Source organism: Lethenteron reissneri, chromosome 48 (assembly GCF_015708825.2).
Source record: "Lethenteron reissneri isolate LAM-NWPU_2019-01 chromosome 48, ASM1570882v1, whole genome shotgun sequence".
Classification (NCBI taxonomy): Eukaryota; Metazoa; Chordata; class Hyperoartia; order Petromyzontiformes; family Petromyzontidae; genus Lethenteron; species Lethenteron reissneri.
Window position 1 is genome coordinate 9,959,318 of NC_083826.1, and position 576,716 is coordinate 10,536,033.

General features: G+C 51.9%; 5 protein-coding genes across 11 annotated transcripts; 2 read left to right on the top strand and 3 right to left on the bottom strand.

Moving 5' to 3' along the window:
• Nucleotides 1-33,201: 33,201 nt before the first annotated feature.
• LOC133354767 (retinoic acid receptor RXR-alpha-B-like) lies at nt 33,202-177,058 on the top strand. 4 transcript variants are annotated; one of them, XM_061571867.1, is made up of 10 exons: nt 33,202-33,379; nt 140,563-140,828; nt 155,697-155,856; nt 158,661-158,840; nt 163,184-163,383; nt 164,906-165,035; nt 167,381-167,513; nt 171,220-171,311; nt 172,280-172,385; nt 172,837-177,058. In XM_061571867.1, the coding sequence occupies exons 1-10, from the start codon at nt 33,352-33,354 to the stop codon at nt 172,982-172,984; spliced, it is 1,443 nt and encodes a 480-aa protein (XP_061427851.1). In that variant the 5' UTR covers nt 33,202-33,351; the 3' UTR covers nt 172,985-177,058. The 4 variants fall into 4 exon arrangements, with proteins under 4 accessions (XP_061427851.1, XP_061427853.1, XP_061427850.1 ...); XM_061571869.1 differs by lacking the exon at nt 33,202-33,379 and adding an exon at nt 90,082-90,268; XM_061571866.1 differs by lacking the exon at nt 33,202-33,379 and adding an exon at nt 106,358-106,525.
• Nucleotides 103,641-105,964, bottom strand: LOC133354768 (uncharacterized). The gene is made up of 2 exons (XM_061571871.1): nt 104,582-105,964; nt 103,641-103,726 (listed from the first exon to the last, which is right to left on the bottom strand). Exon 1 carries the CDS (start codon nt 105,690-105,692, stop codon nt 104,640-104,642), a length of 1,053 nt encoding a protein of 350 aa, XP_061427855.1. The 5' UTR covers nt 105,693-105,964; the 3' UTR covers nt 103,641-103,726; nt 104,582-104,639.
• Nucleotides 177,059-178,712: 1,654 nt separating the features above from the next.
• Nucleotides 178,713-202,796, bottom strand: DPP7 (dipeptidyl peptidase 7). Of its 3 annotated transcripts, none has more exons than XM_061571546.1 (14): nt 202,646-202,761; nt 201,885-202,017; nt 199,840-200,057; nt 196,426-196,565; nt 193,892-194,055; nt 192,815-192,950; nt 191,544-191,625; nt 190,492-190,658; nt 189,434-189,494; nt 187,763-187,881; nt 187,091-187,247; nt 183,525-183,589; nt 182,086-182,153; nt 178,713-180,914 (listed from the first exon to the last, which is right to left on the bottom strand). In XM_061571546.1, exons 3-14 carry the CDS (start codon nt 200,054-200,056, stop codon nt 180,830-180,832), a joined length of 1,461 nt encoding a protein of 486 aa, XP_061427530.1. In that variant the 5' UTR covers nt 200,057; nt 201,885-202,017; nt 202,646-202,761; the 3' UTR covers nt 178,713-180,829. The 3 variants fall into 3 exon arrangements, with proteins under 3 accessions (XP_061427530.1, XP_061427532.1, XP_061427529.1); XM_061571548.1 differs by having other exon boundaries at nt 178,716-180,914; nt 201,885-201,987; nt 202,646-202,685; XM_061571545.1 differs by lacking the exon at nt 201,885-202,017 and having other exon boundaries at nt 178,717-180,914; nt 202,646-202,796.
• A 2,861-nt stretch (nt 202,797-205,657) lies between these two features.
• Nucleotides 205,658-221,132, bottom strand: NAF1 (nuclear assembly factor 1 ribonucleoprotein). The gene is made up of 10 exons (XM_061571800.1): nt 221,081-221,132; nt 219,498-219,592; nt 217,637-218,030; nt 216,468-216,606; nt 212,632-212,725; nt 210,651-210,733; nt 208,131-208,291; nt 207,942-207,993; nt 207,194-207,269; nt 205,658-206,724 (listed from the first exon to the last, which is right to left on the bottom strand). Exons 2-10 carry the CDS (start codon nt 219,511-219,513, stop codon nt 206,249-206,251), a joined length of 1,491 nt encoding a protein of 496 aa, XP_061427784.1. The 5' UTR covers nt 219,514-219,592; nt 221,081-221,132; the 3' UTR covers nt 205,658-206,248.
• A 7,182-nt stretch (nt 221,133-228,314) lies between these two features.
• Nucleotides 228,315-273,340, top strand: LOC133354723 (LIM domain transcription factor LMO4.1-like). 2 transcript variants are annotated; one of them, XR_009756614.1, is made up of 6 exons: nt 228,315-228,753; nt 232,302-232,669; nt 262,807-262,903; nt 266,867-267,046; nt 269,623-269,830; nt 271,942-273,340. XR_009756614.1 is itself a non-coding variant. In XM_061571780.1 (5 exons), the coding sequence occupies exons 2-5, from the start codon at nt 232,338-232,340 to the stop codon at nt 271,948-271,950; spliced, it is 618 nt and encodes a 205-aa protein (XP_061427764.1). In that variant the 5' UTR covers nt 228,315-228,753; nt 232,302-232,337; the 3' UTR covers nt 271,951-273,340. The 2 variants fall into 2 exon arrangements, 1 of the variants encoding a protein (XP_061427764.1); XM_061571780.1 differs by lacking the exon at nt 269,623-269,830.
• Nucleotides 273,341-576,716: the final 303,376 nt, after the last annotated feature.

Sequence of the window (576,716 nt, forward strand, 5' to 3'; positions counted from 1 at the left end):
ATCGACAAGGGGAGCGACTCGCCGGATTCGCATTCTTCATTCGTCACCGGCTGTCTGCGATGCTGCCTGGGCCAGGTGTCTCTGTTCAGGCAGCTCACCCCCTCGACTCAACACATCGCGTTGCTGCTGCTGCTGCGTTGGCAGTGGCGCACAAGAACAGAAGACAACACGAACACACACGCACCTCAACACGTTGGGCAATGAGAGTGGCCTTTAAAAAATTACGTTCGTAAATGGGCAACGGTTCGGGAAAGGGCCCTTCTTCAGCAGAGCACAGAGAGGCCAGCGAGGGGTAGGGTCCCCGCACAATCAGGTTGAGAGTTTAAACCCTGCTCAGGCAAACGTGTCCCCATCCATCCGGAGGAATAAACGCGCAGGTAAGACGCCTCCTCCGTCACGGCAGGAAGAAATGAAACAGAAAGTCGTTCTACCACGACCCAGCAGCCGCACGGCAAACACATGGCACGTTCGGAGTTTCATCAGCAGCGATCAGCCTTGCTTGAAATCAAGGGTCGATAACAAAAAAACACGTAACGCTTTGCGGGAAGCCAGCTGCGTTCTTCGTGTGTGGCGAATGACCCCTTGCCATGGAAATGTGGAATTCTCACTCCCTGGAGCAGAGGCACAGAGATGAATTCCATCTCCACACGTGTTAATATCCACGGTAATTCCGCCGTTTCGTTGTATGATGCCACTATGATCGATGCTGCTACAAGCCGCGGCAGGAAGTGCAGCGCCCCCCCCCCCCCAACGCGTTCACGGGGGGGGGGGGGTCGACTCTCTAACAAGCCTTGCCTCCAGGGTTCGTGCAATAGGCAAGTGCCGCTTTGTAGGAATCCGCGGTTGCTGGCTCTGTGGACTAGACTGCCCCCCCACCATGGAAACGTGGCATTTCCACCACCGTCTTAAAAGTGTGGCCAACAGACGTGGGTTGGCTCGCCATCGAACAAAGGCGGCGGTCACCGCATCGCGTGGCGCTTTCACGTACGCTTCTGCAGCCGTCTGGAACGCTCTAGCTTAGGACATTAGGAAGCCGCTGGAGCTGTGGCACTTTTAAATCATGATCCAGATTGACGAACTCATTCCTTTAGAAGTGCTGCTTGTTGTTGTTATTGTGTTTAGTTTGTGGTCTTCCCCCCGCACCTCCGATTCGCACGGTTGGCTACGTACGACGCGAAAGAAGTTCAACACACACGCAGTACGAGGCTGAGTGCTTCTTGGACACTTTTCTCCGTCTGTTGTTGTTTGACCATGCAACGCGAACTGTGGGCCACGTCAGCACACCCAGAGACCACCTGGCGATAGACATGGACCACACAGAGACACACAGTGACGCAGACATACAGAGACACGTATATATACCTAGAGATAGAGATATAGGGATAGAGATACACAGAGACCCATAGAGATACACAGAGACTCATAGAGATACACAGAGACTCATAGAGATGCATAGAGACTCATAGAGATGCACAGAGACTCATAGAGACTCACAGAGACTCACAGAGACTCATAGAGACTCACAGAGACTCATAGAGACACACAGAGACTCCTAGAGACACACAGAGACTCATAGAGATACACAGACTCCTAGAGACACAGAGACTCGTAGAGACACGCAGAGACTCATAGAGACACACAAAGACCGTGCTATGAAGAAGGCCGGGGGGGGCATCGCCCGAAACGTCGCCTATCGCGCACACGACGTGTCACCTGCACGTGCACTTGACGATTGCTCCGCGCAATCTTCCACGGCCTGGCGATGAGCTCGCTTTGCGATGCGGGAGTTTGCCTCTGCTCCGCGTGCGAAATATTTAAATGCTGCGAGGTGAAATCGTTCCATTGACGAGGGGCGCACGTGATGGAGTATATGAATGCGTGCACGTAGACAGCGAATATCACCTCGTCACGCATGTCGCAGCCTGTAGCAGACTGCCACGGGCACTGTGGCTGTGAAGGCTGGCACTGTGGCTCACGACGGAGGTGGCCAACACCACGCCCGGCCGCCTTTGTCTCCCCAGTGGCGATGCTTACCACAGCTCGCACCACGTACTCATTTGAGGCTGAGTCGACTTAGAGGAGGCCCGGGACCGGTTCAGATCTTCGTCACCCATGTTGGCCGTGAGCGGGAATCGAACTCGGGTGGCCGGGGTTTGTAACGCAGCGTAGCGCTAACCGCTGCACTGCCGCTCTCCCCGCGACTTATTTCCGCGTACGAAATATAATTACTGAAAGGTAAATTTAGTTTAATTGAAAGGACGCACGTGTGCATGCATACACTCAGAGACGTACACACACAAATGTGTACATTGCATGTGAACGCACGTATGGGGCCGCACATCACGAATCCTCGCCGCATTCGTCACTAACACAGTGGCCTTTGAAGCACACATATCACAGGCGACGTTTCGGGGAATGGCCCTCATCCAACAACAGCTTGACAAATGGCTGGAAAAAAACGATAACGACAAGAGAACGCCGGACAGTGATTAATAATAACAACAACTCGTCTCTAATTCTAGATTTGAAGCTTTCGTGACTGCAAGGATTCATATTCTTAGGTTTTTTCGGTAAAGTCCCGTAGGTAAAAAATTAAAATTTATAAAAATAAAATAAAAATCACGACGTTTCGGAGGCAACACAAGCTTCCGTCTTCAGGTGGAACCGTCACAGCCACGACAGCTGTATCAAGTAAATGAGAGATTACAAGAGCTACCACTCCGTATATATAATGGTTGAAGAGGGGACGGGCCGAGTACGGCACACTTTTTATTAATATGGTAAGGTGAGGCTTAAGAATAACAATAGACTGCATAACAAAAGACTGAGCCTTTGTTATGGAGAGGTACGGTTTGTGACTATGCCTAGCCTACATAACAAAAGTGTGAAAAAATTAAATAAACCTGGTAAAACAAAACTGGCTGTCTATCAATAACCTGTAATAGTTGTCTGTCAAATAAGATGGACCAATAAGATGGACCAATAAGATGGACCATCTTATTTGACAGACAACTATTACAGGTTATTGATAGACAGCCAGTTTTGTTTTACCAGGTTTAGTTTTTTCTTTTTTCACACTTTTGTTATGTAGGCTAGGCGTAGTCACAAACCGTACCTCTCCATAACAAAGGCTCAGTCTTTTGTTATGCAGTCTATTCTTATTCTTAAGCCTCACCTTACCATATTAATAAAAAGTGTACTGTACTTGGCCCTTCCCATCTTCAACCATTATATATACGGAGTGGTAGCTCTTGTAATCTCTCATTTACTTGATACAGCTGTCGTGGCTGTGACGGTTCCACCTGAAGACGGAAGCTTGTGTTGCCTCCGAAACGTCGTGATTTTTTTTATTTTACTTTTATTAATTTTTATTTTTTACCTACGTGACTTTACCGAAAAAACTCGTCTCTAGACGCTCTGTCTCTCAGGAGGGTCCCACGACATTGGGGCTGTTTGGGTTAATTGCCAGCGATGAGAGTTTGGCGGCTTCGCGTGCGAGGAAATCCGCTGATGTGCTGCCCCATCCCTCCCCCCACCTCCTGGCCACGTCGCAGTCCAGCCCCCAACCCCCCCCCCCAGCTCCCGATCTTCCCAAGCGGTCGTCCCAATCAGCTCTGCCATTGGGAATTCAAAATACTTTATCCGGAGGAGGGATGGTTGTAGGGGGGAGGGATTGTTAGCGGAGTCAGGGAGATCCCCCAATACCGCCCAGCAAATCACACCCTGGACATGTGTAAGGGGCGCAACGGTGGCTAGGAGATGTTAACTACTTCGCCTGGTATACAGGAGGTCGTGGGTTCGATCCCGACCCTAAGGCCTGCTGTATATTTGGAGTTTGCGTGTCTCTCTCTCCCCATGGTCGCGTGGATGTTTCTCTGGGTCCTCCGGGTTCAACGTCACGTGTTTAGGGTATTTGGTTGAAATACATTTCCAGATGATACATCATTTGTAGCCAGGTCAGTTGTGAAAAATAAATACACGGCTCAGTGGGGCTTACCTGGTAAAATAAAACAAATGTTAAAAAGTTTACTTTAATCTCTGCCCAGAACCAACCATCCACAATATATGCCAGAGTAACATTCAAGTAAATTTTGTTGAACCAGGTGAGCACTCACGAGACCGGGATGAGTCTCGATTGAAGAAGTCACCCTGGGTCACCAAGATCACAAACGCACCCCCTGGGGACCTCCGCCGCAGCAGTTGCACCGCCGACGCAGTCGACGGTGTCACGCCACGGAGTGGAGCGCAGGGCCACTCGTGGCAGTTCTCACGACCATAACTACAGTGATGATATACAACGCGCCTTTTGCCCTTCCAAGGACGGGTGTCTTGCAGTACATCTGAGACTTGTGTAGTGGGTTCAAATGGGACGGAGACGACGTAATCGGAGGCACACTTATTTATTCAACTTCGTCAGTTACAGGCCACGTATATAACACTTGAAGGGGTAACGGCCCCTTCACCCGGACTTAACAGGGATACCCCCTAGCGATATCCCCAACTAGTCTGGCCCCAGTTCCTCCACTAGGGTGCTAGAGGAGGCTAACTGATCCGGCCCTGGTTAAGCACGTGTTCCACACTCGAAATGAAGGACGTGGGCAGGTGCTCCAAATCAAGGGCAAGCACATTTATTGTGATTAATAGCAATCTTGGGAAGAACAGCACCGCCACTCTGTCAAATGCAACAGCACGTGTTACAACCAGCATTGCTCCCGAGTCGCCATTAACCATGTCACTGGTTTACACGTGCGGTTTATCATTAACAGTTTTCTCTTAAACCCAATTTTACTACTGATAAACCATCTTTGTCTTTGACAATCACATTTGCACATCACTATTCGAATATTCCTTTAATCCTAAGCTGTATGTCTATCTATACCATCCACTTATATCGGTATCTTACACCCATTATATGTACTGTATGTGTACAGTATACGTACTGTATGTCACCATTGTACAGCTTACTACTTTACATGTGTTATATTCTCAATAGCATTGCAAGTAGTCATATTCTGGGTACATGGGCATGGTTATAGACTAAACAGTATTCTAGTTAGAGAATTATAATGACAGTAAATAATTACAGTGCGTCATCCCTTTACAATGCACAGTGCTAAAACGCCTCTAATTGCATATATCACAAATGAACAATTCAACGCCAAGCTTAACGTCTAGAACAAGTCTAGAAGAAGTCTAGAACATTTATATAACAATCAAAAACAACCTTTGGGTCCTTTACCTGTAAAATGCAACATCACGTGTGTTACAACTAGCATTGCTCCCGAGTCGCCATTAATCATGTGACTGGTATATCCGCGCAGTCATTCAATAACCCTGCCAGCCAGCTACAGGCCCGACTCAGTCATCACATGCTGCTGTACACACATGCATTGATGCACTGCACAGCACATCAGGACTTTCGCAGAACCACACTTTACTCCTTTGCTGCACAAGGATATAATTAAAAGAGTGATCCATTCTTAATGTGCCACACACAGATCACGGCACTTAACCATCAGACCAGCTCTTACAAGAGCGTCGGCTCTGAGGCTCTTAGGGCCGCACCTCTGGCTTGCCCTGCTCGGCCCTGACAAGGACAGCGAGCCAGGTGAGTTCCAGGGCCTATCTGCTGGTCTTCCGTCTTCACTGGTCGAAGCTTACACACTGGACCCCGAGCCCTCCGGCTACCCGCCTTGCAGGGGCGGTTTCTTCATTAGGGCGATTGGGCGACGCACCACCAATGTCATTCAACCACAGAGTCACGCTAGCCGTCACTGTGCCTCTGGAAATAGTCCAATCAGCGTCATGTCAGGTTCTGTGGAATACCGCCTCTTTTTGGGCGATTTCACTCCGCCTGAGAATCGCCCCGAGTGGCCCCATAGACTTACGTTCAAAGATGTTTTTTTTTCGACCGGGGGGCGCTGCAATGCATTCTCTATGGCTTCCGGGAGGCCTCGCCCTAACGTGCTTACGTCATCATACGTAAGCACGTTTCATCCAACAATATAATTTGTCGCCACCTAGTGGAATCTTTAATAAAAGAAACTTGAGTGGATTGTATTAATAGTGAGTATAGAAACAAACAAGATGTATTGTAAGAGTCACTTTATTTTTCATTAATATTAAAGAAGTGAAGTTGCCTTTACATGCTTAAGCTGTTAATTTATCCATTGCATGGGTGGACCTTATCCTTATCAATCATCCAGACATTTGCCCCCCCTGAGAGATTTTACAGGAGCCGCCACTGCCGCCTTGTATACCAATCGCTCTCCGAGGGGTGGGGTTGTGGGGGATCCCAGCGCCACCCACAGCCCCCCAGGGTTAACCGTAGCGGACGTTGATGTAGACACCCATGTGTGTGTGGGTGCAGACACCCCTGTGTGTTTGTTTGCCCTCCTGTAACACCCCTACATCTGCAAGCGAAAAGCAGCCCGTGACGTGAGATATTCATTGCGTCCATTTGTGTGCAATTTGTAAGGGCGTGGTGACACAGACCTATTTCATTTCAAGGTTATAATCCCTTGTTCACCACGACGTCCTTTTTACTTTGATGTCTCAACAGCGCTACGGAGATCGCGTGATGACGTGAGGGTTCTGCCTTTGTAGTGAGGGTTGTGAGTTGACACCGAGGAGGGGGGAGGAGGTGCCTCGCCCCCCCATGTGGAGTGACGTCACCTGCTAATTATTATTAATGGTGGGTGGGAGGTGTCCATTGTCGTCGTCGTCCTCGATTTGTGCCGCCACTCTCACGACGCAGCGGCTCTCACGATGCGCGTGGCCCGTCAGCTGGCAGCGACGCCGCTCCCTGCAACCCGACTGAGCGGTGTTCACGCTCCTTTGTCAGATTCGGCAAATGCTCGGCATGCGAGCGCGCGCGAGCGCTTTGGGCTTCCTTCACGCCAAGCGCAGCCGACCGCTTCTACGGGATTTGGTCCTCGCATATATATAATGAATGTGCATCTCTGTGGGATGATGTTGGCATGAATGACGTCGCTATATAAAATATTATTACTACTACTACTCGTCTCGAACGATACCAGGGGGTATTTAAATGTCCAACGTGAAGCAGGGTAACGCGAAGCATTTACTCCGGTTAACACACAGACGGCGCAGTATTTACCGGGGCGGCCTTCCGCCATTGACCTGCGAACCCCTGCAAGGAGCTGCGAGCGCGCTGCCAGCCGGACCCGCCGCGTGGCCTCCCACGCGGGAGCCCACGTGCCCCCCCCCACGTGGCTCCCACGCGGTCCCCCACGTGGCCCCCGTGTGCCCCCCCCCCATGTGAGCTTGAATCGAACTCGGGTCGCCGGGTTCGTAGCACAGCGCGCGAACCGCTACACCACCACTCCCACCTGTCACTTTCTTCTCCCAAGCACCACGTTGGAAACACCAAAACAAGCTCGTGTGAGAGCTTCCAGAAACACAAAAAGGCAAAGACAAAGATTCCCCGTATAGCCCTAACAGACTGTCGGGGCAAGTGCTGTTAGTGAGCACCTATAAAGGCCGGCACGGCACACGAGAAGGTGAGTGGCTAACACCACGCCCGGCCGTCTTTGTCTCCCCAGTGGCGATGTTTACACACTGCACCAGGTACTCATTTGAGGCTGAGTCTACCTAGGGGAGGCCCAGGACCGGTTCAGATAATTGTCACTGATGTTGGCCGTGAGCGGAAATCGAACTCGGTTCGCCAGGTTTGTAGCGCAGCGCACTAACCACTACATTACCGCTACACTACCGCTCCCCATACACACACAGACACACAGCCACACACAGACACACACATAGATACACACATAGGCACACAGCCACACACACACAGACACACACGCACACAGACACGCACACAGACACACACATAGGCACACAGCCACACACAGACACAAACACAGACACACGCACACAGACACACTCAGACACACAGCCACACACACAGCCACACACAGACAGACACACACAGACACACTAAAACCCACACATATACTTAACAAAAAAGGAGATAAATAGAATTCTAATGCTCCGCACAATTTTATAATCAGCAATGCCAATCAGATGGATAAATGTGCAAATTGGAAACATTCCGGACCGAAACTGCATAATGAATTCACTCGCATTGCAACCTATCATGGGGTATTTTCCTTAACGCATACCGCAAGTGTTACGATAATGGCCCGTGTCTTGATAATGAAGAGACTGCCTGTCATTGCCGTATAATAGAATACCACTGTCAGAACTATGAGCGCGCACCCGCAAATGGGTTGGTTGCGACATTTAAAGCATCACTAAAATCCCCGCTGCAAACACAGGCCACCGCGAGATTTAGTGAATACGATTCACCAGCAAACGAGTGAACCAAATTTGCTTCGAGTGTAACTGCACGGATTCCAATCACGCTCACCACTGACACTTGCACCCTGAAGGGACGAAGCACATTGAGAGCATCTGCAATGAAGGTCTATTGCCCCAAACGTCACCTAGTATATATAGTTTTAATTTAAGGACCACTGTGTTTATGATTAATGCGTTGAGTCCACTGACATTGGTGATTGAATCATAAATCAGAATAATTATTTATACTAGAGGAATCCGATTAACTATGAAGCTCTTTTTTCACAGATGTCCTGTCGGAGCATGGGGTAAGAACGTTACAGCAACAAACAGTACCACAACACGATAGGAGTGAAAAGTACAAGACAGCTAAACAAATCACCCAGACACAAATTAAACTCAACCATCCCCATCCTACCAGGCAAAGCCCACTGAGATATGAACTTATTTTTCAGGAGCGACCAGATTGATCATCATCACCACCAGAGTGATCATCACTCGTTATCAAAAAAAGCCATCTTCGGCAATGTCATCATCATTATCGCCATTCAAATTACTCAATCGCTGTGAACAATACACTCACTCCCAAATGGATGAGTGAAGTTGCCTATGGTATATGTCTCGCGTGTGTAATGAAGCATGTGAGATGTTGTAACGCTAAAATGTGTTATATGTGTAGTGTAACAGCGCCGGCTGGTGGCCAGCAGCGGTAACTGTGGTGGACAGACAGTACACGCGCCGGTGAGGGTGTGCACGGTGTGTGGGCAGAACGAGGAACTGGGGCAAGGGTCACGGAAGGCCCCGTCTGGAGGCCCCTGGAACCTGCTGGCGAGTTCGAGAAGGGAGGTGTGGTCAGGGCGGAGCCAGGCCGCGCTGGGAGCATAAAAGGAGCCAAGAGCGGGGGACTCGAGGCTGCCGGTTCTGGGGGTGGACTCGTCTCGTCGTTGCTGTCGTCTCATCGCCGTCGTCACCGCCGTCGTCACGAGATATTGCGCTGCCGGAAGTTGTTGGCTGTCTCAGTCGGCGCCGTCGGTGTTAGACGGCTAGTGTTGTGTACAAGCGAGGCTAAGCGACTGTAGAGAGTGTGCAGGCGAGATCGTGTGTGTTCAATAAAGGTGCCTCCTACAAACCTCGTCTCCAAATCACTGGCACTACATATATATCAGCACAACATGTCCTTGCCTAAACCGACCCCTCCATTCAATAATGTCTATGACGGGTTCTATCGATTACAGCCTTCTTTCTGGCCTAGTCTCACCAGCGTTAGACCAGATAACGGCAACAGGTGAACAGCACAAAGACAATGCACGCATTTATAGCTCGAGGTGAGCAGCTATATCATGGGATACCTTTTTGCCAGTTTGCATGTTCACCACAAGTATTGTGTGTGGTTAATGCAGACTTGATTCATTCTAGATTTGAAATTTTCGTGACTGCAGGGCTCCATACTCTTTGGTTCCTTCGGTAAAGTCACGTAGGTATAAAATATATGGAATTAATGTGGTTAAGAAATTGGTTCAGTGCTGGCAGGCCATGTGGCAAATGACGAAAGTGTCATCCACATATCTCTTCCACAAGAAAGGACGTAGGGTGGATGTCTGGATGGCATCTGTTTAAAAAAACTGAATCAAATACGCCACGGAAGTAGAGAAGGATGGTACGCTACTATTCTTGGATGTTTTGCTTGAGAAGAAACCTGATGGCTCTTTGAGACACTCTGTCTACAGGAAAGCCACCCACACATTCCTATCTGAAACCTGATTCCCACCACCATCCGGCACAGAATTCCCTCATCATAATGTAGGGGTGTTAAAGAGAGGGCCCGTTATGCATGGCAGCCTATGGAAAACAAACACAGTGGGCGGGGCTACGTAAGTGCACGAGGAGGTGCCCTCTACGACGTCCGAGCCAGACACCCTGGGGGGGGGGCTGGTTCGAACGTTATGATCCCCCGGGGCCCCACCCCTCAGGGAGGGGTTGGGTATAAAAGGGGATGTTTCAAAGGGCTCGGCAGTTATGTTTAAGCTAAGGGAAGAAGATTGAAGACGTCTTAGATAGAGCCCTGGACTCCCCTGGTTCGATGTCCTTTTCAGGGCCGGACAGGATTGAGCCAGCGGCGTGGTCCCGAAAGCCAGAGCCGGTGCTCTTGTAAGAGCTGGTCTGGAACTCCGGGTACCGGGCCCGACTTACCAGTGTCGAGCCAGTTAGCCTCCCCTAGCCCATTAGTGGAGGATTCGGGGCTAGGACAGAGTTAGCTAGGGGTGTATCCCGAGTTATACGGGTGAGGGGGCCGATACCCCCTCGAGAGTGTATATGCCCACTGTCATACTGTGAAATAAATATACGTGTGCCTCAACCTCGGCGTCAAGCATCTTCACCGGTACTTCAACTGGTGTCAGAAGTAATTCGAACATGGACACGCGGAAAACAGCGCGGGCCAAAGTACCGCAGGAGGAAGACACTGCCGAGATCGTCGAGCCCGAGACGGCTCCACAAGACAAGGTGCAGCCGGGGCCTGACGCCTCCTTACCGGGGCATCGAAATGAAGAGGGGCCGCAGCCAGACGCGTTACGGCTGGCTCACGGGAGGCTGGCGGAGCTGCTGTATGCCGCTGCCGCCACGCTGGAGACCATCACGCGACTAGGGGCCGGTGATCCAACACGGGGCGAGGCGAGCCAACGACCAGGGCGCCTTCCCGCCATTTCGGAGCAGTCCGAATTTGAAATTCCCGCCATCGACGCTACAGCTGTTCGGGGCGTGGCCAGCCTAGACATCCGCTCCGACATCGCCGTCGCTGAAGCTGCAACGTCATCACAAGCGCGACAGGCGATCCCATCGGCCGTTCGCACCGACGCACAGCCGAGTGGTGGTGACATCAGCCTGCGGGAGTCCACAACGACCGCTGCGCTTCATCAGAGACTGCCCCCGCTGAAGGAGTTCATCGGCGCGGAGGGGGACTGGGCCGGTTTTCGCCGACGTTTCCTCGCCCATCAGGAGATGGCGAAATGGTCCGATGAGGAGGCTCTCTGCGCGCTGCCGGCGCTCCTCGACGGCGACGCGCTCGCTGCCCTCACATCGGCGCCGAGAGAGAAGCGGTCTACGTTACCGATGGCACTACAGCTGCTGGGCGGGGTCTATGGACCATCGGCTGAATGCCGACAGCAATTTTACGACCGCAAGCGGGGTGAGAAGGAGTCGCCCCTAGCATATCGGACGAGCCTCCTGGCGATGGCTAAGTCGGCCTTCCCTCGTATGGACGACGACGGCGTGGACGCGATGGTCACGGAGAAGATCCTCCTCCTGGCAGACGACCTTGACATCGCGGTCGTCGCCCGGGAGGACGAGGAGATCACATCGCTCCAGGCGGTGCGGCTCCTCCACGCCAACCTCCTGTCACTGCGGCGGAAAGCCAGCAGGGCATCGGCGGGGCGTGCGGTGGCTGCAGCCACCATTCCGACGGATGAGCTCTACGCCGTCGACCACCGACCGCAACAGGCGACAGGAGCACGGTCGGGCCGGGACGGGCCGGGCCGTTTCAACCGTCCGTCTCCTCCAACGGCGCTCCCGCGGTGTTTCAACTGCGGCGTCCGGGGCCACGTCGCCTCGGGGTGCCGCGCTCCTCGACAGCGCGGGACGACACCTCAACGGGACGACGGGCCTCATCACAAGCTCCACCATCATAACCCGGCGAGTCGCGGCACCCCACATGTTTGGCCCACGCACACACCCGTCACGCACTCAAACACCGCAACGAGAGGGGGGCCGATATCGCGCACCATCGCACCATCACGCACCACCCCGGGTACTCATATCGAACCCGGCCAGTGGTCCGTGCTGGCCGATCGTGTGGTAGCCGCATCGTCGGGGTCGTCGGCCGTTGTGGGGCACATCGACGGGGTTGAAGTGCGCATCCTGGTCGATACGGGAGCATCGGCGACCATTATTTCGGAGTTGATTTACAATATTCTCCCTGTCCGGAGTCGTCCTTTGATGCCTGTTAACGTACCATTCTATGCGGCTAACGGGGGCTCACTTGGCATCATCGGACAAATTCGTGCCCAAATTTGTATTGGGGAAATTAAATTGTCTGGGCCGATTTTTGTTTCCTCCTCGCTGGCGGTTCCGTGCCTGCTGGGGACGGACTTCCTGGCCAAAATGCCGATTAGGATATTGATCGACCAGGGATGTATTGAGCTCCCGTCGGGCAGACGCATGGCGTTTCTGCCATCGCCTGTTACGACTCGGACGGCGTTCGCGACGGTGCCGGCATTCGTAGAGAGAACGGTGCGCGTCCCTCCGGGGGCGCAAATGTTGATTCCCTTGAAACTTCGGCGGCCCTTCGCTAAGGGTGTTGGGGCCAAGGGGTTCTGCTGGGGCCGTCTAGGGCCGGGGTTAGTGGACCTCATTTACTTCCGGCCCAGACCATAGTAAGAGGGGACGGTGAACCCTTCATCGCGGTCCTCAATGTGGGCTCGCAGACGGTGGTGGTCCCACAGGGGACCGTGCTTGCTCACGCAACGCCGGTGCCATGTGAGGAACCCGTCGCAAATCACGTCAGCGTTGTCCCTGCGCCGCGACCGCATTCGGACAGCAATGAAGGGTGGCTCGAGGCGCTTTGTGCGGGATCGACGGACCTGTCAGATTCAGAGCGTCAACAACTTAAAACACTACTGCGGGAATTTTCCGACGTTTTTAGTCGGAATAAATACGATTTGGGTTGTACTCACCTGCTGCGTCACCATATTGACACGGGTGACAGCGCGCCAATTCGCCAAAATCCGTTTCGGTTGAGTCCCGCCGAAAAGGACCATGTCAAATCGGCTGTTGATGACATGTTGGCCGCCGACATCATTTCTCCTTCCACCAGCCCTTGGGGAGCGCCGATCGTCCTGGTTAAAAAGCAGGACGGTTCGTTGCGGTTTTGCGTTGATTTCCGGCGTCTTAACAAAATTTCGGTTGCCGACGCATACCCGCTCCCTCGGATGGATGAATCGCTGGACGCCTTGGCGGGAGCGCGATTCTTTTCCACACTGGATTTACTTTCGGGATTCTGGCAACTTCCTCTGGACGATGATTCAAAGCCTAAAACTGCTTTCCGTACACCGCATGGCCTGTTCCAATTCAACCGGTTGCCGATGGGCTTACACTCAGCGCCGGCAACTTTCCAGCGTTTGATGGAATTGGTTTTGGCTGGATTGCAATGGGAGTCGTGCCTCATTTATTTGAAAGACGTTATCGTCTTTAGTAAAACTTTTGACGAACATCTCCAGAGGTTGCGGGCGGTTTTCCTAAAGATGCGGGCTGCTAATTTGAAATTCAAGCCCCAAAAATGCCATTTGTTGCGCGATTCGGTGCGTTATTTGGGGCACATCGTGGGACGCTCAGGTATTGCTACCGATCCCGCCAAAACGCAGTGTGTCAGCTCCTGGCCGACTCCCACCTCGGTGGGAGAGGTCAGGAGTTTCATTGGGTTCGCGTCGTATTACCGACGGTTCGTCGCTGATTTTGCGACAATTGCAAAACCCCTGCACGCTTTAACATCTAAAGGGGTTCGGTTCCACTGGGGTCAAGAGGAGGAGGCTGCTTTCTGCTCCCTTCGGGACGCCCTGGTAAAAGCCCCTCCCTTGATTTACCCAGATTTTTCTAAGCCCTTTTTGCTCGACACCGATGCGAGCAACACGGGTATTGGGGGTGTGCTTTCCCAGGTGGTTGATGGCGTGGAACGGGTGGTCGCGTACGGTAGTCGGGTGTTGTCTCCTGCGGAGCAAAGATATTGTGTCACCCGTAGGGAACTGTTGGCAATTGTCTATTTCATCCAACAGTATCGCCCATATCTGTACGGTCAGCATTTCACCGTCCGCACAGATCATGCGGCACTACAGTATGCCCTGCGAGTTCAACAACCATCGGGACAGTTGTCTCGATGGTTGGAGGTTCTCCAGGACTTTGATTTTGAAACCACCTACCGTAAGGGCGTTCGCCATACGAATGCGGACGCTCTGTCGCGCATGCCAACCACCTCCGAATGTGCATGCCTCCTGGGGTCGGGACGTTGCAGGCCTTCAGGGGACGCATCGGTTCCGATCTTGGCAGCCACCGACGACGACGAACCATTGGTTACTAATTCGATCGAACAACAGGGAAGAGATTCCCTGTTGGGGTTGCCCGTCACTGAATGGGGGCGCCTCCAAATGGAGGATACCTCCCTCCTCGGGTGGCGTCGTCGCGTCGGGGGTGCTGGGCGGGTGAAGGGTGATTCGGATGCATGGGAAATGGTGCAAGTGTAACGGGTTCCGGAGACACTTGTAGATGTAACTTCTTTATTACAATACAACACTCCAACAGTCCTGATACTCTGTTACAGCCTAGGTACACAGCCTAGCTACACAGCCTAGATACTCTAGATACTCTACTCTAGCTATGCTCGCCCTCACAAGGTCGTAGAGTCGGGAGTTCCAGAGTCCCAGCGCTGGCTCTCACAGCATCCCAGGGTCTTCAGATGGCTGGTCGTGGGTCTTGGGTCTTGAGTTACAACTGGGCCCCGATCGTCCAGGGAGCTCTCCTTTTATGCCTGGTCCGACGAGGGGTGGGGCCGTGTGCGCCACCAGACATCCCACAGAGCACACACAGCCTCCCCACCCCGTTGGCGGCGCCAAAAAGGCTTAAGCGCCTGGGAACCCAACGCCTGGCGCCCAAAGGCTTAAAAGCGTCTGGACCCCCTGGGAACCCAGTGCCTGGCGCCCAGAGGCTTACGCGTCTGGACCCACCTGGGAACCCAGAGCCTACAGCAGCCCCTCCCTTCTTATGTCACTACATTACCCCCCTCTACGTAGCCTCCAGCCGTCCCGGCTGTCAATAATTAGAAAGTTTAAATTAACGAAAGGGAGAGAGAGAAAAAAATATGCGAGCCTCAACAGGAAAAGAAAAGAGAACAAGAAAGCAACCATAAAAACCATAACCAACCTGTACAACTCTACACTATATACAAGCATCAATCAACAAAAAGGTGAAGCAATGACACGTGAACAAACGACCCGCGGCACACCTAGCCCTCCTCGGGATCCGCATAGAAAACGGGGAATTAACAACAAATATACAGATTCCGACGCGTTGGATGCACAACCAACACCGGTAATCGAACCGAAATCACACAACCACCGCATAGATGGCAGGGATCCACACCACTCTGCCAGCCTCCCATCCGTCAGGTGGAGAGAAGGCGAAGACCAACATGTCGAGCATCCCTCTACACACACTTATCCGGACGTCTGTCTACGTCCCGGGTCGAGAAGTCGTACTTCAGGGCCGACCCATGTACTGGGCAAAGAAGTCGCACTTCAGGGCTGCTCCAGTATCTACATTTTTAAATATATAAAATTTACATGACACAACCAAAATAAATCTGCCTGCTCCTGTCCATAAATGGTGGCCGCACGCGCGAACCGCATCTCCAAGGCATCCCGTGCTTGCGTCCCAGCAGCCTTCAATGAAGACCACCACCGACATTGCATGTCAACCGTTTGCACCCCCCGCGTTTCCAACGTGGCGTCTCCATCCTAAAACCGCGCACGTCGGCCATATCGGGGGGGACTTCAACCCAGTCTCTCTCCAAGACTCGCATCGCAGCATATAGCTGTACCGACCGATCTGAGACCCAACCTCTCTCCAAGACTCGCATCGCAGTATATAGCTGTACCGACCGATCTGAGACCCAACCTCTCTCCAAGACTCGCATCGCAGCATATAGCTGTACCGACCGATCTGAGACCCAATCTCTCTCCAAGACTCGCATCGCAGCATATAGCTGTACCGACCGATCTGAGACCCAACCTCTCTCCAAGACTCGCATCGCAGTATATAGCTGTACCGACCGATCTGAGACCCAACCTCTCTCCAAGACTCGCATCGCAGCATATAGCTGTACCGACCGATCTGAGACCCAACCTCTCTCCAAGACTCGCATCGCAGCATATAGCTGTACCGACCGATCTGAGACGACTCATTGTTCACTCCCTGCACAACATGCACCCTAACAACTGAGGGATACAGTCCCAACGTAACGGGACAACTACACCTGAACACCACGAATCTCCAGCCCACTGTTTCAACGCGCCTCGGAGTGTTTCAATCTCCGGGCCGTCAGGTCAAGCCGTCAGCTATTCCATGACGGGACCACACTCTCCGAGCCCTGTGAGCGTACAGCCCACTAGGCCAGACATGCCACGGAGTGTTTCAATCTCCGGGCTGTCAGGTCAAGCCGTCAGCCATAGCATGACGGGACCACACTCTCCGAGCCATGTGAGCACACAGCCCACTAGGCTAGACATGCCACGGAGTGTCTCTATCTCCGGGCTGTCAGGTCAAGCCGTCAGCCATAGCATGACGGGACCACACTCTCCGAGCCATGTGAGCACACAGCCCACTAGGCTAGACATGCCACGGAGTGTCTCTATCTCCGGGCTGTCAGGTCAAGCCGTCAGCCATAGCATGACGGGACCACAACTCTCGTGTTAGACACGCAACACCCGCTGGGCCATCCTGGTCAGGATCTGCACCCCAAGATATTTGAGAGCCAGCATGACAATTCCAAATCCTTGGCAGCATGTCACCATCTCAAGATAAATGCCCCATACAGTATATACATCGTTAACAATGACAGCACAAGCTATACATTAACAATCACGAACAAAGCTCAATATAAACCATACATTGTTAACAATCACAAGCAAAGTTTCGCACACACATTGACAACACTCACGGGCGAAGCTCCACACAGTTTACCCAACAACAGTCACGACTCCCCGACGACAACGAAGAAAATATCAACAAAAAAATCATTAATCCGGAGCGCGTAAAATGTACGAAGTGTCAGGGGCCTGGTCTCCCGACCTCCAACCTTTGGCCAGAGCAGCAGGGGCGGCGAGCAGCGAGTCGGTCCATGTGCCGGCCCCGGCGCTGGTTACAGTAAGAATGGCGCCCTCACTGTCCGGTCGCAGCGCTGATGACGCGGTATGCTAGGTTGCCAACAGCTGTCACCCGGCGGTGAGGGACGCAGCGCTGATGACGCGGCGTCGTCGGGTTGGCACACGCTGGGCCCGGAAGTGACGTCGCTCCCAGCGGTCACTGCTCCTCTGGTGGAAGTGACGACACACCCGGAAGTATCTCTCACATCCGTGGGGGGAATGGCGGCGGCGTTGGGCTCGGGCGAGCGCCGCGCCGCCTCTCTCCCTCCCGCCGCCATCGGCCGCGAGCACCGCAGCTCGCCCAGGAGGGAGGCGGTGGCGCAGAGCAGCTCTGCGAGGCGAAGCAGCGCCTCCTCCATCTCTGCTCCCGACGCTGGAGAGGGGATGGTCGGCGGAGCAGACAGCTGCTCAGCCGGCGGTGCGGCATTGTTGTCGGCTGGCGGTGCAGCGTCGCTGTCGGCCGGCGTTGGCCGCCCCATCGCTGCCTGCTCTTCTTCATCGCCGTCAGGACTGAAGGTACGTGGCTTACTTCTTGTCTCCATAGCCACTTCTAACACCAAATGTAACGGGTTCCGGAGACACTTGTAGATGTAACTTCTTTATTACAATACAACACTCCAACAGTCCTGATACTCTGTTACAGCCTAGGTACACAGCCTAGCTACACAGCCTAGATACTCTAGATACTCTACTCTGGCTACGCTCGCCCTCACAAGGTCGTAGAGTCGGGAGTTCCAGAGTCCCAGCGCTGGCTCTCACAGCATCCCAGGGTCTTCAGATGGCTGGTCGTGGGTCTTGGGTCTTGAGTTACAACTGGGCCCCGATCGTCCAGGGAGCTCTCCTTTTATGCCTGGTCCGACGAGGGGTGGGGCCGTGTGCGCCACCAGACATCCCACAGAGCACACACAGCCCCCCCCCCCCCCCGTTGGCGGCGCCAAAAAGGCTTAAGCGCCTGGGAACCCAACGCCTGGCGCCCAAAGGCTTAAAAGCGTCTGGACCCCCTGGGAACCCAGTGCCTGGCGCCCAGAGGCTTACGCGTCTGGACCCACCTGGGAACCCAGAGCCTACAGCAGCCCCTCCCTTCTTATGTCACTACACAAGGTCTGCTGATGCATTGGGACGGCAAATCCCAGCGACATCGGCTGGTGGTGCCCTTCTGAGTTGCGAGGCAAGGTGGTGTGGGCCGCGCATGAGCGCCTATTACACCTGGGGACCCAAAAGACTCTTGCACTGCTACAACTTGATTTTTTTGGCCTGGTATGACGAGGGATGTTGGGGATCTATTGGGATCATGCCCTCGGTGTGCGCAACGGAAACCGCCGGCGCGGGAGTCTAACCCGCCCTTGCAATCGATCAAAGTATCCAGAATAAATGAGCTTGTCGCGCTGGACATTTTGGGCCCATTTCCCGCCACCCCCAGGGGCAATAGGTATTTGTTGACAGGTGTCGAGTATTTTACGCGCTGGCCTATGGCCTGGCCCCTTGCCAACCAGTCGGCAGCAGCCATCGTGGAGGCCTTTGTTCAGGGATACGTCCTGGACAAAGGTGCTCCGGAGCGGCTGCTGACCGACCAGGGCAGAAATTTTTCCGGTAAATTACTCAAACAAGTCTGTGACCTCTTAGGCACGAAGAAAATTCGTACCTCCCCGTATCACCCGCAAACTGACGGAATGGTCGAGCGCCTGCATCGCACCATTACGTCAATGATGTCACAGCAGGTCTCGGACTCGCAGACTGACTGGGACCTGCATATTCAAGGGGTCTTGGCGGCATACCGGATGGCACCCCATGCAGCTACGGGATTTTCCCCCTTTTACCTCATGTACGGTCGCGAACCCGACCCGCCTGTTCGCGCCCAGCTGCAGATCCCCGACCCGCAAGGGAAAACTAAATTGGCTGACCACGTCAAATTTAATCTGGCCAAATTAACAGAGGCGCGGGATGCTGCTATGCTAAACTCGGACCTCCGTCAAAAGGCGAATGAGCGCCTCAGGCTGGGTCGGGCGCACGTAATACAGTGGAAGCCGGGGGACAAGGCATGGTTGCACTGTCCCCAAGTGCCCCTGGCTACCTCCCCTAAGCTGGCGCGGCCGTGGCGGAGCCCTGTGGAGGTGGTCGAAGTTTTGCGACCACAGTGCGTGCGCATTAAATGGGGGAAGCGGCGATGGTTCGTGCACCCCTCTAGATTAAAACCCTTCGTTGCGGTACACAAACCCACTTCACACATGCGTGGCCAAACGTGTGGGGGGTCGACCGACTCACTGGGTCCGTCTCCGTCGTTCTCACCTAATGCCTTGCCGGCCGTGCCACCTCCAGGTGCATCAGGACTGACGGGCTCACGCCCGACCACCCCTCCTGGGGATACCGACGGTCGCGCGGCATCGGATGAGGTCTCACTCCGGGACGGACAATTGCCACCTTACGGTCCGCCACCCGGGGTTACCCCGTGTGAGGGGCCCGCTGCAAGGACGCGCGCAAAAATGCGCAGACTGTTATGAGGCCGGAAGATGAGTACATACGTTGTGTTCATTGTGTGTTGTGTGGGTGGTGTGTTCCCTGCCCATTGAAATGTACATACGTTGGGTTCACCTGGTGTTGTGTGTATGGTGGGTTCCCTGCAAATTGTATATAGGTTTTTTTTTTTTACGGAATTCGTATTTATTCAAGGGGGGGTGCGTCGGGTTGTTTTCTCTTCTTGCTGTTGCATTTTGTTGTGTTCTTGTTGCTGTTCTTGTTATTGTTGAAAAATAGTGAGGCACACGCGCGGTCAAGGGGTAAATGCACTTTTATTGTCATTTTTGTATGTTGGCAGCCGGGACGGCTGCAAGCTATGCGGGGGGGGGGGGGGGGGGGTGATGTAGGGGTGTTAAAGAGAGGGCCCGTTATGCATGGCAGCCTATGGAAAACAAACACAGTGGGCGGGGCTACGTAAGTGCACGAGCAAGTGCCCTCTACGACGTCCGAGCCAGACACCCTGGGGGGGGGCTGGTTCGAACGTTATGATCCCCCGGGGCCCCACCCCTCAGGGAGGGGTTGGGTATAAAAGGGGATGTTTCAAAGGGCTCGGCAGTTATGTTTAAGCTAAGGGAAGAAGATTGAAGACGTCTTAGATAGAGCCCTGGACTCCCCTGGTTCGATGTCCTTTTCAGGGCCGGACAGGATTGAGCCAGCGGCGTGGTCCCGAAAGCCAGAGCCGGTGCTCTTGTAAGAGCTGGTCTGGAACTCCGGGTACCGGGCCCGACTTACCAGTGTCGGGCCAGTTAGCCTCCCCTAGCCCATTAGTGGAGGATTCGGCGCTAGGACAGAGTTAGCTAGGGGTGTATCCCGAGTTATACGGGTGAGGGGGCCGATACCCCCTCGAGAGTGTATATGCCCACTGTCATACTGTGAAATAAATATACGTGTGCCTCAACCTCGGCGTCAAGCGTCTTCACCGGTACTTCAATAACACTACACCATAGGGCCCACTGCATTTGTGACCAACATCACCTAGCCAGTGAACTGGAACACGTACACCAAGTCCTTAAGATGAATGGATATTCGGACCGCATCCGCAAAGCTGTTTCTCCAACATGGAGAAACAACCTCCTGAGACGCCCATCAAAACCATCACGTTACCATACATAGCGGGCGTTACCAAAAAGATTTGCCAAAATCTTAAACAAACACAAGATCCAGGTCTGATTCAGTACAGTACACAAAATCCATGGTCTAATCCCATCTGTGAAGGATGTCATTCCTGACATACAATATCCGGGAGTCTACAAACTAAGTTGCTCCTGTGGTACAATATTGTTACATTGGGGAAACAAAACGGCATGTGTCGGACTGTGTTCGCGAGCCCAAGGCAGATCTGAAACACGGCAGGACTAATACCTCCGCTGTGGCCGACCTTTGCTATAACACTGTGGGCTGTCATGATATTGTTTTTTCCGAGATCAAGGTGCTCTGCAAACCTTCGAGCTACCATCAAAAGTTTGTTCATGAAGCCATCCAGATATATAAACATAGACATAACTTCAACCGAGAAGATGGATACAAGTTGAGCAATCATTGGAAGGATGTTATTAACCAGGTAAAACCTTAACTGCTTTATAGTTTGCCTTCATATCGGCATCTCCAGTTTCTTCAGCCTCCTACCCCCCAGCCCCGCACACTTCCCAGCCCCGGCATTTTGTCGCACTCGTGTTGGATCTTGCACTTCCCAGCCCCCTGGCATTGTGCTGTGCTCGGTGTTGAGTAGACACTCCTCCCCCACTCCCCCTGCCCCACACCCCCACCCTCTCTATCTCTCCTCCCTGCCCCCCCCCTCTCTTACTTATATATAGCCTCTTGTTACCAGCAGCCTCCTCTTGCCCGCTTCAGCAATTGTTTATTGTTGTGGTTGTGCCACCTGATGACGGGCACTTGTGTTGCGCCCGAAACGTCGTGATTGAATTTATTTTATATTTTATACCTACGTGACTTTACCGAAAGAACCATAGAGTACAGACTTGATTCCTTACAAAAGGTTTCTACTTGGGTTTTTAACATCTTAACACCTGTTTTATTGCAAAAAGGGTAAAACCTATCCTTATTTTTTCATACTTTTGTAATAAACCCACTCTGGACGATGTCGTATTCTCGTTTCTTGTCTTCATTCGTTCTTCGTTACACAGCTCGCTCACATCGCTGGGTTCCTTTTTCCTGTTACTCCCGTTACTCGAGCGTGGCGTTCGCTCGCTTTCCTCGCCCCCTCACACCGCTGGCTAACGACGTTCGGGAGACAGCCTCCGGCCTACCACGTGGCTGCTGGCGTGCCGGAGGCGCAGACATGGTCTCTCCTCAAACCTCTCCACACTGACCACGAGCTGTCTCTCTCCTCCCCTTATACCACGTGGCTCACGTGATGCCCCGCAGCTAATCATGAGCCTCACCCCTGGAACCTTCTAGATGTTGCTATACAGCCCCAGGGCTACGCCCCTGGCTCGACGTCCCATTGGCTGCGGGCTGAGGCCGGCAGAGCCTATCACCATTGCCCAGTTGCCCCTGGGTGCATCCTCATATTACACTTTCATACTGGCAAAAATATCCCATGATGAATACTGTAAATAATAATCTAAACGCAACACGACCATATTTATGTATACATACCAATGTCTATATATTTTTGTATTAAATGGTTGCTAAGGAAAACTTAAGTGGGTTTGTATAGGACACGTGACGAGAAGCTTGGATGATGGCTGAAGGATGAGACTGAGGACAGAATGCAGCTAAAGGATGGAGCACGCCCGAAATGAACCTCAACTTTTTATTTTATTTTGCCAGCTCAGGTCCACTGAGCTGCGGAGCTCTGTTTGAGAAGCGACCTGGCCAGCACAAGTGATAGCTCAACGAAGTGGCTCGTCACATGGACATTTATAGCAGCAGCCAAATATTCTAAACACGTGATGTTGATTACAAATGTGGAGTGAAAAACCGGACCCCGAGAAAAATCCACGCGATCACGGTGAGAACATGCAAACTTCAGTTTCATGTATTAGGTATCTAGCCCTGTGAGCCATTCGGCTCTTGAATCGGGTGCAACCGCAACAAACAAAAACAAAAACGTGAACAAGAAAAGATCTTAAAGTGACGATGCGCAAACAGAAAAATCCAGGAAAAAACTGCAAAGTCTTCCAGAAAAAAATCACCGTACACCAACGCTGTGCAAAAATCCCAGTGGGATGCAAGTCAAACAACAACAACGACACAGCAGGCGTCAGGGTCAGGATCGAACCCACGGCCTCCTGTATACCAGGCGAGGTCGTTAACATTTCGCCACCGCTATCAGATGAGTGCAGGCACCACAGCGAGATGGGTTGTGGCATCGCATCACTGTGATGGATGTCGATGGCGTGGGGACAGGCACTCGTCCAGCAGTGGATAGAACCTGGCTGATGATGACATTAGGACACACTCAAGATGACACGCGGGAATAGTTACATGTCTTGTATACCAGTGATCCAGGTACAGCAACAACCCCGATATAAGTCTCCCCCCTTCAACGTCGTTTCGTCAAACATCTACGCCAGCGGTCGGGAACCTATGGCTCGCGAGCCATATATGGCTCTTCCAGTGACGGCATATGGCTCCCAGACAAGTTTTAGTTGAAAAAAAAATAATAAAAATAAAAAATCAGTTTGGAACTGATTTTAAAATACTTGTGATATTGTTTAATAATACTGTGTCATTTTAAAGTAAACAGAAATTAGTTTTGAAGATAAATTTCACGGGTCACGCCTGCATGAAGCTCAACCTCACCACGTACGAACCAGACAACAAGGCCATCAGCAAAACCATGCAGCACCAGAAGTCGCATTAAAAGTAAGACATATTTAACTTATTATACGTTAAAAATACTATATGGCTCTCAATGAAATATATTTAGAAATATTTGGCTTTTATGGCTCTCCCAGTCAAAAAGGTTCCCGACCCCTGATGTACGCCGTCACTTGCTTCATGAACGCCGCCCGCCGCCAGACTCGCGTCGCCTCAACCGCCACGCTCACCGCACCGTCCCTCCTCGCTCGTCGTTCTGCGTCGCCTCTCGGCCCGTCGCCTCCAACCACCCGCCCACTAGCGTCCTCGAGCGTCGCGTCGTCCATTTACGCCGTTTCGGATATACGTCGGTTTCGATATACGTCGGTTTCGATATACGTCGGTTTCGATTTACGTCAATTTCGATATCCGTGAGTCGCACCTCTCAGGAACTCCCCCAAATCGTGTGTGGGGGGGGGTGTAACTGTAACATGAACAGTTGGTTCCATTCCAACGTGCCTGCAACGTTGGTCGGGCAAACACTGCACGCTTCCTGGGGGAGAGCGGCGGGGATTTGTTTTCGTCCTCCCGCCCGAGTCGAGGATATCCAGAGCGAGCCACTGAGGAGGCGCTGTTGGTTCTGGCCTCACGCTGCCGCTGCGTGGAGATCGCTGGGAAGCTGAGGCTCTCCGCTTGCTGCCTCGTGGTTGCGAAGGCGAGAAAGAGGGAGGGAGAGAGCCTCTGTCATTTTTTTTCCATTCTTGCCCCGCTCATGACCCAGGCAGAACAAGATCCTAACCCAAACCTGACCTCCAGCTTCATGGAAAAAAAGAGGTCCCATTAGGGGTGCCTGCGATGGGCAACAAAACAGCAAGTGACGACTACATTTTAAAAAAAACCAGTTATTCAGGGTTAAATTTAAAATGTTTACACATATATGTAGCGTACATCTGTTTGGAAATCTACGGTTGAAGTTCTCCCCATACCGTATCAGTCACGGGGGCTGTTTGACCATCACACTTCACGATACGGCCCACTGCAGCTTCGTACAGATACCCCTCCGCCTCGATGTCACCCGTGGCTGGGAGTCGAACCCAGACGGGCCGAGTTCATAGCGCAGTGCGCACACGGTGCCTCCACGGAACCTGCCCCCCCCCCCCCCCCCCAGTATAATTATTTAGTTATTGCTGCCAAAAAAACAGTTTTGTTTCAGCATCAGCGCAGTCCACTCGAGGCGAATCATTCGGCTCGCTGATGGTCGTCCGTGTACAGTACCCACGTGTACAGTAGTACCCAGGCGAGTGCTCGAGACGCGAGCGGCGTTTGTCTCGGCCGCCGCTTCCCCGTGAGTGACACCCATCATCCCATCGATCACCCCACCGGTCATCCCACCAATCATCCCCACCGGTCATCCCACCAATCATCCCATCGATCACCCCACCAATCATCCCATCGATCATCCCACCGATCATCCCACCAATCATCCCACCAATCATCCCATCGATCACCCCACCAATCATCCCATGGATCATCCCACCAATCATCCCATCGATCATCCAACCGATCATCCCATCGATCATCCCACCAATCATCCCATCGATCACCCCACCAATCATCCCACCGGTCATCCCACCAATCATCCCATCGATCACCCCACCAATCATCCCATCGATCATCCCACCAATCATCCCATCGATCACCCCACCAATCATCCCATCGATCATCCCACCAATCATCCCATCGATCATCCCACCAATCATCCCATCGATCACCCCACCAATCATCCCACCAGTTATCCCATCAATCATCCCATCGATCACCACCACTATCACCATTACCACCACCACCATCATCATCGCCACCATAATCACTATGATCATCACCACCACTATCATCATCACCACCACCATCACCACCATCATCATCACCACCATAATCACTATGATCATCACCACCACCATCACCACCACTATCACCATCACCACCACCATCACCACCAATATCATCATCACCACCACCATCACCACCAATATCATCATCACCACCACCATCACCACACAACCTCCCCCCCCCCCCCCCCCCACCTGTTTCCTTTCATCGTGGAGCGCCGTTTGCCTTCCATGCAGACTCGCAATCTTTCTGTGGACTGCAATGATCCGATGAGCTATGAAGCTCTTTCTGCTTCATCTGCTTCTTCACAGATGTCCAGTAGGGGACGAGTGAGAAAGTCACAACAACGACAACGACCACCACCACCACCACCCCTACAAAAACATCGCAAGGAGTGCACAGTGACGTGTCTAAGAAAGCAAGTCACTTCATGTAAAACAAATAAATACACAAGCGCAATACACCAATTCCTGCCCGTGTGTCCTCCCCCCTAACGCCACACGGAATTGCTGGGCAAGGCAGCGAAGCACACAACAAGGACGACAACGACATTTGGTGATTGTAGCTGCTTGATTGTAGCTGCTTGATTGAAGCTGCTTCCACTCCCACTGGCGACATGGGAGAACTTCTCCCTGTGCCAACCTCGCCACGTTGGGGACCCTCCTCCTCCACCTCCATCTCCTCCACCTCCTCCTCCCGCTCACTGGTCAAACAGCACTACGCCGCCGGGGACGACGTTTCGGGCAATTGCCCTTCTTCGTAGCACGGCCACTTGTATTCGGGCGTGCTCTGGTCTGCCAGCACTGCTGTTGAGACAAGGCCGCCGTGAGGAGGGTTGTCCGTCTCTCTGGTTGTCGGCCGACGCGTCTCAGAGACCACGTGCGGTACATTCTTATCGCAGCTTGTTTTGTTTTGCATGTTTTGCCACATGTGCGCGTGGCTAATGCAGTCTCTGATGCCCTGCAAGGCGCATCGATTTGGTGTTTGGACATCTTAACACCTCCGGTTTTATCGGCAGAAAGGGGAAACATCGACTGTATTGTTATTTTTTTCTCACGATTACATTTTCGTTAATGAAGTACATTATTTTTAAAATAGTATTCATATGATTTTTAAGCCGAGTTTCTGCTACTGCTGTCCTGTGCATCGCTTTGAGATCATTGATGAAAAGCGCTCTGTACAAGTAATTCGTATTATTATTATTGTAGTCTGCCGGTGAATATGAATGCATCTTGGAGAGATGTTTCTGTACTCAAGGCTCTGGGTCGCCGGCTCCACTCACGCCCATCATCTTCACCACTCTTCAGGTCGATTAAAAGGGAAACACTTTGAGAATTAATCGATGGTCGGCCAATTGAGCGACTCACCTTTTGCCATCTGGAATGTGGAATTTCCATCATGGGCTCAGGGCCACCGACGGACTGCACAGACACAAATGTAATCATCCTTCAGCGCAGTAGCGGCGTCTTTCCCTCGCCACCGCAACCGACGCCCACGTGTGCCCAAATATGTCCACACATTTATTTAGTTTCATTCTTGTATTCAACGTTTTATTCTTCTATTAACTGAATGTGTTTAGGTCGGAAAAACCAAACACAAACCGGACATCATCTTGCGGCCGTCTGGAAACGCTCTTCCTTCCGACTTCAGGAAGGCACTGCAGCTGTGCACTTTAAAATCATCTCGGTTGAGAACAGATTTCTTGAGAACTGCCTTTGTGTTTAGTTTGTTGTCCTTCCCCTATACCACCGATTAGTGCAGTTGGTTACCTAGAGCGCGAAATAAGTTTAACAGTAGTGTCGGCCTTCGCGACCAATATGTTTAATAATAATACAGGTAGGTGTTGGGGGTTAGATCGCACAAGTAGAAATGTGTCGTAACCCTCCACCACCCGACACAGCCCGTCCGCTTTGTCACGTGTGTTGGAGAGTAAATCCACGTTTCTAATTTAGAGTTCGACGTTTCGCTGGAAATTACATCCAGCATCATCGGGCGATATCCCAAAAACATTTATTACGCATTATTATGAGTGCGAAAGAAGTTCAACACACACACATTACAACCACCATCATCACAACCACCATTACTATCATCACAACCACCACCACCATCACAACCACCACCATCATCATCACAACCACAACTACCACAATCATCACAACCACCATCATCACAACCACACCCACCACCACCATCACAGCCATCATCATCATCACAACCACAACTACCACTATCATCACAACCACAACTACCACTATCACAACCATCACCTGCGGTTAGCCCGGTTGGCTCTGTACGGTGCGAAAGAAGTCCGACACACACACGTGGCATTGGGCGCTGCCCAGTGTAAGAGATCGCTGTCCATGGCAGCCAAAAGGTGGCGCGTGGCCGAGAGGTTGACCGACAGAGAGATGGAGCGATGGAATCAGCGCATCCACCCACGAGTGAGAGACCGACTTTGGCGCATTGCTGCGCTGTTAGGATCGCGGTGGCGTGGGGAGGCCCTCATCCAGCAGTGGAAGTCTCCAAAAGCGTGTTTTTAGTTGTTGGTATGGAAATAATTCTAGATTTGAAGCTTTCGTTACTGCAAGGATTCATATTCTTAGGTTTTTTTTCGGTAAAGTCACGTAGGTAAAACATCAAAATTAATAAAAATAAAATAAAGATGCCTCCGAAACGTCGTGATCTTTATTTTATTTTTTATTAATTTTGATGTTTTACCTACGTGACTTTACCGAAAAAAAACCTAAGGGTATGGAAATACTTTACCCCGCCATGTGAACGTGGCACTTCCAATCATTGGCCAACTGAGAATGTGTGTGCTATGAAGGAGGGGGCCATCGCCCGAAACGTCGCCCCGATTGTAACGGCTTTCATTTTAATGGCCACAGCGTGGTGGTCGTGGCCACAGCGTGGTGGTCGTGGCCACAGCGTGGTGGTCGTGGCCACAGCGTGGTGGTCGTGGCCACAGCGTGGTGGTCGTGGCCACAGCGCGGTGGTCGTGGCCACAGCGCGGTGGTCGTGGCCACAGCGCGGTGGTCGTGGCCACAGCGCGGTGGTCGTGGCCACAGCGCGGTGGTCGTGGCCACAGCAGCGCGGTGGTCGTGGCCACAGCAGCGCGGTGGTCGTGGCCACAGCAGCGCGGTGGTCGTGGCCACAGCAGCGCGGTGGTCGTGGCCACAGCGCGGTGGTCGTGGCCACAGCGTGGTGGTCGTGGCCACAGCGTGGCTGGGGCCACAGCGTGGTGGTCGTGGCCACAGCAGCGCGGTGGTCGTGGCCACAGCGCGGTGGTCGTGGCCACAGCAGCGTGGTGGTCGTGGCCACAGCAGCGCGGTGGTCGTGGCCACAGCGCGGTGGTCGTGGCCACAGCAGCGTGGTGGTCGTGGCCACAGCAGCGTGGTGGTCGTGGCCACAGCGTGGTGGTCGTGGCCACAGCAGCGCGGTGGTCGTGGCCACAGCGCGGTGGTCGTGGCCACAGCGTGGCTGGGGCCACAGCGTGGTGGTCGTGGCCACAGCAGCGCGGTGGTCGTGGCCACAGCGTGGTGGTCGTGGCCACAGCGCGGTGGTCGTGGCCACAGCGCGGTGGTCGTGGCCACAGCGTGGTGGTCGTGGCCACAGCGTGGTGGTCGTGGCCACAGCAGCGCGGTGGTCGTGGCCACAGCGCGGTGGTCGTGGCCACAGCGTGGTGGTCGTGGCCACAGCGTGGCTGGGGCCACAGCGTGGTGGTCGTGGCCACAGCAGCGCGGTGGTCGTGGCCACAGCGCGGTGGTCGTGGCCACAGCGTGGCTGGGGCCACAGCGTGGTGGTCGTGGCCACAGCGTGGTGGTCGTGGCCACAGCGTGGCTGGGGCCACAGCGTGGTGGTCGTGGCCACAGCGTGGTGGTCGTGGCCACAGCGTGGCTGGGGCCACAGCGTGGTGGTCGTGGCCACAGCGTGGTGGTCGTGGCCACAGCGTGGTGGTCGTGGCCACAGCGTGGTGGTCGTGGCCACAGCGTGGCTGGGGCCACAGCGTGGTGGTCGTGGCCACAGCGTGGTGGTCGTGGCCACAGCGTGGCTGGGGCCACAGCGTGGTGGTCGTGGCCACAGCGTGGTGGTCGTGGCCACAGCGTGGTGGTCGTGGCCACAGCGTGGTGGTCGTGGCCACAGCGTGGTGGCCGTGGCCACAGCGTGGTGGCCGTGGCCACAGCGTGGTGGTCGTGGCCACAGCGTGGTGGTCGTGGCCACAGCGTGGTGGTCGTGGCCACAGCGTGGTGGTCGTGGCCACAGCAGCGCGGTGGTTGACAACGAACGCCGCTCGCGATCGCGATCGCCCCGCTTGCAGCGGGGCGAAGCGACTTTTGAGTTTGGCTGCGATTTGCCCCCAGCCGGCGTCACTTGCTGAGCGCTCCCGCGCCGCTGTCGTCCGTCGCGAGTCCCCCCCCACCAGCACAGGACCCCCCCCTGCCCACCCCCCCAACACCCCCCACCCACCCCCCTAACACAGGCAGCGGGGACACCCAACAGCGCGTCACGTGACCAGCCTCCAGCCCAGCAGTGGAAGGAATTTAAAGGAGAGACGGAGCGAGACACTCGGTACACAGGGAGAGAGAGAGACACACACAGAGACACACATATAGATAGAGACACACACAGACACACAGAGACACACACAGAGACACACATATAGATAGAGACACACACAGACACACAGAGACAAAGACAGAGACACAGATACACACAGAGAAACACAGAGACACAGAAAGACACGCAGAGAGACAGAGACACACACAGATAGAGACACACACAGAGACACACATATAGATAGAGACACACAGAGACACACATATAGATAGAGACACACACAGACACAGAGAGACAAAGACAGAGACACACAGATACACACAGAGAAACACAGAGACACAGACACGCAGAGAGACAGAGACACACACAGAGAGAGACACACGTAGAGAGAGACACGCACAGAGACACACAGACACAGAGACACACAGACACAGAGACACACACGCAGAGACAGAGACATACAGAGACACAGAGACACACACACGCAGAGGCACAGAGACACACACAGAGACACAGAGACACAGACAGAGAGACACACGCAGAGAGACAGAGACACACACAGAGAGACAGACAGAGAGACAGAGACACACGCACAGAGAGAGACAGACACAGAGAGACAGAGAGAGACAGAGACACACACAGACACAGAGACAAAGACAGGGACATACAGAAACAAACAGATACACACACACAGAGACACACACACAGAGACACACACACACACAGAGACACACAGACACAAACAAAGACAAAGATCCCCTATAGCCTTAACAGACTGTTGGGGTAAGTGCTGTTAGCGAGCACCTATGAAGGCCGACAGGTACATACACAGAGATACACACAGAGACACACACACAGAGACACACACACACAGATACATAAACTCACAGATACATAGAGAAACAGAGATACACACAGAGATACACACATACATAAACTCACAGACACATAGAGAAACACACAGAGACACACACAGATACATAAACTCACAGATACATAGAGAAACACAGAGATACACATATACATACACACACATGGATACACAGCGATACACACACATATACATAAACTCAGACACATAGAGAAACACAGAGATACACACACACAGATACATAAACGTACAGATACATAGAGAAACACAGAGATACACACAGAGATACACACACACACAGATACATAAACGTACAGATACATAGAGAAATAGAGATACACATAGACATACACACACATGGATACACAGCGATACACACACACAGATACATAAACTCACAGACACACAGAGATACACACAGATACATAAACTCACAGATACATAGAGAAACAGCGATACACACACAGATACGTGCACAGGGATACACACAGAGATACACAATTAGAGGTCCCATACCCAGAGATACACATATATACAGACAATTGCTTAGACATATACAAGGATAGGTGCACAGAGAGACACACGCAGAGACATACACACAGGGACACACGCAGACACACACGCAGAGACACAGAGAGACAGACACGCAGAGACATACACACAGGGACACACAGGCACACGCGCACACACACACAGACACACGCAGAGACACACGCAGAGACACACACGCAGAGACACACACACAGGGACACACAGACACACACAGACACACACACAGACACACACAGAGACAGACACAGAGACAGACACACGCACACACAGCGACAGACACACGCACACACAGAGACACACACACAGACACACGCACACACAGACACACACACAGACACACAGACACACACACAGATACGCACACACAGGGACACCCACCCACACACACGCAGAGACACACCCACCCACACACACGTGTGCGTGTTCTCTCGCTGCACACAGCCACACAGAGACGCATATGCAGCGGGTGTAGCGCTGCTCACAGACACAAACACAGACAACGTGTGTTGTAGCGCTGCTCACAGACACACACACAGCGAGACACAAACAGACACACACAAACACACACAGACACACATAAACACACACAGCGAGACACACAGACACACACAGCGAGACACACAGACACACACAGCGAGACACACAGACACACACAGCGAGACACACAGACAGACACACACAGCGAGACACACAGACACACACACAGCGAGACACACAGACACACACACAGCGAGACACACAGACACACACACAGCGAGACGCACAGACACAGCGAGACACACACACACACACAGCGAGACACACAGACACAGCGAGACACACAGACACACACAGCGAGACACACAGACACACAGCGAGACACACAGACACACAGCGACACACACAGACACACACAGCGAGACACACAGACACACACAGCGAGACACACACACACACAGCGAGACACACAGACACAGCGAGACAACACACACACACAGCGAGACACATAGACACACAGGGAGACACACAGACACACACACACAGGGAGACACACAGACACACACACACAGCGAGACACACAGACACACACACAGCGAGACACACAGACACACACAGCGAGACACACAGACACACAGACACACACACACAGCGAGACACACACACACAGCGAGACACACAGACACACACAGCGAGACACACAGACACACACAGCGAGACACACAGACACACAGACACACACACACAGCGAGACACACACACACACAGCGAGACACACAGCGAGACACACACACAGCGAGACACACAGACACACACACACACAGCGAGACACACAGCGAGACGCACAGACACAGCGAGACGCACACACACACAGACACACACAGACACACACACAGCGAGACACACAGACACACACACACACAGCGAGACACACAGACACACACACAGCGAGACACACAGACACACACACACACAGCGAGACACACAGACACACACACAGCGAGACACACAGACACACACACACACAGCGAGACACACAGACACACACACAGCGAGACGCACAGACACAGCGAGACACACAGACACACACACAGACACACACACACAGACACACACACACACAGCGAGACACACACACACAGCGAGACACACACACACAGCGAGACACACAGCGAGACACACAGACACACACACACAGCGAGACACACACACAGCGAGACACACAGCGAGACACACAGACACACACACACAGCGAGACACACACACACAGCGAGACACACACACAGCGAGACGCACAGACACAGCGAGACGCACACACACACAGACACACAGCGAGACACACAGACGCACACACACACAGACACAGCGTGTGCTCACCGCCCGGCAGGACGCGAGGCAGGGCGAGGAGGAGGACGAGGAGGAGGAGGAAGAGACATGGAGGGAAAGAACTTCTTCCACTTCGGTGAGACGGCGGCTCTGTCCGTGTGTAGATCTGTGTGTCCGTGTGTCTCCGTGTGTGTCCGTGTGTCTCCGTGTGTTTTTGTCTTTGTAGGTGAAGGTGGCCGGGCGTGGTGCTGGCCACCCACCCCCCTCGTGTGCCGTGTCGGCCTTCACGAGGTGCTACTCGCTAACAGCACTTGCCCCTACAGTCTGCTAAGGCTACACGGGGATCTTTGTGGGGGTTGTTTTGTCTGTAGGTTTCGTGTGGGGAGCGGTGGTGCAGTGGTTAGCGCACCGCGATGTCAACCCGGCGAACCGAGTTCGCGATTTGCCACTCGCGGTGGTTCGAGTGTCTACGAACTGGCCCTCGCCTAGGTCGGTTCAGCCTTAAACGAGTACTCGGTGCACGGCGTGGAAACACCAGCAACTGGGGAGACAAAGGCGGCCGGGCGCGCGTGTCGACCGTTCATAAGGGGAACAGCACTTGCCCCAGCAGTCTGCTCAAGGCTATACGGGGGACCTTGGTCTTTGCTGTTCATGTCTGCACATGTTTATGTTTGTTGTTGTTGATGTGTGTGTTTGTTTACTCTGCGCGTACACGTGTACACACACATTGGGTGTGTGTACACACAATGTGTGTGTGTGTGTGTACGTACACACACAATGTGTGTACGTACACACACACAATGTGTGGTTTTAATGGTCAGGTAGCTGAGAGACGTCTCACCGGGACGATCCCGTGAGATGGAACACCGCGTTAGCCAGGGGCGCAGCGACGTCTCACAACGACGTCTCACAACGATGTCTCTCTACGTCGTCTCACCGCGTTGTCTTTCCACGTTGTCTCTCTACGTCGACTCAGAGAGACACATCGAGACCCACAGAGACTCAGAGAGACTCAGAGAGACACATCGAGACCCACAGAGACACATCGAGACTCAGAGAGACACATCGAGACCCACAGAGACTCGGAGAGGTACATCGAGACCCATAGGGATATATAGAGAACCACAATGACACATAGACACACATCGAGATACATAGACACACATCGAGGTACATTAAAGACACACCACAGTAGTTTGATTGTGGCCAAGCGACCGAAACTAATGGATCATATAGTAAACCCAAAGATAATCTCGAGGGACGCATCAACATACATAGATCATTATGGAGATGCATGTAAGGCAATGCACAGTAGTGTTGTGACTGTGGCCAGGCGACCCAAACGAATGGACCACATACCTGTAAACCCCTTATCATTGCCAAACTTATTACAGACCAATTCAGACCTTATTAGTCACCCCGTGCTCTTATGAATCTCAACGCTCATCCTATACACTACATTATACACTACACACTCCACTATACACTACACTATACACTACACACTCCACTATACACTACACTATACACTACTACATACCTGTAAACCCCTTATCATTGCCAAACTTATTACAGACCAATTCAGACCTTATTAGTCACCCCGTGCTCTTATGAATCTCAACGCTCATCCTATACACTACATTATACACTACACACTCCACTATACACTACACTATACACTACACACTCCACTATACACTACACTATACACTACTACATACCTGTAAACCCCTTATCATTGCCAAACTTATTACAGACCAATTCAGACCTTATTAGTCACCCCGTGCTCTTATGAATCTCAACGCTCATCCTATACACTACATTATACACTACACACTCCACTATACACTACACTATACACTACACACTCCACTATACACTACACTATACACTACTACATACCTGTAAACCCCTTATCATTGCCAAACTTATTACAGACCAATTCAGACCTTATTAGTCACCCCGTGCTCTTATGAATCTCAACGCTCATCCTATACACTACATTATACACTACACACTCCACTATACACTACACTATACACTACACACTCCACTATACACTACACTATACACTACTACATACCTGTAAACCCCTTATCATTGCCAAACTTATTACAGACCAATTCAGACCTTATTAGTCACCCCGTGCTCTTATGAATCTCAACGCTCATCCTATACACTACATTATACACTACACACTCCACTATACACTACACTATACACTACACACTCCACTATACACTACACTATACACTACTACATACCTGTAAACCCCTTATCATTGCCAAACTTATTACATACCAATTCAGACCTTATTAGTCACCCCGTGCTCTTATGAATCTCAACGCTCATCCGATACACTACATTATACACTACACACTCCACTATACACTACACTATACACTACACACTCCACTATACACTACACTATACACTACTACATACCTGTAAACCCCTTATCATTGCCAAACTTATTACAGACCAATTCAGACCTTATTAGGTCACCCTGTGCCCTTATAAATCTCAAAGTGAATCCTACAAAACCGTATTGAAACGGCTGTACGCCGTATGGACCTGAAAGCTCAATTTACCTGCACAAGAATGCGGGGTAAACCGTCTGGGCTGACAGCTGTGGGATCAAGAAGGGAGCTGCCGTAGTCTCCGCTCCTCCGAGCACGGGAGGAGGAATTGGAAAACTGCGCTTACATCTTCTCTCCTGAAGCCCTCTCCTCGTGGCTGCCAGGACCTTGACATTTATCATCTGGCTCCTGGACGTTATTGCCATGCGCAGGGAATGGAATAGAATTGACGAGAGTGTTGAGGTTCACAGAATGTCCAAACGTTAAACAATCTACACAACCTACACAAGTTGCGTGGCACTATGTGTGTGTGTGTGCGTATGGGGAGTGGTAGTGCAGCGGTTAGCGCGCTGAGCTACAAACCTGGTGACCCGGGTTCGTTTACCGCTTACGGTCAACAACAGTGACGATTATCTGAACTGGTCCTGGGCCTCCCTTAGGTAGACTCAGTCTCAAATGAGTACCTGATGTGGCGTGTTAACATTGCCACTGGGGAGACAAAGGCGGCCGGGTGTGGTGTTGGCCACCCTCTCCCTCGTGTGCCGTGCCGGCCTTCATAGGTGCTCGCTAACAGCACTTGCCCCAGAAGTCTGTTACAGGCTACATGGGAGATCTTTGTCTTTGTACCGCCATTGCCGGAGTGTCACTGGAACATTCACAAATGGCCCCTTTCCTGGCTTCTACTTTCGTGGCGTTGCTCAGCAAAGCAGCGGCCCCTGCGGTGCCGCGATGCGCAAGGAGTCTGGTGGGCCTGGCTCGGTAACCTTGGAGGCTGGGGGGCTGCTATCGATGAGCACTGCACGTCCATGATCCATGCGCTCTCACGTCTGGTCCAACCGGTGGATCGCCATAAATGCGTCTCTCCCTCGTCGCACCCCAGAAGCTAAGCTGCGTCGGGCCTGGCTGGCCCCGTGGATGAGTGCCCACCAGTGCCTGCCTGCTGCAGGGGGTTGCTGCCCAGGAGATGGCCGCAGCCGAGGGTCACCTCCTCGCGCGCGGTCGACTTTCTCCGCGACCCCCCCGACCCCCCCGACCTCCAGCGTGTCCGCCGCCCGCTCGAGCCGACGACGCGTCCCCCGCGGTTGTCCAGACGTCCCAACGCGGACGCCGCCCCCCCCCCCCCTCTTGACAGACGGGGCGTTGGGGCGCAGTGCGAGGCTCTCCTCGTGCTCGGTGGACGCACCCCGCGCCTCTCCTCCCGTCGACCCTCGCCTCCTCGTCAGCACGCCCGCCGCTCTTATTGCCGGATGCCGAGCGCAAATGCCCATGGCGTCAAGCGGGCGGCAGCGGGCAGCGATGTCGGAGTCTGACACAAATAGATGATGTGGTCGATCGTGTCTTGCATTGAGCGAGGCTGGAGGTGAGCTGCAGTGTGGTGAATGGGTGAGTGAGTGAGCGAGTTGAGACCCGCGGTGCGGTGAGTGAATGGGTGAGTTGTTGTGACATGCTTGGTGGTGGTGGTTGACCACCGTGTGGATGAGACGACAGTGTCTGGTTGACCGAGCCCTCGACATGGGTGGAGGAATCCACGGGTGAAGTTCACGGTAACGGTCACCGCGGCGGTGGTGGTAGTAGTAGCGATAGAAGAGCGATAGGGAGGCAACTGACCGCCAATGAGCGAGTGACTGTGAAGTGAATGGGTGAGTGCTGGATCGTCAATCGCCCCGGCTTCTGCTCCACTCCGACTTGTCCGCAGCGAGGTGGGAACTGGGTGGTCTCCACCCCAACCTCAGTCCAATGTGTGGCTTGTAGAGCGTCTTGTCTGCCCTCCATAACGAAGCACATCTCTCTCCGACCCACACCTCTCCATTCTCTCAGAATGCGACTCTTTATCTTTCGTCTCCTCCACATGCCCCCACGCACGCCTGCTGATTAGCACGGCTGGCTACGTACGGTGGGAAAGAAGTCACCACGCATCCACGCGTCTCTCCCGGACACGTCTTTCCTCCCTCCTCCTTCTATCCGTATTTCCTTTGACTGCTGCACAGCGATCTCCCGTCGTCACCTCTCGTCCAACTTAACCCGAATGGATCTATTTTCCTCCTATCCCTTGTTCTTGAATGTCTCCTGTAATATAAATAATCTCCTATCACTTCTGTCCCATCTGGGTACATCTCCAGCAGCATCTGACGACACCGCTCCTCTCAACATCTCTTACATCTCGCCTGAAAATAATCGACACAGGTAGTCGCCATATCCCGCCATCTTCTGTTACTGCATCTCCGTCGCTTACATCTCTCATCTCACCGCATCTCTTATCTCACTGCATCTCTCATCTCATCCTCTATCTGCCTTCTCCCGTATCGCCATGACCGTATCTCTCTCTCGTCCGCTGTGTCTTTCATCTCACGAGCAATCTCTGTTGCTATTAATACACACACGTTATAAATAAAACGTGTGCTACAGGTTATGTGACTGACCTGCGGCTCCAGGCACGTGAGTGACTCTGGCCCCTGTTGCAAAAGGTCTGCGTGGCCATGGTTTATATTACAGTGCGAGCCGGTATCAGCCCATCATCATCGTCGTATGGGCAAGGTCACTGACTTGGTAAACTACAGCCCTGAGCACAACGGCTTTGCACGAGTATCCTGAACCCTCATCGGCTTCACCCCACACCGCTCATTAGTCTATAACCTCATCCTCAAATGTAAACGCATTGATCCGTACCCAAGCTACGGATCATTTGTTACCTGGATAATTTTTATGTTTTGACGAAGCCATTCCGAACTCTCAACTCGGAAGGAGTTGGGGAAAAGGCAAAATTGCCCGTCACCATTTTTGTTTTTGTTATTGTTGTTGCTGTAGTACCGATGTTAAATGTCCTATAGATCGTACGTATATCTCGTACGTACACACGTACGTATAGATGGTACGCATCGCGTCGTCGGCACCACGGGTGCCCGGTTGCTCCTTGCCGGAATGCGGCCCCGACTCGTACCCGCGTGGTGGGAACCCCTCGTCCGAGGCCCTGCGAGACCAACTCATGGGCGGGCGAATCACCGGCGTCCTCCATCGGCGAGCCCGAGCAAGGGAACGTGGCTCCGTGCGGACTCGAGTCGAGGACCCGGGGTAGAGGCGGGGGGCCTGTGATCTCGATGCTGCGGCAGTCCATTGCCAGGAGTGGGCGGCGCGGGTTCGTGAGGGGTGGACGCTGGCACGACGGGATCCCGACCCGGTATTTGAAAAGGGGTGTGGGAGGGGGGGTGTGGAGAGGGTTCACCAAATCGTCGCCATCGGAATTCAACGTTTGTCCAGAATTCCCCAGCGGTTTGGTCGCCGGCCGATTAAGAGTTGAGGACTTCTCGTTGCATTCGGTTGGCGAGATGTTAGCTACCTCGCCGGGTATGCAGGAGGTCGTGGGTTTGAGCCCGGCCCTGACTCCTGCTGTATATTTGGAGTTTGCGTTTCTCTCCCCGTGGTCGCGTGGATTTTTCTCCGGGTCGTCCAGTTTTTCCCTCCACACGTAGAATCAACATCACGGGGTTGAGAGTATTTGGCTGCTATACATTTCTACGCGACGAGCCAACTTCGTTGAGCTATCATTTGTTGCCAGGTCACTTATGAAAAAGAGCTGCACAGCTCAGTGGGCATTACACAACAAGCAATCGTCATCCTCCTGATGACGATCATCCTCCTGATGACGATTGCTTGTGTTGCGATCGAAACGTCGTCGTTTTTTGTTAATTTTATTGTTCTACTTGACTTTACCAAAAGACCCAAAGAATATTTAAAAAAATAGTTAAATCGTTAATTCGAGCAAATTCAATGCTATTTTGGTGAAATTAAATATTTTTATTGTTATTCTTGGGTATTTCGGGAAAGTCACGTAGATAGGTTCAAAGAAAATACAGTAATCCCTCGCCACTTCGCGGTTCAAGTTTCGCGGCCTCAGTGCATCGCGGATTTTTCAAAAATATTCATCGAAAAATAAAAATTCAAAAATACCGCCATATCGGCATCCGTATTGCGGAAATCAGCGTTGTTGATTCATCGTGATGCGTGAGAGAAACGGTTTCCCAGGATGCCAGACAAAGAGAGAAACTCTCTCAGAGGCTTTGTACATACTGTACCCACGGGCACTCAGACAAGGCACGTGATTGGTTCCCGGCGCGAGCTCGACGAATGAGAGCACGAGTGGATGTACAGTTTCCCGTACGCTGATTGGCTGCGCATCATAATACGTATCGTTGAGAGAGAGTGAATGTATAATATTAAGGTTTTATAATTAAATAGATTTAAGTAAAATATATGTGAGTGAGTGAATGTATAATATTAAGGTTTTATAATTAAATAGATTTAAGTAAAATAGATATATAAAGTATAAATATACATATTTTAAACATTCTGGCACCCACACACACATACAGTGATACATCGGTTCACGAACTTAATTCGTGAACTGACTCTGGTCGTGAACCGAATTGGTCGTGAACCGAGGCACATTTACCCATAGGGTTCAATGTAAATCCGGTTAATCCGTTCTGACCTTTTTTGTTTTGTTTTTGAAGCACAAAAATATGAAACAAATGACAATACACATTACTGTAGTACTGTACAGTATAGTAATGTATAAAGAGAGAACACTAACCTTGCTTGAGATGACTTCTGGCATGGACGAAGGCAGGTGGAAGGCGGGTGGGAGACAGTAAGCACTCAAACGGGTGAACTGTACAATACAGTAAGTACAGTATTGTACAGTACAGTAGTACAGTACTGTATGTGCTAAAAAGCACACCAAAAATCAAAAAGTCACTGAAAGTGTCTTCACAGTACTCACAGTACTTCTTTCTGTGTCTCTGCTTCTCTCCACGATCTTCCTACAGGAAGTCACGACCATGTGACAGCCTGGAATTAGCATAAAAATGGCCGCGGCTCCTGTTCGTGAACCGAAGCGGAGTTCGTGAACCGGAGCATATTTTTATGAACTTTTCTGTTCGTGAACCGAGTTGTTCGTGAACCGAAGCGTTCGTGAACCGAGGTATCACTGTATACGGAAATTCCTAGGGTGGCCAATCCTACTTCGCGGATTTTCATCTATCGGGAGGGGTTCCGGTCCCCATTAACCGCGATAAACGAGGGATCACTGTAATACAAATTAACAGAGAACTATGACGTTTTGATCTCCGACCGCTTGTGTTGCGATCGAAACGTCGTCGTTTTCTGTTATTTTTTAATATTTGCTTTGAACCTATCTACGTGACTTTACCGAAAGACCCAAGAATATGAATTTCTGCAGTCACGAAAGCTTTAAGTCAATATTTGTATTGTTGATTAATCAACATCAATGCGAGTCATATATAGGGTAGGGCGTTGAAAGATTGGCATTAGTGGGAGACTTGTCGTGTGTGCTTATTGTGTTTAATGAGGTGAGAACAATGGAAGTTGCTGCGTGGCGTGGGGCGTGAGTGTGCCAGTAGGGGGCGATGATTGGCATCTACAGTCGAGTCGCAGTTGAGTCATTCTCTGCAGAGCAGCGATTCTCAGAGTGCGGTCCTCCGGTTCCACCGGCGGTCCGAGACGGTCCTCCAGGTGGTCTGTGACGTCCTCCAGGAGGTCTGTGACGTCCTCCAGGAGGTCTGTGACGTCCTCCAGGAGGTCTGTGACGTCCTCCAGGAGGTCTGTGACGTCCTCCGGGTGGTCTGTGACGTCCTCCGGGTGGTCTGTGACGTCCTCCAGGAGGTCTGTGACGTCCTCCAGGTGGTCTGTGACGTCCTCCGGGTGGTCTGTGACGTCCTCCAGGAGGTCTGTGACGTCCTCCAGGTGGTCTGTGACGTCCTCCGGGAGGTCTGTGACGTCCTCCAGGAGGTCTGTGACGTCCTCCAGGAGGTCTGTGACATCTTCCAGGAGGTCTGTGACGTCCTCCAGGAGGTCTGTGACGTCCTCCAGGTGGTCTGTGACGTCCTCCAGGTGGTCTGTGACGTCCTCCGGGTGTCCTGTGACGTCCTCCAAGTGGTCTGTGACGTCCTCCAGGTGGTCTGTCACGTCCTCCAGGTGGTCTGTGATGTCCTCCAGGTGGTCTGTGACGTCCTCCAGGTGGTCTGTCACGTCCTCCAGGAGGTCTGTGACGTCCTCCAGGTGGTCTGTGACGTCCTCCAGGTGGTCTGTGACGTCCTCCAGGAGGTCTGTGACGTCCTCCAGGTGGTCTGTGACGTCCTCCAGGAGGTCTGTGACGTCCTTCAGGTGGTCTTTGACGTCCTCCAGGAGGTCTGTGACGTCCTCCAGGAGGTCTGTGACGTCCTCCAGGAGGTCTGTGACGTCCTCCAGGAGGTCTGTGACGTCCTCCAGGTGGTCTGTGGAGGCTGTGATGCAAACGCAGCTTGATCCGGACAATAATGACGACGTATATTATACCTTTTTGTTTCGGACATTAAGTTAGGTAAACTACCCAGATTGAACTACCCTTACCCTAAGATCTAATGCCACCACTTAAAAAAACACAACCTCATAGCTGCATAAACAAAAAACTTTTGTTCCAGTGATATCAATCATGTTGCATGACTGCTATTTAGAGAGGTAAGTGAATGCGTTTTGTCACCAGGGGTTGGGGGCTGGGTGGTCCACGGAAATGATGGCATCGGCTGAGTGGTAACGCGGCCAAAATAGTTTGAGAACCACCGGGGTGGAGGGTGAGTGGTGCGGCACGTGTTCATGATGGAGGGTGAGTGGTGAGTGGTGGGGCACGTGTTGATGGTGGGGGGTGAGTGGTGGGGCACGTGTTGATGGTGGGGGGTGAGTGGTGCGGCACGTGTTGATGGTGGGGGGTGAGTGGTGGGGCACGTGTTGATGGTGGAGGGTGAGTGGTGAGTGGTGCGGCACGTGTTGATGGTAGAGGGTGAGTGGTGGGGCACGTGTTGATGGTGGAGGGTGAGTGGTGGGGCACGTGTTGATGGTGGAGGGTGAGTGGTGGGGCACGTGTTGATGGTGGAGGGTGAGTGGTGGGGCACGTGTTGATGGTGGAGGGTGAGTGGTGGGGCACGTGTTGATGGTGGGGGTGAGTGGTGCGGCACGTGTTCATGGTGGGGGGTGAGTGGTGGGGCACGTGTTCATGGTGGGGGGTGAGTGGTGGGGCACGTGTTGATGGTGGAGGTTGAGTGGTGGGGCACGTGTTGATGGTGGAGGGTGAGTGGTGCGGCACGTGTTGATGGTGGAGGGTGAGTGGTGGGGCACGTGTTCATGGTGGGGGGTGAGTGGTGGGGCACGTGTTGATGGGGGGTGAGTAGTGAGTGGTGGGGCACGTGTTGATGGTGGGGGGTGAGTGGTGAGTGGTGGGGCACGTGTTGATGGTAGAGGGTGAGTGGTGGGGCACGTGTTGATGGTGGGGGGTGAGTGGTGGGGCACGTGTTGATGGTAGAGGGTGAGTGGTGCGGCACGTGTTGATGGTGGGGGGTGAGTGGTGAGTGGTGGGGCACGTGTTGATGGTGGGGGGTCAGTGGTGAGTGGTGCGGCACGTGTTGATGGTGGAGGGTGAGTGGTGGGGCACGTGTTGATGGTGGAGGGTGAGTGGTGCGGCACGTGTTGATGGTGGGGGGTGAGTGGGTGAGTGGTGCGGCACGTGTTGATGGTGGAGGGTGAGTGGTGGGGCACGTAGCCAACCGTGCTAATTGGAGGTGCGGGGGAAGGACAACAAACAAAACACAAACGGCAGCTGTAAAGAAACGAGTTTTCAATCTAAATGATTGAAAAGTGCAGAGCTCTGGTAGCTTTCTAATATCGGAAGGAAGAGCGTTCCAGACGGCCGCAGAAGCGCATCTTGACGTGGTGAGACCGTCTTTGTCCGATGGTCGCCTTGTGCAAGGGCAGGCGGTGGACACGGCGCCTGTGGACTCGGGTGACTGGCTGCGTTGGTTTTGCGCTGCGGGTAGCGGCTATTCTCCTGTAAACACCGCAGTCATTCGCTTGTTTACCCTTTGATGGAATGAAAAATTAAGTTCTGATCAACGTTCTGTCAGGGTGTAAACATTTCTCAACGCGTTGTGAGCTGCGTTTCCGGGAGAAAGTTTGTGGGATTTTGGGGGAGATGTTAAGAGAGATGCGGCATTATATGGTTATTTGAATGCATACATGAAGACAGGAATATGTTCAAGTTAATGTCTTTATTAGGGGTTGCATGAGCCTAAGCACAACACTACGCGGTGACCTTTGACTTCGGTAAAAAAAAACCTTGACTATTTTTACCTTTTTTTAATCATGGAGGGTTTTAGACATTCCCAGACATTCTCTCACAGTCCCTCTGTTTGTTTGAGCCGAGAGCTGGGTAAAGTAATTTTTTCTGAAATAAAATAGTAAACTTCCGACAAAGTCCTGGACAAAATGTAGCCCTTTCTGGGGACTTAAAAGTGTGAAATCTCCGGACATTCTGCGTGTCGTTGCACGTAAGAACCCGTACGTGTCCGTCACGCCGCTTATTTGAGTGACTTTCGCCAAGTTCGGCCTCCCCCCACCATGTGCAACACCGCGGGGATGCGTGGGCAAAGGTAACAACAACAGAAACCCCTTCACCTCATCGATTGATCGCAGGTGATCAAGTTCGACCGCCTCTCGAGAGAGCACAAAGTTGTGATGGTGGCCTCGGCAGCGGCGGTGGGGCAACGCCTCCCAGCTCCCTCGCTGCCACGCAGCTTGCCGTTCTCGCCGGGCTAATCCGGCGAGACACAAGGGTGTCCTTGCGGTGGACTTCTATTTTAAACTCGGCTCAACTATGCTTTTGTCTTGCCAGGTAAGGCCCACTGAGCCACACAGCTCTTTGTTTAGAAGCCACCTGGCCACATCATGAGAGCTCAACCAAGTGGCCTATCATCATGCGGACATTTCGAGCAGCCAAATACTGTAAAAGCGCGTTTCTACATGTGGAGGGAAAAGCCGGAGGACCCGGAGATAAATCCACGCGACCACGGGGAGACACGCAAACTCCTAATATACACGCGTCAGTGTTGGGATCGAACTCGCGACCTCCTGTATGTGTATGAGGCGAGGTAGTTAATATCTCGCAACTTCAGTGCCAGTTGGATACCCTCACAACGCGGGTGGTGGTGGTGGGGGGGGATTGGGGTCGCTCGCGCGAACGCAGCCTTCATTCGCCTCGTCGAGAGGACGGCAAGACTGGACCCCGGCATAGGAATGGGGAGTTTTTGTTCTCCCCCCCCTCCCCCCACAATAGGAGAAGATCTGCTGGTGGAGATCAGTACCTACCGAAGCGATTTGAGGGAAGAGAGGCACTTTGATTTATTTACTTTTTTTTTTAAAACACGGTGCGATGACAAGGCAAAGGGTGTCATCATTATCGCGAAGTGGCTCCTCTATTGCCACGTGTGCCACTGGACAGGAAGTGATGGGCGGGCCTTCGGTGACGTCACTGGCATCATCGTCCCACGCTGGGAGTGGCTCGTAGGGGGTTTCCCTCCTTCAGGGAGCAAGGCGCAATGTGGAGGTGCCCACGAGTTTTAGAGGGTACGCAAGTGCGATCACGATGATAGAGTAAATAAAACATCGAGGCATCAAACAAGTCGTTCAATAAAGTGTTTAGTCGATTAATCAGATCATCTAAGCTGTCAATCGGACCGTACACACAATGCTCCTGCTATCTTTAGTTGAACGTAAAGTCTCAGATGTGTTCCGAAGTGGTGGTGGATTTGCAAGTGGCCTGTAATCCGGCGCTGTGGAGGCGGTGAGGTTTACTCGATCGCGTAGCAAATGTGTGTGAAACTCCCTTCCCGTGCGCATCAAGGTGGGCGCCGTATGTCCTGCCTTGGCAGGAGACGGCAGCACGGCAAAATGTGCACCCCCACGCGTTCCGTCTGTGTGGGATCGAGCATTGCCCCCTCGCACGCATCGTTTTTTTTTTTCTCCGGGCGCTCTGGTTTCCTCCCATGACGATGCTTCTGAAAGAGAGTCCCTGGAGTCAGTTTGGCTTTCCTGGATAGATGAGGAGCTATTATTGATTTATTTATACTTAAATAACAAAAGCCCCATTTAAAAGAAAATGTATGGAATCCTCCCCCTGTGTTCCGGTTTCCTCCCACATGCAAGCTCCGCGTTAATCGGCTGAAAACGCCCCTCATATATCGGGAACCGCAGAACTTGGGCAATGGTTGGCGCCGGCTCCACACCCACCGCGTGGCTTCTTGCCGCCGCCTTCCTGCTCCTCCTCGTCTGCGGTTCCTCTTCCTTCTCGCGCCTCTTGAGTCGTCCGCTCTCTTCGAGGGCGAGCGAAACGCCATGCGGCGCCGGCATCACGGGTGTCGGGCCGGTCAAGTTCTTCGCTCGTTTAATTCCGCATCGACTCCGGCAACAAATTCAAGACCGCAACGACGCGGCTCGTTTTTATTTTGTTGTTGCTGCAACGTTGCGGACAGCTCCGGGAGTGGCGGCGGGATTGGGCCCCGCTGCCCTTTGGCCAACCGTCAAAAACAAAACGTGAAGCCGTTAGCCGCCTGCCCCACGTCGCAGCGAGCGGCGAGTTGAAATATCGCTTGTGGGTCATGTCGGCCTGTCGTCGTCATCATCATCGTCATCATCATCGTCATCATCATCGTCATCGTCGTCGTCTCCCCAAGGTTTATACAGCGAGTTTATTTCACGGGAATTCAACGGTTCTATTCTATGATTGTGTATGATGATGATGATGGCAGCAGCAGCAATCTATTTAGGAGCTGAATACCAGCGGTGTGGGACTCTCCTTGCTCTCATGTTTTCCTTCCTCGGCCAAGCTTGAGAGTTGGTGTACTTATGCAAGTGGAACTTGTCAACGTGATCAATTCGTTTTGTCATTTGCTTACCGTGTACTTTGCACCTCGTATCGTTGTTTTGTTGTTGCGTGTACTGTCTATTGTTGTTGTTGCGTGTACTGTCTATTGTTGTTGTTGCGTGTACTGTCTATTGTTGTTGTTGCGTGTACTGTCTATTGTTGTAACTTTCTGACCCGCCCCTTTACTGGACCTCTCTGAACAAGAGCTTCGCAGCTCATGGGATTACCTCCAGGATGAATCCACATTCTCCAATTCTGAATTTCGAGGTGCGCTGCTGGCTACGTCCAGAGGGCTTCAGGAGGGAGTGGGAGAGAGTTTGCATCGTTTGACTCTTCCTCCTCCTTCTCCTTTTGAAGGAGCGCACACTGCACTGGTTTGACTGCTCGCTCCGTAAGTCAGACGCTCCTTTTCCCAGAGATGGACCCTCCACCGGGCCCTCCTCTTTGGAGACACGTCGACGTTCTGTCGCGCTGCCTTGCGGCAGTGAATGGCGATGGGCGTCGCGCTCATTCGGCCGAACTTCACTCCTCCTTTGTCGTCGCGCCAGGCTCCCTCACCGAGCCTGCTTCCGTTGTCCTTACGCTGCACCTCCCGATTAGCGCGGTCGGCTACGTACGGCGTGAAAGAAGTTCGGCATGCGTGCCCTCTTCTCGAGGCGGTCTCCAGGTGTTCCGCGGGAACTTCTCCCCGCGGAACGATCGTCATCAGTTGAGGTCGGCGCCAAGCTTCCCCCCCCTTTTGGACCCGTGTGCTTAACCCTCGGCAACGCGAGTTCAACCCCCATGAAGCGTGGGGAGCTGATTGCAGTTCAAAAGAACTCAAAACGATCGTCTTGTGAAAGACCCAAAGTAGAAGATCGCCGAGTTAGAGCTTCCACGACGCTCATGGTCCACCACTAAACCGCATCCACTGCACAAACCATGGCAGATGCGGGTACCTGATGATGCACAAGTGGAAATTTAATAACACTCTCCAGTAGTAGCGTGCGACTGTGGTCGTACAGAACAGAGACTGTGCAGCGTACAACGACGCAACGTCCCGATCCACGGATGTGAAGGAGAGGCATCACGGCGATGCGCTCCGCCGCTGCTGCTCCTGATGCGGTTGTCTGGGCTTGCACCACCTGGACGTGACGCTGCAGTCGTGACGCTGCAATGGACATCAGCAGCTGTACGACAAGAAGAAGCGGCGGCGCAAGGAACAACTCCCCCCCACCCTCTTGGACATCCGTTTCATCGAGAGAGACATCGAGGGCCGACGTCTCTGTGCGGCAAGGCGGCCCTCGGAGGACCCCCTTGGCGGGGTCGCTCTCGTCTCCTCGGGATCTGTCGATCGCTCCGAATTGCACATCCCTCCTGCCGCTCGCCCGAGCGAGCCGCCCGCCACCTCTGCTGCCCTCAGCCCCCCCCTCCCCCCACCCGTCTGTGCTTGCCGGTGACGTGGAACCGAACCCGGAACCCCACAATCGTTTAACTTGAACACTAAAATATAAACTAAACTGCTCTTTATTTTACTAGCTAAGGGCCCCGACTGAGCTGCATAGCTGTGTTTCAGAAGGGACCTGGCCATCACAGATGTTAGCGCAATGAAGCGGCTTATCATCACGCGGGAATTTATAGCAGCCAAATACTCTAAACGAGTGATGATCATTCTAAATGTGCAGGGGAAAAACCAGAGCACCCGGAGAAAAATCCACGCGACCACGGGGAGAGAGACACGCAAACTCGGGCGTCAGGGTCGGGATTGAACCCACGACCTCCTGCATACCTGGCGAGGGAGTTAACATCTCATCAGGGTCGGGATCGAACCCACGACCTCCTGCGTACCTGGCGAGGGAGTTGACATCTCCTAGCCACCGGGGCGCATCACCGGTGCTCGTGAGCGTCTCTCCCTGTCCTCCGCTGGGGGTGCGCCCACCACAGGAAGGGGGGTCAGTACCTCGACATCCGTAGGAATTCAATAGACGAAGTTTCTGCATCACGTGTTTGGGATTTATCACCGTAATTTTGCGCAGAAATCTAAAAAGAAAGTAAAATAGTAAATAAATGCACTGAAATTCATCAAAAGTACATTTATCGATCTACAACACTATATAAATAAGAAGACATGTCAGTGTTTTTATTTTAATACTTGACAGTATAAAATATAACCTTATTTTCAATATAAATTGTCTTTACCTTACAGTATAAATGGTAATCTGTGAAGTGTTTCTCGTGTCAAATGGTAAAGTTGCGAAGGCTGGAAACACATCCTCCTCATCGTGCTAAGCGTATACGTTACACGATATAGGAACAAAGCTCCAGGAATGCATCTGCTTTGTATATCGCAGAGCTACTGTCGATTTGAAGTTTTCGTGACTGCAGGGATCCATACTCTTTGGTTCTTTGGGTAAAGTCATGTGGGTAGAAAATAGATTAAATCACGACGTTTCGGGCGCAAATCAAGCTCTGTCATCAGGTGGGACAACCACAGCAAGTCGCAGCAGCCCCCTTTTGCCCACTTCAGCAATTGTTTTCTTGCTGTTTGTGTTACTGTACTTGGTCAGGCACGAGATGTTAACTACCTCGCTTGGTATACAGGAGGTCTGGGGTTCGATCCCCATCCTGAAGCCTGCTGTATATTTGGGGTTTCCATGTCTCTCTCTCCCCGCGGTCACGTGGGTTTTGCTCCGGGCTTCTCCAGTTCTTGTCTCCACATTTAGAATGAACGTCACGCGCGGAGAGTGTTTGGCCGCTGCAATTGTCCACACGACGATAAGCCGCTTCGTTGAGCTATCGTTTGTGATCGCCAGGTCACTTCTAAGAGAGTTATGGTATCGCTCAGTGAGCCCTGCCTGATACAATAAGAATAGTTTAGTTTTACATTTTAGATGGCCAGTAGATTGTCGCTGTCCGATCTCGTTTGCGTTGATGCGCGCGCTTTTCATTGGCCCTCCGCTTTCCTCCGCAGTGCGGTTCGCCCGCGGACGATTTGACGAAGCTCACTCGAGTTGTGACAAAAGAACTAAACGGATCGTTGCACAAGGCCATAGAAACCTAAACGGTTTAGGGTCATCTAACTTTAGCATCTTGAGTTTCTATTTTGTAAATAACCCCAGACAGTGTTTGGGACGCTGCAGATCCCAATCCCCGGTGATACAAATCCACGCAACCACTGGGAGAACATGCAAACTCCCAAATATACAGCAGCAGGCATCCGGGTCTGGATCCAACCCACGACCTCCTGTACACCAGGCGAGGTAGTTAACATCTCACCATTGTCAGGATCGAACCCACGACCTCCTGTACACCAGGCGAGGTAGTTAACATCTCGCCACCATGGCACCCATGTGGTAATTCGAAAGACAAGGGTATTCTCATTTTCCGGAGTGACCCGGGGTCAATGTCACATGATGGACTAATGTAAGTTTGTTTAACGTCTTTTGCACCGTACGTAGCCAAACCGCGCTCATCGCAGGTGCTGCCCTCGAGGCGGTGCACGCAGCTTTGAGGTGCTCGATTCTATCATTTTATCCTTCACGGTCAGGAGCCGAATCCGGGTTGCAGAGATCACGGCGCCGTGTGAGGCCTTTGCAGACGTCAGCGGCATCCACACGCGGCCTAACAGACCGCAGGGGACGTATATGGCTCGTTCGCGAGGTCTTATGAAGGCATCGCACACGAGACGGGTTTGGTGTGGCCTCGAACACGGCCGGTTCGTTGTCTTTGTCTCCCCAGTGCTGATTTTTTATGCACCGAACCAGCTACTCGTTTAAGGCTGAGTTGACCTAAAACTAAACTGAACTCTTTTCGTTTTTACCAGGTGAGGCCCGCTGAGTGGAAGCGACCAGGCCACAAATGATAGCTCGATGAAGCGGCGTATCATCATGTGTACATTTATAGTAACCAAATACTCTTAAACGTGTGTTTTTCCCTCCACGTTTAGTAACAAACGAGGAGGGGAAAACCCAGAGGACCAGCAGAAAATCCACGCCACCACGGGTAGAGAGAGACACACAAACTCCAAATATACAGGCGTCAGGGTCGGGATCGAACCCACGACCTCCTGTACACCAGGCGGTGTGGTTAACATCTCACTATTGCCAGGATCGAACCCGCGACCTCCTGTACAGCAGGCGAGGTAGTTAACATCTCGCCATCATGGCGCTGCCTCGTGGAAGTCCAGGACTGGTTTAGATGCCCCTGCACAATTATTTTTGTCCATGAATGAGAATAAACTCAGGTAGCCGGGAGCAGAGCAGATAAACCATTGCACCATCACTGTCACTGCACACACACGTACGCATGCACACACATTCGGGTTGAGTTTTGGATTTATAACGTGATATTGTCACGTGTTTATAATGTACACTGTTAGATATTTACGTGTGTACATGCTAACAAAAGTTCCGTCACCCGATACCATGTGACGCCACTATTGGCGAGCAAAGTGGAGGTGGTAGTGGTGGAAGTGGTCTGGTGATGGTAGAGAAGGTGGTGGTAGTGGTGACTTGGAGGTGGTAGGATGGTGGAGGTGGAAGTGGTGGTCATGGTGGTGTTGTTAGTGGGGAGCGGCAGTGTAGCAGTTCGGGCGCTGCGCTACAAACCTGGCGACCCGAGTTTAATTCTCGCTCACGGTCAACACCAGTGACTATTATCTGAACCTGTCCTGGGCTTCCTCTAGGTCGACTCAGCCTCAAACGAGTACCTGGTGCAGTGTGTAAACATCGCCACCGGGGAGACAAAGGCGTCCGGGCATGGTGCTGGCCATCCACCCCCTCGTGTGTCGTGTCGGCCTTCATAGGTGCTCGCTAACAGCACTTGCCCCTACAGTCTGTTAAGGCTACACGGTGGATCTTTCTCCTTGATGGTGTTAGTGGTGATTTGTAGGTGGTCGAAGTGGTGGTTGTGGAGGAGGTGGTGGTGATTTGGAGGTGGTGGTGGCGGCGAGGTAGTGATGATTCTGGGTGTTCTGACCACTTGGCTAATCGCGCACACACACACGCACACACACCCACGTGCACCCACACCCACACACACACGCACGCACACACACCCACACGCACCCAAACCCATACCCACCCACACACACACACCCACACACACACCACACACACCCACCCACACACACGCACACCCACACACACACCCACCCACACACCGTCACTGTATTGGAGCGGCGCTCGGTCTAATTAGGAGAAGCGATCTCCCCACGCTCTCTCTCTCCGCGTGAACGATGGCGCCGTGATGAATGTTTTTTCGTGGCCCGACCACTCCACTGGTGGGACACCCGGGTTCAACTCCCGGTCGTGGGTTGACTCGGCTCGTCACCGTCATTCATCGCGCCCGAGTCGATGAAACGGACAGCGCTTCGTGTGGCGGTCGGTCGTTTTCGTCCGTGGGAATGTGGAATTTACACAACTCGCTTCGGGCCACCCCTGGAGTCGAGTGCTGACCCGTGCTTGTTTGGAGCACCGTTTTTATTGCCGTATGTGTGTGTACGTGCGTGTGCGTGTGTGTACGCGTGTGTGCGTGTGTGTACGCGTGTGTGCGTGCGTGTGTGTATGCGTGTGTGCGTGCGTGTGTGTACGCGTGTATGTACGCGTGTGTGCGTGCGTGCACGCGTGTGTGTGCGTGGGTATACGCGTGAATGTACGTATGTACACGTGTGTGCATGCGTGTACGCGTGTGTACGTGCGTGCGTGTACGCGTGTATGTACGTATGTGCGCGTGTGTGCGCGTACGCGCGCCCGCTGTCAACGAGGCGGTTTCCAGATTTCGATCGCCGCCGACGTTGCGGTTTAAAACAGAAATATCCCTGTGACCAAATCTGCGGGAACGCCGCTCCCGGTCTCGTGAGATCGCAAAAGAGGCGAGCAGGTCGCGAGCCTGGCCGGCGCTCGAATGGAGGCGAGCGCCACCCCAGCGCTCGGGCCGCTGCGGGGACCCTCCATGCCGGCACAGGAGCAAGGGCAGCGAAAGACCGTTGTTGTTGTTGTTGTACTCTACTACGCTTCTACGTCCATGCTCCCCCCCACCCCCGCCTGTGCTGATACCCACGCCGAACATCGCGGGTGAAATACGGCCGGCGACAACAGCGGCTCCACGTGGCCCGCTCGCGGTGCGCCGGAGGCCCTCATCCAGCAGTGGAATGACGAACAACAAAGCTCCGGGTGCGCGTGCGTGGGTGTGTGTGCGTGTTTGTGTGCGTGTGTGTGTGCGCGCGTAGGTCCATGCGTGTGTGTGTGTGTGCGTGTGAGCGTTTGTGCGTGTGTCCATCAAAAAAGTAACCGGCAGCGCCACACCTATTACCATCATTAGGGGAAAAAACGGTGATCCAACAGGTTTGCAGATTTTCTGAGCATTTCTGTGAGGTCCTGGGGGAGGGGAAATCCCTCAGCCAGGAAAACATCATGGCACAAAGTGGGGATGACCCTGCTGAGGCTGCGGTGCCTCAAATATTGGAAGAAGTCACCCCCTGTGAGTGGCTGGCTGAGGTGCCATCTATTGAGGAAGTACTGAAGGCGATCTGGAGTCTGAAACCAGGAAAGGTACCGGGCAGAGATGATCTCCCAAGCGAAATGCTGAGGGAGGGTGGCGTTTGTGCACAGACTGCCCTACATGACATTATAACAACAGTCTGGACCACTGGACGGGTTCCACAGGATTGGAAGGATGCCTTAAGAAGGGGGACCGCAAAGACTGTAACAACTACAGGGGCATCTCACTCCTCAGTGTGCCGGGAAAGGTCCTGGCAAGGATTATTCAACATCGCCTTGCTAGGCACGCTGAGGAGAGGCTTGCGGAGCCCCAATGCGGTTTCAGGAAAGGGTGGTCCTGCACAGATGGCATATTTTCTGTTCGTCTGCTACAGCAGAGGTGTAGGGAATGCCAACAAGACCTACATCTCTGCTTTATTGACTTGGTCAAGGCCTATGATACTATCAGTAGGCCTGGGCTCTGGGTTGTTCATCGTGCTTTCGGAGTCCCTGACCCTCTGCTCACGATCATTAAGGACCTTCATGACGGTGAGCGTGGCCGGGAGTCAGAGCCATTCCCTGTACACCTTGGGGTGCGACAGGGATGTCCTCTGGCTCCTACATTATTTAACATCTATTTGGACCACATAGTTTGTGAAGCCTTCAATAGCTGTACCGGGGGAATTTTCATTTGGTACAGATATAATGGGAGGCTGATCGATGCCCGAGTGCGATCAAGGGATGGCTCCTTATTGGTCAACCACGTTATGTATGCCGATGATTTGGTAATAGCTGCTCATTCAGAGAAGGAGTTGGAGATGCTGCTGCTGAGACTGGAGCGTGCCACTAAGCCTTACCATCAGCCCCACCAAAACTAAGCACCTGCCCGGGTATTTTGTACCATCGGACACTCCACCCCCATAACTCCCAATCGGTGATGGGGCAGTTGTGGAGAGAGTGGAGAGTTTCCCATACCTGGGTAGTGTGCTTATGACCGGCTCCAGTTTAACAGCAGAGGTCTCACTCCGAATCAGTCGAGCGGCAATATCTTTTCATCGGTTGAGTAACGCTGTGTGGAAGCTACCTGGTCTGTCGCTCTGCACGAAGCTTCAGGTCTTCGCAGCCACAGTCATTCCCTCCCTTCTCTATGCTTGCGAAACGTGGACCCCCCTAATGGAGCATCTTCGCCGGTTAGAAACATTTAGGCTGGCCTGCCTACGATCCATCCTGGGTTTAACCAGGCTGGATTGTGTGAGGAGCTCAAAAATCCTTGAAAGATCTGGACAAAGTCCCATCGTTGAGCTCCTCCAGCAGGCAAGGCTGCGTTGGCTGGGTCATGTAGCCCGCATGCCCAGCCACCGCATGCCTAAACAGCTTTTGTTCGGCCGGATCGAGGGGGCTAAACGGGCGCGTCACGGTCTAGAGAAGAGATGGAGTGATGTGGTACAGGAGGACGTGGAGCTGAGTGGACTTGCCGATGACTGGTACCAGCGGTGTCAAGATCGGCCTCTGTGGAGGAGGCTCGTAAAGGACGCTACTGGGCAGTTGGAGGCAGTCGCCCTCCAACACCAACGGAGGGCGGAGGAGCGACGCTCACAACAACGAGCGAAGTGCCGGGTGGCTAAAGCACAGCAAGTTGGCACAATAGGGGGCACAGGTGGTGCATCAGCCAGTCATCTCGGTCATCTCAGTCAGTCGACCCGTGGCACCTGGGTCTGCCCCGTGACCTCCTGCCAGCGGGCGTTCGACACTTCATGTGGCCTCAAGGTGCACATAGCCTGGCACAAGCGTCGTGGTGACGTCATCACCACTTAGTGGTGAATGGCTGTTGTTATTGTATGCGCGTGTGTGTGCGTGTGTGTGCCTGTGTGTGTGTGCGTGTGTGTGCCTGTTGGTGTGCGTGTGTGCGTATGCGTGTGTATATGTGTGTGTGCCTGTGTGTGTGTATGCGTGTGTGCGTGTGCTGATTTATAACTGAAAATTCTTCCAGCACTGTACTTGTGCGGGGAGAGAAAAAACATGCAAGTATCCCCCGTGCAGCGCGGTTTCCTCGATGTGTAGGAAATCATTGTACGGGTTTTTTTTGGTCGGTGAAGGTTTTTTTTTGTTAACCGGATCTTACTTAGTGTCAATTGAATGCATGAAAAATGTGGCCAAAATTAGTACCAGATGGGCCAAGGAAAGGGTTAAACCCCGCTTGCTGCTTGTTCTGTGTGTGTGCACGTGTGTGTGTGTACGTGTGCGTGTGTATGTGTGTACGTGTGTGTGTGTACGTGTGTGTGTGTGTACGTGTGTGTGTATGTGCGTGTGTGTGTACGTGTGTGTACGTGTGTGTGTGTAGGAGCGGTGGTGGAGGTGGAAGTGGTGGACATGGTGGTGTTGTTAGTGGGGAGCGGCAGTGTATTAGTTCGGGCGCTGCGCCACGAACCCGATGACCCGAGTTCAATTCCCGCTCACGTCCAACACCGGTGGCGATTATCGGAACCGGTCCTGAGCCTCCTAGGTCGACCCAGCCTCAAACGAGTACCTGGTGCGGTGTGTAAACATCGCCACTGGGGAGACAAAGGCTGTCGGGCGTGGTGCTGGCGACCCACCTCCTCGTGTGCCGTGCCGGCCTTCATAGGTGCTCGCTAGCAGCACTTGCCCCTACAGTCTCTTAAGGCTACACGGGGGAACTTCGTATTTGTGTGTGTACGTGTGTGCACATGTGTGTGTGTGTGTACGTGTGTGTGTGTCTGGAGCAGTAACACGATGGTCAGCGCACTGCCGCCACAAACCACGATCGACCACAGTTTGATTCCTGGCAATGGCTTACATCATTGGAGATCATAACGGGCCCTGTGCCTTCCCTAGGTCGACTCAGCCTTAAAGGAGTACCTGGTGCGTTAATGCAAATGTCAGCACTGGGGAGACGAAGGCAGCCGGACGCGGTGTTCGTCACACCGCCCCCTGGCGCGCCATTCCAGTCCTCATCGGTTCTCACTCGCAGCACTTGCTCCGACTGTTTGTACAGCTATAGGGGGAGCTTTGTCTCTGTGCTTGCGTGTCTGTGTGTGCATGGGCGTGTGTGCACGTGTGTGCGTGTATGGGAGCGTGTGCGTGTACATGGGAGCGCTTACACGTGTGTGCGTGTATGCAAGCGTGTGCGTGTACACGCGTGTGTGCGCACTTGTGTCTCCCTCCGAAAACAAACGTGAGGCTTTGCTCATCACCGTTAGCGGTCGTGACACAGCGATGGGAATTCCACATTCCCGTGGCAGGGACCAGTCTTCGCCCGAGACATTTTGGGCCACGTTCTGAAAGGAACGACGTTCAGCATCAAACAAACGCCGCTCAGATGCTCTGGTTGAGCATGCCCATGGGATTGTAACAGTCGTTGGCAGCTCTCTGCCAGTCCACTGCTGGATGAAGGCCTCTCCATGCCGTTTCGGCCATGGTGATCGTTTGGCCGTACCTCACCACGCGCGTGGGTTGGCGAAGGAGAAGCCCACGTGACCGGCATGGACACCACTCGCCGCTCATTTAAGGCCGAGTCGATTCGGGGGAGGCCCAGGACCGATTCGGATGATCCCCAGCGGTGGCCTTTGCCCGGATTTGAACTCAGGCGGTCGGGTTCGTAGCGCGGTGCGGTAACCGCCGCGTCACCGCCGCCCCGTCACGCACCAAGATATCTGCACACGTCACGTTGCTACCCGTCGACGGGGGTTCTTTGTCCCCTGCTGCTGTCCGCACCTTCGGACAGGCGGCGGAGTGGGAGTGACGCAGCCGTGGCGGCACTGCACGTTCGTCTCTCCGTCCGCAGAATGGTCGGCCGTGCGGCTAGCGGGAGTCGCTTTCACGGACAGGGCGGCCTGCCTAGTGAGCGGCCCCGCACGCATCGTCAAGGGCGAGAGGAGTTTCGTTGCAACGACGTGGGCTGGCAACCCCCCGCCCCAGCTCCCTCGCCCGGCGTTCACGACGCAGGAGGACGACCGAGTCGGAGTCGGAAGAGGCCGGAGTTGAGAGTTGAGATTTCCGGCCGGGGTGGTGGGGTCTGCCCACTTATCATCGTCGGGAATGAGCAGTCGAGGTGGCCGGGTAGTTTGCAGGTCGGAGCACCAAGCCTTGGCACCGCTGAGCGCCCTGGGATCGAATCCGGGTTGCAGCCGGCCCTGATGAAAGCGGCTATTTATTTATTTATTTTACCAGGTTAGAAGCGGCCTGGCTATCACAAATTACAGCTCAAAGAAAGTGGCTCATCGTCATCGTGGGGAAATTTAAGGCAGCGGCCGAATGCTTCGACGCGTGACGTCGATTCTAAATGTGGAGGGAAAAACCGGAGAACCCGCAGAAAAATCCACGCGACCACGGGGAAAGAGACACGCAAACTCCACATGTACAGCAGCAGGCGCCAGGGTTGGGATCGAAACCCACGACCTCCTGCATGCCAGGCGAGGTCGTTAACATTTCGCCACCGTGGCGATTCGCAAGTCTCTCCGCCCGGTCAGCAAAGAATGCACCAAAAAAAATGGAAATCTTCCCGAGATTTCTGTGGTGCCGACTTCAGAGATGCTGACACGGCCATTATGACCCCACCGTAGCCCCCACCTTCCTCCAATTCCCGGCCACCTCAAACATCCCACAAGATTGTTGCTCACCATTTTAGCACAAGCTCAGGGATTATGTCATTTACCATCTGGCCCAGGCTGCTCGTTCTCACTACGGCTGGCTTCTCACACAAACAGTGTAGTGTCGCGCGTGTGTGATACTGTACGTGCCTCTGTGTGTGCATGTGTGTATGTGTGTGTGTGGGGAGTGGTGGTGGAGCGGTTAGCACGCTGCAGCGCTACGAATCCGGCCACCAGAGTTCGATTCCCGCTCACGTCCAACACCAGCGACGATTATCTGAACTGGTCCTGGGCCTCCCGTAGGTCGACTCGGGTTCAGACTAGTACCTGGTGTGGTGTGTAGTAAACATCGCCATTGGGGAGACAAAGGCGGCCAGGCGTGGTGCTGGCCACCACCCCCTCGTGTGCCGTGCCGTCCTTCATAGGTGCTCGCCAACAGCACTTGCCCCAAACAGTCTGTCAAGGTTATGCGAGGGAAGAAGCATAAATAGAAGGGTTTTGACCTGCAGTGACCCGCAGTGTGGTGGGCGAGTGGGTGGGTTAGCAGCCGAGCGAGTGGGTGGGTGGGCGGGTGGGTGAGCGGGTGGGTGGGTGAGTGAGTGAGAGGGTGGGTGGGTGAGTGGGTGGATAGGTGAGTGGGAAGGTGGGTGAGTGGGTGAGTGGGTGGGTAGGTGAGTGGATGAGTGATTCGGTGAGTGAGTGGGTGGGTTTGGTGAGTCGGTGGGTGGGTGGGTGAGTGAGTGAGTGAGTGGGTGGGTGAGTCAGTGGGTGAGTGGGTGGGTGAGTGGGTGGGTGGGTGAGTGAGTGGGTGGGTGAGTGAGTGGGTGGGTGAGTGAGAGGGTGGGTGAGTGGGTGGGTGAGTGAGTGGGTGAGTGGGTGGATGGGTGAGTGGGTGGGTGGGTGGGTGAGTGGGTGGGTGGGTCAGTGAGTGGGTGAGTGGGTAGATGGGTGGGTGCGTGAGTGGGTGGGTGGGTGAGTGAGTGGGTGGGTTAGTGAGTGGGTGGTTGAGTGAGTGAGAAGGTGGGTGATTGAGTGAGTGAGTGGGTGAGTTGTTGTGACCTGCAGTGTGTGGTGGTTGAACAACACAGATGAAACGAAACAGTCTCCTAGAATGAGTTCTCATTATGGCCGGGATCATGCAATGAGTGAGTTCCCGACAATAGTCACCGCAGAAATTAGCAGCGGTGGGAAGAGCCGCGGGTAAGGAGAGGCGACTGACCAGCGAATTCTCTCAGGTGCAGTTCCGACAGCCCGACGTGGCAATTACATCCTTAGCTGCTTCTTGTGGGTGCGAGGAATGTTCGTCATCGTTTGGGCCCCGATACAATTAATATATATATTTTAAAAGACGATCATAAAAAATTGTGCATGCTGTCAAACGCGTGCCACTCTTTTGACTGGCACGACTACCACGAAGCCGGTGACCCGAGTTTGATTCCCGCTCGTGGCCAACACCGGTGACGATTATCTGAATCGGTCTTGGGCCTCCCCTAGGTCGACTCGGCCTCAAATGAGAACCTAGTGCGGTGGGTAAGCATCGCCACTGGGGAGACAAAGGCGGTCGGGCGTGGTGCTGGCCACCCACCCCCTCGTGTGCCGTGCCGGCACAGTCTGCTAAGGCTACACGGGGGATCTTTGTTTTTGTGTGTGTACGCGTGCGTGTGCTGCGCTTCGAACCCGGCCGCCCGAGTTTGATTCCCGTTCGCCGGCCAACAGCGGTGACGGCCATCTGACGACGGCGGCACGCCGCGGATTCCACCGTCCGCGATCCGGTCCCCTCGCACCACCGCAGATTGCCGCGTTGCTGCTACTCGGGGCTTTCGTGCCACGGAACCCCGCGGGGTCGGCGTTGCACTCGGGCGAGGGCGCGCCGAGCCAAACTCCGGGCCCCGCGGTGTAAAGTGCGGTAGCCGACTCTTCATCATCCGCTCGCATGTCTCTGGCCCCTCTCTCTCTGTGTGCGTGCTATGCAGATGGGGCCCATTGCCAAAAGCGTCGCCGATTTTATAAATATATATTTTTCAAAGAATACCTTTTGAAGGCAACGCGGTGTTATTGTACGCATGTCAGCATGTACTTTGAACTTCTTTCGCACCGTACGTAGCCAACTGTGCTTATCGGAAGTGCGGGGGTAGGACGACAAACTATGGGTCTATGGGTCTCTGTGTGAGTCTATGGGTCTCTGTGTGAGTCTATGGGTCTCTGTGTGAGTCTGTGAGTCTCTGTGTGAGTCTGTGGGTCTCTGTGTGGTCTGTGGGTCTCTGTGTGAGGCTATGGGTCTCTGTGTGAGTCTATGGGTCTCTGTGTGAATCTATGGGTCTCTTTGTGAGTCGATGTATGGCAAGTATATTGAATTTTTTTCGCACCGTACGTAGCCAACCATGCTAATTGGTGGTGGGTTGAGTCTCGTTGTTGTTGTTTGTGCCCCCCTGCTAATGCAGCGGCGGCAGCGGCAGCAACAAAGTGTCCGTTTCTCGCAAGGGAGACCTGGTTCCACTCGCCATGTTTCTCATCGATTCCTCATCGGTTCGCATGGGGGTGGGGGGGGGGGTAATGGAAACGTGTCTCCTCACGCTGAGAGAGAATCGTGAGTGGCCCTTGGGGAAGCTGTGCGCTGTTCTCTGTGCGTCCCCCTTGAAGTGCGCTCTCTCGATCTGTCCTCGTCAACGTCGTCATCGTCTTCATCACCGTCAACATTGGCATCATCGTCACCATCGTCATCAACATCGTCAACTCCGTTATCATCATCAAATGAACACCGTTAACACCATCATCATTGTCATCATCGTGAACATTGTCATCATCATCAACATCATCGATGTCTTCGAGCTTTAATCCGCGCCTGGAAAAAAAATCTCTCGCTCCTCGAGCCACTCGCTGGTAGCTCACGTCGCCGTCGTCGTAACGTTACCAAGCGGGGCGTGTTACCCGTGACGTCACCATATCGGACGTGTTACCCGTGACGTCACCACGCGCCGCGTGTCGCACAGCGGGTGGGCATCTACATCATAGGACCTCCTTTGCCAGTACCAAAATATGAGATAAGGTTTTTCCCCTTTGATCTGACCTTCATGATGGTGAGCGGGCCCGGGTAAGACTGCGTGGCTGGGAGTCGGAGCCATTCCCTGTACACCTTGGGGTGCGACAGGAATGTCCTCTGGCTCCCACATTATTTAACACCTATTTTGACCACGTAGTTCGGGAAGCCTTTGATGGCTGTATCAGAGGAATTTCCATCTGGTACAGATACAATGGGAGGCTGATCGATGCCCGGGAGCGATCAAGGGATGGCTCCCTATCGGTCAACCATGTTACATATGCCGGATGATCTCGTGATTGCTGCTCACTCAGTGGAGGAGTTGGAGGCGCTGCTGCTGAACCTGGAGCATGCCACTAAGAAGCACCTGCCTGGGTATTTTGCACCATCGGACACTCCACCCCCACAACTCCCAAATGGTGATCGGGCAGTTGTGGAGAGAGTGGAGAGTTTTCCATACCTGGGCAGTGTACTCATCACCGGTTCTGATTTGACAGCAGAGGACTTACTCCGATAACCGAGCAGCAATATCTTTTCATTGGCTGCACAACGCTGTGTGGAAGCTACCTGGTCTGTCGCTCCACACGAAGCTTTGAATCTTCTCGGCCACGGTCATGGCCTCCCTTCTCTACGCTTGCGAATCGTGGACCCCCCAGAATGGAACATCTTCACCGGTTAGAGGCATTTAGGCTGGCCTGCCTACGATCCATCCTGGGTTTAACCAGGCTGGATTGTGTGAGGAGCTCACAAATACTTGAAAGATCTGGACAAAGTCCCATCAGTGAGCTCCTCCAGCAGGCAAGGCTAAACAGCTTTTGTTCAGCCCCGTGACCTGCCAGCGGGCGTTCGACACTTCACGTGGGCTCAAGGTGCACATAACCTGGCACAAGCGCCGTGGTGACATCACCGCCATTTAGTGGCAAATGGCGGTTGTTGTTATTGTTGGGGAGCCTTCGTGCAACAGTTAACGCCCTGCGCTACGAACCCAGGTCGCCTGAGTTTCATTCTCGCTCACGGCCAACACCAGTGACGATTATCTGAACTGGTCCTGGGCCTCCCCCAGGTCGACTCAGCCTCAAATGAGTACCCTGCGTGGTGTATCATCATCGCCACTGGGGAGACAAAGGCGGCCGGGCGTGGTGCTGGCCACCCACCCCCTCGTGTGCCGTCCCAGCCTTCATACGTGCTTCTCGCTAACAGCACTGCAGTCCGCTTAGGCTCCACGGGGGGTGAATGCCATGGTCTTTGTGGGGAGCGACAGTGCAACGTCCGGGCGTGCCACGCTACGTACCCGGCGACCCGAGTTCGGCCCCCGCTCACGGCCAACCCACCGGCACCTCCTACGCGGCACCGTTTTGCCGCGTGTGTTGCGAACGGTGTTCAGTGGACACGACGGGCACGTGTTGAAGGGCATCTTTTACTTCTTGATGCGCTTTCAACAAATTATTAAAAAAATTCTTAAAGTGGCGGTGGGGATGGTGTCGGCTGCTTGGGGCAGGGTGAGGTCAGCGTGAGGTCAGCGTGAGGTCAGCAGCGGCCGCCGTGTGGCGCAGAGAGGGCACCACGGGAGGGGGGGGGCTAGCACGGGGGGGGGGCTAGCACGGGGGGGGGGCTAGAGGGGGCTAGCACGGGGGGGGGGGCTAGAGGGGCTAGCACGGGGGGGGCTAGAGGGGCTAGCACGGGGGGAGCTAGCACGGGGGGGGGCTAGCACGGGGGGGAGCTAGCACGGGGGGGGGCTAGCACGGGGGGGGGCTAGCACGGGGGGGGGGCTAGCACGGGGGGGGCTAGCACGGGGGGGGGCTAGCACGGGGGGGGGTAAGGAGCTATCACGGGGGGAGCTAGCACGGGGGGGGGGCTAGCACGGGGGGGGGGCTAGCACGGGGGGGGGGCTAGCACGGGGGGTAGCACGGGGGGGGGGCTAGAGGGGCTAGCACGGGGGGGGCTAGCACGGAGGGGGCTAGCACGGGGGGGGGGCTAGAGGGGCTAGCACGGGGGGAGCTAGCACGGGGGGGGGCTAGCACGGGGGAGCTAGCATGGGGGGGGCTAGCACGGAGCACGGGGGGGGGCTAGCACGGGGGGGGGGGCTAGCACGGGGGGGGGCTAGCACGGGGGGGGGCTAGCACGGGGGGGGGGGGGCTAGAGGGGCTAGCACGGGGGGGGGCTAGCACGGGGGGGGGCTAGAGGGGCTAGCACGGGGGGGGCTAGCACGGGGGGGGGGCTAGCACGGGGGGGGCTAGCGCGGGGGGGGGGCTAGCGCGGGGGGGGGGAGCTAGCACGGGGGGGGGGCTAGCTGTGTGAATGTGAAGTGAAGGTTGTGCACCGTGACCTGTGATGCACCTTGGGGTGAGCCCTGTGTCCTCGACATGCCAGACTCGTTCAGGGGAAGGGGCCCCCGGTAAACGCACCCGACGTTGGGCCAACGTTGGGCCAACGTTGGGCCAACGTTGGCCCAACGCGTTCCCTGATCACCGCTGGCTGTGCACGTCGTTGTGCCTGGGAGCAATGTTGTGGCTCTCGCGTAGTCGCGTGCAGGTCACGGAACGGAGAGGTTCCACGGGAGGAAAAAGCAACGGCTGCAACATCGCAAGCCCACCGCTGGAGACACGCGACCCAACGCGTGTTGCCGTATGCGCACGCCGCGGATCACGCACACGGCGGCAGGGCGGCAGGGCGGCAGCGATCGTCGCCACGTTCCGCTCCGTAGATCGCGCCGCTGGCGAGCGCGCAGGCAGTGCAACTGCGCCGGAGGAGCCCCCTGGGGGGGGGGGGGGTGTCTTAGGTCGGTGATGTTGGTGACCCTCGCGAACGAGACTCAGCCCTGGTCTGTCAAGGTCTCGCTTGGCGCGATGAATAATACACTTTTGACGGCAGTTCCCGGAGGACGCAGCAGTGAAGTGCGACTGCGCGGGGGATGTGGCGCATCTCTCCGCTGATCGGGTTTTGAGCTTTGGTGGCGGCACGGCGGTGGCGACGCCGCTGCGCGTGACCCGGCGCTGTGTCTGGCAGCGGCAGCAGCGGCCAGGGTTGGTGTATCTGTACAACTGCCGCGAGACTCCCTTTGCCGTGAGCGTCGAGGAGGTGCCGTGCCCTGGCTCGCCAGGAGAAGGCGGTGCAGCAAAGTGTGCACTCATGTTGCCATCTGTACGGGCATCTCACGCGTGTGTCGATTTCTCTCTGGGCGCTCTGGTTCCCTCCAAGCACGCACCTTTTCTGAAAAAACACATTGTCCCCTGGAGTGAGCGTGGCTTTTCATGGATAAAATAAGGAACTGTTTTTTATTCATATTTTAAGTACAAAAAAAATATAGAAAATCTGGGGGAATCACCCCAAATGACGCTCGTGTTATCCCGCGGGTCCCAGGGTAACTTCACCCAGCCCAGGTTACCTGTGAAATCTCGGGGGGGGGGGGGCGCAATGTATTCGGCAACACATTATAAATAAAATGGTTTCTGGGTAGTAAGTGTTATTTCCTAATTGCTTATGCCTCAAAAGTACAGAAAATGGATGTTATTCTCCACAAACTTTGCTTTTGTGACCAGGACAGTGATATTTTGAAATGTACCTATTTTCCAGAACATTCCAGATAGATTCAGTGCTGAGTAAACTTGGAGTAATCTAAATAGTATAAATACAGGGTCCTTAAGCCCACCAGTTCAGTTTAGTTCCAGCTGCCTAAGTGAATACATTTCTGCATTTTTATGAGATGGCATCAAGAGGCTGCAGGCATCCGGCAGATGCATTTTGCTTTGTCTGCGGCCAATTGATCAAGACAAGAGCGAACAAGTACTCTGTGGAAGCATCCGCGGAGATGTGTGAGGCCTATTTCGGCATGCCTGTTGGGGATCAAGACTAACCCTAGGCACCTCATTTCACCTGCGAGCAATGCAAAACAAACTCTAGAAGGTAAGATGGACAATTGTTGCTCGGAATTTTATGTTATAAAATTTGTAAAAAAAATTTAATTGTAAACGTTTTTCATTTTTAAATGTTTTACAATTTTCAGTGTTATTGAAAAAAATCTATCATATATGAAACATGTTGCGAGAATCTCTTATACATTAGTTATGGGTGAAATACATTTATTTTTGTAGGATAGTAGAGGGGAAAAGAGAGCCACTCAAGCAAATGCTGCTTCTGCATGGTGGACCCTTTCAAACGTCGGACTGGCAAGAATGCACCTGCTATCACCTTCCTTCATCCATCACCCCGGTGCCACACTGTCATGAGCTCCCCATATCCAGTGGTGGCATCAGCACCTTCTGGAGGTCCACCAGTGGCTCCCACTTGACGTTGTTCCTCCCCACAGAGAACTCGGTCCGCAGTGGCCAGTCCCGCCTGTGGTAGTGCGCCTTGATTTCCCTGCTGTCCCAAAGGCAAAGATAGCAGGACACTCGGTAAAACCGCCTTGGAGACCCATCAGGAATGCCACCATTTTGAAGTCTCCGATGACCTCCCAGCCATACTCATCATACTTCAAGGCGCCCAGCAAGGTCTTGATGCTGTTGTAATCCTCTTTGAGGTGCACTGAGTGAGCCAGGGGAAGAGACGGGTACTTGTTACCATTATGGAGCAGCACGGCTTTGAGGCTCGTGGATGAGCTGCCAATGAAGAGGCGCCACTCATTCTGGTTACAGGCGATTTTCGATACGTTTTAGGCATAAGCAATTAGGAAATAACACTTACTACCCAGGAACAGAAATTGTGTTACACAGTGTAATCGGAGAGAGAGATCACTTTCATCGAAAGTTCCCCCTCGTAGCAACCGCTGCACACATCAAACATTTGCACAAAAACATTTTTCGTTTAAAAAACGCCACCACCCCCACCACCACCCCACACAAAGGCTCACCGCCGTTCAATGCTCGCGCTGCGCGGTTGTTAATCATTACATCGAGACTTTGGCAACGCGTGAACCCAGTTAAACTTTGACACTTGACCCTCGGTTGCTTTATCAAGAGCCCGTGGCCTGACCGCCCCTGCGGCTGGCTGCGGGGCCACATTGAGCACACACGGGGGTGGGGGGGTGGGGGTTGGCGGATCACGTGGAGATCGTAACGTGCTGCGAGACCCAATCAGAGTCTTTATGCAGCCTGGAGAAATCCGATGAACTATGAAGCTCTTTTTGTCCACAGTAACATGCACGGGGTCAGAAAGTTTCAACAACAAACAAACAAAAATGTTAGCAAATCACTGAAAATAAATTTGATTTATTTATTGACTTCTTTCGCGCACTGTATGTGCTAATACGGGGGAAGGACAACAAACTATGGGTCTCTGCGTGAGTCTATGGGTCTTTTTGTGAGTCTATAGGTCTCTGTGTGATGAGTCTATGGGTCTCTGTGTGAGTCTATGGGTCTTTTTGTGAGTCTATAGGTCTCTGTGTGAGTCTATGGGTCTCTGAGTCTATGGGTCTTTTTGTGAGTCTATAGGTCTCTGTGTGATGCGTCTATAGGTCTCTGTGTGAGTCTATGGGTCTTTGTGTGAGTCTATGGGTCTTTGTGTGAGTTTATAGGTCTCTGTGTGAGTCTATGGGTCTCTGTGTGAGTCTATGGGTCTCTGTGTGAGTCTATGGGTCTCTGTGTGAGTCTGGGTCTTCGTGTGATTAGTCTATGGGTCTCTGTGTGAGTCTATGGGTCTCTGTGTGAGTCTATGGGTGTCTGTGTGAGTCTATGGGTCTCTGTGTGAGTATATGGGTCTTTTCGTGAGTCTATGGGTCTTTGTGTGAGTCTATAGGTCTCTGTTTGAGTCTATGGGTCTCTGTGTGAGTCTATGGGTCCATGTGTGAGTCTTTGTGTGAGTCTATAGGTCTCTGTGTGAGTCTATGGGTCTCTGTGTGAGTCTATGGGTCTCTGTGTGAGTCTATGGGTCTTTGTGTGATGAGTCTATGGGTCTCTGCGTGAGTCTATGGGTCTCTGTGTGAGTCTATGGTTCTTTGTGTGAGTCTATGGGTCTCTGTGTGAGTATATGGGTCTCTGTGTGAGTCTATGGGTCTCTGTGTGAGTCTATGGGTCTTTTTGTGAGTCTATAGGTCTCTGTGTGATGAGTCTATAGGTCTCTGTGTGAGTCTATGGGTCTTTGTGTGAGTCTATGGGTCTTTGTGTGAGTTTATAGGTCTCTGTGTGAGTCTATGGGTCTCTGTGTGAGTCTATGGGTCTCTGTGTGAGTCAATGGGTCTCTGTGTGAGTCTGGGTCTTCGTGTGATTAGTCTATGGGTCTCTGTGTGAGTCTATGGGTCTCTGTGTGAGTCTATGGGTGTCTGTGTGAGTCTATGGGTCTCTGTGTGAGTATATGGGTCTTTTCGTGAGTCTATGGGTCTTTGTGTGAGTCTATAGGTCTCTGTGTGAGTCTATGGGTCTCTGTGTGAGTCTATGGGTCCATGTGTGAGTCTTTGTGTGAGTCTATAGGTCTCTGTGTGAGTCTATGGGTCTCTGTGTGAGTCTATGGGTCTCTGTGTGAGTCTATGGGTCTTTGTGTGATGAGTCTATGGGTCTCTGCGTGAGTCTATGGGTCTCTGTGTGAGTCTATGGTTCTTTGTGTGAGTCTATGGGTCTCTGTGTGAGTCTATGGGTCTCTGTGTGAGTCTATGGGTCTCTGTGTGAGTCTATGGGTCTCTGTGTGAGTCTATGGGTCTTTGTGTGAGTCTATGGGTCTCTGTGTGAGTCTATGGGTCTCTTCGTGAGTCTATGGGTCTCTGTGTGAGTCTCTGGGTCTCTGTGTGAGTCTATGGGTCTCTGCGTGAGTCTATGGGTCTCTGCGTGAGTCTCTGGGTCTCTTTGTGAGTCTATGGGTCTCTGCGCGAGTCTCTGGGTCTCTGTGTGAGTCTATGGGTCTCTGCGTGAGTCTATGGGTCTCTGTGTGAGTCTCTGGGTCTCTTTGTGAGTCTATGGGTCTCTGTGTGAGTCTCTGGGTCTCTGTGTGAGTCTATGGGTCTCTGTGTGAGTCTATGGGTCTCTTCGTGAGTCTATGGGTCTCTGTGTGAGTCTCTGGGTCTCTGTGTGAGTCTATGGGTCTCTGCGTGAGTCTATGGGTCTCTTCGTGAGTCTATGGGTCTCTGTGTGAGTCTCTGGGTCTCTGTGTGAGTCTATGGGTCTCTGCGTGAGTCTATGGGTCTCTGCGTGAGTCTATGGGTCTCTGTGTGAGTCTATGGGTCTCTGTGTGAGTCTATGGGTCTCTGTGTGAGTCTATGGGTCTCTGCGTGAGTCGCTATGTATGTGTGTGTATGTTGAACTTCTTTCGCACCGCACGTAGCCAAACGTGCTAATCGGAGGTGCGGCGGGATGGACAGCACACTAAACACAATTTGAACTTGTAAAGTTTCCAAGTTCAAGTTACAAATAAGCAAACCAATTCCCAAGCTTGGGCAAGGAAGCCGGAACAACAACAACAGCAGCAGCAGCAGCAAGAACACAGTCCCCGAGAGACAACGCCACGCTTTAGTCACTGACTGTCTCTCGGTCTCTAGGCTACACACATGGGGGTGATGACGGTGCCGTTGCAACACCAAAACTCTGGAGCTCCTTTGGCCTTTCGAGGTCCGTGGGCCCTCCGAGACACCTTACAGACCTTCACATCCAAAAACGTTTTCCGTCTAAAAATTACTTTCTTTCTCTTTCTCTCCGTTTATTTATTTTCAAGCCGTCTTTCTCGCTTCTCCTTTCCTCGGTTGACGTTCTGTTTTCCGCCTTTCCACGCACAGCGCCCTGGGAGCGATCGTTTAAGGGCGCTTTATACATTTAAACTATTATCATTGTGACCTATCACTCGGTAAAGTTGCACTCTCATAAGAGACTCCAAGGCCCCTCTCACCCACGCCGCCCGTGCACAGCACAGCGGGCTCACAAAGCCCATCCATGAGGACTCTCCTGGGCTGGGCCATCGCGTGCGGCGGAGTTTCTCCGCTCTCCTTGACGAGTTGCCCTGTCGAGGCAGAGGAGAGGCGCCCACCGCCGTCCCATGCTCAGAGGACCTCGATGCAAGATGCGCGTGAAAATAAATCGTGGGACCCATTAAGGTTTTGCTGGTTAAATACAGGGCAATAGTGATAATGATGATGTATGCATGTGTGTGGAACTTCTTCCGCACCATACGTAGCCAACCGTACACGCATAAAAAGCTCACACATGGTTTACATACATGCGAAACATTACATATACATGCATACCTGAATACCTTGCACAATAAAGACAAAGATCCCCCATATAGCCTAACCCAGAGTGTTGGGGCAAGTGCTGTTAGCGATCACCTATGAAGGCCGGCACGGCACGCGAGGGGGTGGGTGGCTAGCACCACGCCCGGCCGCCTTTGTCTCCCCAGTGGCGATGTTTTTACACACTGCACCGGGTACTCATTCGAGGCCGAGTCAACTTAGGGGAGGCCCAAGACCGTTTCAAGTAATCGTCACTGGTGTTGGCCGTGAGCAGGAATCGAACTTGGGTTGCCGGCTTCGTAGCGCAGTGTGCTGACCGCTGCACCACGGCTCCCCACACAGACACACAGACACCCATCTCAAACAGCTCAAAGTAATTTCCTGCTGCTCAACAGAGCATCGAGGCATTGGTTCTCATCTCCCGTTTACAGCCCTGAGCCAGTGGTGGCATATCCACCGTGCTATGCTAGGGGCGAGTCGATCCATAGGACAACGAGGGATGATGTTAGCGGGCCAACCCCACACCAGAATTGAAACTCTCTCCCTTGCTCTTGCGAGACGCTCGCTCTACCGCAGGGCCACGCGTACATCACACACCTCGCTCGCAACAGCAAACAACATCATTACCACAGTGCTCGTGCCACGCTAGGTGCACCTTGAGTCCGCAGGAGGTCACGGGACAGACCCAAGTGGCAATGCTGTGATGCCCACTCCGCCAGCTCGCTGCGTTTTAGCCGCCCGCGCTCCGCTCGTTGTCGTGAGCGTCGCTCCTCGCCGCTGTCGGAGGGCGACCGCCTCCAACTGCCCAGCAGCGCCCTTCACCTCGTACGCACGCGCTCGCACAATTTAATTAAGCGGTGTGTGTTACATATACAGTGACGTTGAAGGGGGGGGGGGCGTCGCTCTTGAACCGCATTTCATCTTGAAATGTCCTCTCGATGGCCGTTAGGCTAATTGTTGGTTTAATATAGTGATGGATTTTGTGATTGATTGGCTGTGACTTTGAGAACAATGCGGGTGCAGCTTTGGCTGTGGGGGGATCTGCTGGGCGCCGTGGAAGAAGACCGTGCCTCTCAGTGGGGCGATGGCGACGAGGAGCAGCGGTGTCTGAGCGCTCGATCGCTCGCTCGCTCACCCGCTGTGTGAGTGCGTGTGTGTGCGTGCAGCACCTCACATGGCAGGCCACCGGGCTCTCTGGGGGCTCCCAGAATCCTCGCTGTATGTGTCTGTGTCTGCCTCTCCCCGTGTTTGTTTGTGCAGCAGTCAAGGCGAGCTGAGTTTGATTTCCGCTCGCCGCCAACACCAATGACGGTGATCTGTACCAGTCCTTGTCCTCTCCGAGGTGGACTCAGCCTCAAATGAGTTCCTGGTGTGGTGTGTAAACATCACCACCGAGGAGATGAAGGCCGTGCTGGCCTTCATAGGTGCTCGCTGGCAACACTTGCCCCAACAGTCTGATAAAGGCTTCATGGCGGATCTTTGTCCAGCTCTCTAAATCTGTCTGACTTTGTATCTGTTTGTGTCTTCTGTCTCTCTCACTGTCACTCTTTACATTTCTCGGTCTCTTTCAGTCTCTCTGCGTGTTTTTGTCTCTCTCTCTCTGTCTGTCTGTTTTGCCCCGTGTCTCTCTCCGTGCCGTCACGTTACGTTAATCTGCAGACGCGTGGATGCCTGTTTCCGAGTCTTTGTCAATGTCTCTGCACAGCTGTGTTGCGTTTGGGGTTTGAGACCCACCCTGGTGGTTGAGCGCTGTGGGTGTCTGTGCACAGCTTCTGCACAGCTCCACTGCTGCACTGCTGCACAATGCGAGCTATGGAGTGTCTGCGTCTGCTGCGGTGCGTTTTCCCGGCCCCCCTCTGCCGGCTTTCCGGCGAATGAGCCGCAGCGGTAATTTGTTCACCGGGCTGAAGCTGTCAGCACTCGGGAACCGCTGTCGATCACGGGCGGCAGAAACCTGGATCCAAACCTCGGCCTTTCCACGGCGCTGGCCCGTCGTAACGTGCCTGGGACCAAGTCGGGCCCCCAAACCCCCTCGCCGGTCCTAGCGCGTCGTTCACGTGGAAACTCGCATCGTCGCGTGCGGGTGACTGACAGGACGGAGCGATTCCAAAGTTGGAAGAAAAAAAACCACGGCAGCTGTGAGACACCGGCGACCTTCACGAGCCCATCGCTGGAGAAACGCGGCCCCAACGCGGCCCCAACGCGGCCCCAACGCGTTTCGCCTTTGCCGCATCTGGACGCCGCGTGACTGCAGGTGTAACGCGGAGCGCACACAGAAAGAGCGGCCGTTGTTGATTTCCTTTTTGTTGTTGTAGGCCGTTCGAGTCATATGCGGCGTGCAGGCTTATTGGCATTCCAGTCGAGGAGGCCGAGTTCACTGCGACCACCACCTCCGGCACTGCCGCCGCCACTACCAACAACACCACCACCGCCACTATCACCACCACCGCCGCCACCACCAACACCACCGCCGCCACCACCAACACCACCGCCACCATCACCACCACCGCCACCATCACCACCACCGCCGCCAACACCACCACGCCTGGGCGGGTTCACGAGGTCAGGTGGAGTGCGGCTCGGTATGAGCAACCGTGGATTGTGGGGGTTGCGGGGGTTCGTGTGAGGTGGGGAGTTGGAGGGGGGTGTGACCGCAAGGAGTGGAGATCTCGCACCGTGGGGCCCACGCAGCGCCGACGGCGATGTCGGGGATGGCGGATCGCGCGCACAGTCCCCGCGTGCGAGACGCCTGATCAGCGGTGCCGTGGTATGGCCAGGAGATGGCAGTCCAGCAAGTTCTTAGTGATTGTTGCTTCCTCGTCTTCTTGTCGTACGGCTGCTGATATAGATCGCAGAGCGGCGAGTGATTTCACATTCAAGGTGGTCAGGCCCAGATAACCGACGCACTGGGGGAGACAAAGGTGGCCAGGCGTGTTGGCCGTCACATGCGCACGCGAAGAGCCCTTTCCCCGACAATGTGTTGAAGGCTATACAGGGCATCTTTGTTTTTGTGTATGAATGCTTGTGGCTGTGTGCACAGTCTGAGCCCTTACAGGCAACACGAGCGCACGCACGTACACGTGTGTGCGTGCGTGTGCGTGTGTGCGTGGGTGCGTGTGCTGTGGGAGTGCTGTAGCGGTTAGCGCGCTGCGCTACGAACCTGCCAACCTGAGTTCGATTCGCGCTCACGGCCAACAACATCAGTGACGATTATCTGAACCTGTCCTGAGCCACCCCTAGGTCGACTCAGACCTAAAATTAGTACCTTGTGCCGTGTGCAAACATTGCCACTTGGGAGACAATGGCGGTCGGTGTGGCGAACAGCACTTGCCCCTGACGGTCTGTTCAGGCCACATGGGAGGATCTTTGTCTTTGTTGTGTGTGCCTCTTCTGTTTGCTCTGTGCGGGCAATTTGATTGTGATGCTAATATAGTTTGCCGGGGCCTTTTGAAGCCTGGAATTGGGAACAAACCGAGCCCCGGGGCAGTTTGACAAATCGTACGATTCGGCTCCAATGCGTGGCGTCTTTACCAAGCGGCGTGTCGAGTTCACCGTGCCCGTGGTCAGAGCGCTCAGCTCACGTTTGGACGGTTCAAGCACCTGCTTGTACGAGCACGCACGCACACCCTCGTCATAAAACCAGTGGTGGCTCTTCTGCTGTGGTTTCGTCCGGTTTCACGTCATGGGAATGTGGAATTTCCACGGTCTGGCTGGAGGGTGTTTCCTGTGGAGGTGAGCGTCAGTCTCACGCCTAAACTGATGAAAAGGGGGAGATGCGAATTTTTTTTTTCTTCTGGGCTCTGACCCAGGGCCCCCCCCCCACCGTTTTGATTCGAGCGGGAAATTTGCTTCGAAGGACGGACGCAGAACATCGCGGCGCCTTTGCGGCGTGCACAGAGAGAGGAGTCGCTCCATCGCGTCGCGATCGGAGGGAGCCTCACGCATCTGGTCTCCCCGTAACACTGCCGGAGTGGTGCTGCCCTCTTGACCTCTCGGGGTCAGAGAGACTTCGTGCTCATAGAGGAGTCGCTCCGCCGTGTCTCGGAAGGGAGCCTCGTCGCCCTTGGAGGGAAGGGGAAACATCGTCCTCCCCATGCCCCCCATGCGCCCCGCTCCCCCCTCGCCCCCCTCGCCCCCCCGTGGAGCTCCTCCCGCCAGCAGGGCCTTGCTCCTCGTCACGTCAACGTGCTAGGGAGCCCTCGCAACTGCAGTGGTGAGCGCGATGTTACCCTCCATTCGACTGTTTTAGGATTCTTTTGGGTTTTGAATCCCGTTACTTTGTACAGGGAAAAAGAAAAATGAAGAAGAAAAAGAAAAAAGGACGACAAACTATCGGCTTGGATACAGGCGTCACCGCCAGCTGCTCCCGCTACCCCGCACCACGTGAACCGCCCTGCGAGGGTGGGAAGTTCGCCTTCAGAGTCGAGGACGAGCGGTTGAGCCACACGCATTGTGCGGGAGTTCGTCACCCGGTTAGAGAGCTGAACTTTACCGAAGTCACCTCCTCGCGAGAATCTTCTGGCCTTTGAATACGGGAGGATGGCGAGGAAGCGAGCCATTTTAATGCCTTGGTAGGGTAAGTGGTTTAGACGTTTCAGAATAGAAGGCGGCAGGGAAGCATTGTTGATGCGAAGAGGAAGGGGAGGTGGCGATGAGTGAGACGCGTGTGCGGGGTGGAGGAGGGCGGCTTACAGGGACGGGGCAGAGTGGCGGCGGCAAGACTGTGAGAGAGCGGTCCTTGAAGGACATTCGATCCGCGCATCTGGAGGATGCACGGATATGGGAGGGCGGTGATGATTTGGCGGAGGCGCCGGTGAAGGACGTGTCGACCGTTGTTTGTTTCATTGTTACCCCCACCCCCGCCCCCCACCGCTGCCCCGCATTTGTTCCGAACGCGCCATCGGTGCCGCGCGGAGCAGAACCGCTCGCGTCGGCAGCGCGACGCTGGGCATCAAGACGACGGCCCACGGAAGCGGATATCGCGGAGCTACCCCCGAGATCTCCGCGAGTGACCTCTGGGCCTCTGGCTCTCGCGCCCGCCCTGTCACCCAGAGAGTGGCGTCCGTCACATGACGCTCCAACCGATGTTTTAATCCTCTCCGTTTGAATTTGGACAGATTTCGTCGTGCCGAACTAAACGTGATGTGGCCGTGTTTTTTCTCGTGTAGTCATCGGTGAGCCCTTTGACTCGCCACCCTCCCTTGAGAACCCTGTAGGGCGCGTGCTGGTGGCGAGATGTTAACTCCCTCGCCCAGTGTACAGAAGGTCATGGGTTCGATCCCGACCCTAATGCCTGTATAGTTACAGTGTGCATGTCTCTCTCTCTCTCTCCCCTGTGGTCGCATGGATTTGTCTCTGGGTCCTCCGGTTTTACCCTCCACATTTTGACGTCACGAGTTTCGAGTATTTTGGCTGCTATGAATTTCCACGTGATGATGAGAAGCCACTTGTTGAGCTCTCATTTGTGATGGTCGCTTCTGAAAAAGAGCGACGTAGCTTCGTGGGCCTTACCTGGTAAAACAAAAAAAGACGGTAATTTTTTTCCACGAAATGGGTCGTTAAGTGGTTTGGTCATTAAGCGAGTGTAGGGAATAGCAGAGGTGTGGACTCGAGTCATGTGACTTGGACTCGAGTCAGACTCGAGTCATGAATTTGATGACTTCAGACTCGACTTGGACTTGCATAACAATGACTTTGTCCCACCTCTGAGGTGTGGACTCGAGTCATGTGACTTGGACTCGAGTCAGACTCGAGTCATGAATTTGATGACTTCAGACTCGACTTGGACTTGCATAACAATGACTTTGTCCCACCTCTGAGGTGTGGACTCGAGTCATGTGACTTGGACTCGAGTCAGACTCGAGTCATGAATTTGATGACTTCAGACTCGACTTGGACTTGCATAACAATGACTTTGTCCCACCTCTGAGGTGTGGACTCGAGTCATGTGACTTGGACTCGAGTCAGACTCGAGTCATGAATTTGATGACTTCAGACTCGACTTGGACTTGCATAACAATGACTTTGTCCCACCTCTGAGGTGTGGACTCGAGTCATGTGACTTGGACTCGAGTCAGACTCGAGTCATGAATTTGATGACTTCAGACTCGACTTGGACTTGCATAACAATGACTTTGTCCCACCTCTGAGGTGTGGACTCGAGTCATGTGACTTGGACTCGAGTCAGACTCGAGTCATGAATTTGATGACTTCAGACTCGACTTGGACTTGCATAACAATGACTTTGTCCCACCTCTGAGGTGTGGACTCGAGTCATGTGACTTGGACTCGAGTCAGACTCGAGTCATGAATTTGATGACTTCAGACTCGACTTGGACTTGCATAACAATGACTTTGTCCCACCTCTGAGGTGTGGACTCGAGTCATGTGACTTGGACTCGAGTCAGACTCGAGTCATGAATTTGATGACTTCAGACTCGACTTGGACTTGCATAACAATGACTTTGTCCCACCTCTGAGGTGTGGACTCGAGTCATGTGACTTGGACTCGAGTCAGACTCGAGTCATGAATTTGATGACTTCAGACTCGACTTGGACTTGCATAACAATGACTTTGTCCCACCTCTGAGGTGTGGACTCGAGTCATGTGACTTGGACTCGAGTCAGACTCGAGTCATGAATTTGATGACTTCAGACTCGACTTGGACTTGCATAACAATGACTTTGTCCCACCTCTGAGGTGTGGACTCGAGTCATGTGACTTGGACTCGAGTCAGACTCGAGTCATGAATTTGATGACTTCAGACTCGACTTGGACTTGCATAACAATGACTTTGTCCCACCTCTGAGGTGTGGACTCGAGTCATGTGACTTGGACTCGAGTCAGACTCGAGTCATGAATTTGATGACTTCAGACTCGACTTGGACTTGCATAACAATGACTTTGTCCCACCTCTGAGGTGTGGACTCGAGTCATGTGACTTGGACTCGAGTCAGACTCGAGTCATGAATTTGATGACTTCAGACTCGACTTGGACTTGCATAACAATGACTTTGTCCCACCTCTGAGGTGTGGACTCGAGTCATGTGACTTGGACTCGAGTCAGACTCGAGTCATGAATTTGATGACTTCAGACTCGACTTGGACTTGCATAACAATGACTTTGTCCCACCTCTGAGGTGTGGACTCGAGTCATGTGACTTGGACTCGAGTCAGACTCGAGTCATGAATTTGATGACTTCAGACTCGACTTGGACTTGCATAACAATGACTTTGTCCCACCTCTGAGGTGTGGACTCGAGTCATGTGACTTGGACTCGAGTCAGACTCGAGTCATGAATTTGATGACTTCAGACTCGACTTGGACTTGCATAACAATGACTTTGTCCCACCTCTGAGGTGTGGACTCGAGTCATGTGACTTGGACTCGAGTCAGACTCGAGTCATGAATTTGATGACTTCAGACTCGACTTGGACTTGCATAACAATGACTTTGTCCCACCTCTGAGGTGTGGACTCGAGTCATGTGACTTGGACTCGAGTCAGACTCGAGTCATGAATTTGATGACTTCAGACTCGACTTGGACTTGCATAACAATGACTTTGTCCCACCTCTGAGGTGTGGACTCGAGTCATGTGACTTGGACTCGAGTCAGACTCGAGTCATGAATTTGATGACTTCAGACTCGACTTGGACTTGCATAACAATGACTTTGTCCCACCTCTGAGGTGTGGACTCGAGTCATGTGACTTGGACTCGAGTCAGACTCGAGTCATGAATTTGATGACTTCAGACTCGACTTGGACTTGCATAACAATGACTTTGTCCCACCTCTGAGGTGTGGACTCGAGTCATGTGACTTGGACTCGAGTCAGACTCGAGTCATGAATTTGATGACTTCAGACTCGACTTGGACTTGCATAACAATGACTTTGTCCCACCTCTGAGGTGTGGACTCGAGTCATGTGACTTGGACTCGAGTCAGACTCGAGTCATGAATTTGATGACTTCAGACTCGACTTGGACTTGCATAACAATGACTTTGTCCCACCTCTGAGGTGTGGACTCGAGTCATGTGACTTGGACTCGAGTCAGACTCGAGTCATGAATTTGATGACTTCAGACTCGACTTGGACTTGCATAACAATGACTTTGTCCCACCTCTGAGGTGTGGACTCGAGTCATGTGACTTGGACTCGAGTCAGACTCGAGTCATGAATTTGATGACTTCAGACTCGACTTGGACTTGCATAACAATGACTTTGTCCCACCTCTGAGGTGTGGACTCGAGTCATGTGACTTGGACTCGAGTCAGACTCGAGTCATGAATTTGATGACTTCAGACTCGACTTGGACTTGCATAACAATGACTTTGTCCCACCTCTGAGGTGTGGACTCGAGTCATGTGACTTGGACTCGAGTCAGACTCGAGTCATGAATTTGATGACTTCAGACTCGACTTGGACTTGCATAACAATGACTTTGTCCCACCTCTGAGGTGTGGACTCGAGTCATGTGACTTGGACTCGAGTCAGACTCGAGTCATGAATTTGATGACTTCAGACTCGACTTGGACTTGCATAACAATGACTTTGTCCCACCTCTGAGGTGTGGACTCGAGTCATGTGACTTGGACTCGAGTCAGACTCGAGTCATGAATTTGATGACTTCAGACTCGACTTGGACTTGCATAACAATGACTTTGTCCCACCTCTGAGGTGTGGACTCGAGTCATGTGACTTGGACTCGAGTCAGACTCGAGTCATGAATTTGATGACTTCAGACTCGACTTGGACTTGCATAACAATGACTTTGTCCCACCTCTGAGGTGTGGACTCGAGTCATGTGACTTGGACTCGAGTCAGACTCGAGTCATGAATTTGATGACTTCAGACTCGACTTGGACTTGCATAACAATGACTTTGTCCCACCTCTGAGGTGTGGACTCGAGTCATGTGACTTGGACTCGAGTCAGACTCGAGTCATGAATTTGATGACTTCAGACTCGACTTGGACTTGCATAACAATGACTTTGTCCCACCTCTGAGGTGTGGACTCGAGTCATGTGACTTGGACTCGAGTCAGACTCGAGTCATGAATTTGATGACTTCAGACTCGACTTGGACTTGCATAACAATGACTTTGTCCCACCTCTGAGGTGTGGACTCGAGTCATGTGACTTGGACTCGAGTCAGACTCGAGTCATGAATTTGATGACTTCAGACTCGACTTGGACTTGCATAACAATGACTTTGTCCCACCTCTGGGGAATAGACGTTGAAGGCTTAATTCGTTCCAATAGCATCGAAAGTTATCCTTTTTCACCCAAAAAACGTATTTTACGATATTAATACATAAAGATAAGAACAACATTATAAACACATAATATTAAAAGAAACATGGTTAGTCAATGCATTAATTAATATTTACTGTACCTACAACAGCCCAGCGTTAACAGGGGCATGGTCGGTAAGTGAACACATTGGTCTCTATGGAGGCCGTCGTTAAGGGATTAGTCGTTAACAGGGGTTCTACTCTACACATTACACTACACTACTATACACTATACACTGCACTACTATACACTACACTATTATACACTACACTATTATACACTATACACTACACTAGTATACACTACACTAGTATACACTGTATTATACACCACACTACTATACACTACACTAGTATACACTATACACTACACTACTATACACTACACTACTATACACTACACTACTATACACTGCACTATTATACACTATACTGTATACTACACTACTATACACTACACTAGTATACACTATACACTACACTAGTATACACTACACAATACACTATACTGTATACTACACTACTATACACTACATTACTATACACTACACTATTATACACTATACTGTATACTATACTACTATACACTACACTACTATACACTATACTATATACTACACTACTATACACTTCACTATACAAGACAAAGATCCCCTATATAGCCTTAACGTCGTAGTTTTTGTTATCTTTTGTTATTTTCTTTGAACCTTAACAGACTGTTGGGGCAAGTGTTGTTAGCGAGCACCTATGAGGGCCGGCACGGCACACGAGGGGGTGGGTGGCCAGCACCACGCCCGGCCGTCTTTGTCTCTCCTGTAGCGATGTTTACACACTGCACTAGGTACTATTTTGAGGCTGAGTCGACCTAGGAGAGGCCCAGGACCGGTTCAGATGATCGTCACCGGTGTTGGGCATGTGCGGGAATCGAACTCGGATCGCCGGATTTGTAGCGCAGCACGCTAACCGCTACGCTACCGCTCCCACACTACACTATACACTACACAGTGGGCTCTTGCAAGACCCGTCGTTAAGTGATTAGTCGTTGACAGGAGTGTTCTTTAAGAGGGGTTCTACTCTATGGAAATAATAGTAAAACGAATGGAAATCTGTATTGGAACCGAGGATCTGAGTGGTGCCGGCGTTCCGACCTCCGGAGGTCGAGGTATAGACCGTGCAATAGTCGCGGGATCCGGCAGAAGGAAGGAAGCTAGCAACGGCGATGTGCGGTGCCATTCGCGGCGTTGGCTATGATCGTCGCTCTACCCCCTCCTCCTTTCGTATGGCTGACGTAGATGCAGAGCAACAAATACAATTTCACATGCAGGTGGTCAAGCCAGACAACCGCGTCAGGCGTAGCGGAGTGTATCATCGCTGTGATGTCTCCTTCGTATTTGTGGATCGGGCATCGCGCCGTGCTTGCGTTGTACTACGGTGTGTGCTGGATTACTGCAGTCGCACCGCCACTGCAGAGTTAAACATTTTCCATTTGTGCAGCGTCACCGCATCTGCTGCTGCCGTGGTTTGTGCAGTGGATGTGACCCCCGCTCGTCCCCTGAAGGAGCCGAGCGGCGTGTAGCAGGAGGACGTAGTCGGCCAGGCCCGCTGTGTGTGGAGGCTCAGATCTGCTTCCCTTCCTAATTGCATTAGCGCTGTCGAGGGGGATTGAGGGGTCAGTTGTGATCAGAAATTAGGCTCAGAGAGTCAAGCCGGGGTGCGGTCTCTTTGGGATCCTCGGGGTGTTATCGGGGTTTATAAAACGTGTACGGACATGGAGCGAGGCGGCCCTTCGCACTTCCCCGGGTGGGGTTCCGCCACCGCCAGCGCCGTAACTGCCACCACCAATGTCGTGTCCAGACACACGCAGTGGATGCCGACCCATAACTCTGCCAGCTGTGAAATGGGCATTAATACTTCTCTCCAAGACATTTTTGAAGGACCGCAAGTGTGGCCCTACGAAGCCTTTAATGTCAGCACACAAGCCGCAGGAAGTACAAACATGCCTGAATCATCTCTCGGGAGGTGCCGAGATTAGCGGTCGACCTGGAGGATCGTAAAGGTGCCACGGTGTGCCTTTATGAGCCTCTCAAATTCAGGAGATGATCCTTAAGGGATTGTATGGACGCCAACGGGCTGACTCTCGGGCACAAGCACTGGGGGGAGCCCCAGCGACTCATTGCAGTGGCACTTCGTGCGTGCCTGGGCCAAGCGACGACCGCCGGCGGACTGGCGACTTTCACGAAGGCCCGACTGGCGGCCAGCTAGCCTCACGCCGAGGTGGAAGAGGGGGCCCGAGCGTACTCCGCTACGCTCCCCTCCCCCGCGGGAACGCGACTTCTCCAGCCGACGGGCGCCTCCGCACGGTCCCAACCGGTAACGGGATCCCTGCGAGTCCGGGGCCAAGGGATCATCGGAGTGGCGGCACACGGGGCCCTCCCGGCGGACGCGGCGCAGGCCCCACGCCATTGCTCGGACGGCGCCCTGACGCCCGCTCGCCCACTCGCCCACTCGCCCACTCGCCCCGGCCACCGCGCATGTCCTCCTGCTCTCGTTCGGATTGCAATATCACAATGATCCACCACGACTGCCGCGTGGCGACGGCATAGCCGTGGTTACTGCGCCTGCTACAGTGTTGACCGGGGTGGTCGAACGTCTGCGGCAAGCGGGGGGGAAAGACGGCGTGGCATCGCCGGCACGTGCACGGCGGCGGCGCTCGGCCTGACCCCCGCTGCTGCTCCTGGATGGGCTCAGTGCGGCACTCCCAGGCTGCGGTGCCGAGGGACGGCGTCGAGCGACGGCGCTAGGTAGCGGGAGATTATCGGGTCGTCAGGCCGCTCGGGGAGATGCTCGGGAGTTGAAATACCGGTCGCTGGTCAACTCGTCCCCACCCTCGTAGTCGTCGTCATGATCATCATCGTCGTCGTCGTTCTTTCCGGGGCAGTAACACGAGTTCCATGTTAATTGACGTCAGTGGTGTTCGTCTTACGGAGAGGCTGACCTCCCCCCCCCCCCTGCGCCGTAGATATGTAGACTTTCTTCCGCCACTGGCTAAGTGGCCGCGTGGTGAGGCAAGCGCTTGCCACCATGCTTGGTCGAGCCGCGGGGGTGACTCTTGACGCCGCCGGGCCTTCTCGGCGTGGAGCATTCGGCCAATCCCCCATGCAGGATCTTCCTTAAGAGACTCGGCAGGGGTTTCGTTTCTGCCGGCCCCCACGATGTTGCCAAGCCCCTCATCCAATTGCGTTTGACAACTCAAGCTGTTGTCCGGGGCACGTCAACGTCGCCACTTCCGCGGCAAATCCCATCGGGCGGCCCTAAGCCTCCTCTGACAAACAAAGTCCGGCCGGGCCTGCCGCTCATAGGCTCCGCACACCTGTCCCTCGCGCCTGCTCACCGTTATGTCTCCAAGTCGGACCGCTAAAGCCGTTTTAATAAAGCATAAGCCTCTTGGGGAGTCTGCACCTCAAACGGCACTAATGCAATTAGTGCCATTCAGGGTGCAGCCACCTAGATTTGCCACGGTGGCGAGATGTTGACTACCTCGGCTAGGAGGTGGTGGGTTCGATCCCTGACGTCTATATATTTGGAGTTTGCGTGTTCTCCCCGTGGTCGTTTGGATTTTTCTCCGGATCCTCCAGTTTATCCATATGTTTAGAGTATTGGGCTGCTATAAATTTCCAAATGATGGTAAGCCACTTCGGTTGAGCTATAATTTGTGACATCCAGATCGCTTCTGAGAAAGAGACATAGTTTATAGTTTACAGATTTACGGTGGGCAGCCGGTCGAGGCCTTCGCGTCGGTCGCAGTTTCAAACAGCGCACGGCAGAACGCGTGGAGCTGAGACCGCGGGTGCTCACGTTGCATGTGGGGGAGGGGTCGAAGTTCAGTTTCCCCCGTGCGGCGATTTCCTTGGGTGGAATTTTGTCAAAACATGTCCCGTGGTTAGACGTGCGGCAGTGGCTACGACGTTGCTGCTGCTGCACATGGCTGCCTGGAATACGGCACGGTGGAGGCGGCAGCGGCAGCAGCAGCAGCAGCAGCAGCGAGGGTTTGTGAATCACCGCACGCAAATGTCGTGACGCTTCCTTGCCCGTGGGCATTCCAGGAGGTGCCGGTACCCTGGCTTGCCATGAGAAGGCGGTGCGGCAAAAAATGTGAACTCACACCTGTTCCGTCCGTACGGGATCGATTGTTTCCTCCTCACACACGTGGGTTTTTTTTCTGCCACGTGCCCCGGTTGCATCCCACACTCTTTAACTAGCCGACAACACTTTTAACATGCGTAGAGGAGCGCAGAGCTCGGGCAATTGTTGGCGCGCCGGCTCATCGCGTGCCCACTGCCGTCCCCGCTCCTCGTCTGCGGCTCCCCTCCTCGCCCCTCTGAGTCATCACCTCTCTCTCTCGCTACGAGAGGGAGCCAATGCCATGCGGCAGCAATGCGGCGTTTTCAAGTCGCGGCAATTGGTCGTCTGTCGACGCGGTGAGATACGCGAGGCTGCCGGTTGCAGTCAGAATCCAGAATCGTTTTAAAGACCCACAGCGCTTCACTGCTGGATGCGAGTTACAACAACAAACAATGCGACAGAAAAACAAACGGGGTGCAAAGTGGAGAGAAGATAGGTGGGTCGCTAATATTGTGAATAAAAAAAATAGATGAATACAAATGGCAAAAGTGCATACATTCCTGCCGAATTTTCAACACTAATGCAAGCTTGGGCAAGGCAGCAAATCAACAACAACGGTCTGAGACCACAACCGAGACAACAACAACACACAGTCCCTCGATAAGAAAGGACTTGGCATACAGAGCCTCATTTGCATATCGAGTGTTGCGACTGAGTGTGCAATGGATGGACAAAACGAATCCTCGCGCGACAGACCGATGACGACGACGATGACGACGATGACGACGACAGCAACGACGACAGCGATGACGACGGCGATGACGAAGACGATGGTGGCGACCAAGAAGATGGCCACGACGATGGTGACGGCGGCTGCAGCGATGGCGGCGACGACGGCGACGTATGCGAGCCCCTTTTCTCCGAGCGCTTCTTTCCAGCCGTGGGGGTGCGGTTCGGAAACTGACCGAGAACGGTGCGACGAGTGCACTTTTTTTTTTTCTTTTTATGTGCATTTTTTTCTTCGTCATTTGTGTATTCATCTTTATAGTTTTTTAGTTGCTAAATAAGTGGGAGGGTTTTGTTTTTGTATCATCTCCGTAAGGCAGCGGTCCCCAACCTTTTTGGCATCAGGGACTAGTTTCGTGGAAGACAATTTTTTCACGGACCGGGGGGGGGGGGGATTCATCATTGGGTCTTTCCCCCTTTTCAAAGAAGCTCTCCAGCGACGTTTGTTTTTTACTCATTGTGGCTACTAGGGGTTAGCAGCTTGTGGGCTTACCAACACTGTGACTGAGACAAGTGCGCGGTGCGGGAAAGAGGCGCGGATGGAAGTGGTGAATAATACAACAATGGGGGCGGGTTCCACGCGCGGACTCACCGCTCTCACCTCCTGCTGCTGTGCGGCCCGGTTCCTAACAGGCCACGGACCGGTACTGGTCCACGGCCCGGGGGTTGGGGACCTCTGCCGTAAGGGACCGGCTCATTGATGTTGCAGCGTTGTGGTATGCAATTGCACGAATGACGTTCTATAAAATGAAATAATTATTATTATCACCTGCAGTTGCCCTTGGGAGATACTCGCAGTCAGCACGTGAACGAGCGTGGAGAGACACGTGGCTTCATTATCTCGGGGAGGGGCGCCGCATCGGGATGGGCGGCCGTATTCCTCACCGAGGTTATTTTCCAATCGAAATTTTTTGTTGTTAGTAGTAGCAGGCTTTCGCGACCAATACAATCCATAATAGATTTTTTTTTTTAGATCGCGTAAATATATAAATGTGTCGTTGAACCTGCCACCACTCGACGGCACAGCCAATTAGTAAGGTTTGGCACTCAAATGGAACATGCCAACTCGTTATTAGTACAGCACACCGGTGTGTTTGAGAGCACATTCACAACATATACAATCTGAGTACGTTTCGCCAGCAATTACAACTAGCTTCATTAGGTGACAGCCAGATTTGTCTCCAACACACCGGTGTGCTGTACTAGTAATGAATTTGCATGTTCTTTTTACGTGACAAACCTTACCGATTGGCTGTGTCGGGCGGTGGTGGGTTTAACGACACGTAGAAATTTACACGATCTAACCCAAAAAAATACATTATGGAGGTTTTGTTGTTGTTGTTGCAATGGAACGAGACGTTGTTGACCGTCGAGCGTCCCATCGACCGGCGCAAGAAAAGGTGTTCAGGACGTGGCTGTGCAAGGTGGGCGATTGGCAGGAAATGGGGTTACAACGCCGACGGCAGAGGGAAATTGCGCGTGCGTGCAAGATAAATCACTAAATAACGGCGTTCGCAGCGGTGCTGGTGACGGCAGTGGCGATGAAACCGCCAAAGCTCCCCTTGTCGGTTTCCTGGCTGTGACTGCGACGGCCACGGGCGTCGTGGAAGCGTCGCAGCGGAGCCTCGTCGCTCGTGGCGGTGACGCGGCCACGGTGGCAGTGGAGTGTCTGCTGCTTGCCCGCGGCGGTTCGCGGTGGTCCGAGCCCAGCGGCCGCCCTGGGCCTTGTTCACGGGAGAGGATTGAATGCTAGATAGTTTTCGCGCTCTCTCTCTGTTCTGCAGCGGACGTGATCAAAGGCTCCCCGTGAGGTCATTGGGAAGCGGGATGTGCCATTGCGTGCCCGCGCCACAGTCCAAAATTTGCCAAATACAGTATTTAAAAAATTGTTCGCAAATACATTTTTCATGCATGGCGGCAGTTTGTGCAAGAGCTGCTGCTGGTCAAGGCGAGAGGGCTTCGCTAGAGAGAGAGAGTTCGTGCGGTTTTGTTGTTCCTTCTCCTCGGTTGAAGGAGCGCAGACCACAGTGGGTTTATTGTGCTGTCTGTCGTTTGTGTTGCATGGCCACGGGCACACTCTGTGGCTCGTGTTGTTAATGTTCCATTCGTGAAGGAAATGTGGTGCACATCGGCCTCTTGATGATGCTCTGATGTGGTTGATGGTCATCGCTGTTTTCGAGGTGGAGGAGGGTGAGGAGGAGGGGGAGGAGGGCGAGGATGAGGGGATGTTTGGATCTTGAGTGAGGCGTTCATTCTGGACGCTAGCAGCGTTCTTCCAGATCTGGGTGAGAATCTAGGACGGTTACTGCAGCGCAAACCCGAAACTCGCAACTTTGGATAAAACCACACAGCAACATCTCCACCTCTTGGGAGACTACTGCAGACTATACCTGCCTGTGAAACATAGCGCCTTTGCAATAGCCTCACCGTATTGGAATTGTGCGAATACCAGATGTACGTATGATTTAATTTGATCCATTGCGATTCGTTTCTTTTACGCATGTAAAAAAGATATCTTCCTCCTTGCTTCAATCGACATTCGGTGGTGGCACCGTGGTACCAGTAGTGGAAATTCCACATTCCTATGGTGGTCAGTATCCATAAGATGGCCACTGGCAACGTCCCACAGAATGGTCCTCGGTGAGAAGGTGAAAAATGTTCCCGAGATGCGGAGTCAATACCTTAAACCGAGATTGAACTCGCGCATAACCGCTTTGAGTTGAACGTTCTGGCCACAACATAACCCAGGCAGACCCAGAGATGATGATGATGATTATGTTGAATAAGCTGGTGAAGATAATCAATTTTCGTTATTTATATATCGTTCATGTAAATTACGTCTCTCACAGTCGCTGAGCAAACCACAGACACGAGCCAGGACGCAGCAGCAGCAGCCAGGCGGTTGCGAGCCAGCGGCGCTACCAGCAATTGCCCAAGCTCTGCGATCCTCCATGTTACGATGTTTTCAGCCAATTGACGGGGCGTTTATTCGTATCCAATGGGAAAACTAACGGGCGGTACGTGGCCACTTAAGATGATGGTACAGTTCATCTCACAAGCGCAGGGAGAGGGAAGGGAAAAAACAACGACCCGGTCCTCGTGGGTTCGTTAGCGCCGTCGGTTCCTGGAGACGTTCGTGGTCGCCGGTGAGCTCGCGTTCGTTCCCTTTAACCTCTTGGACTGTCGGCGCAAAGACGAGGCAGTGTAAAACCTTGCCGGGCATTAAAGTGGAGCCTTCTGGGTTATTACACAAACAAATAACCCTGCCTCTACTTAATGCATTGGATACTAATGAAATACAGGTGACGAAATATGTCCAAAATCTAGGTTCAACTTTCGCATTTTTTTCGTGTAACCAGGTGTGTATGTATGTTGAGCTTCTCAACATAAGTAGCCAACCATGCTAATCGGAGGTGCGGAGAAAAGCCAATAAACTAAAGTTCTAAAGAAATTAGTTTTCATTCTAGATGTAAAGTGTATAGCTCCAGTGGCTTTCTAATATCGGAAGGAAGAGCATTTCAGATGGCCACAGAAGCGCATCTGAAAGCGCGCGATGCGGTTACCATCTTTGTTCAATGTTCAAGTTCACCGCTGCTGCTGCGAGGATGAGCTGGAGTTCGCGTGATGGTTCATGCTCATTAAGACCTTAAGAGGCCAGGATGAGTCACGTTGCGAGAGTGACTTGGGGCATGAGTCTGCTGCCAGTAGGGTGGCGATGCTCGCTCCTCTGTATGATCCCAATTGAGTAATTTGCGGTGTGACTTTCGAATTTGGCAGATTTCTAGATCCTGACACCACCACGCAATGGGGTAGCAGTTTGGCCAGCTAGCAGGGCACCTGATAGGCCGGGGTAAGGGATGTGGGGCAAAGGTGACCGAGGGGACACGTGGGGTATAGCCCAGAACCTTCTGGTAGGCTCCAGAGGGGGGCGTGGCCGAGGGCGGAACCAGGCCACGTCGGGGCATAAAAGGGAAGTCCCGAGGCTGAATCAGGGCTGTCTGTCGTTGGAATGGAAACCTTTAATGCTACGTCTTTGGCGTCGTGGGTCAGGCAGTGTGCGGGCTGTAGTTATCCCGTATGTGAACAAGTATCTAAAGTTTAGATTAACGTGTGTTGCCTCCTACGACTATTGTGTCTCTAAAGTAACCCACTACACATGGATGGTGCACTCATCACTTTGATGGTTTGGGCTTTACCAGTTAAGGAAGACCCCCACTGAGCTATGTGGCTCTTTTTTCAAAGCGACATGGCCACAAATGATAGCTCAATCAATGAAGTGGCTTATCATCACGTGCAAATGTATAGCTGTAAATGCGTGATGTTAATTCTAAATGTGGCGGGAAAAACTGGAGGATCAGGATAAAAATCCACGTGACTACGGGGACAGAGAGACACACAGACTCCAACTATACAGCAGCTGTCAGGGACGGTTAGGGGGTTGGCTCTTCCCATCATCTCTATGGTGTCAATAAAACGAGTACCACTTTACGTGGGAAGTCAACAACGGTTGTCTGCGGATAGTCTCGCTCCTGCCATAGGAACGTGCAATTTCCATGGATGCCTCGACTGCTCGATTTGAGCAAGGAAATCGCTCTGGCCGTCAGCGCGCTTAGCGAGGCTTTGTGCTCGCCGAGGTCGCTTCACTGCCCTCGCTGCACGGTGGAGACGTTTGTCTCCGTCTCTCACTTCGCTCTTGGCAAGTCGGTCCTAAGCGGCGCTGAAGAACGGTGTGGTTTCACGTTTCCCGTAGACCAGTGGTGACATCTTAGAGTGGCTGATGAGGCCTGCAGATAGTTTATATTCTGCTTCCACGCTGCCGCCGCCGCCCACCGGTCATTTGAGTTCATCTCGGCAATTTGCAACTCGGCGATTAGCAACTCCCCTGCTAGGGTCACGGAACGTGGTGCAGGGAGAGGGTTCTTGGGGTGGGTACATAGTGTACACCGTTCACTCTGTACACTACGTTACACACAGTGCATTACATGTATTAGATGCATACATAGTGCACTTGGTCTGGGATCCCTTGTAGGCGAGTAATGATTTCCCTCCAGGTGTTACTTGTCCGTATTGTGAGGTGGGCCTGGCTGGCCATGGGTCCGGAGATGGCTGAGTAGGCCAATCTGTGACCTGCAGATGTTGACACAGCGGGGGCAGTGATGGTCCACCCTGGAGCTCCCACTCGTTGTTGTCTCTGTGTCTGGTGTGATGTATGTTGCTTTGCGGCGTGCTATTTTCCTGGCTATCAACTCTCTTCGTTCGGCCTCAAAGTGCTGAGTTCCATTGTTGATTTTGGCCCTCCATGATGGTCTATCAAGAGCATAGATTCCCCAGTTGTTTGGATCTATGTGGCTTCGCTTGAGGTACGTTTTAAGGTTGTCACAGAAACGCTTCGTTTGACCTCCAGGGGCACGTGAGCCATCCCTGAGCTCGGAATAGAAGATGTTCTAAGTAAGTTTCGAGTCGTTTATCCTCACAAGGTGACCTGCCCATCTGAGTTGGTACTACATGATGATGGCCTCTATGCTGGATGAGTTGGATCGCTCCAGGTGATGTTTAGTATTTTCCTGAGATAGCGTCGATGAAACATTTCGAGAGATTTTATGTGTTTGCGATAGGTGGTCCAGGTTTCTGCACCATATACGAAGGTTGGAATGATCAAAGTACTATCCACAGCCACTTTGGTCTTGGGGGTAATGTCGTGGTCTTTTGAAGACCCTGTTCTTAAGTTTGCCAAAGGCAGCACGAGTTCGGGCAATCCGATGTTGGATTTCATAATCAATTAAGACATTGCGAGAGAGATGGCTGCCTAAGTATGAGAAACTGGGAACGCTTTCGAGTATTGCATTGTTGGTAATGATTGTAGGGGTGGTAGGTGTCCTCCCGGAGCTTGTTCAAAAAGGTACTTTGTTTTGCTGGTATTGAGTGTTCGACCCATCCTGCTGTAAGCATCTGTAAATATGTTAACTGATGACCTTAAGGCCAGCTTCTGAGCAGGCACCGACTTGGGCATCATCGGTATATTGGAATTCAAAGATGGATGTGATTGATGTTTTCGACTTGGCTCTGAAACGGTTGATGTTGACTATGTTCCCGTCTGTCCTATATGTGATAGGTATGCCTCTGGGAAGTCTGTTTCTATGTCAGATGAAGCATTCCCACCAGGAAGATGGAGAAAAGAGTTGGTGCAGTAACGCAGCCTTGCTTCACACCGGCCCTTACTTCGATTGGCTCTGAGGTTTCACCAACTGAGGGGAGGACGGCCTTCATACCGTCGTGCAACAGACGGAGGGATGTTAACAGATTTTGTTGGGCAGCCACATCTTAGGAGGATTCTACATAGTGCTTCACGATTAACATAATCGAAAGCTTTAGTTCAGATCGAAGAAGGTCATGTACAATGGTAGTCTCTGCTCCTGGCACTTCTCTTGGAGTTGACGGGCTGAGAAGATCGTGTCTGAGGTTCCCCTGCCAGGTGAAAGCCACTCTGCCATTCAGGAAGGAGTTTTTCAGCAAGTGGTAGAAGTCTGTTTAGTATGATTCTTGCCAGTATTTTACCAGCGGTGGCAAGAAGAGAGATTCCTCTGTAGTTGTCATAGTCTGACTTATTAGCCCCTTGAATGATTCGCTGCTCGAGAAGAATTGATGCAATAGACGCCTCGATTCGGGTCCCACAAGACCACGTATGGGCAAATATGAGCCTACAGGGAACCGTGTGGGCAAAGATTGTACGGGCACGCATGGGCAAAGACGCGACCCTACGGGCAAAGCCATGTCCACTCTCTTCCACATATGGGGGCTGATCCACGGCAGCAATTTTCCTCCAGGACAAAAGAGCGATATAACGAAACGGCGTTATAAGAGGCAGCGCTATGAGAGGTATGCCTGTCGTCTATATATATACGTGTGTGTGTGTGCAGGTGAAGATGTATCACCCATGAGCACGTGAACCGTGACACGCCCTATCCCGCCAGGCTCTGGGAATCTCAGCAGGTTTGAGTCCTTGCACGGTGGCGGCACGGGGCGACCACCGCGCGAAGGTGTCACGGGCACGCCGTGGGCACGAGACGGGCGTCACCGGCGCCTTGCGCCACCCTCCTTCGTCAGGGCTTCACCGCCCGGCGTGGTGACGTTTACGCTCAAACATCCCCCATTGCTTGCGACGGCGGTGGGCGAGGGCCGCCTCGTCCGGCGGTGGGATGACAAAGCGCGGCTCGGACGCCGTCACGTGGAAAACAAGTGGCGAGCTGCAGGTTACGTTCGTTCCGTGCGACCAAGAACAACGCGAAATACGAGCGAAATGAAATGCGAATCGCCAGCGCGACTTGGTGCATTCTCGTAATCTCTCGCCTGATCTCGGCTTAGTGTCGTAAACAGCGTGCACCTTTGTGCGTGCGTGTGGTTATGACGTGGCCGTATCGTGTGCCCTGTGTTTATGCGTGGTGCAGTTTTTGGCACTTTGCGCCGCAAACCCGGCGATCCGAGTTCGATTCCCCGCTCACAAGAACTATCTGAACCGGTCTCCGGGCCTCCCCTAGGTCGACTCGGCCTCAAACGATTACCTGGTTACGGCATGTAAACATGCTCGCTCGGGAGACAAAGGCGGCCGGGCGTGGCGCTGGCCACCCACCCCCGCGTGTGCCTGTGCCGGCCCTCATAGGCGCTGCTCGCTAACAGCGTTTACCCCAACAGTCTCTTAAAGGCTCTATGGGGTATATTTGTCTTTGTGTAAACACACGTGTTTCTATGCGTGTGCATGTGTGCATGCGTGCATGCGTGCATGCGTGCCACGTGCGCTGCTCCGTGATTGTTTGGTGACATTTCCCCTCCCCCACCTAAGAGCAGTGTCTGTAATTGACTCCATTATCCCACATTAGCGGCGGTGCTCACCCATGTGAGTGGGTGGGTGGACGCTGTCCCCCCTCCCACCCCACTATACAGCCAGAAGCACAGCATTTGTGATTCACTGTGGGGCCCCGTGCAGACAGTAACAGGGCTGTGTTGTTTACTCTCTCGGCGACCAGGCGGGTGGGTGGGTGGACAAGGGGCCATCGTGATGGCCACTTCGGAGAGAGACGGACTTTTATTCCCCACTGCTGACATCCTGTTTTCGGATCCGGGATGTATCTTCCCGCGATTGAGAGCCGGGTTCTCAGCTGCACGCTGACCATACCAATGCCAAAACCGATAGCTGCATTTGAGTTACATGTTTATATATATTGTTCATGTTACAACTCACTCACCCACTCCCCCATCCAGCCAACCGCTCGCCCACCCACTCAACAACTCACTCACCCACTCCCCCATCCAGCCATCCACTCGCCCACCCACTCAACAACTCACTCACCCACTGAACAACCCACTCATCCACCCACTCAACAACCCACTCACCCACCCACTCAACAAACCACTCACCCACTCAATAACTCACTCACCCACTCTCCCACTCACCAACTCACTCGCCCACCTACCCATTCACTCATTGATCCGCTCACCCACCCAACTGTCCACTAACCTAATCACTAAGTATTCACACTTAACAGTTACTTATGTGTCCAGACTCCCTGAGTCTCAAGACTTATTTTCAGGAGGGTACTGCTGGCGATGAGTCCACCAATTCCCCTTCAAGTATTTGTATTTGCGTGTGGGAGGAAGCCGGAGTTCCAACCTGAGGTTATCACCCGGCACACCTTGCTCCGCCGGACCACGAGCGACCCGCTCGCTGTCCCGCCGTCCCTTGCCCCACCGCACCACCCGGCCGGTTCAGAGTCTCGAAGGAACATCGGCGATCTCCGTGCGCGATCCGCCCGATTGCCAACGACGGCGGACGGGTTTTTACAAAAAGTTCACGAGCCGCAACAACTCGCAACAACAACAAAAAACGGCGGGAAAAAGTCTCTCTCTCTCTCCCGTCGTTTGTCGTCACATGGCTGCGGTGGCACACGGAGAGGTGAAAGCGCGGCCGGAAACGGAAGGTGGCAAGTTCAGCGTTGCCGCTCGCTCGGCCGTTGGGTTTTCCATTCATCATTCCAGAAGTGAAGTGGGGGGGGGGAGTCAAGAAAACGAGTACCGGTTAGCGGCGCGTCACCACCGGTGGTTGTTGTTTGGGAGGGAATCTTCCCCCCCCCTCACCGCAGGAACGTGGAATTTTCATCGCTTGCTCAGGGCTGTAAATAGATGAGCACCCCGGGCCCACGACGACACTTAGGCGGTGACCAGGGGTGGTGGCTTTAAGAGTTCAGAGCGCTGAGCCAGCACTGGTGAAAGCCTGGGTTTACATCCGGGGTTCCGGCCGCACGTGATTAAACCGGCTTCTCAAACACAGTGAGATGTGTCGGGTCTCGGCTCCCGGTCACCAAATGACTGCAGGGAAACACCCCTCACATTCAATGCCACCCTTCGCTTTGCTGGAATTCAAGCTCTGAGAATTAAGACGTACATACGTTGAACTTCTTTCGCACACCGTACGCAGCCAACCGTGCGCATCGGGAGGTGCGGGACATCATATCGGTTTTGGCTGTCACGCCAAAATGACGCCGGTTGAAGTAAAATAAAAAATGCGTCTCTGCCTCTCCCCGACACGAGCTTGTGGGGTGGGTAGGTAGCTAGCCCGCTGGTTCTTATTGAAGGTATTTAGGCCAGTGGTGAAAATCGTCAATGCATCGTGAGCGTCCTTCCCTGTGAGATCAACGCCAGCGTCGTGAGCGTCGTTCCCTATGCGATCAACGTGCGTGGGGCCCCCTTTGCCCGCTGCGACAGGAGGAGAGAGCGGAAACAACACCTGAGGGTCATCGTGGTAATGCCGCGGCAAAGGAGATGGCCGAAATGCATTCCCCCATAATGGACGTGTTGTTGTCAAGTGTTGTGACGAGTGTGTGCAGTGGCGCTCTTTCCCTCAAGTGGGGGGGCGGCGGGCGCAGCGGTTAGCGCTGCGCTGCGAACCCGGCGCGACCCGAGTTCGATTCCCGCTCACGGCCACCAACACCGGTGACGAGTAACCGAACTGGTCCAGGGCGCCTCGCGTAGATCGACTCGGCCTCCAATGGGTGTACCCGGTTGCGGTGTGTAAACATCGCCACTCCGGGAGTGGGGCTGGCCACCCCACTCCGCTCGTGTGCCGGCCTGCGTAGGCGCTCGCTCACAGCTCTTGCTCCAACAGTCTGTGAAGGCTACATGGGGGATCTTTGCTGTGACACAATTCCACAGCAACGCTGTCGTCACTGTGGCTCGTTCCGTGCCCCCCCCCCGCCCCCCCTCATCCCTCGTGCTCTGCGTCTTGTTGCACGCGCGCACAAATATCACCCTCTGTTGGGTTGGGGGAGAGTCATCGTTAAACACTGGCATTATACCCACACGGTGATCCAACTCAAACGGAACTGACTGTGACTGAGAATTGAGTCGTGATGTTGGTCGTGAAAAGCCGATGTTTAACGTTTAGAATTACACGTTCTGGGAACGGTTGCGAAGCACGGCATGGATGGGGGGTGGGGGGGGAGATAACCTCACGATTCACTTGCACTCTTGCACTGCTGCCTTCTTCTTCTTCTGTCGTGCGGACTGATGTCGCCGCAGAGGAAACAACTACGACGCCACATTCAGGCGGTCAAGCCAGATCGCCGCGTCAGGAGGCAGCGGAGTGTACTGCTGCCCGATAATCGTCCAGTGGTCAAAGGATTCGTCCTCGACCCTCGGAGCTAATCCGAGAGTTAAAATATTGGTTTGACCATCATGCGACGAATGTCAGCGTCATACGCAGAGTGAGTGGGAAGCACCCGGCCCTCTGCTGTGCGTGGTTCCAGAGGTCCCTTGAAGAAGAAATCTCAGATGTAGCTCTGTGACATCCTCTTGTGCGGGCTGTTCCTCTCACGCGAAGGGGTTGCACTTCGCTGCCAGGGTCCTCAGCTTCGGAACTTGGGTTAGGCGGAGTTAATTGTGATGCGACGATGACCGCACGCTTGGCTAAGTGCGGTGCGAAAGAAGTTCCACGTACTTACAGGCGTTCACGCGGGGGGCTCTACGTGGATATCGTATCACGTGAAGACCTCATTTTTAAAGCCTGGCCACTGGAACCTAGTTTCAGTCCCAGGATCTCGGCCGCTGCCGCGAGCGCCACCCCCACCGCCGAGACTCCGCAAGCGTGACTCTGCTTCGCGACGAAACCGTGAGCGGGGCTTTTACCCTCCTCTGGCGATTTAAAACAGGGGGTGTTGAGATATTTAAAACGCCGATTAGGGACCAAGTCTGCACCAACACACCACGTGCCTGTGGCAACGCGTGCAAAACAAACAAACGCGCTCTGCAAACGTTGCTTGGCCTCGTGCGTTTGCGCGGTGTCTTTGCGCGGTGTCTTTGTGCGTACGTCTGTATTACGCCCCCCTTATGACTTCGGCTGAACGAAGGCAAAATAGCCACGGGGATTTATCTGGGATCCCAGCGAGAATACTGGTGCAAAGTTTGTTGTGATCTGGATAGAGGCCGCCCCTCCTCGACTGGACATCTGTGAAAACAAGTGCTTTATAGCCGATCGGATTCCTCCAGTGTGAGTTGACGTTCCGACTCTGACTCTTCTCGTTGTGGCCGAGGAGCGTCTCGGAGCGCGTTCCCGGGGATGTGCCGGCCGCCCCCGCACCACCACCTCCAGTGGCAGCTGTCCCCGTGTGGCACCAAGTGACTCGGCACCAGGCCTGCAAGCCGGGCAGCGGTCTGCCGGTAGGCGACGACGGTTGCCCGCTGGGTGTAAATCCGCCAAATTGAGGGAACCGGGGAGGTGTCTCCTGCGTCTCCCTCCCGGGATTTTCCATGGACTGAACAGCATTTTTTATTATTAAAACGATTATGGACGTCGGTGTGGTTGTTGTTGTTGTGTAGTCATGGCCTACTGGGCTGAGAGACTCATCAAACTCGCCGTGGGTGAGATCCGGGCTTTAGTCAACGGGTGGCTGAGAGGATTTAAGAAAAAAAGAACATTTGGTTTCATCGCAGGTGGCTGAGGGAAGGGTTCGTAAAGCCGAGCGGTCAGAGCGTGGCAAAAAAGCGGACGGTCTCGGGCAAAAAAACTGTGGCCGCAATTTAAACTTGGGTTTTTTTCTTCTTCACTTAATCCAAATCGCGTGTTTTCTTAAAGGGTGGAGTAATCACACCTTGGTGGTTCGATCGGGTGCGACACACACTCTCGCTCTCTGCCCCCGTATTGACCGATAACACCATGATAAACAGAGGACAGCAGAGCTTTGGGGGGGGGGGAGGGAATTTGACTGCCGGCTCATCACCGCTCGTCCGCGGTTCCCCCCTCGCGCCCCCCGAGTCCATCCCCAGGCTCCCTCCCAGAGGGCGAGCGGCTGCTGGGTGATGGTGGCCCAGCGCATAACAAGTTGAACTTGTTGTTATTACAGATGACAAGGGAGCCACCGGTGTAAATTGTGAGGCTGTCGCAAAGGGGGCTGCTGGGTAAATTCCGTGATATTGGGGGGGGGGGTGCAGGGGAGGCGGCGTGCCCCTTTGACACGATGTGGAAACCCGCTTGCCGCTCCACGGCCAGAACGTCGCTTGTTAAATAATTCTCCTTGGAAGGCCTCGGTGTTGTTGAAGAATCTGTAGTCGCCGTCATTATTTGTGCCCGAGCACTGCTGCTGCCAACGCAGTGCCGCCAGGTCAGCGGTCTCGGCCACGCTCAGCCTCGGTGCGAATGTTCGCAGCACGGCTTGCACGCCGCGCGCGCACAGGTGGCGGGGCGGAGCGTGCGGAGCGCCGCCGCAGCTGCCGCTGCTGCTGCTGCGTGGGAGGGAGAGGTTGTGTTGGCTTGCTGGCTCGCTCGTGTCGCCGTGACATCCATCTCCTCCTTTACTTGAGCAAAGGTTGGGGTGTACGGCAGCACAGACTCGGAGCACGCTGCACTGCGCTGCGCTGCGTTGCGCTGTGCTTCGTCTGCCACGCTGATTCGTTCCGTGGCGTTCCAAGCACAACGGCATCTCGGAACGCTGTGCAGAGCCGCAGGACACACGTGGGCTCCCTATGGAATGGACGGATTCGTTGATTTGTTCGTCACTGGAAAGGGACGGTCGGAGCCCACGATTTGGTGACGCAGCTGCTGCATTGGCAGTGGTGCACAAATTTGAAGGCCGCAGTGTTGTTGACAAATGTGTTCAGTTTTTTATTTGGTATTTGAACCCGGCTTGGGCCTCTTCGAGGTCAGTTCTGCCTAAAATTGAGTAGCCTGGTCCAGTGATGAGAACATTTTTCTTCTCTTGGCCACTCCTACGACACTGTCAGTGGTGTCCGGCGCACGCACCGGTTATGGGCCACTGCTAGCTTGACTCGGCATTCAAATTTGTCACTCGGCGAAGTGAGTGAACATCAGCACTGGGGAGACGCAGGCAGTGGCCACACCACTCCTGCGTGTGTCCAGCTCGCCTTGATGGGCGTTCGTGGGCAGCAGTAGCCCTGGAGGCTGCAGAATAGGGCCGGATAGGCAACGTTGACCTAACACAGCTCACGATGTACGCGTGTGTAGAAAAGTGCGCACCGAAGTGTGGAGAGATGCACCCTGGGAGTTAAATTGAGCGGTGGAAACAGCGGTTTGCGTGCTGTGCTACGAATCCGGGGACCTGAGGTCGATTTCTGGCCACGGCTAACATCAGTGGTGAGTGATGTCTGGATTCGTGGTGGGTTTCCCCCCCCCCCCCCCCCCCCCCAGGTAGACTGGGCCTCGAGTGAGTACGTGGTGTGGTGTGTAAATATCAGCACTGGGCAGAACAAGGAAGCAGTGGCGTCACTCGGGGGGTGCGGACCGCACCAGGTGACACCATCACAGGGGTGACACCAACATGGCTGTCTATAACTACTGTTGTGCAGCGTTTCAGCAGAATAATTTTTTTATATAAAAAAAAATATCCCTGTAGTTACTTAGAACAACAACATTGTTCGTAAGCCCAGCTTACATGTACTGTATCAATATACCTACAAGGCTAAAGCTCTATGCTAATCTACTTTTTGAACCTTCTAATGCGCTCCGCTCAGAGCTGTCATTGTTACAGTGACGCTTCGAGTCACGTGGTCTCGTCTGCACGCGCTACCAGCACGCGCTGTTGTTTTTGTTGCTGCTCGTGTTTTTATAGTCGCTGATTTTGTCAAATTTTCTAGTGTTTTAGCTACAATATTGTGGTAATTAGTATTTGTGAACCCATATCAGTAACTCTTTTGAGAAGTACGTAGTAATTAAAGGAAATATTGTAATTTTAAGGTATTATTTAAATTTGTCTAGTTGTTCATGTCACTACTATTGCCATTACATTCAGTGATATACGGGATTTACGATGTACGAGTAACATTAGTACAAAAAACATGACTACGGGTTCTCTATGGTCTCGTACGGGCAGACACCATGAGGGGTGACACCATGAGTTACCGCACTGGGTGACACTGGGAGTGAAAACTCTAGGAAAGGTAAACAAATCACTTTAAAAACACCTAAATTATGTTTTTATCTCACCAAGTAAAGCCCACCAAGCTATTCGCCTCTTTTGCAGAAGCGACCTGCCCACAAACAATAGCTCAACGAAGGGGCTTGTCATCACGTGGACATGTATAGCAGCCAAAATATCTAAATAATTCAACAGCACCAGGCCGGGGGTGGCCTTGCGTGTGTCCGCCCCCTCTGTTTCTAACACTTGAGGGCAGCATTTCATGAAGGCTGCTCCCCGCAGTGAGGAGGGTCCACGCAGCGGTGTCCGTGTCTCTCCGTCCTGTCGCGCGACTCACGAGCCATCGCTGGACATCCCATGTTCATAAGACAGGGGCTATGTCTGTGTGTGTATGTTGAGCTTCTTCCGTGCCGTACGTAGTCAACCGTGGTTATCGGAGGTGTGGAGGAAGGACAAAACACTGGCTCTCTGTGTGAGGCTATGGGTCTCTGTGTGAGTCTATGGCTCTCTGTGTGAGGCTATGGGTCTCTGTGTGAGTCTATGGCTCTCTGTGTGAGGCTATGGGTCTCTGTGTGAGGCTATGGGTCTCTGTGTGAGGCTATGGGTCTATGGGTCTCCTATAGGACAACTGCTTCCCACGAAGTGACTTCCCACAAGCGGTGGTAGGCATTTTATCTCCCCCCCCCCCCCCGACCTGGGCATGACTTGGCGACATGCTTGTGAGTGGAGTGCGCTTCTCCGCCCGTGAACCACCGCGTGGATTCGTGGCGATATCGGTTCCAGCGTCTTCCATGGAGGGTGGCTATTTGACTTGGGATTTTTATTCTTTACTTGACCCAGGAATGTCGCACGGAGACCCTCGAGGCTCGTTTTCAGGAGGGTCCTGCCTATGGCTGTTTGACCAAAATGTTTCTGGTTTTTTTGGACTGGAAGAAAAAAACTGGAGAACCTGAAGAAAATCTGAATCAGAATATGTATTGATGCTGGAAGAATCCGATGAGCTATGAAGCTCTTTTTCACAGACATGTCCAGGATGAAGCGGGTCAGAACGTGAGTAGGCGCAGGTAAAAAATAAACCCGACACGTTTGAGGCGACCGCGATACAATTGTCCCCACCGGGTCAGCAACAACCCACTTGCTGTACTCGCCTGCCGGTTGTGCGTCAATCCACAGAGCCACCTGGCCGGGCGAGCACGTCGGAGTCAAACGCTACGTGCAGCATGGTTTGCGCTTTCAGGCAGGGTCTATGGACATAGCGGGTAAAGGGGCAGCCCTGCAATTGGCCCGCTGATTCCACTGCTGTCAGAAGAGCCCCCCCCCTACTCTTCCACGCTGGCCACTGCGTCCTGGAAGCGGTGGCAATAGCTAACGCTTTGCCCCACTGCACGCGACACACCGATTGTGCGGACCAACTAAGTGGGCAATACCCCCACTTACACCGCTGGGGTGGACACAGGCGGTGGAAGGGGTCGGTGGATCTCACCGTTTCAACCGCCGGGAGATGGCACTAAACCGGCGCGCGAACCGTCGCATTTTTGCACGGTCGTGGCAGCTTCCCAACGGGGACATTTGTGGCCGTGAAATGACGGGGCCGCTGCATGAAGCTGTTCGAAGCATGAGGCTTCAACATGGCCGAGCCAGCCCATTAATTGTACCGTTTGGGGCGATGCGTGAACTTTTCTAAGTGTCACTCCGAGAAGCCTACACAAGAACGTTAGCGGACTGATTTGCGGCAATTATTTTGGGTGCTAAAATCAAACAACTTCAAATAAAGGCACGGGGGCAGTTCCGTTATCGACACCGGGATGCGTTTGCCAGGCTGTCCAAAACCAGTTTGAAGCTTCAGAATAACCTATGAACCCACAGCCTCAACACTGACCCACAGCATCAACACTGACCCACAGCATCAACACTGACTCACAGCCTCAACACTGACCCACAGCCTCAACTCTGACCCACAGCCTCAACACTGACCCACAGCCTCAACCATGACCCACAGCCTTAACACTGACTCACAGCATCAACACTGATCCACATAGCCCCAACACTGACCCACAGCATCAACACTGACCCACAGCCTCGATACAGAGACTCAACTTTTGCTCAATTCCTTTCACCTCCATTGACCAGACTAAATTCCCACCATCCTGGGAGCCGCTCCACGCTAATCTCTGGAGCCCAGCGACGTTTAAAGCGGTGATGGCAGCGCGTGGTTTAGCAGCCAATGTCCAGAATGTGAGCGGCCGAATGGGCGTTCTTTCGTTTGCACCCAGCAGATCTCCACCACCGCAGCAGAGCCATCGCCCCGTGGACCGATGATGCAATACGACGGCATTGCGTCATTGGTCGGGGTTGGGTCTTTCCTTTGAGCAAGGCCCGCTCGGGTTTCTGTTCAGACCCGTCAGGACCAGGTTCCGCGAGCGCGTGTGCGTGGCGTGCGTGGCGCCGACCGTCGCAGCCAACGGTAGCGGCCTCTCCCTTTGATGTAAGGAATTGCAACAATGCGACGCTTATCTGCCACTCCGTCCGGTCTGCTTAGATCGTGGCAAACACTGGAAAAGTACCCAGCGATCCGGAGCCAGACAACTCGATCGAGTGACTCGGCGTTGGGGGCGGCACAGGGATGAGCGAGACCTCGGGATTTCAGCACGACCTGGCCGCCTCTTTCACCGACTTGCCGCTTGGGGCCGGAAAAACCCCCCCGAGTGCGGAGTGAGGCCACGGTCATCGACTTTCTGAAAGCTCAGGAAACTCTGGGGGCCGATTGTGGCGATTTGCATGTACGTACGGATGTTGAACTTAATTTCGCAACTTACTTAGCCAACTGCACGAATCGGAGGTGCGTGGAAAGAACAGCAATCTAGTACAAAAATAATTTTAAAATACGTTTATGAATCTAGATGATTTAAAAGTGCATTGCTCCAGTGGCTTCCTAATATCGGACGGAAGAGCGTTCCAGACGGTCGCAGAAGCGCATCTGAAAGTGTGCGATGCTGCGAGACCGTCTTTGTTCGATGGTGAGCCACAAGCCGCTGCTGCTGCGAGGCATGACCGGGGTTCGGCAAGATATCGTGCTTCATTGGTGGCAAGCACTTTGTGTGTAATGAGTGCGACCTTGCAACGTATTCGTTCGGCAACCGGAAGCCAATGCAGCTCGGCGAGCACTGGACGGATACGAGTTATCTGCCGCCTCGGCGCACGGCCTGCGAACCCCGTGAGCGCCTGATGTTGGGGTGCAATTTGCGCCAGCGCTGAAGCCATCCTCCCACAGAAACAAGCCTGGTTCAGGCCACAAAGAAGCTGCTGCTGCTGCTACTGTGGCTGCGATTGGGGGATCATGGCCCTTACAACAAATGCCGAAGCCGCATTTGAAACAAACAAACAAACAAAAATCTTAAGACTGGTGCCTCATTCGTCGACCTGTCTTGGGCCTACGATTCGGATCGGAAGCTCGAGGCCTGGTGCTGTGAAGCTGACGGAATCCTCCTGCCACACATCCCAATGCCACCGCCGATTTGGCCATCACAGATGCATTGCATCGATCTGGGCTCACCTTGCTCCCTTTGCTGTTTGTTTATTTATGGGTCAATTATCATTAATTATTATGTTCATCATCTATGGTACCTTTTTTGCCAATATCCAAAATGATGAAAAATAAGAATATGTTTTACCCTCTCTGGTAATAAAACAGGATTCGTGTTATAATGTTCAAACACCAAATAGAAACCTCTCGCGAGGAACGAAGTCGGCATTAACAACACGCACTTGTGGTGCAAACAAACATGCTCTGATAATGATATATATGCATTGTCTTTGAAACCAGAGACAGCCTTCTTTTGTGGTCTTGTCGGCACTAGTGTTAGACCAGAGGACGCCCAGCAGGCGAACAGTACAGAGACAAAAGGTATCATGTGTTTTGAACATCTTTAACACCTCTTTTATTGCCAGAAAGGGTAATACCTATTGTTATTTTTCATCATTATTATTGCTCCGCTTGTTTAGCCAGGACAACATCACAGAGTCTTAAGACAGTTTTGCAGGAGGGTCCTGCCAAGTTTTTGCTGCCATGCGTGATCCCAGTCGAGGAACCTGCGTGACATTTTGAAACGTTGGGAAGTTTGGGCCATTGCCGGTTCAATTGCGCGTTCATTCGTTCGTTCGTTTTATCTCTTGGCGGAAGCCTACAGGAAGAAACCCATTCACGGAGACAGCAGGAGAAACGTAGAAACTCCACGGAGAAACAGGGTGCCCGGGGCGGGAAACCCAGGCCTTCCTCGCTGCGATGCCACGCTTTCTCATGACCGCACCGCCCTGCCGCCCATCATTTTGAGACATTCTTCTTTTTACATTTTGGCGCGTCTTAGTCGTAGCAGGAGTAGGATTTCGCGACCGATATCCATTGTAAAGGTTTTTTTTAGGGTTAGATGACCGTGTAAATATTAATGTGTCGTCAAAACCCGCCACCACTCGACGCAGCCAATCAGTGAGGTTTGTCTCTTCCCCCACCATGTTATGCCCCGGAAGGTGATCAACCTTGGCAAGGGGTCGAACCCAGAAAAATGCTGCTCTCCGTGGGGGGGGTTAAATCCCGTGACAACACAAGGCTTTGGTGCCGCGGTGCCGCCGGTACCGCCATTGCCGTGCCGCGGTCAGCACCGTTAAAAGTTCACCCCTTCCGCGAATTGGCTGAAAGGGGGTCGCGATTCGGGGGGGGTTCAAGTGTATTTTTCGTTGAACCAGGCGAGAGGAACTCAGAGGCTATGAGGAGTCTCATTTGCAAGCGCGACCTGGGGCAGTGGGTCATGGCTCTGCTCGCGCATCGATTCCCCCTCCGCCACTGTGCGTGGCGCGTGCAGGATCTGCAGTCGGGACAGACGTATAGAATATGAAAGCGGAGTGAAGCTGTGGGCTCTTGTGCACCTCCGCCAGCTCCTGTATCACCCCACCGCTGCACAAGGGCCTCCGCACGCCATGTCAGTCACGTGGGTCGCTCGGCCATACTTCACCGCGTTGGCCAGCGCGTGTTTGTTGAAGCGGACGGGGCACACGGAACAGTTCAGGTGTCGTGCTCGCCGCCACTTTGTCCTGGCCGGGCATCAAATTCGTCTGTGCCAGGTTCATAACGCACGGCGCTAACAACCCCTTGCACGACCGCTCCCTCACACATCCTGCAGCGGTGGTCGCCTAACGCCTCACGCTGCTGGCACGGCAGCAAAAAATATATATACCGTAACTCACGTTTATAATAAATGTTTTTTTTGGGTTAGATTGCGTAAGTATAAATGTGTCGTTAACCCGCGACCACCCGACACAGCCAACCAGTAAAGGTTTGTCACGTCAACAGAACGTGCCCAAGTAGTTACTGGGTCAGCCCACCGGTGTGCTGGAGAGCAAACCCCATTGACGCATGCGACGTAATGCGCGTGAGACTCGTAAGCAGTCGATTGGTTCGCCCCCGATTCGATTCGTGATTTTGACGGGAGCGCAACGGTGGGCATTGAACCGGCGAACCCGAGAGCCGCGGCGTTGCGTGGATCGCGGTGCCGGCTCTGCGTGGCGTGGGTCGGGGCGAGCGGGCGCGTAATCAGGCCGTGAAATCTTGCCGTGCGCGCGCGCGTGAACTTCAGGAGCGGCTGGGTGTCTCACGAGAGCCGTTGATGACCGGTTCAGCCGGTGCTGCTGGGTTTGGATCGGGGCTACAGCCGCCCCTGATCAATACCCCCCCCCCCCCTCTGGGGTTCCCCAATGCAGCGAGGCGTTGGTGGAGTCAGTCCAGTCGTCAATGACTGAACCGAAGAAATACAAACAAAACATCCAGTTAAACGCGTTGAAGGTAACACATGAACGCAACACATTCAATTGCTGCAAAACACAATTAAGGCTTGCCAGAATTATGGGAAACACCCATAATTCCATGCAGGTGCGGTTTTACACCACACATTTATTGAGCACAGCGCCAAGTTGCTGTTTTCGCTTCGCGAAGGTCGACAAAAAACGCAGCGTGCCGTTTGGATCCTAGCAGCAAATGCTTTCGAGTGGATTGCCAGAACCACGTCTGGCTCGTCGAGCCCGGAGAGCCATCGCTGGCACCAGGGCTCCTCCAACGGACGGCGTCGGTGCCACGGAACGACTCCGCCCCCCCCCCTTCCGCCCCCAAGTCGCCGCGGTTGCCCCCCCCCCCCCACCTGTGACGAAGTCTCGATCTCTCCCGCTTGTCAGTGACTTCGATATTTCAGGCTTCGTGAATCCGGGAGAGTATTTAATGTCTACTGGTGGAATCCGATGAGCTAGCTGTAAACGGTACAAAAACACGATGTGGAGTGCGAAGTATAGGCAGGCTAAGTAAATCACTTTAAAATATACAAATAAAACTCGATTATTTGTTATCTTGCCAGGTAAAGCTCACCAAGCTATTGACTTATTTTTCAGAAGCGACCTGGCCACAAATAATAGCCTCAGCAAAGCTACTTGTCACGTGAAAATGTACAGCATCAAATTAATCAAACAAAAATCTCAATGCATGTTTCTAAATGTGGAAGGAAAAACCAGAGCGCTGAGATGTTTCTAGATTAATTACTTTACAAATGATTTTTAATCGCGGCTTCTTGAGTTGGAGAATCCATTCGGAAATCTCCCACTGCGTTTCGTCCGTTTGTCACAAGGCTGTCTTGGAAGAGAGTCTTCAGAGAAATTATTTAAAAAAATCCTTCAGGTGGCAAGTGCGTGCGTGCGTATGTTGGTTGAACGTCTTCCGCACTGTATATAGCCAACCGTGCTAATCGGAGGTGTGGGCAAAGGACAACAAACTAAACACGAAAAGCATTTTGAAAGGAATGAGTTTTCAATCTAGATGCTTTAAAAGTGCATGGCTGCAGCGGCTTCCTAGTATCGGAAGGAAGAGCATTCCACATGGCCGCAGAAGCCCATCTGACAGCGCCGCGATGCAGTGGCCGTCCTTGTTCGATGGCTATCCAAGGATGAAGGCGGTGCGTTAATCCTGTCCGCGACCGCTCCACCCGCTGCGTGCTAATGAGATGTGCGAACCCCGGCTAAACGGCATCGGCTCGTTGTTTCACAACCGTGGCGGGGGTGGCCCTGTGGTCGGAGCGTTTCACCCACAATCGCGAGGGCCGAGAGTTCACGCACCGATCGGTGGTCGACTCGACCGGGCATCGCCACCACCACCGGCAGGGTGAGCACGAGTTCAGCCGCACCACCTTGCCAGGAAGTCTACGGCGGTTGCCCCACGGAAGGACCCGCTCCCGCCGTCGGAATGTGGAGTGTTGACCGCGTGCACGGGACTGTCGCCGGTGACGAACTCCGCGGGGCGAGGCCGTGGCTCCCCGTCGGACGCGCAGCTCGACGCGACGGCTCCGTCGCCGCCACGCGACGACGACGATGACGACGCGACCTGAAGGGAAATGACTCGTGCAGCTGTCATCGTCTGGCGTGCGCGGTGCTTCGCACGCCGGACGCAACTCCGCAGACGGAGAGACAGAGAGACACCGTTGTGCTTGTGCGTGTGAGAGAGAGAGACGCACAGAGAGACATGGAGAGAGACTGAGAGAGACACACAGAGAGACATGGAGAGAGACTGAGAGAGACACACAGAGAGACATGGAGAGAGACTGAGAGAGACGCACAGAGAGACATGGAGAGAGACTGAGAGAGACACACAAGGAGGCACAGAGAGATACTGAGACAGAGACACACACAGAGAGAGCCTGAGACAGAGACACACAGATAGAGCCTGAGAGAGAGAGAGGCACACACACAGAGAGAGACTGAGACAGAGACACAGAGAGAGACTGAGAGAGAGACACAGAGAGAGACTGAGACAGAGACACACAGAGAGAGGCTGAGGCAGAGACACATAGAGAGACTGAGACGGAGACAGAGAGAGAAACTGAGACAGAGACACACAGAGAGACTGAGAGAGACACACACAGAGAGCCTGAGAAAGAGACACAGAGAGAGAGAGGCTGAGACAGAGACACACAGAGAGACTGAGAGAGAGACACACAGAGAGAGACTTAGACAGAGACACAGAGAGAGAGACTGAGACAGAGACACAGAGAGAGAGAGACAGAGACACAGAGAGACAGACAGAGAGAGCCTGAGACAGAGACACAGAGAGAGGCTGAGACAGAGACACATAGAGAGACTGAGACAGAGACAGACAGAAACTGAGACAGAGACACACAGAAAGACTGAGAGAGAGACAGACAGACAGAGAGAGCCTGAGAAGGAGATACATAGAGAGAGAGAGACTGAGAGAGAGACACACACAGAGAGCCTGAGAGAGAGAGAGAGACAGACAGAGCGATACTGAGAGAGAGAGACAGACAGAGAGACTGAGAGAGAGACAGAGAGAGAGCCTGGGACAGAGACAGAGAGAGAGAGAGAGAGCCTGAGACAGAGACACAGAGAGACTGAGAGATACACACAGAGAGAGACCGAGACAGAACCACAGAGAGAGGCTGAGACAGAGGCACGGAGATACGTGGGGTTGGGCCACTGGGAATTCACACAAAACCCCCCCACACACAAACACGACGCATTCCACTTTTTCAGCATCGCAGCGTTCCGCGACCTTTAAACCTTCGCCGCGCACGCGGCAGTGAGCGCCGGTACAGTCGGCACCGCGAGACCCGCGGGAGCGCAGCGCACGCTCGCGCCTCTTGAGCCGCCCCGTCGCTTCTCGTGCCGCTCCAACTCGGACGCCGCTCGCGCCGGATTGTCGCGCGTTCCGAGCTGCCGTCGGAGACGTCGCTTTCCGTGGAAAAAAATAAATTTAGCTGCCGGATACCCGGACCTACGGTGGTGGTGGTGGTGGTGGGGGGGGCAACGACCCTCTTCTGAGCGGCCCTCGACGATTTTCCGAGATTATTATTAATTTTATTAGATTTTATTTTAATTCGTGGTCCCGCTTTGCGGCGGCCGTGGACAACTCGAGAGCGCTCCCCGCCGCCCGGGAAAGGAGGAGGAGGAGTGAGCGGCCCCCCAACTCGTCGACGCGCTCCACACGCGAGCCTCCGACGCGGAAGCCTCCGGCCATGGAGAGATACTGGTCCTTCTCCTCGCACTATGGTGAGGAGGGCACGTTTGTTCGTCGCTCCGTCTGTGTGTGTGTGTCGGGGGGGGGGGGGGGGGCGGGAGTGGTCGCACAGTCGTTCGGCGAGCGCAACACTACCATCGCGTTCGGGCGCCACGGTGGCGAGGAGATATTAACTCCCTCGCCTGATGTACAGGAGGTCGTGGATTCGATCCCGACCCTGACGCCTGCTGTTGTATATTTGGCGTCTGCATGTTCTCTCTCGCTCTCCCTGTAGTCGCGTGGATTTTTTTCCGTTCCTTCGGTTTAGAGTATTAAGCCACGATACATTTCCACACGATGATAAGCCACTTCGTTGAACGATCAATTGTGGCCATGTTCCTTCTGGAAAAAGAGCTCTGTCGCTCAGTGGGGCCTCCTTACCCTGGTAAAAGAAAAACATTGTTTAGTTTAATAATTTCAATAGTTAAACTTGGGTTCGTTCCCACCCGTGTGACGATCCTCGCCTTGCGAGTGACACGTGAACTTATCCCCGGGGCCTTCCGCCAGTTGACTTTGCAGTGAGAACGGCGGCCGCTCCGCTGCAGCGTGTGGACACCTTCACCATTAACAGGTGCCTGCTAACAAAAGCGGAATAACAAGCGCAGCACATCGGTCTGCATGTGGTGCCGGTCTCATCCGCGGTGACTGACCCGGCCCGACGGATGCTCATGAACGTCGCGAACCCGAGGCAGTCTGCCGAGGCTGGCGTGGTACTTGGTTGTCTGTGCACGTATAAGGTGTGCTCATATCCAGCGTCTAGCGCGGTACTTTCCGTTGTGATATTGAGAGAAATTGGCGATGCTTTGACGCCGCGGTCACGGTTCGATGCGGCCCACGCGCCAACCGGGACACCGCTGACGCGGCCGCTGCGTCAAAACGGGCGGTCTCTTTTTATTTTTATTGTCACAGCCGCATTTTCTGGGAAGCGGAGTCAACGCTTGTCTTTTTTTGGGGGGGCTTGAGAGAGATCCGGTGCCGTCATGGCAATGTGGAATCGCCACCAGCTGGCTCGGAGGAGGTGGGCGCTGCCCCCATGGCTCGTAGGGGGCATGGAGACGCTCCGGGTTGAACGCTTTTCTCATTCCGTTTTCACCACGAGCCTCTGGCCCGCAACGAGCACTTGAATCGAGTGTTTACATTGACACTGTGGTCATCGACAACAGCGGTGAAAGTTTGCTTCCGTGCATTTCTAAAATAATTATTAAGAACTGGATTTCAGGCACTGAGCTCGTCTGGAACGCTTCTTCCGATATTACAAAGCCGCTGCATTTTTAAATCATCTATAGATCGACATACCCATTTATTTACAACTCCTTTTTGTGTTTAGTTTGTTGTCCTTCCCCCTCCCCCCGTACCTCCGATGAGCGGTGGTTGGCTACGTACGGTGCGAAGGAAGTTCAACATACATACATAGACTCACACAGAGACCCATAGACTAACACAGAGACCCATAGACTCACAGAGACCCATAAACTCACACAGAGACTCATCGTGTGTTGTCCTTCCCCCGCACCTCCGATTAGCGCGGTTGGCTACGTACGGTGTGAAAAAAGTCGAACATACATACATATACGGAAAAAACAAGTAGATGAGAGGCTGGATCGAAGCACACACCCCCCCCCCCCTTGGGAGCGTGGCCAGCTGCGCTTCTATCAGCAACAGTGTGCCTGTATCAGAAGCCAGTGTCTTGTAAGCCGGTGTTGCCTTAATCCGAACTGTGCTTATGTGGACAATAGTATGGTAACATGAGTCTCCCAACTATTCTCCATTCTGTGTCTCTGGCCTCTCTGCGTGCGTGCTGCTAAGATGGGTCATTGCTCAATATTATATTGTTTTCCGTCGAAGGCCACATGGTGTTATTTACTAATGTTTTAATAGTTATTTGTGCATATATAAGGTGTGCTTATATCCAGCGTCTAGCGTAGTACTTTCCGTTGTGATATTGTTAGAAAGGGGCCAGGGTCTCTGGTGGCAGAGTTAAACTCGGAGTCGGGTTGTCGCGAGTTCAATCCCTGGGCAAGAGTTGAACAACTCATTATCATCATCGTCATCACACCTCTGGGGTTACAAGATTATGTTTCTCGGGAACAATGGCAATGTGATTCAATAGCTAAATGCCGATGTCGAGGTCTACTCACTAGCACGGGAGGACTTCAGGAGTGAGTTTGTGTCGCTTTGCTATTCCTCCTCCGTCGAAGGAGCACAGACATTACAGTGGTCTAGTCTGTGGTCCATAGTGTGCGGTCTGCATCGTCACAATTGCACTGCTGTGGAGATGTTCGCATCGGCCTGTTGACGACGCTCCGATGAGGTTGATGGTCACACCACCGGTGTCTTCGATGAGGAGGAAGGAGGAATTTCAAAGCCAGGAGGCGCCTCGATTTTTGGGTCTCGAGCAGGGGCATTTATTCTGGGGCCGTCCGCCGTGGGCTCCGTGGACTCCGTTGGGTGGGAGACGGCAGCCCCCCTCTCGCGATGAGCCCCCATCGCGTCACCTTGAATGCTGCCGCCGTGTCGGCGAAACGGACGTCGTGAACTCGAGCCGAGGTACGGTCGGTGGAATGAAACTGGGGAGCATTGTTCGCCGGTGGCCCCACAACGCACGGTGGCCTCGCGCGCGAACGGCGAGTCACAGAGCAGTCCCCTTTGGCTTCGCGTTTCAAATCGCGGAGCGGCATCGGGTGAGACCTCTCGACGTTGAATTTCTCTCTCGCCGCACGTAAGCCAACCGTGCTAATCGGAGAGGTGCGGGGGACAACAACTGACGTGCACACGTGGCCGTCCCGGAGGCCATCGAGTAGGTCCGGATGGAAATATTCAAACTGCTGATCGGCTTAATGTAGCCGCCACGCAGGAACGACACGCGAGTACCACGTGGCGGGACGGCGATCGTGCCGTGGACTGGGGGGGATCGTGGCACTTCCCACCACTTGTGTCGAGTGAAGGCAACGTGTTGTGGGTGTCTCTCCTGGCCACATCACAAACTACTGGGGTGGGTGGGGTGAGGGTGCCCGGACCCCCACGACACCCCCCCAACGGCCACGTCCCCTCCCTGCCGCCCTGGCCGTGGCGCTGCGGGCGGCGACTGCTCCGTGGAGAGAAGCTCGCCGTGCGCTCGTTCTGGGGATTGTGCCGAGTGACCCCCCCTCACCCTCCCCCCATCGGTGCGGGTTATTGGGGGGGGGGGGGGCGGCCGCAGCGACTCGTGTGGGTGGTTTTGTGGGACAACGCTGCAGGCTGCAGCGCGTGGTGGTGGTGGTGGTGGCGGCGCCACTGCAGCTCCACGGGGATCCAGCGGGGTGCAATGCGGCCCCAAGCGCCGTCTCGGGGCTCTCCGGACACCCCGAAGACCCGGAACGACTAGTTACTGGCAGAACGACTTGTTACTGGCGGAACGACTTGTTACTGGCGGAACGAATTGTTACTGGCGGAACGAGTTGTTACTGGCGGAACAACTTGTTACTAGCGGAACGAGTTGTTACTGGCGGAACGACTTGTTACTAGCGGAACAACTTGATACTGGCGGAACGACTTGTTACTGAAGGAATGACTTGTTACTGGCAGAGCGACTTGTTACTGGCGGAACGACTTGTTACTGGCGGAACGACTTGTTACTGGCGGAACGACTTGTTACTAGCAGAACGAGTTGTTACTAGCAGACCGACTTGTTACTAGCGGAACGAGTTGTTACTAGCAGACCGACTTGTTACTAGCGGAATGACTTACTAGCAGAACATCTTACTAGCGGAACGACTTGTCACTAGCGGAACGAGTTGTTACTAGCAGACCGACTTGTTACTAGCGCAACGACTTACTAGCGGAACGTCTTACTAGCGGAACGACTTGTCACTAGCGGAATGAGTTGTTACTGGCGGAACGAGTTGTTACTAGCGCAACGACTTACTAGCGGAACGTCTTACTAGCGGAACGACTTGTCACTAGCGGAATGAGTTGTTACTAGCAGACCGACTTGTTACTAGCGCAACGACTTACTAGCGGAACGTCTTACTAGCGGAACGACTTGTCACTAGCGGAATGAGTTGTTACTGGCGGAACGAGTTGTTACTAGCGGACCGACTTGTTACTAGCGGAACGACTTACTAGCGGAACGACTTGTCACTAGCGGAACGACTTGTCACTAGCGGAAATGACTTACTAGCAGAACATCTTACTAGTAGAACGACTTACTAGCGGAACGACTTGTCACTAGCAGAACGACTTACTAGCAGAACGTCTTACTAGTGGAACGTCTTACTAGCAGAACGACTTACTAGTGGAACGAGTTGTTACTAGCGGAACGAGTTGTTACTGGCGGAACGACTTACTAGCGAAGCCCGAGCCAAGTTATGAAAGAATACGTAAAACGGGTGTCGTTCCGAAGGGCTTAACGGCGTGCGCTGAACGCACGCATTCGTGGCGGGCTGGGACTCGTGATGGTGCGCGATGAGAAATGCTCAGACTTCACTTCCTGAGCCGTCGAAGGCAGACGGTCACCGCATCGCGTGGCACTTTCAGGTGTGCACTTTAACACCTAAATCCTTTCTCGAGAAATGCTTTATTTTAGTTTGTTGTCCACCCACCGCACCTCCGATGTAGCACTGGTGGCTACGTACGGTGCGAAAGAAGTTCAATATACATCAACGATTTACTTTGTTTATTTTACCAGGTAAGGCTCACTGAGCTGTTTAGCTCTTTTTCAGAAGTGACCTGGCCACCACAAATGATCGCTGTACAAAAAGTGGCTTATCACGTGGAAATGTATCCGCCGCCAAATACTCTGAATGCTCAATGTGGAGGGAAAAACCGGACGACCCGGAGACAAATCCACGCGACCACCACGGGAAGAGAGAACACGCAAAATTCCAAATACACAGCAGGCGTCAGGGTCAGGATCGAACCCACAATCTCCTGAATGTTTAACACGTAGGCTTTCGCAACCAATATCATCCGTAATATAGGTGCGTTGTCATAGTAACGAATTGGCACGTTCTGTTTACGTAACAAACCTGACTAATTGGCTGTGTCCGATGGTGGCGGGTTTAACGACACATTTATATTTACGCAATCTAGCCCACAAAAACGTATATTATCGAACACCTGTATACCTGGCGAGGTACTTAACATCTTGCCACGTACGTACGCACACGTACACGTTGTGTGGCTCTGCTTTGGCTGCTATCAGCTGGCTGGCCCCGTGCTCAGAAAAAAAACACTCTGCTCACTACAACCTCACAAAGCGAGAGTTAAATTCCCGGGCGGCGAGTCGACTCAACCCGACCGCCGTCGTCGCCGTCACAATCTGCGTGGCGTGGACAAATTGACAGTCGGCACGCTCGGTATTGTCGCGTCAATGCAGTCCGATCACTTGAGAACAACTTCTTGCGGCGGCGATGCTGTTGGAAATTCACTGTCGCTGCCAGCCCCCCCCCCCCTCCTGCCCCCGGCTGTCTCCATCACACTGTGTAACAAAATGTTTTTTCTTTTGTTCCTGGGCAGTAAGTGTTATTTTCTTATTGCTTATGCCTCAAGTACAGAAACTGGCGATGATTCCCAACAAACTTTGCTTCTGTGACCAGGACACAAAAGCCAAGTGAATAATCCACTCCATTAATAACGCTGTGGAACAATCTTGACTTAAAACTTTCGTGACTGCAGGAATTCATACTCTTGGTTCTTTCGGTAAAGTCACGTAGATAGAAAATAAAAATTGAATTAAATTAAAAATAAAAGCAAAAAACCACTGTGGTTTTTTGCTTTTATTAAAATGTTTTTTTTTATTCAATTTTTATTTAAATGTTCTATCTACGTGACTTTACCAAAAGAACCAAGAATACTGTGTAACACATTTTTAGAAATGTACCTATTTTCAATGAGAAAACGTGGGGTGCATTTGTGCCTTTCGTTCACATAAAGTCCTCGTCACAAAAGAAAAGTTTGTGGGGAATGATAATAGCCACTTTCTGTTCTTTTGAGGAATAAGCAATTAGAAAATAACTCTTACTACCCAGGAACAAAAATCGTGTTACATCGTGATCATCAGCTCAGCATCTCGCGACCAAAACGATCCGTCTCCCCGCATCCCTGCCTCGACCACCGGCTGTCACCCCCCCCCCCCCCCCCCCAACGAGCCCCACTCACGTTCCCGAGCGATCGACGCGACGTCTCTCTCGGACTTGTTTGTTTCCGCGCGTGCTGTTCCTCTGTCTCTCGGTGTAATGCCAAAACGTGCTTCCTTGAACACGTTCTCTCAGCTGTTGTTCCATTTTATTGGGGCGAGGAGGAGGGGGAGGGGGTGACATGGAAGAAGGCTCAGCGGTCCGCCCACCACCATTCTCGCGGCCTTACACAAAGGACAAAGATGCACCGCGTAGCCCTAACAGACTGTTGGGGCGAGTGCTGTGAGTGCGAGCGCCTATGAAGGCCCCGCACGGCGCACTCGGGGTTTGGGGTGGCCGGCACCGCACCCGGCCGCCTTTGTATCCCCAGCGGCGATGTTTCCGCACCGCACCGGGTGCTCATTCGAGGCCGCATCCACCTAGGCGAGGCCCAGGACCGGTGCAGACGTTCGTCACCGGTGTCGGTGGCCCTGAGCCAGAGAATCGCAACTTCGTGCCCCGCCCGGTTCGTAGCGGGGATGTGCCAACCGCTGCGCCACCGCTCCACCCGCGGCATTGCAACCACCGCCCCCCACCCATGCCGTTCGGCGCAGCCGCCCGACCGAAATAAATTTCCGTCCGTCGGATCCCTCCGTTCCGTCCGGCTGCCCGACCCTCGCTCCGCTGAAGGAAGCCATCGTCTGTAACGGGCAGCCCACGCAGCATCCCCCCCCTCCCCCCCGGTATTTTATCGAATACGGCAGATTTGGACGGGAGCTGCCGTGGCGCAGATTGTCCATCTGCTTGTCTCTCTCTAGCCCCTTTCTGATTCCCTGTTTACTTTACCATATCTCTATTTCTTTCTCTTTCACTATAAACTAAAACTAAAAAAAAATATTTCGCCAGGTAAGGCCCATTGAGTTATATAGCTCTCTTTCAGAAGCGACCTGGCACACAAATGATATCTCAACGAAGTGGATTATTATCATGTGGACATTTATAGCAGCCAAATGCTCCAAACGCACGTTGATTCTCAATGTGGAGGGAAAACTGGAGGAGCCACAGAAAAATCAACGTGATCACGCAAACTCCAAATATACAACAGGCGTCAGGGTCAGGATTAAAACGACGACCTCCTGCATAGCAGGTGAGGGAGTGAGCATCTCCTACCCACCTTGGCACCCCCTCTGTCCACCGGTCTCTGTCTCTGCCTTTTCTGCTGCCTATCGGTCTCCGTTTGCCTCACCTCGAGCTCAGATCCCGGTTGGGGTGTGGTCTCAACCCATATCTGCCCCCCACCCATAGGAATTTCGAATTTCTACAATGGGTTATGATAGGCACCGGCCCACGCTAGTGTTTACTATTTATTGTTCGTATTACGCTTCATTGGTAAATATGTACAATACGTACGTGCGTTGAACTTCTGCCTCACCGTACGCAGCCAACTGTGACAATCGGCGGCGTTTATGCAGGAAGGCCCTCACCGAGGCTCAAGACTCTTTTTCGGGAGAGTCCTGCCCAGTTCTCGCAGTCGGGAGGCGGGGGGGGGGTGACGTCGCTGCTGCTGCTGTGATCCCAATTGCGAGGTCACATTTCAGCATTGGGAAGGTTTGGTGACAATACCGGGTACTGTTGACTTTCTTGGAGCCGTGGGAGTCACAAAGATAATCCGGAGGAAACCCACGCAGGACAGTGGGGGAGAGGACATAAAAAGACGAAGATCCCCCGTGTAGCCTTCACAGACTGTTGGGGCAAGCACTGTTAGCGAGTGGCACCGATGAAGGCCGGCACGGCACACAATGGGGTGGATGGCCAGCATCATGTCTGGCCGCCTTTGTCTCCCCGGTGGCGATTTTTTTACAAACTTCGCCAGGTACTCGTTTGAGTCGACCGAGGGAAGGCCCAGGACCCGTTCAGATAATTATCAAGACTGTTGGTGGCTGTGAGCCGAATTCGAACTCCGGTCGCCAGGTTCGTAGCGCAGTGCGAGGACATACAAACACCAAACCGAAAGGCGTCCTAGCCGGGAATCGAACCCAGGCCCTCCGTGCTGCGAGGCGGCAGGTTGTGGCCACTCGCGCTGCGGAGGGGCCTGAACGTTTCACTCCGATTCGTCCGGCCTCTGTCTTCTTCCTGGTGCCAGACGATCACTCGCTCCGCTGCGGCGTCACGGGGATCGGCGAGCTCTCCCATGACAGCCGTTCACTCCGGCCACATTCTCACCTGCTTCGAGTAATAAAGGTGTTGAATCGCAAGGAGAATCGTGGATCACAACGGGTTCTCGCCTGGCCCAGAGAGGTTTCAACCAGGTGAATGTTTATTGACGGTCATTAAAACTGGAATAATAATGATCATAATAATTCCATTTATGGAAATAAGTTTTCCCCCTTTTTTTCTGGCAACAAAACAGGTGTTAAGATGTTAAAACACCAAACTGAAACATTTTACAAGGACTCATGTCTGCATTAACCACAATACTTGTGGTCAGAATGCAAAAAAAAACACACTGATTATAATAGATGATGCATTGCCCTTGAAACGATTGGTCCACACCAGACGGCTTTCTAACATTCATGTCGCGCTTTTCATCAAGCGCTCTGCAGAACACCGCAGCAGCAGACACTCAGCATTAAAATAATACTATAATTACATTTTAAGAATAATTTACTAAATTAACTCAACGTTGAATAAGCGGAAACGTGCAAATAGGTTTAAAGACGCATTTTAAAAACGTCCACAGACTCAGAGATCCATAACTTTCCGTGGAAGAGCTTTCCGCTGGAATCGACTCTCACCAAGTTGAATAAACGATGTTGATTATCAACGCCAACGAATCTAATTTGCGTCCCGTGTGGCTCACTAAAGGAGGATCGATCACGGGAAATAACGAACCACAATGAGCATTCACCTCGCCAGAATAAAGGACAGCGACCGTGAGACGTGATGGACCGCGACGGACTCCGATTGGCGGCATGAGTAAAGGTGTTGGTGTTGTCTGGTATCTGCCTCCGCACGCGAAACAGATGGAGACCTTAAATTAAATCATGTTGTCTGTGGCATATGTAAATGACTCGTCGCAAGTCACCCAGTCCGTAAACAAACAATAACGGCTCTTTCTAAAATACGCACGCGTATACACTCGCACGCGTGTGCACACTCGCACACAAACGTGCGCATGCCGAGATGCACAAATGGACAAACACCAAAAAAGATAGAGATCCTCCGTGTAGCCCACACACGCTGTTGGGGCAAGTGCTGTTCGCGAGCACCCGTGCAGGCCGGCACGGCACACGAGGACGGGTGTTGTGGTCAGCACCACACTCGGCCGCCTTTCTCTCCGCAGCGATGTTACCCGTGATGGGGAATTAAACTCGGGTCGCTGGGTTCATAGCGCATTGCGCTCACCACGAAAAGACAAAGATACCCCTGTATAGCCGAGAACAGACTTTTGGGGCAAGTGCCGTTAGTGAGGACCTATGAAGGCCGGCACGGCATACGAGGGGGTGGGTGGCCAACACCACGCCCGGCCGCCTTTGTCTCCCCAGTGGCGATATTTTTGCGTCACACCGGGTAATCATTTGAGGCTGAGTCGACCGAGGGGGATGCCCAAGACCAGTTCAGATCATCGTCTCTGGTGTTGGCTGCGAGCAGAAATCTAACTCGGGTCGCCGGGTTCGTAGCGCAGCGTGTTAACCGCTACGCCATACGTAGCCAACTCTGCTAACCACACACACACACATTCACGCACACACACACACATAAACACACATAAACGCGATTAATTCAAGTAAATGGATTAATGGCCGCACTCAAAGACATTCTACAATATAAATGCATGCAATTTAAATAAATCAAACTGGATTTTAACACGACCCAGGTCATCGAGTTTATGAATGCTCAATTTTTATCGTCAGCTTTTATGAAATGTAATTTTTGTAATTGAGGCTCTTCCGCGTGGTGGCTCTCATCGATTAAAACCGCACAGACACCCGGGTGCGGTTTTGACAAATATTTTTATTTATTAAGAGGCGTTAATTTCAACGTCACTATTTTGCCGACGTACTACCAGCGCATTCACAGACGTTACATTAATGTTACAGACGTTACAGACGTTACATTGATGATGTAACCGACGTTACAAACGTTACATTGATACATGTAACAGACGTTACAGATGTTACATTGATTAATGTAACAGACGTTACAGACGTTACATTGATACATGTAACATACGTTACAAACGTTACATTGATACATGTAACATACGTTACAAACGTTACATTGATACATGTAACAGACGTTACAGATGTTACATTGATTAATGTAACAGACGTTACATTTATAAATGTAACAGACGTTACATTGATTAATGTAAGATACGTTACATTGATTAATGTAATAGACGTTACATTGATTAATGTAACGGACGTTACAGACGTTGTATTTATAAACAATTGAGTCCCTGTGGGGGGGAACAGCCCTGGAAGAAACTCCGCAGAGGCGCTCATCAATCGGGGTTCTCTCTCTTTTTTAAATCCTTTATATTAAGTTCACTTGCTTGCTTGCTTAGGGCCGTGCAAATCTTTCGGTCGTTTTTTAACCCACTTCCCGTGATCCAATCGAGCTGACATTTTCCACACAGACTCGTTGTGCGTGACAATTAATGTTTGTGAAAATTTTGTTCCAAAATTTTACACTTTTTAGGACAAAAATATTATATTTAATTACCAATTGCTTAATGCTGCCATGCAATCATCTGACCCATAGGTGGCAGCCATCTCAAGCCAGAGGACGAGAGGACTCTAGCCGCCACGCATATAAAGGATTTATAGTGAAAAACTTTGTTTTTACGGGTTATACTTGTTATCACACTCTGCCACGGCACCGTCTTGCCTCTCCTTTCTCAGCAACGCCTTCCCCGCGTTCATTTGAGAAGGTGAAATTGTACCCGCGGCGTTTTCACTGAAAGAAGAGAATAGCAAACTGAATAAGTCTTCCTTTGTCGACCGGTGTCCGACTCGCTGCGCTTGAGACGCACAGGTGACTGAAATGTCTGCCTCGTCGTTATGGTGGACCTCTCTGTCTAGTTGCTGTCATCGCCTTTTCCTCGCGAGTTGGAAATTGTGAGTTCAAATTCCCCCGTCAGGAGTTGATTCAGTCCACCACCATCATCATCTCTCTGCGGTCAGTATTTTTAATTTAAGAACGGGGTCATCCTGTGGAGAGACGGAACCCCCGAACTCATTTGAACGCGGAATATCCACATTTCTGGGGAATTTCCACATTTCTGGGGAATTTCCACGCTTCCGTGCCTTTGCCACTTTGGCGTTGGTTGTAATTTCAACGTTACTAAGACGGGGGCCAGCCTCCCCATTTATCGGCCACCGATGACGCCTCGTGACGAAGTGGTGTGCGCGAGGAGGCGTCCGTGTTGTCCGATGCCTCCATGCTTATTTTTTTGCGGGCTTCCTTGCACGCCGCTGAGACGTACGTGACTTTTGAACTCGGAGCCACGGTGTCTGTCGTTTTAAAATGTTTGCACAGTTCGCCGCGGTGCTGATATGGCTTGACACTTGAGGTATTGAGTGTACAAATGTACCTTAGCACGCACACGCACGCGTTTATGTTCACGTGAGTGTGCTCAGGCCAGTACGCTCTGATCGAGGCCAGTCGCAGCCTCTCCCCTCTTCAAATTAACTTCGGGCAGCGAGTTTTTTTCCTTCTGGCTCCACCTCCTTCGCACTCCGTTGTTGATGCAGAGCGACAGATGTAACTTGTATGTACGTGTGTGTGTGTGTCTTCAACTTCTTTCGCACCACACAGAGGCAGCCGTGTGCTCATTGGAGGTGTGGGGGGTGTAGGGACAACAAACTGTGGGTCTCTGTGTGAGTCTGTGGGTCTCTGTGTGAGTCTATGGGTCTCTGTGTGAGTCTGTGGGTCTCTGTGTGAGTCTGTGGGTCTCTGTGTGAGTCTGTGGGTCTCTGTGTGAGTCTGTGGGTCTCTGTGTGAGTCTGTGGGTCTCTGTGTGAGTCTGTGGGTCTCTGTGTGAGTCTGTGGGTCTCTGTGTGAGTCTGTGGGTCTCTGTGTGAGTCTGTGGGTCTCTGCGTGAGTCTGTGGGTCTCTGCGTGAGTCTGTGGGTCTCTGTGTGAGTCTATGGGTCTCTGTGTGAGTCTGTGGGTCTCTGTGTGAGTCTGTGGGTCTCTGTGTGAGTCTCTGGGTCTCTGTGTGAGTCTGTGGGTCTCTGTGTGAGTCTGTGGGTCTCTGTGTGAGTCTGTGGGTCTCTGTGTGAGTCTGTGGGTCTCTGTGTGAGTCTGTGGGTCTCTGTGTGAGTCTGTGGGTCTCTGTGTGAGTCTGTGGGTCTCTGTGTGAGTCTGTGGGTCTCTGTGTGAGTCTGTGGGTCTCTGTGTGAGTCTGTGGGTCTCTGTGCGAGTCTGTGGGTCTCTGTGCGAGTCTGTGGGTCTCTGTGTGAGTTTGTGGGTCTCTGTGTGAGTCTGTGGGTCTCTGTGTGAGTCTATGGGTCTCTGTGTGAGTCTGTGGGTCTCTGTGTGAGTCTGTGGGTCTCTGTGTGAGTCTATGGGTCTCTGTGTGAGTCTGTGGGTCTCTGTGTGAGTCTGTGGGTCTCTGTGTGAGTCTGTGGGTCTCTGTGTGAGTCTGTGGGTCTCTGTGTGAGTCTATGGGTCTCTGTGTGAGTCTGTGGGTCTGTGTGAGTCTGTGTGAGTCTGTGGGTCTCTGTGTGAGTCTGTGGGTCTCTGTGTGAGTCTGTGGGTCTCTGTGTGAGTCTATGGGTCTCTGTGTGAGTCTGTGGGTCTCTGTGTGAGTCTGTGGGTCTCTGTGTGAGTCTGTGGGTCTCTGTGTGAGTCTGTGGGTCTCTGTGTGAGTCTATGGGTCTCTGTGTGAGTCTGTGGGTCTGTGTGAGTCTGTGTGAGTCTGTGGGTCTCTGTGTGAGTCTGTGGGTCTCTGTGTGAGTCTGTGGGTCTCTGTGTGAGTCTGTGGGTCTCTGTGTGAGTCTATGGGTTTCTGTGTGAGTCTGTGGGTCTCTGTGTGAGTCTATGGGTCTCTGTGTGAGTCTGTGGGTCTCTGTGTGAGTCTATGGGTCTCTGTGTGAGTCTGTGGGTCTCTGTGTGAGTCTATGGGTCTCTGTGTGAGTCTATGGGTCTCTGTGTGAGTCTGTGGGTCTCTGTGTGAGTCTGTGGGTCTCTGTGTGAGTCTGTGGGTCTCTGTGTGAGTCTATGGGTCTCTGTGTGAGTCGGTGGGTCTCTGTGTGAGTCTATGGGTCTCTGTGTGAGTCTGTGGGTCTCTGTGTGAGTCTATGGGTCTCTGTGTGAGTCGGTGGGTCTCTGTGTGAGTCTATGGGTTTCTGTGTGAGTTTGTGGGTCTCTGTGTGAGTCTATGGGTCTCTGTGTGAGTCTATGGGTCTCAGTGAGTCTATGAGTCTCTGTTTTCTTCTTTGTAGGGCTGATGTTGATGTCGAGCGACAACTGTAATTTTACACTGACGTGGTTGAGCCAGATGATTGCGTCAGGAGTAGTGTAGTGGTGAATCATCACTGCTGCTACTTGCTGCTGCTGCTGCGGCGATGCCCGAAAGCCAGTGATGGGAATTGACAGGGGACCCCCATCTATTCGTAAGATAACCACTGCTAATGTTCACCAAGCGGAACAGTCTGTCCTATAACGCAGCAGTCGCATTCCTGCAGAACACCGCGTTGTGGAAAAATCCCGTTATTATAAATAATATATAACATAGGGGTAAAGCACAGCCTGTGGTAACACGTGAGATGCGTGCGCAGGCTGAACCAAGATCGAGGATCCAGAATGGAGCGTGTGGGCAGCATCCAGCAGCGTCCAGCAGCATCGCGCCACGAGGCAGGCGCACGGCCGCGGGTTCCGACTCGCGCGACGTCGTTCCCTTCACTCTATCGCGTTATATTCGATTCACATCCGCGTTGTAGAACGTAGTTTCCCCAATACATTAAGCATCGCGTTATACATCCGATTCGCATTATGACATTGACATGCGTTACAGGAGGATAGACTGTGCTCGTTTTAATTCACCGCGGACGGATGATGGGCTTGACCCCTGACCAGGATAATGAACCTGCGGCCTCATTTTGATTTGAGCCGTCATGATGGTTGACACCTGGCGAGTCAAATCACTGCCCTCCCCCCTCTCCGACCGTCACCCGTCCTACATTATTATTGCAGCTGGGAGGTCACTCCTTCCCCTGCTGTTCTCATTGCCTCAAAAGCCCGCCCAATTATAATGCGTGCGCTGGATGTGCGTGCGCTGTGGGCGTGCGCTGTGTGCGTGTACTGGATGTGCGTGCGCTGTATACACTGTCGGAGGGAATTGTTTTGACGATTTTCAGATGAATCGGGGAAAAAAAATCCGAAAAAAATCTCGCTCGGGATGCGACATTTCGGATGAGCCGGAGTCTTTGTTCCTTTTCGGTTGAGCCGTAAAAACTTCCTGCCGAAGGTGGAGTCCCGCAACGTCGGGCGGTGGACGTTCAGGTCGGCGAGACGGGACCGAGCGGGGGGGGGGGGGGTTGCATGTGCTGTGTAAAAAGAAAAAAAATAGTCAGAAATTCTGGAAAATGTCCAAAATTGTGCTCAAACATGCGAAATCCAAAATGTCGCAATTGTAAACCCATCCCTAGTATGTGGCATATGTTGTTGTGTGTGCATGTGTCTGTGTGCGTGTGTCTGTGTGTGCGTGTGTGTGTCTGTGTACGTGTGTGTGCGTGTGTCTGTGTACGTGTGTGCGTGTGTCTGTGTGTGGGTGTGTGTGTCTGTGTACGTGTGTGCCGGCGTTGCGGGCCTCCACTGACAAGTGTCGTCTGTGTCAGCGGAGGCTTGTGCAGACAATGACAGGCGGGGGCACTTGCGTCGAGCCAGACTGACGTGTGTGCGTGCGTGTGTGCGCGTGTGCGAGTGTTTGTGTGCGTGTGTGCGCGTGTATGCGCGTGCGCGCGTGTGCGCCTGTGTGTGCGTGTGTGTGTGTGCGTGTGTGCCTGTCTGTGTGTACGTGTGTACGCGTGTGTGTACGTGTGTGTGCGTGTTTGCGTGTGTTTGCGCGTGTGCGCGCGTGTGCGCGCGTCTGCGCCTGTGTGTGCGTGTGTGTGTGTACCTTTCTGTGTGTACGTGTGTACGCGTGTGTGTACGTGTGTGTGCGTGTTTGCGTGTGTTTGCGTGTGTGCGCGTGTGTGCGCGTGTGTGCCTGTCTGTGTGTACGTGTGTGTATACGTGTGTGTTCGTGTGTTTGTGGTGAGCGGTAGTGTAGCGGTTAGCGCACTACGAACCCGGCGACCCAAGTTCCCAATTCCCGCCTGCCTTCATAGGTGCTCGCTAACAGAACTTGCCCCAACAGTCCGCCAAGGCTATATGGGCGATCTTTGCCTTAGTGTTTGTAGTACACTGACTGCCCATCCCAGGGTTATATTGTTATTTTTTCTTTATTTAATTCAGCTAATCTCAAGTTTGAGAGCTAATTTTGCAAACAGTTGTGAAACAACACTCACTCATCTCCCTCCTTGCCAGAGGAACGTGGAATTCACGCTGCGCCGACGATGACTCGACTCCGAGTTTTGTGTGAGCGGGGAGATGAGCTCACTGCGGCGGTGAAAATTGCGGCTGATGGTTGTGTAAAAAACGACCTTGAGGCTCGTGAAGTTTGATCGTTAGACCTTGCGTTTTACACATTGTGGCTTTGTGCAGTTTGGCGCAAGTGGGTTTCCTGATGTTCACGGTCCGTGAATCGTTGTCATCGGTGATAAACTGGCGATGGTGAAGAGCATTGCTCATCAAATATGTGGTTATCAGTTCGGCATTATAACAAGTTTAATCAGTTCACTCTCTACATATATCTGATCAAACACCTGCTATCAGTTACCTTGCAAGGCCCATTAAGCTAGAGTGACTGGGAGCATTGGGATACTGCCAGGCTTCAAATGCAGCGTGAAGCGTGTTTCCTGTGCTGTACGTCCACGCTCCCACGCCTAGGACTCCACGCTCTCGCCAAACTCGTGCTGACCAGGGTGGGGAAGTATGGTCAAACGGCGTCCACGACCCGCGCGGCGTGGGGAGGCCCTGATCCTGCAGTGGATTGACACGATGACTGTACTTGTGTAGATAGAGTTGGTTTGATTAAGCAGAGATTACTGTGCGAATAATGACACTCCCAGCCTGCATTGCTGCAAGTTGGCGAGGAGATGGCAGTACAGCAAGTGGGGTTTGCCGACGAGTCTGTCGATTTGTGGGTGCGATCTCTCTCTCTCTCTCTCTGTGTGAGTGGGCTTTGTCTCCAGGTTCTCTGCTCTCCACTCAGTTACAAGCCACGCGGGGTACATACTGTCAAGTTACCCAAAACATCTGCCAAAACATCCGAGCGTGCAGGATGTTCATTGAAAGTAGTCTTGAGACTCGGTGAAACTTTCCTGGAGAAGGGAAGGGCATTTTTTTATATATATATACTAGAAAATAAATAGTATTGTTTGTTGTTGTGACGCTCTTACCCCGTGCCCCGACAGGACGTCTGTGAAAAAGAGCTTTACAGCTCATTGGATTCCTCCAGTTTAGATAAATATTCGGATGATTGTTATTGTATCCATGCTTATCTGCTCAAGTTCCAGGTAGGAACTCCATCGGACTTCCCACAAAGTGGTAGTCACTTTATCTACCTCGGAGGGAATGATGGGGATGATGGTTATCAGCCGATCCCTGCCCGGGAGTAACTCGGAACCTGGCAACTGCTGGTCGAGCATTCTGCGTACAGCGACGACCACTTGGACCTTTATGGATGTGGCAAAAATAAAAATAAAGTATCGTCGTGTTGGTGCGGGAGGGCTGTGCCCGTGCACTTTGAACGTTGCTCGGCAGATAAAATTCCGAGTGTGTTATGGTGGCGCTGCGGGGACAAAGTTCAGCACGGGCCTTCAGCGAGCCTCGGCCAATGGCAAAAAACAAACCACAAACCGGCAAGCCCTGCAGATTGCGTGAGCCTCCCGTGTGCGTAGTTCAATTGAATCAAGATGTGTTATTTTCTGAACCCCACTGAGCCTCACTCGCCAACACAATCCGAGCAGCATAATTTGTGCCGTACTTCTGACTGTGCGGGCTATCACAATTAACACTAATCCTCGATGATATTCACTCAAAGTCATCAGTATCTTCATTGCGGAGAATGCAAATAAACAAGATGGACAAGCGTGTGTGTATCATGACACTAAGTGGGTGTAACAGTAGATCTCTGATCCATTGATGTTGAACCCCAGTAACACTAAAGGTGCTGTAAGTCTGGCTCAAAGAGCCGTGGGTATAGAGCCACCGGACCCAAATAATCTTAAGCTTAATTTTCTGCGTGAATATTAAAAGATTGGCAGTACACCGGTACAAATAAAAAAAGCAAAATTTTCTGCAATCAATATTTATTTCCCCCGTATTTCGCAACTAGGGTCAGAAAATCCTGCAGGGTGGTGGTGGTGGTGCGGGACAAATTCAGTTCTCGTGATGTCAAAGCAACCGGAAGACGAATGTTTATGAGCGGCTCAGCACAAAGAAGCTTCGCAGTCTGTTGCCGTATAGCAGCACCCAGCCTGATGACGATCGGCTGCTCCGTATTCCAAAGGCAGCGAGATTGACTCCTCCTGCCCTAGACTTGGTCGGACGGTCCCTTGATTCATGTCCAGAATCGTTTCTTGGCGAACGGTGGCATCAACAGATTACGACTCGTGGTGTCGCCACACGTTCGAATGGGAAAGCAGCTGCTGAATGGAAGACAGTCCTGCACGCTCACTCGAGGTGGGCAACAGCGACATCGTCAGACTGTCCCAGAGCTGGGGAGAATTGTGGTGCCGTGCGAGTCTGGGAAGCCGCCTCGGTGTGGTCATTGCACGTCGTCCAGGGGGGACGTGCTCCCAAAACTCCTCATTTCTCGCAAAGATCCCAAAACCAAATGACATTTGTTTTTAAACGATATTACCAAATTGACGAGCAGAACAAGCATTCGGCGATCCGCATGCACGCGCGTCGAAAGTTCAGAGTTCAGACAGAGAACTAAGAGTATGAATCCTTGCAGTCACGAAAGCTTCAAATCTATCATTTAGACAGAGACACCACCACACCCAACGCTCCTGACCAGGGAACAGCCCTAACAGTGGAGAGAGAGAGATGAAATAAACAATTCTAGTTTAGTAATCTGGGAGAGAGAGAGAGTGGCTTCTAGATAGGGTCCCCATGTGCGTTTTGTCTGTGCCTTCCCGTCAGAGAGAAGCGCCCATTTGTTCGCGAGCTGTCATTTTGTACATTTTTATTTTAAGCGAAACGTTAAACCCTTGTTCAGCTGCGTTTATTGCAGCCTCCGAAACAGCCGCCTCTGGAGTTCATGTAGTGCCACTAATGGTGGCAGAAGGGTTGAATCAGCCCATCATCCTTATGGGGTCATTAAAACGAGTACCGGTTTGTGGGGGAAGTTAACATTGATTGAAGCTTAAAGTTTCAGGTTTATTTTGTTTAACTAGAGCGGACCCATGGAATTAGTCTGCCAGAAGGGGCGATGATTGCTGTGTGTAATCCCAATTGACTAATGTGCAGTGGAGCACACAATGGCCTACTCTTGTGAATGGTGTCAAGGGACATTTAACGTCCTTCGTGAAGCGGATGGCGCAAAGTTCTATTACCTTGATTACACCATCGCAGTATCATGCCCGCAGTACCACGCCCGCAGTACCACGCCCGCAGTACCACGCCCGCAGTATCACGCCCGCAGTACCACGCCCGCAGTATCACGCCCGCAGTACCACGCCCGCAGTATTACGCCCGCAGTACCACGCCCGCAGTATCACGCCCGCAGTACCACGCCCGCAGTACCACGCCCGCAGTACCACGCCCGCAGTATCACGCCCGCAGTACCACGCCCGCAGTACCACGCCCGCAGTACCACGCCCGCAGTACCACGCCCGCAGTATCACGCCCGCAGTACCACGCCCGCAGTATCACGCCCGCAGTACCACGCCCGCAGTATCACGCCCGCAGTACCACGCCCGCAGTATCACGCCCGCAGTACCACGCCCGCAGTATTACGCCCGCAGTACCACGCCCGCAGTACCACGCCCGCAGTACCACGCCCGCAGTATTAACCAGGGCAGCCACTGGATTCGAGAATGGGGTACAGGGGGTATGGGGTACGGAGGGGTACTGGGAACGTGGTACGGGGAATGGGGAATGGGGTAGGGGGGGTACGGGGAACGGGATGTGTGTGTGTGCTTGCCAAACTGACTGGGGATTATGAAGCTATGCCTAAAATAATACACGAAAAATGTATATTGAATGAATCATTTCTCAAACTAAGTGGAATTAATATAAATCGTACCCAATCACAATATTTTACGTATTAAAATAATATTAATTTGTAAAAAGTTCAGTTGTAAAGTTGCAAAATGATGAGGCTTGAACATTATTTAAATAAATATGATTTTGAAAATATGTTAAATGTTAATTATTAAAAGTGTTGACTAAAGTGTAATTTGATGCAAATCATAACGTAAGATAACAATGTAATGTTAGACGGGGAAAGCTTACGAACATTTAATCCAACGTTCGGAAATGCGAGCTTGCAACACGCTTGTGTGTCGTGTCCATGTGCAGCCAGGAGTGACGTTGACCAACTTCGTCCTCCCGTGCGTCGAGGCGACCTGGAGTGCTCACTCCTTGCACTCCCTCCAACAACAAGTGTTTGGCTCAACCGGGGGCCCGACGTGATCGCCTGCGTGCGTGCGTTGGTCTGCGTCCTTTGTCAGCGCAGCTGACCGATGCGAGCGGCTGGCTGATGTTGCCGCCTGTCGAGAAAGTGCGAGGGGCGATTCGGAGCCTGGAGACCTGGTAGAGTGCCGGGCAGAGGCGTGACCTCTCAAGTGAACTGCTGAGGGAGGGTGATGAATGTGTGGATGCTGCCCTACGTGACATCATCGCAAACGTCTGGTGCACAGGACCGGTTCCGGAGGATTGGGAGGATGCCTTGGTGGTGGGTATTTATTTTTAAGAAGGGGAACCGCATTGATTGTAAAAACTACCGAAGGATCTCCATCCTCTTGTGTGCTGGGAAAGGTCCTGCCGAGGTTTATCCAACATCGCCCTTACCAGGCACGCTGATGAGAGGCTTGCAGAGCCCCAATGTGGTTTCGGATGGATTTAGTTCTGAACAGACACCGTATTCCCTGTCTGTTACAGCAGAGGTGTAGGGAATTTCAGCAGGACCTACCTACGTCTCCGCTTTTCTTGACCTGGCCAAGGCCTATGACACCATCAATAGGCCAGGCTCTGGGTTGTCCTTCGTGCTGCCAGGGTCCAGTGTGTTGGCCACGAGTGTGAGAGAACTGGTTCTGTGCAGTCATATGTCCAGCATTGTGCTGTTGTAGTATCGTACTGTAGTCTGCAGTGTCGTGCTGTGTTTTCCATTTGGCAATGTCCAGGAGTCGGGGCAACCACATTCACAGGAAGAGGCATTTTTTGTTCGAATTCGGGAACAACAACAACAAAAACTCAATAATTCAAGGTGCCGCAATGCATGAATGCACTGCGGTGGTGAATGCGAGACTGTGGGGTCCTTAGTAAATGACGGCACGAAGCCGGCCCCTGAAAGAGCCACGACTTGAGACTCCAGAGCCGCAAGGTGTTGCCGACCTCCTGGCAGTGCCAAACCGGCGCCCTCTCGCGGCCACCGCTGGAATCGAGGCTCGAATCCCGTTCAGGTTCACGGTTCGATGTCCAGCGGCCGCCCCGGTTAATAACGCTAATCTAAATCCATTTGGTGCAATTGCCGCTGTGCATGCCGCCTGCTTCACAGTTGGACGTCAAAGATCCCGTGACGCCATTTCGCAAGAGAGCTGCCTCATTGGGTGCCGGGCGTTGGGGCTCAACGTTTGTTTCAATTGGGACCGTCGCCTCCGACTGGCCAGACCGATGCCCCAGGTCACTCTGCTCTCGTCTCTTGAGTTGGTTAAACTAAATAAAATGTGAACCTGAATTATTATTATTACTACTACTATGTTCGATCACTCAGGAAAGCCTCACTTGAGTCTGAATGATTTTTTAAGAGGATCCTGCCAAGTCGGGGGGGGCGGGGGGGATGTCGCTGCGGTGTTGTCTCCTTGGAGCAGGGCTCAGGTCGTGTCTCAGCACTGGGGGAGTGTTTTGGCGATCGCCAGTCGCCAGTCGCCAGTCGCCTGCATGTTTCACGGAGCTTTTGGGAAAGAAACGAGGAACAGCCGGAGCAGGGGGTGAATAGGCAAAGTCCGCACAGAAAGGCACCCGAGTTTGGAATCGAACCCAGGGGGTTCTGGCTACGAAGCGTGAGCCGTAGCCACCGTGGTACTCACTGGCCAGTCGAGAGACCAGTCCCTCCAGCTGGGCTCGAGGGGGGGGAGGGGGGATGGGAGTTTTTGTCGTTACGAGGGATGGTCTGGCATGCAAATTTGTTTTTGTTATCTGCCAAAGCTAATAATTATGACGGTACTATAAAATTCCGCATTTATATCACGTGTGTACAGTATGCAATAAACGTGTAATGCGTTCAGGTAATGCTTATATCAATAACAACGAAATAAACTTTCGCAATTTAACGTTGCCAATTTTTGGGTAAATCGTTTTTTTATTATCAATTCACTCCTGTGCAGTTTAATCCGAGACCGCCATCACTGTAAAGGCGCAGAGGGGGGAGGCCGTGAGGCTTACCGAGCGAGGGAGGCCGAGTTCAGGCGATGGTAGCCGTCAACCCAGACGGTTTAACTCCGTATTCTTGTCCAGGGAAATGGAGTTGTCATGTCCACGCGGCGTACGGCCGTTTCAATACGGACAACATTTTTTGTCTCTTTGTCTTTGTGTTTCTCCCTTGTGATGGGACTTTGTCGGATGAACGTTGAGATTTCTAAGGGACACGGGGTGACCAATAAGGTGCGAATTGGTCTGTAATAAGGCAGGCACTGATAAGTGGTTGACAGTTATGGGAGATGGTCTATAGGCCTTGAAATATTGTTAATTTGTAAAAACAAATGTGAAAAAAAAGAGAGTGAATGCACTTGCAGAGCACGTGGCATGAGACGGAATCCTGAATTCGATCCAACAGATAAAGTAAGCAGACATCCAACAAACCCTGTTTTCAATAATGCATGTTTTTTGGATTAGATTGCGTAAATATATAAATGTGTTGTTAAACCTGCCATCACCCGACACAGCCAGCTAGTAAGGTTGTCACGTAAACAGAACATGCGAATTCATTACTAGTACAGCACACCGGTGTGTTGGAGAGCAAAGCCACAACATTTACAATCTGAGAACGACGTTTCCCTGTTTTGATGCGGGGGGACAGCATCGCCGATCTTGTTAATCTGCGGCACATGGCAACATGTTAAGTCACCGCAAACAATTCCAGCCAACGCGGTGCAATGCACATTGCGGGAGACATCAGCCGCGCAATTCCACTGATCCGTCGAGAATTGCCTGGTTGCAGGTCGGGGCAGTGTTGCATTACAACCGGTTAAGTTAGTCAGCGATAAATTCGTGGATTTCAGGGTTTCGAATTTTGATGAGACCACAATTGGGCAATTCGGCCGCATGGGCCTGTATTGAAGGATTTTGTTGTTGTTGGCATTTTTCAACTTAATTTCCAAATCTAAAAAAATGTAAGAAAAAACATTACAAATCTATTTCTACTCAACAAATAACATCAGCATGAGCTGGCCCGTGCTGAAATAAACCCCAAAAATAAAACTGCTAAATTAAAATGAATAAAATCTATGTTTTTCCGTACAGCTCTGCTCCTTCAGCTCCTCATTATCCCCCCCCCCCCTACTGTGCATTGCAGATTACAGGAGCCGTCGCGAACCGCAAATAATCTGCGAATTACACGGATTTGCAGATTTATTTTTGTTTCTGCTGTATAGCTCTAGACTTGCCAGTGCTCAAACGCCAATGCCGGTCAGAGGATTTAACATTTATTTTGGGAAGTCTTCCGGCTTGCCCCCCCCCCCCCCCCAAATTTCGGCATGCTCAAGTCTGGCCGTGAGAGGTATTACCGTCCGCGATTTGAAACGGGGACGTGGTTGTGTAAGTGTTTTTTTTATTATTGGGATTGTGTCATCGCATCCGCAGGCTGTCAATAAATCCCACGAATCGCCATGAAGCGTCAGTGTCGGGATAGAAACCACGTCGTTGCAAGCCTGCCCCGGGTGAGGCTGGCTCACTCAGCCGTGCACGAGTACCAGGCGAGGTGACCGGGCATGCTGTGGGTCATCCTCACAGCAGCAGCAGGAGCAGCAGCAGGAGCAGGAGCAGCGGCTTTTGGCTGGCCGTCGAACAAAGACGGTTACCGTGTCGCCCGGCGCTTTCAAACGCGCTTCTGCGGCCGTCTGGAATGCTCTTCCTTCCGATATTAGGAAGCCGCTGGAGCTATGGACTTTAAAATTATCCAGATTGAAAAAAAAATTAACCTGTAAAAACAAAGTTTTTCACTATAAATCCTTTATATGCGTGGCGGCTAGAGTCTTCTCGACCTCTGGCTTGAGATGGCTGCCACCTACGGGTCAGATGATTGCCTGCCACCATTAAGCAATTGGTAATTAAATATAATATTTTTGTCCTAAAAAGTGGAAAATTTAGGAATTTTTTTTCACGAACATAAATTGTCACGCACAACGAGTCTGTGTGCAAGATGTCAGCTCGATTGGATCACGGGAAGTGGGTTAAAAAACAACCGAAAGATTTGCACGGTCCTAAGCGCGCAAGCAAGCAAGCAAGCCAGTGAACTTAATATAAAGGATTTAATAACTTCTTTCAAACTGCTTTTCATGTTTAGTTTGTTGTCCTTCCCCCCGCACCTCGGATTAGCACGTTTGGCTACGTACGTACATACAGGCCGCTTGTGCTTGTGTGCCACGTCGCCCTTATTAGGTGCTCGCTAACAGTACTTGCCCCAGTTGCAGCCTGTTAAGGACTATACGGGGTATCTCTGTCTCTCTTTTATCTACACCGTGGTTACGTGTACGTACGCGAAGTTCGACTCCTCGCCTCGTGACCAAGACGCTGCTTGCCGATTGCTGCCTTGCCCCGGCGTGGGCCACCATTAGGTCGACTCCGAAGTTTAAATCCAAAGGGCCCAGATGGAACATGTGGGGGGGTGCACCTCATGGCCCCCCTCCCCTCCCCACAGTGGCCTTGTAAACCTGCGCTTATGAGTAGCAGACTCCCGACAGCTAATCAGGAATAATATATGCAACCGACGCACGCAGCCAGTGTATTAATTTACCAAAACGATGTGTTTTCATGCCTCACTGTTGTGCGTTGCGGTGCCGAACAGACTTGCTGGATAATGTATCGGCCGGTTAGAAATCCGCAGAAGCCAGAGCCCCGTTTTTTCGGTGAGCGCAATCACCCGCGCCGCATGCCCGTGCGGTGTTTATTTCGATCTGCCTCGGTATGCGAGGGCGGATCGCTTGCCTCGCTGTTTGAAGGTCGCGAGTTCAAATCTCGACCCGGGTCAATTCAATTAATCGCCAACGTCTCTCTGAGGTCGATTAAATGAAAAGCACTTTGTGAGAAATCAACAACTGTCCTGTGGTGTGACAGGTCTCTGCCATAATAATGTGGAAATTATCCCGCTGGCTTAGGACTGGGAGATGAGTGACAGCTGCCCCACGTTGCGGTGGTGAGATGTTAACTACCTCGCCTGGTATACAGGAGGTCGTGGGTTTGATCCCGATCCTGATGCCTGCTGTATATTTGGAATTTGCATATCTCTGTCCCTGTGGTCACGTGGATTTTTCTTCGGGTCCTCCAGTTTTTCCCCTCTGCATTTAAAATCAACGTCACATGTTTAGACTATGTGGCTGCTCTAAATGTCCACGTGATAAGCCACATCGTCGTGCTATCATTTGTGATTGGCAGGTAGATTCTGAAAAATAGCTCTTATATCTCAGTGGGCCTTACCTGGTAAAATAAGCATAGTTTATAGTTTCGTTTTTCAGTCTCCAATATTGCTTCTGGAGCTCATGGCATGCTGCGGTAATTCCCACACAAATTCCCAAGTGGCTGTGGAGGGAATCAGACCTTCGCCTGGGTGCAAACTGTTTCAGTTGGTGGTGAGCGTTCCGAAAACTAGGCTACAACTCCCACAAAGACAGAGATCATCCCCTATATAACTTAACAGACTTTATTGGGCTATCATTTGTGGCCAGGTCGCTTCTGAAAACGAGCTATTTATAGCTCAGTGGGCCTTACCTGGCACAATCAAAACAAATAAGAGTCTGGTATGCAGCGGCCCTTGGTCCAACCGAGTAGTTCTCGGGCGCGGTGCATTGATGCTTTTCATACAACTTTCATGACACACAAGCACATGTATATATATAATTACTCTATTCAGATAAATTCGTTGTTTCGTTAAATGTGGCATGATCCATCCCCCGAGAAGCAAACATTATCAATGTGTACTTTTTTTTTCACCTGAAGACGATTGCTTGTGTTGCGATTGAAACGTCGTGATTTTTTATTATTTTTCTATCTAGAAATGTGTTGGATGACTGTGACCCGGCGGAACCACCCTGCGCAGTCGCCACGCTCAGTGAACCTTTTCCTGGTAAAAATAGTTTTTTTATTTGAGTCGGCCATCACTTTGACTGCGAGTCCAAGGTGCCGACGCTGTGTTCCTGCCTGCAGGGAAGCGTCTGCGGAGTTTCTTGGGGGGTACATTTTCTGGGGGGGTGTCCCCCCCCACCCTCCCGCCGTGTGTGTGAGAATGCTGCTATAGGTCGTGTCATTCCAGAAAGGGGAGCAGCATCGCTTCGAAAGTTATTTTTGAAACAGAACGTGGCGGGCAGGATAGCGGCGGTTTTACAATCGACGAGGGGAGGCCTTGGCACCGAGGGACGCGCGCAGGAGGGGCAGCCGGGCGACGAGAGGCCCGCTAAGAGGCGTTCACTTGAGCCCAAGTGAACTGCACACCGATAGAAAGACCTGAGTCAGATGGTGAGGTCGTAATTAGACCCTTGAGAGCAAATCGAAGGAGATCGGGGTCCTGACCGCGCAACGGCCGTGGGGGTTGGCAGGAGGAAGGAGGCGATGTGAGGGTGGGGGGAGGTGTGCGGTCGGCCGAGAGGTTTCGCAGCGAGGATTTTCAGCCGCGCGGTGACCCTCTCGCTCTTGGAGGATGCTCGTTGCAACCGGAGAAACCCCGGGGGATGGCGCTCGGAACGGCGCACGCGGCGTCGGCACTGGGATGGCGCGCGTCCTGCCAACGTCCACAATCCCCCCCCCCACCCCGGGGTAGGAGAGTGGAACGCTCCGGGGCGCGTGAACATCTCTGGCGTGTTTATCGCGCCACTCTGACCGTATTGAATGTCGACGCAAATGTCTCAGAAAATTGAATTAATGATATTTTGATGCTCACCATGTGGTCAGTTGCGAGGCGTTTTATATATTTTTTGCGCGGCGGGTCACTGCTCACGACGGGCCTTATCGTGGCGTGAAACATTTCTCAAGGGTGGAAAAAAATGCGAGAGGGAACACCTTGTCGGCTCCGGGAGGCTTCATCGACGGCCGTGTCAAGAGAACTACAATCGCGTTCGGGCGCGGCGGTGGCGAGATGTTAACTACCTCGCCTGGTATGCAGGAGATCGTGGATTCGATCCCGACCCTGATGCCTGCTGTATATTTGGGAGTTGCGGTGTCTCTCTTTCTCTCTCCCCGTAGTCACGTGGGTTTTTCTCCGGGTCCTCAGGCATTTCCCTCCACATTTTATGGCTGCTGTTAACTTCCACATGACGATGATAATCTATCTTGTTGGTTCTTTCGGTAAAGTCACGTAGAAGGGAAATAATAAAATAATAAAAAACACTGTCTTTCAGACAGACCTGTTCTTCACCTGAGGACGGCTGCTTGCGTTGTGGCCGAAACGTCGTGAGAATGATTTTATTATGTTTTATTTTTATTATTTTATTATTTCCCTTCTACGTGACTTTACCGAAAGAACCAAGAAGATGAATCCCTGCAGTCACGAAAGCGTTAAATCGATGATAATCCACTTTGTTGAGCAATCATTTGTGATTGCCAGGTCGCTTCTAAAAATTGGCTATGGAAAGCTCAGTTGCCCTTGGTTAAACCGAGTAGTTCTCGAGCGTAGTGCGTTGATGCTCTTAATGCAACTTTCATGATACACACATACATTCAGTTTTTCGCCAAATGAGGCAAGTTCTATCCCCGAGAAGTAAACATTATAAATGTGTTGGATGACTGTGACGTGGCAGAACCACTGCGCAGTATCCACACAAGGTCGAGCAGCGTCCTCTGGCGTTGGGCGAGAGAGGCCCATCGAGAGAGGCCCATTGAGGCGACTCGAGAGTAGTTCCGTGGTGGCGTCATCTTCCGAGACGGTTCCCTTGAATGCGCCGCGAGGATCTCGTGACTCGGGGCGGTTCCACAAGGGTGACGGCGACTCCGATAGCGGCACGATATCGGACACGATTATTCTGCAAAAGAAAATTATCTCTGACTAAAAGAGCCCAGTTTCCCCGAATCCACCTTCCCCACGTGAATTCCTCCTCTGCTGCTGCTCTGATGAGAAACACTGCCAGCTCCGATCTCCCGTCCCATCGGCTCGTGGGCTTAGCGTGGCCATTTCTCTCTTCAAAGTCCCCTGGGCGGCTCAGCGATGCCACCTCTGACCTCTTGGAATGCGAGTTTCGAATCCAGGTTTCAGATGCTGGGTTCCGGCCACCAAAAATGGCACGCAAAAAAAAACCCCACCACAATGAATCTGCTTTGGCACTAAATTGAGCCGGAGCCTATTCCTGAGAATGAAATACAGTAACACCCCGATTTACACCCTCCCGTTGTACGCACTTTCGCAACAATGGCACTCAGCTTATTAATACCCAATCCTGTGTCCTCGAGATTTATAAACTGAACCATTAAGACCCAAATCGTTTACATTGAGATGTAGAGCTTCCAGCTTGTAGACGTGGAGCTTCAGCTTGTAGAATGCAGCGACTCTGGTCCCTCTCAGGGACCCGCCTTATATCCCCCCCAGGTCGGGGCCGCTCTGCCCTTGGCCCCGTCCATCTTCTGGAGCCTTCCAGCTTCCTCCCGATCCCCCTCGAGAGCTCTCCCCGAACACGTGATTACCCCCTAGCCCCCCACCTGGGGGCCTCTCTGTGGACACTCCGGATCACGTGTCTATGGGGTCAACCAGAGTGCCATGGCCCGGGGCAACCCTGCCCCTGGGCTGACACTCTCCCGCTCCCCCTGGTGGGAGTCCGCACCACACGCTATGTGTGGTGCCCGCGCTATCCCAGCGCTCGCCAAGCCCCGCTAGGACTGGGGTTTACGCGATGACGGTGCATCGCATGCCACGGCCCTTCCGGGTCGGCACCATACAGTGACATCCCCGATGTCACTACATATGTGTATGTGTAGTGACATAGAATTGGTCACTAAGTAGCATAGCGCTGGCTGCTGGCAGGGAAGGGGATCTGCAGCTTGTAGCAGCCCGGACTGACAGCAGACCACGTGATAGACCCCAGAGGGATCTAGGGTAAAGGTTACGGAAGGGACACGTCCAGAGCCCGCTAGTAGCTTCCAGAAGGGGGGCGTGACCGGGATGGAGCGAGGCCACGCTAACAGGATAAAAGGGGACCCCGAGCGAGAGCTTGGGGCTGTCGTTCGGAGTGGGATCCGCGTCGTCGTCGTTGCTGCTGAAGATAGTCGCCATCGCCGCTCTCGTCTCGTGCCTTCATCGCTGTCGTCTCCACTTGACATTGCGCTGCTAGACGTAGTTGGCTGTCTTAGTTCATCGCCGTCAGTGTCAGACGGCTAGCGCTGTGTGTAGGCTAGTAACCAGTGTAGAGTTGCATATAAGCGAGAGACAGAGAGTGTGTAACAGTGTAGGGTGTGTATAAAGTGTACAAAGTGTGCTCAGTGTTTAATTAAATAATTGCCTCCCAGAAGTTACGTCTTCAAGTCAGTCACTACATATGTACCAGATACAAGACATTTGATTTTGGATTGTTCCTTTGGCGCGATGGAGCCGTTGTCTGAGCATTTGACTCACAATCAGAACGCCGTGAGTTCAAACTCAGTTGTGGGGGTCCACTGAGGCTAACACCATCACGCCAAGGAGGGATAAAACAACAAGCTTTTTCCAGGAAGTCGACCAAAACAATTGCCTTGGTAAAGCCGAGTACTCGGACATGCGAATGTGGAATTTACGCCTCCAGCACAGTTCTGCCAAGGGGCATATTCGTCAGCCCCACGAAGATGGAAACATTTTGACTCTGGGTCTTGACGCTGATGAAACGATGGACGTCGGGCGAGAACAGCAACAACAAAAAAACCCACCGCCCATTTATAAAAAAAAAATCCAAACTCTATCTCACGACCTCTGCAGTCCAGCTCCACGCTCGCACACAAACCCGGCCATTGTGAGCCCCCACCCTCCTAGCACGAGAAGCGGGGGGGGGGGGGGGCGCGCGCTGCAGACAACAAGACACGGGGTTTTGTGCTGCTGCGCCGGTGCATTCCAGTGCCACCCACGCGCGTGCTCGCTAATTCGCTCGCTCAGACAAGCGCGGCCCCTTGTGGGGGGCCCTGCACCTCAACCGCCTTGTGGCCCGGTCCGGACAGTTCTTGCCAGGGCAGCGGTCCACGTCCCGGCCGTACCCCCCTTTTTTGACGGAATTCTTTCGACGCAACCGGCACGCCGCTCGCAGGCTCATGCCAAAAATCTCGGTCTCTTCCCCCGGCGGGCTACTCCCGGCCCTCCGTTCGTTTCCGACGAAGTGTAAACACCGATACTCGAGTACAACAACGTCTCCTTATCTTGTAGATACCGTGTGTGCTGGCGACGTCTGGCGCGCGTGGCCGTGTGTGTGTCCGCGGCTGTTCCTGCATCAGTGTTTGTGAAGGCTTGGTGAAGATTGTGAGAAGCTCCTCTTCCCCGTGACTCTGGTCACGGTTCAGTCACTGCGCTGTGACTGCCATGGCACCTTTGGTGCAATGGTGCAGTGATTGTTATTTAATATTATTATCATCGTCACTACAATTGTTCACCCAGGAGGAGTCTCAAGATTCATTTTCAAGAGGGTCCTGCCAGGTTTTCACAGGAGGGCTAGCGTTGCTACTATTCAATCCCAATTGAGTCATTAGCGGGTAACTTTTCAGCAATCAGATATTAGGTCAATACACTTACAATGTATGTTTTTTAATCTATGGGAGGCAACCGTAGAACCCAGAGGAAACCCACGCAAAACAAGAGGGGAGAACATACAAACTCCACATAGGTGCCCGAGTCAGGAATCGAACCCAGGCCATTCTTGCTGTGAGACACCGCATGTTAGCAAATCGCCACGCTGATGTCCCTACAGTGATGCGCTCTCCTGAAAGTAACTCTTGAAGGTGTTTTTTTTCTCATAACGAGCGAAGGTTTGAAACAGGATTGCCTCTGTGATGCTCGGCCGTGATCGGTGGCCTTCATCTACCTGAGGAAGTCTCTGCTGAGTCTCAAGGCTCTCTTTCGGGAGGGTCCGGCCTTTGCGACGCTTGGCCAGAACTGTTTAAGAATGTTTGGCTGCTAGTGGGAGGAAGCGGGGGTGCCCAGAACAAACCCCACACACTCTCAAAGCCCCATACACAGACAGATTCAAATCACAGACAGACTCAGTCCAGTGAGTGGACCAAATTCGTTGGTGGTGGGCCAGTCCCAAGGCAGCGCTGCAAATCTATTGACACCTCATGCAAATAAGCCGGAAGCCGGTATGCACCGGTGGCTATCTATTGAAACATTAACCAGGCTCCTTGGGACCCTGCTTAGCTTTCGAGATCCGATGAGATTGGGTGCAGTCCAGGTGCTCTGGCCGTCCATACGTGGCAAGAGAAAGATTTGCCTTTGGGGTTGCGAGTTTAAAAAAACAGCGATCGCTAATGGACCTGTCCACCCAGAAAAGCTAACACCTTATTTCAGACGATGGCTTTCTTGCTGCAGCAGCAGCAGCAGCAGCAGAAGGAGGTGAGTATTGTTCTGTGTTTCCCAATTAAGTCATTTGTGAGTAATTGTTTTACAATTTGAATTATTTCAAACAATTGAGCAGTCAGCGCTTTCGAATTGGCTGCCGCGAGCCACGAGAGGAAAGTCTACATTCCCTTGACAAGGCCACTCGTGCGAATGCTGATTTCCGCTGCCAACTTTCCTCATATCTGTAGTAGTTTTTTACAAGCCTTGGTTCCATGCTGGTGATGATGATTATTTTGGGCTGGATAATGGCCGAAACTGCACTTAAACTCTTCCCAACTGTGAGCCACGGTGAACGTTCTCATCTTAAAACACTTTTTTTATAGAAACTTAAAAAATGTTATATAAAAATACGCACGTACGTTTGTTTGAACGTCTTTCGCACCACCGTACGTAGCCAACCCCCGTGCTAACCCGAGGTGCGGGGGAAGGACAAAAAACGATGTCAAAGGAAAGAACACGGAGTCTTCCCATTAATTAGCCTCAGCTATTGCTCACAGATACCCCTGCGGAGAACTTTGAATCTGGGGAGATGAGGGGGAAGAAAGTGAGGGGGGTGGAGGGGGCCTGTGGGGGGCCTGTGGAGGACTGGTTGAGCTGTCTGACAGCGGCTGCTGGTGTTGCCGTGTGCCGTGTGGTGCTCGTGTCTCAGGGAGCCAGCACACTAAGGCCGGCTTGTTGTTGTTGTCCCACGGTATTCGCGTCTTGTGCAGTGGATCTTCGCCGCCATGTCTACTCTCCCGATGTTAGATTTCTTAGAGATGATAATTCACGTGTATCGTCCGGTTCTAAAGGGCGATTCACCTCCATTTGCTCGGCGTCGCTCGAATGCGGGTTATTTATTTATTATGTTGTTCTTCAAATCGGTCGCGGTTTCTTCAATTTCAAGTAAAAAAAATCGCGCGTGCCTCAAACGACTGGAGGTAATCTAAGAATAAAAATTCACCACCTTCGCCTTAAAAGAACAAAAGAAAATATATAAATCGGTGACTTTTTGGGCACGTGATATGAAGGACGATTCCACAAAAAAACGTCGCCTATCATATATCTTTTTTACTTTAAGGCCACAGTGTTTGTTACTGACGAATGCGTTGAGTATTTTTGTTGTTCGATTAATTATCCTTGCGCACCACCGCCGCGCACCTCCGACTCGCACGGTCGGCTACGTACGGCGCGAACGAAGCTCAACACACGTACTGTCCGTGCTGTCCGTAGAACGCAGGGGCAGCGTCGTCGGCAGGTGATGTGACCGCGACCCAGGTCGCCCTTGCGCAAGAGGCAGCGGCGTTTCACGCCTCTCCGTGGGTTCGCTCGCTCTCCTGTTCTACGCCAAGCGGTATTCGCCACGGAATTGCGCATCCGATTAGCGCGGTCGGCTACGTACCGTGCACTGCGCGTTCCCACGCTCCGTCCCTCACGGTCGGGGTGAGAATTGCCTCCACACTATGATGACGATGATGTTGATTGTGTCGTGGGGCAGTCATTCGTGCTCAGGCCGAAGCTCCGTGGCCTCGCTGCCGTGGAGGACCAGGCTCCATCGCGAGAGATGAATTCCCGTGCCGAATGCAAGAATCCCACCGAGTGATTCTGACGAGGCCATTACGGACCCCCTGCACCCAGGGATCGGCAGTCAAAATTACAAGAAGAGAGGTTTTTTGTCGAGCCGCAACGCACGTGAACACGAGAGGGCGGTCCCTTAATGAGTAACGTCACGAAGCAGTTCCTGAAAGAGCTGCAGGCTGCCGGCCCGCTGCCCTCAGCACCTCGAAGTGGACTATGGAGGAGGAGATGACCAAAGGGTGGATGGGGACGCTGAGGTTGTGTGGGCGCTGCTTGAGGGACGTGTCGAATGTGAGGCGGATGAGAAGACTTCGCTGCACGTGGTGGTGACGGTGGTGGTCAGACTAAGGCCCGCGTATTCTGGGTCACAGCTCGGCTCGTGCTCAGCTCTGGCTCTAAGCGAGCCGTGGCTGAGAGCCACGCTTAGCTGGAGCCAGGGTCGCAGCCAAGCTCAGGGTGTGTCCCCGTGAGCTGAGCCCGAGCCGAGCCACGTGTCGGCCGCTCGCTCGCTCGCTCATTCGCGCCACTGAACGCAGCGGAGCGGTTCGAGAGCCCAGCTAAGCAGCGTGAGAAGCCGAGCTGGGGCCGGGACGCGGCCACCCCAGGGTGCGACCGTCTGGACGCCGGGCGTCGGCCAGCTTCGCCGGCGGCTTCGGGAGTCTTGTCCGCACGGTCTCATATCCGCAGGAGCGGCAGTTGTGGACTTCTCGCCAATTTGTTCCCTCGTTTACTCACTCCGAACGTGACGGTGAGGACAGGGCTCGAGTCGAGGATTTCAACTCTCGAGCCTCCCCTGTGGGTGCCCGTGAGCCGCGTGCCCTGGGCACGGCGTCCGTCTTGGATGTTTGCTTCGACCCGTCCCGGGGAATATAAACAATGCCGATGCTCGCTCCGCTGGCTTCGCGTTTGTTATCGCTCACTCGGGTCTGTTTTTTGTTACCGGCGGCCGTGCCCCTCGGCGACGGAGCGCTCATTCCGTTTTAGATGTCATCGCGTTACCCGCGTGGGACCGCGCTTGCGCAAGGGAAGTTGACTTGACACCGCGGAGAGAAAGGCAAAGGACGATGATGATGATGATGATTCCCTGCGGCTTCTGATGATAATGATGTTTATTGTTGTGATACTACTGTTGCCGCTGCCGCTGGTCTTGGTGCCGGCAACATTTTCCCGACTGCCGTGTTCGCGTTTTACAACGTAAGAGCCGGCGAGCACGGAGAGGGCCGTGTGGACAGGGAAGCGTTGTCACAGACGGCCGTCGCGAGGCACACAGAGGGAGAGAGTGAGTGACCATCACTGTGCACCCCCCCCCCCCCTCCCGGCCCTCGCAGATCCCTCAGCGCAGATGAACGGCCCCCCGGTCTTGTCGCACCACCACATGATGGGCGCTGGCCCGCAGCACCACGGCCTGCACCATGAGCTCCCCCACCACGGCATCTCCTCCTCCTCGTCGCCCATGGGCGGCGGAGGCCTCTCCCCGCCCGCGCTCAACGGCATGTGCTCGCCGTACCCGGTCATCTCCTCCTCCACCGTGGGGCCCAACCTGCACACGCCGCCGTCCTCCCAGCACGGCGTGTCCTACATGGGCGGCCCGCAGGTACGCACGCACGAGCAGGCACATGCACGCACGCACAAAACAAAGATGCCCCGTATAGCCTGAGCAGACTGTTGGGGCAAGTGCTGTTAGCGAGCACCTTTGAAGGCCGGCACGGAACACGAGGGGGTGGGTGGCCAGCAACACGTCCGGCCACCTTTGTCTCCCCGGTGGCGATGTTTACTCACCGCACCAGGTACTATTTGAGGCTGAGTCGACCTAGGGAAGGCCCAGGACCGGGAATCGAACTCGGGTCGCCAGGGTTCAAAGCGCATCGCGCTAACCGCTACACCACCGCACTCCACACGCACGCCACACGCACGCCACGCTGGTCACACTCTGCCACCCGTCACGGCGGTCGCCGCCTACAGAGCTCGTCACCAGAGATCGGTCCACATCGGCCACCTGGAGACCCCCGCCATCCGAGATCTTTTTTTCACTTTCTTGTCTGATGGCATAATCGGAGGACCGACCTGTGAGTCTGCCGTCAAGCCAGCTCATCGGAGAATCCGTCTGCTCGTCTCTTGGCGTAGCGTGCAAAAATAGACAGTTAAAAATAACACCGGCAAAAACAAAAACAAAATAATGCAAGTGAAAGTTACGATGGAGACATTTTTTTTTCGCTTTGACTTTCAATCTGTTTCAAGGTCCCGCGCTTTAGTGAGATGCTGCGGTGTGGTGTGTCACATCGCGGGGCTGATGTCACATCCACTTACTCTCACGTCGCCGCACGTGCTCCCACAGTCTCTCCTCTCACGCTCCGCAAAACCCCTGTGCCTCTTGCTTGCACGGGGCTGCTTGCAGATGTTTTTCTTTTCCCAATAAAAACTGCATTATCATTGCGATAACAGAGAATAAATTACCTGCCTAATCAATATCGTAAAAAAAGAAAATATAAAGTCGTGCTGCTCACGGAAGCATCAATGATTCGTAACAAAGTACAGCCGCTTTGTTGATCCACTGCTGGATGAAGGCCTTTCTAGTGCTGTGTCAGTCTTGGGCAGTTGTTTGGCCATACTTCACCCATATTGGTCAGTAGGCGACGAAGGAAGCCCAGGGACGGTTCAGGATACCGTCCGCCACTTATGTTAGCCACGGTCGGGAATCGAACTCGGGCCGCCGCAGCGGCGCCTTCACGACTGCACCACCGCTGGCGCATCACGGGGCGAAAGTGGCAGCATCCCGGGGCCACTGGTGGAATTTCCACATTCCCGTGGCCGATTGCAGTCTCAACCCTTTTTCGATTTCCCAGAAAGTGGTTCTCATTTTATCATTCCAGAGTTACAATGACGACGACGACGACGATGGACCGAGTTCATCCCAAGTAGCGGTTTGACTTAACGGCCTCCCAGCTGCGTCATCAGCGCTCTGAGCACCGAGCCGCGGTCAGACCCTCTCTGTTGTAGCCGCCGTATCAGGGTCACGTACATGAGGGGGGGAGGGGGTGACGGGGAGGACCACCGTCCCCTGTGGAACTCATCGGGGCGGCGGGCGGCCGCACCCCGTGCCAGACAACGTCTCCGGAAGGCGACGCCGACGAAACTCCCCCTCGAGTCACTCCAATAGGGCTCCGTCACCCAGCGCTAGGGGGCTCTCCTTCGCCGTACGTGGCCACTGCAGAGAGAGATTGAGCGGCGCCATCACCACCGCGCTCCCAGCCGTCGACTTGGCTGAGACCGCCAACCCCACCGGACACGACAGCCTTGCGGCGTTGTCACAGGCAGCAAAGACGGCAATCACATTCATTGTATCATTTGTGTCTTATTATTTTTATTCTGCTTGTTTACCCAGGAGAGGAGTGTGACTTTTTCTGGAGGGCAATATCAAAACATTTTAAGATTATTATTTGCCAAATTTGGACCGTGATGCCGACAGGCATCAGACCTCTCTCAAGAACGACACGTCACGGGATCCCATTCTTTTGTATCGTCCGCTGCAAAGCGAACGGTGCGTGGCGTCGCTACTGCTGCGACTGCTGTGGCAACCGCGGGATTTACCGGTTGCGGTCGCTGGGATTCTCACCGCGAACCTCTGCGACAAGCGCCGTGCCAACGATTTGCCATGGAAATCCTCGCTGAGTCTCAGGACTCCGTTTCAGGGTGGGGTGTGCTGCACCGGGATGCTGTTGGCCAATGCCTTGAGTGAGAGTTTGGCTCCGTGCAGGAGGTAACCGTAGAGATCGCACGTGATGGTGTGACGCTCACAAAGTGGTTGGTACGGTACTGTACTTTAGTGGTGGCCGTGGTGGTGGTGGTGGTGATGGTAGAATCGCTATGATCGTAGTGATGGTGGTAGTGTGGACAGCGTTGTTGGTGGTGATGGTGGCAGAGGTGGTGGTAGAGAAGGTGATACAACAGTGGCGGTTGTGATGATATTTGTGGGAACGGTGGTCATGTTAGCAGTGGTATTGGTTGTGGTGGTGGTATTGTTGGGGAGCGGTGGCGCAGCGTTATTTTTATTCCCACTCGCAGCCAACATCAGTGACGAATATCTGAACCGGTCATGGGCTTTCCCTAGGTCGACTCAACCTAATTGAGTTTCTGGTGCGGTGTAAACATCAGATTCGGCCTCCGTGTTAAATTGTAAACATCAGCACTGGGGGGTGATGAAGGCGCCCCGTGCGTGGTGCTGTGCCGGCCGTAATGGTACTCCCGAACAACACTTGCTCCAACAGTCTGTTGAGGCTATATTGGGCATCTGTTGTCTTTGTTGGCAGCGATCTTGATTGTCGTGGTAGTGGTGGTTGTGGTGTGTGAGTAGCAGTGGTGATGGCGAGCGGTAGCGTAGTGGTTAGCGCGCTGCGCTACGAGCCTGGCGACCCGAGTTCGATTCCCGCTCACGGCCAACACCACGGACGATTATCTGAACCGGTCATGGGCCTCCCCTAGGTCGACTCAGCCTCAAATTAGTACCTGGTGTGGTGTCTAAACATCGCCACTAAGGATACAAAGGCGGCGGGGGTTGGTGCTGGCCACCCCCCCTCGTGTGCCGTGCCGACCTTCATAGGTGCTCGTTAACAGCACTTGGCTCAGCAGTCTGTTAAAGGCTATACGGGGGAGCTTTGTCTTTGCTGGGCTGGCGGCACTAGTGGTGTATGGTGGTGCTGGTGGTGGTTGCTATATTGGTCGTCGTGTTGCTGATGTTATTGTTTGTGACGCCTAGAATAATCCAGCGCCTCGTGCAGGCTGCTGCTGCTGCTGCTTTAACCAGCAGCTGAATATGAAACGAGTCGGATCGTTTTTGGCTGCAGGCGACGAGTGAAGCGCATTTCCCTTAATAACTTGAGACTGGAAATGCTAATTAAACCTTTCATAAAGTTTACAGGAACTGCATGGTGCACACATCAGAACGCACACACGCGCGTACACACGCACACACATGTACAAAGACAGAGATCCCCCACAAAGGCTTTACAGACTATTGGGGCAAGTGCTGTTAGCAAGCACCTTTGAAGGCCGGCACGGCACAAAATGGGGTGACTGGCCAGCGACATGCCTGGCCGCCTTTGTCGTCCTAGTTTAAATGTTTACACACCAGGTACACTTTTGAGGCTAAGTCGACCTAGGGGAGGCCCATGGTGTTGGCCATCAATGGGAATCGAACTCCAAAGTGTACCTGTACACATACACTACACAAATACACACACACGCGCACAAACACATGCGCACAAACACACACATGCGCACACACGCGTTCAAACACACACACACTGGCACAAACACACACGCGCACAAACATATACACGCGCACAAACACGCGCACACACGCGTGCACACACAAACACACACGCACACACAAAAACACACAAACACACGCACACACACACAAACACACACATGGGCACACACACAAAAACACACACGTGCGCACACAAACACACGCACACACACACGCACTCACACACACGCACTCACACACACGCACACACACATGTGCGCACTCACACACATGGGCACACACACACGCACTCACACACACGCACACACACACACACGCACTCACACACACGCACTCACACACGCACTCACACACACACGCACACACACACACGCACTCACACACACGCACTCACACACGCACACACACACACGCACACACACACGCACTCACACACTTGCTCGCTCGTTGGTTTTCAATGGCTTCTCCAATTTACAAGGAGAACAGCGCGCATCCGTTAAAAAATTTAATCGGCCAAACGTCTAATTCCAGGACCCTCCTGAACAGAGCCTTGAGACTCGATGAGACTTATCCTGGGTAAGTAATTTACTTCGTGATTATCGTCATCCCTTTACTCGTCTCTACAACGAGTGTAGCTTTGTTGGTCATCAACCAGCGGTTGCCCTTAATAGAGGTTTTTGGCGTTAGATTGCTTTTTTATAAATGTGTCGTTAAGCTCTTAAACAGAGGGATTAATACCCCGCTGTTAAAGACCCAAACAGCACGAGGATTTGTAATTACTGGCGAAACGTCGTACTTGAATTGTAAATGTTGTGGGTTTACTCTCCAACGTACCGGTGTGCTGAACTAGTAACTAATTGGTGCGTTAAAATCAAGACTCTGGCATGTTTTGTTTACATGACAATGCTTACTAATTGGCTGTGTCGGGTGGTGGCGGGTTTAATGACGCATTTATATTTTTGCGATATAACCCAAAAACCTGCCACCGTGAGCACCGTGCCGTCTTGCCGGAACGCCACTTTTTTTTGCTGGAGTTGTCCCTCGCTCGCCGCTTGACGGGGCGCTGTCGTGATTTCCAGCGACTTCCACGACGGTCGCTATGCCAGGACGAGCGAGCGGACAAAGGTCAATACATTTTGAGGCCTCCGGGGTGGGGGGAGGAGGGGGGATGTGGCATTTTTCCCGCAGAACAGAAACATGCAGCTGGTCGATAATAACTCTGCTGGTAGAGAAAAAAAAGTAGCCACCCGCAAAAGTAGGAGGGGGGGGGGGGCAATCGTTTCCCTGCCGTTGAAAGGGCTGCCCACCGGGAGAAGGTCACGAAAATTACGTCCGGAGCGCTGCGTTTTAGCCGAGCGGCAGGGCGAAATAACGTGAATGATCGAGAGGTCGTAGCGATCACCGCGCACGCGCACCTCGCCTATCGCTACCTTCCTTCTGCCAGATTCGCCGGAGCTGTCGCGCACTCTGATGCCCCAGCTTGCAGGCTCTGTGTTGTACGGTCGGCATCCCGCTTTGTCTACCACCTCCAGCAGCCACGCCAATGCCCATCTCGGTCATCTGCCCTCCTCCTCCACTTCGTTCTCAACTGTTACCTGTGCTGTCAAGAGTGCTCTCTGCATGCCAGTCAGGTTTTAAGGTTTTTGTTCTTAGAGCCGACATGAGAAGCAAAACGAAATTTATCTCGGATATTTTTGTTTCATGCGTGTGGTCGTTCGTGACCCAGCTGAGAGCAATTTCGCTTTGCAGTGGCTGGGATGAGCTTGAACGCATCTCAGCAGCGCTCTGGATGTAATGTTGAACTCTTGTACTGTAGCCAACTGTGCCAATCGGAGGTGCTCTGACATGACATGAGCCCTCCAAACCACCCGGCATAAACAACTGACACTTCCCTTACAGCGGTGGCGAAATATTAACTACCTCGCCTGATATACAGGAGGTCGTGGGATCGATCGCTCCTGACCCTGAAGCCTGCTGTATATTTGGAGTTTGCGTGTTCACTCTCCCCATGGTGGTGTGGATTTTTCTCCGGCTCGTCCGTTTTTTCCCTTCACATATAGAATCAACATCACACTTTAGAGTATGTGGCTGCTTTAAATTTCCGATTAGCCACTTTATTGGGCTATTATTTATGGCCAGGTCGGTACTGAACAAGAGTTACATAGTTCAGTGGGGCCTTACCTGGCAAAATAAAAATAGTTTTAGCTTTTAGTCAAAGCTTCCATTGTCCTGCTGGTGTGCGAAAGAAGTTCAACGTAGGTGCAGACAATTTAGCCGGCCAAAGAAATCCGAGCTTTCCTCTCTCTCCCTTCTGGCTGCTGTGGCGTCCAGCTCTTGAGATCTGTACAGGAACAGACCTTGCCCCTGCCTCAAACTCCCACCGCTTACCGCTTGAGTCTCTCCGCTCTCGGTTAGTTTTGTCCACAGAAGCCCAACCCTGCTGACAGGACACAAAACTCTGGATTCTTTCCTCACAAGAGCCCCCCCCCCCCCCCGCCGTGTGTGTTGGCTATTTTACACCAAGTGCCGTCACGTGAACGTTTTCAACGATACGTTGACGTCGGTTTTGCTAAATGATTAAAACTTAAAAATGTTTAAATGAAACATAATATAGTCGTCTTGATGGGGCTTTGCCTTAAAATTTAGATTTGAGTAGAATTTAAAATCATTTAATGATCCAAGAAATGAAACTCACACCCAGCATCCATATATACAGAATGTGAGTGTGCATGTGTGCACATGTTTGTATGTGTTGTACAGGGTGTTTCAAATTGATGGACCCGATTTGAAATCACTATATCTCTGCAACCACGAACCGCCCGTGAATGAAACTCTTACCACTTGAAAGGGCGGGGCATAGAGAGGGCGGGGCATAAAGTGGGCGGGGCATAGAGAGGGCGGGGCATAGAGAGGGCGGGGCATAGAGTTTAAAATGATCACCGCTAGATGCCTCTCCCAGCGCACAAACAGTCCCTAGCCTCAGTCATTCGCAAGACGGCGACCCCGCAACACAAGGCGTTTTGCGTTCTGTAGTTCGGCAAGACTGAATCCGTAATTGCGGTGCAGCGTGCGTTTCAACGGCGTTTTGGCATCGATCCGCCAATGTCAAAGAGCATTCGTCGTTGGTACCGACAATTCGAGGAAACCGGCTGTTGATGTAAGGGGAAGAGCGCAGGGCGACTACGCACCTCAGAGGAAAACGTGAGAAGAGAGGCGTGTGGGACGAATTCAACTATCGTCTCGATGTTGTCCGTACAGCAGGTGGAGGGCACATAGAGCATTTATAAAATGGTTAGTAAAACCTAATAACTCATTAAAGCGTTTGTAGCCTTTTGTGTAGTTGTAACATGTTGCCATCGTGAAATATACTGCTTTGAAATTGTGTCCATATTTTTTAAACACCCTGTATATATAAGCAGTAGTAGGGACATAGGTTAGTGCAACGCTACAAACCTGGTGGCCTGAGTTCAATTCCCACTCGCCACTATTCACAGTGGTGTATATTTTATCTGGTCCTGGGGCTCCCTCAAGGTTGCCTGAGCCTTAAAACAAAAACCTGGTATGCTGTTTAGACTGTTTCTGTGTTTAGTTTGTTGTCCTTCCCCGCACCTCCGATTCGCACGGCTGGCTACGTACGGTGCGAAAGAAGTTAATCATATTGTACATCAGAACTGGGGAGACAAAGGCGGCCGGGGCGTGGTGTTTGCCACTCTCGCCCTCGTGTGCCGTGTCGGCCTTCATAGGTGCTTGATAACAGCTCTTGTCCCAACAGCCTGGGTAGGCTACACGGGGGGGCAGTGATCTTTGTCGTTTGTGTGTGTTGGGTGTGCGGTGGCATAACACTTTGACATTGGTTGACCTCAGCTGTTTGTACGTTGAGTTCTGTTTGCAGGGAGCCATAATCACATCGTCTGTTCGTGGGAGTACAGAACTTGGCATCTGCTCATCTCCACCTCTGGTCCTCGGCTAGCAGATGGAAACTCCACATTCCCGTGGCAGAGGCCAGTCCAATCCATATGATGACAAATAGTTTTTTTTTTGTTTGGCGAGCAGAAACGTGCTGCCTGGAAGGACATTCACGTACGTCTGACATTTGCGTGTTGGTGTCAGTTCTTGTCGTTTTTTTTATCTCGTGAGTCAGCCAAGCCGTAATGCGGGGGAATGGCTGGAGCTTGAGTTTTGTATTTGGGGATAATGTCTGCACGGGATGTTGGACTTCTTCCTCACCGTACGTAGATCAAACCGTGCTCACAGCGGTTTCGTGCAGAGGCTACAGAGAGGCCTCTCTAGCGGAGGACAATTACATATCGCAACTCCGACAAGCTGGCAGCACTGGTATGTGTGTGTGTACCCCCTGTCACGCACACACCGACTTGAAGCTGGATTAGTGAAGAGAAAAGACTCTAAAGTCACAGCCACGTGACTTTACAGGCACGGCACAACAGGCGCCCTCTTGTGACCTCTCATCGTCCAGTATAACACGTAGTAGGATTTCGCGACCAATATTATTCATAATAAAGTGCCGTTAAATCCGCCACCACCCGACACAGCCAACTGGTAAAATGTGCCACTTAAACAAATCGTGGCCAATTAGTGACTTCAGCCCACCAGTTTGTGTTGGAGAGTGAATTCACAAAATTTACAAGTTGAGTACCATGACGTTTCACCAGTAATAACGAGCATCATCAGGCCTGATGATGCTAGTTGTAATTACTGGCGGAACGTCGTACTCAGATTATACATTTTGTGAATTTGCTCTCCAACACACCGGCATGCTGTACTAGTGTAATAAAGGACTCTCTCTCAGATGTCCATCTCCGTTGTCCTTTATTGGGTTCGTTGAATCTCGATACCGCGGCGTCTCGCTCGGGCCCGCGTCCCGCTCGACGACCTCTCCACAGCCCTCGGCTGCTCCGTTATACAGTCTCCCTGCTGCTCCAATATGCAGTCTCCCTGCTGCTCCAATATGCAGTCTCCCTGCTGCTCCAATATGCAGTCTCACTGCTGCCCCGTCAGGCAATCCTTGCAGCCACACCGCTGCCCCGCTATCTAGCATCACTGCTGCCCCTTCCACAGCTAGCCTCTCACTGCTCCCATTAGCTCTCTCCGTCTGCCACCGATGGCTGACGGTGTCGATGTCTCCCACCGCGTGGCGACTCCGCCACTCTCTCCGTCCTGCCCAGCGTGGCCGCCTCGTGTTTCACTCCGTCTCCACTCCCCCTTCCCCTTCCGGTTCTCTCCCTAAATCCTCTCCCCCACGTGACCCTAACTCCACCCATTCCCCACGTGACCCAGACTCTGCCCCCCCTCAATCCTTGTTCGCATTACACTAGTAACGAATTGGCATGTACTGTTTACGTGACAAACCTTACTAATTGGCTGTGTGGCGGTGGTGGGTTTCATGACACATTTATATTTACACGATCTAACCTAAAAAAACTTCTTATGGATGATGTTGGTCGCGAAAGCCTGACTGTGTTAAACAACCAGCATCATCAGGCGATTTGCCAGAATTGTGAAGAGATCCACCTGCTTCTGGTCTCAACTAGAGCAAGACGACGCCATCGCTGTGAGCCAAACACGGAGAACAGAGAGGGGGTCGTATCTCGTGGTCCAGCGCATGGAGGGGGGATTTGAAACCCTTTAATGGCAGAGCTGAGTCATGTTATTATTTTTATTTTCGCTTTACCCAGGAGGGCCAACGCTGCATCTCATGATTGTTTCCAGGAGGGGTCTCGCCAAGTGGTATTTTTTTATAGCAGCAGCAGAAGTTGCTGCAGCAGCAGCAGGAGCAGCAGCAGAAGCTGCTGTAGCAGCATCAGTAGCAGCGTGCGATGACTGCGCTGTAGGTTACAATGCAGTCACAGGAGCTGTCACTTTTACATCGTCTCGATTGAAAACTCATTTCTTTAGAACTGCTTTTTGTTGTGTTTAGTTTGTTGTCCTTCCCCGCACCTCCGACTAGTACAGTTGGCTACGTACGGTGCGAAAGAAGTTCAACGTACGTACATTGCGGTGTGTGATTTTCAATTGTGTGAGCCGTCATGAGGACACACGATGGCTTCCCCTTGTGAGCGACGTTACGGAATCTTCACCGTCCACAGGGAAGCAGACGGCGCGTAGCTGTACTTTTACGGTTAACGCACGCACGCCGCGGTATTAAACTAAAAACTACTTTTTTTATTTACCAGGTAAGGCCCCACTGAGCTACGTAGCTTTTTTTTCAGAAGCGACCTGGCCACAAGTAATAGCTCAATGAAGTGGTTTATTATCACGCAAAAATGTATGGCAGCCAAATAACTGAAAACGCGCAACGGAAGTTCTCAATCTGAAGGGAAAAAACTGAGGACTCGGAGAAAAAGCCACGCGACCACAGGGAGAAGAACATCATCATCACGGTCCTTGGGCAGATATCCCGTAGGTGTCCACTGCACATTTTGTCATTTGTTTCCACTTTCCTCTGTCTTGTGCCAATATGCTCAAGTAGTGCCACATCTTTCTGGCACCATGCAAACTCCAAATGTACAGCAGGCGTCAGAGTCGGGATCAAAAAACCTCCACAAACCTCCTGCATACCAGGCGAGGCAGTTGACATCTTCGAGCCACCGTGGCACCCCCGCTGTACTAACCGGGGACGGCCACTCGGATTCACACCGCGAATTCGCGGCCAATGATCGGCGGGTGGGCGCCACCGCCGTCCTGCGGGCCGGGCGGCACGGGGGGCAGCACAGGGAACGGCACGGGGGGATGGCACAGGGGGGCGGCACGGGAAGGCAGCACGGAGAGCGGCACGGTGGGGTCCTGGGGTCCGAGACGCGAATTCGAGATTTTGGCTTCTCCACGCCGCGCACTGTTAGGAGGCCGCCGCGGTGGCTGTGCGCTGGCACGCGTTTGTCGGAGTGAAAAGGGGCGACGCAAATTGCCGTTGCGTTCGCCGCACCGCGGATGGTCACCTGCGGTCGTGGGGCGTTAGGCCGCGGTCACGGGGGAGGTTCCACGACGTGGAGCCGCTGCCGATTTTGCTGTTGGTTTCTCCGCTCCGCACTCCCTGTGCCCATGCCAAATGTGGTCACGCTGAGGCTTTGTGTTCGTGTCATCGTGACTTGTTCTCCGAACCCTCCAATTCAACCGTCTGTCTGCACGCCTATTTCTGTCTCTTGTCCATCTGTGTCCCTGTGAGTTTTACGTGTCTATTTGTCTTTGTGCGTTAGACATTCTCACTCTGTCTATCTATCCATCTGTCTGTCTGGCTGCGTTTCTCTCAGCTGTGTGTGTGTTTGTTTGCCTGCCTTTATGTCTCTAAATACACTTTAACATCTGTGCGTCACACGATTCAGTTGGCTGTCGGTTGGTATGTTGATCAGGCAGTCTTTGTGTTTTATTTTGTGTCTCTATGTTTACGTCTGTCTGTTTGTGTGTGTGCCTGTCCGTCTGTCTATCTGTATGGCTGTATATTAGTGTATTGGTCTTGTCTATCTGTTTGTGTGTCAATAATTATGGCCTGTCTGTCCAGCTGTCCATCAGTTAGCCAGTTTGTTGATCGATTCGCCAGTCTGTGAATCCATCTGTATGCATGTCTGCACATTTGTCTGTCCATCTGTCCGTCTGCGTTGACACCTCATTGTCTGCAAATGTGTCTTTCCGTCAGCCCCACGTATCCCTCTTGTCTTGGTCATTCAATCGCTCGCTCCTCCTTCTTGTGCATCCATCTCACCCGTGCGCTTCTGCCAATAGTTGTCTACCACACGCCGCTGCCCGTGAGCCCCGGTCCCCCTCTGTGCCCTGCGCCTGTCCCCGTCTCCCTGCCGGTCTGCTGCGGCCCGTGCACCGCTTCTCCCTCCCTTTGTGTGCGTGTGTGTGTGTATGCGTGCGTGCGTGTGTGTATGCGTGTGTGTGCGTGTGTGTGCGTGCGTGTGTGTGCGCGCGTGTGTGTGTGTGTGCGTGTGCGTGCGTGTGTGTGTGTGTGCGTGTGTGTGCGTGCGTGTGTGTGCGTGTGTGTGCGCATATTATGGGGAGCGCTAGTGTCGTGGCTCGCGTGCTGCGCTACGAACCTGGCGACCTGGGTTCGTTTCCCGCTCACGGTCAACTGAAGATTATTTGAACTGGTCCTGGGCCTCCCCTAGGTCGACTCAGCCTCAAATGAGTACCCGGTGCTGTGTGTAAACATCGCCACTGGGGATACAAAGGCGTCCGGGCGTGGTGCTGGCCACCCACCCCCTCGTGTACTGTTCCGGCCCTCATAGGTACTCGCTAACAGCACGTGCCCCAACAGTCTGGTAAAGCTACACGGGGGATCTTTGTCTTTGTGTGTGTATGCGTGTGTGCGTGTGTGTGTGTGTGCGTGTGTGTGTGCGCGTGTGTGTGTGTGGGTGTGTGTGCGTCATCGTGTGTGTGTCTGTGTGTGTGCGTAATCGTGTGTGCGCGTATGCGTGTGTGTGCGTAATCGTGTGTGTCTGTGTGTGTGCGCGTATGCGTGTGTGTGTGCGTGTGTCTGTGTGTGTGTCTGTGTGCATGTGTGTGTGTGTGTCTGTGTGCGTGTGTGTGCGTGTGTCTGTGTGTGTGCGCGGAACGCAGCGGCTCGCAAACTGGGCGGGCATGAGGGCGCGCTAGGAAACGCATCGACATTTTAATATTTGACATTTTGTCCCGAATTTCATTTACGTAAAAAAAAAAGCCCGTTTATTTATTATTACTTTCATAAAAGCCCGTGTGGATAAATAATTAGGGCTATGACAGAGTGTTCTTTTTAATAAATGCATTGCTTTGTGGGGTTTGTGATTAATTATGCGTTGGGACACAATGCCACGGGATCGGTGCTTGGTCACTCATTTTCCACGAGGGATAGACTCAACCACCACCGTCGCCTCCATCACCACCGCTACCAGGACCACCACACTACAACTACCATCATCATCGTTGTCAACACCACTACCAGGATCACCGCGATCACGACAAAAACAACCACCACTACAACAACCACCATCACCATCGTCATCACCACCGCTACCAGGACCACCGCCATCACTACCACCACCGCCATCACTTCCGCCACCATCACCACCTGCCACTACAACAACCATCGCCATTATCATTACCACAGCCAGCACTACCGGCATCACCACCACCACAACAACCGCCATCACCACTGCCATCCTGTGTTACCATCCCATTCATATGACATCTCCCGCCTTGTACAGTATTGCCCTTTCCCTGAGCTTACCGTAAATGTAACATTAGCATGTCCTGTGCATAAAACTGTGAATAATCAGTTCTTGCACGCGTGATGGGACTCGTGCACAGACCCAGGCATCATGATGGCTGGTGCCATTTTGGTAACTTGTTTGTTGTCCTTACCCCCCACCTCCGATGATCACGGTTGGCTACGTACGGTACAACAAAATCAGCGATCGGATATCTGCCAATATTTGGAAGGGGCTAGGCAGTGGCGTTGCCCATAGGGGTGTGTGCCTCTGCCCATCTATGGCCTTGTGAAACCTGAATCGAGGTGTCTATTGTACCGATGCCGCTCAGTCGAGCCGACAGCCACGTTAGATAATTATCGATTCATCTAGGAGTTCATCACTGCGTCGAGTCATTGGCAAGCCATCCGTGGGTCACATAATTCCATTGGTTAGCAAAGCGCTGCGTGAAACGCCCCACCCTTTTATATTTTTTTACCATCGGCCAATATCTGCGTGATGTTAGCCAATCGCATGGCAGCGGATGGATATTTTTCACGTGGGAATCACTCACGGGGAGACTCGGGACTCCTGCACCAATCGGCAGCTGAGAGCGGCGGCGAGATTCAAATCGCCTGCGCCGCCTGCGCCGCCCGTCCGCTCCTGACGTGCCCACAGGGTACGGTGGGTCCTGGGCGCCTGAGGTCACCCGCTTTGGGCGTTCCACCACGCCGCTAGAGTCTCGCCAAAAGGTCCCCTTCGTTGAAGTGAAACGAACCACTTGAGGAAGACTTGGTGAGATGGCGCAATCCAAGCGGCTCGAATAGGGCCGAGGCGGCGTTCACTCGCTCTCGTTACTCACCTCTGGGGTGAACGTCATTTCTGGTGTCGTTATTATTTGTTGTTGTTCCAGTTATCAATTTGCACGTTGGTCTGTACTGCGGCTTGTGGCGACGTTGGCACGAGACGACTAAACAGAGCGTCTACGGCTTGCTAGGGAGCGCCTGTCGCTCGCCAACCACCACGGGCACGTGGAACTCTCTCCGCCGTCTACGGTCGTCGCACTTCAGTTGAATGTCGATCGCGCTCTTGCCATGCCGCCTACGTTGGTGAGGGCCGAGCGATACCACGGCGCTTACCTCCCTGCCGCGCTCATTGGGGTCCCGTTGTGTCCAGGGAGGGTGGAGACTCCATTGGGCAGAAGTGGATTTCCAGATTGAGCAGGGACTTCCTCCTCCCCACTTGACCTCCTCTGGCCGTTCACCTATTACTGTGGGTACCGCTCGACTTACGAGGGATGTGTTCTTCAAAAAAACACTCGCAAAACGAAATTTCGGGCAGTCATTCCAACTCTACGCCTAACCTAAAGCTAAACACCTATATCGCTTTGCACAGTGTAAAATCATAATAAAGAACAAATATTAAAACTATTGTATCATAATTAATAAACTGATAAAAAAATAAACCTTCTGATGGAACTCGCCAAAAGCCCTGCATGTTGGATTGAGTGGCGAGGCGATGTGGAGGCGTCGCTGCTGCCACTGCGGGGACGCCGTGGCGCTGTCGCGGGTCGATGACGACGCAGCCGCCCCGGGTGGCCTCTTGTTGGATGATCTGACTGGCACGTGTGGCCGGAATGAAACTTTGTTCATGCGAAAATTCGGTTTCGTTCATTGAAAAAGTGTCCGCGACTAGTCAGTTGCGTTAACGCGAAATTTCGTAAATCGAGGGGAACCTGTGCTATCATTTTTCTCAATCGGAGCACAGCAACCCTCAATTCACCGCCCCGGCTGCGTCCGGGACAAAGCCGCCAACCGGGGTCGTCCGTGGCTTCCCTCTCTTCCGCAAAACCCAGCGGCAGCCGCCCCCCGATTGTTACCGCGGTGAAGCGGGCCTAGCGTGGCATCATCGCGGGCGTTGTGTACGCTCGTGAATGCGAGTGGTGGACGGGCAGATGGAGAGAGGCGCCGGGTGACGAATCCGTGCCGCCCCCCCCCCCCCTCCCTCTGTGCAGATGAACTCGAGCATGAACATGGGCAGCGTGAGCAGCTCTGAGGACGTGAAGCCGCCCCTGGGTCTGCATGGGAACATCCGCCTGGGATCCCCGCTGCCCTTCCCCAACCCGCTCTGCCTCCCCAAACACATCTGCGCCATCTGCGGCGACCGCTCCTCCGGTAAACGCGGCGGCTCGTCCCGGCGAGCGCGGCGGATGGTCCCATTCCACAGCCGGTGGCCACTGTCACCCAGTCCGCTTGCTCGTGCCTGGCTCTGCTCGAAGCCTCCTTGTCGGTGTGTTTGTGTGTGTCTCGGTATGTCTGTGTGTGTCTGTGTGTGGGAGTGGTAGTGCATCGGTTAGCGCGCTGCGCGATGATCCCGGCGACCCGAGTTCGATCCCGCTCACGGCCATTACCGTTGACGATTATCTGAACCGGTCCTGGGCCTCCCCTAGGTCGACTCAGCCTCAAATGAGTACCTGGTGCAGTATGTAAACATTGCTACGAGGGAGTCAAAGGCAGCTGGTCGTGGCCCCCCACCCCCTCGTGTGCCGTGCCGGCCTTCATAGGTGCTTCCTGACAGCACTTGTCCCAACAGTCTATTAAGGCTATACAGGGGATCTTTGTCTTTGTTCTGTTTGTGTGTTCTGTGTGTGTGTGTTCTGTGTGTGTGTATGTTCTGTGTGTGTGTGTGTGTGTTCTCTGTGTGTGTATGTTCTGTGTGTGTGTATGTTCTGTGTGTGTGTGTGTTCTGTGTGTGTGTGTATGTTCTCTGTGTGTGTGTGTTCTGTGTGTGTGTGTGTATGTTCTCTGTGTGTGTGTTCTGTGTGTGTTTTGTGTGTGTGTATGTTCTGTGTGTGTGTGTGTTCTGTGTGTGTGTATGTTCTGTGTGTGTGTATGTTCTGTGTGTGTGTGTGTGTGTATGTTCTCTGTGTGTGTGTTCTGTGTGTGTGTATCTTTATTTAACATCTATTTTGACCACGTAGTTCGTGAAGCCTTCAATAGCTGTACCGGGGGAATTTCCATTTGGTACAGATATAATGGGAGGCTGATCGATGCCCGGGTGCGATCAAGGGGTGGCTCCCTATTGGTCAACCACGTTATGTATACCGATGATTTGGTAATAGCTGCTCATTCAGAGGAGGAGTTGGAGATGCTGCTGCTGAGACTGGAGTGTGCCACTAAGAGGTGGGACCTTACCATCAGCCCCACCAAAACTAAGCACCTGCCTGGGTATTTTGTACCATCTGACACTCCACCCCCACAACTCCCAATCGGTGATGGGGCAGTAGTGGAGAAAGTGGAGAGTTTCTCATACCTGGGTAGTGTGCTTATGACCGGCTCCAGTTTAACAGCAGAGGTCTCACTCCGAATCAGTCGAGCGGCAATATCTTTTCATCGGTTGCGTAACGCTGTGTGGAAGCTGCCTGGTCTGTCGCTCCGCACGAAGCTTCAGGTCTTATCGGACACAGTCATTCCCTCCCTTCTCTACGCTTGCGAAACGTGGACCCCCCTAATGGAGCATCTTCGCCGGTTTGAAACATTTAGGCTGGCCTGCCTACGATCCATCCTGGGTTTAACCAGGCTGGATTGTGTGAGGAGCTCACAAATCCTTGAAAGATCTGGGCAAAGTCTCATCGGTGAGCTCCTCCGGCAGGCAAGGCTGCGTTGGCTGGGTCATGTAGCCCGCATGCCCAGCCACCTGCATGCCTAAACAGCTTTTGTTCGAGGGGGCTAAACGGGCGCAGCATGGGCTAGAGAAAAGATGGAGTGATGTGGTACAGGAGGACGTGGAGCTGAGTGGACTTGCCGATGACTGGTACCAGCGGTGTCAAGATCGGCCTCTGTGGAGGAGGCTCGTGAAGGACGCTACTGGGCAGTTGGAGGCAGTCGCCCTCCAACAACAACAGAGGGTGGAGGAGCGACGCTCACAACAACGAGCGGAGCACAGTAGGGGGCACAGGTGGTGCATCAGCCAGTCATCTCGGTCATCTCAGTCAGTCGACCCGTGGCACCTGGGTCTGCCCCGTGACCTCCTGCCAGCGGGCGTTCGACACTTCACGTGGCCTCAAGGTGCACATAGCCTGGCACAAGCTTCGTGGTGACGTCACCACCACTTAGTGGCGAATGGCGGTTGTTGTTGTATGTTCTGTGTGTGTATATTCTGTATGTGTGTGTGTTCTCAATGGGATTCCATTGGGCGTGGGCCGTGGCTGCCGACGAGTCAGCGGTGCTCTCGTGTCCAGTGAACAATCGGCGGTGGCCGTGCCGCCCCTAGCTCTTGCCGTCCCTGGCAGCGCACATCCCCACGCTCCCCAGTCCGCGATGAGAGTTCTAATGGACGTGTGGCCACCACGGGGGAAAAAAAAAACAACCACCACATTAATTGGTTCCCTTTGTTTGCGTTCCCACTCTGGATTTGCAATCACAGAGTGTCACGTAGGGCTGATTTTATTTGTATTTGTCATATCCTCGTGTTTTTCTCCCTTTGTGTATCGGTAAGCATGTTTTATTCTCGCTTCTGTCCATCTTTATGTATGCTCTGCGTATACGCGCGTGAGTGCGGCGTGCGTGTTTGTGCCCGCTCGTCCCAGCTGGTGAGCGCTGTGCTGCACTACGAACCCGGCGACCCGAATCCTATTCGCGCTCACGGCCACCAACGACACCGGTGGTAGCGATTATCTGAACCGGTCCCGGGCCTCCCGTGGGTCGACTCGACCTCAAACGAGTACCCGGTGCGACGCGTAAACATCGCTGCTGGGGAGACAAAGGCGGCCGGGCGTGCGCAGTGCCGGCCACCCACCCACGCGGCCTTCGTAGGCGCTACTCGCGAACAGCTCTTGCCCCGACAGTCCGTCGAGGCTACGCGGGGTGTCTTTTTAACACGTAGGCTTTTGCGACCAACGTCATCCATGATATATATTTCCGCGATCTAACCCAAAAAAACCCATATATTATGGGGTGTCTGTGCGTGCGTGCACCAGGCAAGCACTACGGCGTGTACAGCTGCGAGGGCTGCAAGGGCTTCTTCAAGCGCACGGTGCGCAAGGACCTCACCTACACGTGTCGCGACACCAAGGGCTGCATCGTGGACAAGCGGCAGCGCAACCGCTGCCAGTACTGCCGCTACCAGAAGTGCCTCAACACCGGCATGAAGCGCGAAGGTGAGCGCGGTGCGCCCGCCGGCTAGAGTCCACTCCAGACTAAAGTCCACACCAGGCTAAAGTCTGCTCCAGGCTAAAGTCGGCTCCAGGCCAAAGTGCACTCCAGGTTGAAGTTCACGGAGGCTACAGTCCACTCCAGGCTAAAGTCCGCTCCAGGCTAAAGTCTGCTCCAGGCTAAAGTCCACTCCAGACTAAAGTCCACTCCAGGCTAAAGTCCACTCCAGACTAAAGTCCACTCCAGACTAAAGTCCACTCCAGGCTAAAGTCCACTCCAGACTAAAGTCCACTCCAGACTAAAGTCCACTCCAGGCTACAGCCCACTCCAGGCTAAAGTCCACTCCAGGCTACAGTCCACTCCAGGCTACAGCCCACTCCAGGCTACAGTCCTTTCCAGACTAAAGTCCACTCCAGGCTAAAGTCCACTCCAGGCTAAAGTCGGCTCCAGGCCAAAGTGCACTCCAGGTTGACGTTCGCTGAGGCTACAGTCCGCTCCAGGCTAAAGTTCACTACAGGCTAAAGTTTTCTCCAGGCTGAAGTCCACTGCCGGAACGAAGGTTTGGGCGATGGGCCACCGCCCAAGTGTGCTCGACCGGACGTGAAGATCCCGTGTGGAAGCACCGCTCGGTCCACTCAGCCTAAAATGAGGATCCAGTAATGAGTCTCTCCTAGGCCGACTTAGCCCTAAGTGAAGTGAGGAGCCACTGTGAGAAGCCATCGGGCCGAGAGAGCCCAGGGAGAGCCCAACTCGCATGAGGGGTGGCACGACGCGACACTGCCACCTTCTGACCCTTGCAGCGCCACGCCTGCAGCATCCGGCAAGCACTCATGAAGTGCTAGGCAGGCTCCAAGCTGCTTAGCTTACACAATCCGACAAGATGGGGCGGATTTTGGGGTGATGAAAGCTTGACATTGTCAGTGTGGGCCTTTTGGAAGACCGGTGCCCCTCGTTTGGTTATCGGGAGATGCACCCCCCCCCCCGCACCCCCCCACCAAAGACACAATGAGAGGTGATAATCTACCTGTCGCCAAAACAATTCGGGCATCGCGCGTCGTCCAAGATTATCGGCCGTTTCCGCTCGCGTGCCGGGAAGCGCTGCGGCGACCGTCGATCGCGTCCCACCGGCGCTCGCTTAGAACGCCGCCGCGGGCTGGGTATCCGGGCGCGCTATGCGCGGGGCGGAGCCACCGTGGGTCTGTGAAACGAGTCGCGGACTGAGACGACGGCGTCGTACGTCGCCGCGGCGGGGACGAGGCGATCGGGACCCTACGGGAGAGCTCCGATCGGTAGCCGAACTTGTCGAACGCCCCCAACACGCGCCCAACGTCGTTGCCGGGATCAAACGGTGCCGATTCCCGCCGCGTGCGGCACCTCAAGGCCCTGAGGAGCTCCCTCGGCGCGATTGGCCAGCTCAACGGCGTGCACGAAACTTGGCTGCACCCTCCTCAGAAGGAGTCTCGTGACTCGGTGAAGCTTTCGCTTGTGAACGAGCGAAGTGATCGTCGTAGTAATAATAATAATAGTACAATTTGTAACGCGCGCAAATTTGCAGACGTAGTGGCCGCAACTCAGAGGCGCGGAGCCAAGCTCAGAGTCGCTCAAAAGCATGATTGTAGAGGTGAGTTTTTAAGTGTCTCTTGAAGGAGGCGATTGAGGTGATGCTGCGAATGTGCAGAGGGATATCGTTCCAGACTGTTGGGGCTGCCACCGAGAAGCTGCGCGTAGACATGACCATCCTGGATCTTGGTATTGAGAGGAGGTCGTGAGTCGCGCTGCGCAGGCATCTGGCATGTGCTGAGCTGCAAGTTGTCAGTAATGAAGAAAGATACGGCGGGCAGGCGGATATGAAGGCATTGTGGCAGAGGCGGCGGTCTTGTATGTGACCCTACTGGCAATGGGGAGCCAGTTGAGAGCGCGGAGACGAGCTAGTGAGTCGAGGCGGGGATGAGTGTGGGCAATGACGACGCGTGCTAGGTTATTTTGTAGTCTTTGAAGCTTCCTTAGGTTGCCAGCGGAGGTCCGGACAAGGACGGAGTTACAATAGTCAAGGCGAGACCCAACTATGCAACATGCCAAAGTGTTGGCAATTTCAGTAGAGATGAGAGGACGTATGTGTCTAAGAGCCTTCAGGTGAAAGTTACATGAGCTGATGATATGGTTGGTTTGACGGTCGAAGGATAAAGTTGAATCTAGGATGACACCGAGGTAGCTGAAGTGGTTGGTGAACTTGATGCTATGACCGAAGATGTGTATGTGTGTGGGGAGTGCTGCTGAATTGAGACGTTGCTTGGTACCTAACATGATGGCCACTGCCTTTTTCGGATTAAGGGCTAGGTTGTGTGCAGTGAACCATTGTTGCATGGCGGTGGTACATTCCGAGAGCCTCTCGAATCCAGATGCATTGCTAGAATCGATGGCGGTGAATAGAATCGTGTCATCCGCGTATGAGTGATGCTTAACACCGAAGCTTGCAATGAGTCGGCCGATCGGGGAAGTGTAGGCTGTGAAGAGCAGGGGACCTAGAACAGAGCCCTGGGGAACCCCGCATAATGCTCTTGTTTCAGGCGATGTGGACATGCCCACCCTGACTGAGGATTGCCGGTCAGAAAGGTACGAAGCTATCCACTTGAGTGCTGAGCCGCATATACCGAAGTCGGATTTCAGGAGGGAAGTAAGGAGCGAATGGTTGATGGTGTCGAAGGCTGACGAAATGTCCAGACTTACAAGTGCAACAGTTGAGCCGGAATCAACGATCGTTAAAATGTCATCGAGCACCCTAGTGAGTGCTGTTTCTGTGGAATAGTTTTGACGGTAAGCTGACTGGAAGTTGCAGTAGTTTGCGGAGGAGGTGACGTGTGGTTGTAGCTGGGCGAGGGCTAGTCGTTCAAGGAGTTTAGAGAGGTTCGAGAGGTTAGTGATGGGACGATAACTAGATGGGTCATCCGGATCTAGATTTGGTTTCTTTAACAAGGGAGAAACCAGGCCAGATTTGAGGTTGGACGGAAAACACCCCGAAGAGAAGGAGGCATTTGCGATGTTCCTGATCATGATGGTGAGTTCCGGAGCACATTGCTTGAACAAGGAACCTGGGAGCACGTCGAGTGGAGATGACTTCAAAGGAAGTGATTCAATTAAAGCGAAAACGTCTTTTGTAGACACAGGCTTTAGCATAGTTAGAAGAGTGTCTGGGTTAGTGCTTACAATTTTAGGTACCATGAGCGGGGTACAATGGTGCAATGTGTCAGTAGACGTGCACGAGTTTGCACGTCTACTGACACATTGAAACCGTTCAAAAGTCACCATCCCTCCCATCCCACATCAACCACCTCCAGTCCCTCACGATTCCCGCTGCATGCCGGTTCACACCCGCCCTGCCAAAGATCCCCCGTATAGCCTTTGACAGACAGTTAGGGCAAGTGCTGTTAGCAAGCACCTATGAAGGCCGGCACAGCACATGTGGCAGTGGGTGGCTAACAACACTCCCGGCCGCCTTTGTCTCCCCAGTGGCGATGTTTACACACCGCACCATGTGCTCATTTTAGGCTGAGTAGATCTAGGAGAGGCCCATGACCGGTTCAGATAATCTTCACTGGTGTTGACCGTGACCGGAATTGAACCCAGATAGTCGGGTCCGTAGCGCAGCGCGCTAATTGCTATATAACCACCCTGATACACACAGACACACAGACACACGTACACATACAGACACAATAAGACAAAGATCCCCCATATAGCCTTAACAGACTGTAGTGGCAAGTGCTGTTAGCGATATGAAGTCGGGAACGGTACACGAGGGGGTGGGTGGCCAGCACCACGCCCGACCGCCTTTGTCTCCCCAATGGCGATGTTTACACACCGCACCAGGTACTCATTTGAGGCTGAGTCGACCTAGGGGAGGCCCAGAACCGGTTCAGATAATTGTCACTGGTGTTGGCCGTGAGCGGGTCGCCAGGTCCGTAGTGCAGCACGCTAACCAATACACTACCGCTCCCCATATATAGACACACACAAACACGTAGACACAGACACATGTACACGCACACACACGTACACGCACACAGACACACAGACAAACATACACACACAGATACATGTACATAAACAAGCACACATCACACATAGACACACGTCCACACACGTCCACACACAGACACACACACAGACACACGTACACACACAGACCCACGTACACACACACCATACGTGCAGCTCGCGCACACAAAGCGACCTGACGCGCAGACACGCGGATGGCCTGGCGCGTCCACATGACGGCGGCTACAGCGTCCCCCCCCCTCCCCTACTCTGTGCCCCACCACCGCCGCCGCCACTGCCGACGCCACCGCAGCCGTGCAGGAGGAGCGCCAGCGGGGTAGGGAGCGCGAGGACTGCGACAGCGAGGGCGGCGTCCCGCTCGAGGACATGCCGGTCGACAAGATCCTGGAGGCCGAGCTCGCCGTGGAGCCCAAGACTGAGGGCGGCTGCGAGCCCGGCGGCGGCGGTGGCGGCGGCGGCGGCAGGAGCCGTACCGCCTCCCCCGGCACCTCGGTGCGTCCGTGTGTGCGTGAGTGTGAGAGGTCCTGGCAAGGATTGGTCAACATCGCCTTGCCAGGCATGCCATGGAGAAGCTTGCTGAGCCCCAAAGTAGTTTCAAGAAAGGGTGGTCGTGCATGGTCGCCATATTCTCTGTCCGTCTGCTACAGCAGAGGTGTTGGGGAATGCCAACGGGACCTACATCTCTGCTTTATTGACCTGGTAAAGGCCTATGATACCATCAATAGGCCATGGCTCTGGGTTGTTCTTCGTGCCCGGGTAAAGGCCCGGGTAAAGCTTCGTGGCCAGAAGTTCACGTTAGGGTGCAACAGGGATATCCTCTGGCTCCCACATTATTTAACATCACCTTTGACCACGTAGTCTGAGAAGCTTTTCATGGTTCTTCCGGAGAAATTTATATCTGGTACACATACAGTGGGAGGCTGATCGATGCCCGGTGCGGTTGAGGGATTTCTCCCTATTGGTCAACCATGGTATGTATGCTGATGATCTGGTGATTGCTGCTCACTCTGAGGAGGAGTTGGAGGCACTGCTGCTAAACCTGGAGCGTGCCGCTAAGAGGCGGGGGTCTTACCATCAGCCCCACCAAAATTAAGCACCTGCTTGGGTATTTTGTGCCATCTAACACTCCACCCCCTCAATTCCCAATTGGTGATGGAGCAGTTGTGGAGAGAGTGGAGAGTTTTCAATACCTGGGCAGTGTGCTTATGACCAGCTCCGGTTTGACAGCAAAGGTCTCACTCCGAATCAGTCGAGCGGCATTATCTTTTTATTGGCTGGCTACGTAATGCTGTATGGAAGCTACTTGGTCTGTCGCTCCACACGATGCTTCGGGTCTTCTAGGCCGTCATGCCTTCTCTACGCTTGTGAAACGTGGACCCCTCTAATGGAACATCTCCGCCAGTTCGGAACATTCAGGCTAGCCTGCCTCCGATCCATTCAGATTTTAACCAGGCTGGATTGTGTAAGGAGCTCACAAATCCTTGAAAGATCTGGACACATTCTCATCGGTGAGCTCCTCCGGCAGGCAAGGCTGCGTTGGCTGGGTCATGTAGCCCGCATGCCCAGCCACCGCATGCCTAATTGGCCAGATAGAGGGGGCTTAATGGGCACGACACAGGCTGGAAAAGAGATGGACTGATGCGGTACAGGAGGATGTGGCGCTGAGGGGACTTGCCAAGGTCGATCTTGGTGTCAAGATCGACCTTGAATACTTCACATGACCTCAAAGTGCACATAGCCTGGTACAGGCACCGTGGTGACATTACCGCCATTAAGTGCCGAATGGCGGCTGTTGTTGTTGTTGTGAGTTTGCATGTGAGTGAGTGCTTCAGTCAGTAAGTGAGTGTGAGTGAGCCTGACCGAGCGAGTGAGTTAGATATTCGAATGGAGAAACTTCGTCCCGTGACCTGACACCCACAGTACAATCGGTACTAATTCGGGGGTGGGAGTGTGTGCGTATATACATATACAAATATACAATTTCTAAAGCCATTCAACGTTTTGTGTTTTGCAGCCGAACGACCCTGTCACGAACATTTGCCAAGCGGCCGACAAGCAGCTCTTCACGCTCGTCGAGTGGTCCAAGAGGGTGCCGCACTTCTCTGAGCTCCCCCTCGACGACCAAGTGATCCTGCTGAGAGCCGGTAACACCCCCCCCTCACCACCACCACCACGGCTTCCTTCCTCCCTCACCGTGACCCCTTCTGGTTGTGCCGCCGCCAGGCCCCGCCTCGGCAGTCACGGTTATCGGCGGCCAAAGGGGCTGATCACGAGCGGTCCGAGTGTCGTCTGTCCGGTTTCGACACGCACTGTCTCATCAGCAGAGTCAGACTCGCTTGAATGATTCAATGCTGGTGAACTGCCAAATGTTGTAGGCAAGGACTCTCGCATCTTACCCAGAAGACAGAAACAATTGCTCAACTCTCATCCGCGTCCACCTCACTCCCTCCTTTCAATATCGGCGGTCTTCACATCAAATTGGTTCCCAATTTCACTTGCCTCCTTTCTGCCCTCTCTCCTGCGCGCTCGCTTGACTTGACGACGAAATCCACGCTCGCGTCAACACGGAGCCTCGGCTTCCTTCGGACGGGCCAGGGTCTTCGAGAACCGTCACCTCAAGACCCACACCAAGGTGGCAGTTTTGCAACGCCGTTTGTGTCTCCACCCTGGCTCTACGGCTCAGAGACCTGGGCCCCATATAGGCGGCACATCGACATCCTGGAAGCCTTCCACACCAAGTCGTTCTGCGCTGAGGCGAGTGCAGCTAAACGACACCTCCGCTGGCTTGGCCAGGTGGTCCGCACGGCCTGATCACCGCCTCCCCCGTCGAGTTCTCTACGTCCAACTCAGGGCAGCCAAACGCTCCGCTCTGGGACATCAAAAGCACTTCAAGGACCACAGCAAGGACCCGCTGCAACATCGATCCCTCCAGCCTGGAACTCCGGGCGTTGGACAGGTCCACCTGGCGGTCCACCTGCGCCAGAGGGGTTCGGCACCCGGAAGTCGCCATCTTCGCAGAGGAGATGCGAGAGACGCACCCAGAGACACTGACGCGTAGCCGGGATAACGCCATCCGCCATCCGACACCCGACACGCTCCGCACGTGTCCCAGCTGCAGCGGCAGAGCGCACGGCTCTCGCGTCGGCCTCCACGGCCACGTGAAGTGGCACGAGCGCCAAAAACGCCGACCCATCCCTACCCCCCATCCACAAGAGGAGCAATCGCCATCATCATCGCCATCATCATCCTTGTCGATGGACAGCCAAGAGGTCTTAAAGATACGAGACGAGAGGCCTTGCTGATGAGGCCCGCGAGGCTGAAACGGGTCCCAAGTTTGCACGCTTGACCACGTGCCGCTGGTTAACGTGAGGCCAAGAGTAGTCTTGGTAGCTGAGGCACGCGTGTGTGCATTGTACAGTATGCGTATGCGTGTAGGTAATGTGTATGTAACGTGTTTGTAATGTGTGTGTGTATAATGTGTATGTAACGTGTGTGTAATGTGTGTGTGTGTATATAATGTGTATGTAACGTGTGTGTAATGTGTGTATATAATGTGTATGTAACGTGTGTGTAATGTGTGTATATAATGTGTATATAACGTGTGTGTAGTGTGTGTGTGTATATAATGTGTATATAACGTATGTGTAATGTGTGTGTATATAATGTGTATATAACGTATGTGTAATGTGTGTGTGTATATAATGTGTATGTAACGTGTGTGTAATGTGTGTATATAATGTGTATGTAACGTGTGTGTAATGTTTGTATATAATGTGTATGTAACGTGTGTGTAATGTGTGTATATAATGTGTATGTAACGTGTGTGTAATGTGTGTATATAATGTGTATGTAACGTGTGTGTAATGTTTGTATATAATGTGTATGTAACGTGTGTGTAATGTGTGTATATAATGTGTATGTAACGTGTGTGTAATGTGTGTATATAATGTGTATGTAACGTGTGTGTAATGTGTGTATATAATGTGTATGTAACGTGTGTGTAATGTGTGTATATAATGTGTATGTAACGTGTGTGCAATGTGTGTATATAATGTGTATGTAACGTGTGTGTAATGTGTGTGTGTATATAATGTGTATGTAACGTGTTTGTAATGTGTGTGTGTGTATATAATGTGTATGTAACGTGTGTGTAATGTGTGGGTGTATGTGTAGAGTGGCAGTGTTGCGGGTAGTGCTCTGCGCTACGAAACTGGACCACCCGAGTTCGATTCCTGCTCATGGCCAACACCAGTGAGCTGGTCCTGAACTTCCTCTCCTAGGTCGACTTGGCCTCAAATTAATACCTGGTGCAGTGTGTTAACATTTCTACTCGGGAGACAAGGGCGGCCGGGCGTGGTGCTGGCCACCCACCCACCCCCTCGTGTGCCATGCCGGCCTTCATAGGTGCTCGCGAACAGCACTTTCCCCAACAGTCTGCTAAGGCTATACGGGGGATCTTTGTCTTTGTGCGTGTGTGTTTAATGTGTAGGGTGGAACGAGCTGCTGATCGCGTCGTTCTCGCACCGCTCGATCGGCGTCTCCGACGGGATCCTGTTGGCCACGGGGCTGCACGTCCACCGCAGCAGTGCCCACAGCGCCGGCGTCGGCTCCATCTTCGACCGGTGGGCGCCGGAGCAGCCGCACTCCCACGCCACCAAATTCCTCCCACACCTCTCTCCAGAGCAGACGATTTTGATTGATTCGCACGGACATTTTGAGTGCGTTCATTTCTGCCGAATTCAATTCGATGCGGCACGCTTGTTGACGAGAGGGACGAGGAGGACGACCATTATGATGATGTGCATTTAATAATAATAATTAACATTTGTACAGTGGTGCATTTCATCCATAGATCCCAATGTGTATGGGAAGCAGGAAATAAACAGAACCTGCGGGGTGAACGGAGAGAAAGGCCAGCTTAGAGAGCGACATAGAGAGCGCTAACGTCTCCGATTGGCTTCCTACTCAAAGGCACAAAGCGATGCTCCCCAGGCCTGGGAGCAAGCGCCCCGCTGGTCACCGCTGGTCACCGCAGGAACAGAACCTGCACCTCGGGGGGTTGCTTGGGAGAGAGGCGGCGCGATAGATCTCCGGGACTTCGTTGGGAGAGCAGTCGGCTCCCGTAGACATCGCGCGTGCGCTGCTTTTGGCTTTGCGGGCGCCGTGACAACGGGCGTCGGTCGCGGACGTTCAGGGTTTCACGCCGGCAGAGGCCGCCCGCGAGAGCTACGAAGCCCCCTCGGTCACCGTCACCGGCGTCAGCCGCCCACAGCCCGGGTCCACCGTGACGGGGACGCACAGGAGGAAGTCCATGCGAGAGGTTTTTTTGTTTTGCTTTGGGTTAGATCGCGTACATTTAAGTGTTGTGTCGTCGTTAAAGCTGCTACCACCACCGCCCGACACAGCCAATTGGTGAGGTTTGTGACGTAAACAATACCTGCCAATTAGTCGCTATTTCAGCACAGCGATGTGTTGATAACGACGATCATCGTGATGAAGCTAGCTGTACAGTGAGGGAAAAAAGTATTTGATCCCCTGCTGATTTTGTACGTTTGCCCACTGACAAAGAAATGATCAGTCTATTATTTTAATGGTAGGTTTATTTGAACAGTGAGAGACAGAATAACAACAACAAAATCCAGAAAAACGCATGTCAAAAATGTTATAAATTGATTTGCATTTTAATGAGGGAAATAAGTATTTGACCCCCTCTCAATCGGAAAGATTTCTAGCCCCCAGGTGTCTTTTATACAGGTAACGAGCTAAGATTAGGAGCACACTCTTAAAGGGAGTGCTCCTAATCTCAGCTTGTTACCTGTATAAAAGACACCTGTTCACAAAAGCAATCAATCAATCAGATTCCAAACTCTCCACCATGGCCAAGACCAAAGAGCTTTCCAAGGATGTCAGGGACAAGATTGTAGACCTACACAAGGCTGAAATGGGCTACAAGACCATCGCCAAGCAGCTTGGTGAGAAGGTGACAACAGTTGGTGCCATTATTCGCAAATGGAAGAAACACAAAAGAACTGTCAATCTCCCTCGGCCTGGGGCTCCATGCAAGATCTCACCTCGTGGAGTTGCAATGATCATGAGAACGGGTGAGGAATCAGCCCAGAACTACACAGGAGGATCTTGTCAATGATCTAGAGGCAGCTGGGACCATAGCCACCAAGAAAACAGTTGGTAACACACTACGCCGTGAAGGACTGAAATCCTGCAGCGCCCGCAAGGTCCCCCTGCTCAAGGAAGCACATATACATGCCCGTCTGAAGTTTGCCAATGAACATCTGAATGATTCAGAGGACAACTGGGTGAAGTGTTGTGGTCAGATGAGACCAAAATGGAGCTCTTTGGCATCAACTCAACTCGCCGTGTTTGGAGGAGGAGGAATGCTGCCTATGACCCCAAGAACACCATCCCCACCGTCAAACATGGAGGTGGAAACATTATGCTTTGGGGGTGTTTTTCTGCTAAGGGGACAGGACAACTTCACCGCATCAAAGGGACGATTGACGGGGCCATGTACCATCAAATCTTGGGTGAGAACCTCTTTCCCTCAGCCAGGGCATTGAAAATGGGTCGTGGATGGGTATTCCAGCATGACAATGACCCAAAACACACGGCCAAGGCAACAAAGGAGTGGCTCAAGAAGAAGCACATTAAGGTCCTGGAGTGGCCTAGCCAGTTTCCAGACCTTAATCCCATAGAAAATCTGTGGAGGGAGCTGAAGGTTCGAGTTGCCAAACCTCAGCCTCGAAACCTTAATGACTTGGAGAAGATCTGCAAAGAGGAGTGGGACAAAATCCCTCCTGAGATGTGTGCAAACCTGGTGGCCAGCTACAAGAAACGTCTGACCTCTGTGATTGCCAACAAGGGTTTTGCCACCAAGTACTAAGTCATATTTTGCAGAGGGGTCAAATACTTATTTCCCTCATTATAATGCAAATCAATTTATAAAATTTTTGACATGCGTTTTTCTGGATTTTGTTGTTATTCTGTCTCTCACTGTTCAAATAAGCCTACCATTAAAATTATAGACTGATACTTTCTTTGTCAGTGGGCAAACGTACAAAATCAGCAGGGGAGCAAATACTTTTTTCCCTCACTGTAGTTACCGGCAAAACATCATGGTACTCGAATGGTAAATGTTGTGGGTTTGCTCTCCAACACACTGGCTTGCTGAACTAGTAACAAATGTTCATGTTTTGTTTACGTGGCAAACCTTACTAATTGGCTGTGTTGGGTGGTGGCCGGTTTAATATCACATTTATATTTAAGTGATCTAACCCTAAAAACCTCTTATGGATAAGATTGGTCATGAAAGCCTGCTACTAAGTGTTATACAGAGCAAGATACGTACACAAATTAATCAACTCCATAATATGTTAACTCGCAATTTTTTTAATTCTAGCAGGTAAGGCCCACTGAGCGATGTAGCTCTTTTTCAGAAGCGACCTGGCCATCACAGATGATAGCTCAACAAAGTGGCTGATCACGCGGAAATTTATAGCAGCCAAATATTCAAAGCGTGCGTCAAAACATGCAAACAGTGAATGCAGACTTGATGCCTTGCACAGGGTAACTTGATGTTCAAACTTGGTGTTTGAACATCTGAACGCCTGTTTTATTGCGAGATAGGGTAAAACCTATTCTTGTTTTTTTCGAGACCCCGGTGCAGAGCACGAACCGCGGTGCAGGGAACGGCGGGGGGGGGGTACAGAAACTCCGCGGACACAAGTTCCGAACGCCGTGCTCCTGGGTTTAGAAGAGGGGGGATATTTGGCTCGCTGCTGCCCCACCGAGTGGGCGAGGGGACGGTGAGGAAGAAATGGAATAATGAAAGGGAGGAGCACTTGGGAAGGAATAACTTACTCGCACTTAGTGAACTTATCAAGTGGTAAAAGCCCCGCATGAGATAGTATCGTTATAATTAACCGCATGTAAAGGCGCGTGGACGATGCTCCTAGCAAGCCCGTGGCTGCTGCCGCTGTCTCCTGGTCGAGTGGCACTTGGCGAGGAGCTGCGTGGCTCAGTGCGGGCCTTCGCTCGGGGGGGAGGTACAAAGCTCTCGCTCGTGAAATAAACAAAGCGCGCGAGCCTAGCGGATTCATTTAGTCACGAATTACGCCGTGGCCCTGGAGAGCGGGGACTCGCCGCTCGGCGGAGGATGTGGTCGCAGCCACGCCGCACGGCTCGGAGTCACGCGGACCACTTCGCTGCTGCTCGATAACGGGGTGGCGGGACGTGCGGATGCGGGGGTGGTGGGACGTGCGGATGCGGGGGTGGTGGGCGCTAGGAGCTGAGAGGCGCGGCGTCTGCTTTTAGGGTCCTCACGGAGCTCGTCTCCAAGATGCGGGACATGAATATGGACAAGGCCGAGCTGGGCTGCCTGCGTGCCATCGTCCTCTTCAACCCCGGTGCGGCACCACCACCGCCACCACCGCTACTACCACCGCCACTACCACCACCGCCGCCACCACGACCGCCTCCGCCAACACTGCCACCAGCGCCACCACCGCTACTACCACCACCACCACCGCCACCACTACCGCCAGCACCACCGCAACCACCAACGCAACCACCACCGCGACCACCACCACTGCCACCACCGTTACTACCGCCACAACCGCCACTACCGCCACCACTACCACCACCGCCACTACCGTCACCACCTCCACCGCCACCGCTACTACCACCACCACCACCACCGCCACCACGACCGCCTCCATGACCGCCTCCACGACCACCACCACCGCCTCCGCCAACACTGCCACCAGCGCCACCACCCCTACCACCACCACCTCCACCACCTCCGCCACCACCGCCACCACCGCTACTACCACCACCACCGCTACTACCACCACCACCGCTACTACCACCACCACTACCGCCACCACCACCACCACCGCTGCTTCTGCTGCTACTCTTACTGCAGCTGCTGCTGTCATTGCTGTTGCTCTTACGCTCGATGTCTGTATGTTGAACTTCTTCTGTACCATACATAGCCAACCATGCTAATCAGAGGTGCGACTGCTGCTAATGCTGCTGCTGACAGTGCAAGTGAGTGCGGGGAACGGTGGGTGTAGCGGTTAGCGCTACACTGCACTAAGAACCCAGCGACCCGAGTTCGATTCCCACTCACGGCCAACACCCAGTGACGATTATCTGAACCAGTTATGGGCCTCCCCTAGGTCGACTCAGCCTCAAACGAGTACCAAGTGCGATGTGTAAAAACCGGGGAGATGAAGGTCGTGTTGCTGGCCACCCGTTCCGGCCCTCATAGGTGCCCGCAAACAGCGCTTTCCCCAACAAGTCTGTTATGGCTAAACGGTGGGGTGGGGGTGGATCTTTGTCTTTGATGTGCGCTGGGACTCTGCTGACACAGACGCAAAGGGGCTGTCGAGCCCCAGTGACGTGGAGGCACTCCGGGAGAAAGTCTACGCATCGCTGGAGTCCTACTGCAAGCAGAAATACCCCGATCAGCCCGGCAGGTGAGTGGGGAAGACGGCCACTCCGCCCGCTCCTTGAGCCGCCCCTCCGCGGCCGCCTGGACTGGAGCGGCCTTTGCCCGGTCCCAGCAACAGTCCAGACACGGCACACAGTCTGAACGGAAGCTGACATGTATGTTGAATGTCTTTTGTGCCGTACGTAGCCCGCTGTGCTAATCGGGCACGCGGATTATGTGCTGGGAATTGCACTGAAACAGAATTATACAAAAACATGTTTTTTTATTGTCCCAGGTAAGGCCCACTAAGCTATTTAGCTATTTTTCAGAACCGACCTGGCCACAAATGATAGCTCACCGAAGTGGCTTATCAAGTGGAAGTTTATCGCAGCCAAATAATCTAAACACATGTTTGTAAATGTATAAATAGTGAAGTAGTAAACAGTGTCAACAGTTGTGATGCTGTGCAATTGTTGTTCCCCTTCCGGCCTGCCCAGGTTCGCGAAGCTCTTGCTGCGCCTGCCCGCCCTGCGTTCCATCGGCCTCAAGTGCCTGGAACACTTGTTTTTCTTCAAGCTCATCGGCGACACTCCCATAGACACCTTCCTCATGGAAATGCTGGAGGCCCCCCATCAGATGACTTGAGATTGGGGGGGGGGGGGTTGTCAGGCGGGTGGGCGGGGTGGATGGGTGGTTGGGGGGGTCGGAGATGCCTCTTCGGAGTTTTCAAACATTTTATCAAATTCGCACGTCCGGAGAAAAATCTCGTGGGACTTTATGCAAAAACTCCCGCTCGGCTCGGAGGCGGAGGAGGGAGCGGGTTCCACACGTGGCAGCGTGAAGCTTTTCACACGACGAGCTGCAGCTGAAAATTGATTTCCTTCGTAAAAAGAAAATAAAACCCTTTGATTTTGTTGTGAATTTGAGGCCGTCAAAAATTATCGCGGCCTTGTGTTTTATAGCCTCTACCGCTGCCAAACGCAGATCCTCTCCGTACGTTTCAAGCTTCGAGGGGCCGCTTACCTTCTGCTTTGCAAACGAGACCGGGGAAGATCTGTTAAAACATTTTAGAAATTACAACTTAATCGTCGGCCAAACAGCTGCTTCAAGACTCGTGCGCGCAAGTTGAGAAGACGTTCGAGACGTGGCGTCGATCCTCGTACAGGATTAAAATCGCGTTGTCGTTGTGAGAGCAATGATCATTTTTTGGTGAGCATTGTTTCGGAAGAAACTTTAATTAGTTTGCCACTAATTTCTCTGCATATTTAAAATTGGAATGTATTTGCAATTTTATTTAAAAACTAATTTTATCACAGGTGTGCAATTTCCATCAAGGCGCAGACAGCAAAAACATTTCCTTTTGTTGTGGAACTCCGCCACAGACGGCACAGCCACACGACAGCCGAGATCTGTACGGGGCCTATCCTCCCCAGCCACGGGGCCACATCCCCTTCAGCCGGATCTCACGAGAGTTCTCGTTTTCGACGAACAAGCGCGTGGACGTGGGTTTAACAGCGTTAAGTGCAAACAAAACAAATTCATCTTATTGATAAAATTATGTTGAGTACGGAAAAAGAAGACAACCTCCTTCATCGCAAAACACTGATGAAGTGCGTAAATGTTGGTCCTTAAAATAGACAGCTGCCGATTGGCCCCTGCGACCTGGCCTAGCTGGCCACAAGGAGAGCAGAATTCGCGTCGTGAAATTGCCGAGCGTGCACCGAGTACCTTCGCTTCAACATCGCTTGCTCCCAGCATGCAACCGCGTGTTGTGGAGGACTCGTAGTGCCGGCTCCCCCAGCATGCAGTGCGTTGAGCGACGCAGCTGTAATCAAACAGAAGCCAGGCTTGCGCTGATGTCCTTTTAAATTTTGTAACTTTCACTTGTTAATGTTTTTTGTTGTTGCTGCAATTAACGACGCTTCAAACTCAGGCCAAACAGCCCATGACACGGTACATTGCGAGTTGCCTACGTGGTCGGAGGCGGCTGTGTTCGTTTGTTGGGGCTCCGTCATGATGACTTGCAGGAACAGATTTAGTCGGTGAATGCTTGAACTGAAATTTGAGATTGTTGGCATTTTCAAACTCAATATATCAGAATGTAACATTGCCAAGTTGTGGCGTTTGGAAAGATCTAATCATTTTTTTTCCAGAGAAAGAAAATGACATTTTTAGGATTTTTTGATAATAGTTCCGTCCTCGCAAAATGAAAAGCTTTTAGAAGGATTAATAAAACATGCAATTTATACATAGTATGTACACATACATTGAATGCAAAACAACTTTAATAAATTATAATCATCCGTTATTTATCCAGGAAAGCCACACTCTTGAGTGCCAAGACTCTGGTCTCGAGGGAGCGGTCCTGCGTTGGGAAGTTCGTTCGGTCTACTCCACGTTTTGAGGAGGAGTTTCCTCCCCGCGCGTGGGGAAAGACGCCGGGGAGAATTTCCTCGACAGAGGATGGCCAGGAATCAACGGGCACCTTGCGTATACTCTGTGGGGTTTCCTCAGCAAGGCACTTTCTCTTGAAGGAAAAAAACTTTAAAGCATAAGCATCTATTTCTTGTTGTTGTTGTTGTTGTTAAAAGACGGACCTGTACAAACTGTGTTACTGCCTGTGGTCGCGGAAACGACCGTCGAGGTTTTGAATACCAATTTTTTTGGTGATTGTTGCATGAACTATGGGATAATGCAGATTATTGATATAACGTTTAAATTATCTCTGTCGGTTAATCCACATTTGTAATGCACATTTACAGGAATTTAAAAGCCATCACTGATAATGGGATGATGTAATACTTATATAAATAATTAAATCCCTATCATTAGTACGCTAGAGACACCAAACTGGGTAGAACCCGTGCAGTTACGCACATACACATCATGCATTAGTATTATTATGATTGTTATACGTGTGTGTGTGTATTTGAGCACAAAATATGCATTAAGATAAAAAAAAAAGCCTGGAATATGTTTGCCGTAAACGCCTGTGGACGTCTCGTAACGTGGCAAAAGCTCCACAGCACATTAATGAGAGCCATCTGCATAGACACTCGTTTATTTAACCGTGCAAGGCCGTGTCAGATTTGTTATCCGTGTTTGAGAAATGCAGCCCTAGCGGGAGAAATGTATCCCAGCTGGAATTGAGTGTCCGAGTGGGGTTGGTGGCGTGGTGATTTTTTTTACGCTTTATCGGTCACGCTCGATCTAACCCTGTGAGCCGCACGTGCTTTGTAACCCGAACGCCACCACCAGCACCACAGCCGATGTCGCACGTCATCACGCCGGCATAGCCAAGCAGGTACCAATCCCGACAGAAATTACCGGCGGCCGTCGCCAGGAGCCAAACTTCGTGTTTCAGCGGTAAGAGGAGAGGCGCCTCTCCTGGCTCGCGATGTCACAGCTACGACGAGGCGACCGAGCAGAGCCAAGCGGCTGTGTTTCCCAGGCTATCTGACATGAGTTCAGCTCTTTGAAATGTGACAAGAAAGGGCTTTTCGAGCGCGTGGGTCGTGCGTGCGCCACTGACACCACTGCACGTGACGCGCGACCGCTTCGCCAACTCGAGAGTGTGCCTGGAAGTCGATTTTCAGTTTTTATTTGAACAGCGTTCAAAACTTGTACCTGACAGCTTGCGATACACAGCGTTCTGGTGCACGTTTTGCGAGATTTGTATTCGGAGGGTTGCGCGTGTGTTTTTTTGTGATAAAAACGTAAGTGAGCGACGGTGAGAGCTTTTGCCGGGTTGTGAACACCCTCTGCAGCTCGCACGGCCGAGTCCGCGTGGGCTCCAGTGCCTCAGACATCAAGAGAAGACAATCCGGAATGGCCGACCATTGTTTTTGTTGTTGCTACAGAGTGTCAAGAGTCAACATGGGGAAGGGGGTGGGGGAACTAAAAACAACTTTTTGCAAGGAACAGGGTACCTGTGTGTCTCAGATTTTCATAAAGCGTGGAGATGGGGGGGGGGGGGGTTTTACGCATTGAATTGTCGCTGCTCGTTTTACTCGGCTGTTCATGGGAATGGTCCGGGCTCATTAATGTGATGAGGTGAGATTGTTGACAACTTAAAACGTCGTTCTTAGAGTTTGTGAACGCCAATCAGATTTTTACCGGTAAGCTTTCGTTGGTTTTTATTCACTTAAATGTCACCTGGAAGTAAAACAAATCAATTGCTCTCGAAGGTGTCAAGACATGTCAAGTGATGATTTGTTTTTCAATTACCTTTCGCAGCTTGTGTTCAACTTTTACCTCAGTAAAAGCCATCGGGGGGGGGGGGGGGGGGATGCGTCTGAAACAATGTGTTTGAGGTTCAACGACGGAACGAGAGATGCAATTTTTAAGAATAAAAGGTGTAAAAATGATGGTCTCGGTATGAAGACGACGACCAGGAAACAGCATTTGGTAACGCTCGCGTCTAAAAATAAAGTCTATTTTTGTACAGATGTCATTTTAAATGTTCACTTTTAGGCCAATAATGTGTAGATCGTTAACGATGTACAGTAGCCGAGAATGAATAACACATTCAAGATGACGGCTCTCGTGAGGTTAGAAACGTTTGTGTTTTAGGTGCACTGTGATTCATTAATAGAGAGGCTTTGGGCGGTCCGTTAAGCGACAAGCATTGTATTTTTTGCTGCGAGCTATTGACGCGTCACATGCAAACGTAGTACATGTGTTTTAATGTGCGTTGAATAAACTGCCAAAATAATCGTTCTCACGCGTTTCAGTTGCCGTCTTTTCAAGGTTGGCCCTGCGAAATGACTGAGGGTGGCGAGGTGTGAACCCACCACCTGGCATCCAGGTGGTGGCTTGTCCCCCTACCGCGACCGCTCTATATTTGGAGTTTGCGTGTTCTTCCTGTGGGTTGTGTGGATTTTTGGGTCTGATAGCCCATGCAAAATGAGCCAGTCCTTGTGCCACAGGTGGAAGGTGAGTAATGATCCCTCCACGGGTGGGGGCAACCAGCCAATGAGGGGTGGCAGTGTGACCGTAAGGGGCAACTCGGCTCAGGTGAGAGGCAGTGTCGTTTGGCCTTTTTAATAGGTGCTACTTTTACAGCACTTGTCCCAACAGTGTTCAAGGCTACACGGGGGATGTCTCTTTAGTTTTACCTACCTGGTTAAAAAGCCGTCCCATTTTTAACAACAGATGATGCATTTCGTTTCTCAAGTCCACTTGTCCTGGTCAGGGTCGTGGTGGCAGCATGTTGAGTTGGGCGGTCCACACCTCCCTTTCCCTGGCGACAGACTCTCGCTCTTCTTGGGGGAAATTCTCAAGACATTCCCATGCCAGCTGAGTGACAGTCCTGCCAGCGTGTCCAGGGCCGACCTCAGGGTCTTCGCCCCGTGGGACGTGCCTGATAGAGTTCCAGGGGGAGTCTACCAGTCGGCATCCTCACCAGGTGCCCGAACCACGACAACTGGCTCCTCTCGATTTGGAGGAGCAGCGGCTCGACTCTGAGGCTCTCCTGGATTACCGAGCGCCTCGCCCGATCACAGAGAGGTGAGCCCGGCAACTCTGCGGAGAAACCTAATTTTGGCCCCTTGTACCCGCCATCTCATCCTTTCTGTCGTTAACCAACACTCATGACCATAGGTGAGGGTGTGAATGTAGAGCCACCTGTAAACTGAGAGCTTTGCTCGAGAACTCGGCTCCCGCTTCACTACCACAGAATGGTAGTGCCCGCAACACTGGAGACGCCGCACCGATCCGCTGGCCGATCTCCCGCTCCTACTTACCATCACTCGCGAAAGAGACCCCGAGGTACTTAAACTCCTCCACTAAGGGCAGCTGTTCCCCCCTCACCTGGAGAGAACAATCCACCATCTCCCGGGAGTGAACCATGACTCAAATTTGGGGGCGCCGATCCTCATCCCAGGCGCTTCACAGTCGGCATCAAACCGTTCAAGTGCGCGCTGGATGTCACAGACTGACGAGGCCATGAGGACATCTGCCAAAATCAGAGATGTCACCTCCATGCCCCCAGACTGGATACTCTCCATACCTCGGATGCCCCTTGATATTGTCCATGAAAATCACAAACAGGAGTGGAGACAAGACGCACCTTGGCAGAGTCCAACACCCACGGTGAACGACTTTCATTTAACACCAAGAATACAGACACAGCTCTCACTCCGGGAACAGAGGGACTGGATAGCGCACTAAGCAGCACCGGTACATCATACTCCCACAGCACCTCCCACAAGACATTGTGGGGAACACGGTCATATGCTCCAAGTCTACAAGAGGTAGACTGGAGAAGCATACTCCCATGACCCTTTAAATATCTGAGTGAAAAGAGCTGGTCCATTGCCCCATGACGGAGTCCGCATCGTTCCTCCTGAATTTGAGTCTCGACCAATCGGGCGGAGCCTCCTGCCCAGCACTCTGGCACAAGCTTTACCTGGGATGCTGAGCGTGGTTCTTCTGTAGCTGGAACACACCCTCTGGTCCCCTTTTTAAAAAAATATGGGAACCACGACCCCAGTTTGCCAATCCAGATGTACGTACTCGCCTTCCATGCAAGTGACACTCCTACACTGTCCAGCGCTTTCAACAACTCTGGGCAAATCTCGTGCATCCCAGCAGCTTTGCCACTTACAGAGGCCCTCGACCGACGAAGCGACTTCAGCAACCGTGCAGAAACCATTTTTTTTTCAAAATACATCCTTTATTTAATTTTTTGTTTTTTATCAAGTGCCTCCCCAATTCAAAGAAATGTATTCATTTCAGCAAGTGGACAAACATCTATTTGGTTCCGGCATGGTACAGATTCAATCGCCAGGATTCCATGGCACAATTTGACTTCGGGGATTTGTTCTTATTCCTGCTGTTGCATTGTCCGTCTCGTTTGTTACGTGTCACTAAAATGTAACTCCTTCACGAATTACAAATGTGTAAAAATGTGCATTGCGTGTACGTAACTGCATTGTCAACACAAGCTTAAATGCTTGTATCGTGAACCAAATGACATGTTATACAATTTTGGGCAAATGTTATAGACTATGGTATTGAATTCGTTTTTTCACAAAATCGAAGCTTCTTGCTACTAAAATGAAGTATCCCTGGAGCCAGTGGTGGAAATTCCAACCTTCCTTTGGTGGCAGTTCCCAAAGAAGGGCCACTGTTAGTATCCCACAAGGATGATTTGTAGATTAACTCTTCTATTCAAACAGCAGCTGGTATTTGAAAGTTAAACACCTTCAGGTTGTAAGTGGAGTGCTCCAAGCCATTGTACCACCCCTAGCTGAATAAAAGTGGCATATCTAACACGATCTTTTCCCTATTGTGTTTGTAATAATCTAAAATAATTAATACTTTTGATACAAATGTTAATTTCTTCAATTCAGCCCGTTTAAGACTCCAGGATGGAATTAATGTCATTCCCATTGAGGCTGATGCATTGTGCAGGATGTGATACACGGACCCAATTGGTGATGCTCATCTCTGGTGACCCTGTACTACCGGTGGCGGTTCCACATTCCCATGAAGGGCACCGGTCTCTCCACAGAACTTGCTCGCAAGTGGATATTATTTGATCAACCACGGAGAGTGGTGGTGGTGGGGTGAAAGGACTGACCACGGACCTCGGATTTGTAACCTGGTGGTGAATATGGGAATCCACCAGACCACATCTGCTTATTCCAGCGATACTTGATAACAACTCAGGCATCCTGGATGTTTACTGTCAAGTTTATTTTTTATGCGCCTGTGAACCAACAGGGAGACTCCTCTCGCCTGCAGCTCCCTGAGAACTTCTGGATGTGGCCAATCCGTGACTCTTCCCATGTTTGGCTGTGATCTTCAAGCCGGCTTGTCCACGATTTTTGCAGGAAAATAGGAAGACAACCGTCGACATTACGCTACACCGAGCCAAGTGGTAAATTGACCCCCACTTATCTGTGGGGAATCCTGAATAATGTAAATGGAGGTTCTATACAGATTGAGACTTCTGTGTACGTGTGTTGAACTTCTTTCGAACTATACGTAGCCAGCCGTGCTAATCGGAGGTGTGGGGGAAAGATTATTTGCGGACACTGGTTTGATTGTGGCTACTCACAGCACTTGGATTCTCAGTCGGAAAAGGCCACGGGGGTTGAGATACCCAGTTGTGGAGGGAATCGTGCTAATTATTATCCTTGCAGGGTGGATAATGAAATGAGCAGTACCACTGTGTAATCTTGGCATTTGGCCAACCTGTTGATAAACCGACGCCCACCATAGGTGTGTGGAATTTCCATGGCTGGTTCCACGAACCGCCAACATAAATGCTCACCGCCCGATCGCTTGACCGAGCAACGAGACCCGTGGAATATTGCCGTGCGACTGGCAGGCTGAGCATGAGCGTGTGTGTGTGCGCGGCGTGCGTGTGCGCGTGTGTGTGTGTGTGTGCGTGTGCGTGTGTGCGGCGTGCGCGTGTGTGCGGCGTGCGCGTGTGTGTGCGTGTGTGTGTGTGCGCGCGTGTGCGGCAGTGACCCTCGCGGTTTAAACAGTGAGCCAGATGTGCAGCAGACCGGACTCCAGCTTGCGGGCAGTGACAACAGACTCCGGGTCAGCTGGGTTCGAGTACCTGAAACACAAAATGAGAAATTACTCTTCCCTCCTGGAAATGGCCCAAGATGGAAGCTCTGGGATGAAAACACACCAGGAGCAGAATCAGAATATTTTATTGACACTGGAGGAATCCGATGAGCAATGCAGTAGGGGTGAGTCAGAAAGTTACAACAAACAATACGAAAACAAGACAGGGTTGCAAAGTACAGGAAAGGGAAAAAAAATTAGGTAAAGCCCAGAGCTTTGAGATACTTTTTCAGAAGAGACCTGCCCACAAATGATAGCTCAACGAAGTGCCGTGTAAATTTATAGCAGCCAAGTAATCTAAATACTGCAAACGCACGTTGATTATAAATGTGGAGGTGAAAAACCGGAGGACCTGGAGGCAAAAAAAAATCCACGCAACCACGGGTAGAAAATGGAAACTCCAAATATACAGCAGGCGTCAAGGGTCGGGATCGAACCCATTACCTCTGCATACCAGGCGAAGAAGATCACATCACGCCACCATGGCGCCGCTCTTGAGCAGCGACATGTGTAGAGACTAACCCGACCATACAAATATGGAAATACCACGTTGGTTCGGACCAAGCAAAATCTGAGTACGGCCACAGCTCACTTTAACATGAAGGAGATTTATCCAGGGGAAACCTCACGGAGGCGTGGATCCATTTTCAGAAGGCTCCTGCATTGGGATGTTTTGGCCAATTCCATGTTTGAATATTTTTGTGTGTGGGAGGTTGACATGAATGCTGGAAAATAACACAATGCCAAATTCTGATCCACGTACCACAGTCTACTTTCTGTACTGCCACCTAAAAATGGCATCGCCTCCAAAGCCCAGCTCGTGGGCATCTTGCAAATTTCAATCCTCGGCATGATTCACAAATGAGGGGTCGCCGTCAACGACACCATCGCTGCCATGTAGAACTTTCATACGCACTTCTGCGGCCGTCTGGAACACTCCTCCTTCCGATATTAGGAAGCCACTGGAGCTGTGCACTTTTAAAATCACCTAGATTGAGAACTAATTTCTTTTAGAACCGCTTTTTTTTTAGTTTGTTGTTCATCGATGAGCACGGTTGGCTACGTACGCTGCAAACAGAAGTTCTGCATGTGCAACAACCACCATCGCCACCAAGCACAACACCACCCTCGCCGTCACCACCAGTACGATGCGCACTCACCTCAGGTCTAGGTGGTGGGCGCCTCCTATGACCTTCACAGCGACGTTGCCGCCCACGTCGTGCTGGAACTGCTCGGACACAAACCCCGGACAGGGCGAGGGTCAACGCTCGTCTCCCACGGTGGCCGTAAGTAAGCCAGCGGGGAAATTCCACATTCTGATGTCCAAGGCCAGTCTGGATATGACCACCGTTGACTTCTTAACCCTTTCCCGTTCAGATGATGTACGCGTACATCATCAAAATTAAACTGGAAGAAAAACTAAAAATAACTTTATCGGTACCGAGGCTCCCACAAGGTCATGCGGGAGGGCGTATGGCACAGTTTGGCACCAGCTACTGAAGAGTGCGGTGGTCGTGTCGCTACGGTTCTCTGCAGCGAGTGCAATATCTTTTAAAACAACGGCGCTACTACGCCTCTCTAAGTAAAATCAACGCCGAGCCGCTTGCGTGTTCCGAGATCTAGAGGTGACTGTGATGGGAAAAGATAAAAAAGCAAAGGTCACTGCATTGTGGAAGCATGACCATGGGCTGAACCACCCACCGAACAGGATTTGAACTCTCAACCTGCTGACTGAGAGCAAAGTGCCCTGAACTGCAGCCACATCTGGTGTCAGCCAGTCATAAATGCGGACTGGGTACAACTCACAACCACGGTCACGTGCTCGGTACCGGTCTGGGATTGACTCCTCGCTTCCAGGATGGACAAAATCCGGAACCAGTCTGCAGGAATTCAACGGTGGTTGCCCTTATGTGAGACAAGGGCCTCCGCCATAAGATGAGGACTTGCAATATTTGACGAGCACTGACCAATGTTCATTTTAGCAGCAAAGCAGCATTACAATCACGAACACTTGAGGTGTAAATATGATCAGCCTCATACTAATCAAGACCCCTCGTGTCCATGGAGATTTGCTGGAAAAATCGAGACGCCTGTGTGTTAGTTGAGAGTTCGGGCGAGGCACCAATCTGTGCTGCGTAACGAGTTGTGGTTGCTCAAGAACCACGCCCATTCAGTGTCATCTGTTGGTGGCCTCGGTGCAAACGTCAACCAAAACTCTTTTTTTGGCATCCCTCAAGTGTGGCAAACAAAACGTTTACACAATAGCTTTAAAATAATTGATAAAAAAATTGTATGACTTTCATTTTACACAGCGTCATTCACGCTGGTACCACAAACACGCCATGCTTGAGACCCTGGTTTAGGCACGGAGAGCTGACACCTAGACTCAAACACAGGACATCGGCGGTTCCGGGCAAGGCATGAGCTCACTCAGCCACCGGATCATCACCGAAATCTCTCTCCAACATGGCTAATTTACGAGTTCCTTCGGCCGACCCATACTTGGCCCATCTGCTCAAGAGAACGTGGGTGTGCGCGGTTTATTTTATTGAACCTGACACCCAGTTGTCAAGGGAACCGATTCGTTCATTCAACTCACCCCTCCGTTTCCCCACGGATCCAAGTTTCCGTTGGAGAAGATGATCTGGCTTGAGGAGTTCACGTCTAGGAGATGGACATGATACCAGTTAAGAAACTCATTCCATTTGCATCGATGATGCAACTCTTTCCACCAATGCGTTTTTTGTTCGAGGTATTCAATTGGCAGTAAAGGAGGTCTACAGATACTGGTTGTGGGAAAATGCGTTTTTCAGATTCACAAATAATCATTTTTTTATGGTTTGTTTCCGCATCTGGAACCCTTTAAGTAAATTGGGCCAGTTTTATTAAAGATAAGTCCCAAATAACAACGCAAATTTATCCTCAAATTTTACAGGTTTTATGGGTTATAATGCGTAAATGTATAAGTGTGTATTTAAACCCGCCACCACCCGACACAACCAACTAGTAAGGTTTGTCTTGTAAACAGAACATGCCAATTCGTCACTAGTACAGCACACCGGTGTGTTGGAGAGCAAAGCCACAACATTTACAATCTGAGTACGACGTTTCGCCAGTAATTACAACCAGCTTCATCAGGCGACAGACAGATTTGTGTACGTCATACTCAGATTGTAAATGTTTTGGATTTTCTCTCCAACACACCGGTGTGCTGTACTAGTAACGAATTGGCATGTTCTGTTTACGTGACAAACCTTACTAGTTGGCTGTGTCGGGTGTTGGCGGGTTTAATGACACATTTACAGTGAGGGAAAAAAGTATTTGATCCCCTGCTGATTTTGTACGTTTGCCCACTGACAAAGAAATGATCAGTCTATAATTTTAATGGTAGGTTTATTTGAACAGTGAGAGACAGAATAACAACAACAAAAATCCAGAAAAATGCATGTCAAAAATGTTATAAATTGATTGGCATTTTAATGAGGGAAATAAGTATTTGACCCCTCTGCAAAACATGACTTAGTACCTGGTGGCAAAACCCTTGTTGGCAATCACAGAGGTCAGACGTTTCTTGTAGTTGGCCACCAGGTTTGCACACATCTCAGGAGGGATTTTGTCCCACTCCTCTTTGCAGATCTTCTCCAAGTCATTAAGGTTTCGAGGCTGACGTTTGGCAACTCAAATCTTCAGCTCCCTGATTTTCTATGGGATTAAGGTCTGGAGACTGGCTAGGCCACTCCAGGACCTTAATGTGCTTCTTCTTGAGCCACTCCTTTGTTGCCTTGGCCATGTGTTTTGGGTCATTGTCATGCTGGAATACCCATCCACGACCCATTTTCAATGCCCTGGCTGAGGGAAGGAGGGAGGTTCTCACCCAAGATTTGACGGTACATGGCCCCATCCATCGTCCCTTTGATGCGGTGAAGTTGTCCTGTCCCCTTAGCAGAAAAACACCCCCAAAGCATGTTTCCACCTCCATGTTTGACGGTGGGAATGGTGTTCTTGGGGTCATAGGCAGCATTCCTCCTCCTCCAAACACGGCGAGTTGAGTTGATGCCAAAGAGCTCCATTTTGGTCTCATCTGACCACAACACTTTCACCCAGTTGTCCTACGAATCATTCAGATGTTCATTGGCAAACTTCAGACGGGCATATATATGTGCTTCATTGAGCAGGGGGACCTTGCGGGCGCTGCAGGATTTCAGTCTTTCACGGCGTAGTGTGTTACCAACTGTTTTCTTGGTGACGATGGTCCCAGCTGCCTTGAGATCATTGACAAGATCCTCCCGTGTAGTTCTGGGCTGATTCCTCACCGTTCTCATGATCATTGCAACTCCACGAGGTGAGATCTTGCATGGAGCCCCAGGCCGAGGGAGATTGACAGTTCTTTTGTGTTTCTTCCATTTGCGAAAAATCACACCAACTTCCCGGTTCTTTCGGTAAAGTCACGTAGAAGGGAAGTAATAAAATAATAAAAATAAAACATAATAAAACAATTCTCACGACGTTTCGGCCACAACGCAAGCAGCCGTCCTCAGGTGAAAACCAGGTCCGTCGAGGCGTTGTGGCCGAAACGTCGTGAGAATTGTTTTATTATGTTTTATTTTTATTATTTTATTACTTCCCTTCTACGTGACTTTACCGAAAGAACCGGGAAGATGAATCCCTGCAGTCACGAAAGCTTTAAATCAAAATCACACCAACTGTTGTCACCTTCTCACCAAGCTGCTTGGCGATGGTCTTGTAGCCCATTCCAGCCTTGTGCAGGTCTACAATCTTGTCCCTGACATCCTTGGAAAGCTCTTTGGTCTTGGCCATGGTGGAGAGTTTGGAATCTGATTGATTGATTGCTTCTGTGAACACACTCTTAAAGGGAGTGCTCCTAATCTCAGCTTGTTACCTGTATAAAAGACACCTGGGAGCCAGAAATCTTTCTGATTGAGAGGGGGTCAAATACTTATTTCCCTCATTAAAATGCCAATCAATTTATAACATTTTTGACATGCATTTTTCTGGATTTTTGTTGTTGTTATTCTGTCTCTCACTGTTCAAATAAACCTACCATTAAAATTATAGACTGATCATTTCTTTGTCAGTGGGCAAACGTACAAAATCAGCAGGGGATCAAATACTTTTTCCCCTCACTGTATATATTTACGCGATCTAACCTAAAAAAAACCTTGTATTATGGATATTGGTCGCACAAGCCCACGTGTTAAACTCCTCAAGTTTTGTTGGCAATGGATCATCAGCGTCAGCCATGTTATCCATTGCTGTAAGTGAAAAACGCATCGGGGTTGGTCATCAAAAAAACATGGCAAAGCAGTATCGTGCACCTCTACGCTTCTATGCCATTGGTGGCAATATTTTAGTTAATGTACAAAACTCCTAAAAAGCAATTGTTTTTAAACTCATGTCCCGACGTAAGTAATCTAAATCGGCCAAAATACTACGGAAATTACAGGTGGCTGTAAGCATGGGAGAGCCGAATGTATTTAACTCAAATAGGGCCTTGTGGGTAACGCCATGCCCAGGTAGACTGTCAGCGAGAACCCAAGGATTTACTTTTGTTTTTCTGTAAATAAAACTAAATTACAGGATACGCAATGCTAAACGAGTGGGTATGATTTTACTTCCTTTATTTAAAACTATCAATCCAAAGTAATGTAGAGGGGGAAATCAAATCCTGGCTGCTGCTTCCAGGGTGGCACCAGCAGCCAGCGGATCCAAGCTGAGTTCCTTTGACCTCCACATTCTGAGCCTCCCGAGGTCACACCAGCCGTTTAAAATGTTTGAGCAGTTAATTGGAAACAAGGCTGAGGTCATCAACTCGGCAATTGAGAATCCGGGTTTTAATAGAAAAGCAGCTCAAATCTGTATCTAAACCAAGGATCAGAATCTTTATTTAGACTGGAGGAGTCCAATGAGCTAGGAAGCTCTTTATCACACATGTTCAGTGTGGGCAGGTCAGATATCTCAGCTAGGCCAAAGTAGTGCCCCGAAATGAAGATTAGTCCCTGTGACACCTTGCACCGGCACTGCTACTCTACGCGAACCTGCCACCCTGCGCCACCTTGCGTCACCACTCCCTCCCCTCAGCTAGCCTGATCTATCCGGCCAGCCTGTGCCACCCCCGGGGGTCCAAGCTGTGTGGGTGTTGCTCACCCTTGCCCCAGTACTGCGTGGCGAGCCAGGTCTCGCGTGGCACCACGCCCCAGCGCTTGGCGCAGTATTCGCGCCGCGCGGCTGCCGTGTAGGGTAGGGCAGGGAACATGTCGCTCACGTTGTTGGTGGAGCACAGCAGGTTGATCTCCGTGCACGCCTGCACACGCTCTCGCGGGCGCAGGCGCGGGTGCAGCGTTAGTGGAAGGGACGGCCCGCGGAGGCAACGAACAGCAGTAACGGTGCAGGCAGCGGTAGTGGTGGCGGAAAAAGTGGTGACAAGCAGCAGTCGGCATGGCACAAGTGGCATTTGTCGTCGAGTATAGTTCGTGTAACCAGGCGAGTACTCGGGACACGCGGAGTCTCATTTCCCAAAAGAGTGAGACGGGTCTCCGAATTGACAAGCAAAAAGAAAAAAAATACAGCAATGGAGCACACCGATATTGGAGCAAAACAACTGTGAAATTCTCCGGTTTCCTGTGGAGTCGTGACCACCATGTCAAGGACTCTGCTACCGTGCGATCAGGAGGGAGGAGGAGTGACATCGGTGTGCAGGTAATCACAATGGTGATCATGACCGTAATAATGATGGTTATTGCAGGGATAGCAGTGAAAGTGATGGTGATTCAGGGTGGTGATGTAATGGTGACTGTGCTGGTGGTGATGGGACATCACCTGGTAGTCCCAGGCCAGGCTGTCGGGGCCTAATCCACACCCAGTGGGGTCTGCGCACTCGATGAACTCGGCTGCTGGATCAAGACACTTTGCCGTTCCACTGGTGTTGTAGAAAAGAGCTGGACACGGAAAACATTCGCCGTTTGCTATTAATTGCCGGAGGTTAACTTCACCAAGGAGCTTGTGTGTGCACACATGTACACAGACACACGCACACCCATACAATAGACAGACACACAGACAAAGACCCCCCCCACCCCCCATTGCAAATACATGTTGTTGGGGTAAATGCAGTTAAGTGAGCACCTAATGAAGGCTGGCACATGAGGAGGTGGTGTGATCAGCACCACAGCTGCTTTGCCTTCGTCACCCCAGTGTTGAGGTTCTGACATTTACACCACGCACCAGATACCCATTTAAAGGATGAGTCTACCTCAAAGTCCAACTCGGGTTGATCCAGGAGCAGAATTCGAATATTTATTTTTACTCGAGGAATCCGATTAGCTAATGAAAAGCTCTTTTTCACAGATGTCCAGTCGGGGCAGGTTGGAAAGCCACAACAATATAAAACCATGAGAGGAGTGCAAAGTATAGGAAAGATGAACAAATCACTCTAAAAATATATACAAAATAACTCTTTTTATCTTACTGTAACGGCGCAAGTAGTGCAGGAGACGTTTGACGGAGGCAACACGTAGTTAATTATAACACACAACAGTAACAGTCAGCTATACAGCCTAAGAACACAGCCTACGGCTAGCGTGCCTGACACCGGCTACGCTCTCAGGTCCTCCGGCTATGTATTTCCTAGGGGAGGTTATCTGACCCGACCTAGCCAGGGTACGGGTCCCAACTACTGGCCCGCTCAGGACCCGGCCCTGATAAGGACGTCGGGCCGGGGGTTCCCAGGGTCTCACCACTGAGCCACACAGAGTCCCGGCCCTGATAAGGGCGGCGGGGCTAGGGGTCCCAGGGTCCTACCTAGCTTGCTCCGTCTTCCGTCTTCACTGGCTCTTCTGCTCCAACGACTGCCTCGAGCTCTCTTGCGCACCGCCCTATATACCCAACTGCCCCCCGAGGGGCAGGGCTGTATGCGGACGTTGATGTAGACACCCCACGCACGGATCGTGATGTAGACACCGCAACGTAATGGCTTGCTACACCCCGGGACGTAACACCTCTACATTACAAAGTGAGATAAAAAGATCCACTACCAGGAATTGAACCCAACCACCAGCATCACAGTACTTCATATTGGCCATGTTATCAACAGTTCCTGTACCTCCGATTAGCAGGGTTGGCTACGTACGGTGCGGAAGAAGTTCAACATACATACGAAGACAAAGGTCCACCCGTATAGCCCATTAGGGCACGTGTTGTTTAACAAGTAGCACCTCTGAAGGCCGGAGCGTACTCACACATACATCGTCGCCCTTGCGGGTGCGCTTCAGCAGCCATCTTGAATACTCTTCCTTTCGAGATTAGGAAGCCCCTGGAGCTATGCACTTTTAAATCATCGAGATTCAAAACTAATTTCTTTAAAACTGGTTTGTGTTTAGTTTATTTTTTGCCCGCACCTCCATTTAGCACGGTTGGCTATGTACAGTGCGAAAGAAGTTCAACGTACATACATTGAGCAGGAAGACACTGGAGGGTTGAGTTCGAACTTACCGACAGCTTGCGTCAGACCGTCCAGAGGATCTTTGCTGTTGAGCAGCAGGTCACAGGCCACCTACGGAGAAGCACACGAACGGAACGCGCAACACTAAAACCACTTGGCTCTCGGTTTGTAGAACCACAGACTCCATGCGTGATGGGCTGTTGGAAACGGGTTAGCAGCTTCTTACACTGAAATTAAAAATATTTAAAGTCCTCAATGTTCATGCAAACCGCCAGCGCCCTCTAGTGGCACCACTGCGGTGGCTGCTGTAACATCGGATAACCACACTGCCATGCGGTGCATGCTGGGAGCGACCCTCTGCAGCTGCACCACGATGAGTGGTGCATGCTGGGAGCCACTGTGCATGGTGGGAGCCACACTGCAGCTGCACCATTATGAGTGGTGCATGCTGGGAGCCACCACTGCAGCTGCAAAAAAATGAGCGGTGTATGCTGGGAGCCACAACTGCAGCTGCACCATTATGACTGGTGCATGCTGGGAGCCACCACTGCAGCTGCACAACTAATGGCAGTGCTCAGTCTTCCCTACATAGGATTCCCACCACAGTTCAAGTCCCAACCGTAACGGTTGCCCATTTTATCTGCTGGCTTATTACGCAGCACTCTAGGAGCGCAACGCACCAAACTTGCTGGCGCATGCAGACACTGGAATCCTGTCGCAGTGCTCGCATTCTGTGTATGCTAAGATTTTTATTTTACCAGGTAAGGCCCACTGAGCTATGTAGCTCTTTTTCAGAAGCAACCTGGCCACAAATGATAGCTCAACGAAGTGGCTTATCATGATGTGGAAATTTATAGCAGGCAAATACTCTGAATACATGATATGAATTATAAATGTAGAGAGAAAAACCGTACCCAGAGAAAAATCCAAATGACCACGGGAAGAGTGACATGCAAACTGGTGTCAGAGTCAGGATTGAACCCACGATCTCCTGTATACCAGGCAAGGTAGTTAACATCTCGCCACCGTGGCACCCCACCTAATACTGTGCGTAAGTGTTATTGGCAGTGCTCCGTGCTTAATCGCGTGCGGGAGGCATTACACCCACGTTGACCGGGTTAGCGGGCAGCGAGCCCATGAAGGAGGCTGCGTAGGGGTAGTCCAGCATGGCCAGGTAGGTGAAGGTGTTCCGCGCCCAGCCGTACATGTGCCGCACGTCCGCAGCAGAGCCGGGAGCCTGGCACAGGCGCATCCGCTGCGCTATCTGAGCCCACTCTGAACACAAAACGCACACAGACAAAGATCCCCAGTGTAGACTTCAACAGACCGCTGGCTCAAGTGTTATTCGAGATTACAAGTGCCGAATGAAGTGCGGCACTGCCCACGAGGAGGTGGGCGACCAACGCCATGCATGGCCATCTTTCTCTGCGCGTGCACACGCACAGCTCTCGTCGATCCACAGCTGGACGAGCAATTCCCCGTGCTGTGCGGGGCATGGGGGTTATTTGACCATACTTCATCACACCGGTCAGCGGTCAGTGTGGGCTGAAGGGGGGACGCATACCCCACGACAGGGTTCAGATATCACCTCGCCATTTAACTTTCAAAATCAAGTTGAATCAAACCAGTTTTTTTTGTACTCACATTCAGAAGAAATCTCAAGCTTTTGGCCAACAAGCTTTGCTCAGGGTTTACCGTGGGAGAGCGACGTAGATTGAAGAGGAACGGCAAGGTTGATCTCATTTTGTTTTGACGCCACCAGTCAGATTTAAAAAATACGATAAGAATCCCCCAAGTACAGCAAGTCAATAGAGGTAGTTAACATCTTGCCATGGTAGCGAGATGTTAACTAGCTCGCCTGGTATGCAGGAGGTCGTCAGTTCGATCCCAACCCTGACGACTGTAGTATATTTTGAGTTAGCATGTTCCTTCTCCCCGTTGTCGTGTGGATTTTGCTCTGGGTGCTCCGGTTTTTCCCTCCACATCTAGAAAATTGCGGTTTAGAGTATTTGGAGCTATAATTTGTGGCCAGATAGCTTCTGAAAAAGAGCTATACAGCTCAGTGGGCCTTAACTGGTAAACAAAACAAATTGTAGTTTACAAAAATCCAGAGGCAATTCATGAGCAGGAAGCAATGTCTTTGGCACCTATTAGACTTACCTTGCTTGTCGGCAAGTTTCTTGAGTTCAATGAAACCAGCCCTCACTATGTCCGGGCATTTAGGATTGTACTTCTCAAAGTCCTACAAGAAAAATAAAAAAAGATAAAAATTTTATCGCGCGAAGCCAACCAGTGACATCACTGCAGTGTGAAAAGCCATTAAATTAAATAATAGAACACGACGTTTCGATTGCAACACAAGCAACCATCATCATGTACAAATGAATGAGAAAACAAACATAGTAAACTGGGAAATATAATGCAATACAACACAGAGAGCCGGCCAACACAACAGTCAACACCCTACCTGGTTGATTACGTTCTTCCAAAGATTGCTAAGTTTGAGAGAGAGACAAAACATAGACACGGAGACACACAGACAGCCACACAAGCAAAGAGAGACTCACACAGAGACAAACAGAGAGAGACACCCACATAGGCAGTGTGCCTTTTACCGAAAAAACCAAAGAGTAATTCCTGAAGTCACGAACGCTTCAAATCTAGTGCGAAAGCCATACCACTAAAACACCGCTCTCTCATTACACGTGGTGCATGCTGGGAGCTAACAATGGGCACTGCGGTGGCGAGATGTTATCTCCTTCGCCTTGTAAGCAGGAGCTCGTAGGTTCAATCCCCACCCAGACGCCAGCATATTTGGAGTTTGCACGTTCTCCCCGTGGTCATGTAGATTTTTCTGTTATCGTTCCTGCGGCTGGTTGGCCTGGGGGGCTCACAGCTGGGGTGCCATACGGGCACCATCACAGCTGGGCGCCATACGGGTACCATCACAGTGAGGGAGCCATAAGATGATGCACTACCCACGGAATGAGAATCGCGTCCGAACTTGTCCAGGGCCTCCCCTCATGGCCAAGCCTTAACCGTGTACTTGGCACTGCGTATGTAACCTCGGGACACTCGAAGCCTGCGAGGGACTGTATGCGTATGTACGCATCTCATAGCCGTAGGGTAGAGAGCTGTAGCGTAGCTGCGCTAAGAACGCGGCGTCCCGAGTTTGATTCCCACTAATGGCCGACACCGGTGACGAATATCTGAACCGGTCCTGGGCCTCCCCGAGGTCGACTCAGCCTCAAATGAGTATGTTGCATGGTGTATAAACATCCCCACTGGGGCGACAAGGGAGGCCGGCCGTGGTTTTGGCCACACCACCCCTTCGTGCGGCGTGCCGGCCTTCATTAGGTGCTACTCGCTAACAGCACTTGCCCCCACAGTCTGTTAAGGCTACACAGGGGATCTTGGTATGCGTATCTCACAGCCGTGACATCCCGGAAGAATTGCAGGGGGTCTCCCTGTCCAGACACGAAGGGGATGGGGGCACTGGCAGCCAGGGCAGCATCCACCAGATGGGGGTAGTGCATGCGGAAGTAGGCGCTCAGCATTCCTCCATAGCTGAAGATGAGCAGAAAAAAGACACACACAGAGACACACACACACAGTCACAGAGACTGCACGGTGAGGTGGGAGGGGCGACACAGGGCACGCTGGGATAGGCAGACAGATATGGAATTTACAATCGGAGGTGGCCTATGAGCAAATTCTAAAATGGACATGCTGTTTGGCGACACTTCTTTGGCAGCGGTGGAGGAGCATAAAGAATAAAACTGATACTGGTCAAATGACAGTGGCCTCAAATGGAAGAGTATGTATAATAGGCGACATTAACCCTTCTTCATAGCATATAAAGAAGGGCCATTTTATTAATACGTTTGATTGATAGAAGGGTTTGTTTGTTATTCAATAGCTATTAATAGGCATCTATTCATATGCCAACTTGACCGGTTATTATAATTTCTTTAATGAAATTCTTATCAGGCCCAGTGTGTAAAGTGCAGTTTCCGATTGGCGTCAAACACCTCACGCAGTCCCACTCCACCACACATCACTCCTCCCCATCTTTTCCACACCTTGTACTGTGTTTCAATAGTCATAAAAATACCTTACCTCTCTCCTATGGAGTAAAAAAATCAAACTCGATCTCGACGTACGATGGCTCGATTTTGTACAGTCACTGATCGAGACCTCACTTGAGAGCCCAGTTTAATCACGGGCGGCCGAAACTCTTGATTTCAGACCCACCGTTGCTGGCTCAAGCCTCTCATGTAGCCATCACGAGCCCCCTTCGAGAAAACCGGCCCCACGAGGGAATGAACTTTGGAACTCAGGAGGAAGCGTGTGTTGACTTGGGTGTCCCTGCCACTGCCAATACGAACTCCTCGAGCAACCCCAATTCACCCTGACAATGCCCGGCGGCGGACTCTGGCTCCAGGCAAACGAGGGGGAACCGACGGCCGTCGATTTGGTCACACGCGGCCGCCCATCCCTGCTCTCACCTTCCTCCGAACGACACCACCTTGGACTTCTGGGCCCCAAAGTTCTGCTTGATGCTGTCAAGCAGCACGGCGAAGTCCGCCAGCGCCTGCTCGATGGTCAGCAGGCCAATGGTGTCCAGTCGGAAGGAATCCTTCCCGAAAGGGAGGCTCTCGCCATAGTACCGCTGCCGTCAGAGGCAAAGAGTGCGGCGAGATGAGATTAGCACGGTTGGCTATGTACGATGGCGATAAAACCATTCGTACATTGTGCATCATACTTCAAAATATTTGGCTGCTATACATTTCCACATGATAAGCCACTGCAGTGTGACTGCCATACCACAAAAACATCGATCTCTCAGGACACTTGGTGCACGCTGGGAACCAGCAATGGGCACCGCGGTGGTGAGATGTCATCTCCTTCGCCTGGTATGCAGGAGATCGTGGGTTCAATCCCAAGCCTGACACCTGCTGTATATTTGGAGTTATCATGTTTTCCCCACAAAGATTTTCTCCTCCAGATTTTCCCTCCAAATTTAGAATCACCATATGATTAGTTTATTTTGCTGCGTTAAATTTCCCAATGATGAGCCTCTTGGATGAGCCATCATTGGTGGACTGGTCGCTTCTGAAAAAGAGCCATGTAGCTCAGTGGGTCTTACCTGGTAAAATAAATAAATAAAACGGTTTAGCTTATAGTTTTCCCGGCTGTCTGACAAGAGTTCCGAGCTTCGTCAGTGAGAAACGAATTCTAGATTTGAAGCTTTTGTGACTGCAAGGATTCATACTCTTAGGTGTTTTCGGTAAAGTCACGTAGGTAAAATAATAATAATAAAATTAAATAATAATAAATGAAAATAACAAATTTGAATCACGACGTTTCGGAGGCAACACAAGTCTCCGTCTTCAGGTGGGACCGTCACAGCTAACTTTATTTCACTTGATACAGTAAATTTAGCTGTGACGGTCCCACCTGAAGACGGAGACTTGTGTTGCCTCCTGAAACGTCGTGATTTAATTGAGTTATTTTCATTTATTATTATATTTAAAAAATTACCTACGTGACTTTACCGAAAAACCCTAAGAGTAGTGAGAAACTAAAACAACACTTTAATGTTATTCTTTGGTTTTTTCGGTAAAGTCACGTATAAAAATAATAAATTAAATAATAGCATACGACGTTTCGATTGCAACACAAGCAATCATCATCAGGTATAATGAAATAGCGACATAGAATATAACCAGAAAACTATAGACAGACATATAAGCAGACAGATATCACCAAGATACATAGAGAGAGCAACCCAGGTACAGAGAGAGGTGATCGTCTCTGTGGGGTGGCCTTAAATAGACAGAGGGGGGCGGAGGCAGAGAGAGGGAGGGGGTAGGGAAAACATTTACATGTCAATGAGTACGAAGGGAGGGGAGTAAGGTAAGCCGGCTTAGAGGGAGACAGAACACACTAAATTAAATAACCTAGCAAAGTATCGAAATGTTATGTAAAACGACACAGAGAGTCGGTCAACACACAATTAACGCATTGCCTGGTCGCTCTCTCTATGTATCTTGGTGATATCTGTCTGCTTATATGTCTGTCTATAGTTTTCTGGTTATATTCTATGTCGCTGGTTATATTCTATGTCGCTATTTCATTATACCTGATGATGATTGCTTGTGTTGCAATCGAAACGTCGTATGCTATTATTTAATTTATTATTTTTATACGTGACTTTACCGAAAAAACCAAAGAATAATTCCTGCAGTCACGAAAGCTCCAAAATTAAGATTTAATGTTATTGTGAGGCTCTAGTCACATCACTGACATTGCACTGCTCCCGTGCAGCTCTGTGGGTGATGTTGGAGCATCGGAGACAGTCGCCCAACCCAGGAAAGCCACAATGAGTCTCTAGACTCTCCTCAGGAGGGTCATCGCCTAACTTCCCTGCAGTGGGGGTGCGGCTGCTATGCGGAAACCCAATTGAGAAATTTGCAGGCAATGTCTTAGCATTGTGATGTTTGGCCAACATCAGTTACATTGCATTTCTTTTTATAATTATTGCATCCTCCTATACACATCTGTTTCCTATCAGTCTTATTTCTTTGTTTGCAATACCACTCTCATCTCCTCGCTCGGTTTTTATTTTCTGAATAAAATACAACTCGCGCATCAACCCAAGAGGATGATGATGAATGAAGCAGAGGTTTGTAACTCTCAGCCTCCCATCTCGGGAGTCGACTACTCTGACCAACGCAGGACTCGATGCAATAAAGACATCACGAGAGACACGAGCGATGCCCCCCCCCTGCTCATTCGCGGAGAGACTCAATTGGCCTCTCTCCTGTCCCCTTCGCTACCATCACTGCTACCCCCCACGTCATCGACGGCGGAGGATCGCCGACGAATCTAAAGACACCCGATCTGCAAGTCGAGTGACCTGGCTCGAACGCCACTCGCGGGCCGTGAGCGCCACCCGCGAGCCGCGAGCGACAGCAGCTAGAAACTTCACGGACACCACAGGGACAGCACGGGCATAGACGGCGCCGGCGAGACGTACATGCTCCGCGAACACGATGAGGGCTTTAAACTCCGGCGCCAGCTCGATCATGAAGCCGGTGTTATTGGCGAACGCCCAAATGTCTCCCTCATTGCCCGTGTAGAAGAAAATCGGTCCGACGCCCTTCTCCCAGTACTGGTCTGAAAGTCAAAACACACACACAAAAACCAAAAACGCACGCACAAAGATCAAAGATCTCGCATTGCACCTCAAAAGACGAGAGGGGCATTTTCAATCGATGAATCTATGTCGTAGTGCGCACGCTGCTGAGATTTGGTTTCTTTTTCAAGCGGGATTTGTGTCTCGAAGGCAACAATATAGTGCAGTACAAAATATTTGAAATAATGTACAACCTGGATTTAGATTGCATCAATATGAAAACCGCATCTCAAAAGGCTGTACAGGACATGGCGGGCATATTGGGTTTAAAGAGAGAAAGAGACGCCCAATGGAAAAGCAGAACACGTCACGAGGCTGGGTTTGGACACAGGGCCAGCGACAGTCGACAGCAGTTTGCTGGCGTGAGGGAGTTCCAGGGAACACATTTTTTTTCATAACGCAAATGCGAATTGGATATAACGCGATCGACTTACTGGACCTTAATTAACAAACCGAGTCATAAATTTATACGTAGACTTTCACAATCAATGCTGTGATGCACAAGTTGTTTCTTTTGGGTTAGATGATCTGTGAAGGTATAATGCCAATTTTTTTTATAAAACCCTCCAACGCAGGGGCGGTTTCTTCATTAGGGCGATTGGGCGACGCACCACCAATGTCATTCAACCACAGTCACGCTAGCCGTCACTGCAGCCTCTGGATATAGTCCAATCAGCGTCATGTCACGTTCTGTGGAGTACCGCCTCTTTTGGGGCGATTTCACTCCGGCTGAGAATCGCCCCGAGTGGCCCCATAGACTTACATTGAAAGATGTTTTTTTTCGAACGGGGGCGCTGCAATGCATTCTCTATGGCTCCGGGAGGGCAAGCCCCAACGTGCTTACGTCATCATACGTGCTTACGTCATCATACGTAAGCACGTTTCATTCAACAATATAATTTATCGCTACCGAGTGGAATCTTTAATAAAATAAACTTGAGTGGTTTGTTTTAATAGTGAGTATATAAACAAACAAGATGTATTGTAAGAGTCACTTTATTTTTCATTAATATTAAAGAAGTGAAGTTGCCTTTACATGCTTAAGCTGTTAATTTATTCATTGCATGGGTGGACCTTAATCATCCAGACATTTGCCCCCCCTGAGAGATTTTGCAGGAGCCGCCACTGCTCCAACGTTTGACAACCAATCAAATCAAGTTGTCACGCAGTGGGCAAATGTGCTGATTGATTTGGTTTAGCAGTAAAACTGGAGGAATGTTGAAGAGCGAGAAAAATGTTGACAAACTGCTTACACAACTTTGTTTGACTGGAACTGTCGAGTGGTGGAGGGTTAGAAATGGACTTGTTGGTAATTGACTTGCAAACGAGTTAAAGGCAACATTTACATGCATGTGTACGTCTCCGTATTGATGGCAGAGATCACAACGGTAGAAGGAGTGGCGGTTCTAATTTATAATAAAGTAAAAATGGGAGTGTGGGTTGGGCAGAGGGGAGGAGGGGACAATTCCAAGGACCCACATATTGAGATAAAAACCGGCCCGTACTAGACCTGTCCCAAAGTGGTCCAGCACAGCTTTGTATGTGTGTATGTTAAACTTCTTCCGTACGGAACATAGCCAACCGTGCTAATCGGAGGTGCGAAGGGAAGGACAACAAACTAAAGCTTTGGTATAATATCTAATGCCTGTGGAAACGCAGCATCGAGTTTTACTAATGAAAGTGGCCTTCAGCTGCTCTGATGCTAATGGTTAATTTGTTACAAAATTCAATCAAGTGACTTATTTTTGTTGACCGCCTAGCCTTTGTAGTCACGTGCATCCAGGGTGGTGGGGGGGGTCAGTGGGGGTGGGATCTGGGTGGGTCAACAACCAGCAGCCTCACCTCCAAATTGCTAGAGAAGTAAACAACCAACGCCCACCTTTAAAAAGAAAAATTTCAAGGAAGATCACCGCCTTCGTCGCCGGTCATAAATATTAATGCTGCGCTCGTCAGCTTCGCTACACACGTGCCCCCGGTGTTTTTTTAACCAATCGGGTGTCAAAGACACATGTCCTCCGATCCTTGACACATTCGGAATTGCCCATGCACAGCGATTGCTGGTTGGTGGCACGACCCTATAATTATCGATGCCAAGCTTTGCTAACTCGTTGCCATGTCTGGTTAGCACAATATTACATTCATAGGAGATCATTACAAATTTGTGCTGTGATGCTGAAGAGTTTGGCCCATCTCACCTTCTGATGGTATGATCCTACCCTTTGGAGTGGCTGTGTGGATACACCATAAATAAGAGGTGGAGGGGGGGTTGGGATAAAATCTTTCCCTGAAACTTATTGGTGGCTTTTGGTGCACAAACATCTGAGCTGGAACTTTACTGCGGTAGCACCCGATGGTTTTTAAAACAAGGAACGTCGCCTTTCGTCTCCACCAGTTCAATCATCCATGCATCTGTGTGTATCTGTGAGGAGCGGTAGTTTAGTGGTTAGCTCGCTCCCCTCCGAACCTGGCGACTCGAGTTCGATTCCCGAACAATTATTTGAACCCGTCCTGGGCCTTTCCTAGATCATATCAGCCTGAAATGAGTACCTCTAACAATGTGTAAACATTTTCACTGGGGAGACAGACAGCTGGGCATCCTACCACCCACCGCCTCATGACTGTGCCAGCCTTCATAGGTGCTCGCTAACAACACTTTCCACAACAGTCTGTTAAGGTTGTATGGGGAATCTTTGTGTATGTGTGTGTAGAGCAGTGGCGCAGCTAGTTAACACATTGCACTATTTAAGAATCGAACATTTACAGCCCGTGCTGTTATTGGTTCATGTGAAGCCAGTATCTCCTATAGATTCTACCATGCACAAACTAGGAACATTTTGAATTGATGAGAGCCGAATTATGAACCGTTCACAATTAATTGAAAATCGCGTGGATGTTGGTGAAGTCACAATATTGGGCTGTGTCATGGCAGCAAGCCTATGGCAGCACTGGCCGCCTGGTGAAGTACGGTCAAGTAAACCCGCACAACGTGGGGGGAGGCCCTCGTCCAGCAGTGGATTGATCAAAAGGGGTACACGGCAGTGCTCGGAACCAATATTCTCGTTTCTACGGAAGCAGCAGCAGGAGCAGCAGCAGGAGGAACAGCAGGAACAGCAGCAGGAGGAACAGCAGGAGCAGCAGCAGGAGCAGCAGCAGCAGGAGTAGCAGCAGCAGGAGCAACAGCAGGAGGAACAGCAGGAGCAGCAGCAACAGCATGGGGTAGCAGCAGGAGTAGCAGCAGCGGGAGCAGCAACTCACCTGACACGAGGTAGCGTTGCTTGTAGGTCTTGTCCCCTTGGGAGTTGAAGTTGAAGTGGTCGAGAATCTGGTCAAAGTAGCGCACCTGCAGCTGAACAGAGGAGCCAGGGAGGGGCAGGGCAGCGGCTCCGGCGGGCAGAGCACACGCGGAGAGCGCGCACAGCAGCAGCGGCAATACCATCGTCGTCGTCGTTGTCAGCATGGCAGCCATCATCATCCTGTACACAACGGACGACAACGGACGACGACACTCACAAGCTCAGCCTGTGACCACATCGCCCGCAACTTGCCCCCCATCTTGTTAGATCTCGGGGAGGAGAGCCGGGCCCGCGTGTGGATATTATCAGTACGGGTGATCAACACGTACAGGCAAAGGCAATGCTGTAAGGCCACACAGTTGACAACAATATAAAGCGTTGTACTGTATTTATATGCGTCCACATCTATGCTCTCCGCCTTCACCAACCCACACCAACCGGTGTGCGGTATGGTAAAAATATATCCCCGTGGCCTACACAGGCATGGCGATGCCGTCATCCAGCAGTGGATCAGCAAAAGCCCCATCGGTCTACAGCAGTGGTTTTTTTAAACTCATCCTCATGGACCCCTCCTCCCAAGAGTTTGCCTTTTTTCACGACGACCAATCGTTTCACCACAAACGAACCCACTGCACACTGTACGCACCCGATGGTTGTTAATCACGAAGGTTATTTGTGTGGGCAGCTACACAGAATGAAAACGCAACAAACCAACATGCCAAATCACAATTTCAATGTATTTATTTAATAAAGTGCAGCCTCCAATTCTCGTACGCACGTTTTAGGCATTGGTATTTAAGACAGGTGACTTTAGTTCGGGGCCGTCCATAAATGACGTCACGCGATTTTGGACGATTTTTGACCCCCCCCCCTCGTCACACGGCGTCAGAAAAAGTCAGACCCCCCCTCAAATATGACGTCATAAAGCTGTGCCCCCCCCCCCAAAAAAATATAAAACATGCTTCAAATCGCTTTAAACTATTGTCATTGTAGTGCGTATTAATGTGGCGCTGCACTCTGATGTTGTAGGAGAAAACATGTATTTAAAAGTCTATTTAATTACGTATAACGTGTTGTCTATATTTATTTAAAGTTGCGCATTTTGATGTGACGTCACATTTCTCACCTCTCCCCCCCCTCGTCACAAATGTCTGACCCCCCAGGTGCGTGACGTCATTTATGGACGGCCCCTTACTCGTGCCAAAATGTTTTTTCTACCGACTCGTACTGCCTGCTATGTAAACTTGGATCATAAACATGGACACTGACATAGAAAGTGGAACAAGAGCTGAAAATGTGCACAAAGCAGCAGGGAGAGAGGTGCGCGTTTGCAATTTTACATTAGAAGGTCGCACTCATTACACACAAAATGCTATCCACAATAGCCCGCTGATCTCGTCAGGAAGCATAAACTATCATCACGCGAACTGTGGTCATCCTCACTGCAGCAGCGGCTTTTTGGCTAACCATCGACCAAAGGCGGTCTCACCGCATCATCGCGCGCTTCCAGATGCACTTCTACAGCCGTCTGGAACGCTCTTCCTTCCGATATTAGGAAGCCACTGGAGCTGTGCACTTTCAATGGAGATTGAAAACTCATCTCTTGAGAACTGCTTTTTGTGTTTAGTTTACGGTCGTTCCCCCGCACCTCCGCTTAGCACGGTTGGCTACGTACGGTGCGAATGAAGTTCAACTTGCATACGGGACAGAAAGCGGAGCACGTGGATACAGAGAACGCGAGTCAGACATCGTGCGTCGTTCGAAGGACCGATGGAGGGTGACATTATCTCGTGCGCGCGAGCGAGGACGGGTTGTGTGTGGGACCAGGGCAGGGGACGGAAAAGTTCGCCCGGGGGAGGCCTCTATCCAGCAGTGGACAGATCATGGGCCCGACGCTCAAATATGTATGATCGCAATCGCGTATGAAGAGTGATCAATTTATCGATAGCCCACCGAGATCTCGTGACCCTGAGCAGTGCACTGTGAGACGACGGCTCCATGTCTTACAGAGGGGAGAGTCGCAAGATTGGTGACACGTGGAGGGGCTCCGCGTGCCGTGCAGTGCTGCTGCTTCCTCTCTGCAGCGACAGCGCCGAGTTCGGTGGGGTATCTGTAGATGGATCACCACATGAATCACCATCTACAGATGCAGTCCGGCACGCAAAAAATACAAAATATACAGAACACACAGCAAAGATCCCCCGTATAGCCCGAATATACTTTTGGGGCAAGTGCTGTTAGAGAGAAGCAGCCAGTATGAAGGCCGGCACGGCGCACGAGGGGGCGGGTGGATGTCCAGACACCACGCCCGGCCGCCTTTGTCTCCCGAGTGGCGATGTTAAGTACACACCGCACCGAGCTGACATCGTTTGAGGCCCAGAACCGGTTCAGTTAATCGTCACCGGTGTCGGCCGTGAGCGCGAATCGAACTGGGCTCGCCGCTCGGAGCTGAGCGCAGTGCGCTAATCACTGCGCCACCGCTCCTCGCACACGAAACAAAGTCCGGCAACCCCATCCATTCAACCTTTCTGCCACTTGGCACAAGGAGGCAGCAAGGCACGCGGTGCGACCAAGGAGCGCGGAAGTGAACGTGACGATGATGGGGCACGGACACAACACGCGGGGGGTGCTTGCGAATCGTTACTCGAGCCACAGTAAATACGCGAGCCACAGGAATGACCAGCGATCCTGAAGACTTAATCGATACTGGGGACTAGCGATAGTAAAGGCTTAATCGATACTGTGGACTAGCGATGGCGAAGACTTACCGAGAGTACCGCCTTTAGCCCACAGCGACGGCCTCCAAGCGAGACTCTCGCGCTCCTCACGCCGCCCGCTGCTGCTGCTGCTTCCTCCTCGGCCACAGCGATCAGCTGGGAGCCGCCACGTGACCTCTTATACCGGCACCGGGCGCGCGCGTGACCCTTCACGTGACCCTTCACGTGACCAATCACGAGGCACGCGGCGGGGGGGTGACTAGTCACGTGGCACAAGGCGTGGGCGGCTGACCCGTCGCCACGTGACTGTGGCTCGTGCTATCTGGGGGAGCGGTGGTGCAGCGGTTAGCGCGCTGCGCTGCCGAGTTCGATTCCAGCTCACGGCCCCCCCCCCCCGTCGTGTACGGTGGGGGTCCTTCACAGACGCGCTTCTACGTCCGTCTGGAACGTTCTTCTTTCCGATATGAGGAAGCCACTGGAGCTACGCACTTTAAGAATCATCTATATTGACAAACTCATTCCTTGAGAACTGCTTTTTGTGTACTCTTTGGATCTTTCGGTAAAGTCACGTAGGTAGAAAAAGAATAGATCACGACGTTTCGATCGTGATCTATTCGTCATCATCAACCACAGCAAGAAAACCGACAGCTGTTTTTTCTTGCTGTGGTTGTCCCACCTTAAGACGGTCGCTTGTGTCGCGATCGAAACGTCGTGATCTATTAATTTTCTACCTACGTGACTTTACCGAAAGATCCAAAGATAATGGATTCCTGCAGTCACGAAAGCTTCAAATCGAGATTGTTTTTGTGTGTTTAGTTTGTTGTCCATTCCCCCTCCGATCAGCGCGGTTGGCTGCGTACGGTGCGAAAGAAGTTCAACGCACGTTTTGCTCGCTGGACACGGCGTGCGGTAGCGAAGCAGCGAACATCCCTTGGTCGATTGACCGCAGAGAGACGTTTAAGGCGTGACGGTCACAAATATACAATTGCAATCTCCCAACTGAGATAATAGCCACATTGAAAAAGCGAATTCAACATTACGGTTGTATTGGTGACTGAGCTGAGATGACGTACATTAAAATAAAGTCTTTATTTCCATTTTTGTATATATCCATTTATCACCATGCTTCCTTTGGTTTCATTCTTGAGGACCAGTTCCGCCATAAGGGGCCGTCCATAAATGACGTCACGCACCTAGGGGGGGGGGGGGTCAGACATTTGTGACGATGTGTGACGAGGGGGGGGGGGGTGAGAAATGTGACGTCACATCAAAATGCGCAACTTTAAATAAATATAGACAACACGTTCTACTTCATTAATTAGACTTTTTCATAAATGTTCTTTCCTACAACATCAGAGTGCAGCGCCACATTAAATACGCACTTCAATGACAATAGTCTAAAGCGATTTGAAGCATGTTTTATTTTTTTTGGGGGGGGGGGAGGGGGGCAGAGCTTTGTGAAGTCATATTTGAGGGGGGGGTCTGATTTTTGTGACGTCGTGTGACGGGGGGGGGTTAAAAATCGTCCAAAATCGCGTGCCGTCATTTATGGACGCCCCCTAAAGCATTTGTGGGGGGCCGACGCACGCCCCCCCCCCTGCTCCCTGTGAGCGGGCGGCGCCCACCCCCTCCACCTCGTCGGCCGCCTCTCGCTGGGCCACTTGCATTTTGGCGAGCGCTGGGGGAATAAGTAATACATTTAAAATACTTCTTTTAAAAACACGCTTTTATGAAATGTACAAGTAATGGCAGAACTCCACGACTCCAGGACGTGGCCCCGGACCGTGGCCAATTACAGCCAACGTCAGCTGACAATGGACAATTAGACCCAAGCCGAACACATAAAAATTATGTTTAAAAATATAGATGTTTTTTATGATATAATATAGCATTGTCATCAGCATGACATAAGTATACAAAGTTTGCAGTCGATACCACATCGGGAAGTGGGTTAAATTGAGTTAGAAGATTTGAGGATACGACAACAACAACAGAGTGAGTTAAAAGAAAGCGTGTAATAATGAAAATACTTTACCTCTGCCCCAGTATGCCAGTCGCGGCATTTCACCCACGTGGACCTCGGCACCGCAATATGTACCGTGAGCGTGAACCGTGCTATGGTGCATGGGCCCTTCATTGACAACCTGTTGCAGTAAAGTGCCCAGTGGTGGTCGTTGCAGCCACTGACTTGTCCGTGTGGCCTCGACCCAGATCTGTGCTCGCGATGCGCCCGACCCCATCCAGTGTTGCTACCCCCAAGGCCTCTTTAACGACATCGCATCCGTTTTGGTTTCTTGTCTTTTTAACTCACTTTTACATTTCTATTCACAAAATCAATGAGACCAGGATATCTAATTACGCCATATTAAGCAAAAACAAGCTTGAGACGGAAGAGCCGATGGCACCGAGAAAATGAAAACGCGAGGAGCAGAAATGTTTGGTATTAACTAGCAACCGACTGTCACGTCGCAGTCGGCCTCAGTCGGCAGAACCTGCTCCAGACCACGGGGGCTCCGTTCTGTTGTCGTGAACACGGTTAGCTACGTACGGTGTGAAATAAATTTAACATACTGTACGTATCTACACACAGCAGCAGGTCGATATCAGATGAACTTAACATGTTGTAAACGATGCCCTTTTCCAGCGTTGATAGAAATATTTCAAATGCCAGACATTGGCAGATTTTAGTTTCTTGCGTCAAAAGATCCTGGCAGCAGTGGGAAAGGCCAGGTTATCTCTAGCACCGCTGCTAACCTGCCGTGGTGTCCCATGAGGCTCCGTCCCGTTCAGCAAACGGCAAGGGTCAGAACTTTGGTGAGTAGGCCACTGGTGGAAGTTATTCCTTCCATAATGAAACTGGACTCTCCAAATGTGTACTGCATTGTAAAAACAAAACATGTTAATTTACAACTGAATGGATATCGTAACGTGTAAAATATGCACGCTTGGCTTGAATACCGTGACTGGCTAATCGAAACCCACAAGGTCAGGCTCAATGTCAGGACGGGTATAGAGCGTAAAACTCGGGTATGCTCCAACTCCGTTGTTTGGACAAAAGACATGTCACACGGGATGTTGCTTTAATGCAAATTCTTTAAAGGTACAAATGCATACACCGCTTCACATTCAAAAAATTCCAAATTGTACTTTTCATTTTTATTTCAAGAACCGAACGTCCACTGGAAAGCATAGGACCCATTTCAAAGTAAAAAAAATAAACACGTATTATAATATACCAACGAAAAGACAACTCCAAGTTTTCTACACGAAAAAACACATACCCATGCCACCATACATTCTGCCACATGGAGAGGTTCGCCTTTGAATGGCCGCGATTGACCCATGTTGACCCCCCATCCAGGCAATCACAAGGAAATGTCATCGTTGAATTGATAAACGTTGTGTTGTCATGGACCTGCTTGCAACCAACCATATTTCCCTCGGCGAATTCCGCATGTATGATAAACGGCGCAAGGGGAGGCAAAAATAATTTGGTAAAAAATCTGCATTCTCGCATGTCATAATTTAACTCGGTAATTAACCGCTGAAAGCTATAATACACCTTTTACACATATGTATAGATTTCAGAAAATGTATTTACCGCCGTGGCATAAACCGGCGAGTGGTGAAAATGTCCGCGGTCTTTAGACCTGGCTAGTAAAATGGTTGAGGACTGTTTGGATTCCTGCGTCTGAAGGGCATTTGCTCGTGCCTTATCGGAGGCCGGTAACGCGGTGCGTTCACATTCGGAGGCCTCGCGTGGAAGTTACCCATTTCTCTCGATTCAAAGTATGGGTTGTAATTGCCCGGATGCCCAAAGCTGGCGGAGTCTCCTTGCCAATACGGCGGCTGAGGAGGGAAGCCAGGGTGCATATACGGTGGTGGCGGCGGTGGTGCTGCTGGAGGAGGAAATCCTCGCCCGCCCCCGTGGCTTGGCCCTCGGAAACGATTGTGGAACATCGGAGGCCGGGGTCCCCAGGGTTGTCCAAAAGCATTGCCGTCATGAAAGGGCCCACGTGGCTGCATGTGGCTGAACTCAAAGTTGGGCCTTCCCCTGCCTCTGGCCCTGCCTCTGCCCCGGGGGTTGTGCTGCTGTTCCTCTGCTCGAGGAAGATGAGCTCCGGCCATTTCTGAAGAAATAAAAAAGACAACAAATATTTCACACGCGTTCATGCCTCGTAGTGTGACTAGCATTAGAATTTGCTGCCAGCCAGACTACAGTGGCTATGCGCGCCGGTTAATCTAAACTAAATTTAAAAATATATTATTTAGCCAGGTAAGGCCCACTGAGCTATATAGCACTTTTCAGAAGTGACCTGGCCACAAATGATGGCTCAACGAAGGGGCTTTTCTTCTGGAAATGTAGAGTAGCCAAATACTCTAAACACGGTAAAAACCGTGGGGAACCCAAAGTAAAAATCCACGTGACCACGGGGAAAACACGCTAACTCCAAATATACAGTGGGCATCAGGGTCGGGATTGAACCCTACGACCTCCTGTATACCAAAATGTTATTTATATTGCTGCCGAGAGGCTTTGTGTAATTATCGAGACTCACAAGATTCACGTTAGTGCACTGAAGAGTCATCACCACCCACCTGGTCGAGTGTTGGCTCTTTGTGAGTTTTTTCCTTTGGCGGCTTTCTCTTGTTCATCGTCGCTGTAGTCGACAGCCTGCAATACATTGGACGTGTTGTATGCACCAGAGCAGGACACACCCAACAACCCATTTAAATGGACATCGCACAGATGATGGCTGCTGCCTTTGGATGGGTGGAGCTCAACCGTCAAAATCAGCTTCCACATTTCAAATTGATTTGGTTGAACCAACTAAATTATAAACTAAACTATTTTCTGAGAATAGGTTTTTCCCCTTCTTTCTGGCAACAAAACAGGTGTTAAGATGTTAAAACACCAAACTGAAACCTTTTACAAGGAATCATGTCTACATTAACCACAATACTTGTGGTCAGAATGCAAACAAAAACACACTGATAATATCTGCATTGTCTTTGAAACTGTTCGGTCCACACTAGAGACGGCTTTCTTTCGAGCCTGGTTTCAAACGGTGTTAGACCAGAGGACAGTAGCCAAAAAAAGGTTGAGTTATCGATGATCGTATTATCATGCCTATTCAGTCCATAATGAACATCATTAATTATAAATCTATGTTATTTTCATGGCGACACAACGTTACTCATGAACGTTGAGTTTTTGTTGTTGTTTGTACTTGTGCACTGTTGCCAACACAGCAGCACCAGCAGCAGCACCAGCAGCATTACAAAACTGTTTCAAGAGCCAGAACCTTTAATCAGGAACTTGTGGACAGAAAAGAAACAAACATACCTCGGGAGGCGGCTCGATGTCATCCTTCCAAGAAGCATCTGAACCTTTGAGTCTGATGGAAAAAACACATTGCAAGAGAAATTCTTGACTTTTAAAATGTCATTGTTTTTTTTCTCTCAATATAGAGCAAATGATTTGTGTGCGGCATTTGCATAAAAAAAAAATTGTATTTATGAAATAATTCCTTACCGTTTCAGTTTTTCCGTAAAGATATACTGAGTGTAGTCCGTCATTTCCGGGGTACAGTAGAGAGTGGTGCCAGTCGCGATGCCCTTTTGGGTGACGTCGTCTGCCGAATTGAAGCGCAGGGAGTAGAACGGGTGGGTGACGGGCCCAAAGGTCTCAAACACCTGCGGCACACGAGAGACGCACGCTTGCACATGAGAGACTCACACTCACACCAGAGACTCACACACCAGAGACTCACACACGGAGACTCACTCACACACCAGAGACTCACACACGGAGACTCACTCACACATCAGAGACTCACACTCAGAGACTCACTCACACACCAGAGACTCACACTCAGAGACTCACTCACACACCAGAGACTCACACTCACACACGGAGACTCACACTCACACACCAGAGACTCACACACGGAGACTCACTCACACACCAGAGACTCACACTCACACACGAGAGACGCACGCTTGCACACGAGAGACTCACACTCACACACGAGAGACTCACACTCACACCAGAGACTCACACTCACACACCAGAGACTCACACACGGAGACTCACTCACACACCAGAGACTCACACTCACACACCAGAGACTCACACTCACACACCAGAGACGCATGCTTGCACACGAGAGACTCACACTCACACACGGAGACTCACACTCACACACCAGAGACTCACACACGGAGACTCACTCACACACCAGAGACTCACACTCACACACCAGAGACTCACACTCACACACCAGAGACGCACACTTGCACACGAGAGACGCGCGCTTGCACATGGACGAGCGGTTTGCAAAAACAAAAACCCACGGTCGTACGTCATCACCGGTGGGGGGGAAGAGTGTTCTCTGATGTAAAGGCGCTCTCTCGCTCTCTCGCTCTCTTACACCCACAGCGAAGCGCATCGCGCGATTTTGGTTACAAGGAGGCGCACGGCGGAATATCCGAATGCACACAGGCAGTGGCCTACATGCAAACAGGTGGGCCTCATCAGGCACACGCACCGCGGCCGCGCTGCGCCAAAGGAGTCTGCGGCTCAACTTGGAAAACCAATTTTTGCCCGCGGATAAATTATTCCGTAATTATTGTTATTGCGCCCGTTTTTTTTCACCCCCCAGAAAAGTCAACAACCCTAATGATGAAAATTTACCTGGAAATCACTTCACTGCGATTTACATGGCAGCAACATCATGCCCTGGTACAGGAAACTTACTAAAAACTATCATTTTTTTTTATTTTACCAGGCAAGGCCCACTGAGCTATTTCGCTCTTTTTCAGAAGCAACCTACCCACAAACGATAGCTCAACAAAGTGCCTTATCACGTGGATATGTATAGCTGCCAAATACAGTAGAACCTCAGAGATCGAACGCACCAGAACTCGAACAAATCGGTGTTCCGAACGATATTTCCGAACATTTTTTGCCCCAGAAACCGAACGAAATTCAGAGGTCGAACGGGCAATCGCTACTTGAAAGAACCTGTACGGCTGAGACGCGTATGGCCAGCATGCATGACGCTTGCCCAGACAAAGGTTTTACCGTATGAGAGGCAGAAACAAACCTCTTTAGGTAAGTTTTTAGTTAGAAAGAGCTCAAGTGACTCACAGTTAGTGGCAGAAAAGAGGCACAAAAGAGAAAGAACCCCAGAAGGGAAGTTACCCATTGTTATTATGGAAGGAGCTCCCCTTCCAAACAATAACACCACCTCCTCCTCCTCACCACCTTCCACTCAAGCCATCAACTCTCGTTACTACAGGTAAAGTGAAGTTCAATGTTCATTTACTTCATTTATTCCATATATTTATTCCATTTATTTATTGTGTTTCTTGTTGTTTTGTATGATTTTATGCATGTAATTACTGTAAACTTCGTGTAAAAATGCTTTATAATGAGAGAGTTCTTGTGTCTGGAACCCATTAATGTAATTTACATTAATTCTTATGGGGAAAATGAATTCGGTGTTCGAACAAATCGGTGTTCGAAAGGCTTTCTGTAACGAATTAAGTTCAATCTCCGGGGTACCACTGTACTCTAAACGCATGATTCTAAATGTGGAGGTGAAAAACCGGAGAACCCGGAGAAAATTCCACGTGACCACGGGGAGAAAACTCCAAATATACAGGCATCAAGGGTTGGGATCGAAAACGACCACCTGCATAATAGGCGAGGGAGTTAATATCTCACCAGGATCCTCCGGATAAAAAGAGTCGTTGAGACTCAGTCAGGCTTTCCTAGGTAACCAAGCGGATTGATAATAATAATAATAGAGTGCTGTATGCCTTTGCATGGCGGTATGGCCAGCGTTGTTTGCAGGTTGGCATTAGAAGTAAAATCAAATAAATGTTACTACAGCGGTGGTCGTGAAGGCAGAGTCGCTCGGCGTACATCCCAGCCGCACAGTAGGCAGGTCTGTTATCGACTTCGCACGGCTCGCGGCAATGATGAACACACGATCGCGGACCTCAGTCCAGTTGCGACGCGCGATGAAGACGGGAACGGCGTGCCTACCTTCCCAACGGACTTTCTGTCCGACGAGAAGAGCAACGTGTCTTCGTTGAGTGGAGACTTGTCTTTTAAGGACTCCACGACCACTGAAATGTGCATGGGAGAGGCGGGGGTGGGGGGTCAGAGGGGGTTCAGGTGGATCAATCGGGTTTCGTGGAGTGAAGAGGGTGGATTTTTTGGAAAACGAAGAGCAAATATTTCACAAAACGCAATGGATTCATGGAGGTGAAAGAACATGCCAAAAATAAAAGGCTTTTTTAGTTTATTCCCCCAGTTCTATCCTGATTGTGATATCGGTGTCACATCATCAAGCTATAAACTCAACTATAAACTACTGATATTTTACCAGGTACGGCCTACTTGACCTATGTAGCTCTTTTTCAGACGTGACCTGGCTATCACAAACGACAGCGCAACGAAGTGGATTATCGTGTGGAAATTTACAGCAGCCAAATACCCTAAAGGCATGTTGATTATAAATGTGGAGACAAAAATGCACGCGACCACGGGCAGAACATGCAAACTCCAAATATACAGGCATCGTCAGAGCCGGGATCGGACCGATGACCTGTATAACAGGCAAAATAGTTAACATCTCGCCACCGTGGCGCCCAACGACATCTTCAAACATTCAAGTCCATTCTCTCATCGAGCAGTGCAACCCTTCTTCGTGTTAGGTTATGGCCCACGGAAGCCGATGTCAGAGCTACCTCCGAGATCCCCTTAAAGCCACCTCCGTTCCACGCAGAAAAGGGGCAGCACTCTACGCACTCCGCCAGCCACGATGCGTTTTATTTGCGCGCGATTGTTGGTGACCGAGCTGAGACCATTAACTCGCTGCACTTGACGCACCTGGATTAATCACGGGCGTCTGCCCGGACTGAAACCTAGGTTGCGGGCTCAGCACTCCGACCTCTGAGCCCACCCGGTGGCCTCTCCTAAGAAACGAGGTCTTCAGAGGCTCTGCGAGGTTGGTGCCCCTCATGACATCCCATGTTCTAGCGGCCGCGACGAGAACCGAGAGCGCGCTGTGCCGACAAGAGTTCCATTCCGAGGCACGACGCCCCCCCCCCACACCGTGACACAACACGCAAGAAGCGACACGGCCCCCTTGTCAAATCCTACTGCCGGACGAGGGCCTCCGTTACTCGCAGAGGTCACTCGTCCATACGTCACTAACGGCCGGCCAGTGCGGGTCGGTAACATTTATGGAGCGTGCGACGGTGGCGTTCGCTGCGCTGTCCTCTGCCGAGCACGCAGCGCTGTGACGAGTCAACTCCACAAACCTCGACACACGTGTGTGGGCGCACCGCCTATACCAAGAAACTAGTACAGGCAGTCCTCAACTTGTGAACAGCCGGACTTACGACCGGTTCGCATTAAGAATGGGATCTTGGGAACAAATTAAGTTCGTAAGTCGATGAGTGTCCGCATCTCGTTCCCACTGTGCAACCGAGCCAGGCCGGTGCAACCATGGAGACACCAAGGTGACACCAAGTCATCTTTTTCCACTGCACAACCAGAGCCGTGCCACTGACATGACACGCAACAAACACATTACGATGCCAGCATCCCACGTTTAAGCGTACCGACTGATGCAACAAATACGACTCAAATAGCGCAACGTGCGGCGGTAACGATGAACCGCTTCGCCTCCCTGCACTGACCAGCGTGGTGAAGTATGGTCAAACGACTACGACAACCGACAAGGTGCTGGGATGCCTTCATCCAATAGCGGGTTGATGACAAAGTGTTTTGATAATTAAAATCGTTCCAAACTCCTCTAGAGCACAGCAAAGAACAAATGCACTGAATAAGGGAAAACATTGCCAATGCAATCAGCAATGTTCCGGTGGCCTGTAGGATTTCATCAGTTCTGCTTAACGCTTTGAATATAAAAAAATGAGCTCGGGTGTTTTGTTGAACGGTGATATATCAGTAATGTAATTAGCAAAAGCGTATATGTAATTGACAGGGAACTCACCTAGTTGGCCCAGGAGGCTGGTGACCACCCCAATTGGCTCCATTTTGACATCTTCGGGAATCTCGATGGTGACCTCGGGCACAGGCGGCAGGTCCTGAGGACAGCGAGCGCACACAGCGGACGGGCGGTCACCACTCACGTCGCGTCTCTCTCGCTCGCGCGCAGACGCAGTCATCCACACCAACACATCCGGGAATTACTCGCGTGAACACGCACAAAGGAAACGCACTCGGTTACCCTCAAGGCAGTTGTCATTATCACCATCATCGGGACATCACCAAACACCTCGAGACCCAAACACCCACACCCCGAGGAGTCATCTCTCAGTCCTACAATGAAACAATCCACCTCGAGCCTGCATGCTGATTCCATTGCTCCATCCCCATGGTGCATGTTCCCCTGGACGCGTTACCTTCACTCACAGCCATGCGTGAATTACATTACAGCTTAGACGTCGAATGATACTAAACGAAAAACAATCCTTCACTTTACCAGGTCAGGCTCACCAAGCTATATAGTTATTCTTCAGAAGCGAACTGGCCATAAATGCTCGCTCAATGAAGTGGCTCATCATGTGGACATTTATAGCAGGCAAATATTCGAAACGTGTGATGTCGATTCTAAATGTGGTAGGAAAAATGAGAGAAAAATCCACACAGCCACGGGGAGAACACCCACACTCCAAATATACAGCAGGCATCACGGTCGGGATCGAACCCACGACCTCCTGCATAACAGGTGAGGTAGTCAACATCTCGCTACTGCACGATCCTTACCACTTAAATTCATGTAAACACAGTAATCCTATCTCCCAGTATAATCCCAAGCATGCATCTCTCCACGCTTCTCTGCACACCCTGAATCTTTTGCTTCCCATCTTTGTGTCAGTGTCCATGCGCGTCTGGCCCACCGCAGGTAACAAAGCACCAATTAAGTTCCCTCTCCAGACACATCGGCACGTCGCTTTGCATGAACGAGGACAACCCGCTCCCCGTTGTTTTAATCATGATGATGTTGTGACTGTGACCCACGGCTGGCCTGCAGTAGCTGCCCCAGGCTCAACACACCGGAGATTTTTTTTCTTCTTCCACTTGTCCTTCTGACAAGACCGTCCCCAGTTTCTGAGCAAAGTTATCGTTGTTTCGCCGACAATTTGATCTTGGATCCAACGTTGGGTGCCGAATTCGTGACCGCTTTTTTTCTCCTTCTGACAATTTCCTGAAGTTCATTGCCAATTGGCGTCGCTTCAAGGACCACGTCGTCAACACACATCAGGGGCGGTTCAAGTTTTTCTCCATCGATTTCTCCAATCAAATATTGGGGGGAAAAAAACCCATTTCCACCCTCACGGTGACCAACTGTCAAACTCAACACATTCACCAATAAGTGACCTTAAAATTAAATAAAAACACAATAGTTATGTCTGTATTTATAAATTCTTCCACACTGTACGTAGCCAACCGTGCTTATCGTAAGTGCGGGGGCAATGGCCGCTCTTCATAGGACATTCAAAAATGTGCTATGAAGAAGGATAAGAGGAAGGGTCATATTATATACTTTTCCTTTTAAGGCCACAGTGTTATGGATAAACGTGTTGAGTTTTGTTTGTTGTGCTTTGTGCACCCCTGTCAAAGCAGCAGCATCACCAGATGACTTTGTGACTGTGAGGAAGTTAAAGCCGTTGTAGTTGCGTCAGTAATTTTGTGAGGAATGGCATGACCGCGCGGGGTGATATGAATAAATGAATGGGTAGAATTTTCCAGAGGATCGACATCAATGAGATAGCGTCCCTAGACGCACCGACATCCAATGGTGTGTGAGCTCAAGCCATATTGTCGAATAAATAATTAAACACTGAGGAAGCAATTATCTCACGCTAATTACTGAATAATTAACAGTGCATTTATAATAAATGTCTACAACCCATTCGCTCGCACGTCACGGCCAACACTGTGCCTTCATTTTCACGTTGTTTTATTTACCAATTAAAAAAATATATATCTTGCCGAAAATGTTTTAGTATATTAAACTTTTTGAGACATGAACGACTTGACACTGAATTTAATAATAATAAGTAGCAATTGTCAACTCACTTCCCTCGGGCCCGCCAGCAGAAGAATAACCATCAGCGGAGTAAAAAAATAATCAAGAAACACCCTGGGTGGTGGTGGTGGTGGCACCGACTATGCTGCACGTGGCCTGTGACCCGGCATCGCTGTGGAGCCAGCAGCGAGCGTTGGCGGACCATTGCACAAACAAAGTGCCTGCCACAAATGATCCACAATACCTTGCTGATCTCGTCAAGGAGCATAAATCATCACGCGAACTCCGGTCATCCCCCAAGCAGCAGCAGCGTGTGGCTCACCATCGAACAAAGACTGCATCGCTCGCTTTCATATGCGCTTCTGCGGCTGTCTGGAACGTTCTTTCTTCCGATATTAGGAAGCCACGGGAGGTATGCACTAATAAATCATTCATATTGAAAACTTATATCTTTAGAATTGCTCTTTGTGTATCGTTTGTTGTCCTTACACCAAACCTCCAACAACGGCTGGCTACGTACATACAAACGTTGCAAAACTCCCTTCTCGTTGGGTATCAAGCTGCCGTACCCTGGCTCACCAGAAGAAGGCGATAACAGCCAAGTGCGGACTTATCTCCATTTGTCCTATCTGTACAGGATAGAAAGCTGCCCCGTCACATGCGTGGGTTTTCTCCGGGTGCTCCGGTTTCCTTCCGCATGCATAAACTCATCAATTGGTTGGAAGCATCTTAACCCTTTCCCGTTACGATCACGTACGTGTACGTGTAGGTCATCGTACGTGTACGTCACATACGATGACGTACACGGAACTGGACATGCGGGAGGGCATGTGGCACAGTTTGCCACCAGCTATCGTGGAGTGCGGCCGTGTCGCTACAATTCTCTGCAGCGAGTAAAATGTCTTTAAAAACAGCGGCGCTATGCCTCTAAATGAAATAACGCCGAGCCACTCGCACGTTCCGAAATTCAACACTCACCAAACCCTGCAACTTGCAGACATCTCGGAATGGGAAAGTGTTACCGTAAAAAACAAATAGCAGCAAGGCTTTCCTGAAAAAACGAGTCCTTGGACTTCAACGTGGCTTCCTGGGTAAATAAATAACAATTATGACTTTGTGAAATATTTAATTTGCAGTAGAAAGCCAATGTTGGAATTCTCTCATTTGCAATTCAGAGTGCGTGAGCCAAGCAGGTCGTTCTTTGCTTGAGTGCTTTATCGCAGAGGCTGGCAATTCCCCTGCTCTGGTTTAATGCTTTGGCTCTTCACACTGAAATCTGACCATTTCGTTTTTTTATAATTCTTCTGATGAGAAGACGCTGTTGATAAAGAGGTCGCGAGAAGAACGGGCCCTCTTCACGAGTTCCCTCGTGAAGAGGGCCCGACGTTCACCATCCTAAATACCGCTGAACAGTGCCGTTAATGGCAAGCACCAATTATAATTATTTTCATGAGACTGCAAAATTTACAGACCAAACATCACTGTGCAATATTCTCAACTGATTCAGTATACCACCATAGCGCTATACTGGACACAACATTCAATCAATTGTACACACACGTATACAGTTAAGCTACATTTTTAAAGGCTATATAGACCGAACGCTGAACTCGATCAAGTACAGCGGTGAATGGGTTGATAAATATCAAAAACACATGACGCGGGTCTCCGCGCGCGATTTGCAGGCGGCTCACAAGTGGGAGCTGCTTGCGAACAAGCAGCACGGCACGACACGGCACGGCACGTTCGGGATGCAGCGGAGCATAAAAACAAACACTGAAACCGTCCCCCACCTCCAGGTCCAGCTCGCCCTTCACTTTCACTTTCGGCACCGACTTGGAGGAAAAATAATCGTCTCCAAACTCGAAATCGTCGGCGACCGGTGTTGGCGATGCTGAGGACAGGGACGAGGTTGACTCGTCAGACGAATCGCTGCCAAAGGACGCAAACAGGAGGCAGATTAGACGCCACAGCTCAAACTCCCGCCCAGCGCAGCGCTGTGAATAAAGCGAACATGTACGGTGCACTCTTCCCTGTGAGCTACGCTCAACGTCAGGTAGTCTGCATGTATGTACATATGTTGAACTTCCTTCGCGCCGGACGTAGCCAACCGTGCTAATCGGAGGTGTCTGCAGACAGGCGCCTAAAATCATGGGTGTAGCAACGCAGGCAGAGGTGCATACATTATCATCAATTCTGAAGCTCGCAGCCACGTGCACTGAACCACGTGTGTAAGCGGCAACGTTCGTTTCAATTGCACGAAGCTCTGTACCCGTGGCACACCACGGGAAGGGAAGTAGAGCCAATGCATCAGAAGAGAAAAAATGAGCGGGATGGAAGGCCGGGACAGAAGTCCCCAAGACGAACAAAGAGGAGGGCACGGCTCGAGATGAGCAGCAGGGAGGCCGAGGAGGAGAGCTGGGCAGCAGGAGAGGGAATGACTGGGCCAAGGTGTCAGGGATGAGAGGGTGATGATGAGAGGGAAGGGAAGAGAAGGAGAGAACGAGCGAGCAGGAATAAGTTGCATGGAGCGGCGTCTGTTTTCACTGGGGGCGCGGAGAGGAGAGGGATAAGCAAAACAAATGAAAAGACAAAAACACAGAAAATATAAGTCATTAACGCTGTTGTGGAACATATAAAGAAACTAGATAAGGAGACAAGTCAATTCCACAAATCAGTCTCTCCACTTAGAACATAAGTATACCGTTTACACAATCCATCGGCCCCACGACCTTCTGGGAATGCATCGTTTCAGCAGCATTGATCCGGCACAAGAAACAATGGACCGATCTTGACATGCAGTGGGCTCACCAGCAGTGGCAAGCTCGCTTGAACCACTGGTGCACTGCCAGATGCCACAGGCGAGGACACTCCCCTTCAGTCATGGGTCCTCCCAGAAGGCCATGGGGCCCGATGGGTTGTGTAAGGAATCCTTTTACATTTGACATGAACAGAGTCTCACCTGTCTTCAGCTGCACGGTCTGGGATTAATTTTACATCCATCTCTTCCGAGTCGGTGGCCACCACTTCTTTCTGAAACGGTAACTCCCCTTGTCCACACAAGGGCCCCTTGGGAAGTTCACTTCCCGACATATCGACCGATTCTTGAGGAGAAACGTCTGCTTCTGACGTTACAACGATCGCACTGCTGGATTCGCCCGTGTCTCTTAATTCACCCTGTACGCCCATTTGCGGTGTGTCGAATTGTGGCACTGCTAAATCAGAACTCATAAGCTCTTGTGGTTGTATAAGCAGAGTCCCAGATGTGTTATTTTCATCTAAACTTTCCTCATATTTCTTTTGGCCTTCTGAACAGACCTCTGAAATTGAATCTTCACAATCCATCTTGGTTTGTTCTGTAATAATAAAAACAAGAAGTTTTTTAAAACATGCGAAAACATAGAAACCGATGAACTGAATAAAAAAATACATACAAGATCTGTTCCAACTTTTATCCCCAAAGGCAGAGAAAGCTCGTCAAGTTTATAACATCGGAGATCACAGGAGATTGATTGGCAAGTCTGAGTAATTAATGGAATGTTTTATCATGTTTTGCTTTATGTAATCGTTGACGCAAATTGCATCTCAAAATTGCTGAGGATGCACAGACGAGCTGGAAGGCAGCCAAGCCAGGAGTCGGAGCAACCAACAATTGCCCTCTGGGGTTCTCTACGTGGACGTATTGGCGGTACACCAGTGCAGCATAACAACGCACCGGTGCTCATAAAACAGTGTGACGATGTCGCTGTTGCCCTCCTTGAGTGAGCTGCAGGACTCTCCATCAGAAGTTGCACTTAGATTCAGCAGCTGCTTTGCAATTCGAACGTGTGGCGACACCACGAGTCGTAATCTGTTGATGCCACCGTCCGCCAAGAAACGATTCCGGAAATGAATCGAGGAATCGTCCGACCAATTCTAGGGCAGGAGGAGTCATTCTCGCTGCCTTCGGAACACGGAGCAACCAATCGTCATCAGGCTGGGTGCTGCTATACGGCAACAGACTGTGACGCTTCTTGGTGTTCAGCTGCTCGTAAACATTCGTCTTCCGACTGCTCCGACATGAAGAGAACCGATTTTTACGCTCCCCAGAAGATTTTCTGACCGGGTTTGCGAATTGCGGGAAAATTAATGACTGAAAAATTTATATATTGAGACATTTTCAGCCAATTCATGAGTACTTACACGTGGGAGGAAACTGGAGATGGAACAGATGCACATTTAGAAACATGCGTTTAAATTATTTTGGCTGCTATAAATTTCCACATGATGAGCCACTACGATGAGCTATCATTTGTGGCCAGGTCACCTCTGAAAAAGAAGGAAATAGCTCAGCAGGCTTCACCTGGTAAAATAAAAAGTTTAGTTGACATTTTTTGTGATTTTCTTACCTTTCCTATACTTTGCACTGTGATCGTGTTTTTGTATGGTTCGTTGTGACTTTCTAACCTGCCCCGACTGGACATCTGTAAAAAGAGCTTTTTCAATCTTGACTAAAAGCTTTAGTGACTGCAGAAATTCATATAATTTGGGTCTTTCGGTAAAGGCACGCAGATACGTGACTTTACCGAAAGACCCAAAGAATAAGAGGGCTTCATAGCTCCACCAAATCTCACCTCCGCAGTGCTGGCTTACAGGCCCGCGCAGCCACCAACCATCCAGGACACAGGGTCCCAGGCATTACAAAACAAAACCAATGTACAAGAGAGCCCCCCCTACATCTTCCTCCCGAGACATTCCCAGGTAAGTGACAAACTTCCCCACGTCCCTGTGAGAGTGCAGACAAGCGGGGAGGGGGTGGCATGGTGGGGATGTGGAGTCTCTACCTCCAGTGTCACTCATGGCCGCTCTCAAAGCGTTCCTCTCTGTGTGGGTGACGCGGGATCGCGGCGATGCCACGTGTCTGTCGCCTTGGGGACACCTTGGCAGACACGAGGTGTGGGACATGGACATTCAGTGACAGGTTATCAAACAACCGATGAGCATTTCGATATCTGGATCGAAAAGCGTAGCACTTTTAAAATAATAAAAATAGGGAGATTGATCCATCTGAGGCAGATACAGATTTTACCCGATACACCGGATCTGATGACACACGCAGCTCAATAGGATAAAATGAAGGGTGCAGCATGTTGACAGTCCGACAAGCTCCCCCCTGTTTAACCTTAACAGACTGTTGGGCAAGTGCTGTTAGCGAGCACCTATTAAGGCCGGCACGGCACACGAGGGGGTGGGGTGGCCAGCACCATGCCTGGCTGCCTTTGTCTCCCCAGTGACGATGTTTACACACCGCACCAGGTACTCATTTGAGTCTACTTTGGGGAGGTCCAGGAACGGTTCAGATAAAGTCATCGGTGTTGGCCGTGAGCGGGAATCGATCTCGAGTCGCCAGGTTCGTATCGCAGCGTGTTCACCGCTACTCCACCGCTCCCCCCTAAACACATCCACAGTGGTACCGTATGAGGGCATATGAACATACTACACACGTGAATTCATGTACACAATAACTAAAGTAGCGAATGCACGTATAATAAATACATAATAAACAAAGGTGGTCCGTTGTACGAAACGCAAAGTGGAATTCGAGCGGAGTGAGAGTCTTGAGTGAGACATTCTGCAGCCAGACAGTCTCGGGTGAGGTGGATTAGTGAGGCGATCTCGAGCAAGGCAGTAGAGATCGAGTCAGATTGGAGAGGCAGTCTGGAGCGAGGCGGTGTGTGGTATGTGTGGAGCGAGGCGGTGGTGTGTGTATAGTGAGGTGGTGTGTGTATAGTGAGGTGGTGTGTGTGGCGAGGTGGTGTGTGTGGAGCGAGGCAGTCTGGAGCAATGCGGTGTGTGGAGCGAGGCGGTCTGGAGGCAGTCTGGAGCGAGGCGGTGGTGGTGTGTGTGGTGAGGCGGTGTGTGGAGCGAGGTGGCGGTGTGTGTAGTGAGACGATGGTGGTGTGTGTAGTGAGACGATGGTGGTGTGTGTAGTGAGACGATGGCGGTGTGTGTAGTGAGACGATGGTGGTGTGTGTAGTGAGGCGGTGTGCGGTGTGTATAGCGAGGCAGTATAGCGAGGCGGTGTGTATAATGAGGCAGTATAGTGAGGTGGTGTGTGGAGCGAGGCGGTGTGTGGAGCGAGGCGGTGTGTATAATGAGGCAGTATAGTGAGGTGGTGTGTGGAGCGAGGCGGTGTGTGGAGCGAGGCGGTGTGTATAGCGAGGCGGTGTGTATAGCGAGGCGGTGTGTATAGCGAGGCGGTGTGTATAGCGAGGCGGTGTGTATAGCGAGGCGGTGTGTATAGCGAGGCGGTGTGTATAGCGAGGCGGTGTGTATAGCGAGGCGGTGTGTATAGCGAGGCGGTGTGTATAGCGAGGCAGTATAGCGAGGTGGCGTGTGGAGCGAGGCGGTGTGTGGAGTCACTCACGCTGCTCCACCTCCACGTGCGTAGTGCGACGCGGCAAGGCCCAAGAGTCCGCGGTGATTTGATGAGTCTTTATTCCCGGTCCAACAATTGCATTTTCAACTAAGGGTCCGTGGTGATTTGCATCAAGGCCGTAGCCATGGAGTTAACATTGGGGGGACCAAATTTGAAAAATAATTTCCTGCCAAAATATTAAAAAATTCACTAACACATGGGATGGACTTCTTTTTATTTACAATAATGTCTAATAGTGTAATGTATTACATTGCTCTGTTTTTACTTTTCTACCATTTATTGTTTCATTGTATGTAATGGCAGAGTTTAGGGATTAATAAAGTACAACCATAACCACAATCATATAAACAGAAATCTATGCATTGATTTATATGAAGACAAGTCCAGATATTGTTGCCAAGGTTTAGCAAATTTTGTTTTTATTTACATAGCATAGCAATTGTTTTTTTTATACCAAAATATTGGGGGGACATTTTGAGCATATTTGAATATTGGGGAGGATGTGTGTCCCCGCCCCCCCCCCCCCACCAATATATATATATGACTAGCTGTACTACCCGGCTTCGCCCGAGACTTGGATTCACCACGCCCGACCGCCTTTGTCTCCCCAGTGGCGATGTTCACACACCACACCACTTACTCGTTTGAGGCTGAGTCGACCTAGGGGAGGCCCAGGACCGGTTAAAATAATCGTCACCGGTGGTGGCCCCGTGACCTCCTGCCAGCGGGCGTTCGACACTTCACGTGGCCTCAAGGTGCACATAGCCTGGCACAAGCGTCGTGGTGACGTTACCGCCACTTAGTGGCGAATGGTGGTTGTTGTTGTGTGTAGGGTTGTGTGTGTAGGGTTGTGTGTGTAGGTGTGTGTGTGTGCAGTAGGGGGCACAGGTGGTGCATTGGGCCAGTCATCTCAATCAGTCGACCCATGGCACCTGGGTCTGCCCCGTGTCGTTAAACCCGCCACCACCCGACACAGCCAATGAACAAGGGTCGTCACGTGAACAGACCACGCCGCGTGGTGGCGTTGCGCCTGTCGAGTGGGCTACTCGGGATGCGCCTGCTGCTGTGAGCTACAGCGGCCACTGGGGGCCGCTCTTGCCACGCGCCAGCAGCGCACGACGCGGTGGAGCAACTTGAGGTGATGGCACCGACACGCACGTAACGACTCTGACGACGATGTAGTCAGAGACGCTTTCTATTTAGACACAGCCACAATAAAGGGCCCGAGGCTTCGTGGTTGTCTCCACTCCGTGTGCTCTCCCCGTTTTATATATTCCTCGGGCAACCTTTCTGGAACCTTCTTGTACTTGTTTTTCACTTAGCCAATCCCTGTCCTTCCCCTCTCACGGATACTCTCTGTTTTCCCATCGATCTCGTTCAAACCTTATTCCTCCAATCCCTTTAAAAGTCTGCCTTCCGACCAATCACCGTGGAGGCCTCTTTCTACCAATCGGAGACCTTTGTTTATTTTCAAACAGCCGTGAGGCTGCACATCGGCTTGGCGTTGCGGTCTGAATCGAGGGTTCCAGTGGGGAGAGCGACTTGCTGGGATCTGGGAGGAGTGGGACCCCGGTGGTGACTTGAGGCGTTGCTGCTCTGGAAAAAAACTGAGAAATCGTTGATCGATCCATTATAAACGGGTTGGATCACGTAAATATCAATGTGTCGTTGAACCCGCCACCACCCGACACAGCCAATTAGTGAGGGTTGTCACGTTAACTTCAGCACGCCTGTGTGTTGGAGAGTCAACCAACATAATTTGCAATTTACTCTCCAACACCCCAGTGACAAACTTATGAATTGGCTGTGCTGGGTGGTGGTGGGTTCAACGACACATTTATATTTACGCGATCTTACCGACTTTCTTTAATGGATAATATTGGTAGAGATAGCGTAAGTGTTAATCTCGTTGATCAATGTTCGGTTGCCGGGTTGATGGCGGCATTCGTGTTATCATTTGTCACTTTAAAATGTTTTTTTCATCTTACCAGGTAAGGCCCACTGAGCTGTGTAGCTCTTTGTCAGAAGCGACCTGGGAACAAATGATAGCTCAACGAAGCGTCGTATCACGTGGACATTTCTAGCAGATAAATGCTCTAAGCGCATGTTGATTCTAAATGTGGAGTGAAAAACCGGAGGACTCGGAGAAAAATCCAAGTGACCACGGGGAGAACACGCAAACTCCAATTATACAGGCGTCGGGATCGAACCCACGACCTCCTGTATGCTATGCGAGGTAGTTGACATCTCGCCGCGTGAAGCCTGCCATATCTAACAGAGAACAGGGTCCTTTCTGAAAAACATCTTGCAGTTCACAGGCATTGGTTCTGCTGATGAGACACTGACTGTCAACACCGGTCCAGGGTGTTTTTTTCTTGTATTGGTTCAACTGATGCTGCTGAAATGATGCACTCCCAGAAGGAAGGACGTGTGGCTGATGGGATGTGCTTAACATTTGTTTTTGTTTATCTGGAGACATGTATTTGAAGGAGGCATTGTTCATGTATTGTATTGCCAATGTGTAATGAATTGGGTTTGAAGGTGTAGAGTTGTCGGTTCAAAATGTAATAATTGAGGCCGCTATTTCTTAACAGAGTACAGGATTGTGCGTGTTGACTTCACCTGGTCTGGCTACACCTGATCTAGGTACTGAATAAACCATGGCCCAGACGTCACCGACTTCCCAAACATGATTCCATCATCGCCAAAGCAATTACCGTGCCGCGCTAATTCACGCGCGTAACACGACACGTGCACAGACGCCAGTTAATGTGCCAGGTCACCCGCAGGTCACCAGGTCATCACCAGGTCACCCCCAGGTCACCCCCAGGTCACCAGGTCACCCCCTGGTCACCACCAGGTCGCCCCCAGGTCACCATCAGGTCACCAGGTCACCAGGTCGCCCAGTTCCCCGTGCCGCACGCTGCACGGCGCCTCGATTGACTTGGTAATCGCCTTGATATTTATTTACAGAATGCAGTCACGGCCAACGTTAACCAAGGACATCCGTGCTGTTCGTTTTGTTCGGAACTGAATAAAGGAATACATCGCATGTAAGGGGAACAGCAATCATCATTCAACATATATCGAACGGGATAGCTGCCAATCCCTGCTTGTAATGGTCAGCCGACTGGACTTAGAACTCAAAGGTTGCCGGTTCGATCTCCCGGTGCGGCAGTCGGAACAATGGGAAAGCTCCTCGAATCGCTCCCCTGCCGCCTCTGCACACCCAGCGGCGTCGTCAATGGCGACAACAGTGAGATGAGTACGAGTGTGGGAATACTGCAACCCTCTTTCCAGCCGCCTGGTCAACGTGGAAGAGGAGGCCAAATCCGGATCAGAATCTTTATTTCGACTGCAGGAGGAATCCGATGAGCTATTAAGCTCTTTGTTACAGATGTCCAGCAAGTTACAACAACAAACAGTATACTGTACAAAACGAAATGACGTCAAAATAGAGTTAAAGGTAAGCGAGTGACTATTGTATTTATATATATAAAGTTATATTTACCAAGCTTCTGCAAGGCAGAAAAAACGACAACAAAACAGTCACCATTTTATTGAGCAGTCCCTCCATACAATGGTACATTAACGTTGACATATCGATACACAGGCAAGGATCAAAGTTACAAATCACGTTTGCAAATGCGGTCGCTGTACCCAGCGCCAATCTTCCACAGAGCTCCCGCGGGTGGAGTCCGTTCCGTGTCAGGGGGCGGCGCGAGCGAGTCCCGGGTGGGAAGAGCGCAGCGCCACGAGCAGGCGCTGCTCGTGAGAGATGCCTGGAGCAAGATCGCGTGTTCCTTACGTGCACGGGTGGCCAATCTGTAACAGACCAAGAGCCAAAACAAGTTCCCGTGAGCCACGTGTAGTGACATAGAATCGGTATGAGCGGTTATATATTGACAGTTTTCGGCACAGCACGGGAAACATTCACTATTCCATGCTGTTGTGATAGCACGTGCTACGCTGTGCTCCGTCGATGTAGTCTCGTGTGGTTGATTAAAGAGTCGCATGCAGCTCTCGGGCCATGGGAGCTGCGGGCCCATGCGCCACTCGGCACACTTGAATGTCCGATTGGCACGGTTGGCTACGTACGGTGCGAGAGAATTTCAACATGCACACAATGTGTGGTTGTAAAATCAGAGAAGTGCGATTTGTGTCCATCACGCAGGGTGGACATTCCGGAGCACCTGTAATTGCCCGCAGGAAGACCCCAGCCTGCAATTACGGTACTCTCAAAGCGACGTTCAAAACGGTACAATTTGTCCAGTAGATTCTACTCGACTGGGAAAGGTAAGATGAATGAGTGAAGCGTTTGCTTGTTTACGTTTGCCAAACCAATTACAACTCGCCCACAGCGCATTGTCGTCGTTGCATGGGTTCGCAGAATGGGCATGAGCAGGGACATTATGTACCGGGACAGATCCCGCCCTCGTCACCACGACCCTACCTAGGGCAGTTAAAGCACACGTCACCTGTGACCAAGCACCCTTCCGAAAACCTGTCTTGTTCCGGTCATCCTCACAGCAGCAGCGGCTTTTAGCTCACCATCGCGCGCTTTCATATGCGCTTCCGCGGCCGTCTGGAACGCTCTTCCGGCATTATGAAGCCACTCGAGCTAAATAATCGAAGTTGAAAACGCATTTCGTTATAACTGCTTTTTGTGTTTAGTTTGTGGGTTCCTTCCCCCGCATCTCTGATTAGGACGGCCGGCTACGTGCTGTGCGAAAGAAGTTCAACATACAGTAAGAACATACAGAGAAGCAGCAAGTGAAGATATGTTACAACAATAATACTCATAATAATTCACAATAAACTACTGCCATGTGTCGCGGAAAGCCTCTACGACACGGGCTTAGACTGACAACCTTCCCGCTATGAGCTGCTCCAGGATCGCCAGACAGACAGCACGTAGTACGTATGTAGAACTTCTTTTGCACCGTACCTAGCTACCCGTGCCAATCGGAGGTGCGGGGGAAGGAGAAGAACCCCGTTGCAGTGAAGCGATTTGTTTATCATCTTCGCACCACGCCTACAGTCTGTTTCCGCACCACACTTTTCAAATCGTGTGCCCGTCCATCACGTGGTATAACGAAGCATGGGGAGATGCGCGTTTCTAATGCCACTGGGGAACAGAGAAGCACACGAATCAGCGAGCAGGGTCTTAACGAAGTAGTCGATCTACAATGGCTGCTGATGATTATGGTACGTTGCTTGGTTTCTTGTTATATGTCTTCATTATACATTTATCTCTGCCACCCATAGCTGCATTTGCTTTTTTGTTTAAAATAACCAAATAGGGTGCATGTAGACCCACATGCGTGTGTGCAGTGCCCTTTATCGATGTACGATGCCAACCGGGAACCTCGCAGTATTGTATAATTAACAAGAATACGGAACCTGGACGATCGGTGGTGCGGATGTCAGGACAAATACGACTGGCAACGCAGCACGTGCCAGCGGACGGATTTGGTGTTGTCACTGATTGAACGGCGACAACAAATTAACTGATGAATGCTCGACTCGTCAACCCCTTGTGCACACCCCAATGTGATCGGTGTAATGCGATATCGATCCCCGCAGTGAAATCCCATTTGACTTCAAATGCGGCGACCGCGTTTCGTTGGTCGTAGTGGGCTGTTTACAGAACGAGCATGTGGGACCTGGTCACTGTAGCGCGTTCCAAAAAAAACATATGCCAAGCCATCTCATGGTTCGGTTAGTGTGCGTTTACACTCAAAGCAATGACTCTGCACACAAGGTCAAGAGGGCATCATGGCCAATGCCTCGCCCTGGCTCGTGCCAGATATGACAGCTGTTGCACGGTCTACACCCGGACTCTGTGTCGTAGTGGCGCTTTCCTCCCGTCTCCCCCCTGGGCGTCACTGCAATGTCTCGGTATGCTGACCTCCTCCATCCTGCACGCGACTCCCACTCATCACAAGAATCGCTTCCTCGTTGCATCTACCATGGGGTTGTGGTCTTTTACTGTCTTAATCTAACTTGTATCCGATACAGCAGCGGGGTTTTCTTCACCTGGGGTGCACGTTCCTCCGCTGGGGGTGCGAGATGCCCTCTCTGGGGGTGCGAGACGTGGCCAGATTTTTTTAGAAGGTAAATCATCGAAACACAAATTAAGCACGAACACGTAAATCATAACTAATTTGGTTCATCAAACCTTTGTATTTATTAACATCGCACATTTTGTAACGATTCAGAACCAAAGGGGGTAAAGGTTAAGAACCACTGCTTTTATATTATCCTGCCATACAATGTCCAGATTCCTCTGCAGAAGCAGTATCGCAGTCATCATCATCATCATCACGATCTGTGTGGCGCTAAGCGCACGAGCCATGCCCGCGTTGGGCGTCAGGGATCAGCACCCGGCGGACGCCGTCTTGTCCGCGGAGAATGTGAGATTCTCAGTTCAGCTCCTCAAGAAGCTCCCAACATGTGGAGAGAAACGTCGGACAGCGTCTCAAGCAAAACGCGGAACAAACCGCCACCAGTTCGCAGAGCCGTTTGGCGCTGGGAAGATGGAGGGCCGTTGCCAGAAACGTCACCGACCATGTTTTACATTGAATGGCGCGCTGTTATTTGGCGGATGTGTTGAGTCTGAGATCTGTAGTCGGTGCCTTGAGCTTGGTGGGAGACGCGTGGAACGGACACGTTTGTTCCTCATACCTGCCAACCCCTACTCACTGCCGTACCTTATTTCAGACCAATTCACACCGTATTGGTCACCCCGTGCCCTTATAAATCTCAACGTTCATCCTACGAAGTCCCATCACAAGCGAGAAACACAAAAATTGGACCCTGAAAGCTCAATTTCCCTGCACACGAAGAATCCGGGGTGAACCGTCTGGGTTGACCGCTGTAGTTCCTCCTCGACGATTCCCCCGACCTGGTGGGGGTGGGGGGGGGCGTCCAGACCCGGGCCCCCCACCCCACGGCACGGGGCGCGGTGTCCCGAGAGGGGCCTGCAGGGGGCGCAACGCCACGCGGCACTCCTCGCGGAGCGGGCTGGGAGCTGGGGGGCGCAGGGCGCAGCGGCCCCCCCCCTTCCACCATATAGAGACGCACCACCACCCACCCCCACCACCACACCCCACCCAACCCCACCACACCCCACCCACCCCCCGTAAGAAGGCGGGTCCCCTGCATGGAGGCGGGGCGCTTATAAAGGGCCGGGCGCGCCTGCGTGGCCGCGCTCCGGCACAGCGCTCGAGTCGGCGGCGGCGTTGTTGGGGAGCGCTCTGCGCTCTGCGCGCCTCGGTGCCTTCCCCCGCCGCTATCGCCCCGGTAACCCGCGCGCTCCCATCGCCATCCGATTAGCCCCGACAGCCGCGATCAAAGTGCCGCGACAGCCCGACAGGGAGAGAGAGGAGAGAGAGGGCGCCGCCTCGCACTCGTGCGCAGCGGCCCGCGGTGGCGAACCGAGCAGCGGCGGCGGCTGTGGCGGTGGTGGCGGTGATGTAGGAGCCGCGCAGAGAGCACGAGCGGTGGTGGTGGTGGCGTGCGGCTCACGGAGCGCGACTCGCGTGCGGCAGCGGGAGCCGCCGCGGGCGAGGAGGAGGAGGAGGAGGCGAGGGGAGGGAGCCCCGCAGCGATCTCCGCCGGAATAAAAGGCCACGGTCTCGTGTTTCCTTATCAATCGGGTAAGTTAAGATGCGCCACTCCAGCCGGCTCTGGCGGACCTCCAGCTCGGTTTCCAATGAGCTCAGCTTTTAGACGTTAATGGAAAGGAGCTTTGTAAGGGGGGGGACGCGGGGAGAGGGAGCGGGCGGGGCGATGCGCACTAATGGTAATGGAAAGTGCCTTCTCGGTCGAGGCGGCTCTGCGATAAGACTCCGCAGCAATCCCATTTAATTTCTCGCCGGGGTAATGTAATAGGAGGATCAGTAAATACATTTCCCCGTGTCCCGAAGCCGCTCTCTTCCCCCGGGGGCTCTTTTCCATTTCAGCATTTTTAATCCGAGCATCTGCAACACAATCCAGGCAATTACGCGGCGCGGCGCGCTCCGACCTGAAACTTGATGAGTTACTCTCGGCTCGCCCACCCCAGGGGACGAGGGCGAGGGAGGGGAGAGCGAGGCAGGGGGGAGCCTTACCCAGGCAGCCGCGTTCCCTTGATTCTTTATTAACTTAACAAGCCGGACAAGTGCTCGCCTTTTCAGGACCCCCCCCCGACCATGTCGTTATCTGCAGGCTCCGCTAATGGGGGGGGGGGGGGGGGGGAGGACGCCTCTAATGGCACTTTTCAAAGCGCGCTCAGCCTCAGCTGTCGTCTGGCCCCGCTGGCTTTGGCGTTGCGCCCGGGTAATTGGGAGCTCGAGAAGGAGGCTTTGCATCCCCTCCCCTCCCTCCACCCCTCCATCTCCCCTCCCCTCCCACCCCCCTTTCCCCCGTGCCTGCACGCAAATTGTCCGGAGCGGTTTAATGGGAGCGCGGGTCACAAATTGAGCGCTTTTGCTGTTTTGCTATTCCTGGCGGTGCGACGCGCGGATAAACGCGGATTACGGGAAGCCGGTGAGCGACTGCGCTTTCGACCTGGCCGTCCCAGTTGGGATTCCAGGCCTCGCCTGACGTTCGTCGGCCAGTGAAACCTGAACCCAGTCCCTGGGCTACGCGGCCCCTTCAGTTCACCACGTCGCTCTGCCCGGCGCGGTGAAGTATGGTCAAACCGCTCGCGCGACGCGACGTTGTTTTGGAGAGGCCTTCGTCCAGCAGTGGATTGGCGGAGGGCGGCAGCACGGTGCCTGGCGATGTTCGTGGCCGATTTGGAAGGGACGATCGCTCCATACCAGCCAGTCGGGCAGACTCTCGCGTTCCGTCTCCCAGAAGGAGTCGTGACGTTAGCTGACGGGACTCGCGTTGACTCGCTCCGTAGATCCCAGTGGACATGGGACGGACGTTGGATCAACGTTGGTTCAACGTTGGTCCAACTGTTCCAAGCACATGCCAGCGTTGGCACGTTTACCCTGCCCCCCCCCCCCGCACAAAGCGCAGCCCCCCAATGAGACCCCGGGCGTCACCTACGGCTTGCGAGCTGCTGTCTGTAAGAGGGTGCGGGCTCTGCGGCAGGAGATATGAACTCCCTCGCCTGGTATACAGGAGGCCGTGGGTTTGATCCCCAACCCTGATGCCCGCTATATATTTGGAGTTTGCATGGTCTTTCTCTCCCTGTGGTCGCGTGGGTGTTTTTATGGGTTCTCCGTTGTTTCCCCCTCCACATTTAGACTCGACATCACGCGTTTAGAGTATTTTGCTGCTATACATTTGCGCACGACGATAAGCCACTTCGTTGAGCGATCATTTGTGGCCAGGTCGCTGCTGAAAAAGAGCTACCTGGCTCAGTGGGGCCTTCTTACCTGGTAAAAAAAAAAAGTTTCGTATTTTATAGCTGCTGCTGCACTCAGGCGGCACGTGAGGGGGCCTCCCCCAACCTAACTCCCCGCAGCGCCGTGGGCAGTCCACTTGCCTTGCGTGAAGCCCTGGACCATGCTTCACCACGCTGGTCGGTGAGGGTCGGTGAAGGAGGGTCTGCGGCAAAGGGTTCAGTTCCGACGTCGCTTGCCACTGGCGGTAGCCGTGGCTGGGAATGGAACCGTGGGGTCACCGGGTTCGTCACGCAGCATTCTGACGGGTTCCACGCACGTCGCGTGCGCGGCGTGTATCTGTGACCGTATCAAATCGTAACCGGAAGAGGAAAATTTTTACGCAAAACCATCGCGCGTGTATCGGTGATGTGTGCGGACGCGGGCCGTGAATGGAAGGACGGAATGTGAGTTCGCCCAGGTGGAGGCAAGAGCGGCCGTCCCTTCGTAATTGGAGACAAACATCCAAAAATGCGGTCTGGTGAATGAAGGACACGGACCCAGGGCCTGGGTTCAGGCTTCACTCGCCAACGAACATCAGCCGTGGCCCGGAATCCAACTCGGATCGCCAGCTCCATAGCGCCGTGCGCTTCACCACACTCGCATACTGCACCGCTCGCTGCTCTCACCGCTCGCGAGATCCAGTTGCTGGAAGTGAAAGAGCTCCGCGTGTGAGACAGCCGGCACGGCATCGCCGGCACGGGTCGCACGCGTGTCCCAGGAGGGTAGTAGGATTCTCAGCTGAGTTCATTAACGGAGTATATGTTAACAGGATCTCAATGGGGTGTATGTATATATGAGTTCATCAATGGAGTATATGTGTGTTTAGTTTGTTCCCCTTCCCCCACACTATTTAGCACGGTTGGCTATGTACGGCGTGAAAGAAGTTCTACATACATCTGAGTATATATGAGTTCATAAATATGTTAAGAGGATCTCAATAGAGTGTATAGGATTTCTTCAATGGAGTATGTTAACAGGACTGGCGAGTGTGTTGGGTGCGGTGTTGGCCCTATTTTCGAATGTCGAACGTGGCGATACTGTGCCACGTCTCATCTGTGACTCGTCTCTCTCGAGCTGCCGCACGCGGCCCCGGCTTTTTGGGGGGGAGGGGGGGGGGATCCACGCGGTTTGTAAGCGCGCCATGGCCAGGTGCTCGTTAGGTGGAGCGAGACCGCTCGCGCTCAGCTCGCGCTCAGCTCGCTCGTGTGCGTGGAAGCAGATGCCCTGGGCAACCCCTTGCGATGAGGATGCTCCGTTCTCACGGGATGGATTTTCCAGGGCGAAATGTTTTAATGATTTTAAAATATATACAAATACAGAGATGCCCATGCCGGTTTTTATTTATTGTCCGCTGCGGACTGTGCCCCGTGAAATTGGCAGGGCAGAGTGCAGCTGTTGCAAAGTTGAACACATTTCTTGGGTGATGATGATGCTGCTGCTGCGTTGGCCATGGTGCAAAAGCACAGACAACAGTAAGATAAATCGACACGCTCCATATCAATAACACCGTTGTCTTGAAATGAACAACCTCATGGGCGACGTTTCGGGCAATGAGCATTATTCTCAGCGCATGACAGAGGGGCCAGAGGGACGGTGTGAGATAACAATGGTTGGAGTGCATCTTACACCATAGGGCCTGATAAGAAGTAAAAAAAATTGGACCCCGATTTGGAATATCGGTTACCAAATAGTAGCCACTGAGTAACAGACAAACCTGTCGGTAAACCTTATCACAGCAAAAGAAACGAATTTGTGCGCAAGTTCCAATCGTGACTTGTTGCTGGCACGTTTGTGTTGTGGGTGTGTGTTTGACCCGCGCAACGCAGGCGGCCGCTGGTGGCCGCAGCTCCGCGGAGGGCGGCATGGTGAACCCGGCCCGCGGCAAGGAGAGTGGGGGGCCTTGCGCCGCCGGCGGGGGAGCGGCTGGCGCGGGGGGAGGAGCTGGGGGGGGCGCTGGAGGAGGAGGAGGGGCGGGAGGGGGGGCCCTGCCCGCGGGGGGCGGCACTGCGCCGGGCGGCAAGACGTGCGCGGGCTGCGGGGCGCGCATCGCGGACCGCTTCCTGCTCTACTCGATGGAGCGCTACTGGCACACGCGCTGCCTGCGCTGCTCCTGCTGCCAGGCGCAGCTGGGCGACATCGGCTCCTCGTGCTACACGCGCCAGGGCATGATCCTGTGCCGGAACGACTACATCAGGTGAGGGGGCGCGCACGCACGATCTCGGTCTCTCGCGCGTGTTCGCGTGCCATGCGCAGACCACTGGGCGCTCCGTGGTGGCGGACGCGGCTTCTGTGGCAGCAGAGGGGGGGGGGCAGGGGGGGGGGGTGCAGGATGCGCGGTGTCCTCGCTCGGAGCGCGAAGCAGCGCTTCACTTGGGCACGCCGGGGGAGCGCTGCGTGACGAGTTGGGTCTGAGCACAGCTGGGAATGACCGACCTGACCTCTGGAATTGAGCTTGCATCACGCCAGCTCGGGTTTATCGGCCTCACAGGATTCTCAGTTGTGTACATGCGCCGTATTTCCGGAGCCTTCTCTCAGCCAGATATTGTTTATACATTTGTTGCAAATCTGCGTTGTCGCTTAAAAAATAATATAGATATATTTTATTTATAAGGCTGAGGGGGTCATATTATTTTCCGTGACCCCTACTCAGTGTAGAATGTTGGAGCTCGGTGACCCCATGTGCCTGGGCCAGGCTTGTGAATGTCACGCGATAGATCTGCCTATGATGCGCGTGCACTGCAGAGCAGCAGTCAACGTGCACCTCCCGCCTCTCTCAAGTCTCCCCGCATCTCCCCATGCGTTTGTGCCGCCCGGTCGCCTTCCAACCAGGCGATGCCCACCTGTTCTCGAGCCTATGCCCGCACTTTGCCTCCACGCAAGGCATTGGTGCGGCTTCCCACTGCCGACATTGCGCCTCTTATTCATTGGTCAATCTCCCGAGTGCTCCCCGTGTCTCCACCGGTTTGTAAAACCCGTGTAAGCCGACCGGCACGGAGGCCGCAGGCGCACGAGCCGCGTCTTGCCGACGTGCGAATATTCCGCGAACGCCGTCCCCCAAATGCCGTCAGGAATACCACTCCGCGTTTGCGCGCGCTCGTCGTTCATGCCGGTGGGCGGCCTTGCAGGTGGCAGCAACCTTTGCAATAATATTTAACTCCGGGGTTCGCGGTATGGGCCAGGAATTTTTATTTTAATTCCCCCGTGCGAGCGGCGTTGGCGCCAGCCCCTATGTCACGTTGACATCCGTGTGGCCATGGTGGCGGCGTTGCTTAATGGACCGGCCTCTGTGCGGCGTTACGCAGATATTGTTGGCAGCCTCTCTCGCGCTCCGCGGACCATTAGCGTCAGGTTATGGACGCGCCTCGCCCCGGCCGCTCAGCCGGTCGTTGGGGCCCCGCGTATCAATTCTCACTCCCGTGGAGCTGCACGCAAAACAGAACCGCGTCCTCCCGACTTTAATCCTGCAGTCGGTGGGTGGCGGCGGCGGTGGCAGCCGCGGCGGCGGTCGGTTTGCCCCCATGCCGGCGCGTCGTTCGTCAGCGGCACACTGCCGCCTTGCGCGCGCGGCAGCTTTGCGAGACGAGCACTGGCCGCCGTCGCTGCTGCTGCTGCTGCTGTGCCGACGGCTGCCTCACCCTCCCCCGTGGTGTTTGCCTTGAGTGCAGAGCCCCAAAGGGCCACTTCCCACCCAACTTGGCCCGAACCCCACGCGTGTTGGGCGCGCACTATTGCTAAGATTTAAACATTTTATTTTAGTTTACCAAGGTGAAAGCCTACTGAGCTAAATAACTGTTTTTAAAAACGAACCTGGTGATCACAAATGATAGCTCAACGAAGCAGTTTATCTCATGGAAATTTATAGTGTCCAATAATACTCTAAATGCGAGACGTTGATTCTAAGTGTGGAGGGGAAAAACGTGAAGACCCCGGAGAAAAATCCACGCAGTGACCACGGTGAGAGCGACACCGCAAACTCCATATATAAAGCCATAGTCAGGGTCAGGATGGAACCTACGACCTCCTGAATACCCGGCGAGGTAGTCAACATCTCGCCACCATGGCAGGTCGGGTCCGAGTCGTGGGACCGCAACGGCCGTGCGACGGAATGCTTTGCATCTGCGCGGTTTCATCCAGCAATGCAAAGCGGCTGTCATGCTGTGACACATCCTTGCCCCGAGGCGTGTTGGGTGTCCGATGGAGGTTGTTCCCGTACGGTCCTCTTCTGTTATGATGATGGGGTGTCTAATGTACTGAAGAGGTTTAGAGTTCAGCTGCATCTTGAGTTTGACATAGTTGCTAGAATATAAGAAAAGTCACGCGAGATCTGGCGTTGAACGTTATCATTTTTACTTTTTTAATTACAACGATGGGGGGTGGGCGACGATTGCTACGCATCTCCCAATTAAGTAATTTGTGAGCCTCCTCTCAAAGTTTGACGAGTTGCAGAAATAATTTGACTTCTGACTGTAGGGTTGGTTAGGACTCGGTAGGGTTGGTTAGGACTCGGTAGGGTTGGGTAGGACTCGGTAGGGTTGGTTAGGACTCGGTAGGGTTGGTTAGGACTCGGTAGGGTTGGGTAGGACTCGGTAGGGTTGGTTAGGACTCGGTAGGGTTGGGGATAGAGGGGTCAGGTCACAGCCACAGGTCGTGATGCGTCCGACTTTGAAGGGACGTTGTTGCGTTTGAGTCGCGCCGATCGCTTTGTCTTGCGCTGCCAAATGGGAGGACGGTGGTCATGCGGCATTCACCAAATTGTCAGGATTCCCCGTGATCACCGAACCTATGATTTGTCAAGACTGCCACCATGGTGGTAACTTGAAGGGGTGGAATAATTCACCTTCCCAACCCCGACACTGACTGGGCGAGTCTTTGTGCCAATTCTACGATGGAATTCAATTCCGGTGACTGGGCTGCCATAATTAAATCTAGTGGATGGGCCACCGTTCGCTGCGGCGTGGTGAATGGTGACAGCCCCCTCGAGTGGCCATAGGGCAGATGCCGCGCAGCGTGGCTGCGTTGTCGTCCACCCCTCGCACCGTCCCTTGCCCTGCGGACGTAGCGATGCGTCGTGTGCGAAGAAACGCCTGCGGCTTCCGTAGCAACCAGCGCCGACCATTTGCCTGCCCCCCGCCCATCCTTTGCGCGCGTAAGCGAGGCTCGACGCCCGTCGAGATCGCCGGCCCGCGCCGCGACCGCCGTGCTCAGAGCGGCGGCTCGCACTCAACTTTCAGGACACAGACAGCCAGAGTTGTGCGCAAGCGCTCCGGTTCGCAGATGCGACTGGCTCGACGGATGTAGCCAGTGGCGAGGTGTAGCCTATTTAACCAGCGGTGGAACTGGTCACACGTACGTCACCCAGTTTGCGTGCCTCGACGATGCTACGGGCAGTAATCAAATGTGGAGCGGATTTTAAAAAAATCTTTCTTCTTCCTCTTTCCCCCAGCGGGAAGTAGTGAGTGTTGGCAAGCTGATCTTTGATTCGCAGATCAAGCGACGGCTCCTGGCGTGGTCCCGGCAACCGCACCAACTCTCCTGGCCAGCCCGAGCGTTGCTACTCCTCCGTTGCAAAAGCGGCGCTACGTCCCCCGTGCTCGGCGCCCGTGTGCGAGAATGAATGCGCCCGGCACCAGCCTCGTGCGCTACGCGTGGCTGCCGCGCGCCATTCCGTCTTTTTTTGGGGGCACGGCGACAGCGGCGCGTGCAGACGAAAGCAAACCTGCATGCCAATAGCAAGGCGGAGCCCCATTGGAGATTTTGGAAGGTAAATAATTAAACGCAGCGTAACCAAAGGAGGGGGGGGGGGGGCGAGAGCAAGCCTCGTGGAAACGGATGCCATCTCAGGGTGGCTATGCGGGAGCCTGGGACTCGTGCCCAACCAGCCAGCAGCAGCCCCCGGATTGCAGGGGTCCTGCAAGGAGGGGCCTTCCTTGAGGAGGGGCCTTCCTTGAGGAGGGGCCTTCCTTGAGGAGGGGCCTTCCTTGAGGAGGGGCCTTCCTTGAGGAGGGGCCTTCCTTGAGGAGGGGCCTTCCTTGAGGAGAGGTCTTCCTTGAGGAGAGGAGGGGCCTTCCTTGAGGAGGAGCCTTCCTTGAGGAGGAGCCTTCCTTGAGGAGGAGCCTTCCTTGAGGAGGGGCCTTCCTTGAGGAGAGGAGGGGCCTTCCTTGAGGAGAGGAGGGGCCTTCCTTGAGGAGGGGCCTTCCTTGAGGAGGGGCCTTCCTTGAGGAGAGGCCTTCCTTGAGGAGGGGCCTTCCTTGAGGAGAGGAGAGGCCTTCCTTGAGGAGGGGCCTTCCTTGAGGAGAGGAGAGGCCTTCCTTGAGGAGAGGAGAGGCCTTCCTTGAGGAGAGGAGAGGCCTTCCTTGGGGAGAGGAGAGGCCTTCCTTGAGGAGAGGAGAGGCCTTCCTTGAGGAGAGGAGGGGCCTTCCTTGAGGAGAGGAGGGGCCTTCCTTGAGGAGAGGAGGGGCCTTCCTTGAGGAGAGGAGGGGCCTTCCTTGAGGAGAGGAGGGGCCTTCCTTGAGGAGAGGAGGGGCCTTCCTTGAGGAGAGGAGGGGCCGTCCTTGAGGAGAGGAGGGGCCTTCCTTGAGGAGAGGAGGGGCCTTCCTTGAGGAGAGGAGGGGCCTTCCTTGAGGAGAGGAGGGGCCTTCCTTGAGGAGAGGAGGGGCCTTCCTTGAGGAGAGGAGGGGCCTTCCTTGAGGAGAGGAGGGGCCTTCCTTGAGGAGAGGAGGGGCCTTCCTTGAGGAGAGGAGGGGCCTTCCTTGAGGAGAGGAGGGGCCTTCCTTGAGGAGAGGAGGGGCCTTCCTTGAGGAGAGGAGGGGCCTTCCTTGAGGAGAGGAGGGGCCTTCCTTGAGGAGAGGAGGGGCCTTCCTTGAGGAGAGGAGGGGCCTTCCTTGAGGAGAGGAGGGGCCTTCCTTGAGGAGAGGAGGGGCCTTCCTTGAGGAGAGGAGGGGCCTTCCTTGAGGAGAGGAGGGGCCTTCCTTGAGGAGAGGAGGGGCCTGCGTCAGAATATGTGGCCTGCGACGACGTCGACAGGTTGGTGGGAAGCGTGCGTGTGCACGCTTGCGTGCGTACCCGAGAATGTGGGGATGGCACAGGAAGGTGCATTGAGACGGATCGGGAGTGCGACTTGCCGTACCGTCTCCTGGCTTCTACCAGCCCAGTGGATTTGGGGGTCTTGCAGCACCGACCCCACCTGTAATGTGCTGATTGACAGGTGTGAGGACCTGGCCCCACAAAGACAAAGATAAAGATCCCCCGTATAGCCTGAACAAACTGTAGGGGCAAGTGCTGTTAGCGAGCACCTATGAAGGCCGGAACGGTACACGAGGGGGTGGGTGGCCAGCACCACGCCCGACCGCCTTTGTCTCCCTAGTGGCGATGTTTACACACCGCATCAGGTACTCATTTAAGGCTGAGTCGACCTAGGGGAGGCCCAGGACCGGTTCAGATAATCGTCACTGGTGTTAGCCGTGAGCGGGAATCGAACCCGGGTCGCCAGGTTCATAGCGCAGCGCGCTAACCGCTACACTACCGCTCCCCACAAACCTGGCCCCACGCACACACACACACACACACGCCAGGAAGGGCTATTTGTTGTGCGAGTTTTTTTTCTATATCAAGTGGCGTGGGACCATCGTAAATGAAACTAGATCAGGCCATGAATGAAGCGGTGAACCACCACGTCTCGGCGACAGCAACGATACAATCGGCAATGATGCAATCGGTGCATTTCCAGCTCGCGCACCAATCGGCGGAATCGACTTGTAAATATCTCCGGTGTGCACCGCACCCCCCCCAACCCTCCCCCACTCCACTCAGAGCTCCCCTTGTACCCAGCCGTGGTGGGTGGGGGACACGGGAGAGTGTGGTGGGGAGCTGACGGGGCCCTCCTTGGCAGTGAACAATCGGCCTGGTGGCCGGCTCTGTGTCCGGCTCTTGCATCCCACTCCCTCCCCACCGTGACCAAGGCGCGCCTCACTCTCCTCTTGCCCCACCCGGCCACCGCCTGATTCGCTTGCACCGGCCCCGTCCTGGTTGATGTTGTAATGTACGTGTGTTGAACATACGTGTGTGTGTGTATTTATATAATTAATGTTCAGGGCCGCACTCTTTCAATAAAATGTGCGCACGGACGTCACTCTACCTCCTGCAGAGTTCCTGCAGTTTGACCGCTGCTAGTTTCCCAGAAACGCGTTTTACGAGCCCCCCCTCCGCAGAGGCCAAGCCAACACCGCCGGTTACCTGCTTTCGACAAGTCTGCTCAGCTCCAGGTCGTCCCATACAAAATCATCCCATCTGTTCTCCGGCTCGTGCTGTGCCCATTTGGCCCCTTGTGTTTGGCCGGAAAAAAAAGAACTTAATTGGGCACGAGACGGCGCTGGGCACGCGGGCTACACGATGCAGCCAACGCAACCTCCTCCCCAATGACTTCACTTTGTCCGGATATTTCAATTGCTCGTGATCCCTTTGCAAAATCTGACCACGTCCAGAATCGGTTGGTAAGCAAGTGAGCCTGAAGATGGTCATATGCACAGATACGTATACGAGGAAATGTACAGAGAGAGGGTAACAAAGACCCCCCAGATAGCCTTTTAACAAACTGTTCGGGCAATTGCTGTTTTCAAGCACCTATGAAGGATGGCACGGCCGCCTTTGTCTCTCGATTACTGATGTTTACACACCGCACCAAGTACTCGTTTAAGTCTGCGTCTACCTAGGGGAGGCCCTGGACCAGTTAAAATATTATCTGTTATTGGTCAAAAGCGGGAATCAAACTTGGGTCGCCGGGTTCATAGCTCCGTGCGGCGCTATCCACTATACTACCTCTCCCCACAGAGAGAGAGAGACGCACACAGACACATACAGAGAGAGAGACGCACACAGACACATACACAGAGAGAGAGAGAGAGAGACGCACACAGACACATACACAGAGAGAGACGCACACAGACACACAGAGAGAGAGACGCACACATACACATACACAGGCAAACACAAAGTAGACGTGCAGGGAAATACAGAAATTTAGACGTAAGCAAACATGGCGACGTACACACGCAGAGAGGGACGCCAGTGGCTCTGCCTCAGCTTGCCCCCTCCACGCCCCCCCCCGCCCCGCTGATCCTCCTCCCATCACGTTCACTCTCACACCTAACTCTTGCCCTGGTGGCGAGATGTTAACTCCCTCACCTGGTATACAGGAGGCCGTGGGTTCGATCCCGACTGATGCCTGCTGCTGTATATTTGGAGTTTGCGTCTCTCTTCCCGTGGTGGTTGTGTGGATTTTTCTCCGGGTCTTCTGGTCTTTCCCTCCACATTTCAGAATCGACATCACACGTTTTGAGTATTTGCCTGCTATTAATGTCCACATGATAAGCCACTTCGTTGAGCTATCATTTGTGGCCAGGTCGCTTCTGAAAAAGAGCTATGTCACTCAGTGGGCCTTACCTGGTAAAATAAAACATAGTTTGGTTTAGTTTTAGCATCACTATTATTGTTATCAATTGACAAGCGCGGACGCAAAAACTCTGCACACGGGCAGTCGTCCGGGGACACGGCATGACCCCTCGCCCACCCTCGTGCATGGTCTTCACTCGGCCCATCATTCCTACAGGGTCGATAAAACGGGTACCGGTTTGTGGGAACGTCAATAGCGTTCGTACAATGCGTAGACTCGTCCCCACCTTAGGAACGTGGAATTTCCACCACTGTTTCTGTTGGGTTGTCAACAGGAGATGAGTGCCAACCACAATGGTCGTTTGAACAGGAAATCACCCAGATGCACCGAGGGGCTCGGCCACACGGAGTCTTTATGTATCCTGGAGGAATCCGATGAGCTATGAAGCTCTTTCCGAGATGTCCTGTTGGGGCGGGTGATGCTCGTGATGTCACCCGCTGCACTCGGCCACGAGCCGCAGTTCACCGAAACCGCGTGGGAGCAAGCGTGCCGTGCCCCCACGTGGATTTTACTGCGTATGGCCCCTCCTCAGCCGCAGGTGACGCATCGTGTAAATTTAAAATCTAGATTTCAAATGCATAGCTCTCGGTGACTTTCTAATGTCGGAAGGAAGAGCGTTCTAGACGGCCGCAGAAGCGCATCTGAGAGCGCGCGATGCGGTGACCATCTTTGTTCGATGTCTTAGCCAGAAGCCGCTGCTGCGAGCAAGACCCGAGTTCGCGCGATTGTTTATGCCCCTTGAGGAGATCAGCAAGCTGTCGTGGTTCATTTGTGGCAAGCACTTTGTGTGTAATGAGGGCTACATGATAATGTATATTCGTTCGGCAACAGGAAGTCAATGCAGCTCGATGAGCACGGGACGGATGCGGTTGGATCTTACAGTACCCGTTATGACGCGTGCCAGAGAATGTTGTACTAGCTGCCGCCTATTACACGCGGCGTTAATGTTTAACCTTAAATTGTCAAGTTTGAAAAGTAATTGCTAATAGATTCCCCAATGTTGTGTTTCCGTTGGGCAGTTGCCATCTCTGTATTTGGAGTTGCTCACAGGTTCAGTCCCCACGTGACAGATGAACACGTGGGTCCGATAGCTTGGGATGTACATATGTACGTATGTTTGCGATGGGAAATGTCGAGATTCAAGTCAAGTTTATTTGTCTACGCCGGTGAGAACTCAAGAGATTCGGATTACTTTAATTTTCCAGAGTGGCCTGGATCACCAAAAGTGACAAATGCAAGACAAATAAAATAAATGATCAGCAGTGAAGCAATTATAAACCTGCGGAAAAACAATTGCGTGACCATGAGAAATCAAAACGAATGCACAATCATAAATCAATGTTTGATAATGAATGGCCCTTCAGTGCGCGTCAGCTCGGGCAGATTGTTATTGTGTGACGACTCTTGGTGAAATTGCAAATTAAGATACGCCGAAAGGTTCAACGGCAATAGGCCGACTCTCATGCTGAAATGTAAACGGACGATTCGCCACCGCGTGTCGGCTGTCTGCTGGGCGCCATGTTAGACGCAGTGGAGTTTGAATGTGGTGGGGGGTTAGGGGATGTACCTGGAATAAAGGCGAAGTGATCTTTGTGACCTTTGACCTTGGTGATCTTTGTGACCTTTGACCTTGGTGATCTTGCACACCACACGCCATCTCCCTGTCAATGGTTCGTTACGAGCTAGGCAGGGGTGTAAACTATGCCTCACCCGCTCGCTCACCTCACCGGCACTTGTCAGAGCGCTGTGCCTCACCGGCACTTGGGCTCTTATTTGCCCGTGGGGCCACAGCGGAAATCTGTGGTGGCAGACCGTTCGCCGTACCAATTAATGTACACGGCCAATAACAACAGCGAGTTGCTTGATAATCCGATCGTCTTCTTCTCTCTGATGCAGATCAACAACTACAATTTTACATTCAGTCAGGTCGGGCCCAGATAACCGCGTGAGGAGCAGCGGAGTGTGCCGCCGCTCATGACGTTCGCGAGATACTCGCACTTGGGCCGCGCGAGTGCCTCAATGCTCAGTTGGAGGCCCTGGGACAAGGATCCTACCCGGCGCATTGTGTGGCCCTGAACAGGGCTCGTTGTTGTTGTTGTTGTTGCTCTAGAGAGCGGGAGATCGACGATCGATGTTCGGTCGCCGCTTGTTGACGGCTGTCGTCGTGACTCCTAACTGGACAGAGTGCGCCGCGCTTTACAAGGCTTGTGAGCGGGAACAATGAGGGTATCTAAAAGTGGTACGGCGAATAGGGATGGGGGTAAGGGGAGGGATGCTAGCGGGTACGGGAATTACGGGGGGTGCCTAGGGAAGGATAGGCCCAGGGAGGAGACGTGGGGTCTTGAGGGAGGAGCGGAAACTCGAACGGGAAAGAAGGGTGCTCCTCACTTCGTGTGGAAGGGAAGTTTGTTCCAGCGCAAGGGAGCAAGTAGGGAAACGGTGATTGTGCACAAGGAGAGGGGGGAGTGGTTAGAAGTAGGAGGGATTGAGAGCGGAGCGGGCGGGAGGGGATAATAAACGAGACGAGGGAAGCGAGGTGCACTCCGATAACCTGGGCATCTCGTATGTGTGTGTGTTGAACTTCCTTTGCACCGTTCGTAGCCAACCGTGCTAATCGGAGATGCGGGGAAGGACAACAAACTAAACACAAAAAGCAGTTCTAAAGAAATGAGTTTACCACTCTAGATGATTTAGAAGTGCATAGCTCCAGTGGCTTCCTAATATCGGAAGGAAGTGCATTCCAGACGGCCGCAGAAGCGCATCTGAAAGCGTGCGACGCAGCGACCGTGGCATAAGTCACTGTTCTTGGGCCATTAGGACCACTCGGGTTCTGCCACCTCAGGTGGTACCGACAAGTTAGAGACCTGCTCTGGGCTCCGTGGCTGTACCGCGACGACGCTCACGCAGAGGGCGGAGGCAGTGGACGTGGCGCTGCTTACGGTACGAACCGTGAGCGGGCGACCACCACGTCCACGTTCCCCGGCCGGTTACAGAACTCGGCGGTCTAGCAGGAGCGGCGAACCACAACGCTGAGCACACAGAGGGGACGAGGCAGTGGACGCGGCGCTGCCGGAACCCGGCAGCCTAGCGGGCGATCGTCCGCAAGCCCCAATTGCCGTCAGGCACACAGCTGGTCAATGGGCATGAACGGACAATCGTCTATTTTGGAAAAATCAAAACGCATGGCTGTTTCGTCCAACCATTTGACCGTGGGCAGAGCTGCTCCGATGCAAAGGTTTGTATGTGTGTGTTCGCACCATACGTAGCCCACTGTCACTAAAGGTTACGAGTTCACCTCCTGGCCAGGGTTCGCGACTCTGCTTTATTGTCTCAAAGTTGATTTAAACAAAATAAATGAGCGTCGTCTTGGGGGGGGGGGGGGGGCGGGGAGAAGTAGACGGTGGTCGGCCTAGACACAGGGCCCTGCCATGGGAACGTGGAATGGGTGGCCCTGCAGCTGAGATGAACACGCCCCCCCCAGATCCAATTGATCGAGCGAGCAGGGAAGAGGTCCTCCCCACCCCCGCAGTTTAACAGCTCTCTGAATGACGCCGCGTGCGTAGGCGTGTGTGTTTGCGTGTGTGCGCGTGTGCGAGTGCGCGTGCGTGTGCATGTGTGTGTGCACGTGTGTGTGTGTGCGTGACGCCGCACGTGACGCCGCGTACCGCGCTCTTTAATTATAATCGGGAGGATCGACGGAGGGGGTTTACTTTCTCCACCCTCTGTTGCATCATTTGTAATGCCGTGTTTTTCGAGAATTTGTTGTTTTCTTAATATGACGTGGGGTGATACCCCCCCCCCTCTCCTGTGGCCGGAGGTCTGTGCCGTTTGATGAAGATCCTCGAAGCGAGCTGCGATCCTTGGAAGGATCGCAGCTATGCGGAGGAATTCCTTATCATCTTGTGTCCCACGCAGTAAGAGGCTGAAGTGGTGTAGTGTGGTGTTGTGCAGTGATGCAGTGAAGTCGTGTAGGGTGGTGCGGCTTGTGGTGTAGTGCGGTGTATGGTAGTGGTGTAGTGGTGCAGTGTGGTGTAGAGGTGCAGTGTGGTGTAGAGGTGCAGGGTGGTGTAGAGGTGCAGTGTGGTGTAGAGGTGCAGGGTGGTGTAGAGGTGCAGGGTGGTGTAGAGGTGCAGGGTGGTGTAGAGGTGCAGTGTGGTGTAGAGGTGCAGTGTGGTGTAGAGGTGCAGGGTGGTGTAGAGGTGCAGTGTGGTGTAGAGGTGCAGTGTGGTGTAGATGTGCAGTGTGGTGTAGAGGTGCAGGGTGGTGTAGAGGTGCAGTGTGGTGTAGAGGTGCAGTGTGGTGTAGAGGTGCAGTGTGGTGTAGAGGTGCAGTGTGGTGTAGAGGTGCAGTGTGGTGTAGAGGTGCAGTGTGGTGTAGAGGTGCAGGGTGGTGTAGATGTGCAGTGTGGTGTAGAGGTGCAGGGTGGTGTAGAGGTGCAGTGTGGTGTAGAGGTGCAGTGTGGTGTAGAGGTGCAGTGTGGTGTAGAGGTGCAGTGTGGTGTAGAGGTGCAGGGTGGTGTAGATGTGCAGTGTGGTGTAGAGGTGCAGGGTATGGTAGTGGTGTAGTGGTGCAGTGTGGTGTAGAGGTGCAGGGTGGTGTAGAGGTGCAGTGTGGTGTAGAGGTGCAGTGTGGTGTAGTGGTGCAGGGTGGTGTAGAGGTGCAGGGTGGTGTAGAGGTGCAGTGTGGTGTAGAGGTGCAGTGTGGTGTAGAGGTGCAGTGTGGTGTAGAGGTGCAGTGTGGTGTAGAGGTGCAGGGTGGTGTAGAGGTGCAGTGTGGTGTAGAGGTGCAGTGTGGTGTAGTGGTGTAGGGTGGTGTAGAGGTGCAGGTTGGTGTAGAGGTGCAGTGTGGTGTAGAGGTGCAGGGTGGTGTAGAGGTGCAGGGTGGTGTAGAGGTGCAGTGTGGTGTAGAGGTGCAGTGTGGTGTAGAGGTGCAGTGTGGTGTAGAGGTGCAGTGTGGTGTAGAGGTGCAGTGTGGTGTAGAGGTGCAGTGTGGTGTAGAGGTGCAGTGTGGTGTAGAGGTGCAGTGTGGTGTAGAGGTGCAGGGTGGTGTAGAGGTGCAAGGTGGTGTAGAGGTGCAGGGTGGTGTAGAGGTGCAGTGTGGTGTAGAGGTGCAGTGTGGTGTAGAGGTGCAGTGTGGTGTAGAGGTGCAGTGTGGTGTAGAGGTGCAGTGTGGTGTAGAGGTGCAGTGTGGTGTAGAGGTGCAGGGTGGTGTAGAGGTGTAAGGTGGTGTAGAGGTGCAGTGTGGTGTAGAGGTGCAGTGTGGTGTAGAGGTGCAGTGTGGTGTAGAGGTGCAGGGTGGTGTAGAGGTGCAAGGTGGTGTAGAGGTGCAGTGTGGTGTAGAGGTGCAGGGTGGTGTAGAGGTGTAAGGTGGTGTAGAGGTGCAGTGTGGTGTAGAGGTGCAGGGTGGTGTAGAGGTGTAAGGTGGTGTAGAGGTGCAGTGTGGTGTAGAGGTGCAGGGTGGTGTAGAGGTGTAAGGTGGTGTAGAGGTGCAGTGTGGTGTAGAGGTGCAGGGTGGTGTAGAGGTGTAAGGTGGTGTAGAGGTGCAGTGTGGTGTAGAGGTGCAGTGTGGTGTAGAGGTGCAGTGTGGTGTAGAGGTGTAAGGTGGTGTAGAGGTGCAGGGTGGTGTAGATGTGCAGTGTGGTGTAGAGGTGCAGGGTGGTGTAGAGGTGCAGTGTGGTGTAGAGGTGCAGTGTGGTGTAGAGGTGCAGGGTGGTGTAGAGGTGCAGGGTGGTGTAGAGGTGCAGTGTGGTGTAGAGGTGCAGTGTGGTGTAGAGGTGCAGGGTAGTGTAGAGGTGCAGGGTGGTGTAGAGGTGCAGTGTTGTGTAGAGGTGCAGGGTGGTGTAGATGTGCAGTGTGGTGTAGAGGTGCAGGGTATGGTAGTGGTGTAGTGGTGCAGTGTGGTGTAGAGGTGCAGGGTTGTGTAGAGGTGCAGGGTATGGTAGTGGTGCAGTGTGTTGTAGTGGTGCAGTGTGGTGTAGAGGTGCAGTGTGGTGTAGAGGTGCAGTGTGGTGTAGAGGTGCAGTGTGGTGTAGAGGTGCAGTGTGGTGTAGAGGTGCAGTGTGGTGTAGAGGTGCAGTGTGGTGTAGAGGTGCAGGGTATGGTAGTGGTGCAGTGTGGTGTAGTGGTGCAGTGTGGTGTAGAGGTGCAGTGTGGTGTAGAGGTGCAGGGTGGTGTAGAGGTGCAGTGTGGTGTAGAGGTGCAGGGTATGGTAGTGGTGCAGTGTGGTGTAGAGGTGCAGTGTGGTGTAGAGGTGCAGTGTGGTGTAGAGGTGCAGGGTATGGTAGAGGTGCAGGGTGGTGTAGAGGTGCAGGGTGGTGTAGAGGTGCAGGGTATGGTAGTGATGTGGAGTAGTGGAAGGGCCTCCACTAGATGGAGCTCTAGAGCGCCCTTCTGGATGGTAATTGGCCTCGTCGCTGTGCTGGCCACACGTCTTGGAGGAGGTGGGAGGACGTCTTGGAGGAGGTGGGAGTCCCCACACTTTACCCCACCGTACGGGACAACCCATTCACACCATCGCTGGGTGGGCCGAGGCGGTGGGGATTTTTTTTTTATAAAAAAACTAAATCTTGTGGCATTGTTTTCGCGTGCCGTGCTGCCGGGAGATGGCACTGGCGACTCTGAATGGCAAAGTTGCAGTGCGGCGCTCCCCTTTGTCCCGCGTGAGTGCCTCCCAGTCACAGTAAATGTTTGGTTGTCCCTGAAAGGCCCCTCTGTACGTGTGTATGTTGAGCTTCTCTCGTAGCGAACTGTGGGTGATACTGATGTAGAATAAGAAAAAAAGTCTAATATTTTTACGCCACATCCTTCGTCCACATCGTACGTTGACGTGCCAGGGGCATCGACGGTATCGGCTGGCACACCGGATTCATCGGAATGGGCGGGGGGAGGGGAGAAGGGATTTTCTTTGGGGGGGGTGTGGGGGGTATAACATTATTTTATCAGTTCAATGTACTCCTTGTGGCTGGTGAGCCTTCAAATTGACCATGATTTAGTTATCTGATCTTCATCAGCAGGTTATATATATGTGTGCGTGTGATAAGAGGTGTAATTCTTTAGTAGTAGCGTAGTGGTTAGCGCGCTGTGCAATGAACCCGGCGACCCGAGTTCGATTCCCCCTCATGGCTAACACCAATGACGATTATTTGAACCGGTCCTTGTCCTCCCCTAGGTCGATTTGGCCTTAAATGAGTACCTGGTGTGGTGTGTAAACATCGCCACTAGGGAGACAAAGGCGGTCGGGCGTGGTGCTGGCCAGTCACCCCCTCGTGTGCCGTTCCGGCCTTCATAGGTGCTCGCTAACAGCACTTGCCCCAACAGTCTGTTAAGGCTATATGGGGGATCTGTGTCTTTGTAATTCTTCAACTTTCGTTTTTTTAAATAGAATACTGATTGAAGAATCGTTCCGTCATTGGGGCGTTTTCATTTCCGTGTAAATATTGTGTAGTTCGTTGCCAGTCGAGTGGATCCAACCTCATTGTTAAACTCGTCAGACTTGTTGCTTCAAGTCTGATTCCTGACCAAGACTCCCAGGCCTTGAGGGAGGCACTGGGACCGGCTGAGCTAAGGGAGCCTCACCTGCCCAACGAGTTGGTGGATACCTGGTTTCCGCTGTTCCTGAGCTCTTCCTCTGGTGCTGCTGGTGGTGGTGGACGAGGGGGGTAGTGGTGTTCGTGACCACACGACGCTGTTCCGGTGCGCACGGAGATTTTTTTACATGGCCCGGCGACCTGTGTTGGCGCGTTTGCAATAAAATAGTAAAACTGAATGGGCCGTAATATTTTATTTTTTTAAATACCCCCTCCCCCCGCCTTCCTCCCCACACCCCCACCCTCTATCTTGGCACAGTCCGGCCGCAGACGGCCGTCAGCCTCCACCTCCGGCCCTCTCAACCCCCCTCTGGCCGCTCGAGAGTGAGTGGCGTGGCATGAAAAGGGTTGGGAGGCCCGGCCCCAGGGATGCGCCCCGGCCCCAGGTAGGCCCAAAGTTCACCGAGCCATCCTGCGCAGGACACTGTCCAAAATCGGCCATAAATCGTCACCGGTAACATTTGACGTGGGTGGAATTCCTGGTACCGGTTGCTAAGCTCCGGCTTCTGCATTTCGAGATATATACGACGGCTACCACACGCAGCCTCGAGTTCATTTAAATTTGTTCGGCTCCCGAGCTGTGTTTGTGCTCACCTTGCACAGAGGAGCCCAAAAGAACAAACGAGGATTCGCTCGCGGCATTGCCGTCTGTGCATGCCCCGCAGGCTTGGCGCCGGCTTTCCTTCGGCCGAGCTTAGGAACGAGGCTCGTCGGCCTCCGATCACCGGTGGTGTCGGTGTGGAAGCGAGAAAGTGGCGGTCGCAGATGACTGTGGCTGCATGGGCTCTCGTGATGCGCGTAATGTCGCTGGTTGCGAGAGACCGATTGTGGCAATAATTAAATGTCTGTTTGGCTGGTGAGACACGGAGATAAACAGGGCTGAGTGTAATTGTTTACAATGGTAAACAACAACAAATGTAAGAATCCATGGCCGTGTGACACCGTAATCCTCGCGGGTCATCCTTGAGACTTGACCTGTTCGATGAAGCCATTTGTAATGAAGGCGGTGGTGCTATAGCGCGATGTGAATTCCCTCGCCTGGTATGGAGGAGGTGGTGGGTTTGATCCCGACCTGGACGCCTGTATACTTGGAGTTTGCACGTCTTTCTCTCCCCGTGGTTGAGTGGACTTTTCTCTGGGTCCTCCGGTTTTTCCCTCCACATTTAGAATCAACATCAGGCGTTCAGAGCATTTTGCTGCTATAACTTTCCGCACGATGATGAGCCGATTTGTTGAGCTATCATTTGTGGTGGCCAGGTCGCTTCTGAAAAAGAGCTACATAGCTCAGTGGGGCCTTACCTGGTAAAGTGATTTTTTTTTTATAGTTTTGAAGGTCTTGAAGGTCAAATGTCGACTTTCCAACAGCCGCGGAGGCAGCGGTGAGGTGTGAGGGCCTCTGTGACGGTGACTACAATGACCTCTTGACGACAAACTAAACAACAACAAGCACCTCCGATTAGCACGGTTGGCTTCGTACGGTGCGAAAGAAGTTCAACATTCGTGAGGTACACGTGGACAATTAAGGGTGTTTACAGAAAACTCCGTGACTCTTAGCCTACAAAAACAGGCAATTAGAGAATCTACATTGTGGACTTGGGTCTTCCTCAAGGGACACATCTTGTACGAAATGTCAAGCTGCTGCTTCACAACAAGTACAGTCTGCAACTAGTTTACATACCAAAGACAGAGATCCCCCGTATAGGCTTAACATACTGTTGGGGCAAGTGCTGTTAGCGAGCAGCACCTATGAAGGCCGGAACGGTACTCCCGGGGGTGGGTGGCCAGCACCACGCCCGACCGCCTTTGTCTCCCCAGTGGCGATGTTTACACACCGCACCAGGCACTCATTTGAGGCCGAGTCGACCTAGGGGAGGACCAGGACCGTTTCAGATAATCGTGACTGGTGTTGGCCGAGAGCGGGAATCTGACTCGGGTCGCCGGGTTCGCAGCGCAGTAGCAGCGTACTGACCGCTGCTGCGCTGCCGCTCCCCACTCGCTAACGTCGTGAGCACAGCGGCGTGGGCGGCTCATTTGAACGGTGCGAGGGCAGCGACTCGACTTTCACAGCGTGGGGGAAGACTGTGGAGGAGGAGTGGGGATAGTGATGCATTGCTGTGGTGGTGATGGTTAAGGCAAGACTGGACTTTATATTGCAATCCCAGTAAATGTGGAATTCCCATGTGGAATAAGCAGATATGTTCTGCGGCTCTATTGGAGGTACCACGTATAAGAGGGGGTTTGAATGTCGGCGTGTCGGATGAGAGGTGTTTCACTGCACAGTATTGCGATCGTGGAACCGAGGTGCAAGACATTCGAGGCTTCTGCATGTAAACGGTATCATTGTCGTCGGCTGTCCCCCGGGGTTCGAGGATGACGTCTGTCAGGTTTTGTTGGTGGCTCTCAAGGTGTACTGAGGAGCCCAATTTCTGGATCCCGCAGATCTTTGGGCATCGAGGGCGCCACGCGGCCCCAGGCGGTGGTGGGAATCCGCAGTGCCCGGGGTCGACTTCCGTTTTCCGTTTTTTCAACGGTTTATTAAACTTCACTTGCGTTTGTCGTAGTCAAATCTTGTAATCAAAAGTTAGTCTACTTCCTGTTGTCCAATCAATTCAAAATTTTGCACACGTACTTGGATCCGGTGACAATTAATTGCCTCCTTTCAACCAATTACAATGTTTGTATGGACGGCTGATTAATTATATATTTGTGTGGAGGTCAAAAACGCCGCAGTCCCTAAACTGTGGAATCGGCTCACACAAAAAGCAGGTGACGCGTGTCTCAGGCGCCATTGACGTCCTTCTCGACCGTGAGTTAAACGAAGTTGTTAATAAAACCGTTGTTTAAAAAAAATATTTTAAAGGAGTTTATTGTTGTTGTGGCGGCGATCCGCTCCATCGTCGTCGAGAAGCTGCGGCCTCCAAGTGGGCCCCGCGGCGGCCTGCTGCATGCAGCGGCGCCACCCCCAAGGCGGCGGGCAGCCTGCTGCTCCTTCCAGTCCTGAATGTCGACGTTTCAACGCTTCAGGGGAGGACCCGAGGGTATCCGTGAGCCGCGCTTCCTTTGTCCAACCACCTCGTGCGCTGCCCATTGGAGAGTTGGGAGAAAAGGATCTGTATAGAGATATAAAAGCCAGGACACGTGGAGCGTACGGTGACAAGCATTTGTACGCGGAATCCGTCGGTTGCCCAGCGTCAAGTGATCGCCACGTGGCCCACAGCGGACGCTGGCACGGCGCGCCCGCTGACTCGAGCAGAACTTTACACGATCCTGACGCGCGGTCACAACGCGTGCCCCGCACTTTCATGAAATCGGAGGCGGTTTTTTTCCAGAGTATTTACAAATAAATTACCGCCAGACATCAGGTTACACATTCAAAGCCACCCCCCACCCCCAAATAAAACAATGTAATACCCGACTAATTTGCGATCGTGGTGTTGTGTCCCAAGAGTACGAAAGGTGTGAAACGGGGCATTGTCAGGGATGGTGGTGGGGGGGTCTATGAACACGTCTGCTCCACTCACAGCGGGCGGTGACGAGTTCCCCGTGTGACGTCATTTCGCAAAGGCGCAAGGCCACCGTGAGCCACGTGCGTCATTGCCCCACAGTTCGGGAAAGGTCCCCGGCAAAGATTTGACTCGCTCGGGGGAGCCCCACGTGCGTCCGAGCGTGACTGTGGGGGTGGGGGGGGCTGCGCGCGCGAGCCTCTGTGCGTCCCCGTCTCGCAACGCGCCAAGGCGGCGGCAGGCAACCTGGGCCGCCCCCCCCCCCCCGACTCGTTACCCCCACCTGACCCCAGTCTCCTGTCCGATCCCTCCCCCGCGTTCTCGCTTGCCCAGAGGTCGCAATCGGGTAACCGATACCCGTACCCTACCCGATACCCGGCTACCCGTACCCGGCCAGGTACGGGTACCCGTTTGCGACCCTAGTGCGGCTGGGTACGGGTACGGGTAGGCCGTGAGTCACTGGTGAGTAAGCGTTTGTCACTCATTTCCCAACGTCTTATCTCTTCTCACAATTCAAGTTCCTTGAATCAACCCACCCGCGCCTGCAACATGGCTTCATCCCAGAGGTCGCAATCAGGTACCCGATACCCGGCCGGGTACGGGTAGCTGGGTATCGGGTACAGGTACCCGATTGCGACCCTGGTGTGGCCGGGTACGGGTAAGGAATCAAAACCCGTTTGCTACCTCTGCACTTGCTCCTCCCCACGTCACTCCCTCCGTCCCCTGTCCCCTCCACTCTCCCTTCCGCGTTTACACGAAGCGACTGCCCCCCCCCTCTCTCTCCTCACATCCATGTCACCCCCCCCTCTCTCTCCTCACATCCATGTCACCCCCCTCTCTATCTTCACATCCATGTCACCCCCCCCCCTGTCCTCACGTCCATGTCACCCCCCCCCCCTCTCTCCTCACATCCATGTCACCCCCCCCCTCTCTCTCCTCACATCCATGTCACCCCCTCTCTCTCCTCACATCCATGTCACCCCCCTCTCTCTCCTCACATCCATGTCACCCCCCCCTCTCTCTCCTCACATCCATGTCACCCCCCCTCTCTCCTCACATCCATGTCACCCCCCCCTCTCTCCTCACATCCATGTCACCCCCCCTCTCTCCTCACATCCATGTCACCCCCCCCTCTCTCCTCACATCCATGTCACCCCCCTCTCTCTCCTCACATCCATGTAACCCCCCCCTCTCTCCTCACATCCATGTCACCCCCCCCCTCTCTCTCCTCACATCCATGTCACCCCCCCCCCTCTCTCCTCACATCCATGTCACCCCCCCTCTCTCTCCTCACATCCATGTCACCCCCCCCCCTCTCTCCTCACGTCCATGTCACCCCCCCCTCTCTCCCCTCACGTCCATTTCACGCTCCTCTCGGCTGCCCAGACGCTGTCCCCCGCCTCATGGCATTGCAGGCCTGCAGTCTGCAGGGTGGTGCAGTCTGCGGGGTGGTGCAGTCTGCGGGGTGGTGCAGTCTGCGGGGTGGTGCAGTCTGCGGGGTGGTGCAGTCTGCGGGGTGGTGCAGTCTGCGGGGTGGTGTAGTCTGCGGGGTGGTGCAGGGTGGTGCAGTCTGCGGGGTGGTGCAGTCTGCGGGGTGGTGTAGTCTGCGGGTTGGTGCAGTCTGCGGGGTGGTGCAGTCTGCGGGGTGGTGCAGTCTGCGGGGTGGTGCAGTCTGCAGGGTGGTGCAGGGTGGTGTAGTCTGCGAGGGTGGTGCAGGGTGGTGTAGTCTGCGGGGGTGGTGCAGTCTGCAGGGTGGTGCAGTCTGCGGGGTGGTGCAGTCTGCGGGGTGGTGCAGGGTGGTGTAGTCTGCGGGGTGGTGCAGTCTGCGGGGTGGTGCAGTCTGCGGGGTGGTGCAGTCTGCGGGGTGGTGTAGTCTGCGGGGTGGTGCAGTCTGCGGGGTGGTGCAGTCTGCGGGGTGGTGCAGTCTGCGGGGTGGTGCAGTCTGCGGGGTGGTGCAGTCTGCAGGGTGGTGCAGGGTGGTGTAGTCTGCGAGGGTGGTGCAGGGTGGTGTAGTCTGCGGGGGTGGTGCAGTCTGCAGGGTGGTGCAGTCTGCGGGGTGGTGCAGTCTGCGGGGTGGTGCAGGGTGGTGTAGTCTGCGGGGTGGTGCAGTCTGCGGGGTGGTGTAGTCTGCGGGGTGGTGTAGTCTGCGGGGTGGTGCAGTCTGCGGGGTGGTGCAGTCTGCGGGGTGGTGCAGTCTGCGGGTTGGTGCAGTCTGCGGGGTGGTGCAGTCTGCGGGGTGGTGTAGTCTGCGGGGTGGTGCAGTCTGCGGGGTGGTGCAGTCTGCGGGGTGGTGCAGGGTGGTGTAGTCTGCGGGGTGGTGCAGTCTGCGGGGTGGTGCAGTCTGCGGGGTGGTGCAGTCTGCGGGGTGGTGCAGTCTGCGGGGTGGTGCAGTCTGCGGGGTGGTGCAGTCTGCGGGGTGGTGCAGTCTGCGGGGTGGTGCAGTCTGCGGGGTGGTGCAGTCTGCGGGGTGGTGTAGTCTGCGGGGTGGTGCAGTCTGCGGGTTGGTGCAGTCTGCGGGGTGGTGTAGTCTGCGGGGTGGTGCAGTCTGCGGGGTGGTGTAGTCTGCAGGGTGGTGCGGGGTGGTGTAGTCTGCAGGGTTGTGCAGTCTGCAGGGTGGTGTAGTCTGCAAGGTGGTGCAGTCTGCAAGGTGGTGTAGTCTGCGGGGTGGTGTAGTCTGCAGGGTGGTGCAGGGTGGTGTAGTCTGCGGGGTGGTGCAGTCTGCGGGGTGGTGCAGTCTGCAGGGTGGTGTGGGGTGGTGTAGTCTGCGGGGTGGTGTAGTCTGCGGGGTGGTGTAGTCTGCAGGGTGGTGTAGTCTGCAGGGTGGTGCGGGGTGGTGCAGTCTGCGGGTTGGTGCAGTCTGCGGGGTGGTGTAGTCTGCGGGGTGGTGCAGTCTGCGGGGTGGTGCAGTCTGCGGGGTGGTGTAGTCTGCGGGGTGGTGCAGTCTGCGGGGTGGTGTAGTCTGCAGGGTGGTGCAGTCTGCGGGGTGGTGTAGTCTGCAGGGTGGTGCGGGGTGGTGTAGTCTGCAGGGTTGTGCAGTCTGCAGGGTGGTGCAGTCTGCGGGGTGGTGCAGTCTGCAGGGTGGTGCGGGGTGGTGCAGTCTGCGGGTTGGTGCAGTCTGCGGGGTGGTGTAGTCTGCAGGGTTGTGCAGTCTGCAGGGTGGTGCAGTCTGCGGGGTGGTGCAGTCTGCAGGGTGGTGCGGGGTGGTGCAGTCTGCAGGGTGGTGCAGGGTGGTGTAGTCTGCGGGGTGATGCAGTTTGCAGGGTGGTGCGGGGTGGTGCAGTCTGCGGGGTGGTGTAGTCTGCAGGGTGGTGCAGGGTGGTGTAGTCTGCGGGGTGGGTGCAGTCTGCAGGGTGGTGTGGGGTGGTGTAGTCTGCGGGGTGGTGCAGTCTGCGGGGTGGTGCAGTCTGCAGGGTGGTGCAGGGTGGTGCAGTCTGCGGGGTGGTGCAGTCTGCGGGGTGGTGTAGTCTGCAGGGTGGTGCAGTCTGCAGGGTGGTGTGGGGTGGTGTAGTCTGCGGGGTGGTGCATTCTGCGGGGTGGTGCAGTCTGCGGGGTGGTGCAGTCTGCAGGGTGGTGTAGTCTGCAGGGTGGTGCAGTCTGCAGGGTGGTGTGGGGTGGTGTAGTCTGCGGGGTGGTGCAGTCTGCGGGGTGCTGCAGTCTGCAGGGTGGTGCTGGGTGGTGTAGTCCATTGGGTGGTGCAGTCTGCAGGGAGGTGTAGTCTGCAGGGTGGTGCAGTCTGCAGGGTGGTGCAGTCTGCATGGTGGTGTAGTCTGCAGGGTGGTGTAGTCTGCAGGGTGGTGCAGTCTGCAGGGTGGTGTAGTCTGCGGGGTGGTGCAGTCTGCGGGGTGGGGTAGTCTGCGGGGTGGTGTAGTCTGCGGGGTGGTGTAGTCTGCGGGGTGGTGTTGTCTGTGGGGTGGTGTGGGGTGGTGTAGTCTGCAGGGTGGTGTAGTCTGCGGGGTGGTGCAGTCTGCAGGGTGGTGTAGTCTGCAGGGTGGTGCAGTCTGCGGGGTGGTGTAGTCTGCGGGGTGGTGTAGTCTGCGGGGTGGTGTGGGGTGGTGTAGTCTGCAGGGTGGTGTAGTCTGCGGGGTGGTGCAGTCTGTGGGGTGGTGTGGGGTGGTGTAGTCTGCGGGGTGGTGCAGTCTGCGGGGTGGTGCAGTCTGCGGGGTGGTGCAGGGTGGTGTAGTCGGCAGGGTGGTGCAGGGTGGTGTAGTCTGCAGGGTGGTGTAGTCAGTAGTCTGCAGTCCGCATGCTGCTGGTTGTGTCGGGCTTCGCAGGCAGCTCGGCACTCGTTCGCGTCGCCTCAGAGAGTTCAGCTGGCGGGGGGGACGAGGGGCGGACGAGGGAGTGGGGGGGGGCTCTGAGTAAATCCGCGTGTTTCAATTTGGACTCCAAAGAGCCGCTGTGTGGCGGGAGTTTGTGCGTGCAAGGTAATTTGCCACGGCATAAACAGCGCGGGGCCCGTGAGCAGATAACCGGATTTGGCGGTGGGGCTTTTCTAATTAAGGGCTTAAATTAATAGCCTGGGCCGTTATCAGATGAGAGCGACATTCTTCAGAATTGCTTCATAACCTTTGAATGACAGCGCCGCAAATAGCCCCTCCGCTAACTGCTAAGCCCGGAACGTGCGAACAAATAACTAAAAAAAAGTAATTAACAAAATTGGCCGCGCCCGCTCTCTCGCGCGCGTTATTGGACGTCGGAATCAAAGGGAAATGAATTAAACGTCGCCAAGGCAACTCTAACTCGCGGAAAGGAAATCAAATTTCAACTTTGGGGAGGGAGCTTTACATTTCCAGACGTTTTAAATTACTAATGGGGGGGGGAGGGGGGTAAGGGGGGGGAGCCCTCGACCAACTCGACGGAGCGTGAAAACGCCGAAAGTACCCGAGCTTATATAATGCAGATTACTAATTTAAATTAATTACATCGCATCACATTACCCACTCCATTCATCTTCACTTGTCAAAGCAGAATTAATCCATAACAAGATGAATTTCGGCGCCCCCGTGGATACGCTGCACCGCCGCCGGCTCCGAGAGAAGCGGATCGCTCGCCGCCCGCTCGCTCCAGGGGCGCGATGGAGAATTGGAGTGAGCGGCTCGCCCGGCGCTCGGCGAGCGCGCATCCGTCCGCCCATTGCCGCAAGCGCGGCCGGGCGGGCCACGGCCGCTCCCATGGCTCCTCCGGCCACGTTTTGAATGACGACATGGACGACACAAAAACGATACGATGATTATTATTACTCACATCAATCGATTCGACTGAACTCGAGGTGCGCACGAAATGCCGCCGCCGCCGCCGCCAAAAAGAAATCGATTTCATTAAAGGGGAGCGGCGTTCGTTTAAAATCCCTCGGCCTAATTGGAAGTGAGAAGCCAGCCACCGGGACGTCGAACTGCGTGCGAGCGAGCGACAATGATGCGCCCGCGCCCAGCCACGGCCCCGCGACGCTCGCCGCGTTCGGTCACAGCGGCGCTTTCAGACGCGCTTCTGCGGCCGTCTGGAACGCTCTGACTTCCGATATTGGGAAGCCAACGGAGCTACGCACTTTTAAATCCTCTGGATTTACAAACTTTAGAACTGCTTTTTGTCTTTAGTTTGTCCTGCGAACAGAAATGGCAACGTTTTTACGAGGGCCGATCGTGTTTAGACGACCGGTCGAGAACATCGTCTAACGCGGAATGAAAGTCCGTTGTGTCACCGTCATGCAAACTCCCAGAGCGGGGGGTGGGTGAGGGGTTGGTGGGGGGGGTGTGGCGACCGCTGACGCCGCACTCTGTTGCGCGCACTTCGCCACGCAGCTGCAGCTCGAATCGTCGTGTAACCGTGTCCCCACTTGTGCATCAGATGTCCGCACCTCCGAGTCGTGCGGTTGGCTCCGTACGACGCGAAAGAAGCTCGGGGCAGTGGAGTCAGGGTGCTGAGGATCCCGAGGGTGGCTCCACGTGTAGCGACGGCGGTTGTCACGCGAGATCCACGTGGCCCTCGGCCCCCCATGGGACGTCTTGGTGCCATCGGCAGGAGGTTTTGGCAATGGGGTTCTGGTTTTCGATGACTGCGTGGCTCGCCGCCCACCTGGCCCAGCCCGCCCCCATCAGTGCCGACTCCTTTCCTCCGGAGCGACGTTCAGGATTCCAGAAGAGGCCTCTGCTGTTTCCCAGAACTTGTCGGCGTGATCTTCGCCTGGGCAGTCAGGGGCCGTGAGTCTCAGCCGCCACGAAGCCTCCCCCTCGCAGCGGAAGTGGGGCGCTGCTTTCCTGCCCGACACACACTTGCGCACGTGTGTGTGTGTACACCTGTACACACACACACGTGTAGACACACGTGTGTGTGTGTGTGGTGCACAACGGAGAGCGGTAGTGCAGTAGTTCGCACGCTGCGCTACCAACCTGGCGACCTGGGTTCGATTCCCGCTCGCGGCCAACATTGGTGACGAATATCTGAACTGGTCCTGGTCTTTCACTGAGGTCGACTTTGCTTCAGATGATTACCTGGCACGGTGTGTAAACATCGCCACTCGCGGGAGTGCGGTCGTGTCGCTTCGGTTCTCTGCGGTGAGTACATTACAATAGCCTTAAAAACAATGGCACTACGCCTCCTCTAATATCTGAGGATCATCATTGGAGCCAGACCAAGACACCTCGAGGCTTCCTCGGGTTCCTGATTTTGTTGTAAGGTTCTGACCCTCCCCTACTGGACATCTGTGAAAAATAGTTTTATAGCTTATCAAATTCCTCCAGTGTCAATAATTATTGTGATTTAGAATTGCCACGCTTCGTAGAGGAAGGCGGCATTGAAGCTTGTGCGCTTTGTTAAGGAGCCATAACTACGGTGTCTGGGGAATTCTTCGTGTTGACTGCTAATTCACAGGAGGCGTCCATTCAGAGTCGACATTATCTGCTGCTGGTGCATTGGCGGTGAGCACAAGCACACATTTCAATAGAACTGTGGCCGTAGAAATAAAAAGTACGTAAAATAAGGTGATATTTTGTGGCAAGGGGCCTTCTTTGTAGCTCATAAACAGAGAAGCTAGAGAGTCTGTTATGCTCCAATCACAAAGTCGTGTATTGAGGCAAAACACGAGAGCGTTGCTGCTCTCTTCACTGCTCAAATCTGTCGGGAACACGTGAACACGTCACGTCGTGGTAAGGCGAGACGCGTGTTTATTTCTGGCCCGCGATGATCTGGGATGCTTGGGCACTGCAGCCGATTTGCAGTTTGGCGGGGAGATCCTCATCGTCGGCCACTCGTCGCTTTAATCGTAACGAAGATAATGCCCTTTGGGCAGCGACTGAAACCGATTTTAGGCTAAGTGGAACGTCGCGGTTTGTGATTTACCCCCCCCCCCCTCCGCAAACCAACGAGGGATCCTCTCTCTGTCGCTGCGTCTCCTTGCGCGCGCGTCGGCTCGATTTATCGAGCAGAGCGCGCCTGTAATCGCTTTATCCTAATGGCGTTTTGGCGTTTTTGTGTATTAGCGCTGGCGTCTGGGAATATGGCTTTTGCTTATCGGCTGTCGCGTCACGTCGCGAAACGCAATCCGGGGAAGACAGCGACGAGAGCGCGCGCTCGCCGATGTGGAGGTGGCGGCGGCGGCGGCGGTGACTTTTCCCCACCGCCTCTCATTTGACTTCCACGCGGAGGTGGAGGGGGGAGGAGTTGTGCTCGGACCAGTGTGGAAGATTCGCGTACGCACGACGTGGCACTTGAGCGGTGAACTCTCACGCGAGAGCTCGACTCGTCACAGGCGGAACACCAGGTGAGCGCTCGCGCCGAGTGTCCCGAGTAGGGGGCTGTGTCTCGCGAGATCCGCAGTCGTGGATTCGTGTCGATTCTTGCGCTTGCAGCGCGCTCGTTGGAGCTGTGTATGAAATGATAGGGTGCCGCAGTGGCGAGATGTTATCTCCCTCGCCTGGTATGCAGGAGGTCGTGGGTTAGATCCTGATCCCTGAGGCCTGCTGCTGTATAGTTGGAGTTTGCACGTCTCTCTCCACGTGGATTTTTCTCCGGGTCCTCCGGGTTGTTCCCTCCGCATTTAGAACCAACGTGCAGTTAGTCGCTTCGTCGAGCGATCATTTGTGACAGCCAGGCCGCATCTGAAAATCAGCTACATAGCTTAGTGAGCCTTAGCACGTAAAATCAAACAAAGTTTTGTTTAAATAGTGAAAGCACTGCTCCCCCTCTAAGCAGCGGAGAGATCCCCACGCGGGCCGTGAAGCCACGAGGGGAGGACGTAGCAAGATTTGCGACAGGATCTTCGCCGGGATCGGACGCACGGGGTGGGGGGGGGGCTCCCTTGTCCACCCGTGGCCTCAGTGATGCGACTCCATCCATCCCCCGCGAGTGCCACCTGCGCGATCGGTCGGATCGGCCACCTCGTGGATTTCGCTCGATCGGCGGCATCTATCGAGCGTCGCGAGCGCAGGTGCAGGTGGTGACGTGGGGGCGCTCCCCCGGGGCATTGCCTCTCGCGTCTGGTTTGTTATTAACCCCACGGGGGGGTGGGAGGGGGGGAACTCCTCTCACACGTTTTGGAAGTTGGGGGGGGGGGGGGCGGCGCCTGGTTTTTCAGTAAATGAATGAAAAAACCCTATGGCTACGTTGACGATTGGAGAGTGGTGGGGGGGGGAGTGGGGTTTTACCGCTCATTTCATAAAAGTTGGTTCTGTTCTCAGAGGTGGCGTCTGCCTTCACGTAGTCAAGGCCTTTTGGGGCACTTATTTAAGTGGGCTTTACCTTGAAGGTCAAGTGTCGACTCTCTAATGTCTGCGGAGGCAGCGGTGAGGTCTGAGGGCTTGTGCGGCATTGACTGCGAGGACCTCTTCACAACCAGCTAAACACAACAACGACGATGAGCGGATCTAAAGAGATGAGTTTTACATCTACAGTGAGGGAAAAAAGTATTTGATCCCCTGCTGATTTGTACGTTTGCCCACTGACAAAGGAATGATCAGTCTATAATTTTAATGGTAGGTTTATTTGCACAGTGAGAGACAGAGTAGCAACAACAAAATCCAGAAAAACGCATGTCAAAAATGTTATAAATTGATTTGCATTTAAATGAGGGAAATAAGTATTTGACCCCCTCTCAATCAGAAAGATTTCTGGCTCCCAGGTTTCTTTTATACAGGTAACGAGCTGAGATAAGGAGCACACTCTTAAAGGGAGTGCTCATAATCTCAGCTTGTTACCTGTATAAAAGACACCTGTTCACAGAAGCAATAAATCAATCAGATTCCAAACTCTCCACCATGGCCAAGACCAAAGAGCTCTCCAAGGATGTCAGGGACAAGGTTGTAGACCTACACAAGGCTGGAATGGGCTGCAAGACCATCGCCAAGCAGCTTGGTGAGAAGGTGACAACAGTTGGTGCGATTATTCGCAAATGGAAGAAACACAAAAGAACTGTCAATCTCCCTCGGCCTGGGGCTCCATGCAAGATCTCACCTCGTGGAGTTGCAATGATCATGAGAACGATGAGGAATCAGCCCAGAACTACACGGGAGGATCTTGTCAATGATCTCAAGGCAGCTGGGACCATAATCACCAAGAAAACAGTTGGTAACACTACGCCGTGAAGGACTGAAATCCTGCAGTGCCCACAAGGTGTCCCCCTGCTCAAGAAAGCACATATACATGCCCGTCTGAAGTTTGCCAATTAACATCTGAATGATTCAGAGGACAACTGGGTGAAAGTGTTGTGGTCAGATGAGACCAAAATGGAGCTTTTTGGCATCAACTCAACTCGCCGTGTTTGGAGGAATGCTGCCTATGACCCCAAGAACACCATCCCCACCGTCAAACATGGAGGTGGAAACATTATGCTTTGGTGGTGTTATTCTGCTAAGGGGACAGGACAACTTCACCGCATCAAAGGGACGATGGACGGGGCCATGTACCGTCAAATCTTGGGTGAGAACCTCCTTCCCTCAGCCAGGGCATTGAAAATGGGTCATGGATGGGTATTCCAGCATGACAATGACCCAAAACACACGGCCAAGGCAACAAAGGAGTGGCTCAAGAAGAAGCACATTAAGGTCCTGGAGTGGCCTAGCCAGTCTCCAGACCTTAATCCCATAGACAATCTGTGCAGGGAGCTGAAGGTTCGAGTTGCCAAACGTCAGCCTCGAAATCTTAATGACTTGGAGAAGATCTGCAAATAGGAGTGAGACAAAATCCCTCCTGAGATATGTGCAAACCTGGTGGCCAACTACAAGAAACGTCTGACTTCTGTGATTGCCAACAAGGGTTTTGCCACCAAGTACTAAGTCATGTTTTGCAGAGGGGTCAAATACTTATTTCTCTCATTAAAATGCAAATCAATTTATAACATTTTTGCATGCGTTTTTCTGGATTTTTTTGTTATTCTATGTCACTGTTCAAATAAACCTACCATTAAATTTATAGACTGATCATTTCTTTGTCAGTGGGCAAATGTACAAAATCAGCAGGGGATCAAATACTTTTTTCCCTCACTGTAGATGATTGAAAAGTGCGTAGCCCCGGTGGCCTCCTAATATCGGAAGGAGGAAGAGCGTTCCAGACGGCCGCAGAAGCGCATTTGAAATATAAATATGTCGTTAACCCACCCACTACTCGACACAGCCAACTAGTAAGGGTTGTCACGTAAACAAAACGTTCCAATTTTTTACTACTTAAGCACACCAGTTGCGTATTGGAGAGTAAACCCACAACATTTACAATTGTAGTATTAGTTTTTATTTGAGATTGGCTTCTCTTTTATATACTTAAAGTTTGTTGTTGTGACGTTCAGACCCCGTGGCCCTACTTGGACATCCGTGAAAAAGAACTTCATAGCTCATCGGTTTCTTGCAGCACAAATTAATATTATGATTCTTGACAATTGAATGTCCTTTAACTTGCAGCGGTTCGGAAGCCTGGGTGTTGCCCGAGTGCCGCTCTCTTCTGAAACACTCTGGAATCCTTACACTGCCGCTTTGACACATATCGATAATACGATTTGTTACGGGTTCACTTCGTGTGCGATCGTCGCGTAGGTATAATGCCAATGTTTTGAACTATAACCCTCCACCACCCGACAGGGCCTATCGAACCAAGTCGTCACGTCGTTGGCAAATGTGGCGATTGTTTTATTTTGCATGCAAAAGCGAAGGAGAAATGTTTAAAATCGAGGAAAAAGTTGACAATGCCAGAAGCAGTTGGCGATGTCGCCGCGAGGCGACACGGGCAGCCTTGCCATGCAGGTGAATCGGTTTAACGATGCGAGTGGACGGCCTGGTTGATGATTGGTTGTGATCGGCAGGTTAGATTAGTTTGATATGGCTAACCTGTCTGGCGGTTGGTGAAAATGGGGCCTATCCTGAATTGTATTGAGGTTTGTTTTGTCGGTAATGAAGCTTGAGTGTCATTGTTATCGTGATTGTCGTTGAGCAAAAATTCATTGGGTGAGTTGATATAATGGGAATGAGCGCTCACGGATTAGTGATGCAGCTCGTTTGAGGTATTGTTGGTGACAGATTGTAATCGACGATTCCTGTAGACAACAACGTTGCCACTCATTAACCAACGACGTGGCGTTCCGTTATTCCCTCCTCCCCCCCCATCGCGTGTTACCTCGTTTTACATCTCCCGGCTCCGTCTCCCGTCCGACGTGTACCTCGCTTTTACAAGCTGGGCGTATATATATATATAAAACACGCTTGCGGTTTTTGTTTTTAATTCGTGTATGGTTTTGGATGGCGGCGAACTGCTCGTTTGCTCTCTCTCCACGGCGGCTCGCTGCTGATTCTTTCTCCCTCCCTCTCTCTCTCGTGCAGGATGTTTGGGCACAGCGGTGCATGCAGCGCGTGCAGCGTCTCCATCCCCGCCAGCGAGCTCGTCATGCGCGCACAGGGCAGCGTCTACCACCTCAAGGTGCAGCACGGAGAGCGCACCGCACATGGCCATCACTCCGCACAGAGAGAGGGCACCCCACATGGGCATCACTCCGCACACGGAGAGGGCACCGCACACGGAGAGGGCACCCCACATGGGCATCACTCCGCACAAGGGCGCGACGCTGCACGGAAAGTACTCAGAGAGATCACAGCGCCGCAGAGAGCACAGCAAGCACAGAGAGCACACAGCAAGTAGACAGTGAGCACCCTGCAAGTACACGGCGAGCACACAGCAAACACGTAGAGAGCTGTTTTGCCAATTGTTCGTTTAGAGTTCACTTCTGAGAAAGAGCTCTGTAGCTCGGTGGGCATTCTTACCTCGTAAAATAAAAATTGTTTAGTTTACGTTGGGGGCTGCCAAAAACGTTGTCAGTGCCGTGCGCGGCTGCGACAGCTTGGACTCTCGCAGCCAAGGCGGAGGAACGTCCGCAGGCATTTGCAATGAAAACGTCAACCGCAATGTCCTGCGGGTTTCCTTAAATCTCGAAAGGTACATCGAATGACGACGCGCAGCAAGGCGATCATTATTATTATTAGCTCCGCTGTTGCTGCTGCTGTTGTTGCTGCTGCTGTTGCTGCTGCTGTTGCTGCTGCTGCCCCACAGCACCAAAGAGCGTGTGGTTTTGGGGGGATCCTGAAGGGTGCCCCCCCCCCCAACCATCGAATGGGTCACAGGCAGTAGCGGCGGCAGTGGTGATGGCCGAACGTGTGTAACCCCAGTGTGATGGACTGCTTGTGCCGTGCGGCCGGGCTCGCACCGACCGCGCCACGTGGAATCGCTCGAAGCCTGGAACGGCGGACTCTCAGTGCCGGACACCTGCGGAAAAGAGCTTCACAGCTCATCGGATTTCTCCAGGATAAATCAAGATTCAGAATTCACTAAATCGGGAAATCGCAGCCATTCGTTCGTTCAATCAAGTGCCCTTGTGTATGGGAACCCAAGGGCACTTGACAACACAGGTGGCTTTCATTCAGCAGCCGATAAGATAGGCTGCTGATAATGATGGAGACCACTACCCCTATCACTACCCCTTTCTCTATCACGAACCCAACCCTTCCTTCCCCACTCCAGCCTGTTTTCCTGTCGCCAGAGCTAATAGCTACACAACCCCTTGTAATAACAACCCCCCTTCTTTATCTCAACCGCTATCACGTCATGTACAATTCTACTAATTGTTGTAAAGCACCTTGGAGTAAGGCGCTTCATACATCTATACAAGATGAGAAGATTGGATACCACCACCCCCACCTAAGTATGGCTCTGAAACGTCGATAGTCCTCGCCCCCCCACGGCTTGGTACACTGAGCCAGCGGCGTGGTGCCTTGTACCGGCCTCGTGTCATTACACAATAAAAAAAAAACATTGCCAAGAAGATAGGACAACGGTAATAATTCTGCATAACGAACGAAGGTTTTACACGGCAAGGTGATTGTGCAGGGAGCGTTGTGATGCGGGGGGGCAGGGAGCTTTGCGCCCATGGCAGGGCCGCACCGCGAGCGGCGCACCAGCGGATCGGCTTGATGCGGTTTTAGGGGGCGGCGGCGGCCGATGGGACGAACGGCCCCGGCAGCGCGAGAGAGAGCCCCGGCGGCTCCGGTGAAGGGGAGCGGTCGTCGACACGCTCAAACCTGTTTCTCGATACGTCGCTCGGGGAGCCGAGGCGGCACGGGCCGTGATGAACCGCCCTGCGGTAGAGAGACGCCCGTGGCCAGGATCTCAGCGGCGCTGGAATTGTCCCCCTGAGTCAGCGCGACCTGCGACCCGCGACCCGCGACCTGCGACCTGTGACCTGTGACCTGCTATCGCGACATTCTTATGCGGGCATTGAACTCCCTTTTCCCTTCGCTCCGTTCAGGCCGCTTCTGAGAAAATGAAACTAATGAGATTAATGCCTGAACGGCGCTGCCACGTTTAAACTACACGCTGTCCCACAATGCCGTCTGCTGTGTAACAAAGAGGGCATTGCATTCCTGCGTCGTCGTTACTGAAATACCTTGTCAGATTCACCGGTCGACTGCCACAAGCCAATTAATCACACGCGCCAATGCAAGTATGCCGCAAATGCGCACCATAACGACAATAAGAATATAAACAAACAATGCCACCGACTGAAAGCACACCGCACTACAGTCTGAATAATATAAGCCCTTGTTAATCCACCGGTATGTGAAGGCCTCTCCGTGGCGTGTTGGTCATGGGGTTGTTCAGCCATACTTCACCACACTGGTCAGTGTGGGTTTGTGAAGGAGAGGGGAGCGGAAGGGAGGAAAGACCGGTCCCGTTACCGCTCGCCGCTGTTGTTGGCCATGGCCGGGAATTGAGCAATGTTTCCTAGCGTGGCGCGCTAACCACTGTGCCGCCACTCCGCCCTTTGTTTCTAAATGGCAGCATCACACGCTGCGTGTTTTGTGACACGAGTCAAATACGTCTGCTGGCAAGTGACCTCTGTTTGCCAGCACTTGATAATGCTGCTTGAGCCAATTGTAGGTTGCTCAGTTGAGGACAACGTGCTTCCGGCCACGGAGGATCTGGAGGTAATCCGCGCTGACGGCGACGATGACTGCTTCGGACGACGCACGAGGTGCGATTTTGATGGGAAGGACGTCGCAAGATCTTGGGACACTTTTGACTGGAACCTTGCCTCAAAAATCCGTCCCAAAGGCTGGGGCCCCCCCAGTGGCTGGGGCCCCACCGGTGGCTGGGGCCCACTGTGGCCCCCACGCCCTGCAGCCCGAGGTGAAGTCTTTCGACACCACTTTTCTGCGCTTTCCACAGACGCGCCATCTCTACTCTCATCACAACCTGCAGCACCGCAGTCTGGATCTGGCGATAGACCAGGCAGCGGTGTTTTACCAACTCGATGTTTGGGAGAGGATGCGTATGACAAAGGCCGGCGAGATGGCGATCGCGAACGTGGAAAAAAACCCTCTTCTCGAAATCTCCCCCCGCCTCTGCTCAAGGCCAGCTTTCTTGCAATTACGTCACAGTCACGCATTCCGCGGAACCCCAACGGCCGAGGTCGCCTCCAGAGCTGACTTTAGCAGCTGTGGCTCGCGTAGAGGCCCTTCAGCGCTGGTGCTGGTCACGGAACTTCCTGCTGAACCAGGAGAGGTCAGGGGCGGCCGTGATGGCGACCGGACAATGGCTCGTCCGGTCTGCTCCACCGTGAGCACTTACGGATACCTGCAGCGTCAACCCGACGTCAGGACACGTGGAGTTCCTCTGCAGCGCAAGGTCGATAGGCGATGACACCGCTGACGTCCACCGAAATCTGCAACTTCTACCTGCAGGCCCTGAAACTCGTCCGGTCTGCGCTGCCGGCGGACGCGTCAACGGCAATCGGCCCGCAGCGTCTTCACGACGCGCCTAGACTCTGGCAGCGCCTTTGCCTGCAGGCGACAGAGATCGGCGATGGCGCGACCGCGACGGGAGGACCCGGAGGAAAATTAACACGACCACGGGGAGAACATGCAAACTCCAAATATAGAGACGTCGGGGTCGAACCGACGACCTCCCGTGTACCAGGCGGGGGTAGTTAAAATCTCGCCACCGCGACGCCCCAAACATCTGGCTCAGGGGGAATGTGGAATTTCCATCTCTGGCGAAGTATAAACAGCCCACGCCGCGCAAAGCTCCTCTTGCCTCTCACCCTGGGACTATCCTCGTTTCGCCAAGTTCCTCCCCTGCTGAAACGAAAATTGATCTTAGCGCATGAAAGCCGGGTCGCGGCGCCACCAACTCACGACAGGCCCGACCCACTCCCAGCGAAATCCCTGCTTGCCGCTCCTCTCCGCCGGCATTCCTAAATTATTCCTGTGCCGATTTAACAAACGCCAAACACTCCCCCCCCCCCCCCGTCTCCGTTGTCCTGCGTTGTTGCCGATGCCAGTATCCATTGTCCATCCCCCCCCCCCCCCCCCGACTCATGCGTGGTGGCAGTGTTTCACCTGCGCCGTGTGCCGGACGCGCCTGCTGCCCGGGGACCGGTTCCACTACCTGAACGGGCGCCTCTTCTGCGAGCACGATCACCCCGGCGGGGCGCTGCCCCCGGGGGCCACGCCACACCTGGGCACCCACCTACCCCCGCTGCCCTCCGCATCGCTTCTCCCCGACCAGAAGGTGCGGTCAGCTCACCACACCGGTGACGCGTCACACTCACGGGACACTCACCACCCCAGTGACCCCCATCTCACTCACGGGACACTCACGGGACACTCACCCCCCCCAGTGACCCATCACTCTCACGGGACACTCACCCCCCCCACCCCCCTGTGACCCCCCACGGGACATTCACCCCCCCCCCCCAGTGACCCATCTCACTCACGGGACACTCCCCCCCCCCCCCCCCCCCCCCAGTGACCCATCTCACTCACGGGACACTTTCCCCCCCCAGTGACCCATCTCACTCACGGGACACTCCCCTCCCCCCCCCCCCAGTGACCCATCTCACTCACGGGACACTCCCCCCTCCCCCCCCCCCGGTGACCTCACGGGACACTCACCCTCCCCCCCCCCCAGTGACCCATCTCACTCACGGGACACTAACCGCCCCCCAGTGACCCATCACTCTCACGGGACACTCCCCCCTCCCCCCCCCCCCCCCCGGTGACCTCACGGGACACTCACCCTCCCCCCCCCCCAGTGACCCATCACTCTCACGGGACACTCACCCCCCCCCCCCTCAGTGACCCATCACTCTCATGGGGGGCCTCCCCACGTTGTGCAGGTTGTGGGGGGTTTTCGATCATCCTTCACTACGCTGCAAAGTGCCGGGGTTGCCAATCTTCGTGCTATCCAGGCTCAAACCCCACTTAACGTTCGTTATTTGACGAGGTTGGGAGTGTTTCTGGGTAAGGGTCGTGTACCGTATCCAGTGGCCGAGTTCAGAGGAATGCACGACGCTCGGTCAAGAGATGTGCAACTTGATGACACATCAGCTCATCTCGCCGCTGCCGCTGCTCAAATGAGCACAAGGGGGTCATTGGTGCTCATCTACTGCTTTACACCCCCTGAGCCGTGGTGGAAGTTCCACGTTCCAGTGGCAGGGGCACAAGTCTATCCATAGGGACAACTGCTTTTATTTCTTCCGCAAGATGGTACTTATTTTTTCATCATGGGGCCGAGGCAATCTCCCCCCCCCCCCCCCCTCCAAGCTGGACTCAGAATTGTAAAAATAGCAGAGGGATTTTTTGTTTGTTACCAATTTGAGCCGTGCACAAAAAGATACTTGAATTGGTAACCCCCGCAGAACGAGGTTGCCATGGCACCGGGTACCACCACATGGGAAAGGGGTAAACCATCTCCCTCTGCCGCGTGGAAAAAGCAGAAGCTCACACTGCACCAGATGGAATAATTGTGGACATCATTAGAGGAGCACAACCAGCTGTTCCAATTATAAACGAGTCCGATTTGCTTATTAAATGTTTACGCAGCAATGAAAGGCTTCATCAACCGTTGCATCCAGACCTCAATCGCTCTTCTATTTACAAAAAAAGGTAGAAACAGCTCGATTTTAAGGATTAAATACCCCATTACTCCTCTCTCACACCAAATATAAATAGTTCACGAGATATTTCGGAAATCAAACTGTGGGAATGTGAGGGCCTAACGAACGCCGTGGTCGAGTGCGATAAGGGGCAGAAATTTCTCTCACTTTGCCTGCACAGGCAACCGGATTCTGAGTGTGCCTGGATTGTCCTCCTTTGAGGGGGGAATCTGTTTTTGTCGGTGAAAGTGGAACTCGTAGAGCAATGACTGCAATGAAAACCACGCAGAAAATGTGGAAAATTATTCTTTTTTTCATCAACAAGGGACCGGCTAAATTGAGATTGCGTGAAGAGAGCCGTGGCCATGAAAGTCTGAAGCGGAAGTCCAACGATTATATTCTCTTGCCTAGGTCCGTCCCAGTAAAACAAAAACCCCAAAACAATCGGAGATCTAAATTTGGGGAAAAGACAGCTTGAACTGGAGAGGAGGTAAAACCATCTCGGATGTGCCCACGGTGGCCGTCGTTGTAAACGGTGCAGATTACAGGGAATTGGTGAGAAGCTGCGCAAGCCTGCAAGGGGTGCGATCGATGCAAACAAGAGCGAGCGTTAAGCAAAAAGAGTTTGCTACATTTGCTTTTTCGGAGGTGCGCAACTGAAGAGACGGCATAAAAAAAAAGACTTCACTTCCTACAGAACCCTTGCGTCCAACTGGCGAGTGAGCGAAGAGATGAAGCTCGCCACGCGACGTTTAGACAAACCCCACCGCCAATTACGAGCGGATTTAAACTGTGGATTGAGTCTTCTCTCTATCCTTGCGAAGAAACCCTCGGCACTCCTGGCACTCATTTTGCTCTTCGTGAAGTTCATAACAGTTGTAAAAATAACAATCATAATTTTAAAACGAGCCTCTTCTATCGCAACACCAGAACTTCGGAAGAGCCTTGCTTCGGCAGTTGCACGCGCCAGGCGCATCACTACGTTCAAGAGTAAAAAAAAAGCCGTTTCGTTCGCCCGCGCTTACTCGGCACGTGCCACTTGGTGGCGGGTCGATGTCCCCTCTGCCGAGTTTATACGCAGACGGACGGTGTGACGCGTGGCACGTGTTTTAGTCCTCAGTGGTTTTCTCGAGTGCCGGCGGGAGAGCGAGCGGTTCGCAATCGGAAAGTCATGAGTACACATCCTGCTTTCGACTCTCAATCCCTGCAGAGTCGATAAAAAGAACACCGCCACGTGGGGACGCCAACAGCGGTTGCCCTACGGATCGACTCGCCCTCGGCATAGGAATGAGGAATTTGCCACGCGCTCGTGACCTTTGGGCCGTGACCCCAACGCGGACCGTCCAAAGCGCCGGTGTCCGGCTCCTCCCAGCCTGTCTTGTCTCGGTGGGGATTGAGCGCCCGGAGCCGTCCCGAGGGTACGACAATCGGGGCGACCGCCCGGGCCCCGCTCTTTGGGGAGGCCCTCGCGCTTCGACGTCACGCCGTCGGATGTAACACTTCCACTTCAGTTTGAAGGCGCCGGTCACCCACGCGGTGGGTTTTACCCCGAGCCCCGCACCCCATCATCGACGGCCCTTGTTGGTTGCTATCCCAGCTCCCTGGTCACCCAGCGGCGTGGAGATGGCGTAAATCTCCCCATGTCGAAGGCAGAGCTGCCTTCGATAACGATCGTTATCGCATACCCCATGCATGCGTGCACAGCGTAAACATGGCAGAAATATTAACAAACACAGCTCAAGGGCTACGGAAAACAAAATTCCTGTCCTTGTGAATGCCAAATTATTTGGGCTATGAAATCGGTGGAGCTCTGACATCTTCCCAATTTAGGTTCTTTTGTCCTGGACATATGCGCGAGAGGTCAACTTTAAATTGCAGCTAAATCCGGACTGAAAAGGAAGAGCGTCGGCTCGTTAGAAGGAGGAGGGCGAGAGCGAGAGGGAGCTGGAAATCCGCACCGCCTCGTAATCCCGCGCGTAATTCACGCTCCTGGCACGATCGATGACGCCGCTGCCGGGGCGGGTGGAGGGGGGGGGTTCAGTGCCGCTCGCCACACACGGGCCTCCGGCCCTCGGCATGCGGCAGGTGGCGAGCACCCCCTGGCTCCGGCTGCAAGCGCCGCTTCGGTCAGATTGACCTTTTTCGGGGGTCGAGAGATGATGGTGAGCATCGTCGTCGCCATCGTCGTCGCCATTGTCGTCGTCGTGACGGTGTGGTGAAGGCTGCGAGTGAGCGAGACGGCACCGTTGCACCCCCGTGGGGGGGGGGGGGGCTCGAGTGCGAGTCGCTCTTCTCACGTCGCTCGATGTGACACCGTTTGTTTTAAAGTACCGCCGTCTCACTCTCGGTTGCGTGCTCGCGGCGACACGTTCGCTGGTTAAACGCCGCCCGGCGCCCCCCCCCCCCCCCACCCGGGTTTGGTGTCTCGTGAAGACGCTCGGCGACGTGATGAGGCGTGAGGGGGCGCACGCCGAGTGCAAGCGAGCGCTCCTCGGTTGCGAAAAGGGGGGGGGGGCCCTTTAGCGCGCATCGAGCACAAATAAAACGTCGACGCTTTTAACCGACCGGGTTTCGATTGGCCTGCTGTGCGACAACCCCAAGCCGGGTTGTCCCGTGGGGGCGAGTTTTATCGGAAGAAAAAGTAACTAGTTTAGCGATTCCTTTTTTAATAGACCTGTACATCACGAATACCTATAAACCAGAATCCATTTTACAAGTAATGCAGGAAGAGGAACGGTGATACACGAGTCCCGTGGCCGCTCGCTCATCCCGAGGAGTTCGCCGCTCAGCTTCAGTCGTTTGGAGCGCTCGAGCCTCATGAGCACCGCAGACGTGAACCCGACAATGCTCAGCACCGATCGACGGTGCCGCGAGTGCAACCGGGGGGGGGGGGGGGGGGGGGTTGGCGTTTGATTCAAATGCTGACGCCCTAAACCCATTGCGCCGGAAGCAACGGGTTACCGTGCGTGGGCGCTCGTTGTTTCTCACGGCGGTGTGGAGTTGTCCATAAGCTTCGGGAGGGAACGCGGGGCGAGCAAAGCGACGCGCAGAGCGGGGCCGCAGTGTCGAACCGCGTTGCGGCTGTGTTTGTGGGGAACGCCCGCTGAAGACTTTTCTTTGTAATAATACAAAAAAAAATAGCTGCACCGGACTGCAGCTTGTTAAGGTTTCAGACGACGTTTGGCAGAGCGGGCTAATCAGAAATTCCACGAACAACTTAATCAGCGGTTGGCCGTAAGCGGGACTTGGGACATTTTTTCATTTAATTGGGCCACTTTTGCACCAAATGATGGCCATTAGGGCTTTGTGCCGCAGTGAAAGGCTGTTTGTGAAAACAGGCGTTTTAAATTACCCATTAGTCTAAGCCCGTATCGTGGGCTGCCTTGACCAGCTCAACTTTAAATACATTCTCCCTTTGGCCGGCCCTGTCACCGCCCCCCCCCCCCCTCTCAACTCTGCCTCGAACGCTCAAACGCCTCGCTAATTATTCATTAACGCAAGACTCTTATTTCGCCTTTTTCTTCCGCAGGTCTGCTGAAGGGATCTGCAATAATACCGCCCAGGTGCCTTCATTCAAGCCTGAAACGATTTAATTAGCGGCTCCGCGGCGCCGCTCGGCGTTCCCATGAGCGAGGAGGCGGGGGGCCGGGCCTCCTCCTCCGCCCCCCCCCCACGGGGCTCATTATCCGCGCTCCGGGGGGGCCGCCTGCAAGCCACCGCCTCCCACACCCCCCCTCCCCCCCCCACCACCGCCCACCACTCGCCTCTCAAAGAGCCCGGGCGCAGGAATGCGCTCAGATCTGCTGCCAATTAAGCTAATTAATGCTAATTAAAAGATTTTGCTAAGCTCCCTTGTCCGCCGCCCGTTGGCTATATAGAGTTAGTAGCGGCTATTGGGGGGGGGAGGGTTGATTTTGGGGGGAGAGGCAATAATGAGATTCGGTTCTCAGGTCGTCGGCTTGTCCCTGGTGGCCGACTCGGCGGGGGGGGGGGGGCTGTGTCTTCTGCCGTACTCGGCGGCGTGCGATTCGGAATACCGGGGGCTTTCTGGGTGTTGCGCTGTTCCCACATTTTTGTTTGTTAAACCGCGTCGCTGTCCAGTGCCGCGTTGACGACCTTCGCGAAGGTCCTCTCCCTGAGACGGCTCGCCCGCTCGCCTGCTCACCCGCCCGCTCGCTCCACGACCCCAGAGCGACGCGGGGGGGGGGGGGGGGGGGCTCAGACGACCGTGCCCGCCGCTCCTCCTCGCTTTGAGGGTGCGCGCCCCCCGTTCGTCTCGTAGGAACTGGACCCCCCACCCACCCCTGCACACGACATTAGTAGCCGATGGCGACTTATTATTATTGTTGTACGCTTCCCTCTCCCGTGTCACTCCCGGGTGGGACAGGCCTGTCACCAGCATTTCAAGATGTAACGAGGGGAGGTGGGGGGGGGGGGTTGGAACCCGGTTTGTATTTTGTAAAAAAAACAAGTAATAATTTGCACAGCGAGGGCCCGCCTGGTGCAGGAGAGAGGGCGACGCGGAATGTTGGGGGGGCTGCCGGCGGTGGGAGCCAGCAGGGGCACCGGCGGTCCCCCCCACGAGGAGCGAGGGGGGGGGGTGTGGGACCGGCCTGCCGCCGGAACGTCGCTCACCGCTCGTTAATCGCGCGTGAGGAGGAGGAGAGTGAGGATCTCGGAGAGAGTGAGGAGGAGGAAGAGAGAGAGAGGCCGTCCCCTTCGTTGACTCGTGTATCACCGTTCCTCTTCCTGCATTACTTGTAAAATTGATTCTGGTTTATAGGTATTCGTGATGTACAGGTTTATTAAAAAAGGAATCGCTAAATTATTTACATTTTCTTACAATTAAGTGTCGCACTCTGAAAAAAAAATGTATATATAGCAATTGCATTTTAGTAGCTTGGTGAATAAAGTCACGTAAACTCCGACGTCTTGGTGCCTCCCCCCGTCTCGTTTATTCGTAAACCCTGACGGGAGGGTGGCCGCGGTGCGGACTCACTGCTCGCTCGCCGGCCGCCTTCGCGTGGCCGTGCGGTGCCGATCGGCGTTGGGGAGGGGGGGGGATGGTGGTGGACGGCACCAACGCAACAGTGAGGAGTGAATGTCCCCCCCCCAAAGTTCGACGAGCGGCCGCAACGCAGCCGTCGGGACCGAGGAACGGCGCCTCGTCACTCTCGCGCCCGGTGGGCACGGCCAGAGTCCCGCTCACCCGGACGGACGACACCCCCCCCCAACCCCCCCCCCCCCAACACCACGCTGCGTGCCGTCGTCAGACGACACTCTCCACCGCCGCGCCCAAACGCGTTGGATGGAACGTAAAGCAACTAACTTGGCGGGCGGTCGCACGGTCGCCCCCCCCCCCACCCCCTCTGTGCCCGGGCGTCGTTGATGAGAGCAGGCGCAGAGCCCCCGGGAGGGGACGATCCTGCGAGGGGTAACCGACGAAGCTTGCCCGCAGGTTGTCCCCCTGCGGCGCTCGCGTGCAATTTCAGCGTTGACGCGTCGCATTGTTTTGCGTCCGATCCAAGACGGGGGCCTCCTCCTTTTTCCCGTGCGCACTGAGCCCACCACTTCGTCCACCGTGCGCGCGCGTGTGTGTACGTACGTGAGTGACATATGCCCCTGGGCGGCTGTGAGATCAATTCGTGATTGAAGGGGGTCAATTTTGCTTTGACATCAATCTGGTATGATGACGATGATTGTAACGAAGATGCCCGCTCTGCAGGAAAGCCTCGCTAATAACAGGACTGCCGATGCATGAATTCACGAGCCATTTACATTCCTTTGATGAGCATGACAATGACTGGCTTGGGTTTTTACCCCAGTCTCTCAGAATCCCTTGCCCAGGGATGCGCGGCTACCCGGGCAGGGTAACCAGGCGAGCCAGGCCTAGCCCTGGGTGGGCACTTGACCTCAACAAGTTTATTGTTCATTGATTCTGCATCTCGTTCCGACAACGCCTCTCCCAGTCGTTCGCCTGGTTAAACCCTGTGACGGTGTGGCGAGAGAACTCCTCCACTGAGACGCAAAGGGATTCGAAACATTTGCCCGAGTGCACGTAAATGTTGCTCGTCGGCGTGAAACCCGTGACGATGTACATTGGCCACGCTCCCTCCATCTCTGCACACCCTAAGTCAGTGGTTCTTCTCCTTAACCTGGGGTTCAGCACGCTGCACCTCCTGGGGGTGCGAGATAAGGCCAGATTGTGTTAGAAGGTAAATCATCGACAATACAAATTAAGCACCGGCACGTAAGTAAAACTCGCTTTGTTTCATCAAACCCTGTGTAGTTATTAACATTGCACATTTTTAAAATTGAGAACAAAAAGGATGCAAGGCTCCAGTACTACTCTAACCTCTTATCTTGCCCTTGGCTCAGAGACGTCTCTCACACCCAAGGCCCCCGTGTATAATTATTATCTCAGGCTCGGCTACGGTTCAAGTGAGCCCTCAGAGCTATGCTCAACTTGAGCCGGCTCTGAGCCATGGTCCCAACCACGCTCAGCGTTTCTGTGAACTGAGCCTGAGATGAGGCACGGCTGGGCCGCTCACTCGCACATCTTTGAAAGTATAGTGGATGCAACTGCGTCGCAGATGTACTTTTTGGAGGCAACACATTTAAATAACACCAACACAAAGGGGTAACTGCCCCTTCACCAGATAACAGCCTATGGTGGTGGACCACCAGGCTAACTACACCGATCACACTGGGAGTAGCTATAACGGACAGGACCCCGGCTTGGGTCCAGGTCCACGTGTTGGTGACTCTTCTCGGACATAGAACGTAGATCTTCAGGGGACCCGGTGTATATCTTTACGGGGCGTGGCTGGCCCCGCCTTTGGCCACGACCACTTCTCGAATCCTCTAGCACAGGGGTCGGCAACCAAAATAACAAGAAGAGCCATTTCTTTCCAATTCGGTACAAAATTCAGTATTTCAAGAGCCGCAATGCATCTGAGTACATACTGTACATATCGTCAAGAAGCAGCCTGTAAAGAGCCGCATGCGGCTCCGGAGCCGTAGGTTGCCGACCCCTGCTCTAGCAGGATCTCACCCGACACGTGACGCTTGGCTCAACTCACCGACTGCCACTGACGAGCCAAGGTTTTGAGACACAGGTTTGCAGTTTATTCCGTGTACCCAGGGCAGAGGTCGCAATCGGGTACCCGATGCCCATACCCTACCCGATACCCGGCTACCCATACCCGGCCGGGTACGGGTACCCGTTTGCAACCCTGGTGCGGCCGGGTATGGGCACGGGTAGGCCGTGAGTCACTGGTGAGTAACCGTTTGTCACTCATTTCCCAACGTCTTGTCTCTTCTCACAATTCAAGTTCCTAGAATCAACCCACCCACGCCTGCAACATGGCTTCATCCCAGATGTCGCAATCGGGTACCCATACCTGTACCCTACCCGATACCCGGCCGGGTACGGGTATCGGGTATGGTACGGGTACCCGATTGCGACCCTGGTGCGGCCGGGTACGGGTAAGTAATACTGGTAGGAACGAAGTGAACCAGCCTACAATAGATTATATCGTCCGTCCGTCCGTCCGATGTCTGATTAGGTGTAGCAACATCGCCCCCTACTGCAAACACTTGGTAGGACCCTACAAAAACCTTTAGACTCAGTGAGGCTTTCCTGGCTAAACAAGTGTAATAATACATTATGTTTATATTCTTTGGTTATTCGTTCCTACCAGCCCACCCCACAGGGACCTGTTCAAAACCCGTTTGCGACCTCTGACCCAGGGTGAGAACACACCACACTTGGATCATCTCATTCGCAAGAGTGGCCTACGCCTGTCCACAACATCGCCGAGCTGCAGTGACCTTGGCGACGTTGAAAGTCGTCAGAACCCTCTGCTCCTCGGATGTTCAAGGGGGAAAGGAGGGTGGTGGTGGGGGTGGGGATCCTTCCCGAGCGTTGGAGTCAGACGGTGAAAGTCCTGGCACTATGTTTGCACTCACGTCGACGTCGTGTGTGCTCAGCAACCTGTCAATTGACACTCCCGGGGCAGCTTTTGCAAAAAAGCTATGTTACTACAGCTCAAGGGAGTTTCCTCGTGAACATTTAAATAAGTTAATGGGCATCGGACGAGGATACGTTAGTTCTGTGGACCGAATGACCCTTGCCAATGACTGTCGATGTCTATAAACATTTTTTTTATTGTATATTTATCTTACCCAGGTAAGGCCCACTGAGCTCTAGCTATCGCAAAAACGATCGCCCAAAATAACTGCGTCCGCAGTTTCCGCACAGCGTCTTGAGGCGCGGTCGCATTCGGGAAGACATCACGTTGGTTGTGTCGCCTTGTGGCACAGGGGGCCCCCCCAAGGGGCCCCAGGGGGCCTGGCGAATGTGGCCTCCTCAACAGTCGCATCTGGGTTACGGCCTCCGAGACCGGCGGACCTCACTCACTGGGAAGAGGAAGTCGACCGTCCAATGTAGCCGCCGCTCAGGGCGATAAACGAGTGGCGACGAACCGAGTTCTCGTTGCATTGATTGAGAGCGGCGCTCTTCGCTTGCAAGGAGCCGCGGGGCCACTGGCGGCCCCCTGGTGGCCTTTAGTGCGGCCCACCGACAAAGACACAAATGTTGAAAACCCCCCCACCCATCACCATCATCATCGTCGTGCTGCTGTCAAACCCCAACAATGGTTTCAAACGTGTGGTGGCCCTCGCACTGATGATGTCTTATCGGCGAAAAATGCCCCCCCCCCCCCCGCTCTGAAAATGAATTAAAGAACACTGACTTCGAGAATGCATAATACCTCCCTTCGTTATAAACGACTCCCATTGTATCCCCAATGAAGCCAATTATGTAAATGACTCATTCCCATTGTATCCCAACGAAGGCAATTATGTAGATGAGGCATTGGCTGCATACTTTGGTTGTTATCTTTTTTACTCCGTGGTGAGGAATTTCCGCCGAACCTGTGTCACGTGCAGCACGCAGAGCCCCCGGTGGCGACACGGAGACGTCGCGCAGACGTTTGGCTCTCAAGGCAACGGAGATTGATTGGTGACAAGCAGAGCCTGTGCGCAGAGGTGGTTCAGATGTCTTGTGACCCCCCCCCTGACCAATAACATGTGTAAGGCAACTTCACGTTTTCGTCGGGGTGAGAGCAGTCGGACAGCGAGGACTGGAGCTGTGGTGCGAGTCGGAGTGAGCCGCGCCTTGTGGCTGTTGTCCCGATTTCCATGATTTATTTTTTATTAAAGAGTTTCATTGTTAACATACCATCCTGAGTACGATCATCGTTGACTACACGCGTTAGTCAGGTGCAGGAATTAGGAGAGAGGCGACATTGTGTTTGTTTAATACGTAGGCTTTCGCGACCAATATTATTAATAGAGGTTTTTTGGGTTAGATCGCAAAAATAAAATGTTTAATTAAACCCACCACCACCTGTACTCAAATTATAAATGTTGCGGGTTCACTCTCCAACACACCAATGTGCTGTACTAGTAACGAATTGGCATGTTCTGTTTACGTGACAAACCTTACTAATTGGCTGTGTCAGGTGGTCCCGGATTTAACGGCACATTTATATTTACGCAATCTAACCCAAAAAACTATCATGGACATGTTTGTTCCTTTGTAGATTTATTTCTGTTTTAAATAAACTTTATGTTTAAATAAAAATACGTTTTTGAGAATTAAACGGGGCTCACAAGAGGTCTAGACCACCCTGTACTTAAGCCAACGTACATCTTTTTGTTGTCTTATACCAGTCACTGACACCCATCAAATCAAAGACATTAAGTGTAACGCGCGCTGTGGTGTTCATGGCCAAACGTCAGAGCCTTGTCATCTTCAGCGCAAAGGAGTGCAACCCCCAGGGTACCATGACAGTGCATAGACGATGGAAGACTTCCACTAGCTAGCGTGTGACACGCGATACCCAATTCATCATCATCATAATCCTAATAAATAATTCAACTTGTAACACACCCCACGGTATTCGCTGGCGACGACTCAGAGGCGTGAGGAGAAGTAACCACAGACAAGCAGGAGGGTAACATCCAGGCGGTGCCAACAATTGCCCAAGCTCTGCGGTCCTCTATATATTATCCCTTTCCCATTCTGATGACGTGTACTTCTGATTACGTTCCGATGACGTACAGGTGCGTTATCGGCCATTCGGGAGGGCGTGTGGCGCAGTTTGGCACCGGCTATCGTGAAGTGTGGTCGTGTTGCTACGATTCTCTGCGGTGAGTACAATGCCTTTGAAAGACAGCGGTGCTAACTGCTTGCGCGTGCCCAGATTCAGCGGTGAAAGTGACTCGCCCTGCTAATTGCAGACGTCTCGGAATCGGTGAAGGTGTTTTAGGCCAATTAAAGAGCGTTTACGCGTGGCAGAAAACCTCGAGGACCTTCGAGAAACCCCAAGTGTGCGAGGGAACAACACTCTATCCCATACAGACGTGAACAGAGTCCACATTTGCTGCGCCGCATTATCCTGGCGAGCCAGGGGTACGGCACCTCCTTGACGCCCACGGGAAGGGAGTGTCGCAACAGCTGTGCGGCGATCCACCAACCCTGCCTCGCTGCTGCCTCCGCAGCGCTGCAATACAGGCCCCGTGAACTGCCACCACCGACCCAGGTAGCGATGCGAGCGCACGAGGCGCGTGGCACGCGTTGCCTTCACGTCCCGTACAGACACCGCCACCGCCGCAGCAGCTGACGGCATTGGATGCGTGGAGGCCACGCGACCAGCCCCGCTTCAGGATCGCAAACGGCCTTTGCAGTGGCTGCCCCTCGTCTCTCGGATAATATTGCCACAAGACGAGATCTGCATTCACTACCATCACTCAGTCACTGTACATCTTCCTTTCCAACGAACTCCTGCCTATCTGCCACCGCATAACTAACGAGACGAGGTGTGGACATCGCTTGCCTGTGAGTGACCTCTCTTGTCTTCTTGTGCCTTGTCTGCACTACTCTCTCTTTTTTAACGATGCTGCGTTTTGCTCGGTGCAATGTCGTTGTTGAATGATGGCGCATTTATATTTATTATAATTGTTATTGGAGATTTAAATTTAGTGTTTCTTGGGAAACGGTGTTTAACCATTGGCACTTTTTACGCCTTACGCTTTTTTTATTTTTATTTGGCTAAAACTTTTAAAAGATATATGTTATATTTCAAATTATATGATTTCTTACCTTTTTTTATCATTCATTCATGTTTGCCTGCTGTGTTGATGAAACCCTACTTGCGGAGCTTCTTAGCTGGCGGGCAACTTAAAAATAAACGGAAACTGAACTGAAACTGAACTACTGCCGGAGACGCGAGAAGCCGTAAGAGAAGCGGGGGCTGCGTTACCACGTGAGCGCGTTCACCCTCGTGCGCTGTGGAGATGCAGCAGCAGCAGAAACTTTGGGCAGCAACGAGTTGCCTCTGAACTCTGCTCTGCATGCTGCTGCGAAGTTACCAGAGGCGGCAGTTAAAACCACAGCTTACGCGTCGATCTTCCCATGTCCGACTCTCTGTGGCAGCTACAACATTTCCGTGGATGAAGAGACCGTTGCGATGTGCATTCGAGTACCTTCGAGAAAATGTATCTTCTCCCGTTCGACAAACTTGTTGAGCACGACTCTTGTTTTTGCGACAAGTTATCTTCAGACCAGTTTTGCTGCCTCTGAAACTATGTATGTGCGGTATGTTGAACTTCTTTCGCACCGTACGTAGCCAACCCCGCTAATCTGAGGTGCGGGGGGAAGGGACCACAGACTAAACACGAAAATCAGTTCTAAAGAAATTAGTTTTGAATCGAGATGATTTAAACGGGTACAGCTCCAGTGGCTTTCTAATATCGGAAGGGAGAGCGTTCCAGACGGCCGCGGAAGCGCGTCTGAAAGCGCCACGTGATGCGGTGACCGCCCGTCTTTGTCCGATGGCTACTGCAAGGTGATGGGGTCAGGGATACTGCCTCGCAGGCTCACCACGGAGCAACCGTCTGTCACTGCAGGGGGGGGGGGGGGGGGGGGGGGGGGGGGGGCTCCCACGTTGTGGACGTAGCAGTCAAGAAGCTCGGTTGGGGATTGCGCGCTAAATGATTCTTGGGCGACGGTTGGGGCTTACGCATCGCTTCTGCTTCATGTACCTCTCGCTTCACCGTTGACGAGCCCACAGTGGCGTGTTGGAGCTAAAGACAAAGATCCCTCCGTGTAGCATGTAACAGACTGTTGGGGCAAGTGCCTGTTAGTGAATAACACCTCGTAGGCTGGCATCGCACACACGACGGGGTGGGTGGCCAGCACCACGCCCGGGTCGCCTTTGTCTCCCTAGTGGTGATGTTTACACACTGCCACCAGGTACTCATTTACGGCTGAGTCGACCTAGGGGAGGAAGCCCAGGACCGGTTTAGATAATCATCACCGGTGTCGACCGTGAGTGGGAATCGAACTCGTTTCGCCGGGTTCGTAGCGTAGCGCGCTAACCGCTACTGCACTACCGTTCCCCATGTAGTAGTAATACTAATTATAATGACGCACAGTGTATAACAGACTGCACGTCACGTACCGCTGTGAAATTAGACGCCTGCAGGATGTCAGGCGGCACGGCACGCGCAGTGTGGCCATTGTCTGCCGTGACAAAAGAACACGAAAGCCGGAATTAAAATTGAGAGCGGATTCAATTGCGCGTTGTCCTCCTGAACAATGTGACCGACACGCGAGACACTGCTTCAGCGCGACGTAGATTGGGATTAGAATTCCCATTCTATATCCACAGGCAACCAGCGGTTCATCTCCACAAAACTACGACCAGAAAAACTGGGGGTGAGGCGCACGACCTGGCTCTGTCGTTTCACTCCCAGAAGGCGGCTCTCCGCCTTTGCTAAGCGGTGTACAAACAGCAAATGTGTCGGTAAACCCGCCACCACCCGACACAGCCAATTAGTAAGAGGTTTGTCACGTAAAACACAACGTGCCGATTAGTTTCGAGTTCTGTACACATCCTTGTGCGTTGGAGAGTAAACCCACAACATTTACAATTCGAGTACGACGTTTCGCCGGTAATTATAAAATCCAGCATCATCAGGAATCCTCCTGCTGTTTCTGTCTTAAATAGAGGGATACATGTGATACCATTTGTGAGCCAATCAGATGTGAAGGCCAGATGGCTGGGGTTAATGTCGTTATATAAATTACAATGTACACCTATTTTTATTTGGGTTATTCACAGCTAATGAACAGACAATGCCCGTGCATTACGTTAATCTGAGAGTATGCAGAGGAACAATGAATTCGGTAGCCACCTTCTGGACTCTTCATTCCGCGCACTCCTCTCATCTGCACTCCCCACATCCGTGGCCTGATTCGATTCCACAAAAGCTTCTGTTGATGAGCCATGAAGAAGGGTCATAGCCCAAAACATCGCCAATTATTTATAAATCGATTTTCTATTAGGGAAGTTTTGGTTACGTTTATTTTGTTTGAAGAATAAGAATAGGTTTTACCCTTTCTGGCAATAAACAGGAGTTAAGATATCCAAACACCAAATAGAAACATTTTGCAATGAATCAAGTCGGCATCAACCACACGTATCTGTGGTGAACATGAAAACAAACACATGCTCTGCTAAGTATGTAAGCATTGTCGTTAAAACTGATTGGCCTACACCAGAGACAGCCTTCTTTATGGCCGAGTCTCAACCAGTGTTAGACTAGAGAACGCCAATAGGCAAACATCACAAAGACAATTGACGTATCAGAGCCTTTATAGCTCGATGTGAGCAGCTATTTCATGGTATAACTTTTTTTCCCTGTATCAAAGTACTGCAAATAACAATAGGTTTTACCCTTTCTTACAATAAAACAGGAGGTGTTACGATGTTCAAACACCAAATTCCAAATAGATACCTTTTTCGATTTAAAGCTTTCGTGACTGCAGGGATTCATCTTCTTGGTTCTTTCGGTAAAGTCACGTAGAAGGGAAGTAATAAAATAATAAAAATAAAACATAATAAAATAATTCGTGAGAATTATTTTATTCGGCCACAACGCAAGCAGGACGGCTGCTTGCGTTGTGGCCGAAACGTCGTGAGAATTATTTTATTATGTTTTATTTTTATTATTTTATTACTTCCCTTCTACGTGACTTTACCGAAAGAACCAAGAAGAAGATACCTTTTTGCATGGAACCAAGTCTGCATTCACCACACACAGCACTTGCGTGGTTGTTGTTGATATGCTCGGGTTTTATTCCTCGTCGTAATAAAGGCGTAATCTCCAGTGAAACGTCGGAGTCAATTGTAAACATTGTGGGTTTACTCGCAATCACACCGATGAGCTGAACTAATGGAGTCTTTATAGTATGTGACTGCTATACATTTCCACATGATGATAATGATAAGCCACTTCGCTGAGCTGTCATTTGTGTGGCCAGGTCGCTTCTAAAAGAAGAAATCAATAGCCATGTGAGCCTTACCTAGTAAAATAAAAATATAGTGGTTTTAAATAGCTAATTGGCTGTGTCGGGTGGTGGTGGTGGTGGTAGGTTAACGAAACATTGATAATCATGCGATCTAACCTAAAAACCTTTTCGATGAATAATATTGGTCGCGAAGTTAAACTGATTCCTCCTGTTCTCCACGTTCACCCATGTATTAGAGGAGTCTCACAACATCGACCACCGCTGAGCAGGAGTCGTGCCACAAATCCCTCTTCTTATCCATGGGTGAGGTTGAAGTGGTCACCTTAGTGGTAACAGATTCATTATGATGGGTTGATGATGATGGGTTGATGATAATGAAGATGCCACCAACGATGATGATTTTGGAGGATGGTTGATGCGTTTTATTGTCCTTCTCCCGCACCTGCGATTAGCACGGTTGACTATGTGCGGTCACGCATACATGATGATGATGGTGGTTACACCATCGCTGTTTGTGCAAACTCTTCCATTGAGTGCTCCCGCATTCTCCCTCCGTGCTCGGCTGCGATGAGACTTCCGTAGCGTGTCGTACTGTAACATGGATTGTCGGTGGTTGTTTATTAAGGTCACGTATATATTGCAATTCACATTTTGCGCGTCTTCAGGCCTCACGAAATTGATGCCACGCGACGTGGTGCGACGGCCATGTTGGCTAGGAAATGGCCGAAGTGACCCCGCAAGGGAGGTCGCGCTGCGGCCACAGAGCCTCCGCGAGTCTCGCGCACGCAGAGGCCCATTTCGAATGGAGCCCACAGGGGACGCCGTCAAAGCGACCACGAGACCACATTGCACAACCGCACCGCCAGGCCAGCAAGGTCAAGCACGTGTTTCAATGTGCACCTTCCCCTAGATTATCATCATGTATGATCAACTTCTTTTGCACAGTTTATAGACTTTCGCGACAAATATTATCCATAATAGAGGTTTTATTTTTGGGCTAAATCGCGTAAATATAATATAAATGCGTCGTTAAACCTGCCACCACCCAACACACCAAATTCGTACAGTATGTTTCGCACAGTATGTAGCCAACAACCGTGCTAATCGGAGGTTCAGGGGAAGGTCAATAAACTAAACGCAAAAAGCAGAAATGAGTGTTCAATACACGTGTTTAAAAGTGCACAGCTCCAGTGGCTTCCTAATATTGGAAGGAAGAGCTTTCCAGAAGGCTGTGGAAAGCACGTGATGCAGCGGCCATCTTTGTTCGATGGTCACCTAAAAGCCACTGCGAGGATGACCGGAGTTTTCATGATGGCTTATGCTCCATTATGAGATCAATAAGGTATTGTGGTTCATTTGCGGCAAGCACTTTTTGTGTAATGAGTTCGACCTAAATATATTCGTTCAGCAACCAGAAGCCAATGCAGCTCAGCGAGCACTGGACGGAAACGGTCAGATCTTGCTGTATCCGTCACGACACGTGCCAAGGGGTCTTATACACACTGCATGCATTAACTAAGATTACATTATCACGTGTACATTAACAAGAGCATCTAATTAGACTCCTCTGTTTCCATGAGATAAGACATAGCTAGGAGCCCTTGTTAGTTAACCGTCGAACGCAGCTCAGGGAGAGTGTGGCTGGTTAGTGATTGTTGTCGTCATTCTAAGCCTGCGGCCGTTCACAGATTGAGGCCAGGCTGGGAAATGCAGACGTGTGGCTTGGCCTGGAAAGACTCCTCGACCTCACAACGAGCAATCACGGACACGTGGTCAAGTATATTTTCACGGTTGGCTGCGTACGGTGCGAAAGAAGTTCAACAGATTACGGGCAACTATTTGACCCAACGCAGAGATCACTGCCTAAACACTTAGCCAGAGTCAAGGACCCACGAGCGAAGGCTGATGATATATAAACGATGATGATGGCTGATATATAATCGATGATGGCGGCTGATATATAAACGATGATGATGGCTGATATATAATCGATGATGGCTGATAACATAAACGATGATGATGGCTGATATATAAACGCTCAACAGCTGCCTTACTTTTGTTTCGCCCAATAAACTTTTACTCCTCTTCACAGAACCCCACTGTTTTGTTTCCTGAGTTAGCTGAAACTCACAGGGCAAAGCTGCATGCTAAGTGGCCTCAGAGATTTAAAAGCAAAGGGCAGTGGGAGGTGTTTGACTTAATAACCAGCACCACGCTGAACGTTCCAATAATGAAGGCTTCTATCATTCTTATATGCCATGTCTTTCGTAAGTGACAGACTGTTCGTCATAGACGGTACAGCGCAACTGCAACTCTTTGTATCTTCGACTCTGTTGCTGCACAGTATATTCAACTCCCATCACTTGCGACGTTAAACTTCCCCAGCAGAAACAAGGGGGAGATTTTCCTGACAACAACCGTAACGGTGTTACTCATCAGACTCCAAATAATAGACATAGCTGCACGAGTCACGTGTCCCTCTCTGCGTAACGGCGTGTTTACGGACACCGGTGTCGCCACTCTGGACTCGCGTTGGAGGGTGACTTAGCTGGCTTCTTTTTCTTTCGTATGGTATCTTGGGGGATTGCAACAGGTTACAGATTGGTGTCGAGATTTGATATCCCATTCGACTGCTTCAGGAATAGCCGCGTGGATTTGTTGAAGATCGCCGTTGAATGATCTGATTGGGGCAGTCGTCCGCGATATGTTTACACGTGCTGAGATGACGCACCACCAGTCACAAACAGGACTCTCGTTCATTTTCCATTTATTGAGAAAGTGTCCACATCTTCCGTGGAGTGTCCGGATTTAATTCAAGGAGGACCAAGATCTTCCTCGGTAGAGCAGATCCTGGTTGAAGGGGTGTGGGGTCGCTGACGATGGATTTCTGCAACAGGTTGGTGTTTTTACCCAGGCTTCCCTCCATCGTGCTTCGGTGGTCTTGTTGTCGTCATGGAGATTTTTTTGCAGAGAAGTCATATATTTTAAAAAGTGTCAGAGCAAGCACTGATCCTTGTGGGAGCCCGTTTTTGAGTTAGCGGGCTCTGCTGACAGTGTTCGCTAGGTGGCCACGGTATCGCCGGTTGGACAGGAGCGATGATAGAAGTCGGAGGGTCTGCTGGCATCTGATGACCTTCGACACCTTTAGCATGAGGCCCTCCCATCATACTGTGTCATCGGTCGCTGATAGCTCGATGAAAGCGGCTCCTGTGATGTATTTGCGCTGGTAGCCAGCTTCCAAATGCGTGGGGAGTACCAGCACTTGATCACTTGTGCTGCAGCCGGGGCGGAAACCAGCCTGTTCAGGTGGTATAAGCCTTCTCGAAGATCGGTGACATACGGGTCAGTAGCATCCTCTCTAGCAGTCTGTACACCGTCCTAAGCAGAGATTTGGGGCGGAAGTATGATGGGAAGAAGGATGATGACATTAGTTTGTGACGAGCACGTCACAGTGGAGACCACCGGAAGGTTATCATCTTCTTCACCGACTCTGCTGTGAGAGGGCCTCACGTTTTTGTGTCCCCCCCCCCCCCAGCCGACCATCGCTTGCGCCGAGGGGGAAGATGCTAAATGTGCGATGGAGGTATGTTGAACTTCTTTCGCACCCTACGTAACCAACCGTGCTAATCGGAGGTGCGGGGGAAGGACGACAAACTAAAGACATGAAGACGTTCTAAAGAGATTAGTTTGTCAATGTACATGATTTAAAAGTGCACAGCTCCAGTGGCTTTCTAATATCGGAAGGAAGAACATTCGAGACAGCTGCAGCAGTGCATCTGAAAGCGCCGCGCGATGAAGTGAGACCGTCTTTGTTCGATGGCCAGCCAAGAGTCGCTGCTGCGAGGATGGCCGTCACCAGCTCGTCGCCTCGACCTTTGATTCCGATTGTTATGGCGATGCAGCGCACACGTCCTACATGAACCTGGCCGACGTTCTGGCAGTGGGATGTGGGTCAGGCAAATGAACAGATGGGGAAAACTTTTACACCACCTTGTGTGCGGCGTAATGAATGGCCGTTAACCCCGTGCTCGTTTCCGCAAACCAATAAGAGCTTTTGGGGCGGTGCAAAGGGAGTCTCACTCAGGACCGTGACGTCATGACACACGTCCTCACCTACGGATGGAGTTGAACAATCAGATGCCGACCCCTCACGTACCAATGGATGTCTGTGTGACAGCCATGCCCGACCAAGGGCACAGTTTACCCCTCGTGTTCGTTCAGGGGTTCGATCCTGACGCCTGCTGTAGATTTTGAGTTTGCATTTTGTTCTCTCCTTGGTCGCGTGGATTTTTTTTTTCCTGTTCCTCCGGTTTTTTTCCCCTCCGCATTTAGAAACGCGTTTAGAGTGTTTGTCCGATGTACATTTGCACGTGACGATAATCCACTTCGTTGAGCTATGATTTGTGATAGCCAAGTCGCTTCTGAAAAGGAGCTTTACAGTTCAGTGAGCCTTACCTGGTAAGATAAAATGTTTTCAATTTTTATTTTAAGAGATATGTGTGTGTTTGTGCCCTACCAAAGGCACCATGTACCCCCGTATCCCTCTCGCGGCGGCCCTGAGTCAGCAGAGGAGTTTATACGTTCCCATGGCAGGGACCGGTTTTCTCGGACGACCATTGCTGCACACTTCCTACAAAGTGGTGCCACCAATTCGCTTCAGCCCAGTTGATGATGATGGTATTGATCATCACGTTCACATTCAAATGGACACACTCGCACGCATGCATTCATACATGACACTGCTGTGTGTGTGGATATCCTGTGAGTGTGGATATGTTGTGAGTGTGTGGATATGCTGTATGTGTGTGGATATGCTGTATGTGTGTGGGTATGCTGTGTGTGTGGATATGCAGTGTGGTGGATATGTTGTGAGTGTGGATATGATATGTGTGTGTACATGCTGTGTGTGTGGATATGCTGTGTGTGTGGATATGCTGTATGTGTGTGGATATGTTGTGAGTGTGTGGATATGCTGTATGTGTGTGGATATGCTGTATGTGTGTGGGTATGCTGTGTGTGTGGATATGCTATGTGTGTGTGAGCATGCTGTGTGTGTGTGGATATGCTGTGTGTGGATATACAGTGTGTGCTTACATGGTGTGTGTGTGTGTGTGGATATGCTGTGTGTGTGGACATGGTGTGTGTGTGGATATGCAGTGTGGAACGGCGGTGTAGCAGTTAGCGCGCTAACCAGTGACGATTATCTGAACAGGTCCTGGGCTCCCCCCCCTAGGTCGACTCACCCTCAAATGAGTACCTCCTGCTGCGGTGTGGTACTCCTGGTGCGGTGTTTAGCAAACACCGCCACTGGGGAAACAAAGGCGGCCGAGCGTGGTTGCTGGCCATCCAACCCTTTCGTGTACCGTGCCGGCTTTCATCGGTGCTGCTACTCGCTAACATCACTTGCCCCAACAGTCTACGAAGGCTACACAGGGGGCCTTTGTCTTTGCTGTGCGTGCATGGACACTGCGGGGAGTTCGGAGCATCCGTGGGGCTCTCGCCACGGCCCCCCATCTCGCTCTCTCCTCCTCTCAGGGTGCGGGCCACACTCATCATCATCATCTCCCATCTCCCTTCTCCCTCCTCTCCAGCTGTGGAGAGCCCCATCTCAGTGCCCGCCACGCTTCCCGCCGAGGATGAGAAGTAATCACAGTTTCTGTATCGCTTCGTGTCGGCCGGTGATGAGAGCAATTAAAAGAATTAGTCTAATCCCCTTCAAATGGGCACAGGCTGTCTGGTGGTCGTGATGAGGCGCCGAGACGTGGCCACGGAATTCTAATGAGAGCATAAACAAGAGAGGGCTCCTTCTGACTCCAACTCCTCCTTCGCTCTCGCTGGTAAATAAACCTCACTCTCCAGGACCCCCCCCCCGCCACTCCTCATCAGGTAGAGCCAATGGTCGGTCATCATGGAGATCGTCTCACAGGCCACCCGACAATGCCGCTGTTAAGTGTAACAACAAGAATAATAATTCATCTAGATTTGAAACTAATTTCTTGAACACTAATTTTTTGCGTGTGTTTCGTTTATTGTCCTTCCCCCACAGCCTCCGATTGGCACGGCTGGCTACGTACGGCGCGAAAGAAGTTCAACGCACACACACAGAGCCCGACTTGTGTAAGGCAGTGGGAGCTCAGCCCCTCATCCAGATGCGAGAGGCCGCGAGTGCACGACATTGCCACCCTGTACCTGCAGGGAGCTGCCCTCAACCTTGATGATGGTCCAGTAGCCGAGACCTCCTCCTCCTCCATCAAGAAACGACCCATGGCGACAACATCAACCACAACAACAACAACAATTAAAACCACCGGCAAGAAAAGAAATCGCCACCGGTCTGTGGCGTAGGCCCCGACGGTATCCGCGGCGCGGTTCGCCGTTCTCGCCGACGATGTTGCGGGTCCGGTTGCCAGCTGGGCCACCCCCCTGGCCAATGCTGCGAGCGTATGAACCGTGAACAGAGGAGCGCGGGCCGTCCGCTAGCTTCACAGTGAGCTTCACAGTGAGCTGTAAAGATCGCGTTAGGGTCTGTTGAAGAAATGGCCCGGGGCGTGTTGTGGCGGCTGCGTGGTGCCCACGTTGGAAAAGTGACCCCGCGATCGACTTCCATTTAGAAAGAGAACACAGAAAAATACCAACGTCGCAATGATCGCCCAGCGACTGCGAAAACGTCGACAGCTACCCTCCTGAAAACTAATCTTGAGACTCAGTGAGGCATGCCAGGGGTAAATAAGCGTAATAAGAAAAAGTATTAGTATTTAAACAGATTGACAAAATCACGCGGGAAAAAGTTGGCCATGTTACGTAATAAAAATACATTTTACTTGAAAGACTGCGTCTCATTGCTAAAGCTAGCGGCGTATTGTCGACAGACTGCAATGCCACGATCACATTGTTATTGGCTGTCAGTTGATCACAGCCACGGTATTTGTCGTCCTTGTTGTTGTTGCTGATGTTTACTTTGCCTTTCAAGGATGTACTTAGTACATGGGGAGTTTTTCTTCCTGTCTTCCAAAACCACGTCCCATCAAAAGCTGCCTTGTGGCCGACCTACGTGAACGCGATCTCAAGTTCCGACTCTGAATAAATAAAAACCGAGGTTTGTGGGAGCTGTTTGGAAGTGAGTGGCCGTCTCACTAACGGCCCAAACATTTCTGTGACCAACACATTTACAAAAAAGCAACAAAAAATACATATACACATACATATATACAACCCCAGCTGGACGTTGTGGGTGACATTGTTGCCGCATTGTCTCGAATTTAAAAGCAGAACACAATCGTCAAGGGGACGGGGGGGGGGGGGCAGACAACACCAACGTTTTCTCATTCTCGTTAAGAAATAAATGCGTGAGGATGGGGCCCAGGTTTGAGCCGGGAGAGCGCGACAAACACATCCCGGGAAACTGGCGGATGGAAAGGTCACAAATTAGCCCAAACGTCCCTCTGTCTTCTCAATTAATGTTTTATCATTTCTCTCTGTCCGCCCGTAATGAGGCCTGGAACTTGACCGTGAACTTTAAGTCATCGTGCATCCAATCAGATTGTCTTGAATAATTAAAATGATTTGCTTAATTAGCTTAATGAACGTAATTTGGCCACAGGACATGCCCATATGGCGAAGGCAAACAAAGCTAGGAACTAATTAAAGCGAAAATAATGCAGATTTTAATTAACTCCGTCCCTGGGCATCAGCGTTTTCCAGTTTATCCGAGCTGATAATTAAAAAGCGCTCGGGCCGGCGCGGTGCATTCTCCTCCGAGCAAATTAAACGGGGTAATGAATATGAAATGCGAGGCCGCGAGCTGGGGTCCCACACTGCGAGATGCCTGCACTCGCTAATGAAATTAATTAGCTGCAGAAGGCCAGAGTCAAATGCCAGCGTTCCATTTGGGCCCGCGACAGGGGGCGGGCAGACGGGCAAATCGTGTGGGTCGGCGAAATGAGGACACGGCGCTCAGAGCCACGGAGCAAACCCCTTACACGCCAGACTGGTGTTCAGTGCCCGCGGAGGGCACAGCTGGCGTCCGTGCTTATCAAACAGCTCGCTGGCCAGCACTCCGCCGCTCGGGCCCGTTCAGTGCCCCTCGTTCCAGCGAGCATCTTATCAGGACGTGCACGTCAACGATGTCGTCGTCGTCGTCATCAATCAGCGGACATGGTCGGTCCGCTGCTGGATGAAGGCCTCCCTCTCCAAGCCTCCACTCGTGCCTCAGAACAAGGAGGGCCTCGGTTCGATGTCCGATTTGGCCGCCTCTTTGTGTGGAGTTTGTATGATCTCTCTCTCCTCCTCCTGTTCTGCATGCAGCACAGGAAGAGAGAGAGAGAGAGAGATCATACAAGCTATCTCTCCCTGTTTGCATGCAGAACAGGGGGAGATAGCTTGAAAAAACACGCACAATTTAACTAGTATTGGCCAAAAACATCACAATGCTGAAAAATCACCAGCAAATTACTCAATTGGGATCACACGCAGCATCATCGCCCCCTGCTGAGAAAACTTGGGCAAATTAAAACGATTCTTCAGCAATTTATTTAATTTGGAAAAAAATTTGAGCAATAATCGCCCACGACTGCAAAATCAAAAAAGGACCACTTCAAAAAGAGTACCGAGACTCAGTGAGGTTTTTTTTTCTGGGTAAAACGCTTAAATAAGCAATATAATCTACCGATCATTAACACAGGAGCCGATTTCAAAGCTCCGTCTCCATAGGTGGGCGTATCGGCATGAATCCACCTGGGACCCAAGCCCACTGATGGGCATGCATTGCAACTTAATTTCATAGCGGCGAGCCCATGATAACAGAAACAGGCAGACGAGTCTTTAGATCAGTGGCATAATGCAACATTTTTTGTTACATATTTTAGAATAGCTACATTGAGTCTAGATTGTGTAATATCGTGGACGTGTTTCACATGGAGGACATCTAACTCTTGTTTGTAATTCAGGGCCAGCTTGACAAGAAGATTTACAGACGACGGAGTTTGTCTTCAGACTGCACTGTTACCTGCAGATTTCAATTATTTTTTATTCTACCAGGTGAGAGGTCCACTGAGCTGGCCACAAATGGTAGATAAATGAAGTGGCTTATCACGTAGAAAAATATGAGCAGCCAAATACTTTAAACGCATATTTCTTAATGTGAAGGAACAACCCGGAGAACCCGGAGAGAAATCCACGCGACCATTGGCAGAGAGACACGCAAACTCCAAATATACAACAGGCGTCATAGTCAGGATCGAACCTACGGCCTTCTGTATACCAGGCGAGGGAGTTAACATCCCGCCAAACGCCCTCTTCTCCGTGCCAGTGAACTGACAGCATTTGGGAATCGTCCAATGGCCCAGTGTTTTACCCCATGATCCACATTGCCTCTGGGCATGCAATGTGCCATGAGCATGGGCAAAAAGCCGTGACTCAAGTTTGCGCAGCATGCAGCGTTGTGCAAATTTCCCGTGGTGTTTCTGTCGGAATGGACCTGAAATTTGACTTAAAATTATACATAATGTTTTGTATTTTATGTGGGTGGCCGGGTGGTGCAGTGGTAACACTTGTGTAGTGTTAGTGCGACGGAGGCATTGTAGGAGGCACCTTTTTTATTAAACAACTTCAAAGGTCTTCGTCCTCACACTCTCCACAGTGACTTAGCCTAGCCTGTACACACCACTAACCGTCAAATACTGGCGGCGCCGACTGAGACAGCCAACAACTTCTAGCAGCGCAACATCTCGTGAAGACGGCGGCGACGACGGCGACGAGACGACAGCAACGACGAGACGAGTTCCACTCCCAGAACCGGCAGCCTCGAGCCCCCCGCTCTCGGCTCCTTTAATGCTCCCAGCGCGGCCTGGCTCCGCCCTGACCGCGCCTCCCTTCTCGAACCCGCCAGCAGGTTTCAGGGGCCTCCAGATGGGATCCTCCGTGACCCTTGCTCCAGTTTTTCTGCTCTGCCCACACACCGTGCACTCCCTCACTGGCGTGTGTACTGTCTGTCCATCACAGTTGCCGCCGCTGTCCACCAGCCGGCGCTATTACACTACACTTGTGTCGCGTAGCAAGATTTGCGTAAGTTCTATTCCCGATTTGGGCACCTTTCTGCGTAGAGTTTGTAGTCTCTCACTCCTGTTCTGCCGTGGGTTTTCTCCGGGTTCTTAAATTTCCTCCCATAGCTCACCCCCAAAAAACAAATACTACAGAGAGCGTAACTAGTATTGACCAAAACATCGGAATACGGAAGAAACAGCTGAAAATTACTCAATTGGGATCACACGCACAGCAGCAGCAACACCGCCGATTAGCACGGTTGGGACCGTATGGTGAGAAGGAAGTTCAATATACATATATACAACAACATTGTCTCTTACCGCAAAAACTTGGCAGGGCCCTCCTGAAAAAGAGGCTTAAGCCTCAGTGAGGCTTTTCTGGGTAAACGAACGTACTAGTAATATTATGAATAAAGCGTTCTATGTATACATTTGGTTGCTGGACTTATTTTCATGGATCCGAGTCGTAGATCAGGCTTGGGGGGCATAGAAGCCGCTCGTAGCGGGGCGGGGGGGATGTTAACCCGAAGTAGAATCAGCAATGGTAGCGAGTCCTGAAACTTGGGACAAAGCCGCCCGGGGGTGAGATGGGAGGAGGCCACTTTTTTTTGTTCGTGGTGTTTGGAAATCAGGGTCTCACCGCACATGCATGCACGCAGGCACGTACGCACTGCACGCACGCACGTTCGCACGCACACACGCCAGCGAATGCGTGCGAACACAATCTGGCAGCCTACGCTGCACGCACGCACACGGTGCTCTCTGAAGCACGCATATTGCGTGCGTGCGGGGAGTTCGGCACACGTGCTGCACACGTGACGATGCAGCTCGCGCACTCTCCGCCGCCGCTGCTGTCGCTGCTTCTGCGGTGAGTGGCGTCGCGCGTCGTTGCGCTCCTTTGCAGTCTGCGAATCGATGGTCTTGCGCGCTCGTGTCCATGGCGCATGCAGGCAAAGCGCGTTGCCCTGCTCGCACAATTGCAGTGAGCGGAAGCGGCAGCAGCAGTGGCAGCAGCAGCCTGGCCACCGTGTGCCGTGCTCGCGGAAAAGCTCTGCGATGCAAGGGTGCGTGTCTGCGCGGCAGATGCCTCCCTCCCTCCTGGAGCGCAATGCTGCGACAAACTGAGCGGCATCTGCTCCGCAACTTTCAGAGGCCGCCTCCATTGTGATGGGCGCTTTGTGACGTCACGCGCCGCCCCCCCCCCTCCGCCCCCCCCCCAACTTCACCCGACGTGTTCACAGTGAGCACAGCGGCGATGCAAATCGATTCTTGCGTTCACGATGCCGACATCGCATCATGCTGTGTTTTTGGTGTGCGCCTCTGTGCTTGTGTGTAGCGGTAGTGTAGCGATTTTCTGAACCGGTCATGGGCCTTCTCTAGGTCGACTCAACCTCAAATGAGTACCTGGTGCAGTGTGTAAAAACATCGCCACTGGGGAGATAAAGGCGGCCGGGCGTGGTGCTGGCCACCCACCCCCTCGTGTACCGTGCTGGCCTTTATAGGTGCTTGCTAACAGCGCTTGCCCCTGCAGTCTGTTAAGGCTATACGAAGGATCATCGTCTCTGGAGTATTTACCGCCTTTATGAACTTCAGGCGAATGGAATGAACGAGACAGACCAAGATGCAAAAAAATAAAATCTGTGTTCTCTTCAAGAGCCCAGGGATAAAGGTGGCATCCACAAAAACACGATGTTTCTAGTACTTTCCAACGCAGCGGGCAATGTGCTCCTTCCCCTTCCTACATCTGCCAATCAGCCCACCTCCTTCCAAGTTGAATCAAGGGACTCACCATTTAGCTCAGGGTTTGGCAACCAAAATAACGAGCAGAGTAATTTTTCTGGAATTCGGTAGAAAGAAAAAAAACCCTCAATGCACCGGGAGGTGAATACGTCACGACGCAGCCCCTAAAGAGTTGCACGCGGCTCCGGAGCCGCAGGTTTCTTTGCCGCCCCTTGACTTATCTCCCAAGCATATTTCCACACACACAACCACAGGTTGGGTCCCTCTCATCCGTCCGTACATTTTCACCCTCGCTCAACAGCGACCTCCACCAACCCTCGACCGGCATGGGGGCACACGCTGGCGGGAGCGGTGGTGGTCTGGTTGGGTATACGACGGCTCGCGAGCTGCAGGGGACTTCCTGGCGTCTCCGCGCGATGATCCGGAATCTGCAACACCGAGTCCAGAGACCCGGCCGCAAACGGGTTGCAAGGGTTTACTCGTGAAAGGCGCAACGACGGATATCGAAACTACGTAAAACGAAGCAACTCACAGGGTACGACGAAGGTGTGGAGGTTGGTGCGACGCAAATTGGGCGGCGGTGTTTATAATAACAATTAAGTGACGACTTATGAGGAGGAGACGTATACCAGGGTATGAATGTAACTGGATTAATGTAACTGGCAATAATGTAACTGGTATTAATGCAATTGGTATTAATGTAACTGGTATGAATTTAGCTGGTATTATTATAACTGGTATTAATATAACTGGTCATAATATAACTGGTATTAATATAACTGGTATTAATGTAACTGGTATGAATTTAGCTGATGATAATAATATAACTGGAATTAATATAACTGGTAATAATATAACTGGAATTAATATAACTGGTAATAATATAACTGGTATTAATGTAACTGGTAATAATATAACTGGTATTAATATAACTGGTATTAATATAACTGGTATTAATATAACTGGTATTATTATAACTGGTATTAATATAACTGGTATTAATGTAACTGGTATTAATATAACTGGTATTAATATAACTGGTATTAATATAACTGGTATTAATATAACTGGTAATAATATAACTGGTATTATTATAACTGGTATTAATATAACTGGTATTATTGTAACTGGTAATAATATAACTGGTATTAATATAACTGGTAATAATATAACTGGTATCATTATAACTGGTATTAATGTAACTGGTATTAATATAACTGGTATTAATATAACTGGTATTAATGTAACTGGTATTAATATAACTGGTATTAATATAACTGGTAATAATATAACTGGTATTAATATAACTGGTATTAATGTAACTGGTATTAATATAACTGGTAATAATATAACTGGTATTATTCTAACTGGTATTAATATAACTGGTAATAATATAACTGGTAATAATATAACTGGTATTATTATAACTGGTATTAATATAACTGGTAATAATATAACTGGTATTATTATAACTGGTATTAATATAACTGGTAATAATATAACTGGTAATAATATAACTGGTATTAATATAACTGGTAATAATATAACTGGTATTATTGTAACTGGTATTAATGTAACTGGTATTAATATAACTGGTATTAATATAACTGGTATTAATATAACTGGTATTAATGTAACTGGTATTAATATAACTGGTATTAATATAACTGGTAATAATATAACTGGTATTAATATAACTGGTATTAATGTAACTGGTATTAATATAACTGGTATCAATAAAACTGGTATTAATATAACTGGTAATAATATAACTGGTAATAATATAACTGGTATTATTATAACTGGTATTAATATAACTGGTAATAATATAACTGGTAATAATATAACTGGTATTAATATAACTGGTAATAATATAACTGGTATTATTATAACTGGTAATAATATAACTGGTAATAATATAACTGGTAATAATATAACTGGTAATAATATAACTGGTATTATTCTAACTGGTATTAAAATAACTGGTAATAATATAACTGGTAATAATATAACTGGTATTATTATAACTGGTATTAATATAACTGGTAATAATATAACTGTTAATAATATAACTGGTATTAATATAACTGGTAATAATATAACTGGTATTATTATAACTGGTAATAATATAACTGGTAATAATATAACTGGTAATAATATAACTGGTAATAATATAACTGGTATTAATATAACTGGCAATAATGTAACTGGTATTAATGCAATTGGTATTAATGAACAGTGAGGGAAAAAAGTATTTGATCCCCTGCTGATTTTGTACGTTTGCCCACTGACAAATAAATTATCAGTCTATAATTTTAATGGTAGGTTTATTTAAACAGTGAGAGACAGAATAACAACAAAAAAATCCCAAAAAACGCATTTCAAAAATGTTATAAATTGATTTGCATTTTAATGAGGAAAATAAGTATTTAACCCCCTCTCAATCAAAAAGATGTCTGGCTCCCAGGTGTCTTTTATACAGGTAACGAGCTGAGATTAGGAGCACACTCTTAAAGGGAGTTCTCCTAATCTCAGCTTGTTACCTGTATACAGTAAAAGACACCTGTTCACAGAAGCAATCAATCAATCAATCAGATTCCAAACTCTCTACCATGGCCAAGACCAAAGAGCTCTCCAATGATGTCAGGGACAAGATTGTAGACCTACATAAGGCTCGAATGGGCTACAAGACCATCGCCAAGCAGCTTGGTGAGAAGGTGACAACAGTTGGTGCAATTATTCGCAAATGGAAGAAACTCAAAAGAACTGTCAATCTCCCTCGGCCTGGGGCTCCATGCAAGATCTCACCTCGTGCAGTTGCAATGATCATGAGAACGGTGAGAAATCAGCCCAGAACTACACGGGAGGATCTTGTCAATGATCTCAAGGCAGCTGGGACCATAGTCACCAAGAAAACAGTTGGAAACACACTACGCCGTGAACGACTGAAATCCTGCAGCGCCCGCAAGGTTCCCCTGCTCAAGAAAGCACATATACATGCCCGTCTGAAGTTTGCCAATGAACATTTGAATGATTCAGAGGACAACTGGGTGAAAGTGTTGTGGTCAGATGAGACCAAAATGGAGCGCTTTGGCATCAACTCAACTCGCCGTGTTTGGAGGAGGAGGAATGCTGCCTATGACCCCAAGAACACCATCCCCACCGTCAAACATGGAGGTGGAAACATTATGCTTTGGGGGTGCTTTTCTGCCAAGGGGACAGGACAACTTCACCGCATCAAAGGGACGATGGACGGGGCCATGTACCGTCAAATCTTGGGTGAGAACCTCCTTCCCTCAGCCAGGGCATTGAGAATGGGTCGTGGATGGGTATTCCAGCATGACAAAGACCCAAAACACATGGCCAAGGCAACAAAGGAGTGGCTCAAGAACAAGCACATTAAGGTCCTGGAGTGGCCTAGCCAGTCTCCAGACATTAATCCCATAGAAAATCTGTGGAGGGAGCTGAGGTTCGAGTTGCCAAACGTCAGCCTCGAAACCTTAATAACGTTGGAGAAAATCTGCAAGGAGGAGTGGGACAAAATCTCTCCTGAGATGTGTGTAAACCTGGTGGCCAACTACAAGAAACGTCTGACCTCTGTGATTGCCAACAAGGGTTTTTCCACCAAGTACTAAGTCATGTTTTGCAGAGGGGTCAAATACTTATTTCCCTCATTAAAATGCAAATCAATTTATAACATTTTTGACATGCGTTTTTCTGGATTTGTTTGTTGTTATTCTGTCTCTCACTGTTCAAATAAACCAACAATTAATTTATAGACTGATAATTTATTTGTCAGTGGGCAAACGTACAAAATCAGCCGGGGATCAAATACTTGTTTCCCTCACTGTAACTGGTATGAATTTAACTGGTAATAATATAACTGATATTAATAATAATGTAATAAAAGGACTCAGACATCTTCTTGGTTCTTTCGGTAAAGTCACGTAGAAGGGAAGTAATAAAATAATAAAAATAAAACATAATAAAACAATTCTCACGACGTTTCGGCCACAACGCAAGCAGCCGTCCTCAGGTGAAAACCAGGTCCGTCGAGGCGACAGAGTCTGAATGAAACAGCACACGAGCTTGGAGCATATATATAAGCTGGGCGCATTGACAAAGGAATTTGCATATTAAAAGGAATTTAGCATATTTATGGGAAATGCAGGAATGTGATTAGTACTGCATATGCATGTGCATTATGCAGGATTAACAGCATCAAAGGGAGCTGCAGTTACTGCTGCTGCTGCAATTGCAGCAGCAGCAGTTGCAGCAGCAGCAGTAACTGCAGCTCCCTTTGATGCTGTTAATCCTGCATAATGCACATGCATATGCAGTACTAATCACATTCCTGCATTTCCCATAAATATGCTAAATTCCTTTTAATATGCAAATTCCTTTGTCAATGCGCCCAGCTTATATATATGCTCCAAGCTCGTGTGCTGTTTCATTCAGACTCTGTCGCCTCGACGGACCTGGTTTTCACCTGAGGACGGCTGCTTGCGTTGTGGCCGAAACGTCGTGAGAATTGTTTTATTATGTTTTATTTTTATTATTTTATTACTTCCCTTCTACGTGACTTTACCGAAAGAACCAAGAAGATGAATCCCTGCAGTCACGAAAGGACTCAGACACTTCTTTCTGTCTTCGTGTCCTTTATTGGGTTCTTGTCTTCTCCCACACGGCACTGTTATAACTCTGTATTTGTAGCCCCGGCTGTTGACTGCTTTTATAGCTTCCCTTCTCTTCCCGCAGACTCTCTGCTTCATCTACCGTAACCTCTGTTCTCTCCCTGCAGACTCGCTGCTACCCCTATGCAGACTCCCGCTGCTGACTCTGTATGCAGCCCCGCTGCTGACTCTCTGTGCAGCCCCGCTGCTGACTGCAGCCTCCTCGCTGCTTCGGGTCGGTCACCGCTGGCCAACGGTGCCGATCCTCGCTCCCCCGTGTTCGTGGCGATCTCGCCACCCTCCGCTTCGCCCTTCGTGGCCTCTCTCTGTTCCTGGTTCCCCGTCACCCCTCGTCCTCTTCCGGTTCCCCTCCTTCTATAGCCTAACCCCTCACCCCCCCACGTGACCTAACTCCTCCCCTCCTGACGTCACCTCCGGAGGGCCGTTTACGCCCGCATTACATCACCCTCCCCCATAAAGAAAATCCAGCCGACCTCGGCTGAATTGCAACCTGACAAGAAATGCGGGTGTAAAGGGCCAACACGTAAAAAGACACGAAGCATGCAACAAAAATATAACCAGAACACAACACAATACAATTTTAACGAAACGTGAGGGATTTCGAGCGAGTACGGGTAGCCGGGCCGTCCCGAACGGTCGGCAGCCCACCCGCCGAGCGGGAACGTGGAAGGGTTTTAGGGGCGACGGGAACAAGTTCGTCCGTCGCCATTGGAGGCCCGCCACTGTTCCGGTTGCGTCCAGAGACATCCCGTACTCGCGTCCGCGGAGGGATAGGAAGAGCTGCAGGTCCCGTGGGTTCTGCGGCTCCGGTCGGCATCCCACGAGTGGAACGACCTCCTCCCTGCGCTGTCACGGCCGGCTTGTCTGTGAAGGGTACGACAGGCGCTCTCACAAGGTCAGCAGACACAGGCAAGGGCGAGTCGGCAGCAACAGACCCCGGCAAGGCAACTTCGGGAGATGACGCATCCGGCCGCGGGGCAATGTATGGCTTCAACCGGGATGTATGCACGAACCAGCGCCGCGAACCAACCTGAACACGCGCCGACTGTGGGTTGGGAACCTCAATGAGGCGGACCGGACCTTGCCACGGTTTGTGTAATTTAGGAGAGGTACCTGGCCGCACCTGTGGGCAATGAAGCCAGGCCAGGTCCCCCTTCTTCCAGGGGCACTCCCCCTTCGAACGTCGGGCACACCGCTCATTCCTGGACTGAGCTTTGGCTGTAGCCATGCGGGCTCTTTCCCTCGCCTCAGTGACGCGGCGAACGTTGTCCTGAATATACTCAGGAAGAGGCTTAACAGGTCCCCTCGCACCGGTTCCCAACTGCTCATTAATCGGCGGCACATTCTCACGGCCGTACATAAGGAAGAACGGCGAGTATCCAGTAGCCGCGTGCGGCGTCATGCGATACGCCGAAAGCACCCCAGGGATATGCAAATCCCAATCAGATTGATTTTCCCCGACTGTATGGCACAGCATGGCGGACAGAGTCCGATTCAACCGTTCCACCATCCCATCCGTTTGTGGGTGGTAGGGGGACGTCCGTATCTTTTTAGTTCCAAGAGCCGCACACACCTCCCCCAACAATTTGGACGAAAAGTTACGCCCTTGATCTGTAAGGAGCCTCTCCGGCGCCCCCTTGTCCATTACATACCCAAATAGAAAGGCGTCAGTGATAGACGCCGCTGACTGGTCAGGCAAAGGCCAGGCCATCGGCCAGCGAGAGAGGTACTCCACCCCCACCAGTAAATACTTATTTCCCTTAGCGGATGGCGGAAAGGGTCCCAAGATATCTAACGCCACCAGCTCATTAACCCGAGATACTTGAATCGATTGTATCGGCGGAACATATGGATGTTTAGGCGGTTTACGGCGGGCACAATCGGGACACGCGCGAACGTGACCGACGACATCCGTCGTCATGCCGTGCCAATAATAGTCTCGTTGCAGCGTCAATAGGGTTTTCTGCACCCCCAGATGTAAAAGTGTGTCACAGTGCAACGATCTAATCAACTCGTACCGCAATGACGCAGGCACAACGAGACGCCAGTGTTCCTGTATCCCTTCCCTCCACATCAGTAACCCATCTCGGAGAGCAGTTTCCGAAATACCACCCGCACCGAGTTCCTTACCCGCCTTCTCCGTTCGTTTTCGTAACGACACCAAAGAATCGTCCAACATTTGCTCCCGAATCCACACAGACCTCGGAAGACGCAAAATCCCGTCCGCCGGTCCCCCGTCAACCGGTCCCGGTGTAAGCGGAGTTTCGAGAACATCCACCGCCAGCGCGACAGGCTGAGGGGGGAGCTGAGTCGGTCCACACCTATGCGTCCCCGACGCACACGCACAAGGGGATTGTTGCGGCAACCTGGACAGTGCGTCCGCGTTAGCGTGACGCACACCCTTCCGATGGTGAATTTGGAAGGAAAACTCTTGCAACGTGTCCAGCCATCTCGCCAATTGTCCGGATGGCTGGTCCATCTTAAGAGCGTATTGCAAGGCCGCATGGTCCGTGCGGACAATAAACGACCGACCGTACAGATACGGTCGAAATTGGCGGAGAAAAAACACGATAGCCAAAAGTTCTCTGCGAGTGACGCAGTAACGGGTTTCCGCGGGAGACAAAACTCGACTCCCATACGCCACCACACGCTCAACACCACCTTTTGACTGGGACAACACCGCCCCAATACCAGTGTCACTCGCATCAGTATCCAGAATGAAGGGATGTTCAAAATCCGGATAATCCAACGTCGGTGCAGTAGCCAGTAAATCGCGCAGGCTCCGAAACGCCGCCTCCTCCGGCGGTCCCCACACAAATTTATGCCCCTTCCCAGTAAGGAGATGCAAAGGCCTGGCGATAGTAGCGAAATTCGGAACGAACCTCCGATAATATGAGGCGAACCCCAAAAACCGACGCACATCACCCACCGTGGCCGGGGTTGCCCAATCCCGGACACACGCAGTTTTCTTTGGATCCGTGGCCACCCCGTCCGCACTAACAATGTGTCCCAAGTACCGAACGGAGCGTTGCAGTAGATGACATTTCTTAGGCTTGAATTTCAAATTAGCAGAACGCATTCTGGCAAATACAGCCTCCAACCGCAGTAAATGCTCATCAAATGTGCGGCTGAAGACGATAATATCATCTAAATAAATGAGACATGTCTCCCACTGCAACCCCGTCAATACCAACTCCATCAATCTCTGAAAAGTGGCAGGGGCTGCATTCAACCCCATCGGCAGACAATTAAATTGGAATAACCCCTGCGGCGTACGGAAAGCTGTTTTTTTCCCGCGAAGGCTCGTCAAGGGGGAGCTGCCAGAAGCCCGAAGAGAGATCAAGCGTTGAAAAAAACTTAGCCCCTGACAAGGCGTCGAGAGAATCGTCCATACGCGGCAGGGGATACGCATCTGCCACCGACACTTTATTCAACTTCCGAAAATCCACACAAAATCGCAATTTACCATCCTTTTTTTTAACCAACACAACAGGCGCGCCCCACGGGCTATTAGACGGAGATATAATATCCGCTTTCAACATGTCTTCCACTGCCCCTCGAACATGCTCACGCTCAGCCGGACTCATCCGACGCGAGTTCAAGCGGATAGGGGCAGCGTCCCCCGTGTCGATATGATGAGAGAGCAGCGAGGTGCGTCCCAAGTCCAAATCGTCCGAGCTAAACACATCGGAATAGCTCGATAATAATTTATGAATTGCACAACGCTGCTCGGCGGAAAGGGCCGAATTTTCCCCACATAATTCGGCGATCCAACGATCATCCACCCCTCCATCGTGTGAAACACCACCCACCAGCCCTCCGTCCGGCAGGTCACTCTGAGCCGTAAACGCCGTAGTGGCGTGTGCCACAACGGTACCAGCCGGCACACACACACTTTCAGTACTCGCATTTAACACCTGCAAAAACGGGCGCTGATCTGGACGGACAATAGTTTGCGCCCCCACCAGTGCCAGTCCGCCCGTAACAGCGGCGGACGGCGACAGCAAAATCCCAAACGCACCCTGCCGACCCGGAACCGGCTTCCGGTATCGTAAGGGAATGAGCATCTGAGAGCCAGGTGGAATATCAACCGAAACTTCCGATAACGCCTGCACCTGGGCAACCGGAGCCGGTCGCCCCCAGGCGGACTGTAAGAACGCCAATTTCCGGCCCCCTGGTAGTTCAATGCAATTTTCATTGATTCTAATTAGAATGGGCATCTTAGCCAAAAAATCCGTACCCAACAGGCAAGGAACCGCCAGGGATCTTGAAATTAACACAACGCCCGAGGCCGAGACACCCCCGATAGAAATGTTAGCGTCCACCTGTCCCACGATGCCCATACTACCCCCGTTCGCAGCGATGCAGGAAGCGTAAGCCGGCCTCACGGCCCCCGGTGGGATGTTCAAAAGATGGAATATCACATCCGAAATAATGGTCGCGGACGCCCCGGAATCCACCAAAATACGTACGTCCACCCCTTGAATCGACCCCGGGACAGTGGACGACCCGGTAGCGGCCGCGACAACCCGCCGAGCCAGCTTACGCCACTGCGTTATCGAACGACAAGGCGCAGATACTGGCCTCCCGTATTTTACAACATCCGCGTCGCATACCAACGGCGATGAGTGAGGTGTCGGGCCTTGCCGGGTGTCTGGTGCGCACCGACTTGCCTGTGCCGGAGGGTCTTTCTTTGGGGCGTCCGCTGTCGAGGCCTCCTGCTGGGGCGGCCCCGGAACCCGGGCCCAGCAGTCCCTGGCATAGTGGCCCCGGCGGCCGCAGCGGAAGCAGTCGACGTCGGGGCGGCGCGCAGCGGGCACCCCGTCCCGACGCGGCCGCATCGGCGGCGGAGCCCGCGGCCCCGGCCCGCTCCGGGCCGGCCACGGAGCAGAGGCAGCCGACAACTCCTTCTGGCCGGTCGCATCCGGCACGTACACAGCCTTTGTAGGGTCCCACCCTACGGCCCCCCCATCGACGACAGGACCGCCCGTCCACGCCGTCACCTGTTTCCAGCGGCGGAGATTGAACTGGGCGTCCAAACACTTTGCCGCGGCCCGGGACGTGAGCTTTTCGTGACCGCACGCCGGCATAGGAATGCCAAGATCTCGGGACAACTCCAACATCTTCCCCAAGATGAGTGGTTCCAGCAGGTCAGGCTCCGTCTCCGGGTAAGCGGCCATAGCGAGTTCCAACACGGCGCCCCTGTACGCTACAGGTGACTCCTCAGGTGCGCGTTGCCGCTGCACGAATCGGCGATGGGCGTCATCCGGTGGCTCGTACGCGTCCGCCATTTCATCGAACACCCCTCGCAGAGTTTTCTTCTTCGCAGCTTTTATAGAGCGAAAAAAACGAACAGACTCATCATCAAGAAGAGTCGGGAGCACCTCCAGTGCCTCAGCGTCCGTCCACCTTGCCGTACGTACCGCCGCCAAAAATCTACAGGCGAACGCACTCCAATCGCCCCCGATGGAGAATTCTTTGACGGTTGTAAGGTGACGACTGCGACTCCTTGGCTTGCTTCCGTCCGTTACTGACTCTTCCGGCGGTAAGTTCAGCAAGGCGTCGCAACGCGGTGTCGCCAAGATGGCGGACGGTCCTCGCGGCGGCCCCAAAATGGCGGCTTCCCGCCTTCCGTGGTGCGCCACGCCCAAGATGGCGTCTTCACGCCGCGTGGCCGATGGCGGCGCCATCGAAGACAATCCGGGCTCCTGCCGATCACCACCCTCACCATCCAACGCCGCCCTTGGCGTGACAAGGTCACACAACTCAGTGATGACATTTTTGAGAGTTGCCAGTTGCTCCGCCATCCGAGTCCATCTTAAATCCTCGTCCTTCAACGCAGATGGGTCGGGCGAAGCGGCAACCTCCTCGACACCCGGGCCCTCACGGATCTCTCCCTCCGCCGAAGCGAAGCCGACCGCAGGAGGAAGATCGTCGTCGTCCGAAGATGAAGCCGACGCCGGAGATGGAATATTCTTTTTCCTCAATTGTTTCGCCATGCCGTTTCACTTCTGACTCCAGTGTAATAAAAGGACTCAGACACTTCTTTCTGTCTTCGTGTCCTTTATTGGGTTCTTGTCTTCTCCCACACGGCACTCTGTTATAACTCTGTATTTGTAGCCCCGGCTGTTGACTGCTTTTATAGCTTCCCTTCTCTTCCCGCAGACTCTCTGCTTCATCTACCGTAACCTCTGTTCTCTCCCTGCAGACTCGCTGCTACCCCTATGCAGACTCCCGCTGCTACCCCTATATGCAGACCCTCTGGCTGCTACCGTATGCAGACCCGCTGCTGACTCTGTATGCAGCCCCGCTGCTGACTCTCTGTGCAGCCCCGCTGCTGACTGCAGCCTCCTCGCTGCTTCGGGTCGGTCACCGCTGGCCAACGGTGCCGATCCTCGCTCCCCCGTGTTCGTGGCGATCTCGCCACCCTCCGCTTCGCCCTTCGTGGCCTCTCTCTGTTCCTGGTTCCCCGTGACCCCTCGTCCTCTTCCGGTTCCCCTCCTTCTATAGCCTAACCCCTCACCCCCCCACGTGACCTAACTCCTCCCCTCCTGACGTCACCTCCGGAGGGCCGTTTACGCCCGCATTACAATAATATAACTGGTATTAATGTAACTGGGATTAATGTACCTGGATTTCGGCCATCTGTCTCACTGCAAACGACTCAATCGGAATTAGCGACAGCAGCAACATCGCTCCCGACTGCAAACCACCCTCGGTAGCCACCCCCTGCTGAATCAGAGCCTTGGGGCCTGTAGGAGGTTTACTTTTTGTAAACAACCATAATGATAATACTACTACTACTACGTGCAGCGTAGACACAAGCGTTGTTTTCACAGAGAAGTAAACAACGCCCATTTACATTGGCAGTCAGCACTGCTTCTCGATTCTAAATGTACGAGCAGACGAATGACTTGGGGTGAGGCGCATTGGCTCACGGAATATGCCGCGTGGCGCAAAAATACCACCGTTTGCATTTTACGATGAATTTACACACATCGCGTCTGTTTTTATTTTATCTAAAAATAACCATTTTCGTTGTAAGTTGTTACATTGCCATCACCCCTGAAGTATTGCACGCAATCTGCCCAATTTGTAACGTCTCGGGTAGCGGCATGGCGCTCTTCGTGCAGCCATGCCGCCTGGACATCTGTCAGCCGTTTCTCTCCTCTTTAGCCACGCGACGTGGGCGGTGGTGCGATGCCAGGCGATGGTGTGATGCCAGGCGATGGTTTGATGTCAATCTCAATGATGGAACAACACAACTCAACCTGGTTGTCAGTAACACTGTGGTAGCCTGAAAATAAAGAAATATATTTTTAATAGGCGAAGCTTCGGGAAATCGCCGTTGTTCAAATCACGTGGTTTCATTCTAAAAAACGACAACGTAACAGAAGCATTTCTGGAGACGAGCGTTGTTCACTGATTTTCAGGGTAGGGGATGACGGGGCACTTTCGCCGATAAGACATCATCAGTGTGATGGCCGCAACACATTTCAAACAAATAGCTGGGGTTTGACAGCAGCACGATGATGGGTGGGGGGGTTTGCACCATTTGTGCGATTGTCATTGGGCCGCACGCCAGGGGCCGCACGAAGGGCCAACAGGTTTTCGCCAGTGGCCCGCGGACCTTGCAATGAAGAACAATGCTCCATGAAGGAGGGCCGTTGCCTGAAACGTCACTAATTATATTTTTTTACTTTTAAGGCCACGCAGTGACGAACGCGTCGCGTTGGCTGTGCCTGTGCCACCACCGCTGCCAACGCAGCAGCAGCAGCGTCACCAATTGATTTGTCCAACTGATGCAAACGACTGCGAGCGACTACTGCAAAGGCGCAGCACCGGCTTGTGCGTGCGCGGTGCGGCCGTCTTCGTGCAGTGCTCCTCAGCACGGACAGCCCAGAGGGGCAAGGACAGCCACCACCCCACCACCCCCACCCCCCTAGGCACGCCACATTCTCAAGATTGTAGTAAGCGGACGTTTCCGAAGTCTTATAACGTCGTCGTCATCGCCGCCGCTTGTTCGTCTGCACGCCAATTAACATTCCGCAGCTGTTAATGTGATTCTGTTAATTGCTTCCTGAGTGATTTGTCAGGGTGACGCATTTAGATTTCTTTATTTTGTATTTTAAAGCCTCGCTTCTGCCTGGGGGGAGGGGGGGCAGAAGGAGGGAGCGGTGGTGGAGTGATTGGGCCTCCTGCACCATTAACCCAGAGCCACCCGAGTTATATTCCTGGCCACTGCTGACACCAGTGCCAAATGATATCCGCACCGGTCCTGGCACACCCTTCACAGACCTGCGTTTACCAGCATGGTGAAGTATGGACAAACTATATTGTTTCCATTTAATAAATGTATGTTATGTAATATCACAAATAACTGACGCCTTTTAGTCGATTTCATTGCAGAACAAATACATTTTAATAGAAAACTATGAAAATGGTGAAATGGCCACTGCAACATGGAATTCCAACGTGTCACGTTTGCACAAAATATTTTACCGCTCATCATTCTTTTTTTTACAATACTCTACGTGATTCTCATCAGAGCCCATGATGTGCAGTCTCTAACTCCTATCGTCCAGTCCGTCGCTCTGGCCTCCCCGTTTACACGCTCTGAACAAGGACCATTGCCCGACACGTCCCCCGATCCGTGCCGCTCCCTTTCGAGGCCGCACGCAGCGTCGTGGATGCACGCGCGTGATCGTGGCACGGCGGTCACTCGCAGGTTCTGCGCGACGATCAACGTCATCAAAGTGCCCTCGAAGTAAACAAAAATGAAACCACAGAGATTCCACAGCAAAGGAAAGCGGCTGCGGCAGGATCCTGATCCAGGCGAGCGTCGTCAATCCGGAAGCTGCACGTGGCCTTTGTGAACCGCGTCGGGAGGATTCCTTCACCGGTGAACCTCCCGGGTGAGCTGATACGCTGCGCTCGCGTCGCTGCCACGAGACGGAGAGATGGAGGCGGCGCGGGCAACAGCTGCAGTCGCGGCGAACCGCCGGCGACTTCGCTGCGCGATTGCTCCCCGCTCCGTACCTTCGGCGTCGTCCCCGCCGGAGCCTGCGAGAGGATTCCTCCGTGACGACTGCGCGCACCACCGGGCTGCCCGCAGCCGGAGATTTATATCACCCCTAATCAGCGGTTGTCAAGTGATTAGTGATTAATCTGGGTCAGCGGTCCCTGGAGCAGAGTGGGGATGGGACGGGGGGTGCGGTGGGGAGCAGGCGCGAGGTGAGACAGACTCCGTCTGACACCAGCTGCGAGGCAGGCACCGCGCACGGCTGCTGCCAACCGCTGCTCGTTCCCGACGGGCGGCCACTTTCATTTCCTCAGTTACGACTTTTAGTTTCGCTGAGCTTTGGGGTGAGGTGACTCAACAGTGACAGCAGCAGCGGGGACAGACCCCGTGGGCTGTACGTTCCACTCACAGAGAGTGGCCGGTGACCCGCTGCTCACCATGTGATGTAACCTGCGCGGAACGACGCGATTCAGCAGCAGCAGCAGCCGCGGTGGCAGCAGCAGGGCATACCACTCACACCGCTCGTTCTTGACCTTGACTGCAGCCTTGCACCCCTTTGGTTCTCAATCGTAAACAAATGTATAATATTAATACATACGTAGGGTTTGATGAAACAAAGTCGTTGGACTTACGTGTCCGTGCTGAATTTGTCCATGTCATCGCATCCCCAGAAAGTGCATCTCGCGCCCCCAGGGGATGCGTGCACCCCAGGTTTTTTTGTTGCAAATTAATATTCATGATATTTATAGTGTGTCACTGAAGCCGCAGATCTTTCAGGTCGTTGGGTTGCTTCGAAGGCCAGAGTACAGGCACGCACGCACGCAGCTGGCGTGGCCGAGAGTCGGTGGTTAGAGCGGATTCCCAAACGCGGTGAGCTGATCGTCTCGCCGTGGTCGCCAATTACCGCACGAATAATAGTCGCCTTTTATTAGCAGTTAACTTGACTAACTTCCAGCACGGAGAGAAGTAATACAATATTTTTGACTGTCGTGTGTCTGCGAATATGTTTCTCTGTCGCAGGAGCGGGTGGGAAATTGTTTCGCTAATATGCACCTTGTCGAGACAGAGGGGATTTAAAGAGATCTCGCAGACGGAGTTGTGCGACGTCCGTTTTCCGCGAGTTGTTCATGAATGAATCACAAGCTCCTTTGGCCTGTGCCCGGGCGCTCACCAGCAGTGGGCATGTACGTGTTTACATGTTGACTTAAAGCTTTCGTGACTGCAGGATTTCATATCCTTTTGGTAAAGTCACGTAGATAGGTTGAACCTATCTACGTAACTTTACCGAAAGGACCCAAAGAATATGTATGTGTATGCATGTTGCACTTCTTTCGCACCGTACGTAGCCAACCGTGCTAATCGGATGTGATGGTTGTGATGGTGGTGTTTGTGATGATGATTATATTGGTTGTGATGGTGGTAGTAATGGTTGTGATGATGGTGGCTGTGATGATGCTGGTGTTTGCAATGCACGTATGTTGAACTTCTTTCGCACCGTACGTAGCCAACCGTGCTAATTGGAGGTGCGGGGGAAGGACAACAACCTTCACATATATATGTGTAATGCGGGCATAAACGGCCTCGCGGATATGACGTAACGGGGGGGGGGGGAGTTATTACACTGGTCTCAGAAGTGAAACGGCATGTCAAAACAGCTCAGAAGAAAGAATATTCCTGCACTATCGTCTGCTACATCATCCGACGACGACGACCTTCCTCAGGCAGTGGACCTGCCTGCGATGGAGGAGGAAATCCGAGCGGGAACGAGTACTGGTCCGGGAGTTCAAGATGTCGCCGCGTCGGTGGACCCGTCCGCGCCGGAGGACGCTGACTTACGATGGAGGCAGATGGCGGCGCAGCTGGAGACATTGAAGACCGTACTGGCGCAACTGTGCGACCTCGTCACGCCAAAGACGGCGTCGGGGAGGCCCGGGGGTGATCGGCAGGCCGCGGCCTTGCCTGCGCTGCCAGCGCCCTCTGCCACGAAGACGCCATCTTGGGCGTGGCAGGGGAAGAACAGCGGGAAGCCGCCATCTTGCGCCCTCCGCGGCGGGGGGCCGCCATCTTTGACACGTTGTGGTGCGATGCCATCTTGAATATGCCACGCGACGAGTCACCTGCGGAGGATGGCGCAGCAAGGAGTCGCAGCCGTCACTTGACAACTGTTAAAGAATTCTCCATCGGTGGCGACTGGAGTGCTTTCACCTGCAGATTTTTGGCGGCGGTGCGCTCCGCCAAGTGGACTGACGCAGAGGCCCTGGAAGTTCTGCCAACTCTTCTCGACGACGAGTCGGTGCGATTTTTCCGTTCCATCAAGGCCGAGAAAAAGAAGACACTGAGAGGAGTTTTTGACGAGATGGCGGATGCGTAGGAGCCGCCGGATGATGTTCACCACCAGTTCGTTCAACGCCAATGGGCACCCGAAGAGTCGCCGGTGGCATACAGGGGTGCTGTCTTGGAGTTAGCCATGGCCGCATACCCGGAGACGGAGCCTGACCTACTCGAACCCCTGATTTTGGGCAAGATGCTTGAGCTGTCCAGGGATTTGGGGATCCCTATGCCGATGTGTGGCCATGAGAAGCTGACATCCCAGGCGGCCGCAAAGTGTCTGGATGCCCAGTTTAATCTACGCCGCTGGAAGCAAGTCACAGCGTGGACGAGGGGAGCCATCGTCGAAGGAGGTGCCGTGGGTTGGGATCCCAAGAAGGCGGTGTACATTCCTGACGGGGGGGGGGGGGGGTCCGCAGGAGCTGACAGCCGCCTCTGCGCAGTGGTCGGCCCGCGGTGGACTGGGGCCGCGATCTGCGCCGCCGACGCGGGAGCGTCGGGATGGGGGGACTGCGGTGCGGCGTAACGACATCGAGTGCTTCCGCTGCGGTCGCAAGGGCCATTACGCCAGGGACTGCTGGGCCCGTATCCCAGGACCGCCCCAGCAGGAGGCCTCGACAGCAGACGTGCCGCGAAGGACCCTTCTGGACAGGCAAGTCGGTGCACACCAGACACTCGGCAAGGCTTGACACCTCATTAATCACCATTGCCGCGCTGATCCGGGTGTTGTTAATAACGGGAGGCCATCGACTGGGCCATGTCTCTCAGGTAACGCAGTGGCGTAAATTGGCACGGCGGGTTGTCGCGGCCGCTACTGGTTCGTCCACTGTACCAGGTTCTATACAGGGGGTTGACGTGCGCATTTTAGCGGACTCCGGTGCGTCCGCGACCATTATATCTGATGTAATTTTCCATCTTCAACGTTTTTGGGTTTAGATCGCATTATTTATAAATGTGTCGTAACCCTCCACCACCCGACACGGCCAATCAGTAAAAAAGTGTCACGTTGACAAAAGACAATTAGTTCACTGCTTTAGCCCACCGGTGTGTTGAAGCGTGAAACCACAACAATTTACAATTGAGTACGACGTTTCGCTGGTAATTGCATCCAGCATCATCGGGCAATTCGCCAGAATGGCGAGGCTCTGCTGTGTCTCCCATTCTTATATAGAGCAGCAGCAGGGTGATGTCATCATTAACTCATTAACTCATCAGGTGCAAAGATTCAAAGGGGGAGTGATTGTAATTATATACTAGATTAGTAATCAGGCTATTGTTACGATGCGAGTTGTAGATTAGTAATCATTTGGAATGTGTTTTATTGTGATTATGCTACATTAGTAATCGGTTAGTGTTTGTTTCCCTTATAAGGAATTGTAATGTATCTTATTTAATAATACGCTTCCAGGCCGCACTAAGCCTGTAGCTGTCTGAGCGATTAAAGTTATTTCTGTTTCTCTCAATTTCAATCGATTCTCTAATTAGTCTTTGCCAGTAGTAACTAGTTTTACACAACACTTCAACGTTGTCAAAATCAATTGAGTGTCCCTGTTGGCATGCATGTTCTGCCACTGCCGACAGTTGTGTTTGCGAATAGTTTAATATTTCTCTGGTGTTCTTTTAGTCTTACACTAACGTTAAGATATACTCCCTTGATGAACTCATATGTACTCTATTGACATCCTGTTAACATATACGCCATTTATGAACTCGTATATTATATTGAGAGCCTCTTAAAATATATTAGATTTTTTCAAGACGAAGGTACGCTGCAAACCCACCGGCTATCATTAGAGATTTGTTCATGAAGCCATTCAGATATATAAACACAGACACAACTTCAACTGAGAGGATGGGTATGAACTGAGCAATCATTGGAAGGACGTTATTAACCAGGTAAAGTCTTAACTGACTGTGATGTTTCCATCCTACCTGCCTATGTCAGCTGTTATTTCCGACTCTCTGTGTGTCTCTCTCTGTGCCTCTCTCTTAGATCTCTCCCCAGTGACTCAGTGCTGCTGCAGAGCCCCACTTTCTGCTCCTCCCTTCTCTCTCCCCCCTACAACCGATCTCTTGGATTGCACTGTCATGCTCACATGTCCTTTGGATTGCACTCTCATACTAGGCAAGTTACCGATGCTGCGACATACTAAGCTCGTGCATTGACATGCTAATCTCTCACAGTACAATATCCACTTCCACAGCCTCAGGCAGACCATCTCTAGCCCCGCCCTCTTACCCTGAGGCTGCACCCATCTCAGGCCTATATAAGACCTTGTTTCAGTCGCCTTCTCTCTTTCACCTGAAGACGGTCGCTTGTGTTGCGATCGAAACGTCGTGATATTTATTTTTTCTACCTACGTGACTTTACCGAAAGAACAAAAGAGTATGTCTTAAGATATATTCCATTGATGAACTCACGTGTACTCTTTTGCGATCCTGTTAACATATACTCCATTGAAAAACTCATATATACTCTATTCAGATCTTGTTAACATATACTGCATTTATAAACTCATATATATACTACATTGCGATCCTAGATTCTCTGTTGCTGTAGCCACACTCTCCCCGGCCACACTCTCCCACCCTGCTGCCCTGCGTACAGAGGCCTTGGCCAAGCATGCAGGTGTCCACGAGCGGCAGGAAACCTTCCATGTGTAATAAAAGACTCCGTCAGGCACTGCTGGTCTCCGCTTGTCTTTTATTCAGGTTCTTCTCCGCACCCACTGGTCTCCTCCATGGACCAGCATCGTCTCGCGCACGCCCCGCGCACGCTCCCTCTTGCGTGCCGCGCACGCTCCTCCGTTAGCTCCTCTACTTCCGCACTCCGCACACCGCTGGCCGACGGCGTGCTGAGGTCCTTCGGGCACGTGGCCGATGGCGCGGATCTCTCTCTCTCACCACCCAACGTGGCTCAGACTCTTAACTTCCCCGACTGCCCCGATCTCTTCCGGGCTTCCACTTATATCCATTCCCCCCACGTGACCCTGACTCCTCCCCTTCCTGGATCGTCAGATCTGGCCTTCCCATACTACCCCGCTGGCTCCACCCCCATTCACCTCGCCTCCCATTGGAGCCGAGGTGAACGGTGGCCCCTCCCACACGCCCCGCAGACCAGGCTCCGCCCCCCAATACCCCGGGCCGTGTGATTGGACCAGAGCCCAGCAGCAACCCCATTTACTGCTCGCATTACACATGTGTGGCCAACTTGCAGTGAGGGTAGCCCCTCATTCTGCCACGTGGCAAGTCGACGTGATGGACCAGCCACCTGACAGGAATTGAGTTCCCAAACGCAGAAAACAGCGATGAAAATCGCGGCAAGCATTAACATGACGAATTTATCATTCGTAAATCATCGTCGAGTAATAGTTTTAATTAATTAATTAAATATAGCGAAAGCAGCCTGCATTCTCACACGTTAGATATATTCATTATCTCAGTATGTTACTATATAAAAAGTGTTGGACAAACGACCCCATTCCTACCTGCTCATGTATACAATCTTCAAACTAAGGTTTGGCATTTAAAATCACGATAGTAATTATAAATCGCGATACTGTGAATGGTACATTTGTTTGATTGCACAATGTTGTGGTAGAGAAGACAATGAGTAAGGTTGCATTCTAAGTTTCAGTAATTGCGGATCGTTCTTGATTTCAGAAGATGCTGAGATTATTCTTCTGATCACGTGTACATTTTTTATATTTGTAATAAAGGTCGTGGAAGCGACTTCTGGAATCCGGTCTTTATGTGTCTTTCTTTACAACACTCCTTCACGCTGCTGACAGACAGCGTGAGAGGGATAGAGAGAGAGACGCGCGCAGCCACGTGGCAGTCTGGACTCCTGCTCTCGCGTGGCCTCTCCCTCCGTTCGTTCTAGTTCTGCCACGTGTTGTTCGTCTCCACTCCTATTTAATACCCGGGTCACGTGGTACCTTTCACCAATCCTGGTTAGCCTCTATGGAATCTTCCAGATTCCATCGTAGGCTCCCGGGACCACGCCCCTGACTCGTCTCCCCATTGGCTGTGGTTAAAGCCAGCAGAACCAATCCTCTACTTACAGCTGTCACCTTCCCATTATGTCAGGGCCACGCCGCTAGGCTTCCCCCCAATGGCTATGGACCAGGCAGAGCCAATCATCGTGACGAGTTGTGATCCATCAGCGACCCGGATATATCTTCACATTACATATTTATGAATATGTTGACAATTCCATGCAACTCCATACAAAAAAGCCTGGCGAAATTAACTAATTATACGGGTATTCTATGTTAAGTAACTTCTGTAGATATAGGCGGTCCCCACTATTACGACACAATGCGTTCCGGGAAACACCGTTCAAATACGTTCGGAGTAGCGTCGCAATAATGTATGCGTCATAAATCAATCCACGGTGGCATTGTATTAGTTTCGTAAATCGGATGACATCTCAATACACCTCTGGTCCACCATTATTTTGAGGGGCATCCTGCATTAATAAATCGGTGCCCAACAAGCAGGGCACAGCCAGAGTTTTAGAAATGAACACAGGCCCGTCCATTACCACTTCTCCTTTTTGCACCATTGCGATCATGCGACCGACTATCCCCAATCTACCCCCATTCGCCGCTACATATGGCCCGTCAACCTGTTCCAGAAGCCGAGGTGGCGCCGGCAACGAATGAAAAGTAGGCAACGAAATGAGGGTGGCTGAGGCACCTGTATCGATCAACACCCGGACCTGCACCCCCTGGATAAGGCCCATTCCATCTGACGATCCCGCCGCGACACCGACCAATCGATAGGCCAATGCACACCACTACTCAATGTACCGCGGACCCACAGCCAACGAACCAACAAGGTGAGCTTCCGACACGACGGGATGAACACTAACCGGGTGAATGAAGGCGAGGTGCGCTCTGGATGACTGATGGGAGGGGAACGGCCGTGTGTACGGTGCGTCGCGACTCGACTGTGGTCCTTGGGACGAGGAGGTGCTTGTGCTGGAGATCGAAGGGGGCCTGGGCGAACCAACGAAGCACAGATGGCAATTCCTGGTGATGTGTCATGTCCGACCGCAGTTAAAGCATGCCTGCAAAGAGGGCCCAGTCGGCGGCCCACTCCTCGGTGTCCACTCGACCGGCAGCCGGCCAGGACAGATACACCGAACTGCCGTCGCTGGACTCTAAGTCATCTTTTTCATCAGTGCATGCCATCGCTGCAGGCAATCCTCTGAGGCTCAGGTGAGCTTGTATATTTCGAGCGACTTGGAGGGACGTGAGGTCGTCATCATCGGCGATGGCGAGGACAACGCCCAGCTCCCTTACCAGCGCCAAGAGCCGCTCCAGGGCGAGCGATTTGAGGGCTGCTCGATCCAAGAGAACTCTGCAGAATGTCAGGGCTGTCTCAGTGTCCCTCGGTTTTCTGAGCAGGAATCTTCTGCGGATGTTTGATAGTGGGTCGAAGATCTCTGCCATCACGGAGCAGGCGTCGGTGAACTAAGAACGATCAGCCTCGGGGATGGAGTAGAAGGCAGCCAATGAATCATCATCCAGGGCCATCAGCAAGGCCCGTAGCGCCTCATCTGCAGACCAGTCCACCGAATGATATGGCGCCTCAAAGCGATGATGGAACGATTTCCAGTCGCCTCCAGCCACAGAGAAAGCACGGACTGGAGGCAACCGGCGCATTGGAGATGGCCGCACAGCAGGCGAAGTAGACGTGGAATCTAGCGCGGTTGCTGAAATGGTGGGAGCTACTTTCGCTCATGGAATGGCGGTGGCTTTCTGTGCGATCACCGTTGTTGAAGTGGCGGGAAGAGTCGGCGCATCCACCAGCATCACTGCCGAAGTTGTCGCCTGGGTTGCCATCATCAGTATGTTGAACAGGTAAGGAACCGCCGACAGCGTCCTCTCCAGATGGGCAGCGACATCCCGCCAACCCTTCATTGGTGGGCGGACTGGGCTCGCCCCGCGCTCTCCCTCTTGCGCCGGCGGCAGCAGGTCCTCTGGGCCCGCCAGCTGATCCACAGCGTCAGGGGCCATGGTGAGAACGATGCCTCTGTCGTTTTTGTCATCGGAGAAGTCGACGGGTAAGTTCCTTTTCTTAGACGCTCTCTATGACATAACGGCAACGTAGGTTCTTGACCACTTCAACACCAAATGTAGTGGTGTATTCACACGGACACTTTTAGCTTTTCTCTTGTTTCACTTTATTACTTCGCATCCTGTATAGATGCTCCTCACACTAACACAACGAGCCCTTGCTCTGAACTCCTTCTCTCTTTACTCTCCTCGCCTGTCACTCCATACTCCGATCGCCTGTCAGTCTTCTCTTACACCTCCACCCTCGTCCTTGCCCCAGCGGGGGATCAGCCAACACCGCTTGGGAAGACGAGGTGTAGAGGGCGAGGTCTCAAGCTTATTTTCCCCAGCTCTAATCCTCTTCGTTTCCTTCAGCTCCAACCAACAACCCCGTGTTGCTATGCACACACCCTTGTATCCCCCTCCTCATTAAGGGTCCTCAATTACCCCCCATTAAGCTGGCGCCTCCTGGACGTGCTCTCTCTCTCTCTTATCATCTCCCGCCTCACCGGCGTCTACCCCGTGTTCCCACGCTCGCACCTGCCTGTCCCCAAATGCACCCACTTCAATACTGCTTCTCCCCCTAATTGCTGGCGCCTCTCTGGCGGCTACTCCATGTCTTGACGCTTGCATCTGCTCGCCCTCAAATGCACCCTCTGTTTGCAAACCCCGCATGTTACGCCACTACACATGCATCAATAACACTGTGGCTTTAAAAAGAAACTTAAAATCGTTGACGCTCTGTGCAATGGTCACTTCGTCGGTGAAGAAGACGTTTCCGACGATGGCCCTTGTTGAGTGAAGACAGGGCCACTGTCCCAAACGTCGCCTATTTTGCGTCGAGTTTTATTTGCCGTTCATTCTGCCTGTGCACCGCTGCCAAGGCAGCAGCAGCGTACTATCCTCCAAGCTGTCTCTCCCACCACACAGGAACAGCCACATGAAACTCCAACCAAAACTATCACGTTACCATACATAGTAGGCGTGACCAAAAAGATCTCCAAAATTCTAAACAAACATAAGATCCAAGTCCGATTCAGTACAGTGCATAAAATCCGTGATCTGATTCCATCTGTGAAGGATGTCGTTCCTGACTTACAGTATCCTGGAGTCTACAAATTGAGTTGCATTTGTGGTGATTGCTACATTGGAGAAACGAAACGTCATGTTTCTGATCGTGTCCGCGAGCACAAGTCAGATCTGAAACACGGCAGAACTGATTATTCGGCCATTGCCGATCATTGCTACAACTCGGTGGGCTCTCATGAAATTCTCTTTTCCGAGACCAAGGTTCTCTGCAAACCTCCCGGCTACCATCAAAGGTTTGTACACAAAGCCATACAAATATACAAACACAACCGTGATGATGGGTACAAACTTAGTAATCATTGGAAAGATGTTATCAACCACGCAAAAAAGACTTAATTACACTTTTTTGGACCATCTTATCTGACAGGCACTATTTTACTTTACTTTACCAAGTGTTAACATCCCCAGTGTTTAACAGTACTCTCTTCATTGTTCAGCCAGCATTGGTATAAACATGGGCATTTTCGTTCTTTTTCTATCATGTGTATCAGGCCTCCCCTCCCCCTCTCTGTCCAATGCGTTGGCGTTGTGCAGCAGCAACCGCGTCCACGCCGTCGTGCATTCTTTTGGCCCCGCCGCCCCTCCCCCTCCCGATGCGTTGTACAGCAGCAACCGCTTCCACGCCGTCGTGCATTCTTTTGGCCCCGCCCCCCTCCCCCTCCCGATGCGTTGTACGTGGCACTCCGTGCCGTCTTTGAGCCCCGCCCCCCTCCCTCCAGATACGTTCCATTCATTGGCTACTACATTCTGATGAGCTCCCCCCCCTCTTCTCCCCCTCAACTTGCTTTTAAGGGATTACATCTTGAATCATTGCCTCACTTGATGCAGCTAATCCGGCTGTGACGGTCCCACCTGATGACGGAGACTTGTGTTGCCTCCGAAACGTCGTGATTTTTTGTTTTATTTTATTTTTATAATTTTGATGTTTTACCTACGTGAATTTACCGAAAAAACCTAAGAATATGAAAACGCAGCAGCAATTTTGCTAAACGTCCGCCTTTGATTATTTTAATTATTTTATTTCAACCTCGTCGAGAACGTTGGGCAGAGGAGGCGCGCGCATCGCTTGGCGGGGCGAGCGCTCTCCCCGAAGGTGAAGGGCTTCACTCCAGCTGACTCCGGCGAACGAGAAGGGGGACTGGCCCTAAGGTGCGCCACGCTCATTAAGAACGGGGGGGGGGGGGGGGGCAACGACTTCGCCGGGATTCCAGCCGTGAACTCTCCTTCAGTCGCCCGCTGTCAGCAGAGGCACGTGAGTCGCGTCACGACCCGCGGTTGCTCTGCGGTGTGGAAAAATAACAACCCAACATCGCTGCATCACCATGATACAAGACAACGACAATTCCCCCCCCCCCCCCCCGTGTAGCCTTAACAGACTGTTGGGACAACTGCTGTTGGCGAGCACCTATTCATGCCGACACAGCACGTGGCCAGTGCCAAGCTCGGCCGCCTTTGTCTCCCCCGGCGCTGATGTACACACATCGCACCGGATGCTAGTGTAACGCTGAGTCTACCACGGGGCGGCCCAGGAGCAAAGAGCCCCACCACTACATTGCCGCTCTGGTAAATCGCACACGAGCACAATGTACGGGCGGACGCGAATAGGTTACGGGTCACAGTCCCAGCATCAAGCATCGTTTGCTATTTTGTGACCCATGGCCAACGACATTTTAAATCGTTTAGCGAACTCGTAAAGGAGTGGCCAAGAAGAGTGGCGGCCTCTTAGCCTGCGACACGGCCTGGCGTGTACGCAACTTGGGATCGCGTGCGTCTGGGAGGAGTGGGGAGCAACGGCCCACACCGGGAGCGAGTGAGCTGGTGGTCTGGGCCTGCTCACAGATGAATAAACACAGCAACAACAACAACAACAAAAACCTCCCCACCACGATAACTTGGGTTTTTAAGATTAATTTGGTGAAATTCCGCAAATAGTTATTTCGAATCTCGTTTTGGTTTTTTTTTGTGACTGCAAAAATAAATGTTAGTGTGGAGCAGAGCGCGCGTGGGGAGAGTGCGCCAGCGAATGTGCGCACGTCACAGAGGTCACTCGAAGGGAGCGCAGACAGTAGTTCTGTGACGTTCCTTTCTGTGGGACGTTCCCCGACACGCGGGGTGATGCCCTGCTCCTGCGAGAGGTCCGCATTCACTCCGTAATGTAACCCTCGACAATTAGCCCCCCTCCCTCCACGTCGCGTCCAACCAGAATCAACGGCACCGAGCCACCAACACGGCCACAGGACGCAAAGACGGACGCCTCCTCCAGAAAGCTCCCGGGGCGAAACGTCCCATTTAGGACGTAAGGACGGTTCGACTTATTCCGTGACCTCATTCTATAAACTATTCAACGATTTGTCATTCGTACCAGGTAAGGGCCACTGAGCTGTGTGGCTGTTTTTCAGAAGCGACCTGGCCACCACAAATGGCAGCCTAACGGAGTGGCTTGTCATGTGCAAATTTATAGCGGCAGCCAAACGCTCTAATCGCGTGGTGATGTTGATTCTACACGTGGAGAGAAAAACTGGAGGACCCGGAGAAAGATCCACGCGACGACTGGGAGAGAGACACGCAAACTACAAATATACAACAGGCGTCAGAGTCGGGATCGAACCCACGACCTCCTGTATACCGGGTGAGGTGGTTAACATCCCTCAACCGCACCGAGCCACGGCCACGGGACGCAAAGACGGACGCCTCCTGCAGCAGCCTCCCGGGGGGGCTTGACGTCCCGTTGAGGACGGGAGGAAGCGGCGGCTGATTCCGTGGCGTCACTCGCCAGAGAAGGCCCCGTTGCGTGCCGGCGTCTGGGTCCTCGTGTGTAACCCCCGAGGGTCATGGGACCCGTCCCGCCAACACTCGGCAGGAACTCCTGACAGTGAGTCACGAGACTCAGTGAGCCCCTTTCTGGGTGAAGTAAGTAAGAACAATTTGACATTGCGCAACTCTTATAAGTCTAGTCCATAACGAACGCGCACAAAGCCTGATACTCGTGAAGTATTGGAAATGACGGCAGGAACTCCTTGACGGGTAACACACTTTTTATTAAATCTTGACGTGTCACGATACAACGTGTGGGTCTATTCTTCTAACTATACACTTCACTTAACTCGTGTAGACTCTATGCCTCTGGCTACACACACTTCACTTGGCTCGTGTAGACCCTATGCCTCTGGCTACACACACTTCACTTGACTCGTGTAGACCCTATGCCTCTGGCTACACACACTTCACTTGACTCGTGTAGACCCTATGCCTCTGGCTACACACACTTCACTTGACTCGTGTAGACCCTATGCCTCTGGCTACACACACTGCATTCCGCCTCTAGGTTACACAGAGTCCCGGTCCCTTTAGGACAGCGGGACTAGGTACCGCAGGGCCCTATCTCTTCCTCCCCGTCTTCAGTCTTCGCTGGTTACACACTCCCCGTGCGCCTGTGTGCATCCCCTTTTATAGCCCCTGCTCACGGGAGACGGAGCGGATGCGGACCTCGACGTGAGCATCGCTCCTTAGTTAACCAATGACGACGCGCTATCTCTACGATCCGTTTTCCCCAGCGCGTGTTACCACTATTCAACCAATCACGCCGCGCTGCCACCCGATCACTCCCTCTCAAGCGCGTCGTCGGCACACAGCCAATCAGCACCACATAACCCACGACCCCGCGCTGACCCCTGATCCTTCACGTCAGCGCGCGTCACCACCCACACAGCCAATCACTACGCGCTGGCACACGATCCTTACCCCAGCGCGTATCACCACTACATCACCCCCTCCCACATAGGTCGCAGCCGGCCCGGCTGCTAACCAACAACACAACCCAACGTCAACACAATAAAAAAAACCCCACTCCCCAGTGTGCCCCGTAACGCAACAACAACAACACAACAGCAACACTTAAATAAGAAGCAATGTACAGCCCGACGAACAACACAATAAAAGCGAACTCCAGAAAACGAACGCGCCAAGTGTCTCTGTGACTAAACGCAGTGACGAGGCGCTCCGGCTGCCTCGACTCCTCACGTGGTAGGTCATAAAAAGTAGCGCGACCTAGCGCGAGTCCGTCTGGCCGGTCCGTCGTATGGGACGGGACGCTGACGACCGTCCGGTGGCTCCGACTACTCTAGACGGCGCGGATCGGGCCCGGAAGGACCGGCCCCGCCGCGAAGATCCGGCCGCCGGTGGTCGGCAGCTGTCAGTTCCGAGACACCTGGGAGCGGATCAGGCGGAGACATGTGAGGATCAGGCAAAGACATTTCCCCCTTTGGGTCGTCGGTCACGTCACATGCTCGGCCCTCACGACACAAGGGGAGGCCATATGGAGGCGAGAACGGTTTCAGTCGGGAGGGGTGGACGTACCAACGGCGCTTTCCCCATTTTATCTGAACGCACTGGGGGCGTGCAACCCGCACGACCTCCACGGGTCCCCGCCATGGCTTCAACAACTTAGGCGACGTAGCCAAAGGTGCCTGAGGGCAATGCAGCCAGGCCCTGTCACCTGGTTCCCAGTTGTGCACGGACACTTTCCGTGCACGCAACCGCTCGTTTGCAATTTGGCGAGCCCGCGAATTAAGCCGTGCGGCCTCCCTTGCCTCTGTCAGCTTATGAATATTAAATTTAATATGCTCTGCCAATTTTGAATTAGTTCGTGGTGCGGGCAGGCCCAGCTGCGTTTCCATGGGCGGGTCGGCTTCCCGACCGTACATCAGATAGAATGGGGAAAATCCCGTTGCTGCATGGGGGGCCATTCTATACGCGGCGAGGACCCCCGGGACCTGCAGGTCCCAATCAACATGTGCCTCACACACCTGCTGGCACAGCATAGAAGTCAAAGTCCTGTGGAGTCTCTCCACCATCCCGTCCGTCTGCGGGTGGTACGGGGAGGTACGCACCTTCTTAGTACCCAACAGATCGCACACCTCTTGCAGCAATTTACTTGAAAAAATTTTCCCTTGGTCGGTCAGCAAGCGTTCGGGAGCCCCCTTGTCCAGGACGTAGCCCTGGACAAAGGCGTCCGTCACAGCCGCCGCCGACTGGTTGGCGAGTGGCCACGCCATAGGCCACCGGGTAAAATATTCGACCCCCACCAACAGGTACTTATTACCCCTAGGCGTGACTGGAAAAGGCCCCAGAATATCGAGCGCAACGAGCTCGTTAGTGCGCGAGACCTGAATAGATTGCAGCGGTGGATTAGCTGCCACGGGCGGTGGTTTCCGTCTGGCGCACTCAACACATCCCTTCAGAATATTCACCACGTCACTCCCCATCCCCGGCCAATAATAGTCACGCTGAAGCAGGGCAAGCGTTTTGTTTACTCCCAAATGCAAGAGGCGTTCGTGTGCGGCCAAGACAACTTTCCCCCTCACAGCGGAAGGCACCACAAGTGCGTGCCGCCGAGACAAACTGTCCCATCTCATTAACAGGCCTTGCTTAAGTACGTAGGAGCCAGTCCGCTCCTGGTCCTCTTCGGAACCCCCCACCCTGCGGCGCAATGCTAGCAGGGAGCTGTCCGCCATTTGGAGACGGCCCCACTCAATCAGCGACAGTGAGAGCAGCGAGTCCTGACCCCCTGGGGTAGCGGGAACATCCCCAATTGGTGCGCCCGCGGTCGCAACCAATGCCCCCATACCTTCCGTAACTGGCGGTTTACAGCGCGCCGATCCCGATAAGCACGCACATTTGTGACAAGGCAACAATCGCGACAGTGCATCGGCATTTGTGTGTCGCAACCCCTTACGGTATGTAGTCGTGAACTGATAGTCCTGGAGGACTTCCAACCACCGTGACAATTGGCCCGAGGGTTGGGCGACCTTCAATGCATACTGGAGCGCCGCGTGGTCCGTCCGGACCGTAAAGTGACGACCATAAAGATACGGTCTGAATTGTTGTACAAAAAAAACAATGGCAAGCAGCTCGCGACGTGTGACGCAGTAGCGCTGCTCCGCCGGCGACAACACCCTGCTACCATAGGCGACCACCCTTTCGACTCCCCCAACGACTTGGGATAGCACCCCCCCAATGCCCGTGTTGCTAGCATCCGTGTCTAGCAAGAAGGGACTCGCAAAGTCAGGATAGCGCAAGGGTGGGGCACCCACCAAGGCGTCCCGGAGGGAGCAGAACGCGGCCTCCTCCTCCGGTCCCCATCGGAACTTCACTCCTTTCGCCGTTAGAGCGTGCAAGGGTTTTGCAATGGTGGCAAAGTGCTCAACGAATCGGCGGTAATAAGAAGCAAAACCGATGAAACTGCGCACGTCCGAAACTGACGTGGGCGTCGGCCATGAACTGACACAGTCCGTCTTCGCGGGATCAGTAGAAATCCCCGAAGAGTCGACAATGCGACCCAAGTATCTAACGGACTTACGAAGAAGGCGGCATTTGGCCGGTTTAAACTTTAATTTAGCTGATCGCATTCGCAAGAACACCCCTCTCAATCGCTGGAGGTGTTCCTCAAACGTTTTACTGAAAACAATGACATCGTCAAGGTAAATCAAGCACGTATCCCATTGCAAGCCCGACAAAACCAACTCCATAAGGCGCTGAAACGTCGCAGGAGAGGAGTGAAGTCCCATGGGTAACCGGTTAAACTGAAACAGGCCCCCTGGAGTCCGAAATGCTGTCTTAGGTTTAGACTCTTCGTCGAGTGGCAACTGCCAGAATCCCGATAATAAATCAAGAGTCGAAAAATATCGCGCACCAGACAATGCATCGAGGGACTCGTCCATCCTGGGGAGCGGATACGCGTCAGCCACAGAGATCTTATTCAGGCGACGGAAATCTACGCAAAATCGCAAGGACCCGTCCTGCTTTTTAACCAGCACAATAGGTGCTCCCCAAGGACTGGAAGAAGGCGAAATAATGTCGGCTTCTAGCATATCGTTGACGGCCGACTGAACATGTTCCTTCTCAGCAGGACTCAGTCGGAAGGGATTTAGCCTGACCGGTGCCGCATCGCCCGTTTCAATGTGGTGGTGTAACAGGTCCGTGCACCCAATGTCATACTTATGTTTACTGAACACATCAGAAAATTCTATCAGCAACCCGCGCAGCGCACCCAACTGTACCGCTGACAAATCGTCAGAGTCCGCGCACAGCGAATCGACCCATTCAAGGTCCTCCTTCGGTTTAATGTTCTGCGTGGGGCTCGGGCCAGCCTGCGCAACCAGCCGCTCTTCCGCAGGGACCCGTGCCGCGTGAGCTAGCACGGTGCCCTGCTGAATGACGGCCGGCCGCGACCCAGCGTTTAAAACCATCACAAACGGATCCCTGTCAGCCCTAACCAAAGTGTGAGCCACCGACAAATCGAGACCTCCGACAGCCCTATTAGAAGGACCCAAAAGCATGCCTTGTTCCGAGGTCTCCCTCACCCATGGTTTCTGCAACCGGAGGGGAATTAACATTTGTGAACCCGGGGGCACGTGCACGGTCTGTGTTGCTAACGCTTGTATCGTAGCGCACGCCGTCCGAATTTCAGTAGGGTTCGTCAAAAATGAAATACGGCGACCCGATGGTAGTTCAATGCAACGCTGATCGATGAGAATTTTAATGGGCATTTTTGCCAAAAAATCAGTGCCCAATAGACAAGGAACCGCCAGGGAGGACGAAACGAAAACGGGTCCCGACAATTTGATATCTCCAATGCAAATGGACGCCCTAATCTGACCGATAATGCCCAACGATCCCCCATTAGTGGCGTAAAATGGCACATCCACTGGAAGCAGCGGACGACATTGGACGGGGAGAATGTTGTAAATGAGGTCCGATATTATAGTCGCCGATGCCCCCGTGTCCACTAACACCCTGACCTCGACCCCATCAATAGATCCCGTAACGATGGATGAACCCGCTGAGGCAGCCACTATTCTGTGCCCCAACTCCGACCATTTAATGTCTCCCCGGTCCCGGCCGAACCCCCCTCGCCGAACCGAATCCCCGAACCCTAACCGGCTCTCCTTCGCCGCAACGCGACGGCCCATGCGTGTCGAGTATGCAGGCCGAGCATGTGAGGTGCCGCGACTTGCCGGGGTTTGTAGGGATGACTTGGGGCCTTGGTCGTCGTCCAGCCGAGGTCCCATGGCGCGCTGACGTGGGGCGCGGCAACCGGACGCCACGTGGCCCCGGAGGCCGCAGTTATAACACGTGATGAGGGTCGTCGGAGATCTCGGTTGCTCCAGCTTGCGGGCCGATCGCAGAGGCGAACGACCCCCCGACCTCCAGTCCCCCGGTCGTCCCGCGGTGAATGCCTCCTCTCGTGGGCTGACGACTTGGGGTTCGGTGACTACCGGGCCCGGAGCTGAGGCCACGGCAGCGTTGCAGACGACCCCCTGTTTACGTTGAAGGACCTCGTGCGCTTGTATACTTGTAGCGACCCGCAAGGAAGAAATATCGATCTCGTCAGCCGTGTTGATAGGGACCCCCAGGTCCTGCGCCAACTTGAGCAGTTGCTCCAAAACCATCGCATCTTTGCCCTCCTCGTCCATACGAGGGAACGCGGCGTCGGCGAGAGCCAGCAACGCCGTGCGATAGGCGAGCGCGGTCTCCGTGTCCGCCTTCCGCCTTGCATAAAAATGATGGCGACACGCCGAGGGAGGTCCGTAGACCTTGGCCATGAGACCCAGCGCATCCTTGAGCGTAGAGCGGTCCGACCTCCGTGCGGACGTGAAGGCCGCGAGCGCGTTGTCGTCCAGCATGGCAGGCAGTGCCCGCAGCGCCGTAGCGTCGGACCAGGCGGACATCTCCTGATGCGCCAAAAACCTGCGCTGAAATTGGCCCCAGTCCCCGCCTTCCGCCTTGAAGGCTGACAATGTGGGAAGGCGCTGTTGAAAGATGAAGTCGTCCTCCGCCTCGTGGTTCCTCTCCGCCGCCCCGTCGGTGTGTAAGATGGCGGCCCCAGTGGCGGGTGTCTGATGGCGGTCCGCAGCGCGCGTTGGTGACGTAAGCGGGCGCGCTTGGAGAACCGCCGCCACGTGGTGGTGTCCGTTCCCGCCAAAAGTCGGCGCAGATGAAATGGCGGAAATCGCCAAGTCATTTTGGCGGGAATCTGCGGGGCGACCCTGTAGAATGTCCGCCGCCGTCCCCGCTCCTCCCGACGAGCTGATTTCCGCCAGGATGGACGCGGCGGCGAGCAGCAGCTCCGCCAGACGGAAGTGCGCCTCGCGGAGCACGGCATCGGTCCCCCGTCGCTCGGCCGGCGCCGTCGGCGGATCCTGCAGCGTGGGCAATTCTTCGTCCTCACCCCCCGATGCCAGCTGGCCCGAGTCGTCAAGGTTGTCCTCGCGGTCAATCCCGTGGGTCCTGACGGGTCTTCCTTGTGTCCATGCTTGGAAGACCGTTTCACTTCTGACGCCAGTTGAAGTATTGGAAATGACGGCAGGAACTCCTTGACGGGTAACACACTTTTTATTAAATCTTGACGTGTCACGATACAACGTGTGGTCTCTATTCTTCTAACTATACACTTCACTTAACTCGTGTAGACTCTATGCCTCTGGCTACACACACTTCACTTGGCTCGTGTAGACCCTATGCCTCTGGCTACACACACTTCACTTGACTCGTGTAGACCCTATGCCTCTGGCTACACACACTGCATTCCGCCTCTGGGTTACACAGAGTCCCGGTCCCTTTAGGACAGCGGGACTAGGTACCGCAGGGCCCTATCTCTTCCTCCCCGTCTTCAGTCTTCGCTGGTTACACACTCCCCGTGCGCCTGTGTGCATCCCCTTTTATAGCCCCTGCTCACGGGAGACGGAGCGGATGCGGACCTCGACGTGAGCATCGCTCCTTAGTTAACCAATGACGACGCGCTATCTCTACGATCCGTTTTCCCCAGCGCGTGTTACCACTATTCAACCAATCACGCCGCGCTGCCACCCGATCACTCCCTCTCAAGCGCGTCGTCGGCACACAGCCAATCAGCACCACATAACCCACGACCCCGCGCTGACCCCTGATCCTTCACGTCAGCGCGCGTCACCACCCACACAGCCAATCACTACGCGCTGGCACACGATCCTTACCCCAGCGCGTATCACCACTACACTCGTAATAAATGTCTGGCCTCATAACTTGCGAATGCTGCAAGTCTGACGTGCATAGCGATAACCACAGTGTAGCCGTCGGACTCGCAGTGCTCAGGGTGTCAGCAAGGATGCGCAGTGTGTGTGGGCATCGTCAGATCGGACACTCAGAGCACGAGAGCGATGCCGTGTGGCTGTTCCCAGGGTCCTCCGTGGTGTCACCATCGTGGTTATCGCCTTGGCTGTGTGAAGCATCACTGCTCTCAGACAAACGCTCCATTGGCCGAGCGCTTAGATGCCCGTCAACTTGGTTCTCTACCGGACCAAGTTACTGGACAGGTGGCTGCTTTGGTAGAGTGTGAATCAATGTGGGCACACTCACCGTCAGGGGGGGGGGGGGGGGGGGCTTGTCGTGTTATTGCAGTGTATGTGCGGATTGTAAGATTATAATAACAAATGGAATTCATTTCATCTAGATAAATACAACAATCCTATGATGTAACTTCTTCCGTAAAAAAGCACGCACGCGTAAGAATGGGTATTTATGATACTTTATATCGAATAACGTTAGGGCATTTAGGCACTCCCCCCTGCCCCTTTTCATCTCCTCCAGGAGCATCAGAGCTGAGGAAGACAACATGCGTTTGTAGAGTTTATTGAAACAGATTTAAAGCTTTCGTGACTGCAAGGATTCATACTCTTGGGTTTTTTTGGTAAAGTCACGTAGGTAAAAAAATAAAATTAAAATTAATAAAAGTGAAATTAAAATCACGACGTTTCGGAGGCAACACAAGGTTCCGTCTTCAGGTGGAACCGTCACAGCACAAAAGCTGTATCAAGTAAAGAGAAATTCCAAGAGACCCGACCTTGTATATATACTGGTTGAGGGGGAGGAGGCAGGGTAGGCCCCTGGATCGGACATGTGTCCATTGCACTGTAATCCGTAATGTGTGGTTAGTGCTGGCGTTAACCCCCTTTCATAGCCTCTGTGTTGTGGGTATCCGAATCATCTCGTTCATAAAATAGTTTTAGAGAAGAAAAAAAACATTTCCAATTGCATTCATAAATTCAGAGCGCAATGTGCGCACAAACAACGTCCACGCTTACGCTGAGACTCGCACAGCGAGGGTGTTACCATTGGCTGCGGGGAAACGGGCGCGCGTGCACGTGTGGATATTTGTTCCCAGTAAAACAAAACATTAAAAGCGAAACGCTTTAGCGTATCGCGGCGACACATGGGGTGCACTAGCAAATGACGTTTGATCCAACACATCAATGGAGATCCCCGGCTCTCATTGACGCCCCCACACGACGACCTTCAAACTCGCCACGTGTCCAAACAAAGCGTGCAGTCCCGCCCTTTGATGTCTCGCGCCTGAGCTAAAAATCAAATCTAATGGGAGTCACACGGAGGTTTGAATTTCCCCTGCAGCGAGATGGGCTTAGGTATATAAATTAGGCAACACAGTTAAGCCACACGATGATGATGATCAACGGTCATGAGGGAGAGGTGTTTGCTGCTTATCGGGCTAATTAGTTACGATGATGCACATGTTGGTCATTAAGCAGCCTCGAGTGGTGGTTTATTTGGACGTGAGACAGGCGATGGGCAGCAGAATGCTCGAACATTGTTTTCAAATGCAGTTTGCAGGGGGTCGTCGTTGAGGCGCAGTCCACGTGCAAGAGTTGACCAGCGCACGCGACAATTGGCACAAGTAGAATGCAGAATGTGCGCTCGTGGCCTCCCAGTGGAGCGTGCCACGTGTCCAACAAGAGAAGTGGGCCGCGCACTGCGGGGATGGTGCCTGTGTTATTGACAGTGCTTTACTCTTAGGTTTTTTTCGGTAAAGGCACGTAGGGGGAAATAATAAATAATACAGCTAAAAAATATTAAAAATTGAAATAAAATAATAAATCACGACGTTTCGGAGGCAACACAAGTCTCCGTCATCAGGTGGGACCGTCACAGCTAAATTTACTGTCTCAAGCGAGGCAAAATTCCAAGAGACAAGTTCTTAAATACAAGTTAAGGGGGAGGAGGGGGAGGGGCTTATCTGAATGTGGTAGCCAATGAATGGAACGTGTTGGAGGGGGTGGGCAGGGCTGAAAGCAGCCGAACTGAGTGTGAAAGCGATGGGTATTACCTTGTTATCGCGGCATCTCTTGAGGAAGGCCAGCGTCTCGAGGAGCTGTGACTTCTTGTCTCGTTGTCTGTTAAAAACTCTAACAGATTATTTATTATTTATTTAAAAACTCTAACAGATTATTTATTATTTATTTAAAACTCTAACAGATTATTTATTATTTATTTTTACCTACGTGACTTTACCGAAAAAACCTAAGAGTATGAATCCTTGCAGTCACGAAAGCTTCAAATCTACAATTAATACCCTCTACGGGGAGGAATTTCACCTATCTGTTAGAGTTTTTTAACAGACAACGAGACAAGAAGTCACAACTCCTCGAGACGCTGGCCTTCCTCAAGAGATGCCGCGATAACAAGGTAATACCCATCGCTTTCACACTCTCTTCGGCTGCTTTCAGCCCCGCCCACCCCCCAACACTGTTCCGTTCATTGGCTACCACATTCAGATAAGCCCCTCCTCCCCCCTTAACTTGTATTTAAGATCTTGTCTCTTGGAATTTTGCCTCACTTGAGACAGTAAATTTAGCTGTGACGGTCCCACCTGATGACGGAGACTTGTGTTGCCTCCGAAACGTCGTGATTTATTATTTTATTTCTGATAATTGGTTTTTTACCCTTTTATCTGGCAACAAAACTGACACCTTTTTTACGAGGAGTCATGTTTGCATAGACCACAATACCTGCAGTCATAATGCAAACAAAAAACATAACTCTGATAATGTATGCACTGTCCTTGAAAGCTGTCTCGGGTGTGGACCAATCAACTTCAAGGACAGTACATCAGAGTTATGTTTTTTGTTTGCATTATGACTGCAGGTATTGTGGTCTATGCAAACATGACTCCTCGTAAAAAAAGGTGCCAGTTTTGTTGCCAGATAAAAGGGTAAAAAAACAATTATCATATTTTTTACTGGCAAATGAGGTACCAATGGTATTTTATTTCTATTATTATTTCTATTTTAATTTTTTTACCTACGTGACTTTACCGAAACAACCTAAGAGTATGAATCCTTGCAGTCACGAAAGCTTCAAATCTAGACAGTGCTGTTGTTTAACACGTAGGCTTTCGCGACCAATAGTATCCATAAGAGGTTTTCCTTTGGAGTGATGTTGTTGCTGTCAACCTGGAACTCCCCGCCGCTGGCTAAAGCCCTCTCCCCTCGCTTTCCTCCATTCCTTCCGTCTCCCAGCTGCTCCTGTCCACTCGTGACGACCTCCGACCTCTGTGATGTCATCTCGCTGACGCTGCTGCTGTTTCTAAACTATCAATATTTTTTTTCCAAGTAAGGCCCCACTGAGCTATGCAGTCAAAACTGATAGCTCACCGAAGTAGCTTATCATCATCACGTGGAAATGTAAAGCAACCAAATATTCTCAACGCGTGGTGATGTTGATTCTCAATGTGGAGGGGAGAAAAAAGATCCATGCGACCACGGCTATAAAATGCAAACTTCAAATATGCAGCAGGCGTCAAGGTCAGGAACGAACCCATGACCTCCTCTATACCAGGCAGATAGTTAACGTATCGCCAGGTTCACACGAAGGCTTTTGCGACCAGTATCATCCATAATAGAGAAGTGTTTGGTTAGATTGCGTAAATATAACTGCGCCGTTAAATCCGTCACCACCCTACACAGCCAATTAGTAAGGTTTGTCACGTAAACAAAACATGGCAATGATTTACGAGTTCCTCACACCGGTGTGTTGGAAATTAAACCCAGAACATTTCCAATTCGAGTCCGACGTTTCGCTGGTAATTACAACAACCAGCTTGTGCGGCTCCTGCTGTCTCCCTATGAAGCTGTCCCCTTCTCCCAGTCTCCCACTCCGGAGTCAGATTATTTTTCTTCTTCTGCTCTCATCTCTTATACGTTGTGCGTTCATGACGTGGTGCTGCCCGTTTCCACCGGATTCTCTGCTCTCAATGCGAGCGTCATCAGTGACCCCTTGCTCGTTTTTCATCTTTCTTAATTCCCCAACCAATCCGTTCAACTTACTCCCAACTCGCTTTTTTCGTGGGAAAACTTCACGAATTGTCTTTAACTATTTAATGACCACGTCTCTGATCCATACAGGTGGAGAGTGGCACGCGGACAAGAGACCATCACATTTGTGACGTATCCTCAGGGCCACGGAAGCTTCCGAGCGTGCGAAATTCTCGTTTGACATTTCTGTCGGTCGTTACATCCCCCCCCCGCTGCCTCCACCTCCCCGTGCTCAATGCAACTGACGCGTTGCCTGTGTCGCGAGTGACTGAGATGCAAACGAGAGGCGAGAGGGGCCTTCTGTCCGCTGCTGCCCCCACGAGCTGCCAAGCCCTCGTGTTGTTGCTGGGGTGGCAGGATCGCGTCGACTCAACTCTCCCCCGTCTCGATTGGGTCAGCGGAAGCGCCCCCCCCCCCCACGCAGTTCCGTTCGACGCTGTGGCTCATTTTAATCGCGCGGATATTGAAATGCGTTCCTAACAAAAAATATCTATTCCGAACTTCAATACGCGAGGCTAAATGCACCCTTTGATGTCTGCATTGGCTTTTGTGATGCATATTCTCAATTGTAATTGTCGCGCTTTTGAAGTCACCCATTACAATAAGGTCTCCTCGAGTAATTAAGTTCTTTGATACTGTCGCTATGGGGGGAGTGCTCGTCCTAATGAGGGATTGTTCTTTCCCAATGTATACTTCTGTGATGTGATTCTGCTGCGTCGCGCTGTCGCTGCTGCGGTAAATGCGTGGTTCATTCGTTCCTTCGTCCACTTTGACGCATTGCAAAGGAGCGATCTGAGTTCACACCGGCACACCGGCAGCTCGGCCTGGACCCGTCCAAGTCGCCTGTCTAACACACACCACGCATGTCTAACCACACCACGTGTGTCTAACCACACCACGTGTGTCTAACCACACACGTGAGTCTAACCACACCACGTGTGTCTAACAACAAACGTGTGTCTAACCACACACGTGTGTATAACCACACCACGTGTGTCTAACCACACACGTGTGTCTAACAACAAACGTGTGTCTAACCACACCACATGTGTCTAACCACACACGTGTGTCTAACCACACACGTGTGTATAACCACACCACGTGTGTCTAACCACACACGTGTGTCTAACCACACACGTGTGTATAACCACACCACGTGTGTATAACCACACCACGTGTGTCTAACAACAAACGTGTGTCTAACCACACACGTGTGTATAACCACACCACGTGTGTCTAACCACACACGTGTGTCTAACAACAAACGTGTGTCTAACCACACCACGTGTGTCTAACCACACACGTGTGTCTAACCACACACGTGTGTATAACCACACCACGTGTGTCTAACCACACCACGTGTGTCTAACCACACACCCACGGGCCTAACCACCCACGTGTGTGGATGACTGCTGTGGCTGTGGAGCAGCTGCCAGACACTTAGCCCCCATCCAGCGCTGTCGCCTGCTGTCGGCACGCACAGCTGCCTGTGCGACGCTGCTCGTCCTGGATGATCGGTAGTGGCACCGTCACTCATCATTGGCTTTTGGGTTCGGTCCAGCCGGCGTAGTAACGACGTCGTCGGCTCACGGGGTTCGGAAATCGGTCAGGTGGGGGCCACCCAGGCTCTATTATATATGGCGGGTGCTCTTGTCCTAATTACATCGTCGTTACGCTCACGGTCTCGAACATTTAACGCTCTAGGGGCGCTCATGGTGGTTGTCAAGGGGGGCCCAACTCGTAGATTTTACCACCAGGGTAGCGGGGGGGGGGCGCAAGACACCCCGTGCCTGCCCCACGCTAAGTTACGCGACTGGTTAGGTCACGAAACGATCTGACGCCAATGATGCGTCGTGAACCTTCCACCGCTCGTCACAACCGAACGAATGACACCGTCACGTGCGCGCTCACGCATTTAATCGCGTCGATAACGATCGCTGGTATTGTTGTTATGAAGTGAGCGCACCGGTGAGATGACGGTCCACTCTCATTGAGCACTGATGGCTGAATATCGCCGTGAGAATTGGTCTTCAACTCACTGGTCAGTGAGTGTAAAGAACAGTAACCATAATAATAATCATAATAAAAATGGACCGGTCTGAACACTTCAAGACGTGGCAATTAAATATGTGTCGGGTGGCGGAGGGTTTCACGACACACGCTTGGTCGGATCATTCGGGGGCCTAACCCAACATGTATGAATGAATATAACGCCACCGTGATATTGGCGAAAGAAACACTCGACGTGCTAAGCGAATGCCACTGTGCGAGCAACAACGCTTCGATTCCTTCAGCGCCTGAACATCGCCGTCTCGTCTCGACCATTGCGAAGGCCCCCCCCCCCCCCGGTGGCAGCTGTCCCCGTGCGGCACGAGCCGACTCAGCCTGCAAAGTGGGCGGCATCGATCTCCCGGTGGAGGGGGGTGAGGTGGGGTGGGGGTTGCGATGATTCCAATGTTTCCCGATCGAGCAAATTTGTGAGCCATTAATTTTGGTTCACACGCGGTGACGCTCGGCAGTGACGGCCCGCACGCAGTGGCCGACTCTGTCGAATGACGCCACCGGGGACTTTTTGAACGCCCACGTCGTGAGCAATCTGCGCTTCCTGCAATACCAACCCTGCCCCCACCCCACCACCACCAACCCCGCCCCCACCATCCAGCACCACAGAGATCCCCCGTATAGCCTTCAGTTCAGTTTCATTTATTAGGTGTAGCCCTGTGAGCCATTCGGCTCTTGAATCGGGTGCAACCGCAACAAACCAAAAACTAAAATATGAACAAGAAAACATCTTAAAGTGACTATGTGACTATGTGCAAACAGAAAATCCAAGAAAAGACAGCAAAATATTGCAGAAAAAGCACCGTACACCAACGCTGTGTGCAAAAATCCTTGTGGAATGCAAGTCAAACAACAACAACCACAAGACAACTTAGATTAAGGCCATCAGTCTAACTCCGTACTACAACAAACAAACATGGCCAAACAAACAGACTGTTGGAGCAAGTGCTGTTAGCGAGCACCTAAGAAGGCTGGCACGGCACACGGGGGGTTGGGTGGCCAGAACCACGCCCGGTCGCCTTTGTCTACCCAGCAACGATGTTTACACACCGCACCAAGTACTCCTTTGAGGCTGAGACGACCTAGGAGTGGCCCAGGACCGGTGAAGATAATCGTGACCGATGTTGGCCGTGAGCGGGAATCTAGCCCGGGTCGCCAGTTTCGTAGCGCAGCGTAGCGCTAACCGCTACACTACAGTTCCCCACCCCCCACCACCCCCACCACCCCACCACCACCTCCACCACCCCCCACCACCACCTCCCACTACCCCGTAGGAGTCGCCACCCTCTTCCACACCCGGGACGCGTTTCTCGGCCTGCCTCGCTCTGTTATCAAATCTGTGCAGTATCCTGCAATAAAGTTCGACACAATACCGACACCAGATTCCGGTACCAATCAGTTCCTGCCACCCGACGCACTGATGCCAAGCCCAGCATAGAGGTTCGACTGTAGTCGTGGCAGTAAGTGGTCGTCATGTGAGCAATGAAGCACCATTTATATACAATTCTCTTAAGTGGATTGACGCAATGGCAACGACACTGGTTTAACGCAACGTGTTCTCTGTGTCCTATGTGTACGTGCGTTGAACTTCCTTCGCACCGTACGTGGCCAACCGTGCTAATCGGGGGTGCATTAGTGGCTGCTTCTGTCTGATTCCTTCGGTGTGCAGACTTCGCTCCCTGCTGGAGTATGAACGAGGACAAGGCGCTTGGCTGTAGGAATGCCATTCATTATTTAGTTACTCTCGTTTACCCAGGAACACCTCACCGAGTCTAGAGACGTTTTTGCAGGAGGGTCCTGCCAAGTTTTTCGCAGTCGAGGGGCGATGTTGCTGCTGCTGCTGTGTGAAATCCCAACTGAGTAATTTGCAGGAATCCCCCCCCCCCCCCCCATCATTGGGATGTTTGGCCAAGGACAGTTACATTCTTGATTTGAAGCTTTAGTGGCTGCAGGAGTCCATCCTCTTTGGTTCTTTCAGTAAAGTCACGTGGGTAGAAATAAAATAAAATAAATCACGACGTTTCGATCGCAACACAAGTAAAGCCTTAACTGTTGTGGTTGTTTCCATCATACCTGCCGGGTACTGGTCTATTTTCCCGAGTTACTTTCCCCCGTGTCCTCAGCTTCCCTTTTCTAGCCCCGACTACTTCCCCCCCCCCAGCCTCACTTCTTCTCCCCTAGCGCTCACGCAGCCCCACTTCCCCTACCCCCCTTCCCCTACCCCCCCTTCCCCTACCCCCTCCTTCCCCTACCCCCCCTCTCCCCTTGCTCCTCCCCCCCTTCTTACCTATATAACCTCTTGCCACGGCAGCTCTCTCGCCTAATTCAGCATTTTTTCTTGCTGTGGTTGTTCCACCTGATGAAGATTGCACGTGTTGCGATCGAAACGTCGTGATTTGTTTTCTTTTCTTTTATTTCTACCTACGTGACTTTACCGACAGTTACATTTTGTATGGGGTTGTGGTTTTTTGTTTTGTTTTTGCTATGGGAGTAAACCCATGGCAGATGAGGAGGAAGAGAATACAAACTCCACACTGAGAGGCGCCGGAGTTTGGGAATGGATCCCAGGATCTTCTGAGATGTACTCCACCTACTATCCACTCCATCTCTGTGGCCTCTCTATTTATGTGCTACGAAGAAGGGCCATTAACCCAAAACATCACCTATTATATACTTTCCGCCTTTTTTAAGGCCACACTCTGTTATTGATGAATGCGTTGAGTTCAATGAGATGTGGAATTGAATATATGGTGACTCGTGCGTGCAACGAGCGAACGCGTTATTTACAGCTCTGCAGGGGAAACATTCATTAGACGCTGCGCGTGGATTTAAAGCAGCGCACCGAGCCACACCAAATGCCTTGCTTCAGATAGGAGAAAGCGGTACACAGTGGATACCGGGAGACGAACGTCCACTCGCAGGCGGTTGCTGAATCACCTTGTGCAACACAGCGACAGCTGCCATCGGGGGAGTGCCCCTTGGAATGGTTGAGATGATGAGATGCGATGTCAGCTGGCGCGCACACATTCGCGTGCAAAGATTCTCCGCATCGCTAGTACGGTCGCCCCTTGCCCTGGAGAGGTGTCCGAGCGCGAGCGGGTGATCGCAAAGGACAGCTCGGCCCGGCGCTCGCCGTCGTTACGCGTCGATCTTGTCAGCGACCTCTCGTTTTTTTTAACGCCGAGGCGCTAATCCACCCCCCTCTCCTCCTCCCTGGCAGCTTAGCTCCTCGTACAACAGCGTGGATGACTCGTCTTCACAAAGGGGCGCGCATGCCTTCGCGCAAGAGGACACGTTTCACACACAGCAAAGACACCGGCGCGTCGGCCGAACCCCTCGGCGCTGGCAGATTTGTCCCGCGGGCGGTCTCCGCCCCCCCCTCTCCCCCCCCCCTCGGCGTTCACCCCCAGGGTGCGGTGCGCAGTCCAGCGAGGGTGGGTGGGCCTCAGAGGGGTGTCGAGAAATTCAGAGGCAAGGTTCACGTGTGGGGGCTGCAGGGTTTCGGCTCGCAGCCTGCCCAGGTTTGACCCCGGGCGGGTTGGGACCCGGGGACGGTCCAGGAATTGGCCTCTGTGTTTCAAGGTGGCAGGAATCGATTTTTGACCGAGATCCGGTGCCAAAGCTGTGTTGCACTTCATTGCAGGAGACTGCACGGCGTTGATAGGCTGGCTCAGAGATAGGCCCAGGTTTTGGTCTGCAGTGGAAAGAGGTGGCGGCCAATGGTCGCATCGCTTCCACTGCGACATCCGAACTCGTGCACAGCTTTCTCCCCGGGGGCAGTGTGGGGACGACGTGGCCGTGGCGATTCTGTGGGCTGTTGTGGGTTCTGCCCCGGGGTTTTTGCAAAAGCCTCCTTGTGTCGTCGGGCGATTAAGCCACCTTGTCGAGAAACTCAATTACATTTGTGTTCAAACTGTGTCGGCCACGACAATCGCAGTCTGTCACAGGTGTCAGCCTTGTAATTGGGCTGCTGAGAGTTCATTTTGCTTGTGGCTCATCTCGCGACGCCATGCCCTGTTCGGCCGTCACGATGCTTCAGTGCGGTGGGGGAGGGGAGAGGGGGTGGGAAGTTCAGCACGAGATGAGCGGTTCTCAAACGTTTTGGTATCGCGGTCCCCTCCCCGCCCTGCCTACCAAGGCCACATTAGTCCCCCCCCCCCTCACCAACCCCTTGAAGCACAACGCAGGTGAAGAACGCCACAGTAGCCAGAGCGATCTCGTGCCCACGCCACGAGTGGTCGCGGCGTGCGTGCGGCGTGAGCTCCACGTCGTGCGCTCGCGCGTTTATGTCGGCGCAACGGCAGTGATTCCCCCACACACTCCGGACATATCTCCTGCACGGTATCCGTGCTGCAGCCTGTGCCCTGCGGGTGGCCGGGTGGGGAGGAGGCTGCCCGACGGGCTCGCTCAACAACGCGGACGCAACGTACGTCTGGGTAGGCACGCGGATGGGGCTCACAGCGCCTCGCCTCATCTCTGTCAAAGGAAAAGATTCCCCTTGTGAGCCTTAACAGACTGTTGGGGCAAGCGCTGTTAGCGAGCGCCTATGAAGGCTGGCACTGTGGTACACGAGGGGTTGGGTGACCAGCACCACGCTCGGCCGCCTTTGTCTCCCCGGTGCCGATGTTTTTACACACCGCACCAGGTACTCATTTGAGGCTGAGTCGACCTAGGGGAGGCTCAGGACCGGTTCAGATAATTGCCACTAGAATTAAACCCGGGTCACCGGGTTCGTAGCACAGCGTGCTTATCGCTACACCACCACTCCCCTCGCCTCGTCTCTGTGGCCACACACACGGCCCCACGTCTGTTGCATCCACGCCGACAATAATAGGAGGAGTTCAAGGCCTCGCCAAGTTCGCAGTGTTCTACACACGCCATCTATCATGGGGCACTAATTAATCCGGTTCGCCAGGAAATATGCTTGCAAAAATAGTCTCACTTTCAAGCCTAACCTGGGGCATTATTCGGCCAGTAGGGGGGAGATTATTGCTATGTAAAGTCCCAATTGAGTCGTTTTAACGGTAACTAAATTCACTTTTTTTTTTTTTTACCAGGTAAGGCCCACTGAGCTGTATAGATTTTTGTTCAGAAGCCACCTGGCTATCACAAATGACAGCTCTAACGAAGTGGACACATAGCATCTGAATACTCTAAACGCATATTTCTAAATGTGGAGGGAAACACCGGAGGATCCGGAGAAAAAAATCTACGCGACCACGGGGAGAGAAAGAACATGCACACTGCTAATATCCAGGTGTAAGGGTCGGGATCGAATCCACAACCTCCTGCATACCAGGCGAGGGAGTTGACATCTCGCCACCGCCGCGCCACAAATTGGTATTTGTATGCGAAGTGAATGCGTGGAGAGGAGCTACTTAGACGTGGGTCTGACTCTCAAACCCTGCCAAAATGCGTGCAGAGGGCACGCCGCGTAGGGCTTCGGGCATGAGGCACAGGGCAAGGAGAGCAGAGTGCAGCGCTGGATGCGATGGGCACGATGTGAGGGGCAAAGAGGATGGGTCGGAGGTCAAAGGGCAAGCATTGGCTGAGGAGAATCAGAATCAAAATATAAATTTCATACTCTTCTTTTCACAGATGTCCAGTTCTTTCATAGATGTCCAGTAGCCAAAACACCACCTCTCAAAACGCACCGCCTCTTACTCCGCTTAGAGGAAAGGTCATTTCCCAAACCGTGAGCTCGTACGTGACGTGCCGTTACAGGTCGGTGGTCACGATCCCCCCGCTCTGCTGGCCCCGGTTTGTCCCGAGAGAGTCGCGTGTCGCTGGTGACGGTCGCGGCCTCTCGCGCCCCTCCGGCGTTGCCGTGAGCTGCACGCGCGGTCATTTTTTTTCTCGACGCCGCCATTCGTTTTGTTGTTATTGTTGTTGTCAATTGTTGTTGTTGTCAATTCTTGCCTCAGTCTTCCTATTCCGTTCCGCTGTCTCCAGGTTAACAGAGCAAACAAGTTTTATCATCTGTTGGCGGTCTAATCGGCAGGCTAACCGGTCAGAATAAAACACCCGCAAGTGCCCAGTGGCGTCTTCGATATTCAGCGTGCGGTGATCCCATGCCAAGTTCTCGTCCCGCGTTCTTCATCGCAAGGCCCCGCGGGCCACTCGCGTGGCCTTCAGGTGCGGCCCCCTGACAAGACACAAATGGTGAAAAGACCCCCCCCCCATCATGATGATGTCTTATCGGCGAAAGTGAACCCCCCTCCCCCTGGCTCTGAAATGTAGTGGAGAGCACTGCTTTAATCCATCATCCTCGCGATCCCATTGGAATCTTAGCGATCCTATATGGGAACTATTTAGCAAAGTGGTAGAGAAGTTGTCTGTCAGTAGTGGCCGTAGTGGCGTGGCACAGCAGGCTACTTAAAGAGGTCACTTCTGGTCATGCACTTCACTTTTGAGTCGTCGTATTATTATTGTCAATGGCTTTTGCCGACCTCTCCAGTGATGGACATGCAAGGCGATGTGGAAAGAGCAATGGCACTTCATATGGAGTCCGTTCCGAGGCTTTACCCAGCGCCCACAAGCGGAGAAAGACATCAACGCGAGATGCACCACAAGGACTTAACTCAAACAACGTCTTTCAGCACAGGGTTCACGGTATGGAGCGCAGCTTATTGCACGAGCGCACTGTGACCGAGTTAAATATTGACACGACCAGCATTTCACACCAGGAGTGTATATTTACATCCGTGTATTTCTCAAAATGCCAACAGAAGATGACAGCTTGATTTATGGCCACGATGGTGAGCATGTTTGGTTTAACTGGAGTTGAATTTGCAGCTTGATGGTGGTGGTGGCCCCTTACATCTCAGCGGTTTAGACTCTCAGGGGTGCGTGTTGACCAATATTTGTAGTGGACTTTCAAAGAACTGCAGACATGCGCCCCTGTGTTTAATTACTAAAGTAAATAAACAGAACAGACACGTCGTTCACATATCTGGGCCTCCACGTAAAGCAAATACAACGGGACAAAAGTCTCATCGGCCACGTGGCCTTTTGGCAGAGCGTCATTTCAATTCATCAGCGTTGGTTCAACAAAGCAGACTCGGGAGCGGCTTCGTAATTCAGCGCCTCGTCAGCAGGGTCAGCCTCGCTGAGACCAATGCCGCTGAACAGCCACGTGTGTTTGTGGGCCCTCTTTCGATGCAAAACTCCGTAATATACAACACTAAATGATCATTCGCATTGTTGTGGAGAATGTAAGTAACATCATGTATAAGACATTACACCTCCTGTGCATGCTTGTCCGCTATACATACAAACAATATAAACGTAGTGTGTAAACATCCCACCAGCCACGCGGCCTTCTGAAATTGCATAATTTCAGTTTTGCCTTAAGGCTTTCTGTGCTGTGTATTATATAGCTTTTCCTGCGAACTCGGCCCCATGGCTCACAAGATGGGGAGAGAGCCCTTGCCTCTAAACACAATGCAGTTCACCGGCATTGCTGCAATTGAGCTCGACCCTGCTGACGAGACGCCGAACATGGACACCAGTCGAGAGTTTACTTGCGTTGAACCCAATGCCACTTACGTGCCCTGCTCCGCTCCCGAAAAAAAAGCTTCATAGCTCATCGGATTCCCCCAGTCAAATATTACGATTCTCATCCACGTTCCCATCTCACCACTTCTACCCTCCCATCCCCGCTCGAATTCCTCCCCCGATTTCCCTCTCGTCTATTCCAACAACTCTCCACGGCTCCCCCACTCCCCAATGGCTCTGTGCCGCGCACTGTGTGTGTGTGATGCGCGGGAGTCCCCTGCAACATGTGTCCAACTGCAAGCAATGCCTTCTACAAAAGGGCAGATGGCACGGTTCCCAAACTCCCCGTCACGGCGAGGCGAAGTGACGTGAACGGACGCAGCGCATTTCCAGCATCGGATTCTGCAGTAATCTCCCGACTGTCAACACCGCTCTGTCGGCAACGTCTCATTTTAGTTCTCGAATATAGCAGCAGCAGCAGCCGCCACAACCGCCGCATCAGCGGAAATAATGATGTTTTGTGGCTTGCAACTAAATGAAATCTGTCTGTACGATTGGAATACCGCATTTGATGTATTTTTTTGTGGGAGCACATTGATGACATTGTACGGTACCACCAATTTAAGGCCGAAGACTGGAGGACATTTTCAGATTTCTGGCAACCGTCTGATATGATGCTGGCTCTTAACTAATGCGATCTGATTTGTAACGTTGACCATTATCTGTGCATCGATAGTTCAATGTGAATGCGTCCTTTTGTTTGTTGTTGTTTTTGCAGCATTTGGTTACTCCCAGAAGCCTCATTCACATTCCGTCGCAACCGCTACGATGGCATCTGAACTGTCAAACTCAGGGCGCCACCTTGGCGAGATGTTCACTACCTCGCCTGGTATGCAGGAGGCCGTGGGTTCGATCCAGACCCTCCACGCTGAGAAACAACACTCGTTTAGAGTATTTGGCTCTCATAAATATCCACGTGATAAGCCACTGCATTTGTGGCCAGGTCGCTTCTGACAAAGAGGTACATGCGGTTTCAGGTTCCTATGGACATGGAAAAGAAAATTCCAAAAGATGAATAATTGCTCCAAAACATAATATATAAAATTGCTGACGCAGTCCACGTTCGCACATTTTTCGTCGCGGAAAATAGCGGCAACCACGAGCGCAGAAAAACAAGAAATGCTTTCTAAAATCGACGAAAAAAACGACGATAAGACTCTTCCACAAAACACTGCGGGCAGAACGGCACGCAAGGGCACACGACTCGCGATGAAATATTAAAGCGATGCGCGCCAACGCTCGCCGTCAACCTGACAGCCTCCATTAACAACATCCCGGCGTAAAAGTACGGCGGCGCTGTTAATGGGCGCGACGGGCGTTTGAGAGTGCGCGGAGAAACGCAGCAGCAGTGCCGCTCTGCTGTCTCGTGCAGCGGGAGCCTCTGGCGGCCACCCGGGCTACAACCTCGTTCGGGCAATACGACGTCGTTCCCACCTGTTGCACGTCATACACACGTCGCGTATGCGAAGGCAGTCCTCAGGTTCTGCGACCCGTTCGTAAGTCGAACGGTTCGTAAGTCGGAACACAACAATGCAATGTATGTATTTAAATGCCTAATACGGTGGGTGTCATGAAATTTGTTACGGTTCAACGTAAGAGGGAGCATTCTTAAACTCATAATTAAGACGAAGTATTGCACATTTGTATTTAAAAATGTAACAAAAATACTGTTGTAAAAAAACTAATTAAAGTTACATGAATAGAAAAAAACTGTTTTATTTTCACTTACCTTGAGACCTGATGCTAGCTTGCAGTCGGAAGGGGGGCAATGAGTCACCACGATTGCACACATATGGTGCAGACAAACAAAGACAAAGATCCCCCGTATAGCCTGAGCAGACTGTTGGGGAAAGTGCTGTTAGCGAGCACCTATGAAGGCCGGCACGGCACACGAGGGGGTGTGGCCAGCACCACGACCGACTGCCTTTGTCTCCCCAGTGGCGATTTTTACACACCGCACCAGGTACTCATTTGAGGCTGAGTCGACCTAAGGGAGGCCCAGGACCGGTTCAGATAATCGTCATTGGTGTTGGCCGTGAGCGGGAATCGAACTCGAATCGCTACCTTCAGAGTGCAGCGCGCTAACCGCTACTACCGCTCCCCACACACAACAACAATAACAACACAACAACCGCCACTAAGTGGCGGTGACGTCACCACGACGCTTGTGCCAGGTTATGTGCACCTTGAGGCCACGTGAAGTGTTGAACTCCCGCTGGCAGGAGGTCACGGGGCAGACCCAGATGCCACAGGTCAACTGAGATGAGTGGCTGATGCACCACCTGTGCCCCCTACTGTGCCAACTTGCTGTGCTTTAGCCACCCGGCGCTCCGCTCGTTGTTGTGAGCGTCGCTCCTCCACCCTTTGTTGTTGTTGGAGGGCGACTGCCTCCAACTGCCCAGTAGCAGCGTCTTTAACGATCCTCCTCCACTGAGGCCGATCTTGACACCGCTGGTACCAGTCATCGGCAAGTCCACTCACATTTTCACACACACACGTCCACGCGAGCACACACGCGCAAACACTCCCAGCTGCGAGGGCGACTCACTACGTCTCGTGGCGCATCGCTCCTCTGAGCAAAATAGTCACGTGGTTCAGTTTGCAAGTGCGAGTTCGCGTATTAAGTCGACTGTTACTTTTTTGTATATTTCATGGAAGCTCGTTGGTAAGTACTGGTGTTCGTAAGTCGAGCACTGTCTGCATATACACATGGACCCGATTTGAAATCGCTATATCTCTGCAACCACGAACCGCCCATGAATGAAACTCTTACCACTTGAAAGGGCGGGGCATATAATTTCGAATGCTGACCGCTAGAATCCTCTCCAGCGCACACACAGCCCCTAGCCTCAGTCATTCGCAAGACGGCGACCCCGCAACACACAAATACGTTTTGCGTTCTGCAGTTCGGCGAGACTAAATCCGTAATTGCGGTGCAGCGTGCGTTTCAACGGCGTTTTGGCATTGACCCGCCAATGTCAAAGAGCATTCGTCGTTGGTACCGACAATTTGAGGAAACAGGCTGCTGATGTAAGGGGAAGAGCGCAGGGCGACCACGCACCGCAGAAGGAAATGTAAGAGAGGCGTTTGGGACGAATTCAACTATCGTCTCGATGTTGTCCGTACAGTAGGTGGAGGGCACATAGAGCATTTATAAAATGGTTAGTACAACTTGATAACTCATTAAACCGTTTGTAACTTATGTGTAATTGTAAAATGTTACCATTGTGAAATATACTGCTCTGAAATTGGGTCCATCTCTTTGAAACGCCGTGTATATCACCATGAACACTTATTGGCGTTATGCCAATTCGCAGTGCATTCTGCAACCATACCTGAGCAAGTTCTTCTATAAAATAGTCTTAGTGCTCTGTATTATTTTTGCAGAACTGATTTTTGCGTTTAGTCGGTTGTCCTTCCCCCAACCCTGCACCTCCGATCAGCACGGTTGGCTACACACGGTGCGAAATAAGTCCAACATACATGCAACATACATGCAACATACATCCCTCGATTAAAAAAATGAATGCGTTCTTTAAAAAAAAACGGGTAAAGGGAAATTTCGTAAATCTAAATGGCTTTTTCCATTCATTTAGTACTAAAATAAGGGATGCGTTTCAGACAGTTACTTAAACTCTATAACCTAAAACTATACACCTACATCGTTCTTCACACTACAAAAATAATAATGAAGAACATAAACATTAAAACTATTCAATAGGAACACATTTTAAATAAAAATATGTCATGATTTGCAGCTTTCGTGACTGCAGGAATCCATACTCTTTGGTTCGTTCGGTGAAGTCACGTAGGTATATTTTATACCTATAAAAAATATGTATTAACCTTTTGATTGAACTCCCCAAGAGATCTGCTGCGTGTTGGAATTCCCGGCGAGGCGATGTGTGGTGACGTCGCTGCTGCCACTACGGAGACACCGTGTCCCCGCTGCTGCCACTGCAGGGACACCGTGATGATGATGATGATGACGACGATGACGCAGCCACTCCCGGGTTGGTGGCTTCTCGTCTGACGACCTCGTGGCGCGCGTGGCCGCAGTGAAATTTTGTTCACGTGGGGGAAAAAAAAAATCGATTTTGTTCATCGAAAAAGTGTCCGCGATTTGTCAATTGCGTTCACGCGACATTTCGTAGACTGAGCGTTCGTAAATCGAGCGATACCTGTATATAGTTTTGCTGCCAACTCGGTGTCATGGCTAACAACATGGGGAGCGAGCCCTTGCCTCTAAACACACTCCAGTTCGAAAATATAACAATAGGTTTAACCATTTCTGGCAATAAAACGGGAGGATTTAAGATGTTCAAACACCAAATAAAAACATTTTTCAAGGGATCATGTCTGCATTAACCACACACATTACTTGTGATGAACATGCTCGGATAATATAATATATCTTCTTGTTTCTTTCGGTAAAGTCACGTAGAAGGGAAGTAATAAAATAATAAAAATAAAACATAATAAAACAATTCTCACGACGTTTCGGCTGCTTGCGTTGTAGCCGAAACGTCGTGAGAATTGTTTTATTATGTTTTATTTTTATTATTTTATTACTTCCCTTCTACGTGACTTTACCGAAAGAAACAAGAAGATGAATCCCTGCAGTCACGAAAGCTTTAAATCGAAATATAATATATGGCATTGCCTTTGAAACTGATTTGTCTACACCAGAGACAGCCATCTTTAGGGCCTCGTCTCACCAGTGTCAAACCAGGTTTCTATTTGGTGTTTGAACATCTTAACACCTGATCTATTGATACTATGATACTGGCAAAACAGGTCCCATGTTGGCCGTGTGGCTGATGGCACGTGTAACAGTTGTATCGTTACTCTTTGGTTACTTCGGTAAAGTCACGTAGGTAGAAAAATATAATAGATCACGACGTTTCGATCGCAACACAAGCAATCGTCATCGGGTGAGACAACTACAGCAAGTTGTTTCTTGCTGTGGGAGCCTCGGTATGTCAATAACGGTGTGCGTCTTAGAACAACTATAACATAAATGACGTTCCAGCACAGAGAGAGGCCGGAGAGGTAGCGAGCCACTGACAGAGTGCAGGAGGTGGTCACCATATGGTGACCACCTCCTTGCTGACACAAGTCTGTACGTCACACCGTACATTTGGAGGTTGCGTGTCTCTCCCCGTGGTCGCATGGATTTCTCTCCGGGTCCTCCCGTTTTTCCCTCCACATGTATTTTGTGTATTTGTCTGCTATACATTTTCACGTGATGAATCATTTGTGATAGCCAGGTCGCTTCTGATAAAAGAGCTACCCAGCTCAGTGGGGCCTTGCTACCTGGTATCAAATAAAAGGTGAATCGACGAACTATAAACGCTCCCCGGTGCGGCTGCCGCAGCTTCTGCGAAAATGACATCGAGCATTAGCTCCCTAATCGGATACGAGCATGAGCGGGCTGGAGCGGTGACACCACCGCCACCACCACCACTGCCGCCGCCGCACCATTACGCGTCGGACGCATTGGGTGGGGCGCTTAAGGAAAGGAGAAGTGAAAATCGTCAAATTCCCATTTCTCCTGATCGAGCTTTTGCAGCCATTATCGACATCGCCTCGCGTGGGGGCATCGTCGATTTATGGGGTGGGGAACGTCCGGCCCGCGGGCCGTATAAGGCCCGGGAAATCATTTGCTCTGTTCCAGACATCACATTAGGGGTAAGTTAATTAAATGTTTGACCAAATATAACAGGCTAATTTTTAAGTTGATAATTTTGTATGGCCCGCGAATGATGTTATAAATATCCACATGGCCCTTGGCAGAAAAAGGTTCCCCACCGTGACAGGCGCGAGTGCGGGCCGCGTGCGCGCGAGTTCGCGTTTTCTCGTGCGCGCCCGCGGTTACCGCCCCCCCCCCCCCCCCCCCGGGAAGGCGTCCGCCCTCCGCCGCTAGCGCCGCAGCATCTGCTCGGAACGATTTGCTTTGATTATGAGACCGATGAAGGAGATTGCCTGGGGAGCGCTTGCGGAGCCGGGCTGCCGCGTAACAGGTAATGACCGTTGCACTTTGCACACACGCGAGTTTGCGCGATTGTGTAAACGCGTTTTACGTCGCGGGATTGGCGGCGGGATGATATTTGCTTTTAATGCTGCCGTTTGTCACGGCGGGTGATAGCTCCTTACACCAAACGCTCCGATACAGAACGGATATGAAGAACCCACACTCAGGAGCCCCGCCCCCTCCTCTCCGCGTGGGGCTTCCACGATGTGCTCAGGTGAGGAGCCCAGACTCAGACTCGAGACGTCACTTCTGCTGGATGTTAACATTTTAATTTTAATATTTTTATTTCACTATTTGATTTAAAAAAAAATATTTCACTATTTTTATTTTCATATTTTTACTTTACTATTTTTCTTTCACGATTTTTATTTTAGCAGATAAGAAGAACCGCTGAGCTATACTGTATCTCTTTTTCAGAAGCGACTTGGCCATAAACGATAGCTTAGCAAAGTAGCTTATCATCACGTGGACATTTAAGGCAGCAACCAAATGCTCTAAACGCGTGGTGATGTTGATTCTACACGTGGAGGGAAAAACAGGAAAACCCGGAATAAAATCCACGCGACCACGGGGAGAGAGACACGCAAACTCCAAATATGCAGCAGGCGTCATGGTCGGGGTTGAACCCACGATCTCCTGTATACCAGGCGAGGTAGTTAACATTTCGTCACCAAGGACGACCTGACTGCCTCGTCCACGGATGAGACCGGCCAAGGCCGAGAATCTTCTTGTTCCTTGTCGCTGTCATGATCCCTCCGTTTGTTTTTACCCAGGAAAGCCTCACAGAGTCTCAAGACACTTTTTTTTTATTGAATCGACAGGAGGATCCTGCTAAGATTTCACAGCAGGGGGGGGGGTCACGATATTTTGCTGATGTGTGTAATGTCAATTTAACAATGTGTTGATGCTTTTTATTAAGGATGGAATGTTTTGCCCAATACCGGTCACGCCGTGTTTTTTTTTTTTGCCAGAGGGCGGGAGAGAGAACACACAGACTCCACTCAGAGAGGGGTCCCGAGTCAGGAGTGGAAGCCAGGGCCACCACCCTGCCACTGAAACACCGACAATAATATCTCATTTGGCACCAATTGTAAAATTGGTAATGTAAAGTGCAATGTATTAAACGGTTGCATAATAGTTACAAGGTAATATCCATGTATATATTTTGTTTTAATCGCACAGTGTGTGCGGCAGTCGATTCGCTGCTGAACATCGATTTCACGATGGTTTAGCATCGCGTGCTGTGAGCGGGCTCATGCATTAAACAGGCGCGTTGGATTGTGGTCAAAACACTCTGTGTGAACACTCACGCCATGTGAACACTCACTCCGTGTGACTGCGTCCAACGCGCGCCGTGCCAGGCTAGGTGCCCCCGACGCTATTCACGGTCCCTATCAACTCAGGGGCCCATCCGTGGCCTGTCCCATTGCATCTGCGGCTTCACGTTCACCATCGTTTGTCGACTCCCAGTCGGAGCTCGCCTGGGGTTCACGGCCATCGGAACGCGCTGCAAGGGGACGTGGCGATTTGGGAACAATCTTGATTTGAAGCTTTCGTGACTGCAGGAATCCATACTCTTTGGTTTTTTCGGTAAAGTCACGTAGGTAGTAAATAAAATAAAACAAATCACGACGTTTCTGGCGCAACGCAAGCATCCATTAACAGGTGGGAAAACGTGACTTTACCGAAAAAACCAAAGAGTATGAATTGGGAACACTTAAGGCACGTGCATCGCAACCAACGGATGCCCCCCGAAGGGTGCATGACGCGTGAACCGCACGGCATTTTGGTTCTCACTTCTCCGTGTGTTTACGCTGCGCGTCAGAGTGTTGCTCGTTTCCAGAGTGCCACGCGTTGCACCAACCCAACGATCGGCTTACACCGCATGGAGCGTGACCTCACCCCCCACAATGAGCAGAGCCAGTGCATTGATGCACTCCGTCATTCTCTTGATACAATGGGGTAGCACGCGTGTGTGTGTGGAGCGGTAGCGTAACGGGTAAGGCGATGCTCTATGAACCCAGTGACCCGAGTTCGATTCCCGCTCACGGCCAACATCAGTGCCGATTATCTGAACCGGTCCTGGGCCTCCCCTAGGTCGACTCAGCCTCAAACGAGTACCTGGTGCGCTACTAGGGAGACAAAGGCGGCTGGGCGTGGTGCTGGCCACCCGTCTCTCGTGTGCCGTGCTAGCCTTCATAGGTGCTGGCTAACGGCACTTGCCCTTACAGTATCTTAAGGCTACACGGGGGATCTTTGTCTCTGCGCGCTTGCACTCTCTCACTTCTTTGGGGCTGAGCGGTGGTGTAGCGGGGTTAGCGCGCTGCGCGAGAAACCCAACGACTCGAGATTCATTCTTGCTCATGACCAATAACAGTGGGCGAATATTTGGACCGGTCCTGGTTCTCCCCTAGGCCGATTCAGCCTCAAATGAGTACCTGGTGCGGTTCGAGACGAGGAAGACAAAGGCGGCCGGGCGTCGTGCTGACCACTCACCCCCCCCCCCCGTATGCCGTGCCGGCCTTCACAGCACTTGCCCCAACAGTATGGTAAGGCTATACGGGGGTCTTTATCTTTGTCTCACTTCTTCTGATTTGAGATATTGTTTAAAATGAAACAATGGCCGGGTGTGCATCACATTTGTTTTGCTCGCATTCACCCTGCGCCCAGGATCTGCTCCTAACGTTTCCTGCCATTCCTTCCCATTGGACATCACAGTGACTGTCTCTATCTCTCTCTCGCTCACTATTGCATGATCGAGGCACCATTCCCATGATTGCAGTGTTTCATTTCTCTCTCTCTCTAAATAATTTGTCTCCTCGCACTTTGTCCCAGCAGCTGGTCCCCACATCTTTGGTGACGTCCACAGCGATAGCGCCTGGCTCAGAAGCTCGCCCGCAAGGGCACAGTGGACATCCAGAACTTCCACCTCTCCATCTGACAGTCGGTGTCATTCCTGGCCTGCGTACTTGCTTTTTCTGCGATGGAGATCTGCGTAAAAAGTTTTGACTTCATGTTATATGCCCCTAGAGCAGGGGGTCGGCCATTAACATATCAAGAAGAGACTTCATTGTTTTCCAATTCCCGTAAAAAACCCTCACATTTTCAAGAGAACGCCAATGCACTGTGTGAAGAATAAGAGCCTGTTTTGTTCCTGAATAAATAACGCCACGAAGCAGTCCTCAATGAGCCGCGCCCATGGTAAACTGCACCTTGAGACATTAGTGCAAAGGTGCCTTACAAATACATGTAAAGTATTATTATTAAACTGGATTCCCATGGTAAATTGGAATCATCTAGTGAACTGGACCCTCATGGTAAACTGGACTTCCATGGTAAACTGGACTTCCATGGTAAACTGGACTTCTATGGTAAACTGGACTCCCATGATCAGGGGTGGGCAACCAAACACAACAAGAAGAGCCATTTTTGTGTCGAATTCGGTAACAAAATAACCCTTCAATATTTCAAGAGCCCGCAATGCAGTTGCTTAAAGAGCCACCGCATGCGGCTCCGGAGCCGCAGGTTTCCCGACCCCTTGCACTCGAGTAACAACGGAGGATGCGTCATCACGTTTGCGCGTGCCACTAATGTGAAAAACCGAGGGGGTACATCAGCCTCAATCCGTTCACAGTTCCAATACAGGGCCGCTGATTTCACAGATTGCATGGCGTCAATCCGCCGCGGTACTTTCGTGCCCCGGCATCCCCCCCCCACGGATGCCTCCGATGCAGCGGGAGTCCCTTGTCTCGCGGCTTTATGTATCAGCATCGGGCTCCCCACTGCTCCGGGAGTTGAAAGTGCCACTTGGCGGCTAACGTGCCGTGACAAGGGAACGTCAGCTGAGCTGTGACGTCGTTACCCTGCATGCAGTGCTCGTGTGTGTAGGCTCATTCGATGAATATTCTAAAGCGTTCACAGAATAAATCACAAAACATGTATATATACTTATATATATGTTCAGAATAAGTGATCTCTTATTGGTTGTCAACATCGGGCTTCCGAAATAAGCTGGTTCCTCTCCATATGAATGTGGAATTTCCACCGCTGACCACACACGCGGAGTTGATTATTATGATGGCCTCTCAGTGCTGAAGCCACTGAGCAGCTGTAGCAGATGCTGTATGTGTGTATGTTGAACTTCTTTTGCACCGTACGTGGCCAACCATGCTAATCAGAGGTGCGGGGGAAGGACAACAAGTTATATAGGTTTCTGTGTGAGTCTATGGGTCTTTGTGTGAGTCTATGGGTCTCTGTGTGAGTCTATGGGTCTTTGTGTGAGTCTATGGGTCTCTGCATGAGTCCATGGGTCTCTGTGTGAGTCTATGGATCTCTGCGTGAATCTATAGGTCTCGGTGTGAGTCTATGGGTCTCTGCATGAGTCCATTAATCTTTGTGTGAGTCTATGGGTCTCTGTGTGTGTCAATAGGGCTCTGTGTGAGTCTCTATGTATGTGTGTATGTTGAACTTCTTTGGCGCCGTACGTAGTCAACCGTGCTAATCGGAGGTGCGGTTGAAGGACAACAAACGATGGGTCTCTGTGTGAGTCTACATATGTATGGTGAACTCCTTTCGAACCTTACGTAGCCAACCGTGCTAATCGGTGGAACGGACGAAAGCTGGCATGTCCGATGGTTTTAGTAACCGGTTACGCTGCCGATTCTGAATGAGCACGCTGTGCAAATGCTCTGAGCCGCCTCTGTAGTTAGGTGTGCATGCGTCTTTGTGTGTGTACATAGCGCACTGCGCTACGAACCCGGCAACCATGATCGCAACCACAGTCACAATCACGATCGCAATCACGGCCGCAACTACTATCGCAACCACGGTCGCAACCACGATCTCGACCATGGTCGCAACCACGATCGCACGGCGTTCCTCGGCCTCACAGAAGCGGCGTCAGAATCAGATTTTTTGTTCATTCATCCTGGCGTAATCCGATAAGCCATGAAGCTCTTTGTGGCAGATGTCTGCTACTTCACAGGCGTCGCCCGAGGCCCACGCGCGACACCGTTTGAGCGACCCAGAAAACAAGGGACTTCCTTTTCAAATCGCTCAACAGAACTTTCGGAACTTGCAACGACTGTTGTTGCTGTTTTGTTGTTGTTGTTGGCGTGTGCCCCCCCACCCACCTCCTGGTGCCGTCTGCGAGATTTCGCGAGTCCTGGTGCGAAGCGGCCTTTGCTGCTGAGTTCGCCGCCACACTCGTGGCTCATGGGGTTATCTTCTCGAAGAAAATTGTCTCTCTTCCGAATATCTTCCCCATGTCTAAATCTCGATTCTTGCGGGACTTCATCGCAACTTGATTTGCCACGCAACAAACGCTTCTTTCTGCGAAACTACTTTTTATTTCACTACGTATAGATTCTTACGGCTCATGGATGTAAGAACCAATGTTTTCCATGTGTGCACATTATATACAAACGGTATGCACGCGTTACAGTGAGGACAATGGGGTAAAAACAACTCTAAACTAAACATTCTAAATACTAATTTTTATTTTACGGGGTGAGGTAAAATAAAAATTTGTTATATAGCTCTTTTTCAGAAGCGACCTGGCCACCAATGATAGCTCAACGAAGTGGCTTATTATGTACAAATTGTTCGCAGATAAATACCATAAACGCGTGTTTCTGAATGTGGAGGGAAAAACCGAAGGATCCAGAGAAAAAATCCACGTGACCACGGGGGGGAGAGAGACACTCAAACTCCAAATATACAGCAGGCGTCAGAGTCGGGATCGAACCCACGACCTCCTGTATACCAGGCGAGGGAGTTAACATCTCCTAGCCACCACAGCACCCTTTCAGTTGCCTTATCACCCCGAGCATCGGTCATTCCCCTCTCATGGCCTCTCTTGTGGGGAGCGAGCGGTGGCATAGCGGTTAGTGCGCTGTGCTACGACCCCGGCCACCCGAGTTCGATTCTCGCTCACCACTAACGCCAGTGACGATTATTTAAACCGATCCTGGGCCTCCCCTAGGCCGACTCAGCCTCAAATGGGTACCTGGTGCGGTGTGTAAACATTACCACCGGGGAGACAAAGGCGGCCGGGCCTGGTGCTGGCCACCCACCCCCTCGTGTGCTGTGCCGGCCTTCATAGGTGTTCGTTAACAGCACTTGCCCCAACAGTCTGTTCAGGCAATATGGGGGATCTTTGTGTGTGTATATGCCTTGCAGCATACGTGTGTTTATGTTATAGTTTGAATTGAAGTGCATGTTGGGGTGTGTATGTGTGTATGTGTGTGTATGTCATTGTGGCTATCTGATTTGCTCAGTGGCATGGGATTTCCTCTTGCCCGTTGGGCTAGCTGGGATAGCAGGTCATAGATAATGTCAGGATCCAGCCTGTTTCCTGCCCAAGCCACACACACACGCACCTACACAAAGGGGTTTATTATTTGTGCATGGATTTTTTTAAAAGAAAAAATTAAATCCGTGTTCTTTGTACCGCGTTAAATCTTTGAAAACACTTCCGAAACTCTGACCTCAACTGAGCGTGTTTTCTGGGCACGAGACGGAGCGAGGAGTGGCAAGCGCTCAACACAAAAGGTCCCCCACGTTAAAAACTTCAATTTCCACACCGAATGTGAGAGTCAGCGGTCAATTGAGTTTTTGTGTTTTTAATACCCCGATTGTGACGTCGGTGTCACGGGACAGAGTTGGTCGCTCGCAAAATAAGTCTCGGCAGGGAAGCAACGCAGCCCTTCCCGTTGCGTCGTCCATTGCAGCCGGCGGTTCTCTCTGCACGACCACAATCACAACACCGATCAACAACAACAACAACCGCCGTTCGCCACTAAGTGGCGGTGAAGTCACCACGGCGCCTGTGCCATACCAGGTGCACTTTGAGGCCACGTGAAGTGTCGAAGGCTCGCTGTTGGCAGTAGGTCACGGAACAGATCCTGCAGGTGCCATGGGTTGACCGACTGAGATGACTGGCAGATGCACCAGCTGTGCCCCCCAATGTGCTAACTTTCTGCGTTTTAGCCGCCTGGCACTCCGCTCATTGTTGTGAGCGTTGCTCCTCTGCCCTCCGTTGTTGCTAGAGGGCGACTTCCTCCAACTGTCCAGCAGCGTCCTTCACGAGTCTCCTCTACAGAGGCCGACCTTGACACCGCTGTTATCGGTCATCGACAAGTCCACTCAGATCCACATCCTATCGCACCACAATCAGTCCATCTCTTGTCTAACCGTGTGGCGCCCGTTGAGACCGACGATCACAACCACGATCGTAACCATGGTTGCAAGCACCATCACAAGCACGATCGCAACCACCATTATAACCACCATCGCAACCACGGTCCCAACCACAATCGCAACCACGATCGCAACCACGATTGCAATCACAATCGCAACCACAATCGCAATCACGGCGCAATCACGGTCGCAATCACGGTCACGACTACGATCGGAACACCGTTTGCAACCAAGATTGCAATCACGATTGCAACCACGGTCGCAACCACGATCGCAAACAAAGTCGCAACCACGATCACAACCACGATCACAATAACAATCACAACCGCGATCGCAACCACTGGTCGCAGACACGGTCGCAATCACGATCGCAACCACGATTGCAACCATGATCGCAATCACGATCGTGACCACAGTTGCAACCATGATCGCAATCACGGTCGCAACCACGATTGCAACCATGGTTGAAAACGAAGTCACAATAACGATCGCAAGCACGGCCGCAATCACGATCACGACCACCATCGCAACCACCATCGCAACCACAATCACGCGGCGTTCCTAGACCTCACAGAAGCGGCGTCAGAATTAGGTGTAATCCGATGAGCCATGAAGCTCTTTGTGGCAGATGTCCGCTACTTCACAGACGTCGCCCGAGACCCACGCGCCACACCGTTTGAGCGACCCAGAAAATAAGGGACTTCCCTTTCAGATCGCTCAACAGAACTTTCGGAACTTGTAGTAGTTTCTTCGAAACTACTTTTTATTTCACTACGTATAGATTATTACGGCTCATGGGTGTAAGAACCAATGTTTTCCATGTGTGCACATTATATATGTAATGTGAGGATATATCCGGCTCTGCCGGTCCTGGTCTATAGCCAATTGGGGGAAGCCTAGGGGCATGGCCCTGATGTAATGGAAAGGTGACAGCTGTAAGTAGAGGATTGGTTCTGCTGGCTTTGGCCACAGCCAATGGGGAGATGAGTCGGGGGCGTGGTCCCGGGAGCCTACGAGGTAGCCTAGAATATTCCATGGAGGATAACCATGGTTGGTGGAAACGTACCACGTGACCCGGGTATTAAATAGGAGTGGAGACGAACAACACGTGGTCAGAACTGGAACGGACGGAGGGAGAGGCCACGCGAGAGCGGGGGTCCAGGCTGCCACGTGGCTGCGCGCGTCTCTCTCTCTCTATCCCTCTCACGCTGTCTGTCAGCAGCGTGAAGGAGTGTTGTAAAGAAAAACAAATAAAGACCGGATTCCAGAAGTCGCTTCCACGACCTTTATTACATTGGTGACAGAAGTCTCTCTTGAGACCGTTTGGACGATTATTAGAAAATGTCCAAGCACCTCAAGAAAAGAAACCCACCGGACCCTCCGTCGGAGGAAGAGGTCGAGGCGGACTGAGGACGAGCTGCTGGGAGCTGCAGGTCCTCTACCTCCGTCTGCTGCTCTCCCCGACTGCCGCGCATCGCCGACAGGCCGGCGAAACGATGTCTCCGGCTGCGGACGAGGGGTGGCGTTGGCTGGCGGAGCAAATAGAATCGCTCCGTGCGATCCTGCTAAATCTTGTAACGGCGGACGCGTCATCAGCGGCCCTCGGTCGGCCGCGTGGAATTCACCCAATGGCCGATGACCAAGATCTTCAGCGGGAAACGCCGTCCGCCATTACTCCTGCCGTGGAAGGCAAGGCCTCCATCTTGGGCGGGGCTGCTGCAACGGAGCCGCCGGACGCCATCTTGGGCGGGGCTGCTGCCACGCGGCCGCCGGACGCCATCTTTGGCGGGGCTGCTGCCACACAGCCGCCAATTCCTCTAAAATGTCCAAGCACCTCAAGAAGAGAAACTCACCGGACCCTCCGTCGGAAGAAGAGGTTGAGATGGATGAGGACGAGCTGCTGGGAGCTGCGGGTCCTCTGCCTCCAGGCTGCTGCTCTCTCCCCGACGCCGCTCATCGCCGACAGGCTGGCGAAGCGACGTCTTCGACTGCGGACGAGGGGTGGCGTCGACTGGCGGAGCAGATTGAATCGCTCCGTGCGATTTTGCTGAATCTGGTGACGGCGGTCGCATCTTCAGCGGCCCTCGGTTGGCCGCGTGGAATTCAACCAAGGTCCGATGATCAGGATTTTCAGCGGAAAACGACGTCCGCCATTGCTCCTGCCGCGGAGGGAGAGGCCTCTATCTTGGGCGGGGCTGCTGCAATGAAGCCGCCGGACGCCATCTTGGGAGGGGCTGCCGACACGCGGCCGCCGGACGCCATCTTGAGCGGGCCTGCTGCCACGCGGCCGCCAGACGCCATCTTGGGCGGGGCTCCTGCCACGTGGCCGGAGCCGCTGAAATACGCGGGGAGCGGGATTGGAGACGCTCGAGGCTTCGGACATTCACCACAGACATTGCCTTCCTCAAATCAAGGAATTTGTCGCCGGGGGCGATTGGAGTGCGTTCACGTGGCGGTTCGAGTCAGCCTTTCGGTCGGTGCGATAGACAGAGGCGGAGGCACTGGAGGCTCTGCCCACGCTGCTGCTGGATGATGTCTCCTTGGCGGTCTTCCAATCCATCCCGGCGAGCAAGAAGAAGATGCTGTGTGACGCTTTCACGGAAATGGCGGAGTTCTACTAACCGCCGACGGCGGCTACCAGAAAATTTATGTCACGTCGTCGAGGACCAGAGGAATCGCCCTTGGCTTACCGAGGAGCGCTGTTAGCGCTTGCCATGGCCGCCTACTCTGACTCGTCAGCTGATCTCCTGGATCCTCTCATCCTTTCCAGAATGATTGAGCTGGCCCAGGAACTGAACATCTTGTTGCCGGTGTGCCGCCACGAACCGCTTATGTCTCGATGGGCGGCGCGCTGCAAGTTCAACCTAAAACGCTGGGATCAGATGGCGGCATGGACGGGGAATCCCGAAATAGACGGTCCACCGTTGGGGTGGTGTCCACGTCGGGTCATCCACGGCTCCAATGACTCCAGCGACGACGAGATGATGGCTGCTGTACCTCGCTGGGAGACCCGAAACGCCGGCCCCGCGAGCGGCATTATGGGGCCGGACGTCCACGTGCAGGGACCAGGACGAGCGACCGCCGGGCGACGGCGGCCACGTGTTTTAAGTGTGGCCGATGAGGCCATTTCGCCCGGGATTGCCGCTGCCGACTTCAGCCTTCTCAGCTCCCGTCGGGCCGGCTTCCATTTCCTCCACCGGACGCGGATCCACGGCACCCTCGGGCAAGTCGGCACACATCGGACACCCGGCAGGTCTTGTCACATCACCCATCCACTCGCACACATGTTTGCACTCCGGACGGTAATTGTGGTGCACCTGTGTCGATGCCGCACTCTGCGACACAATGGAAAAAATTGGCCCGTAGGGTGGTAGCAGCCGCGTCGGGGTCCTCGACTTTACGGGGTACCATCGATGAGATCGATGTTCGTATTTTGGCGGACACTGGCGCGTCTGCCACCATTATTTCCGATTTTATTTTTCATCTCCTGTCCATTCCTACGTCACGGATCCGACCGGCTAATGACGCGTGCATTGCTGCTAATGGGGGTAGCATGGGTATTTTGAGGCGAGTTCATGTGCGCATTGCTATAGGGAATATCACCGCGGAGGGACCAGTTTTGATCTCACGTTCACTGGCCATCCCATGCCTATTGGGCACCGATTTCTTGCGCCGCATGCCAGTTAAAATACTCGTCGACCAAGGTTGCTTGGAAATGCCAGGGGGCCGTAGGATGTCGTTCCTGCCAGTCCCTACTGGGCCGTTCGCCCCCAGGTAACGCTGTTAACGCGATTGTTGCTGCCATAGTGGAGGTGCCGTCGGGCTCGCAAATGCTTGTTGTGCTGCGTTACCGAAAGCGTTTAGATGCTGCAGATGGTGCGATGGGTGTGCTGTTGTCCCTGTCAAATTCTGTGGCAAAATCCTTTTCCCTAGTAGCGGCTCAAACTATCGTTCGGCCTGGTCAGGCCCCGTTTATACAAGTGTTAAATGGGAGCCCAGACCGGGTCGTCATCCCGGCTGGCTCAGTATTGGCTCACGCCACTACCGATTTCACCAGCTTTGAGGGTGAACCACCCACAAAAATGGCCGCTGGCGGGCCACGATACGATCGTTCAGACGATCGATGGATCGCAGATTTGTGCGGAGAAAATACATCTATTTGTATTCTTAGGTTTTTTTGGTAAAGTCACGTAGGTAAAACATTAAAAAAGTAAAATAAAATAAAAATCACGACGTTTCGGAGGCAACACAAGCTTCCGTCTTTGCAGTCACGAAAGCTTCAAATCTAGAACATCTATTTGTCTTTTATCAACGTGACACTTTTTTACTGATTGGCCGTGTCAGGTGGTGGAGGGTTATGACACATTTATAAATAACGCGATCTAAACCCAAAAACGTTGATTATGAAAAATACATCTTTGTCCGCCACGCAGCGGAGCACCTTGCATTCATTATTGTCGGAGTACACTGACGTTTTCAGTAAAAACGATTTGGATCTGGGCCATACCTCGCTCTTGTTGCACCATATCGACACCGGTGCGGCGGGACCGATTTGTATGCACCCGCATCGCATGAGCCCTGCTGAAAGGGAACACGTGCGTGGCGTAGTGGACGACATGTTGGCGGCCGATATAATTTCGCTGTCTAACAGTCCTTGGGGCGCGCCGGTGGTGCTGGTTAAGAAAAAGGATGGTGGGACGAGGTTTTTTGTGGATTTCCACTGGTTGAATAAGATATCCGTGGCAGACGCATACCCCTTGCCACGGATGGACGACTCGTTGGACGCTTTGTCAGGGGCAAAATTTTTCTCCACCCTCGACCTGTCGTCTGGGTTTTGGCTGCTTCCCCTCGATGATGCGTCCAAACCAAAAGCGGCGTTCCGCACGCCACAAGGCCTCTTTGAGTTTAACCGCTTACCTATGGGCTTGAATGCGGCACCGGCAACGTTCCAACGCCTGATGGAACTGGTGCTAGCGGGGCTACAGTGGGAAACGTGCCTCATATATTTGGACTGATATCATCGTATTCAGTCGCACGTTCGAAGAACACCTCCACCAACTGGAGACTGTCTTTCAGAGGATGCGCTCGGCGAACCTAAAATTTTAACCAAAGAAGTGCCACCTTTTGGCAACGCTCCGTCCGATACTTGGGTCACATCGTCAGCTCTGACGGTGTGTCCACGGACCCTCAGAAAATGGCGTGTGTCCGAGAGTGGCCCACGCCCACTTCGATGAGCGACGTATGGCGGTTTATTGGGTTCGCATCCTACTATCGCCGTTTTGTTAAGAACTTCGCGACGCTGGCTAAGCCACTGCATGTTCTGACGGGGAAAAATCTGAGATTTAAATGGGGCCCGGAAGAGGAGTGCTCTTTTCAATCTTTTCGGGATCATTTGGCCACCGCGCCGACGCTCGACTACCCGGACTTTTCCCAGCCGTTCATCCTTGACACAGATGCTAGCGATATCGGCATAGGCGCCGTTTGTCGCAGCTGAAAGACGGGGTCGAGCGAGTGGTGGCATATGGCAGTAGGGTTCTGTCCCCTGCCAAGACGCGATATTGTATGACGCGACGAGAACTGCTAGCTATCGTACATTTTGTTCGCCAGTTCCAGCCATACCTGTATGGACGGAAATTCCTCGTGCGCACCGACCACGCTGCCTTGCAATATTCTTTGAAATTGGAACAACCGTCTGGTCAATTGGCTCGGTGGTTGGAATCGTTACAGGAATTTTCCTTCAATATCACGTACCGCAAGGGTACTCGCCATGCCAACGCGGATGCTCTCTCCAGGTTGCCCCCGACTCCTCCCTGTGCCTGTCTGACGGGTACGCACCACTGTGCGGTGCTGCCTACCTCGCCCTGTCCGGTTATGGGGGAGTTATCGAATGATGAAGCTCAGGATGTACCCGTTGGCGCCGACGATACGCTGCATTTGCCGCACTCGGTGTGGCTACGTGAGCAGGAGGCTGATGCCTCTCTGGCTCCAATGTGGGAACTGATTGGGAAACCGAGATCTCATTTGGCTGGATGGAAATGGCAGATGTTTTGGGGCCAGGCGGGATTGCTGATGTGTACGGATGGATTATCTGACCGTTCATGCCTGGTTGTGTCGACATCCTTGCGTCACAATCTAGTCCGCGCTCTGCACGCCGACAAGCTGATGCACCTCGGCGTGCAGAAAACATTGGCCGCATTGCAACAGGATTTTTTTTGGCCCGGCATGACTGCAGATCTCACAAACTTTATCCGGTCATGCCATGATTGTGCAAGGCGAAACTGCCTCGTCAAAATTATATCCCGCCACTATGTTCGATCGAGGTGTCCCGTATTAATGAGCTAGTTGCTCTGGACATCCTGGGCCCGTTCCCTCCATCGGCTAGGGGAAATAAATACCTCTTGGTCGGGGTCGATTATTTTTCTCACTGGCCTATGGCCTGGCCTTTGCCTGACCAAACGGCCTCGTCCATCACCGACGCTTTCTTGAATGGATACGTCATGCATAAAGGACCACACGAAGGGCTGCTCACGGATCAAGGACGTAATTTCTCCTCCAAATTGCTCAAGGATGTATGCTCTGCGTTGGGTACAAAGAAAATCCGCACTTCCCCTTACCATCCGCAAACGGACGGCTTGGTGGAACAATTTAACCGCACCCTTTCGGCCATGCTTTGTCACACGGTGAGTGAAAAACAAACCGATTGGGAATTGCACATACCGGGCGTCCTGGCGGCATACCGCATGGTTCCGCACGCGTCCACAGGATATTCGCCATTTTTCCTCATGTATGGCCGTGAGAATGTACCCCGATTGATGTGCAACTGGGTGCAGGGGGGAAACAACCGTCCCCTTCCTTGCCTGATCACGTACGGGACTCACTTAAATGGGTTACGGAGGCGCGAGAGGCCGCCAGATGTGCGACGTTCCGTACGCAGACAAGGAACGAGAGGTATGTGCGCGTATCGCGAACTGACATGCCTTGGTCGGTGGGCGATATGACATGGCTCCATTGCCCTCATGTGCCAGTGGGTACGTCCCCTAAACTGCACAAGCCTTGGCGGGGGCCTGTGAGGCTGGTGGACATTCGGAATCCCCAGAGTGTTTGCATCCAGTACGGCCAACGTCGTTGGTATGTCCATTCGTCGCGGCTCAAGCCCTACGTTGACCCGCGTGCTGGCCGTTCATCTCCACTTGTTGACCTGCCAGGGTCTGGCGTGCCGAATGTGCCACTTGCCTCGCCCGTTGATCCCCAGCGGGGCTGTGTTATACCCCACGCAGATGAATAGGTTTTGAGGGACGACGAGACCCCAGACGTCCCTCCTCCAACGGGGCCTGTCCCAGATACAACGGAAGTTGAACATTCTTCTTCTTCTCCACGGCAACCACCTCCTGCTGAACAGTCGCGAGGCAATCACGCGCGAAGAAAGGAGAGGGTCCGGCATCGCGCACGCGGTCGAAATCTCTCTCGTTTCGCTAATATTGATTGCCTTACGGTCTGTCACCCTGTTGTTACTGCACTACAGGGGCGCCCTAATGTATGTCTGTTGTTAAATGTCTTGAATTCCTCGGCGCGTTGACGCCTACTCCCCCTTACCTTGTTAATGCGTCTTAGACGCCCTAAGATTCATTCTAATGGGATTCGGCCTGTCACCCTTTTCCTAGCCGAGACGGCTGACTTTTTACACGGGTTGGAGGGGGTGATCTAATGTGAGGATATATCCGGCTCACTGACGTATCACAACTCGTCATGATGATTGGCTCTGCCGGTCCTGGTCTATAGCCAATGGGGGGAAGCCTAGGGGCGTGGCCCTGACGTAATGTAAAGGTGACAGCTGTAAGTAGAGCATCGGTTCTGCTGGCTTTGGCCACAGCCAATGGAGAGATGAGTCGGGGGGTGGTCCCGGGAGCCTACGAGGGAGCCTGGAATATTCCATGGAGGCTAACCATGATTGGTGGAAACGTACCACGTGACCCGGGTATTAAATAGGGGTGGAGACGAACGACACGTGGTCAGAACGGGAACGAACGGAGGAAGGGGTCAAGTGTGAGCGGGGCTCCGGATTGCCACGTGGCGGCACGTCTCTCTGTCTATCCCTCTCACGCTGCCTGTCAGCAGCGTGAAGGAAAGTTGTAATGCAAGTTGAATAAAAGACCGGATTCCAGAAGTCGCCTCAATGACCTTTATTACATATACAAACGGTATGCACGCGTTACAGTGAGGACAATGGGGTAAGCGGAACTCTAAACTAAACATTCTAAATAATAATTTGTATTTTACCAGGTAAGGCCCACTTAGCTATAAACTCTATTTCAGAAGCGACCTGGCCACAAATGATAGCTCAACGAAGTGGCTTATTACGTACAAATTGTTCACAGATAAATACCATAAACGCGTGTTTCTGAATGTGGAGGGAAAAACCGAAGGATCCAGAGGAAAAATCCACGTGACCACGCAAACTCCAAATATACAGCAGGTGTCAAGATCAGAACCTACGAACTCCTGTATACCAGGCAAGGGAGTTAACATCTCCTAGCCACCACAGCACCCTTTCAGTTGCCTTATCACCCCGAGTATCGGCCATTCCCTTCTCATGGCCTCTCTTGTGGGGAGCAGTGGCATAGTGGTAAGTGCGCTGTGCTACGACCCCGGCCACCCGATTATTTTAACCGGTCCTGGGCCTTTCCTAGGTCAACTCAGCCTCAAATTAGTACCTGGTGCGGTGTGTAAACATCGCCACTGGGGAGAGAAAGGCTTCCTCAGGCGACAGCCAGATTTGTGGATGAATCCTCCTGTTTCGTTCCTTAAAGAGGGAGTAGATGTGATGACGTCACTTGTGAGCCCTTCACGTGTGAGGCGGGGTTAATGAATGCATATAAATTACAATGGTTATCCATTACCGGCTGGGTTATTCATATGGTAATCAACTTACATTATGAATGCACCTTGTTCTTGTCCCTCCTGTCGTTTACGTGCAATAAAATAGCAGTGCCCCATTGATGTATGGTGACCTGTATAGGCATGCATTTAAACAATGTATTATTTAATGGTTCGCTTCCAAGCAGCTCTCCGAACGATGACAATTATTTTAATTTCTCGCAATTCTGTAGATGATCTAATTAGTCTTGGCCAGTAGTAACTAGATTTGCACAGAACTTCAACATTATCAAAATAAATTGAGTGTCCTTGTTGGCACGCGTGTTCTGCTACTGCCGACAGTTGTATCTGGGAGTATTTAAAATTCCTTTGGTGTTCTTTAGTCTCGTGCTGACCATTCGTCCTGTCTGCTCAAAAAGCATTTGCCACAAGTGCAATTAATCCGGTACACACGCTCTGCTGATAGCTTTGGTAATACATATTTAGTACCAGACAGTTTCTGTATGTACCGTGCTGAATCTAACTCGGATGTTTTGTGTCTACAAAAAGCTGGCTAGTTCATCAGTTACTCCCGCAATGTTCGGTATTTTAATAGTTTTAAATACTTGGTCAGCTTCAACTCTCGTGTTATTTGATTTGGTTTTGGCAATAAGTGCCCTGTTGATGTATGCATCATTGTAACCGTTCAATTGCAGCGCTTCTTTAACACGTTTAATTTCACTTCTCAGACTATAACCATCTCACACTTTCTTAGCCCGATGTATGGGCGTCTTGATGAGAGCGGATTTCGGTGCGGGGTGATGGTGCGACTCTGCATTCAGACAGGCGTCAGTGTGCGTCTTCTTTCAGTAAACACGCTGTGTGTTATTTTACCATTTCGGCCACGCCCGAGCAGAATATCCAGAAATGGGAAAGTTCTGTCAACTTCCACTTCCGTTCGTCACCGATGGCGAGAGATGCAGTTTGCATGAACGACGACACCGCAATAAAAAAAAGAACCCAGTAACATTGTCATTCAGAGTTGAGGTTGCTGGGACGAGGTTTTTCTGAAAAACGTCGACTGAGGCCACACGGTACGGGTGTTTTTCCACTTGCCGACATGATATGCCGGCCTGCCAAGGTTTCAAAATCTTGCTGGGATAACTGGAGTCTAAGCCAGGCCTGGGGCCGGATTAATGAAGAGCTCAATCCGTATGACATCATCACATCTCTAGAAGATTCAAAGCATCGCATCTGGTGATTCAGAGCCTCGGTTCACTTAATCGGGGTGTGCATTGTGTGTGTGTGTGTGCGAGTGTGCATATCAGGGAGACAAAGGCGGCCAGGCGTGGTGCTAGCCACCCACCCCCTTGCGTATCCTCATAGGTGCTCGCTAACAGCTCTTGTCCCAACAGTCCATCAAGCCTATACGGGGGATCTTTGTCTTTGTGAACTGTGATTGTGCAAGTGTGCATATCTGTGTGAGAGTGTGTACTGTGGGTGTGTGTCCGACTGTGTATATTAGTTTATGTGTGCTTGTGCGACTGTGCGCACGTGCGCCACTGCATCAGCTACACCTGTCCCGACTCGGGTGGCATGGCTCGCCTTTTGCAGTAGGAAACACAACTCGTGCCGCCTGACCCGCGCCGGGCTGGCACTTCGCACGAGGCCGGCGAGGCTTGGTTGTGTCGGTGGAAAAGAGGCAACACGGCACGTGTCTTAGCTGATCACAGATTAGGTCAAGAGGCCATCACGGCCAATACCAAGGATTACACCGCGGCTTTTCATCTCTCTAGAACTGCTTTTGTGTTTAGTGTGTTGTATTTCCCCCGCACCTCCAACTGGCGCGGTTGGCTGTGTTTGTTGCGAAAGGAGATCAACAAACCCAGAGCACAGACACATCCCTCCTTTCTATTTCGCAGATGCTTCGGCCCACCCGGCCTCCAAGGTCCGCGCTTACAATCTCATCGCCATCGCTCTTGGCCTGCCCTTAAGTCGCCCATCTCTGGGTGACATTGCCCATCTCTGGGTGGCATTGCCCATCTCTAGATGGCATTGCCCATCTCTGGGTGGCATTGCCCATCTCTAGGTGACATTTCCCATTTCTAAGTGGCATTGCCCATCTCTTGGTGGCATTGCCCATCTCTAGGTGACATTGCCCATCTCTAGGTGGCATTGCCCACCTCTGGGTGGCATTGCCCATCTCTAGGTGGCATTGCCCATCTCTAGGTGACATTGCCCATCTCTAGGTGGCATTGCCCACCTCTGGGTGGCATTGCCCATCTCTGGGTGGCATTGCCCATCTCTGGGTGGCATTTCCCATATCTAAGTGGCATTGCCCATCTCTTGCTGGCATTGCCCATCTCTAGGTGACATTTCCCATCTCTAAGTGGCATTGCCCATCTCTTGGTGGCATTGTCCATCTCTAGGTGACATTTCCCATCTCTAAGTGGCATTGCCCATCTCTTGGTGGCATTGCCCATCTCTAGGTGACATTCTCCATCTCTAGGTGGCATTGCCCACCTCTGGGTGGCATTGCCCATCTCTAGGTGGCATTGCCCATCTCTTGGTGGCATTGCCCATCTCTAGGTAGCATTGCCCATCTCGAGGTGGCATTGCCCATCTCTTGGTGGTATTGCCCATCTCTAGGTGGCATTGCCCATCTCTAGGTGGCATTGCCCATCTCTATGTGGCATTGCCCACCTCTGGGTGGCATTGCCCATCTCTGGGTGGCATTGCCCATCTCTGGGTGGCATTGCCCATCTCTGGGTGGCATTTCCCATCTCTAAGTGGCATTGCCCATCTCTGGGTGGCATTGCCCATCTTTAAGTGGCGTTGCCCATCTCTGGGTGGCATTGCCTATCTCTGGGTGGCATTGCCCATCTCTGGGTGGCCCTGTATTCCTCAATGCTGCTCCTGGAGTAGACACTTCATACGGGAGTTTTACTCTTCTCCCTGTGCCGTAGCCGATGTTGAGGAGTCAGCTCACTCCTGGTGTTCACCTCGTCGCATACCATTGGAGTCGACACACTCCTCGTGTTCACCTCATCGCGTGTGTTCGGAGTGGCTCACCCCCAACCACGACGTGTGTGTGTGTCCCCTCCGCATTAGCCCGCAGCTGCCTCACAGTGGACATGGAGCGACCACGTAGCCTTGGGGCCTTCCCATGTGCCGACAAACCTCAGCCGCGTTGCAGCTGCCATTGGGGAATGTACCCATGCTGGTGCGGTGGTTGTGGTTGTGGTTGCTGTGGTAGTTGGGAGTTGGGGGTTGGTGGTTGATAGTTGATGGTTGGGGGTTGGTGGTTGGGGGTTGGGGTTTGGGAGTTGATGGTTGATAGTTGATGGTTGGTGATTGGGGGTTGGAGGTTGGGAGGTGATGGTTGATAGTTGATGGTTGGGGGTTGGTGGTTGGTGGTGGGGGGTTGATGGTTTGGAGTTTGTGGTGGGTGGTTTAGGGTTTGGTGGTTGGAGGTTGGTGTTTGGGAGTTGGTAGCCGAAGCAACAATCCAGATGTAGCCACTCCTTCCCCCGTGTGTGTGGGCGCCATTGTCCTGCTCAAGGTTCGTCTCTCTCTCTCTGTCATCGTGGACTCAGAGGCGCTCCGCCCGATGTGTGGCGCAAGACTGGAAAATATCCCGCGGTTGTTGTTACCCGTCTGGCCTATGCACGCGCCCTTCCTCTCTCCGCGGATCGTCCACCATCCTGTTGCCGAATGTTTACGAGTCGTCGCGGGGGTACAACCACCGAGGAGGGGTCTTTCCTCGCGAGCGAGCAGTTGCGCGATGTCGATCAAAGTGCAAAAGGGGCGCTATCTGCGCAAACACAGGCGCGCGCAGACTTCCCGTTCGGGGGTTTGGACGTTCTTCAGAATGGTGCCGTCTCTCTGACAGATGTCCTGTTAAGTCTGAAACAATGCTCCGTATAATTGACATGCTCGCAGCCTGGAGGCGCAGCGAAACGAGCGTATCATTCCGACGCGTCCCTCTCTCTCTCGAGAGAGAGAGGGCGCGGGCGTGCACGGGTACTGCAGTTGGGCGGCACGGTGGCGCGGTGGCCACGGAAATAATTACCTGGGTTCGATTACTCACACGGGCGCCTCTCTGTGTGGAAGTCTCCGTGTTTCCCGCCTGTTCTGCCCATTGTGAGTGCCTGGATGGGCGTGGTGTTGGCCCCCCACCCTCTCGTGTGCCGTGCCGGCCTGCATTGGTGCTACTCGCTAAAAGTGGGTTAGTTGTTGGGAGCGGCAGTGTTGCGGTTAGCGTGCTTCGCTACGAACCTGGTGACCCGAGTTCGATTCCCGCTCACGGCCACCAATGACTTTCATCGGAACCGGTCCTGGGCCTCCCCTAGGTCGACTCAGCCTCAAATTGATACCTGTTGCGGTGTGTAAACATCGCTACTAAGGAGACAAAGACGGCCGGGCGTGATGCTGGCCACCCACCCCCTCGTGTGTCATGCGAGCCTTAATAGGTGCTCGCTAACAGCACTTGTCCCAAGAGTTTGTTAAGGCTCTTTGGAGGATCTTTGTACGTATTTTGTGTGCGTATAATTGCGTACAGTTTGTATGTTCTCCCCCTGCTGTGCATGCTACAACACACACCATGTTACTGCTATTGGCAAAATATCCACATTTATGCAAAAAAATCACCCGCAAATCACTCAATTAGGATTAAACGCGGCAAGATCGCTCCAGTCTGCCAAACCTTTAGCAGGGCCCTCTTGAATATCGTCTTGAGAGACTTCCCTGAGGAAAACAACCATGCTGGTCGTAGTAGTAACACTAATCTGCATGTGCAGTCGAGCAATCATCGAGTGAACGGAATAATAAATCCACGAGCGGTGCTGTCAGCTATGACGCACCGCCCGCCCGCTCGCTCGGTGCCTTGATGCCGCAGTTGGACAATGCCCAGAGAGCGATGCGCAAGCCGGAGCGGTAACCACGCGGCTCCGTGGCGAATATCGCCGGGGCTATTTTGAGAGGCGCGCAAAATAAGTCGGGGAGGGGGGGGTCCAGCAGATATGGCACAAACACGCGCGGCGTCCCCTGGTCGCGGCCGGCTTCCTGCAGCCCTGCCTAGCCCTGCGTTCCCCCTCGCCTCCCCACCCCTCCTCCCCCCACCTTGGCTTTCCAGCGCGCTGACCAAACGGCCGCCTGTCGCGGCCACCGGGACCAGAAAATCGTGCCCCCGAGCGCGCCGATGGTCCCCGGGCTGCGGGCAGCGACAGCGCGGCGCGCCGCACGTGGGGGTCAAACCGCGCGGCGCGTTCCTTCGGTGATGATCGCTGCGTGGATTCAACTTCAGTCAATTTTGTGCGGCACTGTTTTTCTGTTTGTTTTGTTTTCAACATTTGGACTGCGCCGCGAGCAAGCGGGGGTGGCCCGTTCCCAGCGAGTGACACCGCGCGAGAGTTGACGTCCACCGTGAAGCAGATGGCCGCCTCGTATTCATATTGCGGTCCAAGGTACATCGCGGTATTAACCAGACCGGCCGCTGGATTCGAACCCATAACCCTCTGCGACGAGCGGCCAACACGCTACCGCCACTAGGTCACGTGAGCTCCATGCTCCAGTAATGAACGTACAAATGGCAGGCTCGTCACATCGTCCGTCACGTTGGTACAGAGCTCCCATGAGCCCCGGTCTGAGCTGTGGGCGTGAGTGCAGAATTCATGCGAGGGCCCAAGAGCACCAGCTATGAGGGGACGTCATACCACCAGCACCACCACCACCACCACCAAAAACAAAGATTCCCCGTATCGCCTGAACAGACTGTTGGGGCAAGTGCCGTGAGTGAGTGCATAGCAACTATGAAGGCCGGCACGGCAAACGAAGGGAGTGGGTGGCCAACACCACGCCCGGTCGTATTTGTCTCCCTAGTCGGGATGTTTACACATCGCACCAGATACTCATTTGAGGTTGAGCCGACCCAGAGCAAGCCCAAGACCGGTTCAGATAATCGTCACTGGTGTTGGCCGTGAGCGGGAATCGAACGCGGGTGGCCGGGGTTATAGTGCAGGGTGCTCACCGCTACACAACCACTTCCCCCTACCACCACTACCACCACTACCACCACTACCACCACTACCACCACTACCACCACCACCATCGCCGTCGTTTCATAATATGTGATTGACCAGTCACTTAACCTCAACATCGCTCTTTACAGCAAATGTTTTAAAATGTGGTTTCTCAATGGAGAACGCCAGGAAAATGAACAACGCATTAAAGCCACGGTGCCAGAGCACGTGGTCCCCCCATGAGGATGCGATTAGAGAATTGGGATGAGGCCATCGGAGTGGCCCCTAATTTTGTGGTTCAAAGAGGGTTGTAGAGAAATTGCTTCAACCTGGAAAGCCATCTGAAGAATTGCCGCCGGATAGCTCCGTGCGAAGAAGTTACACAAAGCTGCTCAACGGTGGAGTTTATGAATCCAGTATAAGCCTCTCTCTACATGCGTGAGGGTTACGTTCTTGAAAACACTCGCCTATGGAAAATTCTCGAATGCAGAAACCTGGTTCCAATGGGGGAAAATAGGGAAACGTTCTTGATACGAGTGAACAAAAAGGTGGGAAATGGTACATGTTTAATAACAATGACTACTAAATTATAAAGAATTTGCTTTTAAATTACCTTTCACGATGATGATGATTTGACGACGATGGAGGTGATGGTGATGGTGAGGAATTCAGGAGGATAACTCCTCGGGAGATGCAGGAGTTTGACATCAACGCCGCACAGAGGATATCATTTATCACTCCGGGGAGCGCTCATCACAACACTCCCCCTGGTTGAATTCGCGTTCTTTTTCATCATGGACCTCACGGTCGACTCGTTTACACCGATATGTATAAACGAGTCGACTGTAAGTCCGCATGGAGTAAAGATGCACAGCGGCGGGATTACTACGAGACTTGAGGACTAAGCGGGCAGCCGAGAGGGCGTACCGAATCTTCGCAGACCGTTTCAAACGTAGCAACACTCTGCACGCATCCTAACCGGTGTCGACGGTCTGGCACGACATAGTACACTCGCGAATACCGGAGTCCGGCACGGTCGCGAACAGGGAACTGGTATACGTTTAAGTAAACTCGAGAATATATGCGAGACTCGCGAATCCAGAACTCGCGCGCGCATAGCGAGGGTTCACCGTGCACGCTGCAATTCGACTTCAAGCCATCTCCGCTGACGCGCTGCCCAGCGAGCGACTCTGCGCATCGTTCGGTGAGCTCCGAGACGACACTGTGGAAGGTCTGCTGATGACGACAATGTGAGGTTCAAGTCGCTACAGCAGCAGCAGGAGCAGAAGCAGCAGCAGCAGCAGCACACGGCACGGGCCTGCGAAATGTGCACGCTCCCGTGCCGCTCAGGACACGTACAACTCTACACAGCTGTTAGCATATTTTTGCGATCCACCACTCTGTTGTGAGACTACCCTTCCCTTCCCGCGGGAGTCGAGGTGCCGCCCGCTGGGCTTGCCAGGAGAAGGCGGCACAGCAAGCGGACTCGTCACAATCTGTCTCGGTCCGTCCGAGGATAGAGCGTTGCCCCCTCGCACGTGCGGCGGGGGGTGTGGGGGGGGTTCTTCGGGTGCACCGATTTCCTCCCATTTTCATAATAAACGCTCATTATTTGGCAGAAAAAAAATATATCTAAAACAGCACCCTCCTAAAATAAGTCAATAAATAAGATCCAACATTTAAATCCAGAGCAGGCATAACACCCAAAACGTGCGGCCCTATTGCTTGGACACAGACTCGCTTCAACAAGGAGCTACCTCCCAGATGCACTCGGATTTGATGCGAAGTTCAATGCTCCTGGGAGGCTCGACGCAAGTGGTCGCCAGGGTATCTTTATTACGATTACACTTTGATTGTTTTCCCAAGAGAGTTGAGTCTCAAGACTCTTTATCAGGAGGGCCCTACCAAGTTTTTTTTGAGTTGGCGGCGACAATGCGGCTGCTGCTGTGCGCGATCAAAATTGAGTAAACTGTCGGTGATTGCTCAGCATTGCGTTGCTTGGCCAATTCCACTGCTCCAGCACGAAACCAGAAAACTATTTGAATTTGAACAAGGTAAGGCCCCACTGAGCTATGTAGCTCTTTTTCAGAAACGACCTGGCCATCACAAATGATTGCTCAACGAAGTGGCTCATCACGTGGAAATTTATAGCAGCAAAATACTCAAAATGAATGTTGATTATAAATGTGGAGGGAAAAACTCCAAACCCCCGACCTATTGTATACCGGGCGAGGTAGTTAACATCACACCACCACCAGGCTCGCGCAGCTCCGAGAGGCAATGCGAAAACGGGGAGAGAGAGAGAGACACCGCAAACTCCAAATATACAGTGGGCGTCAGGGTCTGGATTGAACCCACGACCTCCTGTATACCAGGCAAGGTAGTTAACATCTTGCCACGGTGGCGCCCATGAGCCTCCAGTCGTGACAATTACATCACGACAGGGACGACGGAGGGAGCCTGGCTGATCACAGCATCACCAATGGCAACAGCTTCGCTCAATACTGCCCTGCAATGGGGCGGTTTGGATGACGAGGAACTTGTGATGGGACGATGACTTACTTCGTCGGTTCGCCGCTGGCCGTTCACGGTTTGACTCCAGCGGCCGCCCTGGTCAATGCCGCGGTATGTGTTGGACAGATACAATTAATGCTTACGCGGCCATCCCCGCTTCACGGTGAATGTCAACTCTCGTGCGGTGTCATTCGCAAGAATGGGCCACCGCGTGCCGGGGGTACATTCCAAAAGGAAAAAAAAAGTGGCACTAAAATTACTGAAGTAGAATCTACACGGCAAGAATAGCCCTCCCCTGCAAAAGAGTCATCACACTCGGTGAGGCTTACCTGGAGCAAAAAAGCGTATGATCATAATAATACTAACAATGCATTTGAGGCGTACATTTGTTGCTAGTGATGTGCACAATAATCGTAAGTAATGTTAAAGTATATACATAATGAGAAAGAGGCGTGTGCCTGGATCACGAGAGCATGTTATGACATGAGAGTATATGTCCAGCGATAAAGGGCCCGTCTCATGAGACCCACACATCCAGAAACGAGGGCACATCGGGGCACTGGGGTGGGCTCCTAGGGCATAACAATGGAAGTGGGAGGCAAACAGGACACACGTGCTGTGCTTGAGGGGCCGCGCACCGGTGGGAATATGTTGCGCTTCTCACCCTGCTGGATGAGCCTCGGTCCAATACGACGACGACAACGACGACAGCAACAACAACAACAACGTTGCGTCGCAATTGCCGCGGGGGTCCGAAGGCCGCCACAAAGCAACCAAGAGCAAGGGCAAGCGACGTCGCCGCTTTTCAACAACGAGCACCACAGCGGGAGGCCTCCTCCGACCAACAGACGCCGTGCGCGCCGCGGATCGCCTCGGGCTTCGCTCGCACGGCGGCGTCGGCGCAAGGGGCAGCCAAGAGCGGCGAGAAGAGCGGCGAATGTGGAGTGGCTCGTGAGGTGCGGCCCAACGGGACGTTGCAGCTTGGCGGTTGGAGAGGCGAGCGGCGCCGTGACCTCAGACGCCACCGTTGCCGCACCGCACGCGGTGATGTGGCGGCCACGATGGCGCGATGTTAACTACCTCGCCTCGTATGCAGGCAGTCGTGGGTTCGATCCCGACCATGGCACCGGTATATTTGGAGATTCACGTGGCTCGTTCTCTGTGGTCTCGTGGATTTTTTTTTATCCGGACCCCCTCTGGTTTTCATTTTTTTTAGGAACATGCGTTTAAGAGTATTTGGTTGATATACATTTCCACGTGATGATTATAAGCCACTTCGTTGAACTGTCACGTGTGGCCAGGTCTCTTTGAAAAAGAGCTTTACAGCTCAGTGGACCTTACCTGGTCAAATTGAAGCAGTTTCGTTGTAAATAGTTTAAGTCTAATTGCCCGCGCTCAGATAGCAATCTGCACTCCCCAGTCGAAAGTTCACGACGCGATAATAATTATCTTCAAACAAACGCAAGTGCAATTAGTGTCCTGGAAATGAATTGCCTTTTAATATTAGTTGTGTAATCTGATGCAAAATTTCGTGCACGAAAAAAATAAACCTCATTAGCAGTCGCTACGGTACGCAAATGACAAGAAAATGCTCTGTTTGCCTTTGAATTAAACAAACGATTTTGTGACGATGATGCTGATGTTGCTGCGTTGGCAGGCGTGCACGAGCACGCATAACAAACACATTTGTCAACAACGCTGTGATCTTATAATAATAGGCAATATTTTAGACAATGGCTCTTCTTCACATCAGTGGACAGAGAAGGAAACGTATCTGGATGCTCGATCTCCCAGCCGCCTTCGACACCGCAAGCTACTCATCAGGCCGCTAAGGTCACGGTGTATCGGGTACGGAACTGGGATGGATTGAGTCACACCTACATGGTCCTCAGGCCCTACTTAGTTCTCTCCGATCGCCGTTGTCATCTCATCGCGTGGCATCAAGTGCCATCAATATGCTGATGATACACAATCGTACTCCTCAGTGAAGTCAAAGTTAGATAGGCTGCTTGATCCGGAACAAAAACGTGAGATCCTGATTGGTTGGCACTCGGGCTCAAGCAAAACAATTTGTTGCGAGGATTAGGATTCAGGTTTCTACTCATCGAAAGAGCCTCGGCACCATACTCGACCAGAATCGAATTTGATCGCCACGTGCAAAATATCGTCAGGTCCTACAAGTTTCATATCAGGGCTCTACGACACATTCGACCACTATTGAGTCGTGACGTAGCCAACACGGTGGCGTGTAGCATAGTATCGACAAGGGTCGATTATTGCAACTCACTGCTCTACGGGACGTCTGGCAAGAGCATTACCAAGCTACAGCGTGTACAAACTTCTCTCGCACATGTCGCGACCGATACTGCAAGATCCGACCATGTCTGTCCAGTGCTCGCCGAGCTGCATTGGCTCCCGGTTGCCGAACGAATTCATTATAAAGGTCGCACTCATTACACACAAAGTGCTCGCCACAAATGAACCACAATCACCTCGCTGATCTCGTCAATGAGCATAAACCATCACGTGAACTGCGGTCATCCTCGCAGCAGCGGCTTTTGGCTAACCATCGAACAAAGACTTCCGCTGCATCGCACGCTTTTGGATATCCTTTTGCGGCCATCTGGAACGCTCTTCCTTTCGATATAAATCTAGATTGAAAACGCACTCATTTAAAATAGAAATAGGGGGAATTCTCCACAACTCTGGCTGTCGCCTGATGAAACTGGCAGTAATTTTTGGCGAAACGTCACGGTACTGGAATTGTAATTGTTGTGGATTTACTCCCCAACACACCGGTGTGCTGAACTGGTAACAATTTGGCATGTTTTTTGATTACGTGACAACCCTTATTAATTGGCTGTGTCAGGTGGTGGCGGGTTTAAAGACGCATTTATATGTACGCGATCTAACACAAAAAAACCTCTGTTATGGATGACGAAATCTCCTCGACGCTTGTGATACGCTGTGCCACGTGAAGATGTCTGCCGGGCTTTCTGGAACCGTGGCGCCATCAGCCTGTTGCGGCGTCCCAAGTTGTACAGCCAGAGTACAATAACAATATTATTCATAATAATCATCGCCGGTACTCTTACCACTGCCAACCCACCGACAACTCGACGAACGGTTTGAGCTTCCGTCACAAAGCAAACACGACTGATCAGGTCCGAACACAGACAGAAGTTGGAAGCAGATGTTTCGTGGGGGATAAAGGGAGGGAGTTTGGAATTCGCGATTGCGGGCCCCCTGAATCGCTAAGTCAACACGGCACTCGGCCGGGAATAGCCTCTAACCCCTATTGTGTGGGAATCCAGCGCGCACCAACCGCCTGCAATCTGAGCTATTGTTTCTTTTGACCCGAGGGAGGGGGGCGGGGGAAGTATATTGCATTCTAATGCGACGTGGAAACACGACTTTGGCTCGTGGGTTTATTTTTTATTTTGTTTTGGGGCCATTCAAAAAAAGTCAGCGTTTCTTACAGAATAAACGATACCGCCATTCACAACTAAGTAACGGTGACATCTCATACAGCTTTACCTGCCCACGAATGGGGCACTCTGAAAATGTTGGAGGGGTGGCACGGGGCGGCTGACAGAGTTTCCCAAGGCGGCCGCTGTTGTCCGGCACACGCTGCCGCTGCGGCGTTGAGACGGGTGACTGTCATAGCGTCAAGCCTCCCCCCACCATAGTTCCTATCAGCGGGGTAGAATGCCGCTCCCGCAGCAATAATAGGTAGGGGGTGAACATTGTCCTCCTGTTGGGCAATGTACCTTGTTCATAGCACATACACAGAGAAGGCCATAGAGACACGGTAGGAGAGTGATTTGTTGTCTGGTCGATCGTTGTGCGTCGAATAAGGACCCCAAATATAACAGGGAGTGCCACTGTCACATCTGCCAGCTCACCACAATTGGTCCAGGCAAGCCTGACCCTGCTGATGAGATGCTGAGTGTTGAAACCGGTCCCGAGTTTGTTTGTGTTGAATCAACGCTGCTGAAATTAGAAGCTCACAGAAGGCCCCGTTAGCTGATGGGGTATATCAAATATATTTCATTTGAAGGTTTATTTATTTATTCGCGCGGATGGGACAGATTTGTTAAGGGGGCGTATTGTCCGCTTATTTAATGCGTTGTAGTGAAGGTCCAACTCACAGGCTGCCAGAGGGCTCCCCTCGTCTGCCAAACGCAGCGGATGGAATCGTTTCCGCACGTGGACTCGGCGGTGCTGTGAGCAGAGAGGCCCCCGCGTCTCCGCAGCGTGGCCAGCTCTAGGGGTCACCACGAGCGCCCGTGAGCGCAGACGCCACCCCGCGGGGCCCGCCAGAGGCGCCGAGCACCCCCAGCAGCAATGCCCTCGCACAGATGGGCCCCCGGGGCAGGCGCGAGGGAGGACCGCGGTGGGGGCCTCAACGAGGTCTCCCGCTCTCGTGGTAGCCGCGACTGTCACATCGTTCCACATCGACAACATCGAGGCACCCAGCAACGAGCTCACGCAAAAACACCACCCCCTCCCCCCATCTTGTTGCGATGTGGGACGAGGAACATTGCCATTTGGCCACGTAAACCGACCAGCAGCGGAGACGATAAGCAGGCACACGTCAGGCTGTGTGGCTATAGGGGCTCATGCTGAGAAGGGGTCCATGGTGAGTAGGGACCCATGATGAGTAGGGACCCATGGTGAGTAGGGACCCATGATGAGTAGGGACCCATGATGAGTAGGGACCCATGGTGAGTAGGGACCCATGATGAGTAGGGACCCATGATGAGTAGGGACCCATGATGAGTAGGGACCCATGATGAGTAGGGACCCATGGTGAGTAGGGACCCATGATGAGTAGGGACCCATGATGAGTAGGGACCCATGGTGAGTAGGGACCCATGATGAGTAGGGACCCATGATGAGTAGGGACCCATGATGAGTAGGGACCCATGATGAGTAGGGACCCATGATGAGTAGGGACCCATGATGAGTAGGGACCCATGATGAGTAGGGACCCATGATGAGTAGGGACCCATGATGAGTAGGGACCATGGTGAGTAGGGACCCATGATGAGGAGGGGGCCATGATGAGTAGGGACCCATGGTGAGTAGGGACCCATGATGAGTAGGGACCCATGATGAGTAGGGACCCATGATGAGTAGGGGACCCATGGTGAGGAGGGGCCATGGTGAGTAGGGACCCATGATGAGGAGGGGGCCGTGATGAGTAGGGTCCCGACTCCGTACCGCAGCGCACTACGGGGCCCTTCACCTGCCCTGCCGTAATGAAGGCCGCCAGTAGACGGCGCCCTTCTAGCCACGAGCCCGAGGATTGTGGAGTTTAACTCTGGCTCTCTGGCCTCTCTATGTGCTCTGGATAAGGACCATTTCGCGAACGTCGCCTCATATAGTTTTGTTATTTTTAAGGCCACAGTGTTGGTGACAACGTTGTTGAGTTTTTATTTTTGTTATTTGCGGTTGCAGCATCACCAAACAAACATTCTGGATTGTACAGACGCTTAGGTGATCATGACACATGCATCGGCTCGTAAATGTGAGACTGAATGTTATCCCTCTGTACACATAATATACACACAGTATGGTCACGTTATAGTGAGGATAATGGAGCAAACACAACTCGACGGAGTCAGGGGAGGAATTTTCAAACAATACCAACGATGCGACGGAAACAAGTGCGATTACTGGCACTGCGGTGCGATGGGATGAGTCCTTAAAACACAAAATCAATCCATACTCTTTGGTTCTTTCGGTAAAGTCACGTAGGTATAATATAAAATAAATCACGATGTTTCGGGCGCAGCACAAGCCCGAAACTTGTGTTGCGCCCGAAACATCGTGATTTATTCTATATTATACCTACGTGACTTTACCGAAAGAACCAAAGAGTATGGATTCCTGCAGTCACGAAAGCTTCAAATCAAGATTAAAATCATTCCTATTTTATGGACTTACTGAGTCGACACTTTGCATTGGTTAGTCATTGCGTGGCATTGTTTCCCATTAGCATCATTCCAACAATTTTTTTTGTAACTATTTTTTCATTTTACCAGGTAATTCTCACTGAGCCGTGTCGTACTATCCCAGAAGCGACTTGCGGCTCTACACCAAAGAGCGAGACCAGCTGCGCTTGGCCCGCGACTGGAAAATGCTAGCTGACATTGGCCGGCAACTTGTGTTTCCTCCGGAGATCGCAACCACCACCCTAAGACCTGACATGGTGCTCTGGTCCCGTTCGCTCAAAAAGGTCTTCATCATTGAGCTCACAGTACCCTGGGAGGACTCAGTAGATGAGGCTTATGAGCGAAAACATCTGCGCTATGCCGATCTAGCTGCCGAAGCACGGCATCATGGCTGGAACACAGAAGTCCGACCAGTGGAGGTGGGCTGCAGAGGTTTTGTGGCAACATCTACAACCAGACTGCTTAGAGACCTGGGAATTAAGGGCCAGAGCCAGCGTTCGGCAATCAGAGCTGTATCGGAGGCGGCAGAAGGCAGCAGTCAGTGGCTCTGGATGAAGAGGAAAGACCCCAGCTGGGCCCCAAAGTGAGAGGGCCAGGAGGTATGCAGTCAACAATGCTTGACTCAGGGAGGAGGACGCCCCTGCCATGCATAGTCCCATGGGATGTTGGCTATCAACAACAAGGCAACTCCTATGACTAATTGGGAATGGGACGCAAGCGTTGGATTGATCACCCTGTCGCTGGCCGCCTTTGGGGAGGGTGTATAGTATGAAAGGCCGAAACACCCTAGGACCCAAAGGTTCACTACTGACGATGCGCTCCCCAAATTTCACCAGGCTCACTGTTCATGAACTCTTGGAAGTGCTTGCACAAAGGATAGTAACATCTCATCCTGTGTTCTTTGGAATCACAAATGATAGCTTATCGAAGTGGCTGATCATGTGGACATGTATCGCAGCCAAATACTGAAAAAGCACGTTGATTTTAAATGTGGAGGGGAAAACCGGAGGAACCAGAGAAAAATACACGCGACCACGGCGAGAGAGACATGCACACTCAAAATATACACGCATCAGGGTCTGTATCGAACCCACGGCCTCCTGTATACTAGGCGAGGTAGTTAACATCTCGCTACCCATGGTGCCCCACCGATGGAATTCCATAACGCCGCAGCGCCTGCACAGTACAACGTGGCGAGTCACGGGCCTTGACACAAGACAATGGAATTGAGGCCTTGAATCAAAGACATGCGTAGAATCACTGGGATAGGGGTCGACAAGCAGAATAACAATAAGATAATTTGTTTTCGAATTCGGTATAAAACATAAAACCTCAACATTTCAAGAGCCGCAACGCATTGTGTGGTGAAGACGAGATGGTGGTCCCTTCATGAACAACGCAACGGAGCCGCAGGTTGCAGACCCCTTCACTGGGGCGTGAGGGCAGGGATAATGGTGACACCCCAACTGAGCAGTCCGTGCCGTGAGCGGCTGCTGTGCACTGCTTCACGCGCAGCGGCTGTGGTTCCGGCAGCGGTGGCCAGATCTCCTTGGGGCATTGCAACCCACCTTTCCAGAGGGAATTCAAATGAGCTCAGTATGTATGTGCGTGGAACTTCTTTCGCACCGTACGTAGCCAACCGTGATAATCGGAGGTGCGGGGGAAGGACAACAAACTAAACACAAAAAGCAGTTCACGAGAAATTAGTTTTCAATCTCGATTATTTTAAAGTGTGTAGCTGAAGGAAGAGCGTTCCAGACAGCTGCAGAAGCGCATCTGAGAGCGTGCGATGCAGTGACCGTCTTTGTTCGATGGCCAGTCAAAAGCCGCTGCTGCAAAGATGACAGGAGTTCGCGTGATGGTTTATGCTCCTTGACGAGACCAGGAAGGTTTTGTGGTTCATGTGTGGCGTCGCGTAGCCACGCGCATCAACAAACACCAGCCCCGCGTCCACGCAAGATTCACTTCACGCGGAGGCAGTGGTGCACGCTGGCACGCCATTACCATCACTTGTCGTACGTGTTGGACGAGGGAGGACTACTGAATACTCTTCACATGCATTTTTTCTGTACAGATGATGACCAAATACAATTCACCAAATGCAAAGGAGAATAACTCACGACTCGGGTTCTCATGTCTTACTCTACCTCGCCGCGCGAGGTTATGCCAGCATTTTATCTCCTGGATCCTTGGATGAATGTGCCCAAAATTCCCTGGTCATTTTAACGAAAAAAAAACCCGACAGTTTAACAGGACAGCATATTTCATCTAATAACGTCAACCAACTTGCTGGTGCAGCGTGCGGGCTAAATTAGAACCGTGCCGTCAACCTGTGCCACCACGAAACACATTTTCACTTCACACGTCGGGATTCGCAGCCGATGATTCATCATTGATTTTTTTTTCTTTCGGATTTCATTCCGACACCTTGGATCGATGGCCTGACGTTGCCTCGAGCGAACGCGTCCCGTGACATAGCCGCTGGGTTCGGTTGTGAGAACCCTCCTTCAACTAAAATAATAAAAAATAAAACATAAAGTAAATATTTTATAATGTGTTACTTTTATAATTGTATTATTTCCCTTCTACGTGACTTTACCGAAAGAGCCAAGAAGATGAATCCCTGCAGTCACGAAAGCTTAAATCGAAATTTATTCCTGGCGAGTGAGCGCGCGTGACGATCTCATTAAGTCTAGATTTGATCTAGATTTGAAGTTTTCGTGACTGCAGGAATCCATACTCTTTGGTTCTTTCGGTAAAGTCACGTAGGTATGAGCTTGTCTGTGTGTCGGGTGGCGGAGGTATCTCCAACGACAATCATTTGGCCACATATCGTTCCGTGGTTCAGTTTTAGTTCATCAGTTCAGTTTGTTTTGAAGGACCCCGTGAGTTAAGAAGCTCTTGAATCGGGGTTCGTCAGCAAAAGCATCGGTTCCCTGGCAAACACAACAACGTACATAACAGGTCGCAAGAATAGGAAATACAAATAAATACATAATGAAGAAAAAATGGCAGTAAAGCACTTAATGTAGAGTATATAACAACATGTTCTTTTAAATATTTAGCTAAAGTGGGGATTATGATTAAATAACATATTACAAATAAGGCATAAAAACGCAAATTTCAAGTTACAGTAATAATTTGGCAGAAGCCAAACAAATCGATAACGAATTACAAATGTGCGCCTTGAATCGAACAAAAATGTTCTCCGACTGAAGATGCAAAACACTGTGGATGTGGTTAACGCAGACTTGGTGCCTTGGAAAATGTATCTATTTGGTGTGTGAACATCTTAACACCACTCCTGTTTTACTGCCAGAGAGGGTAAACACCTATTATTTTTCATCATTTTCTGATACTGGCAATCAGGCCCCGTGAATGGAACTGCTCGAAGTGAGCTATATACATGCTCTGCTACTGGTATTGTCTTTGTGCTGTTCGCCTTTTGCCGTTCTGTGGTCTAACACCGGTGAGACGAGGCCATGAAAAAGGCTGTCTCTGGTGTAGGCCAATCAGTTTCAAAGACAATTCCCATATAAATGATCAGAGCATGCTTGGTTGCATGTTCACCACAAGTACGTGTGGTTAATGCCGACTTCCTTTCAAAAGGTATTTAAACATCTGAACACAACTCATGTTTTATTTCCAGAGAGGGTAAACGCTGATTATTATCTTTCACCGTTTTGGATACTGGCTAAAAAGGTCCCATCGACACGAAGCTGGATGTGTGAACACGGTAAGTCATGAACGGGGGGTGCTGGGAGGAACCGCCGCTACCAGAAAGGTTTTCTCAAGAGGGGCCTCTGCTACACGTTAATGAGGCGTACACCAGATGATGATGATGATGATGTGACCCCCCTCCTGCCCCCCCATCCCCCCCGCCCCTGGGGTTGAAACCAGCTACCCGTGAAATGTTACGAAATTTGCCTATGACCCCAACACGGGCCCCAATTGTGCACTTTGGCCATACATCGCTCCACATCGATAGGTGCAGCAGCAGCATGAAAAGCAGTATGAGCAGCAGCAGCATGAGCAGCAGCAGCATGAGCAGCAGCAGCAGTAAGAGCAGCAGCAGGCAGCAGCATGAGGCAGCAGCATGAGTAGCAGCAGCAGCATGAGCAGCAGCAGCATGAGCAGCAGCAGCAGCAAGAGCAGCAGCAGCATGAGCAGCAGCAGCAGCATGAGTAGCAGCAGCAGCATGAGCAGCAGCAGCATGAGCAGCAGCAGCAGCATGAGCAGCAGCAGCATGAGCAGCAGCAGCAGTAAGAGCAGCAGCAGCAGGAGCAGCAGCAGTATGAGCAGCGGCAGTAAGAGCAGCGGCAGCAGCATGAGCAGCAGCAGCATGAGTAGCATGAGCAGCAGCAGTATGAGCAGCAGCAGCATGAGCAGCAGCAGCATGAGCAGCATGAGCAGCAGCAGCATGAGCAGCAGCAGCATGAGCAGCAGCAGCATGAGCAGCATGAGCAGCAGCAGCATGAGCAGCAGCAGCATGAGCAGCAGCAGCAGTAAGAGCAGCAGTAGCAGGAGAGCAGCAGTATGAGCAGCGGCAGCAGCATGAGCAGCAGCAGTATGAGCAGCAGCAGCAGCATGAGCAGCAGCAGTATGAGCAGCAGCAGTATGAGCAGTAGCAGCAGGAGCAGCATCAGTATCAGCAGCAGCAGCATGAGCAGCAGCATGAGCAGCAGCAGCATGAGCAGCAGCAGCAGCATGAGCAGCAGCAGCATGAGCAGCAGCATGAGCAGCAGCATGCAGAGCAGCAGCAGCAGCAGGAGCAGCAGCAGTATGAGCAGCGGCAGCAGCATGAGCAGCAGCAGTAATAGCAGCAGCAGCATGAGCAGCAGCAGTATGAGCAGCAGCAGTATGCGCAGCAGCAGCATGAGCAGCATCAGTATCAGCAGCAGCAGCATGAGCAGCAGCAGCATGAGCAGCAGCAGCAGCACGAGCAGCAGCATGAGCAGCAGCAGCAGCATGAGCAGCAGCAGTACGCGCAGGAGCAGCAGCAGCACGAGCAGCAGCAGCGGCGGCGTCATCGCGACGGTCACGTGTTCTATTACAATTGTGCAGTGGTGTGCGGGGAGTTCAATTCGGGGAACGTAGCGGGCAACGACAAAACAATCTTTCTAAAAATTCCCCAACTGAGGAGGTAATCGTGGCTTCGGGGGAAAGAAAAAGAAAATGACACTTGTAAACTGCCAGCAGCTGAATGTCGAGGAAATATTTGTCGGTGTAACTTTCACGGACCCTGTACATCGCCAACGCTGCTTTTTCTGAGATGGTGATATCTGCAACATTTAAATACCACGCTGCTGATTGGAAACAATGCATAATTGCCAGCGCTTCAGGATTACTGCGCCAGCTGGGGGAATGCATTTAAAAAGAATAATACCGTTGCATTTGGATTACTAATGCTGTTTACGAAATACTTACGCAGAGATGAAACTGCTCAATCGCAGAATTAAGCCTCCGAAATGTAGGATTGGATACGTATCGCTCCGTTGTTATTTCAGTATACGCCTACCACAGCGTATCATGTGAGCGGCGCATCGTTTTACCAAGCTGCAGAGTATACACAATTATCTGGCGCGTGTCGTGACGGGTACTGCAAGATCCCACCATGTCTGTCCGGTGCTCGCCGAGCTGCATTGGCTTTCAGTTGCCGAACGAATTCATTAAAATGTCGCCCTCATTACACACAAAGTGCTCGCCACAAATGAACTACGACAGCTTGCTGATCTCGTCAAGGGGCATAGACAATCACGCCAACTCGGGTCTTGCTCCCAGCAGCGGCTTTTGGCTAAGCCATCGAACAAAGACGGTCACCGCATCGTGCGCGTTCAGATGCGCTTCTGCGGCCGTCTGGAACGCTCTTCTTCCGATATTAGGAAGCCACTGGAGTTGTGCACTTTTAAACATAGATTGAAAACTAATTTCTTTAGAGCCTTTTGTGTTTAGTTTGTTGTCCTTCCACCGTACCTCCGATTAGCACGGTTGGATCCTTATACTGATGATTCACGCCGAGAACTGTGTGTCCAAAAAATAATTCCTCTTATTTATTCTTTAATTGTTCATGAATAAGCTCGTTTGCACACGAAAGCCTCACGGAATCTCAAGACTCTTTTTCAGGAGCGTCCTGCCAGGTTTTCGTAGTAGGGGGAGACGTCGCAGCTAATGCCATGTGTGTTTGGCCAACACCACGCACACTGCAAGTGTATCTTTTTTAGCTTTGGGAGGTAAACGGAGAACCTGGAAAAAACTCACGCAGAATCCGGGGGGAGAGCGTACAAAACCTACACCCAAAAACTGCTGTTGCAGTAAATTACCGTAAAGCAAACGTAAAGAAAGTATGACTGGCCGTGCCATTGTCCCACGAGAGGTCGCGTGTCGCTGTGAATCAGCGCTCCTCACTGCAAGGCCCCGGGAGCCACAGGCCGCCGCTGGTGGCCGCCAGTGCGCCCCTTGACAATAGACAACAAATGTGACAACAACCTTGCCATGGAAGCCCTTCACTACCTCTCATCATGTGGGCATTGACTCTTCAGAGCATTCATGGGGGCATTTAGGCACTCACCCCCCACGCCCTTTCCCCTCCCCCTCCCTTTTTCCTCTTCTCCTACAGGGGCATCAGAGCTTATGAAGACACCGGGGCGTTGTAGAGGTGATTGAGTTTATTGAAACATGCGGCTTAAGGCAGGTTTACGTGGCACTGTAGTCCGTAATGTGTGGTTCGTGCCGGTGTCAACCCGCCTTTCATAGCCCCTGTGGTGTGGTACCTGGATCGCCTTGTTCAGAATAAAATACTTTTGGGAATAAAAACAAAATACCCGGCATGCAGGCGGTGTGGCGGCCCCTCTCACTGACGACGAGTGAAGAACACCGCTCGAGCGGATGGGTCACGGGGCACTGGGCGGGAGGCAGCGTGCGGCGGTGGCGGAACTGACCCCCCCCCCCCTTGGCCTTCAGCACTGACCCCCCCCCTTGTCCTTCAGCACTGAACCCCCCCCCCTTGGCCTTCAGCACTGACCCCCCCCTTGTCCTTCAGCACTGACCCCCCCCTTGGCCTTCAGCACTGACCCCCCCCTTGTCCTTCAGCACTGAACCCCCCCCCCTTGGCCTTCAGCACTGACCCCCCCCCCCCTTGGCCTTCAGCACTGACCCCCCCCTTGTCCTTCAGCACTGACCCCCCCCCCCCTTGGCCTTCAGCACTGACCCCCCCCCCCTTGGCCTTCAGCACTGACCCCCCCCCTTGGCCTTAGCACTGACCCCCCCCTTGGCCTTCAGCACTGACCCCCCCCCTTGGCCTTCAGCACTGACCCCCCCCCTTGGCCTTCAGCACTGACCCCCCCCCCTTGGCCTTCAGCACTGACCCCCCCCCTTGGCCTTCAGCACTGACCCCCCCCCTTGGCCTTCAGCACTGACCCCCCCCCCTTGGCCTTCAGCACTGACCCCCCCCTTGGCCTTCAGCACTGACCCCCCCCCTTGGCCTTCAGCACTGACCCCCCCCCTTGGCCTTCAGCACTGACCCCCCCCCTTGGCCTTCAGCACTGACCCCCCCCCTTGGCCTTCAGCACTGACCCCCCCCCTTGGCCTTCAGCACTGACCCCCCCCCTTGGCCTTCAGCACTGACCCTCCCCCCCTTGGCCTTCAGCACTGACCCCCCCCCCTTGGCCTTCAGCACTGAACCCCCCCCCCCCTTGTCCTTCAGCACTGAACCCCCCCCCCCCCTTTGGCCTTCAGCGAGGCCACCGTTCACGGGGGCGCGGCGGTCGAGTGCCTGGTGCGTTGTGTAAAAACATCGCCACTGGGAGACAAAGGCGGTCCGGGCACGGTGCCTTACCTCCCACCCCCTCGTGTGCCACAGTCGCTACCGTGGTGCGCATCTCGCAGCTGGGACGTGGTGGGCAGCGCTGATCACCTGCGTCGGAGTTGGCGGCTGCGGCGTCCGGGTGGGGAGGTGTGAGGTGATGTTTCTGAGTCTCTGATGAGGGGTATATTCTGGACACCTGCGTGACTCCACTCTGTTCGCCAGGGTTCACAATCAGTCTTCATTTAGACTGCAGGAGGAATCCGATGAGCTATGAAGCTTTTTGTCACAGATGTCCAGTTGGGGCGGTTCAGCAAGTTACAATAACATTACAAAAACCGATAGGAGTGCAAAGTATGAGAAAGGTAAGCAAGTCACAAAAAATATATGCGTACAAATTGCATAAGTACAGTGAGGGAAACAAGTATTTGATCCCCTGCTGATTTTGCACGTTTGCCCACTGACAAAGAAATGATCAGTCTATAATTTTAATGGTAGGTTTATTTGAACATTGAGAGACAGAATAACAACAAAAATATCCAGAAAAACGCATGTCAAAATTTTTATAAATTGATTTGCATTTTAATGAGGGAAATAAGTATTTGACCCTTCTGCAAAACATGACTTAGTACTTGGTGGCAAAACCCTTGTTGGCAATTACAGAGGTCAGACGTTTCTTGCAGTTGGCCACCAGGTTTGCACACATCTCAGGAGGGATTTTGTCCCACTCCTCTTTGCAGATCTTCTCCAAGTCATTAAGGTTTCGAGGCTGACGTTTGGCAACTCGAACCTTCAACTCCCTCCACAGATTTTATATGGGATTAAGGTCTGGAGACTGGCTAAGCCACTCCAGGACCTTAATGTGCTTCTTCTTGAGCCACTCCTTTGTTGCCTTGGCCGTGTGTTTTGGGTCATTGTCATGCTGGAATACCCATCCACGACCCATTTCCAATGCCCTGGCTGAGGGAAGGAGGTTCTCACCCAAGATTTGACGGTACATGGCCCCGTCCATCGTCCATTTGATGCGGTGAAGTTGTCCTGTCCCCTTAGCAGACCCAAAGCATAATGTTTCCACCTCCATGCTTGACGGTGGGTATGGTGTTCTTGGGGTCATAGGCAGCATTCCTCCTCCTCCAAACACGGCGAGTTGAGTTGATGCCAAAGAGCTCCATTTTGGACTCATCTGACCACAACACTTTCACCCAGTTGTCCTCTGAATTATTCAGATGTTCATTGGCAAACTTCTTTCTTGAGCAGGGGGACCTTGCAGGCGCTGCAGGATTTCAGTCCTTCACGGCGTAGTGTGTTATCAACTATGTTCTTGGTGACTATGGTCCCAGCTGCCTTGAGATCATTGCCAAGATCCTCCAGTGTAGTTCTGGGCTGGTTCCTCACCGTTCTCATAATCATTGCAACTCCACGAGGTGAGATATTGCATAGAGCCCAAGGCCGAGGGAGATTGACAGTTCTTTTGTGTTTCTTCCATTTGCGAATAATCGCACCAACTGTTGTCACCTTCTCACCAAGCTGCTTGGCGATGGTCTTGTAGCCCATTCCAGCCTTGTGTATGTCTACAATCTTGTCCCTGACATTCTTGGAGAGCTCTTTGGTCTTGGCCATGGTGGAGAGTTTGGAATCTGATTGATTGCTTCTGTGAACAGGTGTATTTTATACAGGTAACAAGCTGAGATTAGGAGCACTCCCTTTAAGAGTGTGCTCCTAATCTCAGCTCGTTACCTGTATAAAAGACACATGGGAGCCAGAAATCTTTCTGATTGAGAGGGGGTCAAATACTTATTTCCCTCATTAAAATGCTAATCAATTTATACAAATTTTGACATGCGTTATTCTGGATGTTGTTGTTATTCAGTCTCTCACTGTTCAAATAAACCTACCATTAAAATTATAGACTGATAATTTCTTTGTCAGTGGGCAAACATACAAAATCAGCAGGGGATCAAATATTTTTGTCCCTCACTGTATATCAATTTCTGCCGAGATTTCACCACACCAAGATAACAACAACAACACAGTAGTACCTCAATACAATTGCACACTTAAATTGACATATCGATACACGGGGGGAGGGAAAGGATCGAAGTTACAAGTCACGTTGCAAATGTGGCTGCTGCATCCAGCACTGATCTTCCGGATCTGGGCGGTGGAGATTCTAGGATGGTGACAGCAGCAGAAGCAGCAAGCAGCGCGACCCCCAGAAAGGGGGAGTCGGGACTCGAGTCGGCGGCGAGGACCATCGCCGGGGTTTTGGTTCCTCGGAACCGCCAAAGCGACGCCCCCCCTCTGGGGTGGCACGGGCGAGTTGCGGCCCCCCTCGCGCTCCCGAGCCACGGCGGGCTCCGGCTGATTTGATTTATTGGCTTTATTAACTCGATTGTGAGACACGCTGCTCCGTGTCCCCCCCCCCCCCCGGCGCCTGCCGCCCGCCGCCCCCTCCTCTAATTGAATGCGTGGGAAGCCGCGTGCGATCGCATCAATTAATTCGGCTCACCTACGGGTAAAATCCGCCTCCCCATCGCGGAACGCACGCCGCTCCGCGCGCAGTCGCCGGCAATCCAGCTCGCCAGCTCGCCCGACGAGCTGGCAAGCTGGCGAGCGAGTCAGCGGACGAGGCTGTAAGCGAGTGAGTGAGACTGGGAGTGAGTGAGGCACCGACAGAGTGAGGCTGTGAGTGAGCGAGTGAGTGAGGCTGTGAGTTAGGCTGTGAGTGAGTGAGCGAGGCTGTGAGTGAGCGAGTGAGTATGTGAGTGAGTGAACGAGAGAGTGAGGCTGCGAGCCTGCGAGTGATCTCCTGTCCCAATGACCTTTGAGGCGGTGCTCATCTTCCGTTTATAGCTCTTAGCCTGTAGTGAAAATTCCACACTCCTATGACAGGGGAGAAACTATCCATAGGATGACCACCATTAACTTCTCCCCCGGAAGGATGATTGGCTGAATCAACCGCCTTACCAGGATTTGAACTTGAATCCTTCTGATGGTGAGCAGCTCGCTGTGCCTCTGGGAGGTGCTTGAGCCTGGTGGTCGTGTGATGTTAACTACCTCGCCTGGTATACAGAAAGGTCGAGGGTTCGATCACGACCCTGACGCCTGTAGATTTGGAGTTTGCATGTTCGCTCTGTGGTCACGTGGATTTTTCTCCGGGTCTTCCGGTTTTTCCCTCCACATTTATAAACAAGCATTAAGATTATTGAGATTAATATTGCTGCGATAAATATCCAAATGATAAGCCACTTTGTTGAGCTATCATTTGTGGCCAGGTCGCTTTTGAAAAACCAAAATCATAGCTCAGTGGGCTTTGCCTGGTAGGATGGGGATGGTTTAGTTTCATTCGTATGATTTTCGGTGATTTGTTTACCTTATTTGTACTTTGCACTCCTATCGTGTTTTTGAACTGTTTGTTGTTGTAACGTTCTGACCCCGTGCCCCGACTGGACATCTGTGAAAATTAGCTTAATAGCTCATCGGAATCCTCCTGCAGTATAAATAGAGATTCTGATTCTGAGATGATCTCTGGCGTGGCGATGTTCAAGCAGAGCTCTGCAGGTTGAGCAGCAGGGATATTGTTGGGCTATCTGCTGCCGACACTCCCACAGGGCATTGCACAAAAACAAAATCGCGTGAACGGATTGGGCATTTTCAGAAGCATTCATTGCAATGTCTCGACCCCTTGTCAATCGACGGCTGGATGAAGGCGTCCCGATGAATTGAATATGCATGCGGTCGTGAGGATTGGTAGACCATATTTCACCGTGCTGGTCAGTGCCGGGTGGTGAAACGGAGACTTAGGACATGTTCAGACGTCACTCGCCACTGGTGATATCCTTGGCCGGTCATCGAACTCCGGTAAATTCAACTAAACAATTTTTTGTGTATTTTACCAGGTAATGCGCACTGAGTTATGCAACTTTTTTTCAGAAGCGACCTGTCCAAAGACGACAGCTCAACGACGTCACTTGGCATGTGGCAATACTCTGCACGTATATTGATTCTATTTGTGGGGGGGGGGGGGGGGGGGGGAACCGGAGGATCCAGGGGGAAATCCACGCGACCATGGCGTAACAGACACCGCAAACTCAAAATATACAGCAGCAGGCGTCATGGTCGGGATCAAACCCACGACCTCCTGTATACCAGGCGAGGTAGCTAACATCTCCTAGCCACCGTAGGGCAGTACATCAACTACTGCAATGGCGGTCTCGGGAGATCGCCCTTCTCCACGCTTGCCCAGACATTCCAAACCTCTGCTCCCACATGGGGTGGCACAGTGCTAACATTTATCCCCTCACGGCGAAATCACGTGGGTTCAACTCTTGACTTGGGTGCCACTGTGTGGAGTGAGTATGGGAGCCGTATTGCAACGGTCATCACGCTGCGCTACGAATTCCCACCGACGGCCAACACCAATGACGATTATCTGAACTGGTTCTGGGCCTCCCCTAGGTCGACTAGGCCTCAAATGAGTACCTGGTGCGATGTGTAAACATCGCCACTGGGGAGGCAAATGCGGCCGGACGTGGTGTTGGCCACCCACCCCATTGTGTGCCGTGTCGGCCTTCATAGGTGCTCACTAACAGCACTTTCCCCAGCAGTCTGATAAGGCTGTACGGGGGGTCTTTGTCTTTGTTTGGAGTGTATATGTTCCCCCCCTGTTCTGCAAGGGTGTCCTTCGTATTTTTTTGGCTTCCTTCCCTAAGAGAAGGAGAGAAAAAAATCACATCCAATGCCACTGCGATTGGGCAAACATCGCAATGCTGCGAAATTATCTAAGATGTATGTCTTCCAATGGCATTACACACAGCAGCAGCAACATCGTCCCCTCCTGCACCGACTTGGCAGCGCCCTCCTAAAAGCGAGTCTTGAGACTCTCCGAGACTTTCCTGGGTAACCGAGCGGCAGAGTAACAGCAACAGGGAACCCGGTGCCCACTTCCCACAAATTGAGACGAATATAAATGAGCCTTGAGGCTTTCTCGACAAAAAATACACGTGGCACGATGCTCAGAATCATGATCAGAATCATGATCGTTTTAATCTGCATCTTAATTGCCATAATTTCCGGTGTGTGCGTGCGTGTTTACCTGTTCCACTGCATCCGGCATCATTCCGGTCTAAATCTTGGCATATTTTCCGACGGGGAGTGTCGGGTGAAGGTTCCATTCGGCACGCGTGCGATGAATGCCACCACGGAACGGTTCCCATCCGATCCGGGCGATAATCCGTTTATTCAAAGCTATCGACGACCCTGGCGATTATCCATTTGATGACGTATCGTAAAGAACACGAACATATTTGGAGAAAAAAACCAGCGTTTACCTCTGTTCCCACGTGGTGCCGCTGGACATGAGGTGATGGGGGTGGGAGGAGGGTGCTCGGTGGGTGATGTTACTGGCTTCCGTTGCATCACGCTGGGCGTGGCTTGTTGGGGGTTTCCCAGCTTCGAAAGGCAGGATGTCTGGGAGCCGGTTTTTAAAGGGTCACGAGTAATCTGTTTAAAACTACTGTCCTCTGTTTATCAACGGCTGCGATCCCGCAGCATTGCTGCAACCCGCGCCGCGAGTGACGCGCTCCGAGCCCATTAACCATGGGCACGCGCATTGTGTGTTTACTGATACGGCATTGCGCGTGTACGGGCAAGGCTACAACGGCATGTGTAACAACGGAGCACTGGCGACAACGATGCGAGTCGGGTCAAACAAACGAGACTTGTACTGGGTGCCCCTTGTATAGTTAATTGCTGGGTACTCGTTGGAGCCAAATGATGAGAGGGGGTGGGGGGCACTTTGTGCTCTCAAGCACAAAGTGCGTAGAAAGGTGCTACTCGATATCCGGGTTGGTGAATGGCGTGGGTAGGAAGGGTTCGAATATAAAATCATCACGATATGTATTCATACCGGAGGAATCTGATGAGCTATGAAGCTCTGTTTCACAGATGTCCAGTAGGGGCGGGTCAGAAACTTACAACAACAAACAGTTAAGAAACACAATGGGAGTGCAATGTATAGGAAAGATAAAAAATCACTTTAAAAAAGTACAAATACAACTAAATAATTGTTTTATCCTCTCAGCCAAAGGCCACTGAGGTATTCACTTATATTTCAGAAGCGACCTGGCCATAAATGATAGCTCAACAAAGTGGCTTATCAAGTGAAAATTTATAGCAGCAAAATAATCTAAAATGTACGTTTCTAAATATCACTGAAAATAATGTAAAATGCATGTTTCTAAATGTCACTCGCCACTGATGTCAACAGTGGCCAGGAATCGAACTCGGGAAGAGACAGGTTCATAGTGCAGTGTGCAAACCACTGCGCCACCGCTCCTATCTAAAACGTGTCAATTGCAGCCATTGTATACAAAGTGAGAGGAAGGGGAATCTGTAGATCATCATCAGCCATGGTCAGTGAACTGCTGGATGAAGGCCTCCTCAAGATGCCACCTCTCGCGATCCTGAAGGCGACGGTTCATCCACCCAGCACCTCCACATGAGCCGATTCCATCGTTACATCTGCTCAATAAACACCCTCTGGGATGCATTCCATCCCTTCGGCCTGCCACTTCATCACTACTCTTGACCATATGCCACCATCACTACTCTTGACCATATGCCACTTCATCACTACTCTTGACCATATGCCACCATCACTCCTCGTGACGTGTCCTGGCCCAATCCCACATTACGTTCCATGTGCCTCTATGGGTTTTAATTTCATGTCCTGGTTAAATAAATAAAGTAAAAAAAGTAAAAAAAAAGTAATTATCCCATTAACCTGTGCATGTTCTACATTCCACGTGATCCTCTTTTTGTCTTTCAACGTAATTCCAAGAATACATCTCTCCACGCCTCTCCGCACACTTTTAAACATTTTGTCCCACTTTTTAGGTTTGTTTGTTAATGACCACTTTTCGAACCACAGCAAGGAAGCGTGAGACGACTGAACGCTCCCCTGTCGGCACACGCTGCTTTGTTCACTGCAGCCTTTCCCTTCTCTCGCCCGCCGCTGCATTTCATCGCTTCCATCACGGTCGCCTTCAATCGCAAAAACAACGTCAGCGCCTCTATGTTGTCCAAGCTGCGTCCCTCCGACGGATATCTCCAATGGGTTAGCGAACGATGTTCACGACCTTTGCCCTGAGCCCAGCCTTGCAGCCTTCTTTGAATTAAGTTCGTCGAACACTTCCTGCAGTTCTTTCCAATTCTATCATTATTCTTCATTTGGCAAATTCTGAAATCTTCTTGTTCTAGTGGACGGTAATTCTGTGTAAATCACACGTCCAAGTTTAAGTCTGTGAGCCATTCGATCGCTTCGGGAGTATCCGCAACTAATGATGCTCAGTCCGCTGGAGAGAGGTTGTCGGGATGCAGTTGTTCGCGATACGGTGGTCCATTGTCTGGTTCGGGTGGTCGCAGTCACACTTTGGGTTGTCTTTATTTCTCCACTTGTGGAGGAGGTGTGGGCGCAGCAGTGACCAGTTTCCTGTTCTGTAGTTTTCTTGGCAGATCAAAGCCGTGCGGAGCAGTGGTGATTAATGATCGGCAGCATCCATGTGGCCGATGGTAGAGAAACCTTTCCTAAACTCTGCTGGCTTCCGTGGTTGGTCAGCTTCCACTTTTTTGTGATTCCGTTCCTGAAAAACGATCTTAGTGATTAATGTGTGTACGTGCGATGAGATGCCAATGTCGTCTGCGGCTCTCTCATTCGGATGGCATGACTGTGGAAATCGCGAGAGAAGCAGGAGCTCGAAATCAGCGGAATTGCTCACTAAATGTTTACACAGAAATACAATAAATCGTAATCGTGTAATGATGCCTCACTCTCCGTTTGGAACGGAACAATACACCCGATGACATGGAACTTAAAGGTGTATGAATGCCACGTGATTTAAGTGTGCATATCTAAAATAAGCACCTCTAGTGGACAACCAGACTTTATAAAAATAAACTCCAGCTCTTCGAAATGTAAAAACGAGTACGTTACGCTGTGGTGCGTTTGAAATGTAATCTTTGAAACTTCAATGGAACGGAGTAAACAATAAATAAATATGTTGGCTCCTCTCTCCCATATCCGTCTCTCCACATCAAATAGGGGTGCTGCAGTGGTGAGATGTTAACTACTTTGCCTTCTATACAGGAAGTCGTGGGTTCGATCCTGACCCTGACGCCTGTAAATGTATATTGACGTGCTCTAACCTCGAAAAGAAAAACTCTATTATGGATATTGGTCGCGAAAGCCGACATGTTCAACTGTACATTTGGATCATGGGACCTTTCTTGTCAGTATCAAAATATGAGTGTAAATTTGGAGTTTGCATTTTCTCCCCGTGGTCGCGTGGATTTTTCTCTGGGACCTCCGGAATTTTCCCTACACATTTTGAAACACGCGTTTAGAGGTTTACCTGCACTAAATATCCACATAAGCCACTTTGTTGAGCTATCATTTGTGGCCAGGTGGTTTCTGAAAAATAATATGCATAGCTCAGTGGGTTTTACCTGGTAAAATAAAAATAGCTTAATAGTTTAAAATATAAATGTATTTTTGACACAACCCATCAGCCCCACGGCCTTCTGAGGGGTGCATAATTCCAACAGCATTGGTAAAACACAAGAAATCTCGGGACTGGTTGCGACATCAGAAGTTCAGAAGTTGATTTCACGAGTAAAGCCCATTGAGCCTAACCGACAGAACCAAGTTCGTTTTAACCAATGCTGTCGAACTGCCCAAGGTTATAGGCAAGGATCGTCTTCTTTAAGATACGGCCGCCGAGTTCGACACAGAGAGATAAAACGGGCAACACAGAATAATCATTAGCTCATCTGCGGAGAACAGACATGAATAAGATGGACGGTGAATAGACTGTGATTGTGAATCAACTCTGTGAATCAACGCGACAGAGGAATCGCAGGTGGACGGAAGAGCAGCCACAAATCGTGACTCTCCCCGTGCTCTCTGCGTACGAGAGCTGCTAGCGAGCGGTTTTACCCACGTATGCATCACGTGTGAGCGTACTGAATGGACGGGGGACACCAGCGCTACTGGGTGCAGCGCCGTAAGGAATTTGTCAGCCACATGGACAAGAACATGCGCTGTATATTAAAGAGGCAGTTTCTCAACATCTTGAGACTGGATTTTTTTCCGTTGAACCCATCACTGTAAAAAATTGGCCTCAAATGTCATCGGCCGTTTTCCAGATTGCGCGGCCAGACGCGGAGGCGCCGATCGCGAACTCAGCAGTGTATGTCGTTGAGCAGGCCTCATTGCCTTGCCGCTTAGCAGGATCGTATCTATGCGATCAATCTCAGGAAATGATACATCTTGCGATGTATCCTAGAAAATCTTATTTATGCGATGTATCTTAGTAAATCGTTTCTATGCGATGTATCTTAGTAAATCGTTTCTATGCGATGTATCTTAGCAAATCGTTTCTATGCTATGTATCTTAGTACATCGTTTCTATGTGATGTATCTTAGTAAATCGTATATATGCAATGTATCTTAGTAAATCGTATCTGTGCAATGTATCTTAGTAAATCGTATCTATGCAATATATCTTAGCAAATCGTTTCTATGCGATGTATCTTAGTAAATCGTATATATGCAATGTAACTTAGTAAATCGTATATATGCGATGTATCTTAGTAAATCGTATTTGTGCAATGTATCTTAGCAAAACGTTTCTATGCGATGTATCTTAGTAAATCGTATCTGTGCAATGAATGTCTTGGCGGACGTGATTGTAAGAGGCCACTTTAACATCGCCCATCAAAAGTGTGGCATTGCCTTAGGAGAACAGTGAATGCATCCAGTAACATTGCCTTCACGGTTTTATTGATGTTTAATCAGCAGTTTGGGCACCATTAAAAAAAATTTGTCCGCTTTACTGTGAATTGTCAAATTGTGTTTACACCTGAGCAGGCGTCTACTTGCGTGTGTGTGCAGGCAGCATCGCGCGCGCGTGCGTGTGCGTGCAGATGTGAGGAGAGCGGTGGTGCAATCGTTAGCGCACTGCGCTATGAACCCGGCGACCCGAGTTCGATTACTTCTCAGCGCCAACATCGGTGACGAATTCCTGCACCGGTCCTTGGCCTCTCCCCTAGATCGAATCAGCCAGTCGTGGTCCTCCCCTAGGTCGACTCCGATGAGTGCCCGGTGTGTAAATATTTCCTCCACTAGGGCGTACTGGATTCAGCACTCACACAGCGGCCCTTGTCACCGATGCAACCAGCGGCGAGCGACCCCTCGGCTCTGCAACTCTATGGACGCCAGTCTCAAAAACGCACGCTCGAAATAAATTAAATTATCACTGGGGAGACAAAGGAGGTCGGGCTTGTTGCTAGCCACACTACCACCTCGAGGGGCCGTATTAGTCATCGTAAGTACTTGCTAACAACACTTGCGTCCGGGAGTCCTTCCTGCTATATGGGGAAATGTCTGTCTTTCGGGCGTGGGATGCGTGGAAGGGCATGTTAATCTAAACAATGAAACTACCGTTTTTTTTTTTTACCAGGTAATGCCCACTAAACTTTATAGCTTTTTTCAGAAACGCTCTGGCTATCATAAATGATTGCTCAATGAAGTGGCTTATCATGTGGAAATGTATAGCATTCAAATACTCTAAACGCACGTTAATTCTAAATGTGGAGGGGAAACCGGAGGGCCCAGAAAACCCACGCGACCACGGGGAGAGAGACACGCAAACTCCAAATATACAGCAGGCGTCAGGGACGAGATCGAATCCACGACCTCCTGCATACCAGGCGAGGTAGTTAACATCTCGCCAACCAGAGGATTCACGGGGATCACGAAGGCTGTGCGCATACGCTCATCGCTTGGAGTTTCCACGAGGTCTTGGCAACGGCTTCTAGCCGACGGTTTAACGCGAGGTCATTAGATCATTAAGTGGTTGCAGTAAATGTGATTTCGCTCACGCGGAAAGTAATTTGCGTTTCGCTCAGCAGCCAGCACATCGCGCGAGCCACACAGGCAACGAGGGAACCGACCGTGGCACAAAATAACCCTTCCAAGTAAAACGTGGAAAATGTTTGTATATATACCGTATACATAACGTCTATTCCATGGCACCAGAATGTATAAGTACTAGTCGCAGGCAATGTGTATATTTCACAGGCGACCGGTGGCGAGTGGCTGTACAAATACGTCTCAGTGTAAAACTCCACATGCAGGCACGTGACATCCTTGCTATATTCGAGCAACGTGTAACTGATCACCATGCGGATCATGGGGGCTACTTGACCGCACCTCACCACGCTCGTCAGTGCGGGTTGGTGAGTGGGGGGGGGGGGCAGGACTGCTGCAGACAACACCGGCCTCTGATGCCCCAGCAGTGGGGAAGACAGACGAGGGGAAATCCAAGTCGAGTGTCACATTTTTTTTTGCTCCACTCTCGCGCGTTTCCCAGGTAGTGCCCGCAGAGGGTTACCTAATTGAAGCACGATCCAGGCGCGAATCTGCTGAGCTTGTGAGATGCGTAAGGCATAACTTACAATGTAGCCATCTCGTCTAACAATCTGCGGCTGTCTAGGTGGAAGTGCTTCTGATGCAATGGTTGAAGGGAGGGTTTACAAGTGCTGCATAGAGTGGCTGGGACGACGGTCTCCGGCACGCTACACATGAAGGGTTTACAGGCGCTGCATAGAGTGGCTGGTACGACGGAAGGCAGCACGCTACATGGGGAGTGGGGGTTTACAACGGCTGTAAAGAACAAAAGCAGGGAAATTTTATAAACATGGCAAATAAATAATAATAAACAACCAGAACTGGGTACAATGCAAGTCTGGCATGTAGTTCACAATCAGCACGTCGTGCGTGCCACGAGGGAGAGGAACTTAGACGTGGAAATAAAAATTAAATTTCTAACAGGAAGGATTACAATTGCATTTCCTATTAAGAGTCAAGTTTTTTTCTCCAAAAAAATTATTATTGAACTTCCGTTCACAAACAGCTTGACTAACAGCATTCACAAGCGTGGCAGCAGTAGTCGTGGAGCAAATGCCCTCAATGCAGATAAAGATCGTAGGGTTGGAGTATTGACATCAGTGAGAAATTAATTCGAGAATTTGGGGGCCACAATTGAGAAGGCCCTTGACCCATTTTGACTCCTACATTTTGGAATGGGCAGCCTAGCGGAGGCCAGCGAATCAGTTCAACTCCAGCCAGGTTACAATATATACGTACGTTTCTCTTCGGGAAAAAACTGACACACTTTGCTCTGAGACACGTACAATAAGCTGTTGTCAATGAGATATGTCGTTATCATCATCATCTCAATGAGGTATAGCAGCAGCGCAATGCTTTTCTGGCTTTCCTCTCCTAATGCAGCCGCATTCATCACAGCTGACAGACACCGCCGCTCAGAGGAGCCGTGAAGACGATTCACATTCCGTTTCCCTCCGAGGCTCCGGCAGGCTAACGCTCGTGTCCGCTATGCCACGCTGAGCAAATCCCACCGTCCTAAACGTCGCCAGCCAAGAGCAACCGCGGGCGACTGTCTCGGTCGTCAGGCTCATCTAGTTGCCTGAGGACGAGCTGCTCAGTGAGCGCTGCTCTTCTTCTTCTTCTTCACGTGAAGATGCAACCAAACCTACATCTGGGCGGCCACTCCGCTGCTTCACCTCGCAACGCCAAATGCATCTCAGCGCGGCAGCTCGATCCAATTTTGGCCCGGGATCGGTTTTATGCACACATTTGTCGTCACATTTAACAAACGCAAGCTCGCCTTGCTTACTTCCCATTGTATGTATTGCTGATAAACAGCATTGTATAATTATACGGGCAGTTCCTCGACTTACGAATGGGTTCCGTTCCTGAGACATTCGTTCGTAAGTCGAACCGTTCGTAAATTTGAAGACAGTGATGTACCGCATTTAAAAGCACATTGCGGTCAGCATTATGAAATGCGTTACGGTTCAACAAAAAAGGGAAGCGTTGTTAAACTCATAAATAAAAATAAATGTTGTACATCTGCACATATCACTGTAAATTGTTCCGCGGCTACGGTTCGCAAGTAAGATGAATAAAAAAAGAAGTATCTTACAGTAGCTCGTTCATAAGTGCGGATGTTCATAAGTCGGGGGACTGCCCTATGCATGCATTTGTGACTGTGTTGGGGGGCAAGGTGGTGCCTCCCAGCAATAACTCCTGGGTTTGATACCCAATGCAGGCACCTTACTGCGTGGAGTTTGTATGTTCTGCTCCTGTCCTGCATGTTTTTGCTTACATTGATACAAAAAAACACCATACAATGTAACGGGTATTGGGCAATGATCCCAATGCTGAAAAGTGATGTGAATATTACTCAATTGGGATCACTCACGGTAGGAGCCTCCTGAAAAAGCCTGGAGACTCAGCGAGGCTTTCCAAGGTACACAAGCATAGCAGTAGTAATAACGTTAGATAATAATAATGCCACGTATGTATCCAAAGAAGGCTCACGGAGTGTCCAGCCCTCCAGATAGGGGCACTGACTTGTGATGCTCATCCCCTTCAATGTGCGTCTTGTGCCGAACAGGTCGATATTTAGAACCGCAGGAGAACGTTTACATCACAGAGCCACACCCTGTGCAGTTTAGTGTTCCATGTATTCGCAATAAAATCACACACTCCTTACGGTCGTGTGTACCCTCAAGCGCGCGTGACACTTAAAGCAGCCTCCGTTTTGGACGACCACAAAACAAATGAGCCCAACGCAGTGTTGGCACGAGAATGCTTCTCCGAGCCGCGCAGCGTTGTCCGTGCGAATCACGTCCCCACGTTCGCGCCTGCACGCTTTGGGTTCCTCTGCCGCGCATTCCCGCACGATTTCTTGCACTCTGTAGGGCGGAGTGGGAGGGAAAGCGCGTGCTCGCACTTTTCATCGATAGCAGAATAATAACCGTCATTATGCGGCGGGCTTTTAGAGTGGCTGCCAGTGGCTTTTAGCTGACACTCTCCCGCGAGGCCTGCACATATGTCATTTGTGAAAACCTCCCGTACTTCCCATTATTCATAATTAAACGCGTATTACTTTAGCCAGGAAAAAAAACAGGACGGACCAAAAAAAACACCACGCATCCGTCGATGTTTTTTTCGTGAGGCGTGAGAAAGGTTTTCCATTATACAAATGTGTTTTTTGTTGCCGTTGATAAATTTTAAGTTAATATCGCGTTACTGTTGTGAGTTGTGGTGGCAGCAGCAACAGCAGCAGCAGTGAGGGGAAGGCAGCGGAGGCAGTGGAGGAGGAGGAGGAGGCGGACGCGCTCGTGGACGTTGTCGCGCCCAGGAGCCGTCGCGACAATTCGGAAGAAACTGGAGCTGTGCGCTTTTAATTCCTCTCAATTGAAGACTCAATTTTATTAGAAGTGCTTTTTTGTATTTAGGTTGTTGTTCTTCCACCCGCACCTCCGATAGACACGGTTGGCTACGTACAGTGCCAACGAAGTTGAACATTCATACATATGCCGACAAATGTTGCCCCTATAGCCTGTGAGGGCAAGTGCTGTTTAGCGAGTAGCACCTATGACGGCCAGCAAGCACACACACTCATACACATAGTGGCCCTTTCAGACGCGTTTCTGCGGCCATCTGGAACGCTCTTCCTTCCGATATTAGGAAGACACTGGAGTTATGCACTTTTAAATAATCTCGGTTGAAAACTGATTCCTTTCTAACCGCTTTTTGTGTTTAGTTTGATGTCCTTCCACCGCACCTCCGATTAGCACGGTTGGTTACGTACGGTGCGAAAGAAGTTCAACATAAGCACGTACGTTGTGTATGTTGAACTTCTCAACCGAGACACTGTACACAGACGTAGCTAAAATCTCACCACGATCGCCATTTCCACACTCGAGAGCACAGTGTGTAATTGAATATCTCATGGCGTAAGCGAATCTGGCATTACAGTCGTATATTTATTATTATTTAGTTGGGCTCATTCGCATTGAACCAACATAACTCAAAACCACTAGGGAATTAAATTGGCTGATTTTAAGAAAAACATTATGTTTCAAGCTTGCGAAAAAAACAAGCGAACATCCAATACTTTCGGAAATAACGCCATCTAGCCTGAAAAGGTATATAAGAGAGGCGACGTTTTGGGCGATGGCTCCTTCTACACAGCAAAGTAGGTAGTGTGAGTAGGATTTATATCCAGACGACATTTGTTGGAAATGTATATAAGTACAGCAATAAAATACTTTTTTTTACTGTAAAAAAAAATAAATGTCCTTTAAACTCGTCCTCGCCTTACACGGCATCTCGTGTTGCACAGACAATGATGCATTCACACGAGTGCGCCGGGATTCAGGACCATGCAGTTTTGATCATAGACTTGGGCTGAAAAATATGCCTGGATTTGGTCTACAGTGGAAAAGGTGAAAATCCTGCAACTCACCCACCCACTCACTCACTCGCCCACCCACTCACCCATCAACTCACTCATTAATTTGCCAAATCACCCACTCACCAACTCACTCACTTACCACGTCGCTCAGAAGCTCACTCACTTACGCACTCGCTCACTGACGCACTCGCTCACTGACGCACTCGGTCACTCACCACCCCAATAGGGTTGCCACATGCCGGGGAATTGGCGTGTGTGTGTTGGGTGGCAAGGATTGATTTGTATCGAGAGCTGGTATCGGCGTTATGTTGCTGAACCCTCGCGGTTGTAGATTACTACGGCACTGCACACAGTACAGTTAGCAATCTACTACACTGCACAGTGTTGACAATGGGCGTGAGCTTACCGATGGATCAGTTGGCTCTGTGAGGGAGGTGGTTCCGACTCTCGCTGCTGCCACCGCGCGAGCGCGGAGTCTCGAGGGGAGAGCGCGTCGACCTCACGCCGACACGTGGAAGCCTGCGGCTGTGCCCTGCGAGTCGAGAATCCGAGCCACAGTGCCGCTGGCTGGATTCGGCTGGGTGCATGCAGCGCCACGATGCCGTTAAAACCGTTGCTGTTTTTTAACTATTATTATTATTTTTACCAAGAGTTGCCTGTTGTGCAGATTTCTTACCGAGTTTAGTTTCACAAAACTTTTCGTCGATGCAGTTGCGTACATTGCAATTGCTTATCGAAAGCGTTAATGGGCATGGGCTGAAAAGGTGTTTGGACAACCAATGCGAGGTTCATAACGTGACTATTCATCCTCGACGCGTGGAGTGTTTTGTTTCCCTCGCACGCGGTAATGAATCAAAAACCGCTCATTACAGGGCCTGCATCTGCCAGCGCTGGCCCCCACTCCCGGCGGACCTGTCTCCATGGCCCCGGCAAATGTCAACAAACATTAATAAGCGTAGTTTTTTTTGCCGGATAAGCCCGGAGAGGAATTGGGAATGCGCGGTGCGGAATGCGCGCTCCAGGCGCAACGACGCGCGTGGCTGTGGTGGCACCAGGTGCAGTGACGCGCCCTGCACCACGCCGAGCCACGGAGGCGGCAACGGCGGGGAGGGAGGCCGTCGCTCGCCACAGATTCTTGTGGCCGCATTCTCAGGGTCCGTCCCCATGGGAGAGTGGATTAAAACAAAAAAAATGTTTTGACCAGGTAAGGCCCACTGAGCTATATAGCTTTTTTTTCAGAAGCGAGCTGGCTATCACAAATAATAGATCAACGAAGTGGCTTATCACGTGGGAATGTATAGCAGCCAAATACTCTGAATGCGTGTTGATTCTAGATGTGGAGGGAAAAACCGGAGGACCCGGAGAAAAGTACACGTAACCACGGGGAAGGAGACACGCAAACCCCAAATATACAGCAGGCATCAGTGTCGGGATCGAACCCACGACGTATACCAGGCGAGGGGATTTTCCCTCCACATTTATAATCAAAATTTGCTTCGAGTATTTTCCCGCTATTAGTGTAATTTGTGGCCAGGTCGCTTCTGAAAGAGAGCAATAGCTCAGAGGGTCTTACCACGTAAAATAAAAATAAAAACTGTTTAGAAAATAAAACGTTGTTTGATTTAGTCAAACCACATTTGTCCCTTCATGCTCATAATAAAAGCATTGTCTACACGATCTATGGGCGACATGGTCTTCTGGGTGTGATTGTTTTTTAGCACCACTGGTTTAATACAAGCGATCTCTGGACCGGTTTTGTTATTCAGTGTCTCATCGTGTGCGAAATAAATTCAGCATATATACACATCAGCAGAGTCGGCCTTGCATAAACCAGTGCTGGTGGACTGCCCGATGTCTATTGACAAGGACCTCTGTGAGACATGGGCCCGTTCTCCTCAGATTTCTCCTTCCTTTCATCAGAAAACTCAAAGTTAAGATGCAAATGGCAGGCGTTGTGTGAATAAAAAGAACATAATCTTCCTGTAGTCCATTTGGAATGGGCCCCATGAATTGTGCACTACATTCATGTTATCTACAATTTCCGACAAATATAACAAGTTAGTATTAGTATTCAGGTTTTTCTTGATGTGAATAATCACTGACTTAAAGTTTTCGTGACTGCAGGAATTCATATTATTTGGGTCTTTCGGTAAAGTCACGAAGATAGGTTCCAATAAAAGACAAAAAATAACAAAAAACTACGGTACAAGCGGTCGTCATCCGGAAGAGGGGCTTTTCCAGATGACGACCGCTTGCGTTGTGATGGAAACGTCGTAGTTTTTTGCTATTTTTTTAATGAATAATCACTCTTTTGAGTAGCACAGGTGTGCAGAACCGGTGAGATCACGTGCAAGTGTGATGCGCACAGCACACGATCCATGAAACGCTCTGATACAAAGCCAAGCTAAGCTTGCAGGCTTTACTTTAGCTCACCCGGTCAACCCGCCAACTCGCTCGTATTTCAAGGTAGGTTGACCGGGGTGGCCTTCAAAACACGCCGGTGCCCAATTGAAATTGTGTGAGAGAAAGAAAAACTGCTGCTGTAGAGAGGCTGGAACGAGAGCGGTGTTACACCGGCGCGGGGGGAGGTAACTCACGACAGTCACTTACCCCAACGTCTCTTTACCGTCCCCGCAGCAAACGCTCAAGGCAAACAGTTTGTCGTGGGAAGCCAGAGACAATCTGCATTCTGCGCCCAAAGGCGACATAGCGCGGCCGTTTCTATGGGAGTGAACGCGTCACACGCTGACCGGGCTCTGTGTTCGCCACGGCCGCATTCCCATATCGGCTGCTGCTGCTGCTGTGGGAATTCTCCAGGCTCAGGGCTAAATTGTCGTGAGATGTGACCGTATAATGCTCACGATTGCACGATGTGTCGACGCAGCAAGCTGGCCAACACCATGGTACTCGGGTATCATTGTAAAAGGAGGCACAGTATCGCAGAACCATGCTTGCTCTCTCATGGCAGGCGATTGCCTCCAATGTGACCGGAGAACTCTCTCACATTGGCTACGTGTCAGGGGCTTGAAGGGGACACAAAGGGCTGACCAATTAAAAAACGTAGGGGCAGTTTATTGTCGCACGTTGTGCCGCATAAACTGTATGGAAAGGTTTTTGCAGTTGCAGAAAGAAAGAGCGAAAGAGGTCAATGATTTGAAAGGAAACTGCATTTTTGTGCCAGAGAAAAACTGCATCACAGCCGAGTCGTGGACTCAGAGGGGCCACCACTTGTGGTGCACATTTGTGACATCTAGAATCAGCGTGCGCGTTTACAACGTTTGGCCGCTCTCCATTTCCACATTTCGTCGCTTCGTCGAGTTATCACTTGTGCTAGCCAGGGTCGCTTCTGAAAAAGAGCGACATAGCACAGTAGGCCTTACCTGGCAAAATAAAAAAAGAGAGTCTCACGCGGTGTAACAGAGTCAACCTTTGAACTATACGGACAGAAAGTGACAACATCGAGCTCTCGGTGGTTTATTTAATTCTACTGATGAAATGAGGATCATCGCATAGATATTTCACAGCAGCAGTTGCAGTTTAACTTTCCTATTGCTGCCTTATTGCATGGGACTTGTATGTGCACGTCACCTACGGGAGAGATGCCATAAATGTTATGGCAATATCGGCAAAGACACGTGGAAGCACAGAAGCGAAAAATGTGCCAAATGAGCTTTCTGCGTTGCATCAAGGAAAATTGGGGTTGCATCGGATGGCAAAGATGTAGAAAGTGGAGGACGGTAGCCACACTGAACATCTGTGAAAATTAGCTTCATAGCTCCTCGGATACCTCCAGTATAACTAAATATTCGGTTTCTGAGCTCCGTCGGTCGAGGTTTTTAAGATTCGTCTGAAAACACATTTACAGTAGAACCCCTCTTAACGACGGTAATTGGTTCTACGATACTGGTCGTTAAGTGATTTGGTCGTTAAGCGAGCATATGAAACACATGTTGAAGGCTTCATTCGTTCCAACAGCATCGAAAGTTACCCTTTCACCCCAAACATTTTTTTATAACATTTAATAATGGATATTAATGTATAAAGATATTAACAACATTAAAAACACATAATATTAAAATAAACATGGTGAATAAATGCATTAACATTTACTGTACCTACAACAGCCCGTCGTTAACAGGGGAATGGTTGGTAAGTGAACACATTGGGTTCCATGGTGGCCCGTCGTTAACTGATTAGTCGATAACAGGAGTTCTACTCTACACTACACATTACACTACTATACACTATACTATTATACACTATACTGTATACTACACTGCTATATATATGTACACAGTGGCGTCACTAGGGTTGGTGTCATCCAGTGCGGTAACTCATGGTGTCACCCCTCATGGACGTCCACCCATACGAGACCAGAGAGAACCCTTCGTCATGTTTTTTGTACTATTGTGACTCGTAAATCGTAATTCCCGTATATCACTGAATGTAATGGAAATAGTAGTGACGTAAACAACTAGAACATTTTTAGTTATACCTTTAAATTACAATATTTCCTTTAATTACTACGTAATTCTCAAAAAAGTTATTGATATAGGTTCACAAATACTAATTACCACAATATTGTAGCTAAAACACCAGAAAATTATACAAAATCAGCGACTTTAAAAACACAAGTGGCGATGAAAATAACAGCGCGTGCTGCAGCGCGTGCAGACGAAACCACGTGATTTGAAGCGTCACTGTAATCGGGTAATAATGACAGCTCTGACCGGAGCGCATTAGAAGGTTTGTTATAATTAACTACAGGGATATTTTAATAAAGAAGAATACATTTCTGCTGAAACTGCACAAAAATTGTATAGCCGTTTGGGTGTCACCCCCTCTGATGGTGTCCCCCGGTGCGGTCCGCACCCCCCGCACCCCCCTAGTGGCGCCACTGCACTTCACTATACACTACTATACACTACACATTGGGCTCTATGGAGACCCGTCGTTAAGCGATTAGTCGTTGACAGGGGTGGTCGTTAAGAAGGGTTCTGCTGTATTTTCTTTTGCGTATCCGTCTGTGTAGAGTTGTTTTGCTCTTAGTCTTGACGTTAAGGGTTTTTACTGGGACTGTTTTGGAAAGCCACGTGATGCCTTGTGTGAATGGCCTCGATATACTGTAAATCCAAGTCTTACTGCATTACTCTTGCCTTCTCGCAGAGTCTTGCTTGTTCTTTTTAGGGCGGCACGCTCCGAACATATTTGTTTACTCTTTCCAGCTTCACCGAATCCGTGTTAATAACGCCCATGCTCTCGCACTCCTGGCTGTAGGCCATTGGAATCGCGTTGTGGTTGTGCGTGTTATATTTATGTATATATATACGTAAACAAGGAGTGAAAAGGATAATTATTTAACACGATTCTAAGTTAATTATAGTAGGTTAACACGAAGCATATTAACCATTAAATGAATCTAGCCTGCCAGGCTTTATGAGCTTCCCCATGAGAAATTATTAAAATTGAATTACTGAGATTGTTTCTTGGAGTGGATTCAAGAGTTCAAAGGCCCAATTCGTAAAGATTTCATGGCCATTGTAACTGCCTACCCCACCCCCCTCGTTTGGGCAGAATGACAGCAGATTTGGGGGATAGTCAGCGCCATCCGTCTGTCATCAATTAGGCTCAGGGTTATCGAGGTGAGCGAAGGAAAGGCGGACAAGCCCCATGTTTCTGAACAGTGGCGACCTTTCATATTCCAAAACGAGGGTTTATTGTAATTATGAAGGAGCGAATCTTCTTAATTTCTCTGGTAATCAGTCATCAAGTTTAAGAAGTTTATCAGATCGAGTTGTCCAGCATAAACTAAGGCTCTCCATACACTGTGGGCCAAAAATCTTAGGGATGGGTTGGCCCTGGCTCTACCTCTAGCACTCAGGCTTGAGCTGCTCAGTTGCCTCCAAGGTGGCATGAGTGGCTGAGCTGTGGCTTGGCTTAGGCTCAGCTCACAGAAATCTTGAGTGCGGCTGGGATCGTAATCATCAAGCTTGAGACAGCGTCAAACCGAACCGTCACTGATGTAGCGACATAAATGGTATCACTACAGTGTAGCAACAGTACCAAGGAAAGAGTGGTACTGTACGCGGGGTGCCGTTCTATGGCACCAGTGTGTGTACTGCAATAAGTGGCTCACTAGAGGGCAGGGTCCAGGTGTCACGGAGGTTGGGTCAGGATATGACAGCCTGCGTGAACCTGCGAGAGCACGTGACCGGACGAAGGGCACGGGGACCCCCAGAAGGGGGTGAGGGGGCCACGTGGTATGGACCGAGAGCCTCCACGAAGGATCTAGAAGAGGGCGAGGCCAGGGGCGGAGCCCGGTCACGCCGCAGCGGATATAAGCCCAGTCCTGATAGGGAGCTGGGCTGTTCGACCCGGGAATGAAGCCGCCTTCTTCGATCCTCGCTCTTCGGTCTTCACGCACGAGGGCAAGGCAGCGTGTTAGCTGTCCTGGTCCAATTTTGTAGTGATCCCGTTCAAGTGATTAGGTGGTAAGGAGCGGTGGCCACCATCCTATGTAGTTAACCCGTAATGTACATAGTTAACCCGTGATGTACATAGTTAACCTCGGAGCGTTGCGCAGTTATCTATTATGTTAGCCGGTTCGAGTTGTGTTAGTAAATAAACGTGTTGCTTCCAAGACTCGGTGTGTGCCGACTTAGAACCCACTACACTAAGACTACGCGGCCAACAAGCGACAAGATCATCCAAGCATATGCTCCAATAACACACCCCGATGACGACGAAGAAGACGACGAAATGTATGGGGAAAATACCCCATTACAAAATGAGAGGTAGGTGAATTTTCACATCCCAATGGACTACTTTAATGCAAAAGTTAGCTAAAAGGTGCACGGACATGAAGGTGATTGGCAAATTTGGCATTGGGCGGGTAATGAGAGGTGAGCATCGAGCACCGCATGGAACATTTGTTCGGCCTATCATAATTTCATGTGATCACACTCTTTCTTGACGCGTACTCGCTCGCTCGCCCAGGAAACGGTGTTGCTGGGAACGATATTTCCGCTGTGTAACCCGAGTAGTTTGCGAATGATTTCTCAGCATTGGGATATTCGGCCAATACCAGTTACGTTGTATGTATTTTCTTAATTTATTTTGCTATTGGAGGAAACCTGAGGTCCCGAAGAAATCTCCTTGCAGAACTGGGGAGAACATTCACACTCCACACAGAAAGGTGCCTGAGTCAGGAATTGAACCCAAGACCTTCTTGCTGTGAGGTGTGAATGTTAACACCACGTCACCGCGCCACCATGCCACCCACATTTTTCACTTCGTGTTTTTGTAATCACACTTAAAAAAAGAGTACGAAATATCGCTATGCTGTCATCACGTGTACATTAACATTGCACAGCAAAAGCTCTGTTACCCGGCACTCTACCATCCGGAATGCTCCATTAGCCGGCATCTGTCATAAAGGGCAATACAAATCTTCCTTCACGCATCCGGCATCGTGCCGATCTTGTTTACGGGAGCTTGAGGATGCTGCCGAGTGGTGGCGCTCGCAGAAGTTTGTACATGCAGTACTGTACTACTGTATATGTGGCACATTAGAATCGACCACTTTTAATTATTTCCCCGTGCAGCAAGGGAGTAAAGTGTGGTTTTGTGAAAGTCCTTATGTGCTGTGCAGTACATCGATGCACGTGTGTACACCAGCATGCGATAACTGAGTTGGGCATATGGGTGGCTGGCAGGGTTATTGATTAACCGGACTTGTACACCAGTTACGTGGTTAATGGCGACTCGGTTGAGGATTGCTGTGTGTGACACCACGTGCTGTTGAATTTTACAGGTAAAGGGCCCAAATGTTGTTTTTGATCGTTAAATAAATGTTCTAGACTTGTTCTAGACTTCAAGCTTGGCTTTGAATTGTTAGGGTGTGATATATTCAATAGGAGGGGTTTTAGCACTGCGCTGTAAAGGATGACGTACTGTAGTTAATACTTGTAATTCTCTAACCCTAATACTGTTTATTCTACAACCATGCCTATGCACCCAGAGTATGACTACTTGCAATGTAAGTTGTACAATGGTGACAAGTACAGTACGTATACTGTACACATACAGTACAGATAACAGGCATAAGATACTGATATAAGTGGACGGTATAGATAGACAAACAGCTTAGAATTAAAGTAATATTCGAATAGTGAAGTGCAAAGGTTATTGTCAAAGATGGTTTATCAGTAGTATAATTGGGTTAAGAGAAACTGGTATTGATTAACCGAACTGGTACACGAGTCACGTGGTTAATGTCGATTCAGTTGAGGGTTGCTGTGTGACACACACGCTGTGGCATTTTACAGATTTACCACAATAAATGTGTTTGCCCTCGATTTGGAGCACCTGCCCACGTCCTTCATTTCGAGTGTGCAACATACAACACTACTATTGTATACAGTACTCTACTACTGTATACTATACTCTAAACGGCGCCACTGCTTCTCTACATCAACTTAGACTGCTCTACAACTGACTGTAAAAGAGTGTATCTCTTATATCGTAGTTTCGCACCTCCGATTATCACGGTTGGCTATGCACGGCACGACGTTCAACATACATACGTACAACATGCAGGCTTAGTTTCTTTCTTTGAAAAGTGTTGTGCACAGTACTTGGAAAATTTGGTGAACCACGAGTATAACTCTCAGATAGCTTGCATGTTTGATTAACCGGCACCCTCCATTCTCCATGGGTGCCGGATAACGGAGCTTTGCTACGTAGCATTTGGCAATCCTGTGTCAATTAGGCACCACATAGAGAAACAGCTCACGGTCACAGTGCTCGCCTGCGGATTAACCTAATGGCCTCTCTTGCAAGCACGAGCCCCTGCCATGCAGTGTTTCACGCAAAAGAGGCAGAGATGGGAGTCACTGCCTAGGGTTGTGACCCGAGTCCCGGTAAACGTACAACGTTGGGCCAGCATTAACGTGCAGTTGGTAACTGTTGGACCGACATTAAGATCAGTCTTGGTGAAACGTTTGGCCAATATTCCCACATGTGCTGGGGTGTGCCTGCAAGACATATGATGGTGTCAGCACACACACAACACAAATAGAAACGTAATACTGCCCGACTCCACTTCTCAGGAGTACGACTGCTGGTGTCAGGTAACCGCACTTGGAGAAGTGCAGTTATTTGTACAAAGTACAATTTGTGACAGTACTTCCCAGTTTAAGCCTTGTGAAAGATCCAACACAGAAGATCACTTGTTTTGATCCTCCACAAAGCTCATGGTCCACCCAAAATCACATCCACACAAACCAGAGCAGCTGCGGATTACCTGATGCACAAATGGAAAATTTTAAACTCTCCAGTTGTGTGCAACTGTGGTCATTCAGAACAGACCATAGTACAATGTATGACGATACAATGCCCCGTTCCACATCACAACGATACACTCCACTGCTCCTGACGCGGTTATCTGGCTTAACCACCTGAATGTGAAAGTTAAATTGTTGCTCTGCATTCGCCATATGAAAGAAGTTTACGATTAACTTCGACCCTCTTTATATAGACATAAAGTCACAAACAAATGACACATTAGACTATTACATATACCAACTAACTTGGTATTGTATGCCATTGTGGTGCATTGTGGGTTAGAGGAAAATAAATGGGCATGGGTTGGATTTATACATTGAGGGAAACAAGTATTTGATCCCCTGGTGATTTTGTACGTTTTCCCACTGACAAGGAAATGATCAGTCTATAATTTTAATGGTAGGTTTATTTGAACAGTGAGAGACAGAATAACAACAACAAAATCCAGAAAAGCGCATGTCAAAAATGTTATAAATTGATTTGCATTTTAATGAGAGAAATAAGTATTTGACCCCTCTGCAAAACATGACTTAGTACTTGGTGGCAAAACCCTTGTTGGCAATCACAGAGGTCAGACGTTTCTTGTAGTTGGCCACCAGGTTTGCACACATCTCAGGAGGGATTTTGTCCCACTCCTCTTTGCAGATCTTCTCCAAGTCATTAAGGTTTCGAGGCTGACGTTTGGCAACTCGAACCTTCAGCTCCCTCCACAGATTTTCTATGGGATTAAGGTCCGGAGACTAGCTAGGCCACTCCAGGACCTTAATGTGCTTCTTCTTGAGCCACTCCTTTGTTGCCTTGGCCGTGTGTTTTGGGTCATTGTCATGCTGGAATACCCATCCACGACCCATTTTCAATGCCCTGGCTGAGGGAAGGAGGTTCTCACCCAAGATTTGACGGTACATGGCCCCGTCCATTGTCCCTTTGATGCGGTGAAGTTGTCCTGTCCCCTTAGCAGAAAAACACCCCCAAAGCATAATGTTTCTACCTCCATGTTTGACGGTGGGGATGGTGTTCTTGGGGTCATAGGCAGCATTCCTCCTCCTCCAAACACGGCGAGTTGAGTTGATGCCAAAGCGCTCCATTTTGGTCTCATCTGACCACAACACTTTCACCCAGTTGTCCTCTGAAGCTTTCGGATGTTCATTGGCAAACTTCAGACGGGCATGTATATGTGCTTCCTTGAGCAGGGGGACCTTGCGGGCGCTGCAGGATTTCAGTCCTTCACGGCGTAGTGTGTTACCAACTGTTTTCTTGGTGACTATGGTCCCAGCTGCCTTGAAATCATTGACAAGTTCCTCCCGTGTAGTTCTGGGCTGATTCCTCACCGTTCTCATGATCATTGCAACTCGACGAGGTGAGATCTTGCATGGAGCTCCAGGCCGAGGGAGATTGAAAGTTCTTTTGTGTTTCTTCCATTTGCGAATAAACGCACCCACTGTTGTTTTGGCGATGGTCTTGTAGCCCATTCCAGCCTTGTGTAGGTCTACAATCTTGTCCCTGACATCCTTGGAGAGCTCTTTCGTCTTGGCCATGGTGGAGAGTTTGGAATCTGAATGATTAATTTCTTCTGTGAACAGGTGTCTTTTATGAAGGTAACGAGCTGAGATTAGGAGCACACTCTTAAAGGGAGTGCTCCTAATATCAGCTTGTTACCTGTATAAAAGACACCTGGGAGCCAGAAATCTTTCTGATTGAGAGGAGGTCAAATACTTTTTTCCCTCATTGAAATACAAATCAATTTATAGCATTTTTGACGTGTTTTTCTGGATTTTGTTGTTGTTATTCTGTCTCTCACTGTTCAAATAAACCTACCATTAAAATTATAGAATGATCATTTCTTTGTCAGTGGGCAAACGTACAAAATCAGCAGGGGATCAAATACTTTTTTCCCTCACTGTATGTGCAATGCAAATAAAAATGTAGGTCCCTGACTTATGATTCTTGTGGAGAAATGTTTTCTTGCGCATTTGTTCAAATGGGCCGCACAACTGCTGATGACTTGTAAAAGTTGAAAGCCCCATAAAAAAATTGGCCACCCAAACAAGCCGCTGGAAAACATTACTCCGGAAGGCCCACATGCTTGATGGATATTTTTTTAAAGTAGTGAAACGAACCCTTGTAATCCAGCATTCGCATCTGCATTACTTTGATGAAATAACCTCCCGCGAATTACACCTACCCAGTAAGTAGGCAACGTTGGGCACAACTTTGCCCGTTTACTGGGTAGATGTAATTCATTAAACAGGAAACGTTGAGGCCAACGTTGCCCGTTTACCGGGGTAGCCATGCTCAGCGGGGCTTTTTGTCTCAGTTGCAGCAGCACAGCCGAAGGTGTTTCTCTTAATAAGCAGTAACTGTCTTCTTGGTTCTTTCGGTAAAGTCACGTAGAAGGGAAATAATAAAATAATAAAAATAAAACATAATAAAATAATTCTCATGACGTTTCGGCCACAACGCAAGCAGCCGTCCTCAGGTGAAGAACAGGTCTATCGGAAAGACAGCGTCTGAATGAACACCACCAGGATTGGCAGCGTATATTTAAGCTGGGTGGGAGGGGGAAGAGCGCCTTGACAAAGGAGTTTGCATATCAAGAGGAATTTAGCATATTTATGGGAAATGCAGATATGGGATTAGTCACTACTTGTGGAATGCGTAGGAGGTGTGCGGGGGGTTTCAAAGTCATATTATGCCTGTGCATTATGCAGGATTAGCAGCATCAAAGGGATGGAGTAGGGTTAACATTAATAAAGGGAAGGAATGTTAATAGTATGGAGCTGCAGCAACTAAACCACCACGTAAAAAACTAAAATATAAACTACATCAGTATCATCAGTATACTAAATATACTCTCCAATAAGCTGAGCTACTAACAGTAAGTCATACATTACAATTCTATGTCGCAAAAAATATATAATATGCCTCCAGCTAATGTATAAGGTAATATATAATGTATAAGGTAATATATAGTATCGTAATTGTATAGTGAATATACAGCAGTGTGGTATACAGTAGGGTGGGTAGAATAATACATAGTGTAATATTACAATGTATAGTCTAAGGTATAGGGTGGTGTATAGTAATACAGTATATAATTTAATGTTGGGTTTGTCTATGGCAGTATATAGTACGGGGTAGACCCGTGTGATGTAAGAAAAAACAGTTTAGCTGGAGGCATATTATAAATTTTTTGCGACATAGAATTGTAATGTGACTTACTGTTAGTAGCTCAGCTTATTGGAGAGTATATTTAGTATACTGATGATACTGATGTAGTTTATATTAAAACAATTTACGTGGTGGTTTAGTTGCTGCAGCTCCATACTATTAACATTCCTTCCCTTTATTAATGCTAAACCTACTCCCTCCCTTTGATGCTGCTAATTCTGCATAATGCACGGGCATAATATGACTTTGAAACCCCCCGCCCACCTCCTACGCATTCCACAAGTAGTGACTAATCCCATATCTGCATTTCCCATAAATATGCTAAATTCCTCTTGCTATGCAAATTCCTTTGTCAAGGCGCTCTTCCCCCTACCACACAGCTTAAATATACGCTGCCAATCCTGGTGGTGTTCTTTCAGACGCTGTCTTTCCGACAGACCTGAGAACGGCTGCTTGCGTTGTGGCCGAAACGTCGTGAGAATTATTTTATTATGTTTTATTATTTTATTATTTCCCTTCTACGTGACTTTACCGAAAGAACCAAGAAGACGAATCCCTGCAGTCACGAAAGCTTTAAATCGAAATTTAAGCAGTAACTGCACAGCAGGTGTATGTATAAAAAGCAAACCGTAGTGCAGTTTCATAAATACTGCATTACTGTCCATTTTCCTCCCCTACCCCGCCACGACCGCACGTCCTTTGCCCCCCCCCCCCCCCCACATTATTGTTTTGCAAACTGGCATTTAGCTGCTGTAACTAACACTACATCGCGCGGGAATCCCTCCCCAACCCCCTCCGTGTCTCGGTTATTCAAGATCACCAATCAATTATGGCGGCGTGTCCGGAGGGGGCCAACCTTCTTTCTCTCTTTCTCTCTCCACGGCCTTCCGCCCAACACAATGCGCCTCGCAGGGGCTGTGGACAGATCCCGCTAATGGAGCCTTTCCCCGCTCCCCTGCCCCCTGGATCCCATACTCTTGCCCCTAATGGTGTCCTTAATGGGGTGAGACCTCCAATGTAATGGCTGCAGCTCAACTCGGGCTCTGTCTCGAAGTAGACAGTGGCTGTTGTTTTCAGGAAACACGAATCTGACTCAAACAATATACTTGACTGTATAATATAATTCGTTACGTTTTCACGAAAACATCCTTTGAAATTTGTCGTCATTTTTTGCGAGCTAATTATTATGGGAGATTTTTTTCTCTTCAATATTTTAATTTCAAATAAAAAAAAACAGCCTGCTGCACCTCATATTAAAAGCGAACAATTTTTTTTAATAACTTCATTTTCAATGCTTTCCAACATCATTACTGCCGTGCCAGTACACCTTTGTGGGTCACATCCTTCGAGTTTCTTCCCGTTCATTATTCTGTGGTTTATTGACGTCTGGGGATGGGGGGTAGAGGGGGGTATATGGGCCGTACAATGGGCTGCACAAAAATAAAATCTATTAAAATATTTCACCAGGCTAATCCCTTGAGAAGGAACATCTCATCTGGTCGCCATTTCATATTTCTGTACGCTGATAGGAATTTCATGGCAGGATAGGCGAAGCAAACTTGGCTGTTCAGAATAGGATGTACAGCAGTAACATGGAGCAGTAACTTGTCAGTCAACCCTCCAGCAGCTTCTGGCAATCACCTGCCGGAACTCACCTAAACTAAACTATGAACTATTCTTATTTTACCAGTTATAGGCCCACTGAGCTATAGAGTTCTTTTTTCAGAAGCGACCTGTCCATAAATAATAGCTCAACAAAGTGGCTTATCAACACGTATGCATTTAATCTAATCTAGATTTGAAGCTTTCGTGACTGCAGGAATCCATACTCTTTGGTTCTTTCGGTAAAGTCAGGGAGGTAGAAAATAAAATAAATCAAGAGGTTTCGATCACAACACAAGCAATCATCAGCAGGTGGGAAACCACAGCAATTATTTTTTTTTTGCTGAAGCCAAATACTCTCTAACACATGATCCTAAATGTGGAGGGAAAATCCGGACCCAGAGAAAAATCCACGTGACCGCTTGGATCGAACCCACGACCTCCTGTATACCAGGCGAGGTAGTTAATATTTCACCACCGTGGTGCCACACCTCCCCCCTAAGACCCTCGTCCACACCACCGGTCATTCACCTCATCCTCCTGAACTCCACTCCATCACCAACAAATCTTCCCTCATTCGCGGCACCATCCCTGACCAATCATATCGACATTCAGTTTACCTCCGACACCTGGACCCAGGCCTGATTTTCCACTGGCCGTCACTTGCAAAGTCGCCCTATCGGGTCACGAGGTCTTTCAAGCTCAAAACGGGAACACCTTATTGAAAGCTTTGGTGTCAAATAGCATTCCTAGAACAGGTGACTCCCGACTCTTCTAACATTGAGTCCATCGATGCCTCTGGAACCCGAGATATTTCTCAGAGTTGACCGCCTTGCAACAGCGGTTCAGGGAACCACGATCCCTTCTTGAACCAGAATCCCCCCTTGAAACGCTTCCCAATCTGCTGGCATCCTGATCGGCACCAGACTTTGTCTCGCCACGACCACACTCCCTTCTAGCAAGTTAATAGTTGGCTCCACTCTCCATTATCTGTTCAGTATCAGTCTCGACCCCACCTTGTCCTTTCACAGCTACATCAACCGCATCGTCAGATCCTGCATCTACCACCTCAGCGCCCTCCATCAGTCTGCGCCCGCTCATCCCCACCAAAATCGCCGACACCCTCGCCTGCAGCATAGTCGGGTCTCACCTCGTCTACTGCAGCCCCGTCATCGTCGGATCTTCATCGAGTGGCCTCAAGAAACTCCCAACTGTCGCAAAACCATCTGGCCCAAGTCCTCCTCAGCCCGTCACCCCACATTGCCTGCTGCCTATGACACCACCGAGCCTCTACTCTCGGTCGTCCACCGTGTTTCTCTTCCCTCCTGTCGCCCTGCACCACAACTCACGGTTGAACTTTCTTCTGCAGCAGCAGCATCAGCAGCGTGACTCACAGCCTCCTCTCTACTCCAAGGAGCAGGACCACGGTCACTTCCGGGCGTTATTTCGGGCGACCTCCCGCGGCCACCAACGCCAGTGCTGCAGACACTGAAGGCGCACACGCTGCCAGTAACGATCCTTCCGCAGGTTCACCTACGGAAACTTTGTTACAACGTTTACGTCCTTGGGCGCCACGGTGGTGAGATGTTAACTACCTCGCCTGGTATACAGGAGGTCGTGGGTTCAATCCCAACCATGACGCCTTCATATTTAGAGTTTTAACGTTCTCCCCGTGGTCGCTTAGATTTTTCTCCGGATCCTCCGGTTTTTCCCTCCGCATTTAGAATCATGTGTTCAGAGTATTTGGCTGCTATAAATTTCCACATAAGCCACTTCATTGAGATATCATTCATGAAAATGTCGCTTCTGAAAAGAGCGACATAGCCCAGTGGGTCTTACCTGGTAAAATAAAATAAATAGTTTAGTAGATGTTATAAATTGCATTACATTATGTAACACAATTTTTGTTCCTGGGTACTAAGTATAATTTTTTTAATTGTTCATGCCTAAAAAGTATAGAAAATGGCTATTATTCCCCACAAACTTTGCTTTTGTGACCAAGACTTTATATGAACGAAAGACACAAATGCACACATTTTCTCATTGAAAATAGGTACATTTCTAAATATCACTGTCCTGGTCACAAAAGCAAAGTTTGTGGGGAATAATAGCCATTTTCTGTACTTTTGAGGCATAAGCAATTCGGAAATAACACTTACTACCCAGGAACAAAATGTTTTTGTTACACAGTGTTATTATTATTATTACTACTGCTGCTTAAGGAGTGTGATCTTATGGGATGGAGGGAGCTTGAGCCACACGCCTGCCCTTGGGCATCATTGGCACTCAAATCGAGGGATGAGGCTGCTCGCAGTGGCTCCCCGTTGATGTCCCCACAGCTCTCATTGTTGCGCTCACCTCTCTCCGCACTCGTCCATCACCGCTCACTCTCCCGCACGATAACTCAGACGTGCTTGTGCGACGACGTGATCGTGTTGGCGCGCGATTCCCGCGGGGCCGTGAAGGGGAATGCGATGAAGCGAATGCGACAAAAAAATATAGCAACAAGTGATTGCGGACGTTGTGCTTCTGCACTGCTGGAACTTTGTGTTTTCCGGGTTTTTTCTTTACGTGGGGAATAACCAAAACGAAATCAAGGTAAGGTGTATGAAGGAAAAGAACCACAGCAATTAAAATGATCTGTAAACATATCTTGCATCTGTATGCCCTGCTGCATCCTTAGGAGAGTACGCAGCGCTGTTAATTAGCCATGGAGCGCTCTCGTTCGCTAGCGATGTTTTGATTTTGAAAAGCGCCCATGGGAAACGCTCCTTCAGAAGCTCCTGCGTGTACAACGAGCACCAGCATCGCTCCTTCCTGAAGACCCTCCAGACCCATCAGACCCACTGGACCCACGAGACCGACCAAACCCCCCGGACTCACTGGACCCATCAGACCCTCCACTGCCCTGCTTGCAATTTGTAAGTGAGGAAAACGCATAAATGTGATCGGATTGTGAAGGGCGCTGGGGGGTGTAGGGGTGGGGGCTTCAGACTGAACCGGAACTTTTATACAATGCAATGAAAGTTTGGCGATGATGCAAGAAATGTATAATTATGACATCAGCAAAATAACTTTGAAATTGATGCATATGGTGTAGCAATACATAAATCGGTATAATATATTCCCAAAATAGCTGCATATCGTAAAAAAACAAGCTTTCATACGTTAATAAAATAAGGATAAAAAAATTACCTATGTGTTAGGAGAGGGACGCAAAGGGTTAAAATGTGCAATGCAACAAACAGGACACGCACTTCCCTTACCACGACAGCATGACCTGATTTGTCACATCGGGTAATTTGTGAACCCTTGATACGAGCGTCTTCTGTAAACAAGAAAAAACAATCTAAGAAGACACTTTAAAGAAGCAAACATTCCAGCGTGTGATTAAACGTGGCATGAAAACATCACCAAAACGTGATGAAATGTGACGCGAAAAAAAATGCATGCCTCGGGGGTTTGCACGTGCACATTTTGCGCAATGATCCAGGTGCTCCGCCAAATTCAAACTAGGGCCAGGATTTTGAGCTCGGGACATTGGTGGGGCCACCGGTTCTACATTTAAATAAGCCCCTTCATTGTCTGCGCACTGCAGCGATTGTTCGCCGTTCGACACGACAAAGAGCACAATAGCATCCACTGCAACACGCGCACATGCTAAAAGCATTTACCGCAAAGTTGCGTGCATCATAGAAGGCTGCCTATACGTTGAATATTTAATAAACGGCAGAATTGTCGCATTCACGGCTTGTTTACTAATTGACCCCACCGTGCCCGGGGGGGTGGGGGGGGTTAGAACTCGGCGTTGCCGTGGCACCCACTACACAGGGCATCATTGCTGGCAAGTGTTGCCAGATCGTCGGCATAGCGGAACGAAGAGCATCCCGATCCCCCTGGTGGTGTGACGCGCTGTGGAATCGTTGCGATCGCTCGGGAGGACGTAGCGGCAGGGATGGAGTTCGGAGCGGCGAGCCTCAATCGGAGCGCAGGTAGCCACGAGCAGGGGCCACCCATCGCCAGCCGTCGCGTCGCGTTCGCGGTCAAGGGCAACTCTCTGCAGACCCACCAACTCGACACGTTTGACAATAACACTGCGTGGCCTTGTAAAGAACAAAAGTGCAAAGCCGGTGACGTTGCGGGCAATGCCTCTTATTCACGGCGCGTAGAGAGAGAGGGTGAGTGAAGAGTGAAGTCTGCGAAGTCAAAGTGATTTACCGCTCAAATGACCACTGAGGTGGTACTTATTTCATATTTGCAGACCTAAATTAGTGGCTGAAATTCAGGTATCTTCATAGGACGACAACCAAGTGGTACCTATTGTATCGACTTTCGGAAGGATGATTGGCTGAGTCAACCCCAAAGCACGTTTCGCACGGCAACTCTGCTGGAAGCAGATCTGTGGTGGTGCGTGGTTTGACGTGGGGAATTTACGACTCACGCTGCTTTGACAAATAAAATAAGCAACGCCAGCCAATGTCTAATGAGCAGCTGAAAACATCGTACGACTCAGTACAGGTCTCCTGAATAGACCGATAGATTACAGAATGAAACTTTTGATGAGGACTGCCAGATAAGCTGCTGCTTCGCAGTAGAGACCCGCGAGCCCCGAGGTCTGCCCCAACAGTCTCCTCCATCGTGTGCGGCTGACACCATGGCAACGACGTACGGGTGGACTGGAAACGTTGACGCGTTGGCAACGTTCCCGTCGGCAACAAGGATGGCTCCTCCGATGAGCACGGTTGGATACGCGCGGCACGAAAGAAGTTCGACACACACACAAACACACACAGACACACACGCAGACAGACACGCACACACAGACACACACACAGACACACGCACACAGACACACACATAGACACACACACAGACATCAGACACACAGACACACACAACGGCGTGAGCTGCTAAGGACTATGGTGCACTGTGACCTGGAGGGTGTTGTCCCTTGCTTCAGGCAAACTTCCTCATTCATGAGTACGTGGGGTTAATGCAGACGTGATGCCTTGCAGGAGAAATCTTTTTGGTGTTTGAACATCTTAACACCTCCTCTTTTATTGCCTGAAAGGGTAAAACATTCTTATTTTTCATCATTTAGGATTCTGCTAAAAAAGGTCCCGTAGATATGTTCCTCAATCTTATTGCGAACACGCGAACATGGTTACGCTACCCACGACGGCGCTCACCCCGAGACGACCCCCGCACTCACCAACGGCGAGATGCTCCACCTCAAGGGGTTTGGTGTCGAAGTGGGAAATATCTTGGCGAGTTAAAGGGGTTGGGATTGTCGCCCCAAGTGCAAATGAGTCCAGACGGTGGCACAGCAGCGTCGGCCACAGCGCCCACTGCAGCTGGTCCACCTACCGAGGCGGTGTGTGTACAGATCTGTTCTTCCATAACGTGGTAGTAGTTGGGTTCCTGAATAACGCCGCGTTATAGAAAAATGGCTTCATAATAAATAAAGTATATAATGTAGGGGTAAAACACAGTCCGTGATAACACGTGAGATGCATACGCGGGCTGAACAAAGATTGAAGCATGGGTAGTGTCTAGAAGCATCCAGCAGCATCCCACTGCCTTGTTTGATGCTACGCCGAGGCAGCCGTACAACCGCGTATTCCTACTCGCGCGACGCAGTTCCGTTCACTCGATCGCGCTGTATCTCATTCGCATCCACGTTATAAAAAATGTAGAGATTCTTCTGCTCTGAAATCACCTCGTGCTACAGCCAATCTATAACGCCAGGTGATGTGGGATATGGGGTCTAGGGTATGGTGTCTCAGTCAGCTAAGGGCTCTTATCAAAACTGTGCAGTAAAATTAGCTCGCAAATCATAATCGCAATATAAAAATGTTTTTAAAGAAACATTTTGTTAAATATAGATCGTCATCAAATACCATGCTGTAACTCTAAAAATACTATAAACGTCAACACAGTATCGGAACCAGATGCTGGTATGAATAAATTACTGCTGCCACCCGACACACATAAGCCAGGGTCAACCTCGACACGCAGCAACAACAGAAGTTGTATAATGTAGAACCCCGGTTGGATGGAGAAAGAGAGAGAAATGCAGAGTTCCCAGGTGAGAGCGGCTCGAGGAGGTTCAGGAAGGATGTGGGGAAAGAGACCGAGAGGCAGAAAGATCTGCTTCAGAAGAAGAGGGGAGGCGAGAAAACTCATGGTGGGTCGTGACGGAGGAAGTTCGAACAAAAGACACCGCCATTGCGCAGGGCACTCAAGAGGATGGCAGCCAATCAGCAGGTCTGCATCGAATCCATAACGCCAGCCCCGCGTGTGACGCTGTCTCCCTGCGGAGTTTGGCGAAGTCCATAAACTCACTCTGCTTGCAGATCACCCACTGCAAGCAGATTCCTTTGCTCAGCGGCAATCTAGGCAAGGCCAGGCTGAGGTAGCGTGACAAGTCTATATTCTCGTGGTAAGTGGCTGTCACTGTGAAAGTATGTTCGACAAAATTACACTTAAAAAAATCATTATAATTATGTCAAGGTTGTCACTTCTGAGGTACTACACAACTGGGATGCATCATGGGAAAATGAATAGCTCACGATAGCACCCAATATTCAGTGCATCGTGCTTTCAGATGCGCTTCTGTGGCAGACTGGAACGTGCTCTTCCTTCCGATATTAGGAAGCCACTGGAGCTGTGCACTTTTAAATCATAATCTAGATTGACAAGGCATCTCTTTTGAACTTATTTTTGTTTTTAGTTTGTTGTCCTTCCCCCGCACCTCCAATTAGCACGGTTGGCGACTTGAGGGCAAAATAAGCTCAACAAACATACGGAGGGGAGAATTGCGTGGACATGCAGCGTCTCGTGCACGCAGCGTCTCGTGCACGCAGTGTCTCGAGCGTGTACACGTGTGTGCTGAATTTCTTTTAAACCGGACGTAGTCAACCGTGCTAACCGGAGGTGCAGGTGATCGGTGCATTACCGCACAACTGACAACTTTTCACGTCCTGGGAAAGAAGAGACACATATGTCTCAGGATTTGACCTGTTATGTATGCTATGTTTGCCAGGGAAACGATGTTTTTGTTGGTGAAACCCGATTCAAGAGCTACTTAGCTCACAGGGTACTTACAAAAGAACTGAACTGAGAAGAGCAGCTCCCTCGCAGCAGAGAGGACGGATCCCTGGGAAAACCAGGGCAGGCGGCAACCGTCGCCCTTGGCAAGGTGGACTACAATGCGGCCCGGTCGAGGCGTAGTCCACCTTGCTCGAGTCTCTGCACTGTGGTGACCCCGCCCCCCTCACCCACCGTGACATCCGAACTGGCTGTGGGCTTCACCCCGCGTGACACAGGCGGCAATGCTCCCGCGAGGAGGCCCCCTGGCAGAGCAGGGGGGTCAGCGGGTCATGGTGCGTGGGCAAGGTCGCGGAGCGGTCGGGGGGGGGGGGGCTCAGCATGAGCGTATGCACGGTGAACACCTTCCGCGCCATACGAAGCCAACCATGTTAATCAGGTGTGCGGCAAACAGATACAACGTATGGAAAATGAAACGTCACTCCTTTTAGTCCAAAAATCAGCTCTCATTAACACAGACCTACACCCATCTACACACGTCTACACCCATCGACACCCATCGACACTCATCTACACCCATCTACACCTATCCACACCCATCTACACCCATCTACACCCCCTCACGAATTACACAAAATCATTATTCACCTACACTCATCCCCCCACTGATGATTCACTGTTGAAACGAGCTGTTGGATTTTTCTGTCAACACGGTCCGTTCCCCGCCCCCCGGCTACTCAAAGGTGCAGACAGCTTCTGTGATGGGAATGCATCTCCAGCGCGCCGGCCCGTCTACACGGCCACGTGGAGAAAGGCACGCTTAGGCCTCGGCAAGGTAAGGTAATTTACCCTTTTTACCGTGTAAAAGAGTAAAGGTGTCGACATGCCAAGCGGTAAGGTAAAGGGTAGGGTAAAGGTAGCGCGAAGTATTACCCGATAAATACCCTGTTAACTGCTCGCTAAAAACTCCGTGGTTCAGTCCGTGGCCTCCATTTAAAATTGGAATCATCGAGAGTATTCTATATGAATAAAGCGCTCTTCCTAGCATTTACCGTTATAAACCTTGTTCATGTGTAGTAGTAACCCAGTAATTACCCTGTAACCGGGTAATTTGTATGGGGTAAGGGTAAAAGGTAGGGTAAAGGTAGGCCCGTTGCTTTTGACCTTTTACCTTACCTTGCTAAAGGGTAAAAGGTAAGGGTAGAGTGATTGTATTGTGGTAAGGTAAAAGGTAGGGTAAAGGTAGGCTCATTGTTTTTACCTTACCTTGCCGAGGCCTAGCACGCTTCCGCTGTTTCAGCGTTCGGTTCGAATCTCGACTAGAGCGCTGCCAACGCAGTGAAGTATGGTCAACACAACCAAGCCCCCCCCCCCCCCGCCTCCACCACCTCTCCCCAGCAGTGGACTTCATACAGACTTGTAGATTTGTTTTTCTCTTTTTAAATTACTGTGCATGCCACACTTACAGATGTTCCTTAATTTTACTTACTCATTAATTTCAAATGATGTCACAAGTCTTCGCATAGGTCTGCCACTGTTGACGTCCCATCAAAGTGGTACGTGCTTTATCTACCGCAGAGGAATGATGGGCTGGGTTTTCTCCCGACCGGAATTAAATGCTTCCCATTGAGAGATTGCTCTGTTGCTGCGCCGCACCATTCCCCAAAGTCAGAAAGAGATTTCCTGCCCGACGGAGGATTGAGGCGGTGGTCCTTCTGCCCTCAACCAGCAGCAGAAATTCTACATTCACATGGCGGGGGCGAGTATATACATAGGATGGCCGCTGTTGACTTGCCCACTAAGTGGTGTGTATTGTTTCGACCCCAGATGGATGATCTGCCGAGTCAAATTCCACCGAGGATTTTTACTCGGCGAGCCGCTCGCTGTACCACTGCGCCTCCTGACCGCATCTACAGGCTGCATCCGGTCTGCATCCACGCGGTACAATAGACGCAGGGCTTGTGGGGCACTTTGGGCGTCTCAAAACTCAATCGTGTCAGCTCTGATCATTGCAGAAATTCCTGACCACGATGGATCTTTATAAGCACACGCACACACACAAAATGTCGGTTAACGATTGCAGACTATATATATACGATGTACCTTTGGAATGTAATATTTTAACTGCCTCGAGCAATGCAAATAATGCTCATTTCCATCCATGGCACTTAGCAAGGACGTGTGAGCGCACTGTAAGGATTCGCACTACTAATTGCCGTTTATCATCTTGCACATTCGGGCTGAAAGCATTGCCGTGCTAATCATAGCCTCCGCGCAGTCGCTCACTCACACTGGGGCTGTTCCCCTCCTCTCACTTAGAGAGAGATAAGGCTCTGCGTAGACTCAACTGGCGAGATAAGCTCCACTCCGCTCGCATTTTCCAGGCAGGAAATTGCGCAAATGTACTTGTAACTGGGGTTGTTATAACACAGGGTTTTTTTTCCCTTTTAATTACTGATAATCGCACGAATAAAAACGATACAACCGGTTATCAGTTTTCCGTACCTGTCAAGCTGTTTAACAGCGAGGAAGACTGCAAAGTTGGACATGGCATGAATGTGAACAAAACACGGGTCACGTTGAGCAACGAGTTCGCTCAACAAGTGGAGACGTCAGTCGGAGGGACGCAGCTGGAAGCCAGCGGAGCGAAAGGCCCGGGCCGGGATCAAGATGATGTGAATGGCGATGGGATGAGGTCAGGGTTGGAGTAAAAAAAAACAATCGAGCAATGTGGCCTTAAGAAGAAGTATGGTTTAATTGTTTAACATCGTCCGCGACGATGCTTGGATCAGAAACACAAAAAATCCGCACACGTCGAACGGCGCGACACGGCGCTCTTGGCTACGCAGTGCCGCCCGGTGCTGTCACAAAGCTCTCGAATGACCGCACGGTGGATCATCTTACGACATTAACGGCGAATGATAGAATCACTACAGGTCGCTTCAAGCCAAGTGGAATCTATAAATTCCACTCCGTGGTCCTCATTTGTATCCGTGATCATCACGAATGACAGGATGAATTTACCACTAAATTGCACATCAGTCACAATGTACAAGAATGAGACGGATATCCGGAATGCTGAGTGTCGTGCACGGGGCTGCCCTTCAATTGCATGGCGAGTTAAGCATCTGCTGCGACCATTAACGCACGTGATTATCTGTAAAGATGTTGGATACGAGATTCGACCTTTGGATAATGGGAGTTATCAGACAGATTTTTGGCCACGGATAACGAAGATACAGATAACAGGAGTTTCAATGTATATCTGATCAGCAATGTTTCCCTTCATTTTAAACTTTCCAACGATGTTTTGCAATGTTTGGTTTTTGAAGCCGTTACGATTTTTGAAAACGCAGAAATATTGTAACCGCAAATTCTTTGAATTAAAAAAACAGAGGCCTGCCGGATGTGGTGATGTTTTAAGTGAGAGTGCCCCAAATGTGATAAGTGCAGGAGAAACGCTGCATCCCAGGAAATATGGAATGTTGGCCCAAACGTTGTGCCCAACGTTCGGCCAACATGCCAACTTTGGGCCCAACATTGGCATGTTTACTGAGACAGCGCTTTACAATCGTAGTTTCAAGCGTACGGTCCCCGGCTTATCGGTTGGCGGTGAAGAACTGTTACGGTGTGAAGGATTGCCATGCGCTGCTTGCCACAGGAGTGTGACGCACGCATGCCCGCAATTCTCCGCAGAAACCAGCGAGAGAGATCGCTGCCCGCACGGAAGCTCTTGTAGCCATTTGCTGCCAACACGGCGCGCCGTGAGCGTGGTGCGAGATTCTCACGATGAATCACAGTTATTTGCATCCATTTTGCGGTACTCGGAATTGTTATATTATTTTTTCCTGCCAACAGTCAATCGTGTGTCTCTTAAAAGCCACGGGATCGGTGGGTGAAAGGCACCGCCAATTATTAGATTAAATAGGGCAGCCCTTAAAAGCTCGGCCTGTCATCCCGGGGGCCACTAATGGAGGGCTGGCGGGTGCGCAGCCCGGTGGTTTACAACCGGGCTGCATCTCCCACGGCCCCACCAATCATCGAGGAGCACCGAGTCAAGAGGAAAGTTTGTTCAAGTGCTGGATAATCGCGGACTCGTTTGCGACTGTCGCGTTTAACCAATGTTTGACCTAAAAAAAAGCGAGCGGATGCATCGCATGATGAAAGTACAGAATGGTTTAACACGTAGGCTTTCGCGACCAATATTATTCATAATCAACGTTTTTGGGTTTAGATCGTGTACAGGCTTAGTGCGGCCTGGAAGCGTATTATTAAATAAGATACATTACAATTCCTTATAAGGGAAACAAACACTAACTGATTACTAATGTAGCATAATCACAATAAAACACATTCCAAATGATTACTAATCTACAACTCGCATCGTAACAATAGCCTGATTACTAATCTAGTATATAATTACAATAACTCCGCCCTCAAATCTTTGCACCTGATGAGTTAATGAGTTAATGATGACGTCACCCTGCTGCTGCTCTATATAAGAACGGGAGACACAGCAGAGCCTCACCATTCTGGCGAATTGCCCGATGAGGGGGAAACCGCCCTGGCTTGCCAGGGGAGACACCAGGAGCATCGAGGTGATCCTTCCAGCCCGTCCGGATCTCAAGTGAGACCGAGCCACCAGCCCCGAGGCCTGCGAGGGCCCTGACCGTGTGGCCAGGGATGACCACGCTGCCAAGAAGCGGGGACTGCTGGAGAATGGAGACGGAAATTGCAACAGACGAAGAGGGGAAACGGCGAGAGTCAAGGACCACGAGGGCCACCCGAGTTGCTGAAGGAGACCGGGATGACCGAGCCGCCCAGCTTATGCTCGCAGCAGATGAAAAGGAAGCCGGGAGGGCGTCAAGAGAAATGAATGCCACCTGCACTGCTGAGGGAGCCTGGGACGACAGAGTCGGCCAGACGGTGACTGCAGGAGACAAGAAGAAGACGCGGCGAAAGCAGAGGGCCACCGACACCACCTACGCTGCCGGAGGGGACTGGAGCAACCAGACCAACCCGCTGGCAGCAGGGGGATGCGTGGAGGAGGCATGGAGACGGATGGAGGGGAACGTGGCGGAGGCACGGCAGAAGGAGAGGATGGAGGAACTGGATGGGAGGGCGGGAGCTGATGGAGTGGGTGAGGGAGGCCGAGGAGAAAAAGGTACGGTGTCCGGACGCAGAGATGCGGGTGCCCCCGAGTGGAGGGTGTGGAACGAAGCCAGAGAGACCCCAGCAACCCTGGGGCAGGGGGAGGCCCGGAGGGAGAACGTGACAGTGGACGCTGGACCGGTGGGAGCTGGGAGGCCCCGGGAACGAGACGGGAAATGGCGAGGCGGGGCAGGGGTGAGTCTGACACCACCTCATGTCAAACGACATAATTGCGTCAGAGTAATGATGAAGGACGAGGTAGCAGAAGAAGTGACCATCGACCGAGCGACCTTTGTACGGTCAATAATGATGGGCTTGCTACAAATAGAGCCGACAGACTTGTACTGTTTGATAACTCTGCCGGGAGGGAGGGCGTTTGATGTAAGCTTCAACTCAAGCCCCCTGCTACAAAGATTTATGACCCGCTTCGAGGAAAAGGCGGAGGAGAAGCCATTGATGTCAATGAAGCTACAACTGTTATCAGAGCTGGACACGAAGGTGGTGACTATTTTCCTATACAATGAAGCCCTACATGACCACGACGTGGAGGTCTGGCTAAGACAGCACTGCTCGGTACTGTCGGGCTGTAAAAAAGTGAGGGACTCAGTGGGGATATGGACAGGGGCAAGACAATGGAGGGTGCGGCTGAAAACAGAGGGAGGGACCTTGAGACACATCCCGAGTGCCCTGAACATAGGAGGCAACCGGGGATATGTTGTGTATGCCGGACAACCTAAACTGTGTAGGAGGTGTGGGGGCAGCGGTCACCTGGCTGCAGTGTGCAAGACAAAAGTCTGCTATAGATGCAAGGCACTGGACCACGAGGTAGAAGAATGCAGTGTTCCGGCACAATGTAACCTCTGCGGTAGCCGAGAACACCTGTACAAAAATTGTCCGGAGTCGTACGCCAACAAGGTTAGGGCGTATAGGGTAGGAGGAGCGAGGAATGAGGAAGGGGGTGGGACCAAACTGGACCTGGATAAGGAACTGGTGAGGGAAGGACGTGGGGAGGTAGCTGAGCAGCAGCCACCAGCGACGGATGGAGGGGGAGAAGGGGAGAGGCATGCAAAAAGAGCAGAATCAACATCGAGCGAGCAGGAAGAGGGGCTGGCGGGGGAGGGGAGCGACGGCATGGGCAGCATCTCCGAGACGACCGTGGAAGACTGGGCGGAGGCGGTGGAGGAGGATGAAGGAAAAGGGGAACAACAGCAGGAGGAAGGCGGTAGCGAGACATGGGAGGGACCAATCGGAAGGAAAAGGAGGATACGGAGAGCCCCAAAAAGAGGCGCCCCTTTAGGCAGCACGGAATCCTCGGACTCCTCGCTGGACACAGAGGCCTCGAGGGAGGGGATGGAGGAAAGGGTGGAGAGCCCGCGCAGGGGGAAACCCTTGAGAACAAGGGGCAAAATGAAATTGCGGGAACTGGCGAATGAAGATGGTTACGGAGGGCGAGCGGAGAAGGCCACTTCGGACTGAGACACATCCTAACATGGAACTTTCTGTGGCGTCCGTAAATGTGAGGAGCTTGAAGGGAAAGGGGAGGAGAGGAGCAATAATACAATTGCTACAGGCTACCAAGTGGGAGGTGGTCTTCCTCCAGGAATGCCACCTACCATACACCCTGGGCCGGGAGGAGCTGTTGGAAAGCTGGGATGGCTACTACTTTTGGTCCGGGAGTAATGAAAATCGATGCACGGGGGTAGTTACCCTCCTAGGCAGGAGGGGTATACAGATAGTCGGGTCCCAAGAGGTGGTCCCGGGCCGCCTCCATTATGTGGACGTGTCTTATGGAGAGGCAAACCTGAGATTAATAAATGTGTACGCCCCCACGACGTGCACAGAAAGAGTGGACCTATGGAATAATGTAGCGACCCTGCTCGTGACGAGAAGGCAAGTCATAATGGGGGGTGATTTTAACTGCCCGTTGTGCCTGGCAGACCTATTATCGGTGGCTGGGAGGAGGAGGCTCGACCCTTCCTCTAGGAAGTTGAAGGAGATGATAGAGGATTTTAAAATGACTGACACCTTCAGAAAGGTACACCCGGTGAGACCGGGATACACGTGGTCGGATAAGGGCGGTAGAACGCAATCACGAATAGATTTCATCTTTGTGTCTGCCAATGTGAAGGTGGATGGAGCTGACCTGGAACCCTTCCCCTTGTCAGATCACAATTTGGTGAAGGCAAAGCTCGGTATTCCAGGTGGCCTGAAGATGGGGAAGGGAACCTGGAAAATGAATGTAAGCCTGTTGGAAGACAGAAGGGTCGTGGAAGACTTTGTAAGGAAGTACGAAGACTGGACGACCCTGCAGGAATGCTTTGCCACGAGGGTGGAGTGGTGGAGCATGGTGAAGGGCCGGATAAAGGCCCTCTTCCAGACACATAGTAGAAGGAGGAGTGTAAACAGGGAACTGCAGCTGTGGAACGCTAGAATCGAGAAGAAGCACAGGTTACTTGAGCTGGGATTCCCGGTGGGTGAGGATATACGGAGATTGAAGGGAAGGTTATCCTCGGTATTGGAGAAAAGAGTCAAACAAATGGCATACAGGGCAAGAGTCAGGGCAACGGAACAGGGAGAGAAATGTACGAGTTTCTTCTTTAAGAAATGCAAGGCAGGAGACAACACACTTAGGGAATTGGTGAGTCCGGTCAGAGGCAGGCAGGCAACGACAGAGGGTATGATAGAGATAGCGGAGGAGTACTATGGGGAGTTGTATGGGAGGAAGGGAACGGATAGGGGAATAAGGGAGGCACTACTAGGGGAGCTAAGACATGAGGTTAAGAACCCAGAGGTACTGGGAGGGAGGATCCAGATGGAGGAAGTGGAGGAGGCAGTGAGGAGGCAGAATAAGAATAGGACGCCAGGACTGGATGGAATTCCAGCAGAATTCTATATTACATTCTGGGATTTAATGAAAGGGGACATGCTGCAGATGTATAGGGAAATGCTGGAGGGTGGACTGGTGCCAGAAGAAATGTGTGAGGGGCTCATCATACTGATGTATAAGAAGGGGGACCGAAGAGAGTTGGGAAACTGGCGTCCAGTTACGCTCCTGAACTCGGACTACAAGATTATGGCAAAAATAGCTGCGACGCGCCTGGGGAAGGTGGTGGAGGGAGTAGTCGAACCCGACCAGACGTGTGCGGTGCCAGGAAGAAGGATTTCGGACTCCCTGATTTTATTAAGGGAGGCAATAGAGGTAGAAGGAGAGAGGGGATGCCCCCTAGGGCTTCTTAGCCTGGATTTTGAGAAGGCTTTCGACTGCCTCTCGCACGAGTATATGTTCGCAGTGTTGGAAAAAATAGGAGTGAGGGGACCCTTGGTCGATTGGGTGAGGCGTCTTTACCAAGGGCTCAAGACCAGACTACTGATAAATGGGGAGCTCTCAGGGACAATTCCAGTAGAGTCAGGGGTGAGACAGGGGTGCCCGATGTCTGCGGTTCTATTTGTAATGTGTATGGAACCCCTTGCACAGGCAATAAGAAACAATGAGGAGATTAAGGGAGTGACCATCCCCGGGAATAAGGAACAGGGGAAGGTGGCGCTATATATGGATGACGTAGTCGTGCTATGTAGGGACGTGGCATCAGTGTGGGGGGCCATGAAGGAGACAAACCGCTTTGGCCTGGCCTCCGGCTTGAAGGTGAATGCGAGGAAGAGCGAATTGATGGCCTTCGGGGACCCGAGACTATTTGAGGGCCGGCCGCCTGAGTTGGGGATAAAGACGGAAGAAGTCAAGGTCTTGGGAGTGTCCTTTTGCCGAGAGAGGTCGGCGGAACGAAACTGGGGCGGGAGGATAAAGCAGGTAAAGGGACAGTTAGGCAAGTGGGCCGGGAGACGGCTCACGACGGAAGGGAGGATTCTGGTAGTGAGGGTGGTGGTTTTACCAACACTCAACTACCTCGCATATGTGTACCCGCCAGGTAGGAGGGAGGCAAGAATCCTGGAATCGCTGTTGTTTAAATTCATTTGGGGAGGCGGGATGGATAGAGTGAAGAGGGTGGTGATGTGTAAACGCGTCGAGAACGGGGGGAAGGGTGCCCCAAATATTGCACGTGTGCTGTCCTCAATTTTTGTGTGCAACACTTTGAGGTTATTCTTTTCCGAAGAGCCCCGGGGGAAGGCCGCATGTTATTTAAGGTATCGCCTGATGTGGCTCCTGAGGGGGCTTGGGATGACCCAATTACCGGCGGGCACGCCCTTGGCCTGGCCACAAGGATGGCTGAATGCGGCGGTGGGTGACTACATAAAAGTGTACAATTTGAGTCAGAGAGGGGGACCGTGGAACTCCAAGGAGGTATTGGCCAAAGTAAACGAAGGGGAGGCCTGCGAGGGGGTGATGGGCGCGAAGAGGACTATGTACCGTCAAGTGTGGAGGAACACTTCATCAACGGTGCTCACAAAAGAACAGAGAGATCTGTCCTGGTTGGCGGTGTGGGATAGATTGGAGACGAGGGGCTTCATGTTTTCTCGCCGAATGGCACGTTCGCCCAAATGCCCGAGGGGCTGCAACACAGATGAGGACGCGGTGCACGTCATGGTGAAGTGTCCCTTCGCACAGGAGGTGTGGAGACTGAGCAGTCCGCTGTTGTCCTGGTTTTACCCGTCGCAGGTGATAAGTCGGGACATTATGTGGGGAGTCTTAAGGGAGGTGCGGGGAGATGACAGAGATCGAACGTGGGCCATAATAGGCGCGACAAAGGAGGCCTTGTGGGGAGCTCGCAGAAAAGAGTTGGATGGGTCCCCTATATCACCGTTGGAGGTGTGCTACTGGGCAAGGAGGTTGCTAGAAAGGGTGATGGAAGTAGACCGGGTTAGGCTGCGATACAAGGCCGCAGGTGTGAAGTGGAAGTGGCCCCTACCCGGGGTGGGGTAGCGAGGGGACCGGCGGGTATAGGGAAGGGATAGTGAAGGATGGCCATGCACATTTTAGCCGGCCTGCTAAGTCGTGTGGGCAAGGAATGTACGTGTTCGATTGGGGGAAGGCGATGTGATGGAGCAGCGCATGGGTGAATGGTGGTGATGAATGTAAATAAGGGGAACGGGGCGGTGTGCGGTATGGCGGCGAGCTTTTTGTTGCATTGTATGTGGGTGGAGCCCGCGGATGTGACGGAGACTCGAAGGGGCCAACCGGGGCGCCCGGGAAGGAGTGGTTTTCAGTACTCTCTTTGGTTTTCCTTGTACCCGCTGAGAAGTTAATAAAAACCTTTAAATCGCAATTACCAGCAAAACGTCGTACTCAAATTGTAAATGTTGTGGTTTCGCGCTTCAACACACCGGTGGGCTAAAGCAGTGAACTAATTTGTCTTTTGTCAACGTGACACTTTTTTACTGATTGGCCGTGTCGGGTGGTGGAGGGTTACGACACATTTATAAATAACGCGATCTAAACCCAAAAACGTTGATTATGAAAAGTACAGAATACCGTTCTGCACGATGAGTCTCCGTCGAGTTGTAAAGCCCTGCCTGTCCACACCACTTTATGCAAGAAAATGTGCAGCGTTTAAAAAAAAATTGTTAGTCATGCACGAAACAGTGAAAACAGACCACTTTGCTGTACAAGTGCAAAGTCTGATACACATAGTCTTTGGTTCTTTCGGTAAAGTCACGTAGGTATAAAATATAAAATAAATTAAATCACGACGTTTCGGGCGCAACATAAGCGTCGGTCATCAGGTAGGAACAACCACAGCAAGACACACTTGCTGAAGTAGGCCAAAGAGCTGCTAGTAACAAGGGATTATATAGATGAGGGAGGGGGAGGTGGATGTGTTGTCTGATACACATATTTAACACGCAGGCTTTCGCGACCAATACTATTCATGATCACGTTTTTTGGGCCACATCGCGTGAATGTGTCGTACACCCACCTCCACCCGGCACAGCCAATCAGTAAGGATTGTCACGCCTGATGATGCTGGTTGTAATCACCAGCGACACGTCGTACTCAGTTGTAAATGCAGTGGGTTTGCTCTCAGTGTGCTGCAGTACGTGCTGTTCACGTGACAAACTCCACAAATTGGCTGTGCCAGATAGAGGTGGGTGTACAACACATCCACCTTCACACAAACCTAACCCAAAAACGTGATCGTGAATCTCATTAATATGTAGTGTCAACGATTCAGAGACAGAGTTTCTAGGAGGCACTTTCTTTATTAACAACTTTCACGGTCTCGTCCACACACTCTCCACAGTAGCTTAGCCTCACCTGTATACAACACTAGCCGTCTAACACTGACGGTGCTGACTGAGACAGCCAACTATAATTCGTAGTGCAATATCTAGCGGAGACGTTTAGCGACGACGGCGAGGAGACGACAGCGACGACGAGACGAGTCCACCCCCAGAACCGGCAGCCTCGAGCCCCCCGCTCTCAGCTTCTTTTATGCTCCCAGCGCGGCCTGGCTCCGCCCTGACCGCGCCTCCCTTCTCGAACCCGATAGCAGGTTCCAGGGACCTCCAGATGGGGTCCTCCGTGACCCTTGCCCCAGTTCTTCTGCTCTGCCCACACCCCGTGCACACCCTCACCGGCGTCTGTACTGTCTGTCCACTAAAGTTGCTGCCGCTCTCCACCTGCCAGTACTATAACACTACACATATGAGCAGAACTCCATTCTGTCTCCACCTAGCATATAATTATTTATGTTTAGTCCATCGGCATATTGGCTTTCAAGATCAATATGATCCAGGAGCATTTGTTAGAGCAGGAAAACTCTGGACCAGTTTCAACCTTCCCAGTATCTCTAAATCATCGCAGCAGACTACAGTCTTAAGAAGACTGCAATTAACTGTCACAACGACACCGAAGTTTCAGCTAGCTCTCGAGTCTTGTGTAATCTTGATCCTCTTTTTTAAACGGACCGAATTATTGAAATTATATAATAATACTAGCTGTACTACCCGGCTTCGCCCGGGACTTGTATCTACCACGGCCGGCCGCCTTTGTCTCCCCAGTGGCGATGTTAATACGCTACAGTAGTTAAGTTACTCGTTTGAGGCAGAGTCGACCTAGGGGAGGTTCAAATAATCGTCACCGGTGGTGGCCGTGAGCGGGAATCGAACTGGGTTTGCCGGGTTGGTAGCGCAGCGTAGCGTTAAGCACTACACCCACCGCTCCTCACACACCACACACGCACAGACACACACACAGACACACACACAGACACACGCAGACACACACAGACAGAAACACACACACAGACAGCACGCTAACCACTACACTACCGCTCCCCACACACCACACACACACACAGACACACACACAGACACACACACACAGACACACACACACAGGCAGCACGCTAAGCACTACACTACCGTTCCCCCTACACAACACACGCGCGCGCGTCCATAGGTACACATACACGCGCTTGCTGCAGACACACACGACTTTCAGGGTGCATACGGCAGTAAACGACTGAAATAATAAAGCGGCAATGCTGTGTAAGGAACGCCTTAGACCCGCATTATACATTTGTGTAATGCGAGCGTAAACACACAAACACACACAAACACATACACAATACACACACACATACATGCAGACACACAGACAGACACATAACACACATACATACACACACATACAAACACAGAAACACATACACACACATACATAGACACACACATACATACACACGAACACATCCACAGACGTACATACACACATACATACAGGCACGCAGACATACACATAAACACATACAAAAAAACCCACATACATACACACACACATACATACACACAAACACATGCACACACATACATACACACATGCATACAGACACACAGACATACACATAAACACATACACACATACACATGACCCGGCTTCGCCCGGGACTTGGATCCACCACGGCGGCAAAACCGACATACATACACACACAGACATACACACAAACACATACACACACATACAAACACACATGCATACAGACACACAGACATACACATAAACACATACACATGACCCGGCTTCGCCCGGGACTTGGATCTACCACGCCCAGCCGCCTTTGTCTCCCAAGTGCCGATGTTAATACGCCACACCAGTTACTCGTTTGAGGCTGAGTGGACCTAGGGGAGGTTCAAATAATCGTCACCGGTGGTGGCCGTGAGCGGGAATGGAACTGGGTTCGCCGGGTTGGTAGCGCAGCGTAGCGTTAAGCACTACACCCACCGCTCCTCACACACCACACACGCACAGACACACACACAGACACACGCAGACACACACAGACAGACACAGACAGACACACACACACACAGACAGCACGCTAAGCACTACACTACCGCTCCCCACACACCACACACGCACACACACAGACACACACAGACAGACACACGCAGACACACACAGACAGACACAGACAGACACACACACACACAGACACAGACAGCACGCTAAGCACTACACTACAGTTCCCCCTACACAACACACGCGCGCGCGTCCATAGGTACACATACACGCGCTTGCTGCAGACACACACGACTTTCAGGGTGCGTAAGGCAGTAAACGACTGAAATAATAAAGCGGCAATGCTGTGCGAGGAACGCCTTAGACCAGCAACACATTTGTGTAATGCGAGCGTAAACACACAAACACATACAAACACATACACACACATACATACACACACATACACACAAACACATACACACAGACATACACATACACACAAACACACACATACATGCACACAAACACATACACAATACACACACACATACATGCAGACACAGACAGACACATAACACACATACATACACACACTTACACACACATACATAGACACACACATACATAGACACACACATACATACACACAAACACATGCACACACGTACATACACACATACATAGAGACACGCAGACATACACATAAAGACATAAAAAAAACCCACATACATACACACACACATACACACAAACACATACATACACATACATACACACATACATAGAGACACACAGACATACACATAAACACAAACACACATACACATGACCCGGCTTCGCCCGGGACTTGGATCCACGATGCCCCGCCGCCTTTGTCTCCCCAGTGCCGATGTTCACACACGACAGCAGTTACGCGTTTGAGGCTGAGTGGACCTAGGGGAGGGCCAGGTCCGTTTCAAATAATCGTCAGCGGTGGTGGGCGTGAGTTGGAATCGAACTGGGGTCGCTCAAGCAGCTTAATGACTGTTTGTACAAAGAACATATAAAGAATCGATTATAATAACCAGGCTACAGTCCACATTATAGACTGCCAGTACACGCAGTCAGCTTCATAAGCAGGCTAGAGTGTACATGATAGAGTGGCAGTACGCTCACCGAGCTTAATAAGCAGGCTACAGTGTACATGATAGACTGGCAGTACGCTCACCCAGCTTAATGAGTATTTGTACAGTGAACATTAAAGTAATCGATTGTTGGCGCGTTGGGTTTAAAAGTAATATTAATAGCACACATTGTGGTGGGGGTGTAGTGAAGAGTAGGAAAAACTTTGATTTTTTTACCTCAGAGTGGCGTGGTGGGTGTCGAGGCCTAGTAGCGTGCAAAGCCTGCGGCCTCGCCTAAAATTGTCGGCTTGGAAGAGGCAGGGTACGGGTGGCGTTCCTTCCCCCCCCCCTCAGCGCTCCAACAATACTGTGTAATGGCTATTATTTAATTAAATACGGAGCTTATGAAAGTGGCGAAGGCGTGGCTAGCCGTTGGCAGAAGCAACCGCCGTCCAATGAAACTGCAGCCCTTGGCGAAGGCGTCGCTAGCCGTTGCCAGGTCCAATGAAAGCGGCGAAGGCGTGGCTAGCCGTTGCCAGGGGCAACCGCCGTCCAATGAAAGTGCGTATGGGCCGAAATACACACACACACACACAGACAGACAGACATGAACGATTTTATATATATAGATTATTTCTTCAGGTCATTGCTTACGAGATGACTGAATCCACTTCTACCGAGTCGAAGGCTTTCATAGTCGACAAAGGGCAGGCGCGAAGGCTATTGAGGATCATTGGTCGATTCCAGAATCTGATGAATAGGCAGCAAGTTGTGGTACCAACTTGCATGTGAAAGCTGAGTCCGACTAGGTGCCACCTTTTGAGATGTTAACTACCTTGCCTGATATACAGAAGGTCGTGGGTTCGATCCCGTCCCTGACGCCTCTATATTTGGCATTTGCGTGTCTCTCTCCCCGTCGATTTTTCTTCGGGTCCTCCGATTTTTCCCTCCACATTTTAGAATCAGCACACGTTTCGAGTATTTGGCTGAAGTACATTTCCACGTGACAAGCCACTTCATTGAGCTATCATTTGTGGCCAGGCTGCTTCTGAAAAAGAGCTACATAGCTCAGTGGGCCTTACCTGGTAAAATAAAAAAAATGTAATAATGCACAGTGACATGAGAAAACGTTTTCTGAAAATTGGATTGGAGACATGAAGGAGTAAAAATAATAACAGGGAGTACCCAAGAACACATTGAACACATTTCTGATTTGCCATTGATCCGGTCACTGTCACGTGCCGTCGAAGCAAACTGCAGAAAATGTTCGAATGGCTTAGGAACAGAGAGGGCTGCCTAGTTGGACTCGGGGTAAATAACTCAAAAACAAACGTTATGCAAAACCAGTTTGCTAAACGTCCCTCCGACAAATATGCAGCGGTCAGCGCGTTGCGCTACGAACGCGGCGACTGAGTTCGATTCTCGCTCACGCCCAACACTGGGGACGATTATCTGGACCGGTCCTGGGGCTCCCCTAGGTCGACTCTGCCTCAAACGAATAACTGGTACAGTGTATAGACATCGACATTTGGGAGACAAAGGCGCCGGGTGTGCTGCTGGCCACCCATCCCTCGTGTGCCATGCAGACCTTCATAGGTGCTTCTCACTAACAGCACTTGCCTAAAACAGTCTGTTGAGCCTACACTGGGGGGGATCTTTGTCTTTGTCGGAACGTGCCATGCGGTGATTGATATTTTTGGATTTCCACACGCCGCTCGCTCCGCTCATTGCTACGGAGCGCAGTGCTCACTCTGAACTGGACTCGATAACCCACGCGGTGACTATGGATGGATAATCCGAGTCGAAAAGCCGTGATCTATATGCATATAAAGCATAACGTTGGGCAAACATTGCCATGCATAGCATGTATGTTGAACTTCTTTCGCACCGTACGTAGCCAACCGTGCCAATCGGAGTTGCGGGGGAAGGACAACAAACTATGGGTCTCTGTGTGAGTCTATGGGTCTCTCTATGAGTCTATGTATCTAATGTGTGTTGAACTTCTTTTGCACCACACGTAGGCAACCGTGCTGATCTGAGGTGCGAGAGGAAAGACAACAAACTAAAACACGCAAATCAGTTCTGAAGAAATGCGTTATCAATGTGGTTGGAACCGCTGGACCAACGTTGAGCCAACGTTGGGCCAACGTTCCACGTTGACCGGAGTCCAATCAGACGTCACAGGGCTCTCATGTCGTGATTGTCTCCGCATGAGACGTTGAGCACTGCTTTGCATTCTTACGAGTGAGAATATCGCATTGCGGCGAGCAGCGAAAAATCAACGCGCGGCGTTACACACAATGATTGTTTTAATTCCGACGGTGCAATTTGCAACACAGAATAAACAAAATCTTAAAAATGCCAAACACAAAAGCCTTTGGGTGCAAAAAATTTGCATTCGGGCATTCGATTGTGAAATAGTCTGGGGGAACGGGTTAAGGGCACTTGGCTCTCTGGCTCATTGTGTTGCTCATCCGTCAATTAACCCTTGACAGCCCATTGGGTTTTCAGCGCCATCGCTAATTGCCCAGCAATTCACGGTTCTGAGAGAAATGAGGCAGAGCAATAGAATGTGCTGATGTGCCGCGCTGGCTGCTGCTGCCGCTGCTGCCGCTATGTCAATCAATGCAGACCACGCTAACGGTAAGAGTCCGGTAAGCAGAGGCTGCACGCTGCTCCATCACAATTAAGTCGGAAGCTCGAGCGCCCCATGAAAAGCCGCCACCGCGGACGTCGTGACCTCGTAGAACCTAATTGCATCTTTGCTGTCCATATTAGCAACAGACTCGAGACATACTCCTCTCTATGTCGAGAGAGATAGAGGGTCTCTTCAATTCTCTTTGGAAGCAGCTTCCTGTCCCAGGGGTCGACAACCTGCGGCTCCGTGAGCTGTCTTGCGATTCTTTAAGGGACCGCTTCGTGACGTTATTTATTAAGGGACCAGCGTCTTGTATTCACCGTAGTGCGTTGGCAGCTCTTGAAATATTGAGGGGTTTTTTACCTTGGAATCACACGCCCCTTGGACCAAGTATTCATTCTGCGGCTGGTACTACATTTTTTCTAACCTCAATCATAAATACATCGGTAGAGCGAGCTCCAACATACGTTGCGTTCCTTGAAGATTTCTTTCACAAAGTGCCATGTCATTGTGAAATATGGGTGACGTCAAAGTCGACCTCTTAATGTGGTTCCTAAACACCTCTATCCACTAATTGCCGTGGGTTTTATGTGAACAATTATTTTTGATAAAATACGGAAATGTGAATACTTTAATAACGTTCACACCTTTTTCACAATCCATAGCTGGTTGACATGCCTGTCAACCCAGACGGTTTACCCCGTATTCTTGTACAGGAAAATTGAGTTTGCAGGTCCATACGGCGTACAGCCGTTTCAATACGGGCAAAAATTGTTTGTGTTTCTCCCTTGTGATGGGACTTTGTAGGATGAACTTTGAGATATATAAGGGCACGCGGTGACCAATAAAGTCTGAATTGGTCTATCATAAGGTAGACATTGATAAGGGGTTGACATGTATGGGGTGAAAGCCCCCCCACCCTCTCCCCCCATGACACATATCAGTAATGGAGGTTGGTTAACCATACTTTACCATTCTGGCCAATGCGAGTTGGTTAAGAGAGTGTGTGGGCCAGCAGGACCACTGTAGGTTTACACTCGCCACTGATGGGAGCCATGCCTGCGAATCAAACTCTGGCTGATGATAAGCCACTACTTTGAGCTATAATTTGTGATGGCCAGGCATCTTAAAGATAGGCTAATAGCTAACTGGGTCTTACCAGGTAAGATACAAAAACCGGGTTAATACCGGTCTTTCATTCGGTTACCAGCTATGCGTAGAGAAGGACGTGAACAAGCCCTGGCCGTTACAGGTCCCATGTGAGCACGAGGCAAGCGCCGGGTAGCTGCACGTGGCCGTTACCACAGTGGACATTACCGTAGAGCAGTGGGCAGCGGTGGAAATTCCACATTGGGGACGAGTCTATCCATAAGGACAACCACCGTTGATCGACTTCCCGACAACGCGGTACTTATTTTATTAACCTCAGAGGAATGATGGGCTGAATGAACTCCCGACCAGGATTTGAACTCCACTACGGTAAAAAAAGATGATTGATTCTCGAATCGAATCTTGAGCCCGAATCGTGACAGCTCCTGAAATTGGTGGGTGGTAGAAATCAATTACTTTGCTTAATGGGCAGCAATACAACTTCAGTCTCTGAAGACAACTGTCCACATAGAGTGTCTACAGCTACAATCAAATAACCACGCATTCTGCAGACACTGTGTAACAGCACCCCGAGAGGGGAAGATGAGTTATTAGATCACTGGCAATGCCCTATGAATCATGAGGCAAATATTTACGCGTGGGGATTTAGTCACGAAACACGCATTGGCCGGGATGGGCAAAGCGACGATTGACGGAAACACATAAGGGGACTCGGACGAGCAGGATGGACTAAAAGTATTAAAAACTAAACATTTTTTTATATTATACCAGGTAGGGCCCACCGAGCTATATAGCTATTTTTAAAGAAGCGATCTGGCCACAAATGACAGAAGAACAAAGTGGCTTATCATCACGTAGAAATGTCTAGCAGCCAAATACTCTAAACGCGTGACGTTGATTCTAAATGTGGAGGGAAAAACCTGAGGACCCAGAGAAAAATCCATGCAACCATGGGGAGAAAGGGACATGCAAACTACAAATATACATCAGCAGGCGTTAGGGTCGGGATCGAACCCATGACCTCCTGTATACCAGGCGAAGTAGGTGACATCTTCCCACCGTGGCGAGAGAGAGAAAGAGGAACGCAGCGGAGGGAGGGGGAGGAGCGGGAGGATGGAGCGGGAAAACGAGACAGTGAGTCAAATGGGTTCACGGAGGTCAACATCGCAGCAATCAACTCGAGCTGGGAGAGCGTGTATCTAATAATAGGTGTCATTAAGTTAACCAGCTTGCTGTGTCTGCTCGGGAATGTGGGGTCGGAGCGTGTGATGTATCACACCACTTAGTCGTGGAATTCGCACAGCGTGCTTGGATGGCTCGGGGCTGTGTGTTTTAATTTATGGGCCTAATTTGAGTGCAAAAGTCCCTGCAATGTATCGCCTCCCCTCACCTCCCCCTCCCCTCACCTCCACGGGGCTGCGAGGCTCGGTGTGGCGGTAGTGGTGGCGGTGGAGACCCCGAGCTGCTGCAGCCACGGCGGTCTGTCCCGGAGCCCGGCGCGGGACATCAATCACGGAGCCGCTGCCGCGTTATTGAAGCGAGGCCTGAAGGAGCATTAGGGGTGTTTGGAGATAGAATTTAAACAACTTAAACGATTTATTTACCAATACATCATTGCAACGGAGTGCATTTTATGAACGCCACGCCGTATTTTCTAACCCTATTCTCGTATTTATCTTGAGATCGACTTCGCAGCATCCTTCGTCATCTTCGTCAATTATTTGCCACAAATATTAATTTATACTCTGGTTCCCGTGTCCCATCAGCACGTATGAGATGGTTAATATTTATCCATTTACGTTCATGCCTTCATTTCCCCAATCCGTGTTTCGGAAAGCATCCTCTGTCACTGTGAATATCGCCAGGGCGGGCAGCCAAGTGGTGTAGTGCTCGTGTCTTACACAGCAAGTCAGGAGCTGGAGTTCGATACCCGTCACGGGCGCCTTCCTGTGTGGAGTTTGTATTCTTTTCCCCTGTTCTGCCATGGGTTTCCTCCAGGTTCTCCGGTTTCCTCCCATAGCAAAAAAAAAAACCCATAGAGCATAACTGGTATTGGCCAAACATCTCAATGATGGAAAATTCCTCACAAATTACTCAATTGGGATTTCACACAGCAGCAGCAACAACATTGCCCCCCCCCCCCCCGACTGCAAACACTTGAAAATAGTTCCGGGACTCAGTGAGGCGTTACAAGTTAACAAAATAAATATGATTTATTATTATTGGCATAGGAAGGTCGTGAATAAAAACACAGTCGGGGTAAGCTCATCCACTTTTCAGTTGCTGTGCCTCTGACAGAGAAAGGTGGAATTACCAGCACCACCTCGAGGCTGTAAACGGGAGGTCAGCACTGATCCACGTCCATTAGAGTGGGAAACCACAAACGCCTCCTGCGGAGTGGAGACAGAAAGTAGCGAGTGGCTTACAAGTAGCAAAACAACTCAACACATTCGTCAATAACACTGGCAAGGGTTTATGGTAATTGTGGTTATTTTGTGGTTATTTTGGCTTACACATAGCAAAAAAACTGAACATATTCGTCAATAACACTGGCTGGGGTTTGTGGTCGTTTTGGCAATGGAAAAGCGCCATTGGGAAATAAAATCTCATGATCGACAGGGGACCTGGCGTTGCACCATAGAAGCCTGGCAAGAGCAAAGCCAAACAACCATCAACAAAAAAACAACCGCGCAGGTCAAGTTCCGAATGGCAAGGTCATGGCATCAACACGGCACAACTGGCCCTCTGTGTGTGGCCTCAATAAGGTCGAGTACACAACAGGCGGCGTTTTGGACACCACGGCGCTTCTTCACAGCACACAGAGAGGCAGGGAAGCTTGAGCGGAAGCTTAAATAGCTTACGTGGATATAAGAATAGGGTTTACCCTTTCTGGCAATAAAACAGGCGTTACGATGTTAAAACACCAAACAATAACATTTATCAAGGAATCCTGTCTGCATGAACCACACGTACTTGTGGTGAGCATGCAAACGAAAACATGCTCTGGTAATGTATGCCTTGTCTTTCAGACTGATTGGCCTACTCCAGAGACAGCCTTCTTTATGGCCTCGTCTCAAACGGTGTCAGACCATAGAACGCCAAAAGGTGAACAGCACAAAGACAATGCACTATCAGGGAATGTATAGCAGCTACAATATGGGACCTTTCTTGCCAGTATCAAAATATAAGAATAGGTGTTACCCTTTCTGGCAATAAAACAGGTGCTAATATGTTAAAACACAGACAGGATTCCTTGCAAAAGGTTTCATTTGGTGTTTTAGTATCTTAACACCTGTTTCATTGGCAGAAATGGTAAAACCTATTCTTATATTTGATACTAGCAAGAAAGGTCCCTTATGGTAGCTTACATGGAATCGCACCACAGGATACGTTCAGCAGGAGCACTCCTTCACCATTTCTCTATCAAACAGTGTCCCGCGCTTCGTGCGTCGAGCGCAGTGGCACAGGAGTCGTCGCCTTTGGGAATGCCGTTGTTGTAGAATGCTATTCTGTTTAGCATATACACATATATAACAATCATCAAAATAACAAAGTACAACTCATGGTGTCCGTGGCGGTACAGAGAGAAGGGCGGAGTGTGAGGAAGAGGCGCGCTACCGTGGCCAGTAGCACGGATAACTCACACGAGGTGTGGACATCGCTTGCCTGTGAGTGACCTCTCCTGTCTTCTTGTGACTTGTCTGCACTGCTCGTTTTTTTACGATGCTGCGTTTCGCTCGGTGCAATGTCGTTGTTGATTGATGTCACATTATATGTTAGATTCATTTAGAATTGTTATTGGAGATTTAAATTTAGTGTTTTTTGGGAGAAAATGAGTGTTTTACCACCGGTACTTTTTATGGCTAATCTTGCACCTTAATTGGCTTAAACTTTAAAAACATACATTTACTATTTGAAATTATTATTTCTTTCTTTTTTAATTAATTACATTTCTCTGATGTGTTATGTCTGTCACGGAAAAGGAGTGTGTTTTTTATGGATGAAACCCAACTTGAAAACTTCTTAACTCACAGCCTACTTGAAAATAAATGTAAACGTCGCTACCTACTGTATATATATACTCCCATACGTGATCAATATTATTTGTTTTAAATTATGGAGTATGAATATATTTTCCAATATTTCTTTCATGTAGGGACTTCACAAGGAAGGGATCGTTGAACATCGTCGCGTTATTTTGTCCGTCTATTTAGCGCGTGCGTGTGCTCTTGGAAAAGATATCAAAGCTTGCGATGCAACAGACGCGAAGCAACTCGCAATTAAAAACGGGGGGCATGATGCCCAACGCGGCCTCAGCAACACGGCTGACGCGTCATCAGCTTATGGTTAAATGCAACGCTTCTCAAGATGCGTGCAACTTTTTAGTTTTTTATGTTTTTATTTTATTTCAGGTGGAGCACGAACCGCGACGTCGAGGGAGGGGAGGGTGGTGGGTGGTGACAGAAACTCCACGGACACAAGTCCAGGACGCTGTTGCTCGTGGGTTGAGAGGAGAGGGGAGATCGGGCTCGGGTGCTCCCCCACCGAGACCACGAGGCAGGGTGTCTGTACTGGAATGTGGGGAAGGGGAAGGTGAGGGAGGAAGAATGGCAGTAAGGGAGTTGAGGGAGCGGGTGAGTAGAAGGAGGGGGTGAGTAGGGCGGGGGATGGAAAAAATATAGGGAGGAGCACCTAGGGAGGAATAACTTAGACGCACTTTGTGAACTTACCAACCTGTGATAGTCCCGTGAGGCAGTAATTAACTTCCATCCATTCCCGGGGGAAGGAGGGGGAGGGCAGCATTTAAAAGTCAACTTTTTACCATATTCAAAGCAACGAAAGAGCATTGCTTTGAATGTTCGGTTGCGCTTGTTAAAACACGCGATCGTTCTCGCGTTCCGGATGACCGTCCGAACGCGACTGGTGAAACAACCCGATTACATATTTATTATCGACAGCGTGTGGGGAAAACGCGACTGGCTGCAAAGTCGCGCCCTCGGGGACAACAGCGCGCGCGAGCGAACCGCAGGCGACGCGGCGGCAGCGGAGCGAGTGAACGAAATCCGGGGCAGGTATTGAAGGCGGCCCGAGGTGAAGATGGTGAACTACGCAGGCGGACGAGGGCAAAGTGGAACGGGGTTCATTTGTAAAGCTGAGCTCGACACGTGGACAGTAACGCAGCAGCGTGCCCAAATAACTTTGTTCCATCAGCATTGCGTGTGGTTCTTTTTCCTGCTGTGACGGAGGGATTTTAAACAGAGATTCGGCAAGATAACGGAAGGAAAACACCGAGGAAGTGACAATGGGAGACAGAAGAGGAACACGCGATTGAGGGAACGTAATGCGCGTTAGCGACATCGAGAGTAAGTTCACCAGGGAGATGGAGCGACGAAACCAGCTCGTGTGCAGGTGCTGGTCGCATTGTTACATCGCAAACCCGTGAGACACATTGACGGCTTGGGGCGCTCTTCATCCAGCAGTGGATTGATTGCAGCTAATAAAGATCGTAAGATGACAGTAAAGGTCTCCATATTTATCCTGGGTGTCGTAGCACTGTGCACTATCCACTACGTCACCGCTCCCGTCACTGGGACGTGGCAGGTTATTTCAGCATGTAAGGCTCACTGAGGCTAAAAGCTCTTTTTCATAAACGATCTGACCACAAATGATAGCTTCAAGAAGTGGCGAATCGCGTGGAAATGTATGGTAGCCAAATGTTCTAAACGCCTGTAGTTTCTAAATGTGGAGGAAAAAACCGAAGGACCCGGAGAAACATCCATGCAACCACGGGGAGAGAGACACACAATCTCCAAATATACAGCAGGCGTCAGGGTCGGGATCGAAACCACCACCTCCTATATACCAAGCGAGGTAGTTAACACGTCGCCACCGTGGGCATGGTTTGGTTGAATTTGGTTGAGGTGTGACAGATGCATACGCAGGTATAAATATGAATAACTATCTCAGCATTGGTATTTTTTTCGTCAATAATGTTTACTTTAAGCAACGGGAGGAAACCGGAGAACCCGGATGCAACCCATTGAGAACAGGGGAAGAGAACAAACATAATTCACAAAGAGAGAAGCATCCGAGTCGTGGGATCGAACCCAGGGCCTTCCTGGACGCGAGGCACGAGCGTTAACCACTGCACCGCCCAATCAATCATTGGGCAAATGGAGAGCAGCCAGATCGGCGGGGATCTAATGGTCAAGGATCGGTAGCGAATTGTGCCCACGCAATAGTAGTAGAAGAATATTGAACCGCCGATGGGGCCCGTTTGATCGACGCGCACGGCAGCTCTTTGCCTTGGAGCGTCCGTGACTGCTCCTTCTCGAGGGCTGTCGGGGGCGTCGTCCCGTGTGTTCGCCACCGGCGCGACTGACTGATCGAGGGCAGCAGGGGCAGCGAAGTCAGCCAAGAAACGGCAAATCGATTCGCCCTCGCACGACGAATTAAAACCTCGCGCCCGCAAGGGTGGCAGTTTCGCTCTCTTGAAAACCGTTGATACGGAAACAATGTGCACGTCTGCCCTCCACCGTAAAGCAAACAAAACCATACAGGTGTTTGTTATGCCCGCATCGCCGATTAGCGTGGTTGGCTACGTATTGTGTGAAATACGTTTCAACACACATACATACATTACCCATCCCTAACAGGTAGGCTTACGCTACCAATATAATCCATAATAGAGGTTTTTTGGGTTAGATCGCGCAAATATATATAAATGTGTCGTTAAAACCCGCCACTACCCGAAACAGCCAACTAGTAAGGGTTGTCATGTAAACAGAACATGCCAATTCGTCACTAGTACAGCACGCCGGTGTGTTGGAGAGCCAAGCCACAACATTTACAATCTGAGTACGACGTTTCGCCAGTAATTACAACTAGCTTCATCAGGATGCATGTTGTGGCTTGGCTCTCCAACACACCGGTGTGCTGTACTAGTGACGAATTGGTCACGTTCTGTTTACGTGACAACCCTTACTAGTTGGCTGTGTCGGGTGGTGTGGGGTTTTAACGACACATTTATATATTACTCTCTGGTTCTTTCGGTAAAGTCACGTAGGTATAAAATAAAATAAATCACGACATTTATATATTTACGCGATGTAACTAAAAAAAACTTAAATTATGTATTACACATCCCATCAGCCACACGGCCTTTTTGGAGTGTATAATTTCAGCAGCATTGGTTCAACACAAGAAAACTCTGGACCAGTTTCGACATTTAGTGTCTCATCAGCAAAGTTGGGCTCGCTTGAACTAATTCCGGTGGACCCCAGGCTCCCTTCGACATGAGCCCTGGATCGACACGAACCCATATAATACATAACACAAAATGATTATTGGTGTCATGGTGGAAAATACCATGGTGGAAAATACGAGCAAGAAAATAACTAAGCGGAGACCACACGTCGACTACGTCAGAAACGTGACCGCTGCATCTGCGGCCTAGTCCGAGAGGGAAGCGGCTGCCATTCTGTGGACCCATCACCCGGCCTCGATGCGCAAAAAAAATAAAAGCAAATTGCGCTCACTGCAGCTGATGGTCGGCGTTCGAAGTGAGGACTGCGACCGCTCAAAGGAACAGCTCCGCTCCCCCGTGGTCCCCCCCACCTCCTTTCCCGTGATCCGCGACGCCGGTGTACGTCAGTAAGAGCAGCTCAAGCGAATGTTCTCGCGAGAGGTCGCACGTTTGGCGCCAACGGCCCTTCGCTGGCTGCGCGCTGCGAAAGAGTGAAACGAACACCTCCACATATCTGCAAACACCACGTAAAATGGAAAAAAACCGAAAATATATTCTTGACTAAAAGCTTTCGTGACTGCAGGAATTCATACTCCTTTGGTCTTTCGGTAAAGTCACGTCGATAGAAAAATAATAAAATAATAAAATCATGACGTTTCAATCGCAACACAAGCAATCGTCTTCAGGTGAAAAAATACAGCAGGTGTACTGCTGAGGCAGGAAGAAATATAGCGAGACAGCTATTGCAGCCAAAGGTTATATAGGTTTGAGATGGGTTCAACCCAAGCGTAAGTGGGCGGGGCTAGAGATGGAATTTGCAAGTAAATGTAAGATCGCAGAGCTAGGTATACCTCGGCTATTTTGTTGCTTGAGATTAGCATGTCAATCTGTTAATGTAACTCCACGGCTACGGTGCTGAAAAAGCCATTGTATTGCTTGAGATTAGAGATTAGCATGTCAATGTGAGACGGCTCCTGCAGCAGCGGCTGTGTTATCGAGAGATGTTCGGCCTATTAAACAACAAGCGCCACCGCCATATCGAGGAAAAGGGAGTAACAGCTATGTTAGTGAGATATTTAGCCTGTTAACGTAACTACATTTAACAAGGTAATGTAACTCAGAGAGTTGGAAATAACTGCTAACAGAGGCAGGTAGGATGGAAGCATCACAGCCAGTTATGACTTTACCTGGTTAATAACGTGCTTCCAATGATTGCTCAGTTTGTACCCATCTTCTGGGTTGAAATTGTGTCTGTGTTTATATATCTGGATGGCTTCATGAACAAATCTTTGTTGATAGCCAGTGGTTTTGCATAATACCTTCGTCTTGGAGAAATCAATTTCACGTGTGCCGACAGCATGAAAACAGTCATGGCAGAGGTGTTGGTCTAACCGTGTTTCAGATTCGTCTTGTGTTCGTGAACACGGTCTGAGACATGTCACTGTGTGTCCCCAATGTAACTACTGCCGCAGGCACATCTTAGTTTGTAGACACCGGGGTATTGCATGTCAGGGATCACATCCTTCACAGATGGGATCAGATCACAAATTTTATGTACTGTGTTGAATCGGACCTGGATCTTGTGTTTTCTCATGATTTTGGAAATATTTTTGGTGACCCCTGCTATGTATGGCAAGGTGATGGTTTTGATTGGGTCCTCAGGTGGTTCTCTCCCAACGGTTGGGGTGACAGCTTTACGGATTGTGCAATCCCAATATCCATTCATCTTGAGGGCTTGGTGTACATGCTCCAGTTCACTGGCGAGACGGTGATGGTCGGAAATGCAATGAGCCCTATGGTGTAGAGTTTTGATGAGGGAATTCTTCTGGGCTGGATGGTGGTGGGAGTCATGTTTTAGATAGGCATCCGTGTGGGTGGCTTTCCTGTAGACAGTGTCCCAATGAGCCATTTGGTCTCTTTCGATTAAAATATCCAACAATGGTAACTTGCCATCCTTTTCCACCTCCATGGTGAATTTGATGGCTGGGTGCATGGAATTGATGTGGTTGAAGAATTGGTTCAGAGCTGGCAGGCCATGTGGCCAGATGACAAACGTGTCATCTACGTATCTCTTCCACAAGGAAGTACGTAGGATGGATGTCTGGATGGTCTCTGTCTCAAAATGTTCCATCAAAACATTGGCGACCACTGGAGATAAGGGAGAACCCATTGGTTTACCATCAACTTGTTTGTAGAATATACCATTCTATGTGAAGTAAGTGTTGGTGAGGCCATGTCCACCAGGGCTGGTACATCAGCATTCAGTCCTTGTTGGACCAAATATTCAATGATTGCAATGGTGTCAGGCACAGAAACTTTGGTAAACAAAGAAACTACATTGAAGCTGACAAGCAAATCACCTGGAGATAGATGTCTTTAATTAGAGATACCAAGTTAGCTGAATTAAGTAGAGTGGAGGTGGTCTTGCCAATGAATGGCAGCAAGTTCTCAGACAGAAATCGGGCTATTTTGTAGGTGGGTGAGTCAATGGTGGAGACGATAGGACGGAGTGGTGTACCATCTTTATGGATTTTTGGTAAGCCATAACATCTGTGTGGTCTAGCAGCAGAGGATTTTAGAGAGAGCCGCTTGATTGGTTCGATTAAAGATGTCGAATCAGTGATGATGTTGTTGGTTTTCGTCACCTGGCGGTTGGTAGGATCTCTATTGATTTGGGAATAGCAGCCATCATTACGTAGGTCCTAAATTATGTTATTGTATGTGGTTTTATCCATGACTAGCTGTACTACCCGGCTTCGCCCGGGACTTGTATCTACCACGGCCGGCCGCCTTTGTCTCCCCAGTGGCGATGTTAATACGCTACAGTAGTTAAGTTACTCGTTTGAGGCAGAGTCGACCTAGGGGAGGTTCAAATAATCGTCACCGGTGGTGGCCGTGAGCGGGAATCGAACTGGGTTTGCCGGGTTGGTAGCGCAGCGTAGCGTTAAGCACTACACCCACCGCTCCTCACACACCACACACGCACAGACACACACACAGACACACACACAGACACACGCAGACACACACAGACAGAAACACACACACAGACAGCACGCTAACCACTACACTACCGCTCCCCACACACCACACACGCACACACACAGACACACACACAGACACACACACACAGACACACACACACAGGCAGCACGCTAAGCACTACACTACCGTTCCCCCTACACAACACACGCGCGCGCGTCCATAGGTACACATACACGCGCTTGCTGCAGACACACACGACTTTCAGGGTGCATACGGCAGTAAACGACTGAAATAATAAAGCGGCAATGCTGTGTAAGGAACGCCTTAGACCCGCATTATACATTTGTGTAATGCGAGCGTAAACACACAAACACACACAAACACATACACAATACACACACACATACATGCAGACACACAGACAGACACATAACACACATACATACACACACATACAAACACAGAAACACATACACACACATACATAGACACACACATACATACACACGAACACATCCACAGACGTACATACACACATACATACAGGCACGCAGACATACACATAAACACATACAAAAAAACCCACATACATACACACACACATACATACACACAAACACATGCACACACATACATACACACATGCATACAGACACACAGACATACACATAAACACATACACACATACACATGACCCGGCTTCGCCCGGGACTTGGATCCACCACGGCGGCAAAACCGACATACATACACACACAGACATACACACAAACACATACACACACATACAAACACACATGCATACAGACACACAGACATACACATAAACACATACACATGACCCGGCTTCGCCCGGGACTTGGATCTACCACGCCCAGCCGCCTTTGTCTCCCAAGTGCCGATGTTAATACGCCACACCAGTTACTCGTTTGAGGCTGAGTGGACCTAGGGGAGGTTCAAATAATCGTCACCGGTGGTGGCCGTGAGCGGGAATGGAACTGGGTTCGCCGGGTTGGTAGCGCAGCGTAGCGTTAAGCACTACACCCACCGCTCCTCACACACCACACACGCACAGACACACACACAGACACACGCAGACACACACAGACAGACACAGACAGACACACACACACACAGACAGCACGCTAAGCACTACACTACCGCTCCCCACACACCACACACGCACACACACAGACACACACAGACAGACACACGCAGACACACACAGACAGACACAGACAGACACACACACACACAGACACAGACAGCACGCTAAGCACTACACTACCGTTCCCCCTACACAACACACGCGCGCGCGTCCATAGGTACACATACACGCGCTTGCTGCAGACACACACGACTTTCAGGGTGCGTAAGGCAGTAAACGACTGAAATAATAAAGCGGCAATGCTGTGCGAGGAACGCCTTAGACCAGCAACACATTTGTGTAATGCGAGCGTAAACACACAAACACATACAAACACATACACACACATACATACACACACATACACACAAACACATACACACAGACATACACATACACACAAACACACACATACATGCACACAAACACATACACAATACACACACACATACATGCAGACACAGACAGACACATAACACACATACATACACACACTTACACACACATACATAGACACACACATACATAGACACACACATACATACACACAAACACATGCACACACGTACATACACACATACATAGAGACACGCAGACATACACATAAAGACATAAAAAAAAACCCACATACATACACACACACATACACACAAACACATACATACACATACATACACACATACATAGAGACACACAGACATACACATAAACACAAACACACATACACATGACCCGGCTTCGCCCGGGACTTGGATCCACGATGCCCCGCCGCCTTTGTCTCCCCAGTGCCGATGTTCACACACGACAGCAGTTACGCTTTTGAGGCTGAGTGGACCTAGGGGAGGGCCAGGTCCGTTTCAAATAATCGTCAGCGGTGGTGGGCGTGAGTTGGAATCGAACTGGGGTCGCTCAAGCAGCTTAATGACTGTTTGTACAAAGAACATATAAAGAATCGATTATAATAACCAGGCAAGAGTCCACATTATAGACTGCCAGTACACGCACTCAGCTTCATAAGCAGGCTAGAGTGTACATGATAGAGTGGCAGTACGCTCACCGAGCTTAATAAGCAGGCTACAGTGTACATGATAGACTGGCAGTACGCTCACCCAGCTTAATGAGTATTTGTACAGTGAACATTAAAGTAATCGATTGTTGGCGATTTGGGTTTAAAAGTAATATTAATAGCACACATTGTGGTGGGGGTGTAGTGAAGAGTAGGAAAAACTTTGATGAATTTACCTCAGAGTGGCGTGGTGGGTGTCGAGGCCTAGTAGCGTGCAAAGCCTGCGGCCTCGCCTAAAATTGTCGGCTTGGAAGAGGCAGGGTACGGGTGGCGTTCCTTCCCCCCCCCCCTAGCGCTCCAACAATACTGTGTAATGGCAATTATTTAATTAAATACGGAGCTTATGAAAGTGGCGAAGGCGTGGCTAGCCGTTGGCAGGGGCAACCGCCGTCCAATGAAACTGCAGCCCTTGGCGAAGGCGTGGCTAGCCGTTGCCAGGTCCAATGAAAGCGGCGAAGGCGTGGCTAGCCGTTGCCAGGGGCAACCGCCGTCCAATGAAAGTGCGTATGGGCCAAAGTCCACACACACACACACAGACAGACAGACATGAACGATTTTATATATATAAGATGACAGTGGCATTGCCCTTGTCAACTGAGAGAACGACTGTCATCTCTCTTTTTCAGTTGAGCAAGCTCAAAGTGCTCATCCTTTCTGATGTTGCTAATGGGTTTCTTAGCGTTTTTTTAGGATTGCAGCGATTTCCGATCTCGCCACGTTTGCAGGATTGTTTCCCAAACCTTTAAGGGCTACGTCGAACTGGGCAATGAAATCATCAACTGGGATGTGTTTAGGGGTGACTGCGAAATTCAACCCTTTAGCTAGTACCGATTTTAGGCTGTTGGAAATTGGGCTGTTACTCTTATAGATAACAATCTTATCAACGTCTAACCTTTTAACGTGTGGCTCTGGATTCTTCTTAGACAGGAGGCTGAACTTAGAAATCAGGCTCTCTTTGCATTTAGCTGACATCGAGGTGAAAAGACTCAAAGAGTATGAATTCCTGCAGTCACGAAAGCTTTAAGTCAAGATTTTACCGCGTCTACGGGGAGGGTTTTCACACAACCAGCCCGATACTGTATGACTGTGGTGGGGAGGCGTACTTCCTTACCTTCACTTACCTGTCGATGGGGGCCCTTCGGGCCCTATCACGCTGACTTGGGTTCTGTCGGGAGAGTCAGAGGAAGTGATGTGGCAAGATGCGGGGTGGGGGCCACGCTCGGGGAGGGGTAAGGGAAGAGGCGGAGCCTTCGGACAGTCGAGTGGAAGAACTGGCGGTGTGTGGTCACGTAGGGGGAAGCGGGAGCCCGACGGTGTTAGGGACTGAGTGTGTTAAGGATCCCCTCTCCCTTGTTGGGTTCCAGAATAGCCCTTGTTGGAGTTGGAACTGGTTAAGGATAATTAAGTGTGGTGCCTCCTATCTCAGTGTGTGTCTCGTCAGACACGCACTACATATGCATTTTCCTTAAAACTGATTGGTCCACACCAGAGACATCTTTCTCTTGAGCCTCGTCTCAAACGGTGTTAGACCAGAGGACGCCAGAAGGCGTATGAAAAAAAGGGTAAAAACCTATTATCGTATTTTGGTACTGGCAAAGGAGGTTCCATGATGTTGATAAGATTGTTATCAATCAGAGTCACAGCTCAATTTCCAACAGCCTAAAATCGGTACTAGCTAAAGGACTGAATTTTGCAGTCACCCATAAACACATCCCAGTTGATGATATCATTGCCCAGGTCGACGTAGCCCTTAAAGGTTTGGGACACATTCCTGCAGACATGGTGAGATCGGAAATCGCTGCAATCCTAAAAAACGCTAAGAAACCCATTAGCAACATCAGCAACAATGAGCGCTTTGAGCTTGCTTAACTGAAAAAGAGAGATGACATAGTCATCCTCTCAGCTGACAAGGGCAATGCCACTGTCATCATGGATAAAATCACATACAGTAACAAAATTCAGGACCTACTGAATGATGGCAGCTATACCAACTATCTACAGGTGATTTGCTTGTCAGCTTAGATGTAGTTTCTTTGTTTACCAAAGTTCCTGTGCCTGACATCATCGCAATTATTGAAGATTTGGTCCAATAAGGACTGAATGCTGATGGTACATTTTACAAACAAGTTGAAGGTACCCCAATGAGTTATCCCTTATCTCCAGTGGTAGCCAATGTTTTCACGGAAAAATTGAGACAGATGCCATCCAGACATCCATCCTACGCAGTGGCGGCTCCTGCAAAATCTCTCAGGGGGGACAAATGTCTGGATGATTGATAAGGATAAGGTCCACCCATGCAATGGATAAATTAACAGCTTAAGCATGTAAAGGCAACTTCACTTCTTTAATATTAATGAAAAATAAAGTGACTCTTACAATACATCTTGTTTGTTTCTATACTCACTATTAATACAATCCACTCAAGTTTCTTTTATTAAAGATTCCACTAGGTGGCGACAAATTATATTGTTGGATGAAACGTGCTTACGTATGATGACGTAAGCACGTTAGGGCGAGCCCTCCCGGAAGCCATAGAGAATGCATTGCAGCGCCCCCCGGTCGAAAAAAAACATCTTTGAATGTAAGTCTATGGGGCCACTCGGGGCGATTCTCAGCCGGAGTGAAATCGCCCAAAAAGAGGCGGTATTCCACAGAACGTGACATGACGCTGATTGGACTATATCCAGAGGCACAGTGACGGCTAGCGTGACTCTGTGGTTGAATAACATTGGTGGTGCGTCGCCCAATCGCCACTAATGAATAAACCGCCCCTGATCCTACGTCCTTTCTTGTGGAAGAGATATGTAGATGACACGTTCGTCATCTGGCCATATGACCTGCCAGTTCTGAACCAATTATTCAACCACATCAATTCCATGCACCCAGCCATCAAATTCACCACGGAGGTGGAAAAGGATAGCAAGTTACCATTCTTGGATGTTTTAATCGAAATGAGACCAGATGGCTAATTGGGACACTCTGTCTACAGGAAAGCCACCCACACGGATGCCTATCTAAAACCTGACTCCCACCACCATCCAGCCCATAAGAATTCCCTCATCAAAACTCTACACTATAGGGCTCGTTGCATTTCCGACCATCACCACCTCGCCAGTGAACTGGAGCACGTACACCAAGCCCTCAAGATGAATCGATATCGGATTGCACAATCCGTAAAGCTGTCACCCCAACTGTTGGGAGAGAACCACCTGAGGATCCAATCATACATAGCAGGGGTCACCAAAAAGATTTCCAAAATCATGAGCAAACACAAGATCCAGGTTCGATTCAACACAGTACATAAAATTCGTGATCTGATTCCATCTGTCAAGGATGTGATCCCTGACATGCAATACCCCGGTGTCTACAAACTAAGCTGTGCCTGCGGCAGTAGTTACATTGGGGAAACTAAGCGACATGTCTCAGACCGGGTTCGCGAACACAAGACGGATCTGAAACACAGTCAGACCAACACCTCTGCCATGGCTGAGCATTGTTTTCACGCTGTGGGCACACATGAAATTGATTTCTCCAAGACGAAGGTCCTCTGCAAACCCACTGGTTATCAGCAAAGATTCGTTCATGAAGCCATCCAGATATATAAACACAGACACAATTTCCACCGAGAAGATGGGAACAAACTGAGCAATCATTGGAAGCACGTTATTAACCAGGTAAAGTCATAACTGGCTGTGATGCTTCCATCCTACCTGCCTATGTTAGCAGTTATGTCCGACTCTCTGAGTTACATTACCTTGTTAAATGTATTTACATTAACAGGCTAAATGTCTCACTAACATAACTGCTGCTCCCTTTTCCTCGATGCGGCGTTGACGCTTGTTTAATAGGCTGGTTGTCTCTCATTAACACATCCGCTGCTGCGGGAACCGTCTCACATTGACATGCTAATCTCTAATCTCGAGTAATACAATGGCTTCTTCAGCACCGTAGCCGTGGAGTTACATTAACAGATTGACTTGCTAATCTCTAGCAACACAATAGCCGAGGTATACCTAGCTCTGCAAACTTAAATTTACTTGCAAATTCCATCTCTAGCCCCGCCCAACTACCCTTGGGTTGTACCCATCTACAACGTATATGTAACGGGTTCCGGAGACACTTGTAGAGGTAACTTCTTTATTACAATCCAACCAACAGTCCAACAGTCGTGATACTCTGTAACAACTCCCAGGTACATAGCCTAGGTACACAGCCTAGATACACTACTCTGGCTATGCTCTGGAACTCGCCCTCACAAGTTCGTAGAGTCGGGAGTTCCAGAGTCCCACCACTGGCTCTCACAGCGTCCCAGGGTCCTCAGATGGCTGGTCTTGGGATTTGGGTCTTGAGCTACGACTGGCCCTGATCGTCCAGGGAGCTCCCCTTTTATGCCTAGTCCCCAACGAGGGGTGGGGCCGTGTGCGCCCCCAGATATTCCACAGAGCACACACAACCCCCCCCTTTGGCGGTGTCAAGGGGCTTAAGCGCCTGGCAACCCAACACCCGGCGCCAAAAGACTTAAGCGTCTGACCCGCCTGGGAACCCAGCGCCTGGTGCCAAGAGGCTTAAGCGCCTGGCCCGCCCAGGGTCCAAGAGCCCCCAGCAGCCCCTCCCTTCTTATGTCACTACATTACCCTCCTCTATGTAGCCTCCAGCCGTCCCGGCTGTCAATAATTAGAAAGTTTAAAGTAACGAAAGGGAGAGAGAGAAAACAACACGCGAGCCTCAACAGGAAAAGAAAAGAGAACAAGAAAGCAACCATAAATACCATTACCAACCTGTACAACTTTACACTATATACAAGCATCAATCAACAAAAAGGTGAACCAATGACACGTGAACAAACGACCCGCGGCACACCTAGCCCTCCTAGGGATCCGCATAGAAAACGGGGAATTAACAACAACAAATATACAGATTCCGACGCGTTGGATGCACAACCACCGCATGGATGGCAGGGATCCACACCACCCTGCCACCCTCCCATCCGTCAGGTGGTGAGAAGGCGAAGACCAACATGTCTAGCACCCCTCTACACACACTTATCCGGACGTCTGTCTACGTCCCGTGTCGAGAAGTCGTACTTCAGGGCCGACCCATGTACTGGGCAAAGAAGTCGCACTTCAGGGCTGCTCCAGTATCTACATTTTTAAATATATATATAAAATTGACATGAATTCTAGATTTGAAGCTTTCGTGACTGCAATGATTCATATTCTTAGGTTTTTTCGATAAAGTCACGTAAGTAAAAACATTAAAAAGTAAAATAAAATAAAAATCACGATGTTTCGGAAGCAACACAAGCTTCCGTCTTCAGGTCGTACCGTCACAGCCACGACAGCTGTATCAAGTAAATGAGAGATTTCAGGAGCTACCACTCCGTTTATATAATGGTTGGAGAAGGTGGTGGGGCAAGGCCCGCATACTTATTATTAATATGGTAAGGTGAGGCTTGAGACTAAGAATAGACTGCATAACAAAGGCTGCGGTTTGTGACTCAACCTGTAACAGGGAGACCACCACTAAACATTGCAAAACAGTAATGGTTGTCTGTCAAATAAGATTGGCAAATAAGTGTAGTTAAATCTTTTTTGCATGGTTAATCACATCTTTCCAATGATTATTCAGTTTGTAACCGTCATCACGGTTGAAATTATGTCTGTGTTTGTATATTTGTATGGCTTCGTGTACAAACCTTTGATGGTAGCCAGGAGGTTTGCAGAGAACCTTGGTCTCGGAAAATACAATTTCATGAGAGCCCACCGAGTTGTAGCAATGATCGGCAACGGCCGAAGAATCAGTTCTGCCGTGTTTCAGATCTGACTTGTGCTCGCGGACACGATCAGAAACATGACGTTTCGTTTCTCCAATGTAGCAATCACCACAAATGCAACTTAATTTGTAGACTCCAGGATACTGTAAGTGAGGAACGACATCCTTCACAGATGGAATCAAATCACGGATTTTATGCACTGTACTGAATCGGACTTGGATCTTATGTTTGTTTAGAATTTTGGAGATCTTTTTGGTCACGCCTGCTATGTATGGCAACGTGATAGTTTTGGTCGGAGTTTCATGTGGCTGTTTCTGTATGGTGGGAGAAACAGCTTGGCAGATAGTGTGGTCAGAGTATCCGTTCATCCTGAGGGCCCGATGTACATGTCTTAATTCACTGGCCAGGTGGTGTTGGTCAGCAATGCCATGAGCTCTGTGGTATAGCGTTTTGATGAGAGAATTCTTTTGAGATGGGTGGTGGTGGGAATCAGGTTTCAAGTAGGAATCTGTGTGGGTGGCTTTCCTGTAGACAGAATGTCCCAAGGATCCGTCAGGCCTCCTCTCAAACAGAATATCCAAGAATGGTAGTTTACCGTCTTTCTCCACTTCCATGGTGAATCTGATGGATGGGTGTCTAGAATTGATGTGGTCCAAGAAGTGGTTCAATGCTGGGAGGCCATGTGGCCAGATGACGAAAGTGTCGTCCACATACCTCTTCCACAAGGAAGGACGCAGGGTGGATGTCTGGATGACATCTGATTCAAACTTTTCCATGAACATGTTGGCTATAACTGGTGACAAGGGGGAGCCCATAGGGGTACCCTCATTCTGTTTGTAGAAGGTGCCATTCCAGGTAAAATGAGTGTTGGTGAGGCAATGCCTAACCAGCGCAGGTACATCAGAATTCAATCTATGTTGGACTAAGTCCTCAATTATTGTTAGGGTGTCCGGTACTGGGACTTTGGTGACCAAATATACTACATCAAAGCTGACGAGGATGTCATCAGGAGATAGTACCATGTCCTTAACCATAGAGACTAATTGGGTTGAGTTGAGTACTGCCGAAGAGGTCTTGCCTGTGAAGGGGAGCAGAGTATCTGATAGAAAACGGGCTAGTTTATACGCAGGAGAGTTTATCGTCGACACGATGGGTCGTAGCGGGGTGCCTTCTTTATGGATTTTGGGAAGACCATAGAGTCTGGGAGGTCTAGTCGCCGATGGTTTTAGAGAGGGACGTTTGCTTGGTTCGATTAGGGAAGTCGAACTCGTGATGATACTGTTGGTTTTTGTCGTTAGGTTTTTAGTGGGATCGTTTTTAATTTTGGAGTAACTCCCATCATTACGAAGGTCCAGGATTTTGTTGTTGTATGAATCTTTATCCATGATGACCGTGGCATTGCCCTTGTCTGCCGAGAGGATGACTATATCATCTCTCTTTTTTAGGTCCGCGAGTTCAGAGCGTTCGTTTTTGCTGATGTTACTTGTGGGTTTCTTAGCATTCTTAAGAATAGTAGCTATTTCAGCTCTTGCTACATCCGCATGGATGTGTCTTATGCCTCTGAGGGCTACATCAATCTGAGAAATCATATCCTCTACTGGTATATATTTAGGGGTGACGGCGAAATTTAGTCCTTTGGCCAGTACCGTTTTTAGATTGTCAGAAATTGGGATGTTACTCTGATTAATCACGGTCTTGTTAATATCCATCCCAATTTCTGACAATCTAAAGACGGTACTGGCCAAAGGACTAAATTTCGCCGTCACCCCTAAATATATACCAGTAGAGGATATGATTTCTCAGATTGATGTAGCCCTCAGAGGCATAGGACACATCCATGCGGATGTAGCAAGAGCTGAAATAGCTACTATTCTTAAGAATGCTAAGAAACCCACAAGTAACATCAGCAAAAACGAACGCTCTGAACTCGCAGACCTAAAAAAGAGATGATATAGGCATCCTCTCGGCAGACAAGGGCAATGCCACGGTCATCATGGATAAAGATTCATACAACAACAAAATCCTGGACCTTCTTAATGATGGGAGTTACTCCAAAATTAAAAACGATCCCACTAAAAACCTAACGACAAAAACCAACAGTATCATCACGAGTTCGACTTCCCTAATCGAACCAAGCAAACGTCCCTCTCTAAAACCATCGGCGGCTAGACCTCCCAGACTCTATGGTCTTCCCAAAATCCATAAAGAAGGCACGCCGCTACGACCCATCGTGTCGACGATAAACTCTCCTACGTACAAACTAGCCCGTTTTCTATCAGATACTCTGCTCCCTTTCACAGGCAAGACCTCTTCGGCAGTACTCAACTCAACCCAATTAGTCTCTATGGTTAAGGACATGGTACTATCTCCTGATGACATCCTCGTCAGCTTTGATGTAGTATCTTTGTTTACCAAAGTCCCAGTACCGGACACCCTAACAATAATTGAGGACTTAGTCCAACATGGATTGAATTCTGATGTACCTGCGCTGGTTAGGCATTGCCTCACCAACACTTATTTTACCTGGAATGGCACCTTCTACAAACAGAATGAGGGTACCCCTATGGGCCCCCCCTTGTCACCAGTTATAGCCAACATGTTCATGGAAAAATTTGAATCAGACGCCATCCAGACATCCACCCTGCGTCCTTCCTTGTGGAAGAGGTATGTGGACGACACTTTCGTCATCTGGCCACATGGCCTCCCAGCATTGAACCACTTCTTGGACCACATCAATTCTAGACACTCATCCATCAGATTCACCATGGAAGTGGAGAAAGACGGTAAACTACCATTCTTGGATATTCTGTTTGAGAGGAGGCCTGACGGATCCTTGGGACATTCTGTCTGCAGGAAAGCCACCCACACAGATTCCTACTTGAAACCGGATTCCCACCACCACCCATCTCAAAAGAATTCTCTCATCAAAACGCTATACCACAGAGCCCATGGCATTGCTGACCAACACCACCTGGCCAGTGAATTAAGACATGTACATCGGGCCCTCAGGATGAACGTATACTCTGACCGCACTATCCGCCAAGCTGTTTCTCCCACCATACAGAAACAGCCACATGAAACTCCAACCAAAACTATCACGTTGCCATACATAGCAGGCGTGACCAAAAAGATCTCCAAAAATCTAAACAAACATAAGATCCAAGTCCGATTCAGTACAGTGCATAAAATCCGTGATTTGATTCCATCTGTGAAGGATGTCGTTCCTGACTTACAGTATCCTGGAGTTTACAAATTGAGTTGCATTTGTGGTGATTGCTACATTGGAGAAACGAAACGTCATGTTTTTGATCGTGTCTGCGAGCACAAGTCAGATCTGAAACACGGCAGAACTGATTCTTCGGCCATTGCTGATCATTGCTACAACTCGGTGGGCTCTCATGAAATTGTATTTTCCGAGACCAAGGTTCTCTGCAAACCTCCTGGCTACCATCAAAGGTTTGTACTCGAAGCCATACAAATATACAAACACAGACATAATTTCAACCGTGATGACGGTTACAAACTGAGTAATCATTGGAAAGATGTGATTAACCATGCAAAAAAGATTTAACTACACTTATTTGCCAATCTTATTTGACAGACAACCATTACTGTTTTACCATGTTTAGTGGTGGTCTCCCTGTTACAGGTTGAGTCACAAACCGCATCTCTCCATAACAAAGGCTCAGCCTTTGTTACGCAGTCTATTCTTAGTCTCAAGCCTCACCTTACCATATTAATAATAAGTATGCGGCCCTTGCCCCACCACCTTCTCCAACTATTATATAAACGGAGTGGTAGCTCCTGCAATCTCTCATTTACTTGATACAGCTGTCGTGGCTGTGACGGTACCACCTGAAGACGGAGGCTTGTGTTGCCTCCGAAACGTCGTGATTTTCATTTTATTTTACTTTTTAATGTTTTTACCTACGTGACTTTACCGAAAAATTGACATGACACAAACAAAATAAATCTGCCTGCTCCTGTCCATAAATGGTGGCCGCATGCGCGAACCGCATCTCTAAGGCATCCCGTGCTTGCGTCCCAGCAGCCCTCAATGAGGACCACCACCGACATTACATGTCAACCGTTAGCACCCCCCGCCTTTCCAACGTGGCATCTCCATCCTAAAATCGCGCACGTCGGCCATATCGGGGGGGAATTTCCATGTTACCACCCCACCGCCTTTCCGACGCGGCGTCACAACCAGTAGCACGCGTCGGCCATATCGGGGGAACTTCAACCCAGTCTCTCTCCAAGACTCGCATCACAGCATATAGCTGTACCAACCGAGCTGAGACCCAGTCTCTCTCCAAGACTCGCATTGCAGCATATAGCTGTACCGACCGAGCTGAGACGACCCAGTCTCTCTCCAAGACTCGCATCGCAGCATATAGCTGTACCGACCGAGCTGAGACGACCCAGTCTCTCTCCAAGACTCGCATCGCAGCATATAGCTGTACCGACCGAGCTGAGACGACCCATCGTTCACTCCCTGCACAACATGCACCCTAACAACTGAGGGATACAGTCCCAACGTAACAACTACACCTGAACACCACGAATCTCCAGCCCACTGTTTCAACGCACCTTGGAGTGTTTCAATCTCCGGGCCGTCAGGGCGAGCCTACTGCAACAGACGCACCACGGAGGGTCTCAACCTCCGGGCCATCAGGTCAAGCCGTCAGCGATTCCATGACGGGACCACACTCTCCGAGCCATGTGAGCGCACAGCCCACTAGGCTAGACATGCCACAGAGTGTTTCAATTTCCGGGCTGTCAGGTCAAGCCGTCAGCCATTGCATGACGGGACCACACTCTCCGAGCAATGTGAGCACACAGCCCACTAGGCTAGACATGCCACGGAGTGTCTCTATCTCCGGGCTGTCAGGTCAAGCCGTCAGCCATAGCATGACGGGACCACAACTCTCGTGTTAGACACGCAACACCCGCTGGGCCATCCTGGTCAGGGTCTGCACCCCAAGATATTTGAGAGCCAGCATGACAATTCCAAATCCTTGGCAGCATGTCACCATCTCAAGATAAATGCCCCATACAGTCTATACATCGTTAACAATGACAGCACAAGCTATACATTAACAATCACGAACAAAGCTCCATACAAACCATACATTGTTAACAATCACAAGCAAAGTTTCGCACACACATTGACAACACTCACGAGCGAAGCTCCCCACAGTTTACCCAACAACAATCACGACTCCCCGACGACAACGAAGAAAATGTCAACAAAAATCATTAATCCGGAGCGCGTAAATGTACGAAGTGTCAGGGGCCTGGTCTCCCGACCTCCAACCTTTGGCCAGAGCAAAGGCGACGACCAGCGTGTCGGTCGATGTGCCGGCCCCGGCGCCGGTTACAGTAAGAATGGCGCCCTCACTGTCCGGTCGCAGCGCTGATGATGCAGTATGCTAGGTTGAAGCCAGCTGTCGTTCGGCAGTGAAGGTCGCAGCGCTGATGACGCGGCGTTGCTTGGTTAGACCACACTGGGCCCGGAAGTGACGTTGCTCCCAGTGGTCATTGCTCCTCCGGTGGAAGTGATGTCATTCCCGGAAGTATCCCCCACATCCGCGGCGGGAATGCCGGTGGTGTCCACCATGCCCGTAGCGGTGGCGGCGGCGGGCTTGGGCGAGCGCTGCGCCTGCTCCCGACGCTGGAGAGGGGACGGTCGGCGGAGCAGACAGCTGCTCAGCCGGCGGTGCAGCGTCGCTGTCGGCCGGCGGTGCGGCGTCGTTGTCGGCCGGCGTTGGCCGCCCCATCGCTGCTTGCTCCTCGACATCGCCGTCAGGACTGAAGGTACGTGGCTTACTTCTTGTCTCCATAGCCACTTCTGACGCCAAATGTAACGGGTTCCGGAGACACTTGTAGAGGGAACTTCTTTATTACAATCCAACCAACAGTCCAACAGTCGTGATACTCTGTAACAACTCCCAGGTACACAGCCTAGGTACACAGCCTAAATACACTACTCTGGCTACGCTCTGGAACTCGCCCTCACAAGGTCGTAGAGTCGGGAGTTCCAGAGTCCCACCACTGGCTCTCACAGCGTCCCAGGGTCCTCAGATGGCTGGTCTTGGGTCTTGGGTCTTGAGCTACTACTGGCCCTGATCGTCCAGGGAGCTCCCCTTTTATGCCTAGTCCCCAACGAGGGGTGGGGCTGTGTGCGCCCCCAGATATCCCATAGAGCACACACAGCCCCCCCCTTTGGCGGCGCCAAGGGGCTTAAGCACCTGGGAACCCAACGCTCGGCGCCAAGAGGCTTAAGCGTCTGACCCACCTGGGAACCCAGCGCCTGGTGCCAAGAGGCTTAAGCGCCTGGCCCGCCCAGGGTCCCAGAGCCCCCAGCAGCCCCTCCCTTCTTATGTCACTACATATATAACCTTTGGCTGCAGTAGCTCTCTCACTATATGTCTTCATGCCTCAGCAGTCCGCCTGCTGTATTTTTTCACCTGAAGACGATTTCTCGTGTCGCGATTGAAACGTCGTGATTTTTTCTATCTAGGTGACTTTACCGAAAGACCCAAAGAGTACTAAAGTATATTTTTATGCAACATTTTCCAAGGTTGATAACGGCGAACGGGGACAACCTAGCACAGCGGCCGGGCGCGGGGTAACCCCCAGGGCCCCTCCCGTCTCAAGGGCAGCCACGGGCGCCCGCGCCGCCAAACCTCTCCGTGTAAGGCAGTGTTCGTCATTGCAAGGCCCGCGGGCCACTGGCGGTCCCTGGTGGCTCCCGTCAATACACAAAATGTGAAAACACCAATCCATCATTATGATCGTGCTGTCAAACCCAACAATGGGTTCACATGTCTAAACCAATGGGTTTGGCAGCACGGCTGTCTTGGACTCTCCAGTGCCGATGTTTACACAACACCACACTCAGTTGAGGCCGAGTTGACCAAGGGAAGGCCCTGGACCGGTTCAAATGTTTGCCACTGCTATCAGTCTTGACAAGGAATCAAACTCGGGTTGCTGGGTTTGAGGTACGATGCACGAATCACTGCTCCACCGCACCCCACTACACACATCAGGCACACACACACGCTCGTGATAAACACTGGTGGTCTAAGAGGCCCCTTTAGACGACGGGTTCCCACACTCCCGGGGCCGCTGAGCCTCCACGAGGCCCAGCGGCGCGCGCTTCGCGTTGCACAGACGAATTTATTTCGCATGGATGCCGCACTCTTTACTGCCCAGTGCACAGCCGTTTGGATGGGTCGATAAAACGCAAACTGATCGTTCGAATGGATGTTTGGCTCACGTTTCGCGGTGCCTGTAGATTAGTTCTAATTGAGAAAGGTAAAAGCGATTGGCGGTGCGTGGCAGCGGTGCGGGTGGCGCGCGGGGCGCGGGGAGGTCACGACCCCAGCTGTCGGTGCATGGCGTCGCCCGCTCCAGTCCTCTCTCTCTGTGCAACAAAAAAGATTCAACGCATTCGTCAAGAACACTGGGGGCCTTACAAATAAAGACAAAAATAAATATAGCACGCAACGTTTTCAGAATCAGAAAAATCCGATGAGCTGTGAAGCTCTTTTCCAATGATAGGCACTCACAACCAGCTGATCTACAAAATACAGTCTGTGTCTGTCTATGGAGAGCAGCAGTGTAGCCGTTAACGCACTGCGCTACGAACCTGGTTAACCGGGTTCGATTCCCGCTCACGGCCAACACCAGTGATGATTAATTAAACCAGTTCTGGGCCTCCCCTAGGTCGACTCAGCTTCAAATGAGTACCTGGTGCAGTATCTAAACATCGCCACTGGGGAGACAAAGGCGGCAGCGATTGGTGCTGGCCACTCACTCTCTTCGTGTGCCATGCCGGCCTTCATATGTGTTACTCGCTGACAGTACTTGCCCCTATAGTCTGTTCATGCTATATGGGGGATCTTTGTGTGACTGTGCCCACAGGCGAGGTTGACATGGTTAACTGGAACTTTTTTTCCAGGTTTTTTTAAAATAGCCAAACGATTTCTTACGTTTACTTACAATGAACGTTCGTACATATAACTACAACCAAACAATCTGATCTGTCATGGGGCTTCTACGCTACCGACCAATGCGCTTGTCAGGAGAACCAAACCGTGGATCATCCCCCGAGATGCCCTGCAGCGCCACATTGCACTCCTCAAGATTTGGCAATGCCAACACCAGAAGCGGTGGCCTCTTCAGAATATTGGGAAAAGACCCGGAAAGGTTGAGACAGGAGACATGATGAAGAAGAAGCTCCGCTGACTGCCAGTGCCTATCATTGGACGGCAGGTTGGCGCAGTGGTATCGCTTGTGCATCACAGCAAGAAGAGCCTGGGTTCAATTCCCGACTCGGGCACAGTTCCGTGCAGAGTTTGTTTGTCCTCCCCCAGTTTTCTCCCACAGCTAAACGAATAAGAACACACTACTGAAACTAGCATTGGCGACACATGCGAATTCTTAAAAATGTACCTGCAAATTACACACAGCAGCAGATTCAGCATTGCCCTCTGCCGCAAAAACCTGGGTAGCCTCCTTCGGAGAACTAACGAGGCTCAACCCTGCATGGTCCCTGAAATTTACCAAACGTTGGGCGCAATCAGGGCCATGAAAAATCATCCACGGCTCCAGCAAGATTCTTGCATGGTGAACACCACCGGTGGGGCAGGTTCTTGCGAGCGGGCCGTTTCGGTGAGGACTTTATCTGGTTTGCCCCCGGGGCCCCTTGTACGGTGACCGTCGTGCTCGCCAAGATACCACGTCGTGGAACGCGGTTAGCATGAGTGAGGCTATATAAAATGAAAGTATTATTATTGCATTGTTATTATTTTATCGTTCCTTTGCCGCCAGGCACCCACCATGGCAGCCTGCCATGTCAAAGTCCAGAATAAAAGGAGCTTCACAGCCACGGCCCATGATGGGTGCACGCACAGTGGACTCCACGCCCATGCGAGAGCGGACTAGATCACATTCGTTCAAGGATGGGGCAAACACGGAGTGTTGTATGTTCTCTCATTCCCTGTCCCGCGTGGTTTTCCTCCGGGTTCTCCGGTTTCCTCCCATAGCCATAAAATCATTCAATGTAACCGGTATTGGCCAAAACCAATGCTGAAATTTACCCGCAAATCACTCAATTTGTATTACACACAGCAGCACGGTGGCGAGATGTTAACTACCTCGCTTGGTATACAGGAGGTCGTGGGTTCTATCTTGACCCTGACACCTGTATATTTAGAGTCCATGTTCTCTCTCATTCTGGTTGCGTAGATTTTTCTGTGGGTCATCCCGTTTTACTCTCCAAATCTATAAATATGCTTTTAGAGTATTTGGCCAGGTCACTTGTGAAAAAGAGCTATTTACAGTAGATCAGTGGGCCTTACCTGGTAAAATAAAATATAGCATAATAGTATAGTATAGCAACACCACTGCCGACTGCAACCACTTGGCAGGATCCTCCTGAAAAATAATCGTGAGATTCAGTGAGGCGTTCGTGGGGTAAACGAGCGATAATAACAAACACTCACGACGTAGACGGTGACGGTGGTGATGTCGGTGACAGTGCTCTGTGCGATGTCACAGGCACGCAGCTGGTTTGCGACTTCCTGCTCATAGGCAAATGTGTTGCCGTTTTAACCCGGAGCAGATCGCGCGAGCCTCCGCAAAGTCCAAGACAATTATTTGCCGGTACTGCCGCCGCCATGACTGCACGGACGGAAAAAAACGCATTCCCCAATCAATGTTTGTATTAACTTCCATTAATGGAGCACACGGGGACTCCTCCGGAATGATGAATTAAACATGCGAAATTCATGACTGCTGAGGCATTAACCTTCGGCTGAGAAATCACAATGGTCTCCCCCCAAATTAGGAATTGATTTTTTTGGGCATTTGGACAGGGGGGGGCGGGGGAGGCGCTACTGCGGCCTACTGGAGGTGGAGCGGTTACGTCAATCGGGGGAATGCATTGCGTACAAATTAAATTTAACCATTTGCCTTAGTCATTAAAATATTTTTTAAAATAAGTGGGTACGTGTTTTATATATTACGGCTGTATAATAGTAATAATTACGGTGACTAGGCCATACCAGTATATGGGAGCTGTCCAATAGTATTCCATTCATGGGGAAATCTCCCATTATTTGTGATAGAGTTTCATTGGAAGAAAGATTATCTGCAGGTCAAGTAAGATTATGAGTTCTTCCCGGTGTATAAACGGCGAAGAAAATCCGCAATGCAGCAGGAAATCTGGCGCGCATCTCTAAACCGTGTGGCTACTCTATATAAGTAACCCACCGGCTTGTGATGAAATCGAAATTGGCTTGGACGATTTGATAAAATAATTCAACCAACTGTTACGACCGTGTCAACTTGCTGACAGTCTCAATGTTATGATAAGCGCAACTTTCGTTACCCCTTTTGCAGCTTATAATCCGTTCGTAACGCAGTCTTGTAATTAATCCAGGGGAAGCGTCGCTGAGTCTCGAGGTTATTTTTCTGCCGCACGGGGATGCCTGCCCGATTCATGTTTGAGAAGCGTATGGCATGCAAGGAAACCCAACTGCCCGCAGAAAGCCCGCCACACATTCCCAGTAGGGACAGCACTCGAGCGTCTGCGTAGGAGGATCCACACATGTGTAGTGACTGACTCAGAGACACTAAAAGTAGGAGGCACTCTGTTTATTAACACGGCCTAACAGTAACACTTAGCAACTACGGTTCCCAGTCAGGACAGCTGGTAGACTGCCTGACTGGCGACGCCGAAAGGGTGAAGACGGAGACGACGGTGAAGACTCCAGCAGCACGACGGGGATCCCACTCCACACGGCAGCCTCGAGGTCCCCTCCCGGGGCCCCTCCTATACTGTCACCTTGGCCTGGCTCCGCCCCCGGCCACGCCCCCTTCTGGAACCTACTAGCGGGATCTCGATGTGACCCTTCCCCTAGATCCCCCTCTGGTCTATCACGTGGCCTGCTGTCAGCCAGGGTTGCTGTAAGCTGCAGATCCCCTTCCCTGCAAGCAGCCAGCGCTATGCTGCTACGTGACCGATTGTATGTCACTACACATGCACTGGCCGTACCGCCACCTCCGGGCCACCTCACAGTCCAGTAGCTTCGGGGATTCCGCACGCCTACCTCAGCCTCGTCTCCAGTGCTGGACCACGCTTAGCCCGTCTAAAAAAAACGATCGTCTGCTGACCACAACCAAGGTGGCACAGTGGCGGCAAAATATTAACTACTTCACCTGGTATGAAGGAGGTTGTGGGTTCGATCACGACCCTGACACCTGTATATTTGGAGTTTGCATATTGTCTCTGCTTGTGGTTGCGTAGATTTTTCTCCGGGTCCTCCGGTTTTCCCCTCCACATTATAAACATGCGTTTAAATTATCCACATGATAGGCCACTTCGTTGACCTATCATTTGTGGCCATGTCGCTTCTGAAAAAGAGCTATATAACTCAGTGGGCCTTACCTGGTAAAGTACAAATTGCTTTGTGTAGCTGTCATTTTTTAAAAGCCAAGTTCAGCCATGACAATTGCCTGGGCAGCGGCAACTCTGCAGTGTTTAAGTAACACGTGACGATACAGATGTGGCTGCTGTGAGTCTCACAGCCCTACCATCGTAGGGATGACGATGGGAAGTCGCATACTTGAGCTCACAGCGCTACCATCGTAGTAGCGATGACGACCTAGAGTAGCACACTTGCAGTGGAGGGGAAGAAAAGGGGAGAAGCGGAGGGTGATAATGTGGCTGTTGTCTTGACGTGCACTGTGGGTAGACCAGGGTCTCTGAGATAATAATTATTGGGGTCTGCCTAATGCCAGGGGAGACGCACGACGTGTGTGCGTCCTGTATATTGATTACGAAATCCAGCTGTGAAGACCTTGCAATTAAAAACTCCATGTCAAGTTGGCGATGCTAATGAGATGAGCGCACCGCTTTACACTGTTTTCAATGTAACATTCATGCGATGGATGCATCAAATAACCGAGGGCGTAATTTACACTGACAATTGCTTATGTAATGATACAGAGGCATGCAATACAGGGTGGATATCACATTTGTAATGTTTCGTCCGTGTTTCGCACGACTTGGCCAACGTAGACTACAGCATAGGCCACAGGATAGACAGACAGTCTGATGTACTGGCATGAGGGCAGTGTAGTCCGTGTAGTCCATGCTGTCTCCGTGAGTCTGTGTGTCAGTTTCACTTCACAGCACAGCGCTCGCCATCGAGGCCGGTTAAATGACAACTGGCTAACCGGTCACCGTTTTCAGAATAGATTGCTGGTGCTGAGAGATAGGAGCTGGTCATCATTTCCAGAGGAATATTTTAGAAATGAAGGAACCGATCGGCTCGTGCCAATGTACAAAACTGCACGGTGGCCGCGTGGTCAATTTGGCCTCGTGTCTCAGTTATAATATAAAGGTGCAGCCTTGCAACTGTTCACCTGCTTTCTCGCTCACGCCATTCCCCCTCCCCTTCCCCCCATCTCCATCCCCCTACTCGTCATCCCTGCCCACCCCGATCCTCCTCCTCGAAGATACCGGTGAAACCATCAACCGCGCCGGAACATCAACAGGCCAATGCGCGAATCTCCCCAATGAGCGTGACTGTGGCCATGAAACCCAAATTGTGGAGCCCATAGTGATCCACTGTAGTCTGTGCTCCTTCAGTGGAGGAAGAACAGCAAAACCACACAAACTCTCTCTCGCTCTCCTGAAGCCCTCTCGTCATGGCGAGCAGATCTCGGCATTGGCATTCAGCTGCTGCCATCATATTCAAGACTATAATTGCGCATCAGCTCGAAGACGTGCGACATAAGTCACAACAAACGTCATCTGCAAACGGATATTTTGGGGTTTGTTCGTGGCAATTTGGGGAATTGAGGTTGGAAATAGGTGGTGATGTGAGCTTTCCTAAAACCAAAGTTATAATAATTGTAATGCTAAATATTTATCCACATCGGATCTCAATACTTTCTCGGAGGCTACTCTCTGATTTTATTCCGTACCATGAATGAGTGTTTGGCTCCACGTAAGAGGAAGTATCCATCCGGTGAAAAGAAAACTCCACGTGTGCGAGGACAATGCTCGAAGCTCCACACAGACGGAACTAACCCACAGGCTGAATCCAGTGAGTTTAACACGTAGGCTTTCATGACCAATATTATCCGTAATAGAGGTGTTTGGGTTAGATCGCGTAAATATAAATGTGTCATTAAACCCGCCACCACCCGACACAGCCAATTAGTAAAGTTTTCCACGTATACAAAACATGCCAATTCGTTACGAGTTCAGCAAACCAAGTGTGTGAGAGTGAACGAAGCAGGAGGATTTCCCAACAACCGGCTGTCCGCCTTATTAGGCTGGTTGTAATTTTACTGGTGAAACGTCACGGTACTCGACTTGTAAATGTTGTCGTGGTTTTACTCACCAACACACAACCGCTTAGTGCTGAACTAGTAACGAATTGGCACGTTTTATTCACGTGAAAACTCTTACTAATTGACTGTTTTGGGTGGAGGCGAGTTTAACTGCACGTGTATAGTTATGCGATCTAACCCCCAAAAAAACCTCTATTATGGATGAATCCAGTGACTGGACTGAATGCATCTGTGGACCGCACCCGCTGCTGTGCTGCCTTCTTCTGGCCACTCGCAAGCCCTGCAGCCCAGCAGGCCCCGCGGGCCCCCCAAGGCACTCCTCCCACACGGTGCCCGTGGTTGCAACTACATGGACTCCTCTACTTATGAACAATCGACTTTTGAACTTTCAGAGATACGAACATACCTGTCTGTATGTCCAGTTGCCTGTTCGGACCGAGAGTCGTAAGTGTAATAGATGGCGGTGGTGGCATCTACATCTGCAGAACGTGAAGAACCAATGGCATCTATGTTTACAGGAGATTATACAACTTTTAAAGTCATTCCCCATGTTTAGTATACATCCTGTTCAACATGTTTGGAATCGGCAGGAGCAAAGTTTAACACGTAGGCTAACTCGTTCGTAAGTAGGGAAGTCCCTGTATTCCCACGGAGCGTGCAAGATATGTGTACGCTCTGAGGCACGCTGCGCTCGTACAATGTCGTGCTTGACTTGTGTCCTTCAATCACGATTGTGCGTTTGCTTGTAAAAGATCAATTCATACACCGAGAGGGGGGGGGGAGTGATGTGCTCTGATGCATATTGGGGATGAAAGGAACGTCACAAATAACGCTAATGAACAACTGATGATGACGGAGTGGGTACTGTGGTTACAGATTAGGTAATAAAACAAAATGATGAAATCAACAGTTAAGAGCTTGTATTAGATGTGAAACGCAAATTAATAATTTGCGTCCAAGTGGAGAATATAATAAAATAACAAAGTAGATGACGCGCCTCCCTCGCGTATCTGTCCCCCCAGATAAGAAAAAGTTAATTTAATAAAATATTAATGTGGCTAATGGGATGCTTACGTGTTTTTTTGTTATACATCCCAATGTCATTACGCACTCCCAAGAAGGCTGTGTGGCTGATGGGATGTGTAGCAAAACATGTTAAAGTATATATCTTTAACGTGAAGCAGCCGTAGCATGATGAGGCTGGATTTAATTACTGGCGAAACGTCGTTACCGGTGTGCGTACGAGTAACGAATTGGCCCGTTTTGTTAACGTGACGAACCTTACTGATTGGCTGTGTCGGGTGGTGGCGGGTTTGACAACATATTTATATTTACGCTATTAAACCATATAAACCTTAATAATAATAATAGTTTTAAATTTAGATTTAAATCTTTCGTGACTGCAAGGATTCCTATTCTTGGTTCTTTGTGAAATCAACAGCAAGAAATTTTGTTCAAATTTTTTTGCTGTGAATTTCACAACTGATGATGATTGCTTGTGTTGCAGTCGAAACGTCGTGAGCATTTTTATTGTTTTATATTTTTATTAATTTATGATTTCCCTTCTACGTGACTTTACCGAAAGAACTAATAACAATAGGGTTTTTCCCCATTTTTTCTGGCAACAAAACTTAAACCTTTTTACAAGGATTCATGTCTGGATTAACCACAATACTAGCAGTCAAAATGCAAACAAAAACATACTATGATAATATATGCACTGTCCTTGAAACTGATTGGTCCACACCAAGGGACGGCTTTCTTTTGAGCCTCGACACAATTGATGCTCGACCAGAGGACGCCAAAAGGCGTACAGCTCAAAGACAATGCACTATCAAAGTAATGAGGCCTCGGGGTGAGCATCTACATCATTAGACCTCCTTTGCCAGTACCAAAATATAATAATAGGGTTTTTCCCCTTTGAGCTGTACGCCTTTTGGCGTCCTCTGGTCGAGCACCAATTGGGTCGAGGCTCAAAAGAAAGGCGTCCCTTGGTGTGGACCAATCAGTTTCAAGGACAGTGCATATTTTATCATAGTATGTTTTTTGTTTGCATTTTGACTGCTAGTATTGTGGTTAATGCAGACATGAATCCTCGTAAAAAGGTTTCAGTTTTGTTGCCAGAAAAAAGGGGAAAAACCCTATTATTATATTTTGGTACTGGCAAAGAAGGTCTAATGATGTAGATGCTCATCCCGAGCCCTCATTACTTTGATATTTTTTTTGTCCGCCTGATGACGCTAGTTGTAATTACCGGCGAAATGTTGTACTCGAATTGTAAATGTTGTGGATTTACCCTCCAATACACCGGTGTGCTAAACTCGTAACGCATTGGCATGCTTTGCTTACGGGACAAACCTTACTGATTGGCTGTGTCGGGTGGTGGTGGTGGTGGGTTTAACAACACATTTTTATTAACGTGATCTAACCCAAAAACCTCTATTATGGGTATCATCTGCTTTTTTTTGTTCCTTACACGTGGTGGTCTCAATAGTAATAACAGCAAACTGAGCAATGCCCTGCAGTGACGCTGATTAAAATACAATGTACTGCATTACAGAATACAAGTACAGCCAACATGTCAGTAATCCCCGCCCAATGGCCTGTGTTTTACGGTTTACACTTGAGATATAATTCAGGTAGTGCATTTGTAGAGGTGATACGCGCTGGGATTAAGGATCGTAGGCACAGTGCGTGATGATTGGCTGTGTAGGTGGTGACGCGCGCTGACGGTGGAGGATCAGGGGTCAGCGCGGGGTCGTGGGTTACGGGGTACCGATTGGCTGTGGGCGGTGACGCGCTGAGAGGGAGTGATCAGGTGGCAGCGCAGTGTGATTGGTGGAGTAATGTTAACACGCGCTGGGGAAAGCGGATCGTAGAGAGAGTGCGTCGTGATTGGGTCATTAAGGAACGACGCTCACGTCGACGCCGCATCAGCTCCGTCCCTCGTGAGCAGGGGCTATAAAAGGGGATGCACACAGGCGTAAGGGCAGTGTGTAACCAGCGAAGAAGGAAGACGGGGATGAAGACCTAGAGCCCTGCGGTACCTAGCCCCGCTGTCCTAAGGGGACCGGGACTCTGTGTAACCCAGAGGCAAGTGTAGTGGGTGTAGCCATAGGTCTACACGAGCCGAATGTACTATGTGTAGCCAGGGCATAGGGCTTACACGAGTCGAGTATATTGTGTGTAGCCAGAGGCATAGGGCTTACACGAGTCGAGTATATTGTGTGTAGCCAGAGGCATAGGGTCTACACGAGTCAAGGGTATCGGGTGTAGCCAGAGGCCTAGAGCTTACACGAGATTAGTGGAGTGTGTCGGAGGAAGAAGAGAGACCACACGTTGTATTGTGATACCTAAAGGATTTAATAAAAGTGTGTTACCCGTCAAGAAGTTCCTGCCGTCAATTCCCATACTTCAACTGGTTGTCAGAAGTGAAACGGTCCTCCAAGCATGGATACAAGGAGGAACCGTCGGACCCACGGGATTGACCACGAGGACAACCTCGACGACGCGGGCCAGCGGGCATCAGGGGGTGAGGAAGAGGAGCTGCCCACGGGGCAGGATCCACCGACGGCGCCGGTCGAGCGACGGGGGACTGACACCGTGCTTCGCGAGGCACACTCCCGTCTGGCGGAGCTGCTGCTCGCCGCCGCGTCCATCTTGGCGGAGATCAGCTCGTCGGGAGGAGCGGGGACGGCGGCCGACGTGCTACAGGGTCGCCCTGCAGATTCCCGCCAAAACGATTTGGCGATTCCCGCCATTTCATCCGCTCCAACTTTTGGCGGGAACGGCCATCACCACGTGGCAGCGGTTCTCCATGCGCGGCCGCTGACGTCACCAACGCGCGCGGCGGACCGCCATCACACACCCGCCACTGGGGCCGCCATCTTACACACCGACGGGGGGGCAGAGAGGAAGCACGAGGAGGAGGACGACTTTATCTTTCAGCAGCGCCTTCCCACGTTGTCAGCATTCAAGGCGGAAGGCGGGGATTGGAGCCAATTTCAGCGCAGATTTTTGGCGCATCAAGAGATGTCCGCCTGGTCCGACGCTACGGCACTGCGGGCACTGCCTGCCATGCTGGACGACAACGCGCTCGCGGCCTTCACGTCCGCACGCAGGTCGGACCGCTCCACGCTCAAGGATGCGCTGGCTCTCATGGCCAAAGTCTACGGTCCTCCCTCGGCGTGCCGCCATCATTTCTACGCAAGACGGAAGGCGGACACGGAGACCGTGCTCGCCTACCGCACGGCGTTGCTCGCTCTCGCTGACGCCGCGTTCCCTCGTATGGACGAGGAGGGCCAAGATGCGATGGTTTTGGAGCAGCTGCTCAAGTTGGCGCAGGACCTGGGGGTCCCCATCAACACGGCCGACGACACCGATATTTCTTCATTACGGGTCGCCACGAGCATGCAAGCGCACGAGGTCCTTCAACGGAAGCAGGGGGTCGTCTGCAACGCTGCCGTGCCCTCAACTCCGGGTCCGGTTGACACCGTGCCCCAAGTCGTCAGCCCACGAGAGGACGCGTTCATCGCGGGACAAGCGGGGGACTGGAGGTCGGGGGGTCGTTCGCCTCTGCGAGCGGCCCGCAAGCTGGAGCAACCGAGATCTCCGACTACTGTCATCACCTGCTATAACTGCGGCCTTCGTGGCCACGTGGCCTCCGGTTGCCGCGCCCCACGTCAGCGCGCCATGGGACCTCGGCTGGACGACGACCAAGGCCCCAAGTCATCACTGCAAACCCCGGCAAGTCGCGGCACCTCACATGCTTGGCCCGCATACTCGACACGTATGGGTCGTCGCGTTGCGACGAGGGAGAGCCGAGTAGAGTTCGGGGATTCGGTTCGGAGAGGGGGGTTCGGCCGGGACCGGGGAGACATTAAATGGTCGGAATTGGGGCACAGAATAGTGGCTGCCTCAGCGGGTTCATCCGTCGTTACCGGATCGATTGATGGGGTCGAGGTCAGGGTGTTAGTGGACACGGGGGCATCGGCGACTATTATTTCGGATCTCATTTATAATATTCTCCCGGTACAATGTCGTCCGCTTCTTCCGGTGGATGTGCCATTTTACGCCGCTAACGGGGGATCGTTGGGCATTATCGGTCAGATTAGGGCGTCCATTTGCATTGGTGATATCAAATTGTCGGGACCCGTTTTCGTTTCATCTTCCCTGGCGGTTCCTTGCCTATTGGGCACTGATTTTTTGGCGAAAATGCCCATCAAAATTCTCATTGATCAGCGTTGCATTGAACTACCATCGGGTCGCCGTATTTCATTTTTGACGAGCCCTAATGTAATTCGGACGGCGTGCGCTACCATTCAGGCGTTAGCAACACAGACCGTGCACGTGCCCCCGGGTTCACAAATGTTGATTCCCCTCCGGTTACGGAAGCCATGGGGGAAGGAGGCCTCGGAACAGGCCATGCTTTTGGGTCCTTCTAATAGGGCTGTTGGAGGTCTCGATTTATCGGTGGCTCACACTTTGGTTGGGGCAGACAGGGATCCGTTTGTCATGGTTTTAAACGCTGGGGCGCGGCCGGCCGTCATTCAGCAGGGCACCGTGCTGGCTCACGCGGCACGGGTCCCTGCGGAGGAGAGGCTGGTTGCGCAGGCTGATCCGAGCCCCACGAATAGCGTACCATCAAAGGAGGACCTAGATTGGATTGATATGCTGTGCGCGGACTCTGACGATTTGTCAGCGCTACAGTTGGGTGCGTTGCGCGGGTTGCTGATTGAATTTTCGGATGTCTTCAGTAAACATAAGTATGATATCGGATGCACGGACCTGCTACGCCACCACATTGAAACGGGCGATGCGGCACCGGTCAGGCAAAATCCCTTCCGACTGAGTCCTGCTGAGAAGGAACATGTTCAGTCGGCAGTTAACGATATGCTGGAAGCCGACATTATTTCGCCTTCTTCCAGTCCTTGGGGAGCACCTATTGTGCTCGTTAAAAAGCAGGACGGGTCCCTGCGATTTTGCGTCGATTTCCGCCGCCTGAATAAGATCTCGGTGGCCGACGCGTATCCGCTCCCCAGGATGGACGAGTCTCTCGATGCATTGTCCGGTGCGCGATACTTTTCGACTCTTGATTTATTGTCCGGATTTTGGCAGTTGCCACTCGACGAGGAGTCTAAGCCTAAGACTGCATTCCGGACTCCAGGGGGCCTGTTTCAGTTTAACCGGTTACCCATGGGACTTCACTCCTCTCCTGCGACGTTTCAGCGTCTTATGGAATTGGTTTTGTCGGGCTTGCAGTGGGAGACGTGCCTCATTTACCTTGACGATGTCATTGTTTTCGGTAAAACGTTCGAAGAACACCTCCAGCGATTGAGAGGGGTGTTCTTGCGAATGCGATCGGCTAAATTAAAGTTTAAACCGGCCAAATGCCATCTTTTTCGTAAATCCGTGAGGTACTTGGGTCACATTGTCGACTCTTCGGGGATTTCTACCGATCCTGCGAAGACGGACTGTGTCAGTTCGTGGCCGACGCCCACGTCAGTGTCAGACGTGCGCAGTTTCATCGGTTTTGCTTCGTATTATCGCCGATTCGTTGAGCACTTCGCCACCATTGCAAAGCCCTTGCACGCTTTAACGGCAAAAGGAGTGAAGTTCCGGTGGGGACCGGAGGAGGAGGCTGCATTCTGCTCCCTCCGGGACGCCTTGGTAAGGGCCCCACCCTTGTGCTATCCGGACTTTGAGAGTCCCTTCTTGCTAGACACGGATGCTAGCAACACGGGCATTGGGGGAGTGCTGTCCCAAGTCGTTGGAGGGGTCGAACGGGTGGTCGCCTATGGTAGCAGGGTGTTGTCGCCGGCAGAGCAGCGCTACTGCGTCACCCGTCGTGAACTACTTGCCATTGTTTTTTTTGTACAACAATTCAGGCCATATCTCTATGGTCGTCATTTCACGGTCCGGACGGACCATGCGGCGCTCCAGTATTCATTACGGGTTGCCCAGCCCTCGGGCCAATTGTCGCGGTGGTTGGAAGTCCTCCAGGACTATCAGTTCACGACTACGTACCGTAAAGGGTTGCGACACACGAATGCCGATGCCCTGTCGCGGTTGTTGCCTTGTCACAAATGTGCGTGCTTATCGGGATCGGCGCGCTGTAAACCTCCGGTTACGGAAGGTAGGGAGGCGTTGGTTGCGACCGCGAGCACACCAATTGGGGATGGTCCCGCTACCCCAGGGGGTCAGGACTCGCTGCTCTCACTGTCGTTGATTGAGTGGGGCCGTCTCCAAATGGCGGACAGCTCCCTGCTGGCATTGCGCCGAAAGACGGAGGGTTCCGAAGGTAGCCACGACCGAACTGGCTCCTACGAGCTTAAGCAGGGCCTGTTGATGAGATGGGACAGTTTGTCCCGGCGGCATGCGATTGTGGTGCCTTCTGCTGTGAGGGGGAAGGTTGTCTTGGCCGCACACGAACGCCTCTTGCATTTGGGGGTTAACAAAACGCTTGCCCTGCTTCAGCGTGACTATTATTGGCCGGGAATGGGGGGTGACGTGGTGAATATTCTGAAGGGTTGTGTTGAGTGCGCCAGACGGAAACCACCGCCCGTGGCAGCTAATCCACCGCTGCAATCTATTCAGGTCTCGCGCACTAACGAGCTCGTTGCACTCGATATTCTGGGGCCCTTTCCGGTCACGCCTAGGGGTAATAAGTACCTGTTGGTGGGGGTCGAATATTTTACCCGGTGGCCTATGGCGTGGCCACTCGCCAACCAGTCGGCGGCGGCTGTGACGGACGCCTTTGTCCAGGGCTACGTCCTGGACAAGGGGGCTCCCGAACGCTTGCTGACTGACCAAGGGAAAAATTTTTCGAGTAAATTACTGCAGGAGGTGTGCGACCTGTTGGGTACCAAAAAGGTGCGTACCTCCCCGTACCACCCGCAGACGGACGGGATGGTGGAGAGGCTTAACAGGACATTGACCTCTATGCTGTGCCAGCAGGTGTGTGAGTCGCATGTTGATTGGGACCTGCAGGTCCCTGGGGTCCTTGCCGCGTATAGAATGGCCCCCCATGCAGCTACGGGGTTTTCCCCGTTTTTTCTAATGTACGGTCGGGAAGCCGACCCGCCCATGGAAACGCAGCTGGGTCTGCCCGCACCACGAACTAATTCTAAATTGGCAGAGCATATTAAATTTAATATTCATAAATTGACAGAGGCAAGGGAGGCCGCACGGCTTAATTCGCGGGCTCGCCAAATTGCGAACGAGCGGTTGCGGGCACGGAAGGTGTCCGTGCACAATTGGGAACCAGGTGACAAGGCCTGGCTGCATTGCCCTCAGGCACCTTTGGCCACGTCGCCTAAATTGTTGAAGCCGTGGCGGGGACCCGTGGAGGTCGTGCGGGTGGCACGCCCCCAGTGCGTTCAGATAAAATGGGGGAAACGCCGTTGGTACGTCCACCCCTCCCGACTGAAACCGTTCTCGCCTCCGTATGGCCTCCCCTTGTGTCGTGAGGGCCGAGCATGTGACGTGACCGACGACCCTGAGGGGGAATTGTCCTTGCCTGCTCCTCACATGTCTCCGCCTGATCCGCTCCCAGGTGTCTCGGAACTGACTGCTGCCGACCACCGGCGGCCGGATCTTCACGGCGGGGCCGGTCCTTCCAGGCCAGACCCGTGCCGTCTAGAGCTGCCGGAGACACCGGACGGTCGCCAACGTCCCGTTCCATACGACGGACCGGCCAGACGGACTCGCGCTAGGTCGCGCTACTTTGTGTAACCTACCACGTGCGGAGTCGAGGCAGCCGGAGCGCCTCGGCACTGCGTGGGTCACAGTGACACTTGGCGCGTTCGTTTTACGGTGTTCGCTTTTATTGTGTTGTTCGTCGGGCTGTATATTGCTTCATATTTAAGGTTGTGTTATGTTATTGTTGTTGTGTTACGGGGCACACTGGGATGTGGAGTTCTTTATTACTGCGTTGCGTTATGTTGTGTTGTAGGTTAACAGCCGGGCCGGCTGCAAGCTATGTGGGAGGGGGTGATGTAGAGGTGATACGCGCTGGGATTAAGGATCGTAGGCACAGTGCGTGATGATTGGCTGTGTAGGTGGTGACGCGCGCTGACGGTGGAGGATCAGGGGTCAGCGCGGGGTCGTGGGTTACGGGGTACCGATTGGCTGTGGGCGGTGACGCGCTGAGAGGGAGTGATCAGGTGGCAGCGCAGTGTGATTGGTGGAGTAATGTTAACACGCGCTGGGGAAAGCGGATCGTAGAGAGAGTGCGTCGTGATTGGGTCATTAAGGAACGACGCTCACGTCGACGCCGCATCAGCTCCGTCCCTCGTGAGCAGGGGCTATAAAAGGGGATGCACACAGGCGTAAGGGCAGTGTGTAACCAGCGAAGAAGGAAGACGGGGATGAAGACCTAGAGCCCTGCGGTACCTAGCCCCGCTGTCCTAAGGGGACCGGGACTCTGTGTAACCCAGAGGCAAGTGTAGTGGGTGTAGCCATAGGTCTACACGAGCCGAATGTACTATGTGTAGCCAGGGCATAGGGCTTACACGAGTCGAGTATATTGTGTGTAGCCAGAGGCATAGGGCTTACACGAGTCGAGTATATTGTGTGTAGCCAGAGGCATAGGGTCTACACGAGTCAAGGGTATCGGGTGTAGCCAGAGGCCTAGAGCTTACACGAGATTAGTGGAGTGTGTCGGAGGAAGAAGAGAGACCACACGTTGTATTGTGATACCTAAAGGATTTAATAAAAGTGTGTTACCCGTCAAGAAGTTCCTGCCGTCAATTCCCATACTTCAACTGGTTGTCAGAAGTGAAACGGTCCTCCAAGCATGGATACAAGGAGGAACCGTCGGACCCACGGGATTGACCACGAGGACAACCTCGACGACGCGGGCCAGCGGGCATCAGGGGGTGAGGAAGAGGAGCTGCCCACGGGGCAGGATCCACCGACGGCGCCGGTCGAGCGACGGGGGACTGACACCGTGCTTCGCGAGGCACACTCCCGTCTGGCGGAGCTGCTGCTCGCCGCCGCGTCCATCTTGGCGGAGATCAGCTCGTCGGGAGGAGCGGGGACGGCGGCCGACGTGCTACAGGGTCGCCCTGCAGATTCCCGCCAAAACGATTTGGCGATTCCCGCCATTTCATCCGCTCCAACTTTTGGCGGGAACGGCCATCACCACGTGGCAGCGGTTCTCCATGCGCGGCCGCTGACGTCACCAACGCGCGCGGCGGACCGCCATCACACACCCGCCACTGGGGCCGCCATCTTACACACCGACGGGGGGGCAGAGAGGAAGCACGAGGAGGAGGACGACTTTATCTTTCAGCAGCGCCTTCCCACGTTGTCAGCATTCAAGGCGGAAGGCGGGGATTGGAGCCAATTTCAGCGCAGATTTTTGGCGCATCAAGAGATGTCCGCCTGGTCCGACGCTACGGCACTGCGGGCACTGCCTGCCATGCTGGACGACAACGCGCTCGCGGCCTTCACGTCCGCACGCAGGTCGGACCGCTCCACGCTCAAGGATGCGCTGGCTCTCATGGCCAAAGTCTACGGTCCTCCCTCGGCGTGCCGCCATCATTTCTACGCAAGACGGAAGGCGGACACGGAGACCGTGCTCGCCTACCGCACGGCGTTGCTCGCTCTCGCTGACGCCGCGTTCCCTCGTATGGACGAGGAGGGCCAAGATGCGATGGTTTTGGAGCAGCTGCTCAAGTTGGCGCAGGACCTGGGGGTCCCCATCAACACGGCCGACGACACCGATATTTCTTCATTACGGGTCGCCACGAGCATGCAAGCGCACGAGGTCCTTCAACGGAAGCAGGGGGTCGTCTGCAACGCTGCCGTGCCCTCAACTCCGGGTCCGGTTGACACCGTGCCCCAAGTCGTCAGCCCACGAGAGGACGCGTTCATCGCGGGACAAGCGGGGGACTGGAGGTCGGGGGGTCGTTCGCCTCTGCGAGCGGCCCGCAAGCTGGAGCAACCGAGATCTCCGACTACTGTCATCACCTGCTATAACTGCGGCCTTCGTGGCCACGTGGCCTCCGGTTGCCGCGCCCCACGTCAGCGCGCCATGGGACCTCGGCTGGACGACGACCAAGGCCCCAAGTCATCACTGCAAACCCCGGCAAGTCGCGGCACCTCACATGCTTGGCCCGCATACTCGACACGTATGGGTCGTCGCGTTGCGACGAGGGAGAGCCGAGTAGAGTTCGGGGATTCGGTTCGGAGAGGGGGGTTCGGCCGGGACCGGGGAGACATTAAATGGTCGGAATTGGGGCACAGAATAGTGGCTGCCTCAGCGGGTTCATCCGTCGTTACCGGATCGATTGATGGGGTCGAGGTCAGGGTGTTAGTGGACACGGGGGCATCGGCGACTATTATTTCGGATCTCATTTATAATATTCTCCCGGTACAATGTCGTCCGCTTCTTCCGGTGGATGTGCCATTTTACGCCGCTAACGGGGGATCGTTGGGCATTATCGGTCAGATTAGGGCGTCCATTTGCATTGGTGATATCAAATTGTCGGGACCCGTTTTCGTTTCATCTTCCCTGGCGGTTCCTTGCCTATTGGGCACTGATTTTTTGGCGAAAATGCCCATCAAAATTCTCATTGATCAGCGTTGCATTGAACTACCATCGGGTCGCCGTATTTCATTTTTGACGAGCCCTAATGTAATTCGGACGGCGTGCGCTACCATTCAGGCGTTAGCAACACAGACCGTGCACGTGCCCCCGGGTTCACAAATGTTGATTCCCCTCCGGTTACGGAAGCCATGGGGGAAGGAGGCCTCGGAACAGGCCATGCTTTTGGGTCCTTCTAATAGGGCTGTTGGAGGTCTCGATTTATCGGTGGCTCACACTTTGGTTGGGGCAGACAGGGATCCGTTTGTCATGGTTTTAAACGCTGGGGCGCGGCCGGCCGTCATTCAGCAGGGCACCGTGCTGGCTCACGCGGCACGGGTCCCTGCGGAGGAGAGGCTGGTTGCGCAGGCTGATCCGAGCCCCACGAATAGCGTACCATCAAAGGAGGACCTAGATTGGATTGATATGCTGTGCGCGGACTCTGACGATTTGTCAGCGCTACAGTTGGGTGCGTTGCGCGGGTTGCTGATTGAATTTTCGGATGTCTTCAGTAAACATAAGTATGATATCGGATGCACGGACCTGCTACGCCACCACATTGAAACGGGCGATGCGGCACCGGTCAGGCAAAATCCCTTCCGACTGAGTCCTGCTGAGAAGGAACATGTTCAGTCGGCAGTTAACGATATGCTGGAAGCCGACATTATTTCGCCTTCTTCCAGTCCTTGGGGAGCACCTATTGTGCTCGTTAAAAAGCAGGACGGGTCCCTGCGATTTTGCGTCGATTTCCGCCGCCTGAATAAGATCTCGGTGGCCGACGCGTATCCGCTCCCCAGGATGGACGAGTCTCTCGATGCATTGTCCGGTGCGCGATACTTTTCGACTCTTGATTTATTGTCCGGATTTTGGCAGTTGCCACTCGACGAGGAGTCTAAGCCTAAGACTGCATTCCGGACTCCAGGGGGCCTGTTTCAGTTTAACCGGTTACCCATGGGACTTCACTCCTCTCCTGCGACGTTTCAGCGTCTTATGGAATTGGTTTTGTCGGGCTTGCAGTGGGAGACGTGCCTCATTTACCTTGACAATGTCATTGTTTTCGGTAAAACGTTCGAAGAACACCTCCAGCGATTGAGAGGGGTGTTCTTGCGAATGCGATCGGCTAAATTAAAGTTTAAACCGGCCAAATGCCATCTTTTTCGTAAATCCGTGAGGTACTTGGGTCACATTGTCGACTCTTCGGGGATTTCTACCGATCCTGCGAAGACGGACTGTGTCAGTTCGTGGCCGACGCCCACGTCAGTGTCAGACGTGCGCAGTTTCATCGGTTTTGCTTCGTATTATCGCCGATTCGTTGAGCACTTCGCCACCATTGCAAAGCCCTTGCACGCTTTAACGGCAAAAGGAGTGAAGTTCCGGTGGGGACCGGAGGAGGAGGCTGCATTCTGCTCCCTCCGGGACGCCTTGGTAAGGGCCCCACCCTTGTGCTATCCGGACTTTGAGAGTCCCTTCTTGCTAGACACGGATGCTAGCAACACGGGCATTGGGGGAGTGCTGTCCCAAGTCGTTGGAGGGGTCGAACGGGTGGTCGCCTATGGTAGCAGGGTGTTGTCGCCGGCAGAGCAGCGCTACTGCGTCACCCGTCGTGAACTACTTGCCATTGTTTTTTTTGTACAACAATTCAGGCCATATCTCTATGGTCGTCATTTCACGGTCCGGACGGACCATGCGGCGCTCCAGTATTCATTACGGGTTGCCCAGCCCTCGGGCCAATTGTCGCGGTGGTTGGAAGTCCTCCAGGACTATCAGTTCACGACTACGTACCGTAAAGGGTTGCGACACACGAATGCCGATGCCCTGTCGCGGTTGTTGCCTTGTCACAAATGTGCGTGCTTATCGGGATCGGCGCGCTGTAAACCTCCGGTTACGGAAGGTAGGGAGGCGTTGGTTGCGACCGCGAGCACACCAATTGGGGATGGTCCCGCTACCCCAGGGGGTCAGGACTCGCTGCTCTCACTGTCGTTGATTGAGTGGGGCCGTCTCCAAATGGCGGACAGCTCCCTGCTGGCATTGCGCCGAAAGACGGAGGGTTCCGAAGGTAGCCACGACCGAACTGGCTCCTACGAGCTTAAGCAGGGCCTGTTGATGAGATGGGACAGTTTGTCCCGGCGGCATGCGATTGTGGTGCCTTCTGCTGTGAGGGGGAAGGTTGTCTTGGCCGCACACGAACGCCTCTTGCATTTGGGGGTTAACAAAACGCTTGCCCTGCTTCAGCGTGACTATTATTGGCCGGGAATGGGGGGTGACGTGGTGAATATTCTGAAGGGTTGTGTTGAGTGCGCCAGACGGAAACCACCGCCCGTGGCAGCTAATCCACCGCTGCAATCTATTCAGGTCTCGCGCACTAACGAGCTCGTTGCACTCGATATTCTGGGGCCCTTTCCGGTCACGCCTAGGGGTAATAAGTACCTGTTGGTGGGGGTCGAATATTTTACCCGGTGGCCTATGGCGTGGCCACTCGCCAACCAGTCGGCGGCGGCTGTGACGGACGCCTTTGTCCAGGGCTACGTCCTGGACAAGGGGGCTCCCGAACGCTTGCTGACTGACCAAGGGAAAAATTTTTCGAGTAAATTACTGCAGGAGGTGTGCGACCTGTTGGGTACCAAAAAGGTGCGTACCTCCCCGTACCACCCGCAGACGGACGGGATGGTGGAGAGGCTTAACAGGACATTGACCTCTATGCTGTGCCAGCAGGTGTGTGAGTCGCATGTTGATTGGGACCTGCAGGTCCCTGGGGTCCTTGCCGCGTATAGAATGGCCCCCCATGCAGCTACGGGGTTTTCCCCGTTTTTTCTAATGTACGGTCGGGAAGCCGACCCGCCCATGGAAACGCAGCTGGGTCTGCCCGCACCACGAACTAATTCTAAATTGGCAGAGCATATTAAATTTAATATTCATAAATTGACAGAGGCAAGGGAGGCCGCACGGCTTAATTCGCGGGCTCGCCAAATTGCGAACGAGCGGTTGCGGGCACGGAAGGTGTCCGTGCACAATTGGGAACCAGGTGACAAGGCCTGGCTGCATTGCCCTCAGGCACCTTTGGCCACGTCGCCTAAATTGTTGAAGCCGTGGCGGGGACCCGTGGAGGTCGTGCGGGTGGCACGCCCCCAGTGCGTTCAGATAAAATGGGGGAAACGCCGTTGGTACGTCCACCCCTCCCGACTGAAACCGTTCTCGCCTCCGTATGGCCTCCCCTTGTGTCGTGAGGGCCGAGCATGTGACGTGACCGACGACCCTGAGGGGGAATTGTCCTTGCCTGCTCCTCACATGTCTCCGCCTGATCCGCTCCCAGGTGTCTCGGAACTGACTGCTGCCGACCACCGGCGGCCGGATCTTCACGGCGGGGCCGGTCCTTCCAGGCCAGACCCGTGCCGTCTAGAGCTGCCGGAGACACCGGACGGTCGCCAACGTCCCGTTCCATACGACGGACCGGCCAGACGGACTCGCGCTAGGTCGCGCTACTTTGTGTAACCTACCACGTGCGGAGTCGAGGCAGCCGGAGCGCCTCGGCACTGCGTGGGTCACAGTGACACTTGGCGCGTTCGTTTTACGGTGTTCGCTTTTATTGTGTTGTTCGTCGGGCTGTATATTGCTTCATATTTAAGGTTGTGTTATGTTATTGTTGTTGTGTTACGGGGCACACTGGGATGTGGAGTTCTTTATTACTGCGTTGCGTTATGTTGTGTTGTAGGTTAACAGCCGGGCCGGCTGCAAGCTATGTGGGAGGGGGTGATGTAGAGGTGATACGCGCTGGGATTAAGGATCGTAGGCACAGTGCGTGATGATTGGCTGTGTAGGTGGTGACGCGCGCTGACGGTGGAGGATCAGGGGTCAGCGCGGGGTCGTGGGTTACGGGGTACCGATTGGCTGTGGGCGGTGACGCGCTGAGAGGGAGTGATCAGGTGGCAGCGCAGTGTGATTGGTGGAGTAATGTTAACACGCGCTGGGGAAAGCGGATCGTAGAGAGAGTGCGTCGTGATTGGGTCATTAAGGAACGACGCTCACGTCGACGCCGCATCAGCTCCGTCCCTCGTGAGCAGGGGCTATAAAAGGGGATGCACACAGGCGTAAGGGCAGTGTGTAACCAGCGAAGAAGGAAGACGGGGATGAAGACCTAGAGCCCTGCGGTACCTAGCCCCGCTGTCCTAAGGGGACCGGGACTCTGTGTAACCCAGAGGCAAGTGTAGTGGGTGTAGCCATAGGTCTACACGAGCCGAATGTACTATGTGTAGCCAGGGCATAGGGCTTACACGAGTCGAGTATATTGTGTGTAGCCAGAGGCATAGGGCTTACACGAGTCGAGTATATTGTGTGTAGCCAGAGGCATAGGGTCTACACGAGTCAAGGGTATCGGGTGTAGCCAGAGGCCTAGAGCTTACACGAGATTAGTGGAGTGTGTCGGAGGAAGAAGAGAGACCACACGTTGTATTGTGATACCTAAAGGATTTAATAAAAGTGTGTTACCCGTCAAGAAGTTCCTGCCGTCAATTCCCATACTTCAACTGGTTGTCAGAAGTGAAACGGTCCTCCAAGCATGGATACAAGGAGGAACCGTCGGACCCACGGGATTGACCACGAGGACAACCTCGACGACGCGGGCCAGCGGGCATCAGGGGGTGAGGAAGAGGAGCTGCCCACGGGGCAGGATCCACCGACGGCGCCGGTCGAGCGACGGGGGACTGACACCGTGCTTCGCGAGGCACACTCCCGTCTGGCGGAGCTGCTGCTCGCCGCCGCGTCCATCTTGGCGGAGATCAGCTCGTCGGGAGGAGCGGGGACGGCGGCCGACGTGCTACAGGGTCGCCCTGCAGATTCCCGCCAAAACGATTTGGCGATTCCCGCCATTTCATCCGCTCCAACTTTTGGCGGGAACGGCCATCACCACGTGGCAGCGGTTCTCCATGCGCGGCCGCTGACGTCACCAACGCGCGCGGCGGACCGCCATCACACACCCGCCACTGGGGCCGCCATCTTACACACCGACGGGGGGGCAGAGAGGAAGCACGAGGAGGAGGACGACTTTATCTTTCAGCAGCGCCTTCCCACGTTGTCAGCATTCAAGGCGGAAGGCGGGGATTGGAGCCAATTTCAGCGCAGATTTTTGGCGCATCAAGAGATGTCCGCCTGGTCCGACGCTACGGCACTGCGGGCACTGCCTGCCATGCTGGACGACAACGCGCTCGCGGCCTTCACGTCCGCACGCAGGTCGGACCGCTCCACGCTCAAGGATGCGCTGGCTCTCATGGCCAAAGTCTACGGTCCTCCCTCGGCGTGCCGCCATCATTTCTACGCAAGACGGAAGGCGGACACGGAGACCGTGCTCGCCTACCGCACGGCGTTGCTCGCTCTCGCTGACGCCGCGTTCCCTCGTATGGACGAGGAGGGCCAAGATGCGATGGTTTTGGAGCAGCTGCTCAAGTTGGCGCAGGACCTGGGGGTCCCCATCAACACGGCCGACGACACCGATATTTCTTCATTACGGGTCGCCACGAGCATGCAAGCGCACGAGGTCCTTCAACGGAAGCAGGGGGTCGTCTGCAACGCTGCCGTGCCCTCAACTCCGGGTCCGGTTGACACCGTGCCCCAAGTCGTCAGCCCACGAGAGGACGCGTTCATCGCGGGACAAGCGGGGGACTGGAGGTCGGGGGGTCGTTCGCCTCTGCGAGCGGCCCGCAAGCTGGAGCAACCGAGATCTCCGACTACTGTCATCACCTGCTATAACTGCGGCCTTCGTGGCCACGTGGCCTCCGGTTGCCGCGCCCCACGTCAGCGCGCCATGGGACCTCGGCTGGACGACGACCAAGGCCCCAAGTCATCACTGCAAACCCCGGCAAGTCGCGGCACCTCACATGCTTGGCCCGCATACTCGACACGTATGGGTCGTCGCGTTGCGACGAGGGAGAGCCGAGTAGAGTTCGGGGATTCGGTTCGGAGAGGGGGGTTCGGCCGGGACCGGGGAGACATTAAATGGTCGGAATTGGGGCACAGAATAGTGGCTGCCTCAGCGGGTTCATCCGTCGTTACCGGATCGATTGATGGGGTCGAGGTCAGGGTGTTAGTGGACACGGGGGCATCGGCGACTATTATTTCGGATCTCATTTATAATATTCTCCCGGTACAATGTCGTCCGCTTCTTCCGGTGGATGTGCCATTTTACGCCGCTAACGGGGGATCGTTGGGCATTATCGGTCAGATTAGGGCGTCCATTTGCATTGGTGATATCAAATTGTCGGGACCCGTTTTCGTTTCATCTTCCCTGGCGGTTCCTTGCCTATTGGGCACTGATTTTTTGGCGAAAATGCCCATCAAAATTCTCATTGATCAGCGTTGCATTGAACTACCATCGGGTCGCCGTATTTCATTTTTGACGAGCCCTAATGTAATTCGGACGGCGTGCGCTACCATTCAGGCGTTAGCAACACAGACCGTGCACGTGCCCCCGGGTTCACAAATGTTGATTCCCCTCCGGTTACGGAAGCCATGGGGGAAGGAGGCCTCGGAACAGGCCATGCTTTTGGGTCCTTCTAATAGGGCTGTTGGAGGTCTCGATTTATCGGTGGCTCACACTTTGGTTGGGGCAGACAGGGATCCGTTTGTCATGGTTTTAAACGCTGGGGCGCGGCCGGCCGTCATTCAGCAGGGCACCGTGCTGGCTCACGCGGCACGGGTCCCTGCGGAGGAGAGGCTGGTTGCGCAGGCTGATCCGAGCCCCACGAATAGCGTACCATCAAAGGAGGACCTAGATTGGATTGATATGCTGTGCGCGGACTCTGACGATTTGTCAGCGCTACAGTTGGGTGCGTTGCGCGGGTTGCTGATTGAATTTTCGGATGTCTTCAGTAAACATAAGTATGATATCGGATGCACGGACCTGCTACGCCACCACATTGAAACGGGCGATGCGGCACCGGTCAGGCAAAATCCCTTCCGACTGAGTCCTGCTGAGAAGGAACATGTTCAGTCGGCAGTTAACGATATGCTGGAAGCCGACATTATTTCGCCTTCTTCCAGTCCTTGGGGAGCACCTATTGTGCTCGTTAAAAAGCAGGACGGGTCCCTGCGATTTTGCGTCGATTTCCGCCGCCTGAATAAGATCTCGGTGGCCGACGCGTATCCGCTCCCCAGGATGGACGAGTCTCTCGATGCATTGTCCGGTGCGCGATACTTTTCGACTCTTGATTTATTGTCCGGATTTTGGCAGTTGCCACTCGACGAGGAGTCTAAGCCTAAGACTGCATTCCGGACTCCAGGGGGCCTGTTTCAGTTTAACCGGTTACCCATGGGACTTCACTCCTCTCCTGCGACGTTTCAGCGTCTTATGGAATTGGTTTTGTCGGGCTTGCAGTGGGAGACGTGCCTCATTTACCTTGACGATGTCATTGTTTTCGGTAAAACGTTCGAAGAACACCTCCAGCGATTGAGAGGGGTGTTCTTGCGAATGCGATCGGCTAAATTAAAGTTTAAACCGGCCAAATGCCATCTTTTTCGTAAATCCGTGAGGTACTTGGGTCACATTGTCGACTCTTCGGGGATTTCTACCGATCCTGCGAAGACGGACTGTGTCAGTTCGTGGCCGACGCCCACGTCAGTGTCAGACGTGCGCAGTTTCATCGGTTTTGCTTCGTATTATCGCCGATTCGTTGAGCACTTCGCCACCATTGCAAAGCCCTTGCACGCTTTAACGGCAAAAGGAGTGAAGTTCCGGTGGGGACCGGAGGAGGAGGCTGCATTCTGCTCCCTCCGGGACGCCTTGGTAAGGGCCCCACCCTTGTGCTATCCGGACTTTGAGAGTCCCTTCTTGCTAGACACGGATGCTAGCAACACGGGCATTGGGGGAGTGCTGTCCCAAGTCGTTGGAGGGGTCGAACGGGTGGTCGCCTATGGTAGCAGGGTGTTGTCGCCGGCAGAGCAGCGCTACTGCGTCACCCGTCGTGAACTACTTGCCATTGTTTTTTTTGTACAACAATTCAGGCCATATCTCTATGGTCGTCATTTCACGGTCCGGACGGACCATGCGGCGCTCCAGTATTCATTACGGGTTGCCCAGCCCTCGGGCCAATTGTCGCGGTGGTTGGAAGTCCTCCAGGACTATCAGTTCACGACTACGTACCGTAAAGGGTTGCGACACACGAATGCCGATGCCCTGTCGCGGTTGTTGCCTTGTCACAAATGTGCGTGCTTATCGGGATCGGCGCGCTGTAAACCTCCGGTTACGGAAGGTAGGGAGGCGTTGGTTGCGACCGCGAGCACACCAATTGGGGATGGTCCCGCTACCCCAGGGGGTCAGGACTCGCTGCTCTCACTGTCGTTGATTGAGTGGGGCCGTCTCCAAATGGCGGACAGCTCCCTGCTGGCATTGCGCCGAAAGACGGAGGGTTCCGAAGGTAGCCACGACCGAACTGGCTCCTACGAGCTTAAGCAGGGCCTGTTGATGAGATGGGACAGTTTGTCCCGGCGGCATGCGATTGTGGTGCCTTCTGCTGTGAGGGGGAAGGTTGTCTTGGCCGCACACGAACGCCTCTTGCATTTGGGGGTTAACAAAACGCTTGCCCTGCTTCAGCGTGACTATTATTGGCCGGGAATGGGGGGTGACGTGGTGAATATTCTGAAGGGTTGTGTTGAGTGCGCCAGACGGAAACCACCGCCCGTGGCAGCTAATCCACCGCTGCAATCTATTCAGGTCTCGCGCACTAACGAGCTCGTTGCACTCGATATTCTGGGGCCCTTTCCGGTCACGCCTAGGGGTAATAAGTACCTGTTGGTGGGGGTCGAATATTTTACCCGGTGGCCTATGGCGTGGCCACTCGCCAACCAGTCGGCGGCGGCTGTGACGGACGCCTTTGTCCAGGGCTACGTCCTGGACAAGGGGGCTCCCGAACGCTTGCTGACTGACCAAGGGAAAAATTTTTCGAGTAAATTACTGCAGGAGGTGTGCGACCTGTTGGGTACCAAAAAGGTGCGTACCTCCCCGTACCACCCGCAGACGGACGGGATGGTGGAGAGGCTTAACAGGACATTGACCTCTATGCTGTGCCAGCAGGTGTGTGAGTCGCATGTTGATTGGGACCTGCAGGTCCCTGGGGTCCTTGCCGCGTATAGAATGGCCCCCCATGCAGCTACGGGGTTTTCCCCGTTTTTTCTAATGTACGGTCGGGAAGCCGACCCGCCCATGGAAACGCAGCTGGGTCTGCCCGCACCACGAACTAATTCTAAATTGGCAGAGCATATTAAATTTAATATTCATAAATTGACAGAGGCAAGGGAGGCCGCACGGCTTAATTCGCGGGCTCGCCAAATTGCGAACGAGCGGTTGCGGGCACGGAAGGTGTCCGTGCACAATTGGGAACCAGGTGACAAGGCCTGGCTGCATTGCCCTCAGGCACCTTTGGCCACGTCGCCTAAATTGTTGAAGCCGTGGCGGGGACCCGTGGAGGTCGTGCGGGTGGCACGCCCCCAGTGCGTTCAGATAAAATGGGGGAAACGCCGTTGGTACGTCCACCCCTCCCGACTGAAACCGTTCTCGCCTCCGTATGGCCTCCCCTTGTGTCGTGAGGGCCGAGCATGTGACGTGACCGACGACCCTGAGGGGGAATTGTCCTTGCCTGCTCCTCACATGTCTCCGCCTGATCCGCTCCCAGGTGTCTCGGAACTGACTGCTGCCGACCACCGGCGGCCGGATCTTCACGGCGGGGCCGGTCCTTCCAGGCCAGACCCGTGCCGTCTAGAGCTGCCGGAGACACCGGACGGTCGCCAACGTCCCGTTCCATACGACGGACCGGCCAGACGGACTCGCGCTAGGTCGCGCTACTTTGTGTAACCTACCACGTGCGGAGTCGAGGCAGCCGGAGCGCCTCGGCACTGCGTGGGTCACAGTGACACTTGGCGCGTTCGTTTTACGGTGTTCGCTTTTATTGTGTTGTTCGTCGGGCTGTATATTGCTTCATATTTAAGGTTGTGTTATGTTATTGTTGTTGTGTTACGGGGCACACTGGGATGTGGAGTTCTTTATTACTGCGTTGCGTTATGTTGTGTTGTAGGTTAACAGCCGGGCCGGCTGCAAGCTATGTGGGAGGGGGTGATGTAGAGGTGATACGCGCTGGGATTAAGGATCGTAGGCACAGTGCGTGATGATTGGCTGTGTAGGTGGTGACGCGCGCTGACGGTGGAGGATCAGGGGTCAGCGCGGGGTCGTGGGTTACGGGGTACCGATTGGCTGTGGGCGGTGACGCGCTGAGAGGGAGTGATCAGGTGGCAGCGCAGTGTGATTGGTGGAGTAATGTTAACACGCGCTGGGGAAAGCGGATCGTAGAGAGAGTGCGTCGTGATTGGGTCATTAAGGAACGACGCTCACGTCGACGCCGCATCAGCTCCGTCCCTCGTGAGCAGGGGCTATAAAAGGGGATGCACACAGGCGTAAGGGCAGTGTGTAACCAGCGAAGAAGGAAGACGGGGATGAAGACCTAGAGCCCTGCGGTACCTAGCCCCGCTGTCCTAAGGGGACCGGGACTCTGTGTAACCCAGAGGCAAGTGTAGTGGGTGTAGCCATAGGTCTACACGAGCCGAATGTACTATGTGTAGCCAGGGCATAGGGCTTACACGAGTCGAGTATATTGTGTGTAGCCAGAGGCATAGGGCTTACACGAGTCGAGTATATTGTGTGTAGCCAGAGGCATAGGGTCTACACGAGTCAAGGGTATCGGGTGTAGCCAGAGGCCTAGAGCTTACACGAGATTAGTGGAGTGTGTCGGAGGAAGAAGAGAGACCACACGTTGTATTGTGATACCTAAAGGATTTAATAAAAGTGTGTTACCCGTCAAGAAGTTCCTGCCGTCAATTCCCATACTTCACATTTAATATCACATCACAGGTGAATAACTCACATTTTTTTTCGAGGCGTAACGATACGTCTACTCACGAGCATAGAATCTTGAGCTCATAGTGCATGCAGGGAGTCGAGTGCGTAAGAATGTATGTGTTTAGGTCGTGCAAGTTGACGAACATTGACAAGCTTGCAAGTTCAAATCCAATTCGGAGATTCGGCAGCCCTTTAAGTAAAAAGAGCGTCATTTTTCAGGTAGTCATCGGTGATAGTGGAGAGCAGTGGTTCTTCACGTTTACTGAAGCCTTGCACCCTTTGCTTCTCGATCGTAAAAAAAAGAATGTTAATAAATACGCAGGGTTTGATGAAACAAACTAGTTGTACTTATGTGCCTCTGCTTAAATTATATATCGATGATTTACCTTCTAAAAACATCTGCCCATGTCTCGCAGCCCAAAAAGGGCATCTAGCACCCCAAGGGGTGCGTGCGCCCCAGGTTAAGAACCACTGGTAACGAGAGACCAACCAATACCATGGGAATGTGGAATTTACACCACAGGCTCACAGTCAAGATGAGCTTGTCCCTTCATTCGACTGAGCTACTGGTCTTCACCATGACTTGGCCACTGTGGTTGTAATTAAAAAGCCGTGAGAAGCAGAGACTCACAGAATAAAATGTATACGGTTTCAGATCTGACCACTGGTTGTACATTGATTCAGATCCCTTGCGCTTACCATGGAGACTTCCCGCAGCAGCCATTACTAAGATGAGATCTATGATGCGGTTAGTGGTAAATTTATGATTCTTTTCTTCATGACTAATAACCGCATGAAATAATTGGTTTAAAAAAATCGGCTACCGGTTTGCTGCACATGTCAACAGCTTCTAAATCACCGGCTCAGTGTGGAAGAGTAGACCAAATGTCCTCTAGAGCTCCCTCCAGTGGAGGCCCCTCCACCAGGAGTGGCATGAGCGAGTGATTGCAGTCCTGCGCTTTTACCTTTTGAACTTAGAAACGAGCGCAAATGTAACCACGAGGTGACTTCGGCGTTACAACCAATCAATTAGATCGTTGCTAAAAGTCACACTGGAAATGATTGCCGGTTCCTGATTTTAGAAAGCGTTTTTTTCCAGTCCAGGGGAAAATGTACGGTTACCTGTTCATCATTGAACAACTCTGGGCCATTCGTGCACGAGGTGCAGTGCTCCCTAGCCTCGAAAAATGAGCCAGGGGAGCCTTCGTGGCCCATGATTGGATTAAAAGCCGATGAGCAATCCAACACGGCAGAGTGAATATGATTTTGTCTTGAATGAACGGACACGTAATTAGTAGGCCCGAGACTGTCATATTGCCTGTCGTGCGATTAAAATGCCATTAATAGACGGTGAATTCCAATTGAACCGAGAGCTCTTTCACAAACGTGCGAGATTTTTTGACAGCCTCGCGGTGGCGGCGTCATTAATAATGGATACGCACCAACTCATTTGAAGGCACCAAAGGGAGGAAACAAAGAGCGACGAAAGGTTAAAGAGACGGACACGCTCTGGGAATTGGTCATTTGGCGGGGGTGACAACACGACCGCTGGCAGCAAGATTAAACACGCGATTTGGTGCTGATGCTGCTGATGTTGTTGATGCTGCTGCTGCGTTGGCAGCGGCGCACAAGCACAATTCACAAAAAAGGAACGTCAACACGTCGGTCTATAGCACCGTGGCCCTGAATAGGAGAGAAAATGTAACAGGCGACGTTTCGGGCAGTGACCCTTTAAAGATTGACCGCAGACGAGCAAAGAAGCCGGAACGTTTTGAGGACATTTGACGATTGTTGGCAAGAATTACGCTTCCCTTACAAACGTAATGTTCACCCCCTACTGCGTGCCTCTGCGTCACGTTGCTGGATGCGGGTATTTAAGGCAGATGTCAGATACAACTTGTGTTCGAGACGTATATTTCTCCTCCGCGGGAACGTTTCAGCCAGAGAAAATGTTTGCTCTTCAGAGGACGACCCAGAGTGCTACCCTGTACAAGCTACGGGTGTAGTGGCTCGCGGTGTACCTGGTCTGGGTCCGTCCGAGGGGAGCGGCGAAGGGCCAACGCTGATCCATATTTATATGTTTCCGGCCGCCGCGCATTTTCCCATTGGGACAAATTTTTTCTTATCATCGTTTACAGAAAGTGTTGGATCTGAATTGTCGTAAGCGTCTGTGAGTACGCCAGTCTACAAAACTGGAAGTTGACCCATCCGAAGAAATGTGTGGAATTCGTTGTTGTACGAGTAAAATACAAGTGCATTGACCCAATTCTTCATGCCATATCACACCAGTGTAATCTGCGACCTCCGTGAACCACAAAGAAGAATGTTTGGCAGATCAATTGAAGAAATACTGGGGTCCAAACAAGACAAATACTGGCTTGATTTAATCATCTTTAAATAAGCTGACTGCTGTTTACAGAATCCCACCGCAGAAATAAATGATAATTGCTGCCACCGCAGTGACTCCTGAGTCTCGCCCTGCTGCTGCTGCTGGTCACATTGCCCGCAGATTCTAGCCTAACAGAAATCAATCGATCTCAGGGTTAGGTCGCGTACCTTGGATGTGCATGATGGCACCGCGCCACGCCATTGAACTCGCGGACGAATGATGCACCGTGTTGCACTGCAACGCCACGCACGCAGCCGTGAGGGAGTCACCGTTGCCAATGTATCATGATCACAACAAAATAATAATCAGCTTGTCTGTGCATGTCTTTAATTGTCCATGAATGTATTCATGGACAAGCATTCAACTGTGGGCCTGTGTCTGTATAAAATGCCGAACGAGCGAACTTATTGCCGTGCCGTCATCATTGTTTGTCAAGCAAAACATTTCCTTCTTTTGCAACTGTTCAAAAAAGAGGCCATTTTGAAGTTGATGAACGATGAATATTCCTTGTGAGATTACTGCCAACCATCTGAAGTTTGACTGTTAATCCACGTGGACAGTCGGGCACTGCCAGGATGCACCGCCATGCGTGGGCGCGGAGTGGCGAGCGTGGGGGAATTTGCTGCTCGAGAGCTTGCGGATGAATCCAAATATCGTGTCTCACACTCGGGAATTTTCGAGAGAATTCACGACGCAATTTCCCGCAGGGCACCCCACCCCCACCTGAGGGGAGCGGTGGCGCAGCGGTTAGCGCAGCACGGTTGGCTACTTATGCACCGTGCTACAAAGCCAGCGACACGCGATCATCGATTCCCGCTCACGCACTAAAAAACATCGGTGACGAATATCGAAACCGGTCCTGGGCTTAAACCGAGGTCATCTCACCTAAAATGAGCACCTGCTTCGGTGTGTAAACATCAGCAATGGGGAGACAAGGACGTCTGGGTGCGGTGTTGGTCACCCAACTCCTCCGTTTGCCATCTCGCCCTTCTTGGGTGCTCGATAACAGCAGTTGACCTAACAGTCCGCTACGGCTATATAGCGGGAGTCTTTGTCTCTTTTTGGGAGTTGGGATTTCTTTCAAAGGTGCAACAGTGCCTCCGATTAGCACCTTCGATTAGCACGGTTGGCTACGTGTGGAGCGAAATAAGTTCAACATCTGCCGTGTCTCGAGTCAAGGCATTTCTGAGAGAATTCACAACTGCTCTTCCTGTGGGGTCATCGCCACCAGGCAAGGGGAGGTGACCTGTTGGGACTGAACAAAAACGTTAACAATCGGCCTCCTCCCCATATTTGTCTCTCCACATTAATAAAGAAAAAACAAACCGTATTTTACACAGGCCACACGGCCATCCGGGAGTGCATTCTGTGAGCAGTATCGGTTTAAGTGATCGTTTGGTGTTTTGACCTGCGCAGCTGAAGCGGTAAAAATGCGGTTTGCACGGCGCTGCAAGCCAGAGAGAGTTGGTGATCGAGTTCCAGGGAGCGCTCCCGTGGGCTCCTAACAAGTGCCGGACTCTACGGTGAGCGAGGGCAGGCGGCGTGCCGAGAAGAACAATCATCCGTCTCCCCCAGGTTTGATGGAAAAGGCAGGATTCCAGACTGTTATGTAAAAAAAAAATAGTTTCGTACATCTCCACACAAAGCATAATACAGCCAACTTAAAAAAATAGTGCATAATTAAAACTAACGTAAAATATATGTAAAATATAACAATAAATTATCTATGCTGTAAATCATGTGTATACATCAAAGACAAAGACCCCCATATAGCCTCAACAAACTGTTGGGGTAAGTGCTGTTAGCGAGTAGCACCTAATAAGGTCGACACAGCACACGAGGGGTGGATGGCCAAAACCACGCCTGGCCACCTTTGTCTGCCCAGTGGCGATGTTTCCTGCACACCACTGCACCAGGTACTTATTTGAGGCCGAGACGACCTAGGGGAGGCCGAGGACCAGTCCAGGTAATCGTCACCGGTGTTGGCAGTGAGCGGGCAACGTGCTAACCGCTGCACCACCGCTCCCCATATATACAAGTATCGCGACACGTGCGTGTAGAGCGATACGAATAGTCGGGCCGTGGTCACCAGGCGTTTGCTATCTCAGCGGCGGTGGCGCTCGCGACACTGGTCCCCCGGCATCAACAGGGAAGGGTGCGCCGCCCGATTGCACTCGCTCACTGGGCCGAGCGGGGCCCAAGGCTCCGCTCCGCCGCCTCCCTCCGCACGTTCTTACCACATCGCGCATCGTCTCTCGCACCGCCGCTCTTCTCCTCCTCCCTCTCGGACTTCTCTCAGAAAATCTTTCCCTTCGATCTCCTCTCCCAGCTCATTCCCTCTCACCATCACCTGCCCTATCACCTCCTTCAGCTCATTCCCTCTCACCACCACCTGTCCCATCACCTCTCCCAGCGCATTTCCTCTCATTACCCACTGAGACCTCTCTGGCCTATGTGCTCTGGCTCCATTATTTACTTAAACACCAATAATTTGCCTGCATTTAGAAAAAATAAAACGTTTTGGCAGATCCATGCATTTCACACCGACGCTTTGTCGATGTGGAATCAGTGCAGTGGACCTTGATTTGACCAGAAGCCATGGCCAATGCAATGGAATATGGAACATTTCAAACATAATTAGCAAAATCCCTCGTAGCCTTTTTTAAATCATTTCACCTAAAGTCATTTACAATGCGTTTCATCTCCGTTCAAAGTCAGAAAGGCCATTAGAATAATAATCTAAATTTGCAGCGGGAAAATTACCATGAACGCATACATTATTTTCCAGTAATTTGGACGACAATGTGACGTGTCAGCTTCACGATACGTGTATTTTTGTCCCCCGCCTCATCCCCGGCATTGGGAACGAGACAGCAGCGGAGTTTCGGCCTTAATTGGGAACCAGGAGCTGTAATTAACGGCGTGCACGCTTGCCGGGGCGTGCCGAGTGCGAAGCGCCCCCCCCCCCCACAAGCCCTCGTTCCGAGTGGGCCCTCGAAAGGCCACGAGTCCCTGCCCAGTGCCCTGGTGTCTCACGGCGGGCGCGGCGCGGAGAGCTGCTGCCCACCGCAGGGTCCCGGCGTCAGCTTTTCCCAGCCACCCGTCCCTCTCAATCAGCATAAATTAGCGTGACGAGCTTTGCATCCAGCATGGCAATTAAGTTCCAATTAACTGGACTTTATTTTCAGACGTCTCTCTCCTTTGCCTCCCGGTTATAAATATTTGCATTCATTAAGAGGCCTGCTAATCAATGTCTGGTGAAATAAGCACAAATGTTATCGCAAATTGCCAACTGTCAGTGGTGCATTCCTTTTTCGACAGAGAGCCGGGGCAATGATAATGACTTCGCGAAGTTTGTCAGGAATGACTTTGTTTTGCCCTTTACAGATGAATTCTTCAAACAGCCACCGGCACACGGCTCGATAAAAGCTTCTTGGCAATTGTAATTTCTCTCTCCGCCTGCGTTCGTTTGCACGTTGCGTAGGGGAATGCTTTATTCGAAACCGATTGTGACAATGTTTAAGTGTTTTATCGGGAACGCGCTCTCTATGCAAGCCGAAGCGCCCACCGTGAAATATGAAAAATAGCGCCCGACCGCGCTTTCCAACGGTGACGATGCGAATTTGCACGCTCGGCACGGGGAACGTCCATGTTGGCGGTAAAAGACAAAAAACACAAGCAGGCGCACTTCACTGGCTTCCGACCGCAAGCGCCGTCTGACCGTACGCCAGTGCCTATGCGGCAGGGCGCCACCGTTGTTCTGTCGGAGTTGTGCGTGCCATGTCGCCGATGATCGGCAAGGACAACTCCTCGTCGTGGCGATCTCGCCGCCGTCGTCGTTGTTTGCGACACGAACCCCCTGCCCAGAGACGCACGGCGACTGCGCTCCCCACAAGGCTGGGCCCCCCCCCCCCACCCCACCGTCGTGTGGAATCCTCCAGCCGACAAACTTAAGAATACAAAAAAACCTTGTTTTCAATAAACACCTCAGCAGAGACCTGAAAAAGCATTTAACGAACACAGCATGACGAGGCAGCAATGCGCAGTGAAGATGCTACGAGCGTGATTTAGCGTTTCTTAAATGACTATTGAAACTGCATTAGATTATAAATTTAAAAAGTCTCGACACCCACGGCAGCTTGCACGCAGTCTATGCCAAGCAGTCGGTGCTGGAAGGAGACAAGGTGAGTTCCCACGTTTCTCAAGGCGGTGTTGTGATTTGGAGGTGATGATCAGTATTGTACATAAGTTAGAGTGATCGCTGCACTGCTGCCTCTTAGTAATGTGAACATGAAACATGACAGACTGCACGGCCCTTACTCTATGTACGTTTAACTTCTTTCGCACCGTACGTAGCCAACCGTGCTGGACATATGTTGAACTTCTTTCACACCACCGTACGTAGCCAACCGAGCTAATGAGATGTGCAGGAGGAAGGACAACAAACGACACGCGAAAAAGAGTTGTAGAGAAATGAGTTAGTGGCCAAGTTGTGACTCTGGCCTCACAGCAACAAGACCCAGGGTCAAATTCCCGAATCGTGTCTCTTTCCTCGTGCGGTTTTCCCCCAGTTCTGCCACGGAGTTATTCCTCCGAATGTCCTCCCACAACTGACACAAAAACAACAAGAACAAAAAAAAGATCCCAGTGTTGAAAAACAATGACCCCCCTTCTACGAAAAAAACACTGGGCAGGACCACTCTGAGAAAGGAGTCACGAGACTCGGTGGGGATTTAATGGGTCCCATAACGAGAATCCATTTCTCATCAGTGTATTACCACAGCAAGGCGTATGGCATCGATATGCAGAATGCAAGAATATTCATGGCACCAATTATCTGATAGCACAAACAATCTAATGGCGGGCCTGAGAGGGGGACTGAACTGGTGTACTGGAAGTGGCTCTGTGCTGCGTCCAAACAGCCCCAACCAGAAATGAGCTCCAGAGTCCGCAAGTGTGGACATCGCTCCGTGCGTGGACATCGCTCCGTGCGTGGACATCGCTCCGTGCGTGGACATCGCTCCGTGCGTGGACATCGCTCCGTGCGTGGACATCGCTCCGTGCGTGGAGATCGCTCCATGCGTGGACATCGCTCAGTGAGTGGACATCGCTCCGTGCGTGGACATCGCTCCGTACGTGGACATCGCTCCGTCTGTGGACATCGCTCCGTGCGTGGACATCGCTCTGTGCGTGGACATCGCTCTGTGCGTGGACATCGCTCCGTGCGTGGACATCGCTCCGTGCGTGGACATCGCTCCGTGCGTGGACATCGTTCCGTGCGTGGACATCGTTCCGTGCGTGGACATCGCTCCGTGCGTGGACATCGCTCCGTGCGTGGACATTGCTCCGTGCGTGGACATCGCTCCGTGCATGGACATCGCTCCGTGAGTGGACATCGCTCCGTCTGTGGACATCGCTCCGTGCGTGGACATCGCTCCGTGCGTGGACATCACTCCGTGCGTGGACATCGCTCCGAGCGTGGACATCGCTCTGTGTGTGGACATCGCTCCGTGTGTGGACATCGCTCCGTGTGTGGACATCGCTCCGTGTGTGGACATCGCTCTGTGCGTGGACATCGCTCCGTGCGTGGACATTGCTCCGTGTGTGGACATCGCTCCGTGTGTGGACATCGCTCTGTTTGTGGACATCGCTCTGTGTGAGGACATCGCTCTGTGTGGACATCGCTCCGTGTGTGGACATCGCTCCGTCTGTGGACATCGCTCCGTGCGTGGACATCGCTCCGTGCGTGGACATCGCTCAGTGCGTGGACATCGCTCCGTCTGTGGACATCGCTCCTTGTGTGGACATCGCTCCGTGCGTGGACATCGCTCCGTGCGTGGACATCGCTTCGTCTGTGGACATCGCTCCGTGTGTGGACATCGCTCCGTGTGTGGACATCGCTCCGTGCGTGGACATCGCTTCGTGTGTGGACATCGCTCTGTTTGTGGACATCGCTCTGTGTGAGGACATCGCTCTGTGTGGACATTGCTCCATGTGTGGACATCGCTCCGTCTGTGGACATCGCTCCGTGCGTGGACATCGCTCCGTGCGTGGATATCGCTCCGTGCGTGGACATCGTTCCGTGCGTGGACATCGTTCCGTGCGTGGACATCGCTCCATGCGTGGACATCGCTCCGTGTGTGGACATCGCTCCGTGCGTGGACATCGCTCCGTGCGTGGACATCGCTCCGTGCGTGGACATCGCTCCGTCTGTGGACATCGCTCCGTGCGTGGACATCGCTCCGTGCGTGGACATCGCTTCGTGCGTGGACATCTCTCCGTGCGTGGACATCGCTCCGAGCGTGGACATCGCTCCGTGTGTGGACATCGCTCCGTGTGTGGACATCGCTCTGTGTGTGGACATCGCTCTGTGCGTGGACATCGCTCCGTGCGTGGACATTGCTCCGTGTGTGGACATCGCTCCATGTGTGGTCATCGCTCTGTTTGTGGACATCGCTCTGTGTGAGGACATCGCTCTGTGTGGACATCGCTCCATGTGTGGACATCGCTCCGTCTGTGGACATCGCTCCGTGCGTGGACATCGCTCCGTGCGTGGACATCGCTCCGTGTGTGGACATCGCTCCGTGCGTGGACATCGCTCCGTGCGTGGACATCGCTCAGTGCGTGGACATCGCTCCGTCTGTGGACATCGCTCCTTGTGTGGACATCGCTCCGTGCGTGAACATCGCTCCGTGCGTGGACATCGCTCCGTCTGTGGACATCGCTCCGTGTGTGGACATCGCTCCGTGCATGGACATCGCTCCGTGCGTGGACATTGCTTCGTGTGTGGACATCGCTCCATGCGTGGACATCGCTCCGTGCATGGACATCGCTCCATGTGTGGACATCGCTCCATGCGTGGACATCGCTCCGTGCGTGGACATCGCTCCATGTGTGGACATCGCTCCGTGTGTGGACATCACTCCGTGCGTGGACATCGCTCCATGCGTGGACATCGCTCCGTCCACATTGGACATCGCTCCGTGCGTGGACATCGCTCCGTGCGTGGACATCGCTCCGTGCGTGGACATCGCTCCGTGCGTGGACATAGCTCCGAGCGTGGACATCGCTCTATGTGTGGACATCGCTCCGTGTGTGGACATCGCTTTGTGTGTGGACATCGCTCCGTGTGTGGACATCGCTCCGTGTGTGGACATCGCTCTGTGCGTAGACATCGCTCCGTGCGTGGACATTGCTCCGTGTGTGGACATCGCTCCGTGTGTGGACATAGCTCTGTTTGTGGATATCGCTCTGTGTGTGGACATCGCTCTGTGTGGACATCGCTCCGTCTGTGGACATCGCTCCGTGCGTGGACATCGCACCGTGCGTGGATATCGCTCCGTGTGTGGACATCGCTCCGTCTGTGGACATCGCTCCGTGCGTGGACATCGCTCCGTGCGTGGACATCGCTCAGTGCGTGAACATCGCTCCATCTGTGGACATCGCTCATTGTGTGGACATCGCTCCGTGCGTGGACATCGCTCCGTGCGTGGACATCGCTCCGTCTGTGGACATCACTCCGTGTGTGGACATCGCTCCGTGCGTGGACATCCCTCCGTGCGTGGACATCGCTTCGTGTGTGGACATCGCTCTATGCGTGGACATCGCTGCGTGCGTGGACATCGCTCCATGTGTGGACATCGCTCCGTGTGTGGACATCGCTCCGTGCGTGGACATCGCTCCATGCGTGGACATCGCTCCGTGCGTGGACATCGCTCCGTGTGTGGACATCACTCCGTGTGTGGAAATCGCTCCGTGCGTGGACATCGCTCCATGCGTGGACATCGCTCCGTGCGTGGACATCGCTCCGTGCGTGGACATCGCTCCGTGCGTGGACATCACTCAGTGCGTGGACATCGCTCCGTCTGTGGACATCGCTCCGTGCGTGGACATCGCTCCGTGCGTGGACATCGCTCCGTCCACATTGGACATCGCTCCGTGCGTGGACATCGCTCCGTGCGTGGACATCGCTCCGTGCGTGGACATAGCTCCGTGTGTGGACATCGCTCCATGCGTGGACATCGCTCCATGCGTGGACATCGCTCCGTGTGTGGACATCGCTCCGTGCGTGGACATCGCTCCGTGTGTGGACATCGCTCCGTGCGTGGACATCGCTCCGTACGTGGACATCGCTCTGTGCGTGGACATCGCTCTGTGTGTGGACATCGCTCCGTGTGTGGACATTGCTCCGTGTGTGGACATCGCTCCGTGTGTGGACATAGCTCTGTTTGTGGATATCGCTCTGTGTGTGGACATCGCTCTGTGTGGACATCGCTCTATGTGTGGACATCGCTCCATCTGTGGACATCGCTCCGTGCGTGGACATTGCTCCGTGCGTGGACATCGCTCCGTGTGTGGACATTGCTCCGTGTGTGGACATCGCTCCGTGTGTGGACATAGCTCTGTTTGTGGATATCGCTCTGTGTGTGGACATCGCTCTGTGTGGACATCGCTCTATGTGTGGACATCGCTCCGTCTGTGGACATCGCTCCGTGCGTGGACATTGCTCCGTGCGTGGACATCGCTCCGTGTGTGGACATCGCTCCGTCTGTGGACATCGCTCCGTGCGTGGACATCGCTCCGTGCGTGGACATCGCTCAGTGTGTGGACATCGCTCCCTCTGTGGACATCGCTCCTTGTGTGGACATCGCTCCGTGCGTGGACATCGCTCCGTGCGTGGACATCGCTCCGTGCGTGGACATCGCTCCGTGCGTGGACATCGCTCCGTGCGTGGACATCGCTCCGTGCGTGGACATCGCTCCGTGCGTGGACATCGCTCCGTGCGTGGACATAGCTCCGTGTGTGGACATCGCTCCGTGTGTGGACATCGCTCCTTGTGTGAACATCGCTCCGTGTGTGGACATCGCTCCGTGTGTGGACATCGCTCCGTGCGTGGACATAGCTCCGTGTGTGGACATCGCTCCATGCGTGGACATCGCTCCATGCGTGGACATCGCTCCGTGTGTGGACATCGCTCCGTGCGTGGACATCGCTCCGTGTGTGGACATCGCTCCGTGCGTGGACATCGCTCCGTACGTGGACATCGCTCTGTGCGTGGACATCGCTCCGTGTGTGGACATCGCTGTGTGTGTGGACATCGCTCTGTGCGTGGACATCGCTCCATGCGTGGACATCGCTTTCTCTGTGGACATCGCTCTGTGTGTGGACATCGCTCCGTGCGTGGACATCGCTCTGTGTGTGGACATCGCTCCATGCGTGGACATCGCTGTGTGTGTGGACATCGCTCTGTCTTTGGACATCGCTCTGTGTGTGGACATCGCTCCGTGCGTGGACATCGCTCTGTGTGTGGACATTGCTCTGTGTGTGGACATCGCTCCGTGTGTGGACATCGCTCCGTGCGTGGACATTGCTCCGTGTGTGGACATCGCTCCGTGTGTGGACATAGCTCTGTTTGTGGATATCGCTCTGTGTGTGGACATCGCTCTGTGTGGACATCGCTCCGTCTGTGGACATCGCTCCGTGCGTGGACATCGCACCGTGCGTGGATATCGCTCCGTGTGTGGACATCGCTCCGTCTGTGGACATCGCTCCGTGCGTGGACATCGCTCCGTGCGTGGACATCGCTCAGTGCGTGAACATCGCTCCGTCTGTGGACATCGCTCATTGTGTGGACATCGCTCCGTGCGTGGACATCGCTCCGTGCGTGGACATCGCTCCGTCTGTGGACATCACTCCGTGTGTGGACATCGCTCCGTGCGTGGACATCCCTCCGTGCGTGGACATCCCTCCGTGCGTGGACATCGCTTCGTGTGTGGACATCGCTCCATGCGTGGACAACGCTGCGTGCGTGGACATCGCTCCATGTGTGGACATCGCTCCGTGTGTGGACATCGCTCCGTGCGTGGACATCGCTCCATGCGTGGACATCGCTCCGTGCGTGGACATCGCTCCGTGTGTGGACATCACTCCGTGTGTGGACATCGCTCCGTGCGTGGACATCGCTCCATGCGTGGACATCGCTCCGTGCGTGGACATCGCTACGTGCGTGGACATCGCTCCGTGCGTGGACATCACTCAGTGCGTGGACATCGCTCCGTCTGTGGACATCGCTCCGTGCGTGGACATCGCTCCGTGCGTGGACATCGCTCCGTCCACATTGGACATCGCTCCGTGCGTGGACATCGCTCCGTGCGTGGACATCGCTCCGTGCGTGGACATCGCTCCATGCGTGGACATCGCTCCGAGCGTGGACATCGCTCTGTGTGTGGACATCGCTCCGTGTGTGGACATTGCTCCGTGTGTGGACATCGCTCCGTGTGTGGACATAGCTCTGTTTGTGGATATCGCTCTGTGTGTGGGCATCGCTCTGTGTGGACATCGCTCTATGTGTGGACATCGCTCTGTTTGTGGATATCGCTCTGTGTGTGGACATCGCTCTGTGTGGACATCGCTCTATGTGTGGACATCGCTCCGTCTGTGGACATCGCTCCGTGCGTGGACATTGCTCCGTGCGTGGACATCGCTCCGTGTGTGGACATCGCTCCGTCTGTGGACATCGCTCCGTGCGTGGACATCGCTCCGTGCGTGGACATCGCTCAGTGCGTGAACATCGCTCCGTCTGTGGACATCGCTCATTGTGTGGACATCGCTCCGTGCGTGGACATCGCTCCGTGCGTGGACATCGCTCCGTCTGTGGACATCACTCCGTGTGTGGACATCGCTCCGTGCGTGGACATCCCTCCGTGCGTGGACATCCCTCCGTGCGTGGACATCGCTTCGTGTGTGGACATCGCTCCATGCGTGGACATCGCTGCGTGCGTGGACATCGCTCCATGTGTGGACATCGCTCCGTGTGTGGACATCGCTCCGTGCGTGGACATCGCTCCATGCGTGGACATCGCTCCGTGCGTGGACATCGCTCCGTGTGTGGACATCACTCCGTGTGTGGACATCGCTCCGTGCGTGGACATCGCTCCATGCGTGGACATCGCTCCGTGCGTGGACATCGCTACGTGCGTGGACATCGCTCCGTGCGTGGACATCACTCAGTGCGTGGACATCGCTCCGTCTGTGGACATCGCTCCGTGCGTGGACATCGCTCCGTGCGTGGACATCGCTCCGTCCACATTGGACATCGCTCCGTGCGTGGACATCGCTCCGTGCGTGGACATCGCTCCGTGCGTGGACATCGCTCCATGCGTGGACATCGCTCCGAGCGTGGACATCGCTCTGTGTGTGGACATCGCTCCGTGTGTGGACATTGCTCCGTGTGTGGACATCGCTCCGTGTGTGGACATAGCTCTGTTTGTGGATATCGCTCTGTGTGTGGGCATCGCTCTGTGTGGACATCGCTCTATGTGTGGACATCGCTCCGTCTGTGGACATCGCTCCGTGCGTGGACATTGCTCCGTGCGTGGACATCGCTCCGTGTGTGGACATCGCTCCGTCTGTGGACATCGCTCCGTGCGTGGACATCGCTCCGTGCGTGGACATCGCTCAGTGTGTGGACATCGCTCCCTCTGTGGACATCGCTCCTTGTGTGGACATCGCTCCGTGCGTGGACATCGCTCCGTGTGTGGACATCGCTCCGTGCGTGGACATTGCTCCGAGCGTGGACATCGCTCTGTGTGTGGACATCGCTCCGTGTGTGGACATTGCCCTGTGTGTGGACATCGCTCCGTGTGTGGACATAGCTCTGTTTGTGGATATCGCTCTGTGTGTGGACATCGCTCTGTGTGGACATCGCTCTATGTGTGGACATCGCTCCGTCTGTGGACATCGCTCCGTGCGTGGACATTGCTCCGTGCGTGGACATCGCTCCGTGTGTGGACATTGCTCCGTGTGTGGACATCGCTCCGTGTGTGGACATAGCTCTGTTTGTGGATATCGCTCTGTGTGTGGACATCGCTCTGTGTGGACATCGCTCTATGTGTGGACATCGCTCCGTCTGTGGACATCGCTCCGTGCGTGGACATTGCTCCGTGCGTGGACATCGCTCCGTGTGTGGACATCGCTCCGTCTGTGGACATCGCTCCGTGCGTGGACATCGCTCCGTGCGTGGACATCGCTCAGTGCGTGGACATCGCTCCCTCTGTGGACATCGCTCCCTGTGTGGACATCGCTCCGTGCGTGGACATCGCTCCGTGTGTGGACATCGCTCCGTGCGTGGACATCGCTCCGTGCGTGGACATCGCTCCGTGCGTGGACATCGCTCCGTGCGTGGACATCGCTCCGTGCGTGGACATCGCTCCGTGCGTGGACATCGCTCCGTGTGTGGACATCGCTCCGTGTGTGGACATCGCTCCGTGTGTGGACATCGCTCCGTGTGTGAACATCGCTCCGTGTGTGGACATCGCTCCGTGTGTGGACATCGCTCCGTGCGTGGACATAGCTCCGTGTGTGGACATCGCTCCATGCGTGGACATCGCTCCATGCGTGGACATCGCTCCGTGTGTGGACATCGCTCCGTGCGTGGACATCGCTCCGTGTGTGGACATCGCTCCGTGCGTGGACATCGCTCCGTACGTGGACATCGCTCTGTGCGTGGACATCGCTCCGTGTGTGGACATCGCTGTGTGTGTGGACATCGCTCTGTGCGTGGACATCGCTCCATGCGTGGACATCGCTCTCTCTGTGGACATCGCTCTGTGTGTGGACATCGCTCCGTGCGTGGACATCGCTCTGTGTGTGGACATCGCTCCATGCGTGGACATCGCTGTGTGTGTGGACATCGCTCTGTCTTTGGACATCGCTCTGTATGTGGACATCGCTCCGTGCGTGGACATCGCTCTGTGTGTGGACATTGCTCTGTGTGTGGACATCGCTCCGTGTGTGGACATCGCTCCGTGCGTGGACATTGCTCCGTGTGTGGACATCGCTCCGTGTGTGGACATAGCTCTGTTTGTGGATATCGCTCTGTGTGTGGACATCGCTCTGTGTGGACATCGCTCCGTCTGTGGACATCGCTCCGTGCGTGGACATCGCACCGTGCGTGGATATCGCTCCGTGTGTGGACATCGCTCCGTCTGTGGACATCGCTCCGTGCGTGGACATCGCTCCGTGCGTGGACATCGCTCAGTGCGTGAACATCGCTCCGTCTGTGGACATCGCTCATTGTGTGGACATCGCTCCGTGCGTGGACATCGCTCCGTGCGTGGACATCGCTCCGTCTGTGGACATCACTCCGTGTGTGGACATCGCTCCGTGCGTGGACATCCCTCCGTGCGTGGACATCCCTCCGTGCGTGGACATCGCTTCGTGTGTGGACATCGCTCCATGCGTGGACATCGCTGCGTGCGTGGACATCGCTCCATGTGTGGACATCGCTCCGTGTGTGGACATCGCTCCGTGCGTGGACATCGCTCCATGCGTGGACATCGCTCCGTGCGTGGACATCGCTCCGTGTGTGGACATCACTCCGTGTGTGGACATCGCTCCGTGCGTGGACATCGCTCCATGCGTGGACATCGCTCCGTGCGTGGACATCGCTACGTGCGTGGACATCGCTCCGTGCGTGGACATCACTCAGTGCGTGGACATCGCTCCGTCTGTGGACATCGCTCCGTGCGTGGACATCGCTCCGTGCGTGGACATCGCTCCGTCCACATTGGACATCGCTCCGTGCGTGGACATCGCTCCGTGCGTGGACATCGCTCCATGCGTGGACATCGCTCCGAGCGTGGACATCGCTCTGTGTGTGGACATCGCTCCGTGTGTGGACATTGCTCCGTGTGTGGACATCGCTCCGTGTGTGGACATCTCTCTGCGTGTCGACATCGTGTTAGCGCCACCCCATCGAGGAGCATTCCTTTGTTTATCAGTCAGGTTTCATTCACATCCAAACAGCAACATTATAGTTATTTTTAAAAAAAATATTCACCCCTATTCAAACGACTGCTGGATTTTTTTTACTACCAGATAAGGCCCATTGAGCTATATAGCTCTCTGTTTCAGAAGCGACCTGCCCGAAAATGATGGCTCAACGAAGTGGCTTATCACGTGGAAATGTATAGCTCCCAGATACTCTGAAGGCGTGACGTTGATTCTTAATGTGCAGAGAAAAACCGGAGGGCCTGGAGAAAATTCCACGCGACCACGGGGAGAACATGCAAACTCCAAATATACAGGCGTCAGAGTCAGGATCGAACCCACGACCTCCTGTATGTCAGGCGAGGTAGTCAACATCTCGCCACTGCGGATGAAGTATAGCACACACCAAGCAATTCGTGAGAGTTGTGTGACTATACTTCACCACACCACGGGTCAGTGCGAGTCTGGGGAAGAGAAGGGAATGTCGCGCACCACCACCGATGGCAGCCGTAGGCCAGGGTGAGAGCGCAGTGCGCTAACCACTACGTCGCCACTCCCCCCGACGTACACACTTCGACTATTATATCGAGCTGAGAGACAAACACGCGTGTTTGCACGGAGTTGTTTCTCATTCTTTGATACGAGCACCCAATTCAAATGAACATTTTCAGTTGTCTATTCCAATGTGAATTCTGTAAGCTGATGAAAAAAAATCGAAAGTTACAGCTATTTACACAGGGGCGGTTTCTTCATTAGGGCGATTGGGCGACGCACCACCAATGTCATTCAACCACAGAGTCACGCTAGCCGTCACTGTCAGCCTCTGGATATAGTCCAATCAGCGTCATGTCACGTTCTGTGTAGTACCGCCTCTTTTTGGGCGATTTCACTCCGGCTGAGAATCGCCCCGAGTGGCCCCATAGACTTACATTCAAAGATGTTTTTTTCGAACGGCGGGCGCTCCAATGCATTCTCTATGGCTTCCGGGAGGGCAAGCCCTAACGTGCTTACGTCATCATACGTGCTTACGTCATCATACGTAAGCACGTTTCATCCAACAATATAATTTATCGCCACCTAGTGGAATCTTCTTCTTGGTTCTTTCGGTAAAGTCACGTAGAAGGGAAGTAATAAAATAATAAAAATAAAACATAATAAAATTATCCTCACGACGTTTCGGCCACAACGCAAGTTATTCTCACGACGTTTCGGCCACAACGTTCCACTCACTGGCATGGTGCAGTGTGCAGAGTAATGTATGGTGTCGTAATTGTATAGTAAATATATAGCAGTGTGATACACATTAGGGTGGGTAGAATAATACATAGTGTTATATTAAAATGGATAAGGCAGCAACTGCAGCAACAGCAGCAACTGCAGCAGCAGCAGCAACTGCAGCTCCCTTTGATGCTGTTAATCCTGCATAATGCACATGCATATGCAGTACTAATCACATTCCTGCATTTCCCATAAATATGCTAAACTCCTCTTGATATGCAAATTCCTTTGTCAAGGCGCCCAGCTTATATATATGCTCCAAGCTCGTGTGCTGTTTCATTCAGACTCTGTCGCCTCGACGGACCTGGTTTTCACCTGAGGACGGCTGCTTGCGTTGTGGCCGAAACATCGTGAGAATAATTTTATTATGTTTTATTTTTATTATTTTATTACTTCCTTTCTACGTGACTTTACCGAAAGAACCAAGAAGATGAATCCCTGCAGTCACGAAAGTTTTAAATCAAAATCTAGTGGAATCTTTAATAAAATAAACTTGAGTGGTTTGTTTTAATAGTGAGTATAGAAACAAACAAGATGTATTGTAAGAGTCACTTTATTTTTCATTAATATTAAAGAAGTGAAGTTGCCTTTACATGCTTAAGCTGTTAATTTATCCATTGCATGGGTGGACCTTATCCTTATCAATCATCCAGACATTTGCCCCCCCCTGAGAGATTTTGCAGGAGCCGCCACTGTATTTACACCATTACCTTGAAAGCAATAGAATATATAATAGGCAAAGTTTCGGGAAACTGACCTTCTTCAAAGCACAAATCATCGGGATTTTTCTTGAAATGTCGCCTGTTATATATATTTTGTTCCTTTCAATGCCACGGTGTTACTTGCAAACATGTTGAGTTTTTGTTATTTCTGCTCGTGCACCACTGCCAACGCAGGAGCAGGGCCTCCAAATAACGCGGCACCATTGCGCAGGCCTCCACAAGCAGACCTCTTCCACGCGTGAGCCCCGCAGGTAACCCCCCATCATCATGGCTTGGCTTCGCGAACGAAGATCTAGGAAGGACATCCACGTCTTCTGCAGGCACGCTGGTGGCTGAAGAGGCCTATGCGGGACAGGCAGGTCCTGCCACAACAGCTGCAAGTGAAGGTCTCATCTGGGATGGGTGCTGAGGGATCACGGTTCTTCCTCCTTCTCCTTTTGTCCTCCATACGGGCATCACCTCCGCTGCCCGCGGTCACCTCCCAGTGAGAGGGGCCTGCCGACTGCCAACAACTTCCCGGCGTCGATCTATGGGGCTTGACCCGAGAAACCTGAACGAGGCCAAGAGAAATCGATTCCAGGGGAGGTGGAGGTCGTCACTGAGACCGCCCGCCGCTCCACGGCGTCCCCAACTTTTGCGCAAGTTGACGCACGACTACCACACGGCGCGCTCTGGCTGCGTCCCAGCGTTCAGCTCCAGTTTCTCCCCCCTCGCCCCAGCGTCCTGTCCCGTTACCTGCTCGCCCCCCCCCCCCCGCCCTGCCCACGCGCTCCATCCACCACGACCGCCTGAACCTTCTCACGTCCGCGTTTGCTTCCTGGCCACCTACGATCTCCATTTGGGCCCCTTCCTGCCAAAATATCAAAAAAGTTGAAATGCCAACGTGACTCACTCTGGGTGCCTGCTATCCGTCACACGATATTAGGAAGACACTGGAGCGTATGCACTTTTTAAATCACCTCGTTCTGCAAACTAATTTCCTTAGAACTGCTTTTTTGTGTTTACCGTAGTTTGTTGTCCTTCCCCCCTGCGCCTCCGATGAGCGCGGTGGGCTACGTAGGATACGAAAGAAGTTCAACGTACATACTTCGTGGGGTAATCATCACGCTGGTACCCGACGGTTCACCTCACCGGCACTTCAGGTTCCTATTCCCATTCGTCCGTGGGGCTACACGGGAAATCGGCACCACCGCACGTGGGCAGCAACACGTCTGTCGTACCGATTTATTTACGCGCCCAATAACAGCGAGCTGTCCGATAACCCGGTTAATCGCGCAAGTCACCGTCACGGCCCACATTAGAGGCATACGAACCATTGAGGTGGTAACCGACAAGTTCGATACCTGCTCCTGGGCTCATTGGCTGTACCGCAACGACATTTAGACAGGGACGAGGGAGGCAGTCGGTGGATGTGGCGCTGCTTGGCGGACGACTGGGAACGGTGAGCGGTCCACGATCTCCCGCCGGCTACAGAGCCAGCGGTCTAGCCAGGAGCATCGAACCACAACACCGAGGATGCAGAAGCCCTCGTTGAACGAGAGTCCTCATTTAATGCGACGCGTTCCTGAGAGGTGATGCGTTAAGCGAAAATAAACTATTTTCCTTCATCAGTTTGGCGAGATACGATGGCCGTACACGCGGTGAGCTGGCGGGACTGACAACGCCGCCGCGCTTACTGTATCATTCCGCTGGCTGTATCGTATCGCTCAGCTGCGTAGCTCGAGAAAGTAGTTCGTCGTCGACCGCTCATGAACTGCGTTATTGTGGTGCGCGTTCCGCGTTATAACGGTGCGCGTTCCGACGTTATAAGGGTGCGCGTACTGTGTTATAACGGGGTACATTCCGCGTTGTAAGATTACCAGACTTTTCTGCACTAAGGAGGCAGGGTGACAGTGCTGTGGTAATGCTCGCGACTTTACAGCAAAAAGGGTCCTGGGTTCAATTCCCGACGTGGGCACCTTTTTGCGTGTAGTTTGTACATTCTCAGCCCCTTGTCTGCGTGATGTTTCCTCCAATAGCTAAAACAAAAACCCACAGTGGCCCTGGTATTGGTCAAACATCACCGTGCTGAAAACTTATCGAAAAATTACTCAATTGGGATCGCGTGCAGCAACAGCATCGCCCCCTACTGTGCCAACTGGGCATAGTCTTGAAAGAGTCTTGAGACTCGGCGAGAGTTGCCTGGGTAAATGAGCGTCGCGTTAGATTGCAGCAATTCAAAGCAGGCTGCAATAATAATAATAATGCCATGTATAAAGCGCTTCTCATCAATGATCTCATAGAGCTGTACAGGACACAGCAGCAGCAGACACTCAGCATAGACATTATTTAATCCATTTACTAAATGAACTAAATGAACTAAAAGTTTCATAAGCGGAAGTGTATAAGTAGGTTTTTAAGGTGATTTTTTTAATATATAAGGAACGAAACAATTAGACTTCTCCACAAATCTGGCTGTCGCCTGATGAAGCTAGTTGTAATTACTGGCGAAACGTCGTACTCAGATTGTAAATGTTGTGGCTTGGCTCTCCAACACACCGGTGTGCTGTACTAGTGACGAATTGGCCATGTTCTGTTTACGTGACAACCCTTACTATTTGGCTTTGTCGGGTGGTGGCAGGTTTTAACGACACATTTATATATTTACGCCATCTAATCCAAAACAACTCTATTGTGGATATTGGTCGCGAAAGCTTATATGTTTAAACTAATTATTGAAATGTCCACAGACTGAGATCCCTGATATATCGTGGAAGAGCATTCCGTAGCCTGGGGGCTACACGGGAAAAATCTCGGTCGCCAATAAGCCGAAACCTCGACCTGGGAATGCAGAGAAGATCTGAATCCCCACATCTTAGAGACCTTGAGGGGACACGTGGGTGCAGCGTGTCAATGCACTCACTGGGAACCCCGAGTCGTCGCCTGGAGTCTCGCCGTTGCGGAGCGGCATGGAGGGGAATGCCTCCCCGGCTGAACCAGGGGGAGGGAGCGGGGTCAGCCACTCTGCCGATCCCGCTTCTTTTTAAAGATGCAACAAGGTGGATATTACATCGCACCGGAGCTGGCGACGATTCGTCGTGCTTCCGTGCCGTTCACCGCGGTTACGTAAAGCTGCGCATCTCTCGAGCGATTTGCGAGCCAAGAAGTGTCCCCGTAAGCCGCAGACCCAGGCAGAGACCCGCGCATGTGGACGCATGCGCTCAAAGCACGGCCGCACTCTCGACTCTTCGCGAAACACGTTAATGAAGTGGAGGCTAAATAATAGCAACGTCGCATAATTACGTACCATTGAACATCTGGACACTTTAATGCGAACGCATCCCCTGCAAATGAGTTGCACCAGCCTCCGGATGTTCGCATTAGCAGCCGCCGCCGTGATTTATGCGGCAGAGCCAACACGGCTTCGTGATTGCACAAGAAAAACGAGCGCGACGCAAAACAACAACAACAACAAACAAAACCCCACAAAAAACACGGCACTCGCAATCACAATGGCCATAATCGGCTGCTCGCCGAACCATTACGCGGCGTAATTTACACCGCCATCTGGTCCACGCAGGTACGTGAAGGTACTTTCATCGCAGAGACTCTCTGATAAATCAGCCGCGGCTGAGGGCGGGTGGGGTAAGTGTCGTCTCGCTGAGGGAGCTAATGAAGGGGGCCGCGTGGCCACGCGCGCCTGCCACGCGATGGCGCGGTGGCAGGCGGCGGTGTTGCCAGCGCGTGCCTGCAGCGGCAGAGGCCAGAGGGTGCCCCGGGTAGCCTCGAAGTGGCCGTCAGGGCGAGTGCCGTTAGGGATGCACCTGCGAAGGCCGCCACGGCACCACAAAGGTGTGGGTGGCCGGCACCACGCCCGCCCGCCTTTGCCTCCCCAGTTTGCGACGTTCACACACCGCATTTGAGGCTGAGTCGACCTCGGGGAGGCCCAGGACCGGTTCATCATTGTCACTGGCGTTGGCCGTCAGCGGAAATCGAACTCGGGTCGCCGGGTTCGTAGCGCGCTGCCGCTAACCACTGCGCCACCGCTCCCCACTTCGATAACACGCCGCCGCCACTCGTTACGCGGGCGTTGTGACGGCGTAACACCTCATTTGCATCTCATTTGCATCTCATTTGCATCAGCAATTACCCTGATTGCCACGTGATTTACGGTGCTCGGTCCCTGCAGACGGTGGAGTAATAGTTACGGCTTGGTGAGGAACTTTTTCATCCGGAATGCAGCAGCGGAGTTCAATGTAAACTTTTACTTTTCAGTGTCAAGCAAAAAATAATAATGAAAAGTTGAAAAAAATGGTCACGAACATCAATTTGGCTGACAAGTTTTTTTTCCCCCGAAGAATAATGTGTTAAGCGTCGCTTTCACTGATTCTGGCTGCATCTAATGGAGCTGCAATTACTCGGACGCATCGTAAATGCTTTGCACGATCGATAATCTCATTAGCGTAGTAAATCAATTAGTCTTCTGAATTCTGAGAATCCACGCGCTGTGGGCGGGGTCTGGGTGAGTGCACTGTGAGTGGGGTCTGGGTGAGTGCTGTGAGTGGGGTCTGGGTGAGTGCACTGTGAGTGGGGTCTGGGTGAGTGCTGTGAGTGGGGTCTGGGTGAGTGCACTGTGAGTGGGGTCTGGGTGAGTGCTGTGAGTGGGGTCTGGGTGAGTGCTGTGAGTGGGGTCTGGGTGAGTGCTGTGAGTGGGGTCTGGGTGAGTGCTGTGAGTGGGGTCTGGGTGAGGGCACTGTGAGTGGGGTCTGGGTGAGTGCTGTGCGTGGGGTCTGGGTGAGTGCTGTGAGTGGGGTCTGGGTGAGTGCTGTGAGTGGGGTCTGGGTGAGTGCTGTGAGTGGGGTCTGGGTGAGGGCACTGTCAGTGGGGTCTGGGTGAGTGCTATGAGTGGGGTCTGGGTGAGTGCGCTGTGAGTGGGGTCTGGGTGAGTGCACTGTCAATGGGGTCTGGGTGAGTGCTGTGAGTTGGGTCTGGGTGAGTGCTGTGAGCGGGGTCTGGGTGAGGGCACTGTGAGTGGGGTCTGGGTAAGTGCTGTGAGTGGGGTCTGGGTGAGTGCTGTGAGTGGGGTCTGGGTGAGTGCACTGTGAGTGGGATCTGGGTGATTGCTGTGAGTAGGGATCTGGGTGAGGGCACTGTGAGTGAGGTCTGGGTGAGTGCTGTGAGTGGGGTCTGGGTGAGTGCTGTGAGTGGGGTCTGGGTGAGTGCACTGTGAGTGGGATCTGGGTGATTGCTGTGAGTGGGATCTGGGTGAGGGCACTGGGAGTGGGGTCTGGGTGAGTGCTGTGAGTGGGGTCTGGGTGAGTGCTGTGAGTGTGGTCTGGGTGAGTGCTGTGAGTGGGGTCTGGGTGAGTGGACTGTGAGTGGGGTCTGGGTGAGTGCACTGTGAGTGGGGTCTGGGTGAGTGCTGTGAGTGGGGTCTAAGTGAATGTACTGTGAGTGGGGTCTGGGTGAGTGCACTGTGAGTGGGGTCTGGGTGAGTGCTGTGAGTGGGGTCTGGGTGAGTGCGCTGTGAGTGGGGTCTGGGTGAGTGCTCTGAGTGAGGTCTGGGTGAGGGCACTGTGAGTGGGGTCTGGGTGAGTGCTGTGAGTGGGGTCTGGGTGAGTGGACTGTGAGTGGGGTCTGGGTGAGTGCTGTGAGTGGGGTCTGGGTGAGTGCACTGTGAGTGGGGTCTGGGTGAGTGCTGTGAGTGGGGTCTGGGTGAGGGCACTGTGAGTGGGGTCTGGGTGAGTGCACTGTGAGTGGGGTCTGGGTGAGTGCTGTGAGTGGGGTCTGGGTGAGTGGACTGTAAGTGGGATCTGGGTGAGGGCACTGTAAGTGGGATCTGGGTGAGGGCACTGTGAGTGGGGTCTGGGTGAGTGGACTGTAAGTGGGATCTGGGTGAGTGCACTGTAAGAGGGATCTGGGTGAGGGCACTGTAAGTGGGATCTGGGTGAGTGCTGTGAGTGGGGTCTGGGTGAGGGCACTGTAAGTGGGATCTGGGTGAGTGGACTGTGAGTGGGATCTGGGTGAGTGCACTGTGAGTGGGGTCTGGGTGAGTGCACTGTGAGTGGGGTCTGGGTGAGTGGACTGTGAGTGGGGTCTGGGTGAGTGGACTGTGAGTGGGGTCTGGGTGAGTGCACTGTGAGTGGGGTCTGGGTGAGTGCTGTGAGTGGGGTCTGGGTGAGTGCTGTGAGTGGGGTCTGGGTGAGTGCTGTGAGTGGGGTCTGGGTGAGGGCACTGTGAGTGGGGTCTGGGTAAGTGCTGTGAGTGGGGTCTGGGTGAGTGCTATGAGTGGGGTCTGGGTGAGTGCGCTGTGAGTGGGGTCTGGGTGAGGGCACTGTGAGTGGGGTCTGGGTGAGTGCACTGTGAGTGGGGTCTGGGTGAGTGCTATGAGTGGGGTCTGGGTGAGTGCACTGTGAGTGGGGTCTGGGTGAGGGCACTGTGAGTGGGGTCTGGGTGAGTGCTGTGAGTGGGGTCTGGGTGAGTGCTGTGAGTGGGGTCTGGGTGAGGGCACTGTGAGTGGGGTCTGGGTGAGTGCTGTGAGTGGGGTCTGGGTGAGTGCTATGAGTGGGGTCTGGGTGAGTGCGCTGTGAGTGGGGTCTGGGTGAGTGCACTGTCAATGGGGTCTGGGTGAGTGCTGTGACTTGGGTCTGGGTGAGTGCTGTGAGTGGGGTCTGGGTGAGGGCACTGTGAGTGGGATCTGGGTGATTGCTGTGAGTGGGATCTGGGTGAGTGCTGTGAGTGGGGTCTGGGTAAGTGCTGTGAGTGGGGTCTGGGTGAGTGCTGTGAGTGGGGTCTGGGTGAGTGTACTGTGAGTGGGATCTGGGTGATTGCTGTGAGTGGGATCTGGGTGAGGGCACTGTGAGTGGGGTCTGGGTGAGTGCTGTGAGTGGGGTATGGGTGAGTGCTGTGAGTGGGGTCTGGGTGAGTGCACTGTGAGTGGGGTCTGGGTGAGTGCTGTGAGTGGGGTCTGGGTGAATGTACTGTGAGTGGGGTTTGGGTGAGGACTGTGAGTGGGGTCTGGGTGAGTGCTCTGAGTGGGGTCTGGGTGAGGACTGTGAGTGGGGTCTGGGTGAGGACTGTGAGTGGGGTCTGGGTGAGTGCTGTGAGTGGGGTCTGGGTGAGGACTGTGAGTGGGGTCTGGGTGAGTGCTCTGAGTGGGGTCTGGGTGAGGACTGTGAGTGGGGTCTGGGTGAGGGCACTGTGAGTGGGGTCTGGGTGAGGACTGTGAGTGGGGTCTGGGTGAGTGCACTGTGAGTGGGGTCTGGGTGAGTGCTGTGAGTGGGGTCTGGGTGAGTGCTGTGAGTGGGGTCTGGGTGAGTGCACTGTGAGTGGGGTCTGGGTGAGTGCACTGTGAGTGGGGTCTGGGTGAGGACTGTGAGTGGGGTCTGGGTGAGTGCACCGTGAGTGGGGTCTGGGTGAGTGCTGTGAGTGGGGTCTGGGTGAGTGCGCTGTGAGTGGGGTCTGGGTGAGGGCACTGTGAGTGGGGTCTGGGTGAGTGCTGTGAGTGGGTTCTGGGTGAGTGCTATGAGTGGGGTCTGGGTGAGTGCGCTGTGAGTGGGGTCTGGGTGAGTGCTGTGAGTTGGGTCTGGGTGAGTGCTGTGAGTGGGGTCTAGGTGAGTGCTGTGAGTGGGGTCTGGGTGAGTGCGCTGTGAGTGGGGTCTGGGTGAGTGCTCTGAGTGAGGTCTGGGTGAGGGCACTGTGAGTGGGGTCTGGGTGAGTGCACTGTGAGTGGGGTCTGGGTGAGTGCTCTGAGTGGGGTCTGGGTGAGTGCACTGTGAGTGGGGTCTGGGTTAGTGGACTGTGAGTGGGGTCTGGGTGAGTGCACTGTGAGTGGGGTCTGGGTGAGTGCTGTGAGTGGGGTCTGGGTGAGGGCACTTTGAGTGGGGTCTGGGTGAGTGCTGTGAGTGGGGTCTGGGTGAGTGCACTGTGAGTGGGGTCTGGGTGAGTGCGCTGTGAGTGGGGTCTGGGTGAGTGCACTGTGAGTGGGGTCTGGGTGAGTGCACTGTGAGTGGGGTCTGGGTGAGGGCACTGTGAGTGGGGTCTGGGTGAGTGCTGTGAGTGGGGTCTGGGTGAGTGCTGTGAGTGGGGTCTGGGTGAGTGCACTGTGAGTGGGGTCTGGGTGAGTGCACTGTGAGTGGGGTCTGGGTGAGTGCTGTGAGTGGGGTCTGGGTGAGTGCTGTGAGTGGGGTCTGGGTGAGTGCACTGTGAGTGGGGTCTGGGTGAGTGCTGTGAGTGGGGTCTGGGTGAGTGCTGTGAGTGGGGTCTGGGTGAGTGCACTGTGAGTGGGGTCTGGGTGAGTGCTGTGAGTGGGGTCTGGGTGAGTGCACTGTGAGTGGGGTCTGGGTGAGTGCTGTGAGTTGGGTCTGGGTGAGTGCACTGTGAGTGGGGTCTGGGTGAGTGCACTGTGAGTGGGGTCTGGGTGAGTGCTGTGAGTGGGGTCTGGGTGAGTGCTGTGAGTGGGGTCTGGGTGAGTGCGCTGTGAGTGGGGTCTGGGTGAGTGCTGTGAGTGGGGTCTGGGTGTTCGCGTGGTTTCCGCCAGAGCTCCGCGCATGGCCACCGGCCTCTACGGTGGCTAGGAGATGTTAACTTCCTCGCCTGGTATACAGGAGGTTGTGGGTTTGATCCCGACCTTGACGCCTGCTGCTGTATATTTGGAGTTTGCGTGTCTCTCTCCCCGTGGTCGCATGGATTTTTCTACGGGGCCTCTTATTTTTCCCTCCACATTTAGAAACACGCGTTTAGAGTATTTGGTTGCCATAGATTTCCACGTGATCAGCCACCTCGTTGAGCTATCATTTGTGGCCAAGTCGCTTCTGGAAAATAGCTACATATCTCAATGGTCCTTCCCTGGTCAAATAAAAATAGTAAAATAGTTTAAAGTTTCACAAATAGTTTTAGCAGCCAGTCCCACGGCCATCGTTCACTAACGAGCGCCCTCCCGCCTATGACTCTCGCTCTGCGTGCAGCAGGGACCACCCTCTAACATCGCTCTTCCTGTCATCTGAGACTCACCAGAGGATTCACAAGATTCCCAAATAAACGGTGTGCGCGCACAATGCGTTTTTACTCGTCATGAAGCGGCGTGGGCCGTGGCAAAGTCAATTTGCTTTCAGTACTACCTCTGTGCCGCTATACTATAACTAGAATAATGAGTAAGTGCTTTAGGTTTTGACCCGATCATTCTTATCGCACAGGGCTATCGCGAAAGACGCCGCCGCCGTGTTTCGGAGCAGGGGCAATGCTGCTACCACGTGTGGAATCCCAATTAAGCAAATTCGTCTAATTTTCCAACTTGGCAAATGTTGGACCGTGACGCCGGCACAAGACGGCCTGCTCGTTTTGAACGACATCACGGCATCTCTTGACATCCACCGTGACTCAGGCGGCGCGCATTTTATGGATAACGCGCGCGCAGTGTTAATGAGGGCGGGCCACTGGACTCGAATCATGACCCTCTGCAACAACAAGCGGTCAAAGTGGAAACACGGAAATTGCGGTGCAGGGCCGAAAGTGGAACACGCGAATCACAGCAGCAACCACATTTAATCAGAGATCTCTGATTGACGCGTTAGGGGGGAGAAGTGGGCCGGGCAGGACGCGTCGCTAGAAGGGGTGATGGAAGAGACGAGTGATGGAATGGCAGCAAGAGGAGAGGACGGGCGGGAGAGGAAGCGAGGAGGAGGACGCGAGGTAGAGGACGTGTCGGAGAGGATGACCATCGCAGAGAGAGAGAAATGACGGCGGCTCACGCATTCGAGTGAGGATGATTGTAGCACCGCTGGAAGGTGTCGGATGGGGAGGGGGCGTCGAGGCCTTCATCCAAAAGTGGATAGAACATAGCTCATAATGATGATAATGATGCTCAACAGCTGTTCTCAATGTGCACTGCTTGTTAAAAAGCCTCTCTCCTCTGCACGGTAACCGTCGCCATCACTCCGCACAATCGGGGCGGCTGCCGTTGAGTATAGTTTGCTCTGCGAGAAATCAGCGTGAAACTAAAACACGCTACCCCCCCCCCCCCCCATCGTTGACCCTCCTGTGGTAGGGCAGTGAGACAAAGTGCCTCCAACGGGTCCCTCATTTCAGGGAATATCGCTCTGGGTTCGTTACGCACTCGTAACACCGTGTTTCCGTCCTTGATGTCTATATAAAATTAAAACACGAGCACGACCGTTTTGGTTTGTCGACAACTTCATAGATCCACGTCGCGCCGACGACTCACCGAGGATCCACAGTGTCGCGCGCAGTTTGGAACAGCAGCGAGCGAGGCTGCGCGGATCGCCAGCGTGAGAATCTCCGAGCCGTCCCTGCGGGGATGCCGTGGGAAGAGTTGACAGTGGGATGGCTCCACCGCTCGACGTCGGGACGCACAGCGGCCATGCCGATGCGCAGTCGAACATTTCAGACAAAAATCTTTGCGGCGGTGATTTCAGTTTGTCCGTGGTAATGGGGCGCCTCGGTGGCAAGATTTTATCTGCCTCGACTGGTATACAGGAGGTCGGCGGTTCGATCCAGACCCTGACGCCTGCTGTATATTTGGAGTTTGCGTGTCTCTCTTCCCGTGGTCGCGTGGATTTTTCTCAGGGTCCTCCGGGATTTCCCTGCACATTTAGAATCAACACGCGTTTGGAGCATTCGGCTGCTATACATCTCCACGTGAGAAACCACTTCGTTGAGCTATCATGTGTTGCCAGGTCGCTTCTGAATAAGAGCTATATCACGTAGTGTACCTTACCTGGTAAAATTAAAAGTAAAGTTAGTTGGTGAGTGGTACATGGGTTTTTTCCGGGTACTCTGGTTTCCTCACGCTTGCAAAAACACTCAATAATGGTGTTGGCAAAACATTGCAGCATAGGACCGCAGAGGTTTAGTAATTGATGGGTCTTTGGCTCTGGTGGCATTCCTGCTAGTCTGAGGTTTCCCCCGAGCATGCGTGCAGCAACAACAGAAATTTACAAATTCTACAGCAGCGATTTGAGATTCAATTTGCATGAATGATGCGACTTGAAAATAAATCATTATTATTATTGCTGCTTGATTCTGCTACGTGTGTGTGTGTGAATGGGTTCACATGATCCTCTCGGCAGCTCTGCGGTGTGTGAATAACTCAGCCCAAGCGAATACGTGTGACAGTTATAACTCCCCAAAGGACGTCAACGAAGCAGAGTCCCCCAGGATGGCTTCTGTGGAATAAACTTGTAGGGGACAATGTTCACGTTGGCAGCTGCGACGTACTCGTTAGAGCGTTCCCGATGTTCGGCTTATTTAACTTGATCGTTCTGTACGTTAAAAAAGAAAAGACGCCACCTCACGTTGCGCCATAAGGTTTGAGCTCTCGGCACACACCGTCAAGAATGCGCTGCCTAGATTGATCGATAAATGATCACGGTAATTGAAGGATCAATGCACGTGGAAAGCTGACAACACATCTTTATCTACAGCCAACGCTGCCACCCAGCCTCTCCCCGTGACATTTCGTGTTCCTCCAAGTGGTCTGTACTCCACTGCATTGCATGAAGCTCTCTAAACACAAGAGGATGTAAGGTTTGGCATTAGGCTTGCCATCTTTTTATACTGTAGACCAAACCCGCGCATATTATCTCAGCCATCACTAGTCTGTTAATGAAGCTGCATAGAAGTCTAGTGTAATAAAGCTCAAAACAACACCGGTATGAGATCACCGTGCGAACCAATTCCTGCCGTCCGACACACGGATGCCGATTCCGGGACTGCACGGCTCAAACCCGGTACAGATGGTGACCCATTTGGCATTATCCACAAATCACTTGGCGCAGCACGATGGCAAATACCTCATAGCTAGCCGAGAACGATTAAGGGCGCTTTATACATCTAAATTATTATTATTATAAGGAACAAAATACATAAGCGCACAAAATGACACATCCCCACGATTGTTTCTCAACTTACAAATATTTAAGTATTTTTGTTTGCACATCCCATCGGCCACGCGGCCTTCTGATTGAGGCCTCATTGTTGTGCATAGAAAGAGCTCTGCTGGTGTACGTTAACAATAACATTTCTGTAAATCGATACCAGACAGGTTTTTTTGCGGCCCAGCGTGACGTCTCCTCGTGAGTTAATAATAATCATTACTTATTCGGCGCTGCTCAAAATGCCTATGCCATGAGGGCTGAATCGACACGGGCGCTGGGTGTGATGTTCACAGCAAACAGAGGTGGCCTGGGTTTTGCAACTCGGGATTGGGTCTCGGCGTGGTGTATTTAAACACACGCGATCATCCAATTTCCAACAAACGTCGCTTCACTCGGTATATGGTCGGTACATGCTGAGTTAGACTGGAATTTAATCCAGAAATTATTGGGAATGCGCATCAACACTATTATCAGGATTCTAAACCAAACCCAAACGACGACTCACACACTCCTGCAAAGTCTGCCTTCTGCAAACCGTGCATGTTGAGTCCGCACGTCCACACTACAGCGCCCATCTGCTTCGCGAATGCCAACAATCATCAAATGCCGACGGTGTCTCGCATGAAGCACGGAGGCTGTGCGCTCTCCGCACGTTTCTGTGCGTTGCTCGAAACGTGTGCTTCTCCGGGCCTGCACTGTTATCCTCTTGTTATGATGACGATGATGATGATGATGGGGATGATGATGGGGATGATGGGGATGATGATGGGGATGATGGGGATGATGATGATGATGATGATGGGGATGATGATGATGGGGATTTCTTTGTCGTTTCCCGATTCATTCAGGGCTGCAAACAGAAGACGAGCGCCGCCTCAATGCTCATTTTAGCAGAAAACCACTCCCCGCTTAAGTTTGTTTGGATTCAAGCGGGAAGCCGCTGCACTCTGCGCGTCATCGAGGACACGCACCGACTCTTGAACAAGTTGCGTTCGTCCCGTCTACCGGACGTCCGATGTATCATGGCCAACGGCACAGCATTTGCTGGCGACGCGGTGAAGTGGATCGGACGACGTTCACGCGAACCGAGCGACGTGCGGTGACGCGTGGTGCTCCGGGTGTCCCGACTGGCTTGTGTTGTTGGTTGTTCTACACCCTCGGGCATTTCCCAATTTTTCTCCGGCCACCGCGCTGTGAAGTGTAACCTCCAACGATTAAGGCAAGTCAAACTCTCTGCCCAGTGGGCTCTGAAGGGCAATATAGCCCGGAATGTAACATTTTCATTTCATGTTTATATAGCGTCGTCATTCATGCCAACATCATCCCACAACGCTGTACATTAATCATATATATAAGGACCGAATCCCATGCACGCGGTCGGCTATGCACGGCGAGAAAGAAGCCCAACATGCACACGTACGTACTGAGCGATTGAAAACCCCTACTACTACCGAGCAAAATCAGAAATGAATAAACAAATGAAGTGGCGCCAAAACAAACAAAAAACAACAATAAAAGCTATCAAATCAAAGATGGGATAGCGTTCACGTGAACTCGCAATGTATGAAATGTGAGGTTTGGTATTTACGCACCGGTGTCTGTGCATCACTACGTAGTCTCTCTTTTCTCCCCTGCATATGTGAACCGGATACCAATCTTGCCTCATTTGTGATTTTTTTTCAACCCAAAATTCTCATTAAAGTTAATTTCTTGAAGGATAACATCTGGATCTCAGCATTGTTAATGTGATTTGTGTCTTGTGTGCCTGACTGATGGATAGCACAACAAACCTAGGGGTTTTACGAGTGTTTTTCTTTCCCACTGTAACAACATATTAAATACACAAAGAAACAATGCATTAATGTACGCCACACCATGATGAATGAGCCAAAAACAATATTCATTTAGAGTTTCACCGATTCAGTTGTCAATCACGGTATTTGCCCATTGTAAACTGAACTTCTGGCTGAGGACAACAGCCGAGAATGATACGAACTAGATCGCAACATTGCTCTCTTGGCTACGTGACAACTGCGATGAAAACGCTCACGCTCACAATTTCAAAATTCCAAGTTAAAATCCCAGTCGGTGGTCTAAAGGAATGCAATCAGCGGTCATCCTATGGATAGGATGGCCCCTGCCATGGGAATATGGAATGTCCAGAGGCGGTTCAATTTAGTGCTCATACCGTGCTGTTTACCACGTCAAGTAACGCACATTGTTGCTAAATTCCCTAAAAAAAAAGCTTAACATCTGCAATTATCGGAGATAAGATGTTGTGCAATGAATGCAGCAGTGTCGATGATGGCCACTTGCAAGCCAGGTTTAATTGCGAGTGGTTGCTCAGATTTGAACCCAGGAGCTCAGCAGGCAACCTCGCCTGGTGCCGTTCTTTGTTTTGTGTTTTTAAAAACACACAAGTCGAGTTACTCGATTGCATTCCTCGCGAGTGACATTAGCGTGCTGTACCGTGGATGGGTGTCACATCGGCGGCGAGATGTTAACTACCTCGCCTGGTATACAGGAGGTCGTGGATTCGATCCCGACCCCGACGCCTGTATATTTGGAGTTTTCGCGTCTCTCCGGGGCCTTCGGTTTTTCCCTCCACATTTAGAATCAGCATGCCTTCATTCTTTGGCTGCTGTAAATTTACACGGACGATAAGCCACTTCATTTAGGTATTATTTGCGATGGCCAGATCGCTTCTGGCAAAGAGCTATATAGCTCAGTGGGCCTTACCTGGTAGAATAAAACATTGTTTAGTTTAATCTTGATTTGAGTTTTCCAGATCCCGTGCCACAACTGCATTGACAGACGGGCAGTGATGCAGCATCTGGGTGCTGCGGTGAGTTCTGGCTGCAGGGTCGAGTATGCAGATGACCGTCGCGTGCAATGGCCTCCGATTGGAGTCCGGTGATCGTGCAATGGCGTAACGTTACATTCACTCTGTGGAAACAACCATACAGCATCCGCGTGCCGCCTACTTCCACTGTGTTTGTAGTTTATTATTTCAGTTTTTCGTATTTGACTTTGGCTCAACCGCAAATAGACGGTTTCACTGCTTCTTAACCCTTCGTCACCAAGTCGCAAGTGGGAAGAAACTGCAGTGCGTGGAAGAAAAAACCCCGCACATGAACGAGTGATACTTGGCACTGCCATTTCTCGTACACCTCAGTGACCCACGCCTCCAGCACCCGGCAACGGCTGGTGGTCGCCCATCCAAGTATTAACAAGGCTGGAAATACCTGCTTAGCTTCTGGGATCCGGTGAGTCAATGAAATTCGTTAGGGATGACTGCCATTCCTCAAAGGTGTTGGTAGTATGAGTGGAGAAAGTGGAAGACTTCGTGGATTTTGGAGAGGCCAGAGAGACAGAGTGGAACATCGTAGTTGGAGACTGAACAATGACACTATGGGGCCTGAGAAGAATTCGATTTTTAAAAATGTTTTATGATGCCCATTTTTATTAATTGGCAGATGAATAGTTACAAATATAATAATTTTAAATAGTATTTACGACGAAATAAACATATTCTTATTAAAAGTTAAATTATAAAATGTCATAAAATAATATATTAAATTATTGTCACTGTGTAGCATCACCATTTAAGTCCAGACACCAGTGACCTACTTGCACCAGTGATTCCCATCAGCGCCGAGCAGCGATTGGGCCGAATCTGGGGCGTGTTCGAGCGAGGTGCGGTGACATCTCTTGGTGCCTGAGCAGAGCAGCCTCGATCGGGAGTTCAACGATAATGGAACGTTACCACCACAGACGGCAATTAAAAACGACGACGCACTCGGAGAGTCGACGCGCTTTTTTTTGTCGGAAGAAATTAGACCTTCCGTGGCACAAGTGCAACTACACTCCACTGATATCTTAATTACGGGAGTGGCGTGCAGCGGGAGGGCATCGACGGCGCCCAGTCAGTCAGCGCTCGTGTTCCCGGGTGCTCGGCAACGAGGGCGGCGTTGTTTCTGTCGGCCGCAATTAGCCGCTCGGCTCTCACTCTGGGGGCGAGCGCGCCGCTTGTCCGGGCCGTTTAGAACTGCGACCTGGGATCAACCCCACGAGCCCGGCATATTTTTTGCTCACGGGATCTCGTGAGTCGCTCGTGCACGCGCGCACGGGATATTCTCTCGACGCGTGGTCGACCTGCTCACGACACGTCGGCATTCGCACCTCCGATTGGCACGGTCGGCGACGTACGGTGCAAATTAAGTTCTACGCACTGCTGTGCATGCTTCTCGAGGCACTCCTCCCACCTGCAAGCGAAACCGTTAAAGTGGATATTGCCAAATACCTCGAGCAGGTCCCTCATGTTTCGAGGCCCCTTGAGGCTCTGACGGGACGGCAGAGAAATGGCCGGGGCGGCTCAAAGTTCTCGGGCGATGGACGTTGCCGCTGGAAGCCACCGCGAGAGTCCCTCCCTTGCCTGGTTTTTTTTCTTCTGAAAGCTGATCACAAACACCTTGCCCCGCTCCGTCGGAAAATGGAATGAGATTACGCGTCTCGTCTTTGTCATGCAGCTGCAATACTGACGAATGAATGTACGTGCGTTGAACTTCTTTCGCACCGTACATAGACAACCGTTCTAATCGGGGGTGCAAATACTGAAGTGTTGGCAGCAGTTCGACCGTGCATTAGGCCTCTGACTCCACAGCAATCAGCACTTTTTTGGGGAAGGCTATGAACTCCTCGTGCCTCTCAGCAATGTGGTAGTGCTGACGGGGCTGGCTGTGTTGGTGTGGTAGTGGTGCGCAGTGGTGAGTGTGGTGAGTGTAGCTGGCTGTGTTGGTGTGGTAGTGGTGCGCAGTGGTGAGTGTGATGAGTGTAGCTGGCTGTGTTGGTGTGGTAGTGGTGCGCAGTGGTGAGTGTGGAGAGTGTAGCTGGCTGTGTTGGTGAGGTAGTGGTGCACATTGGTGAGTGTAGTCAGTGTAGCTGGCTGTGTTGGTGTGGTAGTGGTGCGCAGTGGTGATTGTGGAGAGTGTAGCTGGCTGTGTTGGTGTGGTAGTGGTGCGCAGTGGTGAGTGTAGCTGGCTGTGTTGGTGTGCTAGTGGTGCGCAGTGGTGAGTGTGGTGAGTGTAGCTGGCTGTGGTGGTGTGGTAGTGGTGCGCAGTGGTGAGTGTGGTGAGTGTAGCTGGCTGTGTTGGTGTGGTAGTGGTGCGCAGTGGTGAGTGTGGTGAGTGTAGCTGGCCGTGTTGGTGTGGAAGTGGTGCACAGTGGTGAGTGTGGTGAGTGTAGCTGGCTGTGTTGGTGTAGAAGTGGTGCGCAGTGGTGAGTGTGGTGAGTGTAGCTGGCTGTGTTGGTGTGGTAGTGGTGCGCAGAGGTGAGTGTGGTGAGTGTAGCTGGCTGTGTTGGTGTGGTAGTAGTGCACAGTGGTGAGTGTGGTGAGTGTAGCTGGCTGTGTTGGTGTGGTAGTGGTGCGCAGTGGTGAGTGTGGTGAGTGTAGCTGGCTGTGTTGGTGTGGTAGTGGTGCGCAGTGGTGAGTGTGGTGAGTGTAGCTGGCTGTGTTGGTGTGGTAGTGGTGCGCAGTGGTGAGTGTGGTGAGTGTAGCTGGCTGTGTTGGTGTGGTAGTGGTGCGCAGTGGTGAGTGTGGAGAGTGTAGCTGGCTGTGTTGGTGTGGTAGTGGTGCGCAGTGGTGAGTGTGGTGAGTGTAGCTGGCCGTGTTGGTGTGGTAGTGGTGCACAGTGGTGAGTGTGATGAGTGTAGCTGGCTGTGTTGGTGTGGTAGTGGTGCGCAGTGGTGAGTGTGATGAGTGTAGCTGGCTGTGTTGGTGTGGTAGTGGTGCACAGTGGTGAGTGTGATGAGTGTAGCTGGCTGTGTTGGTGTAGAAGTAGTGCGCAGTGGTGAGTGTGGTGAGTGTAGCTGGCTGTGTTGGTGTGGTAGTGGTGCGCAGTGGTGAGTGTGGTGAGTGTAGCTGGCTGTGTTGGTGTGGTAGTGGTGCGCAGTGGTGAGTGTGATGAGTGTAGCTGGCTGTGTTGGTGTGGTAGTGGTGCGCAGTGGTGAGTGTGATGAGTGTAGCTGGCTGTGTTGGTGTGGTAGTGGTGCGCAGTGGTGAGTGTGATGAGTATAGCTGGCTGTGTTGGTGTGGTAGTGGTGCACAGTGGTGAGTGTGGTGAGTGTAGCTCGCTGTGTTGGTGTGGTAGTGGTGCGCAGTGGTGAGTGTGGTTAGTGTAGCTGGCTGTGTTGGTGTGGTAGTGGTGCGCAGTGGTGAGTGTGGTGAGTGTAGCTGGCTGTGTTGGTGTGGTAGTGGTGCGCAGTGGTGAGTGTGGTGAGTGTAGCTGGCCGTGTTGGTGTGGTAGTGGTGCACAGTGGTGAGTGTGGTGAGTGTAGCTGGCCGTGTTGGTGTGGTAGTTGTGCGCAGTGGTGAGTGTGGTCAGTGTAGCTGCCTGTGTTGGTGTGGTAGTGGGGCGCAGTGGTGAGTGTGGTGAGTGTAGCTGGCCGTGTTGGTGTGGTAGTTGTGCGCAGTGGTGAGTGTGGTGAGTGTAGCTGGCCGTGTTGGTGTGGTAGTGGTGCGCAGTGGTGAGTGTTGTGAGTGTAGCTGGCTGTGTTGGTGTGGTAGTGGTGCGCAGTGGTGAGTGTGGTGAGTGTAGCTGGCCGTGTTGGTGTGGTAGTGGTCCGCAGTGGTGAGTGTGGTGAGTGTAGCTGGCTGTGTTGGTGTGGTATTGGTGCGCAGTGTTGAGTGTGGTGAGTGTAGCTGGCTGTGTTGGTGTGGTAGTGGTGCGCAGTGGTGAGTGTGGTGAGTGTAGCTGGCTGTGTTGGTGTGGTAGTGGTGCACAGTGGTGAGTGTGGTGAGTGTAGCTGGCTGTGTTGGTGTGGTAGTGGTGCACAGTGGTGAGTGTGGTCAGTGTAGCTAGCTGTGTTGGTGTGGTAGTGGTGCACAGTGGTGAGTGTGGTGAGTGTAGCTGGCTGTGTTGGTGTGGTAGTGGTGCACAGTGGTGAGTGTGGTGAGTGTAGCTGGCTGTGTTGGTGTGGTAGTGGTGCGCAGTGGTGATTGTGGTGAGTGTAGCTGGCTGTGTTGGTGTGGTAGTGGTGCGCAGTGGTGAGTGTGGTGAGTGTAGCTGGCTGTGTTGGTGTGGTAGTGGTGCGAAGTGGTGAGTGTGGTGAGTGTAGCTGGCTGTGTTGGTGAGGTAGTGGTGCGCAGTGGTGAGTGTGGAGAGTGTAGCTGGCCGTGTTGGTGTGGTAGTGGTGAGTGTGGTGAGTGTAGCTGGCTGTGTTGGTGTGGTAGTGGTGCGCAGTGGTGAGTGTGGTGAGTGTAGCTGGCCGTGTTGGTGTGGTAGTTGTGCGCAGTGGTGAGTGTGGTGAGTGTAGCTGGCCGTGTTGGTGTGGTAGTGGTGCGCAGTGGTGAGTGTTGTGAGTGTAGCTGGCTGTGTTGGTGTGGTAGTGGTGCGCAGTGGTGAGTGTGGTGAGTGTAGCTGGCCGTGTTGGTGTGGTAGTGGTCCGCAGTGGTGAGTGTGGTGAGTGTAGCTGGCTGTGTTGGTGTGGTATTGGTGCGCAGTGGTGAATGTGGTGAGTGTAGCTGGCTGTGTTGGTGTGGTAGTGGTGCGCAGTGGTGAGTGTGGTGAGTGTAGCTGGCTGTGTTGGTGTGGTAGTGGTGCACAGTGGTGAGTGTGGTGAGTGTAGCTGGCTGTGTTGGTGTGGTAGTGGTGCGCAGTGGTGAGTGTGGTGAGTGTAGCTGGCCGTGTTGGTGTGGTAGTGGTCCGCAGTGGTGAGTGTGGTGAGTGTAGCTGGCTGTGTTGGTGTGGTATTGGTGCGCAGTGTTGAGTGTGGTGAGTGTAGCTGGCTGTGTTGGTGTGGTAGTGGTGCGCAGTGGTGAGTGTGGTGAGTGTAGCTGGCTGTGTTGGTGTGGTAGTGGTGCACAGTGGTGAGTGTGGTGAGTGTAGCTGGCTGTGTTGGTGTGGTAGTGGTGCACAGTGGTGAGTGTGGTCAGTGTAGCTAGCTGTGTTGGTGTGGTAGTGGTGCACAGTGGTGAGTGTGGTGAGTGTAGCTGGCTGTGTTGGTGTGGTAGTGGTGCACAGTGGTGAGTGTGGTGAGTGTAGCTGGCTGTGTTGGTGTGGTAGTGGTGCGCAGTGGTGATTGTGGTGAGTGTAGCTGGCTGTGTTGGTGTGGTAGTGGTGCGCAGTGGTGAGTGTGGTGAGTGTAGCTGGCTGTGTTGGTGTGGTAGTGGTGCGAAGTGGTGAGTGTGGTGAGTGTAGCTGGCTGTGTTGGTGAGGTAGTGGTGCGCAGTGGTGAGTGTGGAGAGTGTAGCTGGCCGTGTTGGTGTGGTAGTGGTGAGTGTGGTGAGTGTAGCTGGCTGTGTTGGTGTGGTAGTGGTGCGCAGTGGTGAGTGTGGTGAGTGTAGCTGGCCGTGTTGGTGTGGTAGTTGTGCGCAGTGGTGAGTGTGGTGAGTGTAGCTGGCCGTGTTGGTGTGGTAGTGGTGCGCAGTGGTGAGTGTTGTGAGTGTAGCTGGCTGTGTTGGTGTGGTAGTGGTGCGCAGTGGTGAGTGTGGTGAGTGTAGCTGGCCGTGTTGGTGTGGTAGTGGTCCGCAGTGGTGAGTGTGGTGAGTGTAGCTGGCTGTGTTGGTGTGGTATTGGTGCGCAGTGGTGAATGTGGTGAGTGTAGCTGGCTGTGTTGGTGTGGTAGTGGTGCGCAGTGGTGAGTGTGGTGAGTGTAGCTGGCTGTGTTGGTGTGGTAGTGGTGCACAGTGGTGAGTGTGGTGAGTGTAGCTGGCTGTGTTGGTGTGGTAGTGGTGCACAGTGGCGAGTGTGGTCAGTGTAGCTAGCTGTGTTGGTGTGGTAGTGGTGCACAGTGGTGAGTGTGGTGAGTGTAGCTGGATGTGTTGGTGTGGTAGTGGTGCACAGTGGTGAGTGTGGTGAGTGTAGCTGGCTGTGTTGGTGTGGTAGAGGTGCGCAGTGGTGATTGTGGTGAGTGTAGCTGGCTGTGTTGGTGTGGTAGTGGTGCGCAGTGGTGAGTGTGGTGAGTGTAGCTGTCTGTGTTGGTGTGGTAGTGGTGCGAAGTGGTGAGTGTGGTGAGTGTAGCTGGCTGTGGTGGTGTGGTAGTGGTGCGCAGTGGTGAGTGTGGTGAGTGTAGCTGGCTGTGTTGGTGAGGTAGTGGTGCGCAGTGGTGAGTGTGGTGAGTGTAGCTGGCTGTAGTGGTGTGGTAGTGGTGCGCAGTGGTGAGTGTGGTCAGTGTAGCTGGCTGTGTTGGTGTGGTAGTGGTGCGCAGTGGTGAGTGTGGTGAGTGTAGCTGGCCGTGTTGGTGTGGTAGTGGTGCGCAGTTGTGAGTGTAGCTGGCCGTGTTGGTGTGGTAGTGGTGCGCAGTGGTGAGTGTGGTGAGTGTAGCTGGCCGTGTTGGTGTGGTAGTGGTGCACAGTGGTGAGTGTGGTGAGTGTAGCGGGCCGTGTTGGTGTGGTAGTGGTGAGTGTGGTGAGTGTAGCTGGCTGTGTTGGTGTGATAGTGGTGCGCAGTGGTGAGTGTGGTGAGTGTAGCTGGCCGTGTTGGTGTGGTAGTGGTGCGCAGTGGTGAGTGTGGTGAGTGTAGCTGGCCGTGTGGGTGTGGTAGTGGTTAGTGTGGTGAGTGTAGCTGGCCGTGTTGGTGTGGTAGTGGTGCGCAGTGGTGAGTGTGGTGAGTGTAGCTGGCCGTCTTGGTGTGGTAGTGGTGAGTGTGGTGAGTGTAGCTGGCTGTGTTGGTGTGGTAGTTGTGCGCAGTGGTGAGTGTGGTGAGTGTTGCTGGCCTTGTTGGTGCGGTAGTGGTGCGCAGTGGTGAGTGTGGTGAGTGTAGCTGGCTGTGTTGGTGTGGTAGTGGTGCGCAGTGGTGAGTGTGGTGAGTGTAGCTGGCCGTGTTGGTGTGGTAGTGGTCCGCAGTGGTGAGTGTAGCTGGCTGTGTTGGTGTGGTATTGGTGCGCAGTGGTGAGTGTGGTGAGTGTAGCTGGCTGTGTTGGTGTGGTAGTGGTGCGCAGTGGTGATTGTGGTGAGTGTAGCTGGCTGTGTTGGTGTGGTAGTGGTGCGCAGTGGTGAGTGTGGTGAGTGTAGCTGGCCGTGTTGGTGTGGTAGTGGTGCGCAGTGGTGAGTGTAGCTGGCTGTGTTGGTGTGGTAGTGGTGCGCAGTGGTGAGTGTGGTCAGTGTAGCTGGCTGTGTTGGTGTGGTAGTGGTGCGCAGTGGTCAGTGTGGGGAGTGTAGCTGGCTGTGTTGGTGTGGTAGTGGTGCGCAGTGGTGAGTGTGGCGAGTGTAGCTGGCTGTGTTGGTGTGGTATTGGTGCGCAGTGGTGAGTGTGGTGAGTGTAGCTGGCTGTTGTGGTGTGGTAGTGGTGCGCAGTGGTGAGTGTGGTGAGTGTAGCTGGCTGTGTTGGTGTGGTAGTGGTGCACAGTGGTGAGTGTGGTGAGTGTAGCTCGCGGTGTTGGTGTGGTAGTGGTGCGCTGTGGTGACTGTGGTCAGTGTAGCTGGCTGTGTTGGTGTGGTAGTGGTGCACAGTGGTGAGTGCGGTGAGTGTAGCTGGCCGTGTTGGTGTGGTAGTGGTGCACAGTGGTGAGTGTGGTGAGTGTAGCTGGCTGTGTTGGTGTGGTAGTGGTGCTCAGTGGTGAGTGTGGTGAGTGTAGCTGGCCGTGTAGGTGTGGTAGTGGTGCGCAGTGGTGAGCGTAGTGAGTGTAGCTGGCTGTGTTGGTGTGGTAGTGGTGCGCAGTGGTGAGTGTGGTGAGTGTAGCTGGCTGTGTTGGTGTGGTAGTGGTGCGCAGTGGTGAGTGTGGTGAGTGTAGCTGGCTGTGTTGGTGTGGTAGTGGGGCGCAGTGGTGAGTGTGGTGAGTGTAGCTGGCTGTGTTGGTGTGGTAGTGGTGCACAGTGGTGAGTGTAGCTGGCCGTGTTGGTGTGGTAGTGGTGCGCAGTGGTGAGTGTGGTGAGTGTAGCTGGCTGTGTTGGTGTGGTAGTGGTGCGCAGTGGTGATTGTGGTGAGTGTAGCTGGCTGTGTTGGTGTGGTAGTGGTGCGCAGTGGTGAGTGTGGTGAGTGTAGCTGGCTGTGTTGGTGTGGTAGTGGTGCGCAGTGGTGAGTGTGGTGAGTGTAGCTGGCCGTGTTGGTGTGGTAGTGGTGCGCAGTGGTAGTGTAGCTGGCCGTGTAGGTGTGGTAGTGGTGCACAGTGGTGAGTGTAGCTGGCCGTGTAGGTGTGGTAGTGGTGCACAGTGGTGAGTGTGGTGAGTGTAGCTGGCTGTGTTGGTGTGGTAGTGGTGCGCAGTGGTGAGTGTGGTGAGTGTAGCTGGCTGTGTTGGTGTGGTAGTGGTGCGCAGTGGTGAGTGTGGTGAGTGTAGCTGGCCGTGTTGGTGTGGTAGTGGTGCGCAGTGGTGAGTGTGGTGAGTGTAGCTGGCTGTGTTGGTGTGGTAGTGGTGCGCAGTGGTGAGTGTGGTGAGTGTAGCTGGCCGTGTTGGTGTGGTAGTGGTGCGCAGTGGTGAGTGTGGTGAGTGTAGCTGGCTGTGTTGGTGTGGTAGTGGTGCACAGTGGTGAGTGTGGTGAGTGTAGCTGGCTGTGTTGGTGTGGTAGTGGTGCACAGTGGTGAGTTCGGTGAGTGTAGCTGGCCGTGTTGGTGTGGTAGTGGTGCGCAGTGGTGAGTGTGGTGAGTGTAGCTGGCTGTGTTGGTGTGGTAGTGGTGCGCAGTGGTGAGCGTAGTGAGTGTAGCTGGCTGTGTTGGTGTGGTAGTGGTGCGCAGTGGTGAGTGTGGTGAGTGTAGCTGGCTGTGTTGGTGTGGTAGTGGTGCGCAGTGGTGAGTGTGGTGAGTGTAGCTGGCTGTGTTGGTGTGGTAGTGGTGCACAGTGGTGAGTGTGGTGAGTGTAGCTGGCCGTGTTGGTGTGGTAGTAGTGCGCAGTGGTGGGTGTGGTGAGTGTAGCTGGCTGTGTTGGTGTGGTAGTGGTGCGCAGTGCTGAGTTCGGTCAGTGTAGCAGGCTGTGTTGGTGTGGTAGTGGTGCGCAGTGGTGAGTGTGATCAGTGTAGCTGGCTGTGTTGGTGTGGTAGTGGTGCGCAGTGGTGAGTGTGGTGAGTGTAGCTGGCCGTGTTGGTGTGGTAGTGGTGCGCAGTGGTGAGTGTAGCTGGCTGTGTTGGTGTGCTAGTGGAGCGCAGTGGTGAGTGTAGCTGGCCGTGTTGGTGTAGTAGTGGTGCGCAGTGGTGAGTGTGGTGAGTGTAGCTGGCCGTGTTGGTGTGGTAGTGGTGCGCAGTGGTGAATGTAGCTGGCCGTGTTGGTGTGGTAGTGGAGCGCAGTGGTGAGTGTGGTGAGTGTAGCTGGCCGTGTTGGTGTGGTAGTGGTGCGCAGTGGTGAGTGTGGTGAGTGTAGCTGGCCGTGTTAGTGTGGTAGTGGTGAGTGTGGTGAGTGTAGCTGGCTGTGTTGGTGTGGTAGTTGTGCGCAGTGGTGAGTGTGGTGAGTGTAGCTGGCCGTGTTGGTGTGGTAGTGGTGCGCAGTGGTGAGTGTGGTGAGTGTAACTGGCCATGTTGGTGTGGTAGTGGTCCGCAGTGGTGAGTGTGGTGAGTGTAGCTGGCTGTGTTGGTGTGGTAGTGGTGCGCAGTGGTGAGTGTGGTCAGTGTAGCTGGCTGTGTTGATGTGGTAGTGGTGCGCAGTGGTGAGTGTGGTGAGTGTAGCTGGCCGTGTTGGTGTGGTAGTGGTGCGCAGTGGTGAGTGTGGTGAGTGTAGCTGGCCGTGTTGGTGTGGTAGTGGTGCGCAGTGGTGAGTGTAGCTGGCCGTGTTGGTGTGGTAGTGGAGCGCAGTGGTGAGTGTGTTGAGTGTAGCTGGACGTGTTGGTATGGTAGTGGTGCGCAGTGGTGAGTGTGGCGAGTGTAGCTGGCCGTGTTGGTGTGGTAGTGGTGCGCAGTGGTGAGTATGTGCTGCGTGCACAGTCGGTGCGTGCCACTGCTGTGCCTGACAAGTGTTAAATTCAGCGAGCGCAACTGGCGTACGGATGGGCTGCTGATGGAAGATGAGACGCGATCCACTGCCCCAGCGGGGTCTCCGTCACCCTGCTGGGCTGGGGGTTCTTGCCAGCTTCCTGGCCACACGGCATGCTGGGAAAACAAATTAATACTTCAAGGTGAATTAATGGCATGGAAACAAATATGCAGACGTCTATTAATATCCACCAGCACAAAGAAACAACACTTTACCTGCTACGTAACGCCGCGCATAAAAATGACCCCAATGAAGCGCAAATTCAGTAACTGTAGGCGAGGTCTAAAAATCGCACGCAGCGTTAAAAATAAAAGTTTGGTTAAGTATCTCGGGCAAGAAATGCGGCGAAGTATTTTGTGTTTCCAAAGCAGAGATTTCTTGACGTTCAAAAGCGGAGATCGAGGCTCGCTCGGATCCAGCCTGATACGGTCTCTGCGGTGTCAAAGCGAAGGGAATGGCCCCTGAGATGCAGTGAGACAGTCGAGGGAACCACCGTGCACAGGAGAAGGCGGCGGACGGATCGAGGAGATGGAAATGCTCGTGTTGTTATTTAACTAAACTAGCTTTACTACCCGGCCTCGCCCGGGACTTGGATTCTTGTCTTGGATTAATACACTGCCTCCCGCAAAGTGTTGCACCGCCTGCTTCACCGTGGACGCTAAAGATCCCGCGACGTCGTTCGAAACGAGCCGGATGTTACGTGCTGCTGGCATCGCGGTCCAAATTTGCCAAGTTTGAAAAATGTACTGCAAATAACTCAATTGGGATTACACAGAGCCACGCCGCTCCCCCTGGCAGATTATATCCATCTTGAAACACAGGGCCCTCGTTCGTGATAGCCGTGCACTTTGTATGAATGGCGCGGGACACCTGATGGACTAAAGTATTTTCATTATTATTCTTATTCATGAAAACTTCTAGAATGCAATGAAGTGAAAAGCGCCCTTTCTGGAGCTGGGCCAAAGCCCCCGCGTGCCATTCCATGAGGCTTTGGGAAACGCATAGGTGTAGTTTATCTCTGAATGCCACAGTCTAACACAAGTGCATGTGGCTGTAGATGTTACATCCGCAAGCTTGTTGGTCTCAGTGTCGTTAATTGGATTTTTTTGACAGCCGTGATTAAATGACACGCATGACGTCCTCTTGGTACGACCGATGTTGACGCAGAGTAGTAGCAGTAATGTTACATTGAGGTGATTGAGCCAGAGAACGGATGATAACTCAGCGTGCCTTGCGGTTCTTGCTTCGTGCTCAGGGCAACATCACCGCGTGCCACTCACTGCGGCTTCTCAGTGAGCGACATTGTTCAAAAAAACTGCAGAAAAGCATCAGCTATTGTGCCAACGAGGGAGACGCTGCAGTGTCTCTGCTCGGCGAGCTACGCTGGTGTCAGTGGTCGAGGAATTTATGTTACAAAAAACATAATTGGTGGTGAGATATTAACTACCTCGCCAGGTATGCAGGAGGTCTTGGGTTGGATCCCGACCCTGATGCCTCTACATTTTGGTGTTTCCATGTTCTCCCCGTGGTCGCGTGGATTTTTCTCCGGGTCCTCCGGGTTTTCCCTCCACATTTAGAATCAACGTGAGTTTGGAGTATTTGGCCGCAATACATTTCCACGCGACAAGCCACTATCATTTGTGGCCAGGTAGCTTCTGAAAAAGAGCTATAGTATAGCTCAGTGGGGTCTTACCTGGTAAAATAAAAAACAGTTTCGTTTAATTTAAATGAGTGGGGCATACCTCCCTTGCCGTCCCTGCTGCTGCTGCTACCCCCGTGAGCGTGGAGACTTGGCGGTGTGCACTGAAATTGCTCAGAAATGAGGAAATCGACCCTCAAGATATTTACGCTCTCAATGTTCAATGGAGTGTAACAGTGAAATTGAAAAGCGTGCTGTTCCTGCCCGTGCAGGCGTTACATTTGTCAGCCGAACACTTTGTTTTAGTAGTGGCCAGAGGTGCGCAGCTCAGTTGCCCTGCTGGACAAAATTTTGTCCACAGACTCTCATTGCATTATTTGCCTTCGTCTTGGGAAGTTGTTTTTAAACGCAGGAGCGCTGATCACGATTGACCATACTTCATCAAAACTAGTCAAGGTAGATTGGCGAAGGAGGCGGGCGGCAAAGCCATTTCAGATATCAGCTGCCACTGATGGGAACCACGGATGGGACTCAAACTCAGGTAACAGAATTGCTCGGGCAGTTTGCTCACCACTACACCACCGTTTCATCCACCTTTACTCAGCACGTATGCATAAGGATTACAATTCATATATTCGTCAGTTCGTTTTGCGTCTTGTTACTCCAATGAAGCGTTTCCCCCTTTTCCACACTGCGCAAGGCACAGCTGGCTTCTTCCTGCATGACATCCAAAAATTCCTCACGTTCATTTGACAAAATGTTGTTTTCCCCTGGGATATGACTTAAAATTAAAACGAACTATTTGTTATTTTAACAGGTAAGGCCCACTGAGCTCTATAGCTATTTTTCAGAAGCGACCTGGCTATCAAAAATGATAGCTCAACGAAGTGGCTTATCACGTGGAAATTTATCGCAGACAAATGCTCTAAACGCGTGTTGATTCAAATGTGGAGGAAAACACCGGAGGACCCGGAGAAAAATCCACGTGGCCACGGGGAGAGAGACACGCAAACTCCAAATATATAGCAGGTGTCAGGGTCGACCCCACGACCTCTTGTACACAAGGCGAGGTCGTTAACATCTCGCCACAGTGGCGTGACCCCGAGGGAGCGCATTCCCCGCTTGTTGAGGACTTCGTGGTTTGAATCTGGCAGGCCGCCCGCCCGCTCGCCCCTGGTAATCGCCGCGGGGTGTATTCACCGCAAGGTGTTGCGTCGCCTGCTTCACCGTGGACGCTAAAGATCCCGTGACGTCGTTCAAAAGGTGCTGCCGTGTGCGGTCCCAATCGATTAATCTGCGGGGTAATTGGCCAATACCAGTTACATGTTATGACTTCATCTACGACAGTAAACCTGAGAACCCAGTAAGAAACCCACGCCAATGAGGGAAGAAAAGTTACAAACTCCACACTGAAAGGCGCTCGAGCCAGGAGTCGAACCCAGGTTCTTCTTGCTGTGAGGCATGGATGTCACTACTGCACCACCACCCTGCTGTCCATTCGTGAATGAGTAATCCTCAGCCTCCTTCAAGCTCCAGTTTCTTGCTGTGACATCTTCAGTCATACTTTTAAAAATCGATTGACATAAATCCGTACCTCATCTCTTTTGTTTGGCATTTCCTCCCTCTGCATCTCTCCTCCTCAGTTCCACCTCGTTTGTGCTTTCAGACAAAGCATTCTCTGTTTGTGTCGCTGGCGACAGTGATGTTAATTATTGAATTTGAATTAGAACGACACAAAGATTGATGAGCAAAAAAAGGTACACCTGGTGAAACCCATGAGGGAGTGTGCTATTGAGTATTACCCGCTATGGCATAAGGACAAGAAACCACGAGCGAAACCTGAATTTTAAAAATTGAAGAAGCACCGAGCAGGTGCCCAAAGGAACACACACATATTGTTGTGCGCTTGGAACGACATTGAGAGGTAGGAGGAGCAACGTAGATCAGAAAACAGACGAACGAGACGTTCACATTGTGAAGAAGAGTGGCTTGGGAAGGATCCGTGACGGGACGTGGTCAAAACCAACGACAGAGTAGCAAGATATGACTTAAAATTAAAACGAACTATTTTTATTTTAACTGGTAAGGCCCACTGAGCTATATAGCCGGGTTTTTTTAGAAGCGACTTGGCCCCAAATGATAGCCCAGCGAAGTGGCTTATCGCGTGGACATTTATCGCAAATACTTTAAACGCACGTTTCTAAGTGTGGAGGGTAAAACCAGAGGACACGGAGAAAAATCCACACGACTGCGGGGAGAGAGCCTTGCAAACTACAAGTATACAAGTGTCAGGGTTGGGATCAAAACTACGAACTCCTGCGTACCAGGCGATGTAGTTAACATCTCCTAGCCACGGCGACACCCCCAGCCAAATGAGGGAAGTAGTCAAAGGAAGGAGCACGCCTGAAAGACGCGCACCCAGGAGATGGAGCAAAGTGATGAAATTGGCTCGTGTGCCGGTGCTAGATGGACTGCCACATTGCCAGACTGTGGAAAATTGGGAGACGTTGATCCAGCAGTGGATAGATCAGGACTGATGATGAAGATACACATGGCAATTATTGGCTCTGGAAAATAAAATGTAACGTAAGTTTAAAATTGTGCAAAGAAGCACTGTGAGGGGCCGCATTGGAGACAGGCAGATGAACACGTGGATTAAAGAACAACACGCAAGTCAGAGACATATCATGTTGACTGTGAACAAAAGTGGGCCTGGGTGAGATGGTGGCGTTCGACGGTTGAGACTGAGATCACGGTAGCAGTCAAAGGAAGTCATAGATCCAAGAGTTGCCTGCTGCAGGGATGAGCTCTCACCTCATGGGCACGAGCTGGACGGCTTTCTACCTCTAGATTTGAAGCTTTCGTGACTGCAATGATTCATACTCTTAGGTTTTTTCGGTAAAGTCACGTAGGTAAAAATAAATAATAAAAATAATAGAAATAATAATAGAAATAGAAATAAAAATAATAAGAGCTTGTCTCTTGGAATTTTGCCTCACTTGATAAAGCAAATTTAGCTGTGACGGTCCCACCTGGTGACGGAGACTTGTGTTGCCTCCGAAACGTCGTGATTTATTATTTTATTTCTATTATTTTTATTATTATTTCTATTTTTTTTTTATATTAATTTTTAATGGCTTTCTACCTCGCCAGACCGCGAGAAGATGGCGACCGCCTTGAGGAGGTATTCAACCAGCAGGGGATCAGCAACACAGACTCCGGCAAAGAAAAGAGAACATACGCATTGAGGGTACGGCCATTCTATTGTACAATTTGTATGTCAAGTATTGTACCGTACGTCACCGTATCCTGCGTCGGTCGAGGGTGTTTTATTCTTAAGATTCATCCCATCCCATGGCACTGGGTTCAACAGCAATAGCAACAACACGGAGTGGTGCATCTCGAGAACGCTGCTGCTGCTGGTGGTGACGATGATGATGATGCACACATCGCCTCCTTTGTTGCACAGTGACCGCAACGGCGTTTGCACGATCCCTGGTGCTCTTCGCTCGCCGAGATATCGTCTCGAGGTAACCCGGGCTCATCGTTATCATCCTCCTTGCATTGCCGCTCTGCATGCCGCGACACGGGGAGTACGCCACGAGAGGCATGCACTCCTCCCTTGGCTGTGTGATTGTCGGGGCGCCGCGGGGGCGAGATGTTAACTCCCTTGCCTCGTATGCAGGTGGTCGTGGGTTCAATCCCAACTCTGACGCCTGCTGCATATTTGTAGTCTGCGGTGTCTTTCCCCGTGGTCGCGTGGATTTTTCTCTGGTGTTTCCCTTCCCATTTATAATCAATATCACGCGTTTAGAGTATTTGGCTACTGATATACATGAACAGTATCGGGGGTACACCTATGGCATAGTAAAAACGATCAAATTATTCGCAATAATTATTATTTTCCCGCGATTCACAACCCGGGTCAGAAAATATTTCCGGGGTGGTGGTGGTGGTGAGAATCAAAATCAGTTCTCGTGATGTCGAAGCAGTCGAATAGACGAACGTTTATATGAGCGGCTGAACACGAAGACGCTTCACAGCCTGTTGCCGCATAGCAGCACCCAGCCTAGCGACGACGACGATCGGCTGCTCCGTGTTTTTGACTCCTTGTGCCCCACACTTGGTCGGATACTTCCTAAGCCATAAAATAATTCATAAGAGAGATTGCGAGAGAGGGGTGTACGACACGGACCCATCTCTCTACTTGCCGTGTGCTGTCCGTCCATCGCTCTTCTTGCCGTGTGCTGTCCGTCCATCGCTCTACTTGCCGTGTGCTGTCCGTCCATCGCTCTACTTGCCGTGTGCTGTCCGTCCATCGCTCTACTTGCCGTGTGCTGTCCGTCCATCGCTCTTCTTGCCGTGTGCTGTCCATCCATCGCTCTACTCGTCGTGTGCTGTCCGTCCATCGCTCTTCTTGCCGTGTGCTGTCCGTCCATCGCTCTTCTTGCCGTGTGCTGTCCGTCCATCGCTCTACTTGCCGTGTGCTGTCCGTCCATCGCTCTACTTGCCGTGTGCTGTCCGTCCATCGCTCTACTTGCCGTGTGCTGTCCGTCCATCGCTCTTCTTGCCGTGTGCTGTCCATCCATCGCTCTACTCGTCGTGTGCTGTCCATCCAAACCTCGACTTGTCGTGTGCTGTCCATCCATCGCTCTACTTGCCGTGTGCTGTCCGTCCATCGCTCTTCTTGCCATGTGCTGTCCATCCAAACATCGACTTGCCGTGTGCTGTCCATCCAAACCTCGACTTGCCGTGTGCTGTCCATCCATCGCTCTTCTTGCCGTGTGCTGTCTGTTCATCGGCGGTTCAAGATGTCCACGTGTTGGAGACTCGTTGAACGGAGACGAAGGGTTTCTTCCAGGATGAATAACAACCCCGGTCCCTCTCGGGACCCGGCTTATATTCCCTATGGCGTGGCCAGCTCCACCCTTGGCCATGACCACCATCCTCGGGAAGGCTCTGTAACTCAACCACGTGACCACCCCTAGCCCGCACTTGGAGCCCCTTTGTAGACTTAACTGGTCACGTGCCTCCCAGGTCAACCAGAGTGCCATGGTCTCGAGTAACCTCATCCACCCACCCACCCTGTCCTGTAGGGTTGGCACTGCACGCAAAGCGTGGTGCCATCCAGCGCACACCGTGCCTCTCTAGGGCCGGCACTACACATTGACATCCTGCAATGTCTATACAAATGTAATAAAGAACTCTTTCACTGTGTCTGTCTCCGTTGTCCTTTATTTGGGTTCTTACAACTTTGCCCCACACAGCCCTCGCTCAGAGCCTTCCGCTTGGCAGCTTGACAGCTGCCGTCGCTCACGTAGCCTTTTCTCCCCGCTCCCGATGCAGCTCCGCTGCTGGCTTCCTTCTTAGCCTCTCCGCCTTTGTGCAGTCTCTCAGCTGTTCTCGCTGCAGCCCCACCGCTGCTCTCCGTCTCCCCCATGCCCGGACACCGCTGGCCAACGGTGCCGAGTCCCGTCCTGTGGCCATCGCACCACTCTCCACCCTCTGCCCTGCGTGGCCTCATCCCGTCTTTATTCTTACACTCTCCCCCCGTCTCTTCCGGTTACCGCCCTTAAGAGCTTACCCCTCTCCCCCATGTGACCTAACCCCTCCCCCCGTTATGTCATATCCGCGAGGCCGTTTACGCCCGCATTACACCACCCTACCCCGTGGAGAAAATTCCAGCCGTACTCGGCTGAACAACAACAACAAGTAATGCGAGCGACCACCAACCATCAGACATGCAAGGACAACGAAGCATACAATAAATATAACAATAACAAGAACAGCATCAATCAACGAAAAGTAAGGGACTTCGACCGCGTGCAGGTCGCCGGCCCGTCCCGGACTGGTGGCGGCCCCCTGCACACCGAGAACGCGACAGGGTTTTAGGAGCGACAGGATCAAGACTGCCTGTCGCTATTGGAAGCCCGCCAACACCACGGTCCCGTTTCCCCGAAGGACCAGAGTCCGGGGTGTCCCGCAATCATGTCCGCGGCGGGGTCGGAAGGGCGGCGGGGCTCGGCGTCCCCGCAGCCGTGGTAGGCCCACCCCGAGCAGAGTCCCCTGTCTCCTGCAGTGTCACGGCCGGCTTGTCTGTCCAGGAGGATCCTTCTGTGGCACGTCTGCTGTCGAGGCCTCCTGCTGGGGCGGACCTGGGATACGGGCCCAGCAGTCCCTGGCGTAATGGCCCTTACGACCGCAGCGGAAGCACTCGATGTCGTTGCGCCGCGCCGCAGGCCCCCCATCCCGACGCTCCCGCGTCGGCGGCGCAGATCGCAGCCCCGGTCTACCGCGGGCTGACCACTGCGCAGAGGCGGCTGTCAGCTCCTGCGGGCCCCCCCCCCGTCAGGAACGTACACCGCCTTCTTGGGATCCCAACCCACGGCACCTCCCTCGATGATGGGCCCCCCCGTCCACGCCGTGATTGACTTGCTTCCAGCGGCATAGATTAAACTGGGCATCAAGACACTTTGCGGCCGCCCGGGATGTCAGCTTTTCGTGGCCACACACCGGCATAGGGATCCCCAAATCCCGGGACAGCTCGAGCATTTTGCCCAAAATGAGGGGTTCGAGTAGGTCAGGCTCCGTCTCCGGGTATGCGGCCATGGCTAACTCCAAGACAGCACCCCTGTATGCCACCGGCGACTCCTCGGGTGCCCGCTGGCGTTGAACGAACCGGCGGTGAGCATCATCCGGCGGCTCGTACGCATCCGCCATTTCGTCAAAAACTCCTCTCAACATTTTCTTTTTCTCGGCCTTTATAGAACGGAAGAATCGCACCGACTCGTCGTCGAGAAGAGTTGGCAGAACCTCCAGGGCCTCTGCGTCAGTCCACCTGGCGGAGCGCACCGCCGCCAAAAATCTGCAGGCGAAAGCACTCCAGTCGCCACCGATGGAGAATTCTTTAACAGTTGTCAAATGACGGCTGCGACTCCTTGCTGCGCCGTCCTCAGCAGGTGACTCGTCGCGTGGCATATTCAAAATGGCGTCGCACCGCAACGTGTCCAAAATGGCGGCCCCCCGCTGCGGAGGGCGCAAGATGGCGGCTTCCCGCCGTTCTTCCCCTGCCACGCCCAAGATGGCGTCTTCGTGCCGCGTGGCAGATGGCGCTGGCAGCGCAGGCAAGGCCTGCGGATCACCCCCGGGCCTCCCTGACACCGTCGCCGGCGTGACGAGGTCGCACAGTTGCGCCAGCACGGTTTTCAAGGTCTCCAGCTGCGCCGCCATCTGCCTCTATCGTAAGTCAGCGTCCTCCGGCGCGGACGGGTCCACTGACGTGGCGACATCTTGAACTCCCGGACCCGTACTCGTTCCCGCTCGGATCTCCTCCTCCATCGCAGGCAGGTCCACCGGCTGAGGAAGGTCGTTGTCGTCGGATGATGTAGCAGACGATGGTGCAGGAATATTCTTTCTTCTGAGCTGTTTTGACATGCTGTTTCACTTCTGACACCAGTGTAATAAAGGACTCTTTCACTGTGTCTGTCTCCATTGTCCTTTATCTGGGTTCTTACAACTTTTCCCCACACGGCCCTCGCTCAGAGCCTTCCGCTTGGCAGCTTGACAGCTGCCGTCGCTCACGTAGCCTTTTCTCCCCGCTCCCGATGCAGCTCCGCTGCTGGCTTCCCTCTTAGCCTCTCCGCCTTTATGCAGTCTCTCAGCTGCTCTCGCTGCAGCCCCACCGCTGCTCTCCGTCTCCCCCGTGCCCGGACACCGCTGGCTAACGGTGCCGAGTCCCGTCCTGTGGCGATCGCGCCACTCTCCACCCTCTGCCCTGCGTGGCCTCCTCCCATCTTTATTCTTACACTCTCCCCCCATCTCTTCCTGTTACCGCCCTTAAGAGCTTACCCCTCTCCCCCACGTGACCTAACCCCTCCCCCCGTTACGTCATATCCGCGAGGCCGTTTACGCCCGCATTACACAAAGATAAACAATAGTTGAATTACTACAGCAAAAATCATCAGACGAGTCAACTTCCAATCAGGATATTAACTCGTTGCGTTCTCACTGCCAGTCGACTCCTGTTATGACCTACGGTTTCCACGTTATCAGTACTGCACTGCTACACGTGCGGTATTATTATTATTATGCCTGTTTACCTCGGAAGCCTCAAACTCTTTTTGGCACGAGACTCAGTTGTGGCAGTAGGGGGCGATGTTGCTGCCATGTGTTATCCCAATCGAGTGCAATTGCAGATTTTATTTTCAGCATTGGAATGTTGGTCCTAAATACAGGTTTTACGTTGTAAAGCAAGACGAGAGAGATAACTTACAAACTCTGCTAATAAAGATTTCCGAGTCGGGATTCGAACCCAGACGCTTTTTGCTGCGATGTACACACACGTGTACACACACGTATTAGCACTGAGGCACATCTCCATCATTGCCAGCCCAAGTTTATTTCAAAACTTGAACCACTCTAATCGCAGCACCACCTCAGCAATGTGACAATCCTGCACTCCTTAAACTTGCAGTCACATATGTTGCAGAACTGTGTATTTTATCTGGGCATTGTGTGCGAAACGTTGACCGTTGTCAGGCTGGCAGGTGGTTACTGCCTCTGATAATGCGGCAGGTACCAGACAGAGATAATTTCCATCTGGGGGTTGACGGAGGCACTTGTCAGCGTTGTACGATGGTGCAGGAGCTGGAATGGCCGTCGCGGGTGTTTGGTACTTTGGATGAGGTGCAATCAAATAGAGGGGGGGGTTGTTATTTACATTTTCTGTTTTTAAAGACTTAATTATTTTATTTTGCACTTTGCGGTGCTAATTTGCAGTCCGCACGGTCGCACTGCTGCACTCCCCAGCAGAGACGCCGCCACTGCCTCGGGGTAGCCTCCTTCACCATCTGTGCTTAGGCAAAAAAAAACTTGCATTCGGTTTGAAAATGTCAGCACTTCACACGTGACGGTTTAACGGCCGCTTCTATGCGTGTGATGAAGTTCACTTAATTTTTTTTTTTGATATACACTACATGAAAATTTGCGTTATTTTTCCTTCGGTTCGCGCAAATACATTTTTCTCGTTTTGATTAATGCGAATTGAGGGCCAAATCATACCCGTTTAAAAGTTATCATCATGAACGTAACGCAAATGAGAAATGACCACGAGTGGGTTGATAAAGGTCGCCATCGCCCATTGCCAACGTCAACCAGGGTTGCCACGTGTCTGCGTTCGAGTCAGGCTGTCCGGGAAATTGGCGTCCGTGTGTCGGGTGGCAGGAATTGATTCTGTGCGGAGCGAGAACTGGTGTACTTGTATTGGGTTGAACTTTTTTGCAGTTTTACTACGCAGTTTTAATAACAAACGGAGTTTCTGACCGAGAAACACGTAGCTGTCAACTCATACGGTTTACCCGTGTAGTGGCATAGAATAATAGTAATGTAGCAGCATAGCGCTGGCTGCTGGCGGGGAGGGGATCTGCAGCTTACAGCAGCTCTGACGTCAGCAGGCCAGGTTATACACCAGAGGGGGATCTAGGGGAACGGTGATAGAAGGGATACACCAAGAACCCGCTGGTAGGTTTTAGAAAGGGGGCGTGGCCGGGGGCGGAGCCAGGCCACGCTGACAGTATAGGAAGTGCCCCTGTAGGGGACCTCAGGGCTGTCGTATGGAGTGGGTCAAGTTTTCACCATCCTTCTTGTCGTTCTTCACCATTCTTCTTGTCGTTATTCACCATTCTTCTTGTCGTCGTCTCCCTCTTCACCATCTCGGGGCGTCACCGGTCAGGCAGCCTACCAACTGTCCTGACTGAGTAACGTCACCAACCATAGACGGACTTATTCGAAAAGTGTTAACCCCGATGGTGCTTGTTAATAAAGAAGTGACTCCAACTATTAGTGTCTCCGAGTTAGTCACTACATCCGTCTTCTTGTACAGGGAAATTGAGTTTTCAGGTCCATACGACGTACAGCCGTTTCAATACGGGCAATTTTTTTTTGTCTTTGTGTTTCTCCCTTGTGATGGGACTTTGTAGGATGAACGTTGAGATGTATAAGGGCAAGGGGTGACCAATGAGGTCTGAATTGGCCTGTAATAAAGTTGGCACTGATAAGGCGTTTATAGGTATGGAAATATGTCCCAGTGTGGATCCGTAGAAAAGGTGGAAACCCACCCTACCACTCACCCACCTACCCATACTGCCACTCACCCATTCTCGCACCCACTCACCCACCCAAAGACAACGATTCCCTGTTAAGCCTGTAACAGACTGTTGGAGTAAGTGCTGTTAGCAAGCACCTATGAAGGTCGGCACGGCACACGAGGGTATGGGTGGCCAGCACCACGCCAGGCCGCCTTTGTCTCCGCAGTGGCAATTTTTTGGTACTCACCGCACCAGGCACCCACTTGAAGCTGAGTCGACCTAGGGGAGGCCCAGGACCGGTTCAGATAATCGTCATTGGTGTTGGCCATGAGCAGGAATTGATCTCTGGTCGTCAGATTCATAGCGCAGCGCACTAACCGCGCTGCCACCACCTCCCCCAAACCCAACCACTTAGCCACTTGCCCACTCATTAATTCACTCATTAATTTGCCAAGTCACTCATTGACTAACCCACTCACTAAACCACTCACTCGCTCGCTCACCCACTAGGGTTGCCACATCTCTAGGTTTGATCTGGACAGTCCAGGAACTGGCGTTTGTGTTTTGGCAGCAGAAGTAGATTTTAACTGAGATGTGGTACCGGGAATTGCGTTGAACTTTATTGCAGCAGACCGCTGCACAGTGTCGATATTCCCTAGGCTGCCTGGTCCACAGTGGAAAAGGTGGTGACGCTCATCGTATTTTTTTAAAACAATTTTTGCCAAAAGCAGTGGCCCTAAGCTGCGTAATAGCTGAAAAGTCATCATCCACATTTTCTGGCCGCGCCTTCGAACTGCCAGCAACCACTGTAGTTCAAGTGGCAGACGAACGACATTGTACCAAGCCTTTCCGCAACATTTGGAACGTGTTATGGCCAAGTCAGTTGCTTCTTTTGGATTGCAACATCATTCATACAAGGCATTAAAATCACCCATGATTAATTTTATCAAACGGGGTGCCAGGTTGAGATAGAAAGTAAGATGGAAGAGCACCTTTTAAACCAAAGATATTCTTCTACTGAGGTGAAACAATCTCGACTAATTGCCCCTGCCTATGTGTGTTTCAAACGTAATACTGGATTAAAAGCATGCTCCAAGGGCGTTCTAAGCCTGTAAAATAGATACAACGACGGTGTTTATGATGGGTATGATGATCGTGTATCATTACTATTACACTTGTTTACCCAGCAAAGCTTCACTGAATCTCAAGACTTTTTTTCAGGAGGGTCCTGACCAAGGTTGTTTTTCCTCTTCACGGGGCAATTGTTGTTGCTGTGTGTAATCCAAACTGAGTAATTTACAGGTAATGTCTCGGTATGTGGATGTTTGGCCAATACGAGTTAGACTTTATGCAACTGATATTGGGAATCGAAGTGTTCCCACTGCGCCACCACCCCTGCCGCCAAGATGTAAGAACTTATAAGAATAGGTTGTACCCTTTTTTGGCAATAAAACAGGTGTTAAGATACTCTCTGGTTCTTTCGGTAAAGTCACGTAGGTACAAAATAAAAAATATTTTAAATAAAAATAATTTTATTTTCTACCTACGTAAAATAAAAAATATTTTAAATAAAAATAATTTTATTTTCTACCTACGTAAAACAAAAATTATTTTAAATAAAAATAATTTTATTTTCTACCTACGTGACTTTACCGACAAAACCAGAGAGTATGGATTCCTGCAGTCACGAAAGCTTCAAATCTAGATGGTGTTAAGATGTTAAACACCAAACTGAAACCTTTTGCAAGGAATCATGTCTGCATTAACCACATATACTTGTGTTGAACATGCAAACAACAAAAAACATGCTCTGATAGTATATGCATTGTCTTTGAAACTGATTGGTCCACACCAGAGACAGCTTTCTTTAGAGCCTCGTCTCAAACAGTTTTAGACCAGAGGACGCCAAAAGTTCGCATTTTTGCGTTTTCTGGTCTAACACGATTCCCGACTCGGGCACCTTTCTCTGCCAATTTTGTATGAGCTCCCCGTGTTCTGCACGGGTTTCCTCCAGGTTCTCCGATATCGGACAAACACCCACTGCTGAAATTAAGATTACACGTGGTAATGTTTTTCATACTATGAAAATATGGCAGAACCTTCCTGGAAAGTTTGTATGTCGAACTTATTTCGCACCATTCGTAACCAACCGCGCTAATCGGAGGTGCGGGGAAAGGAGTCCTCAGACTCGGTGAGACTCTCCTGGGTAAACAAGCGGAATCATAATAATCATAATAAGAGTGGAAAAGAGGGATCATATGGCAGTTTGATCCACCATCGACAATTATAGCAGATACTCGAACACGGGCTCAAACTGCTCTCGTCCGTGAATGTGCTTTCTCCGTGACAGGAGCACACTACTCATAGACAAGAAGAGGTTTCAACTCATAGCCTCTTTTTTCCCGGGATCTTGCAACTTCTCCATTGCTCGTCGTTACTGTCCCCTTGAGGTTCTGAGCCTGTGCTCAGCAACTGTGTAAAAAAATGTAATCGGAATATTTATACTGGGAGAATCCGATGAGCTAAAAAGCTCTTTTTCATTAGATGTCCAGGAGACATATCTTCAAATGAAGATATCTCTGTATGAAAAATAAGAATAGGTTTTACCCTTTCTGGCAATAAAACAGGAGGTGTTAAGATGTTCAAACACCAAATAGGTACATTTTGCAAGGAATCAAGTCGGCATTAGCCACATGTACTTGGGGTGAACATGAAAACAAACATGCTCTGATAATATATGGCATTGTCTTTAAAACTGATTGACCTACACCAGAGACAGCCTTCTTTATGGCCTTGTCTCACCAGTGTCAGACTAGAGAACGCCAAAAGGCCAACAGCACAAATACAATGCATGTATCAGAGCATTTATAGCTCGGGCTGAGCAGTTATATCTCTGCTCCACATCGCCCATGATGATGACTTCCACTTTCTTGGCCTGGGATTACAACAAATCTCGTGTGGAAACGCCATCTTGTTATTCCTTGTCCACGTCCCATACTCCGTAAAAAAAACATCTCTACAGCCTCATCTCCCTCGGTTTCCCTCTCTCTCCACTCGGGTGTCCTCAAGCAGAGCCCACTCCAGACTGCCACACAACCACACCGCCCGCTCAACGCTCCCGGGGACGGTGGGTGGCCATGTCCTGATTGTATTCGGGCAACAATGATTCACTAAACTCAACAATTTCTTCCCAAATTAAGTCCCACTAAACTCTGTAGCTCTTTTTCAGAAGCAACCTGACAACAAATGACAGCTCAACAAAGTGACTCATCACGTGGAAATGATGAGCAGCGAAATACTCTAAACGCGTGATGTTGATTCTAATTGTGGAGGTAAAACCCGGACCCGGAGCAAAATCCACGCGACCACGGGGAGAGAGAGACATGCAAACTCCAAATATGCAGCAGCAAGCGTCAGGGCCGGGATCGAACCCACGGCCTCCTATAGACGAGGCGAGAGAGTTATCATCTCCTAGCCACCGCGGCGCGCCAGTGTGAATCACTGTCATCATCGTCATGAGTATCATGGTTGTCACTATCATCATCATTATTGTCATCATCATCATCGTCGTCGCTGCCACTATCATCATCGTCATCATAATTGTCATGACCATCATCGTCGTTGTCACCATCATCGTCGTCATCATTATAATCATCATCGTTGTGCTCTCCACCCACTCAGCTGCGGGCTTCGCATCACCTCTCGTGAACTTCTGACTCCGTCACGCGCACGCGGAGCGCGCTCCGCGCTCTGTGGCCGTCGAGAGTTTCTGCCGAGCGCTGTGTGACAGATATGATTTAGAACGCACTTCAGTTCATTGCTTTTGACTTATGAAAATTTAATTGTGCATTAATAACTCGGCAGATGTGCGCGAAGTTGTATTGTCCTGAAGCGTTTTTTTTTCACTTTCAGACAGCAGCCCTTTGGTAAATAACAACCGAAAATGAAGTTACTTGCAAAGTGTGCAGCAACTCATTTGCATAATTAATGACACATCCTGACAGATGATTGATGAAGTTCATAAAAGCCGTTCCCATAAACAAATGGCATGACAGCATGTCCTGCTGCTGGGAGCCTCGCATTAATTTCCTGGCTTTTGTCACGGCTGGGCAGACGATCCCCGTGCGGGGGCTCCTCTCACGCGCGCCGTCTCGGCGGGGAACGGCGCGGCCAGAACCGCTCGCTGCCACCGCCGCTGCCGTCCCGGGCCACGGGAGCCTCGCTCGCAATCTCGCACGCACGCGCGCTTGTGTCTGTAGGTTGGACTTCTTTCGCACCGTACGAAGCCAGCCGTGCGAATCGGAGGTGCGATGGAAGGACAACAGACTAAACACACGCAAAAATAAAAGCAGTTCTAAAGGAATGAGTTTTCAATGTAGATAATTTAAAAGTGCATGGCTCCGGTGGCTTGCTAATATTGGAAGGAAGAGCGTTCCAGACGGCTGCAGAAGCACATCTCAACGCGCGCGATGCAATGACCATCTTTGTTCGATGGTTAGCCAAAAGTTGCTACTGCGAAGATGACCTCGCATCGGCGGATTAAACGTCTTAAAGCCTTCCCACCATCCACCCCACACGTCCACCCAGCACGTCCACCCCGCACGTCCACCCCGCACGTCCACCCCGCACGTCCACCCGCACGTCCACCCCGCACGTCCACCCCGCACATCCATCCCGAACGTCCACCCCGCACGTCCACCCCACACGTCCACCCCACACATCCACCCCACACGTCCACCTCACACGTCCACCCAGCACGTCCACCCAGCACGTCCACGCTTTCCAATCAGCGTATTCATTGCAATAATTATACTAGAATCGGTTACTGGTTCGTATCTTTTTTAACTGGTAACCAAATCTGCAAGCAGTTACTGGTTGACTGGTTATCGTTTGACACACCTCATATGTAGCCCTTCACTTTCTGATGGAGCTCGGTGGCGCAAAGGTCAGAATACTGGGCTAGCACTGCCTAAATCTGGGCTCGAATTCGGGCCTGTGAGTAAACTGGATTTCTAGTGTATGTTCGACTTATTTTTCGCACCGTAAGTAGCCAACCGTGATAATCGGATGTGTGGGGGAAGAACAACAAACTAAACACAACAACATGCTGTTCAAAATAAATTAGTTTTCAATGGAGATTTAAAAGTACATAGCTTCAGTGGCTCTCTAATTTCGGAAGGAAGAAGGTTCCAGCCGGCCACAGACGTGAATGTGAAAGCGTGCAATGCGGTGACCGATGCTGTGCTGATGACCTCAGTTAATGGTCTCAGCCCATCCACCAGCGACTGAACATTCAACCAAATTCATAATATTTGTTTCCATAATTTAATTTGGCTAAAAAGCATTTCTTAAAGTGAAAAAAGATTGTGATGAACATTCATCTCTTTGGCAGGGTGGATGGGAAAGTTCTTCCCCCGTACGTGTGTAGGGGTGTTAGAGAGAGAGCCCGTTATGCATGGCAGCTTACGGCAAACAAACACAGTGGGCGGGGCTACGTGAGTGCACGGGAAGGTGCTCTCTACGACGTCCGCGCCAGGCACCCTGGGGGGCTGACTCGGAGTTATGATCCCCCGAGGCCCCACCCCTCAGCGAGGGGGTTGGGTATAAAAGGGGATGTGTCGGAGGGCTAAGGGAGAGATGTTAAGCTAACCAGTGAAGACTGAAGACGTCTTAGCTAGAGCCCTGGACTCCCCTGGTTCGCCGTCCTTATCAGGGCCTAACAGGACCGAGCCAGCGGCGTGGTCCCGAGAGCCAGAGCCGGTGCTCTTGTCAGAGCTGGTCTGGGACTCAGGGTACCGGGCCTGACTTACCAGTGTCGGACCAGATAGCCTCCCCTAGCCCGTTAGTGGAGGACTAGGAGGCAGGCTAGGAGTAGCTAGCGCGTGTATCCCCAGCTAGCCGGGTGAGGGGGCCGATACCCCCTCTCTAGTGTTGTATGCCACAACCGTGCTGTGTGAAATAAACCCGTGTGCCTCCAACTCCGGCGTCCAAGAGTCGTGAACTCTACTACACGTGCATCAAAGATAATATCCCATACCATTTTTCGTTCCTCCCTTAAGACTCATCTTCTTTCAATAGCGTATCCCTCGACGACTTCCTGTCCTTGTCCTTAAAGCCTTCACCATCCTCCCCCTTCCCCTTCCTAACCTCGCCAGCCCTCCCTTTTTCTACCGTCACCCTTGAAAGACCGGGACCCCCCCCCAACCCCAATATTAAAATATGCTCAAAATGTCATACTCTTAGGTTTTTTCGGTAAAGTCACGTAAGTAAAAATAAATAACAAAATAATAGAAATAATAATAGAAATAAAATAATAAATCACGACGTTTCGGAGTTAACACAAGTCACCGTCATCAGGTGTGACCGTCACAGCTAAATTTACTGTATCAAGTGAGGCAAAACTCCAACAGACAAGCTCTTAAATACAAGTTAAGGGGGGGGGGATGGGCTTATCTGAATGTGGTAGCCAATGAATGGAACGTGTTGGGGGGGGGGGTTGGGGGGGGGCGGGGCTAAAATAGAACAATTAAAAAGCGATCCTACTAACAGCCTAACGACAAAAACCAACAAAATCATCACGAGTACGACTTCCCTAATCGAACCAACCAAACGTCTCTCCCTAAAGAAGGCACCCCACTACAGCCATTCATGTCCACGATCAACTCTCCTACCTACAAACTAGCCCGTTTTCTATCAGATACTCTGCTTCCTTTCACTGGCAAGATCTCTTCAGCAGTACTTAATTCAACCCAATTGGTCTCTATGGTCTAGGACATAGTACTATCTCCTGACGATATCCTCGTCAGTTTTGATGTGGTATCTCTGTTTACCAAAATCCCAGTGCCTGACACCCAAACAATAATTGAGTATGTAGCTGCAGTAACTAAAACCAACACGTAAATAACTAAAGTATAAACTACATAGTATCATCAGTATACTACCTATACTCTACGGTGTAGACTCGTGTAATGTAAGAGAATAATCATCTACATGGCAGAGGCTCAGTCTCATTTGCAGCATTTGTTATGTAGGCTAGGCGTTAGTCACAAACCGCACCTCTCCATGGCGAGAAACACCACTTGTTTACTGGTCATATTTATTTCATATTCATTCCGGTGCATTCAGAGTAAAGAGAGAGAGGGAGAGAGAGAGCAAGAGGATGCTATTTTAAGGAAAGAACAACCGCTGGCTATGTATTGTCAATGTGGTCCACACTGCATGAACTTAGTTATGCAGGCTGCCTGTGTAGCTTCTTCACTAGTAATCGGTCTTGTGCATGAATTGGGGGGCCTTCTTTAATCAATCTGGCAAGTTCATGGTGATTTTCCAGGAAATCTCAAAATCAGAGCATGGTTTCACCTCGTTGAAACCTCTCTGTCCCACCAGGTGGACTGTTCACACCCCTACCATCCGCTCAGTTCTCAGCCAGTATGAGTCAGTGCTGACAGCCCTTGAAGAAATGGCATCATGCAGCTCATCTGACACTTCAACTAAGACCAATGGTCTCCATGGAATATTTCTAAAAGGGAACGCTGTGCTCGGCCTTGTATTGGCTGAATATCTGATGGGGGATTTGGAGTGCCTGGAGTGCCTATGTTGGAGGCTGTGGTCCATGTCAAACAAGCATGCAGGACAAGCGGAGGAGCACTTTGATGTCTTTTTCGCAAAAGTAACTGCTATGGAAACAAAGTTGGACCTACAACCTATTCAGATGCCTCATGTCCACAAACCTACAAAGCGTTACACCGGTCACACTGCAGCCCATATCCATCCGGATGCCCAGTCTTTGTACAGAGCCCAATTCTACAACGCCTTGGATACAGTGAATACTCAATGCATAGAGAGGGTTTATCAAGCTGGATTCCACAAGCTGCAGTAGCTTGAAAATTTGCTGCTACACGGAGACATGGACAAGGTGGTAGACGAGTATCCAGAATTAAATTCAAGACTACTGCAAGTGCAGCTGACACTTTTTGGGGCTAATTACACATATCAAACGAGCTCAGATGATGCGAGCATTATTAGGGGGGAAATGGTGCCAGAAGTGAGAGGTATCTTCAGTCAGGTGGAAGCGTTAGTAAGGCTTCTTCTGCTAGTCCCTGCCTCTGTAGAGGCTGGGGGGAGTTTTAATGCCCTGAGGAGGCTTAAGACATGGCTTAGATCTTCGATTAGTCAAACAAGCTGAATAATGTGGCCATGTGTCACATGCACCAGGAGAAACTGGACAGACTGGACCTTGAAGGAATATGCCAGTCTTTTATCGGTGTCAATGATAAGCGCAAAAAGGCCTTTGGATCCTTTGCTTGAAGAATGGCAAGTCAGAACACTTGTCATTGCCTGAAACGGAGATGAGAGGATAGGAGAAGAGAGCAGAGGAAAGGAGCAGAAATGACTGGAGAGCAGGGGAGAAGGAAAGAGATGACTGGAGAAGAGAGGAGAGGAGAGGGGGCTGGCGAGGGGAAGATAGGACAGGAGAGCAGAGCAAACACCCCTGCTGCCCACCCAAGTTTGCTTGTAAATATGTAAATAAAAACAACAATTTTCTAAACCTTGGCCACAATATCTGGACTTGTCTTCATTTAACAATGCATACATTTCTGTGGATATGATTGTGGTTATGGTTGTACTTTATTAATCCCTTATCTCTGCCATTACATACAATGAAACAAGAAAAGGTAAAAAAAGAAAAAACAGAGCAATGTACTGCAATGAACTATTAGACATTATTGTAAAAAATAAATAAAAAGTCCATCCCATGTGTTAGTGCATTTTGTTTATATTTCAGGCAGGAAATGGCAGGAAATTAGCTTTCAAATTTAGATTGTTTTTCTGGGGGGGGACCCCCATACCCCCTGGAAGATTTGCCCCCCCCCCCCCCCCCCAATGTTGACTCCATGGCTACGGCTTGGCTTCCTTGCCATCCTTTTCCTAACACTCAAACCCCATCCCCTTTCTCCATCAACCAATATTCTTGGATCTTTCGGTAAAGTCACGTAGATAGGTTCAAAGTAAATAACAAAAAACTACGACGTTATGATCGCAACACAAGCGGTCGTCATCAGTTGCGATCGAAACGTTTTTTTATTATTTTCTTTGAACCTATCTACGTGACTTTACCGAAAGACCAAATAATATGAATTCCTGCAGTCACGAAAGCTTTAAGTCAACATCAACCAATACTAATGTACCATTTATAATTATTTTAAAGCGCTTTGATAAGATATCTGTGATGTCACCTTGCGTGGGCCGTTCTCTCACGTGGGGGTGGCGATGCATTGCTCCCTGTTAGTCTCGTGATGCCAGCAGCGCCAGTAGGGTAAAGCTGAGGAAGAGACATCAAAATTCGCACTTTATATTCCAACCCTTGACGTAACGAGTCTATGCCACTCTAACTGGAGAGACCCGTGACCACACCGAGTCAGGAAAGTGCACCTTTCAGTCAGGGCCCTGTGGTCGGAGGCAGCGCTAGAGGGAAGATACCGATCTCGACGTTTCAGCCACCTGACCTCGTCTTGAATTCGCATATCAAATCAGCCAGCAGCACAACAACCGCCGCCATTCGCCACTAAGTGGTGGTGACGTCACCACAGCGCTTGTTCCTGACTAGGTGCACACTAAGGCCACGTGAAGTGTTGAACGCTTGCTGGTAGGAGGTCACGGAACATGGGGTTGACTGACCGAGATGACCGGCAGATGCGCCACCTGTGCCCCCTTCTGTGCCAACTTGGTGTGTTTTAGCCGCCCGGCGCTCCGCTAGTTGTTGTCCTCTGCCCACACAGACAACAAAGATAAAGATTCCCCCGTGTAGCCTGAACAGACTGTGCTGTTAGCGAGCGTCTAAGAAAGCCGGCATGGCACGCGATTGGTGGCCAGCACCACGCCTGGGCAACTTTGTCTCCCGAGTGGCGATGTTTACACACCGCACCAGGTACTAATTTAAATCCGAGTTGACGTAAGCGAGGCCCAGGACCGGATGATTGTCACTGGTGTTGGCCGTGACCGGAAACCGAACACGGATCGCCGAATTCGGAGCGCAGCGCGCTCACCGCTACACTACCTCCCACGCAGATAAAGACACACACGCACATCCACACACGCACATCCACGTGGGGAGACACGGAAATATGTAAACAGAGAAAAAGATGTGTGGGCGAGAGGCGTAGACTTATGTTGAATGTATGTTGAACTTATTTTACACCATACATAGCTAACCGTACTAATCGGAGATGCGGGTGGATACAGAGAGACGCAGAGCAAGACACGGAACTGGGGAGAGAGGTGCAGAGACAAATGTAGACATCGGTAGGGGAATGTATATATGGAGAGACATGGACACAGCAACAGAGGTACGGGGACATGAAGATATAATGCCGGGAGAGAGACATGGGAAAGAGCCGCAGAGAGAGGGACATGAACACGGATAGGTGTGGGACGTGGAGAGCGAGACTCGGAGACACGGAGAGAGAGAGACACCTGGACTCAACATGCATAGAGTTTCACGTAATCATGCATCAAAAACAATCCTAAAATCGAATCATTTCATGAATGATAATGAACGGTAACACGATTACACACTGGACGTGCCCAATCACACCGGATTACGGCCACTCCCTTGCTGTAATATGATTACAGTCGCGCGTCCTTTGTAGCCACGCAGGTGGCGTGTGAATGAGGATGAGGGAGGCAGGATGGATGGAGGGACGGCGCCGCATTGGCCGCCCAGAGGTCAGCGTCCAGAGCGCGCAGCGCCAGTGGCACCGAGTCCTGGGGAACACCGCTCGAGCCGTGGGATCGCGCAAGGAATGGGGGGGGGGATGAGGGAGATGTGGCGACGGCTTCAGTGACGCGCGTGTGTGTGTCAAGAGCACGTGTGTGTGTCTCGCGCAGGGCCGTATTCGCCAATAAGGAGTGTGCCTAGGGGCTACGAAAACTGAAGGGCTTACGAAAACTAAAATGTGATCTTTATTTATTTGTGTGATAAAAATGTAACTAAGATATCTTCTTGAATAAATATATTCATATAGCAAGGATAGCGCACTGCGTTTATACAAAGGGGCCGAGTCATGTCAATGTCAATGGGTTATTTTTCATGCGAGAGAAATTAACACCGGAGATGAACTTTTCGAGATTTGTTCATTGCAAAATGAGCAAATGACATCTTAAAATTGTGTGTTTCGGACAATCTCATTCTCAATAGAGAGTTGCAGTTGATCGGAGACAGTTTTTAAATCCTTTATATTAAGTTCACTTGCTTGCTTGCTTGCGCGCTTACGGCCGTGCAAATCTTTCGGTCGTTTTTTAACCCACTTCCCGTGATCCAATCGAGCTGACATTTTGCACACAGACTCATTGTGCGTGACAATGTATTTTCGTGAAAAAAATTCCAAAATGTTACACTTTTTAGGATTTTTTTTTTATATTTAATTACCAATTGCTTAATGGTGGCAGGCAATCATCTGACCCATAGGTGGCAGCCATCTCAAGCCAGAGGACGAGAGGACTCTAGCCGCCACGCATATAAAGGATTTATAGTGAAAAACTGTGTTTTTACGGGTTAATTTTTTAAAAAATCCTTTATATTAAGTTCGCTTGCTTGCTTGCTTGCGCGCTTGCTTGCGCGCTTACGACCGTGCAAATCTTTCGGTCGTTTTTTTATTTAAATCCTTTATATTAAGTTCGCTTGCTTGCTTGCTTGCGCGCTTACGACCGTGCAAATCTTTCGGTCGTGTTTTAACCCACTTCCCGTGATCCAATCGAGCTGACATTTTCCACACAGACTCGTTGTGCGTGACAATTAATTTTCGTGAAAAAGAATGCTGCCCACCTTCACATTTTGCTCCCAAGATGACAACAAACATCCTTAGACCAATGTAAACATTCGGAAAGCTGCTGGTCAGCTTGTCAGATATTTCGGGTTTGAGCATATCTGTCAAGAACAACATGCATTCATCAGTGAATTGGTTTTCAAGATCTATAGTTCTTTATCAATTTAGGCAATTTTTTGGTGCTCTAGCATCATGGACAATGCTTTGGTGTGATCCTATGACTGTTGAGTAACCCTGGTGTTTGCATTCTTCCAATCATCAAAGACACTTGCTGCTACCAAATAGTTTGCACACATAGCAATACACTTGACCAGTTGAAGGTGAGTAAACCAGCCAGTATCTCGAGACATTCTCCCATGTGCCTGCAGAACAATTCCTTGTTAACAAACCTGTTCTTTTCACCAAACTTTATACCTGACATGGAAAAGTCAAAATCATAAATATTCTGAGATGGCGTTATATCAGCAAAATCGGATCTCAAATCTGCAGTGACTTCTGTCCAGAGTGCAGGATCACTGGCAGGCCTACTAGTAAACTCAGCATCTGATGTTAGCTTTGTAGTCTCAGTGATCTTTTTTCCCTCGATATCATCTGCTTACGAAGGGGCATTAGCCTGTTCTTCACTATGTGCGAATGAGATGTTGCTTCATGAACAACATTTTCGCAAGGTTCACTATTATCATGATCCAACTGTATCATTAATGGTGATGATTCCATTGGAGGTGTTGCACTGTCAACTCTTCACTTCCTTGTTCATGAACTTCACAATAGATCCCTTGATCTCTTTTCATGCTTAATCATTTTTTTCGTTTCTTCATCTTCTCGTGTCCTGACTCATGCTTTATTTTATATCCATCTGACATATTGGAAGACTGGGGAGGGTGGAATCACCTACAATAAAAAAATAAAAAAATAAAACATTCTCAAAAATATTGCTACATTTTAGTGTAAGAAATTACTTGTGAGTAAATTATTTGAAATAATAAATACACAAAGCAAGAGGCCAATAACGATCTGTGAACAGCTCGACCAAGCAGGAATATAAGACAGAAACTCCTAGGAAAGGTAAAATGCAATGATACTAGAATTTTATTAAGTATAGGCCTAAGGGCTAAGGCGCTAAATGTGTTTTTTTCTAATTTAGCCTAAAATAGCAACCAAGTAGCCCTAGTCCCTGCCACTTCTGAAATGATCTATATATATATATGTAAAAGGGAAATTTGTGAAAATGTGTGTCTGTTCGAAAAATATATTTTTGTAATTTTTTTTTGGGGGGGGGGGGGGGCGCAATAATGTATATAATATATTGTATTGCACGGCAAGTAGAGCGGTGACGTCACATCTGTGATGTCACCCGCATGCGGCAGCGTTACGCAGTGTGCCTGCTGACGTCACGCATCCTCCCTCCCACCCTCCGCGTCGGCCGTGTATTAATCCAAGACAAGAATCCACGTCCCGGGTGAAGCCGGATAGTAAAGCTAGTAATATATAAGGTCAACTGGGGCAATATAGCAACTTATTTTTACTATCAGTAATTTTGACAACCTTTTGCATTTTAGAAAAAAATTGCTAATTTAATGTTTTTTAACCAAAATTTGTTGACTGCTCGTTGCAATTTCTTTGCAGTTGTGTAGGGGTGTTACAGAGGGGCTGTATACAATGGGATCAAATGGGAAAGAAACACAGTGGGCGTGGCTATGTCGGTGCACGGGCAGGTGCTCCCAGTGACGTCCGCATCGGGCAGCCTGGGGGGCTGACTCGGAGCTGGGATCCCCCGGGGCCCCACCCCTCAGCGGGGGTTTTGGTATAAAAGGGGATGAGCCGGAGGGCTCAGGGAGAGATGTTGAAGCTAACCAGTGAAGATCGAAGATCGTCATAGATAGAGCCCTGGACTCCCCTGGATTGCCGCCCTTGTCAGGGCTGGACAGGATCGAGCCAGCGGCGTGGTCCCGAGAGCCAGAGCCGGTGCTCTTGTAAGAGCTGGTCTGGGACTCCGGGTACCGTGAGCCCGACTTACCAGTGTCGGGCTAGCTAGCCTTCCCTAGCCCGTTAGTGGAGGACCCAGGGGTAGGCTAGGCGTAGCTAGAAGTGTATCCCCAGTTAGACGGGTGAGGGGGCCGATACCCCCTCCAGTGTTGTATGTCAGTGCTGTACTGTACCGACACGGAATAAATACGTGTGCCTCCAACCCCGGTGTCAAAGTCTCCTGGAACACTATTACATCTGGTGTTAGAAGTGATCATCCACGAACATGGACACGCGACGGACAACTCGTGCCAGGGTACCGGGGACGGAGGACAACGCTGCAGAAGTTGAGCCCGAGATGGCTGAAGGCGAAGCCGAGCAGCCGGGGCCGGATACGTCCACACCGCAGCGTCTGGATGAAGGGGAGCCGTCAGCAGATGGACTGCGGCAGGCTCACGCGAGACTGGAGGAGCTGCTCTACGCTGCTGCCGCCACGCTCGACCAAATTACGCGGCTGGGGGCTGGTGGACCGCCACGGAGCGACAACAGCCAACGACCAGCACGGGTTACCGCCATTTCGACGGAGCCGGAGTTTGATTCTCCCACCATCGCCGCAGCAGCTGCTGAGGGCGTAGCCGGGCTGAGCCTCGCGTCCGACGTCGGCCGTACAGTGGCTGCAACGTCATCAACAGCGGCCAGCGCGTCACCAGTGGTGTGACCGGCGATGCCACTCGTCGTTCGCGCCGAAGCCGAAGCCGAGACAAGTGACGGGAGCAACGGGGGGCGACCTTCCACTGCGGCCGCTGCATTACACCAACGTCTACCTCCCCTCAAGGAGTTTGTGGGCAAGGATGGAGACTGGGGCGGCTTCCAGCGGCGCTTCCTCGCACACCAGGAGATGGCGCAGTGGACCGATGCCGAAGCTCTCCGCGCGCTGCCGGCGCTGCTCGACAGCGATGCCCTCGCCACTCTCACCTCGGCGCCGAAAGACAAGCGCGCCACGCTGCAGATGGCACTTCAGTTGCTGGCTGCAGTCTACGGACCACCGTCTGACTGCAGACAGCTATTTTACGATCGTCAGCGGGGTGCAAAGGAGTCGCCCCTGGCGTATCGCACGAGTCTCCTGGCGCTAGCAAGAACGGCTTTCCCGCGAATGGACGACGAAGGAGTGGACGCCATGGTCACCGAAAAGATCCTCTTGCTGGCTGACGAATTGGACATCGTCGTCGTGGCGCAGGACGACGCTGAGATGTCTTCCCTCCGGGCCGCACAACACCTCCACGCCAACCTACTATCGCAGCGACGAAAGGCCAGCAAGGCGGCGACCAGCCGTGCCGTGGCTGCAGCCACCCTCCCGGCGGAGGAAATCTGCGCCGTCGACCGTCAGCTGGAGTGGAGAGCGGGAGTATGGCCGGCTCGGGACGAACCGAGCCGCCTCAACCAGCAATCGTCATCAGCAGTGCTCCCGCGCTGCTACAAGTGCGGCCTCCGGGGTCATGTCGCCTCGGGATGCCGCTCTCCTCGGCAGCGCGGGGCGACGCATCGACAGGACGCCGCGCCTCCTCCCAAGCTCCAACATAACCCGGCGAGTCGCGGCACCCCTCATGTTTGGCCCACGCACACACCCGTCACACACTCACGCACCGCAACGAACGGGGGGCCGAGATTGCACACCGTCGCGCCAACACGTACCACTGTGAGGACTAATATCCAACCCAGCCAGTGGTCCGTGTTGGCCCATCGCGTTGTGGCCGCGTCGTCGGGGTCGTCAGCCGTTGTGGGGCACATTGATGGGGTTGAGGTGCGCATCCTGGTCGATACGGGAGCATCGGCGACCATTATTTCGGAATTGATTTACAACATTCTTCCCGTTCAAAGCCGTCCTTTGCTGCCCATTGATGTTCCATTCTATGCTGCTAACGGGGTCTCACTGGGCATCATTGGACAAATTTGAGCGCAAATTTGTATCGGAGATATCAAATTATCGGGCCCAATTTTTGTCTCCTCCTCGCTGGTGGTTCCGTGCCTGCTGGGGACGGACTTCCTGGGCAAAATGCTGATACGTATCTTAATCGACCAGGGCTGTATTGAGCTCCCGTCGGGCCGACGTATGGCATTTCTACCGTCTCCCTCTGCGGGTCGGACGGCGTTCGCAACGGTACCGGAACTCGTTGACAGAACGGTACGCGTACAGCCGGGGGCCCAGATGCCGGTTAAATTACGTCGGCCTTTCGCTAAAGGGATTGGGGACCAGGGGGTTCTGCGGGGGCCATCTAGGGTCGGGGTTAGTGGACCTCATTTAATTCCGGCCCAGACCATCGTTAAAGGGGACGGGGACCCTTTCATCGCGGTCCTCAATGTGGGGCCGCGGACGGTGGTGGTTCCACAGGGGACCGTGCTTGCTCACGCAACGCCGGTGCCCTGTGAGGAGCCCGTCGTAAATCACGTGAGCGCTGCCCCTCTGCCGCGACCACATACGGACAGTGATGAGGGGTGGCTCGAGGCGCTTTGTGCGGGATCGACGGACCTGTCGGACTTAGAACGTCAAAAGCTTAAGACATTGCTGCGTGAATTTTCCGACGTTTTCAGTCGGAACAAATACGATCTGGGCTGTACTCATCTGCTGCGTCACCATATTGATACGGGTGACAGCGCGCCAATTCGCCAGAATCCTTTTCGGTTAAGTCCCGCCGAAAAGGACCATGTCAAATCGGCCGTTGATGACATGTTAGCCGCCGACATCATTTCTCCTTCTACCAGCCCTTGGGGAGCGCCGATTGTCTTAGTTAAAAAACATGACGGCTCGTTGCGATTTTGCGTCGATTTTCGTCGCCTCAACAAAATTTCAGTTGCCGACGCATACCCGCTCCCACGGATGGACGAATCGCTTGATGCCTTGGCGGGGGCGCAATTCTTCTCCACATTGGATTTGCTTTCGGGATTCTGGCAGCTTCCTCTGGACGATGATTCGAAACCAAAAACTGCATTCCGTACACCGCACGGCCTGTTCCAATTCAACCGGTTGCCGATGGGACTCCACTCAGTGCCGGTAACTTTCCAGCGATTGATGGAATTGGTTTTGGCTGAGTTACAATGGGACTCGTGCTTGATTTATTTGGATGACGTTATCGTCTTTAGCAAAACATTCGACGAACATCTCCAGAGGTTGCGGGCGGTTTTCCTCAAAATGTGGGCTGCTAATTTGAAATTTCAACCCCAAAAATGTCATTTGTTACGCGAATCCGTGCGTTATTTGGGACATATCGACGGACGCTCAGGTATTGCTACCGATCCCGCCAAAACGCAGTGTGTCAGCTCCTGGCCGACTCCCACCTCTGTGGGAGAGGTCAGGAGTTTCATTGGTTTTGCGTCGTTTTACCGACAGTTTGATGCGGATTTTGCAATGATCGCAAAGCCCCTACACGCTTTGACATCAAAGGGGGTCTGGTTCCACTGGGGCCAGGACGAGGAGGCTGCCTTCCGATCCCTCCGGGACGCGTTGCTTAAGGCTCCTCCCTTGGTTTACCCTGATTTTTCCAAACCCTTTTTGCTCGACACGGACGCGAGCAACACGGGTATTGGGGACGTGCTTTCGCAGGTGGTTGACGGCGTGGAACGGGTAGTCGCGTACGGTAGTCGGGTGTTGTCTCCAACGGAGCAAAGGTATTGTGTCACCCGTCGGGAACTGTTGGCAATTGTTAACTTCATCCAACAGTATCGCCCATATCTGTACGGTCGGCATTTCACCGTCTGCACAGATCATGCGGCACTACAGTACGCCCTGCGAGTTCAACAACCATCGGGACAATTGTCTCGATGGTTGGAGATTCGAAACTACGTACCATAAGGGCGTTCGCCACACAAATGTGGACGCTCTGTCACGGATGCCAACCACCTCCGAATGCGCATGCCTCCTGGGGTCGGGACGTTGCAGGCCTCCGAGTGAAATGTCCGTTCCGGTCTTGGCAGCCGCCGCTGACGCAACGTCGATGACGGATTCAATTGCACAAGAGGGAAAAGATTCCCTCTTGGGGTTGCCTGTTACTGAATGGGGGCGCCTCCAGATGGAGGATACCTCCCTCCTCGCGTTGCGTCGTCGCGTCGGAAGTGCTGGGCGGGGGAGGGGTGATGTCGACTCATGGGAGATGGTCCAGGGTCTGTTAATGCATTGGGATGGGAGATCCCATCGACACCAGCTGGTGGTCCCTTCTGGGTTGCAGGGTAAGGTGGCATGGGCCGCTCATGAGCGCCTCCTCCACCTGGGGACTCAAAAAACCCTCGCCATGCTCCAGCTAGATTTTTTTTGGCCGGGCATGACAAGGGATGTTGGGGATCTGTTGGGATCATGTCCTCGGTGTGCGCAACGTAAACCACCAGCACGGGAGTCTAACCCGCCTTTGCAATCCATCAAGGTTTCCAGGGTCAACGAGCTTGTCGCGCTTGATATTCTGGGCCCATTCCCCACTACCCCCAGGGGCAACAGATACCTATTGACCGGGGTGGAATATTTTACGCGCTGGCCTATGGCCTGGCCCCTTGCCAACCAGTCGGCAGCAGCCATCGCGGAGGCGTTTGTCCAGGGATACATCCTGGACTAAGGTGCTCCGGAGCGGCTGCTGACCGACCAGGGCAAAAATTTTTCTGGTAAACTTCTCCAAGAAGTCTGTGAGCTCCTGGGCACGAAAAAAATTCGTACCTCCCCATATCATCCGCAAACTGACGGGATGGTCGAGCGTCTGCATCGAACCATCACGTCGATGCTGTCCCAACAGGTCTCGGACTCACAGACCGATTGGGACCTTCAAATTCAAGGGGTCTTGGCAGCATATAGAATGGCTCCCCATGCGGCAACGGGATTTTCCCCCTTCTTCTTGATGTACGGCCGCGAACCTGACCCGCCTGTTCAGACCCAGCTGCAGATCTCCGCGCCGCGGGGTAAAACTAAATTGGCCGACCACGTTAAATTCAATATTGCTAAATTAACAGAGGCACGGGAGGCTTCTATGCAAAATTCCGACCTCCGCCAGAAGGCTAACGAGAGGCTCAGGCTGGGTCGGGCGCACGTACTGCAGTGGAAACCGGGTGACAAGGCATGGTTACACTGTCCACAGGTACTGCTTGCAACCTCCTCTAAACTGGTGCGGCCGTGGCGGGGCCCTGTGGAGGTGGTTCAGGTTTTGCGGCCTCAGTGTGTATGCATCAAATGGGGGAAGCGGCGGTGGTTTGTGCACCCCTCCAGATTGAAACCGTTCGTTGCGGTCCGAGTTCCCACTTCACACACGTGTGGCCAGACATGTGGGGGGTCCGCCGACTCACAGGGTCCGTCTCCGCTGCTCTCACCTAACGTGCTGCCGGCTGTCCCACCCCCAGGTGCACCGGGAGTGACGGGCTCACGCCCAACAACCCCTCCTGGGGATGCCAAGGGTCACGCGGCAACGGAAAGTGACTCACTCGGACACGGACGGTTGCCACCCAACAGTCCGCCATCCGGGGTTGCCCCGTGTGACGGGCCTGCTGCATGAACGCGCGCGAAAATGCGCAGACTTTTGTGAGGCCCGGAGAAATGTACATATGTTGTGTTCATTGTGTGTTGTGTGGGTGGTGTGTTTCCTGCACATTAGATTGTACATATGTTGTGTTCATTGTGTGTTGTGTGTGTTGTGTGTGTGGTGTGTTCTCCTACAAATTGTATATAGGGTGCTCTTACGGTATTCGTATTTATTCAGGGGGGGTGCGCCGGGTTAATTCTCTTCTTGCTGTTGTGGTTCTTGTTGGTGTTCTTGTTGTTATTGTTGAAAAAAAAATTGTGAGGCACACGCGGGTTCAAGGGGTAAATACATTTTTATTGTTGTTTGTTGCAGCCGGGACGGCTGCGAGCTGTACAGGGGGGGTGATGTAGGGGTGTTACGGAGGGGCTGTATACAATGGGATCAGATGGGAAAGAAACACAGTGGGCGTGGCTATGTCGGTGCACGGGCAGGTGCTCCCAGCGACGTCCGCATCGGGCAGCCTGGGGGGCTGACTCGGAGCTGGGATCCCCCGGGGCCCCACCCCTCAGCGGGGGTTTTGGTATAAAAGGGGATGAGCCGGAGGGCTCAGGGAGAGATGTTGAAGCTAACCAGTGAAGATCGAAGATCGTCATAGATAGAGCCCTGGACTCCCCTGGATCGCCGCCCTTGTCAGGGCCGGACAGGATCGAGCCAGCGGCGTGGTCCCGGGAGCCAGAGCCGGTGCTCTTGTAAGAGCTGGTCTGGGACTCCGGGTACCGTGAGCCCGACTTACCAGTGTCGGGCTAGCTAGCCTTCCCTAGCCCGTTAGTGGAGGACCCAGGGGTAGGCTAGGCGTAGCTAGAAGTGTATCCCCAGTTAGACGGGTGAGGGGGCCGATACCCCCTCCAGTGTTGTATGTCAGTGCTGTACTGTACCGACACGGAATAAATACGTGTGCCTCCAACCCCGGTGTCAAAGTCTCCTGGAACACTATTACAGTTGTAACAAGTCGTTCACTCGTTGCAAGTGAGGCATGTTGCACCTAAAATAAGAGTAAAATATTTTAACTTAAACAAGAGTAAAGCATCATGGCGCTTGCCACGCGGTCGTCATGCCAGAACTTTGAATTTGTGATTGATGAAAATGAACGACACCCTTTTAAAGCTACTGCGTCATCCCATATGATAATAATAGTAACAAATAGTTGAAGAAAGCTTTGCTTATAATATGTTTAGGCTTACGTTGTATTTTTTCTTCTTCGATAATTTCACATTAAATCTGCTTATCTGCGGCACACAGCGTGCTACCCATCGAATGAGGGCACCGACAAAACAATGAATGTGTCACCAGAAACAACATCTGTCCAGCGGCTGGACGAAGTACCAACGCGTGAAACAAACGGAGTGACAGCGGCGGTAGTAGTGACATGGGGCAGCAGTAACCAGCTGTCGAGAGTTATCACTGAAGGCCGAAAAAACAGAAGTGCCTAGGGCCTACAAGAACCTTAATTCGGCCCTGGTCTTGCGCACGTGTGTGTGTGTGTCAAGCGCACGCGTGTGTCTCGCGCACACCCGCCCCTCCTGGAAATCTGTGAAAAACAGCTTCAGAGCTTATCGGATTCCTCCAGTCTAAAGCTTCTGATTCTGCACGTGTGTGTGTCTAGCGCAAGCGTGTGTGTTACGCACGGGTGTGTGTGTAAACGCGAGACAAAAACAAAGATCATCCCTATAGCCTTAACAGACTGTTTTGGAGCAGTAGTGTAACGGTTAGTTCGCTGCACTAGCAACCCAGGCACCCGAGTTGGATTCCCACTTACAGCTACCACCAGTGACAATTATATGTACATGCCAATGCCTACCCGAGGTCGACTCAGCCTCAAATGAATACCTCGTGCGGTGTGTAGTAAACATCCCCAGTAGGGAGACTAAGACGGCAGGGCGTGGTGCTCACCACCCACTCCCTCTTGTGTCGTGCCGGCCTTCATAGGTGCTATTCGCTAACGGCACTTGCCCCAACAGTCTGTTAAGGCTACACGGGGGGTGGGGGGGGGGGTACACGCGGGTTGCGCGGTGGTGGCCTTGTACTGTGGCTGATGGAACCTCCGCCGCTGTGTGCCGAGAGCGTTGTGCAACGTGCGGGCTCCAGCCACAGGGTGTGGACCGTTGGAGCTCATTCACAAACCCAGTGGTGGCTGCTGCCGGGATTGGGATGTTTGATCCGATGTCCCCACTTAAAGTTTGGTTTAAATGTCAAACAAATGAAGTTCGAAAATTAAATTTAAGTACGTGTCGGTTTTTTTTTATCAGTGTATCGCCAGGTGAGAAGTGAAGCCAGGAGGAGGAGTCTCAGAGGGACCCCGGGTAACCAAAATGACAAAAGCAGAACAAATACACCCTGAGAACAAACACAGCTGCTGCGTCGCGTGAGGAATTAAAATTATTACCGGGTGTTTGCTGCAGCTATCAAACGAGAGATAGAGAGAGGCAATGGCAAGGATTGGCATCGTGACCTCTTGACCTTGGCTGTGTATATTTTTATTTACTTGGTTAAACATCGTCTGCAGCACACACGACTACGCACGATAATTACAAACCGATTTAAGCGTACCTCTCCAAACTCGTCCGAATTCCCACAATCTGCACAACATACCGTCGCCTTAAAAGCATAATGGCACATCTGATCCGCGACTACAAATTATGACATCCTTGATGACGTGCACACATTCATTCACATTCACCCCGCGTCAATCTGAGCTTGACCATTTCATTCTTTGTCACTTGACTAATGCAGCGGGTGGCAAGCGACGGCGCGACGGTGGTTGCGGCGCTCTCGCAGCCCGAACGACCCCGTCCGCGATCGGCATTGCGCGCGACCAACCGGAGAGGCGGGAACAACGAGCCGATCCATCACCGGCGATCGATGTCTCCGGCCGCGGCCGCGTCCGATGGTTGCGCGCGCGTTCGCCGCGGACCTGTTAATTACGCGGAACTGCGTTAATTTTCTTGGCCCGTGCGCTTTGGCTTGGCCGTGCGGTCGCGATCGCTCCTCGACGCGACCTTCTACCGACGTCCAAATGTGTGACGCGTCGCCTGGAATCAAATTCCCCGCTTTGTTGATTTCCGCTGCGGAGAACATTTGTTTTCCGGAGAGAGAGAGACGGGGGGGGGGGGGGGGTGAGGGGGGTTTGTCAGGGGTGGAGAGAATAGTCAGGGACGACCGCTGGTGAAAATTCCACATTGCTATGGCAGGTGCTTGTCATATCGACTGCGGGAAAACGACGGGCTTTGGAGTAAGATGCCCAACAGGGATTTGAAACTGTCGTATTGGGAGCCAGAGTCTCTGGCAATGCGTACAGACGTGGGAGTAAATACATTTTCAGCAACATTCGTACCTGGGTACGTTATCATATGGTTCCACGATATGAATTATGTAGGGAAGGAATGCACTTGTACACACGAGGTAGTAGCAGATTGATAAAACAAAGCCACTCTGCTTGTGTATAAAAAATAAACACAACCCCACGTTCGTCAATAACATTGCGACCTTTAAAAGAAAAGTATATAATAGGCGACGTTTCGGGGAATGGCCCTTCAGCACAGCACGCAGAGAGGCCAGGGAGACCGTTTTGTTTATCCACCGCTGCCAACACGTTGTCGCCACATTATTTGTGGTCGTGCATCCTTGAGGTCCTTCTCAAGGCGCACTCGCAATGAGAATACTTCTGCTGAAATCATTTCCTCTCGAGCTACGAGGACACAGACTCCCTCGACTTGAGCTACTCGAGCAGACACATCAATCCATTATACATCACCACCGTTGACACTACGCCGCGTGTCACTCCAGGTCGCCACCACCATCGGAAGCTGCAACCCCCCCCCCCCCGCCGTTTTGTGCCATTGCCGATGCGGTGCCGGGCGGTGGTTTGCGATGTTATTGATGCGGCACGAAGGGCCGACACTCTTGCCGGGTAATTTTCTCCGGCGCGGCCAGCGACCGAACTCATCCACAGCCATGGTTTGTACATCCCGTCCACGGCTAGCCTACCGCGCGCACGTGCCACGCGCACGTGCCACGCCCACGTGTGTAAAGCGTACACAGCACGGGGTACGCAGAAACACCCGGGGTAGACAGAGACACCCGGGGGTAAGCGGCTGCTGCTCTGTGAAGCTCCTTTATAGACATGGTAATGTCTGCTGATCCAGGAAAGTCTCATTGAGTCTCAAGACGATGTTGTCAGGAGGGTCCTGCATCGGCATGTTTGACCAATTCCATCTGCGTGTGTTTTTGGCCACAATGGCATTTTAAATGTATCATCGACGTCGTTTCGGGTAATGGCCCTTCTTCATAGCACGGAGGGTCATTGCCCAAATGACACCACCTAATTTTTTTTTATTTTAAGGTCACGCTGTTGTCATTGACGAATGTGTCGAGTGTTTTTTGTTGTTGTTAATTGTGCTTATGCACCGCTGTCAACGCAGTGGCAGTATCGCCCGACGACGACGGCGATTCGCTTAAGCGCAGTGTCGTTGCGAAAGCGGTGCGGCGCACATCGAGAATGTGTTCACTTCGAGATGTGATTACAACTGGTGATGCGTAGTAAACGTTTATTTTGCGTAGTGCATTTGCATTCTCTTTTTTCTCGCTCTCCCGGTTTAACCCGATAATTTCACAGGCTCAGCCCCTACTGAGTGATGCGCAGTTTCCTCTCACCTCGTTAGATTAAGAAAAAACATCGATCGCTCGCTCAATATGCGCAACGAACCTGCGTCTGGGCCACGGAACGGTAGCGACGTTACCAGTACGCGGTGCAAATTAGCGTCGTATTCGTGACGGGTACAAAACATAATCGTATTACACAACACGCGGCGAGAAAATAGCAACGCCAGCGCAGAAGGCTATTTTCATGTCCAATAACAAGATTCTTACATCAAACGCAAACATCAGTTTTATTATTGGCTGTGACTATTTGTCAGCGTGGTTTTTTTTATATTTTGCTTGAGTATCGTAGGAACGATTCACCGGCGCCGTGAACGCGTACATTTTTAAACTATAAACTAAACTATTTTTTTATTTTATCAGGTAAAGCCCACTGAACTATGTAGCTATTTTTTTCAGAAGCAATCTGGCCACAAATGATAGCTCAACGAAGTGACATATCACGTGGAAATGTATCAGGAGCCAAATGCTCTAAACGCACGTTGACTCTAATGTGGAGATCAAAACCCGGAAGACCGGGAGAGAAATCCACGCGACCACGGAGAAAACGTACAACCTCCAAATGTACAAGTGTCAGGGTCGGGATCAAACCCACGACTTCCTGCATACCAGGCGAGGTAATTATCATTTCAAATCGCTATAACGATCCAGCCTAATCACCCCTACATATGGGTGCCACAAAACACAGACAAAGATCCCCCACATAGCCTTAACAGATTGTTGGGGCAAGTGCTCTTAGCGAGCACATATGAAGGCCGGCATGGCACATTTGAGACTGAGTCGACCTAGGGGAGGCCCAGGACCGGTTCACATAATCGTCACTGGTGTTGGCCGTCAGCGGGAAGCGACCTCTGGTCGCCGAGTTCCTAGCGGAGCGTAGCGCTATCCGATGCACTACCACTCCACGAGTGGTACCACCTGTCCAGGTGTGACGGGCATCAATGTCTCGGGTGGCAGGAAGCGATTTGTGCCGGGATCTCGTACCGATATTGCAGTGTTCCACTTTATCGCAGTGAACTACTGCACACGTTTTCACGATAGACCTGGGCTCACTGTGAGGTGTGTTTGAGGTTTTCTCCGTGGGATGAGCTGACAAACCCGAACGTCGCTGTTAATCTATGCAAACCGGACGGAATCGCCTCTCTCCCGCAAACCACTTCAGTTTCAGGTGGAACGATGCATCCATTAATTAATCCATTCCTCCATCGATTCATGGAACGTTGCATCCATTCATCGATTCATGGAACGAAGCATCCATTCATTCATAGATTCATAGAACGATGCCTTCATTCATCGAGTCATGCCAATTCTGTTGTTCACGGTGAACGTGCTATACAACAATGCACGCCCTCCGATTCGAATGCACTGTGTGTGTAACGGGTTTATGCGACCCCCTAGCAGCCACGACATTATTATTAGGAAGCCACTGGAGCTATGCACTTTAAGATTATCTTGATTGAAAACTAATTTCTTTAGAGCTGCTTTTTGTGTTTAGTTTATTGTCCTCCCCACGTAGCTCCGATTAGCACGCTTAGTTACGTCCAGTGCGAAAACAGTTTATCATACATATATACAATACCGTGCTGCGTACACTCTCAATGATCACGAGAAACTAAGAACATCACCAGTAGCCATGGCCAACCCGCTGCTGGATGTAAACCTCCTAAAGCTGCCGCCACCTCTTATGATCCTGCCGTGTGCAATACTCCTCTCAACACCCACGTGGCACTTTCAAATTCACGTCCCACGACTCCCATCGGCGGATGTCCTCTCGTGACGCGCACTCTATTCCTTGACTGCTGCTCCATCACAGTTCTCGAACATGATCGATCATCTCATTAGCAACGCGTCCTGCCTATGCCCACATACTGTTGACATGTCTGGATGATGTCTTTAAGCTGTGTGTGTGTGTGTTCTTTAATCCGCGAGTTGTTGTATATTCTCCGTCGATGTCCACGACGCTTCGCAACCGCGTAGCGTCGCGAGCACCACGATCTGATGAATAACCCAGCAGACTTCTTACTCCTTATTTGTGTGCGGTTCAGATTTCAATGCATTTAAGAGGAGCCGGGTGACACATTCAAACGACAATCCGCAGCGTCATGCTCTTATTGTGCTGTGGATTTGTAGCTTTGTTTGTTTAACAAACAGGATGGAAACTCAGCCGTGGATCGGCTGCGACGCAGCAAAGGTTCCTCAGCCCACGTGGACGGGAGGCAGCGTTCCCCTCGAGACCAGAGTTTGGTTTCGCGACTACAAAACCGCAAGGTGCAACGAACACCGCGGCGGGGCGCCGCTCCAATTACCCCAATTGGGTTTGCGTTGACGAAGTCGTCATGAACCGCCGTCACTCTCCATGAATCGGGCCGTCAATTAACGTCACGAATCAAGCGCTACTGGTCGCCTCCAAAAACCAATTGGGCCGCGCAAATTTAATTCGGAGCGCTTCCGGCAGCAGCTGCAGAGCCACCGCTCACGAGCCTCGGCCACTCGCGGCCAGGCCTTGCTCCTCGATGATGATGATAATGGAGGGGTGGGGTCCAGGCGAGGTGTTGAGTGGAGGCCACTGCCTAGCAGAGCTTCACTGGCTTGGGAGGAGAGTGAACATGGGGAGGTGCCACGTGGACAACGTTGGTGCAGCGCCCAACCCGCTCGCACCACTAGCGCCACGCCAGTAACCTCCAGCCTTCGTCACACGCAGAGGAACCAAATCTCTGATGGGGTATTCAGCCGCTCTGAAGGAACCTATTAATATGTAATAAAAGGACTCGAACACTTCTCTCTGTCTTCGTGTCTTTATTCAGGTTCACGTCTTTACCCACACGGCACTCTGTTATAACTCCTGTATTTGTAGCCCCCGGCTATTCACTGCTATTATAGCTTCCTCTCCCCTCTGACTCTCTGCTTCATCTACTGTAACCTCCTCCCTGCAGACTCGCTGCTACCCCTATGCAGACTCCCGCTGCTACCCCTATGTGCAGACCCTCTCGCTGTCACTGTATGCAGACCCGCTGCCCACCCTCTCTGTGCAGCCCCGCTGCTGACTGCAGCCTCCTCGCTGCTTCGGGTCGGTCACCGCTGGCCAACGGTGCCGATCCTCGCTCCCCCCGTGTTCGTGGCGATCTCGCCACACCCCGCTTCGCCCTTCGTGGCCTTCCTCTGTTCCTGGTTCCCCGTCACTCTCCTTGCTCTTCCGGTTCCCCTCCTTCTATACTCAACCCCTCTGCCCCCCACGTGACCTAACTCCTCCCCCCCTGACGGCGCCTCAGAAGGGCCGTTTACAACCGCATTACATCACCCTCCCCCCTAAAGAAAATCCAGCCGACCTCGGCTGAATTGCAACCTGAAAAGCAATGCGGGTGTAAAGGGCCAACACGCAAAAAGACACGAAGCATTGAAGAACATTATAA

Coding starts and splice junctions, on each gene's coding strand:
- LOC133354768 (XM_061571871.1), bottom strand. CDS start 105,692: ATGTATCTCCTTCTCAGGCTCTCTCTGTCTGTCTGTCTCTCTCTCAGT.
- LOC133354767 (XM_061571866.1), top strand. CDS start 106,492: ATGGAGAGATACTGGTCCTTCTCCTCGCACTATG. Junction 158,841..163,183: donor CACCGGCATGAAGCGCGAAG/GTGAGCGCGGTG, acceptor ACGCCACCGCAG/CCGTGCAGGAGGAGCGCCAG. Junction 163,384..164,905: donor CCGCCTCCCCCGGCACCTCG/GTGCGTCCGTGT, acceptor TGTGTTTTGCAG/CCGAACGACCCTGTCACGAA.
- DPP7 (XM_061571546.1), bottom strand. CDS start 200,056: ATGATGATGGCTGCCATGCTGACAACGACGACGACGATGGTATTGCCG. Junction 187,882..189,433: donor CGGTCTGACGCAAGCTGTCG/GTAAGTTCGAAC, acceptor TTCCGTGTCCAG/CTCTTTTCTACAACACCAGT. Junction 187,248..187,762: donor GCCTGGCCTGGGACTACCAG/GTGATGTCCCAT, acceptor GAGCGTGTGCAG/GCGTGCACGGAGATCAACCT.
- NAF1 (XM_061571800.1), bottom strand. Junction 216,607..217,636: donor GACCGTGCAGCTGAAGACAG/GTGAGACTCTGT, acceptor GTCCTTTGGCAG/CGATTCGTCTGACGAGTCAA. Junction 212,726..216,467: donor AGGGCGAGCTGGACCTGGAG/GTGGGGGACGGT, acceptor CGCTGTCCTCAG/GACCTGCCGCCTGTGCCCGA.
- LOC133354723 (XM_061571780.1), top strand. CDS start 232,338: ATGGTGAACCCGGCCCGCGGCAAGGAGAGTGGGGGGCCTTGCGCCGCC. Junction 232,670..262,806: donor TGCCGGAACGACTACATCAG/GTGAGGGGGCGC, acceptor TCTCTCGTGCAG/GATGTTTGGGCACAGCGGTG. Junction 262,904..266,866: donor GCAGCGTCTACCACCTCAAG/GTGCAGCACGGA, acceptor GCGTGGTGGCAG/TGTTTCACCTGCGCCGTGTG.